Source organism: Heterocephalus glaber, unplaced genomic scaffold, assembly GCF_053883595.1.
Source record: "Heterocephalus glaber isolate CG9 unplaced genomic scaffold, H.glaber_assembly_v1.0 deba00001673, whole genome shotgun sequence".
Classification (NCBI taxonomy): Eukaryota; Metazoa; Chordata; class Mammalia; order Rodentia; family Bathyergidae; genus Heterocephalus; species Heterocephalus glaber.
The window spans coordinates 20,147,165-20,635,463 of record NW_028258410.1 but is presented as its reverse complement, the minus strand read 5'-3'; the positions used below and the strand labels follow the sequence as shown (position 1 = coordinate 20,635,463).

At 46.9% G+C, this 488,299-nt stretch overlaps 2 protein-coding genes and 3 long non-coding RNA genes across 40 annotated transcripts; 4 read left to right on the top strand and 1 right to left on the bottom strand.

Moving 5' to 3' along the window:
* Positions 1-31,325: 31,325 nt before the first annotated feature.
* On the top strand, positions 31,326-157,939 carry Ncoa3 (nuclear receptor coactivator 3). Of its 18 annotated transcripts, none has more exons than XM_021239052.2 (24): positions 31,343-31,483; positions 87,631-87,711; positions 125,464-125,568; positions 127,481-127,653; positions 128,191-128,291; positions 130,145-130,319; positions 130,845-131,033; positions 131,290-131,391; positions 133,874-134,014; positions 134,454-134,601; positions 135,420-135,811; positions 135,947-136,815; positions 138,079-138,214; positions 139,782-139,979; positions 140,345-140,623; positions 140,718-140,844; positions 142,912-143,083; positions 143,484-143,540; positions 148,931-149,224; positions 150,248-150,352; positions 152,289-152,526; positions 153,313-153,487; positions 153,801-153,942; positions 154,499-157,939. In XM_021239052.2, exons 3-24 carry the CDS (start codon positions 125,483-125,485, stop codon positions 154,508-154,510), a joined length of 4,311 nt encoding a protein of 1,436 aa, XP_021094711.2. In that variant the 5' UTR covers positions 31,343-31,483; positions 87,631-87,711; positions 125,464-125,482; the 3' UTR covers positions 154,511-157,939. The 18 variants fall into 18 exon arrangements, with proteins under 18 accessions (XP_021094713.2, XP_021094715.2, XP_021094714.2 ...); XM_087197759.1 differs by lacking the exon at positions 87,631-87,711 and adding an exon at positions 74,863-74,899 and having other exon boundaries at positions 31,346-31,483; XM_087197758.1 differs by lacking the exon at positions 31,343-31,483 and adding an exon at positions 85,974-85,998.
* Positions 157,940-158,692: 753 nt separating this feature from the next.
* Sulf2 (sulfatase 2) lies at positions 158,693-257,145 on the bottom strand. Of its 17 annotated transcripts, none has more exons than XM_004858086.4 (21): positions 256,863-257,145; positions 234,094-234,340; positions 217,067-217,306; positions 193,953-194,104; positions 184,272-184,441; positions 179,486-179,636; positions 177,986-178,161; positions 175,490-175,618; positions 174,242-174,298; positions 173,775-173,901; positions 171,885-172,086; positions 166,429-166,657; positions 166,242-166,338; positions 165,672-165,766; positions 164,736-164,795; positions 163,891-164,060; positions 163,497-163,639; positions 162,327-162,450; positions 160,418-160,451; positions 160,156-160,209; positions 158,693-159,386 (listed from the first exon to the last, which is right to left on the bottom strand). In XM_004858086.4, exons 1-21 carry the CDS (start codon positions 257,022-257,024, stop codon positions 159,356-159,358), a joined length of 2,850 nt encoding a protein of 949 aa, XP_004858143.2. In that variant the 5' UTR covers positions 257,025-257,145; the 3' UTR covers positions 158,693-159,355. The 17 variants fall into 17 exon arrangements, 15 of the variants coding, with proteins under 15 accessions (XP_004858143.2, XP_004858146.2, XP_004858147.2 ...); XM_004858089.4 differs by lacking the exon at positions 256,863-257,145 and adding an exon at positions 256,657-256,810; XM_004858090.4 differs by lacking the exon at positions 256,863-257,145 and adding an exon at positions 256,216-256,351.
* Positions 255,266-259,956, top strand: LOC110344555 (uncharacterized). Its single transcript, XR_002387183.2, has 2 exons — positions 255,266-256,151; positions 257,241-259,956. It is a non-coding gene; the product is annotated as an uncharacterized LOC110344555 (long non-coding RNA).
* A 141,858-nt stretch (positions 259,957-401,814) lies between these two features.
* Positions 401,815-411,630, top strand: LOC147822199 (uncharacterized). Of its 2 annotated transcripts, none has more exons than XR_015446071.1 (3): positions 401,815-403,574; positions 406,544-406,646; positions 408,343-411,630. It is a non-coding gene; the product is annotated as an uncharacterized LOC147822199 (long non-coding RNA). The 2 variants fall into 2 exon arrangements; XR_015446070.1 differs by having other exon boundaries at positions 406,490-406,646.
* Positions 411,631-444,364: 32,734 nt separating this feature from the next.
* On the top strand, positions 444,365-456,925 carry LOC110344562 (uncharacterized). Of its 2 annotated transcripts, none has more exons than XR_002387213.2 (3): positions 444,365-444,445; positions 446,291-446,379; positions 450,478-456,925. It is a non-coding gene; the product is annotated as an uncharacterized LOC110344562 (long non-coding RNA). The 2 variants fall into 2 exon arrangements; XR_015446068.1 differs by having other exon boundaries at positions 446,291-447,175.
* The last annotated feature ends 31,374 nt before the right edge of the window (positions 456,926-488,299 follow it).

Here is a 488,299-nt window from a genome sequence, read left to right as displayed (position 1 = left end):
CAACTCCTTACTTCTCAGGGGCTCAAGTCTCTACTTTCTTTTCTTTTCTCTCACTCTAATTCAGGCTGGCCTTGAACTCACTATGGAGTCCAAACTGGCCTCAAGGCAATCCTCCCATCTCAGCCTCCCTAGTGCTGGGCTTGCAGGTGTTCACCGCCACACCCAGCTCTCCTTTCTCTTATCTGAAGTTTTTTCTGTTCTAGCCCCAGTCTATAGCCTGACCTTATCCTTTTCTCCTACACCAGCCTGCCCCAAGCTCACCTCCTCTCTCACCTATAATTCAGTAACCACTTCCTATCTGGTGTCCTCTCCACTCCTGCCCCCCTGCCCCATTGCAGTTCCCCAATGGATCTTTGGAAAATGCAAGTCAGATCTTGACACCCAGCTAAAAACACACCCAGTGGTTATTGCTGGGAGGAGAAATGGCAAACTTCTCCAGGATGGGCAAGAACCTGCATGCTCAACTCCCCCCCCCCCCCCCAGCCCGATGTGACTGCTTGTGTCCCAAGGTTGGCCCATGGTACTCTGGGTGTGCTAGAATCCTCCTGTCCTGCACACCCTTCTTCACTGGCTCTTGTCATTGGCTGGATTGTCTGCCACTGTGCTGGTCAAAAACCTTTCTCCTGCAGGAGGATCACAAATTTGAAGCCAGCCTGGGCTACGTAGGGAAACCCACAAAAACCAAACCAAACCAAGGAGATGCCTTCTGGAATGATTTGTCCAAAGGATGAATGAAGCAATATTTAAGTTGTGCTGTCAGGTAGGAAAAATGAAGATGAAGATGTGAGTATTGTATTTTACCATTCATGTAAAAATCCACAGAATAGGTTCCCTTAGCTTGCCCATGATTAGAATCCCCCTGAATGGATTCACAAGAATTGAGCAGCCCTGCTTTCTCTCAGGAGGGACACTGTGCTTATCAGGGAGAGTGGAAGGAAGATTTTTGCCTTAAGCCTTTTGTTCCCTTGAAATCTTGAACTACATCCAGGTATCACCCAGTCAAAGAAAATAAATAAGTAATGATCAAGCCCAACTAGATCCTAGATCCGTAGTTCTGTGGGTACTCTATATTCAGTCCTAAGCCACTGGTTTCTTCTCTAGGGCCGACCACCATCTATGAGTCTTTTGCTCTCCTGTGTATGTGTAAACTTCTATTTTCCATCCCCCTCCCTTTCCAGATCACAAACTGGCTGGAAACAAGGAGTGGTGTTCCCTGGGCTCATCCTCACATTCCTTCCTCCGAGTAGTGGCTTGAGTGGTAATAACTCAATAAATATTTGCAGAACAAATGGATCTAGTCCAATGCAATGAGGTGGGAGGAATGTGGGATAAGATCACCCAGGATTGCCAGGCACACCTCAGTCCCGGACCTGCTCACAGCTTGGAATTGCTGGTCTGTTACCCTCTAAGGAGTTTCAATGCACGATGTCCTCTGGAACTTCCTCATGGAGTATCTGTGGCAGCAACACTAGTGTGCTAGTGTTGGTGAGATAAGCTGGATTGTGTTACCTGCTATGGGGTTTAGCTTTTTTTGCCTTCAAAATGGGCAGAAAAAACTAGCTCTGTTTGCCTAATGCCAGTCAGTCCTATCTTTATGATTTTTTGCTGTATCTTGTACCTCTTATATCATTATTAATATGTTTATTATTATTAATAAGTTTATTATTATTAATTAGAAGTTTCTAAAAATCAGATCACTTTTTTTTCTTTTTAGTTCTATAAGTTTTGTTTTAGAGCCAGGCAAGGTGGTGCATGGTTGTAATCCCGGCACTCAGGAGGCTGAGGCATGACTGCTGCAAGTTTGAGGCCAGCCTGGAGTACATAGTGACAGCCTGTCTCAAAAAACCAAAAAAAAACCCCCAAAAAACAAAAAAGCAAAGTTTTGTTTTAGAAGGAACCATTGGGCCAGGGATTTAGCTCAGTGGTTCCGCTGCCTGCCTTGCAAGCGCGGTACCAAATCAATCCCCGGTACCAAAAAAAAAAAAAAAAAGAAGGAAACATTAAATCAATGTATTAGATCGATATTATATCAATACTGAAAACTTGTACCCTGGGCTGGGGATGTAGCTCAGTGGCACAGCGCCTGCCTAGCAAGCATGAGGCCCCGAGTTCGATTCCTGGTACCAAAAAAAAAAAGAAAGAAAGCAAAGAAAAGAATCAGCCCCCACAAAAAATCCTTAAAAACAAAAACCCATATCCTTTGCCATAAATGAAGCTAAGAGCAAAAATAAAAGCAGTGGTGCATGCTTTTAACCCCAGCTACTCAGGAGGCTGAGGCAGGAGGATCCCAAGTTTGAGGCTGGGCTGAGTTACTTAGCAAGGCTTGTCTCAAAATAAACTAAGTTTTGGGCTGAGGATTTAGCTCAGTGGTTCCGGCACCTGTCTCACAAGTGGGGAGTTTGATCCCCAGTACCAAACAACAACAACAACAACAAGAAAAAGAACAATAAACTAAGTTTTACGATAGGCATGTTGGCACATACCTCTAATACCAGAATTTAGGAAACAGAGGCAGGAGAATCACACAGCCTGGGCTACTTGGTAAATTTAAGGCCAACCTGGACTATATAGAGAGACTCTGTCACTAGAAAAACACATAAAAAATTTAAAAGGACTGGGTGTGTAGCTTGGTGGTAGAGTATTTGTCTAGTATGTGCATGGCTCTGAGTTCATACCCCAGTAGAGAGAGAGAGAGAGAGAGAGAGAGAGAGAGAAATTGAACAAAATGAAAAAAAGAAAACTGAACTTGGTGGTCTCACCTGTAATCCCAGCACTCAGGAGGCTGAGGCAGGAGGACCTTAAATTCTAGTCCAGCCTGGGCAACTTATCAATGTAGCAAGACGCTGTCTCAAAATAAGAAAGAAAGAAGCTGGGGGTGTATAGAAAGTCCTTGACTTTGTTTTTTTTGGTACTGGGGATCAAACTCGGGACCTTGTGCTTGCAAGGCAGGTGCCAGAAACACTGAGCTAAATCCCCAGCCCTATCCTTGACTTTTGAATGAGTTCCACTCTGAGAGAATGTTCATAAATCGTATTGGTACATAAATCCTACAAAGTGAGTCTTACATATTTGACCCAAATACACAACATATATTGCTTTGCACTCCCTGGCTGTCCCCTCCATGTCACCACTGCTTGTCCTCCTGCTTCCGGACATCCTGGGCTCTGACTGAGCACTGTACTACTGCACAGTGTTGCACTGTACAGTGAGCACAGAGCAGCACAGCGGTGACAATGTCCGGCTGACATGTGAGCTACTTCTGAGATTTGTTCCCATCTACAACTGCTCTTAACGCGGGGCCCATTCATATCTGTGAAAGTTTGCAACTCAAGTGTTTGTAAGTTGGGGACTTGCTGTAGCTCAGTGTGAAGAAGGCCTCAATCCCTGATACCACACACACATACACAGAAGCAAAAATAGTAAACACCACCGCATGATTACATTCTGCAGAGCTTTAGGGTTCAAGTCTGCCTCGCCTTCATTCGGAAAGGTAGTCCTTTGCTCAGACTTCCTACCAGAGGTGGAAGAATTGGAAGAAGGCTGAAAAGGGGGTGATTTTTTCATAGAGCTCTTCTTTAGTGTCTGAATATTTACCAAAAATTATCTCAACTGATCTTGGAGAAACATTCAATTCAGGTGGCTGATTTTACAAATGGGGAAACTGAGGCCCAGAAGAGAGCATGGAATTTTCCAGGACACTCATTTGGAAATTTGTCTTCTTTGAGCCATAAGCTCTTATAATAAGGAGCTGTATCAGCAGGGGGTGCTTGGGACAGAGCCTGGCACTTAGTGCAACTCCAGGGTTGTCACATGATTGGGATCGCTTCCTTGCAGTTGTCACATATTCTGTGTGTTTTCACTATGGAGAAATTGACATTTGACCTTTTCAATCTTTAACTAGACTTCCAGTTCCATGAGGGCTGGGGCTATATCTGTGTCTCATAATATATGTTTTAAATAATAGCTTTGTAAGGTGGGCATGATGACACACACCTGTAATCCCAAAATTTGGGAGGCTGAGGCAGGAGGATTCCCACAAGGTCAAGGCCAACCAGAGTTACAAAGTGAGAGCCTGTCTCAAAAACAAAAACAAAAACAAAAAAATGGGCTGGGGATTTAGCTCAGTGGTTCCACTGCCTGCCCCGAAAGCTCAAGGACCGGAGTTCAATCCCTGGTACTGAAAAAAAAACCCAAAGTAACAACAAGGAAATAGCTGTGTGTGTGTGTGTGTGTGTGTGTGTGTGTGTGTGTGTGTGTGTGCATGTGGGCATGCACACACATGCCCACTAGTGTGCATAAGCTGGAGTTTGACCCTGGGCCTTCTGTGTGTGTGTGTGTATTTTTTTTTTTTTGCGGGACCGTGGATCAAACTCAGGACCTTATGCTTGTGAGGCAGGCACAGTGCCACTGAGATAAATCTCTGGCCCTGGGCCTCATGTATATTAAGCGCACACTCTATTTTAGCAGCACTCCTGGCTCCAATAATAGCTTTTTACAAGATACAGGATATGGACCACACAATTCACCCAATTAAAGTATATAGTTGTGGGTTGTTTCTTTTTCCGGTTCTGGAGATTGAACCCAGGACTTTGTGCATGCCAGACAAGCATTCAGTTCTACCCTGCATATACTCCCTTTGTTTATCTATTAATCGGCTGGTGGATGCTAGAGTTGTTTCCACTTTCTGACTCTTAGAAATAAGAGTGCTGCCAGGCGTGGTGGCACAGGCCTGTAGTCCCAGCACTCAGGAGACCGAGGCAGGAGGATCACTATGAGTTTGAGGCCAGGCTGGGCTACATAGTGAGACCCTGTCTCAAAAAAAAAGGAAAGAAAAAGCAAGCAAGCAAGCAAGCGAGCTTCACTGGTCATTTGAGAGATACAAATTAAAAGTGTTGGGGCGGGGATTTAGCTCAGTGGTTCTGCCGCTTGCCTCGCAAGCATAAGGACCCAAGTTTGATCCCCGGTACCAAAAAAAAAAAATAGTGCTGAGATTTCATCTCACTCCAGAAGGAATGGCTGTTATCAAGAAATCAACCAATAACAAATTAGTGGTGGTGCTATGGGGAAAAGGAACCCTTCTCCACTGTTGGTGGGAGTGCAGACTGGTGCAACCACTGTGGAAATCAATGTGGAGATGCTTCAAAAAACTAAACTAGGGCTGGGGATTTAGCTCAGTGGCACTGTGCCTGCTTCGCAAGCACAAAGTCCTGAGTTCGATCCCTGGTACCAAAAAACCCCCCAAAAAACTAAACTAGAGGTTCCATTTGACCCAGCTATTCCTTCTTGGTATCTTCCCCAAAGAATTTAAAGCATCATATCACAGCGATAGATATATGCACACCCATGTTTATAGTGACACAGTTTGTAATAGCTACATCTTGGAAACAGCCCAAAGGCTCATTAACTGATGAATGCATAAAGAAGATGGGGATTTTTTATACAATGGAGTACTACTCTGTCATAAAGAAGGATAAGCTTGACACATTTGAGGCCATACTCTTTTTTTTTGGTACTGGGGATCGAACTTGTGACCTTGCGCTTGCAAGGCAGGTGCCAGAACCAATGAGCTAAATCCCTGGCCCCTGAGGTCATACTCTTAATGAAATAAATCAAACACAGAAGTTTAAATACTGCATTGTTTCTCTGGTATGAGAAACTAAAAGTAGAAATAAGGTCTAAAATGTATAATAGATATTGGGAAATGGAAAGAAAATATTCAAAAGAGAAGGGAAAAAGGAAGGGAAGGGGGAAAAGGAAGGAAGAGACAAGAAAAAAGAAAGTGTATTAGCCATAAAGAATGAGAAACTAGAGGACTGGGGATTTAGCTTAGTGGTTCTGCCGCCTGCCTTGAAAACGCAAGGTCCCGAGTTCAATCCCCAGTACCAGAAAAAAGAATGAGAAACTAGAGACATTTATAGCTAAATGGATGCACATTGAGGGGATACTCTTAAGTGAAATAAATGGGATGCACATGTATAAATATTGAATAGTTTCTCTGGTGTGAGAAACTGAAAGTGTAAATAAGGACTCAAAGGTATAATAGATGAGGTGAAATAGGAAGAAAAGGGGCAAAGGGGAAGGGGAAGTGGGAGGGGTAGGGGGAAAAAAAGAATGGAATGGAATTAATATGAGAAAAAGAAAAAACGGAAACAAAATCTTTGTAAATGGGGAGGGGTGGAGGGGTTGAAGGGAGGCCAGGGGAAGGGGGAAAAGAAGAACCAAGAGAGATTCTGTAAAGGTGCAAATTTCCAATGATGAATGTCATTATATTGCGTACCTTAAATGTACCAATAAAATTAATTTTAAAAAAAAGAAAGAATAGAGGGAGGGCTGGGGATTTAGCTCAGTGGTTCTGCCACCTACCTTGCAAGCACAAGGACCCAAGTTCGATCCCCAGTACAAAAAAAAAAAAAAAAAAAAAAGAATAGAGGGGAAAAAAATAGAAACAAAGCTTTTGTAAATAAGGAGGGGGAGAGGGATCAAAAAGGGGTGCAGGTGTGGTGGAGCACACCTGTAATCCCAGCACTTTGGAGGCTGAGGCAGAAGGATCGCCACAAGTTTGAATCCTGCCTGGGCTACATAGTGCGTTCAAGGCCAGTCTGAACTATGTAAGGAGACCCTGTCTCAACAAACAAGCAAACAAACAAAAAGGCTGGGGATTTAGCTCAGTGGTTCTGCCGCTTGCCTTGCAAGTGCAAGGTCCTGAGATCGATCCCTGGTACTGAAAAAAAGAAAATGGAGGGGAGGAATGGGAAAAAAAGTAAAAGCAAGATATATCCTGTACAGGTACAAATTTCTTATGATGAATGTTATCATTATGTATACAATGTATAAATAAATGTTTTGCTTCAAAAACAGAGTGCTGGCCTGGGGATTTAGCTCAGTGATTCCACTGCCTGCCTTGCAAGCACAAGGACCCAAGTTTGTCCCCGGTACCAAAAAAAACCCAAAACAGTGCTGCCGTGAACATTCATGTACACATTTTGGTGTGGACCCATGCTGCCAGCTTCCTTGTGGACATGCCTTGGAGGAGAATTTTTGATCATGTGGTACTTCTGAGTTTAACCGTTTTTGGTACTGTTAGGTTGTTTTCTGAAGAGGGTGCATCTTACATAGATAGTATCTCATAGTATTTTGTGCCCTCTGTTAGTTCAGAGATGATGGTTGGAAGGGAGAGCTCAGTCTACCTAGGAAAGAATGGGCTGTGGTTAGGGTATTCATAGGAACTTCATCTGGGGCTTCTTCTGGTGTAGGGGGTCAACAGGGCCAAGGCAGAGGGCATAAAGGTGTGGTTAAGGGCACCCCTCCCGTTCCTTTCCCCGCCCCCACTCTCCCCTCCCCGTTCCCTTCCTCCTCCCCCTCTCTTTTGCCTTCTCCTTCTTTGGTGTTACAGATGAAACCTAGAGCCTCTTGCATGCAAGGCAACGCTCTACCACTGAGCAATATCCCCAGCCTCTCTTCAATGCTTTCTATCCAAACATCCTATATCTAAAGTTCCAGGGTCCACTTGGGAGGCTTAGACAGGAGGATTGCCACAAATTTGAAGCTACCCTGGGCTACCTAGTGAGCTCAAGGGCAGCTGGAACTACATAGCAAGACCCTATCTGAAAAAAAAAAAACCAGGGCCTGGGATTTAGCTCAGTGGTTTCGCCGCCTGCTGTGAAAGTGCAAGGACCCGAGTTTGATCCTTGGTACCAAAACAACAACAACAACAACAACAACAAAACCCCCAAACCAGCCAACCAAACAAACAAACAAGTAAAGTTCCGGGGTCTAGCCAAAAAGTTGAAATAGTCCAACTGACCATCCACTGATGAATTGTTAAACACAAATGACATTTTCCCCTGAAAATAAGACCAGGTCTTAGATATATAGATTTTTTTGGTACTGGGGCTCGAACTCAGGTCCTTAGCTTGCGAGGCAGGCAGTGGAACCACTGAGCTAAATCCCTGGCCCCAGACCAGGTCTTATATTAATTTTTACTCCAAAAGATGCAAATACGGCTTATTTTCAGGGGATTTTTTTTTCATGTACAACCATCTACACTTATTCATTCATGTCCAAAAATCTATACTCAGACATAGTCATGTCATCTTTTGCAACATCATCATAATTCAACATGTCTGTCCTGTGTTGCAAAGCACGAACTAAATGCACCCATCTGCCTGACTGTCTTAACTGGGGCTTACTTTTTGGTAGGGCTTATATTTCCAAAAAATCACTCTAGGGCTTATTCTGATTACCTCTTATTTGGGGAAAATAGGGTGGTTACTGGACATGGTGTGGCACAGCTGTCATCCCAGCTCTCTGGGAGGCTGAGGCAAGAGGATCAAAAGTACAAGCTTGGGCAACTTAGTGATTTACCAAGACCTTGTCTGAATGTAAAAAATAAAAAAGGGCTGGGGATGCAGCTCAGTGTAAAGGCCCTGGGTTCAATACCCAGTACTCAAAAAAAAAAACCAAAAAGAAAAAAAAGTGAAGTTCCAGGGTCTTACCCCACCTTTGCTGAATCTGTTGACCCCTAGCTCTAGCAGGGCCATTTCTGTGCTGTAATCTCGGGCTGTATGAGCCCAGTGCCTCATTTCCGGGTCTCGTATTTGCTTTGCCTCCAAGACCTGGCTTTCTGAGAGACCTGAATCTCTTCTGGTAGCCTTTGTTCACACTTACTGGCTTAGTTTTCAGTTCTATTTTTGCTTTTTGGCATCTGGGGATTTCCCTTCCTTTCTTGTAAACTCAGTTTTTCATTTGAAACAATATTTGTTATCTCTTACCCAGAATTTCCAGGCGTTCTTGTGGTGGGGCTGGGGTGTTTCCTGTTATCTAATCTACTGTGTTGTGGGAAATGGACCACCTCCATTTTCCTTTTTTAGTCTCTTTTCTCTAACTTTTAGCTCTGAATATTCTGTTTCTGTTCTTTCCTATCCAGTTTCATTCCTCCTCGCAAATATCCTTTATCCCCTTCAGCTTCAAATCCTTTCATTAACTAGCTGATTCATACCAAATGGGGATGGGATTGGCCAGCCTGGTTCCTGTTTGGCCAGATATTTTTGTGCTCTGCCATCTCATAAATCACTGACCAGCGCGGGCATTGGCTGCCCTTGGGCTCGTGCCTGAACTGGATCCAACTATCGTCTGGGCAGAAGTAGCCAATCATGTGGCACCAAAGACAGGGCCCACTTCCCTTCCTGAGGAGGCCCTGTGGGTGGGCAGATGTCATAACGGATGTGCACAGTGACTTCTACTTAACAGGCTCTGCAATACTCTTGATTTCTTTTTAATAGGTAGATTCTGAAATCGGCTTACATGTTTACACCTTGCATAGATATTGTTTGCAAGCCCCAACGCATCCACTCCTCCAGTGTTCCTACTCTCTAATTACTAAATAATTGGAAAAGGGTTCATCCTTTTAAATTAGTTCACTGTCATCACTTTTAAAACTCAACTCCATAAGAAAAAAAGAAAGGAACTATAATTTCAGGGCTGGGATCAGCCAATCTTTAAAAGCATTTAGACTCAAGGAACGTCCTGCAACCAATAGAACATAATGGTACGTACCAGTATAAAAAGATCTCTTGGATATGTTAAGTTTAAAATTATGGGAAAGTTGTGTGTGCCATTACTGCTGTCACAAAGGTATTGTACAGAAGTGTGTATGCCTGTGTTTACTTGTAAAGGCAGCTGGCCCCTGATGTTCAGTGGTTCTGCTGACCTGACTTCCTTACGCTGTGGAAGTGATACGCAGGTGGGAGAAAGTCTGCTGCTGAATCCTAACCTGTTCCTGGCTGTCCGAGTGCAGTGCCATGCTCTGCGGCCACCTGAGTAGTGGCAGGGAGTGGCTCCAGTCTCCCAGAGAGCCCGACAGGGACAGGGACAGCCTGCCATGCAGTGCACTGTGTTGCTAAGCTCCTGTGTTTTCAACTTAAGACCATGTTTTCAACTCACCATGGCTTTATCTGGATGCAAACCCATAGTAGGTCAAGAGGCCTGTACATCTGTCAAATGCATGTAAGAAACTGGCTATCTTGGCTGACCCTGGGAGAGGAAGGAGGAGCTCAGGAACTCACCTTGCATTTCTTTTGTATAATTTAAGGAAAGGAAGACAGAAGGAAGAAAGAAGGCAAAGACACAGAAGGGATAGAAAATGTAAATAAAGCCTCCAAACCAAGCAGGGGAGATTTTGATGAAGAATGACTAGTGCTCAAATTCCTCTCTCAGCTGGGCATGGTGGCGCTCACCTGTAATCCCACCACTCAGGAGGCTGAGGCAGGAGGATCATTGCCAAGTTCAAGGCCAGCCTGGGCTGCATAATGAGTTCACCTCCTTTTTTTTTTTTTGGTACCGGGATCGAACTTGAGTCTTTGCATTTGCGCAGCAGGTGGTGAAACCACTGAGCTAAATCCCTGGCCCTTGCATAATGAGTTCAAAGCCAGCCTGAACTACATAGTGGGACCCCATTTCTTTTTCTCTCTCTGTAGGGGATAAAGGTAAAGATGACTAAACTTGTTCCTCAAAGCTACTACCTCAGAAACCATAGCCTTCGCACTCACAGTGTGTCTCATTTCCCTCTTGGATCTGTACCTGGGGGTACTAGGCTCTGAGTTCTGTATGCTAAGCCTGGGCTGGGAGTGTACTCCAATGAGAGCGTGTTCAAGCTCCTGGGGTCCAACCCTGGCACCTCTCTCTCTTTCTCTGAGACATATATCTCAAGGTTGGCAAAAAGGTTATTTTTTGGCTATGGTTTTGTTGCAGGCTTAAAAATTATTCATATATTTATTTGGATTTTCAAGATAGGGTCTCACTATGTAGTCCAGGCTGGACTTGAGCTTACTATGTAGCCTGGGCTGGCCTCGAATTTGTGGTAATCCTCCTGCCTCAGTCTCCTGAGTGCTGGGATTACAGGTGTGGGCCTCTACACCCAGTTTAATTTTTATTTTTATTTGTGTGTGTTTGCAGTACCTAATGAATGCATTCATTCTGAGGAGCTGGTGCATGTATATAATGCATCTTCTTTTAACATTCCCTTCCCTTCCTCCACTGTCAAAAGATTTGAGGTTATGAGTAAGTGTGGAGGCAAAAACAATCAGCCTCCTAACTCAATGTCTTTAGAGCTTTGACTGCTGCAGTGAGAAATATAACTAATGCTGTGATTCAGTATTTCACTTGTATTTCTTTTTTCTTTCTTTTTTTTTTGAGACGAGGTCTTGCTAGGTAGTTCAGGCTAACCTTAAACTTACTATGTAGCCCAAGCTAACCTCAAACTTGCAGAAATCCTCTTGCCTCAGCCTCTCCCGAATGCTGGGATTACAGACATGCGTCATCACTGCCAGCCCACACTTGTATTTCTGTATATACTTGAGATAAAACATTTTATGAAATGCATACTATGAGATTCACTGATATTTGGTAACATTCCAGTACATTTTGAGGGGGAGGCAAGGTCTCACTATGTAGTCCAGTATCAGAAGCCGATCAATCCTCCAACTTCCAAGAGAGGGGAACGGCTAGGGCCAAAGAAAGACAGGGGCCGGGGATGTAGCTCAGCAGCACAGTGCCTGCCTGGCAAGCTCAAGGTTCTGAATTTGATCCTTTGTACCAAAAAAAAAAAGACAACAGAGACTTGTGTAATTTTGCAATACATGGGGGGCCAGGAGGTCAGTGCCTCAGAGTGGGCAAAGACAAAGACTCCGAGCTGGCCATTATTTATAGGGTACACACAATAATTGGAGAGTATCAGGTGACTAAGGGGACAGTAATCCTATGTTGATGGGGATTTTATTTTTTTTGGTAGTGGGGATCAAACTTGGGTCCTTGTGCTTGCAGGGCAGGCAGTGGAACCACTGAACTGTTGATGAGGATCTTATGTTGATGAAGGTGGTAAGGAGAGCATTCTTACAATAGTAGGTGGGGTGAGATAGCAGGCTAATAAAGAATTTGCCCTTCCCCCAAGTGAAACCTTTTTTTATTACTACTGGTTCTTGAAGAGCCAGGATGTCTTCAGCTGTCTTACTCTTGCTCTTGAGCAAAACAGTATCATGGGACCATTGAGGCCTCAACTTATAACGGGAGGCAAAACAGAGTTGTTTCCGAATGCCATAGCCAGCTATCATGGCAAGGTGACACTGGGCCTTAGATGGCTATAGTCATACTTTAGTTATGAAACGATTTTTCCCCAAAATTAGGTAGAATGGCTCCTGACAGATCCCCCATTCTTTCTATTTGCTTGAAGTTGAATCATCATGCCCTGTGGTTCCATCTTCAGATATTTAGTTTGAGCTCCTTTGCAGCAGATTAAGAGGAGAGCAAGGAGATATAATCCAGTTACTACTAGCACAGCAATATAAAACCAGAAATGAGTCGCGATAATTAATGAGATTAAGCTGATCAAATATATCAGAAAATTTATCCCAATTTTGAATCTGGTCATCAAAATTAGCAGTCAGTTGGGACATAGATAAAACTTCTTTTTGGAGGGCTTCAAGATCCATAGTTATATTTTTGTACATTGCTCCTTATACATGCTTTTTAACATGTTCCCATGGGTGACAAGACCAATTATAAGGTAAAGGAGTAATGCAAAATGGAGTAATGTTAAAATGACATTTGAGGCCTTGTTGCAGCTGTGAGCTTTCAATCTGATCTCCCACCCAGAGAACAGTAGTCTCAAGCACACTTACTTGGGATTCTATAGAATGTTGTATTTTCCAGGCCTCATTAGCAGTCTTGGTCCAATTATCTATGAAATGAGCTGTTTGAACAGAGCAGGCCAAAGCCACAGAGGAAACAGTAATACCAAAGAGACAATGGCAGCAATGATAAGTCCCAGCATCCTCTTTGCTCTATGAACGAGACAATCAAGCAGAACTTGCAACAGATGAGCAGTAGGCATATATGACCATGGTTCAGTTAGATTAACAGGAACTCATACTCCTGCCATATAGTCTAGAATCATTAGAGTCTTATTTTGTATAGATCTGAGGGGAATACAATGACTCAAGGTGCATTTTTGCCAGGTAAAAGTACTAGCATCCCATTGTATATTCCCATACGTGAAAACATATGGGTTATAGATACATATGGAAGCTCAAACAGGCCAATAGTACTGTTAACAATATAGTATTGCCAGAGTCTGATTCTAAATAATTACCATTCCATAAGCTTCTGTCAATATAGGGAAAAATCAATTTCTGTAATGTTTTTTGGGCAGGCTCAAGTTTTCCATAATGTAAAAACTGAGGAGAAGGTATATTAAAACCTTCTTCTATCCAACTTATTTTCTTAGTAGAGGCAGATTTTTCAGTCACATTATCACAGTTAGTCCAGCTTAATTTATAACAGTCTGTATTATGTCCTTTCTTCCCATAAAATGTCCCTGTGGTCCCCAGTCAATAAATTCATATGGTCCCAATTTTCCATATCTTCTGGACTGGCCCCTACATATATCCCATGGCAGAGGTGCATCTTTATGAAATCCATTCCATGTAACATGAGCCTGACAAATTGGATATTTGGGTAGGAAGGAATCTATTTGTTCTCCAGCCATGTGAGTGGACCCCAGAGTTAACATAACAAAGTTTTCAGGGGTATAGGCCAACCAGGTCTGAGATGAGACTGTGGCTATTATAATAAGGCCCAGCATCCTTTTAGTCCTATGGACTAAGTGATCCACTAAGGTATGTAACAAATAAGATAGAGGGGAGTAGGCTGGGCTGGGGGTTTAGCTCAGTGGCACCATGCCTGCCTTGCAACTCCAAGGTCCTGAGTTCGATCCTTAGTACCAAAAAAAAAAAAAAAAAGATATAGGAGAGTAGGCCGGTATCTCAGTTAGATTAACTGGTATCCAAATTCTAGGCATTCTGCCCATAACCAGTAGTGTCTGACCAGAAACTTCTCTGGTTTTTACACAGAGACTAAGTACATAGTTACTATAATCAAAGGAGTTTTTTCTCTAGGTTACTGTGCCATAAAGAAAAGCATAAGGATTATAGATACAAATACCAGTTTGAACATTTTTGTATAACTTCAAACATAGGATCTTTCTTTCCTATGCTGAGATCAAATCTCTACCAGTCCATACTTTACTCAGATGAAAGGCAGTCCAAACTTCCTGGATGGCAGCCACCTGTTAAGACACAACCATACCTTTTCCTCATGTTAGTAATGGTATTGAGCCATTTTACCTTTTAGTTAGGACATCCTTTACAGCACTCATGTCTAGGGCGTGTCTGTAGATTTGTCCTTGTGCCAATGGAGTTCTGATGGAGTATATGTACTTTCCACAAGTGGGTTTAAAAAATTTAAGTAAATATTCTCTTTTTTTTTTTTTTTTGGTACTGGGGATCAAACTCAGGACCTTGAGCTTGCAAGGCAGGCGGAACCACTGAGCTAAATCCCCAGCCCTTTTTTTTTTTTTGTACTGGAGTTTGAACTTGGAACCTTGTGAGGCTAAAAATTTAAAATGAGAGTAACAGGATCTAACTGAGCTTGTGGAGGTAGCTTTACTTCCCCTTTCGGTTTTAGAAGTTGCGCTTTAAAGTTTGGTAGGCACGTTTGACAATTGTCCTTAGGGTTATATGGTATAAAGCTCTAATATTTTAGTCTTTAAAATGATATATTTGGGATAAAAGAGCTGTGTGTATTTGTTTAGAATCACCAGCAACCAAATTGATTTTAATCTTGTAAGTTATTGGGTCTGCGCGTGGCTGCTGGCATCTTAGGTCTTTTAGCCTGGGCCCCACCTTCACCAGGCCCACTGCCAGGAACTTGGGGGAGCCTCATTATTTCCCAGATTGGAATTAGTGTAAGTTCCAGAAATGTTAGAGTTATTACCTTGGCTTGCAGACATACATTGTCTGCAAAGATGTCCCATTTTACCACAATTAAAACATTTAACAGTTTTAGCATTATTATTTTTACCTCGTTTTGCAAGAGCCAGCATAGCTTCACATTTCTGAACCAATATTCTGACAAGCTTTAATGTAACTGTTTAAATACCTAGTAGATTGCAAGGTAGCCAGAGCCTGTTTACAGTCTTGGTTAGCGCTGTCATAAGTTAGTTGGAGAACAAGTATGTTTGATGCTTGAGCACAAGGAATTTGTCTGTGCATGGCTTGCTGTAGTTGGTCCACAAACTATGTGTAAGGTTCTCTTGTCCCTTGTAAGATATTAAGAAAATACTGGAGGGCCGGGGGTTTAGCTCAGTGGTTCCACCGCCTGCCTTGAAAGCACCAGGTCCTGAGTTCTATCTCTGGTACAAAAAAAAAAAAAAGAAAAAAGACTGGACAAGAGCTCTGTCCTCAGGCACACTAAGCCAAGCTCTTTTCATTATATGCCCTATTTGTCCAAAAGTCTCAGTGGTATCTTGCAACTGTTGGGCTATGTTTGCAAATTATCCTGTTCCCAGTAACATTTCCACAGTTTTATTAGCCCTATCGCCCTGTCTGTTTCTATCAGCCCGATCCCAAGCTTGCTCTTATAATTGAACATTAAAATATAAGTATTGACTAGGAGGTAGACAGGAGTGGGTAAGGTGTCTCACATTGTTAGGTGTTAAGTTATAAATCTCTACAATAGAATCTAAGATCCCCAAAGTAAATAGCCCTTGGGCTCCACTATTCATTACACTCTGTTTAAGTCCTTTAATAAGGAATTAAAGTCAAAGGCTTGATGTTTTGCTATTAGTTGATTCTGTCTTTTTGTTTTTGTACCAAGGATTGAACTCTGGTCCTTACACTTTCGGGCAGGCAGTGGAACCACTGAGCTAAATCCCCAGCCCTGGCTGATTCTGATTAGCTGGGTCAGGTCTATAGATCCCTGGAAAGCAGCAAGGTCCAAGGATTTCTCCCTGCCTTGCTGCTCCTTCATCTGCTGCCTGATAGCTAGACATGGAAGTCGAGGAGCGAGGAGTGTTTCTGACCTGTATGGCCTGAAGGAACCCGCCCTGGAATTTCTTCATCAGCTGTATCTGCCATTAGTTCTTCCCCGAGGGAACTCTTAAGAGTTTTTATCTTTTAATGTATTGATCCTTATTTTTTTTTTTTTTGCAGTACTGGGGATCCAACTCAGGACCTTGCACTTGTGAGGCAGGCGTGGTGCCACTGAGCTAAATCCCCGGCCCCAAATCCTTTTTCATGTTGTAACTTTTGACTCCTTTTTCTATCTGATCTTTCTTTTTCTCTATCATTATCCTCCCTGATTTGCTCTAACATTGGTGCTTTAGATGGCACAATGTTTTTTTGTTTTGTTTTTTTTTGGTACCAGGGATCAAACTCAGGTCCTTGGGCTTGCGCAGCAGGCAGGAAACCACTGAGCTAAATCCCTGGCCCCAGATGGCACAATGTTTAAGGGTCTCAAAAATAGATTTTACTAGTCCCCAAGAGGAAAACATTGCTGGTGATATTGTTTCACCCCTGCCATGAGCTCTTTTTAAACTGTCCCCAATCCTATCCCACTCTTCTAAATTGAAGGTTCCTGCCTGTGGAAACCAAGGATTGACTCTAACAATCTCACACACCATTTTAGTTAGGGTGCCAGCACTAACCTGAGCTCTGGCCTGTTTAAGCAGTTTATGCAAGAGTTGGATGTAATTTTGCTGCTCTATAGACTGGTTCTTCCCCGTTATTCCAGCTACAGAAACTTTCTGTGGCACCAAGTGCTTTACCTTTCACTTATGCCTTCCGAACTCGTTCTGCAGTCTTCTTGCCGCCTTATTCACCACGAGTGCCATGGATCTTTCCTTCCACTTGAGTGGAATCTTCCCTCTCAGGCCCAAGTGCTCCCAGGTGTGGGTGCCAAATATTGGAGGGCGACCAATCTTCTGACTGCCTAGAGAGGGGGATGGTTAGAGTAAAAGAAAGAAAAACAATAGAGACTTGCGTAATTACATAGTACCCGGCGGGTTGGGAGGTCAATGCCTCAGAGTGGGCAAAGACTCGCTGTGCTCACCACTATTTATTGGGTGTACACAATAATTGGAGGGAGCATCAGTTGACTTAGAGGGTGGTGGTACTCCTGTGTAGATGAGGATCTTAGGTTGATGAGGATTTTATGTTGATGAGGGTGGTAAGGAGAACATTCTTACAATAGTAGGTGGGACCAGATAGCAGGTTAATAAAGATGTCCTTCCCTCAAGTAAAATGTTTCTTTATTTTTTTTTGGTACCAGGGCTCAAACTCGGGACCTTGAGGTTGCAAGGCAGGCAGAGAAACCACTGAGCTAAATCCCTGGCACTCTCTTTTTTTTAATTACCAGCCTGTTCTTGAAGAACTAGAATGTCTTGTTTTTGTTTTGAGACAGGGCCTCGCTTTGTAATTAAGACTGGCCTTAAACTCACTATTTAGTCCAAGCTGGCCTCAAACTCACAGCAATCCTCCTGCCTCAGCCTCCTGAGTGCTGGGATTATAGGTGTGCACAACCATACTCAGCTTCCAGGATGTCTTTAGCTGATGTACTCTTTTTTTTGGTTCTGGGGATTGAACCCAGGACCTTGTGCTTGTGAGGCAGGCTCGGTGCCACTGAGCTAAATCCCTGGCATAATCTTTTTCTTTTTGTTTTTGCAGCTGATGTACTCTTGGTTTTGAGCATCACAGTATCATGGGACCATTGATTGAGGCCTCAACTTTTGACTGGAGGCAAAGCAGTTATGTTTCTCTATGCCATAGCCAGCTATTGGGCAAGATGACATTGGGCCTTAGACAGTTATAGTCCTACTTTAATTATGAAATGATTTTTCTCCACAAATTTATGTAGAATGTCTCCCGACACTCCGGGCTGGCCTTGAAATCACTGGCCTCAGCCTCCAGAGTGCTAGGATGGCACATGCCACCATGTCCAGCTCCAGTACCATATTTAAAATCATGGACATTGATTTCCACACCTATGAACTGGTTTTGACCTTCCATTTAACAAGCATATAATGGTCTTATGAAGGTCCAGGACTGCCTTTCCAGTATTGACTTGGCCTGCTTCAAAAATGACCTTCACATTAGAATCAAATCTCCCACTGTCACCTCCAGCCATTGGGGATTCTTCCATTTTGAGACTGAGCTACTCTGATCCAAAACACTGTGTGGCTACAGAGTGTCCCTCCCTCCTCTCCCAGCCTCCTCTGTTCCCTCTGTGGCTCCAGGGCTGGTGAGATCATAAATTGGATATCACTGAGCTCATTTAGAAATGAGCTCTTTACATTTACATCTTTACATTTTCTCAATACAAGTACCTGTTAGAAAGTTGCTTTGTAAGCTGGGCATGGTGGCACACATCTGTAATCCTAGCTACTTAGGAGGCTGAGGCAGGAGGATCAAAAGTGGGAGGCCAGCCTGGTCTTGCTATGTAGTTCAGGCTGGCCGTGAGCTAGCTATGTAGTCCAGGCTGTCCTCAAACTCACAGCGATCCTCCTGCCTCAGCCTCCTGGGATTGTAGGTGTGCCACGACATCTGGCCATGGCCTGGAACTTTTTTTTTTCCTGGTACTGGGGATTGAACTCAGGATCTTGGGCTTGCCAGGCAGGCACAGTGCCTTTGAGCCACTTCCCCTGCCCTTGTGCCCTTGAACTTACTACTATGTCACTCAGCTGGCCTGGAAGTCACAATGATCCTCCTGCCTGAGCCTCCCAAGCGCTGGCATTACAGGCTTGCACCACCATGCCCAGCAGTTTGTTTGTTTTTCATTAAGGTTATTGGTCCATTTTAGGTATAAAATACAGTTACATTCATCATTGGGATCTTGTACCTTTACATGATGTATCTTGGTTCTTATTTTTTTCCCATTCCCCTGCCCTCCCTTCACCCCCTCCACCCTTCCCTATTTACAAAGACTTTGTTTCCATTTTTTTCTTTTCTCATATTTTTTTCTTTTCCCTTCTTTCTTTTCCCCTACCTCTCCCACTTCCCCTACTCCTTTAGACCTTTTCTTCCTGTTACACAATATCAATTATACATTTTGATCCTTATTTACATTTTTAGTTTTTCACACCAGAGAAACTATTTGGTATTTACAGATGTGTGTCCTATTTGTTTCACCAAAGAGTATGGCCTCAATGTGCACCCACTTACCTATAAATATCTCTAGTTTCTCATTCTTTTTTTTTTTTTTTTGTACTGGGGATTGAACTCAGGTCCTTGCACTTGCGCAGCAGGCAGCGAAACCACTGAGCTAAATCCCTGGCCCTAGTTTCTCATTCTTTATGGCTGAGTAGTACTCCATTTTATAAAAAACCCACATCTTCTTTATCCAGTCTCCAGTTGGTGGGCATTTAGGCTGCTTCCAAGTTTTATCTGTTACAAACTGTGCCGCTATGAACATGGGTGCAAATATATCGCTGTGGTATAATTCTTTTGGGAAGATACCCAGCAGAGGAATAGCTGGGTCAAATGGGATCTCTAATCCTAGTTTTTTGAGGTATCTCCATATTGATTTCCACAGTGGTTGTACCAGTCTGCACTCCCACCAACAATGGAGAAGGGTTCCTTTCTCCCCACAACCCTGCCAGCATTTGTTATTGGTTGATTTCTTGATAGCAGCCATTTTTTCTGGGGTGAGGTGGAATCTCAGTGTTGTTTTCATCTGCATCTCTTGAATGACCAGTGATGCTGAACATTTTTGTTGCTTTTACTTCTTTGTCTGGGAAATGTCTTTTCATTTCAGATGCCCATTTTTGAATTGGGTCTTTATATTTGGGGGTTTGATTTTTTTGAGTTCTTTATATATTCTAGATAGTAGTCCTTTGCCTGAGGAACAGCTGGTAAAAATTTTTTCCCACATTGTAGGTTGTGTCTTCACACTCTTGGTGGTTTCTCTTGCTGTGCAGAAGCTTTTTAATAAGAAGAGATCCCACTTGTTGATTGTTTGTGCTAGTTAATGGGCAACTGAAGTTTTGTTTATAAAATCTTTTCCTACACCAATGTCTTCAAGAGTTCTACCTAACCTTTGCTCCAGCTGGTTCAGTGTTTCTGTTTTAATGTTTAGATCTTTAATCCATTTTGATTTTAGTTTAGTGCATGGTGAAAGATAGGGGTCTAGTTTTAATCTTTGGCAAGTTGAAATCCAGTTTTTCCAGCACCATTTATTAAAGAGGCTATTTTTCCTCCAGTGAGGATGGTTGGCTCCTTTGTCAAAGATGAGGTAGTTATTTCTGCATCTTCTAATCTATTCCACTGATCCTTGGGTCTGTTTCTTTGCCAGTACCGTGCTGTTTTTATCACAGTGGCTTTGTAGTATAGTATGAAGTTGTTGGGCTGGGGATTTAGCTCAGTGATTCCACCACCTGTCTTGAAAGTGGAAGGTTCTGAGTTCAATCCTGGGTACCAAAAAAAAAAGTTGTGATACCCCCTGCTATATCTCTGTTGCTTAGAATTGCTATTTGCTAGGTCTGTTCTGATTCCAAATGAATTTTTGGATTGTTTTCTCTAGTTCTGTGAAATATACTGTTGGGATTTAAATCAGGATTGCATTGAATCTGTATAGCAGTTTTGGAAGTATGGCCATTTTCACTATATTGGTTCTTCCTACCCAGGAAAAAGGGATGTCTTTCCATTTTCTTATATCCTCTTCAATCTCTTTTTTCAGGGTATTGTAGTTCTCAATGTAGAGGTCTTTTGCTTCCTTTGTTAGATTGATTCCTAGATATTTCTTTAATTCTTTTTTTTTAATTTTGGTACCAGGGATCGAACTCTGGTCCTTGCGTTTGCGCAGCAGGCGGCGAAACCACTGAGCTAAATCCCTGGCTTTATTTCATTTTTTTTGAAGCTATTGTGAAAGGGATTGTTTCCCTAATTTCTCTCTCAGTGAGTCTGTTATTTGTGTACAAGAAGGCTATTGAAAAAAAAATTAGGGGTAGTTATTTTATTTGCAAAGTAAATTTCAAATCAAAACTAATTAAGAGAGACAAAGAAGGTCATTACATCCTTGTAAAGGGAACAATTCAAGAGGAAGAGATGACAATCATAAATATATAAGAGCCAAATACTAATGCCCCCAACTATACAAAACAAATATTAAGGGACATGAAAAACCAAATAAGCACTAATACAATTGTAGTGGGGGACCTCAATACCCCACTGTCACAAATAGACAGATCATCTAGACAAAAAATCAACAATAAGGGCCGGGGATTTAGCTCAGTGGTTTCGCCGCCTGTTGTGCAAGCACAAGGACCCAAGTTCGATCCCCGGTACCAAAAAAAAAAAAAAATCAACAATAAAATACTAAAAGTGAATCAAGCTTTTGAACAAATGGACCTAATAGATGTCTACAGAATGTTTCACCTCACAAAATACATTCTTTTCGGCTGCACACAGGTCATTCTCCAAAATAGACCATAAACTAGTACATAGAATATGTTTAAGTAAATGCAAAGGAATTGAAGTTATCCCCTGTAAATTATCAGACCATAGTGCAATTAAACTGGAGATCAATAGCATAAGAAACTGCAAGAACTTCACAAACACATGGAAATTGAATAACACTCTCCTGAACAACCAATGGTTCACAGAGGAAATTAAAGAAGAAATTAGACAGTTTTTACAAATAAATGATAATGCCAATATAACATACAGGAATTTATGGGACACAATGAAAGCAGTTCTACATGGGAAATTCATAGCAGTGAATGCTCACACTAGGAAAACAGAGAGAGCTCAAATAAACAACCTAATGGTGAATCTTAAGCTCCTAGAAAAAGAAGAGCAAGAGAAACCCAAAGCTCATACAAGGGAGGAAATTATAATGATCAGAGCAGAAATCAATGCAATGGAGACTAAGAGAATGAATCAACAAATCACAGAGTTAGTTTTTTGGAAGAATAAATAAAATTGATAAACCTTAGCCAACCTTATCAAAAAAAGGAAAGAAAAGGCTCAAATCCACACAATTAGGAATGAAAAAGGTAAAGTTACAACAGATCCAGCAGAAATTCAGAGGATCATCAATACGTAATTTGAGAGCCTGCACTCTAATAAAATGGAAAACACAGAAGAAATGGACAGATTTCTAGATACATATGAATTGAATGAAGAAGATATAAAAATTCTAAATACCCCAATTATAATCAGTGAAATTGAAATGTAATTAAAAATGTACCAACAAAGAAAAGCCCAGGTCCTGATGGCTTCATTGCTGAATTCTACAAGACATTTAGAGAAGAACTATTGCCACTACTCTTTAAACTTTTCAATGAAATTGAAAGGGAAGCAGTACTTCCAAATTCATTCCTGGAAGCAAGTGTTACTTTGATTCCAAAACCAGGGAAAAGCCCAACCTAAAAAGAGAACAACAGGCCAATCTCCCTAATGAACATAGATGCAAAAATCCTCAATAAGATACTGGCAAATAGAATGCAGAGGGTCATCAAGAAGATCATACACCCTGACCAAGTTGGATTTATCCCAGGTATGCAAGGATGGTTCAACATATGTAAATCAATAAATGTAATACACTATATTAACAGAGTAGAGGACAAAACCATATGATCATCTCAATAGATGCAGAAAAAGCGTTCGACAAAATTCAACACCAATTCATGATAAAAACCCTGCAGAAAATTGGAATAGATGGTCTTTATCTCAACTTGATAAAGGCTATCTATGAAAAACCAACAGCCAGCCTCATACTAAATGGTCAAAAACTGAAAACCTTCACACTAAAATCAGGAACAAAACAAGGTTCTCCACTATCCCCACTTCTGTTCAATATAGTTTTGGAAACATTAGCCACAGCAATTAGACAAGAGAAAGAAATAAAAGCAATAAAGATAGGAAAGGAAGAAGTTAAACTGTCATTATTTGCTGACAATATGATATTCTACATAGAAGACCCAAATAATTCTGCCAAAAAACTTCTAGACTTAGGTGACAGAGTCAGTGGAGTAGCTGGATACAAGGTAAACACTCAAAAATCTATAGCCTTCTTGTTTTGTTTTTCTGAGACAGGGTCTCAATATATAGTCCAGGCTGGCCTTGAAGTCACTATATTGCCCAGGCTGGCCTTGAACGCCAGTCCTGCCTCAGCCTCCTGTGTGCTACAGGTGTGTGTCACCATGCCTGGGTCTACCATTATATTTTAAAGTTTGATTTTCATATCTCTAAAGAAGATATGAAAATTATTTTTTGAAAATTATTGGTTTTACATTTGCATTGGCTATAATGATCATTCAAAAAAAAAAAAAGAGCTTTAGAGGTCTGGGCATGGTGGTGCATACCTATAATCCTAGCACTCTTGAGGTTGAGGTAGAAGGATTGCCATGATTTGATTCCATTGTGAAAGGTCAAACAAACAAAGAAACAAAAACCCAGATTTACTGAGATAGCATTTACACATGTGAAAATTTTTTTTTTTTTTTTTTGGTACCAGGGATCAAACTTGAAAATCTTTTTAAAAAAAATTTTGTAGGCAGGGTCTCACTATGCAGTTTAGGCTGCCTTGAACTCATGATGTAGCCCAGGCTGGCCTCCAACTCTAGATCCTCCCAAGTAGCTGGAATTACAGTTATGTGCCACTGTACCTGGCTAAAATTAACCTTTTAGGAGTGCATACTTCACTGTTTTTTAAAGCATATTCAGAGTTGCACAATCATCACTAGAATCTCATTTTAGAATGTTTTTAGAGAAAAGATTAGAAAATCTGTTTTCTCTTTTTGTTGTTATTTTTGTTTTGTTTTGTTTTTTGGTACTGGGGATTGAACTCAGGTCCTTGCGCTTGCGCAGCAGGCGGTGAAACCGCTGAGCTAAATCCCCGGCAAATTGTTGTTATTTTTGAAACAGGGTCTCACTGTGTAGTGCAGGCTGTCCTTGAATTCATGTCAGGGCCAGTGGGCTGAAAGGAGGCCCAGTCAGGCGAGGTTTTCAAAGAAAGAACATGTGTGGAGTAGACATCAGGGGAGCTGGAACCAAGCTATAATTTCCATCACAGAACTTATAGTTCTTTATCAGCTTAGCTAAGACATAGTAAGACAAAACATTTTGGGCAACCTTCCATAGCTGTGTGATATTTGAGTGGTCGCCTATGCTGATTCATTATTATAACAAACTCCATTGTGCGCCTGTGCTAAATGACAGAGTTGTGTCCTCAGGTGTCCTCAAGTGCCCTCAGACACCCCGGCTTTGACACATCTGACGGTGGTCTCCTACAACTCAGTATGTAGTCCAGGCTGGCCTCAAACTTGTGGGGATCCTCCTGCATCAGCCTCCCAAGTGCTGGTGATATAGCCAGCCAAGTTAGGTAAAAATATTGTAGGAAGTCAAACAGGTGTGGGCCCTCGAAGTCAATGCAGAAGATGAGAACACGTAGAAGCTGTGGCTGGAGGTACATCTGAAGAAGATTAAAGTTACACTGGCCAGATTTGCATACTTCCCTGAGGGATGAACAGAGGTTTGAGATTATTAATACCACCCTTTTGAGCTTTCCCATATAGATACACCGGTAGGCCATCCTCCTCTACCCACTAAGACTAAGACTTGCTACTATTTGGTCAACATTACCTAAGGGACTGTACTTGTAATCTTGTTGGTTGATTATAGTTTTTACCTGTGTTGTACTTCTCCTTTGTGACTTTGCTCTATTAAACTTCCTTTGAGAAGTGGACTCACTGGCAACCCATTCTGGACCCCTCCTGTCTTTCAGGAGATGTTCTTATTCCCCAATTAATTTTCCTACTCTTGGGCCGGGGATTTAGCTCATTGGTTCTGCCACCTGCCTTGCAAGCGGAAGGACCCAAGTTCAATCCCTGATACCAAAAAAAAAAAAAAAATTTCCTGCTCTTAACCTCTGTTGTTCCTTAGAATTCATTCTTTGACTTTGGGGAGCACGAACTCTGCATATCTGACATCTAGCATGATGGGAGTTACATCTCTTCCCCCATTTCACTGGGATTACAGGCATGTGCCACCACACCTGGCTAAAATTCTTGTGCCCACAAGCCAGCCTCTCTCAGCTCCCAATTTTCCACCTGCTGGTGACCATGAATCTAGTTTCCATTTCTATAGATTTGCCTGCTCTGGACATTTCCTATAACTAGAGTCATGCAGTATGCAGTTGGCCTTTTCTCCTCAACGTAATATTTTCTGTTTTTTTTTCCTGTACCGGGGATCAAACTTAGGACCTTGTGCTTGTGAGGCAGGTGTGGTGCCCCTGAACTAAATCCCTGGCCCTCAGCATAGTCTTTTCAAGGTTCATCCTTATCGTAGGATGTAGTAGTGCTTTGTTTTTTCATTGCCAATAATATTCCATTATATGAATATGCCACTTTTGTCTAACAGTTCATCAGTTGATGGCCATTTAGGGTTGTTTCACCCTTTCAAAAATTTTTGTGAGACAGGGTCTTGCTATGTAGTCCTTGAATTTACTATGTAGCCCAGACTGGCCTTGAACTCACTGTGTGGCCCGGGTTGGCATCCAATTTGTGGCAATCCTCCTGCCTCAGCCTCCCAAGTGCTAGCATTACAGATGTGCACCACCAAACCTGGATCCTAGCGCTTTTTAAAAAATGTTGAGACAGGGCCTTGCTAAGGGTCTAGGCCAACCTCTAACTTGTGACCCTTCCTCTGCCTTGGCCTCCTGTGTATCTGGGATCACAGGTGTGGTCTGGACATGTTTTCAATTCTCTTGGGGTGGAATATTCTTAGGAACAGAGTTGCCATGTAACACAGCGACTCCATGTTTGAACACTGAAGAGGGCTGGGGATTTAGCTCAGTGGTGCTGCCTCCTGCCTCACAAGCACAAGGTCCTGAGTTTGACCCCTGGTAGAAAAACCCCCCAAAACACAAAAACCAAAAAAACACTGAAGAACATCCCAATTGTGTTCCAAAAAAAGCTGCACCATTTCACAGCCCCAGCTAGCAAGATATGAAAGTTCCAATTTTTCCAGATGCTTGTCAGCACTTGTGTATTTATTTGAGCCATCCTATAGCTGGTACTTCAAAACATTTGATAGTAAACAATTTTCCCTCCAGAGCTAATACATTTAACATGTAAGTCTCAGAAAGAAAAACAAACAAAAAAAACCCAGAAAGGAGTGGGCCTTCCAATTCTCCCAGCTGTGGAGTAATGCACAGGTCATGCGGCAGGACAAGTCTGTCACAGCCAGCTTGAGTGCCAATCCCATTTGGCTCCTCCTGTGCCTCCCCTGGCACAAAAATCACAGGTCGCCAAAATCTGCCCTGTGTAGATGCAAGGTTACTCTGGGCCAAAAGCTCAGACTGCTCAGTCCAGCACATATTAGCCTTAAATATGATTCTCTGCAGAGGTGTTTTCCCCCCTTTTAAACAAAGCAACAAAGTATCATGACCCCTCTGTCTGCCTGTCTGTATGTCCCCCACCCCCACTGTGTCAAAGAGTAAAGTGGTTCAGACCGCAGCTGGGAGGTGGAGCCTGCCTAGTGCCAGCTCACAGATTCGGTTATTTCCAAATAGAGTTTTACTCAGGTACAGGGTTTAGGCATTTACTCAAGCAATCTATTTTCACTTGCAGGGAAATTTCAGACTGTAATAACCATAATGAGGTAAAATAGGAGGAAAAAGGAGGAAGCTGTTACTGCCCTTGGCTTATTAACCCTACAAACCCCAAGTTTGGAACCACCACATGAAATCGTTATTAACATCGATTGAAAGTATACTTTGTGCCTGACATTAGTCTTAGGGCTTTTGCTATATTATTATATTTGATCCTTATTATTTTTTCTTTTGAGACAATCTCACTCTGTAGTTAAAGCTGGCTTTGAACCTGAAACTCATTGCAATCCTCCTGCCTCAGCCTTCCAAGTGCTGAGGTTACAGGCATTTGATCCTTATTGTACCCTATAATATAGATATTATTGTTGTTGCTGTTAGTTTTATGATTGTGGTTCTCATTTTAGGAAATGGAGGCACAAAAAGTACAAAAAAATGATCCATTATCACACAGCTTTGTAGGTAGCAGAACAGGATTAGCAAGTTAGACAGTGAGCACCAAAGCCCATGTTCTTTTTTTTTTTTCTGAGACAGGCTCTCACTAGGCAGTTCAGGGTGTCCTTGAACTTGCTATGTAGTCCAGGCTGCCTTTGAACTCATTAATATCCTCCTGCTCAGCCTCCCAAGTGCTGGGATTATAGGCATGGGCCACCATACTCAGCTAAACTTACAATCTTAACCTCTAGACTATATTGTTAGTAGATAAAAGAAGAAAGTATGGAGGACAGTGGGAGCAGCCAGCTGAGAAGCAGAGCCCTTAGGCTAGACAAGGAGGAGGGCACTCACTCATCCATTCATTTAAATTTAAGCCCAAGGCTGAAATAGCATTCAAGTGACTTCCCAGATTCCCTTGTATCTAGGGATGGCCAGGGGCCTCCGTTCTCCCCTGTAATAAGAAGTACGTGAACATTTCCTTAGCACTGGCGAAAGGAAGAATTGGGAAAAGTGTTTTATATCTGGAAAAAAAAGGGGACTTTGCCTGATGATGCATGTTTGTAATCCCAGCATTTGGGAGGCTGAGGCAGGAGAATTGCCATGAGTTTGAGGGCAGCCTGGGCTACATACTGAGTTCAAGGTCAGTCTGAACTACACAGTGAGACTGTGTCTCAAAAAAACCAAAAAAAAAAAAAAAAAGAGAACGATACAGCATTTCTCTTGACGCTTTTTCACTTATTCATTTCTCTGCTTTTTCTGCATTTGAACTTGATTTTTAGTTGATGTAATGCCTTAGCTGTGGCAGCCATCTGGTGCCCATGAGGCAGGAGGCGAAGGATAGAAAGGCAGTTTGCTGAAGATGGCACAGTGGAGCGATTTTAATAGCCTTTGAACATACACTGAACTAACTACCTCTAGGAATGTTATATGAGACAGTTAAAAGTCTGTTGTTTATGTGTCTGTGGAAAGGAAGTACAGCATAATAGTTAAGAACTGAAGCCAGGCATGGTGGCACATGCCTGTAATCCTAGTGCTCAGGAGGCTGAGGCAAGAGGATTGCCTTGAGTTCTAGGCCAGCCTAAAAGAACATGAATGTGTAGGCCTGAGTTTGTACCCTTGGGGAAGTTATTAATTTGTTCAATGCCTCTATTTTTTTCACCTGTAAAAAGGAGATAATAAAAGCGCTTTCTCTTAGTGTTATTACAAGGATTACATGAACTATGTCTAGTTCTAAAGAACTTCTGTCTAGAAAGTAAAATGTCTATGAGTTCTGGGTAGTAGTGTTTTAAAAATTATTATTATTATTATTATTATTATTATTATTATATGTCTTTTTGAGACAAAGTCTCACTACATAGTTTAGGCTGGCCTTGAATTCACTATTAGCCCAGGTTTGTTCTTGAACTCATGAGATTCTCCTGCCTCAGCCTCCCAAGTGCTGGGACTACAGGCTTGTGCTGCCATGGTCTGCTTTGAAGCTACGCTTTCAGTTCCAGCTGGGCATAGCAGTGCATGCCTATAATCCCAGCCCTCGGGAGGCCGAGGTATAAGGATCACTGCAAGTTCGAGGCCACCTTGGGCTACAAAGTGAGTACAAAGCCAGACTGAACTACAGAGTGAGATCCTGTCTCAAAAAAGAAAAAAAAAAAAAGAAGAAGGAAAAAGAAGAAGAAGAAAGTTCTTGGGCTGTGGATCTGTGGTAGAGCACTTGCGTAGTTTGTGCAAGTCCATTAATTCAATTCTTAGTACTGAAAAAAAAAAAAAAGAAAGAAAGAAAAGGAAAAGAAAGGGGCAGGGATGTAGCTCAGAGGCACAGCACGTGCCTGTCAAGCTTGAGGTCCGGAGTTCATTCCCCAGCACCAAAAAAGAGAAAAAGAGTCTCCAATGATTACAGTTACATTTGAAGAAGAAAGAAGCAGGAAAGAAGGGTAGGAAAGCTGGGGTCTGAGTAGGCAAGAGCTTAGAAGAGAGCAGCTAGGGAAAGTTCACTGAGGAAGTGAGATTTAGACACTGACCATGGGGAGATGAGGGAGTGGGCTATTTGGATTTTCTGAAAAGCAAAGGTGGTTTTAGGTGGGCTTGGGATTTAGCTCACTGGTGCCGTGCCTGCCTCGAAAGCGCAGGGTCCTGAGTTTGATCCCAGGTACCAAGGAAAAAAGGAAAAAAAAAAGTGGTTTCAGGCAAAGGAAACAGCAAGTGCAAAGACTCTGAAGTTGGGGTGCGCAAAGCCTGTTAGACCAAAAGGGCCAGGGGATCTGGGCTACTGTACTGAGAGGAAGAGAAGTGGTTGAGGTTTTTCTTTGCTTGGGTTTTTTTTGTACCAGGGATTGAATTCAGGACCTTGAGCTTGTCAGGCAGGACCTTGAGCTTGCCAGGCAGGCACGGTGCCACTGAGCTACATCCCCAGCTTGCTTGTTTTTTTGAGATAGGGTTTCACTATGTACCCCAGGCTGGCCTCAAACTCACAGCAACCCTCCTGCCTCAGCCTCCTGAGTGCTGGGATCATAGGTACTATGCTCAGCAAGGTTGATGAGTTGAAAGGAGGAAGGGAAGTGAGAAACAGGTTCCTTGGGGAGAGACATAAACTGATTTGCTCTTTACCAGGACATTTCTGTCCTTGTTGTGGAGAACAAACCTGGTGGGGAAGGTCAGAGGCGGAGAACAGCGAGCAGAGGACTGAATAGTCCAGGTAAGGGTGGTGATGATGGAGCTAGTGTCAAGTTGCTTTATCTTTTTTCTTATTTTTTATTTTTTGGTACTGGGGATCAAACTCATGTCCTTGCGGTTTCGAGGCAGGCAGTGGAACCACTGAGCTAAATCCCCGGCCCAACTTTATTTTATTTTTTTACAGTACTGGATTTGCTCTATCACTTGGATTAAATGCAGAGCCTCATGCATACTGGGCAAGTGCTCTACCATGGAATTAGATTTTCAGCCTTTTTTTTTTTAGTACTGGGGATCAAACTCGTGTCCTTGTGCTTGCAAGGCAGGCGGCAGAACCACTGGGCTAAATCCCTGGCCCATTTTCAGCCTTTTTTATTTTTTGAGTCTCACTAAATTTCCCAAGCTGGCCTCAAACTTGCCATCCTCATTCTTCAGGTTTATGAGTAGCTGGGATTACAGGAGTCACCATGCTCAACTCAGATTATTTTATTTTATTTTATTTGGTACCGGAGATCAAACTTGGGTCCTTGCGCTTGCGCAGCAGGCGGCGAAACCACTGAACTAAATCCCCGTCCCCTCAGATTATTTTATTTCATTTGCACTCAACAAATTTCATATTGATCCAGTATTATTATTGTTGTTGTTGTTGTTTGTTTTTTTCGAGGCAGGATCTAGCTATGCAGTTCAGGTTGGCCATGAACTCATTATATAGCCTAGGCTGGCCTTGAACTGGCAGTGAGCCTCCTGCCTCAGCCTCCCATGGCCAGCTCTAATTTTTTTTTTTTTGAGGCAGGGTCACGTTATGTTGCGCAAGCTGGCCTTGAATTCACTATGTAGCCCAGGCTGGACTTGAAAGAGCCTCCTGCCTCAGGCTTTCAAGAGCGGCAATTACAGGCCTATGCCACCATGCCAGGTCGATTTCAATATTATTACCTAATACATATACAGTCCATTAAAAAATCCCTCCCACCAAAACAACAACAAATTTCTCTCTAAATTCTTTTTACATTAAAAGATGTTCTGGGTTTAACCAAATCTCATTATTGCATTTGGTTTTCATCTATTTTATGCTTTGATATTTTTAAAGAGTCCAGGCTAGTTTTGTTTTGGATGATGTCCCATATTCTGGCTTTGTATGGTTATATTCAGGTTAGCTTTTGCTTTTTAAAAAATTTTTATTTTTTGGGTACGAACACTATAGAGGTAGCATTATGCTTTCTCTGTTGCTTCCTATCGGGAAACAGAAGACAGTTTGATTTATTATCAGTGACCCTAAATTCGATCATCACCCGGTTAAGGTGCTGTCTGCCAAACCTCTCCCTTGTAAAGCAAGTTGTTCCCAGTTGTAAATCACAAATATTCCGAGGGATGATATTCAAGACTGAATGTACCGGTGCCCAACAGTCTTTCACCCAGTGCCTTAGCACCTAAGGACCAGTTTCAGGGCTTGTGACCTCGTTCCTCAGTTTTCTCATCTGAAAAATGACAACGATAATCATGGTCCTTAAAGGGTGCTTGTTGGGAGCATCTGTGCTTGGCATACAAAACACTCCACGAATGTTACATATTACCAGATGAAGGCAAGCATGAAAAAAATTAAGGGCAGGGCGAGGATTGCATTCCAGCTCTTTGGACCTCACAACTGCGCCCAGATGGTGAGGGCGAGAACCGCCCGCGGGTCCCACGTGGCCACGACATCAGCCGCGGAAGCTCGGCCGCTGTGCTGGAACCCTTGCCCCGCCGCGCAAGGCCCCCTGGGACCGGTAGTGCTGGGCGTGGCCGCGGGACTACATATCCCAGCGGCCCCCGCGCCTTGGCTTCCGCGGTGCCGCCTCAGCCCCTCACAGCGACGGCCGCGACCGCGGCTGAGTCGGTGGTGCCGGCGGCTGCAGGCTGAGCTGCGAGTTTCCGATTTAAAGCTGAGCTGTGAGGAAAATGGCGGCGGGCGGTGAGTGAAGATAAAGGAGGCGGCGGCGGCGGCGGCGGCGGGCGAGGGGTTGGAGTGCGCGGCGGAGGGAAGAGGGCGAGGCGCCGGGGCTGCCGCGAGCCGGTGGCTACGGCTCTGGAGAGGCGCTGCGGGGCGCGCCGCGTGGGGGGCGCGCTGAGGTAGTTTCGGGGTGTCCGGGCCAAGCCCCTTCCCCTCAGCCTGTGGGCAGCCCGCGGCCGGGGGCAGGCAGCCTGGGGTTGGTGGCAACGGGCTCTGGCGTCCAGGGGGAGAGTCCCCGCGCGGAGAGGTCACCCGAGGAGTTTGGGGGGCCTGCAGGGGCCCGCTTTGCCTTCGGGTCTTTAAAGTTTTGTTTCCCGCCTGCGTTCCCCAGCCCTGGGGGCTACTCTTGGCGGCTCCCCGCGGCCCCTCCGCCGCTGCCAGGCTCCTCCTCAGGTCCCCGGAAGGACGGGGCAGAGTCGGCGGACGACCGCCCGCCCGCCGCACGCTGACTCGGGCTGGATGCTGCTGGGTCTTCTCCTTCACCCGGGCATTTAAACAGGACTCTTTAACACGAATGATCTGTGCAATTTCCATTTTGGGTTCGGGTAGGTTCTCAGCAGTTTTCTCAGTCAAAAGGCATCTTACTATTACTGGTGTGAGGGCTGGGCAGTGGCAAGTAAGAAGTTAGGGGATTGAATATGGGGTTTGGCCGTGTTGATTTTTTTACTGTTTACTATTAGTTTTTGTCTTTCTGATCGCCAGTCTTATTTCGTTAATTGATTCAATTTGTAATCATTTAAATGATTTGCATATGCCTTAAGAAAAACAAGCCATGAGTCCCTGGAGGAGGAGGCTTAGTTGCTTCCTAGGTAGTTTGAGAGCATCGAGGGTGGAGAATTGAACCCAAAGAGCAGTTATCAGAGGCATAGAGCATCTCGAAATCTCACTAGCAGAAGTGGTTCAGGATTCACAGGGAATGACACGAAAGGTAGGAGATTCTCTCAAAGTTGAAACTTTTTCCTCCCAAATGCGAAGACTTCCTTTTTACAGTTCTTGAGCAAGCGCTTCAAAGCCAACCTGTTTTTGTTATTAAGCTTGTACCGTAAAGAAACAGGAAGGCGAGTACCAGCTGTCTTGCTGCAGTGGTTTTAGCTAGAGTTGAATGAGATGAGTGAGAGTGGTAGTGTTGGGTAAGACTGCTTTATCTCCTTTATTTAAATGGTTGCCCTCAGATCCAACTAACTCATCTGGCTGCAAGAAAGCTTCAGTATTTGTTGCGGCAGGTTGTTTAAAAGATGACTGGGGAGAGGGTGGAGGAAATCATAGATCTTCAGAGAATGCTGCATAAACTGAAATGTTAATGGAAGCCTGTAAGTTTGTGAACTGTTTTTAAAAAAATTTCAAATCGCTAAACCGGGCATGGTGGCGCATGCCTGTAATCCAAGCACTCCGGAGGCTGAGGCAGGAGCATGGCAGGGAGTTCAAGCCAGCCTGAGCTACTTATAGTTCAAAACCAGACTGAATTGCATAGTGAGACCCTTCTCAAAATTTTTTTTTGAATAAAAAATTACTGTTTGGGTATGTAGAATAGGTTCTGCATATGATATCCAATGGAAAAGGAACAAAAACATTGAAAAATGAGTCTCTTCCTTTCAAACCCTCCAGTTCCTCTTGGAGGCAATGACTAGTATCATTTTCTAGAATATCTTTCGTTTTTGGACTAAAGATTTTCATTTGAAACACACTCCTGTAGGATACACTGTGCAGGAAAATGAACAAAAAAGGTGAAATGTGGAAATAATTGTTTTCTTTATATAGTCTTTAAAAAAATGTTGTTAACATGTTGAAAGGCTCTTGTGAATTTACTGGTTATGTTGCTTTATATACTAATGCCCTTACAGAAATGATAATTTGTGGGTCTGTTGGATAAAGAACCCTGCCAGCGTTCATTGTTTGTAAGATGAAGCCTCTGTTTGTAACATGTAAAGTGATACTGAGCACTGTAGCTCTTGTCACTGGAGGTTGCTTCAGGTTCTGCATTTAAATGAGTGGTAATCTAAATTGCCTGTGATCCTAAATTACGGGGTATTTTATATATTGATAAGAATGACTTGTCTCCCCAGTGTTAAAAAACAGAAGCATATGCCAGTGTTTGGCTTTTTTTTTTTTTTTTTGAGACAAGGTCTTGCAGTTCAGGCTGATCTTTGGTTTTTTTTTTTTTTTTTTTTGGTACCAGGGATCGAACTCGGGTCCTTAAGCTTGCAAGGCAAGAGGTGGAACCACTGAGCTAAATCCCTGGCCAGTTCAGGCTGATCTTGAACTCATCATATAGCCCGGGCTGGCCTGGAACTTGTGTAGAGATCGTTCTGCCTCAGCCTCCCAAGTGCTGGAATTGCAGGTGTGGGTCACTAGAAATATATTTTGGAGATAGGGATTGTAGAGTAAGTGGAAGGCTGTCATTGTTTCTAGAGCAGTTATAAGAAATGTTTCTGCCAGAAAATGTCCCTTATCTACAGAGGCTTTGAAAATATAAACGTAAGTATAATCACAGTTATAGATAGGCTAAGTTAGTTACCTAGTAGGCAGTTAGACAGGGCTGGCCCTTGAGCCAACATGAAGGATTTCCATTTTAAATGAGTTTTAAAATTTTGGGGGGGGTAGGTGGGAGATGATAAAGGGCTTTGTGCATGCTAGGCAAGCAATTTGCCACTGAGCTATATATCCACATTCCTTTTTTAGTTTTTGAGACAGGCTCTTGGTTGAGTTGCTACAGCTGGCCTTAAGTTTGTGATCCTCCTGCCTCAACCTCCCAAGTAGCTCAGATTCCCTTCACCTGGCAAAAATGGTTTTAAAATTTTACTTACAATTTATTAAAGCAATGATATTAAAACTAGATTATTAGAGATTATATTAAACTTAATATGTATTTATAGCAATTAGTATTTGTGGTAAATTTTAAATATATATAATATACATTATTTTTTTTCAGCTACTGGGGATCGAACTCAGGACCTTGCACTTGCCAGCCAGGTGCAGGGCCACTGAGCTAAATCCCTGGCCTGATATATATATATTGAAAATATATATTTTAATAGCTCTATATCTTAGCTATGTACTGGGGATTGAACCCAGGGACTCAGATGCCAAGCATGTGCTGTACCATTGTTTTCTGTTTTTTTTTTTTTTGGTACCGGGCATCTGTACCATTGAACTACACCTACAGCCAACTTTTATATACATATGTATATTCAGTACTGGAGATTGAATCCAGGGACTTTGAACTCAGCTACATCCCCAGCCCTTTTTATTTTTTAGTAATTTTTTTTTTTTTGGTACTGGGGATCGAACTCAGGATCTTGCACTTGCAAGGCAGGCGCCGGAACCACTGAGCTAAATCCCTGGCCCCTTTTTATTTTATTTATTTATTTTTTCCCTTTTTATTTTTTGAGACGAGGGCTTGCTAAGTTGCCCGGGTGAAACACAAACTTTTGATCTTCCTGCCTCATCCTCCCTCATTGGTGGGATTACAGGTGTGTGCCTCTATGCTGGGCTAATTTTGCTGTCTTTTGAAAGTGGTTATACTGTTTCTCCTTGTATAAAAATTATGTTTGTGAAGCACCCTCATATTCTAAGCTAATACAGATTCATTGAATAAGGAGTGAATATGCTGTTGAACCTTGGACCTTTTTTTCTAGAACAGTGGCGGTGAACCTGTGGCATGAGTGCCAGAGCCCTCTCTTTTCGTATGTGACTCAAGTTGCCCCTGCAGCCAAGCATTGGATAACAGTTATTCTTTTCTAAACCCAGACCTCAGTATTTAGGTTTAATTGTAGTATTGGCACTTTTCGATAAATAAATGAGTTCTGGTTTGTAGTTTGGGCACTTGGTCTCTAAAAGGTTTGCCATCACTGGTCTAGGAGGTGTGTAAATAAAAAGTAGTTCTTGAAATGATTGCTTTCTAATGTCTTGTTGACTGATTGGTCTTTTGAAATAAATGTGTATACCTGCAATCCTAGCACTCGATTGCTAAGGCTGAAGGATGGAAGCTTCAAGTACAGCCTGGGCAATTTAGTAATTTGTTTATGTTTTGGTACCAGGGATCAAACTCAGGACCTTACAGCCTGTGCCTGCCTGCCAGCCACTGAGCTAAATCCCCACCCCTGCAATTTAGCAGTTTAATGAGATCTGGAGGGAGGGGTGGAGGGAGAAGAGAGAGGGGAAGTAAAAAGAATTAAGATGTGTTATGTGTATGTACCAACTCTCCATGGTGAAGGTAATCATTACTACAAACATGTGCTAATAAAAATAAAAAATTAAAGAACTGGAGCGTATTAAAATGCTTTATTTTTAAAGATGTTTTCATGTGACTACTTTCATCATATTACAGTTTTTCTAATAGCCAGCACGGTGGTGCATGTCTCTAACCCCAGCACTTGGGAGGCTGAGGCAGGAGGACCAAGGCCACCCAGGGCTACATAGTGAGTTCAAGGCCAGCCTGAACTAGGTAGGTAAACTGTCTCAAAAAATCAAAAAAAAAAAAAAAAAAAAAGCTGGGGCTGTGGTTCAGTGTGAGGGCTCTAGGTTCAATCAGTCCCCAGCCCTGCAAAAATCTTTTAGTTTGAACAAGGTAAGAAGAAAAAAGAAAACTCACCATTGTTCTATTCCTAATTGATTGTTAACATAAGTGACTTTAGGGCTTCTTTTTACTCTTTTTGAGACAGGGTCTCACTACGTAGTTCAGGCTGGCCTGGAATTCACTATGTAGTCTAGGCTGGCCTCCAATTTGCAGAGCTCTTCCTGCCTCAGCCTCCCAAGTGCTGGAAGTACAGGGTTGCACCACCACACCTAGCTTTACATTTGTCTAGACTAAATAATTTTCGAACCTTGGGCTAGGGGATGAAGAGTACTTTTGTTATTATTATTTTTTGGAGAGTACTTTTAAAAACTGAAATTTGTTGCTAGTTGAGAATGAGTTCAGTATAACCTCTTGTGATTGTCTACATTGAAAATGACTATAATTTTATTTAGTTGTTACACTGTGGGACTAGAAAAACAAGAGTTGTTGCTCAGGATTGAAAAAGTACTGTAGTTAATCATACATTAAGCCATTAAGCCTGTACTACTTTGGTTTGAATTTACTATACCCCATAGTTTAAAATACTTTTTTTTTTGTACCAGGGATTGAACTCAGGACCTTGCACTTGCCAGGCAGGTGTGGTGCCAGTGAGCTACATCCCTGGCCTAAAATACTTTTATTTTTGATTATTGAAAATTAACATTGGAAATACTATGTTTTAATGGTTTCTTTTTTCTCATAGGCAGATTGAAAAAGATGTTTGTTAAAAAAGGGATTTGTTCAGTTTCTCAGATAGTTTTGAAATTGAGTGCTGCAGTGAAATATTGGCATTTTCTCCCACTTTGAGTGCTTTTGGGGAGTGGGAAGGGGATTACAAATGAACATTTAACAGTTGGAGGACTGGCTTTGCAATGAGGTTTATCCATCAGTTTGTCATGTTTGCTAGGTGAGTACATTTGGTTCATTGTTTTTCTGAGAGGGTTTCTAGGAGATGAATTTGGGCTAAAGGTACGATTTATCCATAGTCTAACCTTATTTTCATCCCCATTACAAATGATAGAATTGGCTTGAATTTAATTGCCTTTCCCTTACCTACCTTCTGGTAGCAAGTTAAATAAACAGAAAAAGTGCCAGAAGATAACATCAGGAATGGAAAGAAGACCTAGCGTCTAAAAGGCCAGTTTAGCTACAGACTAGATAATCTTCTGAGACTACATCATGCAAGTTCCCCATTAGTTTGGTGGGTATTGTGAATCTAGATCAATTTGTAATGGGGTAGTAATAAAGGTTTGACTGTGTAGTGAGGTTATGGCTTAGAGATGAGGGAAGGAGTCTGATCTGATTGGCAAACAGGTTTTACCTATTTAAAAGAAAATTCTAGACCAGCTTCTTTGTGTGCACTTATTCCTGTTCTCTGGGAGGCTGAGGCAGGAGAATGGCTTATTCTGTATTCAACTTGGGCAATTTAGCAAAACCCTACTTCAAAATGAAAAAATGAAGGGCCGGGGATTTAGCTCAGTGGTTTTCCCGCCTGCTGCGCAAGCACAAGGACCTGGGTTCAATGCCCAGTACCAAAAAAAAAAAAAAAGGGATTAGAGGTGTAAAGGCCCTGGGTTCATTCCCCAGTACTGAAGGAAAAAAGAAAAAACACCCAAAACAAACAAAAACAAGAAATCCCAGACAGAAAATTTAAGAACAAAGTGTACTAGTGTTTTTTTTTTTAATTCAGGCTGTCCTTGAACTCTGTAGCCCAGGTTGGCCTCAAACTTGTGATCTCCTGCCTCAGTCTCCTGAGTGCTGACATCAGAGACATGCGCCACCATACGTGGCTGTTTGTTTTTTTATTTCATATTTTTGTTAGGAACATCTGATGTTCCTTTTTTCTTACTGGACATTGAAACTAAGGTTTTTGCATTGAGCTACATCCCCAGCGGTTTTACAGTTTTTGAGACAGGGTCTTGCTAAATTGCTCTGGAGTTTGTAATTCTTCTGCCTCAGGCTCCTGAGTTCCTAGTTGAGATTACGGGCATGCACTACTGTGCCCAGCTGTTTTTTTAAAAATTGGTATGTTCTAGGAAACACATTTATTACTCTTCCCATGAAGATACTCTATTGAAATGTTTGATTTCCTTGGTTAGAGACTGTGAGTTAGGTATATGAAGCTTCACTTTTTGGAAACTAGGCTGACTTGAGTTTTATAAAACTTGACTCTTGATTATCCACTTAATGGTGAAAAGGGAATATTGTCCTGGGTATCACATAGTACATAATGGGTAATCCGCTTCCTGGGGCTTTGTTTTGGTAGCTATTGCAGCTGAGTTGGAGTGGTAGATGGATAGATGGGAAAGGACTGCAGAAGTCCACACATAATCCTCAATTAGGATAAGCCTTATGGTTAATTAAATGTTGAGTATACAGGTTAAATCCCATTATAACAAACTCCAGGGGACTAGCTAAATTATTCTGTTATATTGGAATTAGGCTTTATTAAATATTACTTGAAATAAATTAGTCTTTTTGTTTTTGTTAGAGGTGTTACAGGTTTTGGAAAAATTTCTATCCTAAAAAGTTGTTACTTATGACCCTTCCATTTTTAATGCTTTTTCTCTTAAAAAAGGAAAGATTGTTAAACTGGGCAAATAATTTATCCCCCCCCATCTTAAGTAGCTTCATTGGTTTATCCCAACCCAATAAGTTATTAGTAAGCAGTACCACTTTCAAAATGTTGTCAGAGGGGCAGGGGATTTAGCTCAGTGGTTTCGCTGCCTGCTGCGCAAGTGCAAGGACCCGAGTTCAATCCCCGGTACCAAAAAGAACCACAGAATGTTGTCAGAGAAAATGGAAATTCTCCAGGTTCTCAGATAATTGCTGCTGGTAATTTTTTTTTTTTTTTCTTCTTCTGTACTGAGGATCAAACTCAGGACCTTGTGCTTGCAAGGCAGGCGTGGTGCCACTGAGCTAAATTCCCGGACAGGTAATTGTTTTTTTTTTTTGGTACCGAGGATCGAACTCGGGTCCTTGCGCTTGCAAGGCAAGTGATGGAACCACTGAGCTAAATCCCCAGCCCAGGTAATTGTTTTTTTAAAATGACTGTAATATGGTCTTTAATTTGAGGTCATTTCTATGTAAATATGGAATTTTCCAGAAACAGGTTTAATTTATTCACATGAGAAAAAAGACTATTCTTTTTTTTAAAATTTAATTTAATTTTTTATTTTTTTGGTGCTGGGGATTGAACTCAGGACCTTGTACTTTCGAGGCAGGCAGCAGAACCATTGAGCTAAATCCCCGGCCCGCTTTTTTTTTTTTTTTAAAAAGAATATTCTTATGCTTGGCCAGAAATATGCTTTTCTTTCTGCCTAAACTTTTTGACTGGTGTTTGCCTAACTTGAGGCATTTACAACCTACCTTCCTATCTAAGGCTGGCCTTTTTTAGTTTGCTTACAGAATTTTGATTGGGTGCAGCAAGACATTTTTGAAGTCATTCTTTTAAATAGATGTTCCATGAAAGGGGGAAAATCTGACAGAGGGAATTTCAAAGCAACCCAAGCAGTGTTTTGAAAGTTCTCAAGTCTTAAAGAATAATGACTGACTAGTAGGCAGGAAGCCTGCAGCTGTATTGTGGTATTGTTCTTCCATCTCATGCATTTGAGAACTTAAGTACAAAAGAGGAAAAAGCATGGGGTGGAGGAAGAAAGGGGTTTAGCAGCAAAAAAGAGGGAACTTTTAGAATATTTTTAGAATTCTTTTTTCTGTTTATATGAAATATAAGGCCAAATTATTTTACTTTGAGAGCAAATGTTTATCATAATCTAAATGTCCCACACTGACATTTTCAATGAAGGTTAATTGCTTTTGGACAGAATAACAAGCATGCACATATACTCCGTTTCCAAGCTTAAAAAAATCTACATGTGAAAAATCTCTTTATTTTCTCCTTTTTGTTACCTGATCACATTTGTTAGCCCATTAGAATTATTTGTAAGTTTGTACTGTAAGCTTTGTTTACTTTGAAATTTTTATGTATGTATGTATTTTTTTTTTTTTTTTTTTTGGTACTGGTGTTTGAACTCGGGTCCTTGTGCTTATGCAGCGAAACCACTGAGCTAAATCTCCGGCCCCAAAATATTCTTTATTCTTTTTTTCTTTGAGACAGCTTTGCTATGTAGTCCAGGCTGCCCTTGAACTCACTATGTAGCCCAGGGGTAGCCTCAAACTTGTAGTGATCCTTTTGCTTCAGCCTCCCAAGTGTTGAGATTACAGGTGTGTGCTACCATGCTTGGCATGTATGTATGTTTTTTGAGACAGCTATTCCACTTCTTCGTATCTTTTTTTTTTTTTTTGTACTGGGGATTGAACTTGGGTCCTTGCACCTGTGGGGCAGGTGGTGGAACCATTAAGCTAAATCCCAGCCCTCTTGGTATCTTTCTGAAAGAATTAAAAGCATCATACCACAGTGATATGTGCACACCCATATTTATAGCAGCACAGTTTGTAATAGCTAAATCTGGGAAATGGCCCAAATGCCCATCAACTGATGAATGGATAAAGAAGATGTGTTTTTTTTTAAATACAGTGGAGTACTACTCTGCCATAAAGAAGGATAAACTAGGACTGGGGATTTAGCTCAGTGGCACCCCATGCTGGGCGTAGTGTCGAATGCCTGTAATCCCAGCACTGGGGAGGCTGAGGCAGAAGGATCACCGGGAGTTCAAGGCCAGCCTGGGGAACATGGTGAGTTCAGGGCCAGCCTGAACTACAGAGGGAGACCCTGCCTCAAGAAACCAAAAACCAAAACCAACAACAAAAGTGCAAGGTCCCGAGTTCAATCCCCCCCCCCAAAAGGATAAACTTGAGACATCTATAGCTGAATGGATGCACCTTGAGACCATTCTCTTAAGTGAAATAAATCAAACACAAGTTTACTCCATTGTGTTGTGAGGAACTGAAAGTGGAAATAAGGACTAAAATATATAATAGATATTTGGAAATGGGAAGAAAATGTTCAGATGAGAAGGAGAACAAGGGACGTGGTGGGGGAGGAAAGAAGGGACAAGAGCAAAAAAGAAAATAGAAGGGGAAAAATGGAAACAGCTTTTGTGTATAAGGAGGGGAAGAGGGATTGAAGAGGGGGAATGGGAAAAAAACAAGATATATCATGTACAGGTACAGATTTCCTATGATGAATGCTATTCTCTATATGTAAAATGTACCAATAAATGTTTTGGTTAAAAAACCCAGCAGGCCTGCCCCTGTTTAAATTTTATTGATCAAATATTAAGTGAATTAAACTTGCTTTTTTTTTTTTTTAAAGCTAGGATTGAACCCAGGACTAGGCCTTTGCTAAGCACATGTGTTATACTCCTAGGCCTGTGAATTAAGCTTTGGGTACCAGATACTGACTGTGAAGTCAGATGCAGCTTTCAGTGCTGAATCATTAATAAGAGTTGGGGATAGGATGACTTTGAACTACTAACATAGTATATGCTATAAATGGATAAAACACATGGTACGAGAGAAGGGAGACAAAGCATTTTCAGCGCCCTCATATTTGTATAAGAAAATAGTGATATTTTCTTTGTTCTCAGTAAAACTGTCATCAATGAAATAGATTATTGAGTTTTTTTTTTTTTTTTTTTTTGGTACCAGAGATCGAACTCGGGTCCTTGTGCTTGCAAAGCACGTGGCGAAACCACTGAGCTAAATCCCCGGCCCCAGATTATTGAATTTTAAGTCACCTGGTAGAGTAGCTGTAGTAGCTTGATTTTGTTTCCAGTTTGAAATTTGGCAACTTTATTTGAAAATGTTTTAAGGCTTACCCCAGTTTCTTTCTTTTTGTTGGTACTAGCGATCAAACTTGGGTCCTTGCGCTTGCAGGGGCAGGCAGCGGAACCACTGAGCTAAATCCCCGGCTCACCCCGGTTTCTTCCTCATATTGTCTTTGGTCTATACACCGTTTTCTACATTCAAGCTCTTCTTCCTATTTTACTTTCCGGGTGGTAGTGATGTCCTATGTATTTATTCCTAGGCAAGGTCCTTGTTTTTATGGCTATTGGTTGCAGGTACTGTATTTGGCTACATCTGGGAAAATCTGCCTCCTCTTACAAGAAAAACTCCACACATACCTTCTGCTGGAGAGTTAGTTCACATGACAGGACTATTAAGATATCAAGTTTCAAAAGTAATTTCATCAGAAATTACTGAAGTGGAATTCAGGAAGCTACTTTAGAAGTACAACCGTGTGTAGGATGATCGGTACCTTAGGTGTCCGGATCTCCAATTAGGAAGCCTGGACTCATGAACTTAGCCAGTTCTTTCTTATCCTCAACATTACACATGTGACTTTTTTAAAAAAAAAAACAATTAGGGCCGGGGATGTAGCTCAGTGGTTCTGGCGCCTGCTGTGCAAGCACAAGGTCCTGAGTTCGATCCCTGGTACCAAAAACAAAACAAAACAAAACAATTAAAAAAATTTTTTTATTTTATTGGTACATTTTAGGTTTACAATATAATGACATTCATCATTGGAAATTTGCACCTTTATATAATCTCAAAACTGAATTTTCATACTGTTATTTTCTTAGTCACAAAGCTTTCAACTTCAGTCATTGATCCTTTATTTGGTGCTGCTTGGCTGCTGCCTACTTCTCCATATACACACATACCTACTTGCTTATTAATATTATTACTATTATTTTGTACTGAGATTGAACCCAGGGAGCACTGAGCTACATTCCCAGCTGTTTTTATTTTGAGACAGGGTTAAACTTGCTATCTTCTGCTTAGCCTCCTAGGTTGCTGAGATTACTGGTGGGTGTCACTGCACTCAAGCAAAGGTATCCAAGTGCATACAGTCAGTCAGATATGTATGTCAGTTATCTGTGAATAGTTCCTTTTAGAGAAGGTCAGAGGAAGAAAGTAGCTTTTTTGTTTTTTTGGTGTTCTTGGAGATGGAGTTCAGAGTCTTGTGTGTGTTGGGCACACACTTCACTGCTGCTGAGCTCCATCTCCCCTGCTTTTTATTTTGTTTTGAAATGGGAGTCTTGCTAAATGGTCCAGGCTGACTTCCAATTTGGAAGCTTCCTACCTCAGCCTCCCAAATAGCTGGGATTATAGACTTGGGCCATCATACCTGGTTTTTCAGTTTTTATTAGTCTTTTATTTCCCCTGTTTCACCCATGCCAATTTCTTCTACCCTTTCTCCTTGCTATCTGGTCTGGTCCCATCTCCTATCCCATCTCCTGTAAGTGATCACCATAGCTGTAAATATACTTATTTCCTGATATAAAACTTTAAAAAATTTGTATCGGGCTTCGAATTCGGGGCCCTGTCACTGACCTACATACCAGCCCTTTTTTAATGTTTTGAGATAGTCTTGCTAAGTTGCTAAATTGTTCAGGTTGGGGTCAAACTTGCAGTCCTTTTGCATCAGCCTTCCAGAGTGTGGGGATTATGGGAACTGGCTCACCCACCACATTTGGCTTCTTTTTAAAATTCTTTTGAGGCTCTGGGGATTGAGCCCGGGGCCTTCACACTGAATTATATCCCCAGCTGTTGACAGTTTTTTTAAATTTTGAGACTAGACTTTGTTAAACAGCCCAGGGTGAGCCTCCTGGATTACTGGGAGTATAGGTGTTCTCTACTATGCTTGGCTCCATTTTTTTTGAACCAGGGATCGAACTCGGGTCCTTGCGCTTGCGCAGCAGGTGGTGAAACCACTGAGCTAAATCCCCGGCCCTTTTTTTTTTTTTTAATTTAATGTATTCTTTTTGCTGTTTCCAGTCACTATTTTGAATGATGTGCTAGCTGTGTGTGTTGGTGTACAAAAATCTTGGAAAAGAAATTTCTGAATCAAAGGCAATATGTAGTTAGAACTTCAGTAGCTCTTTTCCTGTTGCTGACAAAGTGGTTATTTTATTTTATTTTTTGGTACCGGGGATCAAACTCAGGACCTTGTGCTTGTGAGGCAGGTGGCAGCACCATTGAGCTAAATCCCTGGCCCCTAGGTTCTTCTAAATTTATACATATATATTTTTTTGGTACCGGGGATTGAACTTGGGTTCTTGTGCTTGTGCAGCAGGCAGCAAAACCAATGAGCTAAATCCCTGGCCCTAAATTTATATTTTTGGTGGGAGTGCCAGTTCTTATTTATTCATTCATTTATTTTCCTTGTTACTGGCCATTAAACACAGCCTGGTGCTTGCTAAAATACATCCCGTACCACTGAGCCATACCCTCAGGCCCTTCTTAAAATTTTTTTTTGTGGTACTTGGGATGGAACTCAGGACCTTGTGCTTGAAAGGCAGGTGCAGTGCCACTGAACTAAATCCCCAGCTGCCTTTTGTTCTTTTTTTTTTGAGATGGTCTCAGGCTTAATACTTAGTCTAGGCCTTGCCAGCCTCCTCCTGCCTCAGCCTCCCAAGTGCTGGGAATACAAGCATGGGCCACCATGCCTGGCTTCTCCTTTCTTATTTATCCTTTACGAATTTATCCTTCAAGTTGCTTGAATGTTTGGAAGACTTGAAACCTTCCCATTGTTCTTTATTGTTGAAGAGTTCCAAATGAAACTCCTTTTATGGAGCTCTGAAACTTTTTTTCTTTTTCTCTTTCTGTTTTTGTTTTGGTGGTGGAGTACTAGAGATTGAATCTAGGGCCTTCACACTGAGTTGCATCCTCAGCACTTTTAATTTTTATTTTGGAACAGGGTGTCACTATGTTGCTGACTGCCCAGGTTGGGCTCAAATTTGCAATCCACTTGCCTCAGCCTCCCAGAGTGCTAGTCTTATAGGCAAAGGTTTTTCATAATCTGAGTCTTAAGCTACATGTCCGGCATCGTTGCTTTAATTACAGTTTTATACTTGTTCCTTTTAAATTTGCTTTGTCTTAGACCCTCTTACAATAAAATTCTCTTATCTATGTTCTGATTTATATTTTGGGTCTTCTTTTTTTGTTGGGGAGGGCTTAATGTAGCACAGGCTGGCCTTGAATTTAGGGCAGTCTTCCTGCCTCAGTCTCCTCTGAGTGGTGGGACTGTAGGTATGTGCCACCATGCATGGCTTATTTTGGATATTCTTAGGTATAAAAGATAAAAGCTGCCATTTATTGGTTGATAATAATAGTTACCATATCTAAGTGCCTAGATAGTGTATGCTATCTGTATGCTTAATGTAATGTACATTTTTTCATTTAATAGTCTGAGTTTTTCTTTTCCATCTTTTTTTTTTTTTCAGTACTGGGAATTGAACTCAGGACCTTGTGCTTGCCAGGCAGGGGCAGCACTGCTGAGCTATATCCCCTGCCCCTCCATCTTCTTTGCATAGAACTTTTGCCCCAAAATGAAATCATATAAAACCTAGTTGAAAATAGAAGATAATTTTGTTACAAATTCTTTTATTTTTTGGGTATTGGGAATCGAATTCAGGGCCTCACACTTGCCAGGTAGGCGTTGTGCCGCTGAGCTACATCCCTGGGCCTACAAGTTCATTTTTTTAGTTGAAATGCATACTGTTTACTAATTACAAAGACTGAGAAGTAGAATGAGACTGTTGTAACGCCTATAAAATTTGAAATTGGGTTATGAAGAGCTATTGGGAAACTAATGTTTGCCTTTACTTTATTTCTATATTAAGAAAATAGCAGTTTAGCCTGTAATCCCAGTACTTGGGAGGCTGAGGCAGGAGGATTGCCACAAGTTCAAGGCCAGTCTGAACTACATAGTGAGACCCTGTCCCCACCCCCAAAAGCAATTTATTAGAGATAATAGTTGTAAATGGTCTCATTTTTTTTTTTTGACATAAATGGCATACATAAGACAAATTTAAAAGGCGGTAAAGCTTATACAATGGAAAGTAAGTTGAATTTCCTCTGCTGTCTCCTAGCTAACTCCTCTCTTCTGCCCACAGGCAAATGTTATTAGCCGAGTTTAGGCATCTATTTTTTTGGGGATGGGGGAGGCGCCAAGATTCTCCCGTGTAGTCCAGGCTGGCCTTCAATGTCTCAGTGCCGGGATTATAGCATGTACCACCATGTCCACCTACTTTGGGTTTTGAAAAATGTAAACAGTTGTGTTACCATCACTATAATTATGATACAGAACATTTCTATCACCCTAGAAAGTCCCCTTCTACTCCCTTACAGTAAGTCCCATTCTGCCACCAGGCATCCACTGATCTGCTGTGTGTGTGTGTAGGCCCTGGGTTCAGCTCACAAGTTCAGTGACTGGAGAGTGAACCAGAGCCTTCACACTGAGCTACATTACCCAGACCTTTTTTTTTTTTTTGGGTACCGGGGATCGAACTTGGGTCCTTGCGCTTGCGCAGCAGGCAACGAAACCACTGAGCTAAATCCCCGGCCCACCCAGACCTTTTTTGAGACAGGGTCTCACTAAATCACTAAGTTTCCCAGGCTGGGCTTGAATTTGTGAATTTGTGATCCTCCATGCCTTAGCTTCCTAGAGGGCTGTGATTACAGGCATGTGTCACAATGCCCAACTGCTCTTATCTTTTGCCTGTTCTTGGGCTGTATATCATCTTACCAAACTGTAAGGGTTGTTTATTCTAGATGCAAAACTGTTTCTTGGATGTTTTGCAAATAGTTTTGAGTCAGTGGCCTGTCTTCTCATTTTCATAATTGTTTTTGGAGGAGCAAGAGTTTTTATTGTTATTAGGGTTCAATTTATTTATTTTTAGCCAGCCTGCCTGCCTGCCTCCCTCCCTCCCTGCCTGCCTGCCTGCCTCCCTCCCTCCCTCCCTCCCTCCCTCCCTCCCTCCCTTCCTCCCTTCCTCCCTTCCTCCCTTCTTTCCTTTCTTTCTGAGACAAGATCTCACTAATGGTAGTTCAAGCTGGCCTTGAACTTATCGTGTAGCCCAGGATGATCTCAAACATGTGGCAATCCTCTTGCTTCAGCATCCTGAGTGCTGGGATTACAGACATATAGCACTATGCCCCCTCCTCCCTTATTTTTTTTTTAATTTTGAGAAAAGGTCTCACTGAGTTGGCCGTGCTGAGCTGGAACCCCTGATACTCCTGCCTCAACCTTCCTAGTAGCTGGGATTACAGGTGTATGCTACCATGCTTGTGTCTTTTCTCTTAGAGATTTGATAGTTTTAGCTCTTAAATTTATTTATCTATTTTTGGGGTTTTTTGAGGCAGGGACTCTCTTTTTAGTTCAGGCTGGCCCTGAACTCACTATATAGCCCAGGAGGATAATGTTTTCTCATGCCTAAAATCCTAGTACTCAGGAGGCTGAGGCAGGAGGATCACAAGCTGGAGGTCAACTTGGGCTTTTTTGTTTTGTTTTGTTTTTGAAACAGGGTCTTGCTATGTAGTTCAGGCTGGCCTTGAACTTGCAGGGGTCCTTCTGCCTCAGCCTTCTGAGCGTTGGGATTACAGGTGTGTGCCACCGTGCAGCTTTTGAATTAATTTTTGTATGTGGTGTGAAGTAAGGGTTAAAGTTCATAATTTGGTGTATGACTGTCAACAGTTTCTAGCATCACTGGTTGAAAATTCAAGAGCCAGGCATGGTGGCATATATAATCCCAGCAGTCAGAAGAGACTAAGGTGGGAGGATTCCAAGTTTGAGGCTAGCTTGGGCAATTTAGCAAGATGCTGTCTTAAAAATTTAAAAAGGCTGGGGATGTAGCTCATTGGTAGTGGTAGTGTTTGCCTTGTATGAGTGAGGCGCTGGGTCCCATCTGAAGTACTGCCAACAACAACAACAAAAATGAATGAGAGAGGGAGGGGAGAATTCAATGGGCAAAGTATGAACTTGGCATTTGTTGAAAATCTGTTGACAATATACATGTAGATCTTATTTTGCATACTCTTCTGTTCCATATATATGTCCACATCTATGTAGACATCTGTGTATCTCTATATCAATATGTCTTTACCTCATTATCACAGTGCTTAGAATTTTGAAATCTTGAAAGCAGGAAGTGTGTATTTTTAAAATTTCTTTTCCTTTGGTGTTTTGAGACAGGGTCTTGTTATATATTTTCAGACTTGCTATGTAGCCCAGGCTGGCCTCCAACTCGAGGGAATCTGCTTGCCTCAGCCTTCTGAGTGCTGGGATTACGGGCTACCACACCTGGCCCAAAGTTTTATTATTAGTACATGTTTGCAGTACAAAATGATTACATTCATTGTGAGGAGTTGGTACATGTACATAAGGCATCTTAATTCTTTTAATTTTTTCCCCAATGTTTTGTTTATTGTTTTGAGACAGGGTCTCACTATGTAGTTCAGGCAGTCCTGCCTTAGCCTCCCAAATGCTGGGATTACAGGCATGCAGCATTCTGCCTGTCTTCATATATGTATTTTGAGTACTAATCAAGTGTTGGACAACTTGAATAAATTATGCAAACTGTAGACACATTCTGTAATCCATGTAAATGGAGAGAAAAACTGAAATTGTTAATCTAGAACATGTCAGTGTTTATTTTTTTTTGAGACAGTTCCTTGCTGAGTAGTCCAGGCTGGCTTGGTGGTTTTGATATCCTGCCTCAGCCTCTGGAGTGCTAGGATTACAGACATGTACCACCATAACAGGCTGGAACATGTCAGTTCTTTTTTATTTTTGGTACTGGGGATCGAACTCAGAACCTTGCCCTTCTAAATCCCCAGCCCTGGAACTTGTCAGTTCTTAACATTGTACATTGTTTTTAACTGTATTTAACTTTATCTTTTGGGGTTCTTGGAATTGGACCCAGGTAGTACTGAGCTACATGCGTTTCCCTTTTTTATTTTGAGATAGGATTTCCCTAGGTTCCCTAGGCTGGTCTCCAATTTGTGACCCTGATAGATGAGAAACAGTCTGACCCTTCCCTGTTCCCTTTGACAACTAGAAGGGTGCGTGCTCTGACCGACAGCAATGTTGAGGCTGTCTTATGCATCCCTCGCTGCTCCTGGAGTTATCTGCCTTGACTCAGCAGCCTTGAATTTGGACCCATCCTGGATGACTCCACCCAGTGACCTCCAGATGACTGGCACAGCAGGCTCCAAACCTCAGTCATTCCCAGCTGACTATACCTGTGCTCAGTCTCTGATGACTTTACCCCAATAAGGCTTGAAACTCTGACCAATCTAAAACTACTCTGCCCCCTCCTGCCATGTATAAATAGTGTTCCCTCATACTCCTCGGGTTAGTCCAGGAGGGCTGCATCTGACCCCACTATGCTGCAGCACAGGTCCAAGTAAAGACTCACTCTGGTGGTCCTGTGAATCTCCCAATTCATTTCTTAGGTTGAGTTTGGAAGGTTCTGTTTGACATTCTTGAGTACTGTGGGGAAAGTAGGTCACATTAAATGCAGCTATAAAGAGCTGGATGTGGTAGCACATGCCTTCAGGCTGAGACAGGAGGATCACCAAGAAAAAGAGTTCAAGGCCAGCCTGAACTTCAGTATATAGGGAGACTGTCTCAAAAACAAACCTCAAACAACAATAACAACAAATACTTGTAAACAGCAGAGGCTGTTTGCTTTGAAGATTCCAGAGACCAATGGCAGAGACCAGCAGTAACTGATAGAAGGGTAGAGACCGGCAAGTGTCGAGTGATTCTGACTAGCGGTAGTGGCCAGTGGTGTTCTGGCCTGAAGACTGGGATGGGTGTTTAACTGGCAGTATGGACTGGCAGAGACTAGTATGTTTGGCTGAGACTGGTGGAGACACCTTCTACTAGAAGAGCTGCAGAAAGCTACTAAGGAAGTTAGGAGCTTTGGCTGCTAGGGAAGCTGATAGAGGCAGCTAAAAGCTGCCTTGGGGCATAACGCTAAGGGCTTTAGCATAAAGGCTGAGAATCACTGGCAGAACCCAGAGGTGTATTTTGCCAGTTTGCCGTTCCAATCCAAATAGAGAAAAAGAACCCTCAACTGAATGGCAGCAATCCTCTTGACTCAGCCTTCTGAATAGCTAGGATTACAGGCATGTGCCACCATGCCTGGCGAAGGTCATTTTCTGTTTTATTTTTATATTTTTTTGCTACTGGGCATTGAACTTGGGACCTTGCGCTTTCGAGGCAAGTACCGGAACCACTGAGCTAAATCCCTGGTCCTCATTTTCTATTTTAAATGATCTATAACTTAATCTTTTTATTTGTTTAATGAAAATAGATCAGGTCCTTGTCTGTTTACTCATTTGTTATAAATTAGAATGAAAAACACCAAATATATGGGTCTGGTATATCCCTAATGAAGAGATTCTGAGCACTTATTTTAAAAATACAGGGGCTAGGCCCAGGGATTTAGCTCAGTGGTTTTGCCTCCTGCTGTGCAAGTGCAAGGTCCTGAGTTCGATCCCCGGTACCAAAAAAAAAAAAAATACAGGGGCTAGGGATGTGTAGGAGCACTTGCCTTTCATGTATGAATCCCTGGATCCAGTTTCTGGCACGGCAGAACAGTAAAGACACTCAATCCTCCTCGAGAACTTCTGTCATTGTTCCCTCTTTAACCATTACCACAAAACTTGATCTATTTCATTTCTTTTTTTGCTGTGCTGGAGATTAAATCCAAGGCTTTGGACATGCTAGACAGTTAATTCTGTTACTGAGCTATACTCCCAGTACTGGAAATCCAATCTTTTCTTAGACAAGGTCTCACCCTATAGTTCTGGATGGCCTTGAAGTGTTTTTTGTATTCCATTTAATTTATGCATGCATGTGTGTGTATATATATTTTAATTTTAATTTTATTTTTTTTATTTTTGGCACCTGGCATCGAACTTGGGACCTTGCGCTTGTGAGGCAGGCAGTGGAACCACTGAGCTAAATTCCCGGCCCCTGCATTTTTTTTTTTTGGTACTGGGGATCGAACTCGGGTCCTTGCTGTTGCTCAGCAGGCGGCAAAACCACTGAGCTAAAAATCCCTGGCCCTGCATGTATGTTTTTTGAGACAAGGTCTTGCTATGTATGTAGTTCAGGCTGGCCTTGAATTACTGTGTTTATGCAGTCTTTTTTTTTTGGTACCCGGGATGGAACTCAGGACCTTGTGCTTGCGAGGCAGGCACCGGAACCACTAAGCTAAATCCCCAGCCCTTACTATGTTTATTTTATTTTATTTTTGGTTTTTTTGAAACAGGGTTTCACTATGTAGTCTAGGCTGTCCTTGAACTCAGGGCATTCCTCCTGCATCAGCCGCCTGGTCTTGAACTTACTACTGTATAGCCCAGTTGGCCTCAAACTTGCAGTGATCCTCCTGCCTCAGCCTCCCAAGTGCTAGGATGGCAGGTGTGTGCCACCAAGCCTGGCTGAAAACCCAGTCTTTCTGACTTACCACTATTAGTATAAAAGGTATTTCTTTCACATCAAGATGTGTATATTGTCTTCTTTTTTTGGTACCGGGGATTGAACTCAGGTCCTTGTGCTTTCCAGTCTTCTTTTTTTGGATGAGATGTTGCTGTGTTGCCCAGGCTGAAGTCATAGGCTCAAGTGGTCCTGCCGCCTAAACTTCCTTAGTAGCCAAGCTTGTGCTACCTTGCCTGGCTTATACTACATCTTCTTGTTACTGTTTTGTGCTCAGCTGTTCTGTAGACTTGTATTAAGTTTTAATTTTTTTCTTTTCTTTTTGTACCAGGGATCAAACTCGGGTCCTTGCGCTTTCGAGGCAGCCGGTGGCACCACTGAGCTAAATCCCCAGCCCAACTTGTATTAAGTTTTGAATGCCTCTCTGATAAGCTAATAAGAAAATAGCAGTATGACAACATTTTTTTTGGCGGGGGTGGGGGTGGGTGGGTACCGGCAATCGAATTTGGGACCTCGTGCTTGCGAGGCAGGTGGCGGAACCACTGAGCTAAGTCCCCAGTGACATGTTATTTGTCACACTTAATACTTATATTAAATTATTGTAACCTTAAATTTCTTTTCTCCCTCAGCTAGACATGATGGTGCATGCCTGTAATCCCAGCACTCTGTGAGGCTGAGATAGGAGTATCCCAAATTTGAGCCCAGCCTCAGCAACTTAATGACCCTGTCTCAAAATTTGAAAAGGGGTAGGGGATATAACGCAGGGTGAAGGCTTCAAGTTCAGTCCTGTCTGTGCCACCCCCACAAACAAATCCCCCCCCCCCCCGAAAAATTCTGTCTCCCTGAATACTTAGGTTTAGATTTCTTTCTTAGGGTGACATATATCTCAATTTTTTTTACTTCCTGGTCCCTTCACACTAATTTTAATTCTTTTTTGTCTGAATTATTTCTGTTATGGTAGAATTTTGGAATATTTTTCAATTTAAATTTAAGAAAGGTAGTTTAAAAAACAGTGGAAATTTCCACCTTTAAAAAATTAGACTAGTGATCTAATAACTGCTTTGCAGAAGATAGAAATATGAAAAGGAACTGCAAACATTCTGGGTGGCAGCCTGTGAAGTTTTCCACTATTTCCCATAATAACATGCAGGCGAGTGTAAGCTGCTGGGTTCAGTTGCATCTGCGCTTGGCACTGAGTGGAATTTGAAGCTGCTCTATCAATGATAAAATGGCACCTTGCTGCTTTTAAGGAGAGTGCACAAGTTCACACATCCAAGGCATTATATGTTTTGTCTCTGCCTGAATAGTGTAGCCAGAAGCACTGAACTTGCAAAATTATTTAAAAATCTCTGGTTCCAGGTAGCTTCAGACAATGTAAGAGAAAACCTTAAAGTAAAAGCCTGCATTAATTAGTTAATTTTGATTATTGGTATCTTTTGAGAATGAATTATGTTGGATAGTTATTTTTAGTATTAAAGGCATTAAATGGCTGGGAGTGGCAGTGCATGCCTCTAATCTCAGCTACTTAGATGGCTATAAAGCAGGAGGATAGGAAGTTTGAGGCTGTAAACTAATATAGGGGCTCTTCCAGGCCCAGGTTCCATGACTAATCCTGTGTTAAAAAGGTCTCCCAGCTGGGGATTTAGCTCAGTGGTTCTGGTGCCTGCCTTGCAAGTGCAAGGTCCCAAGTTTGATCCTTGGTACTGAAGAAAAAAAAAAAAAAGGTCTCCCAGGCCCTATGTCCAACACTAAAGCAGGTAGTCTCCTGGGAGCAAGTCCTGACCTCAGAAGTGATGCTTTCATGGGCCCTGAATCTGGAGCCAACCTGAGATCACGTGTCTTGTTTTCCTCTGGGAGTGGTTCTCTCAATCCTAGGCCAGTTTGCTTTCTCTCTGGCGCAAGTCCCAATATGAGATTAGGCGTTTTAGGTACGAACCCTACTCCTAGGTCTGGTATATTTTTAGGCCCAGGCCTTGGGCCCAGCCCACGAGCAGGTGATGTAAGTCCAAGTCATGGCCTTAAGCCAAAGGTATGAGGCCTCCTGAATATGGACACTAGAGAAAGGTGGCCTCTTGGGTACAGGGTCTGGTCTTAAGAATGGCTAGACCCTAAGGCTTGTATCTTGGTCCTCATTCTAAAAGCAGTGGGTCTTTTAGGAGGAAATGCTACTTCATTCTCACAGGCTTCTGGAAACACGGGCCCAAACTCATCTCCCATATCAATGACTCCTGGCCCCATAGGCCTTAATTCAGGTCATTTCTCAAGGTCAGGTGACCCCATGGGATGAATGCCAATCCCTTTCCAAGGGAGACAGAACAGCTACCTTCCCAAGGTCTACAGGTCCACTAGGCCCAGGGTCCCAGTGGGCCTTGGAAAAGGAGCAGGCTATATAGGTATCAACCCAGCTCCTTTTGCAAGGCCTACCAGGACCCTGGGTCTAACTAAATCCAATTAACTTTTCAAGGATGAATGGCCCTGGAGCCAAGAATTTGGTTCCATTTTCTAGCATGAGGACTCTCCCTGTTACAAACCCAGCTGCTTTCCCCAGACCTGCGGTCCAGTAGCTGTGATGTACCCAAGTGGGATGTTACTCCCTTAAATACCACATTTCATCCAGGACCACCTTGTTTTCCAGGCACTTTGGTTCTGGGCATGGATCATCTGTTAGGTAGAAGGATAGCTATGGAGCTACTTTGAAGAACATAGTTGAGGCTCAAGTTTAGAGGAGCCACCTTTTTTCTTCTGCTCCTCTCTCTCTCGCTTTTTTTTTGTTTTTTGACTCTTTTGAGACAATTTCTCATAACGTAGCCCAGGATGGCCTCAAATTCTAGATGATGCTCCTGCCTCAGCCTCTCAAGTGCTGGGATTACAGACTTGCACCACAACACCTGGCTTCACTAATTATTTTGAGACAGAGATTTGCTAAGTTGCTGGGCTGGTCTCAATGGGCTGGTCTCAAATTTTAGATCCTCTTGCCTCAGGCATCCAGAGTGCTGAGATTATGGGCATGTGCTATCTTGCCCAGCCCTGTAGCATTATAATATGATTTAATATAATATGATTTAATGGAAACATTGTTAATCATGCCTTTTGGCATTACAAAGGTTATGGAAGTTCTTGCTTTTTATTAAATAATGATTATTATCAGTATTTTTATTTACTTTTTTTTTTTCCGTACTGGGGATCGAACTCAGGACCTTGCGCTTTCGAGGCAGGCAGCAGCACCACTGAGCTAAATCCCTGGCCCCCCCAATTTTTTTTTTTGGATGTGGCTGTGCCAGCCTATAGACTCAGCACTCTGGGAGGATGAGGCAGGAGGACTGAAAGTTTGGTTCCTCTCGGAATGAATGAATGGATGAATGAATTTAGTTTTTCTTTTCTGAGACAGAATCTTGCTATATAGTTCAGGCTGGGCTCGAACTCACTATGTAGTCCAGGCTGGCCTCAAACTCATGGCGATATTCTTGCCTCAGCCTTCTGAGTTCTGGGATTATAGGCATGTACCAGTATGCCCAGACTCCAGGGAAATTAGTGAGAACCTGTCTCAAAAAAAAGGGGGCGGAGGTCAGGATCTAGTTCAGTGTGAAGGCCCTAATTTTAATCCCCAGTACCACCAAAAAAAGTCTATACTTTTCCTTATGCTGTGAAGGAATTCTTGGTTCCCTCACTCTTTTTATTGTTGTTGGTTATTTATTAATTTTTTTTTTTTTTTTGGTATTGAGATCTAACTCAGGGCCTTGTGCTTACCAGGCAGGCACTGTGCTGCTGAGCTACATTCCTGGCCCATGTTTTTACTTTTTTGAAATAGAGTCTCTCTGTGTAATTCGGGCTGGCCTGGAATTTACTTTGTAGCCCAGGCTGGCCTTCAGTTGGTGGTGATCCTCCTGCCTCAGCTTCCCCAGTGCCGATGTGTGCCTGCACCCAGTGTCTTTTTCAATTTGTGGGGCAAACTATTGATTCACTTGGGAGTTTTGACTTTTCTAATGCCATAGAAATTGTATGTGCCAATAGAAAATAAAATGTGCAGGGAGTTAATCTGTTTTGTTTACTGCTGTATTTTTAGTGCTCACAATGGTGGCAGGTACCAAGTAGTTTCTATTGAATACAGTTTTTGTTGAATTTGTTGGATATTTGTTGAATAAAGAATAACAGTAGTGCTGGGTGTGGTGTTTGACATATAATAATCCCAGCACTCTGGGAGGCTGAGGCAGGAGTATCATGAATTTGAGCCCAATCTGGGGAACTTTGGGAGACCCTGTCTCGAAATTTAAAAAAAGAGCTGGGATATAGCTCAATGTGAAGGCCTTGGGTTCAATACCTAGGTCAATACTTAGGTCACAAATAAAACAAAAGCCAAAACCCCCCCGATAAAAACAAAAGCAAAAACCCCTTTGTATTTGCTTTGTGCTTGCTAGCTATTTTGTGTGACTGTGTGTGTACAAGATAATATATTATCCTATCTCTTCCTCTAAAGGAATCCACAGTCCTTTTGGGGAGATGAGAAATAAACATAACTAGAGAAGTTTTCAAAAAAAAAAATTACATTTTTTTCATTACCAGGGTTCAAACCCAGGACCATGCACTTTCGAGGCAGGTATGGGGCCACTGAGCTAAATCCCCAGCAGGAGTTTTTTTGTTTTGTTTTCCTCCAGTACCGGGGATTGAACTCAGGACCTTGCGCTTGCCAGGCAGGTGCTGGCGCCACTGAGCTAAATCTCCATCCTCAGAAGTTTTTTTTTTTTTTTGGTACCGGGGATTGAACTCAGGACCTTGTGCTTTTGAGGCAGGCAGCGGAACCACTGAGCCAAATCCCCGGCCCAGAAGTTTTTTTTTAAAGAGAAATTTAAATAACATTTTAGAAAATAATGAAAGAAATTTAATGAGGCCCAGCAGGATTAATTGCCTAATAAATTTGAACAAATTATTGTTTTTTGAGTTCAGAGGAATGAGATTACTTGAGACTGGGGTACTCTAGGAAAGGATTTAATTGAATTCCTGGGAGATATTTTTGGTTAGGTTAACTTTGCATTTAAATCACAATGTTTGTTGTAAAAGGAACTGAAAATTGCTTGGACATGCACTTTTGTACTTTAATCTTTCCTTTTCCTTTCTTTTGTCCTTTCCTTTCCTTTCCTTTCCTTTCCTTTCCTTTCCTTTCCTTTCCTTTCCTTTCCTTTCCTTTCCTTTCCTTCTCTCTCTGTCTCTCTCTCTCTGTCTCTCTCTCTGTCTCTCTCTCTGTCTCTCTGTCTTCTCTCTCTCTCTCTCCCTCTCCTCTTTCTTTTCTTTCTTCTCTTTCTTCTTTCATTCCTGGGGATCAAACTCAGGATCTTGTGCTTGCAAAGGAGGCATGGTGCCGCTGAGCTAAATCCCTGGCCCTTCTTTAAAATTTTTGAGAGAGGGTCTCCTATGTAGTTCAGGCTGACTGTGAACTCAATATGTAGCCAATGCTGGCTTCAAACTCAGGGTGATCCTCCTGTCTCAGCCTCCTGAGGGCTGGAGTTACAGGTGTGCACCACCAGGCCCAGCTCTCAACCTTAATTTTTAGAAATTTTTTTTTGTACTTTTATACTTTATTAGAGAGGAAGAACTACCACCTCATAGAAAGTAGAATAAATCATGTTTCCTACATGTGTTTGCTTCTGTGGCAACAAGCAGATGGAGCAAGTACTCATTTTTAGAACAAGGAAAGGGAAAAATCCCCTTTTCTGAGTGCCACTGTTGCCACATTTACAATTAGTTGTACTTTCTGAGCTGTTGCCAAGGTTACTGTTTTTGGCTTTTAACATTCATGATAGACTTCTACTAAAGTTTGGAAACACTTACCTCCTTTACTAATCTTATCTCTTTCTTTCTTTCTTTCTTTCTTTCTTTCTTTCTTTCTTTTCTTTTCTTTTCTTTTCTTTTCTTTCTTTTCTTTCTTTTCTTTCTTTTCTTTTCTTTCTTTTCTTTCTTTTCTTTCTTTTCTTTCTTTTCTTTCTTTTCTTTCTTTTCTTTCTTTCCCAGGAATGGAGTTCAGGACCTTGCACTTGCAAGGCAGGTGCGGTGCCACTGAGCTAAATCCCCGGCCCCTTTACTCATGTTTTCTGTATAAATAGTTATGAAGGCTACACAGTAAACAAGTGATAGTGGTCTACTGTGTTTCAGACTGTTCCTGAATCAGTAGCTCAGAGCCCTCAACAGGAGGCTTCAGACAGTATTATTTAATTTATAGGACAGCAAGTAGTAAGGACTTGGAAAGTGGGAGAAGTGCATTATAGACCTAGTGGGTAATCTGGGCATTTGATTTAAGGTTCTGGAACTATCTGTTAGATTGTGCTAATGTTCTCTCTCTCTTTTTTAAAAAAAATAACATTTTTCCTATTTAATTTAGTTCTGTGTATACATGGGTTAACAAAAATTCAGATTCCCAAAAGGCTATGAAGTTTTCCTCGTACTTCATTATTTTTTTCTAGTTTCTTCCTTAGAGGTAATTCCTGCCATCATTTTTTTGGGTGTCTGTAAACACCCTGTCCTCAGGGGTGCTCTGCCACTTAACTATATCCCACTCCTTTTTTATTTTAAAATTTATTGATTTAGGTACTGTGGATTGAACCCAGGGCCTTCACACCGAGCTACATCCCCATCATTGAGCTACATCCCCATCCCTTTTTTTTTATTTTTCAGTTTTGAGACAGGGTTGCCCTGATTTGTAAAATTGCCTTGACTGCGCTCAAATTTGTGAACCTTCTGCTTCAGCCTTCCAGAGTACTAGAATTGCCATCACACCTGGTCCTTTTTTTTTTTGGTACCGGGGATCAAACTCGGAACCTCGTGCTTGTGACACCAGTGGCGGAACCACTGAGCTAAATTCCCAGCCCACACCTGGTACTTTTAAAAATTTTGAGACAGGGTCTTGCTAAATTGCCCAGGCTGGCCTTGAATTTGCAGTTCTCTCCAGAAACTGGGGTTGTACAGGTCTGCACCACTGCTCTTGATTTCTGGCTTTTTTTTTTTTCTTTCCTTTTTTAAAGTAATATTGAACTGAGGGAGTGCTGAATTGCATTATCAGCTTGCTTGGTTTTTCTTTTCTTTTCTTTTCTTTTCTTTTCTTTTCTTTTCTTTTCTTTTCTTTCTTGCCTCTTGCCTCCCGCCTCCCGCCTCCCCCCTCCCCCCCTCCCCTCCCTGAAGGTCTCATCACCAGGTGGCTTTGAACTCTCTATTCAGGCTGGCCTTGAATTTATGGCCATCTTCCTGACTCAGCCTCCCCAGTGCTGGGGTTATCAGGTATGCACCACCATACCCAGCTTGTCTTTATTTTTATTTTTTTTGGTACCGGGGATCAAACTCAGGATCTCAGAACCAGTGAGCTAAATCCCTGGCCCTAGGTGTTTGTTTTTTTTGAGACAGGGTCTCACTAATGTAGTTCAGGCAGGCCTTGTACTCATTATGTATCCCAGACTGGTCTGGAACTCATGGCAGTTCTGCCTCGGCCTCCTGAGATTATAGGCATATGCCACCACTGCCTACTGTTTTTTATTTTTCCTCTCAGTGCTAAAAATTTAACCCATGACCTCCTGCATCCTAGGCAAACAAACATTCTATCATTGGGCTATGATTCTCAGCTCTACCATGAATTTTTTCTACAGTATTGAGATTGTACTTCTTGGCATATAAATATTGCTTATAATAAGCACAATTTTTTATTCATTGTTACGCAGCCATCCTGCCACTATTCATTTCCAAAATATTTTCATCATCCCAGATATGTTTTTATATAGCAATTTTAATTTGTGACTTAATAACTTTCTCTAGAAGGATAGATGAAGTCTTTCCAGCCCAGAGATGCAGAACTCTGTATCCTTGTTTGAAGGGTATGCTTTGAGAAAAGGACAGCTATAACTTCATGAAGAAACCTTCTGTACTCTGAGGATTCTCTTCAGGTACTTATCTCCAGTTTAGATTATCATTTTCTTTATTTTCAGCAAGTTTTTTCTTCTGCTGTATGTTAAGGAAAATTTCAAACAACATAGTAGAATGGTATTGATTTGCATGTTCTCATCACTTAGCTTTACCGATTTACCAATAAGTGGCTAATTTTGTTTCATCCATTTACTGGCTTTATTTTGAAGTTAAAGAAGACACTATATGATTTCCTGAAGTAGCTATCAAAGGACTGGTTTGAAAAAAAAAGCATCGCCACCTGCCTTGGAAGTGCAAGGACCTGAGTTCAATCCCCAGTGCCAAAAAAATAAAAAGCATAATCACAATACCATTATTATGTCTGGAAGAATAACATTAATTACTTAGTGGCCTCAAAAACATAGTCCCTATTCAGTTTTCCTGTCCTTTGGCTTCTTATGTATTTACTTTGAATCAGATCCAAATGAGATTTGTACATTGTGGCTTGGTTATTATGTATTTTAAATCTCTTTTAGTGTAAGGTTCTCTCTCTCCTGTCTCTGTCTCTGTATATCTCTCTGTTTCTCTCTCTGGAGACAGGGCCTTGCTATGTAGGCCTGGCCGGCCTTGAACTCACTATATCACCCAGGCTGGCCTCGAACCTGTGGTGATCCTCCTGCCTCAGCCTCCTGAGTGCTGGGACTACAGGCATGAGCCACCATGCCCCACCTGTGAGGATGTATGAAGGCAGTTAGTCCTTGGTCTCTTTTGAATTTTATTTTACCTCCTTCTGTGTTTAGGCTGGAGCAGTTTCTAGAAATCTCCAGGTGAGATTGCAGTTGATTCTGAAATTGGTTTAAAGTAGGGAGAAATTGTGAGTAATAAACCATGTACAGTATATACAAGGAATTTCTTGTCTTGGTAAGTTGCTTAATTGCCCAACCTGGGCTGGAACCTCTGATCCTCCTGCTTTAGTTTCCCATAGTTTTGAGTGGTGTGTGCCAGTACACCTGACAGTTATTTCAGTTTATGTACCCTTTTGTTGCAGAGATGGGAATGATCAATAAAATACTTTCAAGCATGAAATGGTATTATGGTTTGATTCTGTGGGTGAAGAGGAACAGATAGTTGTACCAGGAAAAAGGAGCAGTTGTAAATTTACTGATTTAAGTGATCTATAATAATAATCTGGTTTCTTTGAATACATGAGTAATGTATTAGTTTATTAAAGATGAAGTACTTAAAATATTTTGGGAATTACTCCTTGTAACTACTATTTTTTTTTGGTATGGGGAATTGAACTCAGGACCTTGTGCTTGCCAGGTAGGCACAGTGCCTCTGAGCTACATCCCTGGCTCTCTTTGTAACTAGTTAATTGATGAAAAATTTAAATGTCAACTTACAAATGTTCTAGGCATCAATCAAGATTCTTTGAATAAGAGGTATGAGAAAAAGCTTGAGTTGTTTGGTGCACCTATTTGGCATTAGTCTCAGTGCTGGTTGGTGATAAATTTCTAGTTTTCACATAGTATACTCTAGAAAAAACTACTGCTCGATAGATGTCTGAAGCAAAGATGCATACTTTTATAAAGATGTTTGGTGTGTGCAAACAGAATTTCAAATGGATATTTTATGTTTGGAGTTGTTTTGGACAGTGATGGGGATTGAACCCAGGGCCTCCAGAACACTAGGCAAGTGCTCTTCCACTGAGCTATCTCCCCCCCCCCCCCCCCTTAGTTTTTTGAGACAGGGTCTTGCTAGTGTAGTCCAGGCTGGCCTTGGACTCACTTTGTAGCCCAGGCTGGCCTGGAATTCACAGTGCTGGAATTATAGGTGTGCACCATTGTGCCTGGCCCCTATCACTCTTTATAAAATTTTGTTTTTGGTTTTTTTTGGTACCAGGGATCAAACTCCGGACCTTACACTTGCAAGGCAGGCGCTGGAACCACTGAGCTAAATCCCTGGCCTCTTTATAAAATTTGAGACAGGTACTTGTTAAATTACCTTGACTTGAACCTCTTTCTTCTTTACTTTTGTTTTTTTTTTTTGAGGTACTAGGGATTTAGCTCAGGACCTTCATACATTCTCACTGCTTTTTAAATTTTTTATTTTGAGACAGGGTTGCTAAGTTGCCCAGGCTGGGTTTGAATTTAGGACTCATGCCTCTGCTTCCCAAGTAGTTGGGATTATAGGCGTGTGTCACCACCTCTGGCTCACGTTTTATTTACCAAGTGTCACCTGGAAACTGAATGTACTTATTATGGTAAATGTTTGTTTCTTCTTGACTGTGATTAAAATAACATGTGCTGGCCGGGTATTTAGCCCAGTGGTTTTGCTGCCTGCTGCGCAAGTGCAAGGACCCAAGTTCCATCCCAGGTACCAAAAAAAAAAAAAAAGTTGATTTTGTTGAAAATTTTAAACATACTTTTTAAAAAATGAAAAATGACTATTTGTTCATACCCTAGCAATTGATTTTGCCCATGTAGGAAACACAAAGAAAAGGAAAAATTTTTTTTGATGACCTAGCATTTTATCATTAAGATAACTTAATGAATATGTCTTCCAGGAAGAATAAATAGGAAGGTTAACATACAAACGTTAATGTAAACATTTTTACAGCTTTTCTTTTTTTGAAGGAAGCTGTCTTTCTGCATGCTAAAAATTGTGTTGTACAGTTGGTCCTTTTGCTGAAGAGAAGGCACTTTTGTGGTATTGTTGCCATGGTGACCGTCTTCCAAGTGCTGTCTCAAGGTCACTCATCACTCATATCACTGAATACACACTTAGATTTTGTAAAAGAAAAATATCAACACTCAGTGATAAAATGAATTAATTACTATGCTGCATTACTCAACCAGTTCTAGAAAAATCAGAAATAATATTTTAACAATACTGGTAAACTATATTTTCTTTGAATATTGAATTTTAACCTGACAGATTAAAAGGCTAGTGGTAAATCTGTAAATTAGCCATAGTCATGTATGACAATACTTTGATTTTATTCAATATGTGACTTAATAAAGTAATAAGTAGGAACTTAATTTCATTGCACTTAGGTTTGAGAATGTTTAAACGTATTTCCCTCACACTTGCTTTTTAATGAGATAAGAGCAAAGATCTTCATCATTTCTGTTTTTGGTAAACTTAGTTTGAAGTTGCCACTTGCTCTGTGCTTATGAGAACAGGATGATCTTTATATTTTCTCCAAATGGATTTCAGAGATCTATTATCTACCTGGCTTCTTTTTCATATACTCTTTGTCTTAGGTATTAATTTTCCTTGTTCTCATTTTCATCTTTTAGTTATTATAACAAAAACTATTCATTAAAGTTTTAAATATTGTTATCAAGCTGTTTTATAAAAAGTGAAGGAAAATATAAAAAGGAATGTCCCCTTTCAGTAGTGTTTATTATAGGTCTTGTTCTTGGGAGAGAAGAATCAGAGCTATGTGCTTCCAGTAGGCTTGAAGGAGACTGAAATCAGAGATGAGAAGCATTATTTATTCTAAAAAAGAAAGTGCTACCAAAACTAACAAAAATACTGCTCAAATGTATCTAGCTAGGAAATTTGGTCTTTCAGCTACTTGGATTGCTGTACTTTCAGGAGAATGAGATAAATTGGTTCTCATAAAACATTTTTACTATTTCAAAATATTAATTGTGGTCATGACTGGATAGTAGGATTATGGATTTTTTTTGTATTTCTTTAGGCTTTTCTTTTTGTTTTTTTTTTTTGGTACCGGGGATCGAACTTGGGTCCTTGCGCTTGCGTAGCAGGCATTGAAACCACTGAGCTAAATTCCCAGCCATCTTTAGGCTTTTCTACACATTGAAATGAAATGATCCATATTAATTTTAAAATCAGAAAAATGTTAAAATGCATATATTTAAAGCCGGGTGAGGTGGGAGGCTGAGACAGGAGGATGGCTGCAAGTTCGAGGCCAGCCTGGGGTATATAGTGTGACCCTGTCTCACACAGCCCCCTCCAAGTTAAAAAAAGAAATCTTCTAAGAGAAGAACAGACAAGAATTTAGTTGTTTTGTTTTTTTGGTACCGGGGATCGAACTTGGGTCTTTGGGATTTCGAGGCAGGTGGCTGAACCACTGAGCTAAATCCCCGGCCCCCAGGCAAGAACTTAGATATCTGAACAATATTAAATATGAAAAATAATATACTGTGCTTTGAAAAATAAAAGCATTTTCATCTCTGCTTCTGCAGTCACCAAATGTCTGATCAAGATTTATTTTTACATGTTAGAAATTTCAGTGAACCTAAGAGCTCTATAGATGATACTCTAAATATGCCAGGTGGTACATTCCAGCTAACTTTTGTTTCACTTATGCATATTTATGAAGCAAAGTATGTTATCTGATGCTATTTTTGTAAGTCATTTGTAAAACAGAGCTTTGTTTTTTTTTTTTTGGTACCGGGAATTGAACTTGGGACCTTGTGCTTGTGAGGCAGGTGGTGGAACCACTGAGTTAAATCCCCGGCCCTAAAATAGAGTTGATATAAAACAGTATAAGCTGTTATATGAGGCAGCATGATCCAGACAAAAGATTAGGAGGCGAGTCTTACACTGTTCCTTCATCCATCACTTACTGTGTGAATTTGGTCAAATCACTTGCTGTACTTTATTTTCCTCATTTATAAAACAGGTGATCCCATTTTCATTGTGATCATCCATGATTTCAATGTCAGTATTGTTCTAAGTAGCTGAGTATGTAGTATTCTATGTAATCCTAGCACTTGGGAGGCTGAGGCAGGAAGATCACCTTGAATTTGAAGCCAGCCTGGGCTATAGTGAGTTTAAGCCCAGCCTGAAATGTACATAGTGAGTCCCTGTCCCCCTTCCCCCCAAAAGAAGATTGTTCTGTCTAGTAAAAATTTGGATTATTTTCAATAATGGATGAAAATTGCCATTCATATTAATCTAAAATGCTTAATCTTTCAAACTGATTTTGGATGTTAATTTATCTTATGTTTCTTTAGGCAGCATTAGAGTGATTTTGTATTCCAAGTGTGTATTTAGGCAATTTTTAAAAAAAAATTAATTTTATTGGTACATTTTATTGGTACATTTTATGTATACATTTATCATTGGGTGCTTGTACCTGTACATGTTGTATCTTGGTTCTTATTTTTTTCCCCCATTACCTGTGTGCCCTTCACCCCCTCCACCCTTCCCTATTTACATAGATTTCATTTCCATTTTTTTTTCTTTTCTCATAGTTTTTCCTTTCCCTCTTTTCCTTTCCCCTTCCCCTCCCTTCACTCTTTCATCTTTGGACCTTTTTTCCTATTTCAAATTATCAATTATTCATTGTAATCATTTTAACTCTTGTTTACACTGTCAGTTTCTCACACTAGAGAAATTATTCAGTATTTACACATGTGTGTCCTGTTTATTTCACTTAAGAGTATGGCCTCGATATGCATCCATTTAGCTATAAATGACTCTAGCTTTTCATTCTTTATGGCTGAGTAGTACTCCATTTTATAAAAAAACCCACATTTTCTTTATCCAGTTTCCAGTTGATGGGCACTAGGGCTGCTTCCAAGCTTTAGCTATTACAAACTGTGCCGCTATAAACATGGGTGCACATTTATCACTGTGGTATGATTCTTTTAATTCTTTTGGGAAGATACCCAGCAGGGGAATAGCTGGGTCAAATGGGACCTCTAGTCCTAGTTCTTTGAGGTATCTCCATACTGACTTCCATTAACTAGGCTATTTTGAAAGAGGAGTGTGGCTGGCTGGTCATGTGTCAAATAATTAGTAGTTCTTAAAATGTTTTGTGGTTAACTACTAGGTTAGCATTGACTGCAGAAATAGAAACTGAAAGAATATTGAATAGAAATTTATTTGGAATGTCTTAAGCATGGGTCTAATGTAGTCTAGATTTTTTTCAGTGATGAGAGTTCAGTATATTTTTCTGTGAATTTTTGTTTAAGGGTAGCATAGGAAAGCATTAGAGCCAAAGGATGGTGAACATGTGTTCAGTTTTGTTAAAAATGAGGTTGGGTTTTTTTTTTTTTGGTAGACAGGATCTCAGTATGTAGTTTAGGCTAGTCTTGAACTCATTGTGTTACCAGGGTGGCCTCAACTTGGGGCTAACCACCTGCTTCAGCCTTCTGAGTGCTGGGATTGCCAGTATGAACGACCACACCCAGCTAGATAGAATTAAACCCTTATAACCCATTTCCATGTTTATGTGATCAGACATACTTTTTATTATGTTGGATCCTATATTATGCTTAGTCTATCATTGATATGTTGTATTTTCAGTTTTAAAATAATGGTAAATATGGATCCAGTGCAGTCTAAAAACTAGCCTTGTGTTGGTTGGCTGTTAAAAAAAAAAAAATGCTGCGAAGAGCATCCTTTCTCTCCCGTCTTTATGTGTATAAATATTTTCATGGAACAGATTTCTTTCTTTTTTTTTTTTTTTTGGTACCTTGGATCAAACTCGGGTCCTTGAGCTTGCGCAGCAGGCGGCGGAAACCGCTGAGCTAAATCCCCGACCCTGAACAGATTTCTTGAAGTTGAAGTTTTGAGAGATATCCTTCATGTTGGGATAAATATTTCAATTTTTTTACCTTTTTTTTTTTTTTTGTACCGGGGATCGAACTCAGGTCATTGTGCTTGCGTAGCAGGCGGCGAAACCACTGAGCTAAATCCCCGGCCGGTGGGATAAATATTTCAAAATTGCCTGCCAGGAAGTCTTAAGAGTTTGCAGTCCTGCTAACAGTTACACTTAGCTTTTCATTGTATATTTGTGTGGATGGTGGGTCTTATCATAGCTACCATTTATTGAGTACCCACCTTGTATTAGGAAGTGTGCCAGGTGCTTAACATGACTGGTTTTATTTCTGATAATCCATAAAATGTTGTTTTAACCTGCATTTATAGGGCCGGGGATTTAGCTCAGTGGTTCCGCTGCCTGCCTTGCAAGTGCAAGGTTCTGAGTTCGATCTCCGGTACCAAAAAAACCCACCTGCATTTATAGTTGAGGATTTTGAGGGTCAGAGAGGTTAAATAACTGGCTTATGGCTACATAAGTAGTAAATGGCAATACTGGAGCTAAAACCTGCAAATGCCTGCTTCCACAGTCTGTGTTTCTTCTTCTGTCCAAAAATAATATTTCTAATTTTGCTAGGGAGAGGGAGCCATCTTTAATAGGTACCTGTATAAATTCAGAATATATGTTCTTTTTTTGGGGGGGGCTTATGGGGATCGAACTCAGAACATTGAGCTTGTGAGGCAGGGAGCAGCACCACTAAGCTAAATCCCCGGCCCGAAAATATATATTCTTTTGACATACTGTCGCATAATACATAAAACATTAGTAGTACTTCAGATCAGCCATAGCCCAAATAGATAATATAGGTTTTGTTATTTATTTGCTTATTTAAGTATATATTTTGAGATAGATAGTATGTATTTTGTATAGCTCAAATTGGCCTCAAACTCACAATCTTCCTGCCTTAGCCTCTCAAGTGCTGAGATAGTGCATTTTATTCAAAAGAAAAATAAGTAAATTTTCTGACTCTGATTTTGGATATTGGATGATTGGATTAATTAATCAGCAGTACTGGGGATTAAACCAAGGGGCTCTCTACCATTAAGCTACAGCCCCAACTCTTCTTCTTTATTATTATTATTATTTTTTGGTACTGGGGATAGAACTCAGGTCCTTGTGCTTGTGCAGCAGGCGGCAAAACCACTGAGCTAAATCCCCAGCCCACCAACTTTTTTATTTCAAGAACAAGGTCTTGCTAAGTTGCCCAGATGGGACTTAAACTTGCAGTACTCCTGCTTTAGCTTCAAAATGCTGGGATTACAGGCCCATGCCACTGTACCTAGTTTGATTTCTTGCCTTTCCATATGTGTGTAATTCTAAGTGGTATTGGGATTACCTTTAAGATGGACTGCTATAAACCTAATCTAGTTTTAGGAAGAGTAACCTATATTAGTGTGTTAGGTCTGCCATAACAAAGTGTCAGAGTCTTTAACAACAAACTTTATTTTTTCACAGTTCTGGAGCTACAAGTCCCAAATCAAAGTGTTGTCATGGTCCCTCTCTTCTGAGGTCTCATTCTTTGACTTGTAGATGATGGGTTCTCTGTGTCTTCACACTATACTTATGTGTGGCCAAATTTGCTACGCTTGTGAGGATATTAGTCATATTGGGTTAGAGTCTACCTTAGTAACCTTCTCATTCTAGCCTAATTACCTCCTTAAAATCTTTGTCTCCAAGTGCAGTTACATTCTGAGTGCATACTGAGTGTTTAGATATTCACATAAGAAATTTGAAGCCAGCCGTGGTGGCACCTGCCTGTAATCCCAGCACTCATAATCCCAGCGCTCCTGAGGTCGAGGCAAGAGGGGATCACCATGAGTTCAAGGTCAGCCTGGGCTACATAGTGAGTTAAGGCCAGCCTGAACTACATAGTGAGACTCTGTGTTGGAAAAAAATAAAAATAGAAAAGAAATTTGATTTGAGGACATAGCTCAGGCCCCAGCACACACCATATTATATTTTGTCTTCTATATATTTTAACTTTCTGTTTTTTTGAGACAGAGTCTTGCTATACAGTTCAGGCTGCCCTTGAACTCACTATGTAGTCCAGGCTGGCTTTGAACTCTATGTAATCCTTCTGCCTCAGCCTCCTGAGTACTGTGCTTACAGGCGTATGCCACCATGCCTGGCTTGTCTTCTATATATATATTTTTTTTGGTACTGGGGATTGAACTCAGGTCCTTGCACTTGTGCACCAGGCAGTGAAACCACTGAGCTAAATCCCCAGCCCTGTCTTCTATATTTTAAAGATTTTATGCTTTCTGTTGTTTGAACATGTGGTTTTTAAAATTGCAGTGTATACATTTGGAATGACTTTGATTTAGCATTTTGAAAATATTAGCACATTTTTTGCTCTACTAAATATAAGCTTACAGTATAGTTAGTAATTATAATACTATTGTATACACGCATGTGTGTGTGGTATTGGGGATTGAATTAGGCCTTGTGCATGCTAGGCAAGCACCATCCCATTGAGCTGTATACCCCCAGCCCAATAACTAGTTCTTATAAACTTTTTGGTTAGGGGAGAGTGAACCCTTTTCAGAAGTATTTATTATCAGAAAAGTTCAAGGAATGAGAAATAGTGACAGAAAAAGCCTTCACTCTCAGAATATACCTTGATACCTAGGTTTTTTTTCCTTAGGTTCTTTTATAAACCAATAATATTAGGAGTTACTGTTTATTGAGCACTTGGTACATGTATCCAGATCTTAGTGTCATGACAACTCCATAAGGTATTTTCGTGACTGTTTTAGGATGAATCCCTGAACTGTACAGACAATTTTTTCCAAACTCAAAATTTGTAATCTTCATTGTACTACCTTCTTTTCTACTTAAAATTTTCATTTTTAAGACAGATTTCTCCCATATTATACATGATTTCTTTTTTCTTTTGCTGGCTGCTTTCCTCACATACTGCAGAACAAGTGGAGTCAAGGGGTTTTCTCTTCCCTGTTTGGCAGAGTTCCAAACACCATTCCTGGAACAGAAAACTGAAGATATTAATGTTTTATAGCATATTAATTCCTAAGTGAAGTGTGTGTTTTAAATTTTAGACAATGGTAGTAGCAGTGTTGGCATCTCTTAACTGTACTTTAACCTCTTGGCTCTAAGAGATTTATACTAATACCACAAATTACTTAATGGCCAACTTGTTTTTTAATGTATTTTAAGCTGGGTGTGGCAGCACACACTTGTAATCCCAGTTGTGAGGCTGAGGCAGGAAGATCCTCATGAGTTTGAGGTCCGCTTAGGCTACATAGTGAGTTTGAGTGTGGCGATCAGATGGGAAGAATTAGGCCTAATTGGCCTCCTCTGTGAGCACTGAGAAGAAAGAGGGCATGAAGCGTGCTAACAGCTGCGGGGAGAAGCAAAAATACCTGAGGTTAAGTTGTTTACCTGGAGAAATACCATGGAGGGAGGAAGACAGATGAGTCCTGTGAAACTCTTAATTGCTTGTGTCTGTGTCTGAGTGAATAAAATCAAGGTGTACCAGTCGTTTAGGGCTCTATGTGGAAGGGAGACATGAGCCCCCTGGCCTCCCAGATTTTAACCTGTTTCTCTGTCTCTTTATTTTTCATCTTTGTCACCCTTTGGTCAGGTTCGAGCTCAGCTTGTAGGCTGGTTTCTACATTTGAGACCAGGCTGAACTGCATAGTGAGACACTGTCTCAAAAATTTTTTTAGTTTGCTTTGTGCTTTTTTTTTTTTTTGGTACCGGGATTGAACTCGGGACCTTGCGCTTTCGAGGCAAGCGGTGGAACCACTGATCTAAATCCCTGGTCCTTTGTGCTTCTAATCAAAAAAGTGTTCTTTGTATAATAGAATATCTTCAGAGAATTTCTCAAATGAGATTATGTGTAAACCTTTCTTATATATTGTTAAGCAACTTCCATGTATTTTAGCTTCTGCATGTTGAGCAACTCTTCTCCAAGATCTCTGGGAATCTTGTATATTCACTGTACTGATCCCTCTTAGGTCTCATCTATTTAGGTAACAAAAATTTGGATATACTTGAGAAATATTAAAAAAAAATAACTGAAGAAATGGACAGTTTATTTGCTTTTTGCAATGCTGAGGATCAAACCCCAGGGCCTTGCACATTTTAGGTAACTGCTCTACTAACTCAGATACATCTCCAGGCCCAGTCCTGATGCTTACCTATGTTCTTAGCATAGTCCTAAAAAATCAGGCTTTATTTTTTTTGGTGGTACCGAGGATTGAACCCAGGGCCTCATGATGATACTAAGTAAGGACTCTACCACTGAGATACATCCCCTACCCTGTCAGGTTTCCTCTATTAGCCATAGCTTTTAAACTTTAAAGTTTTAAAACATTGAAGCATTTGTGATTCTGGGATAGGGTTCAAGAATTTGCATCACTCAGTTCCTAGGCACAGGCGGTGCTGATGCTGTTGGTCTGGTGACCACAATTGGACAGCTGCTGCTCTGTGACAGGTGGCCTGGTGAGGGGATTTCAGTGACCAAGGAGTAAGGAGAAGGGAGTTCCGATTATGGGGAGATCTTGTCACCAGCAAATGATTTTCTACAGCAGAGTTCTGAATTGGAAAAATGAGAGATAGGCTAGACTTTTAAATACTCCTTGGTTATATGTTTGAAAAGCTTAATTTTTCAGTAGTAGTTAGGTACTTAGTTTTCTGTCCCTCTTGCCTCCAATATTGCAAAATAGTTGCTATTAGGTCATTTTAGAATTGAAGTGTATACAATCAGTGATTAGTGTAATTAAAATTTATACAGAGTCTCTGTAATCCCAGCACCTGGGAGACTGAGGCAGGAGGATTGTGAGTTCAAGGCCAACCTGGGTTGTATGAGACTTTGTCTCAGAAAATTTCTTATTCTTTTTAGAGGAAAGGTAGTACAAAAAGCATGAACTTGGAATTCAGGCTGTTCTGAGCTCCAATTAATCTCTGCCCTATAAATTGAGAGACTTTGAGCAAGTTATTATTGTTTTTTTTGGTACTGGGGGTCATACTCGGGACCTTGCAATTGTGAAGCAGGTGGCAGAATCACTGAGCTAAATTCCTAGCCCTTGAGCAACTTATTCTAACATAGGTAGTTGTCTATGGACAATTAATGCTGTATATATAGCTTTAGGAATTTAATACGTGTTCCTTTCATTCTCTTTATGGTACAATCCAGTTTAAACTAATTTAAATAATTCATTTTGTTAGGTTCAAAATGGTGGATGGAAGGGCTGAGTAAGTCAGTGAGTGGTACAGCACTTGGCTAGCATGTGCAAGGCACCACCCCCCCCCATGAATGAAAAAAATTGAAATGACAAAAGGAGTAGCAGTTTTTTTTTTTTTCATTAGTTGTGTGTAAAACAAAATCTGTCATTTACTAAAAGTCACTCAATGTGGTGGTTGCTATGCAAATTTTTTTTTTTTTTAAGAGTAGGAAAAATTTATTGAAAGAAAGCTTCTAAGAGAGACAGAAGGGGGCCAGAAAGTGGATTGCTTGCCCCTGCAAATTTTATTAATCTAGGATTTAGTTTAAGGCACTTTAGGGAAACAGTTTTTGAGTAAGTGATGTATCATATGTCTATATCTATATACTGAATATAAGCAGGAAGGTATCATTTAACAAAATAGTACTCATTGAAAAATGGTGGCACCTACCTGTAATTCCAGCTGGTTGGGAGGCTGAGACAGAATTGCAAGTTCAAGGCCAACCCAATCAACCTAGCCAGGCCCTAGCTCAAAATAAAAAATAAAGAGCTTGGTGTAGTGGCGCATGCCAGTAATCCCAGCAGTTGGGAGGCTGAGGCAGGAGGATCAACGAGAGTTCGAGGCCAGCCTTAGAAAGGCTCTGTCTCAAAAAAACAAATAGGACCAAGGATTTAGCTAAGTGGTTCTGCCGCCTGCCTTGCAAGTGCAAGGACCCGAGTTCGATCCCTGGTACCAAACAAACAAGCAAATAAAAAAGGCTCAGGGATGTAGCTCTGTGGTACAATACTTGTACTGGCATTTGCATGGTGCAGAGTTCAGTCCTTAGTACCATCAAAACAAAACAAAAAACAAAGTGGTTTAAGTATTTTGGCAGATGATGTAGCTGAAAAATTTTAACCATGTTATTTTATATATCATACAAATTTTTTTAAAGTTAAAGGATAAACATTAGGTGATTTGAAAGGATACAAGTTCATTTTGGGCAATTTTGGGTTAGAAGATACGTTGGATGGAGGATAAGTTGGAGGTTAATTGTGCCTAGTTAATAACATTGAACATGAAGTTGCCCTTTTTTTTTTTTTTTTTTTTTTTTTTTTGGTGACATTGAGGATTGACCTAGGGTCTTGTCTGTGCTGAAAATGTACTTAATGTCAAGCTGAGGATGTACCTCATTAATAATTTCATTTTTGAATAATATTTTGCTGTTGCTTTTCATTGACTAGTTATATTTGTAAAGAAGGAAGATTGTGATTAAAGTTATTTATAATTGGCTTTCATCAACTATTTCTGTTTAAAATGTTATCGGACTTAGACTTTTTCTGGGTTTTTACCAGAATACATCTTAATTATTGGCTGTACTGTAGCTAAATAGCCTGATTGGCCTAAATCTGCTGAATATTTAAAAAATTTTCCACTTATTAGCATATTTGAGATTCTGATTCATCAGAGTGGACAGGCAGTTTTTTGAGTCCTTTATCTGTGAAATGAGATTCTTTCTTGAGAGTTAATATGCATTATTACTTCAATTAATAATTTTAGACTGGGGCCGGGGATTTAGCTCAGTGGTTTCACCACCTGCCTCGCAGGTACAAGGACCCAAGTTCAATCCCCGGTACAAAAAAAAAAAAAAAAATAATTTTAGACTGTAAAAATATTGCATTATTGCCATATGATGGAAATTTTAAGTCTTGAGATTTACTAATCTTTCAAAAGCCAAACATAATTTTTCCATTCTTTATTTTTATTTTTGCAGTGCCTAGGGATCAAGCCCAAGACCTTGTTCATGCTAGGCAAGTGCTCTACCACTAAGCTGTGTACCCCCAGCCCACATTCCCATTCTGTTGCTTAAAAGAATGGTTTATATGCAAGGTTTTCTATTACTCAGAGCCTTTTGCATGTATCTGAAAAGCACTGGCTCATTATCTGAAATAAACATTAGTACCTTAAGTGTTCACTTACAAACTTTATCATTATTAGGATTTGTCAGAGAGTATTGCTTTTCTTCCATGTGAATCCACCTAGCTACTGTCAGGTTATGGATGGGAGTCAGGAGCCACTTGTGTAAGTGTAAGTGGTTTAAAATATTTTATTTTCTGTTTCTTTTTTGGGGGCACTGCTGGGAATTGAGGTGAGGGCCTGTATATATGTTGGTCTTATTTGAAGTTTGTATGCTTTCCTACTAGTCCTCAAAAGCAAGTCTATTGGAAAAGATTTTTATCAGATAGTAACGTCGATTTCCTTGACAAGGGAAAAACTGTCTTATAGTGTATTCAACCTAGTACACAAATATTTAGTAAATATTTCTGAATTGGTGAGAAATCTTCAAATTTTTGAAGATGGGCAGATGACTGGGACTGCCTGGCAACTGCAAGATCCTGAGTTTAATTCCTGTACCAAAAAAGAAAAAAGGGCAAATGAATCATAAAGTGTTAGAGATAGTATTATGAGTGTTAAAGAACAGCCATCCATGTTAAGTTTAAAAAGACATTCAGATTTAACACTTGAGAACCTCCGTGTTTGAACTGATGATGACCAAAATTGTATTCAGCTTTTTGAACTTTCATGTTACTTTCCCTTTTGATGCCTTTGAGTAATATTAGATAGAATTAAGCACATGGTATAGAAATTGTGTCTTTTTTCTTTTTCTTTCTTTTTTTTTTTTTTTTTTGAGACAAGGTCTGGATGTGTGTACTTCAGGTTGGCCTTGAATTTGTAGTAATCCACCTGGCTCAGCCTCTCAAGTGCTGGGATTACAGGCGTGTACCACCACACCAGTGTCTCCGTGTCTGTGTCTGTGTCTGTGTCTGTGTCTGTGTCTGTGTCTGTGTCTGTGTCTGTGTCTGTGTCTGTGTGGGTCGTGCTAGGACTCCACTTTGCCCTGTAGCCCAGGCTGGCTCTGACTCACTGTGTAATCCAGGCTGACCTCCAATGTGTGGCAATCCTTTGGCCTCAGCTTGGAGTGCTGAGATGAAAGATATCCTACTGGATTTTGAGTCTGTGATTGTAGAAATTATGCTATTATCTCCTTATACTTTTTCCTACTAGGTTTAGCTTGGTGGTTCTTCATTTCTGAATCAATTGAGGTTTTTTACTAAATGCTGATTTTTCTAGTACCAGTGTTCCTTTTTTATTAATTGGCATTCTACAGTAAGATAGTCTTTGTATTCTATTCTATATTTTTTGTATGCATCTATCTATATTTGTTGCGAATTTATGAATTTTTACTTTATTAAGTAAGTTATAATTCTTTATTACTGCCTTGATGCTTACTTAAACTATATCCTATTTGACTAGTTTTTTTTTTTGTACCTGGGATTGAACTCAGGACCTTGCTAGGTGGGCGCTGTGCTGCTGAGCTACATCCCTGGCCCCTTGACCAGTTTTTTTTAAGTGAGAGGTTTGTATTTTGGGAGACATATTGTTACCTTGAGTCCTGTTGATAGTTAACTTTGGTTATGATGTGGGTTTTGGTGTGTGAAATCTATAAAAACATGCTATTTAAAAATGTTCAAACCTGGCATGGTGGGACGCCTCTAATCCCAGCACTTGGGAAGCTGAGTTAGGAGGATCACTAGGAGTTCCAGGACAGCCCTGGGCTACACTGTGAGTTTAAGGCCAGCCTGTGTTACAGAGTGAGACCCTGCCTCAAACTCCCTTTCCCCCTCAAAAAAGTTCAAATGTTTGATTTCTTTAGGCTTTTGGAATCTAAGTCATACTTGGGGAAGCCCCTTTTCACTTTAGTGTGATTATTATTTATCACCGAAATCCCTTTGTTTTGTGACCTTCGCAGCTTGACCTTTGACCATTCCTTTACTTACAAGCACCACACTGGAGAGTGGCTGGGAATAGAGAAGAAAGATACAGTATAGAGGTGTCTGTAGTGATATATATTCAGTTTTTCATTCATTCACATTCGCTTTCTCTCTCTTTTCAATTTTTAGTGCTGAGGATAGAACCCAGGGCCTCTCAACATGCTAGGTGAGTGCCCTACCAGTGAGCCACAATCCATTAGTCTCTTCTTCCTGATTGGTTATGAGTTGAGAAACCATATACACATAATACCAGTAGATATCCCCCCAAAGCCTCATGTACTCATAGATGGGGAGTTTTGAAGGTGGCTAAATTAGGGTTTGATACTGGGATTAAGGGGATGAATGAGGGAAGGGTCACCCTGGGTGTGGCTGGCACCACTAAAAAGGCTGGTAGCCTGGATGAGATTAAAGGGAGAGGCAGGCTTGCTCCTGCCTCACTACTTGCTGCTTGATGCCTTCTGCTTGCTATGCTGTAAATGAACTGTGATGCTCCTCTGTATGCCACCCTACCTTGGAACCAGCTGACTATGGACTGAAACCTCTACAAACTGTGAACTGAAATAAACCTTTCTGCCTTCAACTTTGGATGTCGGGTATTTTGTCTCAGCAACAAGAAAAGTAAGATACTGGATTTAAATAGGATAAACCTTAAAATTTGAGGCCCTTGGGGAATCCCTTGCTGAGTCAGTGGGCTGTATGTTTTTCTATACTCATGGAGAAGGCTTTGCTTGACTGAAGGCAGTTTTGGCAGCAGTGAGGATCTCATTTAGAGTTCCTTACTGCCATTTGAAATAGGTAGAATAAGAGATGTTGTCCTTTTTTTTTTAATAAAGGAAGAAATTGAGGAGGGAGAGCAGGGAGGAGAAACAGTAAGTAGCAGAGTTGTCATTTGATCTTCTTCCTCCAGATCCTTTGGAAAAGCATTGTTTTTAGTAATGCTACCGTGAATATCCACTAGTTTGCTTTACTATGAGAAATTTATATTGTGTACTAGCTGTAACTATAGTTCTTTTAGTGATTTTATATGTTAATTTTGAAAATGAAGCACAACAGTTGTGTGTGGTAGCACATACCTGTAATCCCAGCAAAATGAGGCAGGAGCATTGCTGTGAGTTCTGAGGCCAGCCTGGACTACATGGTGAGTTTAAGGCCAGCCTAAACTATATAGTGAGACCTTGTGTCTCCTCACTTCCCCCCCCCAAATAATTTACTTTTTAGGCAGATTATCTATTAGCATAATTTTCAGGTTCCTAGTGGTCTATAATGTGAATCCCAGACTGAAAGTTCAAAGAAGATTGGGCTATTAGACTTAATGATAATAAATAGGTAGTTGGTTAATACTAACGCTAATAGATTATAAAATCAACTATTATATGCAGTGCTATTTGTCTGGAACATTCCTTCTGCCCATTACTGGTGGTTGATCCCAGGGGTATTCTACCACTGAATTATATCCCTAGCCCTTTTAATTTTTAAAATTTTGAGATAGGGTCTCTTTAAGATGTGCTGGTAGGACTCAAATTTTTGGTTCTCCTGTCTTGGCCTTGTAGGTGCTGGAATTATAGGCATGCCACCACTATGACTGGTTTATCTGGAGTAGTCTTTGCATAGTTGGTTCCTTGGAGCTCTTCGATTAAAAGTTGTACTCCCATAGTGCAACAGTTTGTAATAGCTAAAACTTATAAACAGCCCAGTTGCCCATCAACTGGAGACTGGATAAAGAAGATGTGGTTTTTTCTTTTATAAAATGGAGTACTACTCAGCCCTAAAGAATGAGAAACTAGAGACATTTATAGCTAAATGGATGTACGTTGAGGCCATAATCTTAAGTGAAATAAATAGAACACATGCAAATATCGAATAGTTTCTTTGGTGTGAGAAACTGAAAGTGTAAATAAGGATCAAAATGTATAATAGATAGGGCCAGGGATTTAGCTTAGTGGTTCTGCCACCTGCCTCACAGGTGCAAGGACCCGAGTTTGATCCCTGGTACCAAAAAAAACCAAAAAAAAACAAAACCAAAATGTATAATAGATAATGTGAAATAGGAAGAAAAGGGAAGGGGAAGTGGGAGGGGTAGGGGAAAGGAAAGAAGGAAAAGGAATAAATATGAGAAAAGGAAAAAAACCGGAAATGAAGTCTTTGTAAATAGGAAGGGGTGAAGGGATTGAAGGAAGGGCAGGGGAATGGGGAAAAAAGGACCAAGATATATCATGTAAAGTACAAATTCCCAATGAAGAATGTCATATTGTGTACCTAAAATGTACCAAGAAACTTAATGAATTAAAATAGAGTTGTTGTTAGGGCCAGGGATTTAGCTCAGTGGTTCTGGCGCCTGCCTTGCAAGTGCAAGGTCCCAAGTTCGATCCCCGGTACCAAAAAAAAAAAAAGAGTTGTCCCTCCAGAGAACCCTTCCCTGACCTGTAGTAACTACTTCCTCTCTATATTATATCTCACCTTTGGCTCTTCCCACTTTGTGGAAATACCTTATTTCTGTATTGGTTATTTGTTAATATCCAATATCCTTTTTCCATCTTTAGGATTTATCATATCTCAAGTATATATGATTACATCTTTTTGAACTCATATACGGTGGTATCTTGGTTTGTGACCTTAATTTCTTCCACGAATTTGGAAAAGATGGTCACATTCATGTTCGTGATGTAAACATGGCTGCAGTCATGTTCATTACTGGATGCAAAGTTCACAAACAAAAACACAATTTTGTCAAATGGTTCTGTTTGTAAACCAAATTGTTCCCCAACAAAAGTGTTCATTAACCATGGTACCACTGTAATAGGCACTTTGCTGGGCCCAGAACCTAGGTTCTCTGGATTTTGGGACTTCTATGAGGGTTTTGTGTTTTGTTTACTCCAGCACCCGCAGAACCTAGAATAGCAGTAGTATAGGACCTGGTATACTTTCAGTAAACTTTGGTGTAATGGATGGATAGCTTACACTTAAACTATGTGCCAGGTACAAAGTATTAGTGTTTTCACTTGATAGGTATTACTAAAGTTTGTAGTTGAATGTGATTTTTTTCTTTTAATTGTTTTGGGAGTATTTGGGAGCATTGAACCCAGGGCCTTGCGCATGCTAGGCAAGTGGTCCACCACTGGACTACATCCCTGGCCCTTTATTTTTTATTTTGAGACAGAGCCTTGCCATGTTGCCCAGGCTGGCCTTGAACTTGTCCTACCCAGTGTCCCAGTAGCTGGGATTATAGGCATGTGTCATTGTGTCTGGCTTTCTAATGTGATTTAAAAAGTAAAGATACTTATGCTGAATATTAATAGTTTACATGGGGATAATACTATTATTTAAACAGTTTTTTATTTATGGAATAAGCAATCTATCAGTTGGATACCCTAGAAAATACTTGAGTTTTTTTTTTTTTTTTTTAAATATCACTGGCAGATGAATAAGAAGACATGCAGGCTACTATTTGTTTGCTATTGTGTTATAGTCAGTATTTACTTTCAGGTCCTATATTTGGCTCAGAAGTTGTATTAGTCCACTAAGAAAACCAAGCAGTAAGCTACGGTGGACACAGATTAGTTCATGTTGCTTAGCAAATGAGGAATGGATTGAGTACTTGGGTAAAACCTGGGGAGAAGTGTTACTTAGCTGGAGATAAGGGGGAATTATTACTCTTTGGTTGTCTTGGTCTATGACAAGATGCTAGATTACTACTGCTTAACTCTGTGCTTTGTTCTGTATTATCTTCCAAATAATTTACATGTTGGAAAAAAGAAACTAGAGGCCAGGAAAAATTGAGGACAAATCTGTCCCCCTTTATTCCCCCATAAGGTGTCTTGGGGAGGAGGAGTATGACCAATTTAATTTTACTCTTTTTTTTGGTACCGGGGATCGAGCTTCTTGGGTCCTTGCACTTGCACAGCAGGCAGCGAAACCACAGAGCTAAATCCCTGGCCCTTAATTTTACTCTTCATTTTTAAATTTTTATTTTTGGTTTGAGACAGAATCTCACTTTGTAGTGCAGGCCCACTAAAAGTAGTGGCACATATCTGTAATCCCAGCACTGGGGAGGCTGAGGCAGGAGAATTGCTGTGAATTCAGTGCCAGCCTGTGCTACATAGTGAATTTAAGGCCAGCCTGAACGACACAGCAAGACCCTATCTCAGAAAACAAAATATAATGCAGTCTGGCCTTGAACTTGCTATATAGCGCAGGTTGACTTTGAACTTCTGGCAGTCTTCCTGCCTCAGCCTTCTGAGTGCAGGCATTACAGGTGTGCACCACCATGCTTAGATTTTATCCTTATTTGGAGTTTGTCCCATTTTAATGTATTAGCCTTCTGTTAGTATAACAACTACCTGAGATAATCAGTTTGTAAAGAGAAAGGTTTATTCAGATGTACAGTTTTAGAGGTTTCAGTCCATGATTAGTTGGGTCCCTTTGCTTTAGTGAGGCAGCACATCAGTGCCCGTGCTTGTGGTAGACCAAAACTGCTCACTTCATGGTGGAGAAGTGAAAAAGAGTGGGAAAGAGGAAGAGCTAGGTTCCACAGTCCCCTAAGGGGCATATCCTCAGTGACCTGAAGACCTCTCTCAAGGACCCATCTTGAAAGCCTTAGCCACCTCCCAGCAGTGAAACACTGGTGACCAAGCCTTTGCCATGTGGACCTTTGGGGGACACTGAAATTGCAAACTGTAGCAGTGCATGATGAGATCTTGTTGAGCCCTGAGTACCTGTTTTAGCCACACTCAGGGACTAGGTTCTCTTAATTTAGGGACTTCTCACAGTATGTTTTTATTTTTTTTATTTTTATTTTTTGGTACCAGGGATTGAACTTGGGTCCTTGTGCTTGCACAGCACACAGTATGTTTTTACTTGGTTGCTTTCCTTTTCTTCCTAACATGATTTAGTATATGTGGTGCCAAAGCAAGCATGTCCTAACATGATTTAAAAGCCCTTGGTTGAACTTAATGAATCAAATTTCAGTCAGAAAAAGGATGAGGGACACAAGCGATGACAGAATCATATTTATGTAGAAAATAGAAATGCCATTGACAAATATAATATAAAAATGTGCCTGGTTTAGTGTTTATTTTTTTGGTATGGGGAATAGAACTCAGGACCTTGTGCTTGTGAGGCAGGTGTGGCGCCACTGAGCTAAATCCCTGGTCCTGGTGTAGTATTTATTATACAATCATTAAAAACATAGTTCAGGGGCCGGGGATTTAGCTTAGTGGTTCTGCCGCCTGCCTTGCAGGCGCAAGGACTGTAGTTCGATCCCCAGTACCAAAAAACAAACAAACCCCATTGTTCATTGCTGATTATCTCAGGAATGTCATGGTTTGAGTATAATTCTCATTTGATAGGAAAAATGAGACAAAATCAGTCCATCCATTAGAAGTTATATATAGAAAATTACAAGGAGTGCATAGGTTTCTTAAGTGTGCCTAATATTTTATTTAGTTTGTTGAAATGTGTATAGGACTTCAAAGATACAGGCAAAGTATGCAGTATAGTTTCCTAGTTGTTCATAGTAACTGCTCAATAAAATTCTTATTAATTGTTCAAGGAAAGAACTTTGTCTAGTTGCTAATAATATATTTTTTGTTTTTGTTCTGAGCACAGGGGCATAATAACATTTGCATTAATGCTGATAAGATTAAGTCAGTTGAATTTCAGAGCACAATTTTATCAAATATTTTCCAGTAAAGTTTGAGATTTTTACTTTCATGACTTAAGCAGTAGTTGGTTTTAGATAAAAGAAATTTGAATCTGATTTCATTTCTTCAAGGACTTATATGTTCTTTTTGTAGGTGCTTTTTATGACAAATACAGATTGCATTGTGTTGAATGCCAAATTTACTTCAGAGTCCAGCATTAAATGATTTACTGTATGTAGCAATAAGTAAAATGTTTTTACATATTGTAGCAGTGAGGATATTTTAAAGATAATTTGAATATATGAACATTATATTGAATTAAATTTCTATTTTTAAATATTAAAGGATGGAAATATTTTAATCTTAATATCCTAGCAATCTTGGGAGCTTTTTCACTACCCCCTTGTCTTTCCAGGATAGCTGTTTGGGGGTATGGAATCCTCTCTGAGTGTTAATAAATGTCATCGCCCATTCCCTTCCCCCAGCTTTGTGCTTGAGCCTAGTTTGCCTGCAGCTGCAATCGTAGGCATCTTTCAGGAAGTGACCTTGGCTTGTATTAATCAAATTCAGAACACAAAAAAGCTTGCTAATGTGCTGACTTGATGTAGAATTTTATCGCATCCATTTTCTCAAAATGAAGCCATCTTGTAAAAGGATACACAGAAGACACATGTATATTTAAAAAATCTAGATCTATTTTAAAATTATAGACTTAATTGCTAAATGTGCATACACTTAAATCACAGGGTTTGGGAGTTTTTACTAGAAAATTACTTGTTTTAATGCTGAATTAAGGAACAACATATTAGCATGAACAACTGACATTAAATTGCTACCGGTATGTGTACTGTACATTATAAAGTATATTGGGGGCTCTTTAGCAGTTATACTTTTGGGATTTTCAGAAGTAACTGTGGTGTCTGTTGCTGGTTTGAATAAGAATTAATGTCCCATATGAAATTATTTTCTTAGGCAGTGGTGGTGCTTTTGGGATTTTCTAAGAGTTTTTTGTTTGTTTTTTCAGTTCAGACGGGGTCTCACTATGCTGTTCAGAGTGGCCTTGAACTCATTATGTAGCCTAGAACTAGCAGTGATCCTCCTGCCTCAGCCTCCCAAGTGCTGAGATTACAGGTGTGTACCACCACATCTGGAGGGACCTTCTAAATATAGGGTTAAATTTAAATCAGTAAGACTGCTAAAATGCAACTTGTTATTGTAATCAAGGAGAAAAATATTTGCTAACTACAAATTAACTGCTAATTTGGGATTTAGTTGATCATTTTGATAGACTACATAGTACTGCCGTTTCACTTTTATCCTGTAGTGCTTTAAAGAAGTCTTAATTTTTTTGTGTGTGTATGTACCAGGGATTGAACTCAGGACCTTGTGCTTGTGAGGGAGGTGCGGGGGAATCTAATTTTTAAATGTAGTACAGTTAAGATGTATGTAGTAGTGATTGCTATTTATTTTTGAGTCAGGCTCTTTCACTGTTGCTCAGGCTGCTCTTGAACTAATCCTCCTGTCTCAGCTTCTCAAATATGGTACCTGGGATATAGATGCATGCCACCACCATGGCTGATATCTTGATTTTAATTCTTACTCTTAAATATAGAATATTTAAAATAATTAATGATTTGTTTATTGATTTCTGCATTTGGAGAAAAATGTACCTAAGAAATTAAAATAAAGGAGAGCAGTTGTATCTCTTGCCAAAGAGTTTGCTCCTGAGTTGGTTGTATAGGGGACTATACTCCTGGGTACTGAAAGTGTTTGGAGAGGAAAAATATAGGAAAAAGGAAACTTAAATCAAGAGTTCTGCCTTCATTTCTGTAGATCCACTATATGAAAGGATAGGCACAATGCATACTTGTACTGATGGTCTGGGGAGGCGTGGGATCTATACAGGTAAAAATTTGGGGTGTAAGTACTTTAAATGTCTTTATTCTGGATTTATTTTAACATGTTTACAATTAATTTGTACTGTAATTTGTATGTCTCTTTGCTGGTGGCTCTGAACCACCAGTGGTACATGCATGATTGTCCCATCGGGTGGCATGGGGCAGTCACACACTGGCTGATGCAAGCTGCCCGATGGGACAGTTACACATGTATCCAGTGGTTCAAGCCTGCAGGAACATGTTTAAAGGATTTACTGGAAATAAAACATTCTTTTATTAGAAGTTATTAGAATTGTAGCTTCTTGAAAGTTAAATGTCTCCTTAACCTGCTTAAATTCTGCTTTGTCTTGATACTAGCATTCATGATTGGTTTGTTAGCTACAGGATAAAGAGACTCTGATTTCAAGGAGAAAAAGGATAATTACTTGATCATTTCGCCCCTCAAACACCTGTTTAAAATATAATTGTCACCTTGAACTTAAAATGTTCCTTGCCTTCTCTACTCCTCCCTGCCCTTAAAAAAAATACAGGAAAAAAGGAAGCCTTAGGAATAAAGAAATACATGCAACCTTGGTAGTCAATGAGTTAATATTCATTTGCAGCCCGAGGGGTCAGCAATGCAGTCTCTGCTTGCTGATTGGCTGCTAAAAGGTGAAATTGAAACCGCTGTAAACTTTTGACCCTGTAGCAATTCTTGTGGAACGCGGCCTTCCCCTGGTGGAGCCCAGAGCTTTCCTCACCTCCCCACCCAACCCTCCCGTCCTCCTTCCTGTATTTTGTGAGTGAGATTGTGCAGCACTGCATGCAGTTTATTAAAGAGATGAGGAAGAGGGAGACAGAACAAGCACCAGCAAGCTGCTTGCTGGCTGCCTGTTTGGTAATTGAGTCTTTACTAACTTAACTCAGACATAGAGCCTGTTAATAAACTGGTCTGTCAACTGGATTTTTTAGTTTTCTCCTTAAAGTAATTAAAAAATGCAGAATTGTTTAATGCTGTCAATAGTGGGTATTGTCACGAAAGCAAAATGTGTGGCATAATTTCCTAGATATGTTGAGTTAAAAATAGTTTCCACTTGCAGCTACCCTCCTTGTTTTGTATATTACATGTAATTTTTACATAAATGGCCAGCATTTTATAATTTTATTTTCCTCCTTTGGATTTTATCACAAAGAAACTCAAATGGCATTTTGGTTATGTTAACTCTGGGAATAAGTGGAGAAATTGCACATTTTGATTTCATTAATTTTAAATTTTTTTGAGATAAATGGTTTTGGATTAATTTTACTTTCTATGAAAAAGGCCAGATTTTCTTTATCCTTTTCTCTAATACAGTAGTGTTGTAGGACCCTGTTTTTTGCTTTTGGTTCCTTTTATCCTTTGGCTATAGTTCATTTGGTGTTACTGATTCTCAACAAATGCTTACTCTGTGAACATTGTTTTCAGGAACAGTAGGGGCTGTTTATATCTGTTCTTTCTTAATTAATAGCAGGAACCAAACATAAGTTGCTTCTGTTTCCGAGTGTGAGTGAAATGCCTGGCATCTAGTAAATTAAATGACTTGTACAAGGTTACCTCAAGAAGCTCAACTTTATAACCATAGGTTTTCTGCCAGGTGTGGTGGTGTACACCTGTAATCCCAGTGCTCAGGAGGCTGAGGCAGGAGGATCGCAGTGAGTTCAGGCCAACCTGGGTACTTAGTGAGACCTTGTCTCAAAAACAAAAAACAAACAATAACCTAGGTTTTCTGAGGCCATGGCTTCTGTTTTCATTAATCATTTATAGATTTTCAGGTTGACTCCATTGAGAATTAAGCAGATGTTATAATTTATTAAACGATCATGTTAAATAAATTGTAAGTCAGCTTGATTATAGTATTCAGGATAAGTGGTATCAGTTTTTAAAATGTCCTTATTTTTCTAGGCATGGTTGCATTGTAATAATTTCTATCAAAAATATTATAGTATTTTTATTTTTTATTTTTAGGTACCGGGGATCAAACTCGGGACCTCGCGCTTGTGAGGCAGGCGGCAGCACCACTGAGCTAAATCCTCGGCCCATATTATAGCATTTTTAAATGTTTGTAGAACTGGGGGTGGTGGCACCTGCCTGTACACTTGAGAGGCTGAGGCAAGAGCATTGGGAGTTGGAGGCCAGCCTGGGCTAGATACTAAGTGGAAGGCTGGCCTAGACTACATAGCAAGACCCTGACTCAAAAACCAAACAACCAAGCTTTGTAATCAGTACTTGCCATGTTCTCCTGGCTAGCAAATAAGTTCTAAATTATTTGAACATGCGTTAGTGGACTATGAAATAGTTAAAAAAGGTTTTACTGAGTTTTAGTGCATATGCCTCAAAAAAGTGGCATCTTACAATTTTAAATTTTCCTATGATTTAAAATTCACACCTTGTTTATTCTTTCCCTCATAGAATAGATTCAGATTGGTTGCAGTTGATTATTATTGCAAGTGAAATGGTTGTGATTTCAACAAAGGATATTTACCACTTGATAAATGATATCAACTGTGAAAGGACAGTATATTTACCAGATCTTTTGCAGCTTTTAGGTAACCTGAACATTAATTGGTGAACCAACTTGTTCTGTAGTGCTTTGAAGATTGGTGGGCAGTAGCTGTTTCCATAAAGACAGTAGGCCCCCCCCCCCCCCCCCCCCCCCGTCTATGGATATTAGGAAATGAGAAGGGAGTCTGAACAATGCCATCAGCTACATAGAACGAACAGGGTGTAGTGTGAGTAGTGGAGTACATGCCCTCTGCCTCATCTGTGTTCAACAGGAATGGAAAACTTAGTGGATTTTTTTTGAGGGGGTCCTGTTGGCATTTCCAAACATCAGCATTTTATAGTTGGGATATTCCTCTGTAAACTTCCCTCCCCATTTGAAACTTTGTTCTGTCTTCATGGTACATCTCAGAATAACTATTATATAGGTCAGCTTGCCCTGCTCCTGTTAGCTCTGCGGATGCAGGTTTTGGTGATGTAGGTCTCATCAGTCACCTGTTAGAGCTAGGTTCCCCTCATACCTTCTCAAGTACCTAATATTTTAGAAAGTGTCAAATTTAGTTTTTATGTCAATGTAATTTGGTTCTTTTATGTATGACTGACTAAAGTCCAAATTATGAAAAAGGGGTAAGAATAATTTTTGGTTAAAGGTACAAAAACATCCTAAGAAATCTGGGGTTGTCACCTTTGCCAAGTCTTTGTTCTAGACAAGCTTAACTTCACCAGCAGTTTTCCAACAATTCCATACTTTATATAGTAGTAGTTCTTAAACTGTCCACCCCTCCCAGGTTCCTCGTAGATAAATGGGTTATTGATGTATGAGTATTTAGGAATCTCTGTAGTTAAGGTGTATACTTCCTGAGAGGGGAGAATTTTATAGATGCTGTGTCTTTGGTTTGGGGATGCAGATTCGCAGGGTCAGGAATCTTTTGAGAAAGAATATGAAACCAGCTGTATGATACTTCAGTATAAACCTAGATGCTCTCTCACTAACCTTCCACACTAGGCCACAGTATTTGTTGGGTCATTTGTTACAATCCTAGTTACTTTCTGGCTTAATTCTTTTCTGTATCCCATGTCTCTTGTTCCTTAGGTGCTACTTGCTCCACAATCCTTCTTTCTCCCCACCTAAAAAAGAGAACAACAACAACAGAATCATTTCTGAAGTGAAACCTGGTTTAAAACCAGGCCCCAAACATCTTAGTGGCAGGTATGGTGGCACACACCTGTAATCCCAGAACTTAGGAGGATGAGGCAGGAGGATCACTCTGAGTTCCAGGCCAGCCTGGGCTACATAGTGATTTCAAGCAGCCTGAACTAAACAGTGAGACTGTGTCTCAAACAAAACAAAACAAAACCCTTAGAAATTCTTTCCAGAAGTTTTTCCCTTTTTGTTTCTTTTAGAAGTTTTTTCTACCTCTTCCCCCATCTTCCTCATCTTCTTCTAATTAATTAAGACAGGCTAGAAATTCAACTTCAAAAACATTGAACTCATTTAAAAGCAAAAACTAATGATTGTGTTTTAAAATTTTTGTTTGTGTGCTTGGATATTCTTATGTGTCAGATAGTCTTTTGTGTATTTGGTAATTGCTTATTTTATGTGCTAGGTACTAATAAGTAATTTATATATTTTCATTTAAGCCTCATAAGAGCCTTATAAAATGTTATACCTTTGTGCCCTTTCCCCCCCAATTAAAAAAATTAAAGCGTTGAAGTTGTAAATTGATTGAGGTTGCCCAGATAGTTTGGAGTTGAGACTCCATCTGGCTGACTCCAAAGGTTGTACTCTTTAACTGTTATTGTAACAGCTAGTTGTATTGTTGCATATGATGTGTTCCTTCCTTTACCCTCTTTATTTTTGGACCTCAAAAGTGTAACAACCATCCAAACCATGTAGCTAGATTGTAGTTGACAGTCCCCTGTGTGGATTGAACATGTTATAATGTTTGTTACTTGGAATTTATGAATGTATCATTTTTTTTTCCTGACCCCTATCCCAACAGAACTGTCAGTTCTGGCATGAATGCTTATTAGCTTTAGACCATGTGGTGATTGTAGTTGTCTTGATACAGATGGTACTAGAAAATGGCATTGAGATTGTTGGCTTTATTGTTATATTTGGAAATTCATAAGGAGAGGTGAGATTTTTTTTTGGACTCACTTCTTTGTCACACTAGAAACTGCTCCCCTTTTCTTTCTGTTCAAAAGCCTGCTGTTTGTATACTCATGTATTGTGTATTTTGAATAATTGCTCCCAATTTCACCATTATCCTTCATTTTGGTGACCAAGATGTATCCTCTTACATAGTGCAAGAAAACATCTGTAGCATTTTCCCACTTGCATGTTTGCTTTATTTCTCCCTCCATCTCTTCATTCATATGGTGGATATTGATTTCTCTTTTTTTGGGTCTGGAGTATTAAATATTAGCTTCTACCAGGGTATTAGTGTCTTTGATTGTTCCCTGAGCATTCAGTTTGGACCTGTGAGAACATCTCCAAGTTTAGAGTGCCCATCTGTTTTGATTACTTTTTATGCCTTGGAGCAGTGTCTTCCACCCCATTTGGCATTATCCAAGTTTACAAACTGTTTATATTGTGTATGCCATTCCTGACCTCTTTTTAAGCAGCAATATTGAGGTATGGCAAAGTAAGGCATTCACTCACATTCGTAGGAAGAGGCATTTTGCTTGACAGGTTTGATTTTGTTTTCTGTGTTCAGGGAATGGAGAGATGGGAACAGTTACTTTGTATTTGACTGATACTAATGGCTGTATGACCAAAGGACAATGACATTCAACTGCCCTCGTGTTTTTTTTGTTTTTGTTTTGTTTTTGTCTTCAGGATCAAAATACTTGCTAAACAGTGGACTCAGAGACTGTTAAAAACAAACTCTACTTGAACATCATTTTACTGGTTAACCAGGTAATTAATTCAGTTTTACTTTGACTTAATCCCTTGTAATTTTTTGACTTCAGCCTTCAGAAAATACTACCTGCTTCTTTAATTTATGATTTTATTTAAACTTGTTTAAGTTGAGTGAATGTAATTGGAATATTTGGCAAAGACATAGGTCTATAATTGCACATCTGCATGTAGATTCATAAACACAATTTTTAAGGGGAAGAGAGGAAATCTCCCATGTGTGGATATTTGAAGGGCATTTAGTCAAAATGTGAATCAGTATAAGCTCATAGTTACTATTTGACGTGTGAAGACTAATTCTCCCATATTACTGGTGCTGGCAAATAACATTTCACCTAACCCCTTTCTTAGCTTTTTGCGTCAGAGTAGGAAAAATAAAAAGTTGTCTGATAGCGGAGATAGCAGTTTTGCTTTGCCTAGCTAGTTAAATTTCTTTTTATTAATACTATCATTTTCTTGATTAGCTAGTTTGGAAATCTTTGTCTTCTTTGAATTCCACCCCTTTTTGATGATACATTTAGTGAACAGGCATTATCTGGTTTGCTGTTTTCCTGTCTTTTGCATTTGTTCTACTTTCTGTTTCTAATTTTAGCTTCTTCTAGGTCAAGACCCCATAATCATGCATGTTTTCGTCCATGTCCCTTTACTGCTTCCTTATCTATTGTTTCTGCCCACTTGTAATTTTACTAGAAGTTTTCTTAAATATATCCTTTTCTCTGGTTTACAAAATGTAATAAAACAGAACAGTATGGGGCCAGGGGTTTAAGTTCAGTGGTGGAGTGCTTGCTGAGCACATATTAGGCCCTGGTTTTTTTGTTCGTTTGTTTTTGGCCCTGGTTTTGATCCCCAGCACAGAATAGGGGTCTGAGAGTTGTGGAGGTAAGTTACAAAGTCCCTTCTTTGACATTTGAAGTGGTTCTTTATTTGGAAATTTGTCTAAGTCACTAGCCTTAGTTTTTGCAGTTTCCCTTCAAAATCTCTTAATTCCTTAAGGTACGTACCCATTCTGTCCTGATGTTTTGAATGTAGCAGAGAACTACCTTGATAGTTAGGTTTTTTGAGGCAGGGTCTCCCTTTGTAGTTCACGCTGGCCCTGAACTCATTACGTAGCCCAAGCTAGCCTTGAACTTGCAGCAATTCTCCTGCCTCAGCACCTCGAGTGCTGGGATTACAGGTGTGTGCCACCACACCGGCTCTTGATTGTTTTTTATTAGGGAAAAAACTTTGTTTGGAATTAAATTTTTATTTACAAAAAAATATAAACAACATCTAGATATCCTCTGCTCATACTCACTGTGCCACTTGATTCATGAGCTTCTATTCTTTTGGTTTCTCCCTTTCTCTCCCTCCAATCCTCCCTCTCTTTCTCCTCTCCCCCTCCTTTTTCTTTTGTTACCAGGGATGGAATTCTGGTCCTTGTGCTTTCGAAACGGGTGGGAACCACTGAGCTAAATCACCAGCCCTCACAGGGCCTTTGTACTGAGCTACATCCCCAGTCCCTTTTTATTTTTTATTTTGTGATAGGGTCTTGCTAAATTGCCCAGGCTGGGCTTGAATTTATGATCTCCCTGTCTCCATCTTCCAGAGTGCTGGGATTACAGGTGTGTAGCACCAGGCCTGGCTATGTATACTTTTCTGAACAATTTGAGCATAAGTTATACATTCTGTGCTTCTTTCTCCTAGAACTTCTGTTTTTAAAGAACAGGGTATTTATATAACTATTGTACAATTAAGAATTTCATAATGGACATTGACATAAAACTGTTGTCCATATTCTATCTTATTACTTGACCTGATAAAGTCTCTGAGTTTCATGTACTTCCTGTATGGAATTCCAGTCTGAGATCAGGTACTACATTTAGTTATTATTTCTCTTTAAGATTCTTTTTTCCTGGAATATTTCCACCACCTTTCATTTTTAGTTTTGAGATAGGGTCTTGCTTTGAAGCTCAGGCTGGCCTCATACTCATACAGTGTTCCTCCTGCCTCATCCAGTATGTGTCACCACTTCTGGCCTCTACCACCTTTCTTTAGCTTTTATGATAAGGATAATTTTGGCTCCTCCCAGCCACAGGAACATAGGGCTATGTATCCCCTCTTCTCCTTCCTGGCAGAATGAGATGAGATGGAGATTACGTACTCTTGGCTGGAATACTGCCTAGGTGACATGATATCCTGAAAACAACACAGAGATTCTGGAGGTGTATGGTATCCACTGGCCCCTCCCTGTGATGTTAATTTCGATCACTTGGCTAAAGGTATTGCCAGATTTCTTCAGTGTTGTACTCTGCTATGGTTTGTGTCTAGATGCCCCCCCCCCCCCCCATGTGGTCATAGGCTGTTTTGGAGGTAGCTGAACCTAGAGTGTGTGATTGATTCTTGGTGAGGCTCGGCCTGAGGGCACTAGGATTAAAGGCGTGAGTGCTACCCACCCTAAGTAGTCTGAATAAGATAAAAGGGGCAGAAAGAGGCTGTTAGGTTCCCTTGTTGCCTTTGGTACCTTCTGTGAGCCATATTGATTCTTCTTTGTGATGTCTGCTTGCCATCCCTGCCTTGGAGCCAGCCAATTATGGACTGAAACCCCTACGAACTGTTATGAACTATTATAAGCCAAATAAACCCTTACCCCGTTAACTTTTGGTGTTGGGTATTTTATCTCGGCAAGGAGAGAAAAGTAACTAATACACACTCCCATCCCTCATAAGCAGTAAGCAGCATGTGGGGAGATAATACAGATATTGTTAAAGTCCTCATGGAAATGTATTCCTTATGGTTCTTGTCTGCAAACACACCCTCCCTTGTAATAGTTACAAAAAGGTCAGTCTCCTTATTGCTCCCCTCATCTTGACCCTTTTAGTTTAGGGTTTTTTGTTTTTGTTTCATGGTACTGGAGATTGAATCCAGAGCCTCATACAAACTAGACAAGAACAGTACCACTTAGTTACACAGCCAGCCCTCATTTTGACCTTTTCAATAGATAAAGCTGGGAAGTAAACGTGTGTGTATAATGCATATATATATATAAAATCATGAATTTATCCTCATGTCTATATGGTTCTTTGTATCTGAATATTCTGAGTGTCTTTTTTTTTTTTTTGGTACCAGGGATTGAACTCGGGACCTTGTGCTTGCAAGACAGGCATTGGAACCACTGAGCTAAATCCCTGGCCCGAGAATTTTGGTTTTTAAAATTATCAGTATGTTTATTCAGTTCTATAATACATCTAAGGTTATTTTAGAATTGTGTTGCCCATTTAACTAATAAAAAGACTTAAAATGAATGGAGGGCCGGGGGTTTAGCTCAGTGGTTTCACCACTTGACTTGCAAGTGCAAGGTCCTGAGTTTGATCCCTAGTACCAAAAAAAAAAAGACTTAAAATGATTGGAGAATTTGTTAACAGCCCTCTTCCTAGTTCTGCCCAAGAAGAGAGTGAATATTTTAAATTAGCTATTAAATTACTTGGATTGGATTGCTTTTTCCTTCTTCCTTTCTTCTGTTTTCTCCTCTTTCTCTTCTACATTTTTGCTTCCCACATTACTTTACATATAATCTTTTTTTTTTTTTTTTTTTTTGGTACCAGGGATCGAACTTGTGTCCTCCTGCTTGCGAGGCAGGCGGTAGAACCACTGAGCTAAATCCCTGGCCCACTTTATATGTAATCTAATTATTATTATTTTTGGTACTGGGGATTGAACTCGGGACCTTGTGGTTGTGAGGAAGGCAGCGGAACCACTGAGCTAAATCCCTGGCTCTTAATCTAATTATTAATAGGAATTATAATTAGGTTTGTTTGTGTGTTTATTTAGTGGTACTAGATGTTGAACCTAAAGCCTTTCACATGCTAAGCAAGTATTCTAGAACTAAGCTACATATCCAACTCCTTTAAAGTATTATTTTGAGACAGGGTTTTGCTGAGTTGCCAGACTGGCCTCCAACTTGAAATCTTCTGCCAAGCTGGGGTGATGGCACATGTCCATAATCCCAGCATTTGAGAGGCTGAGGCAGGAGGATTGCTATGAATTTGAGGCCACCCTGGGTACGTTGTGAGTTCAAGGTCAACATGGAACTTTTTTTGGGCGGGGGGTACCAGGGATCAAACTCAGGACCTTGTGCTTGTGAGGCAGACATGGCACCACTGAGCTAAATCCTTGGCTCCCCAACGTGAATTTTGTAGTGAGATGCTACCCTGTCTCAAAAAAATTCCTCCTGCCTTGTCCTCCCAGGTAACTGGAATTATAGGTGTGAGCTACCATGCCTGGCTGTGTTTGCTTACTTGCTTGATTTTTTGAAGGTTTTATGTTCCTCCCTATTTTGATTGATTTTAATTTTGGAATATGTAAAATATTAGTATGCTTTCAAAAGTCAAAACCAGGGCTGAGGGTGCAGGTCAGTGATAGAGTGCTTGCCTAGCATGTGTAAGGCCTTGGGGTTCAATCCCCAGCCCTACAAAAAACCAGAACAAAAGTCAGAACCATTACACAGAGTATAAATTCCCCTTTCTACCCATTCCACAACATTTTCTCTCGTTTTTTGTCATAAATAATTTTTTCTGGCTTATACTGTTTTTATCCTGTTTCTTTTTTGATAAGCAGATTAGTGTTTGTTTCATTTTTGTTTACACAAAAGACAATCTACTATACTCTTGGACTCCCCCCCTTACTGAAGTATCTTGGAAATAATGCCACTTCCTGTCAAATCTTTCACATTTTAAGGGGATAAAATTTACCATTTTTTTTTTTTTTTTTTTTTGTACTGGGGATCGAACTCCGGACCTTGTGTTTGCGAGGCAGGCGACGGAACCACTGAGCTAAATCCCCAGCCCTACCATTTTTAATTGTTTAGTTCTACAGCGTTCAATACATTTGCATTGTTGTGGAGCCATCAACATCTGTCTCTAGAACATTTTATCTTCCCAAGCTGAAATGCTGAACCTATTAAATACACCTCATTTTCTTACCCCACCTCATGTTAATTTGTATATAAATGCATAGATTCCATTCTTTGCATATATTATAGTTTATTTAAGAACTTTCTTTCTATGGATATTATTTCGGTTGTTTCCAGTGTTTTGTAATTAAAATGCTGCTGTAATGAAAAACCTTGTGAATTTACATTTTCATACTGTTGTGTGGTGTATCTTCACAGTAAATTTCTTTTTTTTTTGGTACCACGGATTAAACCTTGAAATCCCCGGCCCTTCACAGTAAATTTCTGCAAGCAGAACTGCTGGAAGTTGTCAGTTTACTTCATAGAGGTTGTGCTATTTTGGCTTTGATCAGCAGTGTCTGTTTGCCTGTAGTAAAACTGCAATAGTGTTTTCACTCAGCCTATGTATATTTTAAAAAGATTCATAGATATTATTTTGTTTTGTTTTTTGGTACCGGGGATTGAACCCGGATCCTTGCACTTGCGAGGCAGGTGGTGGAACCACTGAGCTAAATCCCCGGCCCTCATAGATACTGTTGTATCAAGTTTCTTTTTTATTGTTGAATGGTATTCCATTGTGTATATGACATAAATTTTTTCCTTTTGTGGTTGGTGTTCTTTGTGTACTAAGAGATCTTTTTTTTTTGTTTTTTGTTACGGAGAATGGAACTCAGGACCTCACGCTTGCCAGGCAGGCACTGTGCCGCTATGCTAAATCCCCAGCCCTAAGAGATCATGTTTTACCTTAAGTAATGGTAGTGTTTTTCCTATTTTTTCTTACTGAAGGTTTCTTTTTTTCCCCTGGTACTGGAAACTGAACCCAAGGCTTGTGAGGCAGGCGGCAGCACCACTGAGCTAAATCCACCCCCCCAATCCCCAATTTTTTTTAATTGCGACAAGGTCTCGAGTTGTAGTTCAGGCTGGCCTTGAACTTAGATCAAGCACATGCTGGTCTCAAACTTGGAGGGGTCCTCTTGCAGGTGTGTGCCATTGTACCTGGCTCTTACAGAAGTGTTATAGTTTCACCTTTATATTTAGGTCTGTGATCCATTTTTTAAAAAGTTTTTGTGAATGGTGTGAGGAAAAGGTTGAAGTATGTGTGTGTGTGCGCGCACGCGCGTGTGCCTGAACGTAGGGCCTGTGCATGCTAGGCATGCATTCTATCATTGAGGTACACCCATCTCTGGATCAGCTTTTTTTTTTCATTGGTTTTCTTTTTTTTTTTTTTCTTTTTTGGTACCAGGGATCAAACTCGGGTCCTTGTGCTTGTGCAGCAGGCAGCGAAACCACTGAGCTAAATCCCCGGCCCTCAGCTTTTTTTTTTTTTTGGTGCCAGGGATCTAACTCAGGACCTTGCACTTGTGAGGCAGGTGCGGTACCACTAGCTAAAGCCCTGGCCCTGAATCAGCATTTAAAATACATGCCTAGAGCTATTTGTAGTTGAAATTTCCTTTTTTTAGATTAGGTAGCTTTGGTAAGTTAATCAGTTCAGTATAATGGAGCAAGGTCTTTTTCTGACCTCTTTTCTGTTCTGTCATGCCCACATATATTGTCTGTAGTACAGGACTTTATTAGGGATTCCTTTAGCCAGGTGTGGTAGTGCACACCTGTAATCCCAACACTCAGGAGGCTGAGGCAGGAGGATCTCTGTGAGTTTGAGGCCAGCCTGGGCTACATAGTAAGTTCAGGACCAGCCTGGACAACATAGCGAGACTGTGTCTCCAAAAAAAAACCCCAAAAGAACACCACCCACAAACAAAAAAAAAAGGAATGCCTCTGTGTCTTCTGTACCAAGTATGGCCTGAGATCAAATAGTGTAAGTCCTTCAACTTTTATAGACTTTACTTTTTTTTTCTTTCTTTTGGTACCAGGAATCAAGCTCAGCAACTTGCACTTGCCAAGTCTTTCAACTTTTTCTTCATCATTACTGCTTTGGCTATTCTCATCTTTTGCATTTTAATAAAAATTTCAGAATCAGTTTGCCAGTCTTGCCTTAGTCTGACAAATTGCCTGTGGAGTCTAGACAGCTTCAGTCTCACTCTGAGTCTGTTGTCAGTTTGGTTCTGTTTGGGTTCTGCATCTACTTCTGTAAACTGAAATTTGGTTCCGGGTAGTCTTGGGTGATGGTGGGTAGGACTCATGTTGTTGTCTCACTGATGTTTCCTGTTTTCAGGCACCAGTTTTTTACTGCCTGGCTTCCAATGTCTGAATATAGTTGTTTCCCGTAGTTTGTTCAGAATTTCACTGTGGGACGGACCATGTTCTCTCATGCTGTAGAACTCCCAAAGTTTTTTTTGAAGTCATAAAAAAGGCTTTCTCATATTTTACTTTTTTAAAAAAAGGTGTGTTTATTAAGCTTCTTTGAGCATGTGATATTGAGTAGCTTTTAAAATTTTTGTAAGGAATATAGGCTTGAACCTCTTTTTTTTTTTTTTTGGAGTGGGGTGCTGGAGAATCAAACCTGGAGTCTTGTGCATTGATAGGCAGGCATTCTATAACTGAGTATGATATATTTATATTTTATTTATTTTATACTAGAATTTTTTTTTTTTGAGGTGGAGCCTTGCCATATAGTTCAGGCTGGCCTTGTACTCACTGTGTAGCCCAGACTGGCCTGGAACTCACTGCAGTCTTCCTGCCTCAGCTTCTCAAATTCTGGGATTACAGGCATGTGCCACCCTGCCCGGCTCAATACTAGGAATTTAACTCAGGGTCTTTGCACTGACCCATATCCCCCAGCCCTTTTAAAATTTTGAGACAGAGTCTTACTATGCTTGGCTGCCTCAGCCTCCTAGAGTGAGAGATTACAGGGGTATGCTACCTGGTCCAGCTCCAGCTGGAGTATCTTGAACCAGTCTTTTTATATAATATTCTTATGGCACTGAAAGTATGTCTATGGTTATTCATCAGAAAAATTCAATTCTTTTCACAGAAAATTTGAAATAATTACTTTTGGAATCTCAGGCTGTAATGTGATTCATTGTTTTGAAATTAACTCTTGAAGCACAACCTCTTCAGAGGATGGATTTACTTCATGAAAATTTCTTAAACCAGTTTTTGTCTCAGTTAAAATCAGAGCAATCTGAGTTTGATCCCTGGTACCAAAAAAAAAAAAAAAGTGTACCAAAGGCCCAGGATGTAGCTCAGTGGTGCTTTGCCTGCCTGGCAAGCGCAAGGTCCTGAGTTCGATTGCTGGAATGGGAGTGTGCAATGAGAGGACCATATAATTGGATTAAGGACTTAAAATATTGCCAAGATCGGCATAATTATCTGTTTGTTTGTTTTTGGTACTGGGGATCGAACTCAAACTCGGGTCCTTGCACTTGGACAGCAGGCAGCAAAACCACTGAGCTAAATCCCAGGCAAGCATAATTATCATGTACATTTACATCTAACTAAAAATCTGGTACCTTATAGACTCTTGATATGAAAATAAAAGTATTATTACAACAAAAATGCATTCTAATTTGTATGAACTGGGTTTATCCTTGCTTTTCTGATTAACTTGAAATTGAATTACTAAATTTCAAAAGTAGCTGTTTGGACTACAAGCTCTGCTTTTTTTTATGCCTGCTAATTAAAATATGAACCATATTCAGAGAAATCTCGTAAAGCAACTCTGCCTTAAAAACCAAAAATTCAAGAAATGCTTTTGATTTGTCTGTATGTAAGGAAATAAGCAATTGTTAATTTTGTCAATGACTTTCCTAGATACATAATAGATCTCAAATTTAAAGCCAGAAAGACAGAGTTTTGTAGCACGAAAACTTGAAGGAGTAGTAGTTACCTTGTCATCGGTTTCTTCATGTTGATCAGTTCATACATTTTACAGAAGATCTCAGGCTCTTGCCAGCTTTTCAGTTTCTGTGGTTGGCAGATGTAGTTCTTCATTACAGAGCCTTTTAGATACCTGATAATTGGTTCCTTCTCTCTTTGATCATAAATGCATATCAAGTAGTGAGACTAAGAGGTGAAAATCTTGGTAAGATGAAGTTCTTTAAGAAATTTTGAGGGGCTGGGGATTTAGCTCAGTGGCACTGTGCCTGCCTTGCAAGTGCAGGGTCCTGAGTTTGATCCCTGGTACCAAAAAAAAAGGGGCATTTTAAAAACTGGAACATTTATCAGAATGACCTGCTAACATCCATATGTTCTGTTTGGTTTTTAGGCTGGTGGGAATGAATTTCTAGTAAATGTGTTTAGAAAAGAGAGACCTCAGTTAGGCCAGTTTTAATTCACTGGTATTAGAGTAGCTGTAAATGGTATGGTTATATTGAGGTTCCATGAGAAAAATAATAAAATATTTGATGTCCTGACAAAACTTTCAAGGTCTTGTTTTTTTAATTTCTTTTTTTTTTTTTTTGAGGCAACACATTTATTGGTACTTTTTTTTTTTTTTTGGTGGTACTGGGGATCAAACTCGGGTCCTTACGCTTTCAGAGGCAGGCGGCAGAACCACTAAGCTAAATCCCTGGCCCCCTATTGGTACATTTTAGATATACATAGTGATAACATTCATAGGGAATTTGTACCTGTACATGATATATCTTGCTTCTTTGTTCCCATTATTCTTCCTGTCCTTCAATCCCTCTTCCCCTCCTTATGTACAGAAGCTTTGTTTCCATTTTTTGTCTTGTCTCATCTTTCTTTTCTCCTCCCCCATCGTTTGTTCCCCCACTCATTTGAAAGTTCTTGTTTATTTTATTTATTTATTTATTTTTTGGTACTGGGGATCGAACTTGGGACTTTGTGCTTGCGAGGCAGGCTGCAGAACCACTGAGCTAAATCCCCAGCCCAAGTTCTTGTTTATTTAAAAAACTAATTTCTTAGCATTAGTTAAGAACTTGGCAAACTGGGGATTTAGCTCAGCAGCAAGCACAGTGCCTGCTTGGCAAGCATGAGGTCCTGATACAAAAAAAAAAAATCCCTGGTACCAAAAAAAAAAAAAAAAAAAAAAAAAAAAAGAACTTGACCTTTGTATTAAAATGACTTGATTTAATTTCTAGCTCCACAACTTACTAGATGTATGTGTCTTCGTTTTCTCAATTGAAATGGTATCATGTGGAACTCTTTTCTTCTAGCCCACTATTCTACACATCATAGAATTTGTAGTGAGAATGGGAGTAATCAGTGGGATGCGTTTCTCTTGATATTTAATTCACGTCAGATTATTCACATATTCACAATCTTAAGTTTATGATTTAAGAGGGAGGGAGGGGATTGGGACATAAAAGAATTAAGTATTATGTATATGTAGCAACTTCCCACAATGAATATAACCACTATGTGCTGTAACATGTCCTAATAAAAATTTAAAAGAAAAGAGCTTATATTTTATTTTATTTTATTTTTTGGTACCAGGGATCAAACTGGGGTCCTTGCACTTGGGCAGCAGGTGGCGAAACTACTGAGCTAAATCCCCGGCCCAAGAGCTTATCATTTAATGAGTTTTTTTTTCTTTTGGTACTGGGGATCGAACTCAGGACCTTGCACTTTCGAGGCTGGTGCGGTGCCACTGAGTTAAATCCCCGGCCCTGAGTTTTGACAAATGTAATTATCACAAGCATGATAGAAAACTTTACCACTGTCTCCTAAAGTTCTTTATGCATTTTGTCCTTTCAGTGGCCCTTAGTGGCCATAGGAGACCTCCAGCTCCTCAATTTTTGTCACTACAGTCTTGCCTTTTCCAGAATTTCCCCTTCTCCACTTCAACTGTTCCAGTCTGTGGCTGCACCCATCAAAGGCACTTTTTATTTCTGTTATAGTCTATTTGATTTTTAACATTTCCTTTTGATTCTTTATTAGTTTCCACTTCTCTTACAGTACTTGCCTTTTTTGCATGTTGTCCACTTTCCCCATTAGAACTCTTAGTAATTAATCATAGTTAAAATCACACTATTGGTTTCTAGTATTTTCTTTTTTTTTTTTTGGTACCGGGAATTGAACTAAGGTCCTTGCACTTGTGCAGCAGGTGACAAAACCACTAAGCTAAATCCCCGGCCCTCTAGTGTTTTCAAAAGATGTGTTTTTATTTGTTTGTTTTTTTTTTGGTACTAGGGATTGAACTCAGGACCTAGTGCTTTCAGGGCAGGTGCCGGAACCACTGAGCTAAATCCCCGGCCCTAGAAGATGTGTTTTTGAAGAGACTTTTTTTTCTTTTTGGTACCGGGGATTGAACTCTGGACCTTGCACTTGCGAGGCAGTTGGTGGAACCACTGAGCTAAATCCCCGGCCCAAAAGCATTTGTTTTTTGGTACCGGGGATCCAACTTGGATCCTCGCACTTGCGCAGCAGGCGACGAAACCACTGAGCTAAATCCCCGGCCCAGATTTATATGTAATATGAACAGAAAACTACTGTACTGTATTAACCTCCCTTTTTCTCTTCTGGATAGAAACAGATGGAGATGAAGTTTTAGTAATTGTTCATTTAGAAAAAAACAGGGGCCGGGGATTTAGCTCAGTGGTTCTGCCACCTGCCTCCCAAGCACAAGGTCCCAAGTTCGACCCCCCGGCACCAAAAAAAAGGGTAACACGTTCCAGATAGTACTCTTGTATTACATATGTGATTTAGCTCTTCATTTCCCTACCATAAAATTTGGTCCTCCTATAGAAATTGGAAAAATAGCAGCTCTTTTCCCCCTAAGTCAATTGGCATATTGCTATTTTTTTGAAAAGATATTTTTAAGAGTTATTATTTTATTTTTCTGGATGGTAACAAATAAAATTGAAATTACATGATTTTTAGTTTTAGTTCTTAGCCTTTAAATTTTTCTTTAAAATTAGATTGTGATAGCAAATTAAAAAGAATTCTAGAATAAAACTGCAAAGTTCATAATGTGTTGGCAAACTTGTTAAATAAAAACACCTTTTATGGTGGATAGTTTTCAGATACTATAATCTACTGGATGGATCGGTATGCAGATCACATTAACTTCCTGCAAGATAATAGGAGACCAACTCTGACTTCAGAATATAAATTAGCTACACATAGCTGTAATCCTACTTTTCATTTGTAGAGACGATTCAGTAGTTTAAGACCTTGATTCCTTGGTCCTGGGAAGCAAGTTGAAATTTATTTACTTTAAAAAATTTTCAACTTTTTCTTCTGTTTACTTTTTGAAAGTTGAAATTTAAATTTTTGATGTATGTGAGAGTTTCTGTTTGGGGTCCGTCCGGGTCCCCCCCCCCGCTTCTGTACTGGGGATTGAACTCAGGACCTTGCACTTGCAAGGCAGATGAGGCACTCCTGAGCTAAATCCCGGGCTCCTCTGCTTGTTTTTTTTGGTACAGGGGATCAACTCTGCTTCATTTTTGATAAGCCTGGTTTTGTGATTTGAAGGTACCATGTTAAGTTGTTGATATTTCATTACTAAGTGGTTTTCTCTTCATTTCATCTGAAATAATAAGCCTAAGTCCCTTTCTATTTTATTTTGGCAGTTGAAAAGGAAGCCCTTTTATTAAGAATGATTTATAGTGAGGACCGGGGATTTAGCTCAGTGGCACTGCGCCTGTCTTGCAAGTTCAAGGTCCTGAGTTTGATCTCTGGTATTGCAAAAAAAAAAAAAAAGAAGAAAAGAATGATGTATAGTGAAAGGAATTTTACATTTAGCAGAGCTAAATTGTCAGTGTCTTTTACAAAATTGCACAGTGTGCAACTATGAATATTAACATTATTTTTCAAGGAAGAAATTGTTACTTGTGACCCCAGTGCCCCTTTTAATAAGTTCTTCTGTTTCTACAGATTCTTTGACAGAAAAACTTTCAGTATTAGGTTTATACAAAATATTTGAAGTGTTTACATAGGAATAATGAGCCAGGCATGGTGGTGTATGCCTGTAATCCCAGCACTCTGGAGGTTGAGGCAGGAGATTGCTGTGAGTTCAAGACCAGCCTGGCACATGGAGAGTTCAAGGAAGCCCGAACTACATAGCAAGATCCTGTCTCAAAAACAAAACAACAACAAAAGAGTAGTTCACAAGCACTATTTTTATCTATGGATCGTAACATGAATTATATTTGAATATCTTCCAAAACTCATTTTGAAATTTAGTTGTCATTGTGTATTAAGAAGTAGGACAGGGCCAGGGATTTAGCTCAGTGGCGTTGTGCCTGCCTCACAAGCACAAGGTCCTGAGTTTGATCCTGGTACCAAAAAAAAAAAGAAGTGTAGGACATTAGCAGGGCATGATGGCACATGACTGTAAACCCTGTACTGTGGGAGGCAGAGGCAGGAGAATTGCAAGTTTGAGCTCAGTCTAGGCAATCTAGTAATTTAGGGAGGCCTTATCTCAAAATAAAAAATGGGTGATGTGAAGGCCTTGGATTCAACCCCTAGTACTGGGGAGAGGTGAAAAGAAAAGGAAAATAAACAGACCTTACAAAGTATAAAGTAATTAGGTAATGGATTAATGATTTGTCTTGGAATTGGATTAATTATGGGAATGACTTTGATAAAGAGATAAAGTTCTTCCTTCTCTGCTCTCTGTCTTATACACTGCTTGCCCTTCTCCTGTGGGACGAAGTAGTGATATTGTCACCAGGCAAGGCGTTGGGGGTGCCCAAGGCTGAAACAAAGGACTTAACCCACCCCTTTAAAATAAGTTTGTTCAGTTCACTGACTCCACTTGCATAGAAAGAATATCAGGACACATTGGTAAAAGAGACATGAGAAAGCGTGTTAGAGATAGAGATATAGGGTGCACTCAAAGAATGGAGCACAGGTGCTCAGAGAAATGTGACATCTTACAAGTTGGAGTGGGGTACATTTAAGGGGTGTCTTCAAGATAGATGATCTAGGATGTGTATTCTCACTGTCAGGTTACAGCGAAAGCCATTTATATGCATTTAAAGTTGAGATATGTTGTTTAAAGTTGAGATATGCTGTGGCCAAGGTTACTGCATCCTGGTCTGGAGGAAAGGGCAATTTGTAGGTGAAAGGATGGGTCCAGTGCCTGGGAATTTATAGGCTGTTGTAAAAAGGACCTAGGAATTTAACAGTATTCTCTTTAAGGAGGGAAGGAAGGGGTGGGGGGTTGTGACAAACCAGGGTGGCCTCCAGAAGCAGGAAAAAAACTTATCTTGAAGCTGCAGTTTTTCTTAAAAATACAAACTTAAAATCTCAATTTCCTTGGCTCTTTTCTTTCTACTTTCTATTTCTTCGATTCTACCTCAGTAGGGGGAGATGGATCTGAGAGATAGATTCCAGATTCTTGTGTATGGCAAGCAGAGAGTATATCCAGTGGGAAAAGAAAAAGCAGCTATTGAAAATAACAGGAAGGTGTGCTCAGGGCAGATTGGTGTGAATAGAAACAAAAAGGTAGCATGAACAGAAAAGTGTTGTAAGGACAACAGGGAATAAAAAACACAGATTAAATCAAGCTTTCAGATTTTAAAAGATGTGTACCCCATCCATAGTGGCTCTCATTGGATCTTTGGATAAGATTGATAGGAATGATTGACAGGGCTGAGTTATCTCAAAGGTATGGTAATGGGCATGCTCATCCCAGAATTCTTTCTAATTAAATCACATACATGAGGTGCAGTCCATATGTGTGAACCTTTAAGGAGGTTTGAATGGGGAAAAGTTATTGAAGGTCGGCCCTAAGATCTAACACACATGTGCCCTGGCTTGAGGCTTTAGAGATTTCCTGGGACTTTTGTTATTTTTATTTCTGCTTTCCTTAGGACTCTGGAAGGATGATTGGCTCTCGAGTATTGTCCAAATCTGGGGGATCCAGTAGGAGTGGTCTCCCAGCCCCAGTTGTGCCACCTGTACTAGTAGCATAAAGGCCTTTGGAGGATATGGGTGCCATATGCTTGGACTTTTCAGCATCCAGAACCATGATCTGCCTCTCTCTTCTCAAATATAAAACTATACCACTTTTAGGGGGAAACTAAAATAAAAGAAAACCTTCAGGATCTAGGGCCTAGTGGAGTTTTTTTTTCTTTGGAGTGAGATAAGATTTATTTGAGGGCTGGGGATTTAGCTCAGTGGTACTGCACCTGCCTGGCAAGCATATGGGTTTAGTTTCAATCTTTGGCATGTGGGAAGCCAGCTTTTCCAGTACCATTTATTAAAGAGGCTATCTTTCTTCCAGTGAAGGTGTTTGGCTCCTTTGTCAAAGATAAGGTGGCTGAGTATGCTTGGAGTTGGTTCTGCATCTTCTGTTCCATAGATCTTTCAGTTCCATTGATGGTCTTTTTTTTGCCAGTACCATGCTGGTTTTCTTTTTTCATTAAGTTTATTGGTGCATTTTAGATATACAACCCAGTTACATTCATCATTGGGATTTTGTGCCTTTACATGATGTATCTTGGTTCTTATTTTTTCCCCTTTCCTCTGCCCTCCCTTCACCCCCTCCACCCTTCCCTATTTATAAAGGCTTTGTTTCCATTTTTTCCTTTTCTCATATTTTTTCTTTTCCCTTCTTTCCTTTCCCCACCCCTCCCACTTCCCCTACTCCTGTAGACCTTTTCTTCCTATTTCACAATATCAGTTATACATTTTTTTTTTGGTACTGGGGATCGAACTCGGGTCCTTGCGCTTGTGAGGCAGGTGGTGTCACCACTGAGCTAAATCCCCAGCCCTCAATTATACATTTTGATCCTCATTTACATTTTTAGTTTTTCACACCAGAGAAACTTTTCGACATTTACACATGTGTGTCCTGTTTATTTCACTTAAGAGTATGGCCTCAATGTGCATCCACTTAACTATAAATGTCTCTAGTTTCTTGTTCTTTATGCTGAGTAGTACTCCATCAACTCCAGTTGATGGGCACTTGGACTGTTTCCAAGTTGTTAGCTTTTACAAACTGTGCAGCTAAAAAGATGGGTGAGCCATATATCACTGAAGTATGGTTCTTTTTTTTTTGGTACCGGGAATCGAACTTGGGTCCTTGCGCTTGCGCAGCAGGCGGTGAAAGCACTGAGCTAAATCCCCGGCCCTGTAGTGTGGTTCTTTTAATTCTTTTGGGAAGATATCCAGCAGAGGAATAGCTGGGTCAAATGGGACTTCTAATCCTAGTTTTTTGAGGTGTCTCCATTGGATTTCCACAGTGGTTGCACCAGTCTGCACTCCTACCAATAATGAAGAAGGATTCCTTTCTTCCCACAATCCCACCAGCATTTGTTATTGGTTGATTTCTTTTTTTTTGTTACTGGGGATTGAATTTGGGGCCTTGTGCTTGCGAGGGAGGCGGCAGAACCACTGAGCTAAATCCCTGGCCTATTGGTTGATTTCTTGATAGCAGCCATTCTTTCTGGGGTGAGGTGGAATCTCAGTGTTACTTTCATCTGCATGTCTCCAATGACCAGTGATACTGAACATTTTTTCATATATTTGCTGCTTTTACTTCTTTGAGAAATGTCTCTTCATTTCACATGCCCATTTTTGAATTGGGTCTTTATATTTGGGGGGTCTGATTTTTTTGAGTTCTTTATATATCCTAGATAGTAGACCTTTGTCTGAGGAACAAACATCTTGCTTTTTTTTGTCATAGTAGCTTTATAATATAATTTCAGGTCAGGAATTGTGATGCCTCCTGCCTTGCCTTTGTTGCCCAGAATTACTTTTGGTTTTTAGGTCTCTTACAGTTCCAGATGAATTTTAGAGTTGTTTTTTCTAATTTTGTGAGATATGCTATTGGTATTTTGATTGGGATTGCATTAAATCTGTATAAAAATTTTGGAAGTATGGCTGTTTTCACTATATTGGTTCTTCCTACCCAAGAACAAGAGATATCTTTCTATTTTCTAATATTCTCTTCAATTTCCCTTTTCAGAGTAATGTTTTCAGTGTAAAGGTCTTTGATTCCTAGGTATTTAATTTCATGTTTTGGAATGCTTTTGTGAAAGGTGTTGTTTCCCTAATTTCTCTCAGTAAGTTTGTTATTTGTATACAGGAGTGCTATTGATTTTTGAGTTGACTTTACATCCAGCTACACTACTGAATTTGGTTATTAAATCCAGAAGTCTTTTGGTGGAGACTTTGGAGTCTTCTATGTAGAATATCATGTCATCTGCAAATAATGATCATTTAACTTCTTCCTTTCCTATCCTTTTCTTTCTCTTGTCTAGTTGCTCTGGCTGATATTTCCAGAATTATGTTGAGTAAGAGTGGTGACAGTGAACATCCTTGTCTTGTTCCTGATCCCACCCCCCCCTTTTGTTTTTTGTACTGGGGTTCTAACTCAGGACCTTGCACTTGCCAGGGAGGTGCGACCCCACTGCGCTACATCCTCAGCCTTTGTTCCTGATTTTAGAGTGAAAGCTTTCAGTTTTTGTCCATTTAGTATGACATTGGCTGTTGGTTTGTCATAGTTGGCTTTTGTCATCTTTTTTTTTTTTTTTTGGTACCAGGGATCAAACTCGGGTCCTTGCGCTTGTGAGGCAGGCGGCGGAACCACTGAGCCAAATCCCTGGCCCTTGTCATCTTTTGAGATAGACCATCTATTCAAATTTTCTGTAGGGTTTTAATCATGAATGGGTGTTGAACTTGTCAAATGCTTTTTCTGCATCTATTGAGGTGATCATACAGTTTTTGTCCTTGGCTCTGTTCATATGGCACATTTATTAATTTTCATATGTTGAACCATGCCTGCCTGCATCCCTGGGATGAATCCTACTTGGTCATAGTATATAGTGTTCTTGATGTTCGCTGTATACTGTTTGCCAGTATCTTATTGAGGATTTTTGAGACTATGTTCATTAGGGAGATTGCCCTGTATTTCTTATTTTTAGTTGGATCCTTCTCTGATTTTGGTATCAGGGTAATGCTTGCTTCCGGGAATGAATTTGGGACTATTGCTTCCCTTTCAGTTTCATTAAAGAGGCTGAGAAGTAGCAGCATTAGGTCTTCTGTAAATCTCTTGTAGAATTCAGCAGTGAATCTGCCAGGATCTTGGCTTTTCTTTTTGGTAGGTTTTTGAGTTTGGGCAATTTTCTTTTTCAGTACCACAGATTGAACTCAGGACCTTGTGCTTCCCGGGCAGGCATGGTACCACTGAGCTACATCCTAGCCCAGTAGGTTTTTAATTATATCTTCAATTTCATTGACTGATACTAGTTTATTTAGAATTTTTATATCTTCTTGATTCAGCTTTGATAATTCATATATTTCTAGAAATCTGTCCATTTTTTCTGTGTTTTCCATCTCACTAGAATACAGATCATCAAAGTAGTAGGTATTGATGATCTTCTGGATTTCTGCAGGATCTGTTGTGATTTTACCTTTTTTATTCCTAATGGCATGGATTTGAGTCTTTCCCTTTTTTTTTTTTTGATAAGTTTGGCTGAGAGGTTGTCACTTACATTTAATTTTTTAAAGAACCAGTTTGATTCACTAATTTCTTTATATTATTTTCTTAGTCTCCATTGCATTAATTTCTGCTTTGATCTTTATAATTTCCTCCCTTGTGCAAGTTTTGGGCTTGATGTGCCCCTCTTTTTTTAGAAGCTTGAGGTTCCACATTAGGTTATTTGCTCTGTTTTTCTGATATGGAAATTCACCACTATAAATTTCCCTCATAGAACTGCTGTCATGGCATCCCATCCATTATTTTGTATTAGCATTATTGTTTAATTGTAGAAACTGTCTAATTTCTCCTTTAACTTCATCTGTGACCCATTGGTTGTTCAGGAGGGTGTTACTTAATTTCCGTGTATTTATAAAGTTCTTGTGCTTTCTTTTGCCATTGATTTTCAATTTCATTACACTGTGGTCTGATAATAAGCATGGGATAATTTCAGTTCCTTTGCATTTACTTAGGGATGTTCTATGAGCTAGTATACGGTGTGTTTTGGAGCACATCCCATGGGCAGCTGAGATGAATTTGTATTTTGATGTTGTGGAGTGAAACACTCTATGGACATTACAAAGTCCATTTTTTCAAGTTTGGTTCAGTTATGATATTTCTTTGTTGAGTTTTTGTCTAGTTGGTCTGTTTGTGACTGGAGTATTGAGGTCCCCCATTACATTTGTGTTAGTGCTTATTTGAGTTTTCATATCTGTTAATACTGGTTTTATGTAGTTTGGTGTGCTGGTATTTGGTGCCATATATATTTATGATATCTCTTCCTCTTGGATTGTTCTCTTTACAAGGATGTGGTGACCTTCTTTGTCTCTCTTAATCAGCCTTGGCCTGAAATCCACAAACTAAAGACAGCATCTTGGTATTTTTCTTAGATTGAAAACTAAGATCGAAACAATCTCAGCACTGAGATTAAAACAATTTGCTTAAATCAGTGATGGCAAACCTTTTTAGAGCTTTCAATGATAGAAACAACCCACTTTGGCACATATACCATAGGTTTGCCACCACTGGTTAAGGTATTCAACTAGTATAGAAACTAGAAAAAACACAAATGCATTGTTTCCTGAATTTATGTAGGTTGTAGACCTAATTACTTTGTAGATAGACACAATCTGCTTTTAACATAATCTTGATTCTGGCTGCACATCATAAGTTCATTAAGGGAGCCATTTGCCGAACATTGAGGTATTGTTTTTTGGACACCCCCCCGTCCCTTTTCCCCTGGTACCAAGGATCGAACTCAGGACTTTACACTTGGGAGGCGGGCGGGGTGCAACTGAGGGGCCCTCCCCCCTTTTGGAGACAGGACCTCCTTATATGTAGTCCAGGCTGGCCTTGAACTCACTGCATAGTTTAGGTTGGCCTTGAACTTGTGAGCCTCCCCAGTGCTGAGAGTACAAGTGTTGGTCACCTAAGCTGCCAGACCTTTGATTTTTAACCCTTTCCGAAGCCCTCTGAAGGTGGTAGTATGTCAATTTTAAAGAATTTGAAGTTGATGGTCAGAGATTTGGTGAGACCATGCTGGGGCTCAAATCAACTCTGAAGTCTGTGTTTGAGATTTCCCTCTCTTTTGCTTCATTCTGGCTAGATGAATCAGTTCTTTTGTTTGATTTCACTGATATTGTATCTCTCATGCCTAGTGTAGACATTAACTCTATTAACGTTTTGGTTTCAGACAGATGTTGCATGCTAACAAATCTTGTCCGAGGTTTTTTACATGGTGTTCAGATAATGGGTGATGGTGTTATCGTGCCCCAATCTTATGCTGCTTTGACTAACTTAGCTGAATTTCCTCCCTACCCTAATCTTGTTTGTCTTTGAGGAAGATGCTTTTAGGCCAGAGGTCCCTCTACGTGGGTGAGTCCAGACTGGTTTTGAAGGTGACTGCTAGAGTGACAGCCACATAACCTCTAACTTCATTATAGTGTCACCTACATGGTCAGTGACCCTCCTCCTTTCCCATGGTTGTCTACAGTTGCCATGGCATGACTACAAAGAACCCTAAAGGGCATGAAAAGAAGTGGTGCCCAAATTCTCAGAAAATTTCCACCCATTCTTAGGAGAGACGTGAATATTCTCCCCTTCATTGCCTGTCCCACCCCCCCTCATTTCTTTTATCCTATATCCATCTCTAACCTCCAACTCCCAACCATTTGAGAGGTTGATTTGGGAGTTTATCCTACTTCTCCTGTTCTGCATACAGTGACAAACCCACTTGCCTGCAGACTGGGTCATGATTCAGACCCAGGATAACTTTGCTATCCTTGCCACACTGTTGAATTATTGCCTCAGCAAAGTCCAAGGCAAGGGGTAGCCCTGACTACTCCTCCTTGAAGGTCTTGTTGATCTACAGTTAGAGATGGGGTTGAGAGGACCCAGTTTAGGGTCAGAAATTGATAACAGTGGTACAGTCTTTTTTTCTGCTTTATAATGTATGAAAATTTGTAACTTCCACGTTCATTGTTTTGTTTCTTTTTGATTTGCTTCCCCATAGCTCTTCTTTTAAAAATCTCATTAAAGTTTGTAAATATTTATTTTAACCCTCATTTGAAGATTTTATTTCACTGGATCTTGAATTCTTTTCATGTTGAATTTCTTGGCTAATCTTAGTTTGGTTTTTTTTTTCCTTCCTTTTGGCATTCTTCTCTGTGTGCCCTCCTCTTGCTGCCTTCTATAGCTCTATTTTTATTTCCTTCATACATGTAAATTATACCATAGGTCTAGGTCTAGGGTTCTAGTCTGAGGTATTGTAATATCAGAAATATGTGTGATCCAGGTTTTATAGGTAGTACTTTTCCTTGTATAACTGCAGATGGCAAGTTGATATAATCACTCTATTGATACTGCTTTTTTTTTAAACCTTTAAGGAATTTGTTTGTTTGGATTTTACCTACAAAAGTTTTTGATTTTTTTTTTTTCCTGTGAGCCTTGCTTTTGATTCTGTTATCTTGTGCATGATTTTGATTTCCTGACTGCCTTTGTTATTTCTCTGGGGCTCAGTGGGTTCCTGGAGTTATCAATTAATTGCTTTATGTTTACTTTGTATTTTCGTCTGCTGTTATAAATATCATGTTTGAGAACATTGGTGTCTTTTAAAATTAATAAAAATACATATTTTAATCTAATATAGTGGCTTTCAAACTCCTGGGAACTTGTTAGGGAATCCACATGGTTAAAACTATTTTCACGGTAACACTAATGTTATTTGACGTTTTCATCCTGTTGATGTGAATACTGATGGTGAAAACACAATAAGGCATAAGCCCCTTAGCATGACTCAAGGCCAGTGGCACTAGACTTTATTAGTAATCATTTTGTTCTTCACTGCCATGCACTCATAGTTATGGGGGGAAAACCCCAGCACTTTCCTACTTAGGATTGTCTTTAAAGAAACAGCAAAACTTGTTCATTCCTTAAAATCCTGACCTAGTTCCATCCTGTCCTGTTCCATCCCACCTTCCCTTCTCTTCCCCATTCCCCTTCCCTTCTTTTGTCCTCCCCTTGATTCTTCTCTTTAATTTTTCTTTTGCTGGAGTTTGAACCCCGGGCGTTAATCTTGAGCTACATTACCAGCTTTTTTGCATACATTCATTCATTCATTTATTTGTTTATTTATTGTACCGGAGATTAAACTTGAGACCTTGGGCTTGTGAGGCAGGGGGTGGAATCACTGAGCTAAATCCCCGGACCCGTTTTTTTTATTTTTATTTTTTGGATATTTTGAGGCAGAGTTTTGCTAAGTCACCTGTTGCCTGGTCTGGTACTTTTGATCTTCCTGCCTCAGCTGGCCAGAATGCTGTGATTATAGGTATGTGCCATGACACCCAGCCAATCCTTTAGTACTTAGAAAAAGATATATACTATTCTGTTTTTTTGCATGAAGCACTTATGCTTACCAAAGTTTGATAGTTGTCTTGAGGAAAAGCACTTCTTTCACTTACAAACTAAGCTATGCGTTTTTTTTTAATGGAATACCATTTTTGTTTGATAAAATGATGGATAAAGTGTACTTTGAACCTTTGGTGGTATTTGACAGTGTCTTGAAAATTGAGGTGGACCCCTCACTTCAGGGAAAACACCTGATGGTATTGGTGAAGCAAATCTTTCAGATACACAATGCATTATACAATCATTTTAAAACTCACGTTAATTAAGTAATAAGCTAGCATACACATGGTGCCTCTCAAGTTGACTAGTTGATAGCTGCACTCTAAACTCAAATTCTATAACCAACAATCAGTATCATGATGGACAGGCCTGCTGTAAGTTGTGCCCTTAGGAACTAGGCATTTGTGCCTACCACAGCACACATGAATCCTGCATATGACATAACCTTACTTGGCTTTGTATCCGTGTCTGCATGCTTTATCTGGCTTTGTGGAGGGTGGGAGCCTTGTGGTACTGCCAGCAGTAGACCCTCAGAAGGAAGGGCATCACATGGGAATGCTTCTTTCTCCATACACGCTGGATATACTTGTATGTACCTATCTTGGCTTACAAGAAGAGCCCTAAGGATGCAGGCAGGGTCTTCAAGCCTGGGTGGCTGATACAGAGTGATTAGCAGCAGATGGAAGAGTAAAGATCTGTGACCCAGACTACCTGATGGCATTGCCATGTTTTTCCTTGTCACCACCCAATAACTGGGTGGTGACACACCTCATACCCTCTTTCTTTGTTTCAGTCTCATTTCTAAACTGTGAGTCGGGAGCAGGCTGTGCCCTACTCTAAGTTACTTCATGTTATATAGAATAGCAGATTTTTTGCTGTGCCTAGCCCCAATGTAGTCCATTTTATAAAGTGACAATTTGCCATTTTTTGTGGTACTGAGGATTGAACCCAGGGCCTTCCCATTGAGCAACATCCCTAGTCCTTAAATTTTTTGAGTCAGGGTCACATTAAGTCACTAAATTGCCCAGACTAGGCTTGAACTTGACTTGCCATCCTTCTGCCTCAGCTTCCCAGAGTGATGAGGCTACAGGTATGTGCCACCACGCTTCGCTAAGTTATTCCATTTGGAGTACAAGTACCAAGGCAGAATGACTTCAGATCTTGTTGGTACAAGCAAGCAAACACTATCTGCCTACCACAACCATAAACTACAAACTTATTTATGCCAATAAAGTTAATGAAATTGAATTGAATCAGGAACACATGGATACTTGTGTGAAGACATCAGACAAACTAGGCACATGATCTTATCAATTATGTAAGATATAACCCCTCACCTAAGACTTATAAAAGGTTGGAGCACGACTGTTGTAGTAGCATGCTGTCCATCTTGACCCTTCCCCAGGAAGATCCCCACAACGAAAACATCCACCTGTTTTCAGCTTTAGTGTGATTTCTCCTGTTGGGAGACACTTTGAAACTGCTTTCTAGACTGTATCTTGACAGTTCTGTGCCTTAGATTATTAATCCCTTATCTGGCCAGTAGCTCTTTTGCCTCTGTTTTGGCTTTGCTCTAGCTCCTTTAAATCCTGTGGCTGTTTCTCAGTCTGTCTGTAATTTATAAATCATTGGATGAAGTGTTATGTGTGACTTGAGTGTTACAAGTATAAGTAATTAAGATTGGAATGGAATAAAAGAACTTGTGATTGTTGTGGTCATGATCATCAAGTGAAACCGAGAGTACTTGGTGAATTAAAGCCAATTAAATTGATGTAGCTTGTGAATTTATTATTATTCAGTACATTGTGATATTGTAGAAAAACCTAAACATTTCTGGTGTATGTTGATGGCATAAATGGTTCACAGCACAACTTTTTAAAGATACATTCATTTCTCTGGGTGTCTTCCACATAAGTATAAGGTCTGAGTGTTAAAAATCACCTGTCTTTTCTCTCATTCATCTGCCTTTTGTTTTAGATTCCTGTCCTACCTAAGAACTCAACAAGGATAGAAGGCAAATTATATTTTCTTCTCTTTCATGACTAATCTTTAAGAAACTTATCATTTGTCAGGTTTTAGTGTAATATCAAAAAAGACTATCCATAATTATTTGTCAAAGTTGTTACAATATTCCTTCCTTTTATCAGTACACGTCTCCGTGAGGCTAAATTTCCTTCATATACTTCAGTCAAAATAAGCTATTGGGCTGGGCACAGTGGCACACACTTGTAATCCCAACACTCTTGGAGACAAGGCAGGGAGGAAGGCAAGTTCAATTTAGTAATTTAGCAAGACCCTGTCTCAACATTAAAAACAAGTTCTGGAGATGTCACTCAGGGCAAACGCCTTGAGTTCAGTCCCTAGTACCAAAACAAAAAAAATTGAAACAGATTGAAACAGTAAATAACTATCTTTTCCTAAGTCAGTCATGATTTGTAAAAATGCCACTCTTCAAATTTTGTTGTTTCAGAACAGATGAGGGGATGGGGAGGTGGTTGAGGTTGTTAAATTTAGGTTTTCATACCTTGTAACCTTTCTGTTAGTGCTACTTCACCCTCCAAAAAGTGAATGATGTATTCATAGGCACTTGTTATTTTGGGCTTGTTGATATATATGCTCTCGTTGGTTGTTTGTATGATTAAAAAGTTTTCTTTGAAAACAAATTATGCATATTAGTGGGGTAAATGGAGTTTCAGCATAAAAACTTTAAAAAATCTTCTCTTTAACTTTTTGAAATATACAGTACATTTTTTGGGGGGGGATACCGGGGATCGAACTTGGAACCTTGTGCTTGCGAGGCGGGTGGCAGCACCACTGAGCTAAATCCCTGGCTACAGTACATTATTATCTGTAGTGATGAACACTTACTTGAAAAGGTAAATTCTCATACCAGGCAAGTAACTTCTATGGCTGTGGACATATTATTGTTCTTTTTTTTTTTTTCCCGGTACTGGGGATTGAACTCAGGTCCTTGCGCTTGCGAGGCAGGCAGCAGAACCACTAAGCTAAATCCCCGGCCCTGGACATATTATTATTAAAAAGTGATTCTTTTGAATTTAAAGTTATTTTAACTAAGGATGGAATTATAATCATTGAAGAATAAGAACCAAGCTGTTGAGGTCAGGGGGAAAAAAGAAAAAGACAATGGAAACGGCAAGGTCTGAGTCACAGACCAATCAGTAGTAAAGATAATGACCCTTTCAGGAAATTTTATGAGTCAGACTTGGCTATGTTGTTTTGCTAGAGTTAGAGATCTTGGGGTCCAACTTCTTTGCTTTGTGGAGAAGATAATCTAAAATGTATTTTTCCATAGTAAAGTTATACATCTTATTATCTTCCTCTACTTTTAGTGCTTATGTTGAAAAATTAACAGTATTTTCAGTTAAAATTTTTACATTTGTTATTTTTGTAATGTCAGTGCCACAGGTAAACCCATGTTAACCTTTTTATTTTTATTTTGTGTGTGTGTGTGTGGCTGTACTGGGAATTGAACCCAGAACCTTTACATTGAGCTACATCCCCAGACCTCTTTTATTTTAAGATAGAGTCTCACTAGCCCAGGCAGAACTCTAACTTAGGATCTTTCTGCCTTAGTCTCCCAAAGTGCTGGAATTGCAGGTGTGTACTTCTGTGCCTATCTTTATATTTTTAATATTGGTGGACAGGGTCAATTTTAGGGGAAGTGTGTTGTGACTTTTTTTTTTAGCTTAACAGGCCCTGTCTTGTTTTTGACCAGTCTACCATGGTTATCATTTTCCCTTCATTGCCTACTTTGTGCCACGTTCTGTATCAGCCTTCTGCTCTCAGCTGTTACCAAGTGGTCAATGCCAGCTCTTCAGTTTGGACATTTCTTCTCTGGTGTGGTCTTCTGTAAGGGAGATGGAAAGGATGGATTAGGAGAGAATGGTATACATACTGTGATCATCTGGCTCTTACATCATTCTTTTTTTTTTTGTACTGGGGATGGAACTCAGGACTTTACGCTTGTGAGGCAGGTGCGGTGCCACTGAGCTGAATCCCCCTACATCATTCTTTTTCTCCCTCCCTTCCTATGGGTGCTTTGTCACTGAGCTCTGTTTCCCCTAGCTTGGTCTTGGGGATAGAACCCAGGGCCTTGTACATGCCAGACAGATGCTCTGCTGCTGAACCAATCCCCCAAGCCTTTAAAAGACTTATTAAAATTTTGAGACACAGTTCCTTTAAAGCCACTAAGTTCATCAGGGTGAGAGCTCAATTTGTGATCTTCCTTCTCAGCCTCTTGGAGTACTGGGTTTACAGATGTGTTCCACTATGTCTAACTCTACTTCTTTACTTTTTTTTTTTGGACCGGGAATCGAACTCAGGACCTTGGCCTTGTGAGGCAGGAGTGGTGCCACTGAGCTAAATCCCTGGCCCCTTTACTTCTTATTAATTAAATTTACATTATTTTATTTCTGCTCTGTGCTCATCAAGCTCTTTACCATTTATCTTTTTTTTGGGTACCGGGGATTGAACTCGGGACCTTTCAATTGTGAGGCAGGTGCCAGAACCATTGAGCTAAATCCCTGGCCCGCCATTTATCTTAATGGTTCTAAAATCTTTTATTTTTCTCCCTCTCTTTTTCTGCTGCTTATATTTTATTATGGGCCAAAGTGACTAAATTGGGGGTTTAACCCAGGGGGTGCTGTATCAGTGAGGTATATACCCTAAGCCCTTTTTCATTTTGAGACAAGGTCTCCCTGTTTTGCCCAGGTTGAAGTTGAACTTGTGATCCTCGTGCCTTAGCCTTCCAGGCAGCTAACATGATAGGTATGTGCCACTGAGCCTGGCTATAAATACTATTTTGATGTAGAGATTTGTGTCTGCCAAAGGAACGTTAAAGTGGGAGTGGTGGTACATTCCTGTAATCCCAGCACTCTGAGAGGTTGAGGTAGGGGGATGACCAATTAGACCCTGGGCTGAGCAACTTACTTAGACTCTGTCTCAAAAAATTAAAAGACTGGGGATGTAGTTTGGTGGTAGAGCTCTTGATTAGCACATACTCCCAGCACTCTGTGCTATATACAGTACCTTTGAAGATATTTGGGTTTTCCCTCCAGAATCCTCTAAAGGGTGCCTATTTAATTCTTTAATTGCACCTATGTATGTTAGAACCCCCCCCCCCCCGCCCCACCTGTTTTGAGACAAGGTCTTGCTAAGTTGCCCAGTCTGTACTTTCACTTACGGTCGTCCTACCTTAGCCTCACAGAGTTCAGGGATTATAGGTATGTACCATATGTACCACCATGCCCAGCAGCATGGGTATTTTAATACATCATTGTTATTACTAGTATTTTTGCAGTTCTGATGTTTGAACCCCAGGGTCTTGTGCATGCTGCACAAGTGCTCTACCATTGAGCTGCATCCCCACTTACTTTTAAAATACTTTCTTTTGAGACAAGTATTCCTAAATTGCTTGGGCAGACTTTGAAGTTGAGGTGCTCCTCCCTCTTTGGCCTCCTGAGTAGCTGGAATTACAGGCATGTACTACCACTTCTGACTGAAGACCTTTTAAAAAAAATTCTGTTTTCATGGCTGTTGCCTACTAGCTACCATTCACCACACTATTTCAGTCATTGGGAAAGTGTTTTGAATTTTAGGCAGCTATCTGTAAGTTGAAGATATCTTAAATAGTTCTGGTTTTTGTTTTTGTTTTTTTTTTGGTACTGGGGATCAAACTCAGGTCCTTGTGCTTGTGCAGCAGGCAGTGAAACCCCTGAGCTAAATCCCCCTTCTGGTTTTTGTTTTGTTTGAATCTTTTTAATTGATTGCCATGTGGGATATTTGTAGCCATTTTTCAAATGAGAACAAAATTAGTGTTGCGGAACACGCATCTTTGTTCTTGGTATTGTGTACCTTGGAGAGATCACTGTTATTTCTTATACTAGTTGCTGGCTGTGTGTTATGTTTCAGCCTCATAGTGGACGTGAATATGTTAGATATGATTAGGCTGTTATTAAAGGTGGTAAGCTTTTTTTTTTTTTTGGTATCGGGGATCGAAATCCGGACCTTGTGCTTTTGAGGCAGGCGGCAGAACCACTGAGCTAAATCCCTGGCCCAAAAGTTTACCTTTTAATTGCCAGACCTCATAGTGGATGCCTGTAATCCCAGCACCTGGAAGGCTGAGGCAAGAGGATTGCTGCAAGTTCCAGGTTCTGGGCCTACAGAGTGAGTTCAAGGCCAGCTCGAACTACATTTAGCAAGACACTTTTTCAAAACAAAAATAAGTTGACTTTTTAGTGAAGTGATGAAATTGAGTTTCAGCTCTCAAGTATGATTCAAACAAATCTCCAGTCTTTTTTTGTACCATGATAAATCAGCTAAAGGTTCAAACCCTTGAGTTTTGTTTTACAGGCAGCTTGAAGCTGCTATGTTTTTGGAATGGTAATACCTAAGTAACAAATGACATATCAGAAAGAAGGAAAACCATCTTACAAAATAGGCAATACCTCCACCCCTCCACAAACCCTTTTGTTTTACGAAAATGAAGAGCTGGTCAGAAGCACAGGTGATAGGTGAGAAGTAGAGAACTGGAGTTGTGAAAGGAATGAGAATGGAGGCAGTAGTAAAAAAGAGGAGTTTTGTAATAGAGTCATACAAGTTTTTATAGTGATTTAGGGCTTACGGTAGAGAAAATAGAAACAGAAAATGAGCAGTAATATATGGAATGTTATAATAAATGTGTGATGAGTGCATTAGAATAAAGAAAGGAAAATTTCCCTGATTAGGAGAGTTGGGGTGCTATCTCCACAGCTGATAGTTTGAAGAACAGGAATATTCTAGATTGAAGAGGAATATAAGAGAGATTTAAAAAGAAATGAAAAATTTAAGGCTAAAACTAAATAGGTAATGTTTCAATGATTATCCTTTGTTAAAAACTATTACCATAGGGCCCGAGATTTAGCTCATTGGTTCCGCCGCCTGCCTCGCAAGTGGGAGGTCCCCGATGCCAAAAAAAACAACCCCCCCCAACTGTTAGCATAACCTTGGGTGGCTACTGATTGTGGTGGTGGTAAAGTATACTGACAGGATGTTGATAGTGAAGTTGAATTCAAGTTGATGAAGCTCAGATTGAGGTTTGTATTGATATAGATTCAGTGTATTAAATTGTGGGAGTGAGCATAACCTTTAAAATAAGTATTACACTGCTAGTTAGTATGCTATCTAGAGAAGGTGATTCGATTTAGATGGAATTGGGTTGCTAAATCCTTCTGCAGTGTCTGAACTTTAGCTCTGTTGCTCATGTGAAGGTTGAGAAGTCTCTTGGCAACAAGCTTCTAGTTGCAGCTAACACCTGCATTGGCTAATTGGTATGCTTGGGTCTGGTGTGAGAGCCTCTGGGAGTTGGTGTTTGGATTCAACTTCCATCAGGTTTAAAGCAGAGCAAAAATGTGAAGAACTTTGGAGTCAGCCTGTCAAGAAAAGGTAGAGGATAATGAAGGACAATGCCACTTTATGAACAGATAATTTACATTCCATTGCTTTATATTTCAATTTATGTGTTAAAATCAAGAGGTTTTAACTTATTGCTAGCCTCTTTCCGAGCTTGCTGGCATTATGAAGATGAAGGAGAAGAGAATATCAGGACTGGAGATTGCTACATTTTTGTCTTTATATAAACCAAAATTGCAGTGGTTTATATGGCTTCCTCTTCTGCTGGCTTGAGAGTTCTAGCAGTTCATGGTGTCATTTGTCCTTTTTCCTAGATCTAAAATGTTTCTGGGCATGCAAGCATTTGAATTGAGATAGAATTAAATTGAAAAATCAATTCCATTATATAGTTTATATTTGATTTCACTAAACATGCATGTACAGGTTGGTTAGTAGGAAGAAAACAAAAGGATATTGGCAGCTTGTTTTTATCTAAAACTTTTCTTCTTTTCCCTCCTATTATCTTTTCATGACTTTCCCTTTCTTCTGCGGGGTTGAAAGTAACTGGAAAGATAGGAGACCTCTTTGGAAGAGTCATCTAGTTGAGGGAGCATTCATAGTGGCTCCATGTTTATGGGCTTGGTTTCACTCTGCCCCCTTTTGCCCCTTGAGCACACAGGTTATTTCTCTTCAGTTCTTCTCCCAGGATTCCAGTCCTCTTAGACCTATACTTAGTAATGTGGACCACAAATTGTTAAAAACAAAAAACCCTTTAATTTATTTTGAAAAAATAATTATAAACTTAAGCTCTTAAATTAATTGGTGGTGACTGTATTACATTTTTTGAGTAAGAGTGTCTTTATTTGGAATTTGAATTTTGGGTAGAGCCTTTTTTTGGGAGACAAGATCTCGGTATATATTTCAGGCTGTCCTTGAACTCACTATGTAGTTTAGGCTGGCCTTGCCTGTGATCCCCCTCCTTCAGCCTCTCCTTTGCTGGAATTAATTAGCCCCTTCATACATATGAGTGTCTCATAAATTCTTCCTAGGAACTTTATTTTTCTTTTTAAATTTTTTTCTATCTGGCTTTGAGCAGTCTCAGCTTTTGCATAGTGCTTAAAGTAGTTTTCAGTAAGTGAATTCCAATCCACAACTGTTGATTGAAAAATTTAAGCTACCGTGATTCTCAAGAGGCACCCAGAAACCTCTCCCTAATTAGCACACTTAATCATACCTTATATAAGTCAGGCAAACAAACCTGACAAACCAAGTTGCTGCTAGCACAGTCAAAGTTCTTGGCTCCAGGATTTAATCTTAGCAAACTCAAGAATAAAAATACTTGACAGGCTATTTTGGGGATATGAGTTTGTTTCTCATCTCAGAGTTGTCTCTTCTTCCTTTTCTTCCTCTTCCTCATCCCCCTTTGTCCCCCTCATCCCTCCTCTCCCTCCCCACCCCTCTTGCTCTCCTCCTTCCCCTCCATCTCCTTCCTACTTTCCCTCCCCCTCCTCGTCATGTGTGTGTCACATTTTCTTCTTGCTATGTGAGCCACTGACTATTCATCTTAATTGAAAATAAGGGTTGTGAGTAGTATTAGTGCCCCACAGAGTTCAGTATAGCCAATGACTTGGGAAGTACTGGGATGGTTAAGGTAGGGGGTTAGTACTTGCTGAGCTCGAGCAACTCCTTGCTTGTGACTTTTTTTTTTGGTACCAGGGATGGAACTTGGGACCCTGCGCTTGTGAGGCAGGCAGTGGAACCACTGAGCTAAATCCCTGGCCCTTGCTTATGACTTATAATACTGGATGCCCCTAAACTGTGGATGTCACAACTTTTCATTGTGCTTATTGATGACCTGAGAAATTTAACCAGTTAGTGTATTGTGATTCATTATTATAAACAGCTTATTTTGGTGGTGGTAGAGAATAATGCCCAAGAAATATTTGATGTAAATATATATCAAATGTTATAAAGTCTAAGAAAATATTATAGTCCCAGCTCTGCCATTGTGTGTGTATTTGTGTGTGTGTGTGTGTGTGTGTGTGTGAGAGAGAGAGAGAGAGAGAGGGAGAGATGGATTGTGGGAAACTGTTTCCCTATCTATAAAATGGGAATGATAATAGTATATGCCTTAGCAGGTCATTTTGAGTAATCATCCAGTATATATGAGATGCCCAACACTATCCTGCCACAAAAGCTATCTCCTTCTTCTTCCCTTACTAATTTAAGAAAAGTAAAACAGTCTCTTTGCCAATTTAGATTTACTAGGTAACCCATCTCTTCCTAAAAGCATGGCTTTTCTTAGGTCCTCGAAATAACTTCTTGCTTAGACTGAACACTGGTTTTGTTTGATATCTTCTCCTTGTAGACAGAGTATTTCCTGTGCTCTTTTTTTTTTTTTTTTTGTTACTGGGGATCGAACTCTGGTCCTTGTGCTTGTGCAGCAGGAGGCAAAACCACTGAGCTAAATTCCCGACCCAATTTCCTGTGTTCTTGTTCATCTGGCCAATTTGCCGTACATAATCAAGATTTTCAACCCTCTGATCTTTCCTTTGAGTTGAGACAGGGTCTCACTATTTAGTTTGGACTGGCCTTGAACTTAATATTTAGCCCAGGCTCAAAACTGCTCCTGCCTCAGCCTCCTGAGTGCTGGGATTATAGGCATATGCCATTACAGCAGACCTAAAAAAATAACCTAGGGTTATCTTAACCATAGAAAACCAAAAGAAAAGATGGTTAATGCTGCTAAGGCATATACCAAAATTTTAATGGCTTTGAGCCAATAAGTATAAATCTTTGTTGCTTTTTAGTTTCTATTAGTATTATTCCATGAATGTTCATTTTCTGGCAGTTTATTCATGAATGTCTAAACTGCAATATGTTTTGTAGCTTGTTATGTATAGAAGGTCCAGTGAAACATTCTTCCCAGTTTCTTTAAATTTTATCATGGATTAAGCTGGGTATGGTGGTGAACGTTTATAATCCCAGCAGTCAGGAAGCTGAGTCAGGAAGATTGATATGCTTTCCAGGCCAGCCTGGACTACATGGTGAGACCCTGTCTCAAAAAAAAAAAAAAAAAAATTCATAGATATACTAATGTATCTGAATAATATAGAAATAGCATTATATTTAGGTACCATTGAAAGGTAGCCTAAATTTCTATTCTATATTTGAGATAATTGTGTAGAATATTTTGCTTAAATATAATCTTAACTTAAAGCACATTGTCGCATTAATGCCCTGAAGTATAAGGCATAGAACTCTAGTAGGAACATTTCAGACAAGGAAAATAATTATAAAAATGCCTTAAGGATCTAGTGTGTAGAGTTCACATTGAAAGGTTGAATTTGTTTTGAGCCTTTGATTCTGATTCAGTGAAAGTTCTTCACTTTAGTACTTTCCTGTACTGTATAGTAAAGGGCTTGAAACGCCTCCTGTGCTCTACTGGGAAGTTCATTAAAGATGAATTTGCGGTTTAACATGAATTGGAGGGACCCTCTTCACTGGAAACTTCAAAATAATATTTTGTGTGACATTATTAGGTTTACAACGTGACCTTAAGAGCACAGGTTGTGGGGGGCAAATATATATTGTGGTCCTAACTTCTTTTCCATTCAACTGTGTAGGTGATAATCGTGAATTATAGGGAATCAGAATTTAGAAAGGACTGAATATTAACAGGCTATTTTATAATCAGACATACTCAGAGATTCTTGTGCTATATTCTCTTTTGAAGATGGATTTTTTCGAATTCCGTATATCCTCAAAATCTAGTTGGGTTGTAATTTAAAATGTAAAAAATGTAAGCTATACAGTTACAAATCTGTGTACTTCATGGGACTGATATATACTGCATTTTCCCCCTTGCCACCTCATTTTTGACTGACTGAAAATGGTCTAGATTTAGTATATCTATAAAACAGGCATTTATCTTATACTTTTCAGAGTTGTCTGCCAAACTAGATAATATGTCCTCTCGTGATAATGTAGACAAACCTGGTAAAGCAAATGTTACTTATAATTTTTGATGTTTATAATAACTAAGATTAATACCATATAGAGATTGTAAGTATTTGTCAGTCATTTGTCCTCAGGAATTATATTAGTTATTGTATATATTGAAATTATTGAACAGAAATTTTTTCTCATGTTGAACATTTTCATTATTAGTTTAATGAAACTTAGGCGATGTGTTCTCATTACTTTGAGTTTTGTTGTCCAGTAGTTTGTCATTCTGTATTGGACAGAGTTGTTCTGTACAGTAGACTAATAAATGTACCAATCTTTGTCATGTCTAAGTAAAACCTTTCTAAAAGAAATCTGCCAAAATTATTCCTAAAAAAAAAAAAGATATAGAATACATATAATATATCTTAAATAATTATACCTTTCATGCTTGGGTGTACTCTTACCATGATTATGTTAGGATTTTGCATTAGTGAGTTTTTGGATAATTGTGTTACTAGTGATTGTCAGTTTCTGTGAAAGAGTAAGTTTGTAGCACAGAGACTTCCACAGGCTTCTGTTGATCTGAGAAAGAACCACATGTGACTGTCTGTGCACACACACATTCAGATTGGTCTGTATGCACATAAACACTGATTTAACACAGCTGCCTTGTATGCATTTCTAGTTAAGCTTATAATTGTGTTTATTGATGTCTTCCTAAAAGATTTTCTTGGTGTAGGCTCTCTAGTGGTATAATTTATGCTGGCAAAATTCATTGCAGTAATATTCTATATCAACTGAGTACAAAGATCAAAGTGAAGGAAATTTAAAAATATTTAATAGGTTGAACATTCCTTTTATTATTCAATATTTATTTAAGGCATATATTGGTCACCTTCACATGTGAGGCACCTTGTACTATTAATCTTATATTTCACAGCAAGGTAGGGTGTAATATGGAAAATCTAGATTAAACTCTTTCAATTTAAGTAAATGATATTAGTCACTGAATGATTTTTAAACTGTTTGTTTGCTTGTTTTATTTATTTATTTATTTATTTATTTATTTATTTATTGGTACCGGGGATCGAACTTCAGACCTTGTGCTTTTGAGGCAGATGGCGGAACCACTGAGCTAAATCCCTAGTCCCTTTAAACTGTTTTAGAGATTCAGTTTATGCTTCATACCAGAGTAAGAAAATAATATCTAAAATGTGGAATAAATTCTATCTTTATTTTATTTTTTGGTCTAGTACTCAGGATTTAACTCAGGACCTTGTACTTGCAAGACAGGTGCAGCGTCACTGAGAGCTAAATCCCCAGCCCTAAATTGTATCTTTAAAATAAAGAGATATTATTATTCAGTGGTTAGTTTGCCACTCAAAACCTTTCCCCGCCCTCGGCTGGGGATTTAGCTCAGTGGTGCCACTGCCTACCTCAAAAGCACAAGGTCCTGAGTTTGAATCCCCCACAACCCCATACCAAAAAAAAATTTTTTTCCCCACCTTGTACTGAGGATTGAACCCAGTAGGGTCTTGTGCATACTAGGCAAGCATTCTACAACTGAACTATGTCCCTGGCCCTTTTAAAATATTTTGAAACAGAGTGGCACTGAGTTGCCCAGGCAACTCTTGTCTTTGAATTTGAGATTCTCCTGCCTCAGCCTCTTGAGTAGCTGGGATTATAGGCATGTGCCATCTTGTTCAACCTAAAAATGACCTTTGCATGAACCAAATGAAAAACCGATAAGTAGCAAGAATTAATTTACTTTTGTATTTAAGGGATTACTGTTCTTTTTAAATATAAAAATTGAAAAATAAAAGCTGAACATACCTTTAAATATTTATTTAGAATCAAGTTTAATTAATTAATACTGGAGATCGAACTTGGGACCTTGTGTTTGCAAGACAGGCGGCAGCACCACTGAGCTACATCCCTGGCCCTGGAAACAAATTAAATTTAAAGCACATTTGATAGATATTTCTTTTTCTTTCTTTTTTTGGGGGGGGCGGGTACTGGGGATCGAACTCGGAACCTTCTGGGTGGAGGCAGACGCCAGAACCACTGAGTTAAATCCCCGGCCCTAAAGCACATTTGAAAGAAAAAAAATAGTACAAAAGATTTAAAAATTTCTTCCCTTCATCAAGATCCACCCAATGCCATTATTTTACCCTAATCCCTTCATCGCCCTTTCTCCAGCTCCCTTCTAATCCTTCTTTTCCACTGCCTGGTTTACTCTCACAATACTGTACTCCAGCCTTCTGAGTGTCATTTGCATACTAATGGCTCCTTAGCCCAAATGCTAAGAATATTGATAGTCTTTTTTTTTCTCCCAGTACAGGAATTGAACTCAGGACCTTGCACTTGCCAGGCCAGCATGGCATATAGTCTTTTAAATAACCACAGTTCATACATCAATTTCAGTGAATTTACATTCATATAAAATAACTTTTATTGAGCTGAGCGTGGTGGCACGTGTCTGTGTAATCCCAACTCTCGGAAAGCTGAGACAGGAAGATCGCTCTGAGTTCCAGCTAGCCTGGACTACATAGTTAAAGGCTAGCCTGAACTATGTAGCAAAACTGTATCTCAACAAATACTTTTATCTTTTATGTGTTGTCCATATTGTAATTTCATCAGTAGATTGGATAATGTCCTTATAGCATTTTCTTCCCCTCTAGTATGAGATGAATTCTAGGAGCAAATACAGTATCTATATATTTATTTTTTGAAACAGGGTCTTGCTATGTAGTCTAGGCTGGTCTTGAAGTTGTGGCAATTTTGCCGCAGCCTCCCAAGTGTTGGAATTACAGGTATGTACCACCAGGCCCAACCATGCAAATATAGTATTTGTCTTTTTAGCTTTTTAAATCAAGACAGTTTTTACAGACATTATCATTTATGACAGTAACATTTTATTTTGACCTTGATATTTTTGAAAATACAGCACCCCTGAGATTGTGTGTATACTTTTTTTTTTTTGGTACCAGGGATCGAACTCGGGACCTTGCGCTTGTGAGGCAGGCGGCGGAACCACTGCACCAAATCCCTGGTGCCATGTGTATACTTTCACATAATATTGAGCCAGGGTAAAAACCCCAGCGAATCTTTAAAACATGTTTGTCAGCCTTTACATTTTACTACCAAAAGTATAAAATGAACTTTGTTTACATTTAATGTATACCTGTTTTATCTGTAAAGATGGTGCAGTAATCCAGAATTCTGATTAGTCCTGATTTTGATTGTTTTAAGTTTGATCAGCATCTTGGATGAAGTTTTTCATTTGTACTGTCCTCCTTGTGGTAGTGGTGTGCCATCTGGTGGAAATGTGTGTCCACTTTTTACAGAGTAGCTAGAATGCCTTGTGCATTTCAACATTAGAAATACAGTTTAGAATGTTTGAGCTTTGTTGGTTGACATGGCATTCTTTTTTTGGGTACCAGGGATCAAACTGAGGGCCTTGTACTTGCGAGGCGGGCGCCAGAACCACTGAGCTAAATCCGCGGGCCTGACATGGCATTCTTTAGAACAATGATTGTCCTGTTCTAAACAAGAATTTAGCACACATAAAATATGTAAGAAAATGAAGGCTTAGTAGATGTCTTATGATCTATTGAATATTAAAATCTGCTGCTTTTCCTCAATAAGAAATACCCTATATTTATTTTCTTCATTATTGAGACTTTAACCACAGCATATTATTTTACCATCAGCTAATGTTAAAGTAATTGTTGATCTGTGGCTCATTGCCAACCCCTTCACCTTAAGTTCTATTGTTTCACATCCACCTTATAGGGTGCCATTTATGCAATCTAGGTTTATTTTGGTATAACAGAAGAAAGCACATTAGATGATAAATGATAATGAAATGATCTAATGGAAAAGGGCTATTTATAAAAATAGCCCAAATAATTTATGTTTATCATTTGAAGACTTCTTACCTAGTCATGGGAAAATCTTTATGTGGTCTACCTGGATATATATAAATAAAATCCAGAAAATTATCAGTGTTGGAATCTTGTCAGTTTCTTGTTGTTAAGTATGAAGATCTTTCTTGATTCCTTGTGAGAGTCAATATACGTATTTTTAGTAGAACCCGAGAAACATTTCTGTCTTGAGGTTGAATACTCTAATAAGATAGAACTTGAACTCTGAGGTTGTTTTCAGTATGCTTATTTATGCTACAGAATATTGAAAAAGTATTTCTGAATCATAGGATTGAGTCTATCATACAGCACTTCTACAGAGATGCAGATGCTTTATAATACTTTCATTTTTTTTTTCTTAGTTGCTGATGTATATTCAAGATGAGTGGATTAGGAGAAAACCCTTTGGATCCACTGGCCACTGATACACGAAAACGCAAATTACCATGTGATACTCCAGGGCAGGGGTAGGTGATTTACCTTGGGGATGCTTCACCATAGCTCCTTCCTTCCATCCTTTTTTTGGGGTGGGGGGATTACACTTCAATTTCCTATTATTCATGCAATCTTGTCAGACACCCCCCCCCCCCAGCAGTATTGGGGATGGCACTCAGGGCCTTGAACATGCTAGGCATATGCTAGGCCAGTGAGCTTCAGTCCAGCTTTTTTTTTTTTTTTTTTTTTTAAAGACAGAGTCTCGCTAAGTTGCTCAGGCTGGCTTAGAATTTGTTGTCTTAGGTTAGGGCCGGGGATTTAGCTCAGAGGCACCGCTTTTGCCTCACAAGTGCAAGGTTCCAAGTTTGATCCCGCTACCAAGAAAAAAAAAAAAGAAAAGAAAAAGAATTTGTCTTCCTGCCTCTGTCTCCCCAGTAGCTGGGCTTATAGAAGTATCCCACCATGCCTAGCTGGATTTAAAAGCTTTTTTTTTTTCCTTAAATAATGTGATTTTGCTTTGTACTAAGTACAGTAGTACCTTAGTTCACAAACTTAATTCATTCTACCGTTCTGGAAAAGATGGCCATGGTTGTATTGATTACCAGATGCAAAGTTCACAAACAAAAACAATATTTTGCCAAATGCTTCTGTTTATGAACCAGATTGTTGGCAAACAAAAGTGTTTGTGAATAGGGGCCAGGGGTCTAGCTCAGTGATTCTAGAGCCTGCCTCGCAAGTGCAAGGTCCTGAGTTTGATCCCCGGTACCCCCCCCCCCCCCCCCGCAAAGTGTTCGTGAACAGAAGTACCACTGTACAGTGTTGCTTATGAGATGCATGTCCTTATGGATGTAAAAGAAGCTTTTTTTAAATTGGTGATTCAGTTAAGGGGATATATATATTTGTTTACTTTTGTTTTTGTCTTTGTTTTTTGAGACAGGGTTTTGCTATGTAGTTCAGGCTAGTCTTGATCTCACTATGTAGCCCAGGCTGGCCTTGAACTCACAGGGATTCTCTGGCTCAGCCTCCTGAGTACTGAGATTATAGGCGTGTGCCACCACCTGCGGCTATTATATTAATAGTCTGGTACTTCAAGATTTTTTTTTTGAATGGAAGGTGTAGGAGTTAGGAATAACTGATCAATGTTGTTACAAATAATCGCTGATAATCTGTAAGAATATAAATTCATGTTTGGGCATTTGTGTGGTTTCATCATTTTTTTTTTTCCCTAAATGAAATTAGAAGTTTAAAAATCAGAAATAAAATGCTGTGATCTGTGCAGTGATAGTCTGTAGTTTTTAAAGTATTTCCAAGGTCAACACCATTGTGTTTTACTGTGATAGTTCAAAAACAAAAAACATTCCATATTTTATTAAACTTTCTCATTAATAAGTACCTGTTTTTGTTCTTTATTTACCTCTACAAGGTAAAGATAATTTCTTGTTTTCCAGGTGAAGGAACTGACGCTAACTCTTCCCAGGGCCACTTGGCTAGTAAAAAGATGGGAATTTAAATTTGCATGTTATACTACTTCTTCATTCTAATGTTTTGGTAGTTTCTTTTTTTCTTTTTGCTTTTTGAAACAGGGTCTCACTAGGTAGTTTGGGCAGGCTGTGAATTCACTATATAGCTCAGGCTGGCCTTGAACTGGTGGCAGTCCTCCTGCTTCAGCCTCCCTAGAGCTGGGATTACAGGTATGTTGTATCACACCCAGCTTGGTAGTTTCTATTGGTTAAAGTGGTTCACACATGAAAGTAATGGTAGTGTTAGAGGTTGGTTTTGCTCACAGCTCTATTTTGAGACAGGCTGTCCTTGAATTCACTAGGTAGCCCAAGTTGGCCGGGAACTATCTCCCAAGTGTTGGGATTACAGGCCTGGGCCACCACATCCAGTCTGCTCACAGATCTTTTGTGATAGGTATATATCATGGCTTTTCTCCCCTCTTAGTCTTACCTGCAGTGGTGAAAAGTGGAGAAGAGAACAGGAGAGTAAATATATCGAAGAATTGGCTGAACTGATATCTGCAAATCTTAGTGATATTGACAATTTCAACGTCAAACCAGATAAATGTGCGATTTTAAAGGAAACAGTAAGACAAATACGTCAAATAAAAGAGCAAGGTAATACAAAGTAGAAACATAGTCTTTTGTTTACCCACCCCCCCTTCCTCCTTTCCTTTTTTCCACCTTTCCTCCTTCCCCTTTCTTGTGCTGGGGCTCAAACCCTGGGCCTCACACATGCTAAGCAAGTGCTCTACCACTGAGCTACACATCCTTGGCCCCTACATTTGCCTTTTGGGCTACCTTGTTTAGGAACTATAGGTGATTGAGGCTAAAGAGCACAGGATTGGATAAGTGAATTGGTCAGCTTTGCTTTTTGAGGAAACAGTTAACAAAGAATTGGAAGAAGGCCAGCGTTGGTCACCCTGTCAGATGTTAGCTTCCTTTCTGGAAGCTATGGGTTATATCAGGAAAAGAGAATTTAGGGTATTGTCTACCTCTTTGAATAACTATAAAGTTTAGTATTTTAAAATTGTGGTATCATTCTCTTCCCAGGGGAAGTGTGTGACTGTGTGTCAGTGTCTGCACTGTTTGAAGGTAGATTTAATTTACGACTGATATATGTGCTGTTCATAGTATTGCCTTCAATTTTTTCAGGAAAAGCTGTTTCCAGTGATGATGATGTTCAGAAAGCTGATGTATCTTCTACAGGACAGGGAGTTATTGATAAAGACTCTTTAGGACCACTTTTACTTCAGGTAAATAAAAAGATTTTACTGTCCAAATTGTATTGTACTTTGGTTATATTCTAAAGTGATAAAGTAGTCAAAATTTTTTGGTTAGGAAATGAAAGGAACAGCAACCACAAGACCTTTCTGGGAGACAGAACTCAGTATTCAGAATACAGTGTTAAAGTGTTCTTATGTTTACAATATATTTAACTCAGAAGGCCCTGCCCCCTAATAAAAATATAGTTGCAAACTGAAAACACACACACATACACACACACACACACACACACACACACACACACACACAACTAAAGCAGGAGAGGGAAGGTAACACATTTCACAAAAGTAACCCAGTGTTTCACAGAGGTTAATACTTGGGTATATTTTAGCTCTCACCTTTTTTGTGCATTTTTGCATTTTGTGTGTTTACATTTTTTGTGCATTTTGGACGAACATATGGGGACACTACAGGGTTTTTGTGTTTTGTTTTTGTTCTTTGGGCAACTCAAGGGATTGAACCCAGCCTCTCTTACATGCTATACAAGCTCTGCTCTGCTCTTTTAGTTTTTTGTGGTGCTAGTAGTCAAACCCAGAGTCTTATGCATGATAGGCAAGTGCTTTAGTAGTGAGCCACACCCCAGCCCTTTGTTCTGTATTCTTGAGGAATTTTTAAAACTTAAAAAATGGACACTGTTTTGTTGCCTTAAATAGATTGTGTTGACCTGTGGCACTTACACAATGTTTTACTTCAAGGGTAGTGGCTGAAGCCCTTCGTAAAGTTTACTTGTCAACTTGTTTTTGTTTTAGTTTGTTCCCATTGCTTTTTAGTTGATTAATTTTTAAATTTCTCCTTGTAGATTCTCATTTAAAAATAGTAGCAAATGGGAAGAGCTAAGGATGATTTTCTAAAAAATTTTTTTTCAGTACTAAGGATTGAACCCAGGGCCTCATGTGTGCTTGGCAAACACTGCCACTGAGCTACATCCCCAATCCTTTTTAGTTTCAATTAATTAATTTAATTTTGAGACAGGGCCTTACTCTGTGGTCCAGGCTAGCTTTAACTCATGATCCTCTTGCCTTAGCCTCCCAAGTGTATTTTTATTTTTATTTATTATTTTTTGTGGTGATATTGGAGATTAACTGAGGGGTGCTTACTGAGCTACATCCCCATAACTTTATTTTGAGACACGTTTTCATTCATTTCCCCAAGTAGTTTTCAACCTTGGGATCCTCCTGCCTCACCCTCCCTCAGTGCTGGCATTATAGGTGTGCACTGCCACACCTGGCTTACCTAATCCATTTTCTATATTTTAATTTTGTACAGTTTCACTAAGTCATTAAGTTGCCCAGGCTATGCTTGATCTTGTGATCTGCCTGCCTCGGCCTGCAAAGAGTGCTAGGATAGGAGTGAGCCCAACATGCTTGGCTTACAGTGACTGTTAAGTCAACACCCCCTTTCTCCCCAGGTGTATTATTACTAAGTCTGTTTTCTTACTCTGTTAAGCTACCATTACAGTATCACAGACTGGGTGGCTTAAGAGAAATTTTATTGCAGTTTTGGAAGCTTTAGTTAAAGATCAAGGTGTAGGCAGGATTGGTTTCTTTTGAGTCATCTCTCCTTGATTTGTCACTATCCTCATTTTCTCACTGTGGCATTTTTCTCTGTGCATGCATCCCTGCTGTCTTTTTTATGTCTCCTGATAAGGACACCAGTCATATTAGGTTAGAATCCTGCCCTTATGACCTCTTTTATCCTTAATTACCTCCTTAAGGCTGTATCTACAAATTTTGTCTCACTGAGGGTAAGAGCCTCAACATAGGAATTTTGTGGGGGATGCAGTTCAGTCTGTAACAGCCTGTAATAACATATCCCATTATAGGCATTGGATGGTTTTTTGTTTGTGGTGAATCGAGATGGAAACATTGTATTTGTGTCAGAAAATGTCACACAATACCTGCAATATAAACAGGAAGACCTGGTTAACACAAGTGTCTACAATATCTTGCATGAAGAAGACAGAAAGGATTTTCTTAAAAACTTACCAAAATCTACAGGTAGGCTCTTAGTGTGCATTTTCTAAATATTTAAATTTGTTTTCCTTTATTATTTCTTAGAAAATTGAATGTACTTTGTAGGAAACCAGGTGATCAAACTTGTGTAGAAAGATAAGTGGTTACTAGGAAACATTTCAAATATGGCCTCAGTAAATTTAAAATATGGCATATACATTATTTATGGGGCTAAAATACATAGTAATAATTTCTGTTGAAGTTGAAATTATTCATATGTTTTGTATATTGGTGTTCTGAAATGTTAGTGTAGATCATTCCATGAAAACATATGTAATGAAAAAATGCAGCATAATTTTTTTTGTTATTTTTGGTTGAGACAGGATCTTGCTATGTTGTCCAGACTGGTCTCGAACTCTAGGGCTCAAACGGCCCTTTGCCTCAGCCAACTGAATAGTTGGGACTATAGGCATGCGTTATTACACCTGGCTTATAAAGCTTGAATTTTGCTGATATCATAGACTTGAGATACCAGATTTGTAAAAAGTCATTTCAATTTATTTTCTAAAGTTAATGGAGTTTCCTGGACAAAGGAGACCCAGAGACAAAAGAGCCATACCTTTAATTGTCGTATGTTGATAAAAACAACACACGATGTTCTAGAAGATATGAGCACCAGTCCTGAAATGCGCCAGAGATATGAAACAATGCAGTGCTTTGCCTTGTCTCAGCCACGAGCTATGATGGAGGAGGGGGAAGGTAAGAGGAATCATGTTCATGACGTTTATGAAACACACAGCAGCCGCACTGTAGTTTTGTAACTCCATTATTCCAACTCTCACTTTTTTGTCTTTGCTCTCTTACTATTATTTTTTTTGGTACTAGGGATTGAACTCGGGTCCTTGCGCCTGTGCAGCAGGCGGCAAAACCACTGAGCTAAATCCCCGGCTGCTCTCTTATTGAATAGACATTAAAAAACAATTCTAGTCTTTATCTGATTAAATTTTTGTTATAGATTTGCAATCTTGTATGATCTGTGTGGCACGCCGCATTACTACAGGAGAAAGAGCATTTCCATCAAGTCCTGAGAGCTTTATTACTAGACATGATCTTTCAGGTAAAACTGTATGTCCAGGCATGTGTGTGTGCATGTACATCTTCACTTTGAAAATTGTTATAGGAGTTAACTATTTCTGCATTCTGTGTGATCATTTAAGTGTTTATACCCACTGGAATTAATTCCTTGTGTATTATACCCTTGTTTCTTAAAGAACACAGTGAATTTCACTACCAGTCACAGCATTTGAGTATATTTTGGCACTTAAAACCCCTTACATAAACAAATTAAGCAATAAATATAGTGGCACTGTTTTCTCCAAATATCATTTTGCATCAGAATTATCACTTTTCTCTAACTTCAAGCCCATTTATTCTTTTTGTTGGTACTGGGGATTGAACTCAGGACCTTGTGCTTATGAGGCAGGCGGCGGTACCACTGAGCTAAATCCCTGGCTCCAAGCCCATTTATTCTAAAGAAATGTATTAAAAAATGCAGATAATGAGAATTACTGGCAATAATTCTTTTTTTTTGGTACTGGGGATTGAACTCGGGTCCTTGCGTGCTGACAATAATTCTTGATATCAACATGAGCTTCAGCTTGGTTTGCCATTTAAAAATTTTTTTTGGTACAGGGGATCAAACTCGGGACCTTGCGCTTGCAAGGCAGGCAGTGGAACCACTGAGCTAAATCCCAGCCCCAGTTTGCCATTTTTGACCAGAGGAATAAAGAATTGATGACATCACAGTTGATAAAACACATTTAAGAAGTTAAACATGGTGCCACTGTTACCTGTATACACCTTCAGGCTCACTCTTGTGATCATCTAACCCTAAATGATGAAGCCAAGGCTTTGTCCTGTGTACTTCATCTCAGAGAGGAGACATATGGGCTTGGTGATAAGAGAAGCTAGCTTATTGTCCTAGATCATGGGTAATAAGAGAATGTGTACTAGGTCTGTTTGATTTAAAAGAAAGCCTGTAGGTTAGCTTTGTGTAACACTAATTTTACACCTCAAAGTTTTAGTAAGTGATTTCATAAATGGAGTAGTTTTAAATAAATATAAAGTGTATCTGTTGCTATTAGAGGGTATGTGTAATATGTACATGTGTTTGACATGTGGTTCAGGTCTAAGCTCAGGAGAAGGGCTTGAGGACTGTTCTGTATTCACAGTGCATAGATACTTAATTTGCTGTTTCCTAGAATGTTTTCTCCCTAGTCATTCCCTCCCCCCGCAACTAATAACATTTTTATTTTTGATCACCATTAAAACTCTGGTTTTAACAATTATTGAACTGGTGGCTTATTTCTCTCAGCTCAGTCCACATTAGTTCTTTTCTCATCCTCAGTAGCTTTTTCAGAACTACCTTGCACTGTGGATTCCCATGGGTTTTCTTAGTCCATACTTTGTTTTCTTCAGTATTTTTACTGTTCTAACGAGATGATGCATGAATTGGTGTTTTTCTGTCTTTCCCAGTCATCTTCTTTTTTTTGGTACCGGGGATCAAATTCGGGACCTTTTGCTTGTGAGGCAGGCGGCGGAACCACTGAGCTAAATCCCCGGCTCCCAGTCTTCTTAGAGTCAGCAAGCTGCTTGTTTCTAGTCTTTCAGATATCTTGAGTTGTAATGTCTGTCATCTTCAGGATTTAAGTAGCACTATTTGTGTTGAACATAACCAGTGTTGTGGATCTGAGCATTGTATTTTTTAGTAAAACCTGTGCAGAACAGATAAATAATTATTGCTAATTTTGACATCAACATGGGTTTCAGTTAGTCTGCCAATTTTTGGCCCATGGAACAAATTTTGTCCCAAGCAAGAGCGATGCCACGGCAGTTACAGTTTTTGTCTCTTGGTTCCTTAGTAATTACTTTTGGATTTTCTAACTGCAACTTATTCATTCTGCACATCAGCAAGGATCACTTCAAAAACTCAACTCCCCTGGAGAATTTCCATGCCCTCTCCAGGCATTTTCCCCACCTTTACCAACCTGGAAGCTCACTGGGTCTTTTTTTGGTACTGGGGATCAAACTCAGGATCTTGCGCTTTCGAGGCAGGCAGCGGAACCGCTGAGCTAAATCCCTGGCCCCTCACTGGGTCTTTTGTTCAAGAGTTTTTATCTCCCTACTTTAAGTCATAGATGGAGTTGATAGCTCTAGTCCTCTAGTCACGTGGTCCTTCCGATGATTAGCTCCTGAGACTATCTGGATGTACTACCCTAAATCACCTCATTGGAATAGATTTGATCGGAGAGATTTCTTATGAATCAGTAGCGCAGATTCTCTTATGAGAAAATTGTAAGGGTTTTATGAGTTTTATGCCAGGAAGTGGACAAGACAAATATGTATATTATTATACCCCATAGCAGAACATGTAGGCATAACAGCATCTTACAGGACTATGTCTTCAAGGAGAAACAACAATTTGGGCTAGAGAAGGCAGGATAAAGATTTAATATCTTTCATTTCTTTTCTGCTAAGCCGTGGGTAGGCAGGACTAAATACTTCTGGGTGGTATTTAAATCTTTATTTTCTGTTTGCAGGAAAGGTTGTTAATATAGATACAAATTCACTAAGATCCTCCATGAGGCCTGGCTTTGAAGATATAATCCGAAGGTGTATTCAGAGGTTTTTTAGTCTTAATGATGGGCAGTCATGGTCCCAGAAACGTCACTATCAAGAAGGTAAAGACATTTGGAGTTGATTCTTGATCTAGATAGTTGGGTATGTTATAACATACACATGACTGTGGGTGTGGGGGGAGGAAAATAATTCTTTAAAAAATTTTTTTTTGTTTTTTTGAGACAGGGTGTTACTATGTAGTTCATGCATGTCTTGAACTCACTACATCACCCAGGCTAGCCTTGAACTTGCAGCGACCCTCCTGCCTCAGCCTCCCAAGTGCTGTGATTATGGGCGTGTGGCACCATAACTGGTGCATTCTCTCACTGGTTGGAAAATAATTCTTGAGCCAACTTAGTTTATAATTTTGGTGCAAGTCCAGTCTTTCACTGGATTTAAAATATTTTGGGCTTGAAATGTAATTCCTTCCTCTTCTCTGCTAAATACAAGCATTTATTTTACTAATTGTAAATACTAGTAATAGTGTATTTCCCTTAACAGCTTATATTCATGGCCATGCAGAAACCCCAATGTATCGATTTTCGTTGGCTGATGGAACTATAGTGACTGCACAAACAAAAAGTAAACTCTTCCGAAATCCTGTAACAAATGATCGTCATGGTTTTGTCTCAACTCACTTTCTTCAGAGGTAATGATGGTTGCATTTAACACACACATGCACAGTACTGTTTTCACAAGGTGCTTTATTAATGTAAAAAGAAAAAATGTAATGAGAGAAACAGAAATTGTTGGATTGGGTGAAGCTAATTTAGATTCCTAGATTATTTTCTTTATCAATATATTTTTGTGTAAAATGAATATTTCACTAAATACTTCATGGGAAAGCTAAGAGATGGGAAGTCTGGTGGATGAAGAGCAATAAAATCTGATTACCGCTGTTACCTTTCATTTCTGTTTTGGGGGGTGTTTAGGTTTTTTGAAACAAGGTCTCACTGTGTAGTCCAGGCTGACCTTGAATGCATACGTAGCCCCAGCTGGCCTTGAACTTGTGGTGATCCTCCTGCTTCAGGCTCTCTAGTGCTGGGATTAAAGGCACGTGCTACTATGCCTGGCTTTTGATTTCTAATGATGTATTACATTGCTTTTAGGGATTGAATTTAAAATTTGAAGGTATACTATAAGAATAAAGGATAGTAACTACTGGTATTGCTAATGGTAACTAAACAACAGATGGATATTGATCCATTAATTATCTTGAGTAATTTGCAGGTATTTTCAGGTTAACCCCTAGATATGTGGCAATTCTACTAAAGCCTTGCTGAGATTCCAGTTAACATAGCTGTTGGTCCTTCACAGCACTGTGGTGGTATCACTCTAATTTAGATTTTCTGACTTACTAAAAAATACATTATTGGATTAGTGATCAGTACCTAAATTGAGTGTGTCAGTAGGTATTATCCATTCCTGTAATTTTTTAGTAAAAGTTTGATGTTTCTTTCTTTGCAGAGAACAGAATGGGTATAGACCAAACCCAGGTCCTGTAGGACAAGGCATTAGACCTCCTGCTGCTGGATGCAGCAGTTCGGTAGGCAGCTTGAGCATGTCACAAAATCAAGGCTTACAGATGCTGAGCAGCAGGGCCTACGGCTTGGGAGACCCCAGCACCACAGGGCAGCTGAGTGGAGCTAGGTATGGTGCTTCCAGTAACATTGCTTCACTGACAGCTGGGCCAGGCATGCAGTCACCATCTTCCTACCAAAACAACACCTATGGGCTCAACATGAGTAGCCCCACACATGGCAGTCCTGGTCTTGGTTCCAACCAGCAGAATATTATGATTTCACCTCGTAATCGTGGGAGTCCAAAGATGGCGTCACATCAGTTTTCTCCTGTTGCAGGTATTCATGTTAGCGTTTTTTCTTTAGTTTTCTTTCTCAGACCCGTGTAATTCTTATAATTAATTAATTTTGCAATAGAAACTGAAGTACTGTTTTGTCTAATAGCCTAATTTCCCACTTTTTGTCCAAATGCAGGAGTACATTCTCCCATGGGATCTTCTGGCAATACAGGGAGCCACAACTTTTCCAGCAGCTCTCTCAGTGCCCTGCAAGCCATTAGTGAGGGTGTGGGGACTTCTCTTTTATCTACTTTGTCTTCACCAGGACCCAAACTGGATAACTCTCCCAATATGAATTTAACCCAACCAAGTAAAGTGAGCAGTCAGGATTCTAAGAGTCCCTTAGGCTTGTACTGTGACCAGAATCCAGTGGAGAGTACAATGTGTCAGTCAAATAGCAGAGATCACCTCAATGACAAAGAAAGTAAGGAGAGCAGTGGTGAAGGGGCAGAGAATCAGAAGGGTCCTTTGGAAAGCAAAGGTCATAAAAAATTACTGCAGTTACTCACCTGCTCTTCTGATGACCGAGGCCATTCCTCCTTGACCAGCTCCCCCTTGGATTCAAGTTGTAAAGACTCTTCCATTAGTGTCACCAGCCCCTCTGGAGTCTCTTCCTCAACATCTGGAGGAGTGTCCTCCACATCCAATATGCATGGGTCACTGTTGCAAGAGAAGCACCGGATTTTGCATAAGTTGCTGCAGAATGGGAATTCACCAGCTGAAGTGGCCAAGATTACTGCAGAAGCCACTGGAAAAGACACCAGCAGTATAATTGTTTGTGGGGAAGGAACTGTCAAGCAGGAGCAGCTGAGTCCTAAGAAGAAGGAGAATAATGCACTTCTAAGATACTTGCTGGACAGGGATGATCCCAGTGATACACTCTGTAAAGAATTACAGCCCCAAGTTGAAGGAATGAATAATAAAACGAGTCAGTGCAGCAGCTCCACTATTCCCAGCTCAACTCAAGAGAAAGACCCTAAAATTAAGACGGAAACAAGTGAAGAGGTAATTGATTTTCTCTCTGTTCCAGCTTAGACGTTGTGTGTCATCTGTTTAGAAAGATAATGTGTTATACACAAATATTTGTTTGCTAATTTAAGGCTTATTTAGGGGAAGTTAGTCTTGCGTTTTCACTTCTTCTTTTTTGTTTTTTTTTTTGGTACCGGAGATCGAACTCGGGACCTTGTGCTTGCTAGGCAGGCAGCGGAACCACTGAGCTAAATCCCTGGCCCAAGTTTTCATTTCTTTGTAATACTTTTGCTTATTAGCAAAGTATTGTGATGCAATTTGGAAATATTGGCTGTGTATCTTTTTTAAAATTTTTTGGTACCAGCAGTCGAACTCTGGACCTTGTGCTTGTGAGGCAGGCAGCAGAACCACTGAGCTAAATCCCTGGCGCAGCTGTGTATCTTCTGAACTGTGGATATAACTTACATGGCAATTTGAAAATTTTTGGGGCTGTTTTGGAACAAGCAGATTGAGTCATTAAGGCTATTATAGAAGGAGGAAAAAAATTTGAATTGAACATAATTTTGATTTTTTTTTTTTTTTTCCTGGTGCCTGGGACCAAACTGAGGGCCTTGTGCTTGCAAGGCAGGCGGACTTCTGCTGAGTTAAATCCCTGGTCCAATTTTGATTCTTATCTAATAATCAGGTTTCATTTACATGCTCACATTCTATGTAAGCATTTCCCAAACTCCTCTTAAACACTACTCTAGGAGCAAACAAAAGGCTTGGGAGAAGTCTTACAGTTAGGGTGTGGGTTTAACTTTTGAGCTAGTGCTCATCACATTTAGTGATCTTTTTAGAGCACCCCATGAATATCTTGTTAACACCAGCTTGCTGCTTGTATTACTAATCACCCTTACTTATAGAAGGTATGTATAGGTGCAGACATCTATTAACTAATGATCTCTGCTAGTGATTGTTAACTGGAACATACTCATTTAAATTTTAACTTTTTAAAATTTTTTTCTTTTTTGCTGGAAAATACCATAGTTTGAAAGTTAAATGTCTAATTTAAATGACAAAAATGCCTTTTGCAAGCACCAAGTTTAGTGATTTGTAAACTGTTGATACTTCTGAAGGAGGAAGATTAGGGAGGGGAGTCATAGGAGGGGAGTCACCTGGTTAGGTGTTAAGTTGGGTATTATCATTTTAGGTAACTTATATTTTATTTGTTCCTTCATATATTTTCTTTTGATGAACATGTTTATAGATGTATATCTAGCATGCTGCATAGGTTAATTTTTAAAATTTCATTTTCAGGGATCTGGAGACTTGGATAATCTAGATGCTATTCTTGGTGATCTGAGTAGTTCTGACTTTTACAATAACCCTATATCGACAAATGGTAGTCATCTGGGGAGCAAGCAACAGATGTTTCAAGGAACTAATTCTCTGGGTAAGGGCAAACTAGTTTTTGTTATTTGAAACTTTTCTGTTTACTTGTATGTAAACAGGATATAACTACCATTTTATTTTATTTTTTTTGGTACTGGGGATCAAACTTAGGACCTTGCACTTGTGAAGCAGGCAGTGGCACCACTGAGCTAAATTCCCAGCCCACTACCATTTTAAATTAAGACATACTCTGCCTTTCAGTTTCTCGTACTAATTCAGTGTATGTGATTTTAAAAGTTTTTTGGTGTTGTTTTCCTTTAAAAAGTTCCATTTTTAATGAATATGCCAGTAACCATGGTACTTGTAGGAAAATGTTAATTTTTGTTTATTCATATGAGTAGTAGGTGCTAGGGCTTATGTCTTTTTTAGCCACAGAGAATTGGATTAAAAACCAACCCAGATGATAGGTTAAAACCTATCCTCTGGTTCTTAGCTAAGTTCTCCTGTATTTCTTATGTATTTACTCATTGACCATTTTAACAAGGAGATATATTCTGTGTATCAGTTGAAAAGGAATAATTTACAATTACCTAGAATGGTTATTATTGATTTTTAGTTTTCTAAACTGAAATGTATATCAGATCAATCAAATAGATTGGGAAAAAAGGGAGGGGGATATTTTAGGAGAAATTGTATTTCTTTTTGGCTTTTTGAGACAGGGTCCCACTATGTAGCCTCTGTCTCACAGTGATCCTCCTGCCTTAGCCTCCTGACTGCTGGGATTAAGGTATACGCCACCTTGCTTGGCAGGAATTCTATATTTCATTCCTTATTTGATTAGAAGACAGCTTACTTGGATTGATTGATTGATTGATTTATATATTGGTACCAGGGATCGAACTCGGGACTTCCCGCATGCAAGGCAGGCGGCAGAACCACTGAGCTAAATCACCCAGCCCAACTTGGTTATATTTATTATAAAATTATAATCAGAATATGTTTAATAAGTATACATAGGTAAGAACCTCCAGGAGTTTGAAAAGTTAGTAAATTATTGGTGAAATTTTTTCCTTCCCTCCCCTCCCCACCTCTTTCTCTCCCCTTTTTTGTGGTGCTGGAGATTGAATCCGGGGCCTCATGCATGCTAAGCATGCACTGTACCACTGAGCTACATCCTCAGCCTGGTGGACTTTTCAGTATGCTATGAATCAGAATATGAATTACACAGTAGGCTGTGGAAGAATACCCAGTACTTCAGCCATTGCTGAAATTGTTGTTTCTACTTTATTTGGAATGTGTAATTTTTTTTTAGCTTAGGATTTATTTTGTAAAGGAATACAGTATTTATTTTTGTGAGAAGGACATTCTCGTGTGGGGAATGGTGATGTTCATATCTTGTACATGATCACTTGCATATTTTCTTTCTTTCTTTCTTCTTTTTTTTTTTTTGAGACAGAATCTCACTGTATTTAAGGCTGGCCTTGAGCTCACTGTGTAGCTCAGACTGGCCTTGAACATGCAGCGATCCTCTTGCCTCAGCCTCCTGAGTGCTGGGATTACAGGTGACTTGATCACTTATGTATTGAATCAGCATGAGATATTTATGTAGTGTGCTTCTGTGTTTTCAGCAGGCTTGAGAAGTCCACAGTCTGTGCAGTCCATTCGTCCTCCATATAGCCGAGCAGTTTCTCTAGATAGCCCTGTTACCGTTGGCTCAAGTCCTCCAATAAAGAATATCAGTGCTTTCCCCATGTTACCAAAGCAGCCCATGTTGGGTGGGACTCCAAGAATGATGGATAGTCAGGAAAATTATGGCTCAAACATGGGTAGGTTATTTCTATATTTATGCTTAAAAAGTCTTTTGAGCAAAGCACAATTTAAGTACTTTAAGCTATTTAAATAATTGGGGAAAAATAAGTCTAAAAATATTAACATAATGTTTCTTTCATAAAGATACTTATTTATTTTATGTCTTGGTTATTTAAACTCTTAAAGAATTTGTTGGCCTAAGACATTATTTTGACTTATAATCAGAATGTGTGAATAGTGGCTAATTGAAATCATCATCATCATATTTGGCCAGGACTGTTCCCAGGATGACATAGTACTTTGGCAAAGACAATATCTTAATGGCCATAAAGAGGATTTCATTATGCTATGGAAAAGACCTAATCATTTTTACCTGTTTCAGGTGGACCAAACAGAAATGCAACTGTGAGCCAGACTCCTACCTCAGGAGACTGGGGCTTACCAAATTCAAAGGCCAGCAGAATGGAACCTGTGAGTTCAAACTCCATGGGAAGACCAGGAGGAGATTACAGTGCTTCTTTACCCAGTTCTTTACCCAGACCATCAATGGGAAGTGCTATGCCAGCCTTGCCTCTTCGGTCAAATAACATACCAAGTGCAAGGCCAGTGTTGCTGCAGCAGCAGCATCAGCAGCAGGAGCAGCAGCAGCAGCTTCAGATGAGTATGTGTCATAAAAAAATACCATTAGTTATTTTAGGGTAATTTTTACTATTGGCTTATTTGGAAACTTAACACTTTTCTTTTTACTCCTCTAGAGCCTGGTGAGATTGCCATGGGAATGGGGGTCAATCCGTATGGCCAAGCAGCACCATCTAGTCAACCAGGTTCCTGGCCAGATGGCATGCTGTCCATGGAACAGGGCCCTCATGCAACTCAAAATAGGTGGGGCTTTATTTTGTGACTGTTGAACATGTTAGCATTGGGTGATCTAGAAAAGAGTCAGAGTAGGAAAAATAAAACCTGAAAGAGAATGTGAAAAATTCTCTGTAGTTGAAGTACTCAGTTGCCATCCTGAAACAGCAGGCAGAGACAAAGCTGTGCTGTTAGTGATCAGGACCATGTAGTGGTCAGTTCTCCGAGAATCTCTCTGTGAGGTGATTTTTTTGTACCGGGGATCGAACTCAGGACCTTGAGCTTGCAAGGCAGGTGGCGGAACCACTGAGCAAAATCCCTGGCCCTAGGTGATCGTTTTTTGCTAATGATAATCTCATGAGGAGGGAGAAAAATTAATAGTTTGCCAGTATAAGTACATATTTCCATTGGTTTTATAAATGGTGTTTAGAGAGGAAGCCTCAGTTTTTCTGAAAATTAGTTTTTAAGGATTGGATAGTGGTTTTTTATTTTTGGTTTTTTGAGAGGGGATCTTGTTGTGTAGTTCAGGCTGGTCTTGAATTCAATACACATGTAGGCCAAGCTGGCCTCAAACTTGTAGCAATTTTCCTGCCTCAGCCTCCTAAGTGCTGGGGATATAGGTGTTTGCCACCACAACCAGCTTGGATAGTTTTCTAAAGTTATTTAAAGCATTTCTGTGATGGTGGTAAAAGTGGACTATTTCACCTATTTATCTTTGTAAAAGAAAGACTGTGATTGCTTCTCGGCCTTTTGGCTAAGATCAAGTGAAGAAAGACTGTGGATTAAGTCTGCATTTTATTCATTCATTCATTCATTCATTCTGGTACCAGGGATCAAACTTGGGACCTTGCGCTTGCGAGGCAGGCTGCAGAACCACTGAGCTAAATTCCTGGCCCAACCTTTTTTTAACAGAATTTTTTCCCGGAAGGATAAATATCTCACTTTGTGCTCTTCCATGTGTTAGAGAACTATGACACCTTGCTGTGTGTAGAGCTTGTATTATACTTGTTAATACAAACTTATAACAAAATGTTATTTTGGCAGTTTTCCAGATTGCAAATCATTGATAGTTCAACATTTCTAGCCTTTTGTTCTTTTGCTATTTCTATGCTTTTCAAGTATTAGAACTACTATACCTCTGTTCTTATCTTGAAAAAAGCACCATCTTCCCCATGGTGCTTTCCCTCAACTTCTGCTGTCCCTCACTTGGGACTTGGCAGTTACATTTTGGTGGTGGGGTTGAGGGTGTAAACTTCATATGTTGGTCTCAGATAGGTGAAATTTTCACATTGTGGGTCCTAAATGTATATTGATGCCATTCACTGTTCTTTACTACCTGGTTTATTGTTTTACTTGAAGTATGTGAGTTACTATATATTATAAATTAATATAATAATAATAGACTATATATATGTTTTTTTTGTTTTTTTGAAACAGGGCCTCACCACGTAGTTCAGACTAGCATTGAACTCACTATGTAGCCTAGGCTGGCCTCGAACTTGCGGTGATTCTCCTGCCTCTGCCACCTGCCCAAGTATTGGGATTGTAGGCATGCTCCATCATGCCCGGAATGGTCAATTTTTTTATCTTGTGCGTGTGTTACTGGAGATTAAACCCTTTTTATTTTGAGAATGGGTCTTGCTAAGTTGCCCAGAGTGGCCTTGAACTCAGTGGCCTTGGCCTCCCATCTCAGCTTCCCAAGTAGCTGGGATTATAGGATTACAGGTATGTGCCACTTTACCCAGCTTATCTTCTTTTTGCAGTACTGGGAGTTCAACTTGGGGCCTCTTGCACGCTAGGTAAACACTCTACCACTGAGCTACATCTCTAGCCCTTCTGCTTATCTATTTTTTAAAAAGAAAATTTTTTTTTTTTTTTTTTTGTATTCTAGACATTAAACTCAGTTGAGCTAGTGCTAGGCAAGCACTTATAGCCACTGAGCTACAGTCCCTGCCCAACTGCCATTAAAACTGATTGTAGGGCTGGGTATGTAGCTTAGTGGTGCCATGCCTGTCTGGCAAGTACAAGATCCTGAGTTCGATGCCTGGTACCAAAAAAAGAAAAAGACAAAAAACCTGATTGTAAGTCTCTTTCTAGACCAATTCTTAGGAATTCTCTGGATGATCTCCTTGGGCCACCTTCTAACCTGGAAGGCCAGAGTGATGAAAGAGCTCTGTTGGACCAGCTGCACACACTCTTGAGCAACACGGATGCAACAGGCCTGGAAGAAATTGACCGAGCTTTGGGAATCCCAGAACTTGTGAATCAGGTAAGTTCCATCAACATGGAACTAGGAGAATATGTGTTTTCAGGGGCATATGTGTACATGTGTGCACTTTTATGAGGTCAGGCACAGAATGCTTGTGTAGCTTTTCTACTTCCTGTGCTATTCATGAACACCAGCAGTAAATTTAGAAAATAAGCTTTATGATTGTGATGTTACTCCTAACAACCTAGTATTTTATGAAGATGTCACATTGTAGGAAACTAGAAGTCTTTCAGTTATACTAGAGGTTTTTTAAATGCTACTGGTATGTTAAGGGTTATTTTTATAACTTTAAAAAATTTTAAAATTATTTTTATTAGTACATATTCATAATACGTAACGATTGCATTCATTGTGGAGAGCTGGTACATGCACATAACACATCTTAATTTTTTTTTTTTGGTACTGGGAATCAAACTTGGGACTTCGCGCTTGCAAGGCAGGCGCCGGAACCACTGAGGTAAATCCCTGGCCCCATATCTTAATTTTTTTTTACTTCCCCTTTCCCTCCTTTCCCTCCACTTGCCTTCCATTCGTATAACTATTTTTCTTCACTGCCTAGCTAATCATTGTGTCCTCTGAGGAGGCAGCCTGCTAGTTTGTCAGTTTAAATCAAACACATTCACAACAGGAGTTCTGAATATCCCAACATCATCATCAGGTTATATTTACATACCCAGCCTTATGGAAACATACCATTCACAAATCCATTTTTGCAACAGATGCATTTTGTAGTAGCTGTTACTTTTAAAGGGTGTATATTGGGGGCATTACATAGTTCTGTGGATTTGGAAGTAAGCAGACAAGATCAGAAGGTTCTTAGTCTTTGTTGTGGCAGATGTACATATAAGAAATTGCAGAACAGTGTTGCAGACAGTGCCACAGAACTTTAAAAAGGGTGAATGGGAAATCCTAGGGAGTCCTGATTTTTGCCTTCAGGCAGGCATACCAGTAATAGGTCTCTGGCACCAGAGTATGTTTAACTTGGTCTGTTGGGTGAGAGGTAGACAGAGACCAAGAACCTTGAACTGCCCTTTCAAAAATGTTAATTTAAACTTGGAATTGTTTTCTTTGTCCTGATGATATAAATTAGTGGTGGTTGTATGAAATCCTTAGAATTGCAAAAAAATTATTAGAGTTTAAAATTTTCTAATAGTGACACAGGGTTAATCGTTAATTACTTGTTGGCATATAATGCCTTTTGATTTAAAAAAGGTACACATAGGTAGGTATGGTGGTATACACTTGTAATCCCAGTACTGTGGGAAGCTGAGGCAGGAGGATCCCAAGTTCTAGCTGAGCCTGGGCAACTTAGTGAGACCCTGTCTCAAAATAAAAGGAAAAAATAAAAACAGGGATGGGAATGTAGTTCATTGCAAAGGCCTTGGGTTGAAGCCTAGTTCTAAGGGTAAAAAAGATACATCTGTAAATATTTGTATAGGGTACGTAATGTGTGTTTGTGTGTGTGTGCATATGTTATAAAAATGAGAGTCTTTAAAAATACTTTATAACCACTTTTGTTTTTGAAAGTCCTGGTCAGTCATCTTTTTGTTTGTTTGTTTGTTTGTTTATCGGGGATCGAACTCAGGACCTTGTGCTGTGAGGCAGGTGTTGGCACCACTGAGGTAAATCCCCGGCCCTTGATGGAGGTTTTTTTATTGTTGATTTTCAAGAGTGTTTTATGCACATGGCCCCTGGCTTACGATGGTTCAGTTTTCAGTTTTTTGACTTTATGGTGGTGCAGTAACAATTCACATTCAAGAGAAATAGTCATTTTGAGTTTTGATTTTTTTCCTGTGCTAGCTGTTTGCGGTACAATGCCCCCCCCCGCCCCATATTTGTTTTTTTGAGATGGGGTCTTGCTATATATCATGCATGCTGGCCTTGAACTCACTATGTAGTCCAAGCTGGCCTCAAACAGCAATCCTCCTGCTTTAATCTCCCATGCGCTGAGATTTATAGGCGAGCATCACCATGCCTGATGGTACAGTGTTTTCTTGAGATACTGGACAGCAAATATTATAAATAGTTTGCCTTAGTTTCCTTTTTGGTGAACTTGATTTTAGCTTTGTTATTTAGTTTTGAAAGGTTTATGTTTTCAAATTTAGAATGATGAGGTAGAGAATAACCAAGGACTTGAGTGGTCAGGTTAGCTCTTTTGGATGAATGGATAAAGAAAACGTGATAATTACATTGGGGTACTACTCTGCTACAAAGAAGGATACATTTGAATCATTTGTAGGAAATTGGATACACTTTGAGACCACAGTGTTAGGCGAAGTAAATCAGACACATAAGCTTGAATATTGTAATGTTTCTCTTGTATGAGAAAGCCAAAGTGTAAATAAATTGAAGAGAAAAATACAAGATAATAGGAAGCAGGGAGATGAATCTTTAAATAGGAAGGGGACCAAGAGGTGGAGGGGGTGGTGAGGGAAGGAAGGGGAGGTAAAAGAATTGAGATGTGTTATGTGTATGTACCAATTCCCCACGATGAATATAATTGTTATGCACTGCAAATATGTGCTAATAACACAAAAAACTAAAAATAAAATGATGTGAAGATATTTGTATTGAAGAACCATCTGAGGTAGTAAATCTGAACTCTATTTTGGCCATATTTCTAAGTAACATTTATGCAGCCATTTCTGTATCAACTTTAGAGAACTTATAGTCAGATATGTTGTAGAATTCAGGGATATTTGGAGTTAGAAAAAGCAGAATGTGCATGTATGCCATAATTTGTATTGTACCCCCTGGTGGAGTTTCAAGTAACAGTATAGTTGGCAGTAGCCTATGATCAAATAGTCTAAATTAGTCAAAATATATAATTAGTGCCCTCTTTTGTACTCTTTTCTTGTGAGGCAGGTGTAGTAAATGTCACTATTTTCCTGTACTGGATCCTAGTTTCCAGCATTTCAAGTCATTTTCTTTTTCTTTTCTTTTTTTGTTTTTTTGAGACAGGGTCTCATTTTGTAGTTCAGGCTGGCCTTGAACTTGTAGTGAACCTCCTGCCTCAGCCTCTCAAGTGCTGGGATCGCCCTAGTAAATAAACCACTCAGTCCATGATCTTTTTTTTGGTACAGGGGATGGAACTCCGGATCTTGCACTTACATGCTGAACCACTGAGCTAAATCTCCGGCCCTCAAGTCATTTTCATTCTTAGTTTACTCCTTTCTTTTGCTGGAACACATATTCTCACTTCTGTCCCTGCTACATGAGATACAATATTTTGGGTCCTGTATATCTGAAAATACCTTTATTCCATTCTCTTGCATATCTGGCTATTAGATTCTAGGTTGAAAATAATTTTCTAAAATTTTGAAAGATTTCTCTCATACTTGAAGGTCCACGTTTTTTCCAGTATTGCCATTGAGTCTTGCTGCATCCGGTCTGATCTCTGTTTTTACATGTGTTCTTTTACATTTTTGTCTTTGGCAATGAGGATACTTTTCCTTTTGAAATTTCATGGCTCTATATCTTGGTAAGGCTCTTGTTTCATCCATTCTGTTGTGTACTAGGTATATAAATACTGCTTGAAGCTTGGAGCATTTTCTTCTATAATTTTAAAAATAATGTCATCCTGTTTTTTCTTTCCCTTTCATTATTGGGGATTGAATTCAGGGTGTTTGGATTGAGCTGTGTCCCCAGCCCCTTTTTAATATTTTGAGACAAGGTCTGGCTAAGTTGCCCAGGCTGAGTTTGACTGCCCCCCCCAACTGTAATTCTAGGTGTGTGCTACCCTGCTGGGGTTATTTCTAACCTTTCTGGGGTTTCTGTTGACATATTTGGTATTTAATTTTGTATATGTGTGTGTGTGTGTGTGTGTGTATATATATATATTTTTTTTCCTCTCTATCTTGTCTTTGAGTTGAGTCCTTTCATGTTAGAAACTTTTATCAAATACCTATCTAGTGATCCTTGACTGTTTTGTGAGATTTAAGAATAATACATTAAAAAGGCGATTTGAGCCAGATATTGTGGCACACGCTTGTAATCCCAGCACTTGGGAAACCAAGGCAGGAGGATCGTGCATTTGAGTGTAGCCTGGGCCACATAGTGAGAACTTGTCTAAACAAAACAAAACAAAACAAAACAAAACAAAAAGCCTGATGTGAAGCTTTCCAACTTTGAGCAGAATTAGTTACTTCTATGGAGAATGATTGTGAAACTGGCCTTCTCTTTGTTTTAGGACTCCCCAAATTTTAACACACAGAATTGTTCTCTGCCACTTCATCCTCTTGGGACTGTTTTTTTTCTCGCGAGGAGGCCTCCATTTCTTGCCTGGAAATCTTCTGTTACCTGATTACATATGGGAGTTGAACTGGGGATGATTTCATAGTGTGGGATATAAAATTAGAAAATACACAGTTTTATTAGAATTTATAAATATGTAAAATTTCCTATTTTCAGCCTCTGCCTCCCTCTACCCTCTGCTGTGCCTACAGTCCTGAATGCAGTTCTGTGGGGTTTAGGTGGAAGGTGTGGATATTTTGAGGAGGGGCCAGGCAGGGAGGTAGTTGGCCTCCTGCTCTGTAATCAGTCTCCTAACCAATTGGTGTTCTAGCACTGTGCCAAGCACGTCTGTCCATTCTTTGGGCTACTTTCCTTATTTCTGAAATGTATTTTTCATCCACCTTCACATAGGTCTGAGTTTCTCTGCTATGTTGAGTTGATTTCTACTCCTCTATTTACTTTCTGTCTTCCAAATACCTATCAAAATACTGATCTTGTTATCTTTCTTATTGTTTTGTTGGTAATATAATCTTTTACATTCTCTACTGTTGTCAGGCGTGGTGACACACAACCTGTAATCCCAGTAGTCGGAAGCTGAGGCAGGGGGATCACCCAAGGCCAGCCTGGGCTACATAGCAAGTTCAAGGCCTGCCTGGACTACATAGTGAGACCCTGTCTCAACTCCCCCATCCCCAAATTCTTTACTATCATTTTTAGTAGAGTTAGCAAGAGAAAGAACTGCTATGGTGGATCTGCTCTATTTAATTTAAGTTGGGCCGGGGATTTAGCTCAGTGGTTTTGACCCCTGCTGCGCAAGCACGAGGACCCAAGTTCAATCCCCGGTACCAAAAAAATAAAAAGAAATCTATTTAACTTAACTTATGAGTATCTTTATTTATTTATTTTATTTTATTTTATTTTTTTTGGTACCACGGATCGAACTCGGGACCTTGTGGTTTCGAGGCAGGTGGTGGAATGTTACTTTCAAGGCTGGTGATGATGTTACTTTGTGCATGTTTTCAGTGTGTATAGAAATGATTTCTAGCACATAACATTTAATAAGTACTTTTGAATGGATCCTCCGGTAAAGTATGTAGGATGACCACTTTTAGGTTGGTTTTTGTTTTGTTTTGTTTTGACTGCTGGCTTGGTAAGTACACTGCTGGGGATGTGAGCATTTTTGGATATACCTGTAGTTAGTTGCTCCTCTTGCCACACTGAAAAATGTTCTTATACAAATTACAGAAGAATTTATTGATTAGTAATCTTTTTAATTGATTTTAAAAAATACTTGGCTAGGGAGTTCCCTGTTTATTAGTATAGAAATCTTGTCTGGAACAAATTGCATCCCTCCATGTATTTAATACATTTGTAGAACTTGACTCAGAAAATATATGAGTTTCCATCTGTGCGTGATTCTTTGCTAGGCACTAAGACCAGTCCTGAGCAGAGGCACTTGTTACTCATAGAACTTTAGACAATAAATTTGATTTTGCCTTTGGCTTTATGAACCATCATATATTCACATTTACTTTATTTTTCTCCTCCTTTAGAACACTTGATTTTGGTTGCTTTTACAGATGTACTTCATTGCTTATTTGTTTGATGTTTAAGGGACAAGCTTTGGAGCCCAAACAGGATGCTTTCCAAGGCCAGGAAGCAGCAGTAATGATGGATCAGAAGGCAGCATTGTATGGGCAGACATACCCAACACAGGGGCCTCCAATGCAGGGAGGCTTTAATCTCCAGGGACAATCACCATCTTTTAACTCTATGATGAATCAGATGAGCCAGCAAGGCAGTTTTCCTCTCCAAGGAATGCATGCTAGGGCCAACATCATGAGACCCCGGACAAACACGCCAAAGCAACTTAGAATGCAGCTTCAACAGAGACTGCAGGGCCAACAGGTAATCAACCCGCAATGTATTTGGCTGTGGCCTAAAAAATTTTCCCTTTGACCTCACATTATTTAGTTTTCAGGCTGTATTCCTTAGAGCTTTTGCCACTGATTCTCCCTCCCTTGCCAACTAAATAAATTCCTTTTGTTTTCACTGCTGTGTAAGATTTTTTTTGTACAGATGACTCCTTATTAAGAAATGATTGGTTATCTTCATATATGAATATTTCATTGTACAGGTTAAAAAGTAACAATGTCAGAAATAATTGCTCTTTTAGGGAAACAGTGTTTCTTGAGGACTTCCTTTTTTAAGTAGTTGATACTATAACCAAGTATTTAAGACTTCTTGATTTCAGCGGTTTTTAGGTGTTTTCTAAAACTAGAGCTCTCTTTTAATATTCTTAGAACGTACTTCTGTTTTCCCCATTGTGTCCTTAATTTCTAGTTAATGTTTTAAAATATAATTATTTCTGTGGTTTATGTCCTTTAAGTGTGGTAAGTGGTGGTACTAATCCATGAAGTAGACGAGTGACTTGAGTTTAGAATCCATGAGCCAGTGACTCTGCAGTGCCTGGATATTCCTAATAGCTTAGGTGCTTGGGAAAGCTGTGTTTCTGGTAATACTGTACTTTTCATCATTTCTTCCCACTTAAAGTCACTTAGGAAAAAGTACCAGGAGGTAATTTATCCACAGTTACTCTCATAACATGAAAGCAATTTCTGCAAGTTCCTGAATAATCCCAGGGAAAACTCAGCTGTAAAAATCCTTTGAGTTCCTGTAAAGATAGTTTGTAAACTCACCACTTGTGTTTTTTCTTCCAGCACCAAATGAAAGCTTTATACTACTGGGCAAGGATATTTCAGCAGTTACTTTGTTTGTTTAAAATTAATGTTTTTTGCACTGTTAAAATGTACCAGCTCAGTTTAGATGTGACTTACCAGGTTAATGGGTTTGGAGATACCATCATGACCTTACAGTTTGGGGCATGTCAGCATGTTCCACTTGCATCCTAACAAATCCGTTTCTACTCAGTTCTTGAATCAGAGCCGGCAGGCACTTGAAATGAAGATGGAAAACCCCACTGGTGGTGCTGCTGCAGTGATGAGGCCCATGATGCAGCCCCAGGTGAGCTCCCAGGTGAGGAAGAGCCTCCACCTTCACTGCTGTCCTCCAGACAGGGCTTGGTTTGTGGTTGGCTCTGTCATTGTAGGCTGAACAGATTAGAGTAATTCTGAATTTCTTGTGAAACTGTTCAGATTGAACAGATTGAACTTTCTTTTTTCTCTTGATGGTGATGGGAGTACAAAGGGGAGGAGGGGTTACTTCATTAAAACCACCAATGAGTATTGTTTTACCTTAATTCCCATTGTAATCATTTGATACTAGGGATTGAACTCCGGGATCTTGTGCTTGCAAGGCAGGAGCTGGAACCACTGAGCTGAATCCCTGGCCCTGTAATCATTTGATGTGTTGTGAGACAAACTATCACTTAACCTTTTAGGAATTTAAAATAGTAACTCTGTAAATGTCTCTGCCTGGGTTATGAAACCACATGCTCATTGGGTAAGAGGTACTCTATTTCCTCTAGCTCCAAGGCATGACAACCCTTCTCTCTCCTCTAGCAGCCATGTAGGCAGTACTTAGATGCTTTCTAGGGCTGGGATGTAGCTTACTGTGTGAAGGTCCTGGGTTCAATCTCCAGCAGCCCCCACCCCCACTCCATTCTAGTTTAATGTTCAGGAGGCAGTCGACAACATGACAATCCTCTATCTACTGGGATTATAAATACTGTTGATAATTATGTAAATAAAAATGGAAATGTTCAATTTTCACTATCTTGGGCCTACATGAAAGTACTTACTGATACTTGTTAATCAGCATCCTGTATAAACTGAGCTAAGATGCTTTCAAATAGATAATAAAACTTTGTTTTTTAGAGTTGATCTTTGCTTAGTTTATAGAGCCTCCTAAATCAGTGTTGTTGTTTTACAGTCCTACCCTTTTTCTTTTCTTTTTTTGAGACTTTTTTTGGGGGTGGTAATGGATATTGAACCAAGGTTCTTCACATAGAGCTACATCCCCAGTCCTTTTTTTTTTTTTTTTGGTACCAGGGATCAAACTTGGGACCTTGGCGCTTGTGAGGCAGGCGGGTGGCACCACTGAGCTGAATCCCCAGCCCTCCCCAGTCCTTTTAAAAATTTTTATTTTGGGACAGGTTCTCAACTAAATTACCTAGGCTGATTAGAACTTGTGATCCTGCCATCTCAGCCTCCCAGAATGCTGGGATTACAGGTGTGAGCCATCATACCTGGCTCTTGTTCAGTCATGTTACCACCCTAACTTCCAGACAGCTTTCTGTCTTCTACCTCTCCTTTCGGAAGGTTTAAAGGACTGAGGTCTCTGCTTATCTGAGTAGAACCCCATCCTTTATTTCTTGTCTTTTTATTTTTTGAGGGGGTCTTCCCTTCTTTCATTCCCTAACAGCCCAACATACAGCTATATTTTGGGGACTGGGCTCCTTCCTCCTCCCTTCTTTTTCCCTTCCCTCCTTCCTCCCTCTCTTCTCCTTTCCTGTCCTCCCCTTCCTCTGTTCCTGCTCCTCTGAAACTAGGGATTGAACCCAGGGCCTCTGTGCTAAGCTGCATCCCCAGTCGTATTTGATTATGTTTTTGAGATGGGGTCTTGCTAAGTGATTAAGTTGCCAAGACTGTGCTTGGACTCAGGATTCTCTTACCTCAGCCTCCCAGAGTGCTGGGATTCTGTATGTGCCATCATGCCTGGCCTCGACAAAAATAATGAGATTTTATACTGCCCAGGCAGGCCTCAAATTCCTGAGCTCTCAAGAGAGCTTCTTGTCGAAGCTTCCTCTGAGTGCTGAACAAGAGGTGTGTGCCAGTGTGCCAGGCTCAGAAAGTTTTTATCATAATGAATTGCACATTTTCTTTTTCCTTTAATTTTAAAGAGGAGCACTAGATATTTTTCTCTTTGATACTAATGCACTATATGGGGGAACTATATGTATGAAACTGGTTGGCTTTTGCTATTTGTAATTGTGTTCTTTTTTGGGTATTAGCAGGGTTTTCTAAATGCCCAGATGGTTGCCCAGCGCAGCAGAGAGCTGCTAAGTCATCACTTCCGACAACAGAGGGTGGTGATGATGATGCAGCAGCAACAGCAACAGCAACAGCAGCAAAGTCAAGCCTTCAGCCCACCTCCAAATGTGACTGCTTCCCCCAGTATGGATGGCGTTTTGGCAGGACCTGCAATGCCACAGGCTCCACCACAGCAGTTTCCATACCCACCAAATTATGGTAAATGTGATAGAGACTATCCCATCCCCAAAGTAACATTTCTTAGGACTTAGCCAGGTCTATTGTTCATGGAAAACAAATACTATTACTTCACAAGAAAAATTAAAATTACTTAAAAGTAATGAAGAACCAAAATGCTTGCTATAGGTAATTGAGGCATGTACATTCTATCACAGTTGATATTTTTTGCAGGTCTTGTTTTCAGCTCTCTACCTCTTCTTTTGGGGAGGAAGACTACAGAATTCTTCTCCTATTCCTTTTTACATGTCCCACTCTAGCAGAACTCTAATCTTTCAATATTTAAGTCTGTGAGAAGGGTGCATTGTTTTGGGCCTTTGAAGTTCCTTTTTGTGGTGACTTGCACTTAGTATTAATGGTAATAATGTAGATAACACTTCAGCTCAACCTTTACAAGGTTCCAGAAACAGAGCAGGTAGGGTAGAGGTGTCTGTATGGGGATTTTACATTTCAGGATGCAGCTCTGCTCTGGGGGACGGTAGTTTCTCTGCCTTCTAAAGAGGGATAGACAGAATGGTATGAATAGAATGTTATAGGTTCCCTTTTATACAGAAAAGCTGTTGAGGCAGCTGTCCTTCACTTGATCTAGATGGTGTGCCTTTCAGTAGTAGGTCCATGACTCTAGTTGTCATGGTGAGAAGTAGGAATAACTTGGAGACAGCTTCTTGTAGCACTTCACATCTTATTACCGCCTCCCACCCCCTTTCTAAAAAAAGAACAAAGTAGCATTTGAACATCATAATTTCTTTTTCTTTCTTTCTTTTTAAGGAATGGGACAACAACCAGATCCAGCCTTTGGTCGAGTGCCCAGTCCTCCTAATGCAATGATGTCATCAAGAATGGGTCCATCCCAGAACCCTGTGATGCAGCACCCACAGACTGCACCCATGTATCAGTCCTCAGAAATGAAGGGCTGGCCATCAGGAAACTTGGCCAGAAACAGGTAAACAATGAGTATAAATGCAATTCACATCCTAGTCCCAGAAACTTAGAAAATTAATCTCTCTGCATTTTTTTGTCATACTTGCTTCAATGGAGAAATCAGAAGGCCCGAGTTCATGTCAGAAAATGTTATTTGACTTGTTTCTTTAGAGCACCCTTTGTACTGTGCACATACCTATTAGGGTGTTGAGTACAAATAGCTGTGAAAAATGGAAGGCCTTGCTTAAGTACAGGAGCAGTTGACAAAATTGTGTTAGGCTCTGTGTGTGCCAAGTTTTAAAATGACTCAAAGTATTATCACACTTTCTTTACAGCTCCTTCCCCCAGCAGCAGTTTGCCCACCAGGGGAATCCTGCAGCCTATGGTATGGTGCACATGAATGGCAGCAGTGGTCACTTGGGACAGATGAACATGAACTCTATGCCCATGTCGGGCATGCCCATGGGTCCTGATCAGGTATGGGGATCTATTTCTTCTTGTTCTCTGAAGAGAATCAAAGTCTCACCTGTGATCTAAAGATCTAGGTCGATTTTAACTTGGATATATAATTTAAAAATATGGTAGTTGGGCCAGGGATTTAGCTCAGTGGTTTTGCCGCCTGTTGTGCAAGTGCAAGGACCCGAGTTCAATCCCTGGTACCAAAAAAAAAAAAAAAATATGGCAGTTGGCTCATATATGCCTGTAATTGTATTACTGTGGGAGGCTGAATTCCAATTTAGCAAGACCCTGTCTCAAAATAAAAAGGGGTGAAGGTATGAAGGCCCCAGGTTCAATCCTCAGTACTCCCCTCCCCAAAAGGGGGAAAAAAAAGAAAATTAAAAATGGAAAAAAAAAAAATTGGTTTGAAGGCCCTGGCCCATTAGGTATTTTTGGTAATGTGGGCTCCTAAGGAGTCTGAACTAGTCAGCCAGAGCTACATGTCACATCCTGTGTGTAGAGTGTTTTTATGGGTGGTCATTTTTTGTTCTGTTGAACACATGTTTTACTAATGTTTTCTTCTGATTATTAACAGAAATATTGCTGACATTGCCATACCCGGACCTCTACGGAAATCACTGTACAAATGCTACTGCTGTAGGATTATTGGGAGGTAAAGAATCATTGTTCAGGCATCCACTTGTGAAGCGAGGACCAGCTTTGATCTCCATCAGGGATATTTCACGTTATGTCATTTGAGCAGGACTGACTCTTAAGCTGAAGTGCAGCATCTTTTTTGTTGTTGTGTCCTCCTGTACTTTTGTATATCATGGTGTTCGAAACAGAGTATTTTTGACATTCTGCCTCCTAGGGATGTGATTACAATGTTCTCCTGTGTCACTTTCTTCTGCCTTGCTAGCCAAAGTCTTTTCAGCTAAATGTAGGTGGGCCAGAGAGCAGAGGAGAGATCAGCACATCTCTAGTTTCTCTAGTTAGAGTATTGGACAGGGAGCATAGTTCCAGCCTTCAAGTGTTTTATTCCATAAAGTAATTTTATGCTGCCCTTTATGCAGTGGAATTGGTATTTCTGAGTTTTTGTTCTTTGCTGATTGATTTGCTCTGTCCCTAGTTTTTATTGTCCTAGGTCTTCTAATGAACATTTTCATTTGGCCCTAAGGTCCTGTGATGACTTCACCTACAGGGTTTGTCATTGATGTCCAGTAGCTTTGCAGAAGGGAAAATGAGATGACAGTATTTAATTGCATTGGTGGCAGTTTTTTGTATGCTAACGTGCAGCTGAGTGCACTTTAAGTAAATAAGTAATGGATAAATGCAATATTCTTGAGGTCTTGAGGAATGGTGAACCACATTCCTGGTTTTTGTCTACACTAATCTGTTGGACAAGAGCTATGATTTTTTTAAGTACTGGTGTCACCCTTTGCCTATATGGTAGAGCAATAATGCTTTTTGAAAATAAACTTCTGAAACTCTTAAGGCCAGGTACTGCCTTCTGAATCAGAAGTTTGCAGTGTTTCTGTGAATAATTTTTTTGTAAATACGACCCATTAAGATATTGTATTATGTAAAATATGTATATACCTTTTTTGTAGGTCACAACAACTCATTTTTACAGAGATTGTGAAGCTGAATATTTAACATTTGTCAATTTTTAGTGAGCTCTATGTGGTGAGGATTCAAACAAGATCCCCTGAATCACCTGGGTGTGGGGGTGGAGGGACGATAAGGGTCCAGTTTTTCCTCTCCCCCAGCATTAGATGCCTCACTCTTTTCATTTTCTCAATCTAAATGCTTTTTAAAGAGATCGTTTAGATGTAAGTGAGCATTTAAATTTTTTTTTTTAATTCCTCTACCAGAGAACTAAGCACTTTGTTAATTTGGGGGGGGGAATAAATAGATATGGAGAAATAAAGAAAAAAAAGAAATCAGGAATTTGAAGAAAAGCAATTTGGTTAAAAAAAATCTTTTGGATTTTAAGCAGTCCATAAATCATCTTTCCTTTTGTAAAATTTAAGTACTGTGTTGTCTTTTCATCCATTATAGGAGTGCTGTAAGATTTTGGTTGCTAGGAGCTGAATCAACATTGAGATTGCAGGAATAGACTCCTTGGTATGTGGTTTCTGGTGTCTGCTCAGCTATCTTATCATTTTTCTAATATGGCGTTTTCATTACATCTCTGCAAATTAGAATAGCGTCACTGTTCTTAAGGAGCTTAGTACCCAGAACAGATATTGTGTTGCAGTAATTCAGAACCATAGTCCGAGCACCTTTGTTACCCCTCCTCCCAATCTCCTCTGCCATTTTGTGCTGTTGCCTATCCTTGACATTCTAGTCAGTCTGGAGTAGGGGAAAAAAATCAAGTTTAATTCCCTTTACTGAGTTATTCTATTAGGTTCAAACGGTGGAATGAAATTTGGGTTTTGGAATATCTATAAATTTCAAATGTCTTTGATATCATTTTCTAGCAATATCTGAGAACCAGTTAAGTTTTTTGAATTTCACACATTTAGCAAAACTTTCTAGATGTGTCTGAAGGTAAGATAATTTACTTTCTTTGATATGCTTAAGAATAAACGAAGCTCCCTATTTCCAGAACCTCACCTAGAATGGATTTTATTTTTCCAGCACTTGCAGGCCATTATGAGTTTGCCATTCTTATCCCTTCCCCACAGGTTAAAAATAAATCTCAGATTTTAAAATCATAAACTGCCATTGTACAGCTTGTGGTTTTCAGTTGATATCTTCTTTTTGGGTCACAGAGGCATAGCTCAGTGTCTCTCAGTCCAGGCAGGTTGGGTGTGTCTGAGCCTTCCTCAGGCTAATTGTCTACATGAGGACAGAATGGTGCTCCTACCTTTCTTGACTTTTAAGAGTTATTCAAAACAAAGCTTTGTGGTTCTTTTTTCAGTCCTGACTCCAGGCTACATAGAAGGCAGCAGCGTCCCATTTTTCTATGGGAAAAACATGTTTATCATAAGTTTTTATATTTTCTACTTGTTGATTTTTTTATTGGTGTAAAGTCAAGATTTTGATTTTAACAGATGGAGTCTTTGAGATAATTTGTTGTTTTTACCTTTATTATCCTTTAATCTTTTTTGGATAATTCTTTGTACTCCTGCTGCCTACCTCTCCTTGTTCTCAGCCCCCCCCCCCCCCAAATCCTTTTTTTTAAACCTAAGTATTTCTTGGGTAGAGTATAAGTAGTCTTTTCATCTGCTTTTAGATTGTGGGATATTTCCAGTACCTACTTTTTCGCTGAATCCAAAGATATATAAATAAAAAAATATATTTTATGAAGATCAAAATGATATAAAGGAGATACATGTTTTTTCCTTTAAAAAAAATAGAAGTTTCATTGTTAATGTTGATATTATGCCGCCATTTTTCTTAATTGTCCATCTGGATTGAAGGGTGTAAATATCAATAAACAGTCCTACTTAGTTTATCAGTAATGAATATATAGAGTGAGCTGGGGTCGGGTACTATAGAAGATAATGGCTTGATGTCCTAGAAGTACTTTTATCCAGAGGTAGATGCAGCTGGAAAGTAAACAAAATGGATTATCAGTTGCCCATATGCCGGTCCAGGCTCCTTTTTATTTGCAGAAGCCCTGAGTTTTGTGTACAAGTGGGAAATTCACAGGTGCATATATCTTCTAAGATATATGAAGATTTACCCCTGCAGCGGAGGAATAAATAAGTTGTTTTCAACTCCAAGGTAAATCATTTCAAATGAGAAGGATTTTTTTTATTCTTACCTCTTTTCTTTCCAGTATACGGAATTTTGAAGATAGAAATGTCATTCTGAGAGCAATATTTAAATTTCTCAGGAATTGACTTACAGTATTAAGAATTAATTTGATTTCAATCAAGTTTAAGTGTTGATTTAAAAAAATTGAAATTGTTATTTTACACTGCAAAGAATTTAAACTACATGGGATGACTCACGAGATGGGGTGGTGAGCTTCGACTTCTTCACCATTTTGGATGTCCTTGTAAATAAAGGTTTCTATTTAAAATTGGTGATTATGAGCATGATTCCTCCCTCTCCCTCAGATTGGATGAAGGGCAAAAGAGAAAGTTAAAGCCTATTTCAAATAACAGCAGCAGTTTCTATTAAAAACAGTGTTTTTGCTAGGGAGTCTGTGCCTATTTGTGGAGTGGAAAAGTGTGGAACATTTTTTCAAAATAGGCTTAGGGAATCATCTCTCAAATGAGAAATGGGTTGGACTGCTGATGGCAAGGTTCCACCTACTTCTTGAATTCCAGCAACCATCCGTACCAGGTTGGAGTATCTGGAGAAAGGTGGTATGGTGAACTGCTTTGCTGCTAATACTTTTTAAAAATGGTGTAATGTGAAAAGCTGGTGTAAGATGAAACTTAGCACCAGTGAGGACCCTTCAGGTATGGTAAATTTTAGTCATTATTTAATCATTTGCCACCCTTAAGGTATCTGCTTCCAAAAAGGCATTCACTGGTATTGAGTACTTTTAAAAACAAACGAAAAAACCCAAAAACCCAGCTCTCAAGGAATGGCCTTTTACAGAATGGCAGATTTCTTCATACCAGTACTGGTCACTGCCTAGGAGTTTGAACACTGTATGACAGTACTTAAACTACAAAATTTCTTTACAAATACAAACTTGGGACATACAGCAACTTCATTTTTTAAAATACCATAAAAATATCAGTTCTGGAATGGATAACAAAGGAATGAATATTGGGAGAAATGGTATTTGGGCAGGAACAGAAATGTCCACAACTGTATGGGATTTTCTTTAACACTGGCCACAGAGCGTTTATTGACACCACCACTCTTGAAAAATTGGGATTTCTCATTAGTCAGATTCCCCTAAAAGTCCCCATGTCGGTTACAGGTAAATAGTCACATTATATATACAAGGAAGGCAGTTTCTTCAGAGGCAACCAGGGTTACAGTGCTTGTAACCCTGTCACTGTTTTGTGCTATTGACTCACTGTATAACTGCAGTTTTCAGCATCTGCAAGTTGCCCATCCTGCTTAATTCCTTCTTTGTGATGAATCAAAAGAAAAAGAGGATTTAAACAGGACTGTTTCTCTTCCCCTATGATTTAAAAAAATTCCAGCGACTTTCACCTCTGGGTAAGTTTTCATGAAAATCTGTTCTTTTTTCTTGTGAGCTTTTCAGAGAAGGTTAGTGGTGACTTTTTGATATGAAAATGCATTTTGTGCAGCTGGTGAGGTATAATCCAAAGCAAAGCAGGGGCAAAATGGACTTTCTGAAGTTCTCTGCTTCTAATGGTTGTCCTCCAGAATTTGCAAAAGCAGTTCTGTCTCTCTCAGACCTCCTGGCCTGTATCACAGGTCAGTTAGGAATCAGTTTTGTGGTTGGTTCTTCATGGCCTGTTAGAGTCAGGTGAAGCCTCTGGTTTTGGAGATCCCTGCTTGTTGCTTCTTAACCTTCCCAGCCTTCCCACAGTTGTCCCCTGTAGAACAAAACAAACTCCTCTCAGCCTTTGCTTGACATGTTCTTTAGGATTTTTGCAGCTGAGTAAGCTTTGCTTCTAGTCTCCATTTTTAGTTGCTCACTTATACACTCAGTGGCTGGCAAGGATGGCATTTAAGTGGCTGAGGAGAATGTAAGATGTAAACTCTGGAAGCAGCAAAGAAATGCTTCTTTCTTCAACAATAAATAATGCGCCACTAAACAAGTACACCAGGGTTGCAAATAGCAGGTCACTAAGGGGGTTGGTTTGCCCACAGGGTAACAATGTCTAATTAGTTGCCACTGTCATAAATGAATTATCACACAAATAATCTGCAGTTCTGGATTTCCTTAATAAGGTCTTCTCTTGCAGGGGACAAACCAGCCACCCTCATTAGAATCGTGGTGATCTTTCCAGTTTATCAGTCTCCTGCAGCCCCTGCCAGCCGCTCAGCACTAGAGTGACACATGATAGGATGGACTTTTTGGAAGTCATTTAATGAGGTCGCCCTATTACTGATGGTGCCTACCAGTTAGCACTCTGGCAGCCACAGCCTTTAAGGTGCCTGGCAGTTGTTTAAGTCATAGCTCAAGTATTATTATAGAGAGAACTGGTTTGGATATGGTATTAATCTAACATTACTCTTTTCCCTCTCATCATGGGAACAGTGAGGATAATAGAAAATGGCATGCACATAGAATAGCCTTGGCAAAAAGAAGCAAGTCAGAACCAGATCTGTATCTGTAAACTGACTGGTTCCTCAACTCACAGTGATTTGGAAGATGGTCTCTTCATTTCTGGCCATTTTCGACGCTGAAACTGCCTGAGTTTTCAAGTTTCAAAAGGAGAATGAATGTTAACCATCACCAAGAAAGAAAGTCATCCCCAAAGAACTATACGGAGAAGGACACCTGTCACTGTTGGGTGAGGAACAAGTTTCTCAACATAATGGGTGAATCCTCACAAGAGACTAAAGGGGTTGGGTCAAGATATGGGAACCTTCCTCCAACTTTAGTAACAAAAGTGAATACCTGTATTGCTCATAGCTTCCTCCATCTTTAAGTCCTGAATGAGGGAAAAATGAACAAAACAGGAACATTTTAGGCAAAAATGGCACAAGCAATGACAAACTTCCAGAAAACCTTAGGCTTTTTGTCACTATCCCAGGATGTTAATAGTGTTCCCCAGTCAGATGGAGTGGACCAAATGATGAGATGAACTTTCCTTAGGTCTCCTAGGTAGTCCTGTAGATTGCCTGCCCTGTGATGTCACCATATCAGTTGTAGGATGACACCTTCATTCAGCACTATCAGTGGACTGACACCACAGGTCCCAAGAAAGGTGTCCTGAGGATACAGCAGTGTGATAGGTGCATAGGCTGTGGAGTCAGCCAGCCGGGTTCACTTTACTCATTCATAAGATAAGATTCACCTTAGAAGGTTGTCATGAGAATTCTCTGAGTGTATATAAAACAGTTAGCACTTTACCTGGCCTGTGGTGACTAATACGTGATTGCAGTGATTGTGGACTGCTTGGTAGAGCAGGCAGTGTCAGTGCCACAACTTTTAAACTCTCTTGTTCTCCCCTTTTCATAACCAAAGCTGACTGTAGCACCTAGATTCTTCCTCTTCAGGTGCTTAACCACTTTTCTGACAGGAACTCTAGGTGTCTTGATACAGGTAAAAACTGCCCATGGGCCTTCAAGTAACCACAGCGTTTTAGGTTTATCTGTTTTGTTGTACCTAGTGAGTGAATAGGTTTTCCTATTCTTTTAGGGTTTTCCTTTGGAAGGGGGTTGAGGTAGGTCTTAGCTGTGTAGCTTAGTCTGGCCTTGCACTATGTAGCCAAGTCTGACCTCGAACTTGTGGTGATCCTCCTCCTGCCTCTCCTGAGTGCTGGGATTACAGATGTGCACCACCAAACCTAGCTAGGTTTCCTGATTTTTAAAAATGATATCTAGTTAGCATCCTGAACTTAGAAGTGCTGATTTTGCTCTTGTCACACATGAAATCCAGCTGAATGTGACTTTCTTCACAATTTCTTGTCGACTTCACCACCTGGATCTCTAGTCTACCATCTTCCAACCCATACAGTTTGATCCTCTACTTGACAGTCTTTTTCCTTTTAAAATACAGACTGTTTCACTGCTCAGGGGTTAAAGCTTCTTTCCACTGGCTTCCTAAAACACCTAAATAAAATCTGAATTTCCTGTTGTGGCCTACCAAGCCCTTAAAGGATAGTTTTCTGAACTACCTGTCACTCTCCACCACCTTCACTTGCCTTAGCTCTGGCCACTTTGGGCTTCTGTCCGTCATACCTCCAGGAATGCCAGCCCTCTGTGGTTTAACAGTTGATTGTTTTTTACTCTCCAGGGCTTAGCTCAAAGATAAATTCTTAGAGTGCCTACTCCTGATCTATGCCCTGTGTGCAAGAAACCCTCTTGTGGTTACACTATATGACATCATCCTGTTCTCTCTCCCTTCAAGCCAGAGGCTTCCCCCATGGACTGTTGTCCCGAGCAGAATGTCAACTGCACATGAGGTCAGAGTATGGTCCCAGGTCTAAGTTCTCAGTAGATGTTTGATGAATGAATGGATAAAACAGAGAAAAATAGAAGGAATCTCATATTTTCTGTATAAATGGTCTAGGTTAGTGATGATGAACCTTTTAGAGCTTTCAATGGTAAAAACCCACTGTAGCATGCATGCCATAGGTTTGCCATCACTGGTCTAGGTACTTGTCTTTAAGGAAGCACAGCTCATTGGAAGTAAGCTGTCTGCCTGCCACAGGGTACCTGTAAGTTTCCAGGTGATTTGTCTTGAATTGTGTCATTCCCTGACTCCTGGTGACTCAGGCTCGCTCTTCAGGTTGATATGACCTAAGTAAGTTTCTTCCTGTGGTTACCCTGTTCTCTGCAGGCTTTGCTAGGGCACTACTCACCCAAGTCCATGTTCCGAGTCCGGGGGTTACATTGCTTGTAACCCTTGCAGCTCCTTAGCTCCATGAGCTGCACATGTAGCTGATTGAGGACATCCCTGTCCAGTGTGTTCACTGCATTCATCAGCTGATTGGGAAAAGGCAGGCTGTCAACAGGTGAATCCGGAGACTCTTGCCTCCCTCTGCTTCTGCCAACCAGGGGACTTGTCCCAAGAACAAAGCCAGGACGTGGTTCACCCCACCCTCCCATTTCTGTTAGGGCTAAGATTTCCAAGAGTTAGGTGATGTTTTAGCTTTTATTCCCACTGGGTCCTCTTAATGAGACTGGAAACTCATGAGAATGAAAACTGTAAAACCATGTCTGTGCACTTACTGTTGAACTTCTGGAGCCACTGGTCAGGAAACTTAGCAAGTTTGGAAGCCCTTACAAGCCTTGGATTTGTCTGTAGCCTTCACTGACTGCCTCAATTTCCTTTGATTGAAAAGGGGCCATTCTGTGAAGGGATGCGTAGTGACTGGGTCCTTGCCTAGTCTGGGAACTACAGGTGACCAGTTATTTTCTGGTGAGATACAGGGTGTGCTGTCTGAGAAGACTGCTGGCCTACATGGTAATCTGTTCAGATAAAGAAGCTGAGCTACTGACATTTACAAATGAAAGTTAACAAATTTCTTTAGACTTTTCTTAAAGCTTGGTGGTGGGACAACACCAAGGCCACACTGCAGTATAGCTCTAGTGCTAAAGTTTTGTAGTGACTGTCTGTACAAGGGCTCACATGTTCCACTGCACTGCTCATTTTGGTTTTAACAACCCCTCTGATGTCAGTCTAGGTGATTTAAAATGCGTGTGGCACTCATGCACACTGGCTGGCTGTGTCATTGTTGCATTAATCATTTGGGTGTTCAGTGTCTGGTTTGACTCTTAACACCACCAAGAAGTCCTTAGGGAACCTCTGTGATGTTATCTTGTTCCTAAGTTAGACAAAAGGTAATGGAGGCAGAGGCGGGCTGATGGGACGTTGTGTCCCTAGAGTCTCAGTGGCTTCAGAACTCATTCTTCCTGTCCTAGGGTCTCAGTGGGCCTTGGAAACTTGTTTGCTTTCCTAGGGGTGAGGGACCTACTGGCAGTGCCTGTGTAGCCCATATCCCTCTTTCTCCAGATGGTACTGTCTGTACCTGGTAGGGGTCTGTGTTGAGGTCAAAATACTCCAGGAAGCCAGTTGCAAATTCACAGAAGAGGAAGTTATGGGTCTCGTTGATTGTCCTCATGCACCAGTATGTGTTATTGTTGGCACTGGTGCAGGCACAGAAAGGCCCCACTGCCAAGGGAAGAGAGAGCATGCCTTGAATGTGTGTGAAGGAAGAAGCCCAGGCTGGCAGCTGATTCCTGTCAGGGACAGCCCCTGAGATGCCAAGTGACAGTCTGGAGCACTTGTAGACTGCTGATGTCAGTACCTGTCTGAGAGACCTGCAAGGCAGTGAGGCCTCATAGGGCAGCGCAGGTGGCTTACCATGCAAAGCGGGCCCCAGCCTCCCATCCCTGTCCTGTGCCTGCCCCCAGCTTCCTCACGTGTCCAGAAAGGTGCTGTTTGCCAGTGCTTGTTGTCATGGGTGAAGCATGTGAGGCCTGGCATGCTGCATGTGTCATTGTTCTGCAGACGCTTGAGCAGCTTTCGAAGTTTCTTCTTGCGCTTCTGTTCCCGAAGTAGCCACACCTTGTCCTTCTCCTGCAGACCCTTCCTAGGGGCAAAAAAAATCCAAGGGGTGTGGTGTGGTGGCGCACCCCTGTAATCCCAGCACTTGGGAGGTGGAGGCAGGAGGATTGCTGTGAGTTCCAGGCCAGCCTGGGCTACATAGTGAGTTTGAGGCCAGACTGAACTACATAGAGACCCTGCCACCCCCTCACCCCCCAAATAAACAAAAACAATACAAAAGAACCACATAACATTGGGCCTCTGAGGCATCAGTAACCCAAGACTGTGTTCTTCCTGTCTACCCTCAGGGCTGGACTGAGCCTTGTACAACAGAGGACCATGGGCATAACTATAGAGGACTCCCAAATCCCACCAGTGGGGCCAGGTAGAGCTGGAACCAAAACTTGGGGCTTTCCTCCTGTACCATCTTTCAGTGGCTCCTGAGAAGAAAGCTGGGTGGCCACTGGAACTCCTGTTCACATTGTCTCCTCCCCTTCTGGGATTCCAGCCCCACTGGTGGGGTTCCAGCAATCCCATCTAGCCACAAGAGGCATCTGGATTTCTGCTCAGAGTGGCTTAGGAGTGAGGCCTCTCTAAGGACAGCCACACCCCTCCCAGGGAAAGCTAGGACTTTCTTCCTTTTCTTGTTGTAGTAAGAGGAGGGCAGCCTCTTGAGGGCCTCTGCTCATTGTCTGTGGAGCCCACCTTATGCTGCTCTTACCTGAAAGGATGCAGACTGGAGCCTTTGTGCTTGAGGCGGCCTTTGTGTTGAGTGTCGTAGCTGGAACAGATCCCAGTGTCAAGACGTGTGCAGGGTGTAGCTCCTGGGACTCCCTTAGTCACTGCTGCTCCACCCTGCCCCTCTCCCTGGAGTGGTGGTAGGAAGGGTACTGTACTGTCCTCAGGGTGGTGGCTTCTTGCCTGGCTGGCATGTGTGATCTGGGAGCTCCTGGTTGAAGGCCTTAGGCCAGACTTTATAAGGTTTTGGGGGTGGGGTGGGGGGGAGTAATTTAGTGAAGACTAGAAGCTGAGCCTGGCTTCAGTTGGTGTCGGCCTTGGGCTCTTGAGATTGGTCTCCTCCATCCTCTTCACCTTATACTTAGCCAGGCCAGCACTGGAGAGTTGTTTTGCAAGCCTTTCTGGGAAGGCAGCAGAGGAGGTGCCAGGTGTGCTGTCCAGTTCAGGAGCTACAGGCCACATGTGGCTACTTCAGCTTAAACTAGATGAAATGGAAAATGCTGTGTCTGTGGCTACTATACTGGGCGGTGCAGATAGAGCCCGTTTCCATCCTTGTAGGAAGTTCTTTTGGACAGGCGCTCTGGACTTCAGTCCTTTGGGTTAGGGGGCCCCCTGAGTGGTGATGTGGACCTTAAGCCACATGGGTGATTTCTAAAGGCACGTGGCAGAGGTGCTTCTGCCTAGAGCCAGCACTGGACAGGAGAGCCTGGCACCTCTGAGCAGGGCAGCAATCCGGGCCCCTGAGGGTTAATGTACCTACCACGTGCCCAGTTGGCTCACAGTGGGGATATCAATTACTGATTTTTTTTTTAAACCCTGAGGGTAGGGTCAAGAATGAAAGAGGTCAGTAATGAGAAGTGGCGCTGTGTTTCTAGGAGTGATCCTCAGGAGGGCACGGGGCCATTTGCTAACTCCTCACCTAATTTTGTGGCAATCACATTCTTCTGGGCGCTTTTTCTTCAGGTGACCTCGGACTTCCCTGAGGTTCTTAATTTTGTTCTGTAGGGTTTCGATCTGAGGAGGGAGCAGGAAAGGAGGCCTTGAAGCTAATGGACTGGGTGAGAAGGGCACGGCCTAGTGACTGCCCCAGCCCTGTCCCTTCTGTGCCCTGGGCCCCATGGGTATGCTGAGGCGGCACTTGGTTCCACTGGCTAAAGGTAGTCCCCTTCCCTCTAACCAGGCTCATGGGTGGAACTGTGAGAGTCATTCTTTTCTTGGCCTGAGAACCCACTGAGGGCTGAACCGTGTCTCCCAGGTGTGCTCACAGGGCTAAAGTGGAAGTCAGGTATGATGTGGTTATCTTCCCATAGACAGCTTGCTGCAGGAGGCCGCTAGACTGATGCTGCTGTCCCTGGGTTGTGGATTCTATGGGATCTTCCCTTCATCTCTCCTGCCTCTTCCCTGGCCCTGGCCCCCTGTGGATGGCGAGTTGGTGAGTGCTTCTGGCCCATGGTGTCTGACAGTGTGCTCCTTGCCTAATTAGGCTCACCTCATGGTCGATGTGTAGCTTGTGGTCTTTCCAGGCCTGCAGGGACTTGTACAGGTCCAGGTCACACTGGACAGTGTCATTTTCCAGGATGTAGCACCTGATCAAGAAAAAGTGTCACATGTGTGGCCCTGAGGCATGAAGGGGCCCAGTCTGTCCCTTCACCCCCAACCTCTACCTGGACTCTCACCTATGAGTCACTTTAATGGGGTTGGGGGCTGAGTAGTCTGGAAGGCCTCCGGTGCCACTGAAGCCCTCACTGTCCTTGTCTTCTTGGTCCTCCAGGGCCCCCTGCCAGTGCCGCTTGGTAAGGTTGTGGGTCTGGGGTGCATCATCCAGGCCTACGTGGTATACCTCGCCGTCTACCTCAATGGCCACAGAGCGGACAGAACGATTACGGGCATAGCTGGCCTTGTACTCTGTGGGTATCAGAGGGTAGCTGGGTTAGGGAGGCTGGGAAAGGCTGGCCAGGTCCCTTCAGGCAGCAGATCCTTAATGAAGATAAGGCTGGGCATGAGGCTTTGTGTTGCATGGGACAGTCCTGGGCCCCAGAGAGAAAACTTCAGGGTAATTACATTGGGGAGACTGAAGTCTTAGAGCTAAAAAGTAACTGGCTTGAGAGAATTTCAAAAGAACTACTCCTAGATAAACAAATTATGACACATCCATAACAAATATTCACCTATAAAAAGAAGGAATCCCTGATTCATGCCACAGCCTAGGTCAGTGCTGGCAAACCTTTTATAACTTTCAATGATAACGGCATGTGTGCCGTAGGTTTGCCACTATTGGCCTAGATGAATGTCAGAAGCATTGGGCTGTGTAACAAAAGCCAGACACAGAAAGTCACATACTAGTATTCGGCATCTATGAAGTATCCAGGATAGGTCAATCTGTAGAGGCAGAAAGGGGACTAGCAGTGCCAGGGCCGGAGGAGAGGTAATAGAGGAGAGGTCATGCTCCATAGATATGAGGGTGACGAAAATGTTTTGGGACTAGAGATGGCACAACACAATGTATTAAAATGCTCCTAAATTATATAAAACTATAAAAATAGTGTTATATGAACTTCACCTCAGTAAACAGGAGAAAAAAGTAATGGATATTAAAATATGGAGTTTGGGGGACAAACACTGCTCTGGACAGACAAAGGGCAGTCGGAGAGTCACCAGGCTGCTGAGTCTCACTTCCTCAGCAGTGAGCTGGGTACTCTGCTGAATGGACAGAGGGTGTCTGTCTGCATGTGGAAAACGGGGTGTGCAGGCTCAAGTCAGGCTTTGGGCATCATGATCTTCTGTGATATTAAAAAATTTGTCGTTAACATTTTTTAAAAAAGAAGTGGTGGTGGTCAAGTAGGAATTCAGATTTCCAGCTTCTGAAAAAAAAAACAGAAGCTATAACTGGGCCCTTCATTCTAAAGGGTCAAGAAGGGCAAGAATCTATGGCATTGGGTTCTCCAGTCTCTGCCAGGCCTTTTGATTTTAAAACTGTGCCCTTTGATTCAAAACTTTGATCCTGTGGCTCAGCCTGCAATGAAGTGCCTCAACCTTCCAAAATGTAGTTCAGGACCTGGAGCTAGTTACTGGCCCAGACCACTAGATGGCAACTGAGGAGGACTGGCTGGAGGCAAGCAGTAGTGGCGCCTAGGCTGTAGCAGGAACAAAGGCCTCCCTTTCCCTGTGGCTCCAGGATCCTGCCTTGCTGCCCCCACTCCTGGGGGCAGAAGTTTTGTATCTTTCAGTTCTCATATTCCTTGTATCTAAGTCACAGGGCCAAAGGATCCTTAGGGATGCTGGAGAGGCTTACCCTTGTTGGTAAAGCTTTGAGACTTTTCTGTCCCCTGGGCAGCATTCTCTTGTCCCCCATTGAACTCAGGACCTTTTGCTTGTGAGGCAGGCATGGCATCACTGAGCTAAATCCCCGGGCCTTTCTCTTGGGCTTTTTATTTTGCTGTAGCCAAGATCCCTGCATAGAACACCGAGGAACTTTCCCTGTGCCACCAAGTCATCCCTTGCCCAAGTTGGTCATGAAATAGACTATCTGCTCTTTTAGCCTTACCTGGTACAGCAGTTAGCTGCTTTACATCTTTCCACCATCTGTCTCCTAGCTATAAGGTTAGGGTTCCCCAGACCATGGCCATGGGCCGTGACCTAGCCATTCACCCGTGTTTGTAAATATGGGCCCACTGGAACACAGCTACTCTTATTTGTTTATGTCAATACAATAAAAGAATTGAGTAGCTGAGACAGAGACCATAGACCTCGTAAAGCCTGAGTTAGTCACCTTCTGGCTCTTTGTGCAGGTTTGCTGCCCCTATATGACACTTTTTGTGGACTGCAGCCACACCTTCTCTTCACCTTCCACTATCACTCTCTTTCCAGAGTCTCAGAGGTAACTTCCTGCCACACAAATGGGGAGGGAGCAGGACTTCATAACCCAGTGTCCCAGAGCTTAGTTAGGCTCTGGGATCTGACTGCTCAGGTACAAATCTTGGCCATATGTATGACCATGGTGATTCAGTTAACTTCTGAGCAGTGATCCCATCATGACGGTGCCCATATTATATGGCTCTTTGGAAGATGACACCAAACAAAATTGGTAAATTTTTCCATACTTGGTGAGCTGCTCTAGGGGCTGGGGACTGCAGTTGTGACATCCTTATCCAAAATAACAGGCCTGTAAAGCCTCTGTGTCTGGCTGCCCCACCAGGTGAATGGCTCCCCACACTCAGGCCACACTGGCTGTTTCTGTGTGGCTGGGACACATCAAGTTCTTACCGAAGGGCCTTTTATATTTCCTCTTCTCCCTGTTTAGAATACTTGATCTCTGGGTGGTCACAAGGTGTGTTCTTTAGCTATACTCCGCTTTTGTTTCATGTCACTGGTTACCCATCTGGACTTGCCACACCTCTCCACCTGGTCACTCTGTTGTTGCATTTCCTCCATGCCTTTCACCATGGGAAATTGTTAATCTGCTTAAATCGTGTCTCATCCACGGTTCAAGTCAGTATCTCTCAGTAGAGCGCACAGATTTGTTGGGAGAATAACAATAAATTGCCCCTCTGGGACCATCTTGGACTGCTTCCCACCGTCCTTGGATGTCTCCTGTGCTAGGCTGGTTGACTGCCTGGCTTCCCCACACCATAGCCATAATCCCAATGGCTTGAGGTGGGCCAGGGCTTCTCAGCCTTGGTGCTGTAACTGGTGTGTGGAGGCATTCTGTGCATTGCATCCCTGGTCTCTGTCTACTAGATGCCAGTAGCACCCCATCACTTCCAATTGGGACAGCCAAAAAAAATCTCTCCAGATGTTGCCAAGTGCCCTCTTGGGAACAAGATGCCTCCGGCTGAGCCTGTTCTATGCTGGCTGCCCAGAAAGGAGAGATGGAGAGTGTCGTGTTGGAAGGAGATTCGACTGGAGACCCCAGATCAGCCATGTGACTGCTTTCCCATTCATCATAAGGACTGGCCACTGGCCCTGCGCACAGGGCTGGTGCGACGTTATAAGCCAGCTATTTGAGGTTCCGCTGCCCTCGGGTGAGGACTTTGTACCAGGGCTGACTCAGATATCAGCTTAGTTTCTTGCATTTTCCTTTCCTCTAAGCATTAATGGGACTAGGGGTGGGGGAAGCTTAATTGAATCTCAAGTTCTTGTATTTAAAGATAACCTATTGTGCCACATATTGAAGCCAAGAGATGCTAGCTGTGTAATTCAGTCTGGAAACTGATCATTGCATTCAGCTGAGAAAGTCAGCTTAGTAGTTATTGATCAGCTCATGAGATATAACAGGACATCAGCTTGGAAGCATTGTTTGAAGCAGGATTGGGTCATTACAGAGAGAGTTTGTCTCTGTGACAAAAGGTGTCTGTTGCCTGGCTGGACAGTCCAAGGGAGCCTAGGAGGGGACACTGGACCCATATCTCTAATTAGACTGCAGTGAGCTATCACTTTGCCTCAAAAAGGAAGAGTTCTGCTACATGGATGACCCTTGACCGATGTCAAGCCGAATGAGAAAAGGCAGTTACACAAAGACAGTGCCTTTTGGTAGAGACAGAGTAGAAGCGTGGCTGCAGGGACTGGGAATGGGAGGTAGTATTTAATGGAGACAGAACTAAACAAGTTCTGGAAATTTGTTTACAACAATGTGAATGTATTTAACATCATTGAAGTAGATACTTAAATGGTTAAGATGGCAAATTTTATGTGCTTTTTACTACAAGTAATAAAAACCCCCAAATCTCGAGGCTTTGGCTGTTCCTTGAGTCAGGAAGCCAGAGAAATGAGTACATAGGAGACTGCCTAGCTCTGGAGGGGACACATCTAGCCAGCTGAGCAGCACCCAGGAGCCCTCCAGGCACCTGCAAGGCAGGCAGGGACCATTCTTTCTACTTTATGGGGAGCCACAGGATGGGGATGTACCTAATCAAGCATGATGGCTGAGCCTCTCAGCCAGGGTCAGAAATCCTACTTGTCTCTCTGCTCCTTGGCTTTGCCATGCCCTCCTTGCCTGTCAAGGGGTATGACAGCTTTTTCAGCTAGGTGGGACTCTCCCAGTTTGTACCAGATAAAACCTCTTCTCATAATTCACAGTACTTATTCATGCCCTATAAGGTCACTCAAACACTGAGTTAAATACTAAACTATGGCCCCTGGGGGAAATACAGGGCTAGGCTCTTGTGGCCTCTGGTCACAACACTTCATCACCCCACCAATACTGAGCCCTGTGAGTGTGCTTCACTATAAGGACACAGTCCAAACACGTTGCTGGTCCATTACCCTTGAACTTATGCCAACAGCACAACTATGCCTGAAGGAAGCTCACCTAACCCATGTATTTTCTCCATAAGACACACCATGGACTTTTGTGCTTAGCAACCCTAGCTAGCACCTTAGCGCTGCACTTGGGGACTTTTAAACAAATTGCCCAAAATGTGCCCAACGAGGCATAGAAGCATGGAATGTGTGGCACTAAACAGACTGAAAAGGACGCTTTTGTAGTGTGGGAGTTGAAGTGAGGAAGGTTATCCTTAGGCTTTCTTAGCTGGGAACATGTTAATCAACTCAAAACATGTCCCTAGTCATCTCAAAAGTGCCTCAAGCATTAATGTGGGGGCTACAACTCAATTTTAGGAGCAGGTGAATTTGCAAAATGAGGAACCTGTGAAGAATGAACTGACTATATCAGCGTGCCCTGATGGCTGTCCACTTGGGCCCCATCTGGAACCCAGCCACTTCCTCTTCTGATGCCAGGGCCCAGCCTACACCAACTGGCTTCTGGTCAGGTCTCTGAGCCAGGGTCCTTCCTGTCTTCCTGCTTCTCTCATCCCTGACAGCCCCCTTCTCTCATACCTGGCAGCTGGAGGGGCCTTTGAGATCTCACATCTCATCTTGGCTCCTGCCCACCAGGAGAGGGTCCGAAGAGCTCTGCCAGGCCCTGTGCTTCCTCACCCCACTTTTGCAGCACCCCTCATGTATGTTATCACTGCTATCCCCATTGAAAGGAGTGGCTCAAGAGGGGTCTGGTGTGTGTCTGGCTCCTAGAATGATACCTGGCCAAAGAGGCAAATGTCCTTGGAATTGTTTGAACAAATGGGACATCCCAGGATGCTCTCCTCCTGCCCAGTTCTGCCCAGGCTGTGACACTTACTCTTCTTGAAGAGCTTCTTCCGCCGTCCAGCCAGGCCCAGCTTGTAGTCCCCATGTTCACAGGTGCAGGCTTCGCTGCCCTGCCCGTAGTACTTGGGCACGAGGTTGGAAAGGGCTCTGTCACTGCTGCCGCTGAGTCGCACAGGGCCCTTGCACTTGTGTAGCTTCAGCTTCCCCGAGGCATCCTCCACGCACTGCCACTTCTGCAAGGCACAGCAGGGTCTCAGACTCCAGGGTCTCGGTCACCCTGCACACCAAACCAGGGACAGCCCTCTCCCTGCCCAAACCCAGTGGTTGCCAGGCCCTACCCCTACCACCTGCAAGTGCCTGCTCATCTCCACTGTCACTGCTTGCACCTCACTGCAGCTACCACCAGCATGAGCCTCTATCCCCTGGTTTAGCTGCTTCTGCCTGCTCAAGTCCATGTGCACAGGACAGCCAGGGGAGTCCTTAAAAAGGACAAGTTAGATCATCACTCTCCTACTTTAAACCATCCAAGAGCTCTTGTCTCTAGGAAAAGACCCACACAACTGGCTCTGGTTTTCTGTACCTTGCAGTCTGGCCTCTGCCCCCTCCTCTTCAGGCATTTTATCCTCCTACTCTTCTGCCCTTGCTCCATCTTCAGCCCCAAAAGTCTTCTGATACCCAAATGTGCTGCTGGCCCAGAGCCCTTGCCCTTGCTGTTTGTGCGCTCTAGAATGCTTTTCTCCAGCTCTTCATGAAGTTGGAGCTTTTCACCCTTCAGATCTCTGCTTCAATGTCATCTCTCTGCAGATGCCTTCCTGGATCACCTCGTTTAAAATCCTTTCCCCCTCTCCCCAAGGAGTAGATCCATATAAGGGAGTCAGTATCCATGCACACATCCAGTTGTCAGCATTTGGTCAGAAAGGTATCTGTACATAATCTCTTATTGATTCTCATTCTCTTGCTAAGTTCCAGCCTCCTAGAGCCCCCCTGGGTCCTGCAGTAGGGTTCTCTTCCATGCTTTTTTCACCTGCTCTGACCTGCTGCCTGCTTATTTAGGGCTTGTTCTATGCTCACATGAGCTTCCCAGGACATCAGTTGGATCTGTTCCCTGTGGTTACCGAGCACCTACCACATGCCAAGCACTGGCTGGTGGGCACTAACTTGTTAAATGCAACTTGCTCTACCCAGGCAGGCAGATGCTGTCATCATGCCTTCTTCAAGATGAGGCACAGAGACGCAGAGGGATGTGCCCTGGTCACAGAGCTAGGAGAAGCTAGAGCTGTGATAGAAGTGTCCTTGCCTGCTCTGCAAGGTCCTGCTTGCTGTACCCACCTCGTCACCAGGCTGTTCTCACCTGGTGGCAGATAGCACATTCCTGCTTCCTGCCCCTCACATCCCCTCCTGTGAGGCAGGCAGTGTCCCCTCCTGCCTGCCTGCCCCAGCCTCCTCCCAGCACCACCCCCTGACCTGTACCCCTTCACAGTCCCCCTCCCCGTTCCCCTCCAGAACCCACCTCAACCTCCCGGGCCTCAGAAAAGCCAGTCAGCACCCGCCATCTCTGAACGCTACCCTAATAGTTCTTAGAGTCAATTCACTTTTTCAGAACCGTTTCCTATTATTCCTATAAAAGGAAGACCAGCCACAAAGAGGAAACCATAAAAGTGAAGAGAGTGAAAATAAAGTTAACTCCTGTGGTGGCCTGCTGGATCCCTTGTGTAACAGTCAGAGGCTGGTGAGGAACCAAGGTCACACCTACGCCACAGGACACTGTCCTCTGACCCGACAGGTCCAGAGCTTACGGAGACGGGGATGGCTGCTATGAGTGTCCCAGTGTACTGTGCTGTCTGTGGCACTTTGGGAACCACACGCAGGCCCTGAAGGAGGGAGGAGGGAGGCGGCAGGGTGGCTGCGGTGGTCGCCTCACCTGCCCCAGCTGCTCACACGCTGTCTGGAACTCGGCGCGCTGACACAGGTCCTTCACACGCTGGAACTTGGGTAGGAAGTTCTCCTGGGCATCCACCTTGCTGCTGTCCCTCTTGTGGAGCAGTTTGCTGTGGGGGACGGGGCAGGGCCTCAGCGCTGGAGGAGGCCTGGCACTGTGGTTCACCCTCACTGTGGAGGATGTGGACCAGCTGACCAGAGCTGCTGAGTTTCAGGACTTAGAAACTGGGATTTTATAGGAAACCCCCTGAATGGCATGAGTTGGCGATAAATGAACAAACCATGATGTTATCCAGGCTGGACAAAACATGTCAAAGGGCACATACGGCCTCTAGATGCAAACTGTGCGTCAAGCACAGGCCACCGAGTTACGGGCTTTAGGAATGGCCTCCACGTCAGAACATTCTCCCTCCTCCCCTCCCACCAGGTCTTCAGCGCCCTTGAACTCACCCTCTCTCCACCAAGAAGGAGTCCCGCCAGACCCTCATCTTCTTTTTCAAGTGAAACCTGGAAAACAGGCGTGCTCCATCTTCTTCTCTGGGGGTCTCTCCCTAACATCCTCCTGTTCTTGGGCAGGAGTTATTCCCACAGCCAGCCTGCTCCACAGTCCAGATGCCAGACTGGGCAGTGGTCAGGTGAGTGGCCCCATGCCCCAAGCTGTGGGTCTGAAACTGCGGCTGTGCATGTGCATCTCAGTGCCCGGAGGGATGCGGCAGTGGTCTGGACTTCCAGTTAATTACGCTGTCATGGGGAATTTTTCCTTTGCTTCATTAGAATTGGAGCTGTGGTCCTGGAGTGTGCGCTTCGTGTAATGCCACGCTACCCTTTCCCTTTGCTAAATGGGCACACCAAGGCCAAGAGCACATTTCCCACTGTGCCCTGATGCCGAGGGCTCTTGGCCTCCAAGGCAGTGTCTGCCCCCACGCATATGCATGTACACTCTCATACTCACTTGGCCTCTAACTGGGAGGAGGAGGCTCAGTGTGAACTGATAGCACCCCCAGGCCTAGACTCTGGGAGGCAAGGAGGAAGCCATCAGAGCAAGCCTAAGGTTGAAGTAACGCCTGGGCCCAGGGGCCTGCTGTGCAGTGTCAGCACTGGCCACGAGATGTCGCTTCTGCCCGCCTTTCCCTGCTGTGGCTCAGCTCCCCCTTCCCACCTGTTTTTTGATCACCATTTCGGTTCCCTTCTGGCTCCTAGGACACCTAGGAACATGTTCCCATCACACTACCCGTCATTAAAAGCAAAGAGTCTGAATTCCTAGAGCTGCATCCAGACTTGCTGACAGGTCACCCAGTCTCTCTGGGATTTAGATTCCCAGATGGTAAAATGGAGATAAAAGGAATGCCTACTCCCAAGTTACTGTGAGAATGGAAATGACAGCGTCCCCTGCAAAGCACTTAGAACAAGACCTGGCACACAACAGGGGCTCAATTAGAGCGAACTCCTATGGTTATACTGTTGCTATTGTTATTTCCGGCTGTGTGTAAGCTTAGCCCCACAGGGTCCTCAAGTCCAGGTGAGTGCCCAAATCTTAAGAGGGACCCTCTTCCTCTCCTGTAGCAGGTCGGTGGTCAGCACGGGGCGGGGGGGCATAGAGCCCCGCCTCCAGACCCACATCACATGGTCAGCCTTAAATGTTTACAGGCTGGGAAGCCCAGTGTCCCTTCCCTTGGACCTGCCCCACTCCCTCCTCACCGGTTCACTGGCCGCTCCATGTCCAGCAGCTTGAGGATGGATTTCCCATCCATGTCTGTGGGGATGTCCAGGCCGGCGATGTCCAGGATGGTGGGGGCCAGGTCAATGTTGAGGACGATGTGGGGATTCCTGAGCGGACAGGGAGAGCAGGGACTTGGCCACCTGGCCTCGCTTAGGGGAGAGGCAGCTGGAGGCAGAGGGGTCACCAGGGACTGTTGGCTGTAGGTGAGGACTCTGCATTGTGGTACCTCAACCCTCAACAGTTCTCCTGTGGCCCCAACTCAAGCCAGCCCCTGCCCTGCATTCAGCCCCTTGCCTTCTAAGCCTCCAGACACAACACAGTGCTGGGTGGACCCCCTGCTCCACTGAAGGAGGGCTCTCCATCAGGTCTTCAGGGCACATACCGCCCCTTGCTGCCCCTCTGGAGCTGGGCACAGCCTGGCCTCAGGCTCTCCCACCTGTCATGTGAGTGGCCCCCTTGCTGTGCCCTCTGCCTTAATGTTCTTTCTGCAGAGATCTGTAGGACAGCGACTTCACCCTGAAGTTCTTTCCTCAACTATTACCGAGGAGTTAGCCGGGCATGGTGATGCACATTTGTAATCCCAGGTCTCTGGGAGGTTGAGGCAGGAGGATCCCAAGTTGGAGCCCAGTGTGGGCAACTTAATGACTTGCAAAGTGGAAAAAGGGCTGGAGATGTAGCTCGTTGCAAAGGCAGCTCTGGACTAAATCCCCAGTATTGCCCCCCCCCCCCCCAGTTAACACACACACACACACAGACACACGTGAGCGTGGTGCAGCTGGACTTGTGGTTGGCCAATAGGATGGTGAGGGATGCACTGTCCCTGTGTCTCGTGTGACAGGGCATGTCATCTTCCCAGCTTTGAAGAGCAAGCTGCCATACGTGTGCCCCCAGTGAGGACCCCTGCGACAGTTTGGGAGGCAGGCTGTCAGGTTCAAGTCCTCCATGTGCACTGCCGCAGTCTGCCAGTGCGGACTGTGCACCTGGACCTGAACAGTGGGCCCGGCCTCTGACCACAGAGGAGCCGGCAGTGCGGGCGCTGTTTCACATTGCTGCATTTGTGGTGACTGCACTGCAGCACAGACCCGGTGCAGAGCCCTTCCTAGGACCCTGTTGAGAATTTACCATAGATCTGCCGCTCCTCCTGTCTCCTGTCTCCTTTGTGGTGCTTTCAGTATGGTGTATGTGACAGGCACAGTGCCTGCTGAGGGCAAGACAGATGCATTCCCCATCCCTTCCCAGTCATTCAAGAACCTTGCCTCTCTCCAGCCCAGTGCTGGTGAGTGTTGCACAGGCTGCCAAGTGTGCGAGGGGCTTCGGGGAAGGTGGGCTGAAGCTGCATAGTGCAAGGGCTCTGAGGCCCACACAAGGTACAGAGGCTTCAGTTTGCAGGCGTGGGAGCTGGAGAACACTGTGGAGGGGGAGGCATGATCCTGCATGCCAGCAGCCAGCTAACAATGGAGCTGAGGTCCCACCTGGCCAGGGTGGGAAGGATGCCGGTGGCTTTTCCCAGCCAGCATGCATGGCTTGTGTTGGGTCAATAGCTTCTGACTCAGGCCTTGCCCAGGTTCCACTGCCTGATGTGCTTGGCCTGGTCTCCCAGGTTTTCTATCACCCCTGGCTACAGTGAGAGGTGCAGGGCTACACTCAAAACCAGAACAGTAAGAGCCATCCTTGGGGCTTTTCTTCCAACCATGTTTGGTTTCCGAAGCTGGATGGCCAAAAGTTTGAAGCTGCTGATCTGATCCTGCTATCAGCAAACAAACGGCTGTTAGAAGGTGAAGCCAGCTCAGAGAAGGTAAGGCTGAGAGATGGAAAGCGAGAGCTTCTTGATGGCATCATCCTTGCAAATGCTTCCTCCTCTGGGGACTGGAGAAGTGAGAGCATATGGCAGGGGAGCTGCCTTTCCAACCTCCCTTCGCTTGGGCTGGTCTCCCTGATACCCCAACTGATCCTCGGCAGCTGCAGCCACGATTACTGGCTTTGCTCTGATCTCCCCTGCCCCAGACAGAGCACTTTTGCTGTCAGCAGCGTCATTGCAAAGGTTAAGCCAAGGAGAATGGCTGGCTGAGGGCTGCGGTTCACGTGGTCCCTGGGAAAGGACGGGAGGGACATGGTTCACAGTGCTGCCCCCAGGAGCTGGCTCAGCTGCTGTCAGGGTAACTGGCTGCCTGGCGGAAGCTTGGGCTTCCTCTCCAACAGATGCTAGGAACAAGGCCCTTTCCCACCTGCTAGGAAGACTGGGGAGACGCCCTGCCCTGATTTCCTGGCACACTGCCTCACCACTAACAATCTGTTTCACAGGTGCTAACTGCTCCTGGCTTCTTCCTCATCAGAAGGGTCAGAATCCACCAGGGTGACATAATGGCTCTTTCAGCTGGCACTGCTGTAATCGTGTGCCACCCAGGGGTGTGACTTGGCTGCTGGGCTGCAGTTTTTAGCCCTTAGGAGCCCAGGAGTGGGGGTGATGCACTTACAGAGAGCCAGCCTCCACGTTGGGGCCCCTCACATAGAATGGGACCCGGATATCGAACTCGTATGGCATGGACTTCCCTTTCACCAGGCCAAACTGGCCGATGTGGTAGCCGTGGTCAGCGGTGTAGACGATGTAGGTGTTGTCCAGCTCTCCTGTCTCCAACAGCATGTTGTAAATCTGCAACGGAGGCCAGGAGCTGAGGAGCAGTGGGCCATGGGCCCTGCCCACCACTGACCCAGGAGTGAGTGACAAGGGGCTTGAGCTCCAAGCTGGTCTCACTCATTTCAGGTCACCTCCCAGCAAGACCCCAAGGATCGCATTTATAATGCACCCCCCCTTCCCCAGGTCCTGAGGGTACTGTTTTTTTTTTTTTGGTACCTGTAAGGCAGGCGTTGGAACCACTGAGCTAAATCCCCAGCCCCTCCTCAGGGTACTTTTCATCTTCTATTTCTTACTTCTGGGTTACAGCTCTCTGCATTACAGAAGTTCCAACAGGGCTGGAACTCTTGTTATCTTGTTCCCTGCCTGCTGTGTCCCATGTACACTGACCCTTAATAAATGCCACTGAATGAACCAATGAATGAAAGAAGCCTGATGGGGCCTGTGGCAGGAGTTTGTGCCCTATGACAGCGCTGCCCAGCAGAACTCTGTGATGATGGCAATGTTAAAGGCTGCACTCCCTAGTGTGGTGGCAGCTAGTGCCCGGGGCTACTGGGCATGTGAATTGTGACAAGTGTGACTGAGGAGCCCAATGTAAATGTGATGGCATTTTAATGAATTTGAGTAGCCAGGGAGAAAATGTGTGGTACACATCCACACAATGGAATACGATCCAGCAATAAAAAGAATGAATTTGAACACACACTACACTGTGGATGAACCCTGAAAACACTGTGCTAAGTGAAAAAAAACCCACACACAAATAAACAAAAATCCCAGTGGCAAAAGTCATATACTTTGTAACTCCATTTATGCGAAATGTCCAGAACTCCAAATCCATGGAGACAGAGCCCAGTGGTTGCAGGGGTGTGGTGTATGTGTGTGTGCATGTGTGTGTGTGACATTGAGACGGGCTGGAGTGCCATAGTGAAGTTGATGGGCTTTTGGGGTGATGAAAATGTTCTAAAATTAACTTGGAAGTGACTGCACAACTCTGAATATATTAAAACCACTGAGTTGTACACTTCAGTTGAGTGACTTCAATATTCACCCAATAATGAACATAATTACTGGTATATGAAGTAGATCTCAATAAAGCTGTTAAAAATGTAAATGGGAGAAGTGTAGCCACAAGTGGCTGCCACACAGGGTAGCACAGATCAAGAATGGAAGTTTCATGAAGGTAGAGGTTTGGCCTGGATCATTCCAAGCCTTTTTCCTAGGTCTAGCAGCACCCTGGCATGTCTCTCTCCCTGCCTCCAGCTGACGGCTTTCAGGCACAAGCAGGGAGAGCTCAATCCTAGTGGCTGGGGCTCAGGCCAAGCCCAGGAGGGGGACCTACCGTCTCCATGGAGTCGTCCACGGACAGGAGGGTCTGCAGGCGTTTCCGCTGCAGCATGTTGGTGAACTCCATGTGGATGGGCTTCATGGGCCCAGTGTAGCGCATGATCCAGTGCTTGTCCGGGTTGGGCGCGTAGTTGTAGCTCGGTGTGCTGGTGGCAGATACACAGTGGTCAGGCCGAGGTACTTGGCCTGGGCCCCCAGATGCACCTCGGATGAGCGGCCATCATAGGTGGCTTGCTCTATTTGGGGATGAGGGACATTGGTGTGCCGGGGCTCTGCTAAACACCCTCTCACTGGGAGGTGGAACAGAGTGACCTTGAACCACAAAGGGAGAAAAGCAGTCCCTTTCCTGCTGTCTCAGGCCAAAGCCTGAGGTTGGTGCCAGTCTTTGTGACACTTTCTGGAGTTCACTCATTTCCCTTTTTTAAGAACACAGAGGGCCCCGTTCAGCAGGCCAGCTGGGGTCTCATTTCCCAGAACCACTGTGTGTGTTTCTCAGCTGCTCCAGCAGTGACTAGGGGCAGTCACTGTGGGGGAGGGATCTATACAGTGTCCTTCTGTAATGGATTTTTGGTTTAAAAAGGTAAAGGATGGATTTAAAAATCAAGTACATTATAGTTATGCACATATGGCCCAAATTTTGAGGATGGCATCCAGATGCCCACATCAGGGACATACCATGTTCCTTAACTATCATAATTATCTTTCCAGGGCCGGGGATTTAGCTCAGTGGTTCTGCCGCCTGCTTCGCAAGTGCAAACCCGAGTTCGATCCCCGGTACCAAAAAAAAAAAATAGCTGTAGAATTTAGTGCAATACTTTGGGCCGGGGATTTAGCTCAGTGGTTCTGCTGCCTGCCTCACAAGGGTAAGGACCTGAGTTCGATCCTCGGTACTGGAAAAAAAAAAAAAAAAGATTCACAATTATCTTTCCAGTTGTTTGGACCTCTCATTTACTAAAGAGCTGGTCAGAGGAGTTTGGGACCAGCTCAGGGTCTCACTGAGTGAGGAAGAGAGCCCTGGGCCCTGGGCTTCCTGGTGTGTGGCAGCTACAGTGAAGAATGACAAATACACAGAGACCTTTACTGAGCAGCAACCATGTGCTGGGTAGTTTGAAGGACTCAGCTTTTACTATCGCATTTAATAGAACAGTCTGAGGAGCTGGTAATATTTTCACTCTCCTTGGGTGAGGAAGGAGGGATCTGACTGGCCACAGGCAGACACTGGGCTTGAACTCAGGCAGCCAAGATGCCCACCACCCCCACATTAGCACCAACAGCCCCCAGGGCCAGCCTAGGGCCCCTCACATCACAGGTGCTTGGGCAAAACTGACTGAGAGGTTCCTGCAGGAGAATTAAGCAGCAGAAACACAAAGATGAACTCAGCTCCTGGCCCTGGCACTCTGTATGGTTCCAGTATCGTGTCACTCCATCCCAAACCAAGAGGACCTTCTGTCGCCTCTGCTCAGGCGGACCTAGGGACCTGAGGCACCGAAAACCCCACCAACATGCAGGGTCTCCAGGTGCATTACACCACTACTAGGAAACAGTTCTTCATCCCGAGGAGGGGGCATCTCTCATGGTGGGTCTGATGACGCTGGAGGCCCAGGTCCCCCTCACAGCCCACCCCCGCCCCAGCCAATGATGCTTCTGGATATCAAGGGCTGAGGGGCTGCAGGAGGGAGTGGAAGGACAGGCCTTGCAAGTGCAGGGCCAACTCCTGCCACTTCAGGATCTTAGTGCCCCTAGACATGATGACGCTGCAGCTTTCAGCAGCCTGACGGGGGAGACCGTTGCTATGTGAAGTGGGTGGAAGTTATAGCCTGGAGACTCCTTCTGGACTTCTCCGATCTGTAGCCTCCTGCTGCTAAATCCTCTCTGGCCCATGCTTCCTTTGATTATGAGAGCGCTGCTCTCCCCTGCGGCCAGCTCAGGGCCTGACCTGTGTGTTGAACATTCTCGGGAACAAGGCCTCCTTCCTGCTGAGGACTGAAAGGAGGGCTGCGGGGCGGGGTCAGCAGAGCTGCTGAGCCTTGTGGTGTGTCAGAGCCGGTCTGAGGCTCCGAGGGCCCGGGGGTCCATGATGTGACTTTTGCAGCCTGTTCGCCAAGAGATCCCTTTGAGAGATTCTGAGGCCAGAAGAAGGAGCCATGCCTTGGGGGCCCATGCAGCAAGCCGCCTGCATCAGACAGGGCTCCCGCATGGTCCCTCTGCCTGAACAACCATGCGAACCTCTCTTCTCCCCGGGCACCTGGGGAAGGTCTGGGCGCCCCCTCAGCCCCAAGGGAACAGCCCCTTCTTTCCCTGGGACGGAATTCGGGTGGGTGACTGGGCCCCCAGGCCGTGCCTGAGAGCCGTGAATAGCAGCCGTCCACTCCAGGCTGTAATACAGCCCCAGGGAGGAAAGGGGTGGCCCTGAGCCCACTAGAAGACCAGGGAAGGAAACTCCGTGGGCCAATGGCTGTGTGTCTGCGCTACATATCAGTGTGCTTGTCCACCTGTGTGCTTGCCTGTGTATCTGTTTAACCTGTGCTTTTGTATCTGGTTATCTATGTGTACCTCTGTGTGTTTGTATGCCTGTACTTTTTGGTGTGTTCTTTTTGTGTGTCTGTATGTGTCTGTGTGTACTTGTCTATACGTGCATCTGTGTGTCTGTATAACTAGTTGTTCTTGTGTGTCTGCGGGTCTGTGTGTACCTGTTTGTGTGGATGTGTTGGTATATGTGTATGGTATGTCTGCATGTGTGTGTCTGTGTATGTGTCTGTACTGTGTGTATGTGTGTGCGGGTGTGTTTGTGCTGTGTGGCTGTCTTGTCTGGCGTCTATGTGGCCTGTGTTGGTGTGTACCTCTGTCTACACTTCAGTGTATGTATGCGCATGGCACAGAGAGGGGGAATGGGCAAATGGGTCAGGGTAAGGCGGTGGCAGCGGCATCTGTCAGCTGGGACAAGGGACAAGGGACAAGGCAGTCTTGCTGGGGGCAAGAGAGATCTGACCAAAGACTGCAACAGAAAGACCCAGCGCTGTGCTGCACTGTGTGGTCTGTCCCCTCTTCAGCCCCCCTTGACTGAATGAAATGTCATAATGAAATGTCCTAGCTGCAGAATTTTTGATGTCATTATACCCCAGAGACAAAAGAGCCTTCCAAACTTGCCCCTAATGAGGCAAAGAGGGTTCTCTGAGTAAGCAACAGCAGGTGCTGCTCATTTTCAATTTCTGTAATTTTCATTTCAAAGGGACAATTGAGCAGGCAATGTCAAATGATCTCATCCCACAACTCGGAGCCACGGGGGTACAGCCAACCCCTCTTCTGTAGGAGCTGCAGAGGCCCTCTTTGCTTTTTGTCCCTGGGATGGGTGGCCTGGATCACGGAAGCCAGGGGTGGGAAGGGAGGCTGGGGACCCCACCCCAGGGTGGAGGGGAGCAGGTGTGCAGGAGCCAGGCAGTCTGATGTGCAGAGGCGACAATGCCGGCCTGGGCCTGAAGGTGGCGCTGTGGCCCCAGGAAGGCAGTTGATCCTCTGCGGGGGTGGGGGGTGTGGCATACAAGGTAACACCCCAGTATTCTCCCCTCTGAGCCACTCCAAGTGCTGTCAGAAAGTCATTACAGCGAGGTGGGTGAGGAGGGCAATGTATTCTGATCTTAATGAAAATTAAACACCCTGAATGTCTGGGCAGATTCCAAATTGCCCCGTCCTTGTGGCCCTGGAATGTCACAGAAAGGACTGATGAGTATCATGGCTAAGTGGGAGGTGGTTTGTGGAAATGAAAACCCAGAGTACTTTCCAGAAAGATAAACCAAGCCAGCTGGATGGAGGAGACCTAGAGGGGTGGGCAGAGATGGGACACACCAGTGGGAACTGGATTTGAATCCCAGCTCTGCCATTGAGCAGCTGGGTGACCTCAGGTACCTGTTACCTCACCTCTCCATGCCTCAGTCTTTTCATCTGCAAAATGGGGCCCCACATGTGATGGGCACCCTTAGAGATGGCCCTTAACGGTCCCCACTTCTTGGTCATCCCAACCCTACACAGCGTGTTCTGTGTGACCAACAGAACACGGCAGTGTGATGGGGTCACTTTGAGATTGGGCATATAAGACGGCAGCTTCCACCTTGGCCTCTTTCTCCGAGTGTCGTCCCAGGACCCCGTCGCCACTAGCGTCTTCTTTGGACACTTGTGCAGTCCTGGAGGGGCCCACATGGCACAAACCAGCCAGAGGGGCAAGGCTCGGGTAACAACAGCCCCAGCTGCCACCTCCCCTCAGCCTGAACCCGAGACCCTGAGCCAGGACCTCAGAGAAGTGACTCCCAGATCCCTGACACTCAGACACTTGCTGCTCAATGTCTGAGCACAGCGTTATGTGGCACTGGGTGACTGATACACCTAGGGCCACCGTGAGTACCAAGGGACCGCATGCCATGTGATAAGGCTTAGCACCAAGCCCACCACGGTCAGCAGCTGGGGGAGCTCCGGGCCCCTTCTCTGAAGAACGTTCTTAAATGTAGGAAAGAAAACCCACAGGCTCATTAGGAAGCTTTGCAGTGCAGTTCTGGCCATTGATCGTGGTGGGAAGACCTGGGTCCCAAGTTAAGGACTCCACCTCCTGCTCTGGTCTGTAACCAGGCTGGCTGGATTTGGATCCCAGCACGGCCACAGGCCAGTGGTGTGTTCCTGGGGTCCTCAGCTGGGAGGACTCGAGAAGGCCCAGCCGTCTTCGTGATCCCTAAAGCCCGGCCCTCCCACCTCCAAGCTCCCCCGCGGCTCTGCCAGCTGGGGCTGAGGCTTACATGTGCTGGGACGAGTTGGGGAAGAGGTGTGAGTACTGGGGAGCCGAGTCCTCAGGGCCGTGAGGGGCTGCGTGGCTGATGACCATCAGGACCGGCCTGTGTGGGTACATCTTCTTAGACGTGCGGAAGAAGCTCACGCTGTCGTTGGTGATGAGGTCTGTGAGGTAATCCTGGCGGGGAGAGAGGAGAGCGGTGAGGAGCCGTGTATGTGTACTGAGTGCCTGTAGGTGCCACGCACGGACTGGGACACAGCGGCCAACAAAACCAACCCTGGCCTGAGGAGCCAACGAGTCCAGAGGCCAGACAGACAGGAAATCAGCAAGTGAAAGGTACAGAATGGTGTGGCACTCAGAAGAGGAAGCAGCAGAGCACAGGTTGGGGAGCACTGGGGAAGAACTGCCATCTGTCATTCCTGCGTGAGAGATAGACATTAAAAGAATAGCAGTGAACATCGAGTGCTTATGATGTGCCAAGAACTATCCTGTATTTGTTTGTATTAGCTCACTTAATTCTCATACCATCATAGGAAGTGGATGTGACAACAATTCTTATCTTTCAAAAAGGAAATTAGGGCACAGAGAAGTTTAGTGCATCGTCCAATGTCACACAGCTGCTAAGTGTTGGACCCAGGACTCTTGAGTCTTGGTTCCTCAGTCTGCCATCTTTTCAAGTCTCTGGGAGTTCCATATTGTGGGATGGGCACATCCCTATATCCCCTTAGGGCCTACGCTGGGGACAGGAGCAGACAAACATGAATAAAGAACCAGGATTGTTACAAGATGTGACGAATGAAGGAAGTAAGACAAGGAGATGTGCCATCTGAGAGGAACTGGGAGCTGACATGGGGGAACAGAATTTAGCCGGGCCAGCCAGGGGGCCTGTCTGAGGAGGTGGCAGCTGAGACCTCAATGATGAGCAGGAGCTGGGTGCAGGCACGTGTGTACCCTTGGACCTCAGGCCCAGCTGCGGCTAGAGCCCCTGGGGGATTCACTGACCCTCCAGGCCAGGCCCACCTCCAAGTGCAGGTGCTATAAGCCTGTGTTTCAGCCCAGGCGACAGACTTTCTAAAAGCTCCCCACGGGATGGCAGTGTGTAGCCAGGCTTGAGAATCACTGATCCTGAAGGAGAGAGAGCTTGCCTTGTGTCCTAGGACCAGAGAAGACAGCAGGGTGACAGCTGGCGCCTCAGAAAGAGGGTGACAATGACAGTAGATAAAACAGATGATACAAGGAGCAGCACACATGTGCGCATGCACGCGCGCGCGCACACACACACACACAAACACACAGCACACACAGTCTTCAGAAAACTGAGGCACCAGAAGAACTGAAGGAAAAGAAAATAGCCAGAAACCGAGGGCTTTAAAAGCTCAGCTAAGAGGTCGAGATGTGCATAAGCCACTCTCCCCTTTTTTTTCAGAACCGGGGATCAAACTCAGGACCTTGTGCTTGCCAGGCAGGTTCGATACCACTGAGCTACATCCCTGGCCCCCTAGCCCTTTTAAAACTTAGTAAATCTTTAGCTGTGGATTCCTCCTGATGGTTTTGAGATTTTAAAATTTACTCTGCTTCCTAAAAAGCATCTGCCCCAAAGTATCACTTTCAAAAAGAGAGATTATTATTTTCGAGAAAAAAAAGATAAAAAGAGGGCTTCAGCTTCCATCCTGAAGCCAAGCATCCCACATGTATCCCTGCTGTGATGGCTTCATGCATTTCAGGCACACAGTTCAGGCACATGTGTCCTCTGTCTGCAAGAACAGAGGTGACCACTGGGGTGCCACTTACAGAGCAGATGCACAGTGCAGTGACCAGCAGCAGAGGGGGACAGGTGACTGACAGGACTGCTGCCACACCATGCCATGCTGTGCTGTAGGTTGGTGGTCACTGGTGTGGAAAGTTGTCCACAATACACCGAAAGGGAAAGGCCAGTGGACAGAGGAGAAGGGGGAAGCAAAGCAGACAGGAGAAGCCAAACCCTGACCTCGAAGTTCTGAACATCAAGGAAAAACTTGTAAGGATAGCTATCAAGTGCTAACTGAGGACTGGGAAAAGGAGAGAGAAGGGCAGGATATCACTTGCTACTTTATACTTCTTTATATTTTTCCTTCAATTGTTTTTAATGGAGTGATCTTAAAAATGGGTAAGAAAATGTTTGAGAAGGGGGCTTTGTTGAATCTATTACATAGAATATATTATATAAATCACAGAGTTGGTGCTATAGCCATAGGCATGATCTAAAGGCACTAGCCATTTTTTTCTTGAGACAGCTATATAGTTCAGGGTGGTCTTGAACTCACTATGTAGCCCAGGCTGGCCATGAACTCAGTGATCCTCCTGCCTCAGCCTCCCCAGTGCTGGGATTATAAGTGTGCACCACCACACCCAGCTAGACATGTTCTTAAAGTGACAAAGGGAACCACCAGCTGAAACTCAATGCTTCTGGCCAGTGGCATGGGTGGAAAGAGGATTGTTGCTCTTCACAACCAAGCCATATCCGCTGCTGGGTTCTAGAGCTAGAAAACTGTTGGTGGGTGATTAGTAGACATTTTGAATCATGCTTCCAGGACTCTCCATTCCCACGACAAGAATAACAATGGGAGGAGTTATGGAGTGAAGTGAAAAAGAACAAACCAGAGCCACATGATCAACATGGGCCACACGTGGCTTCATCTGACGATGGCTAAATGTCCCAACATGGAGAAGTCTTATGATGTCACACTGGGTGAGACAGACTGTGGATATAGCGTTACTTATATAAAAGTCTCAGAGGCCAGGGATTTAGCTCAGTGGTGCCGCCGCCTGCCTCACAAGCGCAAGGTCCCGAGTTTGATCCCCAGTACCAAAAAAAAAAAAATGTCTAAGAACACACAGTCTTGTGCAATGTCTGGGATACCTGCCGCTGACATAAAGCAATAAGCACCAAATCTGGGTCCTGGACACCTCCAGGAGAGGCGGCAGGACAGGAGGGGGATGAGGCTTGAGAAGGGACACTTGGGCTCCCATGGGCTCTGTGACATCCTCAGTCCTACACTGGATTCTGCCCCTGCCTCTCAGGCGGGCTGAGAGTTTCAAGTGCTAATAACTGTTAAGCTCCTGCCACTGTGCCCTGCACAGTCGGCTCTTGATAAGATTAAGCCAGGAATTATGATAGCCTGGCGCTTGGCAGGTTTTCTGCCTGCCCGAGAGCTGCTCGTCCTTCTTGGTCCTGCAGTCTTCCCTCCTCTCTGCCTGCTACCCCGACAGCTGCAGCGACATCAGCACATTCCTCCTTCCTCCCTCCACATGGACTGGGTGGGGACGCCACCCCAGCTCCACTGCAGGCGGTGACCCTGGGGAGGCCAGTGAGAACCAGCATCTCTCTGGCCACTTGACAGGGAACAGTGAAGGACTGGGGTCTGGGCGTGGTGGTGGTGACACTGCAGCCTCGTGTGGGAGGGAGACAGACCAGGTCACTGACTGGATTGAGGAGGGCATAAGATGGGACAGGTGGCTCCCTGGCCCTACTGGCTTCTGGTTCGGGTGGCTGGGGAAAGGGTACAAAGTCAGGGGTCCAGGAGAAAGAGAACAGGCGAGGGTGAGGTGGACTGCGTGTGCGTGTGTGTGTGTGTGTGTGTGTGTGTGTGTGCACGCGTGTGCAGGGTTCAGATCTGGACAAGGCGGGTTTGATGTGCGTGGTGGGCCACGGGGGAGGTCTTCGAGATTCAGTCGGGGGGTCAACCAAGTGAGCAGGTGGGAAGACAAGTTGGTCACTACCGCCCCAGGGGAGGCTGTGCCCTGTTCACTAACTGCTGAGGCCAGCCCCGCCCCCACACCCAGGCCAGGACAGCCGGTGTGAGCAGGACCAGCCCTTGCCTTGCACACTTCCAGCATGCCTGAGCAGGTGGGCTACAATGCCAGGGCTTGGCACTCTGCTTCTGCCAGGATGTGGAAGGGACCGCTGGAGAGAGCCGGGTGGCTGGGATACCTGCTCTGGGGCCTTCCTGGAGGCATCCCCAGTTGCCACCCACTTAACCACGTCTGCAGGACTGCTAGCCTGTGTTCCCCAAGCAGTCACCTGACCATGGCTGTGTACGCAAAGCAGAGTGGGTCAGTCCCTCATCTGTTTTATTTGCTAAAGAGACAGCTGATGCCCTCACTTAGCACAGATGAGCGGTGTCTGTGTCTGTGCAGGGCTGGGATGGTCCTGTCCCTTGGGTGCTTTCTCCTGTTCGGGGTGGATGTTCTGGCTCCTTCAAGATTGCTCTGGCTGCTGGGAAAGTGACCAGAAGGACAAAAAGGCACAGGTGAGCCCCAAGGTGGCTCTGCTGATGCCTCCCAGGGGTTGCTCACGCTCTTGTCCCTCGGAAGCCTGAGTTTCTGCCTTGTTTTACTTGCTTGAGACAAGGAGTCCCCCCAAATTTCACAGGGCATCTCCCCAAACTGGAGTTCCCTTCTTTCCAGGCCTACCTTTTCTGCTGGGGAAGCCCCGCATGAGTTCCAAGGGTTCCTTTAAGCCTGGGCCTGGACACCAAGGGCTTCACTGCCCAGCCCCGGTGTGAGGGGTATGTGTGTGGGGTGGCAGCCTCCACTGGAGCTGCTTTCTTCCCTAGGAAGTCAGTCATTGAAGTCAGCCATAAATACAGGGCCTCCCTTTCCTGAGCCACTGGCTTCCACAGGCAGCAGAGTTCTCTAATTTCCACTGCAAATCACAGTGGTCATCCCTCAACCTTGGGCTTCCCCAGAAGTTTCTGAAGAGATTTGCATCTTTTCCAGGAGAAAAGAGACTTCACAATGGGTCCAGAGTCAGACAGAGCGGGTTCAAACGCAGCTTTATCCCTGCTAGCTGGGTGCTCCAGGCCTGACACTGTTGAACGCTCAGACTCTGCACCCAGCAAGTGGGCTAATGAGCTGTCCTGTCTTCAGACGGTGGGGTGAGGGCCCAGAGCACGGCACTCAGGAAAGCCCCGGACCCCAAAACCCATCACCAGCAGAGGCTCACACTGTTATCCATGAACTCGACTGATCAGCACCGAGCTTCGAGAAGAGGATATTGTACTCATCTTAGAGGGAGAAACGGAGGTCACAGATTAAGCAATGCGCCCACAGCTTAGCACCAAGTCCTTTCTATTTTGGGGCATCTGGTCCACCTTTTTATTTCCCACAAGAGAATTACTAGTGAGAGGTCGTACGCGCTAGGTAACAGCGGCTTTGGGCAGGGATCAATGACACCTTCCTGTGAGTGCAGCGGGGAGGACTGAGGCACGGAAGCACGTGGTCGCGTCTGTGCTCTAGGAGAGCAAGTTTTCATTTCATGGGTTTTCACGTGTCATGAAAATTATTCTTTTAGGAAATTTACTGTGATTAGAGAGAAAACAGGAGATCGACTCTCAACACAGTTCTAAGCGTAGAGCTCGGGACTGGCACCGTAAGCACAGCGTGGTTCAGCAGGACTCTGGAGCCTACTCACTGCATAGCTGCAACTTTACACCAGCTAACCAGCAACTCCCCGTCCCTCTGCTCGCCAGCAACCACCCTTCTTTCTGCTTCTGTGCAGTTCATGACTTTAGATTCTTCAGTGAAAGGGGACCCGGGCGTGGTGGCCCACACCTGTAATCCCAGCACTTGGATCACTGCAAGTAGTGATCTCGCTGTGTAGCTCAGACTGGTCTTGAACTCATGGTGATCCTCCTGCCTCAGCCTCCCAAATGCTGGCATTACAGGTATGTACCACCATGCCCAGCAGGAGTAGCCTCTTTTTAAAAGCAGAATAACATTCTACAGTTTGTATATACCACGTGAAAATTACTCTTGATTTTTACTTTGACTTTTTAAAAAAATTTTTTTAAAATTTTTGGTACTGGGGATCATACTCGGGTCCTTACGCTTGCGCAGCAGGCGGAGAAACCACTGAGCTAAATCCCCGGCCCTACTTTAACTTTTTAAAAGCTAGCTGAAAGCACAAAAGCCATTCTTGGGCTGGGGAGTGTGGCCGGGGAGGTGTTAATGCCGGTCTCCAGAGTGAGTCAGGTCTCCCGGGCCTGGGCTAGTGCCTTCAAGAGCAGGTCTTAATGAAGCGCGTTTGGCTTTCTGGGCTTGCATGCTTGCCTCCGCTGCCTTGTGCACCTGACCCTTTCACATTTGCCAGTTTCTTCTCCCTGCTGTGAGGCCACCAGGGGCCCTCACCACAAGCCAGTGCTACGCTACCTGGGCCACCCAGACAGAATCATGAGCCTCTCAAACCTCTTTTCCTTATCAAGTACTCAGATTCATGGGCCGGGGATTTAGCTCAGTGGTTCCGGCGCCTACCGCACAAGGGCACGGTCCCAAGTTCGATCCCAGGTATGAAAAAACAAAACAAAACAAACAAACAAAAGTACCCAGATTCAGGTGTCCCATGGTGGCCACACAGGCGGACCGAGACACCAAGCACAGGCCCTGAGCCCGGGCTCCCAGTCCCCAGCCCACTGCTGTGCCTCCATCTGCCATGCTGCTCTCAGGATCTGAACCCTGGACCTGAGCCAGTTCTGGTCCCAAAGCCCCCTGGTGTCCCTGTCATCATGCTTCTGTTTCCAGGCCCCTGCTCGCTGGGAGCCCAGGAATCCCGGCACCCCACCTCAGGGGCTCTTCCCATCTGTGGGGCATGATCTATGGCAGGAAGCAGGCGAAAGAGCAGATGTTCTAGCCTCAGCCCCAAGGGCCCCTGGGTAAGTTGATTTCCAGGCTTCTCTGAGCCGAGCGCAGTGCGAGGAGGCATTATGAGAGGAGGGAACGGTTTGCAGGATATTTAGAGACTTTGCTGGCATTGAGGCTAGAAGGCAGACAGTGTGTTCAGCCCTAGGAGACTGTAATTTCTGTTCCCAAGGAGTCCAGCAGGGATGCTCATTTTCTCTCCTCGCCAGGACTTTGCAATTAATTGCTAAGAAAGTAATGGAAGCTGATTACGTGCTGAATGAGGACCAGGGGGTGGCAGGTGGGTGCTATACGGGAGACACATGGTTTCTGTCCCCTGGGTCTGAACTAACTGATGTACACACAGGAAGCTATCAGCCTCGACTGTTGTCAAAAGGCAGGAGAGCCCCAGAATGTGCTGTGCCTCCAGAAAGGGAAGGCAAGGGGTTCTCTGGCTGCTGGGCCAGTGGCAACTCCATTTTGTTTGGGCCTCTATTCTCAGCCTGTGTTCCTAGGAAGGGCTCAGACGCACACATGCTGATTGGCTCAGGGACAGACAATGTAATGCTTCAGGGCCAATGAGAAGCAAGGAGACTTGCTGGGGATCCTGGGAAAGACCCCCTGCTTGCAGCCCAGCAGAAGTGAGAGGATGTAAGGGTGGCCACAGTGCTACCAGGAGGGGAGGGAAAGTCCATCTGTAAATGAGGTGAGAGACCAAGAACACAGAGCAGAGAGGAGAGAAAGAAGTGACTTCTGGGTCCAACCACGCCTGATACCATTACTACCGGATTTTCAGTTCAGTAGGCGAACAGGTTTTCTCTCCATTCAAACCATTTTGAGTTGAATTCCTGTTTACAAACAACTGAAAGAAGCCAGTTTGAGTCAAGAAAGGATAACCATGTAACTAGGGCAGGCTGAGAAGACTTCACAGGAGGGAAGCTGAGTGAGCTGTGGATAAACATGGGGCAGGAGAGCAGCCCTGAAGCCTTTGACAGGGCGTAGTAACTGGCAAGGCCAGTCTGGTTGATATGGTTCACTCTTGGGCTGACAGAACAGGAGACGGGGCTGGTGTGTGTGTGTGTGTGTGCGCACTGTGGTGAGGTGCTCTGATGTTAACATGTGTGCACATCACTTCATAGTTCATGACACACCTTTAGCTGCCAGATTGTGAGCCCTACAAGGACAGTGAATGAGTCTGCTTTTGTTACCCCCCAGTAGCTGGCACCCAGCAGGCTCTCAATAAGCACTTGTGGCTGGGGCTGAGTGAGTTATCACGGTTGATCAGTGCACTCGCCATGTGTGATGCTGTGAAGATGGGAAATACTTCACATAAAACACTCAGCACAGTGCCCAGCACATAGTAGAGAAGTGCCCATCCCCCAGAGCCGAGTGAGGCTCTCAGGAGTGAGTGCTGTACCCAAGTACAAGGCGACACTCAGCGTGTCAGGGCTGGGGCTCCGAACTTTGTGTGCTGACTCCACACAAGACACTCGCTCCACAGTCTCTGAAGGTGGTGGCAGAAGGACAATGTGATGCACCGCAGAGGCTGCAGCCCATGGGTCAGGCAGGAGTTTAGAAAGGTCTGAATGAGGTGCTAGTATTTATAAATCTGAAGGCTGGGGAGGGAGGGGACAGGATGGATCTCACAGTAGGACGAAGACTGTACCAGCTATGTGGATACCAGAGCAGACTCAGGATGTGGACGGGGCAGGGAGAGTTGACCGTTTCCATATATACTATATGTATTCTGGAAACGGGAAATACAGATGCCAGTTTCTCCTCTTCCTCCTCATTACTACCATCATCATCTAAGCCAGGGGTCAGGAGACTTTACCCCGGGCCAAATCAGGCCTGCTGGTTGTTTCTGTTTTTCTCTTTTTTGGTACTGGGGATCGAACTTGGGTCCTTGTGCTTGCACAGCAGGTGGCAAAACTACTGAGCTAAATCCCTGGCCCTGCTGCTTGTTTCTGTACACAGCATTACTGGCACACAGCTGCTGGAGTTGGACATGTGATGTCCCCTGAAGGCCCCTGTGTTGAAGGATAGGTCCTCATCTTGTGCCACTATCGGGAGGATCTTTGAGAGGTGGGGCCCAGAGGAAGGAAGTCAGGTCACTGGGGACGTCCTTGAGGGGGTACTGGGCCACTGGCCCCCTCTGTTTTTCTTTGAGGCGAAGAGACCTCCCACCATGATGTCCTATGAAGGCCAAAAGACCACTGCCTGAAACCTCAGAAAACATGAGTCAAATACGCTTTTTCTCTGCGAAGCTGGTGATCTCAGGAGCTCTGTTGGCGACAGAGCTGACTCACGCAGCAGCCACGCCTGTGACTGTCCATATTGTCACAGCTGTTCCTACAGGCCGGTGGCAGAACTGCGAGGCTGCGACAGAGACTGTCTGGTTTGTAAAGCCCAAAATATTCCTAAAATCTGTTCCTGCCCTGGGCTAAGCTACTCTGTGTCCTGTACTTATCACATGCAAAGGGGCTCTTCTCATGCACTTGAACACACCTGGTCCTCAGACACCATGGTGACGACACCACAGCCCAGCACCACTGGCTCACGGCTAGGTGGCTCTGATGAAGACAACACGGTGCGCAGATGAGGAGTCTGAGCCACCTGAACCCTGGGCGTTTGGGCCAGAAGTGCAAACTGGCTCAGCCACTGAATAGACAGTGTGTCCCCATGAGGCACGTCAGGAGGTCAGAGAGAGAAACAGGTACAGATGTGCACCACAAGCCGTGTACAAGGACGTGCTCAGCAGCTTAATTCCTGACGGATTCAAACCGGAGACAACCAAAACATCCTCGGTTGCATCCCTCGAAACGCTAATCCGGACCTGACCACACGGCCCATCTCAAGAGTCGCCAAGCCGAAGGAGCCCCATGCCGGCTTGCTGTGCAGTGCCCCTGCCCCGGCCGCCTGGAGAACGGTTCAGGGACCCTCTGAGAGAGGAAGAGTCTGAGCGGAGGCAGGAGTGGAGGCTCCAGGTCACCCACGAAGTGGGTGTCCCGTCCCCAGGACGCACACAGCTTACCTTGGAGTAGTCGAAGCCATGCTTCTCCTTCACCCCATTCCGACACAGCGTGTAGTTGTAAAAGCGGGAGTTTTTGAGGAGTCCGACCCACTCCTTCCAGCCGGGCGGCACGTAGGAGCCGTTGTACTCATTGAGGTACTTCCCGAAGAAAGCTGGGGGGACAAGGGGCAGAGGCCACATGAGAAGGCAGGCAGCAAGTCTCACTTGGCGTGAATGCCCCGCGCCCATGCCAGGGGGCAGCACAGCCTCCACCATGCTTGCCGTGGTGCCAGCAGGGCCCAGGGACCCTTCGCGCTATTTTTTGTTGTGTTTTGTTCTGGTGTTTGGTGCTACTGGGAGTGAATCCAGGGCCTCCGTCTTGAGCTACAGCCCCAGTCTTTTTATTTTGAGACAGGGTCTCACTAAGGTAGCAGACTGGGCTCAAGCCTGCAACCCCCCTGGCTTAGCCTCCCACAGTGCTGGGACCACCGTGTGCAGCGCCACGCCCAGCTTGAGTGAAAATATTGGATTTTGTGATGTCTAGCACAGCTGCGATGATGATTTCTATGGGCGACAAAGTTACAGATTCTGCTGATGCACTGATTTATGGCCTATGTTCATAGCGAAAGCAAAAACTTAGTTTCAGTCGTAGATTTATGAAAATAAGAGTATAACTGTTTCCCATTCAAGTTTATGGACACTTTGAATTGTACCTATTACGGTGACCAGATGGCTAACCAAAAATGGACAACAGTTAGTGCTGTGTGGTGGGAGGGAGCAGCCGGACCTCTCGAACACCGCTGGCGGATTTGCCAAGTGGCCCAACATGGTGGAACGCCCTTTGACAGTGTCTGCCAACTTGAACACGTAACTTCTGACCCAGCAATCTGAAAAGCGTCATCTGTACGTTCACTAAAGGTCACGCACAGAACAGGATCACAGTAGTCTATTCATAGCAACACAGGACCAGACACAAAATGTACATCCACAGGGGGCCGGGGATTTAGCTCAGTGGTTCTGGAGCCTGCCTCGCAAGCGCAAGGTCCTGAGTTCGATCCCCAGTACCAAAAAAAAAAAAAAAAAAGTACATCCACAGGAGGGTGGGAAAACAAAAGCCCTGCATTTTCACATAACGGAAAACTACAAAGATATGAGAAAGACCTAGTGCCATATTTGAGAGCACAGGTACATCTCAATGCACCTGATATACACCGGACATATAATACAATGTCAAGAGAAATACACTGGATATGCAATAGACATGGCATGAGCCCATTTACAAGAAATTCAAAAACAGGCAAGAGGAACCCATGGGTTGGCCATGAAGACAGTGTTATCCCTGGATGCCAGAGGAGGGCGAGTTGGGGGGGGCAGGGGCTTCTTCGGGGATGGTCCTATTGTTTCTTGCTGGGATGCTGGTGGTTCTGTTGGTGAAATCTCACTGGCCTGGACACCTGGGGGTGGAGTACTTTTCCATACCCGTATTTTACACCAACAATTAAGTTTACTTAAAAAAAAAAATCCTCCCTCCTTTCAGGTAGCAAAATCTTTTTGGAAATGCCAGGCGTGGTGGTGCACACCTGTAATTTCTGCACTCAGGAGGCTGAGACAGGAAGATTGCCATAAGTTTGAGGCCAGCCTGGGCTACACAGTGAACTATATACCAAGATCCTGCCTCAAAGAACAAACAAAAACAAAAATCTCTTTGGCGAATGAGGAAATAGACAGGAAACAGATCTTAGTGAGCTCCCTCCCTTCCTTCCAGACTGGGACTCAAACTCAGGAGCACTCTACCGTGAGCTACATCCCCTGCCCTTTGTATTCAGAGACAGTGTCCCCTATAGGTAGCCTAGGCTGGGCTCCACCTTGTGCCCCTCTGCCTCAGCTTCTCAGAATGCTGGCATTATAGGTGTGTACCAGTACACCCAGTTTCATAATCCTTTTCTATTACACTTTTTCATAACTGAAACCCACAAAGCCATTTTTAAGAAATGGGAACATTTGAGGGGATTCTGCCAGAGAGAGAGGTCCTGTCCTAGCCTGTTCTTTCCAGATAGGGACACTGGGCCTCGGAGACACTCCGAGATTGTTGACACAAGACAATGAGTACCATGGTGGCTGGAGGGATGCCGGGAAGTCTTATTAGCTCTGCACTGGCCCTGGGACCAGGGAGCACTCTGTGGGTCTCAATGCAGAACCCAAGACAGTGACAGAGAGGCAGGGAGGCCCACGGAGGGCGGGAGACCCTGGAGAACACACAGAGAGCCAGGACAGAGGCTGCCTGGAGAGGGTCCCTGTGTGGGGTTTCCTGGAGGCTTGAAGGGGGCTGGCACTGCCCAGGAGGGAGGACAGTTCAGGAGCCCAAGCAGTGGGCATGCGTGCTCCTGGGGGTAGGGGAGGCACTGAGGGAACGCCTCTGGAGAGGATCTGGGCGAGAGGAGGGAAAAATAGGAAGGGAGGATCCCTGACAGCCTCTGGGAGAAGGAGCCTCCCCAGCGTGGGAGGCAGAGTGAAAATAACCCAGAGAACCTAGCACCATCCTAGGAGGAGGTGGCGGGGATGGCAGCACTGTCTAAGTCCTGAGTCCCTTCCAGTATTTAAAGAGTGAGATGTAATTAGGTGGCAGGTGCCTCATTAAACAGCCGCGAGTGTCCCTGGCTGGGAGTCAAGGAGGAAGTGACTGGGATCCGGCAGGAGGCGGCGAGGCAGCCTGCTGGTCTCTGTACTCAGCCCTGTGGTCCCCAGGAGACAGCTGGTCGTGTCTGGAGGCCGGGAGGCTGCTGACCCCCCAGCAGGGCACAGGGCATCTGCTCATTGCCAGGACGACCCAGAACAAGACGTTAATGGTGCTGAGGCTGAGAAACCCTGATCTTATTTAAAAACTCCATCCATCACCCAGCCCTCTGGCGCCGCTCAGTTCTTTAGAGCCACATCTCAAGGGCTGAAGAGGCCCCTAGAGATCAAGTCTGGCTAAGGGAATGAGATCTAATAAACCCCATGACCTCCTCCCTGCCCTGACGCCACCTCCCTGAGCAGCGCTCCACCCTGCCCTGCTCTGCCTGGGGACAGTGACACACAGCGGGCAGCAGGCAGCCCTGGGAGGGGCCGGAGGGCCCTGCAGCGACTGCTCAACCCTCCCTGTGGGGAGAGCAGAAGACACAAACAAACGGGGTGGCTCTGTTCCAAGAAAACTTCGTGCACAGGAGAAGGCATGGGGCTGAGTTCATTGTGGCTCCAGGTCTTCCGACCCCTGGCATGGACGATGGGCAGGTTCAGAGGGGCACAGGGGCGACAGAACCCCACCATTCCCTTGGCTCTCCTTTTGGGAGGCAGCTGCCCACAGGAAATGCTGGCTCTGGAGGCTTTCAAGGGGCGTGGGCTGCTCCCCCGGACCTAACCTGGGGTCTGGTCAGGATACTCAGGGCCTCAGGGGGAAGCCGGTCTTCTGCCTTGCCTTCGTCAGATTCACCAGCATGCGCAATGGCATCCTAAGTTTTATTTTTCTGTTGGTCCAGTGAGGAAGAGGGTGAACTGTTAATACCACCTCCGTCAGAGAGCCCCAGCACTTCCTGTTCTTGGCAAACAACTTGGGCGATGGACAAGAAGTTTTCTTTTGAAACATCTGAAGTCAAAAGAGCTTAACAAGAAAAATGTTAAGTGACTAACAGAATCAGGGAATCCAGGTGTCATAAAAACCACAATGGCAGCTGATGAAATGGGTGACTTTGGGGAAACCTGGCCGGAGGGCACATACGGTTTCACACAGCCCTCTGACAGCCACAGCCCTGCTCTGTGCTTAGTGACAATTTTAGCATGGGCAGGTGGCACAATGGAGCACACAGCCCAGCCTGCGTGCACAGTGGGCTCTGCCATGGAGCTTGGGTACACTCGCACCCTCTGTGACAGTCACACAATGACAAATCACCCAGCCACACATTTCCCAGGTCACGGCCCGGTGTTACGGCCACCTGACTGCAGGATTAAACACCTATGTATGGAAAGGCTGTCACAGGCGCTGGAAACACAGGGTGACCAACGAAGACGATGCAGTTGGCGCTAACAGCGGTGCAGAGCGCAAAGGAGCTTGGACAGAGCAGCACCGTGAAAGGCCCAGAAGGGCACCCGCTGGGCCAGTGCTCAGGGGAGGCTTAAGGAGCGATGAGAAGGAATCCACAGGATAAGAACAGAAGGGAAACCGCTCTGGGCATGGAGAACTGCAAGGTGCAAAGGTCCCGAGGCAGGAACCCGAGGACAGAGAGGGTGGGAGGAGGCGACCTCGCTGGGAAGAGGGCCCAGATCACATCAGGTCCTGGAGGCCACAATGAGGGGAAACTACGGGAAACACAATGGGGATGGGGAGCCTTCCTGGGTCCACACACGCCCCGAGACGTGTGGCAGTTTTGTATTTGATGTGTGCTTTCCCGGAAACACATCCACGCCTTCCGAGAGGGAGCCAGGACCACAAGTCATTCCAGCAGCCTAGGATCTCACACCCTCCGTCTGCAGAGGAATGAGCCGGGAGGAAAGGTCTGGGGTTCTTGCTCGTGACCCCACTGGTTTGTCCCTGAAGCTCCAGGCCTAGGTCTTCCTGGTGGCCCTGCAGCTTGGAATGCTAATGAGCTTCCGTTCTCCACAGGAGGCACCTGGCCCACTGCTGTCCAACACCGTGGATGTCAGCATCCCCAGCTCTCCCCTTCTCATAGGCTCTTCGCTTTTCACCATTGCTCACTTCTCTCCAACCCCCAATCCTTACAAAATCCAGAAAGAGTTCATTATTCAGGCTCCACAAGGCCCCAGAAAACAGGGCTTCAGTCAGAGGCTTTTAGTGCCAAATTAGATTTTGCTCTCATTTGATTAGATTTCCTCAAGGCAGCTTTTAAAATGGTCATTCCGGCCCCAGTAGAGGTGGGAGAAGCAAATTAGCATGGGCCCGGGGCTGGGGGCCACAGCCAAAAAAATGCGTTGCAATTAAAGCCAAGATTAAAAGCAGCCACAGCCTGAATCACGGTGGGAGCTGGAACCTGGGTGCGCTGAGCTGGGCGGGCCAGGAGGCTTCGAGAGGAGCAGAGAGCAGGGCTGGTATTGGGGCAGAACAGCTCAGCAGCAGGAGCGGGTTATGAAGGGCAGGCCAGGAGAGGAGTGGGCAAGTGCTGGGTGGCACTGGCCTGAAGAAGCAGGGCTGGCACCTGTGAAGGGCAGGCACGGACCGTCTCTGGATCAGGCCCGGATGGAAGATTTACACTGCAGTGGAGACTTCTGTTTGGCTTGTCCTGTCCTGACCTGGCCATGGTCGGTGGGTACCACTACTTTGTTACTGACGTACGAAGAGGCTGACCTTAATCCCCAACTCCAGGGACAGCCATGGAAGCCTTTACTGACTCCTCAGAGTACCACCTTCATCTTATCTTACCATCGCACCTGGCTCAGGGACAGGCATATGCCCCAAGCTGGGGCTAGCTGGACAGCGTCAGCCCTGGGATTTTAAGGGAGCTGCTGGAAAAGAGAACCTCTTAATTCTTGGAGCTTGAAGCTAGTGGGATATAAGCTTGAGCCATCTTGTCACCAAGAGGGAGAGTCGGCTTGAGCATGAGGCAACACAGAAAAAAGCAGAGGTGAAAGGTGGAGGTGGAGAGGGAGATGGAGAGACACAGATGCTGGTTTGAGCCCCTGGGGACCCACGTGAGCCAGTAGCCACCTCTAATGGTAGCATTTTCAATTATATTAGTGGTTTTCAATCAAGGGGAACTTTGGGCAAGAGATAGTTCTGGTCCTCACAAGTGGGCAAGGAGGGGCCCTGGCATGCAGTCAGTAGGGGCTGGGACGCGGGTAAACACCCTACAGAGGACAGGAGAGTCCACAACAAAGACTTGTCCAGCCCCCAGGGTTAGGAGCACTGAAGTAGTTATGTGAGCTGACAAAACCACACCACTCCACTTCCTCGCTCAAAACAGTTTAAATTCTTGAACCTGTGATTAAAAGGTGAGGAAAAGACGCGAGATGCTCAGTGCACAGCTGGGTTCTATATGTTTCTACAATGAATTTCACTAGGACACAGCCACGCCCGCTTGTTTACACGTCAACCGTGGCTATGGTCACAATGCAGCGGCAGGGCTGAGCCACTGCAATGAAGACATGGTGGCTCAAGTCTGAAACATTTACTGCAGAAAAACTGCCAACACTTGGTGCAGAGTGAAATTCCCTGGATGAGGTGAGGCATCCCTATGGGATTTATTTTTTATAGTACTGGGGATTGAATCCAGGGCCTTGCATGTGCTAGGCAAACACTATAATACTGAGTGACACCTCCAGCTCTATTTATTTATTTATTTATAATTTATTTACTTTTGATACCAGGAACTGAACTCAGGACCTTGCGTTTGCCAGGCAGGCACAGTGCCACTGAGCTACCTTACCTCCCTGGCCCTTCCCCAGCTCTTTAAAAGTATTACTTGTTTGAGATATTATTTTACTAAGTTGCTCAGGCTGGCCTGGAATTTGAGATCCTCCTGGCTCAGCCTCTAGTAGTAGGGTTACAGATCCTGTGGATTTAAATGAGGACGGTGCCAAGCTGGAAAAGGCGAGGCCAGTTATGCAGAAGGAGACCCTGCCCTGGGCAGGCCCGTGGATGGAGCCTCTTGGGCAAAGGGGAAAATGGCAAGCACGAGGATGAGGATGGTAAGGAGGCAATGACATCAGGAGGAGCGAAGTGCAGGCAGCCTCGCTCCGCAGGGCCCAAGGGCACAGCCTCTAGCGTCCAGAGCTCGGTACGGGACACAGCTCCTGCAGTGCACAGTCTGTCGCCTGCTGTGTTAACTGGAAGCAAGCACACAAAGGCCAAGGCAACTGGTAGCTCCCGAGTACGGGATTTGGTGTGGGAGATGAGCCCTCGCCTGTGCCATTTGGCTCATCACGGACAGCAAGGCGGGCCACTGTGCTTTCTCAGGACACAGCCACCGGAAGTGTCACAGAAGCGGCCATCAAGGAGAGAGCTGGCCACAGAGATGCTGACACAGCCAAGAGCCAGAGTCACAGTGCCAGGACCAAAACCTCAGGGATGGAGTCACCAGAGGGATGGGAGTGGACCTGGGATTTCACTGCCATGCGCTGCAGCCAGAGGGCCTCAGGAAGGCGAACGCAAGTGACATGAAGAGAAGCGGTTGTGACGATGTCCCAGAAAACATGATGCTGACAAAAAACACAACAGCCTCCAAATCCCTTCCCAGAAGGGAGCTGGAGGAGACAGCTCCCAGGGCTGACAGCCATGTGTCCCTGACAGACACCTCAGTCTTCCACCCTAAGTGGGGATGATGGTAATACCCCCTCGTGGGGCTGCTGTGACCACAAAGACAGCTGTCCCTTGGTATTCACGGGTGACAGGTTCCAGGACCCCCGTGGACATCCAAGTCAGGGACGCTCAACTTTCTTACCTGAAATGGCACTGTGTTTGCGCAGAACCCAGCCACCTCCCGCACACTTTAAGTCTCCTCTAGATTATTTATAACACCCAATACAATGCAAATGCTCCATAATAACTGATGTGCTGTACTGTTCAGGGAGTCACAAGGAAAATATTTGGTACATGTTCAGTACGCTTTTTGGGAGTTCTGATCCTCCCCCGAATCCCTGGATATGGAACCTGCAGATACGAATGGCCCACTGTATACCTGTACCGCTTCTGGTCTAAGAGGGTCCCCGCAGAGCCCCACGTCAGAGTCCATGCTCCCCTCCCGCCTGGAGGGGACGGACCCCCAAGACTTCCCACAGCCCTGCCCAGCAGGCCCGCCACTTCCTGCACAGGCGGCACAGTGCTGCTTCCCTCTCTACTTGTCTGAGTTCAGTGCTGCTGGGAGCCGCTCAGAATCTGACAGGAGCCTCAGGCCTTCTGTTATTTCCCCCAGCCCTGCATCTAACTGCTGTGGGCTTGGAACAATTGCATTTGTGGTCTGTGAAAGCTCTGTCTTGAGGTGACCAGGGATGGAGACGAGCAGGGGCTATGCTGGTGTGGAAGGCACAGGTGGCGTCAGTGTGGAGCCCAGAGAGCCGAGGGCCAGAGGGGAAGAGAGCAGGCTGATCAGGATGCTCGGTCCCGGAGAGCAGATCGGCCAGCACGGGGACACTGTGCACCTCCCTTCCCGGTGACAGGCAATGAGAGCGGCTGAGTGTTCTCTCTGCAGCCTGTGCTTGTGACCCAAGGGTGGACCCTATGCAAGTCATGGCCTGGACCTCTGTGCTTCGGCTGTCAGCAACGATGGCCTGTGGCTGAGTGCATGGGCTGAGCCACTATCACCCACGTCAGGCGTTAAGCATACTCAGTAAACAACTGCAAGGGCTGACGTGTTCCAGAGCTGACTCGGGGCTGTATCATGCCCCAAGAATTCGACATCTCACTAAATAGTTATCCGATGTGGCGATTTCCCTCTGCATTCACACACACATTCACACACACTCACACACACACACACGTTTCTCCCTTTTCTTTCAGGTAACCCTGGAAGACCTACAGCCCGTCTCTGGTGCCTCCCTGACACACAGTCCTGTCACTGCAGTCCCCACCCCATCTGCTCCCCCAGGGTGCAGTGAGCTTGGCCCTAGGACCCTGCCCTGGGCCTGGGAGCTTGAGACCTGAGACCCAAAGGCAGAAGGAACTGAGCTTCTAAATTGCCCTACACAGACCACACCTGGACCTCCAGACCCTGTTCCTTCCCTGAGCCCCAGGGCTGAGATCAAACAAGGGCGGTGTGGCCCTGGGTAGGAGATCACACAGAGACAGTGCTTACCTTGCCCTTCACCCTCATTTCCTTTCCTGGGTTACCCCCACCCCACCCCGTGGCCTGTGCCTCTGTCTCTGCCCTCCCATCATGAAAACGTCCCCTGACAGCCAGGACCTTCTGGAACCCAAGACCCAATGTCCCATTTCCCTCCAGCCACTCACGCTTGGCTTGGGTTCAGACCACCCCAGGCCTCTTGCTCCTGAGCCCAGCTCTAGGGTGCCCCAGGGCACTGGCACTTGCTTCCTCTGTCCTCTCACTGGGACATCTCAGGTCAGACGCCAGCTCCGACGTGAAGCTGTCCTCAAGTGCCCCTTCCTCCCGCAGTCACCGTAGCACTCGGCACCCTCAGTAATTACCTATGGGTGTGTTTTCTTGTCTATCCGCTCACCTTTACCTGGGGTGTCTGGGGCACAGGGTTCGGGCCTTGTCTGGGTGCTGTAGCCTCAGCCCAGAGCCTGCCAGGAGCGGGAATGGGGGAGCACAGTCGGAGGATGGAGGGGCCAGCGGACCCGGGTGAGCAGCTGAGCCTCCCCCTGCCCCAGGGCAGCTGCAGGGAACCAAGGAGTGTGACTTCTGGCGACTTCCGCCTGCAGGCGTGTGCTAGGGGTCACGTCAGGTCAGGGGGCGCGTGGGGCCGTGCAGATGGCGTGGTCTGCATGTGGAGCATAGGGTGTGAGCTGGGCCCGCTAAGGGTGACTCTGCCTCTTAGGGGACACCAAACTAAGGCCCAGGACGGGGTTGGCAGTCACAACCAGGGGCTTGGGTGCCAGGTGCAGTGGCGCACACCTGAAATCCCAGCTGCTTGGGAGGCTGAGACAGGAGGACTGTGAGTTTGAGGCCAGCCTGGACAACTCAATAGGACCCTGTCTCAAAAGAAAAAGGGCCGGGGAGGCAGAGTGTCACTGGGTATGATCCCCACTACTGCAAAGAAAACCTCCAACCCCCAAATAGAAAACAAAATAATGGGTTGGGGGAGGGAGCTGCTGCGAAAGGTCGCCCAGAGCACGGAATGCCCCAAAGCACAAGGACCCGGGCCCAAGCATGGAGCAAGGAGGGACTGCGACGGCCTTGGTCTGCAGCCATGGGACAGCGCTCCACACCTGCCTCCCGTCAGCCTCAGTGACACCATCCACGAAACGGGAGCAGGCCAGTCGGGGCAGGATGCAGAGCACGGACCTCAGGACCCCCCGGGACAGCCGTGCGCCCTGCTCAGGAGGGCCCTTGAACCTGGGGCTCCGGGCACCTCAACATGCTTGTTAAAAAACCAGATGTGACTTGGTCTTGGAAAAGCAAGCGGCCCCCAGGGCTCGGTTTAGGCTGCATTGGACAGCTGCCCAGTGTGACGAGCATCTGTTGGCACTGAGGCCGGAGCCGAGCCAATGGTGACAAACTGTTTGCCAAGGCGGTTCCAAGAGGTTGGCGAGAATGAAGTGGACCCTCTGGAAAGTCTCTCCTGGCTGAAACAAACCCCAAGATTCCACAGGCAAGGATGTGGGGGACAACAGAAGGGGGTCTCTGCATCTCGGTGGCAGACCAAGCCTCCAGCTGTCCTGTCCTCTTCACACAATTGGGCTTTTATGTGTCATGTGGGCCAGTGCAGGTTACCACTAACCACCCGTCCATCTACTCAGTGTCACACAGGCGTTTCAAAGGGGCCCGCTGTGTCCCCAGCCAGTGCCTGGCCACCGTGGCAGGTCTCCAGCTCCCTCTGCTCACGTCCAGCCGTCACCGCATCTGACCATCCCTGCACGGACTCTCCCCACCTCTACCTGCTGTCACCAGCCTGGTGCTGACCACCAGCTCCTCTGCCAGGCCTTGCAGGGTCCCCTCCCCGGCCCTTCTAGCTCCTTCCCTACCTACGGTCACTCCTTCCCAATGGCCAGAGGATCCTGCTACATCGAAGACCCAATCAAGCCGCCTGTGGCTCCAGACCCTTCAATTGCTGCATGTCACACTTGAGCTGAAGCCCAGAGTCCCTTCAGGCCCTCAAGGCTCCATGCAAGTCTCCTGTCCCGCCCCCTGTCCCAGCTCAGTGCCCCTTGTCCCCCTGGGCCCACTCTGCTGTGGCCTCAGAGGCCTCCTTACATCCTCCCAGCTCATTCTCGTCCCTGGGCCTCGGCCCTTGCTGACCCCTCCTGGGAAGGAATCTTTTTCCTCAGACCCCTGCATGACAGCTTCCGCACCTCAGCCAGGTGCTTGGTTATGCTGCGTTTCTGGTTGCAGCCCTAAGCACCCAATTAAGAGGCCTCTTCCTCTTCCTGATTTTGTTTCTAAACAAACTTGTCTTTGGGTTTTATCATCTGCTTGGGTTTCAGCCCATCAGGGCAGGTGGGGCTCTGTGTTCCCTGCTCCTCCTTTGCACCCTTATCTGGAACACAGCCCAGGAGGAGCGAGCCCTCAATACCCATTTGTGGAATGAGGGGCTAGGGGCTGAAGCACAGATGCCCAGGCTGGGGAGGCCTGTGGACTCCGTCCCAGCATGCAGTGGGGCTCTGCTTCTGCTGCTGTCTCTACCTGATTCTGTGGGGTCAGGCAGGCTGGATCTAGGAAGCGGGATGTAAGGGGTTGCTCGTTGGACGTCATGAGGTGGGCAGCTGCAGGCAGGTGAGCAGGTTCAGGGGAAAGGTGAGGGCGGAGGTAGAATTTGGGAGCTGAGGGCATTTCAAGGGCATTGGTGTCGTGGAGGTGAATCAGACCATCTAAGGGCAGTGGAAACAATTCAGGCAGTTTCTGAACTCGGATAGGAAAAGTACACCACTTATTTCCATGAACCTCTAGCTGGCATCTCTTTCAGTAGTGAGCGATGGCAACCAGACATTAATAGTAGAACCTGTGATTCTGTCGCCAGTGAAAATTGCGGATATTTTCCTATCACTTTATAGTCACCACAGACATCTTGAAATGTCACGTAGGCCGGCACTACTTCCCCGAGGGAAGTTAGCACTTACCTGTGACATAACCACTGCAGTGCGTCATTCTGTGTGGAAAGCAGCATACACGGCACTGTTTGTGAAATATTTTGATGACTGTATTTTGATATACCTGGCTTCTTTTGTAATTCTTTGTATGTTCTTCCATGGGCTGGAGTGTTGGAGGCTTCCAGGAATGTCCCTGCAGGGGGTGGGTGCACCCCCAACGTCTTCTACAGTGGACCCTTGACTTATGAACTCAATCCATTCTCCAGGGCTGGTTGTAACTCAGGTTGGTCAGTGAAGGCTCAGGTTCCTCTACACAAGAGCCTTCAACATCTCTCTCCTGTACACAGGCAGATCTCAGTATCCTTAGAGAGACACTGGCCCAGGATTTCTCAGTTAACCCCACACAGGGAAGGATGTTGTCATGTTCCTTCCAGAACTCTTTAAGGTTTAAATCTGTATCTGAGACCATCTGGAAGCACATGTGGCTGGCATTCAGGTCATAATATAAGACTTTGGTCGTGAGTTAAAACTAAAATTCTGGTCATCCAAGTTGTTCATATGTCAGGCTGGTCGTAACTCCTGGGTCCACTGTACTTCCTGCTGCCCGAGAGTGGACAGGTGGGAGCTATTTGGGACAATGGCTCTACCCATATGCTAACAAATTCTGGGGACTGCTGTGACACAAAGCCAGCAGGCTGGTGTCTCATAGGAGTCGAGAAACTTCTGTGGAGGGCTAGATTATAAATATCTTCAGCCCTCACTGAGGGCGACAGTGGCCACAGACAATACTAAAACGAATGGGTGTGGCTGTGGCATACTGATCCCTACCACTAGGATTACTGTTAATGTTGGCAAGACCACCATCGTCATATTTTTTGCTTGCTTTTAAAGAGAAGCTTTGAATCTAGGTTTTCAGTGCAACTTTCAGGTTTTAGAAGTACCCTGTAGTGAAATAGAACATATCTGAGGCTAAAGGCTAGATCCAGGCTGTCAGCTTCAGTTGAGTTGGCTCAGGATGTTTTGTTCTCACCCTGCTACCAAGAAAAGGGCCCTGAACAGGGTGACAGTCACCCTCTGGGTTTCCTGGGGGCTCCTGATCTGGGCAGCAGAGAACAATCCCACTGAGCTGGGGGGAGCTGGGTCTCCTAGGAACAGTGGAAATTGAGGAAGCAGCCCTTCTGGAAACTCTAGAGCAGTATAAACAGTAGATGTGAGATGCCACAGGCCTGAAATCTTTGGGTTTTTTGGCAGACAAACTGGCTGAGGAGGCAGAGCTGGGAGAAATGCATTAAATCCTCCCAGAACCCCATAGCTCAGGCTGGGGCACTCCTGAGAGTCTGAAGCCAGATCCTTTCACTTTGGGCTGCTTGCAAGTTTAGAGCATGAGCTGCTTTCTCCTGCTTCGGAAAAGACACCAGATGCGAATTGGTTTGTGCAGGGATAAATCAATACTGCAAAAGTTCTGGATGCCAGGGATGGGGCCTTGCCGAATTGAGAACTGTGAGAAAGCAAGTGAAGCAGAGGGGACTGGATTTTGCACGCAGGAGGCAGAGGTGGGGGGTTCCTGGGAGAGACGTCCTCTTCCAGCCTGGCCCCTGGGGAGCCACATCTAGGTTTCAATAGCAGACATCTGCTTCATTTTGCTATCTATCACCCATTCTCCTGTCTGTCTGAATGTTGGGAAATGAATTTTTGCCTTTGCCTTGAGCTATATACTCAGCCCGCCCCCGCTTTTTCTCATTTTTAAATTTTGAGAAAGGGTCTTGCTAGCTTATTAAGGTGGCTAGGCTGAGCTCTAACTTGGAATCTTCCTGCCTCAGCCTCTGAGAATGCTGGGATTATAGGCTCTTCTGTCTTTCTGCAACTGTGCCTTCTGTAGCCAAAAAGGAGGAACCAATTTTTCCTTTCTCAGTCTTACCTGTCTGGCAGGGTTGTTTCCTGGCTAGGAACATGATCTGGGACTGGCCAATCAGGTAATCCTAGTCTCCCTGGCCCCAGTGATTGGCTGAGGGAGAGTCATATGACCAGAGCTGAGCCAATGAGAGCCTCCCCTCAGACTTTTGCTGCAGCCATGGGAAAGAGGCCTCCCTCTCAGCTGGGTCATTAAAGCTGATGAGATGGCACTGTGAGGGGCCACCTTTGCCCCAAACGGGGAACCTTCCTAGGAATAATGCCAATCCTAAGCGAAGAAAATCCAAGAAGCAGAAAGCAAGGGTTCTTACGACAGTATTTGAGCACTGGGATCCAGCAAAGTTTGCCTGAACTGATTTCAATTATGTTTTTCAATGCCAGACAAAGGAGACAGAAATCCAAACTCCAGTTTGTCCCTACTTTTTGGCCACTTCAAGGCTCCGGCGTAAGAGTTATCCATTCAGACCTTTGAGTTTTTATGCCCAATAGCTGTTCACAGAAAAAAGAAAAAGAAGTACACGAACACCTAAGATGATTTCAGTAGGGTGACCATTCCTAAGGAGACAAAGCAGGGTGTTGTGGGAGAGAACAAGAGCGGGTGGGGAGGGAGTGGTGATGGACACAGAGAGGTCAAGGAAGAGGAGGGATCAGGGAAGTTCTTGAGGAAGGTAAATGGTGACAAGGAACAGTGTGAACAGTGAGTTAGATAGCGGCAACTGCAAATGCAAAGGCCCTGGGGCAGGAAGGGCCTTACAGGGTTTGAGGAACAGAATACAGGCCAGGCAGCCTCAATGCTGTCAGCAAGGGAGAGAGAAGTAGGAGCTGTAGACAGAGAGGTAAGACAGCCACGCAAGGAGCTGTGCATTTAGCTAAAAAGCAGTGGGCAGCCACTGGAGGGTTTAAGCAGGGAGTGACATGGTTAGATATTATTTTTCAAAGCACCATCTGGCTGCTTGATGGGGAGGAGGAACAGTTAGTTGTTGGGGAGAAGCAGAGATGGGCAAATAACCAGGGCAAGGGCCAAGGCCGTCCGTTGTCATACCCCTTTCTGAGCTCCTGCTGCCCACTTGCCTGCCCCTGGTAGGATGGTCACTGTGAGCAAGGCTGGGTGTGGGGACCGGAGGCCCTAGGCTGGCTGTAGCAAGGCCAGGCAAGCATCAGTGAAGGGGGCGTGGAGGGCAGCTGCTCCGGTTGCTAATGGAAGCTGGCCTCAGCCACCACACCCTGAGAGGGTCAGGTGACTCCAGCTGAGGAAGATGGGGGACACTCACTTCCTGTGAACTCAAAGAGCTGGGTAGGGAAGACTCCCCCAGCCCCAGTGACAGTGCTGTCACCCTCATGATAAGAAGTATCTTGAAGTCTTTTTTTTGTCCCCTCTTAAGTAAGTGCAGATCTGTCCAGAAGGCTGGGATGGAGGAGGGAGACAAAATCTGCATGAGACCCATAGAACAAGGCCGGAGGAGCTTGTCAATCGGCAGATGTTTAATTATTGCCTTGGAGGACTCTGACACCAACCCCATCCTTCAAAAAGCTGTTCTCAACACCATTAGACTGATGTCCCACTTCTGTGACATTTTGTAAGGCTCCCTTATTTTCCTGAAGGGAAATTTAAAAGTAACAAAAGCTACCTATGCACATCATTTAAAAAAAAAATCAATATAACTCTCTAACTGCAATCTACAAGAAAAAGAAAAGGAAAGCAATTTATAATAAAGGAAAATTTCATATGAAATTTCTCGAGCACATCCATCAAGGAGACACGACGGAGCAGGCAGACGTCTGCACCTAGACACAGATTCCCTGCCAGGGTGGCAGTTACAAATGTGGCTGGTGGGCGTGCGGCATTTGCAATTCAAATCCTTCGGGTGTCACTGCAGGCAGGGACGGGATTTTCAAAAATAAGGAATAACTCTTGGAAAAGTTTTGTATTCAATTATAATATTCGTCCTGTTTCCTTGTCATATACATTCTTGGGAAATTCAGGGTGTATTAAAACTAAAGAAGCCATCAGTATTTATATACGAAACAGGCTTAGGTTCAAGGCTCAGGTATCAACAGACATAAAATAACTCACACCAATGACCTGGTATGAAACCCAGAAGCCACGTGGGCGACAAGGCATCTTGAGGGTTACAGCGGCTCTCTGGGCAGAGCAGGCCATCAGAGTCTCGGTCCCTGGCCCCAGGAAGCCAGCTGGACCCCAAGCCTGTGTCATCACCAGCAGTGTTTTCAGATTTTAACCCATAGGGGGCACTATGCTTGCCTGAGAGCCGCCAGTTAGAACAAAGCTTTCAGCCCAGTGACCTGTGGCCTCACCCACCCGAGGTAGGCCTGTCTGGTGTTTTTAGTCTTTCATTTATTTCTAAAAAGCAGAGTTAATTGTCACATATGAAACCTAAAACCTACCGACCTAGCTTGTCCCCGCTCCATGTTACCTGCCCGGCCCGTTTGCATCTGAGCTCTGCATTCCAGGCTGGAAAGGCTGGCAGTGAGCGGCCTGTCTATGCCAGCGAGGGCAGACACTAGGGGTGCTGTCTCCTCGTCTCTGCAGAAACCCCTGGCACCTTCTCCTGAACCCAAAAAGGCTCGCTGCCTGTGCTGGGATGGGACAGGACAGGACAGAGCCAGAAAGGCATGGGGCTCCCTGACCCTGGGACCCCAGTGTGATGCAGGAGAGATCCGGAAGTTGGGGAGGAAGACAGATGGAGGTGCTCGGGTTGCAGGGGCAGACCCACCTCACGGGTCTGACCAAGGCTTGTGAAGCCCCTGGCGCTAGTAACTATTATTTTCCCACTGTTGTCATTTATATTCCAAGGTTCATGTGGCTGCATGCTTCCAAAAATGGCTTCTCCTGAATTAGGCTCTGTGTGACGATGGATGCACTCTATCTGCACCACCCACCGCAGAGCCCTCGCATCTGCTGAACGTTCGAAACATGGCTTGTGTGTCCTAGAAACTGAAATTTTAATGTAATTTAATTAATTTAAATGACTCCCTGTGGTTCCTGGCAACTGTGCTGGGCTGTGTGGCTCTAGTCTAACTCCTTCTAGAATGTGCTGGGAGTTCTAGCCAGTGCCTTCTGGAGGCTGAGCAGGTAGGGTTTGAGCGTCCCCCACCACAGCGGTTGTTTTCACCTCTGAGGCAGTCTCACAGACTCCCAAAGGGAGGCAAGGGCTGGGAAGGAGAGAATCTTCCTGTAGTTGACTGGAGGGGCAGCCATACTTCTCGCACTGAGGACACAGCCCTGACGGCTGGGTGGCCGAGTTCCCGCTACCTGCAGGGACACAGCCCTCGTTCAAGACCAAGGCTCCGCAGCCTCACTGGAGGTGACCCCGTGAAAGAACCCTGCTGTGCTGGGATGAGCCGTGTCCCCCTACATCCTTGCTTAAGTCCAGACCCAAAGACACACCAGGAGCCTGTGAAGTGGCCTTAGCTGAATGGTGGTCTCTGCCATCAAGTCAGAGGCCGCAGTTTGTCATGAGAGGGGGAAATATGGACCTGGACCCAGAGAGAAGCCCACATGGAGGCAGGCAGAGAACACTGGCACGTGGCAGGCCACGCGCACCCGCACCAGCAGAAGCCGGAAGAGGAAGGGACAGGTTCTTCCCCGGCACCCTCAGAGACAGTGTGGCCATAGCGACTTCTGATTTCTGGCTTCCCAAACTGGGAGAGAATAAAGGCCTTTGCTGTAAGCCACCCAGCCTACAGTACTTGGTCAATGCAGCCCCAGGAAACCAAAGCACAGGGGGCTGGATGCAAAGAGAGCTCCTGCCCCATCCTGTGGGGAGGTGAGGTGGCTACCTGTGTCCTCTTCTCAGCGGCTGCCGCTTCTTCTGGCTGGGGACCACTCCCCGTGGGGGTGGGCACTGGGTAACTTCCCCACGCAGGTCGCCACACTGCCACACAGAGGGCAAGCTGAGGCTCAGGGTGCGTGTGAAGTCTGGGACCCAAGGTCACGAGAGCTTGAGGCAGAGCCTAATTTCTGGACTCCTGCATGAGTGTCGCCCTTGCTTGGAAACACGGTCTTGGAGGAAGAGCGTAACCCCTAGTGTTTCAGGAAATTTAGCTGCAAGTCCGTGGAGACGTGGAAGTGGCCAATGTGGGCCTTCTGAGGACGCCTGGGCCAGCCCGGGCCCTTCAAGGGACAGCGTGACCCAGGCAGAGGCCCAGACCCTCCAGGGTGGGGCAGGCTGGGCCCCTGCTGGAGGAGGAGCACGTACTGGGGGGTAGAAGGGGACACCGTGCTGTCACACCAACGGGCCGGGGGTGGGGGGAGGATGAGGGACAGCTGGACCGAGGAAGAAGGGGCTGTGTGTGAAAGAGTGTGCGCGCACGTGTGAGCACTCCAGGGGAGAGGAAGCGTGCGGGGCGCAAGAGCAGGACAAAGGCCATGCAAGAGAAGGCTGCCTTTGTGAAGGGAGGGACAGCTGCACTGGGCCCAGAGGGGAATACTCAGTCCTCTCTCCTCTACGCTCGCAGAAGGGCCAAGAAGAAAGAGGAGGAAAGGCCGAGACGGTGGGAGGGCTGGCGAGGAGAAAGGGGTATGGAAGGCGGCAGGGCTGCAGGCCGGAGGAGAGCGAGCACTCCTCTCTGCTCCCCACAAAGACCCACTGAGCCCCTGGTACGGGGCAGGCACTGTCCTCGGCTCAGGGACACGGAGGGGATAGAAGACCCAGTCCCTCTGTCCCTGGAGCTGACAGTTTAGAAATGAGACAGTCACGAGTTAGTGGGTAGAAGACACAGCCGGTGGAGGAAAGAGCCAGGGATGGCAGAAGGAGCAAGCACTGGGTGGGGAGAGGTGACTCAGGGTGGGAGTCGGACAGCAAACACACGAGTATGTGTTAGGCAGCGTCCCGTGCTCTGCATGACAAGAAAGCAAATGAGGAGGTAAAGGGGCCACTGGAGTGGTCAAGAAAGGCTCCCCCGAGGGTGCCACTGGCACATGGACCCGAGGACAGGGCGTGAGCAGGCGGTGCAGATGACACAGGCAGGTTCCAGAGCGGGAAGAGTAAGCGTGACGGCCCCTAGCTGGGGGGTGCCACATGGCACAGGTGGCATGCAATGACAAGCAGGAGCACTGTGGCCGGAGTGGAGCGACTGAGGGAGAACTTTCACATTCTGGGGACATATACTCTCTTGCTCTTGCTGAACATGAATGAGGAGGCACAGAACCCGGAAGCGCCAGCCACCGCCTTGGGACCTTGTGCTACCCCTGGACATTTATCCTCCCAAGGGTGCTCATATCTGAGGCCTCCAGGTTGGGATGAAATCACCATACCTTTAAACCAAGGGGTGTGACTGTGCCTAAAACTGGCCTGTACCTTTAACGCTTAGGCATGGGAAACTTCTATAGTTTGTCAAAACCAGTTACAGCCGGGGTTTCTGTCACATGGTCCATGGGCTACCAGCATCACACATCCTCAGGGGCAGTAGGCACAGCTAGAAAGTGCCCTGACCCCTGCGCCATCAGAAGCCACACAGCCCCTCCTCAGAGCCTCGGGTGCAGAGCCCGAGCAGAACTGCTGAGTGGAAGGGGTGTGCACTTCCAGCTTCGCCAGAAACGAGCAAAGTGCTCTTCCAAGCGGAGGGCCAACCTGTGTTCCCACTGGGTGTGTGACTTCCTGTCCCCACATCTTCACCCACTCCTGGTGTCACGGGATGGTAAGAGGTGACACCCATTGTTGGCTCCATCTGCACCTCACTGGCCTCTGAGAGGTGTAGCACATGCCACCACTTTGCTCCTCGTGTGCAACTCACTGTGTTGTCACCAGAACCCTGGCCCAGGTAGTCTGGTTGATGCAGCAATACTTGTGGGAATGACCATCATTGTACCAGTCACTGATGTGACATACTTAATCGTTGCAAAACCCTATGAGCTAAGAAACATTATTTGTGATGGAGGCATCCGAGATGTAGAAGTTAAATAAGCGAACTTAGCCCTCACAGCCAGAGAGTGGCAGAGCCCAGGTTTGAGCTCAGTTAAGCCCTTGCCAAGAGCAGGGAGCAGTCTGCTTCCAAGCCCGGCATGACTCCCACTGTGGGTTCATCTGGTACAGTCGGGGAAGCAGTGGGCTCACCTGCTGCTGAAATGTGCCAAGGGTTTTTATAAAACCTGAGGATGTCATTTATCCCCCCAAGGGTGTTCCTATCTGTGACGCAAAGCCTCAGAATTACAGGAAGCCGGACCCAGAAATATCAAAAAAAAAATTAACAAATGGCTATTTATCCTGCTTAAACTCGGTACCCCTCCCTTCACCCTTTGTCAGTCTCTACTGGAAACATGGGCAGCGTGAGGCAAGATGATTGCAAAATGAAATTGCTAATCTTCTAAAAGATGCAGGGTTTTGTGAAATTAATTAAAGAGATGCTGGAGGACACCTCAAAACACATGCAAATCCGCTGGCAAATAATAATCCAGTGTCACAGATAAGTGAAGAGAGGCTGTTGAAAGGGATGATGAGGGTAAGAAGCTCTCATAGGGGAGGCTTGGATGTCAAGGGGCACAAATGGCCCGGGGAAAGACTGATCAATTCATCAAATGCTTTGGCAAGGATGCTACAGGTTTGCAGTGACGATGGCAGCGAAAGCAAGGGTACCCTTTGTTGCCGGTGTGCTGTCACTGCAAGTTTAAATTACACCCCTCCCAGCTGACACACCATCAATTCACCTCCTTCCACAATCAACCCCTGAGTTAATTAGAGCCCAACCCAAGCTAGATATTGTGGGGCCTAACATGAAGCTATTTTCAAAATGTTACAGTTTCACTTTTCAAGATAAAATAGCTAACCAATACATTGTAAAAGGCGCTATTTGTTGAAACAGTGGTCAGCTTAAGTGGCATCTTTCTGGTACCAGTCTCCCTTGGTTCAGACAACTATCTGTGTACAGAGTGTGCAAAAGCACAGATAGCTGAGATCACTTACTGTGGTTGAGACTTTAATTTTCCCTCAGTATCCATTTTCTTTTGCTCTCAAAGTAAAATCATGTCAGCTGGGAAAATGACCACCAGAATAATGTCCACATTTTCCAGGCTTCTTTGCAGCCACATGTGGTCATGTGACTCATTTCTCACCAATGGGAAGTACAGAGAAATAGTCTTGAGTCTTCGACTGATTTATGAGGCAGGGCCCCCCAAGGCAGCATGGGATTTTAATCGAGAGGAACAAAGAACAGATATCTTGGGTCTCACAGCCAAATTTAAACCCTACATAATCAACTTCAATAAGAGGTCCACATGGTTACAGGCAAATTTATGGCATGTGTGCTGTTTGTCATCACTGAAAGCTCTAAAAGGTTCACCATCACTAATGCAGAGTGTAACACTTACTATCACGCAATTAAACGTTTTCACTTTTAGGGCCAGGGATTTAGCTCAGTGGTTCCACTGCCTGCCTTGCAACCACTCGATCCCCGGTATAAAAAAAAATAATGTTTCCACTTTAAATAGCGACTTAACATGAAACTCAAATCAGAGCTTCCTAGCTGCCAGGGTGAAGAGGGAAAACATAAAAGGTTCATAATTCTTGTTACTTAATAACCAGGAGCAAGCACATCGTGAGATAGATGTTTCCAGGCTCCTGAGTTCTAAAAGCTCTAGAATGCCCCCTCCCACAGAGAGATGTTCTAAGTACAATGAATAAAATTCTCAATGGCAATTTGTTTTGGTTTTGTTTTGGTACCAGGGATCAAACTCGGGACCTTAAGTGCCGGAACCACTGAGCTAAATCCCCGGCCCCTCAATGGCAATTTGACAGAAAATGTAAACGTTCTGTGTGGATGGCTATTTCCTTTTGATACTGTGCTGTCTCCACTGAGGGTAAAATTACTAAGCAAAGCTGGGGAAGAGCAGTTTGCCGGGGAGAAGTTTTTTGGTGATTTGTGTCAATTCAAGGGAAAAGTCTGGGAAACCTATTTTATTCTTTTTTTTGGTCTCACCTGTATGACTGTGAAACACTAGGCTCCCACACAAGGCCCCCCAAATGTCACAAGACTGCACGCTTGCTCTCAGCCTGACAGCACATTCCCACACCGCCTCCACACCCTGGAGTCCTGGTCTCCATTCTGATCGCGCCTCAGTCTCCTCCTTTACAGCTCTGGCCAAATCCCTCTGAGGGGTGTGGCTGCCCTGGCCACCTGATGAGGGGCTGGTACGTGCACATTTTAGGGCCCTTCCTGCCCCTTTGGCATCCACAGCTGGAGGTTTTGGGGTGCACCTTTCAGCCAGAGGCAGTAAAGAGTGTGTGTGAACCACTCCTGCCCCTGGCATATTTTCTTTGTCCCACAGCATGAATTTTAAAAAACTTGAGTTTTGCCAACATTTTTTAAAAATTGGGATATTTCAGCTATGATTTTAAATGTAAAGACAACGTGAAGGCCAGCAACTCCAAGCACAGGGCAGTCATTCTGGACCTTCATGCCCCCTTCAGGAAGGGCTCGAGCCTCTGTGATGACCCCACCTGTCCTGTGTCCACCAGGGATGCCCAGGCCCTTCCAGCCACCTGCAGGGGTGGCCTGTGTTGAGCTGACACACCTGGCTGTGTACAGAGCCCCACGGAGCAAGGCACGCAGGTCAGACTACGGGCACCTGTGTAGGGAGGGAGGCAGTTACACCAGCCGGGTCCGTCCCTTCCCGAGGGCCCCGCTGGGCCATCTGACAGGACACCATGCAGCCTTGAGGGCACAGGCTCAGCTGAAGGAGGCCTCGGTCCTTTCCTCCGGCCCCTCCCACCCCAGCAATGCCTTGTCACTTGGAGGCAATGTCTCAGATTGCAACATTTGAGTCTCAATATCTGGTTTCACAGCTGCCTTAGCTCTTTGCCCAAGGTGGGGAGTAGTTTTTTTAATTAAAGCAATTTGAATTAATTGAGTTGGAGAATTCTGCAATGGTGTTGGGGAAAGAGACTCTACTGTAAGCGCATCTGTATCTCAGCAGCCAGCCCGGCAGAGGAGCCTTGGGAACCCAACCCAGTGCCCCCGCAAGGTGACAAACAGGAAGCCTGGTAGTGCTGCACTGAGGTTGGCATGGACAAGGAAGTCCCATTGCCAGGGCGGCTGGTGCAGCATCCTGGTCACCTCTTGTAGGGTGGCCAGCTCCCCAATCTGCTGACGGTCTAACCCAGTAAAATAGGTCCCCAGATTCAGTAAGTTAGCAGAAAACACAAACCTGTGCATGGCTACTTTGTGGCCCCCTGTAACCTCATCTGTATTTAAATAGACTCCCCTTTTTGGAAGGCAAGTTTGTGTCACTACCGCAGACAAATCTGTATTCTTCTGATTTCTACACATGGAAAGAAAGAGAGCTAGGGCATAGCTCACTGGTACTGCACTTGCTTAATGTGTGAGGCCCCAGGTTCGATCACCAGCACCACACACACATACACAAAGACACAACTCTGAAAGGAAAGCTGTTCTGTGTACAACCCAGAATCATCTTGGGGACCCTCACAGCGCATGGGCCACACCCTGAGCAGCTTGGGGAGCTCGGCGAGGTTGCCTGTCCCTCCCGGACACTCACCTGTCCTTCCCGGACACTCACCTGTCCTGTAGCCGGTGCTGTTGAGGTACACGGCGAAGGTGCGGCTCTCGTGCTGCGCCTGCCAGGAGGGCGAGGAGCAGTTCTCGTTGTTGGTGTAGGTGTTGTGGTTGTGGACGTATTTGCCGGTGAGGATGGAGGATCTCGAGGGGCAGCACATGGGTGTGGTCACGAAGGCATTGATGAAGTGGGCCCCGCCCTGCTCCATGATTCGTCGCGTCTTGTTCATCACCTGCATGGAGCCTGCAACAACACAGGCAGGTGAGGCGGGGCCCCTGGATCCTCACCACGAGCCCTCGGCGGGCGCGTCTGGACAGCTAGATGGGGGTAACTGGGGGGTCCTGCAGTCAGGGGACACTCCGGGTCCCCAGTTCCAGTAGACATTCCTGCCAGTGTAAGTAAAAACCTGTTTCTAAATGCTCTGAGCCTGGAACCAAACTGTTTTATAATATAAACAGCACGTCTTTTTTTGCAGGGCGTTAATATACACTGATATTTTTGGAAAGTAACCACCATGTGAACGGAGGGAAGATTACACACTGTTTTGTTTGGAACTTTCTCAAGACTCATCAGTGTCCCCTGAGATCTGGTCATGCCACCTGGGGCCGCCCCTCTCCCAGTCTTTCTCAGCCCAAATGCTCTGCACCTGGCGCACCACCTCCTTGGCCCACTCGGAACCCACTCCCACTTCCCCCCAAACCTGACCCCTGGTCAAACTGTGTCTCTGCTCGCAGACCCTAGGGGTCACCCCGGCTCCCACTCCTCTGGGTGCTCCTCCCCTGCAGCACGGGTTATTAGGACTTAATTATATACCCAGGTAGCTGTTTCCTTCATGCCTGTTCTTGCTTCCCAGCAGAGCTGGAGGCCGGTGAGGCACTTGGGAAGGAGTTGAAGGTGTGTGCAGGCAGCGGGGCCCACGAGGGCACAGCCTGAGTGCTTTGCTGACTGCTGCATGGTGGCACTGCGATAGTGTGTAACACGCAGGGGGTGATCAACAGTGTGAAGAGTGGTGCACAGAGGGGTGTTGTGTCTGGTGCCCTGTAAAGACTAAGTGCAAACACTGACATCTAGTGAAATGCTGCACAGAAATCTTTTCTCTTCTTTCTTCGGCCAGCTTGGGTTCCCCCCTTTTCCTTGCAGTTCTATGACCACGGAACCTGTCAACATGACCTTACTTGGAAAGAAGCTCTGTAGATGTCCTAAGTTGTAGATTTTGAGATGAGACTGATCTGGTTACCTGGTGGGGTCCTAAATACCAAGTGTCCACACAAACTCAGGCCGAGGCCTGTGAAGAGGGGAAGAGACTGTGTGAGGAGCCCAGGAACCCCCGATAGCTGGATGAGGCAGGGAGGACCCTCCCCTGGGGCATCAGGAGGAAGCACAGCCCTGCTGGCACATTGACTTTGGCCTCCTGGCCTCCAGAGCTGTGGGAGTAACGTTCTCTTTGAAGCCACCCATGTGCAGTGATTTTTAGGATACTGCAGGAAACCTAGGCAGGATGGACCAGCAAGTGAGGTTCTCCCCTGACAGCAGAGATCACCATCACCTAGCAACTCCCTAGCAACAGGACAACAACCAACAAGCCCACCTTAGTCTGTCCTTCAGGGCGGAGAATGGAAGGGAGATTTACAAGGCTCTTTCACCCCACCTCTGCTAGACAGGGAAGGAAACAGCCAGAGCTGCCCCGGGGGCAAACATCATCTCTCTTCATATCTCCTTGATGTGCACAACTACCCAGCAGCTTCTGACACACTCAGAGTAAGGGCCGAGTTCCTTCCTATGGCCCCACTTCCCGTCTTCCCCCGACCACATCATGCTCACCTGTTGGGGTTCGCTGCCCTCCTGTTTCCCGAGGCCCCAAGCTCATCCCTGCCCGAGGGTCTCTACACTTGCCACTGCCTCTGTCCAGTCCTCTTCCTGAGACTTGCTTCGGCTGGTAGCACTCATCATTCTCGAGAAGTCCAAGTCCCCTCCACAGTGGGCCAGCTGACCTTGTGAGTGGAGGAGCCCCACTGGCTCACTTCCACCACAGCCCCACTCGATTCTGCAATCACCTCCAGCACGAGTGCTTGCCGGCCGGACCTGGCAGGCCATCAGAGGGCTGGTGCCAGGTGTGCGGGCTCCCTGCAGAGTGGCTGGAGAAGGGCTCATGGCCCCCCTTAACCGGCAGGTGCACCTCTGCGGAACCTGAAGGACGACCCAAGGCTGGCAAGCCCCTCTGTGCTTCCCTTGTAGGCTGTGCAGGGTTGGCGCTGGCCACTCAAGGGAGCCTCACTTCCGGAAGGACCCCTGCAGTTGCCTACCAGTTACAGCTAGGCCCCAGAGAGTTCTCAGGAGCTTGTGTGGCCTTGATGTTGGGGACCTGAGGATTCCTGCCCAGTTCATGACACAAAGCCGGTTCTCTCCAGCGCATCCCATGCATGGCCTTGGCCAGGAGGCTCAGGGACCACACGGACTGCGGGTCCCGGGTGCAGCCCCTCCTGGCACAGCTCCAGCAGGCAGGAAGCTGTCTTTCTTCACTTCCTTCACTGTTGCACCCCCACCCCAGCACACTGCCTGGCACCCAGTGAGTGCTCAACATACACCTGCTGACTTCACAAACAAAAGTCTGACTTTCCCTACTGGGTTTCCATGTAGCACAGGAGCCCATGCTCGTGCGTGGCCACAGATACGCGTGTGGGTGTTAGTGTTCAGCATAGGGAATTCCTAAAAGTTGGCCTTTGCATCGAACAGATCATGTGTTCTCTGATTTGCCACACTCGCCAGCACTCCCTAGTTTCACACCTACCTTGACCACTCTCAGACCCTGCCAAGCCCCAGAGGGCTGGTGCTACAACTTCCTAATACAGCTAAGCAGTCGGGACCAGGAGGAGGGCAGTGTCACGTGTCGAACACGCTATCATTAGCTGAATGTTTATTGCTCGGTACATGAAATGTATCCCTCAGCTCTCCAGAGGTCCATTTTCTAGAAGAGCAACGGAGCTCAGGTTGTTGAGTGACTGGTTGCACTGCATGGCCGAGGGGCGGTCTCAGAATTCAGCTCGTCCCACGGAGGAGCTGGGCACTGTGTTCCACGTGGATGAGGTGGTCCAGGTTCACCATGCAGGAGCAGTGACCGTGACCCTAGGAACTGTGCAGAAGTCCCTATGCTCTCGGTTGGGCATCAGTGAGGCCCAGGAGTCCTTGGTGACCCAGAGGTGCCTTTAGCTGGGCACTCGGTCCCAGCACTAAACACCAGGGATGGTGGTAGTGTGAAAAGGATTCCCTTTTCCGTCATCTGATGAACTCCAGGGAAAGGACCAGCTGCACCCTGAGCACCAGGCAGGTGGCTGCATTTGTGTGGATGTCATTTCCTTTTTTGGTACTGGGGATAGACCTCGGGTCCTTGCACTTTTGAGGCAGGCAGTGGAACCACTGAGCTAAATCCCCGGCCCCTGGTTTCATCTCCTTCTACTTAGGGCTCCTATTTTGTCCTTTAAAGAAGTAGAAATCTTGGGCTTATTTTTTTAAAGAAAATTACACTGATTTACCAGAGCCAATACAGTCCAGGTGGCCCACTGAACGGTGATGGGGGAGGTGATGTGGCCAGAATCTGGCAGACACCACTAGCAGCAACCCAGACCTGTCCACACCAGATCGCGTCACTTGTGATCTGACACACACCTGGCAGCCAAGCCCTGGAACTCACCATCCCTTCCTGTCCTCCTGAACCCCCTCCTCAGTCTGGGTCTCTCTTTGGAAAGGACATCCGAGATCAGACCTTGTCAGCTCCTCCCTGGGCAGGCAACCCTCTCTCCCCCACCCACACTGCAGCCACCGGGCCCTCTCCTCTGTCCCGGAGCCTGCGTCCTGCTGTTTCTCCCATGGCAGTGCCTTCCCTGTAACCGTGCAGCTGGCCCTGCCCCTCCTTGTTCTTACTCACAGGCTCTCCTCCTGGTGCCACCTCCCTTGGCCACCATGTCCAAAATTTTACTCCCTCACCCTCGATCTTTCATAGCCCTTTCCTTGTTTTCTATTTTCAAGTCTGTACTCACTGTCCAACACACTTTTACTTATTCATGTATTTATCTTGTTTGATTTGTTCCTGCAGCCCTGGAATGTCAGCACTCCCAGGATTACTGACCCTGCTGGACTGTGTGAGCTGCAGTCCCTGAATAGTGCCGGGCACACAGTAGGTGCTCAATAAATATTTCTTGCATTCATGAATCCTGGGCACTCCAGGAAAAATCAACTCTTTGCCTCTGGTTCCAAGCCATGAGAGAAAAATGCACAGCTGATAGGTAGTCGCTCAGCACCCACCGTCCCTGGGCTGCAGGAGGGGCACAAGCTGGCCCCTCACCTCTCCACCAGGCCTTCTCCAGAAATGCAGGCCAGGCAGCCACCTGATGAAGCATGTTGGGGAGGTGGCACCCTGAATGCTGCACAGACAAGAGGAAGCTGTGGAGCTGTTCCTTTTTAGCCACTGAAAATCGAACCTAGGGCCTCACATGTGCTAGGGAAGCATCCTCCCATTGAGCTGCATCCCCTACCCCTTTTATTCTGAGACAAGGTCCTGCTTAATTGCCCAAGCTGGCTATTTTCCTGCCTCAGCCTCCTGAGTAGCTGGCTATTTTCCTGCCTCAGCCTCCTGAGTAGTTGAGGCGACAGGAATGCATTTATTTTATTTTATTTTGGTACTGGGGATTGAACTCGGGTCCTTGCACTTGCAAGGCAGGCGGCAGAACCACTGAGCTAAATCCCTGGCCCTATGCATCTATTTTTAATGGGCTTAAAACCCAGGTCTTGAAGCGCTTTGTCCTGCTTCCTCCCCACGTGGGAGGGGCCTCACTGCTATGCCCTGGCTGGCAGTGCCCTGTATGTGTCCACTCCGTGCGTGCATCCTGCTCTAATTAGCCAGCTGAGGAGGGCTGTGTCAGCCTGCCGTGCAAGTGCAGTTCCGCAGTGTCCTGCGTGACAGTGGCTCCTGCATACAGGCAGCTGGACGTGCCGAGCTTCACTTGGGAAACAGTGACCTGCTTTATTACAAGTGGGTAGTGCCCTGGCACTGTAAAGCCACATCTGTAAGATGGAAACATATGATCTAATCCCCCTGCCCAGCCCCAGCCCTGATGCAAACGCCAGGTCTCATGGCAGGGAGGGCCTGGCAGATGGAGCCACGAAAAAATCAAAAGGTCAATTTTCAGTATTTCAAACAAAGCCATGCCAGCCAAGCCAAACTTATTTTGTCCAACATAAATCTGGGGACATGCAGACAAAAACAGGCCTGGTTTCTTTCCATGACCAAACTTTCCCCCCAGCCCGGGCCCGGGCTGAGGTCACCCTGACACCTCTCTGTGACTCTGCCAGCCAGGGGACCCCACCTACCTCGCCCCCACCCATGGACTTAAACTCCAGGGCAGAAACCAGTCTGCCCCTCGACACTCAGCTGCCTGCCCCATTCATGATTGGTTTTGGGGCCTCCTGGTGTGGCAACTATCTTATTATTTCTTTGATACTTTTAAGTAACTTGAAAAAAAAAACCTTTCCTCTCAATCCAAGTACCTGCATGAGATTATGGATTTAACATATTTTTGGATGCACAATATAGTAAGTCTGTAAATAGTAAAATCAGTGTTGACCTGCCATGTAAGATGGTTTCCTGCCTTATCAGTTTCAGAATTAATTAATTCTAATGAATTAATTTGCTCTTTTTTTAATTGCTAGGGATGGAACCCAGGACCTCGAATGCTAGATAAGCCTTACCACTGAGCTACACCCCCGGCCCAATTTACTCTTCTATGGCAACTCACCATAAGAGTGAGTCAGAATCACCATTATCCATGGGGACTTTGCAGGTGCCAGGGACTTTCAAGATTCCAAACATAAGCCACTTCTTGCCTTTCCCAGGGACAGATAGTTCATGTCCACTTCTGAGCCCAGGCCTGGTGCTGCCGGAAGCAGGTACAGACTCTGGCCCTTCAGGACAGACTCCTGTGGCCCTCACTTGGGGGGCACAGGAGGCACTGCATTTGATCAATAGCTAATAAGATGATGGCTTCTTATGTTTCCTTAAAATTATAGGTAAATAGAGTCTGCGGTGGCAGGGCCTCCTGGGGAAGTAGTGGGAGGTACTCTGGGATAAGGGGAGAAGTAGAACTGGAGCTGTAAACTCGGGGTCTTGATGGGACTCTACCTAACCCACGTCTCTTGCCTGGATCTCTGCAGTTGACTCCTGAGTGGTCCTCTGCCTCCATTCTGTCTTCTTGCCATGGTCTCCACTTGGCAGCCGGGGGCTTCTTCTCACACAGTATAAAAGCCAAAGTCCTCCCTTTGGCCTAGAAGGCCCTGCGGGATCAGGAAACTCATCCTCCTTGATGCAGCCCCTACCCCCTCTTTCGCTCCCATCTGTTCCTCACAGCCACGCTGACTTCCTTCTTGCTCCTAGAACGCACCAAGCACACCCCTGCAGCAGAGCCTTTGCACCTGCTGCTCCCCAGCCAACTTAATCTCTCACTGCATCCAAGACTCTGTAAACAGCCCCTCTCTGAGCTCTGCTGATTAAAGTCATTCTATCCTCTCTTCTTGCTTGGCACTACTTTTCTTGACATGCGCAAGTGAACAAAGAAAAAATGTTCCTAGGAGACTCACAGAGCGCGATGGCACCTTCGGCAGTGCGAGGGGTGGATGAGAGTCCAGGGCTCTCTTTGCTTTGAAGTATTTGAAAATGTTCAAGTAGGGCAGTTTGGCTCAAGAAGAACCGACTACAAAGGGGCTAACAGTGAGGGCTCCGCTGCTTATGGCTCCCCACCTACAACTTTTATCTGGGGACAGATAACTTGGCACGGAATGTTCTAGCACGGCCTCTGGGCAAGGACCCTGGGCTCTGCGGAGATTACGGTGCCTTTGAAGCCTACAGGAGAGGTCATGATCTGAAGGCTGCAGCCAGCCCTGCTCACATAGTACGAAGTCTCAGGGCTAAAGAATGCAATTACTTGCTTATACTTTGAAAAGTAGCACATTTTTCTAGCGCTCTGTCATGACTTTGGAGGGCACTTAGCATCTTTGCATTCATGAGCTCCTTCCTCTGAAAAACATTAAAAATTATACTTCATGGGTGTCTTGGTATAAAATGAATATATTAACATCCTGTATCAAAACATTTCCTCCCACCTTAAAATTTCTTTTTGTACTTATTTTAAAAGGATTCCAGACATTTTCACAGATCCCTAAAACTATTATGGGTCCCCAGCACTGCTCCTGCTGGGACTACGGGGAAGAGAGCTCTGGATTTTTCATAAAAATTCTTTCTAGCTTCTTAAAAAAAAAAAAATCTGCCTGCACTGGGTGTATGTTCCCTCCTGGCATCATCAGTTGGTGCTGGGAAGCAGCCACCTCTTGAGGGGCCTGGGGCTCCCCCTGCTTACCACAAACCCTGACACCCCATGAGCTGCGAGCTTCATGCTGGGTGCCTGTCATTCCTTGACCACGGGTCCTGCTGCTTCTCTGCCTACAGAGTTGAGGAGGAGGCAGAAGGCATCTTGAGTCCACTGCTCTACTAAAATGGAGCAAAGAGGGCTGCACATTCCTAGGAAACTAAGAGGGCAGGATCTTGTGCCTGGCCTCCCTGGGGACTCTGCAGGCCCGTATTTGCTACCTGATAGAAGGCAGGGCCTGGGACGCAGGGGGAAGAAGGCAACGCTGCAGGTTTCTATAATGACCAGCACATGAGCCACTCCCTGAGTTTCGTGCACACACCACTGCCACCGTCTACCTGGGTCTGCTCCGGGGCTCCAAGCTGTGCTTTTCTTCTTTCCTAAGGTCGAGGAGCAGGGTGTTCAGGCCACCTGGCAGTGGCAGGTTAGGGGAAAGGAGACGTGACACTTCTGGCTCAGGCCCATCTTCTCTCTGCCTGCTCATATTTGTACATTGAGGGGATCAAATGCTGAACATGGATGTAGGTATTTCACATACATGTGCACACACGCATGCACACTTCAGCTCTAGGCTGAACCACCTGTGGACTTTGGGTACCAAAGAACACTGAATCAAGAGACTAAAGAATGAGGTGCAGGCTGCTTTCAACTACCTACTTTCCTCATGCCTCAGTTTCCCTGTTATAACAGCACACAGGTACCTAACTTTAGGTACCAGGTCGTTTAACTATGAAATTCTAGGATGGTTCTAGAACACTATGTCACCATACCCAGCAGGATGGCAAGGGCTCTAGAGGCGAGAGGCTGGAGTTTGAATTTTGATCTTTCTACTTGCTGTAGATCTTGTGTAAATGATTTAACCCCCCTGTACCTCAGTTTCCTCATCTGTGAAGTAGGGAGAAGAACAGTACCTCTTCTTTAGCTTTGTTCTGAATTTTAACTGGGAAAAATATATGTAAAGTTTTTAGTTTTATGTTTGGCATAGAGAAAGCACTTAATTCATGTTAGCTCTGAAACCGTTCAATGATTGTAGTTCCCAAATCTAGTCTAATACAGACTCCAAACATGGAGCGTTCTTGGTAGAACCCTGTTTGCCTAAAAGTATTTAAAAATTTGAATTGCTAACTTTTTTCTTTAATCAGATTTCACATCAATTCACCTTTCTTGCTTTGCTTAAAAAATAATGAGAACTGTGTTGTGGATGGGCCCCTAGGTGGGTAGGCCTGAGCGCTGAGGCCCTCGTGAGAAGGGCCAAACCATGCCCACCTCCCCCTATGCAGAACCGGCCTGGCTGATGCAGCGGGCCAAGGTGGAAGGGGACACAGTGCCCATGGTTCTGCAACCCCTGGGTGATTCTTCTCCAGCTCAATCATGCTGGGAAGGGACCGCTCCACCATGGCAGACAGCATGGGTGCAGCAGGGGGAGGGGGGCAGCAGGCTTGGGTCCAGGCCCAAGACAGCCTTCACTGGGCGGGTGCAAAGGGCCTGGGCTCTGCCCAAGGCGGGGAAGCACCTGTGACTTGTACCATCTTGGGGGTGCTGGGGTGGCTCGCTGGGCTGGAGCTCACTGGGCGGCCCCTCAAATGCCCCTGGACGTCCACAATGCAGTGGGATCTGTGTGGGCCTCCTGCTCCCAGTGACACCTGCTTAACAGTCACTGTAGGGGACGTGACTGTCCCAGAACAGCTCCGTCTCCATCAGGGACCAACAGCAGCCATCAGAGGCCACACCTGGGCAGAGGGGACCTGTGGTTAATCCCATCCTCGCTGCTGCTGGTGACAGTGACTGCCGAGCCTGTTAGGGTCCAGAATCACCACGCTGCATTCTCAGATGAGGTTTCCTCCCTGTGGTGCAAAGGGAAACCGCTGCTGACTCGTGGATGATGCAGAGTGAAGTCAGATGGTATGGCTGCTTTCAGCTATGAAAACCAAGGCTCAGATTTGGCCTGCAACCCAAAACCAATTAGCACACGTGGGGAGGCAGCCTCAGAATGTCACTAATGGGCATGGTCGGAGAGAGCACTGTTTCTCCTCCACCACCTTCTGCTGGCCCTGGCTACAGACTTCTGGGAGGAAACCGATACTGTGGCTCCAGTGGAGGCCAAGGGGCCTGGGGTTGGGGACGGGGGTGGCACACGGTGACAGGTGGGACTCAGCAGCCACTGGACTCTCCCTCCCTGAGGAAACCCATCCAGAAGGACACCGCTCCTGACCCTAGTGATCATTCAACAAGGTGGGTTTTCCGGGTGTTGTCCAGCTTTCGAGGGGCCAGGCTTCCAGCCACTGGCCTACAAGGCAGCTTCACGACCATCCCGGGTCACAGCCCTGTCCCTTCTCCCATCTGGCCTTCGCAAACAGAACCACCTGCCCTGCTCTTGGGCCCTGCGAGCTTCAGAACAGAACCAGGCCCACTGGCCTCCCTCTTGGGCAATGCCTCACTTGGACCACTGCACTTGACGCTGCCCTGCCTGTTCCCACTCTTGTCCCCAGGCCGCCCCTCTCCACCAGCAGCCAGGGCGAGTGCCAAGTATCAGACCTGCTCAGGTGACTTTCCAAGTACCTTGTGTGAGATCCAGGTCCTCTTGCAGCCCTCCTGGGTCTGCGTGACTCCTGTCCTCTCTGCCCTTCACTCCCAGGTCCTGCTGCCCCCGCCAAACTCCCCTGGGCCTGTTCCTGCCACAGGGCTCTTGCACCAGCTGTCCTGCCTGTGAGGCCCCTTCCCCACTTTCCACCTGCAGGCCTCGGCAGTGACACAGATGCACTACACCACCTCTTGCTGGGCCCCTTGCTCCTCCTCTCTGGTGCGCCTGAGGCCCTAGGTCGCTCACTGATATGTTTCCCGTCTTCCTCCTCCCAGGCCTTACTTTGACTCTTCAGTGCACCTGGCTGGTGACAGGGCCTACAGCCCTCCCTCTGGCCTGCAGGATCTGCTCTGTCCCCAGGGAAGCCCCGCGCCCCTGGCTTTGGCTGGGTTTGTCCAGGGGAGGCGCCGGGAGGAGGCTGGTGGAAGCAGGAAGTGAGGTAGGCCCTGGATTCCTCATCTCCCTCCCTGTGGTGTGCGCAGGGTGGTCCTGTGCCTGGTGGGCCTCTGTCTCCGGGTTGCAGCTGCTGCTGGCTCCCGTCATGCCCTCAGACTTGAGGTGGGGTTGTCCTCACTGTCAGTGACTAGCCTTGGGGGCGCCACACTATCCCCACACCCAGCACAACATGGGTAAGCCCCCGAAATAATCCAAATTCATATGTGCCCATGCTCCTTGCTGAGATCACGTGGCTAAATAACTCCTGTTCATGTCCTATGTGCCTTGTGGGATGAGGTCCTCAAAGAGTGGCGACTTCATCTGAAGATCCATCCTTTTTGCCCTTCTGCTTCCTCTTTCCTGTTGTCTGGAACGTGCCTGTGATTGCTGGAGCTCCAGCAGCCATTCTGAAGCACAAGGTGACCTTGCAGATGAAAACTACACGGCAAATACGATAAAGCAGACAGGGAGAGAGCTTGGGTCCCTGATAACCTTGAAGTCATGGTACCAATCCTGGACTACCAAGCTCCAGATAATTTTATGTGAGCAAGAAGCAACACTCTGTCCTGTATAAACAACTGTTACTTTCTATCTTTCTTTCCAAGCTGCCAAACCTAATTCTGATATAATACTTTCCTTTCAGAAATCGAGTGATTCCGCAAGTGTTGCTGAAATGAGGTTTAAAAAAAACAACTTGCAGGAATGTGCTTGGCAAGTAGAACAGCAGGGTGGGTCGGAAGGAGGCTATCTCCCCCAGAGATAACCTGCGCACGCATGTTTTCTTCTTCAAGTGAGCGCTGGCAGCAGGAATGCTGGGAGCTGGAAGTCACCCGAGCTGGCGCTGGAATCCGGGCACGCTGTCCCGGGCCACCAGCCATCTGGCCCCTGAGGAGCGCTCAGCCTGCCTGAAGTTTGGAATCCACCCGGTGGCTATCAACTGGTCTGCAGCTCGGGGTGTGGCTTCCTTGTATTTGCAGACGGGAAGAGGAAAACGGGGCTGCCCCATACCCGGCTGGGCCCTTCTGTCCACACCCACCTCACCCACCGGCAGCTGCCCGAGCTGGGATCGCAGGCCCCTCTGGGAACTGGCGGAGGGCCTAGGACCCTCGAAAGCGCAAACAGGCACACAAGTCATGCTCCATTCCCACCCTCCTGGCGCGGGGCTCCAGGCTGGGGCTGCCCTCAGCTCTGCTCCCCTGAGGGCACCTGCACCATCGCAGGCCCTGGCTTCCCTGCCTCTGAGGGCAGAAAGGGCATCTGCTGGGGTTTCAGGCCAAACGTCGGCGTCATCTTCACTGTTCTCGCGCTCGCCGCCACCAGCGCGTCTCGCCAGCTGCACCCCACGGCTCTCCCACTGCTGAGCCACCAGCAGCCTGTGCCTGGACCTTGGGGGAGGCTCCTTTGCAGGCGTCCTTTTCAGCACAACCTCCAGCGTGCTTCCAGGGAGCAGCCAGAGGGGACACGGTGGAACCAAAGTCAGGCCACGGCCCTCCTCTGCCCAGCGTCCTCCACTGCAGGCCACCTCGCTTGAAAGCGAGTCCTCCACTGCCCTGCACAGCCCCGCGGACACCACTGCCCACTCAGGCCTCTCTCCTCCCGAGCCCTGGCTCACCCTGCTCTGCCACTCCACCCTGGCCTCTGGTGGCAAAGCTGCCTCAGGGCCCCAGGACTGCTGCGAATGCTCACAGGTCGCCTTCACAACAAGGGCACCCTGTGTAGTCACAACTCTTCCCCTCTGCACCCCTTTCCTTGCTTGATCCCCCTCCTTTGGTTTGTTCTCGCCGCTTTCCACTCTCATGTCCACTACACACTTTATATGACTTGTGTGTTAATTCTTTCACTGTCACATAAACACGGAAGCAGAGAGTTTGCCTATTTGTTGCTGCATCATCACCACAGCACACAGGAGGTTCTCCCTGAACACCTGGTGAGTAAGTTTAGTCTGGTCCACATCTGAGCATCCTGCTGCAGAGATGCCACGAGGGAGCAGCATCCCCCGGATGGCACGTCCACCAGTCACTCCACCGCCTCGTGTGCAGCTCCTGTTTTCCTGCAGGGACCCACGCTTGGCCCACTCCCAGTCCTCATGGTGCAAGCGGCGCCAGGCATGTGGAATGATCGAGGATGGCCGAGCACTGGGTTCCACCCCTCTGAACAGCTCACGGTGTTGCAGAGAACATCAGGCCGAGACTCACTTGGGGACTTTCCTTGGCATCTGGGGAGACAGCCTCTGTCCCTGCACAGGCCCGGCGATGCCAGAGTGCTGCCATATGGCGAGCTGGCCCAAGGATGGAGCCAACTTGGAGGAAAGCAGAGACCGGGGAGATTCAAACACACGTGACATCTGAAGGTGACCGTCCTGGATCCACCATGCCTGAAACTCAAAATACACTTGGACTTTCCACATGCTTGAATGAAGTCCATTTCAGTTTTCTGTTTGCTCAGTCCTGCTTGAGTTTCAAGAAATCACCTGTCATAGAGAAAATCTAGGCTGGCATAGAGGGTTGGGACTCACGGTTTTATATCTACTTTGCAACCCTGACATCCTCTGCTCCCTGGCCCACAGCACAGCAGCGGAAGAGCCAATGCAGACTCAACTGCTTGGGGCCATGCAAACCCGAGCTCACGGTCCTGGCAGTGCTGCCCGCCCCTGGCCAGCTCACCCGACCACATCGGCCAGGGGGGACTGCGGTGACCCCACCCTTCAGGGCTACGAGACACGCACGGGAAACTCACCCTTAAACATAGCAGTGTAGGGAGCAGCACTCCACAGTGCTGGCCCAGCGGCACTGAAGGAGGAAGGCTTTGGCCCTCCGAGTGAGCTCAAACTACCACACACACAGCACGCCTCAGCATCCAGGACACCCAGGAACACAGCAGGAAGACACATGGTCACCTTCAATGTGTAAGGAGCAAGCAGAGGCACAGAGAGTAACTTTCCCAGGGCCACACAGTCAGTGGCAGGACAAGGATTTGAGCCCAGCCGCGAGCTCCTCAGCACTTACCCTACATCCTCCCTGGAGTATTTATTCATACCTGAAGAGGCAAAAAGGTCCTTTTGATGTGAAATTCTCCATGATTCTCCATGGTTCATCCAGTTTGGGGGGAGGCACAGCTGAAATCTGACCATCTAAAGGAGCCTCTAAGAGGCATCTTACTCCTCCCTGGCTGGGCCCTCAGGAGAATGAGCAGCAGAGCAGCAGAGCAGCACCCGACACTCTGGGGCCTGGGGCCTGGGGCCTGGCTGTACCCTCGGCCTTGGCCACAAGCCCAGGGCCACGTGGCGCCCACGGGTGTGCGTCCCATGCAGAGCGGCTGGCCCTGCTGAGGAGGCTCCAGTCCCACTGGAGCTTTAGGAAGTGAGCCTGGTGAGAGAGCATCTCGGGAACCAGGGTGCTGCAAAGACACTTGTGCTGCCGGACCACGCCCTCCTGGTGTCGCCGCCCAGCCCGCGGCTCACCAAAGGTTGGTCTGGGTCACATTAAAGCAGCAAACCTGGCCAGGTCCCCAGGGCTCCGCCTCCCTGACCAAAGGGCATCGTGAAACAGGACCTCAGCTTCTAGGCTTCTCCTTTCTCATTGCCCAGGTTGGAAAAGCAGCCATGGGCCCGCTGGTCTCCCAGGCTGATCCAGACTCAAGGATTTCCCTGAATACGTCACAAATGTATCACCCACTTGGGCCACTCACTGACTAAGATCCCCCAGGAACAAGTTTCCCTGGGCAGGTGACACTTCCAAGCAAGTCCAGGGAGTCAGAGGCACTCAAGGAAAGGAAAAGGACCATACTTGCTCCCGCCCCCAGCCCTGCAGGAAAGAAGCAGGACTTGCCCTCTCCCTGATGCATCTTGTGCCCGGCCTCTGGTGTAGACCTAATTAGGGTGGACGGCTGCCCTCCATGCTGGGGCTGGAAGAGGCCTGGACTGTCTCAGCAGAGAAGCCTCCAGCCGGAGAACTGTCAGAGCTGCTGCACGGATGAGCAGAAAATAGCAGATGATAAATTTTTTAGGACCACCCTCTGCTTGCCAGTTGTAGCAGACTGTGAGATAATGCACCGGGCTTTTTTGGAACATGCATTATTGATCTGGGTCTGTCTAGTGGTTTATAAAAAGCCCATCACAGCCCCCTGACTACCCCTTCCTGCCCCTCACCTCCCGAGAAAGCTCAACATGCTTCAAAAGCCGGGTCTGCTGAGGGGGGAGGGCCTGGCTCTGTCCCAGAGGGGAGGACGGGCAGGCACCGATGTGTGCCAGGGAGTCACATGCCACGAAACACGAGGGCTCTAATCCCGCACTGCTTCCTGGAATTTATCTTTCCGAAACAGTCACTCACGGGTGCAAAGACTCGGAGAAAAGATATTCTCAGCAACAGGATTTGTAACAGTGGAAAACAAACAAATACATCAGCGCTCTAGAAACAGCTCAATGTGCACCCCAGGAAACTGGTTAAGAATAAAGGTAGTTAAGACTATGGGCTCTGGGTTCAATTCCCGTTGAACCGCATACTGGCTGTGCGACCTTGGACATGTAGCTTAACTTCTCCACGCCTCAGTCCTAGAGCGGTGAAACCCGGTGCAGGAGACTCTGTACTGTGAGTCAGCCGCAGTTTTGCTTTCTTGTCTTTTCCCCTCATCCTCGTCACATCCACAGCGCCGCTCCTTCTCTTTGCTTATTCTCTTGGCTTTATGAAGAGTCCCACGTGTAAACTGCAGGCAGATTCTGCCATGGGGCACAGGGGCTCCCTCCCCACCTTTGGGCTCGGGCCCCAGATCTGGGGCTCCTCTGACTCTTCTCTTTGCTCTACCTCCGATCCATCCGCCCGTTCACTTGGCAAACACACAGCCACCAGGGCCTCGTCTGTCCTGCCAGCTCTGCTGCGCCACCTGCTCTGAGCTTCCACACGCAGCCCAGTTACCGCACCGGCCTCCCGTGGGCCTCGAAGCCTCTGCTCTGCCCCCCGGCCACCTGATCTCAGTGGAAGGGCTGGAGGGGCCTGCTGGGACCTGGGTGCACTGTGGTGCTCCTCTGTGTCCGTTTCACTAAGAGCAGCACTGAAGCCCCTCAGTGTGGGCCCCGGGCTCTACACCCCCGGGCTGGCCAGCTCCTGGCCCCTCTCTCCAAGCATGGCCCGCGCTCATGTGCTGGCTCCGGAGGGTGGTCCCTGTCCACCCCCAGCACCTGGCATGCTGTGATACACGGAGCTGCCTCATGGATGAAGGGTCATCCAGGGCTTCTTAATTCCCCAGCCTCCCCATGAAACAGCTTGAGGGGCCACGCAGGGTGAGACCAAGGGTCTCTGAGGTCCAGCGGCTGCACGCAAGCACTGTCTGCAAATTCTGCCAACCCTAAACTCACGTCCTCACGGCTGCAGTCTGCAGACTCCCCATGGCTATCAAATGCACCTCGTTCTGCCTGCTGTGGGAGACAGGGATCAAATGCGTCAAATTGTCGATAAAGGCTCAGGACTCTGGTCGCTTCCTGGCTGCAAATTCCTTTCACACTGATAAGCTCCCCGAGAAAAATCTATACTTGTGATCATTAATACAAATCATTGCAAGGAGTGACTGGGTTTTATAGAAAGAACCTTTTACTGGATAGCTAAAAAAGACAGAATCAAGTTGCCATCAACCAATATTCTGTTGTCTTCTGAGAGGAGACAGAAGCAAAGGGCCCACCTCCCACCTGATCAATGATCAGTGGTCCTTACCATGACCCCCCAGTGCCTCTGAGATCTCCTTCACCCCTCCATCCAGTTTTGTGTTTTACTTTACTTCCCCAGGCTCCAGCCACACTGGCCTTCTTTGTTCTGCCTCAGGACCTTTGCACACACTACTTCCTCTCCCTATGACACTTTTCCCTGGATTTTCATACCACAGGGTAGTACTGATGCTAAGAAGGGAAATCTAATTTATAGGAGCAGGAAAATGCAGATGGCAGGGCTCATCTTTATTGTTTAGGGAATAATGACAATGAAAAAGGTCTGTACACGTTTAGTACAGATGAAAAATTTCCCCTCTATTTTCAATCCACAGTTTGCTGAACCCACACAAAGACATGGATTTGGTGCACACAGAGGCCTGGAGTATTTCTGTAGCACAGCAGTCATGCAGGGTTTCAGTGGAGAAACGCGACCCATAGAATCAGAAAATTCAAGGGGGAGAAGACACAAGATCAAGAGAAGACAGTTTTGACTGGGACAGAGCCACGGGGGAATGGGGACACGTGGAGTCTGACCCTGGGCGCAGAAGGTCTGGCTGGGAGGCCCCAATCCCGTGGGCCCCATTTCTGGGGTCTCCTCCTGGTGCCGCTGAGGACGTGGTGGGAGGAGAACCCACGGCCTTGTGGAGGAGGGGGAGGCCTAGAGGACGGGGTAGGTGGTGGCCCAGGATGGGGCTGGCTGGGCAAATCCACTGCGCATCTCTTTGAGACTTTGGGAAATTCAGAAACGGTTCTGCATCAGATGACTAGGGACCCCTTCGCCTTGAGGATCAGCTCCGAACCCCAAGTGGGAGCTGGTTTAAAAGCACCCAGGAGCAAGTTCTCATGTCTCCACGGCTGCCCTGCCTCAGGCAGAGCCCCAAGATGCCCTGCGGGTCGGGGCGCTTACCCAGCTCCACGTCCTGGTCGTCGGTCAGCACCAGGATGATGTTGGGCCGGATGTTCCTGCGGTCCCTCTGGAAGCGGCCCTTGAGGCGGTGGTGGGACAGGAATGCTGAGCCCCCGCCTAGCAGGGAGAAGACCGTTGCGGACAGCAGGCAGAGCAGCAGGCTGGGGGGCACCATCTTAGCTTTCGGCTGACCTGGTGCTCCTCTTGGAGATCTTATCCTTTCCCTTCTTCCCTCCTGACTCACAACCTAGGGGAGAAGGACAAGAATCGGGTCACGGGGGACGTCCTGCTCATTCTGCATGGGCCTTGCAGGCGGCCGGTGTGGACAGTGAGAGTTCTGCTCAGGGCCACGGCAGGTGGATGCAGGACTTGGCCCGGGGGTAGCGGCAGACTGGTTGCAAGGCCTCTGTGGCCCCTGTGAACTCTCCCCAGGGACAGCTCAAGGTGGTCAGTGACCAGCCTGGCTCTGAATGTTACCCTGCTCCATTCAATAGCAGAGAAGGAGAAGTGGTGGCTTTCAAGGGGACAGGGGCATTCTTGCCAGCTTGCTTCTGTGTGGCCTGGGGCAGTGGATGGTCACTGAGGTGTAGACCCCAGGCTGGAAGGGCCACCGGTTAGCTTTGGGCTGCACCGCCTGCCAATTCCCATCCCAGACCAGTTTCTCCTGGGCTTGGTCTCCCCACCAACAAGCCAGGAAGGAGCCTGTTTCCCCACGAATAAAAGAGGGGGCCACGGCCATTGTAAGAACTCAGTCTACTTGAAGGCATGTCAAAGCCCCTTGGCAACAGATCTCAGAGCTGGACAAATGGTGTCCTATCAGTCTTAGGCTGCAGAGGAAACAAAATGAGAAGAGAAAACGGAGGGCTAAGAGTGTGGGAGAAGAACTGTCACACTCTTCTGTGACCTCAGCCACCCCCTGGTCCCCAGGTCAGACCAGGCCACAAGTCAGGGTGGGGTAGGGGAGGCGGACAGCAGACCTTGGCCCAGCTGGTCTCTGATCTCACCCTGCGCTTGCTCTTCGGTCTGCTGTCCATCGCAGAACCTAGCCATAAAGACTGGGCTCAGGGCGCTCAGCAAGGGCTCTGGGTCCTGCAGGGGGTGGTGTCGCCTCATCCTCTCTCCTGGGGACACAAGAGCTGCTGAGGTTCTCCCCTCTCTCCACCTCCTGGGGGGCCAGCTAGAGAGACCTCTCTCCGATGAAGATCAGACCACTGAGCAGGAGACAGCTGCTCCCTCCCCAGCATGCAGTAGCTCCCTAGTGCTCCTGGCTCTCTGCCTATGGCCAGAGCTGCTGTCGGCCTCCTGGCTCCAGCTCACCTGGGCCAGGAGCCTCTGGCTCTCCTGCCCCAGGCCCAGGGTCATAATGGGTCCTCTCGGCTGCTGGCTTCTGGGTGCTGCCTCTTCCCTTGTCTCCGGAGCACCTGGTTTGCCTCACTCAGGGTCCCGTCCCAGGCCTGGATGCAGTAAGAGGCTGCCCAGGGTGGCCTGCCCCGCCCCACTCCCCCCACAGTGCCTCTCCACACCTGGGACCGACAACAGGGCAACCCTGAGCACAGGACAGCGGGCCACCCAGAGGGCAGCATCCCAGCAGCCACAGAGGGGACACATGGGCCCCTTCCCAACCTCTGTGCTTGTTACCACCTGCGGTGCAGCTGCTGCTGCTCAAGGGCCACATGCCTGGTGCCACAAGTGTTCTCTGGAATCCCTTTGAGTGACTTCAGGTGAGGAACTGAACTTTTGTGCCTCGGTCTCCTCAGCTGCAAGCTGGGTGTGAAAGATCAAAGGAGTGTGCGCAGGATGCCGAGGCAGAGCTCGCCCCGCAGCACGGGGTTGTGGTTCCTCTCCTGAAGGGTCTGCTTCAGGCCCCACGCGACCCCTGCGGCAGGCACCGTCATTCCATTCCACAGCTGAGGAAACCAAGGCTCAACCACTGTCTTCCAAGCCCCGAAAAGCTCGTGCCTGCTCCTCACCTCCCCGCTGGGCTCCCAGCTTCCACTGCTCAAGCAGTGGCCCCGCCTGCAGCCTGCAGCCGCCCTTTGCTGACTATTTGCTTAATGCACTTCTTTAAATGGTCTTATTTTAAAACAAAACTACAAACACACAGTATTGAAGAATCGAACATTCTACCCACCCAGGCATAAATGGAAATGGGCGTCCCTTCGTGTGGAGGTAATCGCATAGTGTCAAAGAAAGCTTGCCCGAGGCACCTGCTCCCTGTGCACCCCTGCCCCGCCCTGTCCCCCCCCCCCGCTCTTGGGCGCCCTCTTCAGGACAGGCCAGAGGGCGTGGAAAGGAGGCAGCACATCAACACCATCCCGGACTTGGCGGCACTGAGGGCTGATGGGAGGAACACCCGCGCCATCTCCTAGGTCTAAGAACCACCCTGATGACGGGATGCCCCCTCCCCCGTGGGATGTACGTCCACGCTCCTCCAACTTCACAGCCACAGAGACAGCATAACATGGCAAGGAGATTCCCAAGGTCTGCTCTCCACACGCCAACTGTTTCCCTCTAGAACTAAGAACAACAAATGCTTCCTGAGAGCTCGCATGGCCCAGCCACTCCCTGGAGCATTTTACAGGTGTCCACCCATTGTTTACCTGTTGATATTAAACCCATTTAACAGATGGCGAAGGCAAGGCCCAGTTAACATCACTGCCCCACGATCATGTGGCAGAGAAGGGTTCACACTCATCTGGCTAGACTTGGCCTGCTCGACAGACCCTCTGGAGGCAGATCTGGGAGCCAGTTCCTAGGAACATTGTATTGCTCTTTTCTCGTTGCTCAGACAAAATACCTGACACCCAAAATTAAAGGGGGAAAGGTTTATTTAGCTCAGTTTATAGAGGGTTCAGTCCATAATCATCTGGCTCCAAGGCAGGGTGGCACCACAGAGGGGCATCACAGAGGAGAAATAGTTCATGGTAGGCAGAAGACAGCAAAGCAAGCAAGGAAGCAACAAGGGAAAACAAGCATTCCTGTGCCTTATATGTATCCAAGCTACTGGGATTAGGGTGGTGCCAAACTGATCAGGGGTCTGATTTAGTAATTACCCACCCTTAATCCTAGCATTGTACCATGAATCAACCACACACTCTAGACCCAGCCACCTCTGAAAAAGCCCCACCTATGACTGCATGAGGCATGGGGGGACAACCAGACAGAAGCCAAAACACACACCGTGGCCTCAGTTTCTTCCTTTGCCAAATAAAGCAACAGGTGGCCAGGTGTTCTCTGAGGGTCTTTAAGGCTCTGGAGCTCTACTGTGTGGGTAAAGGGACCTGGGAGATACAGGCTGTCTGGGGAGCACTGGGCCGGTGGGGTGGGGACAGAACACTATCAGCCGGGCTTCTGGGTTCCGGGCCTGGCTCCCTCCTGGTCTTTGAGCACCCCTCCTCTTGGTCTCACTTGCCAACAGGATGCCCTTCCTTCCTTCCTTCCTTCCTTCCTTCCTTCCTTCCTTCCTGTAGATGGAGTCAGAGCCCCGAAACCAGGGCACAGGGTAACAAGAGCTAATTATTCCATCAGATCAAGTCATCAGTGGGTCGATTTTTGATGAATTCCCCCGGCTCAGACTCATCCTGGCCTCATGCCAGCCTTTCTCTGGATGCCCAAGGAATCAATTAAAAATGACACAAGGGATTCTGCATCTTTTTTTCCTTCTTGGTAAAACATTCCAAGTGGCTGTAGCGAGTCTGTGATGAATCATGTAGTGCTGCTGATTAACACCCGATCCACACCACAGATGCTGCCTGTCCCCCTGGCTCTCTGAAGGCCTGTCCAGCAGCTCTTCTTTGTCCTGTGTCTTCTCACAGGACTTGGCGAAGGGCCCCAGCCCAGCAGGACGTCTCCAGACACACCTGATGTCCCAAGAGTGTAGATAGTGCTCCTGCTTCTGCTAATCTACAGGGCAGGGGGTCTTGGGGTGATCACTGACCTCCAGTCCTGCTCACCACAGCTGTGGGGGAGTGGCTGGGAACTCACGAAGGCCTGCCAGGAAAGCCCCAGATGGGCTACTTCCTCTGAGGATCCCCAAATCTGACAGAAGGCACAGAGAGGTTGGGATCGGGCAGCTGAGGGTGTGGGAGAGGACGTGGAAGAGCAGAACAAGGCACGAGTGATAGGGGACAGTCCTGACAAGAGGAAGAAGGAGGCACAGAGTGGGCAGAGATGCCTGGGAGCCAGCACCCCACAACCGACCCAGACCCCCAGGTGGTCCAGCTTGCTTGCCCGCTGAGCTCCTCCATCTTCTTACAGATATTGCCAAGGGCCCGGAGTGTGTAAGGCAGTATAATCATGTCCACATGGTGGCAACAGCCTCCCTCTCATGAAGCAGCCAGAAGGATCCCGTTTCAACAAAAGCAAGAGCCTGTCTTCCTCTGCTAAAGGCCTTCAACAACCTGCAAACTCTCCGAGGGGCCACTAAGACCCTACACAGCCTGCCTTGGCACCCCTCTGACCTTATTCCTTTCTTCTCTCCCTCACTCACCTGGCTCCAGGCATGTGGACTCTTCATTGCCCTGTGAACATGCTGGGTGGGCCCCACCCCAGGACCTTTGCACTTGCTATTCCCTCTGCCTGGAGCCTTCATCCAGATACAGTATCTTTGTGGCCCCTTCCTTACCTCCTTCCAATCTCTGCTCAGATTCCACCTTTGCACATTGAAACTAAAGTTTCTGCCCTCTCTGGTAGCATTTACCACCTCCGGCAACTGGCTGTTTTACTTACTTCTGTGCCAAGTCTCTTCACCAGAATGTCACCTCCCTAAAGGCACAGATATTTTTCAGCTTTGTCCTTTTTTTTTTTGGTACCAGGGATCGAACTTGCGACCTTGTGCTTGTGAGGCAGGCGGCGGAACCACTGGGCTAAATCTCTGGCCCAGCTTTGTTCATTTTTGTATCCCCAACACCTAAACCAGTGCATGGGACATAGCAGGCACTCAAAATATTTACAGATGTGACAAAGAATTTTCTCCCTCCCTGCTCCTGGTAAGGCCTCTCATTGTGTTGAGGCGCTTCCCCCTTGCCTAGCTCGACTGTGGGGTGGACCATGTGGCCCAAGTGGAGCCAATCAGCACATCCCATCTCTCTAGCTCGTGACTGGCCCAGACACAGACACGTGACCCAGGTCTGGCCAATGAGGGGGCATCCCAGAGACTGTAGGAAAGTTACTATGGGTGCTAGGAGTGGGTGAATCTCATGCTGATGGCAACTGCCAACTGGATACCCAAGAGAGGATGCTGGTGACATGGGACAGAGCCACTGCACATGCTGAAGGCAGAGTTAGGAGGGATGGAGAGGCTGGGCACTTCCACGGCACCTCCCTGGCAGGTTGCTGGGCACTAACCACCACAACTCCCTCTCCAGATCCCTGCAAACACTCTGCCATAGCCCAACCAGGGATCGGTATCACTCATTTTCTTATACTCTGCTCATGCCGTTGCTGGAGAGTACCATCTGCTTCCTGCAGGGCCCCAGGCTGAAAAGACACAGAACCAGCGTGGCTGAGCCTGTGCTGACATTCTGACCCCAGGCCCACTCTCTACAAGAAGAAAGGGGGACAGCTGGCCTGCAGGCAGTCAGAGAGGGCTACCTAGAAAGTATTTACAGCACCAGGGTTGAGAAGCCTCATAGGAGCCAAGCGCTGAGAGCCCACAGAGCATAGAGAAACCCTGAAGGAGAGGGTAGAGGACAGGGTGCTCCAGGCAGGGAAAGAAGCTGAGCCAAGAGCAGGCAGAGGGGATGGGAGAGGCCGAGTGGGAAGGGTGGGAAGTTTCCAGGTGCACATGCGCATGCACACACGCCCCGTTAAACCTTCCACCCCCTGGCATCCCACTTTTTCCTGGCTGCAGGCTTTCTCCAGCCCTCTCCTCTCTAGGGCTGTCAGACAGGACAGGGGCATGTGCCACCCTTCCGCGGAGCAGGTTACCCATCAGGGGGTCTCTGTGCGAGATTACAGAATTCCAACTGGAGGCAGAGGACCAAGCCAGCTCTCAAGAGCAGCCCCAGGAACAAGACAAGGCACCTTCAGAGGGAGGAGGAGGTAAAGGTCAGACAGGCCTCAGGATCTGGTCTAGAAACTGGGCATAAAGAGAAGAGTACACAGCAGGCCAAAATTTAGGGCTTAGCAACCCAGTTGTCAGTGCAACTATGCATGCAAACAGGACACTGCAGGGTCCCCTGTGCCAGGCACAGTTCTTGGCACTGTGGATAAAACAGCAGGAAAAGGCCCTGCCCTCATGAAGCTGACAGTGCATGTGGTCTACACAGCAAAAGCTGCAGGTGAAAGATTCCAGGGAAGCTGAGGGGTGAGAACCAGAGAGGAAAGAATGGCGAACAGTTGGGATGGGGTCATAGGACACAGCCAGAGTTCAGTGCAAGTTTGGAAATGATATATATTCTAAGTCTCCAGAAGCTGAGCATCAAAATGTTCTGCATGTCTGGTAAGTAGATGGTCAAGAGGTCATTCAGAACGTATACACTCAAAATATCTGCGCACTGACTAGATGCCTGGTACAGATTCATCATCAGTGAAAACACCAGACAAAAACCTCTGCTCTTGCAGCTAAAAGAGTGGACATAGGCAAGTGGACAGACCAATACGTACTTGAGGGAAATGCAGTGGGGAACAGCAGCAGGGCTGGGCTGGGATCTGCGCCAGACCACCTGGGTTTGATTCTCAGCTCTAACACTTAGATGTTTGGCAGGTGACTTAGCTTCTTATGGCCTCAGTGACCTCAACTATAAAGTGGGGACAACAATAGCATTCATTGTGTACAGTTGTGAGGATGAAACAGCTCACTGCTTGGGAAACCTTCTGAACAAATCAGAATACAGTAAGTGGCCCGTCAGTATTGGGTTGTTATTTACTGGCTTTGAACCACTCAGCATTCTCTCACTTTACTTTCCAAAACAGTTGCTAGTTTTCCTTTAGGGATCCTCTTCACCCCATCCTTGGACCAGGATTTAAATCAGGCCCCAGTTCACTCGACCATGTGACCAGCCCGGAACCAATTAGAGCCTCCCATCTCCCCTGCCTCCGTGATTGGCCAGGGTAATCCAGGTGCTATGTCCTGACTGGTTAGGAAGAGGAACTGCTTTTTCTAACTGGCTGACTGTCTCATTCCAGTGTGATGTGGAGACCCTGGCGCCATCTTGCCTTATGTGGAGTGAGGAGGAAGTAAACACAAAAAAGGGTGGCGCTGTGAACTGGAAGGCACTTGGGTCCTGACAACATTTGAGACATGGACCCAGTTCACCCCAGGAGAAAAATCTGCCTCTGGGTTCTTTCACGCTCAATGACTTCCTCTTTCTCCTTCAGACAGTGCGAGCTATTGTCTTTCTAGGTCAGCTTCCTCATTCTTTGACTCTTTAGGGACACAAGTCAAATTCCCTTTTTTCCTCTTAGCTCATTCCCAATTGCTTTTCTGTCACTTACAACCAAATGACCTCATAAGGAAGAGCTGTAGGAGGCAGAGTGTTGACACAGGTGGCTTCCAAGTCAGCTCTGGGCTGGTGGGACCAGTGGGATGGAAGTGCAGCGTTGGGGACAAGAGCAGCGCCTTCAGTGGTCTCCTTGCTATGGGAGAACTTTCCTTATCTTTATCTGTCAATTGATAGAAGGTGGTGTGGCAGAGTGGAAGGAAGCTGGGAGTCATGAATTCAGGTCCTGACTCAGCCACTCTGTGGAGGTGTCGGGTGACAGGGCATTTCCTGCCCTGGCCCAGCTCTGCCCTTTTCACAGCACTTCATGTCCTTGCTCCCTTCACATAGGCCACAGGGCAGGGGCTGCCTCTTTCTTGTTTATTCTCATAACCCCAGCCCCTGACACAGCCTAGCTGCTAATTCTTCCAGCCAGTCGACAGATGTTTCCTGAGCACCTATGATGAATAGAAACTGTTCTAAATGCTGGGATCGGGAAGTGAACAATCATGGATCAGATGCCAAAATAAATCCTATGGCATATAAGGCAGCGAGTCTTAAGGGGTATGGCAGGGCAGGGAGGGTGGAAGTGCTGGGTGCATGTGTGTGTTACTTAACAGTCATCAGAGAAGGGCTCCTGGACAGACGGGGAGAAGACATTTGCACAGAGCTCTGAGGGAAGGGAAGGGAAGGGAGGGCAAGGCAAGGCTTCGTGGATATTTAGGGGAACAGCATTCTAGCCCCCGGCAAGAGCAAAGGCAAATGTTCTGAGGTAGGAACATGCCTGGGTGTCTGAGGGACATAAAGTGAGCAACTGTGGCTGGATGGGGTGGGATGAGGCCGGCCTGGGAGCCTGGGAGGTTCTAGCCTGGGGTGGTGGGAGCTGGTGTAGGTTTTAACAGGGTCCTTCTGCTGGGTGCAGGGACAGGATGATGCTGAGGGTGGGAGAAGTGAAAGGGCAAAAGGGGACAGAGTCTGGATACTGTGTGGTGAATAAAAGAAGGAATGTTTGAATGGCAGGGACACTGGCATTTGCCAAATGCGCTAATGACTGATCCTATACGTGACTAACTCCCAAACTGGAATAAAATCTCCTTTTATCCCCAGAGACTCGTGATCAGGAATTCAGACAGGACACAGCAGAATGGTCGGTCTCTGCTTTCTAACACCTATGGACGTGGCCAACAGGTCTCAGGAGCTGGGACCGGGGCAGCTGGTGCCCAGTGACCTGTGTGTGACTTCTCAGCACCTTGGGCCTGGGCTTCCTCTCGGCAGGGTGGCCTCAAGGCTACCTCTGACTTCCTGAGTGGTGGCCGAGGGCTCCAAAAGCCGGTGTGCAGGAGCTGCTGGTCTCCTCTGCTGTCCCTCAGGTCCCTTGCTGTGGGCCACTCAGCCAGACAGATCCAAGTGGGGACAAAGACTCCCTCTCCACAGGGATTGCCCTGGTCACACGCCAGATGAGCCTGCAGGTCTGTAACCACCCCGGAAAACAGCTCTCTGGCCCTCAGGAAGGGAGATGGGAGTCGGATCCTGCCCAGGAGCTGGGGCCATGCCTGCTCCAGAGCCTCCGAGCCTCAGCAATTGAGGGCGACCCAAACCCACCTTCTCATGTGACTCAAAGAGTTAAAGTAATGACGTCAGGGTCCAGAGGGCTCTCAGGAGGCCAAAGGGCAAGAAGGGCCAGTCCTGGGAGTGAGGTACCCCGACAGCTGCTCCTCTACTTCTGAGAACGCATTTTCCTAGTTATGTGAGAGAAAAGGGAAATATCTTAATTGAAATTTTTAAAAAATTCACTTCTTCCCACTTTTGTTTAAATTCCTCCTCCTTGCTTGTAGTGCAAAGGAAGCCACTTAACAAGCCCAGAAAGCCACCCAGAAGTGTGAGATGTGATTTGGGGAAGGGGCCCTATTCCCCCTGCCCTTCTCAGCTGCGATGCCGGAAGAGACTAAACGTAGGCTTTGGGCCAGCTGCCCTCCAAGCTCAGGGCCACTGTCACCATGGCACTGTCCAGGAGTCCCAGTGAGGGCCGAGGCACTAAGACTGGCTGTGGGGGTGCTGGTCCGGGGTTCCAGGGCCAGGCTGGGAGGGTGTGAACCTCGCCTGGCTGGCAGGAGGCTGCAGATGTCTCCTTACCCACCAGCCGAGGCCAAAGACCACACAGCTTTTCTTCAGGGCTCAGAATCAAAGGTGGCTTTTGTAGGCAGCTCCCAGAAGGCTTTTGGAGATGGCAGCTTCCAGAACAGGTGCTTGTGACATCCAGCAAATGGCCTCTTCTGCAAGGGGTGACAGGTGACACACCCCGTGCACTCCAGACATGGGGTCCTGGCATCCTGCTCTCTGCCTGCATGCTTGCTGGCACTAGGCCCAACCCTGTTTCCCCTTCTGAGTGGAGTCCACTGGTTGGGAAGGAAGTCTTTTCCCTCCTACAGGAAGGAGCATCACCTGCCCCTGGCCAGGGTCTCTCAGCTTCCTGCTGCTCACACTGTACCCAAGAGACGCAAACCAGCACCCCCTCCCCCCAGGTGTGACAACCTCTCTAGATGCTGCCAAATGTCCCCAAGAGGACAAAGAGTCTTCAACAGGACCACAACACCAATGATATCTTCAACACCAGAAATGGAACTCAGCAACGTGGTGGGCTGGTTCCTGCTGGCCAGGGACCCTGGGCCTCGTTCCAAGAGGAGAGGGCTTCCTGGAAGACCACAGGGAAGACTCAGAGGGCGTGGAGAAAGGCAGAGGGGAAATCACCTGCTTGTGGCCAGAGTCAGTGTCACGAATGCCCCGTGCCCATTCCACCACATGAAAGGGCTGTTGGGCCCCACTAGCAGCGAGTCTGGGTGGGCAAGACTTTCAGGCTGGCCTGAGGGCTGGATATTGCCTGGTCACCTTTGGAATGAGACATACGTCCACAGTGGCTTTTGTCTAAAGCAAGGATACAAACTCGGATGCCCATAGGGGCCAGGCAGGGACCTAGAGAGTGAGGAGCCCAGGTTTAGGGTAAGAGGGAGGTCGGTACCCAGACCACACTGGAGACGCTGTAAGAACATCCACTCTGTTCTAAATACTGAGCACACCAAAGCCCCTTGGAGTGTGACTGGCAAACCTTCACAGCCATCTGCTCTTTCCTGAGCATCTACTACGTGTCAGGTGCTGTGTGATGCTGGGAAACAGCAGAGGACGTGACCAGGCCTCTGTCTTCAGGTGCTGACATTCTGATGGGGGAGGTGGATACTCAACAAATGAAGAGGAATTTCAGAATGTCCTATGAACTTTGGAGGAAGTTTCCAGAGTGACAGGACAGACAGTAAATCAGGGCAGGCCTCTTAAGAGGAGGGAATGTTTGAGCCAAGATAAAAGGTGAAAGGCAGGCTGGTAAGGAGCGAAATGCTCTCTAAGCAAAGGAAAAAAGCACATGCAAAGGGCCTGTGGTGGGAATGACCAGAATGAAGACATGCACGGCAGCAGAAGCAGGGAGAGTGGTGGGATGGCACAGATAAGGGACACTGCTTTACCCGAGCCCACGTCTTGTGGGCAGGCCATGCCTGCTGTCCACTCTGGGTGTTTTGGGGAAATGGGAATCAGATAGAAATTTCCACCTCTGTTCTTTGTTCCTTTGTCCCTGCTGAGGACAAAAGCTTCCCTGCCAGTGAGTTACAAAGTTATTTTTGCAAAAGGCCTTTGCCAAAAGCAACAAAGTCAGACTTGAACAGAGTCATTATTCATGCCTAACTGTGGGCTGGTTCTCAGCAGGGCACCACAGGCTGGCCAGGCCGTGGCCACCCACCCCACCCTACTTGAACTACACCTTCCCAGCCCTGTTTACCCCCTACAGAGTGCACATTTTGGTGTCCAGAGAATGTTGTTTCCTTCAGGAAGAACAAACCAGGGATGAAAGGGTATTTTGGTTGCCGGGTATTAATAATCCAATTATTTCTTCCCTTTCCACCTGATCTTCAGCCTCGAACACCAGCCTGGCCCATCAGGCCTCTGTGATTAGCAGGCGAGCGGCTCATTAGCTCACCTTGGAAACGGCTGGCGCTTACAACTATTCCAGAAGCTTGGACCCACAGGCAGGGGGAGGAGTCCGAAGGAGCTTTTACGGGATGATCTGCTAAACCGAGGGGTGCGAGTGGAGAACATCTGGAGTGAGCTCCATTTTCAACCCTGACATGCTGTGTAACCTAATTAGGGGCTGGAAAGACTGGCGGGAGGGAGGAGAGATCTGGGCCTCTGCGCGTGAGTGGGGGTCAGTTTCTCTGGCCCGTGGCCTCACAGCTGCCAGAGGATTTGCTGGGTATCACCAAGTGTGCTGACCTGGCCTGGAAGAAAGGGGTGGCAAGGGGCGGCCACATCCACGGCAGGATGCAGATGGTCTCCCACCAGGGACCACTGCTAATCACCCCCATTTTTCAGATGAAGGTGCTGAGGCACGGCAGCGGCTCTGGATGTCAGTATTGCATCATAAAGAGGTGCGGTGACGCACACCTGTCATCCCTGCCAAGTCTGAGACCAGCCTGGGCAACTCAGCAAGACCCTGTCTCAAAATAAGAGATGAGCTCAGTGTTCCCTGGGTTCAATCCGGGGGTGGGGGTGGGGGAGACTCTTAGACTCCCAGCAGCACCTGTTGCCATTCTACTTATACCCACCTTAAAAAATTCATTCATCTATTCATTTTTAAATGTTAACTGCTCCTCCAGGGACAGAGTTGCCTAGGCAGGGGCCATGGAGTGATTTCCAACTTTCCTTGCCTATCCATCTGTCCCCTTCTTTAGACAACAGCACCTGCATTTTTCTAGTGCTTGAACCCAGCATGTATACATGCTAGGCAAGTGCTCTACCTCCGAGCCACGGACCCAGTCCGCCCAACTTCCTTTTGAGGATTCTCAGCTGCCTAGGCCACCATCCTCTCCTGCCATTGGTGATCATATGACCCAGATCAGCCAATCAGGCTTTCTCTCACTGTGCCAACCCCTCACAGTTGAGGGAATGAATGGATGGACAGATGATGCTATTCTCACTGAAGTGACCAGGGCAGAGAGGGGCGTCGAGGAGCATTTGGCCTGCTGGGCCCTCCTGCAGGAGGGTGACAGCGATCCTGTCCCTTCCTGAGCCTGGTCTATCATCTTATGGGCTCCCCGAACCGCCCGATGTTCTGGGGAATCCTGCTTCATCTGCAGGCACCGAGGTTCGGCTCTGCTACCCACAGTCTGGGGGGGGCTGGTGCTTCAGCAGACCTTGAGTCACACTGCCCAGCCTTCACACCCTTATGCAGTCTCCACCCCACGAAACAGGGCCAACTCAGTGGCCTGCTCTGACCCAGGTGATGTGGCAAAAGGAACGCTGTGACCGTTCTGGGCTTAAGGCCTGGCAGCTTTCATTCCTGCACTTTTTGGAGTTGGGCCGGTGTGTGACCACCATGCTGTGAGGAAGCCCAAGCAGCCTCAAAGAGGAGGGTGCAGGCATTCAGTGGGGTCTCCCTGTGCGGTTCCGCCTGGGGGGATGGCACCGGCTGCTCTTCAGCTGTGCACAGCCAGCCTGGACCCTCAGACAGTGTCACATGAGGCAGAACCGCCTGGTCAAGGGTGGCATCCTTGTCAGAACATGTGGAGAACATCAAACGTCCATTCGTTCACTCCTGCGATTATTTGTTCAGAGCCAGTGGGCGGAGACACAGGGCACAAGAGGGACCAATGCGAAGCTCCTGTTCTGGTGGGTCTCACACAGCCTCGGGCTCCTCTTTTACAACGTGGAAGTGACACAGGCCTTGTTACCTGATGACTAAGTGCCTGGCAACAAGCACTCAACAGATGTTTTTTTACTAACATCACAAACATATTTGCAACATGCTGTCCCTCAAGTGTGACTGTTTGGCATGAACAAACCCTCAGAGACAAACTCCAGGGCCTGGGTGGGTGGGAAACGCACACAGCTGATGCCGGCCGGGTGCAGGGAACCCACCTCCCCTTTCAGATCTGCCCTGACTACTCCAGCAGAGGCATAAGAACCGAGAACGTGGCTCTGCAGTAAGCAGAACAGAGCCAGGGTGATGACAAAAGGAGACAGACACGGCCATGACCTCAGGTGACAGGGACTGGTGAGGACCTGCAGAAGAGGCACCCACGTGGCCTGCTATGACCCTCCTACTTTCCAGAGCTGAAAATTCTAACTTTTAAGAAATGAAATCTTACAATTGCTAAAAATCTGACAACTATTTTCTGAAAGGTGCAAAACAGACTGTAGGTTAAAAAAAAAAAAAAAAGGAAGAAGACAGACACGCCCTGTGAGCCCAGTCCAGCCCCATCCCAAGGGCAGAGCGAGCAGGGTGGGTTTTGAGGGTCACACTACTGGTCTCCCAGCCCCACCTTCACTCCCAGGTGGCCCCAGAGGACCAGTCCTCCTGCAGGGCTTGCTGGCCCTGGTGTGGTACAAAGGGGACAGTCCTTCCTCTGCAAGCCACTGAGGCCTGGGAGAAGCCGGCCTTCTTCACCCAGACCTTTGCTTTCTGCAAGTGACAAACAGGTTTCGACTTCCTTGCCTTGAGCAGCCACCTTGAAGCAAGGAGACCCAAACACTCACTCTAGATCTGCCAGGTGGTCTACAAGCCTCCTTCCTCCAACAAACATTTCCGGAGCACCTGCAGAGGGCCAGGCCTGGTTCTAGCTGTCGGGAACAAGATGGATGGATGAAGTCTCCTGAAACCATGGAGATGACTTTTGGTTTTTGGTACCGGGGATTGAAGGAGATGACTTTTTAGTGAGAGGAGAAGGGACACAAACAGATAATTCCAGACAGGGATAAATGCCATGAACATAAAACAAGGCAGCATCCTGAGACGGTACTGACATTTGACCCGAGACCTTAAGGATTAGAAGGACCCAGACTTGGGAGACTATGGAGAAAGGGGAGAGCAGAAGGAGGGACGACAGCCAGTGCAAAGGTCCTGAGGTCAGAGCAAGCTTTGCTGGCCAGTGTGGCGGAGGTACAATCAGCTCAAGGGGTGGGGAGGCCACACAGTGCAGCACACAGCAAAGAGTCTGGACTTTATTATAGACGCAGCAGGCCCCTGAAGGGAAGGTGTTTGGGGGCAGCTGCCACCCTCTAACAGCTGCTCTGGGACGTGGCGGAAATGCCCCAAAGAAGGCTCTCCTCCAGTGCTTCTTCCTATTGGTCCTCAGCTGCACAGTGCACTGCAGTTACCTAGAGATGAGACACCTTGTGCCCAGGCCCCCACCCAAGGATGCTGGTTTAATTGGCCTGGGTGTGGCTGAGCACTGAGGGCCTGAGGAGCTCCTCTCCAGATGTGAGGGGTCCCGCCCTGCTCCCAGCACCTGCCATGCATGCAGTGACAAATGCCACCTGGGGCTTGGGACAGGCTGCAGGCTCTGTCCCTCGGGTCGGGCAAGGGAGGGCAGGACACTGCAGCTGCAGCGCATCATCTCGGGCACCCGTGACCTGTGCCAGCTCCCCGAGCTGGACTCTCCCCATCTGTCACCAGCAGACTAGACTGATGGCTCTCCTCACGGGCACAGAGCCCAGTGACCAGGGGGCTTGGCAGGGCGCCCACCGCTGACAAAGGCCCTCCTGATACAATAAAAGCTGCGACGTCAGTGACCCCAGCTCCCAGGAAGCACTGTCCGGACCCAGGCACTGTCCCTATGTCCCACCGGAACTCGGGGGATGCCACCCTGACTTACCCAGCTTACCGATGAGGCCCTGATGGGTCCAGCAACCAGGCGTCCAGCTGTGGAGCCTGCAGTGATAGGCTGATCCCGGGGATGTCTCTGAGGCCCTGGCTTCTACATTTTCTCCAGCTCCCGCTCAGGGGGACAATGCTGGGTCTGGGATGAACCCGAGGACTCGTGACCCCCTGCGCTGGTTGGAGTAGGGCCTTCCAGGCACAAGTCAGCCAGGAGGGGGTGAGGGGCAGGAGCTGGGAGACCCTGTCCCCCATCAGGGGGCGCCCTGGGAGCACGCAAGGACTGTTCTGTTGTCACAGGGCTGGGGTGCCCCAGGAAGTGGGGCACGGGGTGCTGGGTCACTGACGACACTGCCCAGTGACAAACTGCCCCATTTCCAGCATCCCACCAGGCATTTGTGTTGTGAAAAGCTGCCGAGAATGAACCCTTTCAGACACCAAAAGAGACCAGGGGAGGCCTGTTCTGTTTCACTGGGAACTCTGGGTGAGCTGTGAGCTGTTCCAGAATCTTTTACTGTTTGTGTGGCCACGCTACTCCCAGGATTTGAGCTGCCCAGCAACCCACCGGCTTCACGGTGTCCAAGCTTATGCCCTGCAATGCATGTATTTAATCATGAATCACATTCCTTTCAATTGGTCACTGTTTCATGGATGAATATGTGTAGACAGGATATGTATCTATGAATTTATTTCAGGCAACCCTGAAAAATATTTCCTATAAGAAGAGGGTGTTTGATCTGGTAATTTAGGAACCACTGAGGTAAGTCAAACAGCAGAATCCCATTTCTACTTCACCATGTTTGGTTTACAGGTGAGTATGAAACCCTACTCTGGTTCAATGAGACATAAAGCAAAGTCTGTGGTGTGGGTATTCTTAGAAAAATTTTGTTCACTGATCAAAAGTGGAAAGGTGAAATGGAGATTCTCACTTTTCAGGGGGATGATGTCTGGAGCTGTGGCAGCCACACTGAAATCATGAGGCAATAAAACCAAAGACATAATATAGAGGAACAGAAGATAGAAGGACCCTAAGCTTCTGATGACGTACTGACAGCTAAGGTCTGGTCTCCCTTGGTTTGGACTTTTTATGAGAAATAAATGTTTCTGTTCTACTCTAGGCTGGGAACTCTATTACTCAAAGTGAATGGAGCTTGATCCAGATTCAAATGATTATGAGTATGATTCTAAGCCATTAAGAATCCCGGTAAGGGTTCCGGTTCTCTGAAATGTCCTCATAAATGGTCCGCATTCAGAAGTCTGTGGACAGTGGGTCTACAGCAGGTCAGAAATGCAGCTTTTCTCTGTACCTTCAACCAAGTGTGAGCACCTCCTGAGCTTCTGTAAAGCTGCTGGTTTGTTCAGAGCGCCTCCTCCCTGGCTACCGAGGTGGACCAAGTCCCTGCTGGGTTCTACACCAAAAGCCAATTTAAGAAAAACTGTCAGCAACATTCTTCCCCACCACATCTGGCGTCCACCTGGCCAAACACCTCGGGTACTGCTCAGGTCCCTGGGGCAGGCCCTGCCCCCACCTCCCCACACAAGCCCGGCATAAGGACCAAGTCTGATGGATGGAATTTCTCCATTTCTCCAGTGGGGCCCAGGTGCGCTGAGCAGCGGGCCAGGCCTTCCCTCAGGCGATGCTTCGGGTCAGAGGCCAGGGCCCCAGGGCAGCACATGCTTTGAGATCACACTGAGCGACGGGCAGTGGGTTCAGGATATTCTGGCTGCAGAGCATCCCTCGGGGTCCTGGGCTGGGCTGGGGGGGAGCAGCAGCTCTGGCCGCTGCTTGGCCCAGGAGGCTTTGTGCTGCTACCTGCCAGGCTGAGATCCCCCAAGACCAGGCCCTTTCCCCGTGTCTGCTGCTCAGTGACAGCTACTTAGTTTGGTCCGCTAATCACTGAACCCTTGGGGAGGCCCCGGGGTGCAGCCTGAGCCTTCAGAACTCCCCAGGAGGTGGCCAGGGCGGGAGTATGGAGTGTGCTGAAATATTCATCAAACACTCGCATGACAGGCTGGGCTGGACGCACGCCGGGAACACAGGATCCGCTCCCTGGGTGAGGCTGGGCCCCCAGGCTTAAAAAAAGCCCTGGGCCTGCAGTGGCTCTGGATTCAGGGCGGTTGCAGGTCTGTGTTTCTGCCACCCGCAGGGCTTCGCCTGGCATAGGTGGTGCTGAGGTCCAGGTTGCTCCCTCCCAGGCCTCTCCCAGCTTCACTGAGGAGTCACCATGTGCCGAGCCACCTTGTGGGGGCGTCCTGGACACGGGAGGATGTTTAGCAGCACCCACGAGGTGCCGGGAGAGCCCCTCCACGCTGTGAAAATCAAAAATGTCTCCCACTGCCCTGTCCCTAGCAGGCGAAATCGCCCTTGGTTGACCCTGATGCTCTTTCCCACACTCTGAGCATTCGGCGCACCAGGAGTCCTGTTAGCGCCCTGGCAAATGATCTCCAGGCTGCACCGAGGCTCCGTGACGCCACCCTTCAGGCCAGCCCCAGTGCCCCCAGACTACCACCTGGCACCCCAGCTTCCATGCACACGACATTCCTCCTGTAGTAGCTACGACCTCTCTGAAACACAAATCATGCCAACCCTACCTTAAAGCCACCAATGGTTTCCCATGGCACCCACCATAGTATAAACCTGTCACCTCTGACCTCTGGACTTCTATTTGGGTCCTGCACAGGCGACCCGGATGGGCCCCTCCTCTGCCTCAGGCCCTCTCTCTCCAGATCCTCCCAAGGCCAGCTGCTTCCTAAAATGCAGGCCACAGCTCAGGGGTTGCTCCTCAGAGAGGCTTCTGCAGCCCACCTGCCTGACGTTGCCCCCACCCACCTCACACAGCCATCTTTCGTCCATCACTATTTTATTTCCCCTGAGGTGCTTCTGGCTTTCAGAAACAGCCCTGGCATGGGCTGGTTTGCTTCAGTTGATTCAGCCTCTCGGTCCCTGGAAGTGCAGAGTCCTCTCTTGCTGGTCCCTGTTCCAACGCAGGGCCCGGCCCACGGCAGAGTCACAGAGCCCATGTGTGGGAGGACGACCTGGGAAGCCCTTGTCGGACAGGCAGTCCCAGGGCCTCCTCCCCAAAGCCCTGTGTATCCGGAGCCTACACGAGTGCACCACTCACTCCCCAGTCCGGGTTTCCCATGGTTTAAGTAAGCACTTCGAGGTGATTTTCCTGGCGCAGGGCTGGGCAACCAGCAAAGAGCCCCCAAAAGCACAGGATGGGGCTAGGCTGCATCTGTGCTGCTAAGTCCTGGGACGCCTGCTGCCCTTCGGGAGAGGGTGTGTGTGGGGGGCTGTTCCCGAGGCCCCCCCCTCAGCCAAAGAGCAGACAGGTCTCTGACCACGGCCGTGGCCCTGAGTGTGGCCACCTGCTGCTCTGTCACTCAGGACTCCCAGCTCGTATTCCCCCAGGTTTTGGGGCCCCCTTGGTCAGCGTCCCTGTCCAGAGCAGGTCCAGGGACCCACCCTGAGCTGACTGTGTGCAGTTCACATCTGTGGTCAGTGACTTGTATGCACTGAGAACAGACCAATGTCCAGCTGGAGGGGAGCTTGGGGCTCAGGTGGGCGCTACCTCAGAAGAAGCCTGCTCTTCCTCCACGCAGATGGGAGGAGAGGTCTCGCACCTCCATTGCGTTAACAGCCAGACGCTATGCTAAGCACTTGACATTGATGATCTCATTCCACCCTTTCCCACAGCCAGGGACAGGTGCTAGGATCATCACCATTTGTCAGATGAGAACACAGAGGCACAGAAAGGTTGAGTCACACACCCCCATCTCGTCGCTGGGCAGGTGGCCAGGCAGCCCGGCTGTCCTCACTACTGTGCCCACAGCTGCCAGAGCCTGCGGCCTCAGAGCCGGGAAGAAAGCCGGTCTATGAAGGCAGAGCAGAGATGGAGGGGAATGGACCCTCATGCCCAAATCTGAGGCTCCAGTCCCTCCGGGCCTGAGGCGAGAACCACCCTAAGAGTTTCAGGTTATGGAAACCAACAGGGTCCCTTCTGTTTAAGCTGGTTTGAGGGTTTTTTCCCTTTCTGTGGCTTGCAAGAGAAAGAATCCTGATTACCCTGCCATCCTTCTAGGAAAACCCCTGATATTTCATTTGCAACTCACAAGTGGCAGCTGCTCAGGGAGCCTGGCCCAGGCAGTGAGGCGAGTTGGCCTCCTGCCCATGCCCGGCCAGGTCTGTAACCCTAACGCCAACTGCGGCCAGCCCAGCGCCTCTTCCCCTCTAGGATCCAAGCGAGGCCTAGTTCCCTAGCAACCGCCCCAATTAGGCAATCATGCCATTTATCAGGATGCCAATTAATTATAATGATCTTAATGATCTCCCAATTAGATAGCGCCTTGAATCTGGCTGGTTGGGGGCACCTGCAGATTCCCCCAAGGCCTGTCATGAGGCTGCCTTGGGAGGCAAGTCCCAGAGAGGGTGCCCTCGCTGGGGAGGGGTGGGGGTCAGCATCAGGCCGCCCCCTTCCATGGCCACCGCCACACAGCCAGTCACAGTGCCCAAGGCTGACATCAAGTGTCCCAGACCTCGGACCTCCATGGAGCGACTCTATCACCAACCTCAAGAGAAGGAAAAGGAACTCAGCAAATGCATAGGTTCCTCCAGGCAGAAAACCCTAAGAGACAAACCCAAGACTCCCCAAATATGGTGGTATGGGAGAGCAGAAGGAATACTGATGGCTTTCTACTTTTCAGTGTTATTCTGTGTGTTCTTGGTTTAGCCTGCTTTTTTCCTACATTTGGATAAAAGGCCAAGGTCGAGAGGATGGCCCACTGGTTCAGACTGGACCCTAGAGCCCAAGGACTCCACCATTGACCACTCCTGGCAAGTCACAGTCCCTTCTGTGCCTCAGTTTCCTCACCTTTAGCATGACGACAACCACAAGACCTGGCTCTTGGGTTTGTGTGGACTCAAGGAGTTGTTATATATAGTGGCTTTGAATGCTTTTGGTCCCTGTGACACTCCCTAAATTACCTATTGGTTCTAGACTCTACCTTTTCTTTTAACTATAAGCTGCTCGGAGATGGTGATACATACCCATTCAGCAGCAGAGGGCTTCTGGTCTCAAGGAGCAAGCTCTAAAAGGTGGATATTCCTGCCTGGAGACCACAGGCTGCCCCACCCACCTACCCACCAGGGTAAGTAGATAGCCACCAAAGCCAGAGAAGGGGCGGGAAACATGATCCAAAATCCTGCCCCTCACTGGGTCCTTGGGAAGCCAACCACTGAGCTTCGGGGTGGGGTCACAGCCACACACACACACACACACGCACATCGTGCACACACTCAGCTCATGTAGTAGGCCTCCTCCGAGCCCAGGATTTCTGCAGTCACTCACCCTTCACCCCTTAAGTTTGAAAACTTAACGTGTTATTAGGGTTTCACAAAAAGCCATAAATTCAAATAAAAAACCCAAGAAGTATACACAGATCCCAAAGTCCAAAGCCACACTGACCCTCAGCCACGGCAGTGATGCCAGCATCCTGCCCTTCTGCACACAATCTTGGCTGTGAAGTCAGAGCCCGCAGTGCAAATGTCCACCTATCCATCAGCCAAGCCGGCACCATCAGCCCCGAGCTGCTTATTTCAACACTAAGTCACACTAAGTCACACGGGACAGCTGTCCAGAGTTCTCCTCCCCTAGGAGAGAGACGAGGAAGGCTGGGGAGACATCCCCTAGGCGGGAGCGGCCTTCAGCGCATCGCCCCACCCCCTCCGATCTTTAATGAATGGCTTAATTTAATTACACCCCTCCCCCTCCTGCAAGGGGAGGTGGGGTCGCAGGAAGGAGTCCCCTTCACTATTAACTACTCCATGGATGCACAACCCTGGGGAGAGCAGACTCTGGGGCGTCCTGGGAAAGCTGTCTCACCTGCCTGGTCACCCCCACGGACTTGGCTCCAGAGCAGGCTGGGGGGGAGGGAGAACTGTGGGAAAAGAGGCAGGGGACAGATGGAGGGGGAGGGCGGGTGTCCCAACACTCACTGATGAGCACATACCCAGATTCAAACGTAAGCCGAATGTAATTACTTGGTTAATTAAATATTGACTTTTAACTCCAAAGTGATTAAAACAAGCTGCAGGAAAGGCTGTCCAGAAAGGGAGTGGATGAATCACAACTCCCGAGAAGGGGGGGGGGTCACGAGGAAGGTCTTCCTACCGTGTGCAGCGCCCACTGCGTGCAGGGGGCGTGGTCCTCGGGGTCCCGGAAGGTAGGGAATTGTGGACAGGGGTCACTCTGCCAAACTAGGATTTCTCACTACTCCTCTCTACCCAGCCGCCCTCCAATGACCCGGCCGCTTTGGGCGCAGGAAGCCGATGCAGTTCCTCCGCGTTTTTCCCTGGAACCCAACTCGGAGGCAGCTGGCACGAGGGCGAACCATAAGTGCGGGTAGAACGAATGAATGAACACTACACGGAATATTTAAACAAGAAAGAAAGAAAGTGCATCCCCAGGAATCGCTGCCTGACTTGTACAACCCTGTAGCCCCGGGAGGAGAGCATCTCTCCGCTGGGGGATGAAACTGCTTCGGACCTGGCCGGGGTGGAAGTTTGCCTTCCCCATCCTATTTGTCCTTTCGCTATCTGAGAGTTCTGAGATTCGGTCCACCGCCTGCCCGTGTCCTGCCCGGACAAGCCCCACGTGGGCTGGCTTCTAGCTGGTCCTCCGAGTCTCACCCCGGAGGGGTCAAGCAGGCCGTGCCCCACGGGCTGGCGGGCCCGGGCGCGCTCCCTGCTTCTGGGGCGCGGCTGGAAGTCCTCGCCCTCCCACCAGGCCCGCCGGCCGGGTCAAGCGGGTCACCCCCTGCTGCCGGCCGGCGCCGGCGCCTCCCGGCCGGTCCCACCTCCTCGCGCAGCTCACAGGCCGGAGCCAGGCGGTCCGGGCCGGCCGGGGCTCACCTGGGCGGCGCTCGCAGCCGAGCTCAGACAGGTGAGGCTTGAGGTGCAGGAGCCCCACGCCTGAGCCCCACGCCTCCGCCCCGCGCCCCACTCACCCCGCGCACACCGGTGACCTCACCCGGCGCGGGGCGCCGCCGCCTCTGCTGCAGCTCGGCCGGGCAGCGGGACGCAGGGGACTCCGCGCCGCTGCAGCTGCCGCCGCCGCCGCCGCCGCCGCCACCACCACGGCTGCATCCCGGGGCGAGCGCTGCCGCCGCTCCTCCCCTCCCCCTCTCCCCGCCCCCGGCCTCCGCCCCCACCCCCGACCCCCTCCCGGCGCGCCGCTCTCGCCAAAGTCCGACTCCGCGCCCCGCCCGGGCCGCTCTCGAGGCGCCCAGCCCGGCCCGCCCGGCCCCCGCCTGCCGCTGCCGCCGATCGTCCCCTGCTGGCCTCGGCTCGGGGAGGCGCGCGCGCCGGGCCAGGGGGCCCTGGCCGGAGCGGCGGGGACCCGGGGATCTGCGGCGGCCTCCCGCGTCCCCGGCGAGCGAGCGCTTTACCTCCGCTTCGTGGACGCACGGCCCGCCGGCCTGGCCCTGCGGAGCGGGCGCGCTGCCCTTGCCCCGAAGTCCGGCCCCGGACGGGGCAGCGCGCGGTGAGCGGATTCCGGGCGCTGTGGCCTCCGCCGCCTCCGGCCCTGCTGGCTTCCTGGCCGCGCTCCCGCCGCCGAGCGCGCACCCTCGCCGGGACACAGACGCACACTCACCGACACACACTCGCTCCCGCTCGCCCTCGGCGGAGAGTTGAAACAGATGTGGGATTCGCCCAGGAGCTGGAAACGAGGGAGGAACGCGAGCCAGAGCCGTGTGTGCGCGCGTGTGTGTGTCTGTGTGTGTGCGTGCGCGCCCCACACGGACGAGGGGGGCATTTTTACTAAACCAAATATCGTAATAAAGTGGGGAGGGCCATCGATCAGATCCACTTGGCCGGAACGAAGACAACCCTTGGCTTCCTTGTCGCTTTCTTTCTCTCCTCCCCTGGCACTAGAAAAGCCAAGTGTTTCTTGGGGCGTGCGACAGCCCCCGCCGGGCGCTCCCCTCGTAATGACGCGTTAATAAATGTTTTCTTTTATCTCCTTTCACAGGGGCTCACCCCGCACTGCAAACGCCCTACTGCCTAGGCTGAAAGCCCCGCGCTCGCCGGGATCTACACACATTTTCCTTTAGAGGCGCCGGTTCCGGGCCAGCCCCAAGCTAGACCGCGGGGAGAGCTGCCCACGCGCCTCGGAAGTTCTCCGAGAAATCCTGTTGAGCTCGAGTGAGAAAAGCGGCCCAGAAATGGCCCGGGAATAGGAAAGAAAAGACGAACCTGCTTCCTCCGAAAGGGAGGGATTCGACTCAAGGTGGTGCTGTCTGCCGAGATTTCCACTATCCCCAGCATCACGGCCCAGGCCCAGGGGCACGGGGCTGGAAGGGGTGGGCCTAGAGCCCGCAGAGAACCAACCAGTAGCTGCAGAAAATGAAGCTGAGCTGCTAAAGGGAAACAGATTCTTCTATAGAAAAGCACTCATGGGCAGTAGTAACCCATCTAAACCTAACACACGAAATCGGTTGTGGCATTATACCCATTTCACAGCTGTGGACACCAAGGTGCAGAGTGGTTAAGTGACTGGCTCAATACCCAATTTTAAGTGATGGATCTGGGATTTGAACCCAAGAAGCCCAGCTGCGAGCAATGCTCTTGCACCCCAGCCAGTGGTGGCAAACCTGTGGCACAGGTGCTGCAGTGGGCTGTTTATCATCAAAAGCTCTAAAAGTTTCACCATTACTGCCCCTAGGTTATTGTCACTCTTAATCGTGCTTAGAGTTGTCAGATTTAGTAAAGATAACAGGATGTTTATGGGGATATGCTTATACTAAAATTTCTTTTGTTTTTAAAATCTGAAATTCAAATCGAATGTCTTGAGTTGAGGGGGCACTCTAGGCCCTTCGCCTTAGTCTTCCTCCTCATCTCAGATGAATCTAGTCTAAATCAGAAAAATCCTTGAACTTTGTTTTATAAATTACCTGCTGGCCCCACTGCACTGCCTGATTTTGCAGTACAATGTCATGCTTCCTGTTTGACCTTTGTGGAACCCCAAGATATTGGAGTCCCTCCTGTCTCCTCAGAAGGGAAGTCAGACCCACCGTGGTGCTTTACCACAGATGTATGCTGCACGCCATGGATATAACTGAAAATTGTCTAGTACTGGCCAATAGAGGGTTAAAAAAAAGCAGATGGGGTTAGTTTTCCTAATGTAGCTTATTTAACCAGTATACCCAAATTATCATCTCTTCAGTATATATTCAATATAAAAATTATTAGTGAGTTTTTCTACATTCTTTTTTTTTTTTCTTTTTTGTTTTGGTACTGGGGATCGAACTCAGGACCTTTCGCTTTTGAGGCAGGCAGCAGAACCACTGAGCTAAATCCCCAGCTACATTCTCTTTTCTTAATCTTTGCATGTGGTGGGTATTTTCTTCTTAAAATCCCTCTCCATCTGGATCAGCTTCGTGCAGTTTGGGTTCCGGTACTGGACAGCCTGGCTGCAGTTGGTTCTGTGGGCAGAGGCAGTGCTTCCATCTGGACATCTCACATCACTCTCTTAACGATCTTTTAGGAAAACAGATGCTCAGAGAAGTCAAGGATCTTGCCTGCAGGCAGAGTTGGCAGGTGGGCTTTTAACCCACCGGAAATGGTGCCTGTCTGGGGGACCTGTATCCCACTGCAACAGCAGTTTTCTAACTGGTCCTCAGAGCCCTGTGGAGATCTGTGATGGGAGCGGGGGAGGCCTAAGGGAAGATCTGCATCCTGCCTTCTTTTATGTTGGGCTCTGGAGAATGTTTCAGGGATGGGAGGATTTCCACCACAGAAAAGTTCAAACACCACTGTGTCACCACACATCGCCTTTTGGGCCTCCAGAACAGGCAGGCTCTCCTTTCCCCATATGGGCTCTGCCCACGATTTCCTCCTCTGTCCTTTTCTCTCTTCATCAGAGAACCTCGGCAAGGAGGGGCAGTGTGCAGGCCTGAGATGGAGTCACTTGATTAGCTTTTGGATGTGTATCGTTGCTGTTGAAAGAACTAAGTGGTTCTGTCTGTGTTTTGCCTCTGACCCTCCCTTAAGGAGGAGAGGACAGATCTGGCTTGTCAATGCTTGTGTGTGTGTGTGTGTGTGTGTGTGTGTGTGTGTGCGCGCGTGTGTGTTCACAGCAGGCCAGGGCTGTGTGTGCACTGTGTGTTCCACGTGGGGAGCCACTCAGCAGGGCAGACACCCATGGGGTTGGAACATCTGCAAAGCACCTCCTGCCACTGTCTTCCCATAATTCCCAGCAACCCTATGGTTCTCCAGGGCCAAGTCTCAGCCTGCTGTCCAGGTCCCACTTAGGGTTCAGTGTCTGCCTGGAGACGTGTGGGGCCTCAGGGCTCAGGTGTCCCCCAGCCTAGGGAGTTCCTCAGCCAGGGCCTGGGGGAGGCTCGAAGACTCTCAGGACCCTCCAAGTCTTCAGTCCCTGACACCGGCCTGGGACAGCCTTTTTCCTCTTGTCTCCCTCGAGCTCCCGATGACATCTGTCTCTGTGATGTTGCTGGCTGGGTACTCCAATAGGGCCTTTCAAGCCCCTCCAGCAGCCCCAACTGTCCCCCATTGTTGGTTTAACCTCCGGGGACCTTTCTCCTGAATCCTCTACGCCTCATTTCTCCCTTCTGCGAACTCCTCTGTGGCCAGCTGTGCAGGACGCCTGCTTGTGCCACAGACCGGGATGAACCCGAATCGCTCTGGGATTTCCTTGGCTCTCATGCAACAATGAAAACAACAATCTTGCCGTGTGTTTTTGCTTCTCCTCCAGAGGGTGAAACTCAATCTGATTGTCCTGGCTCTTCTGGCTGGATCTAGGTTGGAGTAGATGGGATTTTATGAGGGTTGTAAAAGGCAACCTTTTAACATGTCTCAAACAAATTGGTGTGTAAAGGAGAAACATTAAAAGTAGGAACCTGGCCACAGAAGGGCCTGGATGAGCAAGCCTCGGAGCCGGGCACAGGTGGCTTTAATAATGCAGGCAAGTCTGGCTGAAACTTGCTTCTCAAGAGCTGAGGAGCCTGCAGCGGTCCTCAGGGGGTTGGGATCAAACATCTCAGCTCCTGAGTTGGAGATGGTTTTGCATGAGTTTTAAAATACCAATTCCAGTTTCATCCATAACAATATAAATGTGTGGTTAATTCTGCTGAATTTTCAGTTAGACCCAAGCTGTCTTGTCAGTAGAAATGCGTTGGCATTAGAGAAAAACTGTTTACATGTCTTCAGATATTGTGATAATGAAAAACAGCTCCATAAACCCCCATTAAGTCAGAAGAACACTAATTGTATTTCATGCTGCCTCCCTGGACCAGCACGCGGACACAAACATGCTTTACTTCAGCAAAAGCCAGCTAATCTTTGCAGTGTGCTACCCATTTCCCCTTTAATTACACGTAATTGTATAGTCTAATTTATTCTAACGCCTGACGCCTAAAAGTGCACATTTATGAATCAAGGGTTAGTTGGGGAGGGAGAATTATAAACACCTATAATTGCAGTCTCCTGGGGGCTGCTTATGAGTGATCTCAAAGGGTGATGATGTTTATTCTAAATTCTTCCCTCAGAAAGACAGTGGGCCTGTTTCCAGTGAAGAACTTGTTCAATGATGACAGATAACAGTGACAATTTGTCTAGTTGCTTAATGACACACCAATGGTTCTCTTGGATAAACAGGCAAGAAAGTTTAAACACGCGAATTCCACGTCATTTCTGATGTGATAACGCACACAGCAGTGCCGGTACAAGTGCAGCCAAGTATTACAGAGAGCACCGTGGCTCCAGCGCCAGAGCTGCAGGTCTCTTTGGACAAGGTAGAGCTTGCGATCTTTGTTAAAGGGAAAAGCATGATCCATTTGACCACTGGTGCAATTCAGTTTAGGGTTCTCTCTGGGGCAGCATATCCAGTTTTATAATCACATTGCAAAAACATCACCTTTCAGTTTTGATTATACTTTATTGACTTTGATTAATGATGGTGGCCAGTTAGTAAAAAGGGATGGTGACTTGGTGCTGCTCCAGCGCAGAGGATCTACCTAACTGGGTTCTGCCGGTACTGGCTGGAGAATCCTTAGCTGACCTCCCCCAGGCCTCAGTTTACTCATTTAAAAATGGGGATATGATCAAAGACGCTGCCGGCTGTCATGTGCGTTAAGTGAGATGAATGAAGGTGAAATGCACACATGCTGAGTGCTTAGCTCGAGGAAGTACACAGCGAGCATTCATTAAGTCAGAGTTAGAAACATGCTCACATGGGCCCGGGAGACTTTCCAGGGCTTACGAAGCTGCACTGGGAAACTTCAGAGCAGCTAGGCTGATGATGTTCAAGCAAACCAGGTTATGCCACTTCCAGGCTTAAAATCCCCTCCGCTTAGATGGAAATCTGAATTCCTGAGCAGTCATGAGATATGTGATCCTGTCCCTCCTGCTGCTTCAGTATCTTTTCTTGCTCTCTTGCTTCCCTTTTTATTATGAAAAGTTGAAAGAAGAGTACACCGGGCCCGCTTCTCTTCACCTAAAGTGCACAGTCAGTGTTTTGCTATGTGTGTGTCGTATGTTGCTGAGCATGTAGAAGGAGGTTGCAGACCTTTCGACACATCGCCCCTCAGGACCTGGGTGGGCCTCTCCGAAGAATATGTTGCTTTTCCAGATGACCTCCCTATCAATATCATATCTGAGGAAATTAACAGCAATTCCATAACTCTCCAGCTTGTTCACATTAACAGAACCACAGAGGTATCTTTCTCTTTGTTCCTCAAGTTCTTTCCTACCTCAGGGCCTTTGCACTTGCTGTATCCATTCCCATACTCTTCCTCCAGGTTTCCCTCCACAAGATCTTTGTTATCCTTCAGGTTTTAGCTCAGCTGTCATCTCCTGGAGACTTCTTGTGTGTTTTACCTAAAGATGTTTTTTGATCACTATTTTCTTTCCCCATTTTATTATCTTCCTATAATACATTACTGTCTGAGATTTGTTTTTTATTTTGTGTTTATGGTCACTGTCTATTTCCCTCTCCGCACTCCCCACCATGCAGTAGCTGCAGGAGGGCAGGGACTGTGTCTGTTTGTCTATGAGCAGAACATTGTCTAGCACACAGACGGTATTCCATAGATATTTGTTAAATGAATGAATATCCTGTTTGTGACATTCAAACAGAAGAGGTGATACAATGGAGTGATTTGCATCCTAGTGTTTAGAGACAGATTCACACATGTGCTCACCAGCTGCATGTCACCATGGGGCTCTTTCCCTCAAACTCTCCTGCCAAATGGGGACAATGATGACTGCCTCTCCCTCCTAGAACTGTCATGAGATACTAATGAGTTTATGTGCAAAGTGCTTGAGGCACTTCCCTGCCTGGCACACGCCAACGGGCCTCCCTTGAGCACCTGTAATAAAGCTGGACTTGGCTGGCCAGAGGCCCAAGGCTCGCGGCTGCGAGCACCACCATGCACATGGTGAACTGGTCTCCAAGCAGAGCCCCAGGGAGAATTCCTTGGAAGTGCTGAGGTGGTGGGACTGTTGGCCACATGCTGCCCTGTGAGAAACCATGTGGGGCAAGGTCTGGCCTGGAAAAGGCTCTGCTCATTTACAGCGGGCATTGGGGCTGATGGGTCGGGGCCTGTGGTTAGGTATTTTGATTCTCACCCCCCACACCAGCGCTGGGAGGCTTACAGAGCTGAGGCGTGGGAACCTGCAGAGCAGGGACAAGCAGAGGCCCTCTGGGGTGGACAACAGTGACCCCTGGGGGTGCAGGCCTTTCCCCTTCTCTCTGTTGTGTGTCGTCCCTTCTTACCAGCATGGATGCTTTTAAGCACAGGATGTTCACTACTGGATGTCCATATGGAGGAACATGTAGGCAAAGGTGTTTTTAGCTAAAGTTGAAATAAATGAGTTAGAATATCAAAAATAGTGTTGAAAACTTGTACGTAAAAATTTCATTTAGCTAGAAATAAAATAAGGTGGTCTATCCAGGAGAGTGTGCGGGTGATGTAGATATTTGTATTTCGGGGTTAGGGAGGAGTGTTCCCCCAGCACCCATTTGCTCAGTTTTCATAGCAGCACTCTACTTTTCTCTGGGGAAATGGTCTCTACCCTATTTTCAGTTCTGGAGCCTCTGGTGCAATAGCTTTGATGGCTTGCTCCAGATTTGGGCCAATCAGTGCATTCTGTGTTCTGGCTAATGATTGGCCAGGCATGGGCACGTGATCGATTTGGGGGCCCATAGGAATCAGGTCTAGGATTTTCATTTGAGCCATCAGTGGGAGCAGATTTCTTCCCTTGAATTTGAGCTGGGCAATAATTGAGAAGCCACCACCAAGACCACACTGAGCCTGGAAGGGAAGCAGAAGGCAGAGGCATGAGGTAGACAAAAGCAGAGTATCATGGAAGGGATATTCCAAGATGGCCCCAATTTCTGTTCATCTTCCCCTCCCCTTGGGTGTGGGCAGCACTGTGGGTAAAACCATTTCACTCCTGTGGTGAGGTGAAGGTGAAGGGATTTTGTAGACATATGTGAGGGCCCAAATCAGTTAATTTTGAATTTTTCCAAAAGGAGATTGGCCAAGTTGGGCCTGACACAATCAGGCAAAGGCCCCCAAATGGGAATTGGCTCTTTCTGGAATCAGATTCTCCAGCTGTCACACTGCCACCGTAGGGAGATGGTCACATGGCAGGGCATGGCCCCTGCTTGACAGAGAGCAAAAAAAAGGATAGAATTTTAGTCCTACAGCCACAAGGAACTAAATTCTTCTGATGGCCAGGGAGCTTGGGAAAGGACCCTGAGCCTCAGATGCGGTCACAATCTTAGCCACGTTTACCCAAGGCCTCAATTTCAGAGCAGAGGCCCTAGCTAACCCATGGCCAGACCTCGGAGCCTGAAAACTGTGAGATGATAAATTTGCACTGGTTTGTGCTGTTAAGTTTGTGGTAACTTATTAAGCATCACCAGAAAATGAATCCATGTGGAACACCTAGGTCAAGCTGTACCTGAAGCCAGTCATGTAACTCTAGGATTTTCAATGATATGATTTAATAAATCTGCCCTATCCTTTATGCTCTATTTATGTATTTATTTATTTATTTATTTTTGTATTAAATTCTTTTATTGGTACATTGTAGGTATACAACACAATTACATTTCTCATTGGGAATTGTACCTTTACATGATGCATCTTGGTTCTTATTTTTTCCCTATTCCTAGCCCTCTCTTCACCCCCTCCACCCTTCCCTATTTACAAAGACTTTATTTCCATTTTTTCCATTTCTCATCATTTTTTCCTTTCCCTTCTTTCCTTTCCCCTGCCCCTCCCACTACCCCTATCCCTTTGGGCCATTTCTTCCTATTTTACATTATCGATTATTCATTCTAATCATTGGTACATTTTAGGTATACAATATAATGACATTCATCATTGGAAATTTGCACCTTTACATAGTCTCGCTTGGTTCTTATTTTTCACCCTTGCCCAGCCCTCCCTTCAACCCCTCCAGTCCTCCCTATTTACAAAGATTTTGTTCCTATTTTTCCATTTTCTCATATTAATCCCATTCCCTTCTATCTTTTCCCCTAGCCCTCCCACTTCCTTCCCCTTTGCCCCTTTTCTTCCTAGTTCACATTACCTATTATACATTTAGTCCTTATTTACACTTTCAGTTTCTCACACCAGAGAAACTATTCGTTATTTAAACATGTGTGTCCTATTTATTTCACTTAAGAGTATGGCCTCAATGTGCATCCACTTAGCTATCAATGTCTCTAATTTCTCATTTTTTATGGCTGAGTAGTACTCCATTTTATAAAAAAACCCACATTTTCTTTATCCAGTCTCCAGTTGATGGGCATTTGGGCTGTTTCCAAGTTTTAGCTATTACAAACTGTGCTGCTATGAACACAGGCGCACATATATCACTGTGGTATGATTCTTTTAATTCTTTGGGGAAGATCCCCAGCAGTGGAATAGCGGGGTCAAATGGGACTTCCAGTCCTAGTTCTTTGAGGTATCTCCATACTGATTTCCACAGTGCTTGCACCAGTCTACACTCCCACCAGCAGTGGAGCAGGGTTCCTCTTTCCCCACAGCCCCACCAGCATTTGTTATTGGTTGATTTCATGATAGCAGCCATTCTTTCTGGAGTGAGGTGGAATCTCAGCGTTGTTTTCATTTGCATCTCTCGAATGACCAGTGATGTTGAACATTTTTTCATGTATTTATTTGCTATTTCTACTTCTTTGTCTGAGAAATGTCTGTTCATTTCAGATGCCCATTTTTGGATTGGGTCTTTAAATTTGGGAGGTCTGATCTTTTTAAGTTCTTTATGGATTTGAGATAGTAGACCTTTGTCTGAGGAAGAGCAGGTGAAGATTTTTTCCCACATTGTGGGTTGTCTCTTCACACTGCTGGTGGTTTCTGTTGCTGTGGAGAAGCTTTTTAATAAGAAGAGATCCCATTTGTTGATTGTTTATGCTAGTTTACGGGCAACTGAGGTTTTCTTCATAAAATCTTTTCCTACACCGATGTCTTCAAGGGTTCTACCTAACCTCTGTTCCAACTGGTTTAGAGTTTCTATTTTAATATTTAGATCTTTAATCCATTTTGATTTTAGTTTAGTGCATGGTGAGAGATATAGGTCTAGTTTTAATCTTTGGCAAGTTGAAGCCCAATTTTTCCAGCACCATTTATTAAAGAGGCTATCTTTCCTCCAGTGAGGGTGTTTGGCTCCTTTGTCGAAGATGAGATGGCTGAGTGTGTCTGGTGCTGTTTCTGCATCTTCTAATCTGTTCCACTGGTCCTCAAGTCTGTTTCTTTGCCAGTATCATGCTGTTTTTATCACAGTAGCTTTGTAGTATAGTTGCAGGTTGGGGATTGTGATACCCCCTGCCATGTCTCTGTTACCTAGAATTGCTTTTGCTATTCTGGGTCTCTTCTTGTTCCAAATGAATTTTTGGATTGTTTTCTTGAGGTCTATGAAGTATGCTGCTGGGATCTCAATTGGAATTGCATTAAATCTATATAGCAGTTTTGGAAGTATGGCCATTTTCACTATATTAATCCTTCCTACCCAGGAGCAGGGGATGTCTGTCCATTTGCTGATATCGTCTTCAATCTCTCTTTTCAGAGTGCCATAGTTTTCAGAGAAGAGGTCTTTGATTTCTTTCATTAGGATGATTCCTAGGTATTTCAGTTTTTTGGATGCTATTGTGAAAGGAATTATTTGCCCTATTTCTCTTTCAGTGAGTCTGTCATTGGTGTAGAGGAAAGCTATAGATTTTTGTGTGTTGACCTTGTAACCAGCTACTTGACTGAATTTGGTTATTAAGTCTAGAAGACTTTTGGTGGAGTTCTTGGGGTCTTCTATATAGAGTATCATGTCATCTGCAAATAATGACAATTTGACTTCTTCATTACCTATCTTTATTCCTTTTATTTCTTTCTCTTGTCTAATTGCCGTGGCTAATGTTTCCAGAACAATATTGAACATGAGTGGTGATAGTGGACATCCTTGTCTTGTTCCTGATTTTAGTGTGAAGGATTTCAGGTTTTGACCATTTAGTATGATATTGGCTATTGGTTTTTCATAGATGGCTTCTATGAGTTTGAGGTAGAGACCATCTATTCCAATTTTTTGTAGGGTTTTTATCATAAATGCATGTTGGATTTTGTCAAATGCTTTTTCTGCGTCTATGGAGATAATCATATGCTTTCTGTCCTTGGCTCTATTGATATAGTGTATTACATTAATTGATTTTCGTATATTGAACCATCCCTGCATCCCTGGGATGAATCCCACTTGATCAGGGTGTATGATCTTCTTGATGATGTTCTGCATTCTGTTTGCCATTATCTTATTAAGGATTTTTGCATCTATGTTCATTAGTGAGATTGGCCTATAGTTCTCTTTTTCAGTTGGGCCTTTCTCTGCTTTGGGGATCAAGGTGATGCTTGCTTCCAGGAATGAATTTGGGAGTATTGCTTCCCTTTCAATTTCATTGAAGAGTTTAAACAGTAGTGGCAACAGTTCCTCTCTAAATGTCTTGTAGAATTCAGCAGTGAAGCCATCAGGGCCCGGGCTTTTCTTAGTTGATAAGTTTTTAATTACATTTTCAATTTCATTGGTTGATATTGGGTTGTTCAGAATTTTTAGGTCTTCTTCGTTCAACTTTGGTAATTCATATGTATCTAGGAATCTGTCCATTTCTTCTGTGTTGTCCATCTTATTGGCATATAGGTTCTGGAAGTAGGTATTGGTGATCCTCTGGATTTCTGCTGGGTCTGTTGTAATTTCACCCTTTTCATTCCTAATTGCATGGATTTGGGCCTCCTTTTCTTTCCTTTTTCTGACAAGGTTGGCTAAGGGTTTGTCAATTTTGTTGATTCTTTCAAAGAACCAACTCTTGGCTTCATTGATTTTTCGTATCATTCTCTTAGTCTCCATTGCATTGATTTCTCCTCTGATCTTTATAATTTCCTCCCTTGTATGAGCTTTGGGGTTGTCCTGCTCTTCTTTTTCTAGAAGCTTGAGGTTCAGCATCAGGTTGTTTAATTGGGCTCTTTCTGTTTTCCTAATATGCATATTCACTGCTATGAATTTCCCTCGTAAGACTGCTTTCATTGTGTCCCATAGATTCCGATATGTTGTATTGTCATTGTCATTTAATTGAAGGAACTGTCTAATTTCTTCTTTAATTTCCTCTGTAACCCATTGGTTATTCAGAAGTGTGTTGTTCAGTTTCCACGTGTTTATGAAATTTTTTGAGTTTCTTTTGCTATGGATCTCCAATTTCATCACACTATGGTCTGATAATATACAGGGGATAACTTCAATTCCTTTGCACTTACTTAAACATGTTCTATGTGTGAGTATGTGGTCTATTTTTGAGAATGACCCATGTGCAGCTGAGAAGAATGTGTATTCTAATTTTGTGGGGTGGAACACTCTGTAAACATTTGTGAAGTTCATTTGTTCAAGAGTTCGATTGAGTTCTAGTATTTCATTACTTATTTTTAGTCTAGTTGATCTATCTATTTGTGACAGTGGGGTGTTGAGGTCCCCCACTACAACTGTATTAGTGCATATATGACTTTTCATGTCCGTTAGTATTTGTTTTATATAGTTGGGTGCACTAATGTTTGGTGCATAGATATTTATGATTGTCATCTCTTCCTCTTGGATTCTTCCCTTTACAAGGATGTAGTGTCCTTCTTCATCTTTCTTAATCAGTGTTGGTTTGAAATCTACTTGATCTGCCAAGAGGATAGCTACTCCTGCTTTTTTTCGGGTTCCTGTCGCATGCAGTATTGTTTTCCACCCTATCCTTTATGCTCTTAATCTCGTTTTTAGCAAAAGTCCCAGGATTGCATCTCACTGGCTAGCTTGTTTCACACGCCTGTCCCTAAACCATTTGCTGAGCCTGGGGACATGTCTCATGGTGCTGAGGTTGGCCCTAGCTGGGTAACAGGCCCGAGCTGTGTGCTGTGTGACTTTCCATCATTTCATGTGTTTTACACCCCCCACTTGGAGGAAACAGACTTCTGCCTACAACCTCTGGATTCCTCCTGTGCCTCTCTTGTGGCTTCTGGGGGCCTGGGGAGGAGGAGGTTGGCAGACACTTTGTGTAAAGAGACAGACAACAAACAGTTAAGGCATGATATGGTCTTTGCCACATCTTCTTTTCCTTCTTCTTTCTAAATAACCCCTTAAAAATAGAAAAACCATTTTAAGCTCATGGGCTATACAAAAGCAGACCAGGTGGGCTGGATATGGTTTGTGGGTGGCAGATTGTTGAGCTCTGGCTTAGGGCACAGACTGGAGCCAGACTTCCCCATCTCCTTGCCCCCCAAGACTCTGGGCAAGGTGCTTTACTTCTGTGAACCTGGTTCCTCATCTGGAAAACAGGATAGGAGTACCTACCCCAGAAGGTTAAATAATGGATACAGGAAGCCATCAGGCAATTTGGCCACAGGGCAGGGCTGTGAGTTATTGTCTTTGGGGGTGATCATTAGTCATCCTTCTCTTCCCCTACCTTGCAGACTTGGGGGTCAGAGACAGCAGTGGGGTCTGCAGGGGAAGATCGATTGATCACGCAGGAGTTTTTCTGGTGAGGCTGGATTGGATAACAGGACTTGACCTTGGGATGTCCCCTGAGGAGTCTGCAAAGCTGACATTCAGTGCAGACTCATAGTAGCACCCAGAGGGCGGGGCCTGGTGCCCAGAAGAGGCAGGTTATGCTGATGGCGGAAGACGGGGCCATGCCAGTCAGCTGAGGTGGCTGACTGGCTGACCCAAGCAAAGAGGGCTCTGCTCCCCTTCTCTCTGCACTAGGCGGCATAGTGGGGCCCCACTCAGAACCTCAGAATGTGGCCTGATTTGGAAGTAGGGTCTGCGCAGATGTAAACTCGCAGGGTGAGATAACACATGGCTTGGAGCTGCCTAATCCAGTGACTGGTGTCCTTTAGGAAGAAGATGGGGCACAGAAAGAGAAGAAGGCCCTGTGGGGATGGAGGTGGAGACTAGAGTCACGCAGCCCTAACCTGAGGATCCCAGCAGCTGGTAGGAGATGGAAAAGCAGGAGGGGTCCTGGCCTGAAGCCTTTGCAGGGAGCACAGTGCTGCTGATACCTCGATTTCAGACTTCTGGCCTCCAGGACTGTGAGGGAGGGCATTTCCACAGTGCAGACTGCAGTCTAAGCCACCTAGGCGTGGTCAGCCTTCTGGTGGCCCTGGAGGTGAACACTAGTAGTGGTCACTCTTGTCCCCAGAGTGAGTGATGGTGGTGGGAAGTGACCTCCTTTCAGGGACACCAGAGCAAGGACCTCGGTCCAGGCCCCACGCCAGAGAGGCTGATTTAATGGGCCACCGATAGGCCCAGACGTGGGTATTTTTTACAAACCAAATTTATTGAGGTATAGTTTATGTATCATGAAATTCACCCACATTAAGTGTACTTTTAGGGCATTTTCATTATCTTTTCGAGCTCACTTATGGCCAGGGCAGTGGGAGAGCTCTCAGGAGTGGCCCCCAGCGCTGCAGGAGGGACCACAGTTGCAGAGGAGGGCCCATGGGTTTTCTGGAGAGTGAGGACCTCGCCGCCCCTGGAACGCACGTGGAGGAGGCTTCACAGAGGGCATGGGTTGGCTCTGGAGTGACAGTGGGGTGAGGCAGGAGGCTGGCTGCACAGAGGGCAGGGGAAGCCAGGCCACGGCCGGATGGGCACCATCTGGCTGCAGATGGTTCTGCAGCACAAGGTGAGCCGGTTAGGATTTGAGTGAGCTTTCCCCCTGGCAAGGGTGCACCCAGTCCACACTTCCTACCTCCCTAGAGGGGATTTGGGGTGGAGTGGGAGAGTCAGAGGGTGTTGAGGGAACCCAGCCATGGCCCACTGCATGGCCTAGAGCCAGGCACAGAGGGGACACTTCCCAGATAGTGAAGCACCATCCCTGAGGAACAGGGAGGCAGAGCCAGGCATAGTGGCACTTGTCTATAATCCCAGCACTGAGGAAGGCTGAGGCAGGAGGATCATGAGTTCAAGCCCAACTTGAACAACTTAGCAAGACTCTATCTCATAAATAAGTAACTAAATACATAAATATAAAAGGTAGAGAGATGTAAGCTTGGTGTGAAGGCCCTGGGTTCAGCCTTTAGTACTGCAACAAACAACAAGGGTGCTAGGAAAAGAGGATCCAGTGTGCCACTCTCTTCGCTGCGTGACTCTCTCAGCTGTGGGTGGACCGATAGAGGCTGTGGCTGACGAGGCCCGGCTTAGTGTCCAGGGTGCCTGCGGGGTCCCCAGGGCCTCTTCTGTTTTCCTTCCAGCAGGACCTTGCCTTGCCTGTGGGCTGGCCTGTAGGTTTCCTCCTGTCAATCACAGGCTGTGCCTGCTGTGATTGGTGGAATCCCTGTGGGTCTCGCACCCAGCCAGCTCTCACCCTTTGATCATTATGGGGATTCACTATCTGTGCTTATATCCAGTTGTCTGTGACTCTGGTGGGCACTGGGACATGCACAGGCTGGGTTGCCAACCAAGACTGCCGCAGAGGGCTCTGGGACAGGAAAGACTGCTACCGCATCATGGGTTGCTTTGGCCACACTGCACAGGCAGTGTGTCCACCTGGGGAAGTTGGGCCTAGATGCTGAGGGCTGGGCTACTACTGCCTTGCAGGAACCAGAAGCCTTGGCCACAGGGTTTCCAAAAGCTGTGATTCCTTGGGTGCAGCCACTGCATTGCACAGCTCCATTTGGCATCTGCTGCACACGGGCAGGTTTGCTCGGCCTGGGCCAGTGGCTGTTCCCCTGCACGGAGGAATTTGGTCATTCGAGTTTCTGGTACTGGTCTGGGAAGGTAGGATTCGTCCTATGGTCAGGTGGCCACAGGAGACAAACACCTGCTTTCAGGTCCTTGCAGTGCATGAGGGGTGGCTGAGCACTCGATGCATCTCACTTAATGCTCATCCTCGGCCCCATTCACACTTCAGGAGTCAAGGGTCAGGGAGGGGAAGTGACGTCTAGGGTTCCAGGGAGCTCAGACTCCAGAATGTTCATCAGTCTCAGGACAGGATGGGAAGTGGGCCAGCCCTCCTCATCCCTGGCCCCCTGGGGGCCCTGACACTGGCCTAGGCCCCACTCCCGAATGGACCTACTCCATGTGACAAATGTCACAGAACAGGCCCAGTGTCCTTGCTCATTCCATGCTCAGACGGAAGCAGGAACATTCCATCCAGTCATCCATTCATGAAACCTAGAACATGTAAAATTCATGGCCAGAGTCCTGCTAGCAGCTGCTTTCACTCGGATTCACAAAGACACATAAGCTGGGCTACAGGTGTTTTCAGTTGGTGTTGTCCATTTAGACAGTGGATTAGGGCTTGTTTTTTGGGCTTCAGCAGGGGCCACACCCATGTGGGCCATTAATAGACACTACCTGGCACCAATGCCCAAAGGCTGTCCACCTCAGCCTGGGAGTAGGCAGGAGGGCTTGTTCTTGGGTGACTCACAGCTGAGTTCTGATCTTGCCTTGTGAGTTGAGAGCAGCAAGCCAGGCTTCTGCTGTCCCTGAGCCCAGTATGGACAAAGAGCAGGGGCTGCTTTGTGCCTCGGAGGCCACCTGCCTGCATGAGCCCTGGAAGGGGGTGTGGTCAGGTGTTCAGAGTGCGCAGCAGCCTGAATGTCCTCAGTGACATGCTCATTTAGTCATTCATTGGGAAAATTCCTTGAAGGTTGCTGCCAAGTCCCAGGAAATATATTAAACACCAAAAGATGACATTCACAGGCCGGGGATTTAGCTCAGTGGTTCCGCCACCTGCCTCGCAAGCGCAAGGTCCTGAGTTCGATCCCTGGTACCAAAAAAATGACATTCACAACCTGCTCCAGATCTTAGAGTCTCTAGGAGGTGGAAAAGAACCAATGAGCTTGGCTAAGAGTTAATGGCAGAAAAATCCGGGTTCTTATCCACTTCTCCTCCCTGTTGGCTGAACATGGTCATGATGCAGAAAAGAGCCTGAATTTGAAACCAGTGCCAGACTTCTCATTAACAGGACAGTGTTGTCACAGTGTGGTCACTTGTAGGCAAGCACATCCCCAGCGGATCAGGGCTTATGAGGCTGGCACTGCCCGAAGTCTCACCATCACTCATCCCCCGCCTTCTACGATATCACACACGTCCTTTTCTTGCTCTGTACCTTTTCAACATCTGTAACTTAACAACTTCTGAACCAGCACACACCATTAACATGGCTACTGTATTAAAAATAGAACAAAACCAAAACAAAAGGCCCAGAAAGTCACAAGTATCGATGGAGAGATGGAGAAATCGGAACCCCTGTGCATTGTCAGTGGGGAAGCAAAACAGCACATTGAAAACAGTATAGTGGCTCCTTTAAAGATTAGAAATAGAATCGACACATGATCTAGTGTTACGCTTTAGATGTAGAATATCCCCCAAAGCCTCGTGTGTTCACAGAGGGGCTTTCGGATAATGGGCCAGTGCAGCTGACTTGCTGTTAGGAGATGGGGTCTGGAGGCAGCAGGCCGCCGGGGGTGTGGCTTGGAAGGGTCTGGCCCCTCCCCTGGCCCCTCCCCTGGCGCCTCCCCTTGCCCTCCTGGCCTGATGTGAGCATCTTTCCTCCACCCAGGCCCTCCCACCATGCTCTTTCTGTGTTGGAGCCGCCCAACCACGGACTGAAACTATAAGCCAAAGTAAACTTCTTCTCCCTTAAACTGCGGGTGCTGGGTGTTTTGTCCCAGGAATGAGAAAAAGTGAGTAAGACATCCAGCAACTCCACTTCTGGGTAGATACAAGAATTGAAACCGGAAAGCTAGATCTCCCAGAGATATTTGTACACCGGGGTTCATACCAGCATTAGTCACAATACCCGAAAGATGGGAGCACCTCAAGTGGCCGCAGTTGGATGTTTGAGATGATACATTTTATGCTATGCATATTTTACAACTACAGATTAAACACTCACTCACACACACACACACACACACACACACCCTCCTAGCCCACATGCCCTGTCCTCATGTCTGCAGGCAGATGGCCTCTACGGCGCTCTGATCTCCTCTGAGACCTGGTCCCGTCCCCACAGGCTTCCCACTGTCTCCCCTGGGTGTTCAGAGATCTGCTCAAGTCCAGTGGACCGGATTCACTCTCCCCACACCTGCTCTTCTGGCTGTTTGTCTGGGGAGTGACTGACATAGGTATCCACCCTAAGTCAGAACCGCCTCTTCCTCCATTTCTCCCCAGTGTAATCCATCACAAATTCCCGCTGATTGCTCTTCCCAAATTCCTGCCAATCTCCTCCCTGTCCACTGCTGTGCCTGGCTCGGCTCCCTGGGCACACCCTGGCACCACCCAAGTCTACACTCCATGCAGGAGCCTGGGGGGTGCCTGGCTGCAGAGCTGATTGATTCTGTTCTAGTCTCACCCTCAGTAATCAACCCCATATGGAAATATTTTGTGGAAGCATCCAGCTCCTCCCTGCATAAACTGCAGAGTAGGCTTCTCTGAAGTTGATTTCATTTCTGGTTGTAAGAGCCATGCTGTTTTATGGGTCTCTTTGGACTGAGTTTCTCAGATTTGGAGTCTGGTGCTACAAGGGAGATGAATGTCACCAGTGGTTGGTTGCTTAGTTGGGGTTGTCCCAGGTGCAGAGCCAGAGACAAGAATGGAAAGCAATCGTTTATGTGGGAGGTGACTCAGGAAGCTCTGCTGGGGCGTCAGGAGGTGGGGCGGGGTGTTCAGACTGCAGGTGCAGAGTGGGTCTGGAGAGATCCTGAGAGAAGGAGCCAGGCGCACACAACAGAGGGATCCCAGCCCGGAGGGAGAGGGGGCATTGGCTTCCAAGTCCTGTGGGGCATTCCCTGGGTGTTAATCGCCTGGCACTCCCCGCTTGCCACATCTGGGGGTGGAGTGGCCTGCTGAGGCCATGGGCACAGCCACCAGGCAAAGGGAAGCAGATGTGGCACTTGGGAGGTGTGTGAGCCCACGGAAGGGCTCCAGGGCCGTGTCTAGGACACAGATGACACCTGCTTTCCGGGGGCTGATGACAAGTGACACCCAACAGGTGTGACTTGGATCTTCTGACATAACGTGTAGATACTCAGCTAGAAAGGTGGGTGGTTTCTTGTTCTCCTTTCCCGCATGAGGCGGAGCCTCCACTTGTTGCTAACATGTCTTGATTCCTTCCTAGCAACCAATCGTTTCCTTTGAAACCAAGTGAGAGCCGGCTTGGGCCCAGCCCACACCTGTCAGGATTGGGTTCTGGTTCTCACAGTCCCCTCTGCCCACCAGAACCCCTTTCCTGCTCCTACAGAGCACATCCTTGTCTCTGGCTTCCTCTGAGCGGAGCCTCCTCCTCCTTCCTGTTCAGCATCCCCGCTCATGCCTGGAGGCCAGCTCCGCCCTCAGTCCTTCCCTGAGGCCGGGCCAGACTCGGTCCTGTTCTGTGACAGGCACAGAGGTGGGAGGGTTGGGAGGGGGAGACACTTGCCCAGCCTCTGTTTTCTGAACAGGGGACTCAGGACCAGCAGTTTCCTTCCCCCAGCAGGAGGCTTGCTGCACAGGCCCCCAGCCCCACTGGAAGGGGAGGTGGGCACTGGGCAGGTGTGGGGCTTCGAGGAGGCCCAGTGTAGAATTTGCAAAGAAGGCTGGGACTCAGAGCCCAGGGGCTAGAGCTGTGGTTTGCACGCGTGTGTCTGTGCATGAGTGTGTGTGTGCATGAGTGTGTGCGAGGGGGGCTGGGACAGTGGAGATGGGAGCACAGAGTGCAAAGGTGACCTCAGAGGAGAACAAGCATCCAGGGGGACAGAGGGAGCCCGGAACAGTGGGCCTGGAGGTCTGTGCTGTGAACAGGAGGGAAACAGGTAGGCTGGGGCGAGTCCTGGGCCCTGGTCTGACTTTGTCAATAAAACACAGCAGCCCAGATTCATGGAGCGCGTGAGTGTGCATGGTAGACACTGGTCTAAGCGCTTTATGTGGATTCTGTTTTTATCTGGCAAACATAGTGCTTGCTAAGCGGAGGCGCTGCATTGGTTAGTTCACAAAACTAAACAACAAACCTCCGCAGAAAAACAAACCATGGTCAGGACGCCTCCCCCTCCCTGGCTGAGGTTGGCTGGGGCCCTGGCCTGTGAACCGGCCCCAGAGCCGGGCTCCTCCCCTGTGGCTGATGCCTGCTTTCATCATGCTCTGAAAAGCCCCGAGCCTATTATGCTTGTCACCCATTTACAGATGGAAAGAACTGAGGTGCGCAGGGTTAGCAATTCGCCCAGCCTGAAAGTGCTGAGCAGGGACCCAGCCCAGGCTGCGGGCTCCGGGCCGACCCCACAGTCACTCTGCTACAGACCCAGGGTAACAAGCTCTTTGAAGAAAGGTGAGTCTCTTTCTTGGCGCTGCCTCAGTTTCCTCATTTGCCAAGTGGGGCTGTAGTGGTGAGAGGATGGGGGTCAGGACCCAGGCTCCCAAATCGTCATTGGAGAAGAGCCTGGGCAGGGGGACGCTGGCGCTGGCCGGCTCTGTCCCCACAGCCGTCCCTACCGCCCGAAGCTCCCTCAGCCAGGTCCAGGGTGCCCCGAGATGACGGGCCAGGCCCACTAAGCTCTCACCCTGCTTGCCCGGCTCTGTCCTGCTGGACTGTGGAGCTCTGGCTGGCGACCGTCTGGAACTGGGCCTCGGGGGGCACAGACCTAGTCACCTGAGACTCGTGGGCAAGGGTGTTGTCCAGGCCCGCCTGGCTCTGGCTGCTGCTGTGGTCCCCGGAGCCAGGGAATCACAGGGAGACCACTGTGCATCGGAGACACAGCACAAGGCCCCCACAAGGGCCTTAGCAACTCCTCCAGGGACCTGGGACCAGGGGCCCAGCCCTAGGCAAGACACTCAGGGCAAGGCTGGCTCAGCCATCTCCGAGTCCTCAGCAGAGTGTGCCATTCATTCAGTTCATTCATTCATTTATTCATTCAGCAGCTCTGCAGAGCAGCTTGAGTGTGCCAGGCGCTGTCCTAGGCACCAGGGAGATGGCTGTGCTCTTGGAGCTGGCTTTTCAGTGGGGACTGAGGTGGGGGCATGAACAAGAGACACATGTTCTCCACACAAGTACAATCACGTGGGCATTCATGTGAAAGTGCCCACATACAAATGGAGAGTGTCTGGGGACCACTTTACACAGTGGGTGGGTGGGGTGTGGAAGTCCTTTTAGTAGAGGACTGAAGGAACTAAAGCACTTGCATGTGCATAGCTGGCAGAAAACTGTTCCAGACAAGGGGTAACAGCATGTGCAAAGGTCCTGTGGTGGGGGTACCCGGTATGTCCCAGGAAGGTCAGTGCAAGGAGCCAGGGGGAAGAGTAGCTAGAGTGGAGATTACATAGAACCTTGTAAGCCATGCACAAAAGTTTAAGTCATATTCTGAGAGGGACGCAAAGGGCTCAGTGGGATTTTGACTTGATGTTTTGAAAGGATTCCTCCGGCTGCTGGAGGATGGATAGCACAGGGAGGCCAGGGAGGAGGCAACTGCCGCGGTCCAGCAAGAGATGACACAGTGTGCATAGTGGAGGTGGGAGAGGCAACCTCACCCTGGCCATAGTTTAACGCTGCTGGGAGAAATGTGCGGGAATCAGACAAGAAGGGGGGTGTGCCATGACCTGACCTCATCACCAGGGGGTGCAGGTGCCTTTTGCCATGGGAGTGACCAGATAGGATGGGAGCCCAGGGGCACCAGTGACGTGCAGGAGTGTGCCCTGTATTGCCCTGATGCCGAGGTGACACATCCTTGGACCGGGGGCCTCTGACCATCTGGAGGAAGGCCCTAAAACCCTAACCTGCGATTTAAAACTCAAGCACATTTCCTTCCTGAACTCCTGGCTCTGAATTAGCCTGGGGCGTTGTGTGAGCTTTCTTTGAAAGACCCAGCCTGGACTTTATTCTGAGGGCACGGATGGGTGTCTCCCACACTTAAAGGATAAATGAATGGAGGGATCCCAGGCCCACGAGCAGTTTGATGTGGCTGCCACCTGTCCAGAAGAGTCTGTCAGAAAGTGCCACAGCTGTTAAACGGAGTCTGAACGTAAAAGAGGGTTATCACGTGCAGGAAGGAAATTACCGAGCCTTCAAACACTGCCAATGGGGGAAAAAGATGTATGGGACTTTTATGGATGTGTAGTTTGTCCCAGCGAAATAAAACATCTTGAAACCTGCCTTTACTGGCATCGAAGTACTGTGGTGTTGTCTAACAGAGCAGTTTATAGCTTAGTGATGAATTCCCGAAAAACAAAAAGCCAATCAACGCTTTTCACCCATCTTACCCAGCTTCCTAAAGCAACCCCCCTCATTCCTTTGTACAAGGAAATTTGGGAAGCACCTACTCAGCCCCGGGTCCTGGATTCAGGGGACAGCAACAAGTTAGACCTTGTTGTCTATGGACCTGTGGCTGCCGGGGACGGGCACTGAGCACGGGGTGCAGTGGATTAGTGAGGAGAAAGGCCCGGGCTCAGCAAGGAGAGACTGCTGCGGCTGTGGCGGGGTGGGGGAGGCTGTCGGGAGGGATGGTGAATGCAGGAGCTTGCTCTAGGCCGAAGGGAATGGAGCCCCAGTGAATCCGGGTTACGGGTGAGGGAATGTGTTTGACTCAGCAGCCCTGCACCACCACCTGCTTTCCTGCTCTGCCGTCAGCTGTTGGGGTTTCATTTGCACGTCAGTTTCCCTGTTGGTCACAGCATGGCTGCCACCAGCAACAGAAACCAGGTATCTGTTGGCTTTGAGAGAACAGGCTCTCCTTCGAGCATGGTCTTCCCTTCAGCACAATGAGCTGTCTTCACTCCTGGACCACTGACACCCCCAGAGGCTTTGCACTGTTGACACCACAGGTGACCGAGGTTGACTCTGGAGCTGAGGTCCGTGTTGTCCTCCCCTAGCCAAGGGGCAGCGTGGGCACAGACAGAAGCCAGCATCCAGTTAGGCTGTTGCTGGGGGTGGCTGTTGTGCAGCTGTTGCTGGGGAGGGACAGTGCAGGCAGCCACCCGCACAGGGCTCCAGGGCGCTGGCTGCTTTCACACCAGCAGAAGTAACTGCAGTGACAACTCTCTCTGCAGCTCAGCGCACTTTATGCCCTAAAGGCAGCGGAGGACCTCCCTGTGCAGATGCTGGACCAGGGTCCAACTGACTGTCCCTTCCTCTCCTTTGCTCTGAGAACAGAGGGACTGAGGAGACCACAGCTTGGGGATCATAAGAGCACCCTGGGTGCTGGACGTGATGGTTTTGTCTCCAAGCTCTGCTCCAGAATGACTTGGGATTGCCATCGGAGGAACAGGGCAGCAGGCAACCAGGAATGTGTGGCACAGGATAGGGGAGGGCCGCTTTGGTAGAAGCCAAGTCAAATTGTCTGGGAAGAGCTGACCGCTAAGCTTAAAAAAGCCATGGGGAAAATGCAATTCAGTTGCAACCAGCATTGTGGAAAGAATTAAGTTCGTGAACTGAGGCACCACTGTATCAAGACCTGTACTGCCCGGTATACAGGTGAATACTTGAAACGTAGCTAGTGTGCCTGAGAAACTGAATTTTAAATTTTGTTTAATTTTGGGGCTGGGGATTTAGCTCAGTGGTTTCACCGCCTGCTGTGCAAGAGCAAGGACCCAAGTTCAATCCCCGGTACCAAAAAAAAAAAAAAAAAATTAAAGACAGTATGAAAAGAATGTGAACAATCTTAACTTTTATATATATTGTATGTTGAAGCAATATTTCAGATATGTTTTGGGTTAAGTAAAATGTATCATTAAACCTAATCTTGTCTGGTTTTTTTAGGGGTTCTTTTCCCTAATTTTTTTTTTTTTGGCACCAGGGATCGAACTCGGACCTTGTGCTTGGGAGGCAGGCGGTGGAACCACTGAGCTAAATCCCAACCCTCCCTAATGTTCTTCTCAAAGAAATATTCGATTGCCTGTGTGGATTGCATTCTATCTCTGCCGGGCAGTGCTGGTCTAATCGGATTCTGCACTCAGATTGCAAGTGTCTCTGCATCCTCACTTCGCATTAGAGAAACGAAAACAACATCGTATGGTATGAAAGGAAGATGGTAATGAGAGAGCCCAACATTAGGCCCATGTGACAGAAAGTGTCATGGGCCTGATGTGACAATAGGAACCAAGTAATGGGCGGTTTTGTGTTTTCAGTTAGCCTGTATGAAGATCTGACTGTAAAATTTTTAGTCCCCACTTTAGCCAATCCAGCTTTGTGAATGGACCCCTGCTGGTCAGCTGTGCTGCGAAGGGCCCAGCTCTGAGCACAGGTGCACTGGTCAGGCAGGAGGGTCCACTCGGGACGCACCCACATCCACGCTTAGGAAGGTCTATGAGTCCTTGGTGCCCTGGGGCAGGAAGGAGCTAACCTGTTCTCAAAGCTAGAAGAGAATTGCAGCTCTTCAGATTCTGGCCTGTGAAGATCCAGCTGAAGCGTGCCTTCCCCACCCAGCAAAGGGGACACTTGGGATTGTCACTGGAGCAGGAGTAGCCGGGGTGGGGGTGGGGGGCCCTGGCCTGGGTGTCCTGTCCTCTTTAGTGTTCTGGGCCCTGGTGGCTCCCACAGGAGGCCTGCCGTGGGGCTGCCAGGTCACCTTTTCCCATGCAGAGACCTGGCCAAGCCTGGTGTGCAGGCCCCAGGGAACTCAGCACCCTGGCCTCCCTGCTCTGCCCTACCCTGGGGCGGGTTGCTCTGTCACTTGCTGGGCTCTCTTTGGCCTGCCTTCATGCCCTTCCGAGTCCACTTCCCTGGGCCAGTTCTGGATCCAATCCTTGTCCATGGACCCAACCTCAGGATCTGCTTCAGGGGGTTCTGACCCAAAGCAGGTGCATGGGGCTAGCAGTAGTCCCTGACACCCTGGGCTCCCCTGGTGCACAGTTCCCAGACACTGGGGCACGGAGAATGCACCCTGGTTCCTGCCAGTGGGAAGCCTCAGGCCACCCTCTGGCTGACTCCTTTCCAGGTGGACCCAGCCCAGCATTTCCTCTGCCCGGGGAAGCTCCCAACACTCCCAGCAAAGCATGGTTTGCCTAACACTCTCCTGTGCCCCTGATGTCCCCCACTTCCTCCAGGAGAGGGGATGCCCCAGTCCTCTCTTCTGTGTGCCTCCAATCTGCAAGCATCCTGGTAGAGAAACATCAGTGAGGGAGGAAGATGTGCACCCTGCCTGTGGGACGGTGGCCCTGGGCGGGGGGCTCTGGGACCCACTTGTCTCTGTGAATTCCCTCCTGGGAGGGGAGTCTCCTTCCAGACATCCTCCTCTCATGCTGGGGGAGCTCAGGGGCTTCCTGGGTGTTTCCACACTCCACTTAGGGATCCACTCTGCTGTCCTGCAGCCTTGGCCCCAGGAAACTCTGATCCTGCCAGCCAGATTCTGCTCACCTGGAGCTGGGGAACCGGTAGTTACTGCACCTAGAGTGCTGAGCACCCCAGTCCCCAGAGCACAGCAAACATTAGGGTCACAGATAAATCGGGCCAGGCAGGAGGCAGCCTGAGATTCAAGGCTTGGGGTTTAAGAAGTGAGATTTAGCCTGTAATTGGCAGCTTTGCTTCTAATCGCTGGGCTGTAGAGAGACAAGCCCTAAAGCACTGATGATTCCTCCTCCAAGAGCGTTTCTGCTGCAGGCTTCGGGGAGGAACGTACCTACCCCACCAGCTGCTGTCAGGGAGTCGGACGCAGAGGGAGGGTGGGCACTCTGGACTTGAGGCCCAGGGCCTGCTCACTGCCTTTCCTCCTTCTGCTGCTTAAATGATCACACAAAGGCTCCATTTCTACAGATTCCCGACACGGCTGTGGGCTCATGTCAGGATGAAGCGTTCCCTTTTCTGAGTGTTTCCTCCTCTGGGCTTCCTCTTAGGTCCCAGACCAGGAGGAAACATATGCTCGCGCTCAGTGCTAGCAAATGCATCCCTCCTTGTGAAATCTCTCCTGCCCTTTTCTCCCTCTCTTCCTGGCTGTTTGTTTTTCTCTTTCAGGGCACTGGATGCTTCATTCCCCAAGGGCTGGAAGGCACGTTATAAATTCTGCTGATTGCCAGTGACACTAAAGCCAGCTCCTGACTGCAGTCCTGCGCCACTGTGATGCAGGAGCAACTGCAGCTGCACTGGGTTACAGAGGACCGTGTGGAGCCAACCAGTTGGATGTGGACAGGTAGAGAAGGTGGGGTGGAGAGAAGGAGCCATTGCCAGGGGCTGGGAGCCTCCCTGTGTTGGTGCCTCTGTCCCACGCATGACCAATTTATTCAGTCAAGGAAATTCTGTGCACAGACTCCATCCCAGGCACCAGGCATGCTGGGAAGCCAGGTCCCTGGACACAGGGAGCCACATCCAGGAGGCAGGGACAGAAAACGACAGGGAAGTGATGAATGTCAGCTCCTCCTAAGTGGTACGAGAGGAAATGTGTAGATGTGACAGTGAGGGCCACGGGCTCAGCAGCTGGGGCCTCTGGTAAGCAGAGGGTGCTTGATTTGAGATGTGAAGGAAGAGAAGGAATCTACCAAGAAGAAGCTGGTGGAAGAACCACTTCTACTTACGTAGTCTGAGGAATCCCAGGCAGATCAAATAGGAAAGAAAGAAAGGAAGGCGGGGTGGTAATATCACAAGCATGGAGAATGATATAACTTGTATCAACCTTCAGTTGAGGCCTAGATGGGGTGAGCGGCACTTTGGGGCAAACCACTTTTGTGATTTGTCATCTAAACAGGGGAATGGGTTTTAGCTTGAAAGAGAAAAAACAGTAGATGTCCTTATGTGGAGCACTTGGGCAATGCTTTCTTGGTGGCCAGGCTACTTCCTCTCCAACTTCACCTTACTCAAGACCATCTTGCCAAATCAAACCTTTTTAGTTTGACAAAATATACAAAGATGGTTCTGCCTATTGGACAAAGATATCTCAGGGAAATTAACAGAATCCATACTAGACTATATCCCTTTTGAACTCACCATTACAGTTGAAATTCCCTCTCTGGGTACATTATCAAGGGACACAAACCTAAGAAATAAAAATATGTGACAGACACTATGTGGTATGAGGAAAAGTGGACAAGTGTCACTGGACAAAGCGACACAAAGCTCAAGCTCTTCACTGAGACAAGATGCTAAAGCTTAAAAGTCAAGAGCAAAGACTGAAGAGCTACATCACTATTTGAATCTTGACTCCACTGGGTATTAATTGGGTGATTTTGGGGAAGTGCTTATTCTCTGAACCTGTTTCCTCATGTGTGATGATGGGAACACCCCAAAAGTACACATTAAACATAGAGCAGATGTTAAAACTTGGAGAGGGAGACATCTAAATTGGAAAGAACAAGTAAAATAATCTCTGTTCTCAGATGACGGGATCCTATGTGTAGGAAATTTTAAAGATTCCACTTAAAAAAAATACTATTAGACCTAATAAATGAATTCGGCAAAATTGCAGAAGACAAAAATCAACATGCAAAAATCTAGCTGCATTTCTATTCCTGACAATGACAGTTTGAAAGGGAAATTAAGAAAACTGTTCTATATTCTGGGAGGCTGAGGCAGGAAGATCACAAATTTGAGCCCAGCCTGGGCAACTTAGTAAGACTCTGTCTCAAAATAAAAAAATAAGAAGGGGCTAGAAATGGAGATGTAGTTCAGTGCAAAGGTCCTGGGTTTGATCTCCAGTAATGGGGTGGGGGGTTCCATTTGCAGTAACACGTGTCAGGCAGCTTTCTTTTGCTATGACAAAATACCTGATATAAACAGCATAGAAAAAGAGAGGTGTATTTTGACTCATGGTTCCAGAGGGTTTAGTTCACAGTTTGTTGGCTCCATTGCTTTTGTCTGAGGTGAGGCAGAACATCACGGCAGCCAGGAAGCTTAGAGCCAGGCAGAGAGAATGGGCCGAGGACATGGTGTACCCTTCGAGCACTGGCTCAGTGACCCACTTTCCTCACCCCCTAAATGTCCTATCGCCTCCCAGTATGCCATCAGCTGCAACTCTGCCCGAGCACGTGGCTTTTGGGGGACATTTCATGTCCAAACCATAACAATATCAAAAAAGAATAAAATACAGAGGCATATATATAACCGAGGAGGAGAAAGAGTTACATACTAAAAACTAAAAATGTTGCTGAAAGTAAACTCAAATAAACACAAAGATAGCCTTTGTTCATTCATGGATTGGAGGACTTAATGTCAAGATATCTGTCCTACCCATGATGACCTACACATTCAGCGCAATCTCTATCAAAATCCCCTGACTTTTCTTTTGCAGAAATAGAAAAATTTGTCCTAAGATTCATACAGAATCTCAAGAAACCCCAAAGAGCCAAAACAATCTTGAAAAAAAAAGTTGGCGTTCTCATGTTTCCTGGTTTCAGACTTATTGCAAAGCTACAGTAATCAAAATAATGTGTCACTGAACAAAGACAGACAGGTAATGGGACAGAATAGAGAGCCCAGAATTGATTTTGGTCAACTGATCAATTGTCCATTGATTGGTGAATTGATCATGGAAGGTGACAAGACCACTTGAAGGAGAAGTGACAATCTCTTAAACAAATGATCCTGGGAAAGCTGGATACCCTCATGCAAAGGCGTGAAGTTAGACCCTTACCTAACACCATATAGAAAAACTCAAAATGGGTCACAGTTCTAAACATAAACCTAAACTATCAAACTCCTACAAGAAAACACGAGGACAAGCTTCAGGGCCCTGGTCTTGCAATGATTTCTTGGATGTGAAACCAGCACAAGCAACAAAAGAAATCAATACATTGGGCTACATCCAAGTTATAAACTTCTGTGCATCAAAGATCACAAAAAGGTGAGCTACAGAAGGAGAGAAAATATTTGCAAATCAAATGTCTGATATGTGGTTAATATCCACAATATATAAAGAACTCCTACAACTCAACAACAAAAACCAAGACAACCAGACTGAAAATAGGGCAAAAGACTTGAATGGGCTTTTCTCTAAAGAAGCTATACATTGGCCGGTAAACACAGAAAAAGATGCCCAACATCACTAACGATTAGGGAAATGCACAGGATCCCATCTCACACTCACTAGGATCATAACTACCAAGAGAATGGAAAGCAGCAAGTGTTGGCAACAACGTGCAGCAGCCAGAAGCCCCGGGCACAGATGTTGAGGGGCAAAATGGTCAGGTACTATGGAACACCGTAGGGCTGTTCCTCAAAAATGAAGACTACGCTTACCACATGATCCGGCAATTCCACTTCAGCTAGATACCTAAGATAATTCATGCAAGGGTTTCCAAGAGATATCTGTACACTCATGTTCACAGCAGCCTTCTCTACATTAGCTCACATGTGTGAGCAACACAAGTGTCTACTGACTGATGAGCGGATAAGTGTGATGTGGTGTGTACTGATGGTGGACTACTACTCAGTCTTGAAAAGGATGGAAATCCTGACATACTGCAGCATGAGTGAACTTTGAGAACTTCATGCTGAGTGAAATAAGCCACTCACCAAGAGACACATACTGTATAATTCCAGTTATTTGGCACACCTAGAATACTCAAATTCATATGCATAGAAAGTAGAACCGTAATTGCTGGGGACCAGGGGAAGAAGGAGTTGGAAATTCTTATTTAGTAGGCACAGACTTTTAGTTTTGCAAGATGAAAAGTGTTCTGTGGATAGATGGTGCTGATGGTGGCACAACAATGGGAATGTACTCAGTACCACTGAACTGTGCACTTAGAAATGGCCGAATGGTAAATTTAAATTGCATTTATTTTATCACAGTTGAAAAAATTATCCAGGCTTAGGATAATTAGGCCAGGCAAGTGCAGAGGCCCTGTGGCAGGGATGAGCTTGGCACTTTTGAGAAATAGAAAGGAGTCCAGTGCTTTAGCAGCACAGTGAGTTAATCAGGGTTGTTGAAAGAGGTACAGCTGGAGAGACAGCCAGGGGCCAAAGCTGGCCAGACTTGTAAGTTTGGATATTATTACAGACATGAAATCTGAGACTCATAACAGAGTCCCCAAAGCTTGTCCAAGGTAAAATAGCCAGTAGGTGGCAGTGGCAGGGAAGCCTACTGGTCCCCCAAGAGCTAAGCAGTTCCCCCTTTCTTCCTAGTAGTTGAATTGTGGGGTAGCCTGTGCCTCTGACCACTTAAGAGTAATGACTGTGGGCCGGGGATTTAGCTCAGTGGTTTCGCCACCTGCTGTGCAAGTGCAAGGACCTGAGTTCGATCCCCGGTACCAAAAAAAGAAGAGTAGTGACTGCACTTCCCAGCCTCCTGGGCAGCTAGGCATGGGCATGTGACATCGTCCTAGAAGTAGGAAGTACCAGAAGCATTATACACAACTTTAGGCATGAGTCCTTAGAGGGAGGGGGCGCTGTGCTTTATCTTTGGTGCATTCCGGCTACCTAGAATATCAATGTGATGATAGAGTTTCAGCAGCCATCTTGGACCCATGAAGGAAAGGATCAGAGAAGTAATCAAGGGGAGGGGTCAGCCTACTTTGGGCCAGGGAGTTGGGAGGCCTTTGGAGGAGGTGCCTCGATCCTAAGGTCAGAGGAGATGGAGCCGGCATGTTTAGGGACTTTCACTCCTGGTGGAAGGACCCGAGGGGGACCCGGCCCAGGGGAAATGGAAAGAGCCGCAGGGCTGCAGGGACTGCACTGCAGGCAGGGGCGGGGAGAGGTCACACAGCTGGGGAGTGGAGGGCGGAGATTTCGGCGGCCCAGGGAATCACTCCCGGGGCTGCCGTCTGCGAAAGCTCAGGGCTCTGACCACACTGTCCACATCCGCAGAGAACCCTGTGTGACGACGACGACGGTCTCACTGTGGACCGGAAGTGAGATTTCTTGCTTCCAACATCTGGCTGTGAAAGAGGCGATGCAAACGGCCCCGCTGAGTTCCCTCTTCCGGACGCCTCGCTGCCTCTGTGACCCGCCTGGCCACCTCCTTCCCCACCTTCCCCGTGGAGCTGGGCTGTGAGAACCGTCCTGCCCAGACTCCTGCAGCTCAGGCCCTGGGCGTGTTCTGGGCTGTGCCGACCCAGTGCTCTCGTCTGGGTCCTCGGTGAAAGTGAGGTGGAGGCTCCCTGGTGTCTGGCTCACCTGGACCCTGCCAGGGTGGCCCCGGAGCCAGGGGACACGGGGCTGACAGTGTTAGTTGGAGCCTTGTGGGGACACAAGAGGTGAACAGGGCAGAAGATGCTGCCAGGTGGGGAAGTTGGCCCCCATTTGGGCCCTGGCAGGTAGATCTGGAGACCCAGGCCTGGAACAGACTCCTGGGCCCCAAACTATTGTCATTTTTTGTGAAATGCTCTTGGGGAGGGGGGCATCAGACCCTTCCCCATTGTAATTTTGTGCTGGGAGGGAGGGTTTGTTCACTGCCGTGTCCAGGGCAGGACCTGGTTCAGAATGTTCGCTGAAATATTAAATTGACCAATGGCTGAGGATAGCAACTGTGTCTGTCCCTTTCAGTCAAGCACTGAGCAGTGCCCGGCATATGGTAGGACTCAATAAATATTTGTAGAATGAATGAATGAATAAGTGAATGAATAGAATCCCCCCATACCTGCGTCCTCTATGTCTTTGAGAGTCTCTCCTCCCGTCACCTCCCTCTGTCCCTGTTTTCTGGCCTTTGTGGGTGGGCCTGGCCCTCAGTGCACTGCTCCCTGCTTTAACAGCCCGGGTGATGAACGTCTCTCATCTGGGAGCTGAGGCTGCCACTCTGGGCAGCTCTGTCCTGACCCCGGCAGCGCCTCCTCCACCATCAGCTCCACTCCCTGGTGCCCAAGGGCTGGGGCACCTCTTCTGGTGGCCCCGAGGCTGTTGGTGGCACTCCTGGGAGACAAGTTCCTGTGCAGCCAGACAGGGTCCCTCAGAGTCCAGGATTCGGTCATCTCCTGCTTGCACCAGTGCTAAAAACGGCAGATGTCCCCACCTGGGCTTCCTCTCCTGCGGAGACAGAGATGGAGTAACCTTAGCAGGTGGCAGACTGCACTCTCCCAGCCTGGGATCAGCATTTCCTCCAAAGCCTGGAGCCATGGTCCCCTCCCTCAGCCCCTGTCTCAGGGCCCCGAGGAAGGCCCAGGTTCCCTGGGAGTCCCTGAGAGAAAGGGGGCAGAGGTCTTTGTGGATGCTACCCCTCATTGTTCAAAGCCTTTCCCTTTTTGGTCTGTTCATTTGCAGAAGGCTTGATCCTGCCCAGAGCCAAGTGCTGCCCTCCATGGGGACAACCTGGCCAGGCCAGAGGGATAAACGTGCCCTGTCATGTTGGTGCAGGGCTTGAGGTCATCTATCGCACACTTATAGACACCCTATGAGGGACAGGACAGGAGCTGTTGAGCTGTGGCAGGGACCACTGGGTGCCCTCCTTGTCATGTCTCATAATGGCTGTGAAGCTGGCTGCTTAGAACAGAGATTACATTTCCCAGGACTCCTTGTAGCCATAAGTGGCCAATGGGAAGAGGGCACCAGAGTTTTTTCTCTTTTCGTTGGTTGAGAGTGAAGGGGTAGGTGTGTCTGGAGTAAAGGTGGCAGCATCAAAAATCAGAGTAGTAACATAGGAGGAGGGGCCTCAGTTTCCTTGTTTTTAAACAGGAGTGTAATTGTACCTAGCTGTAGCTTCTACAAATTATGAATTTTTCACGTGCCCAAAAAAGTCAACTCCAGTTGTCTTAAGACAAAGGTAGAATTATTGGCTCAGGTAACTGGAAAAAAATGTTCAGGAATGAGACTGACTCAGACATCACTGGTTTATCCATGGCCCGGGGGCCAGCCCCACTGCCCCGTGCCTGTTCAGGTCACCAACAGCCCTGGCTGGAAAGGGTCCACTGTGAGAATCCTGGCGGCCTCTTCCCGGCTGGACACTCGGTGCGGGGCCTTGGGCCTGAGCCTTTCACGTGTGTCCTCATCAGGACACACAGGGCCTCATGTGTGGGGCCTGTTTTCCCCTCAGAGCGGGCAGCCCAGGATCAGCCAGGTGACTGGACCCCATGACCAGTGGGGGAGCCAGGGGCTTGGTGCTGTCACACCTGGGCCCAAGCTCCCAACTATGTTTCGCTGTTTGTCAATTTAAATCATTCACCGACTGCTGTCTGCTCCTTCCCCACGTCCACTCACTCCCTGGGTGATCCTTTGTTCAGTATTTTTCTTGAAATAAACTTATTTTTGTTGTCACTAAGCAACTTTTATTTGGAAGGAAAACTATACCGCCGGAGTAAATGGGAGAGCAGCATTTCTGCAGTGCTAAGGTAACCATAGAAATAAAAACAATCATCCTCCACAGAGGTGCGCGTCTGCAGGAGCCCAGGCTTGTTCTTTGTTCAAAAGGAAGATAAACTAGGCTGAGGTTGGGTGCAGAAGGTATATTAGCATCAAATCGAGATGTTTCCTTTGAAATAATTTGGAGAATTGGAGAAGAATCCCTCTAGGATTCAGGGTTCCAGAGAGCAGGTCCATTTGCTCTGTGAAATCCTCTCCTTTGCCATTTGCAATCCCTGGGGTTAGGAGAAGGCTGGGGGAGGGATGAGGAAGAGCTTCCCAGGCAGAGGGACAGCATCACACAGGCTCCAGGGGGAGGGAGTTCCTGGCCCAAGAAGGCAGCCGAGAAGCCGGCAGTGTGGGAGGACTAGGAGGCTGAGTTGGCGGCAGGGAAGGCTGGGTCTTGTGGGGCCTGGAGTTCACATCGAGTTTTACTGGGCTGGAAAACCAGGGCATGAAACCATCAGATGAGCTCTGCTGAAGTCCAGGAGCCCCGGGAGAGGAGAAAGGACAGGTGACATTCAGTTGGGCAGGACAGTATCCCACCCATGTGGCACCTGCGAAGCACTTGTCTTTCTTCTCTGCAGGTCACTCTAACCCGCTCAGAGGCCAAGCTGATGGGCTAAGTGGAGGCTTCCCAGCTCTGTCTGCTGATCACACATGTTCATCCGGGGACTGTTGGGCAGCTCAGGGACAAGGATGTTGTGAGGGGCAGCGGAAACTGCCGTTGACCCCCAAGAGCTGCTCTGGACTGGTTTTCTGAAGACCGCAGAGACGCCCTGGCCAAGGGTCTCTCCATCCACCTCTGTTGCCGTGATGGGATCCACAGACTCTGTCATTGCCTTGCCTGAAACACAAAGGAGGTGGTATTTGAAATGATTTTCTTATTTCAAGCAGCGGGCTCATGGCATGGAAGGTAACAGGCCGATTCTAGAATTCCCTGGAATTATTGAGGTCCTCTGAAGAGCACTGTGAAACATCTTGCCCTGAAGTGAGCTGACGCAGACATGAGGCTGCAGATGTGTGGGGGGGGTCCCTTCTAGACCACAGGTGTCCCCCGTGGGGTCCCAGGGCCCCGGATGGGTGAGCTTATTCAGTCCACTCACTGAGCACCAACGGAGCAACTTTGCCGCTTGGATTACTGACTCAGCCCCAGGAGCACAGGGATGAGGACAAGATAGCCCCTGATCTTGCAGGAACTCAAGATCTATTGCGGGGAGCACTGGGGTGCACATAGGCAGGCCCATCTGACAGTGCTGCGGCCTGGTCAGAGCTGTAGTGGGTGGGTGGGCCCCATTTAGGGGTGCAGAAAGCAAGCTGGGAATGCACACCAGAGAGAATAGTAGGTATCTTAAAGAAAATGTTTTAATGGAGTTATTCCTTTTGATCATTTCCTTTGAGTACAAAATACATCTTCACAAAATTAAAAAAAATTTTAGAGACTATATACTGATCATAATCAAATGACATTAAAATAATAAAGATGTAGCCACACTGGAAGTATCTAGTGTCTGTCTCTCTCTCTTTTTTTCTTTTTTAGGGTACTGGCAGTTGAATCCACTGCACAAAACTCTTTATTTTCATTTATTTAGTGTTTTTTTTTTTTTTAGCTTTTTTTTTTGGTACCGGGGATCGAACTTGGGTCCTTGTGCTTGCACAGCAGGTGGTGAAACCACTGAGCTAAATCCCCAGCCTTATTTGTTTACTTTGAGACAGGGTCTCACTAAGTCACTAAATTATCCAGGCCAAGCTCAAACTTATAACCCTCACTCAGCCTTCCACAGTGGTGGATTACAGGCCTGAGCCATCACGGCTGGCCGTTCTGTGTCTTCCCTGGGGTCCTCAGTTACCTGCGTGGAGACATTTGTCAAAACTTGAACTGGAAAGTTAACCTGGGTGCATTTTATAACAAGGCTCTCTCCAAAGCGTTACCCCAGGTGCCCACAGTGAGGGACTCCAGGTCCCCCTCAAACACCACACCCAAGAATGCCTAAGTCCCTTGTATAAAATAGCACAGTGTTCACATTTAACGTATGCATGACCTTGGCAACTGCAGATAGCCTCTCGATGAATGACAGCACCTAACATAAATGCGCGTGCCGTGTAATAGATGCTACGCCATATTGTTCAGGGGATAATGACCAGAGAAAAGTCGTCTATGTTCAGCACAGATGCAAAAATACTTGTTTTGAGTATCTTTGATCTGAGGATTGGGTGAATCCAAGAATGTGAAACTCAGGGATTCAAGGGCTGACTATATCTCCTAGAAGTCGAAACTAAAACAATGATTTCATACCAAACCCGGGGGATGTGGCTAATGCTTACAGACTAATATTTATGGTCGTATGTTACCCCAAAGACTCAAAAGAAATGGTTATGGTACTTAGCTCCTAAAAAATAGAGATCAAAACAAGCCAAGATGAACTGAGAATAGGGAATTAAGAAAGGTAAGAGTCCAAATTGTGGTGGTACATGCCTGTAATCCTCGCACTCAGGAGGCTGAGGCAGGAGGATCACCACAAGTTTGAGGCCAGCCTGGGCTACATAGTGAGTCCGAGGCAGGCATGGACTACATAGCAAGACCCTGTCTCAACAAAACAGAACAAGAATGCCCACATGGCCAGCATCTAGAAGTATGTCTGGGGGACTAGGTATGTAATGATGAATCTTTGGACAAGAACCTTTTCATTGCAGGGCTGGAAGGGATCTCTGCAGGCCCAGAGCTGTGGAGGGCGGCTCTGCCTGCAGGTGGGAGGCAGCCTGAAGTAGAAGCCAGAAGCTACAGGAATAGGAGACTCAATGCCTGCCCGGCTTCCTTCTCCTCCTAGGCTCCTGGACTTTCCCCCCTCCCCTCCCCTCCCCTCCCCTCCCTCATCCCCTCTTTCTGACTTTGGCAATTGAATCTGGGGCCATTGCACTGAGCTGTAACCCCAACCCCTTTTTAATTTTAATTTTTAAAGTTTTGTTGGTACTGGGAATTGAACTCAGGACCTTGCACTTGTGAGGCAGGTGCGGTGCCACTGAGCTAAATCCCCAGCCTTTTAATTTTTATTTTGGAGACAAGGTCTCACTTTTTAAAAAAATTTTGAGACAGGGTCTCCCTAAATTACTAAATTGCCCATACAAGCTTGAACTCGATATTCTCCTGCTTCAGCCTCCCAGAGTGCTGGGATGACAGGCATGTGCTGTAATCCTGCTTTCTTTTCCTTTTCTAAACCATGACACAGAGTCTGGATGTAGATGTGTCTTGCCTCTGGGTTAAGCAGAGCAGAAATGAAATATTGAGGGCACAGATTCATCTGTGTACCTGGAAATTGCGACGGGGTCTGGGTGCACCTGCATGCTCTCTGGGGCCGGGGGGCAGCAGGGGCAGGGCAGCTATCCGGGAAGGTGGTTTCCCAGCACCAGAACAGCAGTTGGGGCGAGGGAGGAGGGGACTCTGGGGTGGAGAGGCCAGCCCGGACAGGGTCCTTGGAGGCCCTCGATGGGACGTGACCAGGCAGGAAGGCAGGAGGCGAGCCAGCGAGGGCCCAAAGCAGTGGAGGCCGGGCCAATCCCTGTGGGAAAGGCTAAGAGGGCGGCTGGGCGACTGGCGCCAACACCCCGGGGCTGGTGGCTCACCTTGGGAAACGGCTTTCCTTCTCAACTGGAATCCCACGGGAGTGAAAAATATCGGAGTGCAACGTGCACAATCGAAGTGCGGATCCTGGGAGCACGTTTCTGTGAGTCATCGACAGTTTGAAGGGCGAGCCCAGCCCCTCCTCGGAGAGCAGCGCCACCAGCAACCAGGCCATCCTGGTCCGGCTCGGCCTCGGCGACTGCAGGACGACCTTGGACCCAGGTTCCCTACCCTGTCCCAGCTGTTGCATCTGAGCACTCTGTGTGCATATTTCTATATGCCAGACTTTTGAAATGGGATGTGACTGTGCTTTTAGGCTTTAATTTGATCTTGATTCTATCCTGCTGGGCAACAAAAGCTCCAGGTCACAGTGTGTGATGCCAGAAATCTGGGAAAGATTGATACTTTTGTTAACCACCTGAAGAAAATTCAGCCAGACCCTGAGCTGGAGGGACCAGGCCCACAGCAGTGGGTGAGAGACTCAGAGTCCTAGAAAAGATGGTGGCCCGGCAGCCCTGCAAGGTTCTGGGGACAGGTCTGGGCTTATCTGCGTCAGAGAAATTCTCACTTCCCCTCCAGATAAATAAAGCTCCATTTCCCATCACCCAGTTCCTTCTTTACCCCATCCCTTCCTCTCTCTCTCTCTCTCTCTGTTAAGAGAAATGTATTATGGTTTCCCAAGGCAACCACTTCCTCGTCCTCCTGTGAATAGGGCACGAAGAATTAATTTAGATTTTAGCAATGTTGGGGCCTCTCATTAAATTAATCTCATTGTCTCTTGGAAGCCTGGTAAGTCACGTTAATGATCTCAGTCTTTACATGGAAGAAAGATGTCTCATGTGCCTTCTGGCTCATGCTCTCCAGGTTCTGTGCGCTCTTTTAGGTGTCCTTACAGCTGCCCACATGCCAAACCTCCATCTCCAGGGCACCTCCTCTCCCTGCATCCCTTTTCTGAACTTCTGGTCCTGTCTTCCCTTCTTTGCTCCCAAGTTTTCTGCTCCTCCTGGGAGCCCTCTATACCTAGCTATGCTATTTTGGCTTTTCAAACTCTGTAGCACGTTGGTGATCAGCATGGCCCCAACAGTAGGCGCTTGTCGGGCGCTTGTCGGTCTTTCAGTGGTCAGGCTGCAAGGAGTGTGACATTTCCCTGGTGGAGAGGTGACCACTGGATCTACTGGAATGAATGTGAGGGAAAGTCCTGTCCCTTGTTGCCCTGGGCCCCGAGAAGGAAGGCGGCAGAGGTAAGCATTGTACGTGCACCCTCAGCAGCCTGAACCAAAACAATTAATTCTCTGTAACAAACTCCGTAAGACGGACCTGGTTGCACGGGAAGCCTCTTCAGACTCCCAAGTACATGTCTGTTTCGTTTCCAGTGTGTCTGGGTCTGCAGGACAGTCCACCAGCCCTGTGCAGACCTGCGGTCAGGCTCTGGGTAGCCCCTTCCACAGCCTGGTGGTGGGGCTGGGGGAGAAGATGGAGTCCCAGGAGACTCAGGGAGGGGTGAGGGTGGGTTGGCTACGTTGCTGCTGGAGGGTTCTGGGTGCTCCACTAGGACTCAGCATGTCGCCTGCCCTGTTTGTGTTCTGAGATGCAGGAAGGTCAACTAAGTCAGGGCTTTGTACTAATTTTCTTTTTTTATTTGGTACCGGGGTTCGAACTCTGGACCTTGCTCTTGCACTTGCGCTTCTGAGGCAGGTGGCAGAACCACTGAGCTAAATCCGGGCCTTTGTACTAATTTTCTATTGCTGTGTAGCAAAGTGCTCCCCACTGGTCCAAAAGTAGTGGCTTCAAACAACAGACAACAAACGTTTGTTAACTCAGTTTCTGAGGGGCAGAGTCCTGGGAGCAACTTTGCTGGGTGGATCTGGCTCAGGACCCCCTACAAGTGAGCTGTGGGTGGGCTGCCTGCTCGAAGGCAGTAGGGGAGGTTAGGGCCTGGGATCCGTCGCAGGGCTGCTGGTGGGGGATTCTGGTTCTGTACCACGAGTGCTGTTGGCCACACACACCAAATCTGCCATGGCCTGGGAGGGGACAGTGGAATCCCAGGTAGGGGTGTTGCTGCAGGCCTCTCTCTTTTATTTAAAAAGTGTTCACTTAGCCCCTGCCAGGAGCCAAATATCACTCTTATCACTTGAATTCAGCAGGCACTGCCCAGCCTCAGTGAACTCCCACTTTAGTGGAAGAGAAAGAAGATACCAAGAAATGCATGATACACTTAGCTCATTGGTTCTAAGGGGCAGGTTGTTTCCATATCTTTAACATCTCTGAAAGAGTCACATTTCTTGAGTTGATGTATTTCATAGCACATTAGATGGTGTTTCAAATCTTCTTCTCTAGGGTAGGGCACAAAAGGCTCATTAAAAACATGAGTTGGAGTGAGTGAATGAGAGACTGTTAAATAACCCTTAGGAAGGGAACTAAACTGGGTGGAGCCGCCCCAGGGCTGCAGGGGTGGGGTAGGGAACGGGAACTAGTTGGGCTTCAGCCAGGGCAGGGCCCGAAGGGAACTGAGGGTGTTCAGCATCTGGCTGCTGCAGCCCAGTATCAAGGGGTGTCAGACCCCCAGGCCAAGTGCCAGAGCTCCTGTGGGCTGACCCAGGGAGCTGGGGGAGGCAGCCAGCCGAGCCCAGGAGCAAAGAGCAAGTCAGCAGCCCCCAGGATGAGAGAATAAAGGTCAGAAAGGCCACTCTGTGAGGTCACAGCTGAGCAGGGTTCTGGTGGTGGAGAGTCCCAGCGAGGATAAGCCCCGAGTGGGTGCCAGTGTGGGGTGCAGGGGAGTCACAGAGGAGTCAGGGGCCTGGTCAGAGTGGGTGGTGAGCCGTGAGGCTGGCAACAAAGTCAGAGTCCGAAAGATTCCGGACCACGTGTAGAGTCTTGTCACCAGGGGAGGAGTTGGATCTGACTCAGGGTGCTGGGAGTCCTCCGCGGTATGGGGCAGAGAAAGGACAGGATGGGAGTAGGTTTTAACTGGAGCTCCGTGGCTGCCATGTGGAGAATGGCCTGTAGGGGGCGAGATGGAGCTGGAGGAGGTAGGAGGGCTGGTGTCCAAATCCTCAAGAGCTTTTTTTGTAAAATCTTTCGCGTTTCCACTGTTGGCTCATTTCACCTGTTGAGCCAGGTGGAGCCTGGATATTGTACTGGGGGGTGTATTGCTTTGCTAGGGCGGTGGCGATAGAGCTGCAGACCGGGGGCTGAAACCACAGAAACTCTTGTCCCATATCCTGGAGTCTAGAAGTCCAAGCTCAAGGTGGCCGAAGACTTGGCTCCCTGAGGGCTGTGAGTGAAGGATCCGGTCCAGGCCTCTGTCCTTGGCTGGACGGTGGCCACCTACTTCCCATGTCTCCACACGGGCAGGCCTCCATGCAGCCGCATTCCCTTTTATAAGGGAATCAGTCATATTTGATTAGAGCCCATTCTGCTAACCTCATTTTAAATTAATTACCTCTGAAAAGACCCTATCAGCACATTCTGAGCTCGGGGGCGGGGGGGGCGTGTGTCAGGCCTTCAAAATATGCCTTCGAGGGTGGCATGATTCAGCACACATCAGTGAGGTCAGTGGAAAGGGCCCCCCCTTTACGGCTGGAGTGTACAGTGCTGAAGACTGGCCCATGGGCAGAAAGTCTAGAAGAACTACCCCTCAGCCACAGCCCTCTGGAGTGTCTTCACTCAGTAGCCTGACATCACGGAAGCGCGTCTCTCATGGTTTCCAGCACTCAAGTCTTGGATCCCTCTTTTGATTAGAAGTGATGAAAGAGTCATTCATTCAATAAATACTTGTTGGGCACTCACTATGTGCCAAGTACCCGCTAGATCCTGGCACTCAGCGGTGAAGGAAATAAAGTACTGGGGCTCACTGGGTTGGCGTCCAAGGTGGGAGAGAGAGACAAGCAAGCCCAGCGAAGAGTTTGTCAGATAGTGACCTGTGTCATGGGGTAAGGTGTGGGGACAAGGAGTCTGTAGGAGGCACAGTGGCAATCTGAAGTAGAGTGGTCAGGGGCGGCCTCTCTGTGATGTTTAAGGAAAACTCAGAAAATGTGGAATCGGTCCATTTGGAGATCGAGGGACCAGTGATCCAGCAGAGGGAACAGCATGTGGGAACCCCATGTGAGGTGGAGCCCGGCTCCTCCAAGACATGGCAGGAGTCCGGAGTGGCCGGGTCAGGACAGTGAAGGGGAGACACAGAGGGGAAGGGCAGAGGGGTGATGGGCCCAGATGGGAGGACTTTGAGGTCACTGTGGGACTGGGGCTTTCCCAGGAGGCTGGAGAACGATCCCAAGGCGAGGAGGCCTGGCCAGGCCAGCGGTCATGGGGCGGAGAGAACAGGCTGGGATTTTAACCTCGTTCTGCCCTGAGGCTCAGGCTGTGCAGAGAGCTGGCAGGAAGTGGGCTGATGGCTGCTCCTGATGGGTTGGAACCTCAGCACGGGGCTGGTCAGCAGCAAGGACATGGGCCTGGGGGAGGACTTGGGACCTTTGCTGAAAGTGGCTTTGCAGATAGGGTTCCGTCGTGGGTCGTGAGGTGGACAGGTGAGCCCGATTATCTGGGTGGGCCTAGTGTCACCCATCACAAGGAGGGTGGCAGAGGTGATGGAGGAGAGAGAGGAACAGGCCTCATCCCTGGCTTTGAGGATGGAGGGCCAGGGGCTGAGGAAGAGGAGCCGCCCTTAGAAGCTGGGAGAGACAAAGAGCCCTCAGGAGGAAGGCAGCCCCTGGAATCTATTCTGGAGATGTAACAGAATAAACCTGCTTTGTTTCAGAATGCTGACCTCATGGTAATTGGCACAGCAGCCATAGGAAGCTGCCACCCTGCCTTCTCCACCCTGTCCATGCCTCTTGCTGACCCTGAAATGCCACCTCACCAGCTCTTTGCCCTCTGAGTCTGGTTGTGCTTGGCCCCTGGGAGGGAGGGCTGGAGATTTACGCAGGGTTGCAGTGGCTGCCTGGATCCTGTGAGCTCACAGCCTGAGTCCTGATGTGCTTGTTCCTCTCACCGACATCCTCATCATGTTTCATGTCCCCTGTGGTCCCCCACACGCTGGTCAGTCTCAGCCTGCTCAATTGGGTGGTGGCCTGTTTCCTGTGTGGATCTCAATTGGTGTGTTTGCTAAGGCTGGGATCTGTGAGACAGCAATGTAGTCCCAGAGCTTGGGAACCCTGAAGCATACTCATGGCGCAGGACTAAGGGCACTGCTGGTGATGATCCACGAATCAGAACACATCCACCAGAGTGACAGCCACACCCAGGACCCTCCTCTTCTCCTGAGTTAGTGAATTTTGGAGTTAGCAATTACCTGGCTCTTACAGGTGGCTGGTGGCTCGGGGTGTCACTCTGTGCAGGGCCCAGGGGGCCCCGGGCAGGTTAGCCAGGCAGCAGGGATCACAGAATCACCCCAGGAGGAGACAGGACTTTCCCCACTGCCTTTCAAACCTGCTGCAGTGGATTCCTGTTTTCGTCCGTGGAAGATGGATGATTTCATTATTTGTGGCACTTGGCAATAAATCTCAGAGTCTCGGGAACGTGAGCTCCTTCTCCACGCTGCGCCTTCCGCTCACTCGGTGTGATTCATCACGTTTAATCTTCTGTTTACCTCAGATGCCATGGGCAGTGGGAAGAGCAGCTGCTGTGGATGGGGCAGGGTTTGAGGGGAGGGGACTTCATGGGGAGGGACAGGGCTAGGGTGGGAGGGTCGCAGCTCAAGGGTGGCTGGAGCAATGGCAGCCTCATCAGGCAAGAGAAGGAGCAGTGAGCAGAGGTGCCCAGCACAGCCCTTGGGGACCTCCAGGCCTGGTCCTGTTTGCCAGGAAAATCTCCCAGGGAAGTGGGGGTGGCGACTCCATGCCAAACAGAAAAGACATAGCCAGGCAGTTCTCTGCCAAGGGAGTGTTGGAGAATTTAATTCAAGATGAAATGCGTTCTTGTTTGTATACAATTAATTTTCCCCCCAAATGAAGGGTTTTGTCTCTCAGTGTTTCAATAGCAGCCGAGCAATTAAGGGAGCCTGCGCCTCTCTCGTTGCAAAGAGGGCTACACAGTGTTAACACATCAGGGAGCAAACACAGCTTGGATTGGTTCCTGGGGCTGAGAAGGGGAAAACAACAACAACAACACAAAGAATGGAAGCGAACACCTCCAAATAGCAAATAGAATAGCGGCTTGGCCAGGGCGAGGATGATGTCACTGGAAAATGTGAGCCTGGCCTCCCTGTGATGGAAGGGCCTGGGATTCCTGGTTCGGCGACGGGGAGCTGCATGGGAGCACTTAGTGTTCACTCCAGGAACCATAGTCACAAATCCAAACACAGGCAGCGCCAGGTGGAAGGTTGTGTACTCTTCACCCTGAGTGCAAATTGTTTGTGTGGGAATCCATGAGTGAATATGTTGAAGTGTGCACCTTATTTTCCTTGAAACTTAGGAGTCTTTTACTAGAGCTTTTGTTTTTTTCTTTTAGTAAACATCGGTGCTTTGCTGCATAGTCAATTGCCACACAGCAGCTGAAAACAAAACAGCTGAAAACTAAACATCGGTTAGTTTGTAAATCACAAATCTGTCATGGAAGAGGGTGTTGCTTTGCTCAAGGATTCACTAGGCTATAATCAAGGGGTTACAGGGGCTGGGGCAGTTGTCTGTGACCCAGAATCATTGTCTAAGTTCAGTGGCTGGGGGTAGAATTTAAATCCTGCTAGGTTTCCCAAGTGCTTTCCATCCTCGAGCCAGAAACATGAGTAGAGCTCTCCTCCAGTGTCCAGCCTCTCTGACTTCCTCTCAGCTTTTAAGGGGCCATGTGATTGTGTTGGGCCTACCTGGTTAGTCTAGGATACTCTCTTGCTCTCTGTTAAGGTCAGCTGACTAGCAATCTTAATTACCATGATGGTAATAACGGAAATCACATCAGGTGGTGAAGATGCTAAGGACCAACTCAACTGTGTGAGAGTGAACAAGCTGGTTTGGAAAGGGCAGAAGGTCTGAGCAGACATTTCATCCAGGTATGAGTGGCAAGTAAGCACATAAAAAGATGCTCAGCCTCTTTGTTGGTGTGCAGTAAAATCTCCAGGGGTTGTGGTTTGATCTAGATGTCCCCCCAAAGGCTCATGGGCTCAGAGTTGGGGCTTTGGGAGGGTGATTGGCTCAAGGGTGCTGTGCTCATTAGTGGATTGATCCATGGATGAGCTCACAGCTGAGTGTGCTTTGAAGTGATGGGGCCTGCTTCCAGGAGGTGGGTTGCTGGGGCTATGGCACGGAAGGGTGTATTCTTGTCCCTGGTCCCTTCCTCTCTCTCTGGGTCTCTCGCTCTCTCTTCACTTCCAGCTGCCATGAGGGGAGCAGACTTCCTCTGCCACGCACATCCACCATGCCTTGGCACTAACCAACCATGGACTGAGACCTCTGAAACCATGAGCAAAAATAAACCTTTCATCCTTTACAATGTGGGTATCAGGTGTTTTGTTCCAGTGATGGGACAATGACTAACGTCCCACAGGAGATCACTGGATATCCCCTAGACTGGTGGAGCCGAGAAAGTCAAGTCCCAGTGTTGCAAATATTCGGGGCATATGGTGTCCTCCTGCCTTGCCGGTGGTAATTCAAGTGGGACCACCTCTTTGAAAAAAATTGTTTCATACAAAGGTGAACACACACTTACTGTTTGACCTGATGATCTCAGTCCTCAGTATTTACCCAGTGGAAATGAAAACATATGCTTACACATAACAGCTTTGTTCTTAGTCACCTCAACTCTGAAGCCAAATGCCCCTCAACTGACGAGGGGGTAAACAAATAAATGCAAAAACGTACAGTGGAAAACCTGAGCTGGTGAACAACACCTAAAGATCTGCTGATGGCCACATTTCCAATCTCAAAAGTATGCTAAATGAAGAAGCCAGATCCGGTATCCGATGCCTTTTGAATGAAATTCTAGAAAATTCAGAAGGAAAATGACAGAGTAGCAGAGCCTGGGAGGATGGGGAGGATTTCTTTGTGAGTGATGGACTATTCTAGGGTCTAGACTAGATGTGATAGTCATGGTAGTGCTGTGGCAGCATCTACTTGTCAAAACTCACCAAAACATCCTCTTAAAATCACTGATTGTATGCAAATTATATCCACCCAAAGCTTATTTTTAAAAGCAGCTTTATATCATTAACATTAATGGAAAAAATCAAGGCCATACTAGCAGGCGGCCATGTAGAGAAGTGCACACACAGCCTGGCTTTCTGGGCACCAGGATTCCCACTGTGGGTACAGCTGCAGGGCCTCCCATTCCCTGGATGACCAGACCCCTACAGAGGATAGAGGAAGATGTTTGTGTTCATTGCTCAATCAGTTCAGTATGTGAAGATGTGGCAGTTATTTGAGAGTGCTACTTTACATGGGGCAACAGCCAGAGGTTTTGCCCAGTGAGAAGTGACTCTATCCCCTATCTAGGTCCGTCGAAGGCCACGCGCCTGGTGCCTCCAGGACTTAGCATGTGCTCTTCCCACTCCTGGAATGTCCTTCAGGTCTTTCCCTGGCCACCACCCTCTCTCCGGAAGCCCACTCCCATGAGTTTCCCAGTCAAAGTCCAGCTTGTCCCTCTAAGTGGTTTCATACCTCACATGATGATGGCTTTATCTTTCTCAGGGTCAGAAGTTGGGGCCTGGCTTTGCGAGTTCCCCTCATCAAGGTCTCAGAGGTCACAATCAAGGTACGGACTGGGGCAGGGGCTCGTGTGAGGCCCTAGAGCTCTTCCACGCTCACATAGTTGTTGGAAGAATTTATTTCCTTGTGACTGTAGAGTTCATGGCAGCTTGCTACTTCCCTCTGAAGGTCAGAATCTCTCCCCTTTGGGAGATGCTTTTAAAGGGCTCACCTGATTAGGTCAGGCCCACCTAAGTCTCCCTTTTGACTAACTCAGCACTAACTGTTTAGGGACTTTAATTACATGTGCAAAATCCTTTCCCTTTTCCCCATAATTAAGTCGCATCCTATTCTCATGGGGGGGCGTCAGGCAGAGTGTGTGTATGAGGGGGTGAAGTCTTGAGGGGTGTTGTGGAGATCTGCTGTCCACACAAGCTCTCAGTGTGTTTCTAGATCGGATAAAACGTCCTCCCCACACGCCTTCCTTTGTTCAAACTCTTCCCTTTGCCAGAAACTCTTTCCATCTTGCTGCCATCTTCAGTTTGTCAGAGCGTCACCTGTCCTTTGAGACCTGGCTCCCAACTTCCCCACGGTCCCAGGCAGGTATCGATTGAGTTCAGCTTCCGCACCGCCTGAGCCAGGTGGTTTCTTAGGCAGACAGAGACCCATATGTCCATTTGTGTGGTGGGGTCACATGGTGCCTGGTCACTGCCGTGGCCACTTTGGCCTGTGTCCTTCCCTTCATGTCTGCCGCTTTCTCTGTCTCCAAGGATAGCCTATGTCAACGAACAAACCAACAAACAAGCGTGTGTGTGTGGGTGTCTGTATCCCTGCACGCCCATAACCCCAGCACACGCGCTGGTATAGTTTGGGTCCCTACTGTCCTCCGAAAGCCCTTGTGCTGCAAGCTTGTTCCCTGGCCCACCGTGTTCCTGGAAGGGGACCCTTTAAGAGCTAGGCTTAGTGGGTGACATAGGTCCCTGCGGACCTATCCTTGAAAGGGATGTGGGGACCCCGGCCTCTCCCTTTCTGCTTTCCAGCGGCTTCCTTCTCCCCTGAGTACTGCCTGCCCTCTGGGTCTCCCTGCCCTGCCCTGTCCTCTTCTGCACACTGTTCTCCATGTGAGGCAGAGCAGCCAGATCAGCTGAGCCCCTCATCGAGCCCTGTGTCTCCCAGCAGTGCAGAAGCTGCGGGAATCGTCTTCTGCTCCTCTCCCCACTTCCCTCCGCTCAGGTCACGTGGCTTCTGCTCCCCAGGATGGTATCACACACCTCTAGGTCTCGACCTCTGCGTCTTCTGGACAACCCCTCGCTGACCGTTCCCTTGACCCAACACTCTCTTCTCCGGGGGCTCGCTGACCTTCCGTGACCTGCCACAGTGTCCCCCGCCAGCCCAACCCTCTGGCTCCCCACCTCCCCTGCACATTATGTGGGGCCTTGGGTTGGATTCTTCCCAAAGCGGACCTGAGACCAGGTGTGAGCACTGTACTTAATCTGGGGTGGGCCCAGGAGGCTCTGGTGGGAGAACAAGAGGAGATCCTGGAAGGAAAAGGTGCTGTCCTGGGGAGATGATGAGCAGGTGGCCGTGGCAGGGCTCTGGGGGACCTCAAGGGGATGCGCTGGGGGGTGGGGAGCCGGGTCTGCCCTGGGGCAGCTTCCTGGGAGGCCAGTTCCCAGTCACACAGGTCCTGCACACGAGGAAGACCCCAGATAAAGGGGGGAGCGAGAAGCCACTGCAGGACAAAGTGGGGACAACCGAGGGCCTGGGCTGGGGCAGCAGCATCTGCCTTGCTTGCTGTCTCGGGCTGTCACTTGCTCCCTCACGGGCTGTGCACCTGTAGTGCTTTTGCTTCCCCCGTGATGCGTGGTCGGCATTCTGATTATGTGCTGTGTGAACAGAGAGGCTGGGTGGTCCCCCCCTGGGCTGCTGTGCTGGACCCTGGGAACCTTAAAGAACCCAAATTCCAGACAGAGTGACGTGGTTGGGGAGTCGCAGACCTCACCCTGCCACCGCTTTCTGGGTGGCTTTGGAGGCTGTGGCTGGTGTGACCAAGTTGGTTTTTCCAATAGTAGCAGCGCTGGGGAGGGGCTGGGACCCGCCGATTACAGCTCCTGTTCCAGCCAGTGCTGTGCTGAGGCTCCGAGATAGATGCCCGTTGATGTTGTCAGAAGCCAGGGGTCCTGATGCTGCTGTGACACTAATGGTCCCAATTACCTGGCCATCCAGCTTGATGGGACGATCAGGAGCCCAGAGATTGCTCCTGAGTGCAACGCCTATGACAGGCTTTTTTGAAACTGGCCCACCCTTTTTGATCAAAAGAAAGCAACTGAAGTGTATTTTTGTTTCTTCCGTTGGTGGAGAAGGTGGCATCATTTTGGAAACTGTTCAAATGCCTGAGACCCCAAGGACAGGGACTCCTGAGCTCCCTCTCCATGCCTGTCGGCAAAGGTTTCGCCTCTGCATCTTCAGAACCCACCCAGGGCCTGGCACACAGCAGAGGTCTAGGCAAAGGAGGTCTGTTGCCCACCCCGATGGAGTCAGTTGAGAGCTAGGGCCCTGGTCAGTGGGATGTCCACAGTCTCGATGAACCTGATTGTTTCCCTGGTTAGATTCAGGCCGAACGTTGTCATCAGGATTCCGATGTCCCTTCATCCTGTCACTGTCACTGGGATGCTGGCTTGGAGCACATGGTTAGGGCACTGTTCCTCGGCTCGCTCTGTAGCTCAGGACCCTTTTCCCCTTTGAAATTGCCAAGTCCATCTGTGCAGTGACTCTTTGGGACCCCATGGATAGCCTGTCACCCAAAACCTTTTCCCCAGTGGTTCTGGCACCAGTGGTGTTCCATTCATGAGTTAGTCACTCCACGGGTGGTTGCAAATGCTGATGTTCTAACAGGCCATAGAAGTCTTAGCCAACTGCTTCCACAGAGAACAATCTTTTGTCCTGCTCTCTTCAGTGTCATTATGGATGCAAGGATTCTTTTTCACTTCATGTATTCAAATCCACTATTATAATTGTTTTAGGATAAACATCCCTGAATTTGACCAATGATAACCCCTTTCTTCCAGCTTCTGCTTCCTAACTTGTCCCCTCTGAGTACTTTCTAACTTTTTGATACATAATGGAATTGTAGAAAAACATCAATACTATACCGTGAGAGTGATATGGATAGAGGAGTGTTCACTGTTCTAGGAAATATATCAGGACAACCAAAGATCATACGTGATCCTTGATAGCATGCCAGAAGGAAGAAAATCACCTCTAAACTTGGACTGTACACTAAACTGTATTTTCACATTCAACATGAAGTATCTTGAGAGTTAAAATGCTTTGGAGGCTTTGTGGGAGATCGTCCTATGCCCACTGATACATCTAGGTATGAAATCGTCACAGGTTGCATAATGACATTTTGAAGGATGACAAACCACATATATATGACACTGGTCTCAATGTGTAATGGAGCAGAAAATATTCTTATTGCCTGGTATTTTTACTGTATTTTTATTTTTATTTTTTGGGGTACCAGGGATTGAACTTGGGTCCTTGCGCTTGTGCAGCAGGCGACAAAACTACTGAGCTAAATCCCTGGCCCTACTGTATCATTTTGATATGTAGATACACAAATCCCATTGTGTCCTGACTGCCTACAGCATTCTGGACAGTACCGTCCAGTGTACGCTTGCAGCCAGTGGCAATGAACAAATATAGACAGATTTGAAGAGCAATTGTCTCTCTGTCCTTCAGAAGAAGGACAGGAAGAAAAGGGAAAAGGGAGGAAAGATGGAAAGAAGCAGCAGCGTGTTTGGGAGAAGGGAGCATTTATTAGGGCCGAGCACTGAGAGCCAGGCCTAGCCTGTGGCCAGGCGTGTTGGGGTTTGTTAAGTGCATCACAAAGCCTCTGCTGGGAGACTTTGGGGCCCATGTGACTTGGATTTCCCTCCAGTGGCCTTTATCCCCATGAATGGTCCTTAGGGAGCAGGGCCTGGCATCATTATGTGAGGTGGTGCTTGCTGCTATAGAAAGTACCAGGGATTATGGGGGAACTTTGGGGGATGTGACCAGGCCCTGGCCAGGGAGGAGTGATGAGAGACCAGAAGGGTCACCAAAGAGGTGCAACTTCATCCCAGACCTGACAGGTGACCAGGTCACTGGAGGTAAGTGGGTGAAGGGTTAGTAGGGTGGGGGCAGAGAAACTTTTGGGGGCATAGCACATGCAAAGGTCCTGAGGTACTGGGCAGTTTGGTGTGGACAAGTTCAGAGGGGAGGCCAGAGTGGCCATGATTGAGTAGACACAGTGGCCAGTGATGTGGGTCTGGTCCTTGGGATGGCGGAGGATCCAGGGTGTGCAGGAGAAGCCTCAGGATGTGTCTGGGGACACAGGCTATGGAGGGAGCAACTGAGAGTCAGAGTGAAGGCACCTGGCCCAGGAGCACAGGCCAGTACTGCAGCCAACAGGGGATGCACCTTCCACCAGGGCTGCAGGTCATGCGGGGACTGGGAGACCCACACATCTCCCTGCAATGACTTCCTGCTCACTGCTGAGGCCCCTGCAAAGGGGTGAAATTACGAACGTTCCTTAAGGGGACAAATGAGCTTCCCCGTTTCGCCTGCCTGTACTTACTGTAGGCGAACCAACCATTTCTTTAAGTAACCCAATAGCACTTAGACTCAAAAACAAAGAATTAACTGAAACACCTGAAGCAGTGGAATTCAGCGACAAGGATGTCCGTGAATAATTAAGGGCCCCCACGTGGCCGCCTTCCAAGGCAGCTCATTGCTCAGCCTGTCGAGGAAGACCTGCTTTCCAGCATGCAGAGCCTCTTAATTAAATCTTATTTGTCGAGAAGACAGGTGTTTGTGTTTCCTCGGGTTCTATTGTTACAAACTTTGCGATGAAAATGCTCCTTTCTGCTTGGAAGAGCCGATCGCCACCGGCCTCCCTCTCCCCAGCGAGGACGGAAAGCACAAGTCCTCTGTCAGGGGAGCAGTTGTCCTCCTTAAAGGATCCCGAAGGCATCACCTGGAACTTGTGGCCCCTGAGGAACAATCAGAGCCCCCTTTGCCGCACGGTGCACGTCGGCCGCGTCCCCTCCCTGTGCAGCCGGGAGCCTGCGATGGCCCGAGGTGATGGCCTCTGGGTTGAATGCAGTCACTTTCTGTCCCTCCTGGGTTTCACTGCTGACCCTGTGTCCCGCAGCTCTCAGAGGCCCCGTGGTGACACTCGGTTAGCCACGCTCCTCTCCTCCTTCCGTCCCTCTCACTGCTCTGATTTGTGCCCCTGACCCCACATGCACCACTGGACCACCGTGAGGGAAGGACGGTCTGGATTTCAAGGTCCCTGGCAGGGAAACAACAGTGTCAAGCTCACAGACGTCCTCCGAGATCACCATCAAGCACCCCGGGAGGAAACAGGACCTTGGTGTGGCCGGTGAGGAGCAGGTGCTTTATGAGCTCATCGCTGTGGCCCGCCGCCCCCCGATCTGTGTCAGTGTGAAGAGGCCAGCAAAGAGGTGTCAGGGAAACAAGGCAGCCCCTGCCCCTTCCTCCTGCTGCCACGTGACACTGAGCCGCCCACGCGCCAAGTGGGGCCCTTGTGCTGGTGAAGCATCAACCCCGAGTCCTCAGTCACCACCGTGGAGTCAGAGAGCGGACCCGGGTCACCCTCCCCCAGCAGGCAGAAGAAAGTGAATGGAGGCCTGGACGCCAGGGTGGGTCCTGCCCCCGTGTCCATGGGAACCAGCCTTGACTGAGAAGAGAAAGCGGGGTGAGCATCCCTGAGAATTTGGGTCTAAAGACTTTTGTCAGAAGTTCAAGGTCATCTGGGCCCAGCCTGTGGATTCTGCCACAGTCCATCCATCGTGGCCTCCTGTGAATGTGAAGCAGGACTTTAAAAGGAGGAAAAACAATTTTCCGCGACCTAAGGGCTAGGCCTGTTGTTCTTTGTTCTGATACAGATAAAAATCAGCAACTTTGTAGCTATAAACAAAGTTTTATAACCTCCTGTTCTCATACCATCCTGTTTTCACCTGGGCCCCTGGGATATGTTAAGTTGCAAAACTGTCACAGTTTGACAAATTACCTTCGTTCTGCTTGCCCACCCCAAGTTACGTGCCACTAGTTAGGCCAACCCCCTTTTACTAAATGTATAAAAACTGGAGTGTTTCCTTTGTTCATGACTCGGCTTTTTGGACATTAGTCTGCTGAGTTGGTATACACCTAAAAGAATAAATCCTCCTGGTTTACCTGTTGTTCTCTCCTGTCTCTTGATATCCTGTAGCAAATGAGCCTCAGGTCCTTCCCTGGCCCAAGTTCCCTCTTCAGGGGATCTTCTCCCCCTCCCTATCAACTTGCACCTGGGTCCTTGGGGCAGGTGCTGGGAAGCAAGAGCCCATGCTCATCATGCATTACAATTTGATTGTCTGTGTTTTTTCTTTGTATGCTAAAGAAAACAAGGATGCCTTGTGTAATCGATTCTGTCCCATGCATGTGACATGCAGGATCATTTGCCCTTGAGCAGCAATTGTGAAGGTCATGAGAGACACCCTGGGGTTGACAGCCTGCACAAGTCATAAAATACCCCTTGGTTGTGCTTCAGGTCTGCCTGGAGAGTGCCTCTAGCCAGTGGATTTCCTTCCCAGGACTTAGCTCCTTTTCCTGAGGATGCTGGACAGGATCCTGAAGTTGAGATCTCTCTGCTAGGTGACAGGTGGAGGTGATGTCTCTAGAAACCCCAGCCCCAGGGCTATGCCAGGCCTCCTTGAACCAAGTTCTTCAGGTGAAATGGAAACAAAGGTGCCTGATCTGAGTGTCCTGGATCCCTTCCAGATCTGCCATTCTGGGATTCAGGTTTCCTGTGGTCTTGGGGTGAGCAGTTGGTGAGGTGTGGAGCCCATCTCACCCCAGGACCTCCACTCATGCCCACCAAGGGCTCGGTGCTCTCAGTGCTGGCCAGAGTGATCCACACACCCTCACCTGCTGGCTGCCAGAAAGGGGGAGCAAGACTCCGAGAAGGCTGCTCAGAATGATGTGTCAAACTTGCCCCGAAGAGGTTACAGAAGTCTGACAAACCACTCTTTCATAAGAATGTTGGGGGCTAGGTGCAGAGTACATGCTGGCTTCAGCCACACAGGCAAATGTAGCCAGCGACCTTGTCCTGATCTCATCTCACTTACAAGCAGTTTCAGGGATGGGCTGTAGTGACATGGGAGCTCCTCTGGGCACCTGAGCAGCTGCTTCTATCAGTCCCACTGGGCCACGGGACCACTGGGCCCTGGGGTCTGCACTGGAACCATAGTGGGCACCGAGAGTGTGCAGATGGCCTGGTTGGAGGCACTGTGCACCCTCAGTCTTGCCCTCTAGTTAGTGACTCTCAGAACCTGTAGCTTTTTAATTTTCTAAATGAAAATGATTTTTATATAAAAGAAATAAAAACCTCACTGTATCAATAAGTAACCCCAAGAGTACCACCTTGCGACATTTCAGTCGGAATTTGGTGACCTGAGAGATGGTGCTGTGGACCTGGTATGCCATATGAAGGCCCATCTGTGTCTCCTGCCCCACCTGCTCTGGAGGGAAGCCGAGTCATTGGCTGAGCTTTCAAGGCTTGCTGCGTTCCCCTCTGAAGGGATACATGGGGTGGATGCCAGGGTCCATCACCCTCTCTAGAGTGGCCAACTTCTGTTTGGGACTCATTCTCCCAGAGTGCAGTTGCAGGAGTGATTCCTGGTGACACTGCTGGCCAGGAGAGCCAAGGCGCAAGGCCCTCCCTGACCCCCTTTCCTGAGAGGCAAGCACTGGTTTAAATCTGGCCGGTTACCTACTCTTTCCTGGGACTTGAGTTTTGAGCCAGTGAAGGAGAGGAGGGACAGGGAAGGGAGATGGCTTATGTCTGGGCAGCACCCTGACCTTGAAGGTCTGGGTGGGAGACTCTGTGTCTTGACCTCATGGTTCCACAGATGGTTCCTTCATGGCCCCCGACCTAACTCATTCTGGGGGCTGGAGATCGCACTGATGAAGCTCACTGTGTTCACGCCACTCAGGTGATGTCTGCTGTTCACATTTGAGAACCTTGCTATACCATGGCCTGTCCAACTGACCAGGTGAGGATGTCCCTGCACACCATGTGCTCCTGCTGCCTGAAGACATGAGAGTCCTCTGGTGCCAGCTGTCATCTGACTCACAGATCTTGTCTCAGGGGGAGGGCACAAGGGTTCTTGGTGAGGTCATCTCCGGTTCTACAAGAGGTAAACTGAACTCTGCAGGGTAAAACCCCTCCAACCAGCTGGAGGTAAGGAGGAGACATAGGCCACTTAAAGGAAGTAGGAAGTGGGAGGTGAGGCCCAGGCTCAGGAGGACAAAGCCCACACCTGGAAGGCATCAGGATACAAGTCAGTCACTCTGTCCCCTTTCTTTGGATACTCACACCTTCTCTGGCCATGTACTTCATTCCTTTCCTCTCTCTCTCTGAGGATGTGGCTGAAACATGGTAGCTGCACGGTCCCCAAATATTTGTCTCCTCAGGTCAGTGATCTTAGAGAGGTTCTGATTGACCCTTTTCAGGTCAGGTGCTCTCCCTCACCCAATCAGCTCTGGACCAGAGTTAGGATCAAAATGGCTGTTGAAAGCCACTGCTGTAAGTGTGTGGAAGTGACTGTTATCTAGGGAGAATGTCAGGCCCAGGCATGTGCCTCAAGTGTTGTCCACTTCAGAGTCTGAGGGATTGCACCTGTCACTGGGAAGGTCAGTGGGGGCAGGGGACAGTAAAACGTCAGCTTCCCTCCCTGAATGGGGGAGTGGATGAGCCCACTCCACATTGGGGGCTCTATAAAGGTCTTGTTAATAAATGACTTCTTTGGAACGCACTCTGGGGAAAGACAGTCTCTGATTCTTACAGCTAAATTCTGTTTCCTTTTGAGATAAGATGGATTTGTAGCATTTGTCATACACCATTCATTTAATATTTCTGAGGGACAAACTCCAGAAGATTTCTTCTTCACATGCCTATCAAATCGTAGGTCTTGAGCGAGTTTTCATAAGCAGCATGCCAGGCTAACCCTCGATAGTATAAGAAGTATAAGAGTGATTGGGTTTCCTTCCTTACCTTTCTCTCCCTAGGGAATTGCAGGCTCCATCTTTCTGCAGAAAGAGGGCTGAGCTGTGGCTCATTTAGGACTCTTGCCTAGCATGGGAGAGGCCCGGGGTTCCAGCCCAAGCACTGAGGAAAAAAAGAGAGCACACAGACTCTTTTCCAGAACAGACAAAAATCTTTGATTCTCTTGATCTCTTTTTCAATCAAGACTCTGTTATCTTGTTTCATTTAAATGCATTGATATAAGGTGGGCGTGGTGGTGCACACCTGTAATCCCAGCACTAGGGAGGCTGAGGCAGGAGGATCGCTGTGAGTTTGAGGCCAGCCTGGGCTACATAGTGAGACCTTGTCTCAAAAAACAAAACAAAACAACGAAATTCATTGATATAATTCACATGCTATAAAATCCACCCTTTGAAGGGTACAATTCACCAGATTGAGGACTCATTTCTGTTATCGAGTTCTGGAACATGCTCATCACCAGAGAGAAACCCTGTGGCTACCAGGCATCACTTCCCCAAATGCCCGCCCTCGTTAGTCGCTAGTTTACTTAGTGTCTCTGTAGATCTGGCTACTTTGGGCCTTTTATATAAACAGAACCAGACACTGTGTGGCCTTTTGTGTTTGGCTTCTTTTACTTAGCATAATGTTTACAAAGTTCATCTATGTTGTAAATTCATTCCTTAACACTGAATGATCTTCTAGTAAAACTCTCTTGATTTTAAGTGAAGAACACTTTACATCTTTGGTTTTAAACCAGAAACATTCCAGATTACCTTAAACACATGGATGCCTCACCTGACACCCCTCCTGGCCACTGGGATCATCTTGGGTGTTTGCCTGAGCCCAGTTGAGCAGAATGAGCCTCAGGACCTTTGCACAGGCCCTTTGACAGAAGCCTGGTGAGACAAGGGTCACCTTGAGCAGCTGTCCTGTAGCCACAGGCCACAGAAGTGGAGGAAGGATGACAGCTGGCTTGTGCGGCCGTCACAGGAGGTCATGGTGCAGCCACCCTGAAACCTGGCCTTGCTCTTTCCTGCCCGGACCTCTTGGAATTGGGTTTTCTGTCACCTGTAAGAGATGCTGATGGTGGCTGTGGCTGAGGCTGTGTAGGCTTCTGTCTGGCCCGCACCACTTACCAGCCATCCAACTGTAAGCGTGTTGCTTGCTCCTAGCTACAGAGTGGGTAACTGGGGACCCTCCCTCGAGGGTTTGCTTTGAAGGATTAAGTGAGTGGATCTGAGGCAAAGGTGGGAGGGCGCCAGCTCATGGGACCTGCAGAATGTGCTCAGGGGAGGGCGGTCTGGTGCTCACCCAGCGTGCAGTGCCGAATCTGGAACCCATGTGCCCAGAGGCAAACAGCCTGCCTGGGACGCGGAGCCACCTGTGGCCTCTTAGGGGCCTGCAAGGCTCTCTCTTCCAGAATCCTGGGTCCTACATATCCTCAGCATGATCCAGTGCCTTCCAGTGCTGCCTCAGCAGGTGCCTGACACCAGCCACAGGACCCTACCACCCCATCCACCTGATGACCTCTGTGCAGGTCCTGACTCCTCCCCCAGTGCTTTTAAGAACTCAGGTTGTGTCAAGTCGCTCCACCCGGCCATGAATAGAGTGGAACTGCTCCTCTGCTTTCTCCTTTGCCAGCTGACAGTGCCATGAGTCTGACCCTGCTTCTCAGGAGCCCTGAGACCTGGAACAAACTCCCCAACTTCTCGGATCTGTCTCATCTCAAACATGGCCTGATAAAAACTCCAGTATGTTACCAGAAATCACGGTAATGTTTGGCCGTTGTCCGTTTTCTGTGTAGAGAAGGAATGAGGTTGATATGTCTTGTAGTCAAGGGTTGACATTCACCTAGAAAAATGGCATTCCTTTGCCTGGGAGGATGGAGTGAGTGATTCTCACAGCGCATTCAGGGCAGTCTCCCAGGCAGTCATCAGCTCCTCTTCTTGGACACACACTGCAAGCAGAATTATCAGCCCTTGTGCCCTGGTCTGAATGTGACCCAAGTGGCCCTCTGCCTCGGCACTGCCCAGACAAGCCCTTGGCGGACATAGCTCCAGGCTCACCTGGATCTGCAAGGCCCAGACATTTTTTGAGGCTGTTCCTGCCTAAAATTTTCATTGTTTTTTTTGGTAGACATGACCATTCATTCATTCATTCAGGATTTTGAAATAATATTGGAAGGAATGTGAATTCTCCATGTTTACCAAACAGGGCCCTGGTATCAACAGTGGGGGTGGCGAGGTGGCCTTGGAAGAGAGGAGGTGACTTGGTGACCTCAGCATCCCTCCTTCAGGGTCTACTGAGGATCATTTCTCAACTCCTCCAGATGAAGAAGAGCAAAAAAAAAAGAATCAAACCTGCTTGAAGAGGCACTTGACAGCATTTAGCATCCATCAAGGCAGCCTAAGTAATATTTTCAATAAAAATTCATCTTGAGCTAAAATTTCTGCCCGACCAAATCCATCTTTTCTGAAGCAGGTAGTTGCTCCCAAGGCACATAATTATGACCCTGGATGGCAGAACCCGAACTCGCTGTGAACTAACTTTTCCTGCTGGGGCCTTAAAGACCCTGAGGGCGAATTGCCCCTTCAGCCTGGCTGGATAGGGGTTTGTGTACCGTGAATCTGTGCCGAGGGCCTGGACTTACACCCACCTCTCCCTGGCCCTGTTCCCTTGGGATCTCACGGAGGTGCTGAGTGAGGGGTTGGCACTCTCTGCTGTGAGATAAAGCTAAGGAGCCCCCCCCCCAAAGCATGGCCCTAGGGCAGGGTGCGCCAGGCTGACTCTTTTGATCAAGGGGATCAGGAGTGGGTTCGACTCCCCCCTCTGTGCCCTCTGTTCACATTTCATTCGGCCCAGTTGCATCCCCAGCGGGATGACATAAGGAACATAAAAGACCAAGGTTTGGATCTGCTGGGATCGAACCTGAACCCTGATGTCCCAATGTTTTCTCTGTCCCAACATGAGACACCAACAAGAAACAAACCCAAACGCAGATGTCAGTGGGTTTCTGTGGTGAGTTTGGGGTGGGATGGGCCTTTGATGTCATCGTGAGTTTAGAGCATTTGGTGTTTGCAGCAGACCCTCTGCTCTGGGCTTGGGATTGGTGTCTGCTAAATGCACAGGTTGCTTTGAATTATTTCTTTCCCGTTTTAGCAAAAATAATCCACATTCCTTATAGCCAAACAGACATGTAAAAAGGCAGGGCTATTTTTATAGTCCTGGGAGCATAACACATTTTTTGCCATAAAGGCACAGAAACATGGGTGTGTAAAACCCACATTTATTCTTTAGAATAGTTCTATTGATGAATTAGTAATTTTAATTTTATGAGTTTTATTATATTAAACAATGAGGAAAAAATCACAAAAATAAAGTATTACATTTTAATATTTTTGAGTGTTTATAAAAAAGCATCAAAATTTTCAACATTGACTGTTTTTTGGTATACAAAGTCTAAAGAACAACAAAAATAAATTCCTATATAAACTACAATGAAAATACCAGTAGCACTCTTCCAAAAAAGATCTTTACTTCAATTATCACACCTAAGGGAGTCTTCACACGTGACAACAGCACATTCTATACACACAGACCCCGTACACTGACAGCACATGTGTTTTGCTTTCCTGGATTTATGTCGGACATACTTGACATCTCGCTAGTCTTGTTGTTTTGTCAGGAGGTTCTTATCATATTATACAATGCATAGTTAACAGGAACATAAACTAGAAATAAAATAAAGTATTAAATTATTAATGTGTTTTGTGCATTTAGAATAGACATCAACATTTTCTCATTAGTTGTGTACTTGTTTACAAAACCTAAAAGATAACATCAGAAATGAAAATCTGTAATGAACTATGATGAAAATACCAATCGAACTCTACAACAAAAATAATCTTTGCTTCACCTGTCACACCCAAGGCAGTCTTCACACATGACAATTGCATGTTTTATACATAAGTATCACTTACACTGATAGTATTTATGTTTTCTTTTCCTGACCTTTCTTGTAGGGCCCAGTTGACATTTTTTTAGTTTTCTTGTTGTCATAGTAGGTCTTTGGGATGCTGCACCTGCCTGTTCACCTGTCAGATCACCAGTGTGCTCCACAATTTTTTTGTATAGTTTCCTGGGCGAAACATTTTGTTTTTCCTCTGCTGTAATTGATCTCATGATTTCCAGTCCCATTTCTCTAAGACAATTTCTCTGTGGTATTTTGCACTTGTCATTTTCTTTGTACATTATCAAACTATTTATGCCACACATGTTTAGGATCGAGTAAAACACAACCATTGGCCAGTGCTTTGTGTTTCAGTGTCATCATAGTTGCTGCATATCTCATCAACAACATCTACTCCACCTTTGCTTTTATTGCGAAAGTTTCCATCTCAGGCTTCCGTTTTGTTGCGGTTTCCCTATCAATATTTCCATCATCGTGCAATGTTGACATCAGCAGTACCAGTTTGTTTTTCTTTGACATATATGAGGCCAATGTAAATCTTTCTGAAATCCAAAGATTGTACTATACAATTCTCTTTGTTTTGAAATTGCAAGATTTCATTTGGAATCTCTGCTTTGTTCCTGTATACAGTTCCTGCGCTGGTCAACTTGTGCTCTGTTAGCAAATGTAACATCAGTTAGAAACTGGTAAACCAGTTGTTGAATGTCTCATTCCATTAGATTGGGAAATGGGAACAAGAAGTCTGTTCACAACATCATTTGATTTATTACTATATGAATAAGGACCTGATGGCTGAGTTCCAGGATAAATTTTTTAATTGAAAGCATAACAAGTCTTTGTATCTACAAGGGCATACATTTTTATACCATATTTTGACCCATCACTTTTCCATAAGTCTTATACATTCCTGTGATTATCATGAAAAACCCCTGTTAAGTACAGCAGACCTATGAGTGCTTTCAGTTCAGCTAATGCAGTGTCATAATAAAAACATTTTTGAATGTGGATATTGGTGCATAGAGAATGTTTTACTTGTATTTCAGCCTTTGTGTATTTCATAACATCTTGTAGCCTTTCATCTGTTACAATTTCCAACATCGAATGGCACTGCTGGCATTCTGTCCAATAGGTTTCACCCCTACCAAGATCCTCACTATATTTTCAGACCTAGTTCTAACATTGGATCATTTCATTTGTTTGTGTGACCATTTTGCAACATTTTGACTACTCAAATATGTACTCATATTGCTGTTTTTGCATCATCTGAATCAAGGAGGTCTGCATTCCCTGTGTCTGTATCAGTGGATTCTTGCTCCATTTTACTGTCACAGGAACTTTGGCTCACATGGCCAACATCAAAGTCATTGTTGTCGTTGTTGTTGTTGTTGTTGTTGTAGTTGTCATCATCATCATCTACCCACACCACTCTTCTGTTAGGAGAACATATATTTTACCATAATGGATCATCTTCATCATCCATGCATGAGTAATCTGATGATTCACTTTTGACCTCCTCTAAAACTTGCAAATCTGGTTTTTCATGTGCCATTGTACTATTGGGCTACTTCTACTAGAAAAATCAAAATGAAACTTGAAAAAAAAATCCTAGAGTGGTGTGGGTATAGTATACCCTCTGTGATGTTCAGGTAAACATACAAAACCCTGTTAGCTGGAGCATCATGTGGGTGAAAATTCTGGTTTGACACTTTTGCACACGTGGATACCCCTTACCATACAAAGAGAGTAAACACAAAGATTGTTTCCTGTATCCCTCAGGGAAGGTACCAAGCATACAGCCAGCCACTTTTACGCTAAAGTAAAACTTTACAGTAGAAAAGTAAGGGATGTTTGTGAAACCCAGTATTATGCAAGGCTACATTACCACTCACCGTGTGCAAAGATACTGGGTGAAAAGTCCCTGAGGTCTGTTCTCAGCCTCCAGTTTGCTTCCTGGAGCATCCTGGAGGTGCGGAGGAGGTGGATGGTCCTCTAGAGTCCCAGGAAACTACTGGAGTGTTCCCAGTTCATTCCATCCTGTGCTCAGACCCACATCCTGAAGTTCTCCAGTGAGATAATTGGCCCAGTGAAAGGCTATGACCATGCCATTTCATCCTCTGCAGTCCTGGTCCCCTTGGAACCCCCACTCTTCTGGCCGATGGACATCACAGACCTGCCCTTCTTGGTGGGCCGTTGCCAGCTCCACTGGGCCCAGAGGAGTAGCTGAACTTGACTGTAGGGCCTGCTTCTCTGGAAGCAGACAGCAGGGCCTCTCTGTTCACTTGCCTCTGGGTGCTCCTTCCCCTCCCCCATGGTGTTCTCTTACGTTTGGCTCAGACTGAAGGACCCCATTGTATAAGCTCCAGGACTCAGGCAAATCAGAGCTGCTGGTCATGGCTGAGCTGTCTGGCTGGACCAGGAGTTTGTTCTGAAACCTATCTATCTGTGTGTGGCCCCACTGAGGATGCAGAGCTGCTGCTTTTATCCCAGAGGATGCCCCAACCTTGCACTCCAAGATACGAAAATTAATGGGCCATTATTAGGTCCAAGCTTTAGTCGGTGTCCGTGCTGCCTGGTTAACCCTCTACCGGGGCATAGGCACATGTGCTGCATTCATTCCAGTGCTGGGGGAATGAATGGCCTGGAGAGATTGTCCAAGCTGCCCCCGGAGCTTTGAGTGTCTCACAATCAGCCCTAGGTATGGCAGGTCCTGACTGTCCCCAGGTTTATAAGCAGATCCTCAAGGCTGACCCCCACTGGTCGAGATTACCATACGTGTCAGGAGAGATCTGGGCAGCTAGAAGAACTATTGCCCCAAACATTCCACTACCCAGCCCCTCTTCCCCTTGGGGACCTGAAACTGCCCCTCCCACAGTCTTCCCATAATGACCAGTCCAGGGAAAATCTGACCATGTGGATGGCCTGGGGATGCTTTCTCCAACAGAACCTGGTGACAGCCATCTTCTGATTACAGAAACAGCAGGCTCATTGCCAGAGATCGCATGCAGCACAAAAAGTGAGTCAAGAGGAAAATAAGTCATCCCCTTTCCTGCCCCACAGGGGACTGCATCTTAAATGAGTATGCTCCTTGATTGTATCCCATGGGGAAGTCTGAATTCATATTATAGAGCCTGTCTGCTGACTCTTACTGAGTGCTGAGTGATGATGAGAGAAGCTCCTGATGCCAGTCCGTAAGTCAAAGTATCCAGGCAGAGTTTGGGACCAATCACACGCAGGTGGTTATCGGCATCCTTGCATTAGCTGGTGGCCCTGGTTAGCATGGTGGGGGTGTAGCTGGTTTATGGACGCCCTGAACTGGATGCAGCAGGGAGTGGCTTTGCTTTTCTCCTGCCACAGACTCCTAGCAGCTCCTGGGAGCAGAGCTGGGTTAGGGTTAGGCAGGTGAGGCCAGGTGTGCACATGTAGGGATAGAGCCTATCTTTAGTTAAAATGTTGGTAACACTGTCCATTAGGGATTTTTTTTTTTGCATTGATGTTGATTTTGAAAAATTCAGCATTAGCATATCATTTATCTTGATTACAAAATATTTTGGTGCCCCCTTGAATTTATGCCTCCCCCTAACCCAGCGATGGGCACCTTACTCATCTCAACCAGCCCCAGCCCTGGTGTTGTTTCTGGTCCCTGCCTCCTGTTGGTATTTGGGGAAGATTCCCTAGGATTTTGGTCACTTGTTTGTAAGAACAGACTTGTTAATAATGAACGAAGTAATTCCTGCTTAGATGTTATGAAGTCCAGGTTGGTCCAAATCCCAAGTTTAATCTCACACCCAATTCCTGGTTTATCTCTTCCCCCTGTGCAAATTTAACCCAAGGCTCAGGGTGCCTTTGAGGAGAAGGGGCACCATCTGCTCATGGACCCACCCTGGCCCCTTCTTCTCTGGTGCCTCAAGTCCCCCAGGGTTGGGTGGGTCAGAGGAGGGACAAGCCAAAGGATTTCTGCTTAGTGACTACTGATGAGTGACATCCAAATACTGGCTCTCTCTTATGGGGCGTTTCATGTATCATTCCTTTATTAAAATATTTATTTGGAGCTTGCCATTCATGTGCCAGACGCCATTCTGGGCAATGAGGATACAGTGATAACAAATGCAGCCCTTGCCGGTGTTAAGCTTCTATCTTATGAAAGAAAGAGTAAACCAAACCTGAGTGTGCATGGGACACTAGGGGGTTCAGAGTGCTGTGCAGAAAAGGGAAGTAGAGGCAGTGCAGGCAGGGAAGTAGGACAGGTGCTCCTGAGCCCCTCACCTCTGATCCCTCCACCTTGGCCATGGCCCAAGGGCACAGGCTACTGAGTTTTGGCTTGGGTTTTCCTATGAATGTCTTGCTCCTCCCGATGGTAAGAGTGACTTGGGCAGATTTGGTCCCCGTTCTCATGGGGCTTACATTTTAAAGGGGAGAACTAATAGTGGATAAATATAAGTTTTTATAGAGCAATTACTGGTGTCAAAATGTTGCAATGGGAAATTTTGAGTCCTAGGGTAGTCAGGAAACAGAGATTAGGACTTAGTGACCTAAACAAGGTTAACTCTAAGCAATGGCAAGGAAGTGAGATTCCAGAAGAGACTCCAGGAGTGAATGGTAATAAGCAAAGGAAAGCCAGGTGGGGGAGGGGGAGGTGTTTCTGGCAAAGTACGAAGCATGCACGTGGAAGTGGGAGACACCATGTGCTCATGGGACTGAGGGGTGCCCAGCAGGCTGGAGCCACATGGGTTAAGAGGAGGATGGGGAGCTAGGAAAGAGCACAGGCAGAGGGACAGCAAGTGCAAAGGCCCGGAGTCAGGCCTGAGCCTGGATGCTTTGAGGAACTGGCAGGGATGTGGCTGGAGGGAAAAAAGACTGTGAGGCCAGTGGCCGAGTTGGGGTGGGGTGGAATGTATTTCTTGGGAATCTCAATAAAATGTTTAGATGTTCATAAGACTTTTGCATGACCAGAAAGAAATGGGACTGTTGCTGTGTGATAAGATCATATGAAAAGAAAACTCATTACCAAGTCTTTAAAGGTCATTCCAAACAGTGGATTTCTATCTCACATTTGGACGTAAGTAAATTGCAAGGTTGATGGAAAGAGAAAAGGTTCCTGACTTTTCTGAAAGAGAAGAGACATCGATTTGAAGGCAAGACAACTATTTGTGTACTTTATCCACGGCTTTCTGATGGCTGTGATTCAAGAGAAAGGGATTGTTTATGGTACATTGGCTGGTTTTCTCCCAAATGGCCTGTTTTGATATTAGAATGTTCATTGTGATTAAAAGTATCACTTATTTAAATTATCTGCTTAATTAGTGAAGACTATTTTGAAGAATACTACCCAAGTACTGAACTTATACTTGGTTATTGAATATTTAGCCAGTGGAAGTTTTTCAAATAATTCTAATTCTGATTCTTCAATACCTGTTAATTTTTAGCAAATCTGTAAATCTAAACTCTTAAAACTAGGGCTAATTCTACTATTTATAGGCTGTATCTACTGTTGGCATTTTGGTGTGCTCCTGATGCTATGTTACTATGCACCTTGCATACAGGGGTGAGTGTGTGTGTGTGTGATGAGATCATGATGTCCATAGTTTGATCTCTCACTTTTTAATTTTCAATTTGCATTTTATTATGACCATATTCTATGTTAGTCCAGAATGATATTGTAATTTTTAAATGCCCTGTAAGATTCTTTTGTCTGGCTAATCCATGATCTCTTTATTCATTCTTGTATTTCTGAACATTCATTATTAGTGTTCCGAAGTTTTGCAGCAATGAACAGCTATACAATCTCAGTGTGGATTTATTATTTTCATATGAATTCCAACAACCAGCATGACAGAGTCAGGGAGTAGGAGCCTTTTAGACTCAGAATAACGCGTCTACCTAACTGCTTCCAGAACCAGAGCCTGTTCATGTCCCCTGTTCTCACGGTGTCCCCACCGGCACTGGTTGTACACATGGGAAATTGTTTGACTGGTTTTGCTAATCCGATTGGACACACTTTGCTGTTCTTTTAATTTGCAGGGAATTCCTAGCTGGGTCCCTCTCGTCCTTGGTGCCACCTTCTCAGGAGCAGACAGGAAGCTGCCCGGAGCCCAGGCAGTGACCTGTGTGACAGGCAGCACTGCACTGCTAGATCAGTGGTCAGTGGTCGGTGTGGACAGGGAGCTGCTAGTGTCAGAACCAAAGTGTGTCCCCCTCGTTCTGGGGAGCTCAGCAATTGTTCCTCAGTTCTGGGGTGCCTCTGAGGTGGGGCACCAGGTGGCACATGAGGAATGCATGTGCCCCAGGAACCCAGACTGGCCCTGGCAGCCTCCTGAGTGTGGGATGCTGTGGACACGGCTGTGACCACTGCATGTTATGACCAGGTCACCCCAGCCCCGTGTCCTGTGGGTGCCCCACTTCTGACACCTTGCTGGGCAGTCTCAGGGCCAAGCCTTGCAGCTGCTCCACTCTGCCCGGGGTTGGTTCAGAGCCTATTTCACAGCCCATTCAAAGGGAAGATTAGGAGGCCTTTTCCATTTCCTGTGTGAAATGATTCAATTCCCAAGGGAATTGGTCAACACAGTGCCCTAACATAGCCCAGGTCCTATATTATTTGCAGTTATGTTTGCAATTACGATCAGCGTCTGGGCTGGGTGTACCAATGACACTCACATTGCTGCTAGGGAGGAAGGAGGGGCCATGGGCATCTCTGACTTATTTCAGAAAACTGATGCATGCAGTGACATCCACAGATGATGGGGATCCAATCTCCCCAAGACGGGTCTCCCCATGGAAATGCATCTGATGAATGTTTAACCAAGTGTTAAGGTGCCATTATTCCCATAACAGTTGTTAGCCCCTTGACAACACCCAGGTTGACATGCAGGTCACCCCCACCTGCCATAGCTGCTTCTCCACAGGGGCAGCCTGACCAGCCCTAGGGCCTGAGCATGACAGAGTGCCTAGATGTGGAGGGAGATTTTTAGGAGGTGGAACCTAAGCCACCAATCTGAGGTCAAGGTGCTGAACAAAATGCCCCATCGAAACTGTCCCATGTCCCTGCAGGTCTCCATGGGCCCCACCCCCAAGGGTTCCCCTCCTGTAGCTGGATGTTTCCAAGGCCAGGCAGATGTGTGGTTTTTTGAAGATGCTGTCATCCCATGATGCCTTGGAAGGAGCCTCCTGGGGTAAAGACCAGGAGAGCCTTCTTAGGCAACGGGGATGGGGGTGTCTCCAGGTTCTGGGGATGCAGGTGATAGAATCCATGTTAAACCCTGAAGCAGGGGAACACAGAATGACCAGAAAGTTTGTGGAGCAGAAGCCCTGAACAGGACATCCTGGGCCCTGGGTGGCAGGTGCCAGTGGGAATTGCTCATACAGGCTGGTCAAGGGGGTCAGATGGATTCAGTCTGTGGGAGAAAACTGGTGAGCCCTTGTCCTAGGAGGAGGCAGGGCCAGAGTGATTTCCATCCTAGGTGTCTGTCCCTAGCATCATGCTCCTCCCAACCCTGTCAGGAAAACCAAGACAGTAGTAATTAGCCACCCCCCCCCCCCCACACACCCTCGCTCCACGTCTAAATACCATTTTTTATTCATCACTGACTTGGCCTTGTATCGCCTGTCTTTTTGACTGGGTCTCTAAAATGAGCATAAAATCAACATTAAAGAAAAAGAGAGAAATGGGAGTTGGGGATGGGGCTGGCAGCTTCAATCTGTCAAATGGCCTTTTCCACGTGGGAAACGCTAGCAGGTGGAGATGGATTAAGTCTGTCACCAAGTCAGTTACAGCCCAGGGGTGAGGAGCTTTGGTGTGACCTTTATTTAGAAAATACCTCAGTAAAGATACTTTCATGAGTGATGGAGGTGCAGTGCATAGTGAGTCAGGGCTCCCGAGGACAGAGCCCATAGGTCGTGTGTATATATAGCGAAAGAGAGTTGCTTCAGGAAATTGGCTCACGTGACTATGGGGGCTGGCAGGTCCAACACCTCCAGGGTGGGCTGGAAGGCTGGAAACCTGAGGAAGAGCTGATGCTGCTGTTCAAGTCTGAGGCATCTACTAAAGAATTCTTGCTTTCAGGAGATCAATCATTTCTTCTGTTCACCCAATTGGATGAGGCCCACCCACATTACTGAGGGCACTGTGCTTTCCTTGAAGTCCACCAGTGGCATCTTAATCTCATCCAAAAGTGCTCTCACAGAAACCTCTAGAATAATATTTGGACATATCCTGGCCACTGTGGCCCAGCCAAGTTGACATAAAATTAACCATCACTCATGGGTTTGGATATTCAAGTTTTCGGTTGCAGAATATCAAAGAGGGTTAGTATTTTTCTTTTCCTGTACCCTGGTATAGCAGTCATCTATTGTTTCTTCCAGTCTATGTCTCCTGAGTGTGGCATCTTAGGGACCTCCATACCTCCATGTGGCCCCATATTCCATCCCTGGCCACTGTGATTGGTCCAGTGATAGGCACATGAGTCAAGACAGCCAATGGTGAGCAATCTGGTACTTGAGGGGAAGCTGTGGAGGGCACTTTTCTTTCTGCTGCCACCACTGAACAGGAAGGCAGTCAGCTGGAAGCCTCTGTCCAGCTCAGGGGCTGAGCCTCCCTGAGAAGGAAACCATAGCTGGCTCCGGAGATGGGAGCTGGAGGAGAGGAAGAAAAGGAATTATAAGGAGGCCACTTGAGGCCCCACTTCTAGCAGTCCCTAAGTAAGATAAGCCTGTGATATTCTCAGGTGCATAAGACAATCTTTCTTCTCTTAATAAGTTTGGATGTGGTTTCTGTCTCATGAGATAGAAAAATCCTGGTTAATATGCCTAGGAACTGGAAAACTTTAAAAAACTAAATAAAGAAGGCAATAATCATCATAATAATATGAATTAAACCATACTTATCATGATTGACAGATATAATTATATATGTAAGTGTGACTACCTCTTTGATCAGATATTAAAGTAATTTTTTTTCTGGTACCGAGGATTGAACTCAGGACCTTGCACTTGTGAGGCAGGACCCTCACCACTGAGCTAAATCCCTGGCCAGATATTAAAATAAAAAAATGGAAAAATTGACCCCAGCAAAGCTACAGCAAGTTAGTTCACGTAGAAGAAAGCAGGGGTAGAGGTTAATCTGAGAATTACTCTTGAAAGGGAAACAGGCCTTACCATTTTCTTGTCCAGGCTGGGTGCAGATAACCTCACAGGCCTTGGCTGCCGAGCCCTGAGCACAGCGTGGAGCCCCAGCTAATCCAGCCTCCAGCTCCAGTAGGGGCTACTTGGTTTTGAGAGATCAGGCCCTGGAGCAGGACACGAGTCCTTGGCTTCCTGATGTCCCTCTGCGTTCTTGCTGTCTAACGTACCTTATTTATAGCTGTTTCACTAAACATTGAAAGAAAAAGATCCTTTGCACAATGCATGTAGTATATAAAGAATATTGATTAGTGTGTGACAGGCACACTGGATGTCAAGTGTGAAGAGATGGACCCTCTGCTGCTCCCTGGGGGCCTCCCGAGCTGGCCCCCCCGCAGAGGGAAGTGCTTTCTTCTTTCTCTTTATTATTCCCTTGTTTTCCTAATAGTTGCACCATACACGTGTGCTTCCTGAAGCCGAGCATTTTGAACTTCGGTGGTAAGGAATCCTGCTGTCTGAACACCCTCGTGTCCACGCTCATGGTGGGCATGTGCTAGGTGTCTTCTTTTGCTCTCTTTTCTCTTCCACAGACCCATCCATGTCGACCTTGTAGCTTCAGTGTGTTCATTTTTTTTCTTCTCCACGGTTTCCTATCATTCAAGAGGGACAGGAGATGAGCCTGCAGGCTCCTGCCCCTGTGGGTTTGGATTATTTCCAGTCTGGAGCCACAAATATTCCTGTACAGTTCTCCTACACACAAGTGGCTATAACCTTTTGTATTTTATATTTAAAATTTCACTCCGGGTGAGAAACGTCATTTGTGTCATAATCCCCCTCTTTATATACGTACATGTATAGCCGATAAGCACTTCATATCACATTCTTAGACATATGATGGGAATGTGCCTGGGTCTATTGTGTTTGTTTCAATGGCACTGGTCTTTTCCAGGTCCACGATAGAAGCCTGCCCTTGGTCACACACTAAGGAGTGGAGTTGCTGGACCACTGGAACACTACCTGAGAACTAGATAAAGTCAGTTGTCTTCCTGAATGTGGTTGTCATAGTTTTCCTTCAGCAGTGGGTTAAGAATTCTAATCACTTCAACAATTGTATTGTTTTCAGCACTGGGATTGAACCCAGGGTGCACTGAGCTTCATCCTCAGCCCCTTTAAAATTTTTAGTTTTGAGACAGAGTCTTGCTAAGTTGCCCATACTGGGCTTAAACTTGTGATCCTGATGCCTTAACCTCCCAGGTGCTGGGATTACAGATGTGTAGCACCATGGTCTTGCTTCAACACTGGAATGTACTAGGTTGTGAGATTTATGCCAATTTGTAGCTATTACATGCTATCTCCTGTGTGAAGTTGAGGATCTTCATGTTTTGTCAGCTGTTCATTACATTTCCTGTTCTGTGAAGAACTGGATCACTTCTTTTGCCCAGTTTCTATTTGATCACCTGAGTTTTTGTCTTTTTCTTATTTGAGGGATTTCTTCCAATATTCTGGATGTTCATTCTGGTGAATGGTTCAAATGCCCCAGGGTGAAGAGGAGAGAGACAGTGAGAGCCAGAGGCAGAGGGAAGGGGCGCCAGAGCCCAGAGCAGGGGCCAAAGCTGCAGGGGTGAGGAGCTGCCGGAGGACTGGCTGTGCTCCAGGTTGGGGGATTGGCAGGTGGTTTAAACCCTGTGTCAGCCATGGTTGGCTCTGGTGGATGAATTTCTTTAACAAGACCGGGCCACCCCAGAGGCCTATAGCTGAGGCCTGGGTGCCCTGAGAGGCCACTGACACAGCCACACTGGCACCTCTGTGGTGGCCCAGGTACCTGCTCTGCCCAGCCTTCATTAGTGGTATTTCTCATGTCGGTCCCCTCCTAACACTGGCCCTTTTCTGAGCCTCATTGCAACTTGGCATGGAGAAGGAGGCTTGCTAACCGGCTCACGAAGCATCTTTTTAAAGGTTAATGGTCACCACCGGGGGAGGGAAGGGTCACTGAACATGGATGCTCTCTTAGATGATGTGGATTTTTCAATTAAGTCAAAATACAGAGCCTGGCCTCTCTGCAGGCACATGATCTGACTGCCAAGAATCCTCGTGCTTTAGAAGTTGGAAGCTTCAGCCTGGTGAGACTGCCTTTGCTTTTGTCCAGGCTGCTCCTGGGAGAGGGGGTGCAGAAGGGGACCCTGAGCTCTGTGTGCTGCTCCACCCAGTGGGCTGTGTGGGGAGATGGGCATGGGGCTGCCATGGCCAGATAGGCACAGCCTCCAGGAACCAGAAAGAAGGTGCATCATCCATTACTCAGTGCCAGGCACTTGCTCCAATGGAGCATGGCTGCCGGGGGCCATGCAGTGCCCTGGGACATTGCTGGAGGGCTTTGCTGGGCTGTATCTCCTGACTCACACTGAGTTCAGGGACAAGAGCTACCAGTGTGGTCTGTGTGTCAGCCAGGAAGAGCAGCAGCAGCCACTGTGACAGCAACCCCTCCACACAGGACACCTGCAAGGCTCCTTTGCTGTTTGTGTCTGGTCCACTGGCAGCATCTCCTCCAAGCTCCCTGTGGGGTTCAGGCTCTATATGACTATGATGTTCCCGTCTTCCACTTGTGGGTCCAAGGTTACTGTTGAGATGAGAGGCTTCTGCAGGGGGTCTTAAGGCCCAGCCTGACCCAGCCTGGCACTGTCTTATATTCTTACACTTTTGTTCTCCTTGGCTAAAATCCAGTTATTTTGCAGGGACAGCAGGAACTGAGAGGCAGATCTGCAAATCAGCAGGGTGAGGAGGTTTCCAGGCAGACGCAACCGAAGTGCCAGGCCTGGTAAGGACCTTGGGAGCCTGGTGGGGTCGAGTGTGGGCGGAGGGGTGGCTGGGAGGCAGGAATGTCACCTGCCCAGTGGGAATTAGGATTCATTTTGGGCACAGTCAGAAGAGCCCCACTCTGGGAGGAAGGAGGGGCTGAACTTGAACTTATGAATCATCAGAGCTCAGCTAACTTTTCATTAGATCAAACCTTATCTTTTGGGCAAGTTCATTGGTACAACCTTTCTGGAGGGCAGTTTGAAAATTTTTAGTTACTGCTAAATAAAAATGCATAACTTTTGGTCCAAAATTCCACTTATAGGAATTTATCACAAGAACATAGAAAAATATGCAAAGATGAATCACTAAAGATTTTTTTTTTTGGTACTGGGGATCGAATTCAGGTCCTTGCATTTGCCAGGCAGGTGGGGGAACCACTGAGCTAAATCCCCAGCCCCATTAAGATTTTTTTTATAAGAGGAAGGATGTAGCAAGTCAAATGCCCCTTGCCCAGCACCCAGAAGGAAGCTCCCCCGCCGCCATTCCACAGTCCTAGGGCAGAGAAGGTGAGCCAGTCCCAGCACCCGGAAGGAAGCTCCCCCACCGCCATTCCACGCTCCTAGGGCAGAAAAGGTGAGCCACGCGGGTGCCAGAAGCATCCCTGCCCCCCCGCCCCCATGGAAATGAGAAGACACATAAACAAGCCTCAAAAACAGACTTCCAGATCACCTACAGCAACCCCAAAGGGAAACTAGATGGAACAATCTGATATTCAACCACCTGGACTCTCTGAACTGGCAACAAAAGAGGATCTGGGAAAAATGAAATCAGAAATAATTACTCAGATAACAGCCAAGATTTTGCTCATAGTGCAAGACATGATTAATAAATCTAGAGAGGACACAGATGAAAAAATAGAGGATCTGAGGAACATGATGGAATCCCAACATAGGAAACAAATGGAATCCATAAAACAGATGCAAACAGATTTCCAAGAGATTAAAAACTCCACCAAAAGTCTGCACAGCAGAATGAACCAATGTGAGGATAGAATTTCAGATATAGAAGGAAAGATTTCAATTAGTGACCAGGAAAAGAAAAATTGCTTTAAAATTGTAAGGGAACATGAGAAATCAATTCAGCAGCTGCTAGATGATGCAAAGAAGAATAACATAAGACTGATTGGAGGCAATGAAGAAAGAGGAGAAAATGCAGATGACATAAAAAACTCTTCACAGAAGTGATGGCAGAAAACTTCCCAAGGAGGGGAAAAGAACTTGACATACAGATAAGTGAGGCATATAGGATTCCAGCTAGCCTTAATCAAAAAAAAATCTACACATAGGCATATAATAGTTAGGATTCCAGAAATCCAACAGAAGAACAAAATTCTACAAGCAGTGAGAGAAAAGAAACAAATCACATACACAGGAAAGCCCATCAGAATCACAGCAGACTTCTCAATTCAAACCCTCAAGGCAAGAAGAGCTTGGAGTGATGTATTTCAAGCTCTAAAGGAAAACAGCCTCCAACCCAGATTGACGTACCCTGCAAAACTATCTTTTAAAATTGATGGAGAAATAAGATACTTTCATGACAAAGAGCACCTCAGGAACTTCATGAATACCAAACCGGCACTCCAAAAAGTTTTAGACAATACCCTAGGAAAAGACAATGAGGATCACAACCCCAGGAAACCCAGCAGAATGAATCCATTGGACGTGACAAATTAAACGCAAAGGGGGAGAATCCAACAAAAAGAAAAAGTCATGACAAGGCTTTTAAAACTTTTAACTTCCTCTCCCTAATGAGTGTATAATTCAATATTGTTATTGTACTGATTAGTATTTTTCTGATTCTAGAGTTGCACACCTTTCCTTGCAGTGTCCTGGCTATTTATCATCTTCTTATGTCTACTTTTTAATTGGGTTGTCTATTAATGAGCTGTAAGAGTTCTTTACATATTCTGGTAATAGGTTATATGCATTGTAAATATGGTCTGTTTAAGGACTTTTCATTTTAATGATATCATTTAAAGTTCTAAATTTTGATGGAATCTCATTTATCAATTTTTTTCTTTTATACATCATGTTTTTTGTATCCTAGGTAGTTCTTGCCTGCCCTAAATTCATACACATTTTCCCTTATAATTTCTTCTTAAAGTTTTATACTTTTAGGCTTTCTTATTTAGATTCATAGATCCCTTCAAGTTATTTTTATGTATGGAAATAAAGGGTTGAGGTTAATTTTTTATATACAGATACCAGGTGTTCTAGTGCTGTTTGCTGAAAACACTATCTTTTCCTCTGCTCTTGAATTGAGTTTATATTCTATAAAATGTTAATGCTAAATAATCTTTCAAAACTCAGTGGACCATGTATGTGTGGTTCTATTTCTGGATTCTCTGTTTTATTCCAATGATCTATATGTCTTTCCTTACACCAACACTGCCTTGATCACTGTAGCTTTAGAAGAAGTCTTAAAATTAGGTACTAAACATCTTCCAACACTTTTTGTTTTTTTGTTTTTAACTTTTCTAGATCCTTTGTACTCCTACATAACTTTTAAATTTCAATATCCACTTCTTCATTTATAGCAAGTATACACAGACCTGAATTTTCATATATACCTTGTGTTTTCTAATCCTGCTAAATTCAAGTACAAGTTCTAGGGGCTCCTAGAGATTTCTTAGTATTTTCTCTGTAGATGATCATTTCATCGACATATAAAGATTTTGCTTCTACCTTGCCAGTCCTATCCTAATTGTGTCATTTTATTGCCAGACTATTTTGGTGGGGCCTAGGTTTCAAAGTTTAATGGACAGATAAAGAGTAAGCATATCTGCCCTTGTTCCCCACCTTAAGGAGAAAGCATTGTATCTTCTCCATTCATATAAGGCATTCTCACTGGAAGTATGGAGTACACGTCTTTAATCTGTTGAGAAGTTTCTGTTCTACTTCTAGTATCCTGATAGCTTTTACCATGAACAGCTGTAGAATTTAGTCCAATACTTTTTCTCCAACTAGTGACAGGATCATATGGCTTTTTCCTTTCCTCTGTTAAAATGATGACTTTTGGGGGTGGATCTTCCAATGCTGAACCAACACTGCCATTCCTATAACAAAACCACTTTCTACATCCTGCCAGATCTGACTTTTAATAGTTTGTTTTGTTAAACAAATTTCTATCTATGTTCATACTTATTTCTTCTATTATCTTTATCCAGTTTTAGGATTAGCACAATGTTGATTTCCTAAAATGAGGGGAGAAGTGTTCCTTCTTTTTTCTGCTTTAATTGTTTGATATAATTTATCAGTTAAAATGTTTATAAGCCTGCTGTTGTCATATAGGTAGGTTTTCAAGCTAGGAATATACTTTCTTTAATAGGTGCTATTCAAATTTTATATTTCTTCCAGAGTTAGTTTCATTAATTTGTCTTCCAAGGTACTTCTTAGAAGTTGTCAAATTTATTTCAAAAAAGATTTTTGAAATATGCTTTCTACATGCTTTTAAATTCTGTAAAATCTGTGGTAATGTCTCCTAGGTCTTGATATTTTAATTTTTAAAATGTGTAATTGATATTGTGTAATAAGAAGTAAAGGTCTAGGGGAGTGGGGGGGGGAGGGGGGAGGGGAAAGAGGAGAAAAATATGAGAAAGGGAAAAAAATGGAAATGGGATCTTTGCAAGTGGGGAGGGGTGGAGGGGGTGAAGGGAGGGCAGGGCAAGGGGGAAAAAATAAGAACCATGATACTCACGTAATGGTACGAGATCCCAATGATGAATGTAAATGTATTTTATACCTAAAATGTACCAATAAACTTAATGGTGGAAAAAAATTTTTTTAAAAATGCCCCTTGGTGGTCCTAGGCCTGCCTCCAGCCTCCCCCCATCTCTGGTAACATATGAAGTCTCACCTGCAGTGAGAGGGTGGCCATGTGACTAAGCTGTGGACAATGGAGGTAATAAAAGTGTTGGGTAGCATTTTTGGAAATTCCCTTCTATAACAGTTTATTTCTATCTTTTGTCTCATTTCTCATTTGTCCCTTCCTCTGACCTGGGATATACAGATGATAGTTGGAATGCTTCCTGCCATTTTGGACTATGAGGCTTGGGTTCATAGCTTGGGGATGACAGAATATTCACTAAAGGAAAACAAAGTCCCTAACACCAACCTAGAATGGCAATCTCTAGTCTTAGTTCCTCTAAGAGATACACTTCTGATTAACCCAAGTTATATTATCCCCTGATGATAAAAAAAAGTTTAACTTGACCAAAAGTAGGAATCCATTCAGTACACTATAGTACAACAGTACTAAAAATGACAATGTGACTGGTAATATGGACACGAAATATTGTTCAGTGGAAACCAAGCAGTATTTCATTATTCCATTTTAATAAAGCAAACAGTGTGTGTGTGTGTGTGTTTATTGTCTGTTAGGTGTATCTGTGTGCACACAGGTTAAACACCAGGAATGCCATGCATCAAAACGTAGTGCTGAGGGGCTGGGGATTTAGCTCAGTGGTTTCACTGCCTGCTGCACAAGGGCAAGGACCTGAATTCGATCCCCGGTACCAAAAAAACCCCCAAAAAACCATAGTGCTGGGCTGGGGATTTAGCTCAGTGGTTCCACTGCCTGCCTTGAAAGTGCAAGGACCTGAGTTTGCTCCCTGGTACCAAAAACACAAACAAACAAAAACAACTCTCCCACCCCCAACATACTGTTCCCTATCTCTGGCTGTTGGGATCAGTGGTGGTTTAGACATTTCTTCTTTAAATGCTTATTTCAAAAGAGTTTTGAAATAAGTGTGTGACTTTCATTATTAGAAAAAGGATGCTACAATAATTGAGGAAAACCCCCACCTCTGGTTTAAACTATGGGAGCCAGGAGAAATGTGCGATTCCTTGTCACCTCCCTTTCCTAGAAATGTGACCTTGCAGGAGGGCATATGAGCCAGCTGTGCCTCTTGTTCCCTGGGCCTGTACCTGACACGAGGTCACACAGGAGCTATGTGTCCTTCACAGAGTCTGACCTGCAGAGGTCAGGGTGGGGGGAAGCAGATGTCTTGGGGTGCTCGGAACTCAGGGGACTGGAGCAGATGGGCTGCTGCCCCTTCTGCTGGCCTCTCATCTTAATGAGCAAGAATTAGCTCCAGTGCAAGCTCTACAGTGTCACCAGGGGGCTTCCAGCTTTTCTCTTCTTTATTCCAATGAGTATATTTGGAAGCACAATATGCAAAAGAAGTCTGGCCATTTACAACGGCATCACACAAGTCAGCATAATACTCGGGACATTAGACAAAGTCCCTAACCTTGATGAAGGGAGCACTCTTTAACACTGATCTCCATCCTGGGCAGGGGGCCAATTTATCAAAAATCATTTGGAAGACATTTGGTTTGGTATAGAACAAACATATGACTTCAGATCACAAATAATAAAAACAATCTGGCATCCAAATCTTTTGATTCTGTACCCCTCTGAATTTTGGGGGGGTCTGAATTCTTGAGGCAGGACTAAGGGTAGCAGAGCTTTTATGACCGAGTTCTGGCACTGTGTGGTTGCCCTGTGGATTAAAGATGTGTGATCAGTTAGCTCGGTGAGCAAGAACCTATGGATCTCTCCTGTGGACTCGTCTGAGAAGGTGACATCGCCGAGTCCATCCTGTGGGTCTGCACACACATGGCCTAGGAGGGGACATTTAGCCATCAGGACAACCCCGAGATCCCTTCTCTGCACATAGCACAGTTGGAAGAGGGCTAGAGAACGTGGACAGATCACGGCTGGCTCCATTCTCTGGGGCGAGAATTCCAGAAACTTCACTTGAGTGTCTGCTCCATGCTAGGCACTGCACGGTGCTGGGATTTACCAGGGTGCAGAGCAGATGTGTCCCTGTCCTCACGGGCTGATGGCGGGATGTGAGCTGCAGATGGATGAGCCACCAGCAGGCAGGGTCAGGGCCATGAAGGGATCGAGTGTGTGTCGCTGACTGTGGCTGTTGGGGGGCTGCTTACACAGCGAATGTGGAGGTCCTTTTGAGTGGGTCACATTTGAGCTGAGGCTTCAGGGTCAGAAGGAGTGAGCTGTTCAAAGGGTTGGGATCAAGCTCAACGCAAGACTTTGAAAACAACTCAGTTTGAAGTAGTTGCCAGTATTTACACGTTCATTCTAAACCTGTGTATTTCCAACTTCCTAGCAGATCAGAGTACCTGGCCTGGCTGTGTATGATTCTGGCCGATTTCAGGTTCTAGTGAGTGGGGATGTTCATGGTTTGCTTCTCCAGCCTCTGTCCCAGGGCGGGGTGGGAGGACCCTGGTGGCCCAGGGCCCAGCTCCCTACTCATCCCCATGCCCACTCAGCGGGGCTGTGCCCTTGCCACCAGTAGGAATCCATTCAGTACATTATAGTACAACAATACTGAAAATGACAGTTGCCTGAGCCCTGAATCTCACCATTGTAAGTGAACTCAGGTGAAACTGGGCTGTGAATGTGTCCATCAGAAACCGACAGGCATGTCCCAGTGCAGCCAGGAAGACTGTCATCGAGGCAGGGAAATGACAGGGAAGAGAGGTGTTGCAGAAATCTCGGAAAGAAATACACAGAGACACAGAATTCGGATAAAATAATAAAATTTCTTCTCGCGAGCAGATGGGAATGCCAGAAACCAGTCTGGTCAATATCCACGCCCTTTGTTCAGCATTTCCCTTTTTATATCCTTTTTAGCCATTATCTCATCCCTAGTGGTCTTTGATATGTAAATACAATTCCAGTTCCTATTTACAAGTCACAGACACAAGATAGGCCATATACATTGTAAATTCACCCTGGCATGGTAACTCTGTTAGGTTAATGAAGTTACTGGTTAGAGTCAGCTAATCCTCACCTTAAACAAGGAGTTACAGGAAAAGCAAATCTTAAAAGAACAGCTTACTTATTTTGCTTCTACAACTACCTTAATAGTCAATCTAAAGTTATCTAAAACTTTTCCGTATCAGTGGGACAGCATCAGCAAAGACATGGCCAGGATGAGGGGGCGTCACAAGCAGGGGAGAGGACAGTTCCTTCCAACAGTAGGAGCACTGTCCCTGCAGAGGAACGACCTGGGAGGAGGATTGAATTCCAGGGACAGGGTGTCCCCAGGCTCGGGGGGAGGGGGGGCACAGTTCAGACCCGGATGGTGGGCACATGGAACCATCTGTGCTCCCAAGAGAGCAGAGGGGTCTGATCTTTCCGTTCTAAAGGTGGCCAGAAGGGAGAGAAGCCAGACCGCCCAGTGCTGGACAGGCCTGGGTAGGAGTCCCTTCTTGCTTGTGGCTCTGAGCCTCAGTGTCCTAGTCTGTAAAATGGGGTCAATGACAACTTGTATTGACTGCTTGCTGTGTGCTGGGCCCTGCTACACATGTCTCTCTCTGATTCATGGGGCCAGTAATTTTATTATTCACCTTAATAGCTGAGAAAACTGGCACAGAGGGGTTAAGGCGCTTATCTGGGGTCATACAGCCTCTGTCTGTGGAGTTGAGACTCCAGACTCTTGAGGATCAAGTGGAGCATTTAGCTCTGTGCCAGGTACATAGTAGGTGCCTCAGGATGCCAGTGCGGTTTAGTGTCCTGACTGCTGTTGCTGACAGGATCAGCACTGCTAGCTACACCATGCAAACATGAAGTGAGATGATGTGTTGTGTGTCCTGGTGGATAAAGGAAGAGGATTGACCGTAACCACTGTGGGAATAATAACTCCCGGGTGACGTCACCACGTGCTCTGCCTGCTCCTCTGGGCCAGGCGTGGGCTGTGAGCTCCAGAGAGCCTGGTCTCAGGCACGGGCGGGACCTGGGCCTGAGATCACTGGTCAGTGGCAGCCACAGCTGGCTCAGAGCTTGTCTCGCTCACTGGTCCACCCCTACTCTGCTGTCCCCACTGCTGTCCCCCACTGCTGCCCTGGGGCTGCTGCTATGGACTCAGGAGGCCCCAGGGCCGAGCAGCCTCAGGCCAGGGTCCTGCTCTGTCCTTGTTCCGGGAGTGATGTCCCCACCATCAGGTGGCTGCTGACCAGCAAACCCCGGTGACCATGAGGCTGAGGGTCTCAGAGCACAGACTCTGTGCCTGGCCCTGGACAGGTGGAGAAGGTGCCCCTCGCTGTGGGTAAATGGCACCATGGATGCACCTCAGTGCAGAGTGGGTTGGGTCGAAGGCAGGTTGGGATGCATTAGTGGGTCCTGAAATCAATGTGGAGGTTGAGCCGGCACTTAGAGCCTGCTGCAGACCAGAATAGACTCTATGAGGACATCGCAGAGAGCATCATGTGGTGATGAGCGCGGGCTGGGAAACATGTTCCGTTCCTCCATAAATAGGGGTGTAAGCGTGTGTGTGTGGTGCACGTGCGGGGTGGGGCTGGGCTCAGTGGGAAATGGGTCTCCCTGTGGGTTGCATTAGAGACTTCTCCGGCCTGAACTTCAGACACAAGGGCATCGCCCAGGACAGAGGGTCTGGGACCCGTGGGTTGGGGATCAGATTACAAAGCTGTAAAGAAAGAAGAGGGAGAACTGACAGGGGCCAGTGGCTGTCCCTGGCCTCTCCCTGTCCCCTCCCCGGCTCACCAGCTCCAGGCCTGCGTGGTTACTTGCTCTATCTCGCATCTCCATTGCTCGTCCCCATCTGAGGTGACCTCTGTGAAGTTCAGTCCTCTGTGTCTGGTCTGCCTGCTGCTGGGACGTCCCCTTCCCGAGGGCAGGAGCTCATCTCTCCGTCCCTGCCGTGGTCCCCAGAGTAAGGACAGTGAGGCACAAAGATGAGGCTTACCTAGGGCTAAGAGGCCCGGCTCACCCTGGAGGTGGCCTGGCCATTGGTCATGAAGGTTGAGTACCGGGCTGGCCCGGGCCGGCTGTGATGGGTCTGCAGCTTGGGTGGTGAGCGCAGAGCTGCCTGTGGGGGTCACCGGGGCTCTGAACTGAGGGGAGACGCTGTGCAAACCCTGTCTCAGGTCCCCACGGCCCCTGGGCCTCACCTTGCCACGTACCTGCTGCCAGCCCCTGCTGTGGGCACCGACAGCTCCCCCAGGGACTTCCCTGCTGGGGGACAGGGCAGCCTCACAGTGTCTGAGGAGCTAGGAGTACACTCCTAGTCCCTCTCCTTGGTCTGTGCGCTGTGGCCCCTGGAGGCTGAACTCCGTCTGCTAACGTGCTGGGCAATGGATGCCTGGCGGCCTTCATCCCTCCTGTGTCCCTTCCACCCCATGGGTTTCCAGGCATCTTCTTCGGAATCAGCTACTGGCATTGGAGTCATAGTCTCTGTACTTTTAGGGGAACCAAAGTGGAGGCCAAAAACCTTGGCTGGATTTGGTCAGTTTTTATAGTTTTACACATCTAATTGTTTTTTCCCCTGAACCCTAAATTTCCCTGATTTGAGACTTATTTACAAAGCTAAAAAGGGGCGCCCATCACCCAGCAGGCCTGCAGGGCGGGGTCCTCTCGTCTCACCGTCCATAGGAGGGGTCGGGGGAACTGACCTGCAGGACAGAGGTCTCAGGCTGAGAATGAGAGGGGCAGGGGGAGGCCACGGAGAGGGGAGGGGACACAGGGCTGGGTGACACAGGGGAGGCGGTGAGGTGGTACCGGGGGGCTCAGACCAGCAGCTCCCCTGCAATGCTGAGCTGAGAGCTGCCAGGCAAAAAAGCGGTGGCCATCTGTTCGGTAACCTGGAGGCTCAGGGCTCTCCTAGGGTACGGATGTGTCCAGGACCTGTTGGGCACATTTGGTTTTCATCCCATACACAAGGAGTGGCCTGGATGTGTGTGTGCAAGCTCACACACACTCACCCCACCCACAGGCGGGCAAGCCGGGCATCACTGACACGCCAGTCCACGCCTGTGCCTCCTCGTAGAGACCCCAGGGATGGCGCATAGAGCAGCCTCCAGCTCTGGGGCGACCCTGGTGGCCCCCTCACTCATCTCCAAGGCAACCAGCCCGACACCTGTGTGTCAGGTTAAAAGCCTCAGGGCCCCACGCTCTCTCATGTTAATTCATGCGGTTCAGCCGCTGGCTGCTCAACCTTTGTGCTGTCATGGGGAGTAGCGGTGCCCAGTTGTCATCTCCGTGTGTGTGTGTGTGTGTGTGTGTGTGTGTGTGTATTACACAGTCAGGAGGGGTGGGGTGAACCAGTGACAGACCCAGCCAGCGGTGACCGGCTTCCAGCCTGCTTGCTTTCCGAGTCCTTAACACGGAATCTGAGTCCCAGAGATGAGGCCCCTGGGTGTGGGGGAGGAGAAGGCGCAGGCTTGGGAATCTGGGGAGCCCCACCCAGCCCCTTCCTGGTGCAATCGGGGGTGCTTGAGGGAATCCAAACCCGTCCCCAAGGGGCTCCGTCCATGGCCCTGAGCAGGACACAGAAACCCAGGCCCTGGGTCAGGGTCCGGGCTCTGCCTCCCTTGCCCTCTGCTGTGGAGCACAGTGCCCTGGGGAGAGGTGGAGGCAGAAGAAGGGTCAGGTGCGGCTCCTGTCTGCAGCAGGAAGTCCGCCCACTGCCCAGAGGGGCCCTGCAGGCGGCAGTGTGAGGGGGCCAGGCCCAGCCAGGCCGGCCAGCACTTGGGAGCCAGCGCCGCCCGCCTGCCACCGAGGAGCAGGCTCCGCATCCTCCAGGGCCCCAGCCCTGGGCGGTGGCCTTGGTCTAGACTCTGTTCACGGCCGGGAAGCAGCCCAGGCAGGGGAAGGGACTTGCCCTTGGTCACCCAGTTGGCAAGCGGCGTGGGGGCAGCATGGCAGGGGCATCCGGGCCACGGACCCTGGGCTGCAGGTTGGGGCCATGGGGAGAGTGGAGCCGGCGGCAAACTGGAGAGAACGGGCGGCTCGAGGGGCACCAGACTCCGCTCCCTGCTCGCGACTCCCGGACGAGGTGGCCCAGGGTCCCTGAGCTGAGACCCCAGGAAGCCGAGATGTCCCGCCCTCCGGGGAGAGCTCTGGCTTACGTGGGGACACTGCGTTCAGTTTCCGGAAGACTCCGCGGGTCCACAGTGACCTCTGCGCCACGGCGAGAACGTCACTCATTCCGGGCGTCGTGGGGGACAGGGCTGGCGTGGCCGTGGGCTGGGCGGAGGGGGACAGACGAGGGCGAGGACGCGGCTCCCTGAGGCCTGACCTGGCCTCCGCAGACAGGGTCAGGGCCACCTGCGGGGCTCAGAGGAGGCGCATGGTCCCCTCCCTGGGGCGGCCAGGGAGGCGGGGTGGGGTGAGGGGGCCCCTGGCCTTGTCCAGAGCAGCTCACAGTGCCAGAGTGGACAGTGACTGGCCAGTCTCCTGGGCCCGTGCCGGCTGCTGGGTGGTGACATGACACCAGCCCGTCCATCCACACAGCCACCAGGAGGAGACAGCCTGGCCCTGCCCGGGTCCTGGACTCCGGGGCTGGAGGCCTTCGAGTCTGTCCAGCCCCCACTCGAAGCCAGCCCAGCCCCATGTGGTCAAGGACGGTGGCGATTTCGGGACATCGTCCTCCTGTCCCCAGGTTGCCAGAGCTGACCGCTCCAGGGGCCGGGCCGGAGGCCCCACAGTGCCCGGCTGCCTCACCACGCTGTCCCTCCTTACAGGGTCACTTGAAGAATGCCAAGGGGGAGGCGCCAGACTTTTGCATCTGCCGCTCCCTGGGGACCAAAGCAATCATCTTTTGTGAGCGCTGATGGAGAACAACTGGCCGCTGCCCTTTAATCAGGAGGGGACGTGCCCAGCCACGGGCTCCCTCGGGTTCCGTGAACACCGTGAACTTGCCTGTGCTCTCTGCAGCTCAGTGCAGGCTGCGAGGGGCCACCGAAGAGGCCGAGGAGGGCCCCGCCCCCGGCCTGGCTCCCTGGCTGGAGAGCAGCTCGCAAAAGAAAGGCCAGGCAGCGGGCTCTTGGCAGTCCCTGATCTGGTGAACTATTGCTGGAGTGCAAAGTGCTCCTCAGGCTGCGATCAGGCCCTGGGGGGGGCGGGCGCCCAGGCACACCCGAGGGCGGCTGCTCGTGGCAGTGCGGGTGCTGTCGGAGCCCTCCCTTCCCCTCCTCCTGGCCGTATTATGGGGTGGCCATTGCAAGGAGGACACGTTGCCGGGTGTCATCTCACGCGTCACCGTGGGACCTGGGTGTCCAGCGTGACAGGAGCAGTTCCAGCCCCGACTCTCCTGTGACATCAGGATGGGACACAGGCCCTGTCCCCACCCCAGGCTCGTTGTCTGAGGGTGGCTCAGGGCCCTGAGACCTGGCCCCTGGCTGGGGGGCGGGCAGGACGAAGGTGTCAGACAGCAGAGCCTTGATGAGTCGGTCAGGGCAGAAGCCCGTGGAGGAGATGCAGCCCTCGCTCGGGACATCGGATGGACAGGAGAGGCCGGGGCAGCCTTTGAGCGGGGCTGATGACTGGAGTCCAAGGTGCACGGCTGCTGCCCACGGCAGGAAAGGATGAACCCTGATGTGACCTCCTGAGAAGCCGGGGTCGGACACAGCTTTCCATCCTGACTGCTGTCCCTTGAGACCTCATGAGGGGGAACCGTGGCTGAGGAGCCGCTGTCTCTGTCCCCTGATCGCTGTTCTCAGTCTCCGCCAAAACAGGTGCTCTCGGCCCCACTGGGGAAGTCGCTGCTTCTGCCCTGCTGCCTGCTCCCCACCCCTGCCCTGTGAGCTTGCTCCCCACTCCTGGTTGGCCCTGTCTGTGTGGCAGTGACAGCCCAGGCCCATTCCCCTGGCTGTGTCCCCCCTGCAGGATGCCACCTCACCCCGGGCACTGGCCGGACCTGGGCAGAGGGAGGCTGGGGACAGATCCTTATCCTGCTCCTTCCCCATGTTCTCACAGGCTGAGTCCCCACCCTGAATGTTGAAGAGTCTCCCTGTGTCTCAGGTCAGAGCCCCTGGGGACATCCCAGCCCACCTTCAGCCCAGCCACTGAAGCCAGCACAGCCCCATCCACACTCCCCTCCCTTCCCGTGTCTGAGGAGCACGTGGCTTGTCAGAGGGGAGCCGTGTGTGAGACCCATGAATGTGGCCCTCGGCAGACGCCCCTGGCTCTGTTCTTCTGTCCTGAAGGACACATGCCGGTCATTGGGGTGGTGCATTTGGTGTCTATCACAGGCTCACATCTGTGCACATGGGGCAGAGGGCAACCTTGTTCAGAGCCCAAGAGGACCCAGGGCTGTGCTGGGGTACCTGGGGAACCCCGAGAGCTGGGGTGTGCAGCTGGCACCTGTAAGATGCCTTGGGGTGAGGCGGGCATGGAATAAGTGGGTTCAGCAAGGGGGAGGGAGGGGATTTCTCTCAAGGCTGCCAGGATCCCATTATATCCATTTTGCGGCATAGGGTTCTGGAAGCTGATGCCCACTGCCAACTGCATTTATCCCTTAATCAGCTCTTCTCAAGTCCATGTCGCCATCTTCAGATGCCGTGTGTGCTTTTGGGAATCATTTGGGACTTCCTAGGCTTTCCCCCCAAACACCGGCAGCAGGAAGTACCTCTGTGTGCCAGGTGCTGTACTGAGTGCATTAAGTCGTTTAATCCTTGCCCCATGAGGTGAGCACCATCTTTATCCCTCTTCTATAGATAAGGAAGCAGACACAGAGGTTAGTTAACCAGTCCAAGGTCACCCAGCTAGAATGTGCCAGAGCTGAGACTGGAATCCAGGCATCCTGGCTCCAGAGTCCGTGCCCTTAACTGCTCACTATCAGGGCCTCTTAAGTGAACCCCCAAATTCAGTTCTACATAGAGACAAGGATTGGAGGAAGTTTTCCCATGGGTCCTACTGCACCACTGGGAGGGGCAGGGGTGGCTGGGACTCAGTGTCCTCTCGCTGCTCTCTCTGCTGGTAGCCTCCTCCCCTGATTCCTCCGCAGATCTGCACCTCCTCCTTCTCTGGACTCAGGTTAGATGTCCCCTCCTTGGCCCTCAAATCCGTGCCCAATCCCATCTCCCCTGTCAGGCCACCACTTCAGCCTGGCTGGATTTCCTCCCAGCACGGTGCACTCTCTGAGATCACCTGTGTTGAGTGTGGCTTTGATTTCTTGCTCACGGAGGGTCGGTCCTGTGGGCCCAGGGCCGGGGACTCAGCTGCACCCCCAGCAACTGAGTCTGGCACAGAGCAAGTGCTCCACAAACAACACGGAGGGAGCAGGAAGCACCGCCTCAAAGGATGCAGGGACAGGGAACCCCGGGCATGGGACAGCACGACCCTGGCAATGACCAGCTGGGCGGCACTGACTCACATGCGTCAGAGACACATGGGATGTGGAGGCACAGGACTCAGGTGATTGACTCAGGCTGACTTTCCAGCAAGAGCAAAGCCTGCTGGGCCTGGGACCAAGCTCTGGCTCTGTGGGGCTCACCCCACATGGATACCACATCAGCACGTGTGGCCTGAGCCCTCCGATGGACCCTGAGGTGGGAGGTGGCACTGGGGCCGGCCCTGCCATGTACCTGTGTGGGGGACTGAACAGGAGCGAGGCAGAACTGTCCCCACCCCCAGCCAGGACGGCACTGCAATGTGCCCCTTCCGCTGCATTTCCCTCTCAGACTGAGGAGTGAAGGGCTGCAGGTGATGGTGGGGTGGGATGAATCTGGGAGAGGTGCTTCCCTGTCGCAGCCCGAGCGTGACCAGGCAGTGTCCTTAGGAGCCCATAGTCAGTGCTGAAGACCACATGGGTGGTCATAGCAGAAGGCCTCAGTTTGGAGGGGAGCCGGGCAGTCGGTGCCCACGGAACCTGGCCGGGGAGTTTCTTTTCAAAACCCACTGCACCCTCTCGGTGCCTGCGGCTTTGGTGGCAGAGGCGCCTGGAGATGCACAGGTGGTGACGCCGTGTAGCGGGCAGGGCTGGGATGGTTCCCCATAGCCACCTCCAAGCATTCTCATCCTCGCCCTGAGGAGGACAGTCCTGTCCTGCCACCCCAGGGTGCTTGGTCCTCTAAACCGATGGACAAGGATGCAAATTACTCCAAAAATCTGGGGTCAGGATTCAGATGCATAGCTGCTTCGTGCCTGTTGCTAGGGCCATCACTGCAAAGATCATTTCTTCTGCTCAGGCACATTCTTCTGGGAATCAACACTACATTTCATTCAGATCTCTGGGTTTACTGCCTTGTTTTTTTTGGTACTGGGGATCGAACTTGGGTCCTTGCGCTTGCACAGCAGGAGCCGAAACCTCTGAGCTAAATCCTTTATGTCCTGTGTTCCCATTCAGGATACCACATTACATATACTGTGGTTTTAAAACTTTTTTGATCATAACCCAAAGTAAGAAATACAGTTTGCATCACAAGACAATATACATGCTTACCCACCTGAAATGAAACAGTAAGAACATTAATTTCCCACCACAGTATACTTGTTGTTTCCTGCTTGATTCTATTGATTCTCATTCTATTCCCCTCTTTTCCACTCATTCCATCCCATCTCAGCCTGCTCCTTCCCATGACAGAAATAGCTTTCAAGATACGCTAAGTACATTGGACAACACACTAATGGATCAGTTCAGTATCTGCAATTCGGAACTCCTCTGGCAGAAAGGAGCTTTTTCTCTTGCCTTTGCCATGACGGGTAGGTGATGATCCTGTTTGTTTATTTATCTCTTCAGCATCACTGTGAGCTCCTTGTGCCCGTGGAGGGCACCTCTGTTTCTTCTTAAATGCTCTATAAAAGCCCATTGCCTGGTTGGCTGCATGCATGAGGTCCTTTTTGCCCTCCTCTATTTTCTCACATTTTGTTGTGTCTATTTTTGCAGGGCTGAATGCTCAGGAAGTAGCACCTACTTTCTCTGGGCATGTGACCAGACGGCAATGCAATGTTTGCAGGCCCTGGAGTGTCGAGCTCCTGGTGTGACCCTCTTGTAAACAGCCTCACCTAGGGGCCAGGGAACAGTGCCCCTGGGGACAGGTGGGTACTCTTTAAGGTCCTAAGCCATTTCGAGAGTCATATTTGCAGGCAACCCTGCGTGACTGGATAGAATGAACATGTTTGCAGTGAGCAGCCGCAATGAGTGGGCAGAGAGACAGGTCCTTCACTGCCTGGATAATCCCTTACAGTGAAGAATTGGCCTGTGCAAAGCCAGTAATAGCCCCTTGTTGATATGCTGTGACCAAGACCACATTTTGTTGAAAAACAGAAAGGCCGAGTAGAATGTCTATTTTGTCCCGTTTCCTTCTTTGCAAACATCAGAGCCCATAGGTTGCGGGAGGGAGTTGACCCTGGGACAGATGGTGGTGAAGTTAGAGAACTGCCTGATGGTGTCAAGCCAGGCGTCTCCAGGAATGAGGGTCATGGGAGACCCAAGCTCCCCAGGGCCTCAGGGGATGGAATCGCTGTGAGCTCTGATTACTGACAATGGAGGGAGGGAGCCAGGGCCCCTGTGAGTAAGTTGGTTGCTGTCATACCCAGCACATGGTTCTGATCACTTCCCAAACACAGACATCCCTTCTCTCCCTGCCTCACAGGTCTGGGGCTCTGAGCTCTCCGGAATGTTCTCTGGGAATGGAGCAACGGGACACTGGCACTCTGCTGCCCTCTTCCCTCCCTGTAGAGGGAGAGAAACTCCCTGCCTGGGCTTTGGCCGTGGGTCCGCCTGCTCCTCTTCTGCTCAGCCCACCTGGGAGCTCTGGCGGATGTCCTTGGCCTCCCTCAGTCCCTTCTTCCCTAACATCCGGTTCACTAGCACTGCCTTCTTGATGGATCTGCCTCCAAAAGGCCCCCATATCCCTCCTCTTGCCACACCTCCCTGCTTCTCCTCGCTTGCAGGTTCCTCCAGTCCCAGAGAGCAGCCAGATGCCTTGTTGGAGGCAGGATTACCCAGATTTCCCCACTGGTCAAATCCCTTCCCTGAATTCTTTCCTTGGCTCCACCTTGCCTTTGTAACCTGTGTCCCCTTGCACCCCGGGGCCCTGGCCCACTCAGAGCTTTGCACCGGCTGTATTAACACCCCTCTCCCATCCTTGGTTCTGGGCGTTTCAGCTCCTGTCCACCCTCAAGTCTCAGCCAAAAAGCTGCTTCCTTCACGAGGTCATTTATGACTGTCACAGCCGGCTCTGCCCCTGCCTTCATGGTGTGTCGCCTCACCCCTTTTCATCCTCTTCACAGGACACATAATTACCATAATTGTCATATCTATGTGTGTGTCACCCTGACAAATATCACAGAGCAGGTGTACACGTCGGTACAAGGCTCACTGCCAGCGGGCACTGTGCCATGAGGTGCAGGTGCTCCGGAGCCACCGAGATGTGGCGCGTCCCCTCATTTCATCCTAACATGGTTGCCCTGACAAATGTGCACAACTTCGTGGCTTAACACAAGTTCTTTCTTTTCGTTTTGCAAGTGGGAAGTCTGAGGGGTGTTGGCAGACCCGGTCCTGCTGAACGCTCTGAGGGGACAACTGGATTCTGTCTGTTCAGCTCCCAGTGGCCGGCCGCCTGTAGTCCTTAGCTTCCCCTTTCTCCATCTGCAGAGTGCAGCTCTCTCTCTTCCCACAGGGTCACAGTCCTTTCTGACACTACTCCCTGGTCCCCTCTGGTAAGGACCCTGGAGATGATACAGGCCACCTGGAAAACCCAGGACAGTCTTTTTATCTCGAGCTCCTCTGCTTGCTCACATCGGCCAAGCTCCTCTGCCGCGTGTGTGGACATATTCATGGGCTCCAGGGACCCGGATGTGGGTGTTCATGGGAGGCCACAGTTCAGCCCACCAAGGAGGAGGCTGGAAGATTAAATAGGGTGGTCCAGGAAGACTGACCGAGAAGTCACCATGTAACAGAAGGACTGGAGGTGGCTGAGGCAGCAGACCATGGCGACTCTGGCACGGAGCCTTCAAGGTAAGGAGCTGCATTTGGGCAGCAGATGAAAGGTGTGTTCCTGGTATGTTCTAGGGCATGGGGCTGTAGCTGGGCGGGAGGTGCTGAGGTCAGCGAGGCCCTGAGTGCAGAAGGTGCAGGGCTTCAGGACCACGGTAAGACTTGAGGTTTCCTGAGCAGGGAGGAGCCATGCAATGTTGGGGGCAGAGGAGGACAGGACCTGACCTAGGTTTTCCCAGGTTGCCAAGAGTGGAAGAAGGGAGGCCTTCGGGCAAGCTTTTGAAATAGTCCAGGTGAGAGGGCCGCGTGGCTTGCACAGACGCCACGATGTGCTTGCTCCCAGGACTCCCTCAGGACCAGGCACATAGCCGTCCCTGCCAGGAGGCTTAGCTGATGGGGGTTACAGCTGAGGCCCTGCTGGGAACCAACCATTGCCAAAGACTGCTAAACACAGGGCTGTAAAGACCCAGCTCCTGGCTCAGCTCAGCGCAGCTCTGAAGTACCATCCCTCCTGAGCCCCTTGGAAGACTAATCGCAGGGCCGTGCCTGCGGAGCACAGGGCCCAGGCAAATACTTACTGTTGTATGGCCTCTGTCTACATGAACAATTTGTTGATAAAAATGGAATTCCAAAATCCCTGGGTCCACGGGAAGCCCAGTGATCTGTCCATGAAGGAATAGAGCACTGGCTAGAGAAGAGGCCCTGAGATGCTACGGTCCATCGAGAGCAGGTACTGCCTCCTCCTGGTCAGGGCCACAAGCAGCGTGGGACAGATCGAGTGCAAAACAGCACATCCCCTGTAGAAGCAGCCAGCATCATCGCCTACTTACGATTCTCTTCATTCATTAAACAAACATTGATCAGGCATTTAGTCGCAGCTGTGATGCCGGCTGCCAGAACATAAAGTGGACACGATCCACCTGTTCTCATGAAGTTCTAGCCTATGCGGGTCACGGTGCACAGACAAACAAGTCAGTGGGTGACTTCAGATGATGCCAACGAAGGAAAGGCCACAGATTGGGTGCTGGGATACCGAGTCACGGGGGTGGGGCTGCTGTCTTGCGGTGGGTGCTCTGGGGCAGCTGAGTCCCCAGAGAAGAGGCTTCTGAGGCAGATCTGAGGGAACAATGTGCCCGGCAGAGGAAACAGCAAGTGCAAAGGCCCGGAGAATCAAAGGACCAGAGAGGAGACCAGTGAGTTTAAGGAGTAAGGAGGGCGGTGGGAGGTGGAGTCATGGGGCCCTTTACAAGCTGTCGCATGGACAGAAAGAGAAGGGAGTAAAGTTGACTTTATTATTGCAGTGACCTTTTTTTGTTTGTGTGTTTTTAAAGTCTCTTTCTCGTTGAGAGCAGCTCTGCGTGCAAGAGACAGGCAGCCTGGCCTTTATCCCCCGAAAGCTCCGTCCTCCTCCCCCAGCTCTGCTGCTGCTTCGAGCCTAGGGCTGCAGCCTGCTCTGTTTATCAGAGGCGATCGCAGACACTCAAAAATGAATCACCCAGACCCGAGGGAGCCCAGAGAGTCGCAGAGAGCTCTGAATCACTCGAGACCGCTGGTCTCCTTTCCGAGAGACACATTCTTTCTCTTCATCATGGAATTAAGACATCGTACAAAAACTTTAATCTTTAAACACAGGTAAATACAACGTGATCTCTCTATGGAAACGGGACCCAGAGGGGAATACGTGGTTGATAGCTCTGGCATTTAGGGGATAATTTCCACATTTCCTTTGGTTTGTACATTATGTTATACTTTCCAGGAATACTTTCTCATGTCCAAGTTCATTTGTACTCATTGACTGTATTACATGTTGTACATATTTATAATTCTTTCCCCAACCTAATAAAAAAAAAAAGAGACAAAGAAAATCCCAGTGAATGCTTTGCTGTACATATTTTCTGGCAAACAAGTGAACTTGCACGTGCCTTCTTTCATCTCGTTTTTCATTCTTTTCTTTCTTCGTGGTGTTTACACTGTGAACTGGTTCTCCTGCCTCTTCATTCATAAACGTGAGGGGAGAGCAGCGGCTGCTTTGTCTAGCCAGTGCCTGATCTTGCTTTGTCTGGTCACACTGCCCTGATCTCACTCTAGGCAAATGGTCCTTCCTCCATCCAGTCCATGGGAGGACATGACCTCCCTAGCTTCAAGCCTCAGAATTGGCCCCAGGACCCCGGGCCCACACAATCAGTGTATTCTCCTCTCTACCCCCGTAGGTCAAAGTGATTCTTGGATGGCTAATGAAACTCAGTGCCCAGACTTGGTTTGATTTCCTGGAAAGAAACCTCTTTTTCCAAGGGACTTTTTCTGTGAGGATGCGAGCTAGCCACAGAGCACAGAGTTCCTGCCTATGCGTGAGGCCAGTGCAGAGAAAAACAGTTTCATAGACAGCAGTTGAACTACTGGATCCAGCCATGCCTGATGCCATTACCCCGAGAGCAGGTTTGCTCAATCTCGTGACTGTTGACACTTTGGGCTCGGTAATTCTCTGCGGTCAGGACTGTCCCGAACATCGCTTGTTGTTACATTAGATGCCAGCAGCATGTCGCCCCCCACCCTCTCATCATAACCAGAATATCCCCAGGGATTGCCAATGTTTCTGGGATACAAAAAGGCCTCTATTAAGTTTTTTTTTTTGGTACCTGGGATCAAACTCAGGTCCTTGCGCTTGCGCAGCAGGCAGCAAAACCACTGAGCTAAATCCCTGCCCAAGGCCTCTATTAAGAACCACTGCTCTAGGGCTGGGGATTTAGCTCAGAGATTCCAGAGCAAGGTCCTTGCAAGCACCAGGTCCCGAGTTCAATCCCCGGTATCAAAAAAAAAAAAAAGAATCACTGCTCTAGATTGCTGATAAGTTGCACTGGTCAGTAAATGTGCTTGTTCGCTTGTTGCAGTTGGGTTTGTGTTCTTGTCTCCAGTGGTGCTTTCTGCCCAAAGGAGAGCTGTACTTTTAATTTGGGGTTTCCTAGGGAACTTCCTGTAATTGATGAGTGTGTGCACATGCTCGTGTGTGTGTGTGTACCTGCAAGCATAAATCAGTTTGGGTTATCTGGACACGGGGACACTGGGCAGTTGGTTGTACTGGGGGACAGAAGGAACCAGAGTCTATGCAAAGCTAAATAATTTAGAATTTATAGTTTAGGCCAGTGTTTTCTAAATTTCCAAAAGCCACTTACCACCCTCACTGTGTAGACAGGGGAATGGCCCCCGAGGGTGCCTAGGATCTGAGTATGGAAAGGATCTGAGATAGGAGGACAGTCCTGGGCTAGGTGGCTGGGCCTGACACGGTCAGGGAGGAGGAGAAGGCAGAGGCGATGTGACTCAGGGGTGAGGAGCCCCAAGGGCCCAGTACTGGCATTAAGGGTGGAGGAGGGGCCATGTAGAGCCTTCACACAGAGCTACATCACCAGCCCCACCTTTACAAATTTTTTTCTTGTCTTTATCAATTTTTATTTTGTAATTTTATTCACTGACTTGACAGCCTTTATCCCTAAACTAGGTTTTTCTTTTCACATATACATTCTTTTCAAGTTATATGGTTTTATTTTCTACTTCAACTCTTTTTTTTTTCCCATTAAGTTTATTGGTACATTTTTGGTATAAAATACAGTTCCATTCATCATTGGGATCTTGTACCTTTACATGATGTATCTTGGTTCTTATTTTTTTCCCCTTCCCTTGCCCTCCCTTCACCCCCTCCACCCTTCCCTATTTGCAAAGACCTTGTTTCCATTTTATTTCCTCTTCTCATAGTTTTTCCTTTCCCTTTTTTCCCTTCCCCGACCCCTCCCAATTCCCCTGCTCTTTTAGACCTTTGCTTCCTGTTACACAATATCAGTTATACATTTTTTAAATTACAATATTAAGATCCAGGAGACATTACCACAGATTTTACAGAATTTAGAAGGATATAGAAAGCATATTACAAAAATTGTTTTTGAAATAAATTAGACAACTTCTAAGAAGTAACTTGGAAGACAAATTAATGAAACTAACTCTGGAGGAAATATAAAATTTGAATAGCACCTATTAAAGAAAGTATATTCCTAGCTTGAAAACCTACCTATATGACAACAGCAGACTCATAAACATTTTAACTGGTAAATCATATCAAACAATTAAAGCAGAAAAAAGAAGGAACACTTCTCCCCTCATTTTAGGAAATCAACATTGTGCTAATCCTAAAACTGGATAAAGATAATAGAAGAAAAAAGTATGAACATAGATAGAAATTTGTTTAACAAAACAAACTATTAAAAGTCAGATCTGGCAGGATGTAGAAAGTGGTTTTGTTATAGGGATGGCAGTGTTGGTTCAGCTTTGGAAGATCCACCCCCAAAGGTCATCATTTTAACAGAGGAAAGGAAAAAGCCATATGATCCTGTCACTAGTTGGAGAAAAAGTATTGGACTAAATTCTACAGCTGTTCATGGTAAAAGCTATCAGGAGACTAGAAGTAGAACAGAAACTTCTCAACAGATTAAAGACGTGTACTCCATACTTCCAGTGAGAACGCCTTATATGAATGGAGAAGATACAATGCTTTCTCCTTAAGGTGGGGAACAAGGGCAGATATGCTTACTCTTTATCTGTCCATTAAACTTTGAAACCTAGGCCCCACCAAAATAGTCTGGCAATAAAATGACACAACTAGGATAGGATTGGCACGGCAGAAGCAAAATCTTTATATGTCGATGAAATGATCATCTACAGAGAAAATACTAAGAAATCTCTAGGAGCCCCTAGAACTTGTATTTGAATTTAGCAGGATTAGAAAACACAAGGTAAATATAAAAATTCAGGTCTGTGTATACTTTCTATAAATGAAGAATTGGATATTGAAATTTAAAAGTTATGTAGGAGTTCAAAGGACCTAGAAAAGTTAAAAACAAAAACAGTGTTGGAAGATGTTTAGTACCTAATTTTAAGACTTCTTCTAAAGCTGCAGTAATCAAGGCAGTGTTGGCATAAGGAAAGACATACAGATCATTGGAATAAAACAGAGAATCTAGAAATAGAACCACACATATATGGTTCACTGAGTTTTGAAAGATTATTTAACATTAGCATTTTATAGAATATAAACTCAATTCAAGAGCCGAGGAAGAGATAGTGTTTTCAGCAAACTAGAACACCTGGTATCTGTATATAAAAAACTAACCTCAACCCTTTTTTCCATACATGAAAATAACTTGAAAGGATCTATGAACCTAAATAAGAAAGCCTAAAAGTATAAAACTTTAAGAAGAAATTATAAGGGAAAATATTTATGAATTCAGGGTAGACGAGAACTACCTAGCATACAAAAAACATGATGTATAAAAGAAAAAAATTGATAAATGAGATTCCATCAAAATTTGGAACTTTAAATGACATCATTAAAATGAAAAGTAGTCCTTAAACAGACCATATTTACAATACATATAACCTATTACCAGAATATATAAAGAATTCTTAGAGCTCATTAATAGACAATTAATAGCTCATTAATAGACAATTAAAATGTAGACATAAGAAGATGCTAAATAGCCAGGACAGCACAAGGAAAGGTGTGCAACTCTAGAATCAGAAAAATGCTAATCAGTACAATAATACAATTGAATTATATACTCATTAGGGAGATGAAGTTCAAAGTTTTAAAAGCCTTGTCATGACTTTTTCTTTTTGTTGGATTCTCCACCTTTGCGTTTAATTTGTCATGCCCAATGGATTCATTCTGCTGGGTGTTCTGGGGTTGTGATCCTCATTGTCTTTTCCCACGGTATTGTCTAAAATTTTTTGGAGTGCCGGTTTGGTATTCATGAAGTTCCTGAGGTGCTCTTTGTCATGAAAGTATCTTATTTCTCCATCAATTTTGAAAGATAGTTTTGCAGGGTACATCAGTGTGGGCTGGAGGCTGTTTTCCTTTAGGGCTTGAAATACATCACTCCAAGCTCTTCTTGCCTTGAGGGTTTGAATTGAGAAGTCTGCTGTGATTCTGATGGGCTTTCCTGTGTATGTGATTTGTTTCTTTTCTCTCACTGTTTGTAGAATTTTATTCTTCTGTTGGATTTCTGGAATCCTAACTATTATATGTCTATGTGTAGATTTTTTTTGATTAAGGCTAGCTGGAGTCCTATATGCCTCACTTATCTGTATGTCAAGTTCTTTGCCGCTCCTTGGGATGTTTTCTGCCATCACTTCTGTGAATAATTTTTTTTATGTCATCTGCACTTTCTCCTCTTTCTTCATTGACTCCAATCAGTCTTATGTTATTCTTCTTTGCATCATCTAGCAGCTGCTGGATTGATTTCTCATGTTCCCTTGCCATTTTAAAGCAATTTTTCCTTTCTTGGTCACTAATTGCAATCTTATCTTCTATATGTGAAATTCTATCCTCACATTGGTTCACTGTGCTGCGCAAACTTTCGATGGAGTTTTTAATCTTTTGGAAATCTGTTTGTATCTGTTTTATGGATTCCATTTGTTTCCTATGTTGGGATTCCATCATGTTCCTCAGATCCTCTATTTTTTTATCTGTGTCCTCTCTAGATTTATTAATCATGTCTTGCACCATGAGCAAAATCTTTGCTGTTATCTGAGTAATTATTTCTGATTTCATTTTTCCCAGATCCTCTTTTGTTGCCAGTTCAGAGAGTCCACGTGGTTGAGTATCAGATTGTTCCATCTCATTTCCCTTTGCGGTTGCTGTAGGTGATTCAGAAGTCTGTTTTTGAGACTTGTTTACATGTCTTCTCATTTCCACAGGAGGGGGTGCTTCTGGCGCACACTTGGCTCACCTTCTCTGCCCTAGGAGCTTGGGATGGCAGCAGGGGAGCTTCCTTCAAGGTGCTGGGACTGGCTGAGCTTCTCTGCCCTAGGAGCCTGGGATGGAGGCGGGGAGCTTCCTTCTGGGTGCTGGGACTGGCTGAGCTTCTCTGCCCTAGGAGCCTGGGATCCCCTTTACAAATTTTTTGACACAGGTCTCACTAAGTCATTAAGTTGCCCAGGCTGCACTTGAAACTTTCTATATCAGCTTCCTAGAGTGCTGGGATTACAGGCATGTACCACCATGTCCAGCTTAAATTTGTGTTTTTATTTTAAGCTAAGTTTTTGAAGTTGGTTTCAACTGCAACAGATAAGTAACACACCGTGTTGCCCCTTTGGGTACCATTTGTATCTTAATGGCTTGATATTTTTGTTTGAGTCGATTCCATTTTCTTTACTCAGACTAGAACTTCACCCCAGGCATTAATATCTGTGAAAACATGGGGTTACTGGCTGTGTACATATTTTCCCCAAAATACATGAAAATCAACACAAGGCTTTGAACAATCGTTTGTCCATGTTGTTCCTTATGTCCCTCGTGTCCCTTTGATGGTGTGGACTCCAGGGTGGGCAGGGGAGGCCGGGTGGACTCGTGAGCAGGAGGAACACAATGGCCCTGCCAGAGGCTCTGTCCCCACAGCCCATGGGTGCACGGGCAGAAGGGACTGCGTCCAGGCTCAGCAAGAGGCTGGCATCATCAGCAAGAAAGGTGAGGTCCAAGCCACAGTGGAGGATGGGAGCAGGATAGAGAAAAGGACCCAACGGTGAAGACAGGAGGCATGATCGGGATCCCAAACTTCAGGAGCAGGAATAGGCCAAGGAGCAGCGGGGCTGACAGTCTGTCAGGATTTTCGCATTACAAGCAGCTAGACTTGACCCTGCTCCACACACGGAGAGGAGCAATCAGCTGGTAGCTACTGAAGAAAGGCAAGAAACCAAGTTTAGAAAAGGAACAGGAGCCCAAACCATCTGGGATGGTGGGGAGCTTCCTTCACTGCGCCACTTCTCTAAGATTCATGGTCCTGTGAGGACTGGGTCCTCCCAGTGAAGGCTTCCCCCGCTACGGATAAAGTCAAGGCACCTCCATTTCCTCTGCCTTCAGCACCACAGAATGGTGGTGTCAGGCACGTGGCCAAGCCCTGACAGAGTCAGCCACTAAAGGACCAGTGGGCCCAATGAGATTCAGACGGGCTCTAATTCCCCTGGATAGTGAAAGGGTAAGTCGCCGGGCCCAAGCCCCTGGCCCTTCTGCAGAGTGAGCCCTAAGCAAAGGTGCCCGGTGAATGCAGGGAGTGAGGGCACCTGCTGTGAGGAGCCCTTCTAGAGGGCAGCTAAGCAGCTGTGTAGTCTGCTGGGCTGGGCGATGAGGACCACACAGAAAGCAAGTCTCAGCCAGTCCTGTTTAGTGACAGACACTGTCCCATGACGGTTACCCAGGGGAGAGGGAATGGGTGATGCCTGTGACCCTTCTCACAAGTCTCCCACCTCTCGTGTTCCAGGAGGATCCCAGGCTTTCTGCGGAGGCTCAGATGAGCTGTGTTCAAGCGCTGCCTACACAGCCTCCCAGGACATGTGTGAGACCATGGGGCCCTGTCTGGCATCACGTATCTAATTATGGAGGGGGATTTCTTGGGTGAGCTTACAGGATCAGAGGCCAGACTGTCCGCTGGCTGGCAGCATGCTGGTGAGCCAAAGGATCCAGTGGGTGTTCAGTCCAAGGAGCCGGAAGTCACAGAACAAGAGGAATCAAGGTCCAAGTCCATGTTGAAAGGCTGAAAAAGGTGGAGTCTGATGTCCACAGTGATGGTAACAGCAAAAGACCCATCTGCTCCAGCAGAATGGAGCTTTCCAAATGCAGGCAGAGCTCCTTTCCCCCCTTCCATTCCATCTGGGCTGCCACTCACAATCAGCTTGGGTCTCTCACTCCGATTGCTGGCCTGCATGCCAATCATCTCTGGAGACACCCACAGACACACCAGGAAGTGTGCTGCAGTAATGTGGGCATTTGCTAACCCAGTCAAGTTGACAATCATGCTTAACAGTCACAGGTGATTAAGAGAACATTTTGCCACTATGATAACCAGCCCCAAACACCTCTGGGGCATTACTCATTTGGGAAAAACGTGTGTGAGGGGGAGAGACTCACTTATCCAAGTAAATATTTGCAGATTTTCCCAAGATTGACATTTTGGAAAGCAAGTATCCAAGAGTTGGGGATGGGGTCCTATGTAGATGCAGCAGGATGTAATAGTGGATTTCAGAGCAGAAGAAAATCAACTGCTCAGGATCACAACTGGACCGGAAGTCCTTGCCTGGAAGCCCTCCCATCTACCCATGCCCCATGGAAACCTTAACACACACCCAAGAATGCTACTGGGGTTCTGGTGTATTGAAGTTTCATCTGAAAGACCCTCATATAAGGAACTTTCTGGCATCTTTGTCCTAAGGTGGAACTTTTTCTCAAAGTGTGTAGCTGCCCCCATCATAGGTCTCAAAGAGAACACAAAGAAAGAGATGGAAAGAGGGGGTAAGACAGGCAGGTGGCGGAAGGCTAATGACGCTGTTGAAGCTCATTGGCATCTTAATTGCAACATTCAGTGGTGTGCAGAAGGCCTGAGTGTCCGGGCCGGCTTTGGACTCTCAATCTCCTTGGGCAGATGCAAATTCACCCTCTTGGATGACGGGATGGTCTAGAGTCCAGGGCCTCCTGTCCTCGGCTGGGGACCCCTAAACTCACTACTCCACTGGGACTAAGATGAGCCTGGTGATGCTCTCTCCTTGGAGCCCAAATTTGGGGGCTGGTGCCAAGACTCTTAGCACTCAAGATAAATGTTATTTAAATGCAATAGCGTAAAAATGAAAATGAATGGCAAAAAATCCACAAAGAACAAAATACCAAATTTTAAAATAAAGAAGGATCTGTTGTTTTCCCCCGAGTTAAACTTTGAGCTAATGTCTCTGATTTCCAGGTTGCTAAGCCAATGTCATTTTTCAAAAGAACTAGATGAAAACTATAGCTTCTTAAAGACAACTCAACAAGCCAATTTATGTCATAAAAAGCCTGGATATTTTCCTAAAGGAACCAAACCAGATATTCACAATATTGCATTACCCGAATAGAAGTTATGTCTGAGTCACTGAAGGGAATGCCCAAGTTAGCTGACAACAGGAATGATAAAGTCCTAATTCCCAAGCCAAGCCTTTTGGGTTCTGTAAACCCAGCCAACAGAATTCTCAAACATGCTCCCTTTTAGAGTGATGCCAGACAGCCTGACAACATCATGGATTCAGTCAAGTCTTTGCTCTCTCCCAGAGGACCCTCCCAGTGTCCTGCAGCACATTCCAGAACCGAAGAGCATTTCACAGGTCTGTAGAAACCCAGAGAGGAAAGTTCATTTTACAATGTGCTGGGAGATGAAAAGTGTATCTTAGCAGACATTTCCAATACATTCCGTGGCTCATCACAGAGGCATGGAAGGTACTGGCGCTATTGAGAAAGCTGCCCGGAGGGAATAATGAATGCAGAATACGTGAGTGATTCATTTTGATTTTTTAAAAATGCAGCCCAGCCAGAGAAGGCTTCATGAGTGATCTAAAGACAGAGTAAAAGCTCTGCTATTTGCAAAGTCAAGACAGTAAAATGGTTAAAGAAAGCAAACCTGAGATTTCACCTTAAAGGAATTGAGTGTTTTAATTTTTTAAAAGGTGGAAAAAATGTCATAAGAGGGTGTCTGAAGGTTAAGGAAACTGTTGTTAAAATGAGAATTACGTGCACGGAGGTGTTCGCCGCTCGGCCCCTGGAGTGTGAAATTAGTGAGTGAAGGCAGATTTCACAGCCCTGCACTGCGGTGCCTTAGGGCTGCGGCGGATTCACAATTGGGCCGCTCCACCAAGTCCTGCCCACTTGCAAGCTGCTGTCACCGCTCATGCAAAGCACAGATAACCCTGAGTGTCTGCGGCGTTTTGCATTTACATGGAGCACAGCTCTGTCCTTCCTTCCGGTGCTGCTGAATCTAGTGCTTTGTGCAGGAGGAGCGCACGGGAGGAGCATCGAGCAGACCAGCGTTCTCACCAAAGTCATATTTTCTCTTCTAAGGAAAAAAAAATCCATCCATATGGATTACAGTCAGCAGAAGTGTTGGAAAGTATATTGAAAACGGGGACATGGTTTGCATGCTAAACTTTAAAATAGCTCCAAGGGCAACAAGGAAGTCTCTGCTCCTGGATTTCAGGTCTGCAAAAGCTGAAGCTAACTTTGGAGCATTGGTCTGGAGAAGCTTAACAGGAGAGAGAGAGAAAACGTGGGAAATGATGACATGGGACAGTGTTGTCCACGTAGTCACAGTCAGCAACTAAACAAGCCCATCATATTTCCCACACATCTGCCTGGGCACACACCTGTGGCGACAGAATTGTGCTCAGCCCTAGGGGAGGGATGCGTCTAGGTAACTCAGCAAATAGACCCCCAGGAACGGAGCCCCCCACCCCCAAAGCCAGAGACAAGGTGGTCTCTTACATCTTGTGTCAGTGTGTGAGTGCATGCACAGATATGTGTGTACATGCACACATGTGCTTGAGTCACGTTCTGATGAAAACTATGTCTCAATATGGATCCTGGTCCGAAAATTTGGGGAAAACCCTGCTGTGGAGAATTTGAATATTTGTTTTCTCCCACAGCCCATAGGACAGCATTCTCTTGCAGTCTTTCTTCTGACTCAGCTGTCCTGGAAGCCCTGGCCCAGGTGTTCTTTCTGACTCACTGGAACAAGGAGACTCTGCCCTTCTGTTGGGACAATGAGGGCTTTGTGTGAGTTCAGAGGGGAGATGCTTCTGTGGAAATATTCCAGGCCACATCCCTTCCCCTAGTTGTAATGTATGAGGATCTCAAAGTGCACCCCAAATGCCCCCCCCCCCCAGATTTTAGGGGCATCAATCCTTTTGCCATTTGTGTAGCCAGTTTCATGTCTGGGAAAGCCCAAGTCTGCAAGAACCACCTTAAAAATGTAAGAGAGAGATGAGAGAGATGAAGCATGCATGGCCTTGAGGAGTTTGGGATGTCAGAGCAAAATTAGTAACTATGGAAGTGGGAAGGTCACTAAATGTGCCTGGTGGTGCACTTCCGGGTGGCATGTAGGTTGCTGGCTATGCTGGCAACTCTGTGAAGAGGACAGCTCTCAGGAAGAGAGCCCTGAACTCAGGGAGTGGAGGGATGGTGCAGGCTAGAAGGGGCAGGAGACAGAATCTGGATGTGGTCCTGTGTGGGCACAGGCCAGGGCAGCTAGGGGCCCTGTGTGTGGAAGCAGCCGGTGGGGAGCAAGCAGGGGGCTGAGATGCAAGGAAGGCCCAACCAGCCTCAGGCAGGACCACCCAGCTGAGCGGACTGGGACTTCCAGTGTTGCGACCCTCTTGTCCCTGTGATTTCCTGGCCCACAAGCCTATGTTAGAGTCCTGGCTCTGCTGTGGGCTTCCCAGCTTTGTGACTCATCTAGCTGTGTCTCAATTCCCCTATTTATAACATGGAGATAATGGACCTGCTCAGGGAGTCACTGTGCAAATGGTTAAAAACTTGGATTCTGGAGTTGTGCAACTGGGAGTCAAGTCTCATTTCCCCACTTTTCTAGCTGTGAGGCCCACGGGTAACCTCTCTGCCTCATTGTTATTATCTGTAACCTAGTGACAATAACAGTATCCTCTTCATGGTAAAAGATTAGTCATGTTGCCATGGAAAGCATTCAGCCAACATGCATGCCCATCATCATTAGTATTATTGCTTAGGCTGTGATGTAAAAGGAGGGCCATTTTTAGAGTTCATTAAAAGAGATTCAGTAATGGTGTAGGCATTGCCCAGGGAGTGGTGAAGAAACCGTTACTGTGGTAGGATGGCCCTGAAGTGTAAGACAGAGCAGTGGACATGTTTGAAGTACCAGCTGGTAGTTTATATCCAGGATGGAGCTGAAGCATCTGTTCATGGAGGTACAACATCCCCATTATCTGTAGCTGTGTAACAAACAGCCCCCAAACTCAACTGATGCAGGTAACAAACGCTGTGTTATTATTCACGAGTCTGTGGGGTAACTTGGCTCATCTGGGCAGGTCCTCTGGTTCATGTATTGACAGCTGGGGCTGGGTGTGCAGGAGAGGGGGGCTCAGCTGGCCCAGTTATAGCTTGAGGAACTGGAAGAGCTGTACTGCCCACTATTGAAACAGGGCAGATTAGGAGAGGAGTCAGTTGGGGCCATGAAGGAGAGCAAGATTTCCCCTTATCAGCCGGGCGGCTGTGGTGGCGCAGGCCTGTAATGCCAGCATTTGGGAGGCTGAGGCAGGAGGATCCCAAAAGTTCGAGGCCAGCCTGGGCTACATAGGGAGTTCAGGGGCAGCCTGAGCTACGAAGGGTGACCCTGCCTCAAAAAACAAAACAAAACAAAACAGAAAACCAAATCATCACATATGTAAAAGAAAGAAAAGATTTCCCCTTATCAAAACGATGTCTACAGACTCAAGTGGGCTGTTGGATGTGAATGCAGATTTCTGGGATGATGGGATTTAAATATTTAAGAGCTCACAGATACAGAGTCAGTAGCTGAAGCTTTCGGTTGGATGAGGTGCCCTGGGGAGTGTGAAGGCTGGGATGGAGCAGATGAGGGCCTGAAGGAAAAGGCTAAAGGATGTGCCCCTCGCAGAGCTCTTGACAGGGGAGCCCCACTCTGAGCCCAGGATGCCTGAGCTGTTCCCCACATGTGAGGATCAGAGGCAGCTGGGCTGGGGTTGCAGGCTACACAGGATGCTGGGGACTCGGTCCTTCTGAAGAGCTTCTAGATAAAATGCTAACCCAAGATAGGCTTGTGTCTGTGTCCCAGGCCAGGGAGGGTGTCCCTGAACACGCTTGCTTTCCTCTGGATTGAGGTCTGGATGATTCTACTTCTCCTTAACTTTTATGGCATGCGACTGGTGTACTGAGACAATGATGGCTGACAGAGGCAGGGAGGAGGGAAGGCAGGAAGAAGAGCAGGGGTGGGGCAGTGGAGAGCCCAGGGCCCTGGCTCCCACTTTCTGGGGTCCTCATCCTAGCTCTCCAGCCCTCAGCTGAGGCAGTTCAGTTCCCACCTCTGCTCCTCAGTTTACCCATCTCTGCCCCTGGCCCTATCTTTTCCTACTTGTAAAGTGGGAGGTTAAAATCATGCTACTGAGGGGAGCTGAGTGTGAAATCCTTCATATACTTAGGCAGCAAGTCAGCAACAGTTACGTCGGCTCTCCAAGCTGGGAGGCAGAGCTAGGGGAATGCTGGTGCATTAGTGGTAGGAATGCGAAATGCTATAACTACTTTGCAAAATTTTGGGCAGTTTTTAAAAATTAAATGTACTACCTACCCTATGACCCTAGCAATTCCACTCCAAGGTATGTACACAGGAGAAATGAAAGCATATGTCCAACAAATTGTAAACAAAAATGTTCATTGCAGCTCTATTCCTAGCAGCCCCAAAGTCGAAACAATCCAATTATCTACCAACAGGAGAATGAATGAACAAACGAGAGTGTGTGTGGACAATGAAGTACCACTCAGCAATGAGAAGCAACACACCACTGGGGCAGGCAGAGCCATGGGTCAGCGTTAGTATCATCCAGATGTTGTGCTTTCGGAGGCACCAGTGTGTTCAAAAACTATCCAAAGTGGTTGCCTTCCTGTGGGCTGAGGCAGGAGGCAAGGCCAGCAGCTATTGCTGTGTGTTTCCAGCCTTTCTCTACTTCTGGCAATTTAAAAAGCCACATGCTAGGTAATTTAATAATCCTCACAGGGTCTGTTTCTGCTTTTTGCATCGACTCCCAGGCAAAGTCTAGTTAAGTAACCGGAAGCCCCACTTGCTCAAGTTCAGCTTGGATATCTGGAGTCCAGTTTGGAGGAAATGGACACCAAATTCATAGAATTGCACAGCTCGGTCCAAAGTGAGGGAAATGAATCATTTAGGTGACCAGGACTTGGTGGCTCTGATCGAAAGGTGGATCGGCAGAGGAACTCATTCCCGAGGAGGGACAAGTTAGGGGCATCTCACAGGCAAATGCCCTTGACGATGAAACCCCTCTTCCAAGGTCACCTGGGCCCTGGGAGGATGCTGTCATCAGTTGTGACAGCACCCAACCAGGACCCGGCAATGAACTGAGATGACAGTAGGGAAGGAGCTTTTTTACATAAATTAGGAGTTATGTGAGAAAATGGTTTCTCGGGCTGACTGGCTCGGCAGTCTCTGGAGTATTCAAAATGCAAATGAAAACCCTTGCTGAACCCGGGATCTCTGCTCCTGGAAAGCTGACAGTGAACCCAGAACTTAAGAGATGAGACAAATGAGGATCTGTTGGTCACCTTACATAAGTTCTTACCATTTTTACAAAGCAGCAGAATTTAGAATGTGATTTGTTTTACAGAATTTGATTTAGGCTCTTCCTCCCAGAAAAGTCCCATTCTGTGGTAAGTTCATCTGCAGCAGTTAACCTGTCCACTGTCTATGTCCTGTCTTCCACTCCCACCCCTACTGTTACACATACCATGGGGACAGGGACTGTCCTTGGATTGGTCAGGACAAGGCCATATATCAGGAGCCCAGATGTTTCTTGTGTGACATTTACAGTGGACCCTTGAGTTACGACCAGCCTGACATATGAACAACTTGGGTTATGACCGGACTTTTAGTTTTAACTTACAACCGAAGTTTTGAGTTAGGACCTGAATGCCAGCCACTTGTGCTTCCAGGTGGACTCATATTTAACTCTTAAAGAGTTCTGGAAGGAACATTACATCCTTTCCTGTGTGGGGTTGAGAAATCCTGGGCCAATGTCTTTCTAAGGACACTGAGATCTGCTTGTATATAGGAGAGAGATTTTGAAGAGGAGCAGAGGAGCCTGATCCTTCAATTGACCAACTTGAGTTACAATCAGCCCTCAGGAATGAATTGAGTTCATAATTCAAGGGTCCACTGTATTAAAGAAAAAAAATTATTCTGATACTTGTTGAGATGGTAAAGAAGATTTTATTCAGGACTATTGCAATAGGTTTTGTATCAGTCTGTTTTCAGTTACTATAACCAAATACCCCAGGCTGGTACACTTATAGAGAACAGAGGTTGATTTAACTTATAGCTTTAGAAGCTGAAGGTCCAAACATGATGGTGCTGGCACTGGGGAGGGCTTCCTTGGCTGTGTCACTATGACGGCAGATGACTTCTGAGAGGGAGAATTGGGAACCATGTGAGACAAGAAGCCAGGAAGAGAAGAGTGACCAGCAACAACCTCCCACCTCCTCTTAACATTGCTACACTGGGGACTCAGCTTCCAGCACATGAAACTTGGAGACACAAACCACACCCAAACCACAGCAGGTGTCAAGGCTAACATTGCAGTGGGAGAGAGATCAGGCTGAACTCCAAATATAACACAAGCAGCCGGGGATTTAGCCTAGGAGCAGGTTGTGAGGTTGTGAGTGGAAGGATACTAAGGTGACATCAAGCATGGAGCATTCTTGCTGAGGACAGGCCAGGGTGATCAGATATCACAGGTGGGAAGTAGGGGATGCTCTCTACACTGTCTTAGCAGGGTTCTTGCTGAGAAAGTGCTGGGCAGGGACAGGGCCGAGGTGAAGGTCTAGGTGAGAAGACAGCTTACAGGAGCTGACTAGGGTTTGGTTAAGGAGACTGTCTTTGTCAAAGGGGGAACAGTAGCTTTCTTTGCTCCAAATCAGTTTTTTTTTGTTTGTTTTCCTGTGCACCTGTATTAATATTTTAGTAGACATTCCTGTAAGACTTGGGGTTTTTAAATAGATTTTCTGTCTATTGTTTGTTTTCTTTTGTCTTGGGCTGTAGCTCGTTGCAAACAGCAGGAACTGACTCAGGTTGCAGAGTAAACCAGTGTCAGCTGGTTTTGATGTTTTTGTCATTCCACCTAACACGCAGCTTCCAGGAAGAGCGCCTTGATTGGCCAGGCATGGCTCAGTGCTCTCTCCGTGTGAGGAACTGGTCATATTGGTTGGCAGGTTCTCGTAACACTGTTGAATGGGGAAGGCTTTGCTCTCCTAAAGAATCAGGATACTGCACCTGGAGAGAGGGAAACGACCCATGGTGTATTCCATACAAATGTGGTTCTCAACTGTACCAATGTGGCTACCTCAGCACCCACATTTATGACAATATTGTACGAAGCCTCCTTATACCCCTGAAATGAAATACGTACACAATACTGGTAAAACCTATCTAGACAGAAAATTTTAAAAATTAGATTATTTCTCTTGGGATAATATCAAAGAGAAATAAAAAGAAACTAGCTTGTAGAAGATTGCTTATAATAAAAATAACAGAACAATAGAATTATCCAATATTAACAAATAATAAATATGTGCCAGTGAACAGCTACACTGTAAGGTGCAAGGAACCAAGGAGTCCTGTGTTCCTTCTGTTGAAGAATGAGTCTGGATTTAAAGCAGCAAGATGGTCTGAAGCCGACTGTATAAGACACACAGGAGAGGGAAGGTCAGATTAGGTACCGGGTCAAGACATAGTCCATTGGCATTAAAAGGAGCAATGGACACTTAATGTTCAGAGGAAGTAGGGTGGAGGCGTACTGAATGGAGTGAGCCTTTTATCTGCAGGAGCATCCAAGACACTTAAAAGCCACGGGATGCAGGACAATGATATGGGGTGTGGGACTGTCTTGCTTGTGGCAAGAGTGATAGCATCCCGGGAGCCTCTCCAAGTGTCAGTAGCTCCCAGAAGGAAAAATGCAAAAGAGTTTGAAATCTAGTGGGTGTCTTGACAAGCTCACGAACCCAGGGGATCTCTGCCTTTCACTGTCTTTGTCTCTGCTATTTTAAGTGCTCTGTAGGCAGATGTCGATTTATAGTGAACTGATAATAATGCAAACATTTCCTGTCCGCAGGAATGTGCTGTATGTCTGGTGGAGGCTCAGTTGGCTCCTATTCCTGCTCATGGAAGAAGCCAATTTCACATCCACTGGTCACATCCCTGTGGACATCCCAGGCCTTTCAGTGTGTCTACTCTTTGGAATTTCCTTTGAAATGGCTTTAAAAATCATTCTGGTTTGTTCATTAGTTACTGAGTTAAATAAAATCTTTGACACATTTTTTTCATTTAGTATGGTGCGAGAGCATGCATGACTTTATCTTTAAAAGTTATTCTTTAGGTTGAGGATTTAGCTCAGTGGTTCTGCCGCCTGCCTCGCCAGCCCAAGGTCCCAAGTTTGATCCCTGGTACCAAAAAAAAAAAAAGAAGTTATTCTTTAATAAATCCCAAAATTGTACAACCAGAAATTCACTCAACTTTTCAAAAGATGATCCTATACTGATGGTGTGCACACTGTGAAGCCACACACACACACACACACACACACACACACACAGAAATGATAAACCTAGAGTCCTAACTTATTTTCTTTTATCTCAACCCTTGGGCCCAATAATTGACTGAATGCTATTTGTTCTTGTCTTACAGATGTTGGGCTTGGGGCTTTTAGGGTCTGAAATCACAATCTCAGGGACAAATTTTTGAGATCACACTTTATTCATAGTCTTTTTCATTTAACCCAAATTCTCAGCTTTTTGGCTCTTGTATGAAGAAAATCACAACTCCAGAGATGACCTACCACCTTTCAACATTTACATGAAAGGGAATTACATCTTGTGACTCCTAATCTTCTCAGCCATGGTTGTTTCTTTGGTGTCATGGGGGTATTTTTTAACATCAAAAGGAAAAAGAAGGAGAAAAATCCAAAGAGACCACCCCTAAGTCTGAAATCCTGTTAAACCTCACACAAAGCCAAACCCAACAGACCTCGACAGAATAAGCTCATCGACAGAGCAGCCCAGATCTTAGCTGCGAGATCTCGTGGGCTCCTTTGTGAGCCCAGCTCCTTCCATGGGTATGGTGGGGGACAGGGAGGGATTCCTACTTCCAGGTATTTGGGTCTGCTACTGCAATGGGAGGGACAATTCTTTGATCTTGGGGTCTGGTGCTCACTTTCATGGCTCTGGTCCTTTTATGAGAAGAGGGCAGAAAGCATTATTAATATCTGCAGCAGGCCAGGCCAGGGGCATGGTCATTTCTCTGCTCTGCTGTTTAAAATTAGCATTCTAACAATTTAAGCCTTTTCCAATAGATCCAGGCAGGGAGGATGAGATCTGCTTCCTAAAGTTTTTATGCTCTAATCAATTCTTATGCTCTATTCTAATCAATTGGAAGGACGTATTTCCAATACAGGAAAGAGCTTCTGCCTAAGAAATTTTTTTCTGAAGAGTTTTATGATCTTAGAATGTTAATAATTGGTGCTAAATGCTCAAAAACATTAAAAACTATTCTAAAGTACAGTCTGGCTCCGTGGTGGTGTGTGACACGCATGAGCTGTGTGCCTCCCTGGGGTACCCCAGTGGACCTTTCAGACCTCATCTGCTTCCCCTTCTGCCTCCTGCCCTCCAGCCCTCCCCAGACCTCTTACCCTTCTTCTGCGGGGCCAAGTTGAGGCCTGTCTTGGGGTGTTTCTACTCCTGTCTCCGCTATGGGATTAAATTTTCCTTGCCCAGGGAGAAGAGGGATGTGCCTTCCCCTCTCCACTGTCCCTGTGGGGCTCTCCTGGACATTTCCTCTTTTGGGAAACTGCCCTGACCACCCACGTAAGGGAACTTCTCCTTCTTCCCCATCCCAGCATCCCATGGTGCTTCCTCCATTGCCGTCTGTCGCTTACCTGTTTATTATTTGTTACTGCCTTTCTTTCCACTAGATCAACTCGGAGAGGGCAGGATCCACCTCCTGCTCGAGCCATCTCACCTACCCTGCTCTTCTTGCTGTCTGAGGGCCTTGGGTGTGAGGGTCCCACCAGCTGGGGCTAATTAGGAAGACAACAGAATCCCTGACACATGGAGCCAACGTCTCTCAGGGATAGTGGCTATTAAACATGTTCTAGTTCTTGGATGTCTTACCTCACTTTTTGGTTATTTTGATCATTTGCTCCAAGAACAATTTATGTACATTGGAAGGCCTCCCATTTGACGACCCTGAGGGAGGCTCCAGAGGATCTGTGCTCTATGTAGTGGACAGAGAAGGCTGTGGATGGGAGCGGGAGAACTCAGGAGAAACCAGAGTGCTTCACAGAAGAACCCACAGAAGACTGAATAGGAGGCCATGGCAAGTGGGATGGAGAGGAAAAGTGGCCTGGGAACAGGCGACAGTTTAAAGTCTAGGGGCCACAGAGTGGCTACTAAGGGATGAGTGTGCAGCTTGGCATGGCTGAAAAGTGACCAGATTTTCTGGGTGATGACTCAGCTTTTCATATCCCAAAGTGATTCAGTGCAACCCAGCCCAGCCCAATGAATTAGGATTCAGTCCCATGTGACCCAGTCCTATTCGAGGCCATCAGTTCAATCCTGGGGTATCTTTTGAGAGTCAGTCAAGCACATAGCCTGTGGAGGATGCACAGAAGCACAAAGCATAGCCCTTGGCCTCCAGGAACTCTGGATCTTGCCAGGAAGGCTGGTATTTAAGGGGAAATAAGAGTTGAAAGATGTGATTCACGTTCCTGGCATCACAAGACAATTGGGAGCACACAGGTTTGGGGACTGAGCCCCAGCTCACGTGGTAAGGGAAAGGTGATAGGTCCCTCGCTCACCTACCTAGTGAGGACTTCCTGAGCATCTACAATACATGCCCCAGCATGCTAGGTGCTTAGGAAAGAGAAAGGTAAAGAGGGGAGATGAGATCCTGGCTTCCACGGGGCTTATTCTGGGAACAAAAGAGTAAAAGAGATCTTGACAGACGGGGACAGTGGTGTGCAGAAATACAACAGGGACCCCGGTGGAACAGTCGAGGAGCAGCAGATGGAGCCCCCTGGGTACAGTGTCTGGGAGTCCTGACCCCCGTCAGAGCCGACACCTGCATGCAGAGGGGGAGGCAGATGGGGGTCGCAGGTCGGAGTGGGGGGGAGAGCAAGCACAGGGTGGGGAGGGGTCAGCCGTGTGGGTGTTTGGGGACAGCAAAGCCATGCTGTAATGTGGTGAGGGGCTGTGTGGTGGGAGCGGTGGGCGGGGCCGGTGGTCCTGAGCCCTGTGGGCCCTGGTGGGGGCCTGGGTTGTTCTACCTGGGGATGGAATGGGCTGCCCTGGTCATTTTCACCTCACTGCTGGGAGGGCCCGTCCCATCTCCACTGGAACCTTCTGGTACGAACAAAGCGCTGACGACAACTAGTTTCCCACAGACTGGCGCCCTTGGCATTATCCTGCCCTCCCCCAGCCTTCTTTCTGACCCCAAATCTCTGTTTTCTGCTTGCCCTGTCCAGATTGACACCCGGGCCTCAGCTCAAGTCCCTGAGGCATCTGATTTCCTGTGCATTCTTAAAATTATTAAAGCTTAGGGCTGGGGATTTAGCTCAGTGGTTCTGGTGCCTGCCTTGAAAGCACAAGGTTCTGAGTTTGATCCCCAGTACCAAAAAAAAAAAAAAATTATTAAAGCTCAAACCCGGGTGCAAGTGTCATCTTTTTTGTTGATCTGCACTGAAAAGGAACGGGGAAAGCAAAGAAAATAATCACGTGGCCTCGATTGTATCAGCTCAGCACCGAGAAACAAAGGGCGAGCGGTTTTCTGGTTGACAGGTGACATTTCACTCGAGCGTCTGGGACAATGAGGCTCGGAAACAACGAGAGCAGCCTGGGCACTGGGGTGCAGGGCTCGCAGGGCCTGTCTGTGCTGGGTGTCGGGGGAGCCATGGGTGCCTGGGCACTTGTAGCAGCAGGCACTCACTGGGCACTTGCTGTGTGCCCAGCATGGCTCTGGGAACTTCCCAGGCATCATCTCACAGCCCTACAGAAGGCTGTGTTATTAACCCACTTCACAAGCCCAAAATAGTGAAGTGTTTTCAATTCATCATGCAGTTGTAAGAGATGAACCCGGAGGTAAACTGCAGGCTGTTGATTACACAGCCTGTCTTGGTCAGCACACACTGTTTTTACAAGGCCCAGTACGATCAGAATAAGCAGATCATCTTGTGCTGGAATGACAGGATTCCATGCCACTGGTCCCTTCTTATGTCTGCCCACGTACCAGCCTGCTGTACCTCGGCACTTGCAGGAGATAGTGGAAAACAGCTACGCAGACAGTTCTCACACTGTCCTCCGGGGGGGGTAATGCCCGCTACTAAGCGGTGTTTACTTGCTGCTTCTCTAAGTTGGTGGGCATGTGCGTCTGTGTGCACACCATGCGTTGGCCTGCGTGATGTTGTGCGTGTGTATATATGTGCATGTGTGCGTGTGTGAATATACACAGGGGTTTGGGGGTCAGTTGGCCTGAGATTAACCCTAGTTCAGCCACTCACTAACCCATACTCTCAGGCTAGTGACTCAGCCTCTCAGTGCCTGTGTCCTCCTCTCTCCTATGGTGGCAGTCACAGCCTCCGCCCACTGCACAGGGCTCCTGTGAAGATTAGATGACTCAGTCTGTGTGAGGCTCTTAGGAGGGGTCCTGGCCCAGGGAGGATGCTGGGTAAATGTCGCTGTTATTGCTGCCCATGTTCTCCAGAGTCTCCTGCGTGTTCAGCCGCCATGGTGAGAGGAGGGGAGGAACATCTTGGCCCGTGAATAACTGGCTCCCTGACCGAGAGTCAGGCATATTAGCTCCCTGCGCCTTAGTTTCCTCCCCTGGAAAATGGGAATAAGAATCCCACTTCCCTGGGGAGGCTGTTGGGAGGGTTGAGTGCCAGGAGCACAGCTGGCTTCGTAGCAATTAGCCACCCTCCCCATCTCACCTGGGTGGTCTCCATTCGTGCTCAGCCACCTAGATTTCTGTTTCCTAGCACTCCAAGTGTGTTCCTACCTGGAGGTCTTGCAGATCGTTCTGCTTGAAAGTCCTCTCAGCTGCTTCTTTGAGTGACTCTTCTCATGCACATGTAGGCTCTTCTGCTGGGCCTCCCTGACTATACTGCATGCTGCAGCTCTTTGCCTGACATTGGGAACTCCAGCTGGGGTCCAACCCAGCCTGCTGCCCACTGTTTTAAATAAAGTTTTATTGGAACACCGACCCTTTCCCACTGTCTGGCTACTGTCTCACCTGGAGGGCTCAGTTGAGTGATTGCAGCAGTACAGTGTAGCCCACAAACCCCAAAGCATTTCCTTTCTGGCCTTTCCTAGGAAAACTTTATCAGCCCCCATGCCATTCTGCTACCCCACTCAGCTCCCATGGCCCTGCGCTGGGTCCCCAGAGTCAGGCACAGATGAGGATCAGAGGAGGAGGAGCTGCTGGGGCAGGTAGCTGTCCAGCTGTCCTGTGGCTCCTGGCTGTGGCTGGCAGGAGCTGTGACTGAGCTGTCAGCTCCTGGCACTGCCACAGGCCAGAGAAGCCACCAGGAGGAGTCTGGAGCCTGCAGTCAGATGCCTGCCTGACCCTGTGGTGAGGGGAAGTGGGCTACACTGACTGCTCCAAAGCCATCAGAGCAAAGCTCGCCTTTCTCAGGGTGGTGCCAGATGGGTTTCTCCTCCACGACTGTCCCCCCTGCTGGTTGGGGGCCCCATCACTGCAGCCATTCACAGAGGCTGTCACTGCAGCATGGTGGCTCAGGGCATTCAGCCTGTGATCTCCTTGGGTTTCGCTGTCATCACACCGTGGGGGCCACCATTCCACCTCTCTTTTGCTCCTGTCTGTTAGGATGTGGCAGGCTTGCTCAGGGAAGCAGGAGTGATACTGCTGGGCAAGAAACTTGGACAGCAAAACCTGTGCCTGGGCTGCCCTTCTTGGGCTGTTAACTTCGGGCAGAAGCATGAGGTCTTTAGAGTCAGAAGGGCCCTCACATAAAGCATGGAGTCTCTGGCTCTTCCGTTTCCCAGGCAAGGAACTTATGGTCTAGAAATTTGATCTGTTTCATAACATGAGCGACCCAGGGAATCCATGCAGGGACAGTTGGGGCCTATCTAGCCTCTAGGACTCAGCCTCTGTCCGCACATCTCTCAGCCTGCAGCCTCAGTTGTCAGGGAAGGCCCAGCGTCCTCCACCTTGTGGGAGCCAGGAGGTCACCACCCACATCTTACAGTACCCACCCCATCTCCCCTATGAATTCTGCTGGGTCCTGTCACCCATTGAGCTCACCCATCACCCTGTTGGTAGCGTGTTTCCCACTTCCCCTGCCCTCAAAACGGGCAGGAGCTCCTGAATGCGCAGTGTCCACTGGGTTTGAGGTTGACGACTAGTAGCAGAGGGCCAAGATAACAGTGGACCAAGTAAAGCAGAAGAAGCAGAAAAGCCCATATGTCTGGGCCTGGGAGCCCACTCAGAGAGGTAGCCAGGGGTCACAGAACGTGGGGCTTGCAGGAGGCTGCGTTTGCTGTGTGTGGAGGGAAGAAGTCAGGCAAGGGTTTTGAGCAGGAGAGTAATGTGATTTTATTGACATTAAAGAAGCGTGTTGATCTTGGTCTCTGATAGGTCTCCCACCACCTCAGCAGCTATTATGGATAGTAGCTACCCTCTTCCTATGGTGCCTTGCCCCCTGCCCTGTGTGACGTCATGCCAAGATGGCTGCTCCCACCAAAGAATAAACCCTTCTTCCCAGCATGCCCCTGTTCCTGCCTAGAAAGTAACCTAATACTCGCTCACCTCCTACCACCTAGTGACATCATGCGCTCCTCCATTCCCTAGTCACTACCTCACTCAACCCCGCCTCAGCCCCTACAAACCCCACCCCAGTCTCTATAAAAGACTCTCCCTGACCCGGCCATGTTGCTTTTGTCTCTCCTTTGTTCAGAGACAGCCCGGCAGATCTATTCCCCTAATAAAGGCTTGTTGTGGCCTGGTCTGGTCTTGGTCTTCGGCCCTTTTACCTGACAGTCTCCATATTACATTTGTTTGAGTGACTAGTTGGTTAATATTTTTCCTCCCGAATCTCTGCCTCAAATGAACTGTCCGTGACCAGAGGAACCGTGTCTTTTTTCTTCTCTGCAGTGTAGTCTAGCTTCATATTGCTTAGCATGTGTCTGACACATAATGAATACTGGTGAAAACAGAGGGGAAGGGGCCAATTTGCCTCTAGGACTCAGCCTCGGTCCACAAGAACTCTTTCAGGCACAACCATGTTGATCTTGAGCCTGACTCTGTGCTGAACAAGAATAAGTAATGATGGAAGCCACTTCAACAACCATTCAAGCATCTCGTCATTGCTTGAAGAGGAAAAAGGCTAAGAAAATGGAGGCCTTTGGGGATGTAGGAAAGGTGCTGTCACCACGGAGACGAGAGACAACTGGAGGATGATGTATTGCAGCTTTCTGGTATGTTACGAGCTGGTGGTTTAGAGGGAAAATAGCTCTTCTATGGCCACCACCTAAAGAGGTTAGGGCCGATTTGTCCTTCTTTTTAGCCATGCAGAAACTCTGAGCGACTTTTCTTCACTCTTTATAAAAGGCTGCCCTTAGTGTAGACTCCAGTCATCTGGTCACCCAGACCCCCTTTCGGCTGGGCCAGGGCAGGCGACTCTGGTTGCCCTGACAATAGGCACCATAGACACAAATTTTCAGATGGAATCTTGTAACTATAAGAAACAGGAACCTCATGAAATCAGTTCTGGGGCTGGCCTCATAGTGGGAGGAACCACACCATCTCAGAGGTGCATTCGACAAGGGATCTGTGTTGGACCTCAGTGTCCCATATTGGTGCTTTGGGCAGTGGGAGTGACACTGCCTGAGTGTCCCAGAGGTTCCAGAGTTATGGTCATGTGAACAGCTCTGTGGGCTGAGTTCGTGTCTACGTAACCTTAAGTCTGATTCCAGCTCTTCTGGGAAATTGCCTAGGTGCCTAGGTGTTTTAGCCAATTCCTCTTTATGTTTGTATTTACAGGAGTCAGTACTGTTGTTCAAAACTAATGGCCCTGACTGGTTCCCGAGGCAGATGTGTGGAGCAGCCTACCAGGTACTGGAGAGGCAATGGGGAATAGAGAGGGTGCATGTGCTCCTTGTTGAACTGCGACCCTGCAACCAGTCCAAACAGGCAAACAAGGACAGGCTGTCCACAGCTGGTCACACGTACTTCTTTTATTTAGTCACCCGCCAAGTATCTTTTAGGACTGACTATACCAGACACTATGCAAGATACTGAGAATTAAGTATTGAGCAAGATACATAAGGTCCCTGTCCTCATGGAGCTTCCATTCTGGATGGAGAGACAGCAAGAGATAATAAACAAATGACCAAATACAACATTTTCAGACTGTGATGAGGTTTACACAGGATGATATAATAGAAAGCCATGAAGGGCTGATTTATGCAGGGTGGTCAGGGAGGGCTCTGAGGAGGTGGCCTTTGCCATGAGAAGCAGCCCTGGGTGGGAGAGGCAGTGAGTGTGACAGGCCCAGGCCAGAAAGGTCTCATGTTAAAGGGACTTGAAGGAACTGATCTCCGGGCCTTGTGGATCCCAGTAAGGAATTGGAATTGTATTTAAAGACAATGGGAAATCGCTGAGGAGATTAAGCAAGGGAGTGACATGAATTCATTGGTATTTATAGACATAGATGATGAGCCTGGGGGTCGCAGGGGGGAAAGGAGACCCAACATTTTAGGAGTGTAGTCCGCCAGGAAGCTTATGGGAGACTCAGTGCCCAGGTTTTTATGGGATGCTAGCTGCGTAGACACCCTCTGCTTAGCACCAACCAAGAGTCCCTAGGCACAGAGGAAAGCTAATACTCAGGGCAAGCTGCATTTCCAACCAGGATGTGCTGGGGGCTGGGGACGAGGCGGGGATGGCAGGGAAGAGAGAAGCGAGTAGATTCAGAATCTATTTTGCAGGTGGGTTTGTCAGAAGCGCTGATGGATGGGGTGGGGGTGGGGGTGGAGAAAAAGGGAGGTGTCAGCCTTTACCACATGAACATGGATCATCATCACTGAAAGGGCCCATCACCGTCATTAGGCATGTTAGAGTTTGAGAAATCCTGCTACATATGTCTCGCTCACTTAATCATAGCCATTTCACAATGGAAAGGACTGTACAGGGTGTTTAGCAGAAAGGCGTATTCTGACAGACAAGGAATCAGAGACCGAGGGGAGGGAAGTGATTCTCTTAAGGCTGGGCAGAGTTAGTTGCAGACACAGGATTGAACTCTGTGCTCTTTGATCTCTAAGCAAGTAATCTTTCCATATGTGATTTTGATGAGAGGGCCAGAAGGATTACAAACAATAGGGTATTAAAGCTGGGAGTGGTTCTGTGCTGGTTTTTTTTGGTACTGGGGATCGAAATTGGGACCTTGCGCTTTCGAGGCAGGCGGCGGAACCACTGAGCTAAATCCCCTGCCCTCTGTGTTGGTTTTAAGTTACTGTTTCTTCTATACTCTATTCCATAGTGCTGGAGATGTAATTCTACAAAGTACTTTTCTTCTGTATCAGTTGGCTTCTTGGTAGGTTCCCCCAACTCATGACTGTGCCAGTGTAATAGAGACCCAGGAGATAGAAACCACACAGTCATTTAAACAGGTGAAATGTTGTATTAAAACTCATTAAGTTGGGGCCAGGGATTTAGCTCAGTAGTTCTGCCGCCTGCCTCACAAGCACAAGGATCCAAGTTCGATCCCTGGTACCAAAACAAAACAAAACTCATTAAGTTGTGATAAAAGAATAACTAGGGTGTAAAAAAAAGTTTATATGTTTGCCTATGGTTCTGTGAGTGGACCCAAGAAAGGAAAAGTTTGGGAATGAGGCCCATTCCTGAGGCAGGGTTTGGTTCTTTGGGTGGAAGGTTGTTTGCTGATCTGTCTTAGGGCATTGGCCCAGTGGAACGGCCTTAACGCAGTCACCGGTAACTAGAAAATCACCAGTTCTTTCTCTGCCTCCACTGGTACAGTTTGGTCCAAGCCTCCATCATTTCTCCACTGATGATTCCAGCAATCTCACAAGTGGTCTCTTGGTTTCTATCCGGACCCTGTGTTGGGTCAGGTTCCCTAGAAGCAGAGCCCGTGGCAGAGATCCCTGTGTGTGTGGTTTGTCAAGAAGCTGTTCCTACGAGAAGGGAATGAGGCTGCAGAATAGGACAGAGGGAAAAAGGGAATGAAAATACATATAAGGAGGGGAAAGAAGTAGGGCAGAGGGAAGGTGCTAGGCAAGGAAGGCAGGCACTTGGCTGGATTGCACAGGGAGATGCAGTCCAGGTTGCCCTAGTCTGAAGCAAGGGATTGGCATTGTGTGTCTGTGTCCATCAGTCAACGGCTGCAGGGTACAGATGTGCATGAGGCTATAATCTTGTGCAAAGGGCAGGTTCTACCTGGAAAGGGTACTCCTGCAAGACAAAGCAGTGGGGGATGGTGGCAAAGCTCATTAATGGGACTCAGGCAAGGCACCCGGAGCGACCCATCCCTTTTCCAGAGGTGCACTTGTGGATGGGTGGTGGAGGTGAACCTCCTCTTCAGGTTCAGGTCCAAGTTCAAGATGAATAGGTCAGTCTTGCGCTGGGCACTGCAAGGTTCATGGGGCTGCAGTGGCAGCATCTGCCCAGGATGTGACAGAAAAGGGAGGAAAGCACATTGGAGTTAGAGTCCCACAGATCCACCGAAGCACCACACCAGTCCATGAAATCTGACTGGGGGGGACCTGGGGTGAGTGTCTTTTTTCTCTGGATTTATTTTTCCATGGGAAAATGCACTGTGAACAGCACGGCCTCATGTGACATCAGAGGCCCAGCACTGATGGTCTGGACTCATTACCTGGGATTCTGCATCCAAGTTCTCCATCCGATCATTTTCTTGTGCCTACAAGTTTAGTCATGCTAGAGCAATTACACGCTGCAATACACTTTATTAGAAAGACTTTTCCTTTCCTTTTTGTATTATAGTTGAGATATTACATTGATGAAAAGTGTGTGTGTGGGTAGGTTATATTATCCATGGTTTTTATTTTGATTGAGTAAAGGGGAAATTATAAGGTATTTGTTGTTTTTGCTTTGTTTTTGGTACCGAGTATTGAACTCAGGTCCTTGCGCTTGCAAGGCAGGTGGTGGAACCACTGAGCTAAATCCCCGTCCCTATAAGGTATTTGTTTTAAAATCTAGGTATTGGCTCTGGTAGAACCAAGAACAAGTCTAAGAAGATCCACAACACTGTCACTTTCTGCAGGAAAGCCGCGCTCCCACTCACCTGGACACCCACGGGTCTTTGTTAGCACGAGCTGAACTGACAATGCAGTTTGTCAACCTTCCACCCAAACTTCTCTGCCCTTGTGTCTGGGCTCTGATCCATGTACTCTTTAAGGGGAATCTGTGTAATAATGTCGCCCCACCTTCCGGGCCATGCAAACACTCCTGGAACTGTCCCCTCCAAGGACAGTGTGGCTATCTGGCTCCGGTTTGCTGCAGGAGCAGACTTGGGCTTCTGCCAGATTTACTTGGTGAGCAAGTGATTTGTCCCTCCATGGGGGACAGAGCAACAGTCAAGAAACAAACAAACACATTTTTAAAAAAGACATGAAAGCTTAGTCATGCAAATCAAGGCCAAGAAGAGAGGGAAAAGAAAAGACCTCATTGATATTCGGCAGCAGAGCTAGGGGCCCCTGGCCCCTCAGCCCAGTCCTATGAAAACACTGGCCCAGGGGGCCACTGGCACATTCATAAGGGTTTGTCCCCACTGGAGTAAACACCACCCGTTCCCAGGACACCAAGGAGCAGGAAACTAGCTGGAGGTTAACTGGGTCATTAGTGGCGGTATAATGTGGGTCATTCTGATGCGATTCAGTCCCTTCTGCGGGAGGCTGAAATATAGCGTGGCTCTCACAGTGGGGGACGGTGCCTCTGCAGCCTGCTCAGGTCTCTTGGATACCAGGGGAGCCGGCACTGTGATTCATGTTGCCTCTGTCATCACGGGGCATTTTTGCGATGCAAAGTCACACGTTTGCAAACACACACACGAGACGAGGGGATGAGTATGTGGCTGCTAGTGTGGGTGCCCAGAGAATGAGACACTCAGAGGCTTATGATTTGCATCAGGTACTGGGATCTGAGTTCCTCTGGTACGGTAAGATGCATGGACACAGGATCAGCTGCCCTGAAGGGAGAAGTTTATCGTACTCCAGGTCCACCAGGGCCACCCAGGGGGCACCGGGTTGGGAGGGAGCAGAGGGAGGGAGGGAAAATCTGGGCAAGAGACTTTACTATGTGTCAGGAGCCATGCTACATAATTTTGGGGAAAAATCATTTCATAATTAAAGTGTGACTATAGCTGTCTAAACCCAATGTCACCTTGCCCGTGAGAGCTGGCTATGGCATTCAGAAACATAACTCCATTTTGTTACCGAGTAGTAGTAAAAAAAAAAAAAAGAGAGAAAGGTTTCACTTGGGGGAAGGACAAATTCTTTATTAGCCTATCTTATCCCACCTGCTATTGTACAATGCTCTGTGTACTGCCCTCATCAACATAAGATCCTTATCCAAAAAAAAATGCTACAAGGGCTGGGGATTTAGCTCAGTGGCACCCTGCCTGCCTCACAAGCACAAGGTCCTGAGTTTGATCCCTGGTACTGCCCCCCCCCAAAAGATCCTCATCACACAGGATTACCGCAGCCCCCTAAGCCACCTGATGCTCCCTTCCATTATTGCATGCACCCAATAAATAGTGGCCAGCTCAGAGTGTGTCTTTGCCCGCTCTGAGGCACTGACCTTGCAGCCCACCATGTACTATGAAATTATGCAAGTCTCTATTGTCTGTCTTTCTTTAGCCCTCACAATCCCCTTTTCTAGGCAGTCAGAAGATTGATTGCTCTCTGATAACTGTGGTGTGCAGGAAGGAACAGACATGAAGGCTTAGGAGTGGCTGGCTAGCCTGAAGGATTTTAGCAGGCCTTGGGGTATAGGGCTGCCCCTAGTTGTCACTGGTCCTGGGGAACTAGGGCAGGTGGACAATGACCTGCGGTGTGAGAGCCCAAGATAGAGGAGTGAGTGGAGGGTGGGCTTGGGCCGGGTTGGTTTGCAACCCAGTTAATTCCTGTGTCTAGGAATTAGCCAGCCTGGGTAGAGGCAGGCCCTCTAGAATCAGCAAGGCCTCAAGATGCCCAAAGCATCGGAAAGCAGACAGCAAAAGACCTAGCTGATACACAGCCAGCCACAGATACACACACCCATGTGAGCAGCTGAGTTAACAAATGCCTTCCATTTCTGTAAGGGTTGGTCCTGTCACTTTCCGCCAAGCGTGCCTTTCAGTACAATGGTGTTCTTTAATTGCAAGAACACTTGAGAAACTGCAGGGATAAAGTTAAACAAACTCCAAGTGATACAATTATACATTATGCATATGTTTTGCCTTTACATGTTACTTGGGAAGTATAATAACCAAATAGGGAAAAGGAGGCTCAGGCAAACAGCCAGCTTCATGTGGGCAGAACCAGCAGGAAAGCAAAAGGGGAGGGAAGCCTCCTTGTCAATGTCAGTGTTGCCTCCTCTTACAGAGGGAACCTACCATGGCTGCTCTTGAGGTTAGGAGATTTATCAGCAGGTGTCTGCCTGTGACAGTCATACCTCTCGACCCTCATTGGAGATGCTCCAACCATATGGTGGAGGCCTGATGAAGAAGGGGCCCAGCCCTGGGTCCCAGCTGGGACTTCAGGGACTCACCACCCTTCTGCTCAGAGCAGGGCCCTCCCTGCCCTGAAAAGATGCTCTAGGACTTGGCGATGCTTCCGGATGGGCTGGCTCTGGGGGTGAGTGCTGGGCAGATGGGAGATAGCTTAATATTGTGTTCCCCTCCAGAGGCCTTGATCTCTTTGGGACTCTGTAAGATGTGTGCAAAGGTTCTTTTTGTAAATGGTGCCATTTCTCTAACTCTGACTTAGCAGGGAAGAAGGGTGTGTCCAGTAACAATTTCACCCCACATGCAGCATGACCCACAGAGAATGTTCCAGATGATGTTCTCTGTGGGAATGGAGTCCAATTGGAACTCCAGTTGGAAAAGGTTTGCCTCTCCACAGGGAAGTTTTTGCTTAGTTACCCTTGATTCTGTCTGGCAGGGCCCTGGGCTCCTATGGGAGTGACTTCCATAAACCAGAAGCTTCTGCTCCAAAGACTGCCACTTGGCCCCCATTACCCACTTCCCCTCTCTTTTCGAGCTAACACCTGAAATTTTTAATGCACGCTGAGTCATCAGAATGACGCCAACATTGCTGAGCCTCCATGCTGTTTGGTGTTGACCAGGTAGGTTGACTCCTTTCTTTCCAATGGGATGGAAGAGAAATGAGGTATATGATGTCCAGGTGAAGCCCTCCAAAGGGGGAAACTTCTCTTCTGTTTCTCCTCTGTCCCATGTCCCACTGGCTCTAAGCAAAAATGGCACTGAGTCACAATGGCCTCTGACAATGACACCAACCTGCAAGGCTGGTAAGTGGAGAGCAGGAGGAGCCTGGACTTGGTGCTGAGGTGCTGCCATCCAGCTGCCCTGGGCTGCTTGCTTATAGACTATTCCACCAGAGAGAACAGAACTGCAGTTGGACCATGTATTGGGCAGTGTTCTCTAGAGGAACAGAATTAGTAGAATGTAATTGTGTGAGGGGATTTATTAGATTAGCTTACAGGATCAAAGTCAGGACAGTCCACATTGGCAGTCTGTGTGCCGGAGAGCCTGAGAACCCAGTGGTAGTTCAGTCCAAGAAGCCAGAAGCCATAGAATAAGAATCCAGCTCTAAGAGACTGAAGGCCTGGAAGGCCACTGGTGTGACAAGTCCATGTCAAAAGGCTGAAGAAGCTGGAGTCGGAGGTCCACAGGTGACGGCAGCAGCAAAAGACCCATCTGCTCAAGCAGAATGGAGCTTACAAGTGCTTGCTGGCTTCCTCCTCCTTCTGCTTTTGTTCCACCAAGGCTGCAACCCTAGTGGATGTGCCACTTGCAACGGGAATGGGTCTTCCCCACTCAGCTTGCTGGCCCACGTGACAACTATCTTGGGAGACACCCCACAGACACCCCCAGACACAGCCAGAAGTGTGCTTTACTGATCTCTCAGGCATCTCAGTCCAATCAAGTTGACAATGGACACTGACCACCACAGAACAGTATCTTCACTGATACGGATAGAAGCCCCCCCCCCCGTTTCATTTTCATATATAGTTACTGTATTCTAAGGTAATGATTTTTCCCTATTCTCGCCTAATTCATTTTGGGGAGTAGAAAGAAAGGGCCAGATGGCTTACTCTAACACACCAGGGAAGGATGGCTTAAGTGAGGCTATCTGTGGATACCCTTAGATTCTGGTAGGGGGAGTATGGAAGGTGGCGCTATGGTTGGATCTAGATGTCCTCCTAAAGCCTCATGTGTTTTAGGCTGGACCTTTGGAAGGTGACTGGATTATAGGGGTAGAATAGCTGACTTCCCGTTAGGAGGTAGGGCCTGTTTAGAAGAGGCAGATCACTGTGGATGTGACCTGAAAGGTCAATCTCCCTTCCTTGCTCCTGCCTGAATTTCTCAGCTTCCTACTGTGAGCCAAGATAAATCTTTCCTACTTTAATGTTGCTGATGTTGGGTGCTGTGTCCCAGTGAGAAAAATGACTAAGACAGGCGGGGAGGACACACTTCAGGGTTTTAGGTATGGTCTCTTTGTATCTTCCTACCCTTCAGGGCCTGGGACTCTTCTCTCCTTGCTCCCAGGAAAACTCCCCTGTCTGCCCCATCCATCCATTAGTTCCCTGCTCCATCCCCTAAGCCACCCACAGACCCTGCTCCAGGGTAAGGACCAGCCCACAGTCTATGCCAGTGAGGTCTCTCTTTGCTTCTTCCCCAGTCTTATCTGTGGCTGCCCATCCTGGGGAGAAATATGGGGATGGATTCTCATTCTGGTCTGCAGCTCCCCTGCTCCACCTTTCAGGGTTCAGGTAAGCAGACCAGTCGCTAAGGGTCCAGGCCCCTCTTACTTGGCCTGGGCACCAGGGATCATGCTCCAAAGGACAGGGATGCATTCATAAGGAGTGGTGCATGCTTGGATGCAACAGACAGAGCTACTGAAAACACCCACCTCCCTGAATGGAAGCCAGGTGAGCTGTGGTGAACTGGAGAGTGGCCTGAAGGGGGTGCTGCAGAGGAGGCTCAGGGCTTTGCTGCCCTTAGCCTGGCTCCTGGCTGATGGGTGTCCATGTGGACAGCTGCCCAGGGGCACCCAGGACCCTGCAACATGCAGGGCTGCTCTTGCATTCTAGGAGCAGGACGGGGTCACCTGTGACCATGGGAGACTGGGCCACAGCTCAAGGATCTATGCCTGCCAGAGGGTGCCGTTCTCAAAGCCTCAGTGGTGATAGGATATAGGAGAAATGGGCAGCAGGACTTCTCTACAGCGGGGGCTCAAGGGCAATCCCTGGCCAAGTGGCTGGAAGGAGGAGTCGAAGCCCTCTACACTGAGCTTATGTGATCCTTCCACAGCGATGTGACCTACAAGATGGTTGAACTCCTGAAAGATACACTTGCCACTTGTTTTGCCTCCATCCTGGAGCTGGTGTGATGTATTTCACAAAGCAGCTGCTTAGTAAAAGCTTGGGGGAGGACAGAGAGGTTTCCCCGTCATCCAATGCCCTCTCAGATGCCCACTCTGTATGGTGATCTCTGGGGTAATGATGGGCACGGAGACTGGGGCTCCTGAGACCAGAGTGACCTGCGTCATGACCTCTCAGAGCACTTCGTGCACTGGCATAGCGCACACCCTGACCTCTTTGTCCTTCCCCATGCTGGCAAGGCCTGTTTCCCCTCTGGTTGGTGGATGAGACCCTTTATCTAGCCCCCTCCAACAGGTGCCACCCTGCGGTGGCCACACCTGCTCCCGCCAGGCCCCCGTGAGGTTCCGCTCTATGCCCCACCCTAAACCTTCCTCCTCAGCTTCCCCCTCACACCCAGGACCCTCCTAGTCTCAGCTATTTTTGGAGCTTCGAGGGTCTTCTGTGGGGGAAACTGAGCTCGTGGGGAGAAACTTCGTATCTGTTTGTGTTCTTGGGACATCTCTGATTTAAGACCAGACTGAGATGGCCTCAGATGCTTTAGGCAAATTGAGACCTGATCTAATCCCCATGGGTACCTGGATCCACCCTGATCAAAGGTGAATGAGAGACTGTGAATCCACATGACGACGACAGGCTACAGCAGGGGGTCAGGCCAGGCCAAGTGTATGCAGACAAGAGGATGAGATCAGAGGCTATGGCCAGGAATGACATTGAGAACAGAGGCCTGTACTGCCTTCCACAGTAGCCACAGATTAATTAAAACTAAACAATGTAAAAAGTGCCAGTTCTTCAGTCACACTAGCCACGTATCAAGGGCTTAATAGTCTCCTGTGGCTCATGGCTACCACAGCGGGCAGCACAAACATAGACCCATGGACAATACTGGCCAGACAGAGGTTTGAGTCCGGCAAGACACCAGGCTGGAGAGGGGCATTAGGGAGGAAGGAAAGGCACAATGATTCACAGAGCTCCATCCAAAATGTCCTCACTCACTCATCTACCCAGTCCCCCCTGGTCATCTCTTCTTTTCCCATTAATTGAACTCCTTCTCCACACTGACCACTGCTTAGGGGCCCACGGATTGTGTGCTCTGAGTTGCTAGACAGGAAATAAAGGAGGTGGAGAAAACTGGAACAAAGACAGTTTCAGAAAATAACAAAGGCCAAAAATCAAAATTGAGTAAAGCAATGAGGTAGAACACAGTATCAGCAAGGAGAGGTTAGGCCTGGAGTTTGGGGACACATGTCATCTTTGGGCCACCAAAGATTGCAGAGCGCAGAATAACTACAGATGGTCAAGAGGAGAAGAAGGTGTTCCTCCCCAGATCACTAGCTAGAAGGCTGGGGAGCCATGTACAAGTGAGTCACTGAATCCAGAGATTAGAAAGTAGATCCAACCCCAGGACCAGAAATGGACAGAGGCCTCCAGGAAGCAGAGAAGAGAGCAAATGTAGAAACAAGCAGAGGACCAACAGTGGAGTCTATTCTGTGGCCAAAACAGAGCAGCTGTTGGGAACTGCCCCTGCCCCCCACTTGCTGGCTTCACTGTGACACTGACCCGACAGTGGTGATGAGGGAGGGTGTCCTCAGGTTGCTGTTTTGAAGCATTCGGTACCTCTGGTGTTAGGGCCTCCAAGAAAGGAGTTGGTCTTGGGGCTCAGGACATTGTACCCCTTTGGGGAGGTGGCTGGCCTTAGTGTAGCAGACAGACGCTAAGATTGCTGCTCCTTGGAGCTTTCCTCCCTACTCCGTCCCTGGAAATGAAGCCCACAGGCGGCCAGGTGGAGTAGCATCAGCAGAGGTCAGAGAGGCCCCAGGAGCGACAGAGCCTCCAGCCCCACCATGCTACTTGGATCTGGGATGCAGAAAACCAGCCTTGGAACAGCTGCAGCAACACACTTTGACCTCCTGCCCAGGAGTTTGGTGGCTGCTTTGTTAGAAACAGAGATGGTAATTATTTACTCTGAAAATCAGAATTTTCACTTCTGCACATGCAAGGCAGAACTGCATCATGTAGGGGTCAAAACAGACCAACGTGTGGTCTCCAGACCGGAAGGGAACACAGGCCCTGACCACTCACTGAATTCTGCCAAAGTGACGGCACCGTGTGTCTCAGAGTGATCGGGATGGAAAACTCCTCAGGGGAAAAAGCCCTCTGGGTTTCTGGCAGGGTGGAGGTTTCAGCCCCAAATGACTGGCAGATTCCCTCAGTGATGAATGACCAATGGCTCAGCCTGGAGGGTGTTGATAGGCTGAGTCTGCAGGCAGAGCTGTGTCTGAGCACTTAAAAGTCTGCCCTGGATGCTGCCGGCCTTGGTGGTGGCTCCTCTGCAGGCTTCATTTAGGGTCCATGAGCTACAAGCACCCAATTGTGAGGCTGTAGCTCATACTCTCAGGTTCAAACCCAGGGACAAGAATTGATCCCACAGAATCCCCAAGAGCCACTCATTCTGATGGGCCAGCTTGGGTCCCTCCTTCATGGAGCCCATTGCTGTGTAGGTCCAGAGGTGGTGGGTCATGTGCTGATGCCCAGGCTCTGCTCGATTCGTACCCACGGGTCAAGGGGAAGATGAGTTTCCAAAGGAAATTCCCAAAGGGCAATTGGGTTCTGAGGCAGAAGAAAAAAAAGGGCTCGACATTTCCCGAGTGTTTCCAAGTTTTTGTTTTTTCCATCTTTAACAACTGTGGCTGCACCAAATGCCTTATGGCTGCTCAGAAACTTTTGCTTTGGTTGTGGCAGTCCCAGTCATGGGTCCATCCTAGTTGCTTCAGCCCTCTGTCTCTCTGGATGACTCTACCTCTTTGCAGTCACTTCTGATATCCCCACTCTGGCCATGAGGAGCCCCTCCACTCCCCACAACTAAGCAGATAGCCCACAGCTGGCTAGCAGGACAGTGTGCACATATGTGACCTGGCTTTTTCCTATACCCTTTTTGGATTAGTTTACATACTGCTTCCCCTTGACACTGCAGGATAAGTCCTAATAAAGCCTCTTCTGGATAGTTTTATTTTGCCTATACATGATTTCTACTGACAGTAGGGCAGATTGAGCTGGTTACACTAAGAGCTGGTAATACTAGAGGCTACTTGCACTGTGTCTTGGATACTTTCTTATTTCTGGAACAAAATACTCAACACCCACAAGTTAAAGGAGAAAAGGTTTACTTTAGCTCACATTAGAGGTTTGTAGAGGTTTCAGTCCATAGTTGGCTGGCTTGAAGGCAGGGTGGCATGGCAGAGGGGCATTGCAGAGGAGAAACAGTCCATGGTATGGCAGGCAGGAAGCAGCGAGCCTTCCCTCATCTCTTTTTATTTCATCCAGGCTACAAGCCTATTGGTTGGTGCCACCCACATTGGGATAGGTCTTCCCTCTTTAGTAAATCCACCATCCACAACCAGAACCATGATAAATAAATCATTAGACTAATCTAATATCACACACCCATGATCCAGTACCACACCCATAATCTAGTCACTCCCCAAAGCCCCACCTATGAGAGCATGAGGCTTTGGTGGGGGGCATCTAGATATAAGCCATAACACTCTGACTGCTGAAAGTGTTTCAGAGAGCTGTCAGTAGCTGTTGTCTTCAGTTATCAGGGAGCAGCAGGAGGGCCACTAAGAGTTGAGTCACTGGCAATCAAAGTTTAGAATCATGATTTCTATCTGAATTGAGCCAAAGAACCCTCAACTAATTAGTAATAGCTCTGTCTCATCTAAGGGGAAATGCATGCTAGAGAAGGCAAGAGACAGCTCCCCACCAACAAGGGTGCCAGTAGGATGACCCAGCTGTATAGATTAAGAACCTTGAAGGAATTAATGATTGGTACAGAATTTTTATAAATTCCAGATTTAGTTACGAAGGCTTCAGCCAACCTGGAATTCACACCTGGGCAGGTGACAGTTTCTTCTATCTACAACCTAGAACTAACGACTCTAATGATCCCAGTTGCTGTGGAAACCAATTCATAGGTGAGTGGTTTTGAGTACCTGGATTATCCATGGCAGGATGAGAATGTTTTTCCCAGGCAGGACAGCACTCATCTTAGACAAAGAAGCCCAAGTATCATAGCCTAACTCAATGGCGGTTTGCCTTATTCTGGCTTAATCGGGCTGGGGATGTGCAGGGCCACGTCAAGTGCCAGGGCCACATGACATAGCTCCTTTGGTCTCTCTGCTCCCACCCTGAGCTTCTGCCTCCACTTGTGGGGTCTCCTGTGTGTCCCACTGCTCCTAAGTGTCCTGTCTGCCTCCAGAAGGGGCAAGAGGGGGAAGGAGGAGGAGGCTTATATAGGGAACCACTTTCCCTGAATCCCCTACCATAGCTTGCTTCTACCTCATTGGCTAGAACTGTGTCACATGGGCTCAGTATCCTGGAGGCTGGACACTATTAGGGGAATATTTGCCCACCAGAGTCCTTAATGGGTTCAGGAGACGTATCTTCTCAGATAGAGTGTTGCTTTGGCATGGTGGAGACAGTGGGCCACAGGATTCTACCTGGAAATATCCAACCCAGACTCTGAGCTACTCCAAGTGATCAATGTGTGGTTCAAATTCACAAGAATCCCCCAAACTCCACCTTCTGTGGAGTGCAGAGACCCTCTCACAAGTACCCAAAGTAGGTGCTTTTTGGCACTCCATGCCAGCCACCCCAACTCTGGCTCCTCAGCCTGCAAAGCTTCCGTGGCCTCCTACAGAAGGATACTCCTTCTGTATTAGCTCCTCACCATCTTCCAGCAGCTTGGGTATGGTCCCAGACATAAATCATTGCTCTTTAAAAGCTGCAGGGGCCATTATTTCTGCTTGAAAATGCTCCTGGAGGGGGATGGAGGGCTAGGTAACAGGCCAGGCCTGTGCTCAGCCCTACACAACAAAATCACATCAGCCAGCGACTTATGCTAGAGGCTTCAGAGGGTGCATAAAACCCTTCTGTGCAGGAAAAACTCAGCCAGAGGGTCAGGGAGGCCCTGGCTGCAGAAGGAGGGTGGCACTGACAGACTCAGCTGAGGCCATGGGAAATGCCCTGCTCATGACAGATATGGGGGATGAGCCAAAGGAACAGGACACAGTCCCCAGGCTACACTGCATTATCCCATGACACTTCCTCATGCAAACTGCAATCCTGAAAATTACACTGAACACTGGTAAGCAATTTTTTTTTTTTTTGTGGTACCAGGGATTGAACTCAGGACCTTGTGCTTGCAAGGCAGGCGTGGTGTCACTGAGCTAAATCCCCAGCCCTAGTTAAGCAATTTTTATGTGACTCTCAAGCAGGCAAGTATATGCACTGACATAGAGCATCGTCCGATTCAGCAAGGTTTCTGCTGACTTACTTCATTTTATTTATTTTTTTTGGTACTGGGGATCAAACTCGGGTCATTGCGCTTATAAAGCAGGCGGCGGAACCACTGAGCTAAATCCCTGGCCGTCTACCAACTTATTTTAAAACAAGTCCCAGGCTCCTGCAGACACCTTCCAGCATAGGTGCCACATCCCGATGACCTCTAACCTTCAGATGTCCTTGGGTTGCACAAATGTCTTTTTCTGGTTGCTTTGCTATGGTTCTATGTGGCATTTGGTGACTGACGTCTCTGACCCTGGTGGCTGGCAGTAACTCCCCCTCCCCAGCTGTATTTCACTTTCTGGGTCACTGCTGGTGAATTCCCCCGAGCAGCTGCCCTGCAGGGCCCGCGTTCTGGGACTGCTCCTCTCCTTCCCCAGCTCCCCTTTCAATCCCCCTGCCTGGAGGGCAGGTGGGTGTTGGTCTGAGGAGGTCAAGGTGGGTCATCTAGTTACAGAAAGACGCTGACCACGTGTCCTGGCCTGGACCATGGGCATCATCCTATTAAATCCTTGGGGCAGCCTCAGGACAGCTCATGATTCCGTCGTTCACAGATGGGGACACTGAGGCTCTGAAAAGGTACGTTTGCCCAAGGTCTGATACCCTGCTGACCTGGAATCAGCCTGCATCCACAGTCCCTACTCGGGGCCCCACTACCCCAGCAGCTAATGAATATTCTGACTTTCAAATCAGCCACAGTCCCCTGCCCGAAACTCCTCCAATGGCTTCTTACTCTTCTCGCATGAACCCCAGTGTCCTGACTTGGCCCTGGAGGACCTGCTCAATCCACACCTTGCCCGGGCCTGCATCCCTGAAGCCACCTTCCCCACTGCCTCCTCCATAGCTTCTCTCTCTTCGCTGTACTCATCCAGCCCAATTCTGCCTCTGGGCCTTTGTACGGGCTGTGCCCCTCCCTGGGATGTTTTCCCGACAGCCTTGGCCTCCCTGGAAACTTCTCAGTGTTCAGTCCTGGCTCAAGGTCCCCCTTCAGAGAGGCCACCCCCACCTCTGTCCAAAGTGACCTCTCTTTTCTGCATTCTTTCACTTCCTAGCTAATTTCCTGTGGAGCAGCCTCCACCCCTTACCACCCTTGGGTTTCATCCCCCTCTTTGCTGCATGTCCTCTACTGGCAAGTTCACCCTCAGAGGCCAAGGCCAGGCCCCTCTGCTCTCAGCTCTGTCCTTGGCCCACAGAGATGTTGCTCCCACAGGAAATAAGAGGTGTGCTCAGAAAATAGTGTGTGGATAAATGGAAAGGTCTGAAAAAATGAATAAAAACCAAAGGAGATATTGATCATCTTTCCCAAGAAATCACATTTTTATGGTTTCAACCAAACAAGTCTGCCTGTGGGGAGCTGGATGTGACCCTGGACTTCCATGGCAGTATGAAAAATAAAAATAAAGATGCTTCAGATTTTAACTGAAAAGTAGCCTTGGGTCGATAGTCTTGATTTCCCAATCCAGCCAAGGGAGCAGCAACCCTTGTGGTAAACAGCGGATGCTCCCTGCCCCCTGGGCCCAGGAGGCCTCTGCTCACTGGCCTTCGGGGTCTTGAGCTGTCGCTTTTCTCCACGAGCTCCACAGGGCTTGCACACATCTTTATTACCCACCCTGGCCCAGTGGTGCCCTCATCCCTGCTGCCTGAGGGGATGTTAAATCTCCAGGGCACAGGTCCTGGGAGGTGTTCTCTTCTCCTTCCTCACCTGTGTTCCAGGCAGATCCAGGTGCCTCTTCCTCCCGCTTCACCTCAGATGTCCCTGTCCCTGAGCGGATGCCCTGCTTCTCTCTCAGTGGCCTGTCCTCACTCTCAGGATGTTTTCATCCCAGAACCGTGTCAGTGAGAATGGGCTGTGAATGGTCCCAGCTCTCTTGATTACTCTTGAACTCCAGAGGGACCCGGGATTTGTGAAGGATGGGTCCATCATCCCGGCCCTGCCATCTGTTCTGAGCTCTGCTGCAGCCCTGTCGCCACCCTTCCTTGTGGCATTAGATCAGTGGCCTTTCTGGGAACTTAGAGTGACGCTGTCTCCTGTGATGGGACTCTGCCTGTAGCTGCCTCAGAAGGAAGTGACCTGGGATCTCCTGCTCCTAGAGGAGGGGAGAGGTCCAGGAGGTATTTTGACCTTCGAGGACCCTTGGGGTTCCTGACACTTTCTGGATGTAGCCGCACCATGGAAAGTTCTGTCCCCAGGCTGCCTCCAGGTTCCTTGCCATGGGTCCCAGGGGAAGAAGAGTCCAGGACCCCAACTCCCTCCCTGCCCTCTCAGCCACCATTTCCTGCCTGGAGCCCAGAGACAGTTTTCATTTCCCCTTCGTCTCTGTTCATGTTACTACATCTTGTGAGGGTAGGTCTGTCAAAAAACCTACGTCGATAAAAGAATTAAGGATATAAGTTTAGAAGGAGAAACAAAATCACTTTATTAGACAGGGAAGAGAAATGGGGAACCAAAATCATTTTATTGGGCAAAGGAGAGAAAATAATTAGACAGCTACCTTGTTGGAGTAAGGTCAGGAGCCCAGAGCTGGGACTCGGAGCGGCCTTTGTTCTCAGCCCCTTTTACTGCATGTGGGGAAAGGGACTACACCCCTTGAGAGTTGTTCTAACCTGGCTGTTCTGGGCTCCGAGACCCGCTTTGCCCATTGCCCCTCCCACTGCCGAGGCGCACCACCTTGGAGGAGGGCGTCTGCAGTCCCTGTGCGCTCCAGGTGCTTCTCTTGAGGGATTCACAGCAGAGTTACATTCAGGGCTGAATCAGTAAAAAGGATACACGTGCATTTGAGTGTATTAATATGGTGAGAGAAGAATAAAATATATGCACTTATCTGCATGTGTGTATCTAGGTGCCAGTGTGTATTTTATATACTGAGTTGTTATAGTATAGCCCCCTCCCCACTTTGTTTCTTTCTGTGCCTCACTGGAGGTGCGGGGAGGAGGGAACTGAGGCCTTGGTGGGCAGAGTGAGCCAGGCTGCCTCATCAGCTCTCTTTTTCTTAGCTACTCTCCGTAGCAGGGGTTTGACTCTTTATTTGCCAGAAACGTCACTGAGGCCCTTTAACTTTCCCTACAGTGCCAATCCACAAAGGAAACCAGGACCCTGGTCCTCCTTCCTCCTGGCTCCACAGCCCCAGGCTGGGCGGGCCCCACCTGTCTCTCTGGCCCTCTGGTCCCCTCCTCTTCATGCCCCTTCCCTATCCCTCCTTCCTTTCTTTCTTGCCCCAGGAGGACCTTCTTGCAACAGCCTCTCACTTACTTGTTGAGGTCTAGAACATTCCAGGCACTGGGCTTTGTCTGAGATTTCGGTCTGAGAGGTGAAGCCCCAGCTCCGCCTGGGAACACCTTCTGGGCAGCAAGACCTGTGTGAGGCTGTACCTCATTGTCTGGCTGACCAGGGACACTGAAGAGTGAGGGCCCTAAGCCCGGGTCCCTGAGTGCCACTGGGCCCTGGCTTTCTGAACAGGCCCCTGGGGAGCTCGGGGGCTTGTGCTCTAAGTGCAGCTCCCAGGACTCCCTGCAGCTGAGTCCCTGGGGTTGTGATGCTGCCCCAAGCCCGTGAGGGCACCGTGGAAGGGCTGTGAACTCCCAAGAAGGTGATTTGCCCCTGCCATGTCTGCTCAGGAAGGCTTTAAAGCCAGGTGTCCACTTGCCCAGCTCATGTCCACCCTCTGGTCTTGAGCAGGCAAGGCCGTTGGTAATGGCCTCTTTCTGGGGCGAGTCTGAGGCGCTGGTGCCATGGTAGCTTGACCCCTGCTGCATCCTGTATTTCTAAGGCCCTGTGGGCCCACTCAGCTGGGCAGTGGTCTCTGTGCCCCTCTTACTGCCTGGTGGGCACTGGAGGTGGGTCCTTTTCCCCTTTCCTTGCAACACAATTAAAGGGGTGTTCAGCATCCCCTGACTTTGAAGGCACAGATACATGCTTTTTGTTTCTTTTTTCTCTTTCTCTTTCCTGCTCTCTACTTCTTCCACCTCCAGGAAGCTCTATTGGAAGGTGACTCACTAACATGCTCTTTTCCAATATTGACGTTCTGGGCCCAGTCGAGGTAGGGAAACAGGAGATCAAGGCGAGTGTGGCTACCCAGGGGACAACTAGGCCAACACTAGGACAGAACTTGTCAGTGAGAATGATGGACCCTCGGGCTGTGGGGAGCCCTGTTGTCCAGGACCGATACATGTTGTGAGATGGGGCTTCTACATCGCGGTGACCTCTTGAAACACCTGGGTCCTTGCTAGATGCTGAGTCCCACTCAGCAGCACTCACACGAGTCCTGAACTTGCCTTTTTAGCAAAGATCCCAGTGCTGAGGCCCCTGTTGGACTGCAGACCTCCTCAAGAAGCGATGCTTCTTGCCATTCCTCTTGAGTCTTCCTTGCAGACCTCGAGCTGGGAGAAACTGGTTCAGAGAAAGTGAGTGACATCTCAGGTGAGCGACCTCTCCGGTAGTGACACTGTCAGGTATGAGGCGACCTCAGGTCATGCCCTCCCCAGAGTCACTTGGCAGGTGTGGAGTGGAGACAGGATTTGAACATAGATCTTGCTGACTCCAAAGCTCACAGTCTTAAACAGACACTCAGCTGTAATTATTAAGTATGTGGGTGATTTTCTAAAAATTTCCCATAAACTCTGTTTTTCATCATTTTCTCATTAATTAAAATTTGGTTATAAGATTAAGAAAAATTAGTCATAGGATGAATCCCCTCCAGGAACTCTGGGCTGGGAACATTGCTCTTGGCCTGAAGGTCCTGACTGAACCGAGTGGTGGGAAATCAGGGTCTCTCTGGAGGGAAGAGAGTGCAGGGCATCATGGGAGCTCTTGCTGTTAACAGCTCAGCAGAAACCAGGACGTGTTTGACAGTGGCCTAAGACTGCAGCCATTGTACTGTAGCAGCCCAACCAACACAGAACCTCTGGTGTGAGAGCTCCACAGGCTGAGAGTCTGCTGTTTATTGTTCTGAGAATGCATTCAGCTGGGGGAACCCCGGGACAGAGCCCCACCTGGATGGTGCCCTAAGCTGCCCATCTGCAACCTCTGTCAGCCTCCTGCCTTCTCCACTCCAGACATGGCTGTGCTTGGCCATGGCCCTCCATGGGCTGCATCTCTCACATGCTACGGGTGACCAGGGGAATAGGTGTCAGTCCGTGTGTCCTCATCTTCTAGACATTAGGAGAGAAGAGGCGATCACCATTGCAAACAAGCAAAGGAGCACACGAGGCAGGCAGTGCGGAGGGGTCAGGGCAGGCAGGCGCATGTTAGTGATCTGCTCTAACTTGTGCTCCCTTCTTATGTTAGTCTTTGTGTGTGGAAAGGAGTTAGGAGTGCTGCGGATCTACACCCAAGCAATGGGACCAAATAAAAATGATTCCTCAAAAGATCATGCAATTCAGCACAGAAAAGCGAGAAATACCAGGGGGTTGAATATTAGAATCCCTGTCCAGCTTACAGTCCGGCCTCTCCGACCCTTGAGCAGAGGAGGCTTCTTGCTGAGTGGCCGACACCTGCAGATGGTGGCAACTCCATTTCGGTGCATACAGGAGCTTCACATTCACACAGCCCAGGAGTCTTGTCCCGGGTGGCCTCTTGTACTATGATAACCTGCAAACAGGAGCAGCCAGCTGTGGGAACCCTGCCCTGTCCCCCTTCCTGCCGCCTGGCTTGTGACTCCTTCCGGGGCCTCCCTTTGCTGTGGTCACCATGAGGGGCTGCACCAGTGACCTCTGGGCTTTTCCTCAAGCTCCAAGGTGTAGACATGGAGACCAGGCTGGTTTTGAGAAGGTGAGCATCACCTCGTTGCCATCACCTGCCACTCATGTTGTGTGACAGGACAGCCACAATCGGATGGCCACAGGGACAGGCTGCAACCCAGCTTGGACAACAAGGGGACTGACTCATAGGCTCAAGCCTTCAGCTGGATTGGGCTGGGCTCAGTTTCCCTGGTTCTCTTGTTGCCTCCTCTCTGGGCAGTGCTGACTCAGCCTGCCTTCCCTCCCGGCAGTGGAGGGCTGTGGTGGCTCTGAGTGCTGCATCCTGTTCACCTGTGCCAGCAGGAGCTGGTGTCCTGGTTATTACTGTTACTGTTTTAGTACAGCACCAACATTTGGTTATGTGAAGTTATTTTTTTTTCAGGATGCTAGAATGCCTGGTGTCAAATATCTCAATCAAGAAAATGAAATATTCTGTTCTTTTATTGTGAAATCAATATTGCATGAAATTGATTTTGTAATTAAAATTAATTTCCATTATTACAAGTGATACATAAGTATATTCTCCGGTTGGAATACCAAAACTTAATGGATCACTCAAGTATCCAGGTCCCTTCCCCAGTGTTATAGCTAAATATCTAAATGTCCCTCCAAAGCCTCATGTGCTCATAGGTGGGGCTTTAGGGAAGTGACTGGGTCAGGGGTGTGAGATACTAGATTAGCCCACTGATTGGTTTAGCATAGTTCTGGGTGTGGGTGATGGATTAATTGAAGAGGGAAGACCCTCCCTGGGTGTGGTTGGCACCAACAATTAGGCTTGTAGCCTGGATGGAATAAAAAGGGAAAGAAGGAAGGCTTGCTGCTTCCTGCCTGCCATACCATGGACTGTTTCTTCTTTGCTGTGCTCCTCTGCCATGTCATCCCTGCCTTGGACCCAGCTGACTATGGACTGAAACTTCTACAAACTGAGCTGAAATAAACCTTTCCTCCTTTAGTGGGTGTCAGATATTTTATCCCAGCAAGGAGAAAGTAACTAAGACCAGGTTGCCACCCACCTGAATCATTGCTGGCTGTGAGCCCTCTATAGGGCTCTTTCCTTGTCATCATCTAAGCAGTCACTCAGATCATTAATCATACATATTAATTCCTTCAACAAATGCTTATCGAGTACCCACTGGTTGCCAAGCATGACCTCCATGGGACAGGCAGTCTGCTGACTGAGGCAGACGATAAACAGTAAAATATAGAGCAAGCTTAGGAGGGGAGGGAACTGGGGGAGGTAGGTGGTCAGGGAAGGCTTCTGGAAAGAGGTGACTCTTGAGCAGAGGACAAAGGTCAAGAGGCGACCCGGAGGAGGACAGGTCCTGCAGGAGGCGGCAGGGGCAGAGGCTGAGGAGAATGTGGTGCATTCCCAGCTGGTGGATGGTGTGCAGGAGCAGGAGGCACAGGAGAGCCTGGAGGGCAGGGCAGAGCAGCTACAGGAGGCTTTGGGGCAATTGGTTTACTTCAGTGCATCTAAACACATGTCTTGTGTGATGCACTGTAGCCATGAGCTCTCTGCACACTGCTTACACATCCTACACTCTGCCTATCACACAGGCCAGACCCTGGCTGTCACCAAGTTCTGCCTCATCCGCGCCAGGCCCAGCATTCTCAAGAGGGTCCTCCAGGGTCGGCAGGGCCCCTCCTTGTTGATGGGTGTTTCAGTGGGTTTGAAACAGAAACAATCTTTGGGGTCTGGGTCTCCTCACACACATGGGTAGAGGACCCTCCGGGCACAGACTGGGAGGTGTAGAATGGGCAGTGGAATCTTCCTGATGCTGCCAAATTCTCCTCTGAAAGGGACGTTTGACCCCTCTGGGTGCTCGACAATGGGGCCAACAGATTGTCTCAGTGCCCGGATTTTGTGGGGGTTTGACCAGGCCAAGTTCACCTTGAGAATGACTCTGACAGGCTTTCCAAGGTCCCAGGAGAGCTGCAGATTCTCTCTGGATTCCCAGGCGGAGCTGAGGGGAGGCGGCTCTGGTGGGGCAGGACAAGTCCACCCCGCAGAGGAGGGGGAGGAGGGGATATTCCACATGCTCTGCACCTCTTGGCTCATGTAATGCCACACCAGCTCCACAAGATGCTCCTGGTGCTCCAGTGGGGAAACTGAGGCAGGGTGGTGAAGGCAGTGTACCGGACTGTTTGACCTGTCCCATGTTAAATGAAGTGGGACTCATGCATCTGAATGAGTGCTACACTGTCAGGGACAGCACCACCCCCACATGTGAATGCACAGGCATGTGTTGACTGGCACATGGGCAAACCCATGAATGTTGCACTCTTCCATCCCTGGTTCCCCTGAAGCTCCTGGAGCACGTGTCCAGGTTAATGAGCAAGGGGGCTTCTCAGCTCTCGCTTAGCCCCACGGCACCGCTAAGTCCTGCAGGCTGATGGGTTCTGCAGCCGGGCCCGAGGTCCTCTTGCTCAAGGAAGGGTGGTCACCTCCCAGCTTGCGCACCGTACTTCCAAGTGGTCTGGGACCTGCTGGCTCCGAGGGGACACAGGCCCTGAATCTCCCAAGCATGCTGTGGTGGGGTCAAGACTGTGTATCCCGTGCCCACTCCACATTCACCCCGAGTCAGAGCTGTCTTCAAGGTTCCCGAGTGCCTGCTGTACAGAGTCCTAGGAGCTACCTGTCCCCAGGATTCTAAGAAAACGCAGAGCCTTCCCCAGCGGCCCGCTCCTCTTCAGAGCCCGAGGTCTACAGGTGTGTGTCAGGAGGGAGCGGTGATCGCTCCCCAGGAAAGAAGGATCTGGAACCAGAGTCTGACCAAGAGTCTGTCAGTAACCACTTACCTTGTCCAGCAAAGGTTACGGCCCGTGAGCACAGGAGCTCTGAACCAGGGCTTCCTGCCTCGGATGGTGGCAGGTGACACTGTCTCATAACCATTCATTCTCTCTGGGGGCAGAAACCACCCATGAGGACCAGCACCACCCTCAGGAGTTTATTGCTATGGGACAGCCCCAGGAGTAGACTGTCAACCCGGAGCTCCTGTGAGCAGCCCACCACAGGGTCCTCTAGGGGAGGGGGCTTCACCCTGTTCCTTCACTGCTGGGCTCAGGCCTGGAACCCTGTCCAGAGCAGGTCTCAGTAGGTGATGAATGAGCACCCCCATCCCCACTGCCCAGATGTGGCCTCCGGAGCCTCAGGGAGAAAGGTCAGAAATGAAAGGATTCCTGCCTCAACAGGCTTCACCTGCTTACAAAGAGGAGAAGGATGGGTTTTGGAAAGCCTTTTGGCCCTTGTCTACCTGCGCTATAATTAAGTGTGCCAGACCAGGGTGGGGCGCGAGTAGGGCTGTGGCCCGACCAGGGCAGGGCCTGTATAGGGTGTGGTCAGAACCTGAGCTCCCAGCCAGGCCAGGACGAGGGGGTGAGATTAGGAAGGGTAACCAGGCTGGCGCGGTGGGGCAGGGTCATAACGGGCTGTGTTAGAGCTCTGCTCAGCCACAGCCTTTTTGAGGTTTCTCCGATTCCCACCTTTGGTTTCTATGTCCCAGCTACGACTATGGCCACATGGCAGGAGCATATATGAAACAGGAGGTAACAGACGCCACGACAGGTCAAGAGAGTGACCGTGGAAGCAAACATGTCTCGCCTAGCATCTTTCATGGCATTTCCCCTGCTTTCCAAAGTGTGGCCCACATTTTCATTTACATAGACCTGAAAATTACATGGCTGCTTCTGACTTTGGAACTGCAGTAAGCCTGCTGTCACCCACCCTTCTGTCCCTTCCAGCAGACCCTTGGGGCACGATCTCCCCAGGCTTCTCTCCATTACGGTGGCCCTGCCCTCTGTGCACTCAGGACTACCCTGGGAGGTGTCCTTTGTGCCTCTTCCTTCACCTTCCTCTTCCACTGTCACCGAGAGATGGGCAGCATCAGGCGCCTTCTTACCTCCTACTGTGGCCACCTGACTCAGGCCACTGATGCAGACTCCTGGCCTCGCCCCTGTCTCCCTGCTCTTGCCTTGATGTCACACCCCAGCCTGTTTTCAGACACTCAATCCTGTTCAAACGGAAGCCAGACCAAGTCCTGTCTCTGCTCAGGCCCGAGAGGACACTTCCACCAGCCCTCCCTGCAGCCACATGTCACTTTTCTGGTGTCATCTCTGCACACTGGCCTCCTTACTGCACCTCAAGCTCATCTTTGCCCTCCCTCCTTCCTCCTAATGCCAGGCAGCCCCTCACCTCTTCTCCCCAGCCACCAAGCCTTCCTGGGCCACCTGGTCAGCCAGATGCCCACTCTTGTCCCCTCTCCCTCCTGTTCCTCTGCAGTGTCATTCTCAGTAGCATCTGTCCATCTGCAGTGGACATGGAGTGTATTCGCCTTTTGATCCGTCACTGTATGTCACCCCGTGACAGTGTCAGATCCGCGAGGACAGAGGCACCTGCTCTGCTCATGGACACATCCCCAGTGCTCTGCAACACACTGGCCATGGATCGACACCAGATGCATGTTTGCTGTGTAATTGCACGCAGGAACAAAAGCAGAAATCTTTTAGCAGAACCTACACTCACAGCATACACCTTGCTCCCCAAGGGGCAGAAGTTTGATCTAGGGGGTGAAAAGATGCTACTCATGTAATGTAAAATACAGATATAAATATTGTGCAAAAATGTCTGTATGGTAGTATGGGGATGGGAGAGAAAAATGTTTAAAAAGGTTCTTTAGGGGGTGGTAATGAAACAAAGGCCGAGAAGCACTGACTTAGGGGAAAATCAGTTGAAACTACAGCTTTTTGTGCCACATATTGCTGGGGCCTAGAAGACAAATCAGGATATGTAGAAGTATGTAAAACAGCCACAGTCATTTTTCCTGGTGGTGAAAAGAATAGAACAAACGCCTCATTGCTTTGAGGAAACATTTTTTTAATCCTGCCAGGGGACAGACTTACAAAGGATGGTATTTACATTTTCCCGAAGCCTCTGATTTTCTCATTTATCATTTGTCAGAGCCCGAGGCCCTTCCTCAGCACAGAGTGTTTGCAAACATCTAATGATCCCTTTTCCCAAACATCACAGTCTCTACAAGGGAATTTGTTAATGTTGCCGAGGCTGCTATGCTAATGCGTTAATGTCACTGCGCCATCACACACGGGTCTCAGGACATCCTGTGTCACCATGAGCTCTGCAGCTCTCTGCTCCTGTTTCCCAGGCTCCTCCAAGCCACGGGAGCCATGGAAACCATCTGCCCATCAGTGAGCGAGGGGATGGCAGTGCTGAGCGGGAGTGTGGCCTCAGGAGCCAGGCCTCGGGTTCCTAGAAGGCCACCCGGCTGCCCGAGCTGTAGGCCTGACCCAGGCTTCTGGACCTGCCCAGCGGGGACTGTGCAGCAGGTGGCGCCAGCCTGAGGGACAGAAGCTGGGAGGGCTCCCTGGGCACTGGGCCCGGATCTCCTTCCCTCTCACCAGCGGCTGCCAGCTGCCCGACTGCCTGGCGCCAACCAAATGCCAGTGCCGTTAGGTGAATTCAGCGCCACCAGGACAGTGATTCCCCCCTTGGCCGACCCTGCCAGGAATATCCGGGTCCTGCCTAGTCCTTGGCTCTTGTGACAAGGGGACACTGAGACAAGCAAGGTCCCCCCTGGGTCCCCCATCACAAACCAGCTCAGGCGACGCTCACTGATGGCAGAACAGATCTCAGAGACAGAAATAGTCTGATGGGGTGGGAGACAGGCCCGAGTCCAGGCTGTCAGGCTGCAGACAGCTCGAGGCTGGGGACCCAGGGGAGAGGGGTCAGAGACGTCTCCTTCTACAGCAGCATCTCTGACTGGGCACTGATGGGCTTCAGACGCTTCCTCTTCACTGGTGGAGACAGCTGAGACGAATTCCTTTGTACAGGCTGGAAGCCGGGCCACGGCAGTCACAGTGGAGGCCCCCGGACGTTCCCCCCACGGAGTTCCCACTCAGGACAGGCTGTCGAGACCCCGCCGCTGTGGGAACACTCAGAGCCGGCTGAGGAAGGAGCCAAATCAGGCCGTTTTCCAGCATTTTACCAAGTCCAGCCTCCTGGCGAGGCCTGCCTCCGCCTCACACTGCTCTGGCTCCCTGGCCCCCGCAGGCCCACTGCAGGCCTTGTCCAGTGTTTAGCCCCACAGTGTCCCAGGATCCATCACCTGTGAGTCAGCTTCACACAGCCTTTAGCCGTTCAGCTTCTGGCCCTGGGCTGAATGACCCATGGTGGCAGGGAGCGGGCACGTGAGGGTCCAGGCACCAGTAGGGACAGGCTCTGCCCTGTGGGGTTTCCATAACTGCCCTGTTGCCCATTTCCTGGGCCCGAGGATGTGGCTCATTCCCTTCTTCTGCTCAGCTCGACGTCACTTCTAGAAATGACCTCCCCTCTCGACCACCGTGGTCTCATCATGGTCCCTGGTGGCTCGCCTATGCCAATGGTCACCTCAGGGGCTGTGACAAGTGATCGGGCTGGTCCAGCCACCATTCCAACTTTGCATCTTCAGAACTGGCCTGAGGTCACCTGGAGGGCTGGGAATAGAAAACCCTGGGCAGATGTGGATTTGACGGTGGACAGGAAGAGGATGTCAGCTGTCAGCCAAAGCGAAGGTCCAGTCAGTGCCTTTGGGACTGTTCCCTTCACTGTCCGGAAAGCATTCAGCCCACAGTGAAGCCTGGGTCCTTTACCCTTGGGGAGAGAGGACTGGCTTGGTCAGAGGACTCCTTCCTCTTTCCCACTGTTGGGGATGCTGTTGTCACCATGCTGCATCTGGCCCTCTTCCAGTCTGTCTAGTCCCGCTGGGCGGGGGTTTCCTGTGATGTGCTGGGATCACAGGGGTTCAGGATGCTCTGAGTGCCCCAGCCTGCTCCAGAGGCTGTGGGTGCTCAGGGACGGCCCCCGACCCAAGGAAGGCAGTGGGCATTTGGAGAAACCAAGGGTGAGGGCAGGTCAGGGTCAGACTCTGAGGAACAATCAAAGCTTTGTGCAGATGCCGAGGGGCAGAAGCAGGAAGCCCGGGAACTTCATTACTGGGTCCATGTGTGACACAGGCTGCAGTGAGCAAGTTCAGTGGGTGACCTGTGGAGGTCAGCTCACAGCCAACAGAGCGGGTGCTGGGATAAGCGTCCACTCGAGGAGGCAACAGCACGGTGGCTGTGGGAGCAGAGCCTGTCTTGGATGGGCCAGCTGGCGCCGGGGAGGACTTCCTGCTGGGTCCTCCACACATCAGGACGGGGACTCAGGGGAGAAGAGTGGTCCCTATTTTCTTGCACTACTGGTCGTTCTTGAGGGGGAAGTCTGGTGCCTATGCCCTTTACCCAAATGCTTTGCCATTTTTTAGGGCCCTCAGGTTGTTACCTTTGCAAGTGGATGTGGGTGTGGACAAGAGTCTGGCCTTCCATGAGGCTCTGCTGTGCAGGGCGCAGTGCTTCCCCAGGTCTTCTGGTGCGAGGACCGTCTTCATAGATGCAAGCACGGGTGACCCCATGCAATCCTGTAATTTCCTATTTCCTCCGAAACTAAACCCACACATCTTTTTACTTGTATAAATTCATTCATTATGGTACTGCCTACTTTGACCTCTTGGTCACTTTCATGGACTCACAGACTTGATTTTTTTTCTGAGTACACATTAAAGTGCACAGATAACTAATAAAGTAAAAAACATACACTAATTCATTTTATTGATGTATAAATTCACCGGCTTGCAGTGACCCGCAAGACCAACAGCGTAGAGATGGAGGCTTTTTCTCTCCCATGTGACAGTCTTTGCCTAAGAGGCCTGGATTGGTCGGGTGGCTCCAGCTATGTCATGTAACCAGGTAGATGCTGCTCTCTACAGAGCCAAGTATTGTATAGAAAAGAAACTGCAACAATTTCACATCTTTCCATTTTCCCAGAGTTAGTAATTTCCTTGTTCTTTTTATTTGCAAAATTTACTGACAGATACTTAGTTATTTCCAAACCTTTCATCTTTTAATCCACTCTAGTGCTTTCCAAGTGGCTTTAACCACAACCCATCATAAGAAATATATTTTACAAAGCGGCCCAGCATATGCACATACACCCACAATAAATACAATAAATACATATTAATCTCAAATTTCACAAAACAATATTCCTCTTCAGTATGAATGAAGCTCTCTGACGTTTTCTACTCTATGCTATTATTTAACGCTGTAAGACGTGGGGTACACGCACTGAGCCGGTTTAGTTTGAGGAGCTGGGCTCAACCCTCAGGGTCCTGGCCCCCGGGGCTCCTGCAGCCTCTGTCCACAGCCCCCCTCCCCTCACCCTCACCCCACTGCCTGTGACCAACCCGCTCTCGGCTCTTTCTTTGCTCCTCTCCTGGTTGATTAACTTTTGATGGATTTCATGTCTTCTCTCTTCATTAATTTTCTGCTTTACGTGGGTCATTTTCAAATTGCTTTTTTATTGAGGAAAACAAAATTTTTACTGACTCTCCCGTATTTTTTTTCATTGTTTTTCCAGTAACAGAAATATGAAGGTGTAAAGAAATGACAACAGGAAGGAAGCAGGACAGCAGTTGGAGCTCAGACTCACGCGTGGATCTGGTTCTGCATGAGGCCTGCGATACCAGGATGGAAAGGGCGACATCCAGCTGTGCACGTCCTGGGCGCTCTCCCGATGATGGACGGGAACGGCCACTGTAGCCCCAAAGCAGAGCTTCTCACCCTCATTCTAATGACGTTTGGGGCAGGATAAGTCTGTTTTGGGAACTGTCCTGCGCATGGTAGGAGGTTTAAGCTGTGACCTTGACCTCTAACCTTGATGCCAGTAGCTTCGAACCCTCAGAGTTGCCACAATCAAAACTGTCTCCAAACGTTACCAAGCGTCCCCGGGGACCAAAGTCATTCTTGTGGGTTCTCAAGGGTTGGTCCGCCTGTGCCTGCAGCTTTGGATGGAGTCACAGCCGACTGAGCATGCATCAGATGGAGGGAGCTTCATCTGGCCAATCCCATCCTCAAGCAGCTGCTCTGGGTCGTGACAACCTGACACCTGCAATCGGCCAGCTTGAATACGTGAGAGAAGAAACTAGGGCCAGGCACAGCAGCAGGCTCAGGGCTGCTCCAGGTCAACCCTGCACACTCAGTGTCACTGCTGAGGACCCTCTTTGCCGCCTCTGAGTTATTACAGACATTGATGCTGCAGGGCTGGCATTGCAACCACTGAATAGACCCCCCAAATTATAGTAAAACAATCAGGGGCCCGTGAAGCTGTTGCTAAATGGGCCACTTGCTGCCGCTTGGGCCCAGGCTGCCATTTCTCTTTCAGATGGATGTCTGAGATTCAGTCTCTGGAAATGGCAATCACAGATGCTCTTGGGACAATTTACTGGCCAAGATTTGCCACTGGATTGAGACCAAAGTCACATTGACACCATGAAATTCACTTAGGGACTCGGCCCACAGATGGTGGGAGCAATGCCCTAGCACCACCACGCCTGTGTGTTGGGTCTGGAGCAGGCTCTCTCTTCCCCGTGCCATGCAGTCTGTTACAGGACAAGCCCCATGTGTCCACATCCCTTCCTGCAGAGCTACCAGCTCTGCCCCGGGAAAGGCCAGTGCACTCCCTCCAGTGATAGAATTTGAACATCACAGAGCCAGTGCAGGTCTGATCGACCTAGGCAGGGAAGATGATGTAAGCAGGCTGAGCTGGGTATCAGGGTCCAAGCATAATGGCCACTGAGTAGCTCTGTCTCAGCTCTCTCTCCCTCCACATGGCCCTTCCTCACTTGCACTGTTCACCCTGGAAATTGTTCCCTATGGGGCACTGACCCAGCAAGATCTATCCTGGGACACTTGATGCACTCCCATCCAGCTCACCTGTCTGCCAAGTCCTGACTCTTCCTACATTTGGAGATATGGCCCTGAACACAGTGCCCAGAGGAAATGGGACTGTCCACACTGTCAACATTAACATGATTGTCACCATGTCTTAGCAGTGGCATCTTTGAGGAGTCACCCATTAGCCCTCTTAGAATGCTGATCACCTCAGAGTGGTGATCCTAGAGGCATGGATGAGGTGCTGTTGTGCTATTTTAATTACATTTGTTTGTTCCTGTTGTAATTGTGAGTTAAACATTTGCCCTGTAAGCGAACTCCATGTTGCTCCTATTCCTGTGGCCCTGAGTGGGCAAAGCCACACTGAGGGTCTGCTATGGATGTCACACTTTGAGATGTTTCTCTCTTGAGTTCCATACTTTTGGAACATGTATCACTTCAGGTCATTGCTGTACTCATACCTGCCTAGTCGGAGGTTATATGTTGGCAGATGGATGTGGCACATGCCACGTTGAGGGACGGCTGGAAAGAGCTGGCTAGGAGGTGCAAAAATGGATTTCAATATCTTTTTCCCTAGAGGAGCTGGGATTGGCCCTCTTCCCTGTCATGAGGAGAACGATGACAAGAAGGAATCTGTGTTCTTAACTATGGATGTCCACGACAGTGTGGTATATAATGACTGGAACCTGAGGCTGCCCATGGCAGGGTGGTTTATAGTGACCAAAAAAAGGAACAAAAAAAGAAAACAGTGTGGCTTTGTCCAGCAGTGGAGGCCTATTGGAGCTGAAGGTTGTGGAGCTAGGGGATGGAACATTGTGTAGCCAGGAACACCGGTGTCTGCAGCCTGTGGCAGGAGGAAGTGAGTCCGTCCTGTGGGACAAAGGTCAAGGCAGAACCTGCAGAGCACGCGTCTGGGCTGAACCCTGTCTTAGAAACCACACGGGCTTTGTGTGTGCGTTGAGAATACTGGAGCTGCAGTTATTTTCTCTGTTTGTAAGGAATATTTCTAAACTTCCTATGACCTTTTAAATTCAGACAATAAACGTGCAGCATTAAAAGTAAAGAGATGACAGAGGAAGGGAGGTCTCCGGGAGGGACCTCTGGCTGCCTTCCCAGCTAGATACCTTGGCTTCACAGGCTCTGCCTTTTTCCTCCCGGGGGCCCCCAGGGCACCGACCCCTGTCCTTTCTGCCTCGGTGGCGCCAGGACACAATCAGGGCTCAATCAATAATTGATGACAACAAAGACCCCACAAGGCGTCCGTTCCCCTCACTCAGCGGGGCAGTCTCTTAAATGCACTTTATTGGATTTTAATTTTTTTCATTTTGAATGGTGGAAATCAAAGCCATGAGAGATCTGTCCCTCGCTGAGAGCCAGAAAAGAGGAAACAAATGAAGGAGGAGGCCCCCGCAGGGCGCCCTTGGAGCCTGGGCCTGGTCACCTGCAGGGAAAGGATTTCCACAACCCAGCAAGGCAACCTGAGGTCAGAGGGAGCGGCCTCTGCTCCTGCGTCCTTCCCAGGCCGGTGTTTGCCAGCCCTGCGGTACCAGGCTCTGCCCTGGGAGCCAGGACAGGAGGGAACTGATGCCCGTTCTCACACAGGTACTTTCCCCGGAGGACAGATGTAGGCACTGGACCAAGGGCTGCAGGGCGTGATGGCGGGTTGTGGCCACCACAAAAGACAATAAGGGTGAAGGGCAGGCCAGCAGGGGTCAGGAAGGGCCACCCTGAGAGGGAGAGCCAGCCGAGGAAGGGTGTCTAAGGACAGCCGTGCAAAGGCCCTGGGGCAAATCTTGGTGGTCCTCAGGGAGGAAGAGCAAGGACAGCGTGGCTGGAGCGCAGCGAGTGAGGGGCAAATGAGGAGAGACAAGGCCACAGACACAGCCCTCCCGGCACCCACAAACTGCAAGGCTCTGGAGCTGGGAGAGGCGCCAAGTGGGGCAGTGAGGAGGCAACACGGGACTGAGGTCACTGTCCTCAGGCAGGCAGGCTGCAGTGGGGAGCTGGTCCTCAGGGCTCCTGCCCAGCAGCAGCCCCTGGGCCACATTAGACTCTCTCCACCAGCTCCAGACTTATGAGGGTGAGTGGAGCCCAGCCAGGAGCTCTCCAAGCCCCTGGGGGATCCTGATGCCAGGGTGTGAGAAACACAGGGATGCACCCCCACTCCTGTGGTCTCGGGGTGAGCCAGGAGGAGCTCGGGCAGAAACCCGGGAGGGCTGGGCTCAGCACCCCAGCCGGGTCCCCAAGGATTCGGAGCTGGGGGCTGGCACTGGCGGCTCAGGAAAAGTTCCAGAAGGCTCCTCAGCGGGAGGTTGCCTCCGGGCAGGGTGACCTGCAATTGCTGAGGACTCAGGGCCCAGAGCAGCCTCAGCCTGACGGGGGCACAAGCGGCCGTGCCCCAGCCTTGGGGTTGTCTGCAGTGCATCCTCCTCCTGCACCCCAGGGTGCTCAGGGGCATGGAGCTGGGGTGGGGTCCCCAGGGGGACTGAGAGGAGCAGGGAGAGGAGGCCTGGGGCAGTCAGTGCCCCCTGGGGCAGACAGCGCTGCCTGGGGGCTTGGGCTGGAGCTTGGGGAGTGGAGGAGGAGGGCAGGAGGAGATGGAGAGGGACAATGGGGTGCTGTGCCCGGGAAGGCGACCCAGGGACAGCTCCAGCGCAGGGCGGAGGGGCCTGCTCGCATCAGGGGTTCTTTGCCCAGAGGCCTCGGCCTGGGGCCCTCACCAGGGAGCAGGGCGCGGCCACCCTCCTCTGTCAGGAGCACCTGGCCCTGGACCGGCACCCAGCAGAAGCAGCGCCGCCGAACACTGGCCTCCTGAGCCCGAGCAGGGACGCTGAGCGCTCAGTGCGACCTTACAGGAGCAGTGAGCGAGGCCACCAGTGCTGGCTCTGGGCTCGGAGCACCAGGGCCCCCACGCAGCCAGCCGTGACGCTGGGTTGAAGCGAGGTCCCCTGCGCAGACACACAGCTCAGGTGATGTTAAACAAAGATGCGCTGTTTCTCCTCCTCTTTCCTCTTCGACGGTCATTGTCCGAGCCACAAGGCTTCCCCTTGTGAGCCCAGCCCGGGGAAGGTGTTTCGCGTGTGGGACAGGGCCTCCTGGGGCCGCGATCTCCTCCTGTCCTCGCCCACGGGGCCCTCCTGCCTCCCTGATGCGAGGACATGGCAGGTGTGGGCCCCCTGTGGCAGGGCTACTCGAGGAGGCCTCCGCTCCCGTGTGGGGAGAAGATCCCGAGGCGCAGGGCAGCCAGGTCCCGGGGAGGTACAGCTGCAGGGGTGCTCGTGAGTCCCCAGGCCTGGGCCCCGTGGGCGGCTGCCCCATGGACCAGCGGGGCCGGCGGGCTCCGCTCCGTACAGTCAGGCCTGGTCCCGGGCCCTCAACCTGGCTGCACGTGAGAGACTCCAGGGAGGTTTCAAGGTTCCGGATGCCCAGGCTGGATCCCAGGTCCGGCAAACCTGCGCCCCTGGGGGCCGCACCCAGGCATCCGGGTCCTCAGCGCCCCTCAGGCGACCCAAAGGGCCGCCAAGATGGAGCGCAGCGATTCCTGCTCGGGAGAATTTCAGGACCACAGGCGGGATACACAGGCCACGGAGAGGCAACAGAGAAGCCAGAGCAGCCCGGCTCAGGCCCGGGCCCTGTCCGGCCTCCCCTCTCACTCGGGCTCGGAGCCCGGGAAGGAGGACGGCGCAGCCCCCGGCTCCGCCCCCAGGCGGAGAAGGCGCATCTGATTGGCGGAAGCCGTGACGCGGGCCTGGTTCCCGGGCAGGTTAATACGCTGACCTGACGCTGAGGGGAGCCGCCGTGCGGTGGGGCAGGGAGGAGAGCATCGCTCGGCGGCGAGAGGGGCTGGTCCCCGTAGCACAGCGTCGGTGGGCCGGGCCGGGCCGTCAGCACGGAGTCCGTCAGAAACGGGGCGCTCAGGGCCCACCTCAGCTCAGCCGTCACGGAAGCCCCGGGCGGTCCACGTGACGCGAGGTCTGAGGAGAACGGGTTCCCCTGGTGGAGGCGCTGATGCACCCACCTCCAAGGAGGCCAGAAAGGGCCGCTGCACTGCCACGTACTCAGTGGCTCAAGGATGTCGGGGCTCTATCTGTGCGCCCCTGAGATTCTCCGGCCATCACCTCTGGGCTTCACCATGGCTGCTGTGGCTCCAGCCTCATCAGACTGTGTCTAAAAGAGAGGAAGTGGAGAGCTGGGCTTGGTCTCCTGTGTGTCTTGGAAAGTCTTCCCAGAGGCCCGGGGCAGCTGTCCCTGGGTTTCCCCTGGCTGGAACTGGACGACACGCCCGCTCTTGACCAAGCAAGGGAGGGCAGGGTGACTGCCCTTGGCCCTTGAGCCCCTGGCCAGCCCTATTTGTCCCCTAGGGCTGGCTCAGGGCCGCGTGTGCTCAGCTCCTCTTTTCTAGGCGAAAGAACCAAGGCAGGGGTGCGTCTCCGAGGAAGGAAGGAGAGCAGCTGCTCCGCGCGCCCCGTGGGCCTGGCTGCGCTGCGTCCTCTCCCTCGCCGTCTCTGTCTCACTGCCACAGTGGAGCCGCTCGCTGTGCCCCGTGCATCGCGCCATCTGCCGTCGGGGGCACCCAGCCCTCCCCACGGTCAGGCCCAAGCCCCGGGCGCCGTGGGCGGGCGGGAGGGGCGGACCCAAGCCCCAGCCTGGGGCCGGGCCGGGCCGGGGAGAAGGCGTCCACTGAAAAGCTCCGGCTCCCGTTTCACTTTTTCCTTTGTTGCGCTGGGCACTGAGCCCGGGCCTTGTTGGGGCCAGACAGTGCTCCAAGGCGGAGCCGCACCCCAGCCTCGGCAGTGAGGGTTTGGGGACAGTCACGGGGGGACCGCGGTGGGACAGGACTCAGGAGAGTTGGAGGGGAGGAGCTGGGCCGCTCCCGGTCCCCGCGTCACCTCCGAGGCGAGTGCGCTCCAGCCTGGGGCCCCTGGGTCTGTGATTCAGGTCCCCCGGAGGCCGGGGTTGGCCGCGGTGGCTGCGTGTGGACCTGGACTGGGAGGAGCTGCGCTTGGCTACAGTCCCGGGTGTCCACGTGGACGGGCAGGTGGGGGCCTCACGGAAGCCCGAGCCTTGCTGGCCACAGAGGGTGGGAGGCTGCTAGCAGAGCCTGCAGCCTGGAGCCCCCCCCCCCCCCCGAGTTGCTGCCCCTCCTGGAGGCCCCGCTCTCCTTTCGGGTCCTTCAGGGTCCAGCCCCTCCCCTCCCAGCATCAGCCGTGGCGCCCTTGGTGTCCCCAGGTTTCTCTGTCGCTGTGCCCCAGGCTGGCGCTGCTTGCTTACACTCGGTCCTCTGACCTTTGCAGGGTCTCTGCACCATCCCAGGTCTCTGCCCAGGAGACCTCAGGGACACTGTCTCCCAGGCAGGACAGCCCAAACCGGGTCTAGACAGGGGCCAGTGTCCCCTGGCCGAGGGCTGCTCCTTTTCTGAGCCTGCATCACTGAGATGTTTTGCCGTAGCAACTTAGTCACACGGCAACGTTTCACTTTTGATGTCTGCTTATTGCCCTTACAGACGGACAGGGGACAGGGAGGGGAGCAGGGAGGGGAGCAGGGAGGGGCGCAGGCACCCCGACCCCCACCCCACAGGCTCCTCCCTCACTGCCTGGGGACAGTGGGGCCCAGAGGGCGGGCGAGCATCACACCTTCCGGGCCTCTGCTCCCCCAGGAGGCCCAGCTCGGCCCCCTCTGGACGCAGAGCCACGTCCCTGGGTAGGACGCTCCTCGTGTCCTCGTGTCCTTGTGAACCAAGGGCCCTCGCCGGCTGCCGCGAGGGACAGAGTTCTCAGGGGGTCTGTGGGAACCAGAGCACCTGTGTCGCTCCCCGGCAGTGAGAGCCGCCTCCCTCCCAGCTGGCGCTGCCCACCCGGCTCCCTGGAGCTCTCCACACGCACTGTCCCGCTCACCATTAGGCAGCGGCCTCCCGTTTTCAGAGTTTGGGACCTGGGCCCCATCATCTCAGTGTCCTGGGCACAAGCAGCTTGAGCTGGGGCGGGGCTGGCTCTGGCCCGAGGCTCTGGGTCTGGTAGTGGCCCAGCCGGAACTCCTCGGGGACTCCCTGGCCCACCCTCTCCTTCCCAGCCATGGTCTCTAACCGGCGGGCCAAGAGGGCGTCGCCCGCCTCTGCAGCACCCGGCACCGCCTCACCTCCCGCTCAGCACACAGCCTTCCTTAACCCAGGGTTGGAGTTTAGTGGGTGCCCCACTTCCCGCAGTCTCCCCATGGCAGCGGGCCCTGCATCTCACTCTGGTCCCTCAGAACCTAGCAGAGTCCTTGGTGCATGGCAGGGACTCCACATTATTTGCTTCATTTCCTCAAACTGTGGTTCATTTCCTTACACACCCCATCACACCTAACAGTATTTTGCCCTGAGTAGTTATTTAAAAATACTTTTCAAATAGCTTAATGTTTGATTAATCAATAAGGTTTTCAACTGAGTAGCCTTACAAATGAGTATCCTGAAGTGACTATAAAAGTGCTTTCATTACTGTACGTCAATTAACAGGATTGAATGCTTCTCTAAATATCAGAGAGGATGATGATCCAGTTCTGATTTTAAACTCTGATCTTTTCTGTTGCAACATACGCTGGTTTGGAAATCCATGAAATTTATGATGTGGTGCTGGGAACACAGAATGCTGGTGGGCGATTTACAACCCTCCTAGGGAAATTTATGTCCATCAGAAATGAGGGAAAGTTCGGGACGGGGACTCAGCAGTCCCTTTTGGGGAATTCATCTCAGGGACATGACTGAAGAGGCAGCAAGCCGAGAGCGGACTGGGATGTCACCCCAGGGACAGCCTTCGGCCTGATGATCGGAGCCGAGCTCTCGAAAGCACTGTGTGCCGTCCCGGAGGGGCCGCCTATTTTCTGACAACTGGCAACTCTGCCTGTTAACCACAAGTGTGCACGGGACAGGAGGAAGGTTGTCTGCAGCCCTCAGAGAGCAGCACAGTTGTCCTCTTGTCCCTGCCGCTAGGAAGAGCTGTGAGGCCATCAGAGGTGGGGTCCTGGGCTGTTCAACAGCGCGACTTTGAGAGCTCCGACCCCAGTGTGGGGAGGCAGCACTGTGTGTGTGTGTGTGTGGTTACCCAGAGCACATTCTCCTGAAAGGATTTGCAACCGTCTTTTGAAATACTGTAGTATGTTGCCATGTGTGACAGGATAGTCATTGAGGGCTCTTCCTGAAGGGCGGCCTTGGTGGCCTGAGTGTGAGACAGGAGTCCACTGTGAGCATGCTTTCGTGACAGTGTGCGCACTCTCTCTCCCACCCAGATGCCACAGAGGGACCCCCCTGCCCTGGGTGGGGAAGCCTCTGGCTCTGAGGCTCGTCAGGTGGCCGTGCAGGAAGGACCATCCCTCTAGGGATGAGGAAGAGGAAGTTTTAGGGCCACAGAGCTGTGGGCGCATTTCCTCTGGTCCCCTGAATGCCACGAATGTTCCAGCCTGTGGAACATTCAAGCTGGGAACCACTTAGTCCCGAGAGCTTCTTTTCCCTTTTTTTTTTTTTGCCAGTGTCACCTCCCCTGCTGGGCCTGCAAATACATCTGTGTGTCACTTTCTGGGCAGGGAGCGAGAGGACGAAGAGAATGGCATCTGCAAATCACTTCATGCCGGCAATAAGATTACAGAAAATCTCTTGAAAGTGGGGCTGCGTGACATGTTCAGACAGGTGAGGAACGCTGCTTCCAGCAGTCTCATCTTTGCTCTGCAGAGATTGGCCAACGCGCTGGCGCTGTTACCCACTGTCTCTTCTGCACCAGGTGTCGGTCATCACCTAAAACCATCCTCCCGGTCACAAGCTGTGGGCTCCCCAGGGGTGATCTGAGCTGGGGTTTGAGAAACCCTGATCATGGGCTTGATAATTTTTCTCTAAACTCAAAAATGCCCAGTACAAAGTATAGGTACACACATCCAAAGCTTTAAAATTTCCCAATTCTGTACCTCTATTTACCCAAAGAACACCTGCACCCACAAAAAAGGTGGTAGGGGAGTTGGAGGAGAAGAACATTTTCTTCAGCCTTGCAGAGTGATGTCCTCCCCTGGTGGCACATAGTCCTAATCAGTCTTGGAATTGGGTGGGATGTCACAGCGGGTGAGGTTGTGCGGGGAAGCTGTGCGTGCTGCTCCCAGCCTCATGTCTCTCACCTCCTCCATCTATCTCTCCGTCTCCTCGCTGTGGGTAGAAAGTGGGGTACAGGTCTCTGGGAAGCAGAGGATTATCCCCCATTTCCTTCTCTTCCAAAGAATGACGTGTGTGTGTGCGCACGTGTGGGTGTGTGCACCTGCATGCATGTGTGTGTGTGATATGGTGAGGCTGTCATGTAGGTGAGCTCGGGGTGGCCCTCTGGAGAAGGAAACTGACTACAAAGAAGGAAGGAATGGATCAGAGGGATTCAGAGGCCATCACAATAGGATTGGGTTAGAGAGGTGTTGGAGAAGATAGGACAGGAAATGCCCAGGGTTCCCGCATGGATCTGGACGGATGGAGCCACCAGGCACTGAGGCAGGGACACCTAGAGGGCTACTTTGGGGTAAACTCGTGGGGCCGACTTCAGGTGCCCATGGACACCCATGAGGACTGCAGGGGAGAACCCCAGGAGAGCAGCTCGGCTGGGCTGGGTGTGGTTATGGAGTCCTCGTGCGCCTGTCACCTCTGGTCATCCCAGCAGGATGAGCAGAGTGAAGTGAAGAGGTGGACTTGGTGGCACCTGAGGGACCCTGTCCTGGGCAGGGCAAGATGACAGACTGAGGAGACTGGCTGGTGGGCAGTCAGGGAGGGGGCCAGGCAGAGAGGGGAGCCCCTTCGGCGGCCCCAGGCCTGAGGGCTGTGGAAGGCAGGGTTTGTCGAGCCCCAGGAATCCTGCAGGGTGCAGGGAAGGGTTGCCAAAGGCGTGGCCACACTGCACACAGCAGGGGAGCATGGGGAGGAGCCTCCCCCTCCTGCCCTTGACCTCCAGCAGAAGCTCCTTTGGCTGAGGCCCACGGGATGGCAGAGGGCAGGCACTGGAGATGCAGCCCTCGGGCTCTAGTTCCCAGGACAGAGAAGAGCAGGGAAGGGACCTGGGCTGTGGGAGGGGGAAGAGGGTGACCCGGACAGCACCTGTGCCTTCTCCCCACCTGTGGCCAGAGGACCAGGCCCCTCCATGCCCAGCCCGGGCTCTGGGAGCACAGGGAGAGGCACAGCCTGGGCAGGGGCAGGAGTGGGCTTTGGAGATCTGGGAAGGACAGTGGAGAGGAGGGAGGTGGGCGATCCTGGGGGTTTGTGATGGAGAAGCGGAAAGAGGGACGCGCTGACAGGAAGACAGAGCTGGCACCGTGCTCAGAACTAAACATGGGTAATCCATTTATTTAATTTTTTCTTTTAGTGTGTCACTACCTCCACCCCCAGCTCAGCCTCTCCTGTTGTCAGGCGTACACATGAGGAAGAAGGTGACAAGCTTTTTGGGGACAGGCCACCCCCAGAAGATCACTTCAGGTGGAGATTTCTGTGCAGGTTAGTTTTTGAGGCATGATCTCCGCGGCTGTTACCGTCTTGGTGGGAGATGGAGTGGCGAGATTTTTCAGCTATTAGTAAAAGAAGGCCATGGACTGTTTTCACTTTTGGAGCTCATTGGGATTCTTTGGGGACAGTACATTTGACAGCAGCTCTATCTGGTCAGATAAAAATGGAATACTTAAGCGCAAGTTCTAAGGAGAGTTCGGCTGCAGGAACACAAGCGATGGCAGTACTCAGAGACTAGAATCGCAGAACAGGAAGTGTGTTATTTTCCACAGCCATAACACAGTGCCGCAGGCCGGGGGCATAAATGACAGCATTCTGGAGGCGGGAAGTTAAAATCAGCCTCGTGGCTCGCTGAGGGCCATCTCTGCCCTGTGTCTTCACACGGTCTTCCCCTGCACAGGTCCGCATCTCTTCTCATGAGGACACAGTCCCCCTGGGACAAGGTCACTCTAATGACCCCGTTTCACTCTCACCGCTCCTTGAAGACCCTATCTCCAAATATTCTGAGTACAAGGAGTGAGGACTTCATGTACAGATTTACGGGCGGCTGTTACAGCCCACAGCCACTATTTTTCACGAAAAGAAGTCTTTCCCTTCTTTTTGAAGGATCCTGGCTCACACCGAGATCTCTATGTCATGGTTCTTAGAGTCGATAATCAAGCTGTCAGGAAGAATTTTCTGAGCACTTCTTGTTCTCAGACTCAAGAACAGTGGACGGTGCTAGGAGAGTTAAGAATGAGATGCTGCTTTCACAGCACATATGGTCTAGCTGGAGAGATAAAAATACTTAACCTACAAGAGAAGGCTGTGCTTGGAGAGCCGCAGAGATGGTTCTGGCCGGCAGAGCCGTTGTCTTTAGCTTCTTTAGGAGTATGCCGTGTTGCTCCCATACTGGCTCCGGACTTCCCATTTGGCCCACGTGTCATTGAGAATTAGCTCATTCCTGTCCCAGTGACTCAGCACTAAAGCAGCCATCAATTTCAGGTTTAAAATTAACGCGAAATGCAGAAGAGACAATTCAGCACTGGGCGAAGGTAAGCAGCAAGCACATTTGTCAACTTAAAAACCATTTTGGAATGAAATCATCCTTGGAAAGCTGGAAACTGGAGGGAAGGTCTGCTAAATCTGCTGCTAGTGCAAAAAAAATTATGTATCTTGAAACTCTTTAGGGATATTTTATCAAGGGATCTGGTCCTGGAGATGTTATTTTGGGGAACCATCTGATACCAGCTGATGTGCTTCTATTTAGCATTTCACTGACTTTGAAAATCACAGCACCCAAATTACAGTCTCTAAGTGAAGAAGGGAGTAGGTCTGATTAATGTATTCACATCTATACTCATCTCATTCTTGTCTTACATGATGTGTGAAAATGATGCCAGTTATTTATTTTATTTGGAAGAAAAGATGAGAAAATAGGGATGTGGGATCACCCAGGTGAGCTGGCTTTTGTCTGCGTATTCCTGCTGCTCAACCCAGTGGCAGTGGTCACTGCACGCTGGCCTGACTCACAGAGATGACTGTGAACTTGCCTGGTCTGCTTTGGAAGGAAGCACAGCTGTTCAAGGCATCCAGCGGTCCCTTTCCCAGTTGGGGAGAGCAAAGCCCACCTGACGAGCCCACCCTGAGGTACTTTAGCGTGGGACAGTTTCTGCTCCGTCAGAGGTTACGGCTCCCTGAGGAGATGATTTCCACCAAGGGCTCAGGAAAGAGGAACTGTCCTTCATGATGTGTTTTCAGACAGGCACTTCTTTCCCCAAATAGCTCCATAGTTTACCCAATTCAGGAGCCCTAATGATTCCTCTTTGGGCTAAGGCAATGAACTCTCTCGGGACCTCTGTGGCAACCACTTCCAAGACCAGTCCAGAGTTCACGAGCAGTGCTGAGGCCTCTGCTCTCGGATCGGCAGGACCTCTCTGGGTTCCGGTGTGTCTGACTCCATAGGGTGCTCAAATTATGATCTTAAGTGATTACCTGTAGATACTTCTGTGAGGTTAAAATTGTAACCACATACACTAGGCAGTTAAACATGGAGAAAGAATATTTTATATCTTTTCGTAAACTGCTCACAGGTAATGCTTCCTATCTTTGACCAGTGTCTTCCAAAGTGTAGGGAATCATTACCACCAGTCTCATCAGTATCACCATCACCTTTGTCATCATTGTTTCGGCCACAATCTGAATCAACAATTGCCATTCTGAGCTGGAAGACGTAGGAAAATGATTTTGTAAAGCAAATTTCTTGTGAAATAACAAAGCCAGCCAACCATATTGGCAATAAATCAACTAGTGAGTTTCTTGGAAATAACTTCTAAGTCAGCTAAGATTTCAAATAGGCTAAACTGATCTTTATTATGACAGTTCTGGAGGCTACTTTTTGGAAAGGACGAGGATGCAAGGCTTAAAAATAGCCCTTGTCATATGAAAGGAGTTGGTGGAATATTTGACATAGTCTGAAATTTTGATGTTCAGAGTGGATGGGAGAGAAATGAATCACCTTCAGAGAAAACAAATACCAATTCCCAGAGTGTTCTCTTGCAGTGGGGCCACTCAGATGTGCTGCACTTTGAATCCATCCAAATCTGCTGGGTTGTCACAGAGTTTAAGAAGCCAAATCAAAGGAAGGGGGCCTTTCACTTCTGTTCTTACCTATACAGCCACCATTGTTCCTTCTCTCCATCAAGCAGAGACTTCAAAGGTTGTTCTGAAGCTTGATCAGGTATTATGCTGCCAATAAAATCAGGCAGCTGCTTAGCGGGAGAGGAATGAAAACTAGGCCGCCCAAGCAGTTCTGTGAAGGAAAGCAGTGTGAAACAATGTCCCAATGTCCTCCAGGGAGTTTCCTTTGCACCCACTGTTTAGTTGAATTGGGCTGATTTAGGAGCCATTTGTGTCTGAACTAAATCACATTTTGTAAGTTCTGCTTTGTCTGAGGCTGAAGCTGCAGAGTGCTTTTGCTTGGGTCCCCCAAAGACAGAGCCTGGGACAAGCACTGTGGTTAAATCCATCAGGGATGTGATCCCAGGAACCTAAGAGGTGGACTGGAGACATCAAATAGAGAAAGAAAAGAAGCCAAGCCTTGAATGCATTTTGTGTTAGTTACTATGTGTTATTAAATAAAGCTCCAGAGTTCTGAGACTCTTTCAAGCTAGAGGTGGAATCTCTGCCCTCTCTCTTTGCTTTTGACTTTCAACTAGTGAAAGTTGTGTGATGTGACTTCTAAGGCCAGGAAAAAAAAAGTCATTCAGCTTCTACTTGATTTGTTAGAACATTTGCTCTTGGAATTCTGAGCTACCCATGCAAGAAAGTTGACCACTGGGGGCTACTATACTTTGAGAAACCCTAAGCCACACGAGGAGGCCACACTTAGACCCTCTGCTGGAGAACCCTAGCCGAGCTTGTCCTTTGAGCCACTCCAGCAGACACCACAAGGTGAATGAGGACATTTCCAGGTGCTTCAAGTCCCCCGTGCTGTGACCACCCCAGCCTTCAGCTCTTTCCTGCAGAGGCCTCAGGCACCATAGAGCTGCATCCTATCTGGATTCCTGATCCACAGAACCAATAATGAGAATGTGGCTTTTGTTTGATGCCACTAAGTTATGGAGGTGGTTTGCATGCAGCAGTGGACCACCAGGGTACACGAGTGGGTCACTGGGCTGGGTACTTTCCCAGGAACCAGGTAGAATGGGCGTCCTCATCTTGCTGAGATCCTGCATGGGAACCGTTGTCCTATGGACTCCAGGCCCTCACCCATCCCAAGCTTGAGCTACTTATGTTTATTTTTTGAACTCTGTATGGACTTTTTTTCTCCAGATATTTGCAAAGATATTTACATGACTCTCAGATCTGTGTACAAATGTCTTCTTCTCAGGGAGACTTTTTCTCTCTGTCCCTGTTAAATTGCACCCCCACCAGCACTTCTTTCCCCTGCTTGCTTTATCTCCACGACACCCAACACCCTTTAACAAACTGCAAAATTTACTTAATTATTTGAGTTACTTCTTTCTTCCCCTCGTTAGAATCTAAACTCCCTGAGGGCAGTGAGACTATTTGCTCATTGATGCCTGAATGACTCCCAGGAAGTGTCTGCATGTAGCAGGCCCTCATAGACAGGAAGTGAGATGGAGCAGACAGGAAGTGAGATGGAGAATGCTGGGCCGGAAGAGGAGCCTGTCGGGGTCACAGGTGTCAGTGAGGTTGGTCCCGGAAGGAGGAGGATGGGCTGTTAGCTGCAAGTGTGAAAGGAGGGAAGGGTCAACTGTGGAGACCCTGAGGGGACTGGAGACCAAGTGGCTGGAGTGGTGTGGGTGGCAGTGACACAGCAGGAGGCTGCAGAGATGCAGGAGCCTTATCATGCAAAGTTTGGGGTCATCTGAGGCCCCTAGAAATGTGGACCCCTCTTTAACCACTGCAGTATTGAACTAACATTTCCTAATTATCTATTCATTATAATGATCAGGTTTTGGGTCTTTCCCAGTTCCCCGAGATCTTTTGGGATAGAACAGGCCCGGGGCACCTGCCCCTCTTTGATACTGAGTGCCACTCCCAGCAGCATTCATCACCGGCACATGTGGTCAAACTGAACTTGGGTCCCTTAGGAAGCAGCCTAGGCAAAGGATCACCCCACCTACCCATGGGTCAAGGAACAAGCACAGGAGGTGTGTCTGACATTGAGGCAATGTATTTTTTTTTTTTAATTTTGAGACATGGTTTCACTATGTAGTTCACAGTGCCTTTGAACTCATTATGTAGCCCAGGGTGGCCTCAAACTTGCAGAGATCTTCCTGCCTCAGCCTCCCAAGTGCTGGGATTACAGGCATGCACCACCATGCCCAGCTCCAAGGCAACATGTTTAGGGAGTTGGCACAGACATCTGCTGTTTGCCTGCTTAGCATCTATACCCTGTCTTCAACTCTCAGCTCCAGCTTCCTCTGGGAAGCCATCTCCCATCTGCCTTTCTGGGGGTAGCGTGGGTAGCAGCTTTACCCAGGCCCCTGTCCCCCACAATTAGTCCATGTCACAATATGCCATAGCAGGGCCCTTTCAAAGGCTGCTGGGCAGATGATGATCCAGAGCTAGGTATGCTCGGCCCTCCCTCTTCAGCCTTTTCTTCATTCACCAAGAGTCACACGGTGCCTCTTCCCCAGCAAAACTCTGGAGGGGTCATGGGAACATGCACACAGAAGGAGAGTGATGTTTTGCTGTGTCAAGAGACTGGTGAGGGCTTTCCTCCTCCTTCCTGTGACTCGGCTGTTCCAAAGAGCCAAGTCTTGTGTTAGAAGTGTGAGACTGAGAACCCTTCTACAGCAGCAAGGGTAGATTCAAACCAGAACTGTCAGAACATTTGGTCCTCTTGGCCATAGATACTGGTTTAAGGATGGCCAAAGTGCCCAGACAGAGCTGATGACATTCAATTCTTCACTGAAACAGGGGGCTGATAAAATCGTGTTTCTGGTGGGGTTTCTGGATCTTCCAGGACCCAGGCCACACGAAAAGGCTACCCAAGAATGAGACTTATAGAAGGAAGGAAAGGCAGACCCAGGGATGGGGAGAAAGGCTGTCTGGATTTGAAAGCCTGGATTTAGCCATGCCCGAAGCTAGATCCATATTCATACTTTCAAGACACAAGCTAGTAAATTCTTTTGGAATCATTTGATTTGATTTCCTCCACTTAGAAACTAGAATGCTGATTAACACAGAGACAAGCCTAAAAAGCTCTGTGATGCACTGATAGATGAATGAGAACTTCAGCTGCAAGATTGTCCAGAGAATACTTTCACTGATAAAAACAAAATACTGCTGTCTTAGTTGTTTTTCTTGTTGCTGGGACAAAATACCCGGCACCCAAAGTTAAGGAAAAAGTTTATTTAGCTCACAGTTTGTAGAGGTTTCAGTTCATAATCAGCTGGCTCCAAGGCAGAGTGGCACAGCAGACAGGCATTGTAGAACAGAAACAGTTCATGGTGGGCAGAAGTCAGCAAGGCAGCAAGCTACAAGCAACTGACCCTCATTCTGTCCCTTACATCTTGTCCACGCTACCACACCCTTAATCCTAGCACTGCATCCTTGATCCCAGCGTCACATGCTGTAGATCCAGCCACCTCCAAAAAGCCCCACCTGTGACTGCATAAGGGACATCTAGACACATGCAATAACAACTGCCCTCGACATGGGGTTGATTTAGTCTTCCATCTTCCTGTTGTTCTCACTTCTGCAGGCTTTGGTTTGGATCCTGAGCACTAACTCATCCCCTGAGGGTGTGGAAATCCAGCAGAGGATTCCTATGAATATGGAAACTCCCCAGGCTGAACCTCACCTGACACATCCTTAGTACCTATCATTTCCTGAAATAAAAGGCAAAGAAATACAATGTGCGTAATTCTCAAAGTTGGGTAGAAAAAGATAAAAATTTAAATGTTTAATTTTTTAAAAATTTCAAATGACTATTGTTTGGTTTTGACTTTTTTTGTTGTCTACACTTTTCCTTCTCACTGTGAAGCCAAAACATTCACTCCAGTTTAACTTTAATTCCAGCTGGCCCCACTGCCTACTAAAAAGACGTAAGAACATGATATGTTCAAGGTTACCAACAATGCTCTGGATATTTTCTGAAAAATTGTTTTGGCTTTGGCAAGATTCAGAATCCATAAACACATTTTGTTATGCATTCTTTTAGTGTTTACATATTGCTTTAAAAAACAATGATTTTTCTTCTGGTTTAGTTATGTTCACGCTTTTCCTTATTTGTCTCATAGTTTGTTGCCACACACAACAAAATTGTTTAAGAGGAAAGAACAATTTATAACCGCATCCCCACTGGCTCCTAAATAAGCATATTCCATCAATAGATACATCACTATTAGTGTATGAGATCTACTTTGGTCCAGAGGCATATGAATGAATCTTGGCAGGAACTATGGCAATGTGTAAATCTTTGGGGAAAAAAGACTTTCAAATAGTCATCTTCCATGAGTGCTTTCCATAAGTCACAGTTACAGGGCCTTTCCTTCCCTCTCCTCTTCTTCCTTCCTCCCTCCCTCCCTTTTTCTCCTTCCCTCCCTTCCTGCCTTCCTTCCCTTCTTTCCTCTCTTTCCTCCCTTCCTTCTTTTCCTTCCTCTTTTCCAAATTGCACTTCCGAGAAGACATGGTGTCTAACGAAGGCCACAGAGTTTTCCAAGCAGAACTACAGCTGGACTAATAAAAACTGTGTCCTTGATTAAGTATTGGAAATCTTGACATTTCTTGCTGGTTAAATTATTTCCAGTGTACGGAACAGGTGTGTGTAGGAGGCTGGGTTGAGTGAGTGGCTTATTTCTATCCACGTGTCAGCCTTGGAGGATTCTGTCCAGATGTCAACCTCCAAGGTCCTTTGTCCTATGGTGCAGGACAGGGTTGTGCAGCTCCTTGCTGTGCTCAGCTCTGTCAGGCAGCCTGGGGTCAGTCCTCAGCCTTCCTGGGCTCAGGGCTCTTCCTCACTCAGCCCCAGGGCCATTACATTTGCTAGTCCTTCCTGCTGGTCCTGTGATTGCTGCCCCATGCCCTCGTGTTCTCTTCTCCAGGATCCCCTCCTCAGAGACCTCTGGCCTTCCTGGCTAGGGAAGCCCCTGCAGGCTTTCATCACATTTCTCTTCCTTTTCTCTCTTCGTGTCTTTCCCTTGTCATTTGTACCCCCAGGAGCCTCACAAGAGAAGAGCCTTCTCCTGCCTGATTTGCATAATGAGGCTGAGCCAGGGTATCCCCTGCCCTAGCAGGAGAGGTGCCCAGTGGTATCGTGGGCATCAGGTGGGGTGTGGCTAAGGGGGAAGGGGATGACACATTGCTCAGGAAAACAGGGACAAAAGACACAAAGCCATCCAAAGGTGATTAAAGCAATGCTGTCAGCAGAAGCAGAGCTGGTGTTGGGGGACAGTGGGACAGGAAGCCCCATGAAGAGGGGAAGGGTAGGCTTGTGAAGGGCTGAGTCCCGAGCTGATGGTCGCTCACGGTAAGCTGCAGGCCAGAACAGGGGAGAGGCCAAACCTCTAGGATTTAAGGAAAGCAGCAGCAGCAATGGCTCTGCAGCTGGAGAGGCTCAAAGGGAAGTCAGAGCATATGATTCCCAGCCAGAATCTTCCCATGGCCTCTGTATTCCATTCCTAGTTTGACTGTGAGCTATTGCCCCAAACTGGGTGGCTGCAAGCAGAATTTCTCTGAAGACTCAGGAGGCCAGAGGTCTGAGATCAAGCTGTGGGTGGGGCTGGTTCCTGCCCTGGCCAGGGAAGGGGATGGATCTGCTCCAGGCCTCCCTTCCAGCTTCAGGTCATGGGCAATCCTGGGTGTTCCTGGGATTGTAGATGCCTCACTCCAGCCTTTGCGTCTGTGGTCACATGCTGGTCTCCCTGTGTGTCTTCACCTGCCTTATTAGGATGCTAGTCATTATATTTGGGACTAGGCACAAGGGGTGAGGCCTGGGGCAGTCTGCGCCGGGAGTTGGGGAGCAGGAGGCCAATGTGTCTGGAAAGAGGTGGACCAGGGCACTGTGGGACCCCAGGTCAGAGAGGGGATTGGAATGGATCCATGTATGAGGAGGATGCTGGTTTTCTCTGGGCACGACCAGAGCCTTTGGAGAGAAGGGGGTTGTGCTCTGACTTGTCTAGATGGACCCTTGGACCATGTGTGGACACAGATGGGGACCTAGGGCAGAAGCAGTTGGGCCCAGGAGAATGGAAGAGGAAGGGCCAGGAGGGCACCACTGTGGCTCTGAAATGCTTTAGGGTTCGTATCTGAGGTGGGGTTGATGGGATTTGCAAATGGATGGACTAGAGGGAGTCCGAAGAAAGCATGAGCAAAGCAGAGAGGACCCCAGGATCTGGCCGGGCAGCTGGGGGCACCAAGGTCTGTTGAAGAGGGGTCTTTCACTTCAGCTGCAGGGATGTCTCCTGTGCTGTCCCTGAGTGAGGCAGCCCGACTTTGTTCTTGTCTCTGAGGGATAAAGGTCAATGTCACAGCAGCTCTGCTCTGATGCCGTCTTCAAGCAGAGATCTTCATATTCAGTGAGAAATCTGCACTGATGAAATTTTCATTAAAGAAACATTATCCCTCTCACTCCCCTTGTTAGTCTGTGGCTTTGACGATCAGGCTAATTTGGGTCTGACGACCCAGTGATCTACACATCGGAGCATTATTAAACATTTAGATGAGCAGGGATATGTCAGGGCTCCCTCTCCTCCCTCGGCTGGAGCATGGGGGGTTGGGGGGGCTCTGCTAATGATCACAGTGAAGCCGGGGCCGTCGTGCCTATCAGAGAATTATCTATAGACTGAGGGCACTCTGGTCCCTCTGCCTACAACGGAAATTAGCTTGGCTTGCAGGGCATGCGACTTAATTGATGAAATGCATCAAAGAAAAGTCCAGTCTTGGACACTGCTTTACATAAAATAGCACCTATGCCCGAGCAAGTACCTCCCCCTGGAAACGTCACACCTGCCCCATCTGCAGTGTGGGAGGGCTGGGCGGGTGGACACTTAACGAGGTGCCGTGGGTGGAGGCAGCTAAAGGGGCCCTGTCAGCAAACTGGTTTAATGACCGTTTCTGTGGCATTGGTGATCTCAGGTGATCCAGGTTGAAGGTGTGTTATGGTGTCTAATTCCTCCAAAGATCCTGAGTTAGATATTCTTATCATTCTTACCTTACAGATGGGAAAACTACCAACCAGTATTAGATAACTTGCGAGGCATCACCTGCTTGTCAGGAGCAAAGGCAGGATTTGAACCCAGCTGGCCCGGCTCCAGAGACCTTGCCATGAATCTCTGAACCAAACTGTTTATTATTATTATTTTACTGTTATTATTATATTATTGGAGGCACAGTGTTTTTAAAATTATCAGAATTTTGAACTGTGTATTTTCATGTCAGATATAATTGGTTTTCTGGAAAAATTGCTCCGTCAATGCTCAGCCCGCGTCCCACCTCTCCACAGGCATCTCTACCCACACTCCTGCAGAGTGGGATGTCTTCCTGTCTACCTCTGTCCCCAGCCCAGGGTTTCCCATCACCATGGCTGAATGTCCTCTGTCTTTGATCATTGGATTCACTGTGTTTTAGGGAGCTGAGATTGCTTGACTTACCTGCCTTGTCCTGGCAGGCATTTGGGTTTGTAATCTCTAAGCTGTGTGTGTGTGTGTTGCTAGTCCTTGCCATATTGCAATTTTTGGTTTCATGAGAAACTAGCAACTGAAACAATTTACCATTTATTTAGGTAGGATATAAGGTGAATCTCTCCAAGCCCAGATTTCCAAAGGAACACTTAGCAAAAATGAGAGAGAGAGAGAGAGATCCAGAGACAGAGAGAGATACAGAGACAGAGAGAGGAGGAGAAGGAGAAAGAGGGAGGGAGGGAAAGAGGGAGGGTGAGAGAAATTGACTGAAGGCTTCCAAAGTCAACCCAGGCTGCCAGGACTTTGCGTGTGCGTGTGTGTGTGTGTGTAGGGTATCCACTGTCCCTGAGAAAAGCAGACTGCGCTGAGGGGAGCCGAGCACGTTACCTCTTTTCTCTTTGAGCTACCTGCCAGTGTGTAAGTGCAGAGTGGCTGAGGAAGCAGAAAGCAGCGGCTCTTCACAGGTCTGGGGAGACCAAGGCTGACATTCAAGATAAGAAGCAAGCCAGAGTGAGAGGGACAGAAACAGCACAGCAGGTGGAATCTTCAGCAGCACTTTCCCTTCAGAGGTCTTTGTTGATGTCGAAGCTCCACAGAGGGAGATGCTCAGAAGCCGAGCTGCAAAGCTAAGGGGTTAGGAATAGTTTGTACAACTACCCTGATTTCTGAACAACAAACAGAATTCAAGGCTCAACAAACAGGAGTTCAGGAAACACATACAGGTCTTTTGTTTGAGACCTTTGAAGGACTTGCCCCAGGAAGAAGGACAAACAGAAGCCTCATGTAAGGACAGAAAATCAACTTTAAGTATTTTAACCCCAGACTCAAATCTACCCCTGCAATAGTGGCTTCTAGAAGATTTTTACTAAGAAAAAGACGATAAAATGAAAAGACACTGAATTTTTCAAACAGTACATCCAGCACTCATAAAAAGGTTAATAGACATGTGGTGGAAACGGCCAAATGCTAAAGTGGTGGAAAAAAAGACAACAGGAAAAGATCCACAGATGGTTAGTTATGGAAATGACCAGAGACAGACTTTGCAATAACTTAGAGATATGATAAAAAGCAAAATGAAAAGGTGGAGCCTTTTATCAGAGAAATGGAACTCATACAGTAAGAATCAGATAGTCTCATACTGAAAAATAAAATAACTAAAATGAAAATAGAGTGATGTAGCAATCATTTAGATATGGCAAGAGACATTTTAAAAAATATCCAGGTCGAATATGGAATAAAAACTTTGCAAAACAGAAAAGAACATTAGAAAATATGGAATACTCTGAAAAGATATAAAATATATCCTATTGAAATTCTAAAGCGAGAAAATATGTTGCAGAGCCATTATATAAGGGATGTCCTTGGGATGTTTCAAAGCTGGTTAAATACATCAAGTCATGATTAGAAAGCTACTAGCATGATAATATTGTGGACAGCTAAGTTAGTCAGAAAATATTATAAGGCAGTTAGGCTGGGCCCTCAGCACAGAAGACAATCGAGATACATTCACTGAAGATCAGCATTATAAAAAGAGAAGAAGTACTACACTCACATACTTCCCCTAGAGATGAATAGCAGTGATTGATTTTCTAAATAGGCATCAATCACCTTAAGTGGGAACTGAAATCTCCCTAGTCTATTCCTTTCCGGAAACTCCTTGTTCATTCTGCGTACACTTCCTATGTGACCGGTTTTCCCATTTGATCCCCATTTAATCAATATTACCTGGGCAGCTGTACTTACAATCTTATTGGTTGATTATGGTTTTGTCCCATCTCATGCCCACCTTGTGATTTTCCATTGGGTTTTATTGGTTGACTATAATTTTGTCTCACCTTGAACCCACCTCATCTTGTGGCTTTGCCCAATAAAAAACTTCTGAGAAGCAGGTGGGCAGGAAGCCCACTTTTCAGTCCCCCTTCTGTCTCTCTGAGACAGAAGCTTTCTTACTCTCAATCTATTTTTCCTACTCTTAACCTCCGTTGTTCCTAGAATTCATTCTTTGATTTTAGAGAACACAAACTCAGCATTTCAGATATCTAGTAGGTTGGGAGTTGTAATATTTCCCTTATTTGGATTACTTGGTGCCCTATATCAATAATAACAAGAAGATATACATATCTTCACATTGTAGTCTGACACCAACCAACGAAATACAGAGAAAAATCTTAAGTTCAGGCCAAACAACAAACAAAAAAGCCACACATTTCCTTCAAGGAAGAAACACTAAACAACCAAGTTCTTAGCAGGAACAGTGGAACCAGAAGCCATCAGAATGACAATGACACTGACTGATGTGTTGAAAGAAAACAACAGCCAATCTGCAATTTTATACCCACCACAAATACACTTTGAAAGTGCAGATGAAATAAAGGCATTTTTGGAGAAGCAAAATTGAGATAATTTACAGCTAGCAGATCTGCGGTAAAGTAAACACCAACAGTAATTCTTCAGGCTGAAGGGAAATGATTCTAAATGCAAGTGTAGAGATGATGGAAGGTAAATATGTGGGTAAATACAGTGAGTTCACAAAAGAGCAAGAATCAGGTCCTTGGGGCTTACAACACATGCAGGACTAAATTGGGTGATGATGACACACATATCCTCAGGTTGTCCAGGGAGTGGTGACATTCTAATCTAGGACAGACCCTAATGAGTACGATATGTTATAATCCCTAGCATAGGCACCATCAGAAAGAGATCTAAATGAACACTGTCACTGAAGTTCACAGCATGGCCTAAAAACACTCGATAGTATTAAATAAGACAGGAAAAGACATAGATGATACATGGGGAAAGCTAATGATAAGCAGACTTAAATTCTGTGAATAATCACATTAAAAGTAAACAGAAGGGCAAATCTTATTTTTCCCCTGTAAAGAAAAATAAGGCCGTTTGTCATCTACAATGAAGTGTTTGCAAGGTGGACGTTCCTATGGGTCACCTGCAGATCTGTGACAGTGTTTGATTCCTGGGGCTCAGTTTTGGTACTTCAGGAGTAGAGATTGAGAATCCAAATGTTTAACAGGCTTAGACTGCTTCCAGGGGAATGGTAATCTCTTATATAGAATGCAAAGGACAGGGCCAAGGGATAAACTGTTAGGGTTCTAGTGTAGTTGTTGGGGAGATCAGAGCTTAGCGAGGGACAGATGCAAGTGCACAGATTACTGCAGTGCAAGAAACTGTGAAATAACTGTGTGCACTGAGGGACCTTTGCCCTCCCCCAACAGCCTGGGCGGAGGCATCAGTGCTCTTCCTGAATCTTACGCGGATTTTGGCAACCCAGCAGCAGACCAGCTGGGCTCAGGGATCCCAAGCTGGGCAGGGACCATGCACACACTTGTGTGTTTATTTATTTCTGCAGCTCAAGCAAGGAGAGTTAAAGACAGGGCTGGAGCCCAGCAGGAGAAGGGGCCTGTGGCTGTCTATGGATCAGCGAGGCTCCAGCTCCTCCAGGACGCTTGGGCCAAGGCTGCTGGACACAGAGCACAGAAGCCGGGGGCTGCCCAGGGACAGCTGTGGCTTCAGAGCCTGACATAGGGCTGGTATCCTGGCTCCAGATCCGCCTGAAGCCTCCCTGTCCTGGGCAGTAGAAGGGAAAACAGGGATTGTTCCAAGGCAGGAGGGGCTCGTGCTGACCTGAGGGGGCTTGGAAGGTCCTTGTGACAGCCCTGGGGGGCTGGCTCTGCTCTGGATCCTCAGAGCTGCTTCGTGGGGCCCGGCAGGGACAGGGCTTAGCCTGTCCTTGTCCTGCTCAGCTGTGCAGGTGACGTCCTGGGGCTGGGGTTTCTCCTGGGAGCCTGAGGGGTTTAGAGGAGCAGCGGGAGCTCTCAGCACAGCAGTCCAAAGTCCTGGGTCCCATCCAGGGAAGTGTGCGTGGTGAGGAGTCTGGCCATGCTAACTTCACTTAACTATGAGAAAAAAGTGGTAGGTTACAAATGATTTTCTCCTCTTGCCATTTTTGGAATTTTACAACTAATTTTTATGGCGCAGCTAACAGATGGATGCACTTTCGGGGCCTCCATAGTGCTCAAACAAGACAATTGGGAACACCACGATGTATTCATAAGATCCAGACAGAAGGAATTAACAACAAATTGAGGAGCAGGATGGAAAATGAAACCCTGGAGAGAAGGGAGAAGGGCAGGAGCTCAAACTTCATGGGAAATGCGCTTCCGGCATCAATGCAGGTCACACTGGGTTACAGGGTGAGGGCAGAGCAAGGCCATTTCAGACCTGCAGGATCCCAGAGACGTGGCCTTGGTGCCCTTTCTCAGAGAGTCATGGGAGGAGGAGGCGCCCCCTAGTGAGAGATGGAGAGAGGAGGGCTGCTGTGGGAACCCAGACACACGATGTGGGGGAGGAAGTCCCCACCCAGCATGGATCTGGAACACCCAGAAATGTTCAGATTGTGTCTCTGAAGCAGACCTAGGGAGCAGCCCCTCCCCCAGGTGTTGGCAAGACAGACAAAGCCATCCCCAACCTGAAGATGTGCTCACAGGGAGCGGTGGGTTATGGGAAGGGCAGAGAATTTCAGAATGGCGAGTGATGGCTACGTAGAAAATGAAGGAAGTGGGAGAAGATGAAGAAATTACTCATTTTAGAGAAAATAAAACCAAAACAACAAAACATTTGAAAAGGGTGATTAAATTTTACATCACATGCTCAACTGGGGATGCTTTGTACCTATATGTGTATAAACCTGGCAGAATTCTCCCCAGCCCCAGATTTATGAGGTATAATTGACAAATAAAAATTTCATGTATGTTAGGTGTGCAATGTAATGCAGTGAGAAATGATCACCAAGATCAAGTTCATGAACAAACCCCACCACTGCACATACTTAACATTTTTCTTTGGTGCCAAGAATACTTAAGATCTACTCTCTTAGCAAATTTCACGTATGCTATCTTTCAATGCAAGTACACAGTACTTTAACATTAACGATTGTCTCCATGTTATACATTGGGTCTCTAGCGTTTATTCACTCATCCCAGAAAGTTCTTGCCCTTTGGATCATCTCTCCATGTTTATGTACCCCTTGTTCCTCATACCCATGAGGTCTTGATGTGACTCTCCCAAGGGAGGCAGAGGGATGATGTATGGGTGGATGGTGCTGGTCTGAGAACTAAGTTGCCAGGACTGTTTTATAGCAGGAAGGCAGTGAATAATGAACTAGAAAAATGAACAAGTAGCAACATAATCATATTATTTAGAACTATAGTTTGAAACTCATGGAAACAATAAAACTGCTGAAAACGTTTGTTTCTGGAGAGCAGAAATCAGTGGTGGGGTGGGGGCGGGATACTGTAATTTTTCATTAACAGCTCTATGAGCCTGCCTCCTACATGATTTTGAGAAAGATTATAAAAGAATATATATGTTTGATTTTATATATAAATAAGAACATGCTACGCCATTTTCCTAATTGCTTTCCTCGCCCAGGGATATGTTTTTGAGATTTCCTGTGGATACATATAGTTTCAAATTTCTTTTATTTACTACACAGTGTTCCTCTGTAATATCACTGCTACAAGTGTCTCTCATCTGCATGATAATAAATGTTTCCCAAGCTTTCTCTCCTATTGACAAAACTATAGAGAACATCTTCATACCTGGGCCTGTGTGTATCTGCGTGAGGGTTTCCAATTTCGATTCCTATGACTGCCACTGTCAGATCAGAGAGATCTACAGCTTAATTTTAATGGAAAATGTCAAGTCCCCAAACTCTTTTCCAAAACAACTTGATAACAAAACACGTTTTTTTAAAAAAATCTGTCTGACTCTAGCCAGATTTTCTTCTTGCTGTTGTTTTTTCCTCCTATGCTATGTTTCGCTGAGAATTTTAGGGTTGATTGCCTCCACCATATGTCTACTCAACCTCTCTGTATCTCTGTTTATTTCTTCCACAAACACTGACTAATTAACTGTTTTTCCAGGCTGTAGCTGTGACATGAGCTACACGGTGGCAGAGGGCATAGTCTCTGTCTCAGACAGAACCAGAGCTGGGAAAGAGACCTGTGAAGAGATGGTAGAACAGGACAAGGAAGAACAGCCCAAGAACTGAATGCCAGGGGAGCCCAGATTGGAGCAACTGTCTGGCCTTCAGCTTAGATATGGCAATTCTATCCAGACGTCTCTGAGCCAGAGTCATCAGTGTGTCTCTCTTGTCACTCCCATGCCCAATCTGGCAACAAATCCTGTGGGTTTTACCTTTTTTTTGGGTACCAGGGATCAAACTCAGGACCTTGTGCTCACAAGGCAGGCAGCGGCACCACTGAGCTAAATCGCTGGCCCATGGGTTCCACCTTTGAAGCACAAAGGATGGGTTCACTTGACATGTTCCACCATCACCTCTGTGGTCCAACTGACATTGTCTCCCACCCATTTCCCAAAGGGAGCTCCTCACTGGTTTCCTTGTTCTCCCCTGGCTGTTCACAGACTGTCTTTTCCTCACAGGGGCCCAGAGGATCTGTCAGCAGATGACTCACTGCTCCTCCGACCAGGCCCTGTAGGATCTCACTTTCCCTGGTGCCTCCCACCTGTTCTGGAGCCAAAGACAGATTCTGCTGACTGGATCTCAGACCACCTTGCCCCTCAGACTCAGGATAGTTGAGGCTCAGGGCATGGCCTTCTCTTCCAACAAAGACCAAGTGAATGAGGAAGTGGCGCCATTTCCCTCACTGTGAACACTGTTACTCTAGAACGGTGACTATGTCATGGCTCTGGGTGGCCCCTTTGGTGTTCCCTACAGAATCATCAGACTTCTTGGAGTGGCAGTTTTATGCACTTGATGAGGAAAACTCAGAATGATGGAGACTCGCTCATCTTGGTCACCCTACAGGTGAAACAAGGGCAGAGCTATCCTATTAGGATGGAGCTGACAGGAGGCTAAAGATTTCAGTGGAAGGGTTCCCCTCTCAGCCTCCGGTCTGAGAGGCTTTCTCTGAGGGCATCAGAGACCAGGCCCAACCTGTGGGAGGGCTGCTTCCTGGGGACCTGCGGGACCTCCAGACAGGCTGGCCATGCATGGCTGGTTCTTAGGTTTCAGTTGTGGAGACCGAAGGACGGAGACAGAAAGCCATGCAGTAGTAGAACTTCCCAGCTTGCATGTGGCATCTCCATCCATCCGATCCATTTATTGTCTTTCAGTCTTATTAGGGAATTTTTTATATTAAACAGAGCCTATTTAAAGCACCACAGCTATTTTATATATTTTTCTAGTTTTAATTTTATTTTTAATTTCACAAGCAATATAAAAAATAGTCTTATTAAAACTGAAGCAATTTGGAAGTTTATAGGCTAAATACCATTCCTCTATTCATGTATAATCTTTAACATTATTCCAGTATGCATTCTTCCACGCTATTTTCTATACATGCAGCTCTATAACTGTGAGTATGCAAATATACATATGCATAAGAGATGCATACATATAAATGTTATTCTTTCTCAACTTTTTTTTTTTTTACATAGTGGATGCCTTGGATATAATTCTCTGTGGGTATACACTGGTCGACCTTACTTCTTTAAATGACTGTAGTAGAACACAGTATGGATGGGGCCATATTTGATTTAACTATTGTGTTGCAGATATCTATTTTCCACTTATTTGTATTCATTTATTTACTTACAAATGTTATAAATATTATCATAAAGAACACCTTTACCATTTAAATGGCATCTTTTGCTATGTAGATGTTTTAAAATTTAATGTAGTCAGTGGTAAGAGAAACATACACTTAACTGACTTAGGTAAAGGCAAAATGTATTATTGATGGAACTGAAAAGCTCAGAAGTAAGACTTCAGGTGCTGGTGGATTCAGGGGATGAAATAGTGTCATCAGGATTGTTCAGTTTGGCTCTGTTCTCCTCCATGACAGTGTCATTCTTGGGCTCTATGGAGTATTAATGGATTCTAGTAGCTCCAGACTATTCAACTTATGATTTGCCTAGATTTTTAAAAACTCAGTCTAAAAAGTGGCTTAAATACTAGTTCCCCTACCAGGTTAGACATACATGACAAGCCTGTGTCGTCAGCTGCAAACATGATCCAGCAACTCTTAATGTAAGGTTCTGAGTAGCTTTCTGTGTAATTCTCTTAGTGCTTTTGGTATAGTGCTCAAATGGCTGCCGCATCTCTAAGCACATTGTGGGCATGCAACAGCATCCAGTGAAGGTAGGAAAGGAGCCTGCTCACCAGGCATACCTCTCATTTTTACCAGATGGGGCAAATCTTTCCCAGAATTCCCTGTCATGGTTTATACCTGGTATATACCTCCCCTCCCCCAAACCTTACACAGAGGTAGGGGCTTGTAGAATGTGATTGGATTATGGGGGTGATACAGATGGCTTGATGTTAGGAGGTGGGGCCTGGTCAGAAGAAGTGGGTCACTAGGGGTGTGAGCTGGAAGGGTCTAATCTTCTTTTGGGCTCCTCCTTTCACCCTCTGCTTTCTGTCCACTGTGAAGTGAACAGCTTTCTTCTACCCAAGCCCCTTCCACCATGCTGCCGATCATGTAGAAACTGAAACTTCTAAAACATGAGCCAAAATAAACCTCTCATCTTTTAAATTACAGGTGTCATATTTTGTCCCAGCAACAAGGAAAGTGGCTAAGACAACACCCTCACCTGCCCATTAACCCTCTAGGTTCCACCTGGGCTGGGTCGTGTGACTTGCACTTACTGCAAAGGAGGATAGGAAGGCAGGGAACTAACTGGGTTCTCAGCTTCTGGACTGGGGGACTAAAGGAGCTGTTGGGTGAATGTTAAGAAGCACCTACCCCAGTCACTCCGGCTCCTGAGACACATTCACCCTGCTATTCCTGACCCACTTCAGAGACTAGGAATTTACCTGCTGGTTGGCCAAACCAGGTCACATGGTCTGCTTTAGCTCCAGACATGGAGCTCATCCTGATCCCATGAATGGACAGGGAGAGCAGTTGCTTGTTTCTTAGTGTATGGTTCACAGAAGCTGCAGAAGCAAGCACCAGAAAGCCACATGAGGAGAATTACTCTGGAGAAGCCACATGAACACCTAATAGTCATTACTAGTGTCGTGTCAGTTTCTGAGAGTGGATTATCTGGCAAATGCTTGATGTGGTCTAAATTTTCCTCCAGTGTCTGATTCTGCCAGCTGTGAGTGATGAGAGTCCTCAATAAAGAGCTCTCCTCTCCCAGGGCTGCTCTGTTCTTATCCTCTCCTCTGCCAGTTGCCGCTTTGGAGATGATTGGCTTTTCAATGAGAGTCGAGGGAGCCTCAGCCATTCCCAAGTGTGTGCCTGGTAAAGCCACAGATACCTTCAAAGGCCTCATTTCCAGCCCAGGCTTCTGTAGAGTGTTGGTGTTCTTGTGAAGGTTAATGATATCTCCCATCTTCTATGAGACATTCTGTTCCCCTGTCTTAATGGGCAGCTGTCCAACCTCACTTCCCTGTCCCCATGAAGCCATTAGCAGCTTATGAGGAATCAGCTGCACAGAGGCCTGAAATCAGTGTGTTCCAGCACGGGCTCAGCTACAGAAGCAATCTGTACACTCACAGCTTCAAAAATGACTTGGCAGTCTGTCTATAAAGTATCCTGTGGCCTGAACGAGGGTGAGACATGCCTGCATGAATTAGTGATCCATTGATTGTTTCTGGAGCAAGGCAACCTTTGTGCATGGAAATGAGAGAACAGCAGAGTCCTGATCAATCAAACCAGCCATTAAGAATTCTGCCTAGTCCACAGGCCTGGAAGAGAAATGAAAGAGGAACAGGCTGTAGGCATAAACTTGCAGAACGTCACTCAGGCCTGGCCAGGAGCAGCAAAGTTGAGGACTGTTCCCTGCTCCTGCAGTTGGTGACTTCCCCTGAGGCCCTCCTGGGCTAAGTATAGGGGAGCAAAATTCAAAGTGACACCGGGATCTGAGACCCGGGGACACCTGCAAGGTGACTGTCAGTCCATTTCCTGCAGATTGGCACGAGACAGAGGGTCCACGTTTATAGCCACGTGCATGCTGGGCAGGTAAACACCAAGGGGAGGGAAAGTGGCAGAGGATGCTGAATTTCTTCTCAGCAAGAGGGTCTCTGTGGGTTCTGTCACTCCAAGAAACACAAAGCCTACCACCCCCAGGCCAGCCACAAACTATGATTGTGACTAATTCAACAAAAATATATGACGGGGATGAAGGGTAGCAATTACCTGGAACTTTATATTAAATGGGGAGTGATGGATTATTAAGTTGGATTCTGTATTTAAACTCAGACATTTTGAATGAAATTTTCTTTAATGGAAAGTTCATTTTAACTCTTAAAGAAAAGGAAATCATACAGGTGGATGTGGTGACACACACCTGCAATCCCAGTACTCTGGAAGGCTGAGGCAGGAGGATTGAAAGTTTAAACCCAGCTTGGGCAATTTAGTGACTTAGGAAGACCCTGTCTCAAAATCAAAGAAATTTTCAAAAGGGCTGAGGATGTCGCTCAGGGCCAAGGCTCTGGGATCAACCCCTAGTACTGCAGAAACAAAACAAAACAAAATAAAACCTGATCAACCCATCACTGAAGCCAAAAACAAACAAAAACACCCCCCCCACACACATTTATAAAATATTTTTGTTTACAAATCTAACTTCGGGAAATATCCATCTACATCAAAATGGAAGAGGACAGGCATTGCAATGTAGTTTGTTTTACAAAAAATTGGAAAATGTTCTTGCTGTAACTTTCACAAACTGAGTGTGTCAAAACAACATCCAGTTATTCTCTGACAGTTCTGGAGTCTAAGATGGGTGGACGGGGCTGTGCGTAGGGAACATTTATTTCCTGGCCGGTCCCAGCTTCCAGGAGCCAACTGCACTGTCTGACTCATGTCCTTGTCCTCCACCTCCATCCTCCCCAAAGCCAGATGGGAGGCATTCTGGCATTCGCATTCACACACACTCTCTCTCCCCCTCTCTCTCTCTCCTCAAATTCTCATCTTCCTCCGAAAGGGATGCTTGAAATGACACTGGTCTCATCTGAATAATCCAGGCTAAGCCTCTTGTCTCAAATGCTTACTAATCACATTGGCATATTCCTGTTTGTCCTATAAGGTCACCTGTTCATGGGTTCTGGTGATTAGGAGGTAGGCAGGTTTGGGGGGCCCACCTCAGAAAAATTTGCTTCTACTGGAACATGCTGGATCACCTGCAGGAAAGTCGGGTATGAACAACGAAGGCACTTGGTGTCTGGCTCCCTGAGTCCCTCTCTGGTCACCTGGGCTCTGTCCCCCTCAGCCCCACCCAGAACACTGAGGGCCATTCTTTCTTCCTGCCCCAGAGAGAGACCAGGCAGGACAAAGGACGCCTGGCAAATCAGGCTCTTGAGCTTCTGCCCAGAAGAAGGGCAGGGGAGTGACTGTCCCATCTCCAGTCCAGGGTTGTGGCCTCCGTGAGCCGCTTCTGTGGAGCAGGTGAGCATCCACTGAGTGGAGCCCACTCGGGAAAGCGCCACTGAGTAGAAGCCCACGTCCTCCATCTCCTGTGAGTTAGGGACTTGCAATGGCCCCAGGACAGAAACGCTTATGACAGCTGCTCCACTTTACAGACCAGGGAGGCCAGGGAGCAGCCCAGCCAGGGTGCACAGCTGGAGAGGGGCAGTGGGTGGTGACCCAGGATTTTTAAAGCCCTGGTTTAATTCAACATGCGCCCCCCACCCATCCCTCCTCACTCTCGAAAGAGTAAAAGGCCGAGCTGTTGGGCGTTCTGCTTATTTTTCAGTGTCTGCATCATAAACCGTTGGATGTCCGTGTTAATTTTCTTTATTGCTGTTAGCTTTGCTTTCCAATTATGCAGCTGTTCCGACAGAGCAGCTCCTGTCACTCGGACCCCGTCCCCTGCTGCTGGCATTTGGTGCTGTGCATCCTGGCCGTGAGTGACAAGGCAGAGACTCTTTGGGATGGCCTCCTTTCTCCAAAGTACTTGGGGCTCCAGGACCAGACGGGCACCTGGGGGCACAGGAGCTGCAGTGGCTGCTGAGTGGGCAGAGAAGCACTAATTTAAAAACAACACACATGGAGGCTGGAGCTCTGCGTTTGATTAGTTTCTTCAAAAAGCATAAAGATTGGGAGAGAACAAGAAAAGGGTTTTGGGCCCTCTGTTGTTTTCATCTTTGTTTCTATGCACAGTTTCAAGTTCATGGGGGCCATTGCAATTGGCATTCAGGATGCCAACAAATGCTGTTTTGCCTAATTCTCCAAATCATAGCTGAAAGTATAAAGCAAAGGGGAAAATAATAAAGGTCCCGAGGCTGTAAAGTTCATATTCTGGCCTGGAACAATCAATAAAAGGACAAATATATCTAGTGTGCACCTGGAGAGGGCTGGGGCTAAAAACGAAAGCAAAGCCAGAACTGATGGGATCAAGGTGTAAGCAGGGTCCTCAGAGGATACTGGCATGGAACAAAGAGCTGAAGGACGTGAAAGTGGGGAACAGGCTGATATACAGGGGAAACGTTCCAGGCAGAAGAGACAGCATGTGCAAAGGCTCGGAGGCAGGACCCTGGCTGACACGTTTGCAAAATTAGTGAGCAATCAGTATGACCACATTAGAATGAAGGAGAGGCATAAGTGTATGGAGAGGTCCAGAGAGGGAGGGAAGCCCGACCATTCAGAGCCTCATGTCACTGTGAGGGTCTTGGCTTTATCTGAGCAAGGAGAGCCAGAGAGAGCTTCCAGCAGAACAGTGTGTTAAGCTTTTTATTACTATGGGCATTTGTCCCCTTCATGCTTCTGGGACAAAATACCTGACACTGCAACTTAGAGGAGGAGAAAGAAGCTTATTTTGGCTCATGGTTTTAGAGGTTCCAGTCCATGGTCAGATGGCTCCAAGGGAGAAACATCATGGCAGAAGGGTGTGGTGGAAGAAACCTGCTCAACCCATGGCATCTGGGAAACAGAGAGCAGGGCAGGAGCTGGAGAGGAAGGGGCCACACTCCCATGAGCCACCTAAGGACAGAGAAGTGTGATTTACTAATCCACTAGTGACTTTCAATTCAACCAAGATTAACCATCACAAGTCCACTCTTGATCATCTTGACACTCAAATGCACCATACTTCATCTCTATGGAAATTATGAAGGCCATAATCTCACCTACCATGATGTAACTATCCTGCATACAACTGAAAAATGCACTGATTTCTTCTCTGAAGTCTCAACCTTTCCAGCATTGTTCAAAAGATCAAGTCCATGGTCCCCTCTAAGACTCAGGGCAAACTCTTAGCTGTGAACCCCAATAAAATTCAAGACCCAATTACAAATTCCCTAGGTAAAATGGCACATGGTACTGACATTCCCATTCCAAAAAGGAGGAGTGAGGGGAATAGAAAGACAAAAGCAAGATTGAAACCCAGCAGGGCAAACATTAAGTTCTGTAGCTCCATGTCCAGCATCTGGGGCGCACGGCAGTGATGGGAGTTCTAGGCGGCTAGGGGGCCCTTTCCTTACGGTCTTGCTGATTGCATCGCACATGGCCTCTTTCTTGGACTGGCTCCACTCAGATTTTCTTGCAGACGTTCCATGTTCCAGGCATCTCCAACTTCCTGGGGCCCCCATTGTACCTTCAGTGTCACACTCATAGGTTAACACATTGTCCTCTAGAGGCTCGCAGCAGAGACTTTAACCCTGTCACACATTGCTTGGCCTCTCAGGTCTTCCATTGAAATCTGGGTAGAAGCCTCCATGAGCCCATAACTGTTACATTCTCCATGCCTACAAAATCAGCATCACGTGGATGATGCCCAGGTCTGCTGCCAGGTTGAGCAATAGCTGAGTGCCCTTGGGCTATGGCCACAGCAGCCTCTCAGTGTCTGGATGAGTGAACAGGGGCAAAGACTTCCTAAGGAGCCCCTGAGTGACCATGGTGTCCTAAGGCTTTCTACTCAAAACAAAGTCTTTCAAAGAAGTTTGCACTTTTACATACTTGAGCCTTTGATAAGTTGGGTCTTCCTAAATTGCGAGATGCTCTTAAGTTGTCTTTCCTATCGTCTCAATGCAAAGTACTTAACTTCTTTTTGACAATGCTGATCTTTTCACCAACCACAACTTCTTTGGCTTCAAATTCACATGTGCTTTTTTTCTAACCAAACTAAGTTTTTAAAAATTAATTTTATTAGCGCACTTTTGACATATATAATGATTACAATCATCATGGGGAGTTTTACCTGTACATAATATATCTTAGTAAGTTTTTCAAATTTTTCTGTGTTTTTTGCTCCCAATTCTCATTATAAATCTGGCTAAAAGTTTACAGTAGTACCCATGCCACAGCCTGAATGTGGTACTGCCTTGAAATTTCCTCTGCCAGACTAGTCTTTCACCTTTAAACTCAGACTCCCACAAAGTGTAAGGACATGAAGAAAATGTAAACTTCTTTGCCAGAATACAACATGAATAGCCTCTAGTATAATTCCCAATCAGTCTTTGTTCCTATCTGAAACCTCATGGGCACAATCTTTACTATTTGCCTTCCTATCAGCACTCTGATTTGTGAAGCTCACACCAGAATCATCTGTCAAGATTTACTAACAGCCTTCTGGGACTTCTCTAATCTGCATCTCTAAACTTTCCCAAACTCCTCCTGCAAAAGGGTTCTGAACAAGGTATAGTCACAGCAACAACCCTGCTCTTGATGGGATTGTATTAGTCACCTTTGTATTGTTGGAACAAATGACCAGCCACTTGCAAGTTAAAGAAGAAGAGATTTATTTTGGCTCACAGTCTCAGATGATTCAGGTCACAATCAGCTGGCTCCATTGTGGAAACCTCATGGTAAAAGGGCATAGTAGAAGAAAACAGGGTCAACTCATGGCATCTAGGATGCAGAGAGCAGAGAAGAGTCCAAGAGGAAGGGACCAGATAGAATCCTCAAGATCATGCCACCATGTCCCACCCCAGGCACACACAGAAATGTGCTTTCCCAATCCCCTGGGTGGCTCTCAAGCCAATCAAGTTGACAGCCAAGATTGATCATCACACCGTGTAATGAGTGATCACAAACCCAGCAGCTTCAACAGTTCACGCGTGTCATTCTAGAGTTTATGGCCTGCATGTTTTAGCTGGGTCCTCTCTTAGGGTCACATAGAGCTGAAATTACGATGTTGGCTGCCATGTCCTCAATCCCATGGCTACAGTAGGGAAAGGTCCCCTGCCACATTCACTCAGATTGTTAGCAGAATTATTTCCCTTGTGCCTGAAGGCTGAGGTCCCAGTGTCTTGCTAGCTGTCAGCTGGTCACCACCCTCAGCTTCTTCCTGTCACTCTCAGGTCCTTGCCATGTGGTCTCCTTCAGAGTTCATCAGAAGATCTCATTCCTTTAAGGGCTCACCTGACTAGGTCAGGCTCACCCAGTGCTCTCCCCTTTGGTGAACTCAAAGTCAGCTGATTAACAACCTGATGGATAGAGTGACATCCACTGGCACTATTCTATTGGCACTTCTTGTCCACACTCTAGGAGAAGGAATATATTTCAGGGAGCAGAAAACTTGGGCCTCTTAGACTATTGCCTATGACAGAGCAAGTAATTTGACTCATGGTTAAAAGGATCACTTTGACCAGTATGTTACAATTAGACCTGGAGGGACAGGGACAAGAGCAGATGCTTGGAGATGGGTAAAGTGGCTCTCATGAAGCCAGTAGCAGTGGTTATGAAATGGGTCTGACGTTTTTGTGAAATGGGTTGAAAGGGAACAATGAAACCCTGGCTTGGATCCCCAGGGTGACTCCATGCTTGTTGATCTGAGGATCTAGAATTTTGAGCGAGAATTTTTAAGTGTGAATTTAACCAACTTTATCCAGAAGGATACAGATTTCCAAGGAATGAGCTTTATGTTTATGGAGTTAATAGCAGATATATTCCCCTGCTTTGTAGAACATATAAAAAAATACACTATTTATGCTGACAAAATTTGTTTCATTAGGACCCCAAAGTGTGAGTTCCATCAAAGAGAAAAACAGAAAAGAAAGCCGATATCTGCAACTATATCAGCATTTCTTAAAGATATTAGTTCCTGGGAAAAAAAACAAACTGTAGCACAAGAGAATCAGTGAGAATAATGTGTGGAAAAAATTACAAATAGGCCAGGAATTGGCTTGCTTCGCTGACTTTGACTTGAATTAGATATTAGACAGATGAGTGGAATCTGGCCTGTTAGGCGCAAGGAAGTATTGCAATGTCACATGCAGCAATAAAGGTGCAAAAATTGAGCAGAAACATATGTTCTTCAGAAACTAGCTGTTAGGAATGAGGCTTTCTCTTATTGATGTGATCTGTATGAAATCCAGTGTTATCCCAGGAAGGGAAACAAGACCACTAACTGCCGGATGACAAGCTGTCGTACACTTCATCAAGCCTGCTTGTTTGTTCGCCATGCAGCATGTGCCCTCGGGGAGATGAGAGGAATTGTATCTCCGTTCTTCCTCGTGGAGGGTTGGGACAGGAGCCAGCTGGACGTGCTGCCCACAGAGTGTGCAACCATTCAGTAAGGGCAGGGCCTCGGCGACAGGGAGTGTGCTTTTTCATACAGAAGAGACAAACTAATAAGACTGACTCAAGCACTGATGAACATGAGCCCCGAGGGCTGGCTGCACACTGCAGGGTGTTTCCTGCTGGGAGGCCCGGGTCAGACCTGCCAGGCTGCCTGTGCCAACTGACGTCTGTCTCATCTTCTGGAAAATAATGGTTTTGTTTTCACTCCAGAATGGAAGGCATTAGAAGGCACCCTGGTGGCCCACTCCACATCTAGAGCCAGTCTCATCAAAAGCACACATGCTGAGGCAGGAGGATCGAGTGTGAGCCAAGCCTGGGTGACTTAGCTACTCAGCGAGACCCTTTCTCAAAACAAAAAAAATTAAAGAGGTGGGGGCAAAGGCTCTGGGTTCAATCCCTATGACATAAATAAACACAGTAAATAAGTTCAGAAACACCTCCCTCCCTCCATAGCCTTTGGGGGAAGGAGGGAAGGAGGGAAGGAGGGAAGGAGGGAAGGAGGGAAGGAGGGAAGGAGGGAAGGAGGGAAGGAGGGAAGGAGGGAAGGAGGGAAGGAGGGAAGGAGGGAAGGAGGGAAGGAGGGAAGGAGGGAAGGAGGGAAGGAGGGAAGGAGGGAAGGAGGGAAGGAGGGAAGGAGGGAAGGAGGGAAGGAGGGAAGGAGGGAAGGAGGGAAGGAGGGAAGGCAGGGCCTCCTTATTTCCTTGACCAAAGATGAGGGGTTTCCATCCCTAAGGCTCTGGGGCTGAAATTCTAAAAGGAGAGGCAGGAAGCAGCTGGCATAGTGAGTGGCAGCCAGCCTGCTAGGGGCACTTACAGAATGGGGGACTCCAGTCAATTCTGGGCAGGGAGGAGGTCCAGTCCATTGCTCTGCCTGACAGGTTTTATCAGTAAAGAAACTCTGAAAACATGTCTATTGGAAGGGCCACTGAGCAGGTGGCTGCACCTGTGGTTCCCTCAGGATCTTGTGCTGCAGTCAGGGGCTTAGGTGTTTGTGCATCTTACTAAGATTCTGTCTCTGAAGCATGCCATAAGCCTGCTCATCCCCAAGCCCTCCACCCTGGTGCCAAGAGACCCTCAAAGTGCACTGCACAGCAAGCACATGGCCAGTCAGAATGGGGGGTCCCCAGTGTGCCTGTCTGACCCCCTAATGTCAGCAGCAGCCCCTTCACTTCCAATCTGTCACTCAACTGCATCCTGGCTGCCTTAAGCAGAGACCAACTGCTGCCAGGATAGTGAGACAGGGTGCTGAGGTCACGGATGAAAGAATCCATCCCGAGCTTCAGGAGCACACAGATAGATGATTTGTCCAGGAGAGGCCTCGTCTGTCATTTTGGGATCACTGTGAATAGTGCCCTTTTAAGTTCTACACATGGCTATTTAGTCATCTTAGGCACAGGTCAGGCACAGCCATGTTCAGATATCAAATTCAGTGGTCATCAGGACTTCCTGGGGCGGCATCACTCTCGAGGACCAGATGGATATACATTTACCCCAGAATCCATTTTATTGACATGGTCAATCAATGGCTTAGGGTGGCTCTGGTTTCCAGCAGTTTTCACAAAACCATGAAGTTAGCTCTGATTGGGTCAGCTCAGGTCACGTGTCCACCAGGTAATAAATTCCTGTTGCCAGGCAACACTGGTGCTGTTTGTTTGGCCTGGACTACAGGTTCCACTCCTGAGTCTTGGCTGTTTTTCTCACACCAAGTTGCTAAGCAGGGAAGATAGTTTTCAAAATACAAGTCCTCTGGGCATAAACTTCCCTTGTTAAGGTGAGGATTTGTGTCCTTTGTTACATTTTGAGTATCTAGAACAGTGATGCTTAAGCTCCTTAAATATCTTTTGAACGAATAAATATGGAGATGAATAACAAGCAGTCTTTTGTGTAATATGTGACACACTTTATCGCTCCAAGTGCTCTATGAAGCAGCAACAAAATAAAGGCCAAGTGCACCAACCTTTGCCAAGAGCCTCAGAGGAACACATATGAAGTCACTGACCTACGGCCTATGTGAGTGTCTCCTAGGTTGGTGCCGCAAACTCTCTGTACCGGGCTTGGCCCAGTCAAATTCACAGTGATCATGATGCCGGCCCTACATGAAGGGTGCTCTGCTCCTGGGAAATCAAGCTCTGGTCCTGACAGGGTCGAGAGGATCCCAGGTCCCTCAGGAGCCTCCCAAGGGCAAAGTCAGTTCCCATGTGGACCGTTCCTTCTGGTATGCAGTGTACACGACAGGAGGGGCTCTCGCTGAGCTACAGAGGATATACAGGGCCCTCTGGGGAGTGTAGCTATATCACCTACTAGAAGCTCTTCGAGGGTGGGTTATGTCCTCTGTCCCTAGAACAATGCCTGGCCCCCAGAAGAGCCCAAGGAATGTGCTGTTGAGGCTGACAGGCAAGTTCTCCTAGCTGGGACTTAACAGTCTCTCAGAAGAGCCAGGCCAATGTCCCATCCCCATGGTAAGGACTGTCAACTTGGATGGTGGAGCATATGGGCTCTACTGCCAACTGTAGGAGACAAGGAACCTTCTCTTTCTCCTCTGCAGGTTTGATGGCCGAGTCTTCTGAAATTAACAGGCAATAGATCTGCTGAAGAAAATCCTGTGAGATTGTGACACGCATGGGGCCATCACAGGAAAGCAGGTACCAGGTAACCTGGTGAGATGGGAGAGCTTATCTGCCCTATTTGTGGAGCAGAAGTAAGTGGGGCTGGAGGCAATATTAATGGAAGAACAAATGAATGTTAGGGAAGATAAACAGGCCCAAAAGAACAGACAATTGCTTGGGTCAAAATTCTGGGTCTGGGTCACGTTTGTTCTGTGACCTGCATCAGTCTCCACCCACCCTCAGTCTCCTGGGCGGTATGATCTCTGGGGAAGGGATTCACAGCTTCATATCTCATGGAGCATCAGCCTTTAAGGAGGCAGAGGAGCTTCAAACACAGCCCATTCCACTTGTGCTGCTCCCAGATGCTCTCATATTGTTTTTCCAGTCCAAATGCAACACTTCCATCCTTGGCATGTTCCTTGGGAGCTGTGTTTATCAGCTAGGGTCCTTTGGTTGTAAGCAATGGAAGCCAGATTTTCCTGTTACCAAAATAGAAATGTTGGAACAAAAGAGGAGAGAAGGAAAGGCTAAGGAACCAGGCTTTGGAAGGGCGAGTTCTAGGTCTACTCCAGGGAATCTCTTCAAGGCATATGTCTTGGGGAAATGGCCCAGCCATTCTTTATTTCTTAAACTGCTCACCTGGACATACAGTTTTTTCAAAGAAGTCTGAACTTGGGCCTTGAGCTACCCTCTGGGCAGAGTCCCTGGATTATCTGTTCCCTGGAGATGGCCACAGAGTGGGAGTGGAATCCTCAGGGTGAACAACAGTCCTGGGTAGAAGAGTAGAAAATAAGTCTGGCCAGGAAACAGCCCCAGAGGCTGCCAATCCATTTCCACCTGCTGCCTATCTTGACTCTCCCAGCCTGGCATGTACCTGGCACTTAGTAGGTCTTCAAGAAACACTGAACCTGTCTAACTTATGTCCATCTCTGCTGTGGTCTGAATGTGTCTGAGAAAGTTCATGTGGTAGAAACTCGATCCTTAAATTTATATGTTGATGGGATTTAGAGGTGGGGCCTTTGGGAAGTAACTATGGTGAGATGAAGCCATGAGCAGGGGCCCCATGACAGCTTTAGTGGCTTTAGAAGAGAGAGACTTGAGCCAGCATGCTTGCTTTGTCTTGCCACGTAATGGCATTGTCAGGTTAAGATGCAGCAGCATGGCCTCGCCAGATGCCCAGCAGATGCCAGGACGTACTCAGACTTCCAGCCTCAGCTCTTCAATTCTTTCTTTTTTTTCTTTCTTTTTCCCTTTGTTTGGTACCAGGGATTGAATTCAGGATCTCACACTTGCCAGGCAGGCACTGTGCCACTGAGCTACATCAAGTGTTTCTTTTTTTTCGGTACCGGGGATCGAACTTCGGACCTTGCGCTTGCGAGGCAGGCGGTGGCACCACTGAGCTAAATCCCCGGCCCTCAAGTGTTCCTTTATTGCAAAAGAAAGTGGACTAAAACAAACTCTCAACCCCCAAGTGAAAACAGAAGTGCTTCCTCTGTCTCCATCCCGTGAAACTATTACTGCTTCTAACAACCCAGTTGACATAGTTGGCTAATTTTAGGTTGTTTCTTCAGCTTGACTATGCCTCATTTATTTTGTTTCCTCACCGTCCAACTGAGTTCTTGACACAGGATGGAATTCCAATCAGTGTCTCGTTGAATAAACAAATGATTGAATGTATGTGTTAAAGATAAAAAATGCCAGTCAGTCACTACAGGAAAAAATATTTGAAACTTGGAAATAAGAGGACAATCTGACAAGGTCTTGTGACGGCCATACAGATTGAGCATTCCTCATCTGAAAAATCTGAAATGCTTCAAAATCCAAATAGGTACTCTTTGGGCACCAACAGGATGCCACAAGCCAACTATTCTATACTATGTAACTTGGTTTCCTGCACAAAATTATTTTTAAAAATCGTATAAAACTATCTTCAGTCTATGGGTATAAAATGTATATGAAAACATAAATAAGCTTTGTGTTTAGACTTCAGTCCCACCCGCAGGATGTCACACTGTATATATGCAAATATTCCAAGATTAAAAACAAAACTTGAAATCTAAACACTTCTAGGCCACAGTATTTTGGATAAAGAGATACTCAACCTATATTTACCATCAACATTTCGCAACTCTGAAAAAGTAAAGCTTAACACATAGAAAACTTACAAGGTATTTCTTTTTCTAATAGGCACTAAAGATAAAGTTATAGTTTTATTGCCCCAATAAAATACTGAAGTGACTGTATCTAATTAAACAGTTGAATTCCAGCATTCTTTTTCAGTGACTACATGAAATTCTTGTTCTCATATCCTATTTTAAATCAACTTCACCAGCCTATTTGTTTAACATTAAAGAACACTTTGAGGATTATACCTTGATAAACACACGTATTTGGGAAATTAAAAACTATCTTTTAAAGTCAAGTGGTTCCCATTACATTAAAATAGCAGGTTCATGCCCTGAACACCTTTTTCTGGGACTACATCTGGAATTCATACCGCCTTGTCTGCACATTGTTGGCTTCCTCCTTTCTATTTCTTAAGCAGGGAGTTGGGAGTTTAACATTACAGATTTTCATACTCGTCTGCCAATTTTTAAGGAGAAAATGGAGTAATGGAACCGTGGCGAGGAGCAGAGCCAGGGCACTCATGCTGGGGAGAACTAGTGAGCAATGACACTGTAGGGATCTGCAGTCTTCCAGGGTCTTTTGAAACCCCTTCTTGAGCAGAGGAATTTCTGCACGTGCTCAAGGAGAAGCCAGAAATCCACATTCTCATCTTCCTCATGGCTAGAGAGCAGAGTGTAGATTGCACTGATTAGATAAAAACAATCAGAGCATCAAGGCTTTAATGGAGAAAAGAGATGTACAAAAAGCAGCAGCAGCACAAAGCTTACTCTGGAGAGAGCCCTGAGGAGATATGGAGCTTGCAAAAAATGCCTGGACAGGGGATTTAGCTCAGTGGTTCTGGAGCCTCCCTCGAAAGCGCAAGGTCCCGAGTTTGAGCCCAGGTACAAAAAAAAAAAAAAAAAGCCTGGACCAGAGATAGTTGAAGGAGGCACAGAAAGAGCATCCTCTCAGGTGTGTTCGAGAACAGCTATAGTTTTTCATAAAACAGCAATGCTGCGAGGGTGCCATGAGATCACTTTGCTGATACCTCTTATAAACATTCACCCTACTATGAAGCAATCTCTCAACACTAACTATTCTTGAAGTTTCATCTAGCTCTTTGATTTCCTGTTCTACGAGGCCTCTTAGCAGACACACAATTGAAGGTCATCTGAGGATTGATTTCCAGCCGTTTTAGAACAGTGAAACCTCCAGGGTGTAGCACACCCACTAAGTGGCAAGCCAGGAGGGGCAGCAAATTAAAATATATATTTACAAATTTGATGATCAGGAAATTGCTCCTGGGATGAGATTTCTTGTTATTGATTTCAAAGAAGGATTTGCTGGCATGGTGAGATGAAAATGATTCATTATAATTTGATGTTTTTCATGCAAATGGAAAAAGTAGCAGAAGTATCTGTCATCTCAGATCAAGGAAGGGCCCACCTGGAAAGAGGAGAGATAACGTGCACTGTCACAGCAGGAGGTGGTTTGTTGTGGGTGGTTGAAAATAGGCATAAAATTTCTTGAGGCTTCTTTTAGCTAAAGGTACACTCTCCAAACAGCTCAGGGGGTTTATTTTCCCTCCTGTTAAATAACTCTACAGGTAAGAATTTCAGAGATTTTTTTTTCTCCATTAAGTTTATTGGTACATTTTAGGTATAAAATACAGTTACATTCATCATTGGAATTTTGTACCTTTACATGATGTTTTTTGGTTCTTATTTTTTCCCCATTCCCCTGCTCTCCCTTCACCTCCTCTACCCTTCCCTATTTACAAAGACTTTGTTTCCCCTTTTTTTCCTTTTCTCATATTTTTTCTTTTCCCTTCTTTCCTTTCCCCACCCCTCCCACTTCCCCTACTCAGAGATGTTTTTATAATAACGTCAAGGACCCGGATTCTTTCTGGATTCCCATTCTTTTCTCTCCTGTGGGCTCTGCCTTCATTCTCCTAAGAAGCTGTCACTGCTCCAGCCTACAGGATGGGCAGCGGGTAAATGGCTTTGCCTGCTGAATCAGCTAGTTTTACTCAGTGTCTTAGGCTAGGTCTCTGTCTCATGAATGTGAGATGCAAGAATGCCTGGCTTTCTTTTGGCTAGGACTATACCCACCCCAAATAACAGCAGGGTTCAGTTAATAAGGAAGGAGAAGTAATCAGGGATCTCTGACACCACTCTAACAATAGTGTCTCTTTACATAGATTTTTCCCTAAAGAACCAGCAGTGCTTCCCCTCACTTCTTGTCTGTGCCCCTTCCATCCTGTCCCATTGCATTTCAGATCCCTTGAATGTTCATATTAAATAGGATCTGAGTTTCAGAGACCCCATGATCTCTCCCCTATCAGACCTTGGAACAACCATCAGCACTACAGGAAGATTGGAAACTTCAGAGCTCCTGATGAAAGATGAGCCGTATAAACCAAGCACCTTCATTTTCCAAAACTTGCATTTCCATGTTCTCTTAAATGTGAGTCCTTTACTTATATAATTACATAAATAAACATTTTTACTCACCTGAATTGAACTAAACATGCAAGTGAACTCAGCTAATTGGCTGCAATGCCAACAAAATTAACAATGTTAAATTTTACTTAAAAAAAAACCTCGGAGTCAGCTCACTCAAGAACTGAATATGTATATTTTCTTCAAAGATTCAGCTTTTAATAAAAAGAATATCCAATTAGTTTTCAAAGAACTTTTGATCTAGAAGATCAATTTAGAGTCCAAAGGCCCAATTTGAACCAAGTGAAGTTTTAAAAAATGTTATTTTTTAATATGACCGTGCAGTAAGTTGACCCTTTATAGGTACACAGGCCTATGGATTACACCACAGTTGTAGGCTGCCACAGCCACAAGAGAATCAGGGCACAAAAGCCTTGTCATCGCCCCCCAGATTTCACTGAGTGCGGTCAGCTTCTCTTCTATCCCCCAGCTGTTAGTAACTATGGATTCAATCCCCATTCCCTAAAGTTTTCAATTCAACAATGTCATACACATGGGATCAAATGGTGTGACTTTGTAAGCCTGGGTCCTCCTGCTTAGCATAATGCTTGTGTGACTCACCCACGTTAGGGGGCATGTGGATACAGCAGTTTGTTCATTTGTGTTGCTGAATGCTATTCCATTGTTCTGGAACTACCAGAGTTTGCTTTTCTGTTTTTTTAATTCCTTCAGCAGTTGATGGCTATTTGGATAGTTTACGCTTCTTGGCTATTATGCATATAATAATGTTCACAGCAGCAGGATTCATATTTGTGAGGACATATGTTTTCATTTCTCTTGGCTTCCAACTGCAGGACAGGGGGTGGTCTCCTAGAAATACAGGGGGAATATTTTGTTACTACAAATAGTGTGAGTGGTGGGGTGGGGGGGCAGTCAACACGTGTACTACACCGAGCCAAGATTGTTTTGTTTTTTTTTTTTTTAAATAAATTGAAGTTAATTTGGATGCTTTAGGCTTCGACTTGGCCAATCTCCTCACATCTCTTCACAGCTCACTCTTTATGGAGCAAAAGAAAGTGGAGCTCTTTTGATTTCGGGAGCTGTGGTTAAGACATGTTGTCCAGCGTTTTGAGTAATGCACATTCTCTCTCATTTCCTCCTCCCACTGTATAATAGACCTAAGATGCTGTCAATGTGGGTGACAACAATTATTTAGCTCAAAGAATCCCAGATGGCACCAAGTACCCAAGTCCTGCAGGCTCATTCCTGTCAACAGATACTTCTAGTTCTGAATTTAAATCTCCTTTGACATAGCCATTTAAGTGTTCATCTCTGATGTCTGTGCTTTCAAGGCCCCTTTCGCTCTCATCAGACTCCATGTTGGGGCCATAGCTGAAGTCAACAGCTCTCTCCTCCAACAGTCCTCACTTTTTTTTTTTTTTTTTGGCCTGGAGGAAGTTGGCAACCAATAATCTTGAGGGTATGAGTGTAGAGGAAGCCACGAGCCTTTAATGCATCTATCTATTGGGTATTTATTGGATATTGTGGCAGAAGATGATGGGTAGAATAAACAGGATGGGCAAGGTTATGTTGCAGTAACAAATAAGACCCAGATCTCCATGGCTTAACACAACCAAAGTTTTTTCCCTTCACACTTTATGTCTAGTATGAGCTGTCTGTGGGGGCCTCTGTTCATCACAGTCATTCAGTGGTCATGTCTGATGGAGGCTGCACCTCTCAACACATGTTCCTGACACCAATAGGGCAGGGAAAGGGTGCATGCAGAATCACACTGAAGTTCTTCAATGCTTCTGCATTTAAACGTCACTTTTGCTCCAATTTCATTGGCTGAGGGTGGTCACGTGTCCATACATGTGTAAGTCTGAACCTCCTATCTATTTGGAAGAAGTGGGGAGCCTGGGCTATTGGTGAGCTCTGGCCCTGTCTACCAAGAGGAAGAGGTGGAAAGGAAATCACTGACTTAATAAACAACTTGACTTACATGATGGTTCTGTCTTGGACTCTTTGGATCTCAGCAAATTATTGTATCTTCACGTTAATGGATTAAAAAGAGTTATTTAAAGCAGGACACATTTTTTAACCCAGTCTCTCCATAATCTTATTTTTGTCTGCAGGAAGGAATCAGCATCCATCTTCTAGGCTCTGAGCCAGGTGAGTCATTTTCCTTGCCTACTGCCCTGTCTCTATGGCGCCTGGTCAGAGCCAGAACCAAACAGCCGACCCAGCGGGATCTGGGCAGAGAGCGCCAGGCTCCCCGTGCGCCCTCGACGGCGCCACCCCCAGCAAGTGCCACCGGCAGGCTCAGGCGCCAGGATGATGCCTCTTGGAATCTGATAAGTAACATTTGGAACGGTGCCCGGATTAACTTGTCATCACCCTGGGAAAGGGATGGCTTGGGACATTTCAATCCCTAGGAAGCCCAAGGCAGCGTTATTGCTCATTGGGAAGGAGCCCCGCCCACCTCAGGTCGCCCAGGAGGAGCGGGCAGAAACAGAACCACGCCTTCCCCTTCCTATGCAAGCTCAGGAGGTCTTAGCTCTAGCCAAATTTTATTTTTCCTATTCTTAGAGAAGAAAAAAGGTGCAACCTAGATTCTCCCACTGTCTGTTAACATACCATGAGTGACTGAGTTAGAAGACCAAAGGGAAGAAAAAAAACGAAAAGAAACAATTTGGCCCCCTGACAGTGTCACTTTGAAATGTTTAGTTTTCTGTGACTTTGAGGCCTGACACACACAGGAGTTTCTGAGACCTGTCTTTGGAACCCTGGAAACAGATGTTCCCCAAGAGAGGAAAGCAGAAAAAAAACAAAAACAAAAACAAAAACAAAAACGCAGCCTGTTAACTATCTACGACTTATTTTTTCAAGTGTCAAAAAATCCAGGCAGACGTATTTGCTGAGTAACTATACTGGCTGATTGTTCCCACTGAAAAAGCCAGTGTTGAATTCTCCTAACTCCACCGATTATATTCTCCAGTATTTCCACGTGTAAACATGTTCTTCAAAGAAAACCTTTCATGAAAACTCAGTTTGTCCAACAGACCAGAAAGGGGAAAAAGTGACTGAACACCTTCTCTCTCACCCTCCTTCACACCCACCTCCCTGCCCCTCTCCCCCATGGTCCCTGAGCCTCGTGCAGGAAGTTCCTGCACTTAGGGATCCTTTAGCTTGGGGACAGTCCCACTCTTTAGAAAACACTGGAGATGTCCAGAAGAGTTTGCACTGCCACAAGAACCACGATCTGCAGTGATGAGACGGGGCTCACAGCACTTCTCCCTCCCCGAACGCTCAGGTCCAACTGAGCAAGGCTTACTTCCTTTCAATGGCAAGAGCTAAGGGTCACCTACCTACCCAGTGGTCTGCTCCAGCCCTTTGTCTTGCATGGAACTCCTTCTGCTACAGAGTCCAAATATACCTCCAAACTTCCTGCCCAACCTCCTTCAAAGTAAGGATCAGCCACTGCACCCAAGTCTGACCAATGTAATAGGATAAATATTCTGGGATGGGGAAAGTTTTCTGGGAAAGGATTTCTTCTCTTAGAAAATGATGCACTAGAAGGAACTCTATCTTCTGGCTCTGAAAATGGTTGAGCACAAGAGGTTGGAACCAAAGCAGCTATTATGTGAGCATGAGGAGACATGCTTGAAAACCAAGCTGATGTGCTGAGGAAAGCAGAGCAGAAAGATGATGTGTGGTTAAGCTGAATTATTCATCCCTTCTGTTATAGGGGACAATAGATGTGACTCTTCAAGTTTGTGAATCAGGTGTTAGTTCCTGACATCCACACATGTTTGCAGACATATTCTGCCGAGGGAATATTCCACACAGATGTTGCCACTTTTGATTTTCACTGTGGCTTTGCTTGTTGACTCAGAGGCTGTATAAATCCTTTCCCCTTCCTTATACTTGATTTGCTTCTGCCCAAGTTTCCTTACCTCTTTTTCCTAAGTAGTAGACGAGCCTCTATTAATGACATTTTATACTTAAATTCCTTAGAATCATTTATCTGATGGGCCTACTCCAACCCAAGCAAGAATATGGAGAGGTGGTGAATATGAGAGGTGAGGTCGCACACTGACTTTGAGGTAAGGCCATCCCTTCTTCCCCCAGCATAGAGCAGTGTAAGCCCCCAGGCAGAGCAGGGAGGTGGAAATTGGGATGGCTTGTCCGGCAGGACCTGTCACCTTCCTCCCAGCTCCTGGGTTCTGTCCCCGCTCTGAGCTCTTTTCTGCCCCCAGAGACAAACCTCGCTGGTCCACAAGTTCTGGCTACAGTGTGGACAGACATGGCTCAATCAGCCCCCCTGCCTGGGAGATGCTGCATTTAAAAGGGAAAGGGGAAAACCAAAAAAGAAAGGTGTCTCTGATGTTTCACTCCAGACCCAGATAGCTGGAAGGCCAGGCAGTCTGACCCCTGGACACGAATGAGCCTCTTATGTCCAGGCCAGGCTGTGGTTCCACTCAGATCCCCATGCAGCACTGTACCTGACAACTGCTTTCCCAGTTCTGGGCAGCTGGAGCTTGTCCAGGTCCCTATGGGGAGATGGCTGCTGCAGCAGCTCTTTCCCAAGCCCCGAGCAGTGAGCAGTAGACAGATCGCAAAGCACCAAGGGCTGCAGGAGGAGGGTATGTTTGCCCTCTCCCCACCCTGCGCAAATAAAACAGAGCAAACCCAGGGATCTGGAAAGACCAGGCAGGCATGGTCTGCTGCTCGTCTGAGTGAGCAAGAGCCCCGTTTCTGAGGTAATCTAGGACAGTGCGTGGACTCACAGGAGACGAGTCATTTCTGGCCAGAGAAGACGATGCCCTGGGCACTTGCAGCTTGATCTTGTTTGAAGCATTTCAGACCCACAGGAAGGAAAACAAGGAACTGGGTACTCAGGTAACAAGCAGCTGGATAGCTCCCCCTTCCCCTGAGAAAGACTTTCGGAGGGCCCTGCTAACTTCCTGTGCACCTATCTTTCATGAAATCTCCATCTCCCTCACCAAAAAGTGTTATCCTCTAATTCGTTTCTGTGCCACATATAATATACTTTTACTGAATTTGTTTACACTCTCAAATATATATTGTCACATTTAAAATTTTTAGATTAGCAGAACTGTAGCGTGTGTAACTTTCTTAGTTTTACCTGGCAGTCTTTGAACTGTTTCCTGCTTGCCTAGTTAATTTGACCCTCTGGACCCCCGCCTCTCTCTGTTTGCACAGCACAGTCCAGCTGGCTCTGTTTTTCACGATCCCGGGCACAGCTACAGGGGACATTCTGGGCTTCAGGTCCCCCATAGACTTGCTCGTTATTCTGTCTCAGGTACTTAATGGGGAAGGAGGGCACTTGCTTTTCCAGGTTACATCTGGGTAAGTCCAGGGAAGGTGTTGAGGAGCAGTGAGATCTGGAGCACAGGTAGGCAATGGTACCAGTGGGCAATTTGATGCTGGCGGGGGGGGGGGGAGTTTGTAGGCTCCCCTTCTTCTAATAAAGCACCTGGATTTTCTTTTGGTGAATACCCAACACCAACTCTAAAGGCTTTATTTGGCTCTTGATGTCAGCAGCTCTTGAGTCAATCAAGTTGACAATCCAAATTAACTGTCATCAGGCACATCTTCAGTGGGACTGTCTGCTAGAGATGGCCTGCCTGTCCTCACACTCAGTGAGTGAGGCAGGCCTGGGCTCTGTGCCTGAGCTGGTCACCCTTATCCCCAAGAGATTTGAATCTGGGGAGGAGTGGGGCATCCTGGGAATGACAGGACTCCACAGTGGTATCCTGAAAAAATTGCCTTTAGTTTTTCTTTATGGAACCTCTGTGGTGACAGTTCATTCCTTCTAAGATTGGTCCTTTACCTCCCTTTCCTTTGCTGAGCTAATCCATAGCTCTTTGGGCGATAGTGACCTCTAAGTAGGAAAATTCATTCCAGGACACAATCCACATTTATCTAGCATGAGTGTTGATCTACACCCTATTTTGATGTAGCTATATCGTGGGCTCTTTGCAGAGGCCTTGTTAAAAGCTTGAATTGAATTTTCATAAAGGACTGTAGTTCATCAAAATGAGCACGATGAGAAAATGCCTTGTGCATGCCTCTTACACAGGAGAGAAATTTCAGTCTAGGGTATTGTCTAAGTACCTTCCTCTGCAGCAGCCTTTTTTTTTTTTGGTACCGGGGATCAAACTCAGGACCTTGCACTTGCCAGGCAGGTGTGGCGCCACTGAGCCACATCCCCGGCCCTAGCAGCAGCTTTACAGAGAAATAATATCCCTTTGTTTTAAGGTAGATGTCACAGTTCATGAATACATGGTTTGACCACGTCAACCTGAGAGCTCACCAGAGGTGACTGGGGAGTTCATACACTCAGTGACTCAAGAGACCCCGTAAGCCAGTCAATTGTTTCAAATTCATTTTCAAAACTCAAATAGATGAGCCTGAAAAACACAGATGGCATTCTCGAAGAGGTCGCTGTGGGTTACAGGGCATTTTGAATTTGCTTCCAACATAATATAAACAAAAAATGAACTTATCTCACAAAGCAGACTGGGTACTGACAAGTTCTTTAACCCTTGCATCTCTATCACTTTACATTAGAAACAGAACAATCACACCTTCCATTTTTGTTTGGAAACTCTTCCCTCTTCAATACATATAGTCTGAGAGTCAGAGGAGAAGGCATTATCCAGAGTTAAATCAATTAGCATGAAGCATTTTCAGGACTAAGCCAATCACGTGGGAGAAGCACATGACCTATGCTGGCCCAATCAGAAAGTGTCTCAGCTCATCCCTGGGACTCATGTTCTCTGTAGGCTCAACCTTGGAAGATGGGGCTCCAGCTACCACATCCATGTTGGCTCTTAGGGCCTGCTAACCAGCTGAATGTAGTACCAAAGCCTCAGAGAAACTGAGTCATACTGAATTGTGTCCAGAATTTAGCTGTGCCTGGAGAATACTTAGATCTTTCGCTTTAGGAGATTTATTCCCTTTATTGCTGAAACAGTTTCCTTTTTGCCACTGGCTACTGAAAGAAAAAGTCCTGACACACACCCTGGGGTGGACACAGTGGCCACGGTATGGAGGCCTCAGTTTCCCCATCTCTCATGAGGGGATAGTTGATCTGAGAAGCTTTAGCATCCCCTGCCAGCAGCTCAGTCCTGGTGCTTGGGTTCTGAGTGATTCTTCAAGGTCTGTCTGAGCATGGGAACTCCGGACCAGAGAGCTATGTCACTAGCAGCAACTTTGGGCAATTTGCTCAAGGCTTCTGTCTCTCTCTGGTCTTACCTATAAAGTGGATCTAAGGAGAGTGAAACCTTCATAAAACTTGGGAGAAGTGAAGTTATACCCAGTGGTTACAGCAGTGCCTGGCACAGAGCAACACTGTCAGTGGTGGCTCTCATTGTCATCATCATCATTTAGACTGATGATCCCTGTCCAGAACCTCTCTCCACCCTGCTGGTTGCCTCCCTTCCCTAGCATCCATCTTGCTGTATCATTTCCTACAGTCTTCTCCTGCTTTGTGGTCCAACAGCGTGATGATTTCTCTTTCCAGTGTCACAGGTAGCTGATCTGAGAAGTCACTACAGGTCACTGGTAAATGGGTTTCACCTTCAGGCAGGAGGAGCATGAGACTGTGCCTCTGTGCATCTCCCCTGAATGTATAAATATCTTTATGCACATGATCTTTGCAGTGTATACTTTATCACTACTCAGAATCCATCACACCACCTTTCACCTTTGAGTAACCAAATCCCAGTTTCCTCTGAAAAACCATTCTGCTACTCTCATCCAATAGCTAGGCCAACCCTGAGTATCAGAGGGACTAAAGACCATTAGGAATTCTCTCCTTGGCCACTCTGATTGGTCCAGGAATGAGCATGTGACCAACTCAAGGCCAGTGAGGTGCAAGGAGATTTTCACAGTGTCTTTCAAGGGAGGCAGAGACTCTTCTCTTCTGGGCTGAGTTGCTGTCCTGCAGCTGGGGCAGGAAATGCTCTCAAGGAATGTCTCAGAGGATAAAGGAGATAGACGCCAGGAGACAGCAGTCAGACTATGATGAATCATTATAGCTCTGGATCTAGCTGTGCCTGAAACCAACAAGCCATTCCATCATGTTTCAGTTATCTATGTTTTAAATTTGTTAGTTTTCCATTGCATACAACAGAGTCCTGACTTTGAATTATCTGATATCTCTTACTTCACAGGGCGTGTTCAGTGTCTCAGCCTAAAAGAAGTGGTGATGATGGGATTGAGGCACACTACAGCTTGAGAGGAAGGCAATGGCATGTGGAAGATCTTTGAAATCACACCGGGAGGCTGGTCACTAACCAGTCTCTAAGGTTAGCTGATTCTCTGGGAAGAATCATCATGTTATCAAGTCTCTGCCTTTCTTTCTTTTGAAAGTGAACTTCTGCACTTTTAGATAGCACCCACATAGCTTTGGGTGGCTTCAATCAGGCCTACAGTGGAGAAACTGAGAAAAAGTTAAGACCAGACCATCAGACATGATGTGTGCCTTGAGGATTATATACATGGAACTCCCGTCATTCAGGGCATTGATGCATGGAGTCCTCTCCTCCCCTTCGGGTGTCTGATCTGCCAAGACCCCAGAAGGATAAGGAAATCTTGTCTGTATGGAGGGAAAAACATCTTCTGGTCCCAGGTACAAATTACAGCTACTCTACCACCATTGGTGTGAAAATAGAGGATTTTTCTCTTTAATGTCTAAATGAGCTGCTTGGTTAAAGAAGCAAGGGTTCCCCTCATCCTTGAGAGCTGGCCACTCATGCAGGGAGCTGGTCCACACAGGGTGGATGACTTCAGTGGGGCAGGTTCTTGGGACTGGCTTATCCATTTTCCTGAATTTCCTGGGCAATTCCTCACTTTGTCTGGTTTCTCTTAGCAGCACATGGTGTTTCTGTCTGACAACCTTCCTGTTTACATTCTTACTTGATAGAAATGTTGATGGACGCCAGGCTTGCTTATGGGTGAAAGCCTCTGACCCAGTGTCAGAACAGAAATAGGATTTTGGAGAAAGGTTGCAAGAGTCATGAAAGGCGGCAGAACACTGGCAGCCATAGACTTGATATTCAAAAGTCCTTGGGAAGTAGCAAAAACCAACAGGGTAGTGAATCCCTAGGTCTTTTCTGAAACCCAATCAGAGGACAGAATGCAAATTAGTCAGTTTGAGGAATTTATTCCAAAAACATAGATGCAAAAATTTGACTTGACAAAGGATTGCAGGTTTAAAAACAAAACCAAAAACGGTTACAAAGACATGCTGAATAAAGAATAGCTTTGCATTTCATAGATTTAAATGTCTGAAGTTTCAACTACAGATGGTCTCTGGCTTCAGTGGTTCAACTCATGATTTTTTGAGTTTAGGATGTTGCAAAAGTGATACATATTTAGTAGAAACCGTATTTTGGTTATTGCATTTCTATCTTCTGTCTAGCATGCTATTTGGTAGGCATCTCTTGTGGTGCTGAGCAGCAGCAGTGAGCTAAGGTCCCAGGCAGCCCTGTGATTGCAAGGTGAGCCACTGATACACTACAGTGTGCCCTGCTGCTGAGCTAGGATGTGTGGTAGGTTAGGTGTATTAAATGCATTTTTTTTTTTTGGTAGCAGGGATTGAACTTGGAAACTTGTACTTGTGAAGCAGGCGGCAGAACCACTGAGGTAAATCTCTGGCCCTGTTAAATGTATTTTTGATTTAAGGTATTTCCAATTTATGATGGATTAGTTGGGATGGAGCCCCATTCCAGGTCAAGGAACATCTATGCTGCAAATGACTCCTGGTGCTACTCAGGATAGGTGAGGTTCTGCTGCAGTAACAAATAAGACCAGAAATCTCCGGCATGTAAACTAAGGCGGCTGCATTTCCACCTCAGGGTCCACTGGGAATTCTGTGCATCAGGACCCAGGCTCAGAGCAGCTCCACCTTAGCATGTCCTCCTATAATCACAGAGGAAGATAAGATGGCCCAGTGGTGACTGACTTTTATATTATTTGCCTAAGAGAGACACTGTTACTTCCTCCCACATGTCATGGACAAAGTCAGAGGATGAGGAAAGGCCTGGAAGGAGTCCAGAACTATTTGGGGAAACAGCAGTCATGACGGACGACCAGACCCTGTGACATGAAGCAACATGTGGCAGGGCTGGTACAGGGACCCAGCCTCTGCTCGGGCTCTGGATGCCAGGAAGGCCCCCGTCCTCTTTGTGTGGTTCTCCCCAGTGGATATAAATGCAAGCTCCTTGTGGAAAAATTAGTCCTGAAGGCAGAGTTCATTTCTAGTCATGGAAGTAAAGAGCAAGGGATGACAGCTGGAGGAGTTGGATTCTAAGATAGAAAATGGATCTTTGTGAAAAATTAGAGCATCATCAAATGCAAAGGGCAAATGACAACATTGTGTAAAGGACAGAGTGGTGTAAATATTGACATTTTGCAACGGAACTATTGCATCGTCCTTCTAAGTGTTTCCACTGGAAGCCAAATCTCATAGCTGTTTAATGTCTGCTATTCTTTTACGTAATAACAGGTTTTTCTTAAGAGTAGAACTGTCATTCCCTTTTCTCCATGAATCATCTCTTCTTTTGGTGGTGGTACTGGGGATTGAACCCTGGGATGCTCTACCACTGAACTACACGTGCATTCCTTTTTTAAATTTTGAAGCTGGGTCTTGATAAGTTACCCAGGTCGGCCTTACACTTGTGATCCTCCCGTCTCAGCTTCCTGAGGGGGTAACTAGTGCGATGCAGCATCTGCAGCGTTGTTCACACCCCATGTCATTGTCCCCAGCACTGCTGCCAGCTGGCTTGGGCAGGAACTGGCCTCCACACCCACCCCTGCTACACTGCCAAGGACAAGGTGAGGTGCACTTGGTCTGGGGGCTGCTGCTCCTTGCCCTGCCTCTCTTCTCTCTAGACCCCACCTCCTCACTCAACTCCATTCTCCCTGCCTGGCTTTCCTTTCCTTGAAATCATTCCTAAACTCAGGCTTGGATGTTATTTGCATAAAACCATTACAAAGGGGGCAAGAGTGATGTTTCTTTAAGGGCCCTGCCAGCCTTTGACAAATGGAGCTGCTCTCAGGGAGAACAAAATGCTCCTGTTATATTCAAGTTTCACAGCAGGCACTAGGTATTTGCACCCGGCCCCCAAATATACTAGGGTTGAAGCAAATGAACTCCCTTCCAAAACCACTAAAATGAAAAGACAGCTGGAAATTAGGTTTGAAATGGACATTCCTGTCCTCAGAGATTTCACAGTGACAAATGAATTAGTCCCTAAGTGGAACGCAAACCTACTTTGTTTTCAGAGAGGCAAAGAAGACTAATAAAGGCAGCGCCTCTCTGTGGCCCCGAATTGCGGACCCCGTCCATCTCTGTTTAATAGCCTGGTGGCTTCTCAGCTGAGCTTAATTAAGGTGCAATAAGAACTTAGAAACTCTCTTAAACACCCAAGTCCTTGGGTTTATTTATTAATAGCTAATTTTCTTTCACTTAAAATTAAATATCTCTAGGTCTTATGTTATTTGTTAGTTTCTAATTAATAGTTGTTCCAAGGAATGGCTTGGAAAGGGAAGCTTTTGTCCCTTTACACTCTTGGCTCTTGCAATGCCATCATATACAGTGCTGAGAAAAGTCCATGTGCAAGTAAACTACAACAATCCGTACGAAAAATTTTGCCACTATTTATGGGGGGCATGCACACCACGTAGAAAGGGTGATCCTCTGTAGTCTCAGCCTTATAACCAGAGTCCTACCCTCCCTCTCTCCTCGCTCTGAGTCCATCTCAGTCAGGAAAGGCTCTGTAGCTAATGCCATGATAACAAACAATCTCCAAGTTTCATTCTTTTTTACACACATCAAGATTCTTTTTTTGTGTGTACCGGGGATCAAACTCAGGACCCTTGTGCTTGCAAGGCAGGCTGTGGAACCTCTGAGCTAAATTGCTGGCTCCAAGATTCATTTTTAAATTTTAACTTCCCTTCCAACACTGGAAATTGAATCCAGATCGCCACCTCTGCTAGGGAAACACTCTACCACTGAGCTGTATCCTCAGCTCTCTTTCTTAAAGGAAATTTTATTTTGAAACAGGGTCTCACCGAGTCTCCGGCTGGCCTTGAACTAGTGACCCTGCTTCCTCAGGCTCCCTGTTTTTTCTTTTGCAAAATGGACCATGGGTCCAGGTGTCCCTTGCAGGCAGTGTACCCCATGTGGACTTAGCCTTCATCTTTTGGCACCAATGGATACTGGACAACAGACTCTCTCTACAGAGATGGTAGAAACAAGACCAGGCCAAGCAGTGCAAGCACGCCCACTCTTACTCATGCAAAACGGGGTGGGGCACTCAGCTGAAGAGGGAGTTGGCACTGGTCAAGAGAAGGGCCAAACTGCTCTCAGAACAAAGACAGCAGCACGTTTTTACTGATTGCTGGGGGGTGGGCTAAAGTCTGGCATTTTCCACTGGTCAGGGGCACAGTTCCAGACAATGTTTCTTCTTGTGGCAGACTTGGACCACCAGGTGGTCACTGTCACTTGCCCTAAAGGAGGTTGAATTTTTGTGTAGATGGTGCCATCACCCTATACAAATCATCCCAGCCTTGTCGGTCCAGGCCCCGTAATGGTGTGGAAGGACTTTAGGTGTTAGGTAGGTTAGGTTTAGTGCCTTCCAAAGAAGCTCAAAGGCAGGAGTGACAAAGAAGGGAGAGAGAAAGAAAAGAAAACACAAACCAGCTCCAATGAGCAGTGTCCGAAATTAACCCTGTATTATCGTCTTGGACATTTAAAAATGATCACATTTCCATGCAGAGCCAAGTTGAATCTGATCCAAGGGTTAAGACAGCACAGAAGACAGACACAATATGAAGGCAGAGATCCCAGGCTTTTATCCCATTTTAATCACCCATCAGACATCTGCAGGCCAAGTGAAGAGTCAGTATTTTAGTGAAAGCAGCCTTCAGTTCCCTGAGACATAGCCTAGGCAACTAACTGTAATCATAACCCATGTGTCCAGAGGTATTATTGACAGCAAGGCTACAGTGAAGATGATAAAGAATCACCCAGCCGCATGGTCTCCAAAATGAATGATTTTTAAGTTGGCTAAGAGCGAGTAAAGCCAGACTGCTTATTTCGCTTTCTCCTGGGTAATAATTTCTTGTTTCATGCAAACATTGTGCTTCTGTGGTTTTATCAGTCTCATAATGGGTGTTAAAAAGAGCACCAGGGTGGAGAAGCAATGTGCGGTGCCACAAAGGCTAATAGTTTACTGCACCCAGGGCTTATTTTGTCGTTCTCTCTGCCCCATTGTGGTGGTCCTTATCTGGAGCTCTCACAGGACCTGTGTCCACCACGCAGCACAGCCAAGAGCCCTGTACAAAGGATGCTTCAGTCTGAAGGGACACGAAATGCGGCTTCCATCCACACTAATCAGTGAGAACATGCCCCATGGACCCCCTGACTTGGAGGGAGGAAAACTGGCATCCTCCTATCTCTACAGCCATGCAGGAGCAACCCAAGTTTCTATCATTCCTCCTTCCAAAAATAGTGTTGTTTCTGAGACCTGCCTGTGAAAAAAATTCTGGACCACTAACGCTTTCACAATATAGGACAAACATTTTCCAAAAAGAAATAAATGATTGTTTTCCGTCTATTTTTACGTAACACAGGGCCAATATCCTCTTACCTGGTACAGAGAGCAGGCCTCATAAGTATTCACTGAGCGAACAAATGAAACAGTGAGTGGTGGGGGCCAGGCAGGGCCTCTCCCATTACCTCAGTGCCCCTCTTGGAACACTGGCTGTGCTTTGCCCTGGGATAAGGGGGACCCAGTCCGGGTTCTGACTCTGCAGGCAGCTCCATTAGTCTGAATGAGACACAGAGCACCGTGGACAGGGTGCCTTTGGAACACGGCATGTTATGGAGATGTGGGCCCCAAAGCTGCTGTGGCCCTTGGTGGCCGTCATGGGGGAAACCAGACAAGGATTGTGCCCGTCTAGGGAGGGGTGCTGGAAGGGCAGAGAAGCACCATGACATTACCTGGGGTTCGGAACTCAGTACAAGATTGGACTTTCTATTGGGCAACCAGAAAGAAGGAAGTGTCCAGCTTGATAGCTGTTGGGGACATTCAGATTACACAAATAAAATTAAGGCATCATTTGCTTTGAATGTGTCCCCCAAATCTCAATAGGACTGGGAGGCGAGGCCTGGTGGGAAGTGTTTAGGTCATGAGGGCAGAGCCTGGGTGGTTAATGCAGCTATGAAAGGGAAAAAAGAGCAGATTCGCTCTCTCCTGCTTCTAAGATCTGCTCTCCTGCTAAACGGAGACCAGCGTTCCTCCTCTGTGAAGAGTGCAGTGTGTGAGATGCTGGGTATGTCTTCTCCTGCCGGTCCCTCAGCCCTGCTGGCACCTTGACCCTGGACTCCTGGTCTCCACAACTGTGAGAAATAAATTGTTGTGGTTTTTTTAGGTGCTAGGGGACACAGATACCTAGAATGCTTTCAGTTTTTAGTGTTATTGCTCTAATTTATTAACTCAAATCTTGGTTTAAAACAATAAAATTTATCACCTGCTCAAATTTATTACCTGTCCGTGTTGGGAACTAGGAGCTCTAGCTCTACCTACAGGACCCTCTACCATCAAGGATCGGAAAAGGAAACCTAGGAAGGAAACACTGAATCTCATAGGTGCCAACCCTAAAGTGACAGCCATCACATCCTCTCACATAGAACTGGCCAAAGTGACAGTCACACAGCCACCCTCGCCTTCCCTGGGAGGGAGAAGTTCAAGACGACTACACCCCTGACCTCCCAGCCTGCTCTTTGTGTGAACGTGGACAAACCATTCATTTCCCAGGGCCTTGTTTGCTAAATGAAAACCAAAATATAGTAACCTTTTGCTCAGACGGTTGTTCTGAGAACCAAACGTGAGAATATACAAAAGTGTTAGCTATCATGATGATCTCATCTACTCTTAGAAATTATAAAGTATTATTTATACATGTGTTTAACGTTAATAACTTAACGCATGTCCAATGCTAGTAGAAATTCATGATCTGCCTGAAACAATAATCTTCTACTTTATCCTATAAACTCACATACACACACGCGCGCGCACACCAACATATACAAATCAACATTTCATCCCATTTCCATGAAAAGTTTATGCCAGTTTTATTGCTTTTGGCTTAAGGCCTCTTAACAATTAAAGGAAATAATGGTGGGTTCCTGTTTGTCGTTTGCTTGTGTGAGCAAGAGAGAACAGGCTGCTGTCTTAGCAGCTCTTGCCCATGTACCCATTGGCCCTTGGCAATGTGACGTCAGTGACCACACATGAATCCGGGGCTCAGGTGCTCAAGCAGCAGCCTGAAAAGCCAGAGTCCAGATATCAGGAGAAAGAGAGCAGTGTGAGGCAGGATCAAGAGGCACTTGGTATGTTCTGGGGAGTCGAGCTGAAGAGGGAGGGAGGGAGGGAGGGAAGTGGCAGAAGCCATGTTCTGGATGGAGAGGCTTGAGGAAGATACTGTGGTCACAAGGGAGGGGAGAGGTCAGGAAAAGTGAGGCCCAGGCAGCAAAGGCCACCAGAGGACTTCAGGCTGACTCTGTAGGATGTACAAGAATGCAAGAGAGTCAGAACAGCTGTTTCTGCCTGACCAGTGCTCACCCAATCCCAGAACCAGGACTCCAGGCTTGCTCTGGGAACCACAACTCTCCTGGTCTCCATGGTGCACCAGCATGATCATGTGACTCAAGATTGGCCAGTCCGGCACCATATGCCTCTGGCCACATGATTGGGACAGGATCAGTACATGACCCAGTCAGAGCCAGTCACAACCAACCCTGGGCTTGTGCTAGAGGGACAGGAAGAGGAGGTCTGCTGAGGGATCTTGGATGGAAGATGTGAGATGGAAGATGGAGGCTTCTGGATCCACCATGGGGATAATGTGGGCACTACTGTGAAGAAAAAATTTTTTTTGGCTGAGATGAAAAGAAAAAGACAGTAAGTCCTAGTTCCTGGGTTTAGATATATTCAAAAACAACTCTTCATCACTGACCTTTCCTTGGTAGGAGCCAGTGCATCCCTTTCTTTGTTTAAACCAGTTGACATGGGTTTTCCTCACAGCCAAAGATCTCCTAAAAGATGTCTGTCTTTGAAGATTTGGTGTTCTTTCCTGCACAGTGAGCAAGCAGCATGGTCGTTCTGCACAGATTTAACAGATGCTTATGAGCTAACTAGGATCAATTCTGTTGACTTCTCCAAACTCACATTCTAATTCAATTTCCCCCAAAGAAATCCCATGTTAATTTACCCCTGAAGTGCATGCATCTCTGAGCAGCCTCTGCATGTCCCAAACCAATTTTTCCCTTTGGCCACCAGTCTCCGATTCATTAATGCCAGATACAGCTCCACGACCGTCCAGCCCTGACAGCCACCTCCCTGGGCCAGTCACCATGTGGTCGATTTTGATGACAAAAATAACTAATTGAAACCCTAAAATTTGTTTACTGTGAATGCATTAAAGTGGTAGTTATCAAATTGGAACTGTGTTACTTAAATTACCTTAGAAACAAAATCAATAATTTCTCACAGTTGAGAAAAGAAAAAGATGGAAAAAAAGTGCTCTGAGGAATACATTACAAATTTTCCTCAGAAAGACAATGTTGATAAAGAATAAACAAGGTATACGGTTGACCTGGGGGGACAAACCCACCCCTAGGTACACCCTTGTTCATTTCTTAGCTTCTGAAACTATTTTTTAAATTAAATATTTAAGATCATTTGTATATTGAGTTCATCAGTGACTCCAGTTCAGGCTCCAGGAGCAAAATTTGAGCTAATTCAGATTCCACTACCTAAGCTGCTTACTTTTTAAAAATAGATTTAAAAATTTTGAAATATCTCAGTTTCTGCCCCAATTCATAGTTCCTGTCTTCAGTGGACAGTTCATCCCTCATGGGACGTCACGCACAGCATTATTCCCAGCTGCACAGACTCAAGATCCTGCCCCACCGTCCTTCCCAGAGAGTCCCCAATACCATTTCTCTCTCTCTCTGCAAGAGCCTGGCAGATGTGGGGCTGAGACCTCACACGTGAACAGCTCCTCCTGTCTCGGCCTGCCTCAAAGGTGGGTACAGTGCAGCCAGCACCCAAGGTCTGACATGCAAGGTCCCTTCCTGCTCATCTCCCAGTGACAGCTGACAGGCTCACTAAGCAGAAAATTCTTAGTTTTTGTTTCAAAAGAGGATTGGGTTATAAATCAGTAGACAGTCCCATCCATGAATATGTTCTCGCAAATTTGAAACAGGGGAGAACAAGTCCCTGGGAAATACTCAGTATTGCTATTAGTAAGCACTAAGGATTTTTGGAGTGGAGGGCTGGTCACAGACAGGGGAGTCTGGTCTCTCAGCCCTGTGAGAAGTGGGAATGGAGTTGAGGTGGGAGAGAGGTCAGGCCAAGGTGGAAAGGATGTGTCCAGAATGCTATGGCAGAGGGTGGTGGCTCTTCCTCAGTTTCTGTGGTTTCCTTCTTTCGTATTAGAGACTTTCCTTGTCACAAGGCCATGTAAAATGAAAACTACATTTCCCATCCAGGCATGCTGGTAGACGTGGCTGCTATATTCTAGTTAGTGTAACACAAACATACGTGCAGCGTTCAAATTCTGAACAACATCTTAGGAAGAGTGCATTCCCCCCCCTGGTCACTCTGTCCCCCTCCTGTTGGCTGGAGCAGGCTTGGGCGCTGCAGTAGGCAGCTGGAGTGACAGTGAGAAGCCTGAAAAAAGTGCTCTGAGGAATACAGATAAGGGCCCTGGCCTTGATGTCAGGGCAGTCCCTCTGCTAGGCTTGGACTGTCCATGTTTATATGACCCAGCGATACATTTTTACCTTGTTTGGGGGAAACTCATACCAAAAGATATGTCAAATCTCATCTTGGTGGGTGCTGCTATGCTAGGAATCTCAGGGATACTCCCAAGTGTGTGAGTGGCTCCAGGGTCCAATCTGATTCCAAGCACAGTGCAAAACTCCGAGGATGGCAGGCTGGGGTGTGGCACAGACTGACAGAGGTGTTGGCTTTTGAAAAAGGTGCTGTAGGTGAGCAATGTGCTGTGCTATGATGTCGCTGGGCCACTAGGACCTTTCAGCTCTATTATAATCTTATGGGGCCACAATCATGGATGCAGTGTGTCACCGACCTAAATATCATTATGGGCTGCGTGACTTTTTTTTTTGGTACCAGGGATTGAACTCAGGAACTTGCGCTTGCATGGCAGGCATGGTGCCGCTGAGCTAAATCCCTGGCATGCATGACTTTTTGTCTAGAGTGCTTGGCACATGTCAGTGTCCAATGGTTATTTGCCGAGTGAAAAGGAAGAGGTCACAGCGTGAATATCACCAGAGAAGCAAAGCAGCCAGGAACGGGTGCTGGAGCTAGAACCTCTGTATCTAGATGTCCCAGATGGATGTCTGAAAGTAAATTCAATAGGCAGGGAAGGCCTAGTGTCATTACTGCTGTGGTTGTTGTGTCTGAGAACAACTGAGCATCAACAGGTTGACTTGTCTGCCTGTGGCAGGACTCCAGGGTCCCTCAGTCTCCCACCTCTTCCCAAACCTCCCTGGAAACTTTTTCTCCACAGTCAAATCAGATCCAACTCTGCTTCAGGTCCCCATTTACCCTTGGCACTTTGGGAGTCCCATTGTGACCACCTCAGACCTCCGTACTCTTCTCCTCTAACAGCGCAGCTACCTGGACACTGGGCACTCAGAGCCGCCAGCCTCTGGCCTCCTGGGAACCTGTATGTTATTTCATTTCCTGTTTCCCAGCATGCAATGGGCAGACGGGGCCTTCTGCAAAGATCTGACATCTGCTGAATTCTGTAGACTCTTCTCCTAGTGTGGCCTTCCACTTTAACAATCACTTCCCTGTTATCTAAATTTTTATCATAAGTTGAACATAACTGTATGTATTTATGTTATACATGAACATTAAAAAATATATGATATAAATAATGGATATAATTTTGGCATGTTATAAATATTGATATTTTAAGAGAAAACAGTTTAAGTATGTACAATTGAGCTCAATACCATTGTGACTTGATAGTCACCATAACTTATTAAAAAATACACACAGGAACTTCAATTTGTTAGGAATTTTGCATTGTTCTTTTTTCTTTCTCCTTGAATTTTTACTGCCCTGGCAGAATTTGATCTTAATGTATCATATTTTTATTCTTGGAAGGCTTTTATTGATCACTCTGCCACATATCACTGACTGCAACAAAAATGTGCCCAACAATTAAAATTTTAAAAATGTCTGTGGCTAGAATCTTTAAATTTTAAACTAAGTTATTTTTAATTGAATTATCATTATGGTTGTTAGTAGAACACAATTGGTTAAAAACACATGCATGTGCCGGGGATTTAGCTCAGTGGTTCTGCCACCTGCCTTGAAAGTGAAAGGTCCCAAGTTCGATCCCTGGTACAAAAAAAACCTAACAACAACAACAAAAAAACCACATGCATGTGTCACAAATTATGATAAAGAAATTCTTAATCCTAAAGAAGTAAAATTCTTTGAGACATACTTTTCTTCATATGATAGGGGGACTGTCTTTTCACTGAATATAGTCATGAATGAATATTGCTTGCTATTTTAAGGAGACAAGTCTCATCACCAATTCTACCCACAGCCCTCTGTTTTATTGGCATGAGCGCTAAGAGCCTGTTCACATAAACAAGCAGATGGGAGCGGAAGGGCTTCAGTTGTACGTCACTCAATTGTTTGGACTCCTTCCAAATTATATGACAAAATCACATAGCAATTTATCATAAAATATTTTTGACAATCTATGAGCTGAAGTCTATATTAAGTTCTTCTGCACTTTCAGTGCAAATGAAGAATTGAAAACTCACTCACAAAGGATGCAGTTCTCCATTATAGAGCTGGATGTGGTAACCCAGTTATCAGAGACATTTCTGTTCTCGACACTGAGGCCAATATTTCAAAATATGCCTTTGCTTTTTGTCCTGAGGGCTTTCTCCAGCAGGGCAGACACTTCTGGAAGGGTCAGCGGGAGCAATGTCTTTTGTGTAGGGGCACCCTCCACCTCTTCCTGCCTGCGGAGGCTGGCAGGGTGGACCACACCAGTGGGTTCCCTCTCTCTATGGCTTCCAGTTGGGTTGGAACAATGAGGGGTTCCCTGGAGTGGGTTGGAGTGAGGAGACTACAGTAAGCTTGGGCATTTATTGCCAGGGCTCCATCTATGGGTCGCCCTGGGGTGGCTGCATTTCTCTTAGGTAAGTCACAGCTCCTTGTACACAGCCTCCCCACCTCCAGTCTCTAGAAACCTCTCCCTCCTCAACCCACACAGTCCCCTGAGCTCCAAGGACTCATTATCCTTTCTTTATTGCACTCCCACTTCTATCAGCATTTCTTCTGTTGGAAAACACCCAGTTTGAGTTCATTTTGTGTTGTTACTTTCCTGAAAGGTAGACCTATTTTCTGTATGGGGGAAGGCAGTGTTTATGAAGGAGGAAGGGGAAATGAGATGCATATTGGTTGAAGGGGTGCAATTGATTTTTGTAAAATTGTGGGTGTTTGCGAACCTTTACCAAGTCACCACGTGCCCCCAGGCCTAAGTACTGCAATTTGATGATGGCCAGTCTAACACCTGATCCTCCATCCCTGTCCCCTCTCTGTATAATGGTAAGGTCACAGTTGGGACCCAAATAAGCATTAAGGAATGCTGGCGAGTTTTGTTCACGAATGCCAGCAGACTCCAGTGAATCTGGATATGGTGTGTCCGGCCCTTCTGCCCTCTGCTGCAGGACCTACCCAACTCCACCCTCATCTGTAGGGGATCACTTGTCCTCCCAGAGCTGCTGTGTGCAGAGAGGACTGATCCCACAGTGACCTACTTGAGCTCAGTGCCCATTCCTCTCGAAGCACAGCCTGTTATGATGTTTCTTTATCCACCAGGCTCTTTGCCACGCTGATGTAGAAATTCCAGACAAACCATTGAGAGTTCTTTATTGCAGCATCAGACAACTGATCTACAATAACATGGAAAAAGATAGGGCTCCCTAGGCAAGGACAGCAGCTGCAGTGTAAAGTTGAAATTGGAGTTAAAATGTACGCCAAATCCACCTGCTGGAGACCAGCAATGATCTCAAACCACATCTGTGAATTGGCCAGAAGCCCCCAGGTCAATTGCTCAGCATTCTTAGTGCCACTGGGACTTGGAGCTCCTGGCAGATGGCTGTGGAGTGAGTTTGCATTAGCTGCCACTGTGGCTTCTCCCTCAGGGTATATCAGATTCTGACATTTATTTCAATTAATTAATTTTAAAGCAGTAAATCTCAGAGCCTCTTAGAGCATGACCCCATCGCTGCATTGAACGTGGCTGGGTCACTGCTCGGGGCCATGGTTTGTGTGGTGGTTGGATCACTGTACGGCCAATACTCGCTTTGTCCTTCACACTGCGGGTGGAGAGCACCTTCCACCACTTCCCACACTGTTGCTGCAGGTCTGACTCAGCAACTTTGACGGGGGACATCAGCGAAAGCAACAACAGCAAAGGCATGAAATGTGCACATGTGAGTTAGCTGCACTTGCTCTTGGGGACAGGTCTTGAGAATAGTGAGCCTAGATAGCCGCTGTCCCTTGCACAGATAGGGCAGACCCGAGCCCACCGAAGCTGTAACTCTGCCCTGTACAGCCCAACAGGGACCAGCTGAGCCACAGCTGACCTGGGGACCAGTGTGAAGGATCAGTGCTCACTGTGGGCCATGGACTTGGGTTGGCAACAGCTGACAGATCACTATGTTTTCAGACTGCTCTGCAGAGCCCCAGGGGAGTCATTTTCAAACCATCTCTCCCCTCAGAACCAGGCTGTATTTGTTCATGTATCTGTTAATTGTTTATTCTCCAAACATTTTCTGATCACCCTTGGCACTGAGGTTGCTCTAGAGACGCATCCGTCTGTGTCGGGGCTGTCTCTTCATCTTTACGAGGGAAATGGGGGTTTCTTATGTGCATTCTTAAATCGTGCGGGAAGGCAGGAGGCCAACCCGGCCCGTTTCCCAGCTCCTTTCCCCGGCTCTGCTCTCTCTGCACAACCTTCTCTGAGGCCAGTGGGGATTGGGACAAGTGAGAAGGAATCCTACACAGCCTCAGACAATCCCGTCTACTCGCTGCTCTGAGTCAGGGATTGTGGGAGAAAGGAAGGGAAGTGGAGGCTCAGCAGTGCCCCCATGGGGCAGATGTTTCCACATCTTGCCTGGGTTCATGGGCTCAGCCACGTGGCTGTCAGCCTCATTTCCAGTAAAAGAAACTGAGGATCTGAGGAGGGCGATAATTCACCCAATTGTTGGTCCAGGGTAGAACAAGGTTTGTGCCCGGATCTCTTAAGCTCAAATCCATGCTTTTGCATCTGTTCCAAATGCCATTTCCCTAGGGGAGGAGAGACTTAAATCCTAAACACCTACCCCAGTTGTCCACAAACAGGAGGCTCTGGTGCAAGCATTATTTCCCATTCCTTCATGCTCATCCAGCCCATATTTGTGGAGCTTCGTTCAAGTGAAAAGGGCCAAGAGTACATGAATTTCCTGTCCTCGGGGACTTGTGGAAGGACAAAGATCTGAGACAATACACACCCCATCATTTGGCAGTGGGAACTATGGGAAACAGCAGCTTAGCGAGACTGTCTCGATAGAGGAGGTGCTGTAGCCCAGTTGAAAGGCCCTGGGTTCAATCTCTAGGACCACAAAGGAAAAAGAAGAAAAAAGAAAGAGTACCAGGAAGAGGGCACAACATGTATAAAGACTCTGAGGCAAGACTCGTACCTGCCTGACTTGTTATGGAAACAGCATGTTTCCTTCCCAGAGTCCCTCAGGAGACCAAATAGCTCTGGAGGGCCGGGCTTGTGTCTGTTTTTGCCATGGAACCCAGTGTCTTTTGAACAAAATGTTAACAAAACATCAGTGCCCACTGAGTACATCTTAGAGCTGAGAGTTCATAGCCAAAACCAACTAAAGTGGTTGAACAGAGCAAAGGACAATTGGATATTGAAATGACAAGATTCACTGGCAGGGCCAGGCAAGCCACCTGTTGAGAGCCCCAGGGGAGACATGATATTCACAGGACTGGGACAACAGATGGCTAGGCAAGGTATCACCACATCACAGTGCCTTTTTTCCTCTCCCTACAGTCTGTAACCATACGAAATAGAGTTTGTCATGCCACTTCCCATGCCTCTGTGTTGTGGTCCCAAGGGCCTTTCTATGATCACAGCAAAGCCCAAACCCAGTGCCTTTGTCCTGAAAGAAGGCCATGAGCCCACCCACTGCCAACTGATGCACAGCATTTAGGAACAGCCCCTTCCCAAAGCCGCTGCCAAGGCACTCCTTGGAAGTTCCAGCATGCCAAAAAGTCCAAGTCCAAAGTCTACACTGAGACTTAAGGCAAACTCTTAGCTGTGAGACCCTGGAAAAATTAAAAAGAAAGTTAAACACTTCCAACATACAATGGCACAGGCTTAGTATTTCCACTCCAAAAGGAAGGAACAGGAGGTATAAAGAAACTGGACCAAAGCCAAGACCAAAAACATACAGGGTAAATACTCCTTGCATCTCTATGTCAAGATGTGAGCCCCAAGGGGCCTAGGTAGCCCCTTCCTTATGGCATTGCCAGTTGTAGCCCTCACAGACACTCTGTTGGGTTGGCTCTATCACTGCCCGCAGCTTTTGTCTGACATTCCACACTCCTGGCTTCTCCAACTTCTTGGGGTCTACACTGCACTTTTGACTTTACTCTTATGGTTTCTCTTACTGCCTTCACAGGGGGACACACTGCCTTCTTTGGGTGGAAGCTTCCATGACTCCATAATTCTTTACTTTGCATACTCGTAAAACCAATATCAGGTGGATGACAGCAAGGTCTGCCACCAACTCAAGCAGTAGAGAGGCCCCCTTGGACCATGGCTATAGAGGACCTCAAGTTTCTGAATGGATGAACACTGAGAAATGAATTCCAGAAAACCAATCTCTAGGTTCCCTTCTTGAGCAGAGTGCCCTGGATCTCTCTTCTCAAAGCAAAGTGTTTCATTTTTGTACTCTTGAGCCTGCAAAGTGTTAGTTCCTGGTGATTCCTGAGGTGCCCTCAAGGGCACTGTTCTGATGCAAAGTACCTGGCTTCTTTTGAATGCTAATCTTTTCAGCAACTGAGCTCTCCTGGGCCCCAACTTTATAAGTTCCAACTTTGCAGATTTGTCCTTTCTGGTAAAGTGAAAGCTTTTTAAATGGGATTTTGCTCCTGATTCTTACTGTAAACCTGGCTGAAAGCAGCCAGAAATACCCATGTCACAGCCTCTACATTGGGCTGCTGTGAAATTTCCTTTTCCAAATTGATTCATTCACCACTCTTAATGTCAGTCTCTTGGGTCATGAACAAGATGTAGACAAGATTTCTGCCAGAGCATAAAACATGTGGTCTCAACTGTCAATGAAGTCCCTGTTTCCAACAGAATTCTTCTAAGCCTAGCCTTTATGATCTGCATTTCTTTTAGCATTATGGTCTTTTGAGTTCTGACTAGAATTTCCTATTAAGCTCAGCTTATAGCATTCTAGGGCTTACCTAGCTAATATTTCCAAAACTTTCCAAACACCTCCCACTTACCATTTCTAAAGGCTTCTAATCCATATGGTCAGGTACAGTCATGGCAACAATTCCACTCTCAGTACCAAAATCTGCCTTAGTCACTTTTCTCATTTGAGACAAAATATTCAATACCCATAACTTAAAAGAGGAAAAGTTTATTTTAGCTCATATATTTTAGAGGTTTCTATCCCTTGTTGCCTGGCTCCCAGACAGAAATAGCACGGTGGAAGGCCTGGAAGGAGGAAAGCTGTTCACATCATGGGAGTCAAGATGCAAAGAGAGAAGGGAAGAGCTGGGGAGGGAGATGTACCCTTTCTGATCACACCCCCTGTGATTCACCTCCTAACAGTACATTCAGCTACTGAACTCATTAATGAATGAATCTATTGATGAGTATAGTGGCCCCATTATCTACTCCCCTTTCAAAAGCCTCCCTTTTGGCACAGGAAAATTTGGGGTACATCCAAAATTTAAACCATAACAATCAGTGACATACACTCCCAGCCTCAGGGAGGAAGACACTGTGTCATGCAAGGACACACAGGGAGCAGAGTGAGCCAGCAGAGGCTGTCCGAGGCAGGTTTTATAGCACCAGGAGGCTGGGGTGGCCCTTGGTTCCTGTGGGAGGATGCAACTGGCTTGCTTCAACAATTATGTGGGTTGGTGTGGTGGTGATGTCATTGGTTGGAGAACTGGATAGGGAGCAGGAGGTCAAGTGATGAGAAAACTACAGGGAGGCAGCATTTCCCAACAGCTGGGGCCATATCTTGGGGGGCATAGCTGCAAGAGCGGGAGGACTCATGCTCATGCCTGTGAGGCCCTGTGTAGTGCAAAGATGTCAAGGCAGGATATGAGACTTCAGGTCTTAGAGTACAGCAGTGAGAAAGAGCCATGCCTGGACATGCAGGAGCCTGGGTTCAAATCCTGCTACCCACAGCTACTTCTGGGGAATTCTGGGGATAGAATTATTGGCTGTGTCACATACAGTGGTAGGGGATCAGATACAGATCCAACCAGGCAAGGGATGAGGATCTGGGCAGGACACAGAGTCCTGCTGTTCCTCAGTGTTAGACAGTGGCTGGGAGCAGTCAGTGAGTCCCCTCACACACAGCTTCAGCAGAGACTGGCACTCTTCCGTAGTTGTGGTGGTGACCCCCATTATCATCTGATCACCCACCCCATGGTGTGTGTGCTGTCTGAATCCTGGCTTTGCCATTGACTGCCTGTGTGACGTGGATCGAATGACTTAGCCTCTCCCTGCCTCAGTTACCTCATTACCAGTGGGGATAGGGATAATTACCCTATTCATACATTTGCCACGATCCTTAGACAAACTTCCACCAGGAAAGTGCTCACTGGTGTTCCTTGAGTATTAACTAATCAGGTCCGCTCTTCGGGATTAAAGAAATAGGAAGACGAGACCTCAGAGACTGGACTCATGGGCATGGTGCAGAAGAGAGCTACTGCTGCCTGCCTGCCTGCAGGCCTTGCATGGGCTGCCTTTACTGGGGTTGGAGGATGAGCACCAACACCCTACCTATCTGCTGTTTACTCAACAGTATAGTTTATGCAGATCTCTGCTTTCCTTCTGGGGGCTGGAATTTGGTGTGATTCTGGTATAAGCCCTGGGCACTCAGTGTCCGAGGAGCTTTCCTGGTTGACAACATCTCAAGGAGCGTGTCTGGTGAGGTTCTGGGGGAGGGACCCTTGGACACTTGTGCCTAGTCCCTCTGGACATCAACCCTTGCACCTTTTTCTCTTGATTTTGCTTTTTTGCCATAATAAATTGTGGTCCAGAGAATGACTACATGCTGGGTGTTTGAGTCCCTCCAGTGAATCATCATACCTGGGAGTGGTCTCTGGGCTCAACACAATACCTGCCCCCATTTTCTAGACTCTATGTCTCTGCTTTGGAGCTGCCTCTCTTTTTCATTGTGATACTAGGGATTGAATCTAGAGCCTTCATACCGAGCTACATCCCCAGACCATTTTTATTGAGACAAAGTCTTGCTAAGTTGCACAGGTTGGGCTCCAAGTTGTGATCTTCCTGCCTCAGCCTCCCAGAGGACTGCAATCACAGGCACCACCACACTTTGGAGCTCTTTGTCACCCAGAGCATTGCCCCTGACTTTTGAGATAATCTTACTGGTCATTAGGACTCTGTTCGAACCTAACCTTGACCAAGAGATTTGAAGGTTTTTTACACTTCCTGGAATTCTACTGCATTTAATATCAAAATTCCCCCTGGGGTGCTATGTCATAAAGAATCCTCCATTCTCTTCTTCAGAACTGTCCATGTTTTGAGTTTTGTGACATGTGTCAATTTATGACAGCCCTTACTCATCCTGGGATCCAAGATAAGATGATGTGAAATGAATGTTTTGACATTGGTTTGCAGTTGTCCTTACTGCTGTGTTCACTGAAAAAAAAAGACTTTTGAGGATAGAATTTTAATAGATACCAAACCATTACCTAACTTCAAAATATTTTGACAATTCTTCACAGACACAGCTACAGAAAACGCACCTCTCAGTCACAGTGACTATAACTAGAATTAGCCCTAGAACTGTGCATCCTAATTTAAGTGAGATTAGAATTTTATTTCCTAATAACCTGATTGTTAGAACCTATTAATCTTGTCATTGAAAATTGATTACCTATTAAGTGCCATAAACTGTGAATATTGTGGAAATTCAAAATGAAGGATGACTCTCAGCTCTGGAACTGCTTGGATTCTATATAGTACTCGGTAGTTTGGGCAGATTCTTTTTGCCCCTACTTGGTATCTAATTGTCCATTGCCTCTTCTTTATAATATTCTCTGGGGATGTGCACCCTTCCCTCATGCAGCTCAAGTTTCTCAGGGAAATGAGTCCCAAACCTAAGTATAGCAGTGGGCCCTGATTGGGCTAAACCAACTAAAGTAATCATACATCTGTTGCCACATGATTTCTGATTGGCTTAGGCTGAGTATCACTGAACCAATCTTCGAGGCACAGAGTGGTCCAACCAGTGAAAAACTCATTTTCCTTGAAAACTTCTTTCTGGGTATGGAAGAAATAGTGATTTGAATTCCAAAATGGTTGAGTCATCTTTTTTTTCTCCCTCATTAACTTTATTGGTACATTTTAGGTATGATATACAGTTACATTCATGATTGGGATCTTGTACCATTACATGAGTCTCTTGGTTCTTATTTTTTCCCTTCCCTTGCCCTCCCTTCACCCCCTCCACCCTTCCCTATTTGCAAAGACCTTGTTTCCATTTTTTTCCTCTTCTCATATTTTTTCCTTTCCCTTTTTTCCCTTCCCCTCCCAATTCCCCTGTTCTTTTAGACCTTTTCTTCCTGTTACACAATATCAGTTATACATTTTTAAAATTACAATATTAAGATCTAGGAGACATTACCACAGATCTTACAGAATTTAGAAGGATATAGAAAACATATTACAAAAATCTTTTTTGAAATAAGTTTGACAACTTCTAAGAAGTAACTTGGAAGACAGATTAATGAAACTAACTCTGGAGGAAATATAAAATTTGAATAGCACCTATTAAAGAAAGTATATTCCTAGCTTGAAAACCTACCTATATGACAACAGCAGGCTCATAAACATTTTAACTGATGAATTATATAAAACAATCAAAACCGAAAAAAGGAACACTTCTCCCCTCATTTTAGAAACTCAACATTGTGCTAATCCTAAAGCTGGATAAAGATAATAGAAGAAAAAAGTATGAACATAGATAGAAATTTGTTTAACAAAACAAACTATTAGAAGTCAGATCTGGCAGGATGTAGAAAGTGGTTTTGTTATAGGAATGGCAGTGTTGGTTCAACATTGGAAGATCCACCCCCAAAAGTCATCATTTTAACAGAGGAAAGGAAAAAGGCATATGATCCTGTCACTAGTTGGAGAAAAAGTATTGGACTAAATTCTACAGCTGTTCATGGTAAAAGCTATCAGGAGACTAGAAGAACAGAAACTTCTCAACAGATTAAAGACATGTACTCCACACTTCCAGCAAGAATCCCTTATAGGAATGGAGAAGATACAATGCTTTCTCCTTAAGGTGGGGAACAAGGGCAGATATGCTTACTCTTTATCTGTCCATTAAACTTTGAAACCCAGGCCCCACCAAAATAGTCTGGCAATAAAAATAAATAGCATAGGATTAGCAAGGTAGAAGTAAAATCTTTATATGTAGATGAAACGATCATCTACAGAGAAAATACTAAGAAATCTCTAGGAGCCCCTAGAACTTGTACTTGAATTTAGCAGGATTAGAAAACACAAGGTATATATGAAAATTCAGGTCTGTGTATACTTGCTATAAATGAAGAATTGGATATTGAAATTTAAAAGTTATGTAGGAGTACAGAGGATCTAGAAAAGTTAAAAAAAGTGTTGGAAGACATTTAGTACCTAATTTTAAGACTTCTTCTAAAGCTACAGTAATCAAGGCAGTGTTGGTGTAAGGAAAGACATACAGATCATTGGAGTAAAACAGAATCTAGAAATAGAACCACACGTATATGGTCCACTGAGTTTTGAAAGATTATTTAACATTAGCATTTTATAGAATATAAACTCAATTCAAGAGCCGAAGAAAAGATAGCGTTTTCAGCAAATGGCACTAGAACACCTGGTATCTGTATATAAAAAATTAACCTCAACCCTTTTTTTCCATACATGAAAATAACTTGAAGGGATCTATGAACCTAAATAAGAAAGCCTAAAAGTATGAAACTTTAAGAAGAAATTATAAGGGAAAATATTTATGAATTCAGGGTAGGCAAGAACTACCTAGGATACAAAAAACATGATGTATAAAAGAAAAAAATTGATAAATGAGATCCTATCAAAATTTGGAACTTTAAATGACATCATTAAAATGAAAAGTAGGCCTTAAACAGACCATATTTACAATACATATAGCCTATGACCGGAATACATAAAGAATTCTTAGAGCTCATTAATAGACAACCCAATTAAAATGTAGACATAAGATGATAAATAGCCAGTATAACACAAGGAATGGTGTGCAACTCTAGAATCAGAAAACTGCTAATCAGTACAATAACAATATTGAATTATACACTCATTAGGGAGATGAAGTTAAAAGTTTTAAAAGTCTTTGTCATGACTTTTTCTTTTTGTTGGATTCTCCCCCTTTGCATTTAATTTGTCATGCCCAATAGATTCATTCTGCTGGGTTTCCCGGGGTTGTGATCCTCATTGTCTTTTCCTAGGGTATTGTCTTAAAAATTTTTTGGAGTGCCAGTTTGGTATTCATGAAGTTCCTGAGGTGCTCTTTGTCATGAAAGTATCTTATTTCTCCATCCATTTTGAAAGATAGTTTTGCAGGGTACATCAGTGTGGGTTAGAGACTGTTTTCCTTCAGGGCTTGAAATACATCACTCCAAGCTCTTCTTGCCTTGAGGGTTTGCATTGAGAAGTCTGCTGTGATTCTGATGGGCTTTCCTGTGTATGTGATTTGTTTCTTTTCTCTCACTGCTTGTAGAATTTTATTCTTCTGTTGGATTTCTGGAATCCTAACTATTATATGTCTATGTGTAGATTTTTTTGATCAAGGCTAGCTGGAGTCCTATATGCCTCACTTATCTGTATGTCAAGTTCTTTTCTCCTCTTTGGGAAGTTTTCTGCCATCACATCTGTGAACAGTTTTTTTATGTCGTCTGCACGCTCTCCTCTTCCTTCATTGACTCCAATCAGTTTTATGTTATTCTTCTTTGCATCATCTAGCAGCTGCTGAATTGATTTCTCATGTTCCCTTGCCATTTTAAAGCAATTTTTCTTTTCCTGGTCACTAATTGCAATCTTTTCTTCTATATCTGAAATTCTATCCTCTCATTGGTTCATTCTGCTGTGCAGACTTTCGATGGAGTTTTTAATCTCCTGGAAATCTGTTTGCATCTGTTTTATGGATTCCCTTTGTTTCCTATGTTGGGATTCCATCATGCTCCTCAGATCCTCTATTTTTTTCTGTGTCCTCTCTAGATTTATTAATCATGTTTTGCACCATGAGCACAATCTTTGCTGTTATCTGAGTAATTATTTCTGATTTCATTTTTCCCAGATCCTCTTCTGTTGCCAGTTCAGAGAGTCCAGGTGGTTGAATATCAGATTGTTCCATCTCATTTCCCTTTGGGGTTGCTGTAGGTGATCTGGAAGTCTGTTTTTGAGGCTTATGTGTCTTCTCATTTCCACAGGGGTGGGGGGGTGCTTCTGGTGCCCACGCAGCTCACCTTCTCTGCCCTAGGAGCCTGGGATGGAGGCGGGAAGCTTCCTTCTGGGTGCTGGGACCAGCTGAGCTTCTCTGCCCTAGGAGACTGGGATGGAGGTGGGGAGCTTCCTTCTGGGTGCTGGGACCGGCTGAGCTTCTCTGCCCTAGGAGCCTGGGATGGAGGCAGGGAGCTTCCTTCCATTTCTTCCAGTGCTTGGCTGAGTCATCTTGAGAATCAGGTTGAGAAAAAGGAAAGGCTACTTCACAAAATTTTTTTTTTTTTTTTGATACCAGGGATCAAACTCGGGACTTTGCACTTATGAGGCTGGAACCACTGAGCTAAATCCCCAGCCCAAGAAGGATCTTGATTAAGCCATGATGTGGATGCCTATGAATTTATTGTTTACTTGAACAAATAAATTTAAAATAATTTTGCCAGGATTAGTTAGTGCTTTTGGTGTTTATGTTGAAAATTCAGGCAAATGATTCATTCCAGTGTCCATCTGTTTTTTCCTCCCATTATTTATTGTCTGATTTTCCTTTGGGAGACAGGCCCCTCTTGCTAACCAACACAAATGGTTCATCATTCTTGCTTTGATGGTTGATTTAGGGTTATTGAAACAGGGACTATTTCAGGATGTATCGTTGATACTGAGACTTCCTTTCTTCCCCTGATTTATGTGGTGTGACCACCTGAATTCTAGACATCCGGAGCCACTTTGTCACAGAAGAGACTGAGGAAGAAGTTGACATTACCGAAAACAGAGATAAACGAGGCAAATTAAATAAGATACTGGATTAAACCTGTCACAAAGACAGCTACTTTTCCCTGATATGATGAAAAAAAAGTTCAAAGTAGTTTGGGCTGGAATTTCTGAACTTTGTGTTATTTTAGCAGTTTACTCTATGTCCAGTCCCAAGCTTTGTCCTGGGGCTGACTCCAGGATGAGTGGATGAATAGCCGCTTGAGTTGGAAACACTCAGACCTCTTTGGTAGAGGTGGTAGCACGAAGGGGATGGTGACACAGGGAACTGTTATAAACATGCTGAAGGAAGGGAGGGAGCATTATCTTAGCAAGCTGGTAATGGACTAAGCACACCCTGCCCCGTCTCTCCCCCACAGGCAGGACTAAGGAACCTGGGAAGATGGCCTGGAGTCGGGACCGGAAGACTCTGACGAGCCACTAAGTTACAGTAGGTTAGAGAAGAAGGCTGGGTTTGAAGCACCACCAAAACTGGGGTAAGTTGGCACCAGTTTGCTCTCATGAGACCTAGTCCCCAAACCAGAAGTAGGCACCAAGGTGAAGACAGAGAAAGTTCTGAAAAACCCTAGAGGAGCCTTCTGGGTCTAGTTCAGGAACCCAGGCCTGGGAAAATGAGCTTCTAGAAGTCAGAGGGAGGGAGAATGGGCATCCTCTATTCTTTCTTTTCTCCATTCCTCACAGCTACACTCTTACTTAAGCAATCCTGTGGTATTGGCAGGCAAGGCTTGGACAAGACTCAGCCTCGTAACATAACATATAAAATATCCAGGATAAAATCCAAAATCCCTTGATAGAGGACCAGGCAACTCTCAAAACTCACAGGAAAAGACAGTGAGCAGACACCAACACAGAAATAACACAGACACAGCAATTTTCTGATTATCAACTTTAAAGTAGCTCCTGCAAAAAAAAAAAAAAAAAATCCTACAATAAGCAATTATGTACACTTATGGAAAAAGCAGAGTCTAAGCAAACAATAGGAAAAATCTTTGTGACCTGTGGTTAGGAAAAAGCTTTTTAGACATAATGCAAATCCATGAAAACAATCCAAAAATTGATAAAATTGACTTCATAAAAATTTAAAACTTTCATTCTGTAAAAAATGGAACTGTGAAACATTGTAAAAAAAAAATTAAAACTCCAGTTTTACAAGACAGAAAATATTCCAGAATCACATCTCTGAGGATTTATAGCCAGAATATGTAAAGAATCCTTGAACCTCAACAGAAGGAAAGCAAACAACCCAATTAAAGAATTGGCAAAGGCTGGGACTGACTCTTCGCCAGGCTATGCGGGTGGAGATTTTTGCACAGGACAAATTTTTCTGTATCATTAGCCATTAGGGAAATGCAAATCAAAGCTACCATGAGATACTACGTCCCATCTCTTAGAATAGCTGTAATGGAAAACCGCACGATTCCTAGGGCTGAGACTCATGAAGCAAATGGAAGTCATGCGTTGCTTTCGGGAATACAAAATGGTACGTTCAGTCCGGAAGGGAGTTTTGCAGCACCTTATAAAGTTAAACATACCTTGACCAGATGACTCAAGAATCCCATTCCTGGGTGCTTGCCCTCGTGAAAAGATAACTTATGTTCACACATAAACCTGAACACAAATGATTATAGCAGCTCTCTTCGTACAGAAAGGCTACAATGTGGAAACGACTTGCCGTCCGGCGGCAGGTACATAGTTACATTATCAGTGCTTCCTTTCCGCACGCTTCCTCTTCCCAGCCACGCAGAAATGGGGGCAGCACACAAACACAGCAACTGCTTTGAATCTGGAAGGCATTGTGCCGAGTGAAAGAATCTCAAAGATTACACTGTACATTTTCCATTTCTATGACTTTCTCAAAAGAAAAATGAAAAGATCCCATAGTCATAATGAACAGTATGGGGTTGTGGGGAGTTATGTGTGTGTGGGGGGGGGGTGGTATGAGTGGCTTTTTTTTGGAAAGGGGGATCGAACTCAGGACTTTGCCCTTGCGAGGCTGGCTGGCGGTAGCACTACTGAGCTAAATCCCCGGCCCTATGGTGTGACTTTTAAGGTGGTGTTTCTTTTGGGGAGAGCCCCGGATAGAACTTTTCTGTACATGTTTTGATTTGTGGAGCGTTTATACAACAAAGCCATATGTACATTAAAACTCAGAGCTGAATACACAAAGGTAATAATTTTTTAAGATGGCATTTAAAGTCACACACATGAAATTGGTGTCTCTGAAAGTAATAGATTGGGTTTCCCTTAAATAAGAAAAAAGAAGAAAAGATGGTCCCTGGGTTCAATCCCCGATACTGGGGGAAAAATCCTTCTGGCCTTGTCCTTGTCTGGACGTGTCCTGCTTTCTGGTTAAATCCCTGCAGAGGGACGGGCTGGGGTCCCCCTTTAGAACTGCCTGTAAAAATGCAGAACAGGCTCAGTCCTGACCTTAAAGCCCTGTTTTTCTCTTCCTCACCCGGGCTTTGACAGGGCATATGGAAATAAGGTTAGAAGTGTAAACTTCAAGCATGAATGGGAATTTTATTTCCAGTGATGTTTATAATTTTTTCTCTCGGGTTGAAACCCTCATTCATAGTCAAATAAGTTATTTGGGCTGTTGATAAGAGGCTCCATCTCCAAGGGCTTCACAAAGGTCTTTCAGAAAACCTGCCCTCTCCTGGCTGAGTCTCCTGGGGCGGGAGGGAGGGAGGGCGCAGTGGCTATGTGGCTTCACAGTTCGCTTCTTTGTGTTTTCTTCTCCTTTTAGTGTCTTCACAAAGCAGCCTAGATATCAGGCCACCCCAAGTCCAAGGTGGGAATGAAGATAGGCTTTGCAAAGACAATTGCCTTTCACAGCATTTGCAAAGACGCGGTTCTTCACGAGGCTCCCACAGCAGACAGCAACACGCTGGAGCCTTTGTTGGTGTTTTCTAAGCCAGATACCGGAAATATCAGTAACAAGACACGAGATACCTATTGTCCATGGTTAGCTTCACTTCCAGGTATCCAGGGACTGTTTAAAGTGCTGCCGAGTGAGGACGGAGATACAGTATTTTGTGGTAGGGAGTAGGGGGCATTTAAGAATTTGCAGTTTAAAAGTTTTATGTATGTTTTTAAGTTTTCCACTCCCTTGCCAGTTTGGAGAGCACAGATGATACTTGTTAAGTAAGCTTTTGTTGTAAGTGGCAGGGATTCAAATAAATTGAATTAGAAGACAAGGGAATGGCCTTGATATGCATCCATTTAGCTATAAATGACTCTAGTTTTTTGTTCTTTATGGCTGAATAGTACTCCATTTTATTAAAAAACCACATCTTTTTTTTTTTTTTTGTACCAGGGATCTAACTCAGGTCCTTGCGCTTGGAGGGCAGGTGGCAGAACCACTGAGCTAAATCCCCGGCCCAAAAACCACGTCTTCTTTATCCAGTTTCCAGCTGATGGGCACTTGGGCTGCTTCCAAGCTTTAGCTATTACAAACTGTGCCGCTATAAACATGGGTGCACATATATTGCTGTGGTATGATTCTTTTAATTCTTTTTGGAAGATACCCAGCAGGGGAATAGCTGGATCAAATGGGACCTCTAGTCCTAGTTCTTTGAGGTATCTCCATACTGATTTCCACAGTGGTTGCACAAGTCTGCACTCCCACCAGCAATGGAGAAGGGTTCTTTTTCTCCCTACACCCCCGCCAGCATTTGTTATTGGTTGATTTGAGGCCATACTCTTAAGTGAAATAAATAGGACACATATGTGTAAGTGTGAGAAACTGAAAATGATGTCTCTATAAATAGAGGAGGGTGGAGGGGGTGAAGGGTGCGTAGGTAATGGGGAAAAAATAAGAACCAAGATCCATCATGTACAGGCACAAGCACCAATGATAAATGTAAATGAATTGTATACCTAAAATGTACCAATAAAAGAACTTAAAAAAAAAAGACAAGGGAAGATAGACCTTTTTTTTAGTTGAAAAGTTCAGGACAGGATTGCAGGCGTAGTTGGATCCAGGAGTTTCTAAGCCATTAGAACACTAGAAACCACTTGGCTTGTTTAAGTGCAGAAGAACAGTATAGGCTAACTTCTCATGAGGGGAGGCATGAGCTCATAAGCTGGGAAATACTCTATACATGGCTAATAATTTAAATGGGGGCAAACGATAATGAAAGCAACAATGCACAGCTAACACAGTTCAGTAATGTGCCTGGTAGTCTTCTAAGTACTTGTGTCAACTAATTTAATCCTTACAGCTGTATCCCTTTGGAGCTGGGTATACCTCAGATGAATGGAGAATCTGAGACAAAGAGATGTGAAGTGACTTGCTCATGTGTAGGATGACTGATCATCCTGGCTTGCACAGGACAGTCCAAAATAAATGCTCCCTGGAAATCCTGGATGAGGAGCTCTGCCGTCGACCTCACAAATGGCTGGACTCTATGTCATTCAGCTAGGAGAAGGAGAAGCTTAATGATGAAGAGATGCTAAGAGAATCCAATGACATCAAGACCCAGTCCACCTCTGTTCCCTCTCTCAGCTTGCTCTTATGTCTGGGCTCACTCTTGGGTGCTCCTACTCCCGGGGTACCCTGGGGCTTCAGGCTTTCTTGATTTTGACAATCTGCAATCCACTTTTGCACCTGCCTGGACAGAGAGCACTGGAGGGAGGGAAATCTATGCGATGGCTGTACATGCTCACTGAAAATGTCTTGTCATTCCGCTGATTTTCTAAACTAATTAGGGACGATGTCAGGACAGAGCTCCAAGTCGCTGACTGCACAGCCAGAGCATCTTTCCACACTGCACATCTACTCAGCAGATGTGATCAGCTGCAAGGACAGCGCTGGCTCTGTTGCTGAACACAGAACACGCAGGTTTTGTTGGGCAGAATGCAGGAGGCTGGTGTCCCCAGGATGGGCAGCACACGGACTGTGCCAAAGGCTGGCCCCAGGAAACTGGGGGAGGGTTCTGGTCGTCAGGAAGGGCCAGGGAGGTGGCTGTGGGAGGGGTGCTGGGAATGCGAAGCTTCAGTTCCTTTCCCCCATTTTTACTAGGGAGTCAATTTTTTTTTCTTTTTGGTACTGGGGATTTTAACCCAAGATCTTCACACTGAGCTATATCCCCGGCCCTTTTGAGTTTTATTTTGAGACAGTTTCCTAGGCTGGGCTCAAACTTGCCATCCTCCTGCCTCAGACTCCCAGAGTGCTGTAACGCTGGGATGCAGTTTTCTCCTGTGGCCATGGATATTTGCACTTTTCTGGATACTTCTGCTCACTAGAACAGTGCACTGAGTGGGCTTGTGCCTGCCCCGTCCAGGCCCAGAGCCATGCCTTGCCTGAACACCTGCAAGCTTCTGTCCCTGGCAGCCCGGGCTCAGGTCACCATCCATCACACGCTGGTGATGACCCCAAGGCCCATGCCTCTGTGCCCATGCTAACAGGGCCCATCTTATGGACCGCTTGGCGCCGGGACACAGGCCTGAGGAGAACTGGCTAGAGGAAGGGCCAGGCTGGCAGCTGCCCATGTTTTCCCTCCTGACTCCAATTTCTCCTTCCAGGAGCAGCAGACAGTATGAAATGTGCTCTCCAGAGGACTGGGGATGCCGGCAGCCTCTGAAGCCTGTCCCCTAGAGCTGGAGATGTGGAGATGAGCCCAAGAGAAGCTGGAGAGGAAAGTGGACATTCATCCAGGTCCTGTTTGCCTCCCAAAGTCATGAGGCGGCTTGTGTGGCCGCTATTGAGAGACTCTCCAGCTCCCCCGGGAGAAGCTTCCCGAAGTGGATAGAGACAGTCACCTGTATTCCAGCAGCTCAATGTCAGAGCACAAGTGGTTGCCTCCTCATTGTGCATCTGTCTTCCTTGATAAAGAGCTGACTTCTCTTCTACTTCCAGCCTCAACATGTCTGTTTTGGAGAATATTCCTCATAAATGTGTCAGACAAAGGGCTCACCCTGGGAAAGGCAGCTTTCCTCAGAGGTTCCATCTGGACGGCGAGGTACAATTGCTCCACAGCAGGGCTCACAATTGAGGCTTGGTGAGTGTTCGAAAGCCAAAGAAGGGATGGAAATCCTCTCCAAGCCCCCATAGACACGGTGGCTTTGGCTGCCAGACTCACCAGCTATTGAAATTCACACAGAAAAGGGAAAAGGGGGTCGGGGATACAAGATGGTGGCTGGTGGCAGCAGTGGAGGAAGAACAGGAGGGAAGAACTGATGCTCAGTGGCCTGAGATGAGAAATTATTTAGCTTCATTCTCACAAAATCCCTCAGTGGCAAGAATTGTTTCAAATAGATGAAATTTAGCAGTTCTATGGATATGAGGGCTTTTTGTTTGGTTTGGCTGGTTTTTGTCTTCGTCAGGGTTGTATCTAAAACACATTGACCAATGCTTGACTTATAATCAATGCTGAAGAAATATCTACTGGGTGGAAGAATAAACCAAACGATGAGTGAAATGAAGAAATCTGAGTTTTAACAGACATTTCTCCAATGAAGGTATACAAACAGCCTGCAAACCCATGAAAAGCTACTCAGCCTCACTAATCATCAGGAAAACGGAAATCAAGACCATGATAAAATACAGCTTCACACCCATTTGGATGGCTGTTATCAAAAACAAAACCAGAAAATAACAAGTGTTGGTGAGGAAATAGAGAAATCAGAACTCTGTTCACTGCTGGTAGGAATGTCATATGGTGAACTGACCTGAAAAGCAGTATGGTGGTTTCTTTAAAAAGTCAAAGGAACGTTTTCCTAGCATGCATAAGGCCCTGGGTTTCATTCCCAGCACCAAAAAAGGTGGGAGGAAGTAAAAATAAAATTACCATATGATCCAGCAATTCCACTTCTGGGAATATACCCAAGGAACTGACCTCGGGAACTTGAAAGATCATTGGAAACCTATGTTCATGGTAATATGCAAGAGATATCAACAACACATAGCCATAGACAGATGAGTGGATAAAGAGAATACAGCCTATGCATACAATGGACTATCATTCAGCAAGGAAATTCAGATACACACTGCAACACGGATGAAACTCTAAGATCTGCTAAGTGAAATAAAGCAGTCATGGGAATGACCATCTCTGTGTGGTTCCACTCACATGAGGCTCTTAGGCAGGCAAGTTCACAGAGACAGTTGAAGGGTGGTTTCCAGGGGCAAGGGAGGGTGGAACGGAAAGTCTGTTTTGCAAAATGAATAGTCTGTGGTGCGGTGGTTGCACAACGATGTGAACGTATTTAATGCCACAGAACCATCCACCTACATATGGTTAAATGGTGATGTTATATATATATATACATTCTATCAAAATTCTAAAATAAATTGAAAGAAAATAAATGCATTAGCCTGAGAGGGAGGGAGAGAGAGGCCCGACTGCAAATCCCAGCCTTACCCTTGGCAGCTGTGGGATCATTTTGGGGCTGGCTAATGGGGTTTCAGCCTCAAGGAGACACAGGAAAGGATTAGGAAGGAAAGAGCAAGACACAAAGGAGCAATGAGGGGCAGAACGAGGAGAGGGCCAGGGCTGGGTGTGAAGGGTGTTGAGGGATCGGGTGAGGCCTTCTAGTCGAAAGGCCCCAGGCCAGTCAGGACGAACTCAGGACCAGCAGGAGGCATCACAGTGATGCGACTCCATCCTCTCAAGCAGGTGGGTACAAGCCAAAAAGGAATCCACTGGCTCACGTGCCTGAAACATCAAAAGATGAAAGAGGGTTTAGACACAGTTGGTCTCATAGTTCTTTCATCTATTCAGGCTCAGTTTGTAGGCAGGCTTTTCCACATGAGGGTAGAGATGGCCACCAGGTGCTCCAGGCCACGTCTTACAGCTCAGCAACTCTAGGACAGTGCCCTCATCGCTAAGAGCTCTGGACAACCTTTCAGTGCAAACCCTCATTGGCCTGGTGTGGCCACATGACCCTCTTCCATTCAACACTGTGCTCAGGAGACTGGAACTCTGGCCAGCCCAGGCCATGTGTCCACCTTTGGAGCCAAGGGTGGAGTCAGCCTTACACTGACTATAGGGACTGAGAGTTGGGAAGTGTGGATGGATTTCCAAAGGAAAAGCCAACTTATGCTACCAGAGATGAGCAATGCATGCTGGGCAGGCAAAGCTGGAAGCTCATTCCATGATTAAGACCTGCTGGACCAGGTAGCAGGTACCAGGTATCTGAGCCCAGACACAAGAGGCAGAAGCCAGTGGAGAACAGAAAACACATTCTCTGTGTTTCCAAGGAAGGAGAGGAGCAGGAATCATTGGGCAGAGCCCTCTGTAGACCTGTCACTGCCTCAAGAATCTGTCCTCTGATATCCCAGTGGTGACCATGTGCCCAGGAGGACAGAGCGAGGGATACCTGGCTTGGAGGGAGCCAGCCTCTCTTTCAGTGCACTGGGATGATATGCAGGGCCAGGCATCTAGGCCTGGGGCCTCAGTAGCTGGGAGGGAACATCCCCTTACTCTGAATCCATTGCAGGAAAACTCAGATTCAGTCCCCAGGCAGGGCTGGAAGGGAGACAACAAGGGAGGGAAAGAGAGGGGCATGAATGACTTTCCACTCCAAAGTGGCAAAAGATTCTCCTACTCCCAGGGAGCCTTACTCCTTGGTCCACTTTTCATCTCCTCTCACAAGTGCCTGATTTCAGAGGCCAAGTGAAGAAGGTGTGAGGGGCGACTGGAGACCACAGCTTCTCCCTGCCTTCTTTATCATAGCAATAGCACTCCTGATGTCCAGCTGCCCATACAGCTGCAGAGTGAAGACTACCATTTCCCAGCTTTCTGAGGTGAGTATGGCCACATGACCAGGCTCTGCCAATCAGAGTGAGTGGAAGTTGTATATGCAACTTCCGGCCGGAATCCGAAAAAGAAAAGGATGACAGTCCTGGCTTCATTTTGTCCTTTTTGTTTGTTCAGAATCCGGGAATGACAGTGAGCCATCATGAACCACAGGGCTGAGGGAGAAGCCCTAGGGGTGGATGGGGGAACCTGATGCAGAGGGCCTGCTTCCTCTGCGGTGAGCTTCCACTGGGCTTTGAGGCCCTGAAGTGGGAGCCAAACTGATAGCTCAGCTGAGACAGGAAGGTGGAGAAAGAATCCAGAGAACTCCCCTAAAAACCCACTAGTACCACTCAAGGGCCTGGGGTCAAGACAAGGGGTAGACCCTGGGAAAGGGCAGGGAAGAATGGAGCCAAGTACTGTAGCCAGCTGTGGAGGCCATGAAACACCTCATCGATGCCCTCACCCGCCTCCCTGACATTTCTAGTGCAGAAGAAAGACAATGAACAAGCAAAAAGATTTTCAGAAAGTGGCAAGTGTCACTGTGTGGCCTCTGCAGCATAGAGGATGCATGATTACTTGGAGGCAAGATGTAGTTTAGCCACCAAGAGGCCCAGAGGGGCCATCTCAACTGAGCCCTCAGCATTAGGGAGACTCCTAGGAGAAGGCCCAAAGGCATGAACTATCCAGCTTTTATTTAGAATATCAGTGTAAGTGAAAAAAGCAAAAGAAAAAGTTGGGGCAAGGAGCTGTCTCAAGGCTGGGCAGTTTTCTTGAGGGAAGGGGAAGGACAATGGCGAGACACAACATGCTTCACTAAACTTGTTTAACCATTCACTCTCCACACAGCCTGTGTGCTTCTGCCCCACCATTTAACCATTCACTCCTCGCCCAAGCCCTCCGTCCTCCCAAGAAATGAAATGGGAACTCTAGTGGCAAAGGCTGGTTTTGACAGGTCGAGATGACAGTGGAGCTGAAATCAATGCATTGAGAAGGAGCTGCACGGAAAGGTTTTCCAGGTGAGGGAATAGCAGGGGTGACATCCCAGAGGCCAATAAGCTCAGTATGATAGGATAAGAAGCTGCAAGGATGGGAGTTAACGCAGAACATTTCCTGTGTGTCAGCTCATCAACTGTTATACCAGAGTTAGATCCCATTCAGAAAGCTGAGACCCAGAAATTGCAAACTGAGTTGCCCGGTGTCTCCTCTCTGGTAAACAACAGGGCCAAGCTTTGAACTCTTTTCTTTCCCTCCCTACTGCATTCCTATTTTACTACCAAAATCTTACATCTTGTGGGTTGAAATGTGGTCAGATTTAATGAGGACAGGCTTGTCTTCTGGCCTCCACCCCAAGCCGTAATCCCTGGACTGGCTCACTACTGAGTGGACATGTGGAATATTGATCATTCTTTCAAGAACATCCTCGCCTGAAGGGAGGGCTGGGATGCAGAACAGCAGTTCCTTCTTTCCTTCTTTCTCTGCTGGAAGTGGCCTTCTTGAAGTTCTCCCTCCAGCTGACCTGGTCATCCCAGTCAGTGGCCACTGAGTACCCTTGGTGGTCAGCTCTATGCCAATAACCTGGATTTAAAAGGTGGACAATCCACAGGCCTCAGCTCCCCATAGATTAGGATGTCCACCTCTACCATCCCCCTGGGCCTCTTATTCCTAGAAAATGCTTTGAGCTGGAGGATCACAAAGACTAGCTTGGGAGCCCAGGCCTGCAGCACAGGATTCAAGGAAGACCAACTTCCTGTGAGCTCAGCAACCCCCCCCCCCCCATCTTCCCGCCTAAGTCCAGCACCCTGCTGGTGGGTGTGCTTACCCATAGTACTGCCTTGGCACAGATAGGACTAGTGCTCTCCAATTTTGGTGATCCCTTGGTTCCAATGTGTACATTGACTCTTTCAAGTCATTCTCAAGCCCTGCTGATTTCACTTTCCAAACTCTCTTGGGTCCTTTTCCCTCTCTCTATCTCTGCTGCCATTGTCCTCACTCAGGCCCCTGATGTCTCTTTTTTTTTTCATAACCTATTTGCAACCTGCTCTCCAGTCTTATTCTTCCAAGATGCCAATTCCAGGCTCCTGCTGGAGAAATCTAACATGCAGATCGGAATATGAAAGGGACATTTGGGAAATTTGGAGGCTGCCCAGAATCTTTTGAATGCCCACCCTTTGAGAGTTTCTCATAGTGCAATTTCCACCTCCAAGAAAGAGAAGCCAGAAGATATTTTCCCAGCCTCCCTTGCTGTGGGGGCAGTCAGTCATGTGACTTTGACTTCTCCAATCACATCCTCTCATCCTAGACTATAATCTGAAATAGAATGTGGAGGAACCAACAGAGTTGAGATTTTTTAAGGGAGAAGCAGAACCATCTGGTCAAACTTCTGGGGTGGCAGGTGAACTTTCTGGTGCCCAGTGACTGTAGTCAGGGTGGCTCCTGGTCATGAATTTCCTGCTCTGGGCTTTCTAGCCAAGATTCTTGTGCTGCCTGCCATTCTTTAATCATGTTTGGCTTTACTTAAACCAGAATGGATTCTGTTGTTTGTGAAGAGGCCTAATCAATACGGACCACATCACTGGCTTCCTTGCCCACTTGTTCACCCCTCCAATCTCATCCCCTGGTGCCCCATCTCCAAGTGAGTGCCAAATGCACACTCCTCACTCCCCAGTGCTATTCTGGGCACTAGAATTTTTATCTCACTACAGACTGCCTCACAGAAGAGAAGGCTAAGTCTCAGTTACATAGCCAAATGTTTACTAGAGAGCCAGGATCAGAATTCAGACCTCCTGCTGTTTTATAGTCAGATTCCTGTTGCTGTAACAAAATATGTGAGATAATTAACTTTAAAGAGGAAAGGTTTGTTTTGGGATCATAGTTTTTGGATGCCAGTCTGTGGTTGGTTGGCTCTGTTACTTTTAGTGCCTGGGCAAGGGAGCCCATCACGGCAGTAGAGCGTGATGGAGGAAGCGGTTCACCTCATGGCTAGGGGAGGGAGAGGGAGGGTCTAGAGCAAAGTTCCATAATCCCCTTTGAGAGCACAGTGCCAATGACCTGACTTCCCCCAACAAGGCCACACCACCTCCCAAGAGCACCACAGGCTGAGGACTAAGGCTCCAACACATGGTCCTTTGGAAACATTTAAGATCCAAGCCACAGCACCTGCTCTTCTACTGAGTACTTGAGCTTGCTTTAGAGAAACTGTCAATATCACCCACTACATTTGGGTTGAGTTTCTTCTCTCTAGCCCCTGGCCCACACCATGCCAGCACCTCCGTCCCTACTCAGGTTCCTGGCCTCTCCTTTGCGCAGGGAGCTTTCCCTTGAAAACTGTCTCCTCCATTCCCTTTGATCTATCAAGGAGATTGCAGACTCTGAAACCAGACTCCCTGGGTTCCGATCCCGGCTGTCTCTTTGCAGCCATGTAAGATTAAACACATCACTGCCTTGTCTGTGAGGTTGGACAATGACAGTGGCCCTCTTAATTGTGGTGGGAACGAGTGACTGAGGGAACAGAGATTTTAGCACTTTGTGAGCACAGCACCAGTGTCAGCTGCTGTGAGCTTTGTCATTGTCATCATCATCACCTGTCAAAGCCCACCACCTCTGTCAACTCCTCAGGGTTCCTATTGCTGTGAGCAGCCGCTCCGTGAGAGACGATCAACTCACAGGACACTATGGCTCAGTCCATACTTGGAGCAGGCAGTGCCCCTCCTCTGAGTGCTGCAGGATGCAGTGCTGCTTCCGAGGCTGGACTCGAATCAGACAATCCTGGTTCAAGCCACTTGCTAGCTGTATGACCTTGGGCAAGTGTCTTAACCTGTCTGTAACAGAAAAGGTGTGTAGATCCAAGGTATCTATGTTTCAAACAGGGTCTCTGTACTGAGAAGTGCTCAATAAATGCCAGCTCTTATTAGTTGTTTACTGTCTGCACTCTTCACTGTGAGCATCTTTGAGGCATGAACCAGGCTTTATCTTTCATGTTCTTGGCAGCTCATGCAGCACCTGGACCTGGTTGGTGCCACCTGAGTGCCTGATGCTTGCAATCTGGTTTCATGTCAGTTATTTTTTTCATGCCCCCCTGCCCGAAGGGCACTGCTCCAGCCTGAAAATAGATGAGTGCTCCCAACCAAGCTTGACCTCTTTGGGCTGCTGGCCCAGGGAGCTCAGGAAGAGCTGGCACAGACTGCCCTTCCCTTTGATAGGGGTGCATTTAGGATCTCATTTGGAGGCATTGCAAGGGATGCTTCATGCAGAGGGCCACAGCATATGCTGTCTCTGGGCTGTGCCAGATGGCAGGGATTTGGCTGGGCTCCCTCTCTGTGAGCCTACTGACCCATTCAGAGGCTGCAAAATGCGAAAGAGAAATTATAGTGGTGCTTTGAAATGGCTTGAGCTGAGAAGGCACAGAAGCCTGGCAAAGAAGCAACACATCATTATTGTGTACTTAACTATACTTACGCACCAGCAAAGCAAGATGGAGTCCAACCCACTCAATGACCACCCCAGCTGTCAGTTTGTGTATCCTGACCACCAGGATGTAAAGGACTTATGAGATCAGATCCTGGTTAAGAGATGCCTTGGAGCCCCACTGTTTGGGTTCAAATCTGAGCTTTTCAGTTGTGTGGATCTCTTGCAAATAACTTTTGTTCTCTGCTCCTCAGTATCCTTATCCATAAGACAGGAATTTTTTGGTGTAGCAGCAGAAAGACATACTAGGTTGACAATGCTGTTTTGCCCATATGTCAATATAACAAGTGCTGTCATGTAGCACATACGGCAGGACAGAGACCGATATTTATATGTGGTATCTCCTTCAGTTCTTATAGCCACCCCTTGCATAAGGTACCTGTAGTTTGGCTAATCTAGTGGCTCAAGGATATCACGAAGGAGCGGGATCTTTCCCACTTTCTGTTCTTTGATCTTAGGGCATCAGCTTCATCCAGAGGCCAAGCCCCTTCTTGACATTTCCGGGCAGTTCCAGGTGAAAGGTGTATGGGAGGGCGGAGACAGGAGGGTTGTCCTTTCTTGGTTATCTTAAAAGTGTGAACACATATTCTAGAATCTTCTGCAAAACTTCTCATTAGTTCTTCTTGGCCACCACTGGGGCTCATGCTACTTTCCTAGACCAAGCGCTGGTGCAGAGGGGGTGAAATGGCCTTGACCATTTGGAGTTGATATCAACAGCCCTGCTCCTCTACTTTCCTTCTCTTGCTCAAGCCTGACTCATTCCTCAACACCATAATGGCAAACCATGGGTATCACTTAGGAATCCTTTTGTTTGCAAGAAAGAGGAAATCTGGATGAGAGTGGTTTAAATGAAGCCCTGAAGCCATCACTGTGTCAGGAATCAGGTCTGTCTTTCCACTCTGCATCCTTAGCATACTGGTTTTCATCCACAGGTTTATCACATCTGCTTCTAAAACGACTGCTTTACCTCCAGACAGGAAGGAGAGAGGAGGAAGTGAGGTTAAAAGCTTTCTCAGAAACCCCTGTGGATATGTTTACATCACATTGGCCGGAACTGAGTCATGTGACCACTACTACCTGCAAGGGAGGCTGGGAAAGTGAGTGCCCTGCTGGCATCTTGCCCCTTGAACAAAGCTGGGTCTTGATG

What these genes read in the sequence shown, in the direction of transcription:
- Sulf2 (XM_004858086.4), bottom strand. Translation starts at nt 257,024, where the DNA reads ATGCCCCCCTCGTCCGTGTGGGGCGCGCACGCACACACACAGACACAC. An exon ending in TCCTTCTTGGTGGAGAGAGG is followed by an intron (nt 173,902 to 174,241) that starts GTGAGTTCAAGG and finishes CGTCCCCCACAG; the next exon opens with CAAACTGCTCCACAAGAGGG. An exon ending in TGTGATTGCCACAAAATTAG is followed by an intron (nt 164,796 to 165,671) that starts GTGAGGAGTTAG and finishes GATCTGTTCCAG; the next exon opens with CTACGACACTCAACACAAAG.
- Ncoa3 (XM_021239051.2), top strand. Translation starts at nt 125,483, where the DNA reads ATGAGTGGATTAGGAGAAAACCCTTTGGATCCACTGGCCACTGATACA. An exon ending in TCAAGGAACTAATTCTCTGG is followed by an intron (nt 138,215 to 139,781) that starts GTAAGGGCAAAC and finishes CTGTGTTTTCAG; the next exon opens with CAGGCTTGAGAAGTCCACAG. An exon ending in GGAAACTTGGCCAGAAACAG is followed by an intron (nt 153,488 to 153,800) that starts GTAAACAATGAG and finishes CTTTCTTTACAG; the next exon opens with CTCCTTCCCCCAGCAGCAGT.